Here is a 507,437-nt window from a genome sequence, read left to right as displayed (position 1 = left end):
CAAGGGAACCTCAACTGAGAAGATGGCCCCATAAGGTTCAGCTGTAGAGTGCATTCTTAGTTATTAATGTTTGTGTGTGTGTGTGAGAGAGAGAGAGACAGAGATAGACAGAGACAGAGAGACATAGAGAGACAGAGACAGAGAGACAGAGAGAGACTAACCATTGTGGGTAGTGCCATCCCTGGGCTGGTGACCTGGGTTCTGTAAGCAAACAGGCTGAGCAAGCCATGAAGAGCAAGCTAGCAAGCAACACCCCTCCATGGCTTCTGCATCAGCTCCTGCTTGAGTTCCTGTCCTAGTTTCCTTTGATAATGAGCAATGTGGTAGGGAAATGTAAGCCAAATAAGTCCTCTCTTCCCCACGTTGCTTTGACCATGGTATGTCATCACAGCAACACCCTAACCAAGACACAATTCTAAGATCTTGCCTTCAAGATCTGCAGATTGGGGCTGGGATTTAACTCAGTCAGTAGAACACTTACCCAGCATGCAGATGACCCTGCTTTCTGTCCCCAGCACCATGTCACAGAAGTACACACTCACTTATAATCCCAACACTCACTAGGTGTGAGCAGACCAGACACTCACAGCCACCCATTGCCTGCAGTGAGTATGAGACACCCCTCTCTGTGTGTTTCCCCACTATCTATTCACACTGTGGATACTCACACTGGGGAGCAGACAAGACGTTGTAGGGCACAGAAAGGGGAGGTGGTCTGTGTTGAAGAGAGAAAGTGACAGTTGATTTTTAAATAAGCTGTTCCTGTTGCTTCAAAAATGGCTCCACCGGGGCCCTCATGCTGTCAGTGGGAGGCAAGCATGCTGGTAAAGGCCCAACAGAAAGAAAAATGGAGAGGGAAATGGGGTGTTGATTCTGGTGTCTCCCTGAGGCCACAAGGATTAACTGGTACCACCACTTGGAAGCAATATATGCCTCCTCTCCATGGGGCCTGTCTCTTCCCAATCCTCCCTACAGGCCCAGTAATGGTAAATACCCCCTGGTACCCTCTGGTTCCACACCCTTGCCCACTTCCTCCAATCACCCCTCAGTTTTCCTCGATCACTTCAACTGTACGCTCAGCCTCGACAAAGTCTTTCCTGGGAAGACTCAACCCACATGTCTACTTACCCCAGGGACAGATGCCATGACAGATGAGATACAACCCAAGTCTAGGTTGGTGAACAATGAACTTCATTGGGGTCACTTACAGGAATATGGGTGCGAGGTTACTTAGAGTTGTAGAAAGGACTCAAAGGCCTGCATCACTAAAGCCTACCACAGCATGGGTGACAGCTCACAAGGCTGGGAACCTGGGGCCCACCGCACAGCCTGCAGGCAGCTCAAATATAAATGTAAGCAGTGAATAAATCTGGCGGTTGTATTTCTTTACCTTAGACTAGTTCCCAATAATCAAGATTTATTTCAAGCTATGGCCCAGTAGCTGAACAGTTAAATGATCTATCTTAACATCCTATGCTAATATGGCTACCTCCCAGCCCCATCCCATGATATTTGCATTTTATTATTGGCCTGGCTCTTTGGGCTTCAGATGTGTTTCCATGATCTCTCTCTGCACCCCTTCCTCGTGGCTCCAAATCCTCCATCTTCCTAGTCGATATCTCCCTCCATCCTCCTGACTGATCTCCTCCCTCCCCTCTCCTTTTGCCTCCCCTTTCCCTCCCTATCCCCTCCCCTTTCCCTCCCTATCCGTTCCCCTTTCCCTCCCTATCCCCTTCCCCTTTCCCTCCCTCTCTCCCTCTCCTCTTCTGGCTGGCAGATGTCCTACCCTATTCTCTCTTCTGGCCAGCTATTAGTTGATCAGCATTTATTGACAAAGCAAAGAATAAATGGTAAGAATTGTTTACACAAACTTGAGACAAGAGATTCTTGGTATGTTACAATGCTTAAATTAATTATTAATTAAGATTATTAATTAAATTAGCAAGCCGGGCAGTGGTGGTCCACACAGACAGGCAGATCTCCGAGTTCCAGTCCAGCCTGGTCTACAGAGTACAGGGTGAGCTCCAGAGCAGCCAGGACTACACTGCCTAGAAAACAATAAATAAATCAACAAACAAACAAACAAAATTACATACATTACACATGACATAGTCTCTCATGTGTGGCTTCTTGGAATATTTTAAGACTCATCCTTGTAGTGTTACAGTATATATAAAAATATTTTTGTCACTTTTATGTCTTTTTAAAAAGAATTCTAGAGATGTGACTTCACTACGACCTCCAGATTCCTAGGGATGCTACTACCTCAGTCTGCTTAGTAACTAGGACTGGAGTAGTGCAGACCCTCATAGAAACACTCACAGACAAACTCACAGACACACTCACTCACAGACACACTCACAACCACACTCACTCACAGACACACTCACTCACAGACACACTCACAACCACACTCACTCACAACCACACTCACTCACAGACACACTCACAGACACACTCACAGACATACTCACTCACAGACACACTTACAGACACACTCACAGACACACTCATTCATAGACACACTCACAGACACACAGAGAGACACTTTGTTTTTGTTTTCATTTTTTTAGTACTGAAGCCTTTGACACTGTGTTAGCATTCATCCTATGTATCCTTTCCTGGTTTGGACATTCAGATTGTTTTCATTTTGGATTTGCTGAGAATAATGCAATTATAAATATTCATGTGCACGTGTTTGTATGGAAATATGTTTTCTCTTGTGTAGTTGCCAAGATGACTTTATGTTCAGCTTGTGGACAAACTACCAGACAATTCTCCTTTGTGTCCACATTAATCTACCTTCCTACCAGCATCACAGGGCAGTCCCAGTTTTTTCGTGTCCTTACCATGCCGAGAATTTTTATTTTTTTTAATTTTTGAGACAGTATCACCAAGTAGCCCTTTAGAAGCCTGGAACTCACTGTGTAGACCAGGCTGACTTCAAAGTCATGGAGATCCTCCTGCGTCTGCTTCCTGAGTGTTAGGATGAAAGGCATGTTTCACTGTGTTAGACCCAGACTTTTATTCTAACCACGCCCATATATGTGAAATGGAATGTAACTTTTTGTTTTGATTCAGAGACAGACTCTCCTGTATTGCACAGTGTCCTCCACCTCCCTGTTAAGCCAAGGGTGCTCCTGCCTCCACCTCCTGAACACTCAGATCACAAGCCTCTGTGCCCTCATACCTGGTTTATGCCTTGCTAGGGACTAAACCTGGGGCTTCTCTAGTGCTAGGCAAACTTCCACCAATTGAGCTACATCTTCAGTCTTTGATTATGGGTTTAACTTGTGTACTGGCTGGTTTTGCGTGTCAACTTGACACAAGCTGGAGTTATCACAGAAAAAGGAACCTCAGTTGAGGAAATGCCTCCATGAGATCCAGCTGTAAGGCATTTTCTCAACTAGTGATCAAGGGAGGAGGGCCCAGCCCATTGTGGGTGGTGCCATCCCTGGGCTGGTAGACCTGGGTTCTAAAAGAAAGCAGGCTGAGCAAGCCAGTAAGTAATATACCCCCCATGGCCTCTGCATCAGTTCCTGCTTCCTGACCTGCTTGAGTTCCAGTCCTGACTTCCTTTGGTGATGAACAGCAGTGTGGAAGTGTAAACTGAATAAACCCTTTCCTCCCCAGCTTGTTTCTTGATCATGATGTTTTGTGCAGGAGTAGAAACCCTGACTGAGACATTTCCCTGGGAGCTAATGGTATCGAGAATCTTTTCCTATGAATATTGGCCAGTTACACATCTCCTTGGGAGAGGTGTCTATTCTTTTCTTCCTTTCTTTCTCTTTATTAAAAAATAATGGATCATTATATAACTGAATCTGTCCTGAAATGCATGGTTATCCTCTTGGCTCAATGTCTCAAGAATTGGAATCACATGATGCCTGGCTATTTTAAAGCATTTATCAGTTGAATTATTTTTTTCTTTTAGTGTCAAGATGTGAGAGTTCTTAATATATTCTGGATACAAATCCCTTATCAAATAGATGATTTGCAAATATTTTCTCCCATTCTGGATGTTAAATTTTCACTTTAAAAATATTTATTATTTTGTTCATGTGCATATATGCACTGTGTATGCCCAGGTGCAGAAGGGGATGTCAGATCCCTTGCAACTGGAGTTACAGGGGCTCTCATTTGCCCAGTATGGATGCTGACGTCTAAACTGGTCCTCTGGCAGAGCAATAAGAGCTCTTCACTGCAGACCCATCTTAGCCTTAATTTTCGCTTACTTTGCAGTACCCTTTGAAGAGCAGATGTTTTTCATTTCCATTTTTAAACTTCGTTGCTTAGAGTTTGGGTGTCACAACTGAGATATAACAGATAAATGCAAGTTCGCAAAAGTCGATATGTCTTCCAAAGAGCCTTAGCTTTGCTACATCCTCGGTTCTCCTTAAAGCACAGATTTCAAGGTCAGACAAACTCGGTGTGGTGGTCTGGGTCTTTTGAGAAGCATTTTCAGGTGTGAGGACCTTATTAGAAAAATGTCTTCAAGCCAAACCACAGAGGGAGTCAGTAGGTGCCAACTGACTTGGAACAGAGAAGAGCATTGGACACAGCATTGAACACCTATAATCCCAGAACTCGGGGAGTAGAAATGGGAGAATTAGGAATTCAATCCCACTCTTGGCTACCTAAAAAGTTTGAAGCCAACATAAGCTCCAAGAAACTGTGCCTCAACCCAGGAGGCAGGGCCAGTCAGAAGAGAAGCCTTGTCAGGAGGTCTTTGAGCTGGGAAAGGCGCCTAGATATTCCAAGAATGCCCGATCCTTAGTGTTCCTGCCATTTTCAACAGCTAGCTAGAAAACACTGTGGGGTCTTAATGTGGTGTGGCCATAATTTCAAAGCAGAAAGGATGCAGCCCTTGGTCTGTGGCATTTGTTGAAGGGTACATTTCATGACATCCACACTAAAACCAGCCCCGTCCTCATTACAATACATCAACTACAATATTATGTAATTAATCTCTTTTTCCCACACCCATCTGTCTTGCAAGGTCTCAAGTAACCTAGGCTGGCCTAGAATTCATTATGTAGCCGGATATAACCCTCAACTTTTCATCTCTCTGCTCCCATGTCCCCAGAGCTGGGATTACAGGCATGTGTCACTAGGCCTGGTTTATGTAACAAAGAGAATTGAGCCCAGTGCTCTACAAATTGAACTACACCTTCAACCCCTAATTTTATTTTTGAAACAGGGTTTTATGTGGTCCAGGCTGGATCACATAATGGACAATTCATTATGTAGTTGAGATGAACTTTGAACTCCTAATCCTTCTTCCTCCATCTTCCAAGTGGCAGGATTATACGCATGTACCTCTAGGCTACTGTAGGCATGCTTGGGATTGAATGCATAGGCTGTACCTCTAGTCCTTGAGTCTCAATTTTATTCATAAAGCACCTATGTTCTAAGATGCTAATCAGCAATAAGTGATGAATAACTATACATTAATAGCATTATATATCAAGATAGTTATAACAACTATAAGAGTTTTTAATTACAAACTTGTCACAACCTGGAATCACCAGAGAAAAAATCTTCAATGGGAGAATTGTCTAGATGTCTAGCTTTGGGGCATGTCTGTGAGTTGTATTGATTTTTAATTGATATAGAATGACCATGCCCACTGTGGGGAAAACCATTCCCTAGGCTGAAATATTTAACTATGTAAGACAGGAGAGAGCTAACATAGAACTGTAAGCCAAATAAACCATCTTCTCCCTAAGTTGCTTTTAGCAAAGATGGTTTCTCAATGTAACATAAATAAAGCCAGAACAACCACTAATACATAAAATGAAGCAAATAAATTGGTTGTCACAAATCAACTCTAAATTCCAGAGTGTTCAATATTTAGAAGATCTATGGTTGGATGTAAATGAGTATTTACTAACATTCTTGCTCACCAAGGAACTGATTTAAATGTTTCCTTTGTGGTGAAACCTTGCTGATCCTCTGAGCCAGGTGATATTAATCACCTTTCTCCCTGCCACCACAATGTGGTAGTTTACCCTACAACAAAGTAGGTCAGAGAGGTCCCATGGGAACCTCCAAACAACCCAGGCTGTTGACAAGACTATAGTTTGCTTTCTACAAACTGATAACAATACCCTATTGCTGAAGACAACACCTATGGGACTCATTAAAGATGAAGAAGTCTAGTGCCTACCTAGAGCCTCACACCCATGTGCTAGCACCTTTAATGCAGGAAGATACTCAGCCCACTACAAAGGAGAAGTGTAAACACTAACCCAGCTACACTGCTTTGATCTACAATAGTGTCTTGCCTGCAAATATGCTAGGTCAGTGGTGGCACAAACCAACATCTGACTTCATTTAAGGCCCATTCCACAAGATGGAATCCATACCCAACACTATTTGAGTGACTAAAAGCCAGAGACTAGATAGCCCAGGGACCTATAGTAAAGCTCAATGCTTCTGTTCTACTAGAAAAAATGTAGCAATAAGATTACATTCTGCTATACTCGTGAGAAAACAAATACAGAGACCCACAGCCAGACAACCTGCAGAGACTGAGAGACCTCAGAACACTCAGCCCTAAATGAGGTGTCTCCACTAAATTATTCCCTTCCCAGCTTAGAGATCACTATGGAAGAGAAAACAGAAAGACTGTAAGAGCCCAGGGAACGGGAGGACAGCAAGAGCACAAGGGCCCCTGTATCATGCACACATGAGTTCACAGACACCCCAGGCAGCATCCATGTGCACAGGTTCTTTGGTATACACTGTGGCTTCTAGCTCAGCAGTGTACAGGACTCCTCGGTGTGTGAACAAGTAGGTCTCTACGTGTCTGTTTCTCATGCTGTTTCCCTCTGTTCCGTCCTATACAGATGAGTGAGTTTTTGTTTTATATTACATTCTGCTTGATTTTGTTTTATCTTATTTTATTATTATCCCTTAGAAGCCTGTTTGTTTTCCGATGAGAAGCAGGAAGGGGGTGGATCTGGGGGGAGGGAAAGTGGGGAGGGACTGGAAGGAGTAGAGGGAGGGAAATCAGTAATCAGGATATATGATGTGACAAAAAAATTTAATAAAAGTGAAAAAAGAAAATGGTATGTATTTTTAAAAATACATCTGAGTACCTTTAAGGAATTTTCTAGGAAATACTTTGAATTGTCATTGTTTTGATTTCCATGGTATTTAAACATAATTTTTTTTTTTTTAAATCCAGGTGGTGATAGCGTATGTCTTTAATCCTAGCACTCAGGAGGCAGAGACTGGGAGATCTCTGAGTTCAAGGCCAGCCTGGTCTACAGAGTGAGGTCCAGGACAGCCAGGGCTACACAGAGAAACCCTGTCTCAAAAAACCGATGACGGTGATGATGATGATGACAACGACAATGATGATGATTTTATAATAAGATATGAAGACAGAAATTTTACTTACATAGACTATGACAGACTGAATAAGTTTCCTGCTACAAAACTCCTGCAAATATTGTTTAGTCCACAAAATGTAAATAATATTCACAGCTGATCTGTGAAGAGGGGAGCAGAAATCCTCAAGAGACAAAATGAGAAAACATGGAGACAGAGCAGGGAGCCCTGGATTGCCATTTGACAGGTCTGTGCAGATGTCTGTGCTGACGTCTTCACCCTGGCTTAGCTACTAACATATAACGCTGTGAGCCTGTGCCATTGGGGCATTAAAAATGGAGTTCTCTCTCTCTCTCTCTCTCTCTCTCTCTCTCTTTCTCTCTCTCACTCTCTCTCCCTCCCTCCCTTCCTCTCTCTCTCTCACCCTCCCTCCCTCCTTCCTCCTCCTCCCTCTCTCTCCCTTCCCCCTTCCTCCTCTCTCCCCCTCCCTCCCTTTTCCTTCAACCCCCCCCATGATGGTTTGTATATGCTTGGCCCAGGGACTGGCACTATTAGGAGGTGTGGCCTTGTTGGAATAGGTGTGTCACTGAGGGCATGGTCTTATAGACCCTCGCCATTGCTGCCTAGAAGCCAGTCTTCCACTAGCAGCCTTCAGATGAAGATGCAGAACTCTCAGCTCCTCCTGCACCTTGCCTGCCTGAATGCTGCCATGCTCTTGCCTTGATGATACTGGACTGAACCCCTGAACTTGTAAGCCAGCCCCAATTAAATGTTGTTCTTTATAAGACTTGTTTTCCATGGTCATGGGTCTCTTCACAGCAGTAAAACCCTAAGTAAGACTCTCTCTCTCTCTCTCTCTCTCTCTCTCTCTCTCTCTCTCTCTCTCTCTCTTCCTCCCTTCCTCCCCCTCCTCCCTTCCTCCTTCCCTCTCCCTCCCCCTCCTTCATCTCTCCCCTCTCTTTCTCTCTCCCCCCCCCACTCCTTTCAAAAATGAATGGAAGCTTCCTTGTCTTGATCTGAGTTCTGGGTTTGTGAGGCAGCAATGGACCTTCTTTGACCACAAGTAAAAGTAAGTTCAGTCCTCTTTACAGACAGAATATACATGACCGTGGTCCAAGCACCTCCCCACATCGAGCTATCTCTCCAGCCCCTGTATATACATATTCTTATTACTACAGTGTCTGGATAATGCTGTACTGTTCGGGTTGTAGAGATAAGATAGGCTCTCACTTCTTAGCAAAACTGCTTAGTGCATGACAATGACCACTGCACACTGAAGGCCAAATGCACATCTTACATGTAACATGTGTCTGCATTTTATGTATGTGCTACTTAGATTTTCTCATATATTCGATAAGCACCGGATGGAGGCGACCTTGGGGAGGAAGAGTTTATTCTGGCTCATGGCTTCATTTCGTCGCTTGAGAAGGCACAACATACGTCACGGCTGTAGAAATGGATGCCAGAAACCCCTCATCTTAGCCAGTTGAGAAGCTGCCCCTGAACGTCTAGCTCTCTTACCGCCACCGGAGTTCAGGGATTACAGGTGTGCAGCGCGTGCCTGCTACTACATTCGGGGCTGCCCGGCGTCCTGTGTGTAGTCACTGTGGGTTTCCTTTATTTATGTATGTGTTTGAGTGTTCTGCTGGCATGTGTGCCTGATGACAGAAGAGGACATCAGATCTCATTACAGATGGTTGTGAGCCACCATGTGGTTGCTGGGAATTGAACTCAGGACCTCTGGAAGAGCAGCCAGTGCTCTTAACCACTGAGCCATCTCTCCAGCCTGAGTTTTCCATCTTAAATGCTCTCTGGGTCAGCAGTGTTCACTGAACACTTCGTCACTGATGTCCTCGTGTTGTCCTGTGCCAAGTTTAATGTGTTTTCATCACTGTCAAGTGCTGACTGTGTTGTAAATTCAGCCATAGGGGTCTGAGAAATTCTGTGCCACACAGCTTCCATTAAAAAGTGTTCCATATAGGAAGTTAAGGCCGCTGGCTTCTCTTGAAGGGGAGCCATGTTCAGTTCCTGGTCCTCACAGATAGGCTCACAACTACCTGTAACCCTTCAGGAGAGCCAAGGAACTTTTCTGTCCTGCAAGTACACATACACATAATAAATAAAATAAACAATTATTTTTAAAGTGTGATATACTGCATTGCCAAGATGATTTTATTCATTAGTTCATTTGCTTGTTCATTCATCCGTTCATTATACAGTTATGGGGACTGAGCTGGGTGACACCTCAGCCAGCCCTTGTCTTATTTATTTATTTATTTACTTATTTACTTACTTACATATTTACTTACTTACTTACTTACTTATTTTACTTTTATTTTAAAGCAGGGTCTTGCTATGTTGCCCAGGTTGGCACTAAACTTGGTCACGGTTTTGAACTCCAAGCACTCCTGCCCCACTCAGCCTTCTGGGTGGCTGTGTCTGCAAGTATGCACCACCATACCTGACTCCACGACTATTCTTGTAGGCAAGAGCTTCAGTTTTGACAGTCATAAAAACCATGTCCTCCTTTTCTGATTTTCTCATGTCTTCTGATGAAAAGAACTTCCCCAAGACAAGAGCCTTCCCTTCATCCTTGCTTCTCCTCCCTTCCGGACCCCAACCATGGGATTAGCTTCACCCAGAGTCTGCTCTTCTCTGTCTCCGCACCCAGTGGCAGACACAGTGAATGGTGCAGGTATTCCTGGGAGTTATCCTTGCGCCAGGCCCACTGGCCATAGCAAACCCGTTCAGCTAAACCGTGGCCACATAAATGCACCTATACTTGATGTAACCCCGATTCCATTCTCCTTCACCCAGATTTCCAAAATACCCACAGCCATTCCCTCACCATGAGGCCCAAGGGAAACACAATTAAAGGAAGGTCTAAGAGGCAAAAGGTAGCAGTAAAATATGCCTTAGAGATATTCAGCTATTGGGACATTCTGACAGCTCCCTGTCCCGGGGCCTTAGGGGAAGGCAGCCCTGACAGGAACAGACGTTTGGTTCATCCTGTCTGGATGACAGACAACAGGGAGCTCAAACTCTGTTCGATCTTTTTGTTTGTTTCTTGTGGTCCTAGGGCTCAAACTGAAGGCTTCACACACACTAAGCCAATGTCTCACCGACTCACTAGAGCCCTCAAGCCCTTCCTTCCTCTAATGCAGAAGACAACACAGCTCTCCAGGGCGGCTTTTCCTTACTCTGCAACTGAGTCCCTGGAAATTTTGACAAAATATTAGTAACATTTTATTTCTAAAAGCAAACCATGTTAGGGGCTAGAGAAATGCCACACAAGCCTGATGAACTGAGTTCAGAGCCTCAAAATCCATGAAAGAGCCAGACCCAGTCATATATCCACCTGAGATCCCAGCCGTCCTAGAGGGAAAGGGAAGAAAGAGACCAGCTAGCCTAGCATATACATCAGCAAATGAGAGAGGCCCTGTCTCAGGTTAGAAGTTGAGGGCTGACACCCAAGATCCTTCGTTCTGGGCAAGTGGATTTCCATGAGTTCAAGGTCAACCTCATCTACAGAATGAGTTCCAAGACAGCCAGGGTCACACAGAGAAACCCTGTTTTGAAAAAAGCAAATAAGTAAATAAATCAATAACAAATAACAAAGATTTTCCTCTGACCCGCACGAGAGTGTTCCTATACCCACACATACATGTGCAGACAAAAAGCAAGACAGAAAACTATACTTGTGGCCTTGGGGGATGGGGAGACTCAGACCTATTTTGAATATCTCTGTACGAAGTTTAACTAAATCTTTAAGTATACATTCTGGCTGACTTTAGTAAAGAATGCGGCTTTTGTGCTGAAGACAACTACAGTTTATTAATCACTTTCAGATTTTAGAGACTGAAAATGTTTACAGCTCCTGTCTCCTGAAAGTCTCTGGTTGACCTATTTAAACATGTGGCCAGCCGTCATTGGCTTTCCTCTTACTACCCACGTGCTCTAAGCAGGGGAAGACTAAAGGCATGCTGGGAAGAGCCCTGGGATAGTGTAGCCATTTGTATTGGTATGCCGGCTGCCAGCCTGTTTCCTGTTCCTTCCAAATGCCAGGCAGTACGGCTGCTTCCTTTGTTCCCATGGTAACCTCAGTCTTGCTGAAGTTCAAGTTAATTCTTACCGCCATCTGCCTGTAAGCCTACAAGGCGTTCTCCCGGCTAACGCGCAGAGAATGAAGTTAACTTGGGCGCTTCCTGGACTGTTTCCCCGGGAGGTCAGGAAGCAAAGCAAATCCATCTGGACCTCAATATGAACGAGTTAGTAGAAAAATGAAAAGAGTTAAAATGTAGTACATGAGTGCTTTTAATAAAGATGAGGGCCTGCACCAGACAGCGCCTATCTACAGTCTGGTGTGCATTGGGGCGGGACTCACAGGACCCTAGCCAATCCCTGCTCAACTGTCAGCTACTGATGGATCTGCTGGATCTGCGGGAGGGGCAGTCATTGTCTTCCGTGGTTTTGTGCCCACTGAGGAGCCCATGAGACTCCAAACCCAGGTGTCCTGAGAAAACCCAGTTCGTCCCCAAAACAACAACATAACCTTGGATGTGGGGAGGGAACTAGAAGGGGAGGAGGGAGGGGCAATAGGGGTAGGAGGAAGATTAAAGAGAGTGGAGACTTACAGTCTGCACTTTATCCACATATGACATTATTACATAAAATCATCAGTAGCCGTTAATCTTCAAATGAAGCAATGTTCAACACAAATGTTTAAAACGGCTCCGACTAATGGCTTAGCGAATAAAGGTGCTTGTTGAGCAGGTATAAGGACCAGAGTTCAGATCATCAACCTCCCAGCCTACAAAACCACCACCACAACAAAAACAAAACAAAACAAAAACAAGGAGACAGAGCTGAAGAGACTGGGTGGCTAAGAGCCCTTGTTCTTGCACGTGACGGCAGAGTTGGGGGAGGGGAAGGCTGATTCCCAGCACCCATGTGACAGAGCACACAGATATCTAGCTACCGTTCTGGGGAATCTGTCTCACTTCCTGGATACCGGGCACACACATGGGGGCCCAGACACAAATGACCATATGGGCACGGCAACCTGGCTGTCTCCCCAGCATTGGCCAGGCAGACACAGAGGATCCCCAGAGCAAGCTTACTAGCTACATTAGCTGATTCAAATATCTACAGTTTCATCCAGAGACAACGCCCCACTGAAGTGAAAGCAAACAAGGAACACACCCAACATCAAACTCCGGTCTCCACATACATGGGTGCCCACACGCAAGGGAACACCTAGACATCACATACACACATACAAATGCAAGGGAGACACAGCTTGTGTTGGAAAAAGCCTACATGGTATATATTATTTTTTAAGTCCTAAAATTAATCAGTCTTCTTCTATATGCTTCTTGAAAATATCAGTGATATCTTCAATCAAAGGTCATAAACTAATGACCCATGGTTAAACTCTAGCTACAGACATGGCTTCAGAGATTGCACTGCATCTTAAAACGATGCTTAAAAGAAGCCCCAGTTTCTAGAAATCAGAAAACAGTAGCAACCACTGGTTTCTACACCCTCTAGAGAACTGGGTAGAGGAGGATGAAGAGACAATGGTCAGGTCCTATGACTTACACCTGTGTGCTTCTATAGTTTGCTGTTTGTGTCTGAACCATTGGCAGCCACAATATGTGCCTTACGTTCGTGCTGTGCCCACTTCTCAGAAGGTAACACAGAAACTAAAACCCAAGCACAGACCACATACAGTCTCACAGAAAAGAGTCATCCCTTGGAAGAAACCAAACCGAGATCACTCAGCTCCTTACAAACTGTGGCAAGGCACTGACACAATCTACGTATGTCCTCCCCGGTAACTTACACACGCCAGTGATTGTGTCTGATACTGTGGGGATGTAAATGAGTCTTCTCCATTGTTTAGGGGCTAATCACAGTGCGGGGGACAGTGATCTGTACCTGTTCCATATAAGTAGAGGTCTCTGACCATCATGGCCAGCAAAGTAATGCTCCACAAGAGGTAAGAAGGTAGTTTGACCCAATACAACTCAGAGGCTGGTGTTGGGTCTCACCTTAGAGGCAGGAGGAGCAGAAGGCCAAGGTTGTTTGAAGTTTCTTAGCAGGTTCCAAGTGCACTGGGATACATGAAACCTGCTCTAACATCTTTCATCCCTTGCTGTATTTTGGTTTTGTGATTAAAACTGAGAGTGTCACTTCTCATAAATATGCAAATGACCAGAGTGTTTTTTACCACCATTTCAGAAACTGGTGGAAATTCTGAAATCCTAGACCAAAATCTTTTAATGATTTCTTTTTAATGAAACTCACCATGAACTCAAGCAGCAATTTGCCAAACCCAACATTCCGACACATGATGGCACATAGCTACATGCTGAGGAATAATGGCAATGAAACAGTCTTTGGTTTATTTGACTAGTCTAGTAAAAGACTGCAGTTTAAAGTCTATAGTCTGGACTCTTAGACGGGTATTCTGAGCAGCAACTGTTGGCATATATGCTGTGTGAAGCACACAGCGTGTGCTCAGAACCAAGGCTACAGTAAAGCCACACAGTGTGACACAGGAGAGTGCTACCTGGGAGCACCGCAGACTCATTCTATCTTTGGTTTTGAATTGATTTTCAGTCATTACAAGCTCAGAAACTTTTTATATTACCAAGATCCTCCCACACACACATTCAGTCATTTGTAAGGAAACCAGGAGGCTTGGACTCAAGATTTATCCATGAAGAAGAGTTGTTTGCAAAGGTGACCCCCATGATATAGAGGCATCTTCGCAGCAAGGGGTTCATTAAACTAATTATTGGGGTGTAATCATTACTTATGGCCATTCTATGGTTACTAATATGTACAGTGGTTATAATAAGTAGTTAAAGGGGAAGCTTGCAAGTTTCTGAATGATAATCATATTGTGAGGAAGTTCTTGTAACTACATAGCTAAACTTGGATGGAAACTTCTTTGGTGCTCTACACCGGTGTTTTAATAGGAACAGTTTGACTGAGATCTGTTTCCACTAGACATCTGTGTTTTTTAACACTTCACAAAGAACTCAAATTATTTTGTTATTACTTTTATTTTTAATTAAGGAAAAACAGTATAAAGAGATAGATGGTTAGCCTGACCTGACCTGTAATTCTAGAACTTGGGAGGTAGAAGCAGGAATAGCCTCAATTCAAGGTCTTCTTAGGTTACAGAAAATCCTGGTCCAAAAATTCAAGTATATGTATTTTCAATTTTATACTGGTTTTAATAAATGAATATTACATATTGAATATATTACTATATTATATTTAATACATTAATATTATATAATTATATAAAATAGTTTATATTTTATATTTGTACATATTACTATATAATATATTTAATACATAATTTTATGTATAAATACTATAAATATGTATTTATAAATTTATTTATAATAAATTTACTTTCATGATATATATCACATATAAATGTATAATATAATTATATCTTATATATAAAATATAAAATAAATTTACTTATTCACTTTACAACCCAGTATTATCACTTCCTCTCCTCCCAGTACCCTCTCCACAAAAGTCCCCCCCATTCCAACTTTTCTGTCTTTTAGAAGGGGAAGCCCCCCTCTGGGTGTCACAGCTCCCCACTAATACAACACCCCACACTCCCACCCACCCCCAAGTCCTGCCTGTGCTCACTCTTTGTTGATTTAATCTCTGGGAGCCCCCAAGGGTCTAGGTCAGTTGACTCTGTTGGTCCCTGTCCTCTTCAGGTCCCTCCATCCTCCCCATGTTTTTCCCCTCGCTCCATAGAAGGTTTGGGTGAGTCTCTGCATCTTCCCATTGGCTGCTGGGTGGAGCCTCTCAGCACAGCCCTGCTGGAGTCCTGACTGCAGACACAGCAGAGAATCACTAACAGTGTCAAGGACTGGTGCCTGACCGTGGGATGGGTCTCACTTTGGGGCAGTCATTGGTTGGCCATTCCCTCAGTCTCTGCTCTGTCTTCGTCCCTGGATATGTTGTAGACAGGACACACTTTGGGTGGAAGGTTTGAGTGGATTGCTGTCCTTATCCCCTCCTCTGGGAGTCCTGCCTGACTACAGGAGGTGACTGTTTCAGGATCCATACCTTTTACTACTAGGAATCTCAGCTTGAGTCCCCAGTAGACTCTCTGGGGCCTCTCCCCATTCCAGGTCACTAGCACGTCCTATTTATAGACATAATTATATATAATTTTTACATATTAAATAATATATAATATGTTATATATATTAAAACCAGCATTAAAAATTAAAAACCAGGTTGGATAAATCATGAGCAATTATGAGTGACAAGGGCTTATAACAGAGGACCAAGGTCACAAGTTCAAGATTAACACTTGTCATCACATACTGCATCAGCATTTTCTCGCCATCATTCCAAGAAATAATATAACCATAAGAATGACAGAGCACGGGTGATGGTCATATCTGACCCTAGACCTACCCTTCAGTCTTCCACAATCCTGTTGAGGTGGGCTGCTTGGTGTGGCAAAAAGGCCAGCTGTGGTGTAACTGTACCTTAGCCATTGCATCAAGCTCTTGATACCAGATACACTCTTAAGTTTTAACCCCAGTATAGGAGTAATGTACATCACTGCCTTCCAGATCCTCAACTCTCTGGTAAGGAAACCAGAGATAACTAACGCCACCAACCCTGGCTTAGAAAGGGTATGTCATACACTGTGTGGCAAGAGGGCATTACAGCTCAGAGCCTAACGCTGGTGTGAAAGTCACATACTTACCCAGCAAGCTGAGTCTGCTAGGATGGTGTATTCTGGACAAGGGTGCTCAGCAGCAAGAACTGTGCTGTTATCTGTGAGCCCCACATAGTGTTGGGGTTTGGGTTTCTGGCTTAAATCAAGTTTGAGGCAGTGAGCATTGGTCTCACGTCTATAGAATGTGCCCTGTGAATGCTAAGCTCTCTTGAATTTTAATATTGGTTCTTTTTTTTTTAATAGAGTGTAAACCAAGTTTTATATTCTGTAATGCAAACAGGTACCTATCTGTTTCTGAATAAAACTGTTTACATACAAAAAAAGAATGACAGAGCACACATCAAGAGGAGACCTTGACAATTACCTCTAGGGCTTCACATTTTTATTCTCCTGAAAATGGCTACAAAGCTATCTATTTTCCTTTGCCTGTGCAGCCTAAGCAACAGAATCTAAAGCAACCTATCACTGGAGTGACTATTAGCTGTTTTCTCTCCAACACCCCACACTATCCACAGCATGGCCTTCCCTGCCTCTGTTTTTTGGCCAGTCAAGACCAATGTGCTACAACAGCAAGCTGGTGATTTCAGAGCAGAGATTGTGGCCCTCCCTAGGAGGGATTGAGGCTTGGAACCTCAAGGTGACACTAATGTCTCCACAGGCACCTTCAAATGGACTTACACTATAAAATAAATAATGGCACAATCACACAAAAAGCTTGTGATGGCTTTTACCTTACTTTAACAGATCTGTGCTCCAAGATTACTATAAAAAAATAATCACAATTCGGGGGGGTTAAAACAAGACTTTATTTTCTCTCAGCTCTGAAGGATAAACTGTTCCCTGACACTTTCAGCCTCTTATGGCTTACAATATTTCAGGGGACATCACCCCAGTTAGGCTTCCGGTTTCATATGGCCACCTCCATGTGTTTCTCTGCCTCTCTATCTTATTTATCTTTTGTAGACACTAATCACTGGGAGATTAGAAACCACCCATCGTCTAAAATGAACACATAAATTTTTTTTTTAACTTAGTATTTCTGGAATAGGATGGCAAGTTTGGGGCCAGTCTAGACTATTTTGGTATAGCCCTGTCTCAAAGAAAGAAAGATGGAAGAGAGAGAGAGCGAGAAAGACAGAGACAGAGACAAACAGAGACACAGAGAGAAACAGAGAAAGAGAGATACTGAGAGACAGAGACAGAGAGAGAGAGGACAAAACATTATTTTAAAATAAGGTCATATTTTTGGCTACTGTGTAAAGCTTGTGTATCTTTCTTGGGGCTTTAACTGACCCCACTACAATGTATCTATGTATTTCTTTTTAGGCTAGATGCTAATCTTAGTTCACAGCTCCCATTTACTTAAAATTGATTCAGCCATCACTCTAAGGAAGCACTTAGAAACAGCATCTCACTACTGATACAAAAATCTTCCAGTCTGTGCAGCTCCACTCCTCCTCAGCCGCCCAGATATCCAGTTTCCATTATCCTGTCTTCTGCTAAAAGAGAGTAGCCTTTCGAAATTCCTGCCAATGGACAAAGCGGCGGTGGCTTTCACTGAGGAAGAACTGTGGCTCCCAGACAGTCCCCAGTATGACCTGTTTGGCCACTTTTTCAGACTGCACAGCTAGGCTTACCCTTGGTTGTAATACTGATGTGATCTGCAGAGCCTGGTGCCTGCCTGAGGCCAGGCTCCTTCTAAGACACAATCTTGAAGCCCAATGATGTACGTTGACTTTATCAGTTTTTGCTTAATATTTCACAGGTATGCGTTCTTCGCAGCTAAAATTTGAAGCGTCCATTTCTGTTTCTGTGATCTGGAGTAGTGTGTGAAATAAATCAGGCAGCCTTCACAAAGAGTTTTAAAAATAAATAAAGAGGCAAAAAAAAAAAAAACCAAAAACCAAAAAACATCATCTCTGCTATTTCCAGGATTCTATCGTCAGACCACTACACATACTGCCTTTTCCTCCCCTCCCAACTGTCTTATGGAGGCTTGTTCAGACAGACTACAGAGTTGAAAGAATTTAACAACCCCCCCCACTCCCCTTCCCTGAATCCTACATCACTATTCCGCCTCAGCTGTATTCTGTCAGGGTGTATTACTGTCTTACCAATCCAGGAATCTACTTTACGCTTTCTCACTGACTACTTCAGTGAGCACATCCCCACACCAGCACATAACCAGGCTCTGTGTGTATAGTGGTGTAGGCACACAGGCATACACAGATATGAGAACTATCGAGTGTATGATGAGACAGGTTCTTTCACTAGGCTTGTGGCAAACAAGCTGAAGAGATCCTCCTGTCTCTGCCCTCCCGACACTGGACTCACCGTACTGTGTGCCCAAGCGTGGCATTCTTTAACGGGGCTGGGATGAAAACTCTAGTCCTCCTGCTAAAGCAGAAAGCCTTTCTGCCCACCAAGCCTTCTCCCCAGGCGGATAAACCTGGACTAATGAAAGGGAAGGGAGGCTAGTGAGCCAACTAGATAGAAGTTCACCACAGATAGAAATAGCTGCTGGGTTAGGAGTATGGCGGGAAACTTGAGTCTCCACAAGGAGTCTGGAACAGTGGAGAATGTGTCTCTTTACAACGCTGCACTGAAGATGTGACAGATGGCCATCCTCCAGCCACACTCATCCATTGGATGAACCTAGAGTCTTCATCTCTCACAACCTGTGCCTGTATCCATCTCTGTTTTTTGGGTTTTTTTTTTTTTTTTTTTTTTTTTTTTTTTTTTTTTTTTGGCCGATCACCCTTATTCTCTCCTTCTAAGGTGTAACCTCCAAAGAAGCATATGCTACTCCATGGTGATGTACCGATACTCTGATAACTTCTTGATCAAAGAAAGAAAAAAGAATCATCTCTAATGCATAGCTGAAAATTACAGTAAATGACTAATATTGGATCACATGGGACCAATCACTGAAGCGCAAGAGACAGTGACTGGCTTAATGGAGGTCATGTAGCAACTGTGCTTAAGACATAAACCCTATTTGGCACCAAGCTAAGGGGCCTCTCTAACTCCATAAAGGAAATTCAATGTTATAACTCATTTATATCCATCTCTGGTAGGAAAAAGAGTTCATCTCATTGATATTACAAATAGAAAATATCTCTAGCATGTAATATTGCAACACTTCGAATCAATGGCTATTAAACTGTGGGTTGCGACCCCTTTGGGGCTGCACATTAGAACTTTACATCACAATTCATAACGGAGGTAAAATGACAGTTATGAAGTAGCGATGTAATAATTTTATAGGTGGGGTCACCACAGCATGAGGAGCTGTATTAAAGGGTTGCAGCGTTAAGAAGGTTGAGAACCACTGATTTAAAGGCTGTGATTTTTTTTTCTATTTGAGAATTTGTTGAGATTGAATGATTGATACAAGATTATTACTCTCACAGCAAGGAATATTAATACTGGAATTTTTTTTACTGAGATCATCATGAAAGCTTTTAATTTTTAACTTTTGTTAAATAAAATGAAAATTTTCAGAGTGAATTCAGAAGACCAAAGGAGCTTTGTAGGAAAGGGAGAAAAAAGATGTTTAACCTCTGTCTCACCTTCTGGTGCATGTTTATTTAAACATTCTGCCAATGTTGATATGATCCACCAAGAATGTAAGCCAGGTTTGGTACAGTTAGATATAATTTATTTACAAATCTGCAGAACTCGGGCTCCTTTTATAACAAACGTTAAGAAAATAAACAGAGTGTACAAGCCTTCAGTCAAACAGTGTCAACCTATAAACTCAAAAACAGAATAGAGACAACTCCAACCCTTAAGCCATGCCATTTTTTTCCGGATGAAATATTTGACCAGTAGTCAAATAAGGAGAGATTAAATTGAGATAATGCAGCTGCAGCATCCTCTGGACCAAAGCCTCAGCCATTCCTCTGACTCCAATCTCAAGAATCAATTGTTACATCAAAACGAAAACAAAACTCACCAACACCCCATTGTCTTTTGCAAAGACCATGATCTTGGTTTGAGACAGCGTCAGCAAACCAAAGCACTCTGGGACACTTATCTTTCTCAACACATGGGTTTAAAATCTCAGAGAACCCAATTCTCTTTAGAAGTGCCAGAAACTCCATAGGTAGCTGGGATCTGCATTGTTTTTAATGTACCTTAAAATGTAGTGTTGACTGCAGGGTAGCATCCTCTTGTAACCCCAGCACCCAGAAGGCTGAAGCCAGAGGACGGAAAGATGAAGGTTATTAGCAAAGCATTCTGGAAAACAAGCAAATGCACAAATGGCTCCTCCTAAGATGGCCTCAAGTCCTCAGCTTATTTCAGATGCTTACTATCTTCTGTCCTGACCTTTGTGCACAAGCTCGGGAGTTAACAAATGAATGTCAGAGTCTGTGGCACTCATGGCCCCTGCCTTTTAATTCCTGCTTAGTGTCAGCGTTTGTACAATAAGAAATCCTGCCTCCCAGGCCTGAAGCCTGGGTAGGATTTCCCACCACCACCAAAATAGTCTGATTCGCTGGATCCCTGGAGAAGGAGATTGCAGGGTTGGACAGTTGACATAACAGGAAAGCAGTTCCTCTAGGTTCCTGTACCAGGAAATAGCTCCTGACTGCCAAGATTGTAAACTCCAGGGCCAGACCCCAATCCTAAGGAGCCCGATGTTCTGGGTTCAGTTCCACAACCACTGGAGGAACAAGGCTTTGAAGAGAAAAAAAAAAATCATGTCTAAAGTACATCCTGTTGAGCACTGAGCAAACACAGAAACCTTTGTCCCAGATTGTATCGTGTGGCGGGACAAAGACTACCAGTCATGATTTTCTTTCCATTTTGGACAAGCATCCCATTCCTTTACAAGAAAAATACATACAAGATAGTAGAAGTCAACCAGAGCCTCTGAGCCAAAAGAGAAGGCAATCCAATTACCCTCTGTTTTGATTTAAAGAGACTAAAGAAAGTTTCCGGGAATTATGTGGTTGTCCTTCACAAGATTTTAAAGCTGGAATGGCAGCAGATGAACCCCAAAGATTCTCAGTTGCCCTCCAGTGAAACTACTAGTCCCAGCTTAGCACCGCCTCACACTTCTGCTTTAAATCAGGCCAGACATGCACTATGCGTGTGCACGTGCTTGTGTGTAGGCCAGAGGTCAGCTTGTGAGAGTCATTTCTATCTTTCTACTGTGTAGGTCCTAAGTATGAACTCAGGTCATCAGGCTTGGTGGCCTTTCCCTGCTGAGCCTTTTTGCTGGCTTTTCTATTTAAACACACTGATGACTGGCCTTTCTGATTTCTAACTCACTGTTCCCTTTCTTGGTGGGGACACTCTTACAGCACTCTGACAGTGCTTTGTATTTGGGAGACACCTAATATATTTGTACTAATACCTCAGTCATTCAGGTCACATGGGCCACTTCCAGATACACCTTTTTTTTCCTCTTGATAATTTTATTTTAATTAAGATATAATTATATCCTCTCCTCTTCTTTATTTTCTCCCCTACAACCTCTCCTCAGTTCAAGCCATCTGGGCCCCCTCTATGCCTCTCTGACAAAGACCTTTAAATTGTTTTGTTTGGCTTCCTCCTAACTTTCCATCCTCCTAACTCTTTACCTGCCAACCTCACACACTCAAGTTTGGGACGATAATTCAGACAGGTGAAGCCTCTAATCGGTGCCATCTGCAGACTACAGCAGCTAGAAGCCAGATGCCCGGCAGCGATCATTTTGTGAATTTCTCGAAGAGAGAGGAGCACCCTATTCAGCTCTGAATTTCCACAGGATTCTAACGCTGTGCTTCGACCAAAGCAGACACCAAATGCATATTTAGGAGGAAAAGTAGGCTAGTCTATCTCTAGGGTCTGCTTCCAATTTTTAAAATATCTGTAATATATATGGTGTGCATGTAGCTGGAAGAGAGTTTGAGGGAGTAAGTGGTCCTCCTTCAACGCCCCGCTCCTTTAAAGCAGCTTGGTTGAATTATGAGCCACATGCCATACGATCTGCTCACGTAAAGTGGACAGCCACTCGGCAACAGCATATGTTAGTCCTGTGCCATGACTGGAACCAATCTCAGATACCCATTACCCTAGAAGGAACCCTGTCCCTGTCACTAGTCACTCTGTTCCTCCCCAACTCCCCCAAGGCCCAGGCAAACAGCATTTTAGGGTTCTCTGGATGCACATTCTGGTCGTTCATCTAGACAGAGTCATGCAAATGAGGTCTTATACACTGACATCTTTCGTTTTCCTTATTTTCAAGGTTAGCCCATCTCTGTTTCATCTACCACCTCATTCATCCTACTGCCAAATAGTATCCCACTGTAGGGATAGGAAGCCGTTTCATTTACTCATTCACCAGCTGATGGACATCTGGGTTCTTTTCAGTCTCTGCTATTACAAACATGGCTGCTGAGGACGTTTTTTCTCACGTAGACAGACATTTTCATATCTCTTGGGGGTATAAACTCGAGGGCAGAATTGCTAGATCTCATGGTAACTTTACATTTAGCCTTTCCAGGGTGGGACTGACTGTTCTTCCGACTTGGATACAGCTTTTTCCATGCCCAGTCTCCCCTCCTCTCCCCATTTTTTTCCCTCTGAAGCATCAGGTCTTTATTTCTGCTTGCCTCAAGGGTAGGATGTGGCCTGCTGAAAAGGAGAAACACAGAAGCATCCCACTTTCAAGTTCAAAAGCCTTAGGGGACCAGTGAAGAGTCACACAACAAAGGGGATTAGAGAGAAAGCTGCCCCCTCCCCCTCCACCCTGATCTCCATACAAACCCAAGTTCCCTCCAGGGCTGGAAAGAGACTGAAGGCAGGAAGATGGACTCAGAAGAAAACAGTTGTGTGGTTGCTGGGAGGCAGATGTTTCCAGAAATCGCTGAATCCATTCTATAGATACAACCTCAACATAGCGAAAAGGAGTCACTGGTTTAGCCATCAAAGACGACACAGAGTTAGGAACATCTAGTGAAAAGACTAAATTGGGCAATTAGTATATCCATGTATCGATCAAATAAACTGCGACACAGAAGGTCAGGTTCAGTGACTCCTGCAGACAGAGGGTCACGGAGATCTGAAGCTTAATTCTGCCGAGCTCCACTGCCTTTTGTAATTTAGATTTCATTTAAGAGAGAAAAGCTGGTGTGGTAACTTCAAGCTGATTAAAATCAGTTATCTGCCAACCTACCAAATTATAAGCTTACATTTTAAAATGTCTTCTGGGGCTAGGGAGACCACTCAGTGGGTTAAGCATTTGCTGCTGAAGTCTGAGGACCTGAATTCAGAATCCACTACTCCCCTGCCCCACCCCCAGCCTCAGCTCCAGCCTCAGCTCCAGCCTCAGCTCCAGCCTCAGCTCCAGCCCTGCTCCAGCCCCACCCCAGCCCCACCCCAGCCCCACCCCCAGTCCCATCCCCCAGCCCCACCCCCAGCCTCAGCAGGCTGAAGGTGTAAAAACAGGTAGATCCCAGGGGCTCACTGGCCAGTCTATCTAAAGTCTATTTAAAACAGCAAGCTCCGTGTTTCAGAGAGAGATCCTGTTTCACAAACTAAGGTGGGAGCTGGAAGGATGGCTCTGTGGTTAGGATCACTCTCTGCTCTTGCAGAGGACCCCCAAACTCAATTCTCGGCACCCACATTGGGCAGCTCACAATTACCTGTAACTCTAGTTTCAGGAGATCTAACTCTCTGCTCTGACTTGCAAGGGCACGCACGCGAGCGCGCACACATACACACACACACACACACACACACACACGCATTAATTAATTAATTAATTAATTAAAAATAAAAAGCTAAGGTAATGGACAACAGAGGAAGACACCTAATCAACTCCATCCTATACACTTCAAAAGCACAACAAAACATAATTGTGTTCTGGAAAAGTGAAGAAAGTCAAAATATCATGTATATGAAGTATAGGTAGAGATCAGTAGCCACTACATAAGATATTTTTAAAGATTATAAGAAAATTAAGTATCCAATCACTCTATCAAAAGGTACATCCCCCTGATAAAAAGACCAGGATGTATAGCCAGCAAAAGGAGTAAAACCTCTAAGCTACTGGTAGATCGGTCATTGGAAAACTGCCCCTGTGGAGCACAGGTTACCAGCACCTGGTAAAACTGAATAGCTCTGTGTCCCATAGAGATAAAGCCGATGAGTCTGGAGGGAGAGGGACAACTTCCAGCTGGCTAGAGCTGTGTCTCACAACAAACTGAGAGGACCCACATGGCCAACTAAGATGGCTGACCACTGTGCTTTGTTTCACATCATTAGCTTTACAAGATTGCCTGTACCCATCATGCATCAGGTGCAACTGTACCCATCATGCATCAGGTGTGTCACGTACCCTGGAAACCCCACATAAGGACAGAAACATCCCCATACTTTCTTTCTCCATTAAACTTTGCCCATAAAACCACACATCTCAAACCCCAGCAACAAACAACGTCACTCTTCATAAACACCATCTCTGCTTCCTACTGACTCACCCTGAAATTCTTCTCCACGGCAGAAGCAAAGATGCTGCTTGCTCCTCCTGAGCAGAGGTCTCTGAGGACTTCACAGGCTGCCCGCCAGCAACACTGAGTTACAGCTTCCGCTAATGATGCTACAAACCAGCGATTGTCACCTTAGATATCCTAGAGAATTTTTGCTTGGGTGTGTCACAAAGGTAAGATTTCACTATGCCTTTTATGTCAGATGCTGGGAAAACCATACCTACAAGCAATCTCAAAGCCACTAATAAATTAAGATTAATAAACCATACCTTGAGAATTCAAAGGCTACTTACTTATACTGTCCAGCTCTTCTCCCCAATAATTCCTGTCCAGCAATACTTCGGATCAACCTGAATTAGAATTTTAAAACATCCGAAGAGAAAAATACAAGCTGTCCAAAGTTAGCACAGAGGGGTATCGTTTACAGAAAAGTTGAGGATGTGCAGAGAAGATGCTCTACAGCCCTCCTATGCAATATTACACATCTAAAGCAACCATCACAGCCCACTGTGAGAAGTGACGTCACTCCACCCCACAACCCAGCTAACTCAGCAAAGACAGAAGCAACGGAACGAAGCCACGAGAACCCAGACTGCACAGAGGCTTGGTTAATGGACCTGTCACTGTGACCTCTGGTAAGGGTGCTGTGTGTTCTTCCCGGAAGCCCTGAGCAGCTCTCCAGTACCCTCTGTGGACAGCTGGGAATGCGGGGCTCAAGAAAGACAGCTTCCTCCTCCTGTGCCTAGAGGTATAGCTGGGGGCGGGGTGGAGGGGGACACAGAGAGAGGGATTTCAAAGGCGAATTAATAAGGAAAATTTTAAAGCTCTGTACTCTGAAATTCTTTTTTACAGTATTGCTGGTTCATGACCCCATGCCTGTACATTTTCCTCTAGACTGTGGTTCCAGGATCTGGGAAAGGCCATAAATGCACTAACTTGATTTTTTGGCTTCCTTAGTTTTCCTTCTCACTAACTGTTCCTGCCAAGGATGTGGTTTTTGTGCACAAAAGACAAAGTACAATGAGGCTCGAGGCTACATGATTTGAGAAGGTTCTGGAGACGATACTGTAGAACCTAGCTGGACATTGCTGACGGTGGACAGTACAGACTTTTACCTACCTTTAAGAGTGTCCTCGTATTCTCTGACAGAATATCTTACGATGCATGCCGAGTCTTTCTTCCTCCTTCTCTGCTTGTTCTAGCTGAGACAGCCTACTCGGCACTCTTGTCTCTTGGCCATCCATCTGCCCTGCAGATACCTTTGACCCCTAAGTCTGTCTCCAGTCTCTGTTTGTTTCCTTCCAACGCTCTGGCCAAAGCAAATGAGGAACAACTTAAAGGGAAATTTTGGCTCACGGTTTCAGACAGCCATGGCCATGACTCCATTGAGCCTGGGTCCAAGAAGAGACAGAGTTCCACTGTGGCAGGAGCCAAATACATCGTAGCCGACAGGAAGCAGAGCCAACTGTGCAAAAGGTGGTGAACCAAATATAACCTTCAAAGGCCCTTCCCGGTGACCTGTTGCTTTAACCAGGCTACAGTATAAGGTTTCTAGAACTTCCCCAAATAGCACTGTCCATTAGGGAACAAGTGTTCCACAAGTGATCTGGGGTCACAGCCAGACTACCAAGTGTACCCAGTATTTATTTGGTTGCTGGGGATTCAAAACTCTAAGCTTGATGTTTGCACAGGAAGTGCTCTACCTACTGAGCCATCTCTCCAGCTTCAGGAGAGAAGACTTTCTATGTTCTCAACACCAAGAAATGGTGACTGGGGTAATAAAGGTGCCAACTGTCCCATCATTGCACATAGGAGGACTGAAAAGTCTGTCACAATGCATCCTGCAAACGTGTGCCCTTATTACGTAGCAAAGGAGAATAAAACTGTACTTAACAGGAGATTATCTGAGAAGTCATAAAAGGTAAAATGGGTGCTGGAAAAAAAATGGTAGGGCAGGCTCAGAAAGGGAAGCTGGTTGTTAGATGAGAGGATTAGTCTTGACTGTCAGCTTGACTGGATCTGGAATTAACTAAAAGGCAGGCCTCTGAGTGGGTCAGGAGCACATTTCAGAGAATTAACCAAAGAGGAAAGACCGTTCGTTCCCCAGAGGCCGCCCAGGTATAAAGAGGTCCAGGAGGAAAAGCAGATATGTGATTACGTTTGGCTGACGACTGCATCTCTCCAACTGGGCTACAGCCACCCCAACCCAGCTCCTTTTGTGTCCAATGTGGGATGAAGACAAGCAGCTCTCCAGCAGTCCTCCTGGCCTTCAGTGGGAGCGCCGGACTCAGTCATCCAGCCTCATGAGCAGGGCAGTGATTGCGTCCTTAGACCCTCCCACTGTTGTGGGGCTGCCGGGTCCTTAAAGTAAGCCAACCTGATAGAAAGGTATCATAGCAAAGGTCTATGAATTCATTGAATCAGGTCTGTTCCCCTAGAGACATGAAGGAGGAGGGGGAACTGGCCAAGCAAATACCTGGGTGAGAATGTTCTAGGCAGAAAGAGCAGCTGAGGTACAGGTCCCTTAGCGCAGGGAGGGCGGCTGTTACAAGAACAGCCGGCGTCACAGTGGCTGGAGTGGGCCAGAGACTAGAAATAGCTTTGATCAGAGGTGCCCAATACATATTTGCCCTGCGAGTGTATGAAAAAAACAAATACTTGTTTTTACATGATGCTTTTAAGAGCCCTCACATGCCTTGAATATTTTCCCATAGGCGAGAAGTCTCCAGGCTCATGCAACCCAGTGTAATCTCAGGACACTCAAGTGTGTCCTGTCATTGCCCATGGGGGTGGGGAGATTTCCTGGCTGCGTCAAAAGATGGCCGTGTGTCCTCTTATCCAGCAGTCACTGGACCCTTTAGTGGAGGCTGAGGTATGGAAGATAAAGTCAAGTCTGCAGCTCCGACCTCAAGCCTGCGGTGCTGACAAGACACGCGGCGGGGGGCGTCAGAAGACGGGGTGTGTACCGAGGCGGGGGCGTCAGAAGATGGGGTGTGTACAGAGGCGGGGGCGTCAGAAGATGGGGTGTGTACCGAGGCGGGGGCGTCAGAAGACGGGGTGTGTACCGAGGCGGGGGCGTCAGAAGACAGGTGTGTACCGAGGCGGGGGCGTCAGAAGACGGGGTGTGTACAGAGGCGGGGGCGTCAGAAGACTGGGTGTGTACCGAGGCGGGGGCGTCAGAAGATGGGGTGTGGTCTCACTCAGCTCGCCGTCAGATGGCAGCGGAAAAGGAAATGGGCTCTTGTGAGCAAACAGCTTCCCCCGGTGTGGAAATTGACCCTCCAGGAAGGTGATGAAAACCACATACTAAAAATGTAGGCCCATAAGTTCCAGACTCCGCCACAGGACCCTCTGTAAGATGTGGAGGTAACCCTCCCTGCCCCTCTTTTTCTGGTGTGTGTGTGTGTGTGTGTGTGCTCGCGTGCATACCATTTAGACTGAAGGAAGACTGCCAATGTCCTCACTGCACTTTCCTTGAGACAGTATCTCTCACTGAACCTGGACCTGGCCTTTTTCACCTGGGCTAGCTGGCCAGCAAGCCTTAGCAATCCTCCTGTCTGCCACCCATGCAGCAGTGGGGTCACAGACACATGTCATTGTCGTCATTATCATCACCATTACCATCATCACCAGCATCATCATCATCATCATCATCACCATCACCATCACCACCACTACCATCATCATCATCATCACCACTGTCATCACCATCACCACCATCACCATCATCACCACCAATACCATCATCATCATCACCACCACCATCATCATCATCACCATCACCATCACCACCACCATCATCATCACCATCATCACCACCACCACCATCATTATCACCAGCATCATCAACACCACTGTCATTATCATCACCACCATCATCACCATCACCATCACCACCACCACCATCACCACCACCATCATTATCACCAGCATCATCATCACCACCATCATCACCATCGCCATCACCATTATCACCATCACCAGCATCATCACCAGCATCATCACCAGAATCACCAGCATCACCATCATCATCACCATTATCACCATTACTACATACATACAAAAGTCAGAACTTGCTTTCACTCCCTGAACTATTTCCCTGGCTCTTGGTATGTTCAAAATGCAGATTTGGGGAGCCTGTCTCTGGATGATCTGAATCAGTAGATCTTGTAGAGAATTCAGGAATCAATGTTTTAATTTTTTTTCGGTTGTTAATTGAGTGTGTATGTTGCCAGGAGAGGGTTCAATTGTATGCACATATGCGCTATTCAAGGAGATGCCAGATCCTCTCCAACTAGAGTTCCAGGTACCTGTGAGCCACTAGTCATGAATGCTAGAAACCAAATTCCATCCTCTGCAAGAGCAGAATAGTTTAAACCACTAGGTCATCTGCCAAATCCAGAAACTGGCCGAGTTTTGTTTTGTATTTTCTGTTTGGTGGGTTGGTCATTTTTGTTTCTATTTTGAGATAGGGGATCCCTGTGTCCCCCCCTGCTGGATTGCCCAGAACTTGCTCTATGGACCAGGCTAGCATCAAACACTCAGAGCTCTGCCTGTCTACCTGTGCTTGTTCTGAGCGCAGAGATACACCCGGCTCAGGGGACTTGCATCTTTAACTGCTTCCCAGGAGATCGTCATGAGCAGAGAAGACTGTGAGCCACTGTAGTGTCCAGAGAATGTACCTACGCATGAGCAGAGAATCTTCTTTCAGTGACAGTTCATATGTTTGTCCTGGTGGCGTTTCAGGTGATCAAGTTAAGATAAGGTACCAGGTCCAGAGAGGACAGCTAGAATTTCTGAAATTGCAGGTCAGAAAGAGCATCATCACAGCACAGATACCCTTTGGGAGAATTTGTTCCTCTTCCAGATGCCTCATTCCCCCTCCCCCACCTTCAGCAAGTCCTGCCTAAGATCCACTAGCAGGCAAACAGCTGAAGAGGTTGAGCCCATGAGTGGACAAGAGAGGCGGGAAGTTCAGGGATCTAAGAATTTCTAAAGATACCCTAGTAATTTCAGAGGGAAAAAAAGTGGGTGTGGAAGTATTATGGTTTGTATTAAAAAATGTCCTCCCACAGGCTTGGGAGTTGGAATGCCTCATTCCCAGCTTGTAGCTTTTGGGAGTCTCTGTGATAGAAGTCATGGTTGGCAGAGGAGAGACAGCAGGGTAATAGCCAAGCCCCACTAGCAGCCCTGGCTCTCTGCTTCCTTATCTACTTAGCATAAGAAACCACATGTTGAGCCCCTCCCCAACCGTATTAGCTGAGCCATTCCAGATGCCCTGCCCCCACCCAACCATGTTGGACTGAATCCCCTGAATCCAAAAAAAAAAAAAAAAGTCACTTCTGGGGCTGGGCCCCTAACAGGATCTGGATCCAGCTTCACAGCTGCCTGTAACTCCAATGCCAGGGGATATGATGCCCCCCTTTGGTCTCTTCTAAGATGGTACCAGCACTGGCTTGAATGTGGCACATGTTTCTACGCACCCACAGAAGGAAGAAAGGGGGTACGGGAGAAAGGGAGCCTTCCTCAGGCCACGTCTGTCAGGGATTTGGTCACAGAGATGAGACAAGGCACCTTCTCTGGGAGCCAGTCAGCAAGATGGCTACCCCTCGCTGCCTGCTGGTGTTTCTTCACTGTTCTCCACAGTGAACAAGCGCTGGGCTAACACTCTTCACTTCCATAGCTGGCCATGAGAAACCCTGTGGCTTTTATCCAGTACTCTCTTCTTCCCTTCTGCTCGATTCTCAGGCCTGACTGGCCTGTTGTGAGAACACTCAGCATCCTGTAGGAAGCCCCTCACAGTGAAGAACCAGAGCTCAGCCCACCCTAGCATGGGAGTCCAAGCTTACCAACAACACAAGCATGTGGGTGTGGAGCTTCCAGCCCTGGTCAAGCTTTCAGATGACTTAGCCCTGGCTAATGAGTTAGCGGCGACCTCAAGAGAGACCCCGGGTGGAGCTACACCCTAATCTTCTCCCAAATTCCTGGCCCACAGAAACTGTGAGGTAATAAGTATTTGTTGTTCTCAGCTGTTAAGTTTTGGAGTGATTGTGAGGCAGGCAGCGATAACAGAAATGGCGACTCTTCAGTTTATCTAAACCATGGAGTGTTCTAGTACGCCGCAGTCTCACACTCTCCCTTTCTTCCTCCACCCCTCCCTCCTAGGCTCCGGCTTCTCGCTGTGCAGCCTGGCCTGGCCTCGAATTTGCAAGAATCTTCTTGCCTCTGAAGCTGGAGTGCTGGAGTTACAAACATATACATCCTCAGCAATATCAACTTTTCTTGGAGAGGGAGAGAGAGAGAGAGAGAGAGAGAGAGAGAGAGAGAGAGTGCACATGCAACTTATGTGCACATGTGCAGATCATGAATTATTACATGCATACCACACCCAGACCAATGCAAACAAAAGCACCCTCTTACCCCTCTCCCACCACTAACGCACCTCCCTGCTAAAGGCAATCACTATGGTCATCAAAGCAGCCTTGCTTGCTGCTGGACTTTATATGAATGGCTGGTGCTCTTTTGTTTCTGGTTTCTTGAACTCGTCTTGTGGGTAAGACCCAGCCACTGTGCTTGGTGTGTGACGTGTACCCTGTGAGGACATTTATCTCAGAATGCAGCTTAGACAGAGAGCCTGCCTAATCATGAACATGCATACGTGTACCTACTGAATTATGGTCTTAACTTAAGGAGTTAATTGTGTGTCTGGCTAGCTTTGTCAGCTCCACAAAATACACTTTTCTCCCATACCGAGGGCTCTTCATCCTCTCCGTGGGCTCCTTCAGTAAATAAAGTACTGTCTCCTCGTAGTCTAATTTGTTACTTTCTTCGTGGTCTGGGCTTTCATGTCCTGTTGAAGAAATTATTACCTCCACCAACGTCATAAATATATTCTAGCTTCCTCTTAGATACTCCATTTTTATAAATTACATATTGAATCGATGTGGGAGAGGGGTGCAAAGCTTAAATGTTAGAATTCCTCTTTCCTGTGAAGCCATCACTTCTTTTGTGACTCCTTCCCTTTTTTCAGAAACTTAGTTACACGTGCTTGATTTCTGGGCGATCTGTTGTGTTCTGGTCTCTGCCCACCTTTGCAACACTGCTGTCTTACTCCTGATGGCTCATACTTTCTGAAAGACTCCGGCCTAGATGGGTCTTTTGAACTTTCATATAAGTTGAAACTATCCATTTCTCAACAATCCCATGTATCCTTAGTAACACCCAACAACAAAGCCAAGTTTTCCCATTCAGTTAGGTCTTGATGGTTTTGACAATGTGGATCTCAGATAACCGGCAACTAGTGACTCGTTGTGGTTCTACAGAAAAGCCACAAACAATATAGAGCTTCCGCCTACTGCTCACTAAGGCGAGCATCTCTACCATCACTTAAATATTTGTAAACTAGAGGAACCCAGCTGTGATCTCTATTAAATAAGACTGGGTTCAGATCCTGCTAGATACTCCACTAATCTCCCTTTCCTTTCAGAAAACAAATTCCCACTGGTGGTCAGCATCTTCCTGTCTCTCTGGGACATTCCACTTCACCAGCAGAGTTTCTGCTTCTCTACGTAGGGAGTCCATCTAGCGGAGGCTAGCGGTATAAATCAGGCATCCTCTCTAAGGATTGTCCCAGCCACAGCAGGGGACACAAACACTCCACCTCCAGGAAAGTAAAGGCCTCGCTCCGTTTCTCCTTTGTTAGCAACTCTGTCCAAATGTCCTTTTTCAAGCTTCTAAGAGGCTTTCTGTAGCTGTTACATCTAGAGCACCGGTCCTCAACCTTCCTAAGGCTTCGACCCTTTAATACAGGTCCTCACGCTGTGCTGACTGTCAGCCATCACATTGTTTTCATTGCTACTTCATAACCATCCTTTTGCTAGTTATGAATCTTAGTGTGCATATCTGATATGCAGGATATATGATATTCAGGATATCGAATATGCAACCCCCAAAGGGGTCGCAACCCACAGGTTGAGAGTCACTGATCTAAATAACGCTGCACCCCCCCCACCCTCTCTAGCCCTTTTACAGCTTTGTTTCCCACCACAGAGCTCATCACGCCTGGCAGAGTTTGTCTCTTCTGCCAGACCCTTGCCTCCTGTCCTCCAGTACTGCGCTTGCTCTGTCTAGAGACTGGGATACATCTTTTTCTTGCCCACTATGATAGTCTCGGCATTTACAACTGTGCTAAACATGCCATAAGCATTCGGTGTTTTCTAATTTTTCATTGCAATTTTGATGTCACGCCAGTAAGTAACAGGCTAGACTGAACCTCTGTGTCCCAGGATGACCGTGAATTGATGGTCTGTCTCTTGCTTCTGCTTTCCAACTACTGAGATCATAGCCATGAGCCACTGCATCCAGTATAGTGTGTGTGTGTGTGTGTGTGTGTGTGTGTGTGTGTGTGTGTGTGAGTGTGTGTATTTCAGTTGGGTGTCTTTTGGTTGAAAATAGCAGCCCTCACCTCAAAATAGCTTAGGGAGGAGGGGGGAAGAGGCATTTCTTGCCCCCACCCCGTGACTATAGTGTACAATTAATGATCCAAGCTAATCTCAAGGGCTTGTAATATGACACCAGGATCCAGTCTATTTTACTGGTGTTTTGTTTTCTTGAGATAGGTCTTGCTAAGTAGCTCAAGATGGCCTGGAACTCACCATGAAGAGCCCAGGCTAGCCTTGACTCATGGTTCTCATCCACCCTTGGTAATACTGGAAATCAAACCAGGCCCCTGTTCTTCCTCTGAATTGCATTTCAGTCTATTTCACTATGGTTTCCTCCACTTGGTTCTGCTCAAAGTCTCCCTTGACTCACACCCAAAAGATCTTAAAGGCACAATCACCTGCTTGGAGAACAGTCAGTCTGATTGTCTCTCACTGGCCTGGTCAAAGATGCCTGAGGAAGCCTAGCACCGGCTGCTGCAGGTTACGTCATGTCTGATGACTCTCTGTGTAGTCACAGGCTCTCCAATGAGTCAGCAAAGCAGGCCTGCAGGAGGGCTGATTCCACAGCAAATGAGCCTACATGTCAGGAGTAGTAACTACAGAAGGGCAGAAATCACAGGGGCCACCTGGGCTGGGACTTTAAGCTCAGTCCATGTTTTTCACTCATAAAACAGTGATCAACTTGGGGCAGATATTGGGTATTGAGCCGGTCTTGTTGGGCTTCCCATCTGTAAAGGTCTTTCTTATGTAGACAGATCTATTCAGGATCAGACAAAGAGCATCTAAAGTATTCTTCAGTAAGTCTGCCTAGTTTGGGGGCTTCATCCTGTGTGTGTACGTGTGTGTGTGTGTGTGTGTGTGTGTGTGTGTGATGTCTGTCTGTCTGATAGTATGTCCAAGTCTATATATAGGCATATATAGAATTGAAAGGACAACTTGATGTTCTTCAATCATGTGGATTCTAGGAATTAAAGTCACCTTGTCAAACTTGGCAGTGGGGCTCGAACTCAGGTAGTTAGACTTGGAGGCAAGCCCCTTCCCTGCTGAGCTACTTCGACAATCCTGCTTTTTTAAAATCTCCGTTTGTTGGTTGAGTTGGGGTTTTGTTTGTTTGTTTGTTTGTTTTTTGTTCTTTGGGTTTTTTTGTTTTGTTTTTTGTTTTGAAACAGGGCCTTACTATGTAGCCCTAGATGGCCTGGAACTTGCATAGATCCACCTACCTGTCTCTGCCTCTTGAGTGCTGGGATCAAAGGTGCATATCACTATGCCCAGAGTAGTCTGTATTTTGTTTTGTGGTTTTGGTTCTTTTGAGACAGGGTTTCTCTGTGTAGCCCTGGCTGTCCTAGAACTCGCCCTGTAGACCAGGCTGGCTTTGAACTCAGAGATCCACCTGCCTCTGCCTCTCCAGTGCTGGTATCACAGGTATGTGCCACTGCTGAAACAAGGCCTTATGGTGCAGCCCTGGCTTGCTTGGCATTCACTCCGTAGGCCAGGCTGGCTTCAGACTTACGGCAAAGCTCCTGCTCCTTCCACCTGAGTGCTGATATCGAAGGTGCGCACGCACTATCACATCTGACAAAGCTGTCCAGTAGTGGGGGAAAATAGTGAATATGGAGGAGAGAGAGAAATTAGAGCGAAAAACAAACTGAAAGCAGGCAGAGAAAGAGCAGAGAAGCTGAAGGAGTTAACACCGGAAGCTGATCGGATACCCTAGCATCTATTTAAATTTTCCTTTCTGGCTTATTAGGCCAGTTCCTTAGCAACCGGGCTGAAGGATGCTTTCAGAGCAAAGGATGCAGTAAAGAGCAGAGAGAGCTAAGCAAGGAGGCTCTGGAGCACACACAACATCAGAGTCAATCCCACCCAGATGCAAGGAGTCACCCTTGTGCCTGTACCAAGCAGACACAGGGAGGGGTACTGTTTAGTTGAGGGCAGTTATCTGCAGAAAGGAACAGCTGTGAGTTGTTATCAGTCAGCACCACAGCAGCTGGAGGAGGAGATATGCAGCTGAGATGAGAGAGGGCAGGCAGGAGCCTCCTTCAGCTGGACCTGCAACCTGCTCTCTCACAGCACTTTACATAGACCGCTCCCATGAGCTTGCTACATGCAAAAATTATATGTATGTAATGCATATATGTAGAATTATCTTACTATAATATATGCTACATATATTATGAAATATATATAATTTACTACATGTTATATAATTAATTATATATTAATTATATTAATTATATATTAATCATATAATTAATTATATATTAATTATATATTAGATATATCACATATTATGTATTATATATTCTTATCTATACATTATATAATATGCATCTTATATATTATATAATTAATTCTTATCTATCTTAAATTCCTGCTTCTCTCCACTCACATGACACTGAGCCTCTCTGAGTGTCTACTGTCCACATCTTTCTCAAAACTCAATTTGTAGACCAGGCTGACCTCCAACTCAGAGATCCATCTGCCTCTGCTTCCGGAGTGCTGGGACTAAAGGCATCCGCCACCACAGTCCGGCAAGGTCATCAAATCTTAATCTTCAGAGAAGATCATCTCCACGAGGTTGGCTTGACAGCACTCAGAATCCACAAGTTTTTGAGGTGTTCCATACTTAAGTAGGGTAGGCACTGCAGCTATTTTCAGTTTTTGTCTAAAGTCATTAGTTGGGTCTTTCCAGTAAGGTTTGTCTCCTCCTTGGCAGTAGATGAACTCACAGTCTTCAGGAACATACTTCAGTCCCTCTCGAATGACTGGCTCAGCATCCACGCAGTCCGGACACCAGCTCTTCCCTCCAGTATCCTTAGAACCGCAGAAGTGGGCAGAAATGGTCTTCCCCTGATGCTCCTTCACCGCCTTGTCGAACTCTTCGAAGCCGAGCACACTTGCCTCCTTGAAGGTGGCCATGAGTACTACAGTTCAGAGAGCTACTGTCCATATCTTAATGGTGTGGTTTCCAGTCAACCGATGTCCACATGGTTGGACTGTAACCTCTGGCAGAAGAGACAGTGTGCAACCTCCAAGAATGATTCTTGCAGAGAGGCTCTCAGCCTCCACTTCCTTGGGATGTCCCGCCACTTTGTAAGAAAATATGGCGCCTTTATGAACAATGACCAGCTGCAGAGAAAGTAAGGACTTGAGACCACAGGGAGACAGGGCCCCGCCCTCTCAAGGTCCCGCCCTCTCAGGGCCCCGCCCTCTCAGGGCCCCGCCCTCTCAGCCACCCCCTCCCCCGCAACAATAAATAGATCAGCACAATTGTTAGTCTCTGTTAGGGGTCACGCTTGCCTTGAACCCATTAAATAGCCCAGGCTGGCTTCCAACGCTCAATCCTTCTACCTCAAGTTTCCTGAGTGCTGCATTATAATTGTCTGCCAACCATGCCGGGCCCATCTGTTGGTTCTAATTTACTTTGGTATCAAATGATCGCCCTGCCAGGTGTGTGGGACTTTCGAGATATGCCATCATTTCCAAATAAATATCAGCATCATGTATGGCCTTTTTCCTCCCCCCATCCTTCTCCTGTTCATTCTTTTGCCTCTTTTCCTGTCAGTCTTTTTTCTTGGTGCTGGGGCTCAGGCTCCTGCGCGTCACCTGTCCTTGGCTCTATGAACTACTCCTTACTTCCTTCACGGCCCATACCATGTCTGGTTTGTATCTGTTCCTCACCCTCAGAGCAGAAGTTCCTTCGGTGAGTTAGGTTGTTTCTTGTGGAACTCCTGAACCTAGTTCTGTGTCATTCTTGCTCTCCGCTGGTGATTTGACTGGCGGCGGATCTCCGAGAGCAGCCACCAAGTCTTATTTCTCCTTCTTGATTACTTTGTGTGGCAGGGACTTACCAAGTATACATTGAACTGAATTAAGTGATGGAAATTAGAAATTAGACAGGTCAAGGAGCGAAGGACAGACAAGAGCATGTTTAAAATTCCACAAGAGGGTGGTAGACATGGCTCAGTGACTAAGAGAACATGACCCAAGTCTGGTTCGCAACACCCACACAGCTTACAACTGTCTGTAGCTTCATTTCCAGAGGACCCAACACTGTCTTCTGGCCTCCTGGACATCAGACATGCACATGACACACACAAGTACAGGCAAATCACACACATAGACTAAATTATATAAAATATAATTTATGTAATATATGTAACATGTATTATGATACAATATATAATCTATTGTCATATATTATATATCCATAAAAGGGTTAACTTGGTGGCAGTCAGGACTTCTGGAAATAGAAGAATTCTTATATCACTAAACACTTTTAGGATTGTTAGTACTCAGTCTACTCCTCTAATCTCTTTCTTTGTGACAAGCGGAGTTATCCCAGGATGAAGAGAAATTTTCTTCTGATGTGGTTAGAGGACTGACAGCAGCCGAGTTTCTCAGACACCTCCCACAGCAGCCGGGGCCCAGGCTTCAGGCCCGTAGACCGGGTTTGAGTGAGGCCTTGCCAAGACAGAATCCAGACCCACAGGAACTAACCCTCCAAGTTATTTCCATGTGTTGTCTTATCTATATGATGAGCTAGAGCTGATTTGGGCAAGCCAAGAGCACACCTAGCTTTGCTGCTGGCCCAGGGGCAGGGCTGGGAGTGATTTCCCCAAGAATCTTACACTTGCTGTTTTGTTGTTCAGAAAATTCAGAATGATTTCCACTTTCAACCACTTACATCAGGAGTGAGTCTAAGACTGTGCCTTGTTCCCAAGCTGTGCCATTAGTGAGCAGGGAAGCTAGATCAGTGTGTGTGTGTGTGTGTGTGTGTGTGTGTGTGTAGAAGTCTTCAGTCCCCAAGAATATCACCCAGACTCACCCAGAAGGCTTGTTTAAACACAGATTGCTGAGCCGCACCCCACTATGGTTTCTGATTGTATCTTTAGCAGGTCCCCAGGAGTTACTTCAACAGCATGCTCAGACACTTTGAGCTCCACTACTCTCTACCAGAATTAACTGCACCTTTCTGACTCTCTGGCCCAGGCCTAGCACATAGTAGGCATTCAATGTCCTTTAAAAAAAATTAGAATGTTTAAGTTCATTGTCAGTTCTAGAAGAATTGTTTTTAAACCGTCCCCTTGTGAGGCAGATTGGGGAGAGAGGTCAAGGGGGAGGGAGTAGGTCTTTCTTGAACTCAGTTCTCCTTCATCTCCTGCAGTATTCTAATGAAGAGTATGTTTTGGGTTTCTGGCAACCAGATAGAATACAGAGATACGAACCATTCAAGTCCATACCAGAGAAAGAACTTGGCCTGAAGGCAGCTATGATTTACTATGGGAGCTGTACTTGCTGCTTTTTGGGTGACAGAAAGCCTTCTTGGGACTTAGGTAGAAATCAGAATTGTCTGGCTTGCAACAGTCACACACTAGAGTTTGAGAACAGCTAAACCAGGCAGGAGTGTGCCTACGCTCAAGGAACACTAGAACCAGGGTCAGAAACCAAGCCCCACTCTCCTGATCTCTCCTCTGGGCCCCTCTCTCTACTTGGTTCTGTTTCTTGTCACTGTCGATGGGCTTTCTCTGATTATATAGCAGTAATCATAAGGAAGAGACTCAGCCGAGCCTGCAGAGGGCCACGGAAGAAAATGGCCTCCCAGGGGGTATGGGGCATAGACGTTAAGATGTTGCCTTTGGCTAAAGGAAACGGTATCCGTTTCCTCAGTTTCTCCATGAGATGAATATGGCAAAAACAAACAGCAATAGAAAGTAAGTAAGACTTACAGCCGGTAGTATATGCTCAAGAGCCGTCCCTATAAATACCAAGGTCCCACACAGTTTGATATTTCTTTGGATCATACTCTCGATCGAGGAATCCATGAATGCAGATGTTTTCTAATGTAAACTCAGTGTTTCATATCCATGAATCTCACATCTATTGACCCAACCTATGTGGGATGCCAAGTACTAGAAACAGGGCATAGTGACACATACTGCTAATCTCTAATCCCAGCACTTGGAAATGTCTGAGTTCAAAGCCTGGTAGGGTCACATATTTAAACTCTGTGTCAAAAAAAAAAGAAGAAAAAAAATGGTCATTACCATGCATGTACAAATTTTTGTCAATATAACAGAACTATTCAGATAACATGGAATCATGCTATGTTGTTTCAAATAAGAGATGTGTGTTTTCCTAGAGCTTGGTTTCCGTGGGGACCCTGGAGCCAATCCCCGCAGACACCAAGGGAGGATAGTGTATCAGACCTACTTCTCTTAGGTCTCCAGACAGAGGTGCTTCATCTCCATGGTTAGAAACAGAGCATGTTTCGTTTTTATTGTTTCGGGTTATGATTTGAATATTTCTGCTGCCTCTGCTTCCCAAGCGCTGGGATCAAAGGTGTGTGCCACCACCTCCTAGCATAAGACATACTATTTTATCTGTTGGCCCAATTAACATGAGCTTGTCATACTGAAAGGTCCTAGCACTTGGGGAATTGGGAAAAAAAAAATCATTAGTCTCTTCAGTGTCTTTAGACATGTGAACTACTAGCCACTGTCTTATTCAGAACAATGATCACATTTTAAGCACCACAATGTCACTTTCTGTTGAAATAAAGGCCCAGGGACAGACATGCTTTAGAAAAAGTTTCAACTGAAGAGATGTTATATTACTCCGGGTTACAGTCTGGAAGTTGAATGTCTCCTAAACCCATGCGCTGAAGGTCCAGCCCCTAATGTAGAGATGCTCCAGGGGTGGCCTTTGGGAGTAGAACACACGATACAAAATAAAAGTGACAGAAGAAAATCCATTGGAAATCCACATGGTTGGTCATTTCATAAAAATGAAAGTGGGCTGAGGCAACCCATGTCTTTGTTTTGGTTGTGAGCTGAGCCATCTCTCCAGCCTTTGCATGTCTTTGTAAGGAAGGATGTGGGTCCATGGAGGAGATGCAGAACCTAATGCGGGGGAGCAGGCCTGGCCTCTGAACCCTTACTCTTCATTTCAAAGACAATTTTTTTGGTTGTTTGTTTTTGGTTTTGTTTTGTTTTCTGAGAAAGGGTTTCTCTGTGTAGCCCTGGCTGTTCTGGAAATCACTTGTAGACCAGGTTGGTCTCAAACTCAAAAGATCTTCCTGCCTCTGCCACTACCACCTGGCTTCAAAGACAATTTTAATGGATGATTTTCAGTGTTAAAATGATTATTGTCATAAATCTCTCAATGTGGATTTCATATTCTTAATATATATTCATATAGTACATATATGTGTCTATATAACATATATTTATATAGCATATATGTATATAACATGTTTCATACATGCGCATACATGCATATATATATATATATATATAAATTAGAAAGAACTCAAGTGTAGAGGGAACATATTTAATCCAAGTTCAAGGCCAACCTAGTTAATATAAAGAATTTCAAACCAGCCAGGGCTATGTAATGAGACCTTGTCTCAAACAAAAACAAAAACAAAAATAAACAAACAAAAAAGGGGGGAAGAAGAAAGAAAGAGAAAAATAAAGGAAACCCACAACTGAAATGGCTTATTGGTGGCAGTTTTGAGTGCAACAGCTACGGAGAAGAAAATAGAGAGAGAAAGGAATTATTTCCTGAGAGAAGCAGGCAGCAGGCCAGACATGAGGGTCTGGAATTCCTCACCGCATACAAAATGTGAAATATTTCATTCCCGTGAACACAAAGAACATTTCCATAACTGCGTTCAAACAAATGGGATTTCTGTTACCTTCCACAGCAATGGGTGAGCCCTGCAGGTCAGATTTCAGTAAATAACCAAGTTTCCAGGTCACCTTTCCTGTTTATGTCTCGTCAGCCTGGTGTCTCGTGATGAAAAGCATATGCTGGCAGAGGCTCCAGGCTGGGCCAGCGGACCTCAGTGACCTCAGACATCTGCAAGAGGTCCCAGCTTACTTCAACACACCCTTGTACCTCATACTTGGGGGATAGAGGGGAGGGGATGGACAACTCACATGCCTTCTTCCTGGTTTAGCCCTCAGTGATAAGGGAAGTGATGGTGGTTTAGAGAACACATGGGGAAGCTCCCCGTGTGTCCATGATGTGTGGCATCATCTTGGTTTAGGTTGCCACATCCTAGATGACCCTCAAAGTAGAAAATCAACACCCCTGTTTTAGCACCTAGTATCAGTCAGGAGTCCAATGTGGTGTGGCTGGTGGTCCGCTCAGGGTCCTGCAAAGCTGAAATGAAGGAGTTGGCTGGGCTGAGTCCCTTTCTGATTATTCTGGGGTAGAACAAACTCAAATAGGCTGTCAGCCAAATTCAGTTTCTTGTAGCCAGAGATCATGCCTGGTTAGCACTGGCTCACATCATTTGTGGGCCACCCTTGCTCCTGGACACTGCCCACATTCCTTTCCCAAGAAAAGCTCCCTAGTTACACATGTAAAGCTCCCTAGTTACACATGTAAAGCTCCCTAGTTACACATGTAAAACCCTCTAGTTATACATGTAAAACTCCCTAGTTACACATGTAAAGCTCCCTAGTTATACATGTAAAGCTCCCTTTAAAGTGGTGCCTGCATGAGTCTTGAGTTCTGGGAAGAACAGATCTGTGCACCAAGGGCTGGGAAACCTGGTGATTACTGATTCTTAGGAACAATTCTCTAGTCTAATTAAGTAGTTCACAGTGATGAAAATTTGCAGTAAGTTCCTTACTGTGGTATGAAGAGGCAGGCCCCACTAGCATTTGGTGTTCAGAACCGGGCTGGCCCGAAGACAGCCTCCCATGATGAAGCCCCCATGCCATGTTAGATCTAGATTTCCAAAGTCCCTCTAGGACCTTCTGTAGATAATGTATTAAACCATTATATTAACGCCATAAATGTGCACAACTGCGTGTCAGTGCAAATTTAAAATAAAAGCAGGGTGCTGGGCTGGTGGCTCAGGCAGCCAAGTGTTGGCCTCATAAGCATGAGCTGAGCTTGTCCCCGGCATCTGTCTGGAAGGACAGGCGTAGTAGGAGATGCTTATAATCCCAGCACTGAGGAGGGAGGCAGGAGGATTCCTGAAGCTTCCTGGCCAGTGAGTCTTGTCAAATCAGTGAGTTCTCAGTTTAGTGTAAGAGTCTTCCTCAGAAATAAAGTGCAAAGTGAAGAAGACACAGAATACAAGCCTCTGCACAGATGCACACATACACTATATACATAAACACTCTACACACGGGCACACATACACACACATATATACACACACATGAACAACTATACACATTACAAACACATACTACACATATTCACACACACATACACATATATGCATATGTGTATACATAACTATACATACACTACACACACACACACATATATATACACATATAAACACTACACACACACTACACACATAAACACATTACACACAGGCACACTACACACACACACATATATATATACACACATGAACACACTATACACAACATACACATATACACATATACACACACATGAACACTAGACATATACATATGGACACACTACACATACACTATACAGATACACTACACACAAGCACACTATACACACATAAACACAGTATACACACTACACACAAATAGAAGTATACACACACTATATACAGGCATGCTACACACACATACCCACACATACTCACATATATACACACATAAACACACTATACAGACTACACACACACCATACACACACTACACAGAAATATAAGTACACACGCACAGAAGAGGAGAGTCTAACTAAGGGTGTGGCTCTGTGGACAGGCATGCTCGAAGCTCGGGTTCAGCTCCCAGCACCATAGGAAACAGGCCGTGATGCTACATTGCCTGCAGCCCTAGTCAAAGTCAGCTTAGCATGCGCAAACCCCGTGTGGGGTTGGGGCAGAGACCAGCCAGGCATAAGACACGGGATTTAGAATCTAAGCATGCTCTCAGTTTCTGAATCTTAAAGCCAGATCCAAAGAAGGGGAGAAAGAGGGGACATTAATGTAACGCTGGGGCAATACTTCCCTAAAGGCCCATTTATCTAAATTATTTTTAGATGGGGTCTCATTCTGAGGCTCAGTCTGGCTTCACACTCCCAGTGGACACTACTTCTGCCTCCCGAGCATTGGGGTTATCAGCTTTGTGTGACCACACTCAGCTCTACACAGATTTACACTTTATTGCTCTACTACAACTGATTTCAAGCATTCCCAGTAAGACATGTCTGAATACAATACTTTACTAGTCCATAAAATTCATTATGTCAAATGCATCCTTTGGGGGATAAAAATCTAAATTCCAGCAGAGGGAAAAGTTAATGCATTAATAATTATACTTGCTTTTAAAACAGCATAGAGAATAATGCATCTTGTTAACGAATTTCCGTGTGTTCTTAATTTCTGTTGACTCTCCTCGGCATCCTCGCCTGTGTTCCCTCCGAATAATGTACTTCTAATTTGAATTTATTATTGTTCATTTCTATTTTACTTGGCAGAACTATGAATGGCCCAGAAAAAAAAATCCACATGGTTTGTGACAAGACAAGAACCACGTGGCTCAGAACCCTGGGCAGAAGGTGGTGTGTACGCTGAGCTTTCTGGTCGCTTCTGCTTGGCTACAAAATTATCATAGGTTTTCCTCTACTGCCACCTCGTGGTCATGTAGAACATAGCTTTGAATACTTATTCAATGTGTGTGTGTGTGTGTGTGTGTGTGTGTGTGTGTGTGTGTGTGTGTGTGATGTCTGGTTGTGGGTCTCTGAATCTGTTACCATCTGCTGTCAGAATAACTTTTAAAAAAAAGGTTTATTTACCTATTACATACAAGTACACTGTAGCTGTCTTCAGACACACCAGAAGAGGGCATCAGATCCTGTTACAGATGGTTGTGAGCCACCATGTGGTTGCTGGGATTTGAACTCAGGACCTCTGGAAGAGCAGCCAGTGCTCTTAACCACTGAGCCATCTCTCCAGCCTCCAGAAGAACCCTTTTTGATAGTGATTGGATAAAGCTCTGAATTGTAGCAGATTTTCATTAGGATTTGTTTTATTGGGTTTTTTGTTTATTTGTTTTGTTTTGTTTTTGACCAGTAGTTTGATTTTATTCTAGGCCTCTGGAATATCTAGTCTCCGGTTCTTGGGTTCTTGGTTACCCAAGCAATGTCATATGTGGGTTCCTTCTCCCGCAGTGGGCCTTGGGTCAAATCAGACTGTGGTCGGCTACTCCCACCTGTGCCCACCGCCAACATGTTCTGCGGACAGCAGATCGTAGGTCAAAGGTTTTGTGGCTGGGGTGGTGGTCACGTTTCTCTTTCGGTAGCCTGCACAGTCCTTCCTTCATCGAAGAGACTAGAACATGGGGGTGAAGGCTCCAGGTGGGCAGCACCTCGGCTTCTCCACGTTCAGCGAGTGGTACAGGTGCTGTCCTCAGCAATGTGGCCCTGTGTCAGTTTTCAGAGAGCTTTCTGTCTCTGCCTCAGAGTGGGGTGTTTGGGGATCTCCATGGGACCCACTGGCCAACCATTCAGTTCAATTCTGAAACTGAACTCAGTTTTGCCACCAGAAGCCTCACCTGGGTCCAAAAGGCAGCCAGGTAAGCCTCTGCACCCCTAGCCCAAAGACTTGAGTTCAATTTCCAAAACCCACAGAATGGAAGGGAAGAGCTGACTCTTAAAAGTTTGCCCTATGTTCTACACACACACACACACACACACACAAATGCACAAAGTTTTTTGGGGGGGGGGGTTGGTTGGTTTTTTTTTTTTTGTTTGTTTTTGTTTTTTTTTTTTTTGTTGTTGTTGTTGTTGTTGTCTTTTGTTGAGGCAGGATGTAGCTATGTTGCTCAGGCTAGTCCCAAACTCAAGCGATGCTCTCCCTCCCTCAGACTACCAGAGTGTGCCACCAGCCTCAGCCCTTAACTTTTTAACAGTTTAAGTCTACATCGAGGTTACTCAACACGTGGCTACATGCACTAAGTCCTTACACGCCCTTGCATAATCCTGTGGGGGCCGACATCCATCCCCCTCCTGCAGAACTGGGCGGGAGGATGTGCACCCTCGATGTCAGGCAGTCCGACTACACAAGGAGCTCACGGTGGCTAGACCACCCTGAGTATGCTTACCCCTGCTGTTAAACCAACCAGGTGAACAAAGCAATTATTTTTTTTTTTAAAGTCATTCTCTAGCACGGCAGAGTGGGCAGGAATCTGAGTGTGGTCCAGATAAAGTGAGGTTTTAGAGAGAATAAACATAATTAAGTAGTTCTATAACACTGCCTGTTGAGGACAGGGGCCCACAGGGGCTAGAAGTCAGAGGGATAGTCAGCAGCATTCGCCATGAAGTGCTGACTCCTAGCATCATGTGAAGAGGTAAGTGAGGTGGGACACACTTGTGATCCCAGTGCAGGGAAGCCAGACAGCTGCTCAAGGTCACTGACCACACAGCGCACCTGTAACCTACAACCCCAAGTCCCACTGAGAGATCACTCTCAGGATACAAGGTGGACAGCACTTCAGGACAAGGTCTCAAGTTCTCTTCTGGCCTGCACACACGAGTGCACTTACACATGCACACGTGCACACATGCGCACACACACACACACACACACACACACACACACACGCACCAGATGACCTTTATGATATTGTGGCACTGGTTTCAGCTGCAAATTGAAGGAAATTAGAAGTATGCCAGAGTTAACAACCAGGGATTCAGAGGAGTCTCAATCCTAGGGCAGAAACTTAAAATTGTATTATAAAGATAATGTGGCCATTCTTGGAAAGCTCGGGAAATAAGAGCATAAAGTTAAATCAATTATAAGCTCAGTGGCTAGAAGCAGAGAAGAATCGTGTTTTTAAGAGTAAAGATGAAGGTGTGCTGGGAGATGGCTCAGTGGATCAAAGCTATCACTGGCCTTGATCCTAGAGTGTCCAGCACCCACAAGGTGGCTCACGACCACTGTTAACTCATTCAAGGGGATCGTACATACAATAGATTCATACACGCATGAGGAGAGAAAACTCACACATAAAGCTACCTAAGCAAATCTAAAAATAATAATAGAGAAAAGCAGTAACGATACCAGGTTATGGTGATGAATGTCTTTAATCTCAACACACAGGGTTTCAGAGGCAAGTGGATCTCTGTGGGTTTGAGGCCAGCCTGCTCTACATAGAGTTCTAGGCCAGCCAGGGCTGCCTAGTGAGAGCCTATTTAGAAAGAAAGGAAGGAGAGAAGGAAGAAGGGAGGTAAGGAAGGAAAGAATTTTAAAAGGAATAAAAATACAAAGAATAAAAGTGAATTTTACTGGGATATCCAAGCCAGAATGTTGGAAGGATCCATCTAAGTGCAAGGCCGTGACACTTTGCTAGGCCCATTTATGCCCAGGAATAAAACATACCACGCATTTGCACCTGCTTTTGTCTGAGTATCAGATATGTCACTGACTAAGCGAGGAACACCGGACAAGCTGCTTGAACTTCATATGTCAGTCTTCCATCTTAATGCAGGAACACCCAGACCAGTGTCGTCAGATGTGGAGCACACTTGGAGTAGAGACAACATTTCACCAGGCCTTAAGGACATGCACAATTATATTTTAGCCAGCTGTCTCATGGGGTTCCTTCGTGAACATTTCTCCATGTCTGTGAGTGTTGAGGCAGCCCAGATATCTGAACAGTCTATGATCTCAAGGGACTGACCCAATTAGACATTAGGGGAATTAGTTTTAAAAGGGAGATTTTAGCACCCCATACCTCTGTCAGCTAAAAACACATGGAGTCCCCTCCACCACACAAGAGCAGTAGCATCATGTTAGAAAAACAAACTAAGGAAACAAGCTGATATATAAATCTTTGACACATCTAAGATGCCAATCATAGGGCCTGTCCTCAGAGAATCCACATCCTCTGAGTCACCTCATCCCAGAGGGATCTGCCTTCCCGTGGAATTCAACATGGACAGAACCACATATCTGACTGGAGAGAAACTGGTGTCACTAGATGAAAACTTCTAGAGGTCACACACCCTTCCTAGACATCTTCACTGGCTTTTAAGTATGTTTTAGTTATTGTTTGGTGCTGAAGATTAAACCCAAGGTTTTAAGCTTCATCCTGGCCCTAGTCCAGATCTCCCAGGGTTTATTTAGACATGAAATGAGAAAGATGTGGTAGAGGACCATTTCTCTGTTGAGTGAGAAACAGGCCCAGGACACATTCAATCATAAGCAACTGTTTCACTCATAATTCAAGTGATGATTTAAAGCGCATCCCTCCAGCCTCTACTGTATGCAGCCAGAATCATTGAATGACTGTCCTTGTAGATTAATATCGTCAGCCTGGCAGGATCTAGAATCGCCTACAAGACGGACCTCCGGGCATGCCTGTGGAAGACCATCTTGGTTAAGTGAAATGTGGAAGGACCGTGCTGAGAGCATGACTATTCCCTGGGCAGGGGACCCTGGCTGGTGTGAGTGGAGAAAGCAGCCAGGTACCAGCATACACCCTCATCGTGACGTGAACCTCTGTGTCGAGCTCCAGCTGCCTTGCTTCCCCCACTTGAAGAACTGTATGTACCCTGAACTGTAAGCCAGAAAAACCCATTTCCCCTAAGTCAGTTCTGTGGGGCATTTTATTACAGCAAAAGGAAAGGAAACTAAGACACCTAGGTGTTTACTTTTCACATTAATAGGGGGCTCATAGGTGTGGCCACTTCCTTCTGAGGGACAGAGAGCGGGCGCTCAAAGGGCGCTGGCAGATGTAAATTTGCCTGCACACAATGAAATTTCTGACCATTAATTATAGAATCCTATTGTTTACAGCAACTGGGAAGGTATAGACCTCACTCTGCTAAATGAGGCAAGCCAGTGTAGAGAGACTCTAAGCAACACCTGTCAATTAAAGTCTACAGCCAATGAGCTGAGGCAGAAAATAGGAGGTGGGACAATAGTAGGAAGAGAGGATTCTGGGAAATAGGGAATGGTGTGAGATTTAGGCTGAGAAGGCTGAAGAGAGGAATGTAAACCAGCCAGCAGGTGGCTGAACTGAGGATAGAATGAAACCCAGGAGAGGTAACTAACCATGTGGAAGGTATAGAACAATTACAATGGGTTAAGGGAGTCACCAGCTGGCCAGGTAGTAAGCTGAAGCTTATGGCCAAGGCATTTATTAATAATTAGTCTGTCATCATTCTGCGAGCAGGGGCTAAAAGAGGCTAAACATTTTTTTTTTTTTTACAAGCCAGGGACAAACAGATATTACATGCTCTTAATAGAAGTTAGAAAAAGAAAAAAGAAAAAAAGCCCGAAGTTGATCTCATTGAAACCGAGAAGAGTGACCACTAGAGAGGAGATGGTAAACCGAATATTGTAGGAGGCTGGATGCTTAGAAGTGAGTCACACAGGAGAAATTCTACTGCTCTTGGTAGGCAGGGAGACTACAGTTCACACCTGACATGTTTTATAAAGGAATTTGGAGGTTTCCAAGACAAAGAAATAAACGTTTGAGATGGAAACACTCACATACTATTATCAATTATTACATTATCCCCTGAAAATGTAATTATTTTGGGTCCAAACGAAGAATTTTTATATTTATTTGTGGGCATGTGCACAGGCCTGCCAATGTACATGTGGAGAAGACAGACTATGGGGGTTGGTTCTCTCCTTCCACCATGTGGGTCCTGAGATCTAAACTCAGGTTGTACCTGCTGTCACCTTGCTGGTCTCAGAAGTTTCAAAGTGCCGGCATCACAGAAGCTAAAATACCAAGGAAGGGCTACCGACGCAGCTCCGTTGTCAGGGTGTTTGCCCAGCATGAACAAAACCCTGGGTGTGACCCTCAGCATAGCATTCATAGTGTGCTAGCACAAGCCTGCAATCTCAGCCCTTGAGGAGGGCCGGAAGACCCTGCCTCAAGACACAGGGTGAGATGGCTCAGTGGATAGTGTTTTGCTACTCAAGCATGAGGGTACAAGAACCCACATGTGTTAAGCACATTTTCTATCACTGTGATGTTAGTAAATGTAACTCAAAGAGGAAGGGGTTTGTCTTACAGCTTGCAGTACGGCATCTCAAGAAGTCAGCATAGGACCTCAGGCAGGAGCTGATACAAAAGCCATGTTAGAGTGTTGCTTACTGGCCTGCTCAGCCTGCAATCTATACATCCCAGGACCATCAGCCCAGGGGTGACACCCACAATAATCTGGGCCTTCCCACATCTATCATCAATCAAGGAAATATACCACAGGCTTGTCCACAGGCCAATCTGGTTGGGGCATTTTCCCAAATGGAAACTGCTCAGATTTCCTTCTTCACAACTGATTCGGGCCTGTGTCAATTTGACTAATATTAAACCAGCCAGCATACCACACAAAGATTCAGTAGCACACACCTGAAATCCCAGCAAATATGTCTACAGCGAAACGGAAGGCAAAGACAGGCGATTCCCAGGTACTTGTGGAGCAGCAGCAGCAAGAATAAGTCTCTGTTCTCAAAGTGCAAAGCAAGGACCAACACCCAAGGTTGGCCTCTTCATACAATACACGAAAATGGCACTTAACCACTGTATTTCTAAGTCATTAATCAGGAAACCCTTAAACAAGCCCCAATCAGGACCCGGGAGACCACTCCGTGAGCAGAGCTCTGATTGAGCAAGTGCGATGACCTGAATTTGATCCCAGAACCCACATAAAACCCAGATGCAACGGTGTGAACCTGTAGACTCGGCTCTTCTGCACTGAGATGAAGTGGAGGCAGACAGCTGGAGTCTCCCACGTGCAGCCTAGCAACGGTAACCAGACTGTGGTGGCGAACAGACTCCTGAAGAGCTGCTCTCTGGTCTCCACGTGTTCGCTGTGGCATTTGTGTGCCTGCGCCACCCCCTCAACTAAATCTTAAGGGGAAAAAAAAAATCTAAAAATCAAGGACTTGCAAACTGCCCATTTGTTTTAGTCCTGCTCAAAACGATCCAGTCCATCAGACTGAAGAGGAAAAGTTAGAGCAGTGGCCACTGTCGAAAAGAGCCCAACACAATGTGTCATTCTGGCCTGAGAGGTGGTGGTTCAGTGAAGGCACTAGCAGGCTAGAGATCCTCAGCTAACGAACGGGGTTAACAGGACCGATTTTAATATGAAAACAACATGAAGCATCAATACAGAAAACTGGGATCCACTTTATGGAAACTGTTATGAAAATTGCTTACTCATAACGTCCCTCCCTCCCTCTCTCAGGACACAAGCCTTCCTCTATAGCCTAGGCTAGCCTGAAACTTGTGGCAATCCTCCTGCTTCAACCCCCTAGTGCTAGATTATAAACTTGAGTCAACACCCAGCCTACATCAAACTTTCAAAATGAGTTTCTACAGGTGTGCAAAGAAATGTCAGTGTACGGAATTCATGTCTGGATTAAACACCAAACTATTTTATGGTCATCTTACCTGCATTCGATGGAAGACATCTGTCTGTGTGTAGGAGGGGAGGTATAAGAGGAAATAAAAACCAGTCGATACTCTCACCAGCAGAAAAGTTTTATTCTTCCTCTTAAGGACTAGACAAACCACATCCAAGGCCATAACTTACAGACAGAAACCAAAGAGACCGTAGAGAGCCAGGTACAAGACACGGGAGGGGAAGTGCTCAGCTCTGTAGGTGACAATGGTGTAGCTGTGACAGAGCTCCTGGTGGCCTGGGTGGTGGAGGGGACGGGGCCGTAGAACGCAAGAAGACAGCGGTGGTTAGAAGTGCTAAAGCTGCAAACCAAGGGTGGGGCAGCGCGCGCCTGCCCAGGGAAAGGGGAGCGGCTGGTTCTCTCTCCCCAGACTTAGGCTGCTTTGCAGAGAGCCACTGCGGAGAAGCGGACCTCTCCCTGCTCACGCTCAGTGAATTCTCTGCAGACCTTGGCAGCATCCTGAAAAGGAGGGGCGGTGTTAATACCCGAACAGAACCTGGATAGAAGCTCCAAAGGGAAAAACATTTCCAGTTCACCCTGACTGACTTCAAGAGAGGTCAGGGGCAAGAGAAAAACCGGACTCTATACCACAGGCTCGACTTTAACCTGGGCTCCCTCACTACAAATGACGTCATGTTTCTGTGCCATGTGCCTGGGTTGGTATAACTTGGTTCACTGCTGCTATGTGGTGATCAGCTCTTTGATGTTCCAAAGCCGTGTCCTTTATGAAGAAGGGTCTCAATGTACACTGGACAAGCACCACGCTTCCACCACTGAACTCACAGCGACCTTGAGCATCAATCTGTCTTAAAGGGCAAGGAGTCTCACTTCCTGCATCATGGAGGGGACTCAAACAAAGGCACAACTCAGAACCCAGTCCAGGAGTCAGTCAACTGCGGCCTATGGGCCAAACACAGCCTCTCTTGCCTGTGTGGTGAACAAATCTTTGGCAGACACAGGTAGCCATGTTCATTTAGGACGTGTCTAGCAAAAGTAGCACTGGACACTTGCCACAGAGCCACACAAAGCCTGAATCCTTCCCTTTTGGCTCCTCCTGGATAACCCCTGCTGACCCCTCACCGTGTGCACACCAAGCACTGACAAAGACTAGCTGCTGTTGCTCCAAGTCATACCTCACTGTCTTATGTTTTATCCTAAGAAATAGCCTTTGTAACAGCACAAGGATTCCACCCTGGAGACTGTTTTAGGTTAAAAGGGCACCTACAACAGTTCAGAACTAAGCTTGCAGCAGTCACTTTTCTAGCAGGATGAATATGTCATGGTCCTTCTTTTAGCAGGTGTTTTATGTATACAGGTGTTTAACCTGCATGCATGTCTAGGTGCCACTTGCATCCCTGGTGTCTGTGGAGGCAAGAAAGGGGCATCGAGTTCCTGGGAATGGAGTTATACATCATTGTGAGCATCACATGGTGCTAGGAATCAAACCCAGAGCCTCCGCAAGTGCATCAGCAGCTAAGCCATCTCTCCTGTCCCTTATTTTAGCTGTATGTCGATGTGTGGGTTTGTGCATGTTTGTGGGTGCCCTAGAGCTAGAATTACAGGTAGCTATGAGCTGTCTGGATGTGGGTACTGAGAACTGAACTTGGGTCCTCCACATAAGCAGTGTAATATTAATATTAAACCATCTCTTTAGCCAAGTGATCCCGAATCGTCTGCTCTCCAACACCAGTAGGTTAAGTGAAAAGAAAATATATAATTTACCTAGCCGAAATTTGTAATATATACCCAACAAGGCTGAGCCATACCCAGAAGCTTTGAAGGATTAGGGAAGGCGGAGAGAGCAGATATTCCACTCTTCAGTGAGGGTATAACCCAACAAGACGACAATGGCTACCTGAATCCCACACGCAAGCCCCGAGATTGCTTTCAAGCCAATTCTAGTCAGGGCTTTTTGTTGAAGGATCCTGTTTAAAAACCACCTGCCATCTTTAAGCCCTAAACAATGCTATCAGCCCACACAGTGATACAGTGATCCCAAATGTCAGCACAAGAAGGGTATCTGTGGTGGAGAGGCACTTGGCAGATTACCTGCAGCAGAGTCTCCGCTGCGCTGGCGCCATGGTTCACTGGAAAAGGCATTCTCCCATCTAGAACAAAGAAGCCAAACGTGTCAGCTCTCCTGTGCCTTTCCAGAATACGGTAGCTTCCCAACCCAGAAGGATTTTTACGATTCGTCCAAACGCTGCTACCATCCCAACAAGGGGAGATTGATCTCAAAGCTGCAGGATACACTTCGACTCAAGCACACCTGGGTGGTCACTGACAATTCCAGTCTACAGGTGATGAGATCACACAGACCCAACACAGCTACCCTAACAGGAGGAAGTAACTGTACCCGTGTTTTGGAGAAAACTGCAAAGAGTCAGGCAGTCTCTAAAGAACAGTAAAGACTGCTCTGGTTTCCAACTGCCCTTTTGTGACTGCTGACTTTTTCTCATATCCTTTGCCCTTGGGAGCCTTGAAGTCTGAGGTGATGCAGCTGCAAGCCTTTCTCCATTAAAAGAAAATGGATGGATTTCCCAAGATGGCCATTACTTTTTATTGCTTCAAATAGAAAAGATGCCCAACAGACCAAACTCACTGTACAACTTGAGCATGGTGGTGCATGCTCTTAATCCCAGCACTTGGGAGGCAGAGGCAGGCTGATCTTGGTGAGTTTGAGGCCAGCCTGCTCTAGATAATAAGTCACAGGACATTCAGGGTGGGTGGAGACCCTGTCTCAAACAAACAAAAATCTTAAATTCACTTTACAGAAACAAGTTAATATTCGGGTACTGGTCCTTGTATGAAATATTAGGGAACACAAGAGAGTTGGGTGAGGAGTGCCATGAACCCCTACAATTATGATCCCAATCTGTCACTGGCTTGTCACTCAGTTGTCTGAGGAAGGTAATCTAGGTCCACATAAAGCCGGCCCAATGTTCTCATTGGAATACACATTTCTGGCGTCATAAATCACTGCACACCTACTGCCAGAAAGTCACATAACACTGCGAGACCAAGTCTGAACAAACAAACCACAGGGGATCCCAGCGGAGCGCAACATACCGAGCTCATAGAGGTGGCCGTCCACATTGTTGAACAGAATAAAATGGAAATTCACTTTGTCTTCTACCTGAAGAGAGTCAAAAACAAAAACTTAACGAGGTAGCAGATATGCTTATTAAGAATACATTCTTGGGCTAGAGAGATGGCTCCGTAGTTAAGGAATACTCATTGCTCTTGCAGAGGACCTGTGTTCAGATCCCAGCAGTGAGCGGTGACTCACAGTCACCTTAACTCCAGTTCCAGGGAATTTCCTGCCCTCTTCTGGCCCCAAGAGGCACCAGGCTCACACGTGTTGCATACACACACGTACGTATACATACATGCAAGAAAAACACCCATAAGACATAAAATATAAACAAACCTTTTAAAAAAATAAATTCTCTTACTATCCAAGTTGAATAGACTCCAAATGACTTGCATTTAAACCTACTAAGGCAGAAACACTGGAAGGGCTGGGCCAGCTCTGCGGCCTATGCTTTGTAATGGGAAGGAATCAGGCTTAGGGAAGGGTCTTACCTGTTAAGTCTAGAAGAAAGTGTAACAGAGCCCCTGGCTTCTAAGTTAAAATTTGCATTTGACTTGAGACTTGAAAGTCTAAATGGTTCTCAACCTTCCTGGTGCTTGTGACCCTTTAATACAGTTCCTCATGTGGTACTGACCCCCCAACCATAAAATTATTTTATTGCCACTTTGTAACTGTAATTCTGTTCCGTTATGAATCATAAACATCTGATATGGGATCCCCCACAAAGGTCGTGACCCACAGGTTGAGAACCACTGCTTTTGAAGATCTGTTCACACTGTGGCCCATTTCTGCTTTGGTGCTGGAGTTGAACTCTCAGGCTCTCACAGGTTACACACACACAGGAACAGCCCACTGGCACAGTCTAATTGCCAAGTCGATTCCCGAAACTACTTGAGGGGTACAGATCAAGTCTGGATGTTACAAGAGGCGAAGTCTCTGGTCTCAGCCGGCCTGGGTTAACAACACTTGAACGCTCCACTGCTGTCAAGATTCCTGTAAATACCTCACAGGAAACAGGGCGCCTGGCCCACGTCTGTATATGCACTTACCCGGCACTGGCCCTCCTGGGCCACGGAGTCATGGGCTGCCTGGATAGCCTGTGGGAGAGAGGAAGCCATTAGCACGCTGCCATCCAGAGTCACTTAAAAGCGTTTGCCACAGAAGCACTTTCTACCTCGTTCTTCTCGAAACACTTGGCTCTGTCTTCGGGGGACATCTTCTCAGTTTCAGACAGAAACTGTTTCAGGACTGAACCATCCTCTTTGGGAAAAAAAAACAAACCAGCGTCAGCACAGATGAAGTAGTGGGAGCGGATGCACACTGGCAACCACTTAGGCCTTTGCACAGTTGGTCCTATGAGCCACCCCCGTGGCCTCCAAGGACATGGATGTGAGGGTCCTTTCTCTCGGGCTAGCTTCCCAACCACTTCCTGCTGCTGCAATCAGGTCAGACACGGGGGTCCGTGACACCACAATTCTTGTCCTACTCCTCAAATTTCAACACTTCCTTACAGCACTTCTAGTTAAATCACGTGTTTGTGGGAGCCTATGTAGCCCCTTAAAAGTAGAGCCTACCCTGTCTGTGGCTCATGCTGTACCACTTAACTCAATGCAAGTTCTTTTTAAGAGACAGGATTTCTCTGCACAGCCCTGGCTGTCCTGGAACTTGCTCTGTAGGATCAGACGGGCCTCGAACTCAGAGATCTGATTGCCTCTGCTTCTGGAGTGCGGGGACACCTACCCAGCACATCTACCATAGAGAGAGAGAGTGCCACGGTAACATAAGTCCGGGTTTTTATTTCAGAGTAGCGAATGGAATACAGACGCCACGATGGAAATGTGGAAACCTGTACTCTCCTTTAGAGCCCAGTGCCCTGCCTTCGGGGTACACATTGTCCCTGTTCAATGGTGGTTAAGTGTGGGGAAGCAGGAGAGCCAGCTATCATTAAAATAACTGATTTTAGATGACCTTGGTGTTAACCGTCAGCTCCAGATGTAACAAATCAGTTACCGACATCACTTCAAAATCCGGAAAGCTGAGGGCTGGCTCGGTCCTATGGTACTTTCTATCCCTGGACCTGATCCTCGGCACTGAGAAGGAAACCAAAACCTGAAACCAGTGGGGATACTCTTAACTCCATGAGAAGGGCTGAATTGAAATAACTTTTGAACCTTAGCACTACCATGGTCCTAATATTCCATCACCCTGATCCCAGGACAAGATGTCACAGAAGAAAAGGCCCAATGCAGCTTTCACCACATCCACACTTGAAAAAAAACTAAGAGACCTAGGTACTTACAAGTACTTCAATTTAAAAAGTAAATAAGGGTACTTTTTAAGTATGAGCATCTTAGTGAAAATACTTTTTTTTGTACAGGTGTGTGTGTGTGTGTGTGAGTGAGAAAGAGAGAGAGAGAGACAGAGAGAGACAGAGAGAGACAGAGAGAGAGAGAGAGAGAGAGAGAGAGAGAGAGAGAGAGAGAGAGAGAGATCAACCCCAAGGACTTGTACTGTTAAGACAAAAACTCTACAACTGAGCTATGTTTCTTGAACACAAGTCCCTCTGCGGCCTTGCCTATGCTCACATGATTCTCAGTGTCTGGAGTAGCTGGGACTGCATGTGACCTGCAGGAGTAACAGTGCCAAGGATATTCAATCCGTAGCCATTTGCAGCCCCTCATCACTTTCTACAAATAAAGTTTTCATTGAACACCCATGGGCTTCCAGCATCACTACGGCCAGTTTTCAGCTACAGAGTCAGAGCCTGCATAGCTCTCCAAGCCTAAAAGGTTTGCACTCTGGCACTTTTAGAAACTTGGCTAAGTTCTGAGTGTAACATTCCTTGCTGGCTCCTGTGCCTTTCACAGGCCTAAGGGCTCAGCGATCTTCCTCCTATGCCCCATTCCGCTTCCAGTGGAGGGGGGGCTAGACCTTCTACCTGCTTTGCTCTCAGCTGCTCCCTTCGGGGTCTCAGCCTGCTGCTACACCTTTCTGCAACAGCAGCTCTCCGTTCTTATGGTCTGTCAACTATGAGACATAGAACTGCTATAAACAGGATCCCTATTTTTCTGGATGTCACCATTAGCTCCTTACAATTTTGAACATAAAATATACATACATATATATATATATATATACACACACACACACAAAATGTGTATACATATATAATATATATGTGCATATATAACATATATAATGTATACATACATATATGCATATATTATGTGTGTATGTGTGTATATGTATATATAAATATATAAATTTTTACATCAGCTGGCCCTCAAGTATCCCTTTTCTTTCACCTAAGCCCATAAAGTTGGAAGAAAAAGGAAATTACACAGAGGGCCCACCCCTCTTAGAGAATTATTTTCCCTCAAAACAGAGCTCCCTTCGTGGCACTGTATCTGTGTTAAGTGGTGATGTGATTTAACAGGCTTCAAACAACTTTAAAGATGAGCGTAGAACACACACCTCTAAGTCCCAGTAGGAGGCTAAGGCAAGAGGATTGCCTTGAGTTCAAGGACAGCCAGGTCAGAATTACAGTCAGTGAGGGCCCGTCCTGTCCCACCTGAGTTTATGTGTTTATATATTGCTGAGATAAATGGTCACGGTAAAACCAAACTATTTGAACCCCATGTTTCCAGTTTAAATATCAGGTGACTTAGGTGGTGAGTGGTCGCCCCAAACCTAAACAGGGTCTCCCCAAACCTCTATCAAGTAGAAGAGGACCCCACCAAGCTCTACTCTAAACCCCCACAGGCATGTGGTGGCATGTGCCCACACAAATAACTAGAAAAAAATAACAATGACCAAATTATTAAGCCACAAGTACCAAATTCCAGTTTGTCTTGGTTATTGGCCACTGCATGGATCAGCCCAATGGTACCACAGGAGTTGCCGATGGTCTGCTTCATGAAGTAAACTTTAGGGCTAACTTCTTGTCCCTTCAGTTCCTCAATTTGTTTTTTCCTGAAGTTTTCATGCTGTGAGTGGGGAGAAAAACATTTGTTTTCATCTCAATGAAAACTTAAAGCAGATGGCAGCCCAGCCGGTTCTCAAGAGATAACAGTGGCATGTGTGACCGAGAGCAAGGGCCATGGTTCTAGATGCTGTTCAATGTCCAGAGAACTGTCTCCCTCCCACACCCAAGCAGGCTACAAGGTCCCACCGAATGCTGCACTGCAGGCCCTCCCCTGGATGCGGCCCAAGACCGTCTAGACACCAGACAACCTTTAGCTGGAGGTGGGGTGTCACAAAATCTGCAAACAGAGCTCCACTCAGGGTTGTCTCCCTTCAGGGAGAATGATGACCATTTCATACAGTCTTCTAACGGAGCTTTGATCAATACCCAATGTTAACACCAGCTGGTGTCTGCCTCACATTCTCTAACTGGTCCATTTGTGTGCACGTCGATAAGAGTCTTTCAACACGGTTTGGAATGAACAAGCAGGTGCAAGGACTGAACTATGATTTAAACAAACAAACAAAAACAAAAACCCTTTCATTTTTGTAAAAAATAGGGACTGGTTTACCCTTGCCAGAAATACAGGGGACATTCGAACCAGAAGACAGATTAGCAATTATCTGGGGAGGCAGCTATCTGAACAGATTTCCTCCAAGCATTGCCAGCATCTTGTAGGACACTGTCCATCCTCTCACTAGTGAGTTTGGAGGGCCTGAGAAGTTAGGACTTGCCAATCAAAAGCAGATATAGAGAATTCACACAGCCCATTGGCCAGCTCAGTCCCGATTCTAGTAGCCTTGTGTCTGCCATACTGGGAAATGAAGTGTGCATTCACTCTGTGGCTGAGAGAGGACGATGAACTGAAACTCGGATGTTCTTGCTTCGCACTGACTGTGGAGGGTTTTCACGCCTCTCAATGCTAACCAGCTCCCACTGTAAAACAGACTACCACTGTGTTCTTACCTAAGGATCATTCCCGGAGCTCATCGCCACAAAGTGACTTAAGATGTTCACTAAGGGTTCCCCCAACATAACCTTAGTAAGGATGAGATGCTTCCTAACCCAGCTTGTGGACAGAAGTCAAAAACATAACCTTCATTTTCCATTTAAAAAAAAATTCTTCAGTTTTACCCATCACGTGCGCAGAGTAAGTACTCAATACATAGGGCAGATTAGACGGCAGCTAAAGGACCAAACAGCAGGCCAACAAAACTGGAATGCTCTCTAAAATGATCCACTGGGGCCTGGGAAATGAGACCAGTGAGCAGTTTCAAGCGAGCGGGCTCACCACTGCCTCCCACAGGCCTTGTCTGGGCCCTTCTCAAAACCCCCAAGTCATCATGGTTGCTCTAGAGAGCAGTTCCAGAAAACTGCTACAGTCTGGGGGAAGGCCCACTTTAGTTCAGTCAAGGAAGCCAATCAGACTTGGAGTGGTGGCAATAAAAGCCCGGACTACAAAACATGTCACCGAGATCTTCCGAAGCTCCGTGTCTGAACTCAGAGACCATTTGCTAGGAGGAAGGCCTAGAACGTTCCATACAGTCTAGTTCGGTCAAAGATGTTTCTAGAGCACCTGTCCTTAGGATGGTATTTAATTAACCCCATCCCATCTAGAGTCATGGCAGAGATGTAAATGCCTCTAAGTTTTGCCAATTTCATCCCCCTCTTAAATCATTAGGCAGCTGAGGAAATCAGACAATGCCGTGATTTACTGGGACTCCACAGACTGCAAGACAACTCATAATCCACTGTTTTGTCTTTATCTGATGCATCCCTCCACTGTGGAAGATGGAAGACCGTTTCAGAAAAGGAAAGGCATTTCCGTGACTGTGCTGGAGGAGCCCTACTTCATCGAGCCACAAGGTCAGAGAGGTAGAGCCAGTGGCTGAGAAGCCAGTGATTCAGCTTTCTAAGAGGACCGTTCAACAGTGTGTCTGCCGGGAGGGGGGAGGGGAGTGGGGAATCTACCAGAAAGGCAGATGGAGGAGGCAAATTAAGAGAACCCTTTTGACTTAAGCAAGCCAGGCCCGAGTCAGTTTACAGCTAGAGGGACCCGGCCCACTCACAGCCCTTAAAAGGGAACAGCCCTCCGCAAGTGGAAGAAAGGCAAATAAGTAAAATAAATAAATAAATAAATAAATAAATAAGCAAGCAAGGAAGCAAGTTGGAGTTCTTTCTCTGGATAATTTTTTTTATAATTTCTTTTTTTAAAAATCGATCGATTTGGGATCAATGTACTCTTCCAAATTGAGAGGCAATAAAGGCCATTACAATAGGTATCTTGAAAATGCAGGTACTTCTCACCCTAATGGGGGAAAGGGGTACAGGGCGAGGTAGGAACACATTCCGCAGCACCCTGCATCAAATGAGACCAGCCCATCACAGACCTTTCCCTACCTGGGCCGTGAGGGGAAACAGCAGCAGCAGGGCGCAGGCAGGGGATGGCACTGAGCCCAGAGTCTCCTCCTCCAGCCCTAGCACGTCCGCAAAGCGCCACTGGCCGGCGACCCCCAGCTTGGCCAACACCTACAGGAAAACAGCCAGACAAATGATGGGCACCTGTTAGGGGGCGGGGCCAGCACGAGCATCTCGCGTGCCGCCCTCCCACCTCCCCAACCCCCCAGCCCCCACCAAACACACACACACTCGGGTCCCCACCCGAGTCTGGGAGGAGCCTCCGCGGCGTCCCACCCTCCGTGCCGCGCAGTGACACAGCACAAAGCTCAGCCCACACGTGGCTCGCGCGAAGCCCTTGGACCAGAGTCCGGCTGGACGTCGCCACGCCCTCGAGAGCTGTTCCCCGAGCTCGCTCCCGTCGGGGTCCATCCTCAGTCACCTCCCCGTAATCGGTCTCAGTGCGCCCCCCCCCCAAAAAAAGAAAAAACCCAAATAACACAGGGCAGGGACGACACCCAGCGGGCCGCCCCAGCCCAGCCACCTCCACTGCACAGGGCGCGGCCGGCTGGGCGTCTCCAACGATGCTCCCGGGGGAGAGGAACAGAGACTGCGCGCCACACCACTCACTTTGTTCAGCATCTGAAAGGGAGAAAAAATGCAAAGAGGGGGAAAAAATGACAATAAAAATAGATGACTCAGCTGCCTGGCTGTAGCTAGGGTCCAGCCTTTTGCTCCACAAGGTGGCCCAGCAGCTACGCTTACCTCGGGGTTAATCTCCATCGGTTTCAGCTGCATCTTCGCGGACAGGGAGGTCAAACAACCCAGAGGAGCCGAAAAACAGCCAGTGGAACCGCCCAGGAGGCCCTTATAAAGCGCTGGCCACACTCACTGGGAAAACCTGAGCAGGGGAGGCAAGAGGAGCATCAAGCCGAGGAGGCAGGCCAGGAGGGCTCGAACCCCCCCATGCACCGCACAGAATGGTACAGCCGATCCCCCAAACCTTGCAGTCTCACTCGCCCGGTGAGCTAATCTGGTGGTTGTGGAGATGGGTTTTGTTGGTGGGTGTTCCTTTGAACGCATGGAGCAGGCTTTTTGATGGATCTTTTAATTTGGGGCGAAATGTCTGGAAACCCTTCCTCTATCGTCTCAATCAGTCCAAAGCTCGAGGGTCTCTGAAACAATTGAGAAAAAGCACAAAATCAACAGGTATATATATGTTTAAATATGAATATAGATATGTGCCCCCCCATCTCGGAACAGCATGTACTTAACCTTAGACAATTTGTCCTCCATGTTAAATTGAACTTGTTGTCCAGGCTCGGTTTTTAATGGACTGCCTAGAATAAAATATCGGCTATGTGGTGCATTAGTGAAGCTGATGTAATGTGACTCCAGGGGGAAAGAACCGGTGGGTCTCTGGGAAGTGATACGTAGACAAGACACAGAACACAGGCGCCAGGGGGACTTTAGAAACAGATCAATGAAAAGATAGATGGTTTTGAGACTAGAGGCTTAAAAGAAAAAGCATTTTTAAAAATAATAATAATGATCCTTTCTCAAAGAACGGAGTTTTGGATAATAAGATTTTGGTCCATAATACATCAGCACAGAAGAAAGGGAATAGCAACTGAGGAGAGACCACGGTTCTCCAGTGATGGGGGCGGGGTGTTCTTTCTAAAAGGCGCATTCAGGAGATGGAAAAGCTTGTGCTGAAGAATGAGTGGAAGGAAGCAGTTGTCAGGAAAGCTAAATCACACAGTGAAGCGGCCAAGGAAGCAGGCAGGTTGGGTGTTTTTAAACATATACTCAGAAGAAATGGTGAAAAGCAGATACGTTGTTTGCGAGCCCGAGGTTAGAAGGGCATAAGATAGAGGGAACCAATGTTGTTTTTATAGCCTTGCCTCTCTGGTTGGATCTTTTACCCGGGCCATCTTAATTCACCCAGGAGCCGGGGCTGAGAGATGAGAATTTGCTTGGCGCCACAGTTAGAAAATGAGGCAGGAATAAAAGCCCTGGTAAACAAGGCCAGAAGGGTCCATTTTCTGTTTCAGACTCAACATCGCTCTACTTTGATTTTCTTCCCAGTTTCTCCATCAGAGGGGGAAAAAAAATGACCTTCATTTACCAAGTGTGAGAGGCAAGAGGCATTAGTAAGATTCTCACATGTGAATTTTATACTATGTAAATTACATCTCAGTGCAGTTAAAAAAAAAAAAAAGATCCCAGACAGGTGGACACTTAATCCTGTATACCTGGTTAGGCGGGGTGCGTTTCTGTCTTTTGGTAGAGACAGACTACGTTTCCAATTTTCTTCGTTTCCCCATCAATCCCACAGATATTGATTGCATAAGTGTTTCCTACCACTGGTCACTAAGCTTGGTGACCCCAGAAATGAATATTAAAACTTCTTCGTGCAACTGTTATCCATTGTCTAGGGCGGAAGTATTGAAACTTCTTCCTGTGGCTCTTAGAGCACAGAAGGAACACCTGACTCAGCAGGGCGAATTTAAAAGACATGACAGAAGTTAACGGTAGGTTTTACGGTTTCGATTATAACTATTTAAAATCAAATATATACAAGATGAACATGGTAATTCTAGCACTTAAGAGGCTGGGCCAAGAGAATCATACATTTAGGGCCATCCTAGGCTACATAGCAAGTTCAAGGCCAGCCTGGGAGATTTAGTAAGATCCTATTGCATACCCACGGCATAAGTTGAATACATGAAAATCATAGGGAAAAAGCTTTAAATCAATTAAACATGAATTAATGAGTATACAACCCAACTTTTTGAGTAGTATGTGAGAAAAAGAGTAAAAAATTTTTAAATGTTTGGAGACAGGGTCTCACTGTATAGCTGGGGTTGGCCTGGAATACACTATGTAGACCAATCTGGCCTTGAACTTGCCGAGATGCGCTGCCTCTGCCTTCCAAGTGTGGGATTAAAGACAGGTTGGCGCCATGCCTGGCTTCAAATATTCTATGCATAATTTGAATGTAAAGTTAATGCAATCGTTGTCTCTAGCAGAAGCAAGGAGTTCAGTTTAACTTTAATCATTGTGAGTTCCCAGTGCCTTCCGGTTTCCAAGTTCCCTGGAAAAAAATAAATGCTGTGATTGATTGGTGATATCTGCCGTTAACTAGTTTTACAAGTTGACACTAGTTGACTAATCAGAGAGGAGGGAGGTCTGGCTGCAGGCAAACCTGTAGGGCATTTTTCTTAATTAGTGGTTGATGGGAGAGGGCCTAGCCCATCGTAGGTGATGCTACTCCTAGGCTGGAGGTCCTGGATTCTGTAAGAAAGGAGGCTGACTGAGCCCGGACAAACCAGTCAGTGGCGCCTCGCTTGAGTTCCTGTCCTGACTTCCTTCAGTGGTGGACTATGGATACATAAACCAAATGCACCCTTTCCTCCCCACGTCATGGTGTTTTATCACAGTCATGGTAACCATAACTATGATATCTTCCAAAAGCATAGGCTATGACAACAAATAGCTGCTATCTCTAGACTATCTATACTAGATTAGTATAATATTCCCGATCTATTTAATAACGGAAGAAAATTACACAGAGCATACAGACTAGATCATAACTGCATTATAGGTTTTAATTGCACCTGACCAATTAATAAACACTCTTTACAAACCTCCCAGCTCTAAACTAAAAAGGCTGCCCTTCACAGGGGACCTTGAGAGGGACTGGAACGCTTTTGTTCTTGTGAGGACCAGAGTTCAGTTCCCAGCATCCACAACCAGAGTCTCACAACCACCTAGGGACTCCGACACCCTCTTCTGGCCTCCATGGGGGTACACACACTGACACACACAAACAAAGCTTTAAGAAAGACACCCTGGGATCTTGCCGAAAGGAAAAGCCAAAATAATGTGCAAAATGGCTCACACTCCCTGTCTGTTTTTGGAGAACAAAGACGTTTGGCTTTGTTTTAGGAAGGAAAGGGATGAAATGATTCCTATACCAGTGTGTACAGGAGAAAATCTTTAGGTTGAACAGGGAGCCAGATGTGATGGAGATCTAAATAAGTGTGTTATTGTCTCCAGCGACTGTAACAGTCTTTGACAGTGTGTGGGCACAGTGGGCCTATACAGTCCAATCAGGTGAGAGAGCACAGCAGCAGTTTCTAGTGGAGTTCCACCTTTGTGCATCCTACACCATGGTCTAATACTAAAATCATTTATGGCAAAAGTTGTCGCTTACATCTTTGCAATTCATCTCCTCTCTTCTAGTTAGCCTGCCTGCCACTGACTTTTTCTCTTCTGTTCATATCCATGGCATAGCTCACGAAATAATCTTCAGGGTCACACGTCTCTGGCTCGACCTGTTTCTGAGTTTTGTCTGTTGGCGTGTCCCAGAAGTCGGTATTTTGATTGCTGAGTAGTGTTTCATTCTACAGATGCATCTGCTGGTTTTCCATCCACTGTCTGGTGGACGTTTGCTTTTCGGCCATGTCTAACATGACTTTGCACATTTCTGTGTAAATCGTTTGTGTGGGAAATTGTTTCCATTTCTCACTCACTCCTAGAAGTGAAAATGTTAGATTGAAGAGTAACTTTTTAAGTGTTTGATGTATTTTAGAGCTTGCCTCATTAGCAACCTTTCAGGGTACTACAGGCTAGATCTGGTGTTGCCAACCTGTAGAATTACTTAGGATGCTGAAGCAAGAGGATCAGAGTTCAAGGCTAGCCTGAGCTGCGTGGAGAAACCCAAATTGTTCTCCCAAGTGCCCATCCACATTTCCACCTCCTGTTGTCAGTCTTCCACAACCTTTATGGCACATATGGAATGAAACCCATTGTTCCATCTACAGTTCCCTGGTGATTAAGAGACGGTGTTTTTCATACTGTTTATGAGCTGCTTAGGAATCTTTGGTGAAGTTGTCCACTCAAATCTGTATCCACTTTTTAAGTGAGTTTTTGGGTTGTTGTTGGTTTTTTTTTTTTTTTTTTTGATTATTGATTTTTGGGTATTTTGCGGGGTTGTTCCGGTTTGGCTTTTGGTTTTCTCTGTGTAGCCCTGGCTGTCTTAGAACTCGATCTGTAGGCTGAGCTCAAACTCACAGAGATCCTCCTGCCTCTGCCTCCTCAGTACTGGGATCAAAGGTATGCATCACCACCACCTGGCTTTTAAGTGAGTTTTTTAGAGAGTTTATTACTGCATTGTAAAGGTGCTTCCTTTATTCTGGATATTGTTTATATCAGACCCCTAACTTGCAATTATTTTTCTTCTGGCCTGTGAATTTATTTCAACTGTCTATGCACTAATTTTTAAGATTTCCCTTTGATAAAATCCGTATTCATTTAAGGATCATCAAAGAAATCTTTGCCTAATCCACGGTAACTGGACTTCCCCCTGAATTTTCCTTTAAAAAGTTTTCAGTTTTACATTTCCATCTTTGATGCATCTTAGATTAATTTTTGCTGACCAAGTGAAGCAAGGGTTTCTTTTCTTTTTTGCATGTGGGTTTTCAGTCTTAGACTATTGAAAGATACCTTACTAGTTAGTTACCTTGGTAACTCAGTTTGCAATCTAGGTAAGGGTTGGGGAGTAGCTGCCCAGCTTGTGTGAAGCCCTAACACACAGGGTAGGAGCAGGGATATTTTGACTTCAAATTCAACAGTTTATTCTGGACTGTTAATTCTGCCCTACTGAAGTATCAGTCTATCTCAACTACAGAGTCTTATAGGAGGTTCCCAAGTCAGTGTTACAGATACATGAACTGCTTTTATAAAACTGCTTGGGCTAGTCTAAATCCTCTCCTATGCCTTGCCTCCCCCAGCCCCCACCCACTGTGGATTAAACACATCCTCACGAATGGCAGGCATATGTTTTTCCATTGGCCATATCCCCAGCTTTCTTTAACTCTTGAGACAGGAGGTTACAAAGTTGCCTGGACTGGCCTTGAACTCCTCCTGTCCCACAGGCAGGACTTGGACTTGTGATGCTCCTGCCTTAGCTTCTTACTTAGCTAGGATTACAGGCCTACACCTCTGAGTCTAGCTTTGTGTTACGTCTTCATATAGATGTAAAAATCATTTATTACTTGCCACCTTAAAAACCTTTTGGGTTTTATTGATAGGGATTAAATTGAATCAGTGTATTAACTTATTGAATCCGTGTATTAATTTGGAGGGAATTGCTTGTGCGGGCAACTCGGATTAAACTCAGTGGGTCTTGAAAACAAGACACAGGTGTGAAGTGGGAGGAGGATTTGGGAAGAAGGGGGGCTCTGGGGAGTGGGAGAGGGATGAGGGGGAATGAGAGAGGGTGATAGGGAGGGAGATGGGAAAATGACCAAGGCTCATGATATTGCTTTATAAGCAGGAAATCAGGAGGAGGTGACATTCTAAGGTGGTTTTGGTTTTCACTTCCCCAATGATTAGTGAAGTTGTGCATTTTTTTCCACATTTTTTTCTTGTCAATTTGTGTATTCTTTTGGGAAATGCTGGTTTGGATCTATTCCCTGTCATTTAGTTAGACTGTCTGCTACAAAGTCATGCAAGCCCTTCAGTGTTCTGGGTAATAGTCTATCGGATGTACAGTGTGAGAATACCTTCACCAAACATACTTGGAAGCTATTGTAGCCAAATCAGCATGACAAACCAGCAAACTCAAGGACAACAGAAATAAGACAAATAAATGCAGAGGGACACAGAACAGTCAGCTGATCTTTGACAAAGCACCACTGTGGCTTGGGTGAACTTCCCCAGGGGCCCATGTGTTAAGTTCCCAGCCCGTGGTGCTGTAGGGAGGTGGTAGAAACTTTAAGAAATGGAGCCCGTTGGGAGATTTTCTGGTTTCTAGGGAACATCACTAATGTAAAATTTTGGATTCTGGCCCTTTCCTATTTCATCCTTTTGTGCCTGAAATGACCTTCAACACCACACATCCTGCCACATGCTCAGGAAACAGGACCAAAGAAAAAGGGTCATGGACAGATGCCTCCAGAATAAGCCTCTACTTAAAACAACAACAACAACACACAAACAAACATAAAAAACCAACTGTTGTATCTCAGGTGTGTTTTACAGGAACAGAAAGCTGACTAACATAAACACTAGAAAGGCCCTTCTTATCAGTAAACAATGCTAGGGAAACTGGATGTCCACATGCAGAGGCCTGAACCTGGATCCCTGTCTGTCTCTCTCCATGTGTAAGTAGATTACAGACCCAAGGGAAGAACCACCGCCGTGAAGCTCAAGCCGAGATGCAGCGTGATGCTTCCGAGGGCTTGGAGATCGATGGTCTAACGCCTCAGTCGGTTCTCTTCCATCGAGGCTGATTTAACTCTTCCTTGCTTGGTGTGGACTGTGTTTCTCGTTTCTGTGGAGAGCAATGTTGCTGTTTTAATAGGGATGATGTGAAATCTGTAGATCCTTCAGGAGATGTGGCTGTTTTAACACTGGTTTACCTAATCCCACATGCACTATGTCAGTTCTTTATGTCCTGCTGATTACTTCCATTCAGTTTTCTCTTCTTTGGTTAAATTTATTTCCAGGTCTGTCTGTCTTTCTTTCTGTGTGTCTGCCTGTCAACCTATCTCTTCTCTCTCTCCCTCTTCCTCCCTCCCTCCCTCCTTCCCTCCCCACCCCCCCTGTTGGTCTGTCTCTCCTCTCTCCCTCTCCCTCTCTCTGTCTCACAAAGAGCACTGCTTTTTAAATCTTTCACCGTTTTTAATTTTTTATTTTTAACTTTACTTATTTAACTATTGGCGTGTTGCCATGCTATTGATTCTTGACGCTGATTTTGTGACCTGTCTCTTTGACGAATTCACCATGGTACCTTCAAGCAGTGACGACTCCTCTTTGTGTTCTCTATTCTGTACGGCTTTTATTCATTTATTTACCTCCTGTGGCCTCATCACTGACTGGGATTCCCTGCGCTCTGTGGAGTAAAAGCGGCACAAGCCAGCATCCTGGTCGATGAGCTAAAGAGGAAGCCCTCCAGTCCTCCCCGTTCCGGATGGTGCTAACTGTGCTTGGGATATCTGGCCTTTTATCTTGAAGAGGTTTGAGTTTCATCAAGGACTCTTTCTGTTGGAATGATTAGATGGTTCTGTGCTTCATTTTTATTGGGGGAGAGGACGTGCTGGCCTGTTTTTATGTCAACTCTATAAAAGCTAGAGTCGTCTGAAAGGAGGGAAACTCAATTTTAAAAACGCCTCCCTAAGACCCAGCTGTTGGTCATTCCTTAAGTAGCAGTTGGTGGGGGAGGACCCAGCCCTGTGGGTGGTGCTGTCCCTGAGCCAGTGGTCCTGGGTTCTGTAGGAAAGCAGGCTGAGCAAGCCACCCATGGCCTCTGCACCAGCTTCTGCCCACAAATTCTTGCCCTGCTTGCGTTCCTGTCCTGACTGCCTTCAGTGATGGGCTACTGATGGGATCATAAGCCAAATAAACCCTTTCCTCCCCAAGTTGTTTGGTCACGGTGTTTTATCCTAGTCATAGTAACCCTAACCTAGACAGCTAATTGATCACATTTCTCGGTTGCCTATGTTAAGCCATCCTTCCCTCTTTGGGATGGATCCCATGGGGTGGCAGTGGGTAATATGTCTGATTCTGTTGGATTTTTCACGTTAGTATTTGTTGGAGAGTTTTGCATCTGTGTTCATTAGGAATTCTGGACTGTAGCTGTCTTTTGGTCAAGACAGTGCTATCCGGGAGCCAGAAAAATGACTCTGTTTCGTTCTTACACAGTCTGAGTTTATCACCCAACACCTACATCAGGTGGCTCACAAGAGGATCCAATGTGTGTGTGTGTGTGTGTGTGTGTGTGTGTGTGTGTGTGTGTGTGTGATTAAAAATAATAAAAATGATTCTTAATAAAAAGATAATGCTGGCCTCATATTGGGAACATTTTTGTTCTCCTTCTCCTCTTCCTCTCCCTCATCCTCTTCTTCCTCTGATCACCACCTCCTTTTAATCTTAGGCGGGATTTTACTACATAACCCTGGCTGGCCTCAGACTCACAGAGATCAGCCTGCCTCTGCCTCACAGGTGCTGGGATCAAAGGCTTGCACCACCCACGGTCATCATTTGTGATTTATTTATTTATTGTTGGACCACATGAAGAATGGGTATTAATTGTGAAAATATTTGGTAGACCCTATCACTAAAGCTTCTGTGGGTTAGGTCCTGAAGGCCTGATCTTCCGGGTTGTCCTATCAGAAGATCATAGGACCCCTGGCAGGTGGCCCCAAGGGGAGGCCCTTGGGTAACTGGGGGTACATCATTTCTCACAGGACCCTGATTTTCTTAACTTATTCACTTTATATCTCGCTCACCCCCCTTCCCAGTCACCCGTCTCACAATCCTTCCTCCCATCCCCCTCCCCTTTTTCGGGGCCTCCTGGGTATCTCCCCCACCCTGGTACCTCGGGTCTCTGATGGGCTAGGTGCATCCTCTTCCACTGAGGCCAGACAAGGCAGCCCATGTTCAGGCAACAGCTTTTGGGACAGCCCCTGCTCTGGGTTTTCGAGACCCACGTGAAAACCATAGGACCCCTTTGATAGGTCTCAGGAGAGGACAGAACATGCTTGCCCCTCTTGCCCCCCACCCCCTCTGCTCCAGGTTGGAGATGGTGTCAATCACTTCTGCCCACAAGTGCTTCCGTTGTTGCTGCGTCATGAGATGCTGCAGCTGCAGGACAGACCCTCAGCGTGTGGCTGCACTGAGCCATCTCAGAGATTGCTTCAGAAGTGTGAGCCAAGTAAACCTCTCCTTTATAAGTAGCCACATCAGGCGCTTCACTGTCATGTCACAGAGACGACCAACAACAGATACCATGTAGTTCTAGGTTTTTTTACTCGAGGGGTGTTTTTCTTATCCATTGTTTATTCAATCTTGTTTAATCGTAGTTGGTCACCCTGTCCCAGTTTTCTGTTCCTTCCTGACTCAGTCGTGGCTGGGTGCGTACCTTAAACCCCAGCACTTGGGAGGCAGAGGCAATGGATCTCTGTGAGTTCAAAGCTAGTCTGGTTTCCATAGTGTGTTCCAAGACAGCCAGCCAGAGCTATGTAGACAGACTGTCTCAGAGAGGAAGAGGGGGAAGAGAGGGGGAAGAGAAGGAAGGAAGACTGGTTGATTTAATTATGGCAAATGTATTATGTCCAAAGAACTTGTCGATTTATTCTAGGTTATCAAATTTGTTGTCAAATGGTCATTTAATGATCCTTCATGTTTCTGTGATATCCATTATAATGTTTCCATTTTCTCTCTGATTTTACTTGAGGTCTTTGTTTCCTTTGTCAATGTAGGTGGGTTTATCAATTTAGTATACGTTTTAAAAAACGACTTTTGTTGACCTTTTTGGAGTTGGATTTTTTTTGTTTTGTTTTTGTTTTTAGCTACTGTTCCATTTTGTTTATTTTTGCTCTGCTATAATTATCTTCCTTCTGCTTTTGGATATGATTTTTCTTATTTTAAGATGTCCTTAAGATGCAGGATGGTTGTTTAGTTGAGCTCAGGCACTGCTTGTATGGGTGAGATGCGGGTGATTCTATTGTCCCCACGTGACTCTGCTGCCTTCTGCAGGCATTGGTGTGTTATGGTTCTATTTGGGGCTATTTTGCGGCTTATTTTCCTTCATTAGCCTGTTGGTGGTCTAAGCACGCGCACATGTTAGATGCTTTCCATACATCCGTGTGGTTTCTAAAGCTTTCCTTGCTGCATTGTGATTGCAGAGGACATTCGGGATAATCTCACTTCTGAGCACTGTGTGCAGACCTGTTTAGTGAGCTGTTCTACAACAGAACTGGGCCGATACAGCACAGAATATGTCTCTGGCAGCTGCCGATGAACATTCTGTGGAGATGTGTTATGCCCGTTTGGACTACGGTCCAACTGATGAGACTCTGCCGTTTGTTGGTTTTCTGCCTGTCCACTGATGGATGGAGCTGTGCTCTCCCATGCTACCATCTGCTACTGTGGCTGTCCCTGTTGACCAGCATTCACCTGTGTGTCCCTGAGCTCTGCTGCCGGGTGCGTGTGCATGTAGTCACTCCTCTTGCCGGTTGATGCCTTTCTCATTCAATAATAACTTTCCTCGGCCCCTTCTCTACTTTCAAATTAAAGAATTATTTTTGGATGTGATATCGGTGTGGCCATTTCACACACACACACACACACACACACACACACACACACACACACACACACACCTCTCCTCCAACTCCAGAAGATATGCTTATCTTTGACTTCCCCAGGTTTTCTTTTTTAAAAATCTTTTTCTTCCCTTGTGGTCACCTTCTTATTCTTCGTGATGGTCAGTGGCCGAATCTAGACTCACGGGGGAGACGGTGCCTGGCCATGCGTATGAGGGGACAATCTTGATTGTCTTAAGTGATGTGGACAACCAGATAGCTTGACTCATCCAGGGAATCCTGGATTTCATACAATGGAGAAAATCGGCTGACAGCAGTGAGCGTTTCTCTCTGCTTCCTGACTGTGGTGTGCTGTGACCAGATGCTTCAAGCCCCTTGACGTCCTCATGTGATGCACATGACCGTGAACTGTGAGACAGAATAAATCTTCCTCCGTTAAGTTGTTTTGCCAGGCTGTTTTGACAGGAAGAAATAGAAGCCAAAGGCAGCTTCTGGTGTGGTTTTTTTTTTCTTCATTGTGGACATCACCTTTTTAGTTCAAAGATCTTTGTTGATTTAAAGTTTTTTTTTAATCTCCCTGTTTGTGGCATTGATAGAGAATAGAATTGGCGTTTTCTTGAAGTTTATTGGGGTTCCTTAAAATAGCTGCTTTAAATTCTCTGTCTGAGGGGGCTGGAGAGATGGCCCACAGTTTAAGAACACTAACTGTTCTTCCAGAGTTCCCAAGCACCTACACAGTGGCTCACAACCAACCATAGCTGTAGCCCTATGGGATCTGATGCCCTCTTCTGGTGTGCGGGTATACATGAAGACAAAACATCCATAAAATAAATAAATCTTTAAAAAATTTCCATCTGAGATTTCAAGTATCAATTCCTTAGTGTCCAGTTTCAGACGTGCATTAGATGACGTCATCATTTCTTTAAAGTCTGTGTTTGCTGGCATCCAATGACATCTGAGTGCTGAAGAGTTGATACTTATTTCTCTTCTTCGTCACCTGACTCCATTTCTATCGTAGAGATAGAAGCTTTTTCTTTGAGGTGGTGGTCACTGCTGCGACTTCAGCAGTAGATGGCGCTGTAGCTCGAGGTTGGACGCCAGTCTGCTGTTGCTGCATTGCCATTGTCTTCCCACTAGAGGGCGTACCAAGCCTGTGTCACTTACAAAGCAGTAGCTGGCTTTGCTGTACAGGAGAGCGTGCCTTTGAAGTATAGTCCGTTCTCACAGGTCTCTACTTGGGACCAGGGGAGTTGCAGAAGCCCTGGCCCTAGAATTCGTTTCACCACGGAAAGCCCTGAAGAGAGCATCATGTTCCCTGGACCTGTATTACTCCCGCTTGTGAACGGCCCAATATGGGTGCTGGGAACTGAATTTGTGTTCTCCAAGAAAGAGCAGCCAGCACTTTCACCTGCAGAGCCGTCTCTGCACCCCCACCTTTGTCATTCTCAATATACAAGCTTTGGGTTTCTTTTGTCAGTTTGAGGTATTTTGTTATCTTCTCATCATTTTTAACACAATTGCTTTTCTTAATCTCGTTTTCGGGTTGTTCATAGCTAGTCCATAAAATATAATAGCATTATGTGTTTCTACAATGTAGCTTAACAATCTGTCTTTTTGTCCCTACTAACTGAATAAGGGACAATAATATCTGTCAAAGCTGACCAGATACAATATCAAAGATAAATAGAGCTTTTTGGCAACTCTCGTCTGTCTCTCTCTCTCTCACACACACACACACACACACATACACTCATACTCACACACTTACACTCATACTCACACACACACTCACACACATACACATACTCACACAATACACACATCACAGACAATACACACTCACATGTACTCTCACACACATACACACACTCACACACACTCTCTCACACACACATACACACACACACTCTCACTCACACAGTCCTAGTCACACACTCACACACATACACATACTTACACAATACACACGTCACACACATACACACTCACATGCACTCGCTTACACACACATGCACACACATACATACACACACACTCTCACAAACATACTCATACACACTCACACACACACACTCACACATATACACACACACATACTCTCACATACACATACACATACACACACTCTCACACACACAAACACACACACACACAGGTCTCACACACAGTAACAATGTGGCCACACTCCAGGACAGGTCCCATGCCCAGTAGATGACAAACACAAAACAGACTCAGTGACTTTTTATGTGTGCTTTTTGTTCTGTTTTGGTATTTTTCTATTTCAGTGTTTTTCTCTCAATCTTTTCTTCCTTCCTTCCTTTTCCTTTTTTCCTTTCTTGTTTGTGGGTTTTGGTTTGGGTTTTTGTCAGGGAGGAACTTTTGTTGTTGTTCTATTTTGTTTCTGAGATAGGGTTTTTCTGTGTAGCCTGGCTGTCCTGAAACTCACTCTGTAGAGCAGGCTGGCCTCTGTCACCTGGCTGTGTGGGGGTTTTGTTTGTTTTTTCAAGTTGTCTGTTTAGATCTTTGTTTTTGTTATTGGTTTGGTTTGGGGGTGGGGATGATCTGGGACGAATTGTGGAAGAGAAAGAATATGATTTCACTATACTGTATGAAAACAATTTTAATTGTTTTTTTTTTTTTTTTAATGGCAGGGAGAAGAAGAAACAAAGGGGCCGGCTGCAGTGGACGAGCGGGCGAGGAATCCAGTGCAGAGAGGATGGGCTGGAGACCCAGCTGAGGGAATGTGGATTCCAGAGGCTTTTGCTTCTGGACCCCACTGTGGTTTGGAGTGGACAGGTCAGGTTATTTCATTTAACGGTGTCTCCAGTGTGTCTATTCAAATAGCAGAGGCTGAAGAGCTAACAGCTGTGTGGTTTAGACTTCTAAGTGTCCTGGTTTACATTCATTTCCATTTGTGTGCAAGCATGTGAAATTTGTACGGGATTGTCCCCTCAGTCAAACTGCCACCATCTATATGAGTGTAGCTGGGTCTGCCAATAAGCATCGTTCCTCTGTGACTCTGCTCCTGTTCCCGCCTCCAGGGTCTTGCCTCGAGTTCCTGTCTTGCTTCTCCTGATGAAGGACTAAAAGCCATAAGGTGAAATAAATCCTTCCTCCCCAAGTTTTGGTTATAGTCTTTATCCCAGCCACAGAAATCTAATTAAGATAACACGTCTGTGGGGCACTTGCTTGATTGCTAATTGATATAGTCCACTGTGGGCGGTGCCATCCCTAGTCAGGAGGGCCTAGGCTGTATAAGAAAGGTAGCTGAGCAAGCCAGAGTGCAAACCAATGACAGCATTTCTCGGCAGCCTCTGCTGTTCCTGCCCTGCTGAGGGTTCCTGCTTGACTTCTCTCAGGAATGGAATGTGGTCTGGGTGACAGAAGATACAGTAAACTCTTTCCTTCCCAAGTCGCTTTTTATCGTGGTGTTTATCACAGCAAGGAAAAGCAAACTGCAAGAGTGGCTGCTTTCAGTTTACAAACATAAAATATTCATGTTTGCAGAACTGGCAAAAAAAAAAAAAAAAAAAATTGGGCCAATCATTCACAAATCCGGAGTGTAGGCCAGATCTGCTGTAGTGACAAGGGACCCTTGATTTTACCGGTTGAGGCGGGTGGGTGTAGACTATACAATGCATTTAGGAAGGCAGGATACTGAAACACAGAGCCAATGCTCCCAAATACTGGAGGAGTAGTTCTGTGGTGTCAGAGTGACTCGGGGACGGAGGGGAGGGAAGAGCAAGGTCTTCTCAGTTCTTTTCCGTCTCCTGGGTCAGTTAATGTCCTCTGACTCTTCACACTGACATCTGATACCTGAACTTGTACAGTGATCTTACAAATCAGCAAACTGAGGCTCAAAGAGGGTTCAAAGACACAGCTAAGTGTCTGTATCAGAGTCTGTATGACTTCAAAGTCCCTGTATTCCAGTCTCTTGCCTGCGTCCTTTCTGAAGCCCACCGCTGCAGGGTTTGCCGTTTCTGTTGATGCAGGCTTAGCTGCACTACAGAGAAGACCCTGAGGCGACCCCCAGAGTCCCAGCCACAGCAGGTCACCAGCTTGCTGATCTGCTCAGCTCCGCCTGAGACTTCTGAGTCTGGCTAGAATTTATAATTAGCGCGGCATTAATTATTGAAAGTCCTTCAGCATTTTTTTTTTCTTTTTTAAAAACATACTTGGCATCCTTAGTCCATAATGTCTCTTCAGAAGTACGGTTCTGACATCTCGACATTTTAGGAATAAAAATAGCACAGCCAAACGGATGCGGGCCGCCAAGATGCTCCAGCACTTAGTTCCCATGGTAAAGTCAATTTGCCTCCAATTCCCGACCCTCAGAGGTCTGTGTGGAGCAGGGAAAAGATGAATGCGAGATATGGAGTCTAGCAAACCCTTTCTTCTCAGCTCAGCTCGTATCATGCCAAGTGTGCCAGGCTGGGCTGGCAGCAGAGAAGGCCAAAGAGAAGGTGTGCCTCCTGCACTTACAATGTGATCAGTCTGAAGACAAACCATCGGTTTCATAGCTGCTTTTGGGGGGAAGCAGGTTCATTCAGTGGGTATATTCTTTTCACAGTTGTTTAAACATAAAAGTCTACGTAGAAGCCAGACAACACAATGTCTTCTCTCTCTCTCTCTCTCTCTCTCTCTCTCTCTCTCTCTCTTTTCAACAAGCTCTTTGCAGTCTACTTGTATTCGGGGTAGCTGGGCGTGTGTAAGAATGACGCCAGTTCCTGAAGTGAGGGCTGAGGGCGTGGGCAAACACAAGGACACCAACAGCAAGCAATGAGAGGGATAGCTGATACTCACGAAATCTCTGTGGTTATTTGTGTTTATGAGTGTGTGTGTGTGTGTGTGTGTGTGTGTGTGTGTGTGAGTGTGTGAGAGAGAAAATGCATGTGTGTGAGAAGATGAGTGTTTGTGTGTATTTGTATGTGTGTGTGAGTGTATGAATTTGTGTGAAGATGTGTATTTATGTGTGTATTTGTATGTGTGAGTGTATATGTGTGAAGATGTATGTTTGTGTGTGTTTGTATGTGTGAGCATGTATGTGAGTATATGAATGTGTGTGTGAAGATGTATGTTTGTATTTGTAACTGTGAGCATGTGTGTAAGTGTATGAATGTGTGTGTGAAGATGTGTGTTTATGTGTATTTGTATGTGTGAGTGTATGTGTGTGAAGATGTATGTTGGTGTGTATTTGTATATGTGAGTGTATATGTGTGTGTGTGTGTATAAACCAAAGGTTGATGTCAGGTTTCTTACTTGATCACCCCCTCTTGTATTGTTTGAACATTGTCATTTCGCCTCAACGGCCTGGTCAGCCCAACCCTTGACATTCTCCTGCCTTTGCCTCCTGGAATTAAAAGTGTCTGGCCACGCCCAACTGTTATGTGGGACCTGGAGATATGAACTTAGGTCCGCATGTTTACATGGCAAGCATTTGGGCTTCTGGTCTGTCTTTTGAGGCCAAATAGTGGAGCTTGATCCCATCCTGTGGTCCTGGGTTCTTCCTGGGAAGCAGGTGGCCAGCCTCGGTGGTTCGAATGTAGATGAGAAAAATGAAGATCAGATGACCTCGGTTTCCTCCAGCTCTGGGATGCCAAGGACCTCAAGCAGCAGATTAGAAATGTCCAAACCCATTTACATGAAAACCTAAGTTAGTGAGGCTGCAGAGAAGGCTTAGTAGATAAGAGCACCTGAGTTCAGCTCCCAGCATCCATGTAAGGTGGCTCCCACCCCCGCTCCAGGGAACCACTGACTTCCTTTGGCCTGTAAGCATTGCACTCGGGTACATGAACCCAGACACACACACAATTTAAAAATAAAAATCAAATCTCTTTTAAAGAGAAAATTTAAGTTAAATCCGTGGTGGTCTCCCCTAATATGCACATTCTGTTTCTGAAGTATTGGCCAAGTGTGGTGAATAAGGAAGAGTGAGACAGTCTGAGAAAAGCGCATTCACGTACCTTGTGTGCTGTATATTGTAACTGCTATTTTTCATTAATTTCTGCCACTAATCTTCTGTTCTGCCTAACTTATGAATTAAATTTTCACATAGATTTGCATGTGTAGAAACTCAAAGAGAGAACATTGTATTTTTTAATTCCTTAGCTTTGGCCATTAGACCCTCCTTATATCATTGGTATAGGACAGATGGAAATCACCAGTGAAAATTGCCTTCTGACATGTGCTTCTGAGCTGGGTAGTCTGTTTTCTTTTATAAGGCTTGTATGTGAGGAATATGATGAGCAAGTGATTTTTTTTAATTTATAAATGCACCAAGGGGAGATATTTTTATTTTCTTGAGTAGGTGAATTCTAAGACCTAACAGAGCATTTTTTCAGTGAAGAAAATCAATGTATAGATGCCTAGTGTCTTGCTCCTCTCTGGACTTTTAGTAGTCTAAGCATAGGAAGCAACCTAAAACATAATAGCATGTGGGGGCTGGAAAGAAGGCTCCGTGGTCAAGAGCACTGTCTCTTCTCCCAGAGGACATAGTTTCAATTCCCAGCATCCACATAGTAGCTCACAGCTGTCTGTAATTCCAGCTCAAGGAGATTCAACACCCTTACACAGACATATGTGTATGTGAAACATACATACATATATATATATATATATACACACAGACATATGTGCATGTGAAACATACATGCCTATACACAGACACATATGCATGTGAAACTTACATACATACACAGACATGTGCATGTGAAACATACATGCATATACACAGACACATGTGCAGGTGAAACATACATACATACACACAGACATATGTGCATGTAAAACATACATGCATATACACAGACACATGTGCAGGTGAAACATACATACACACAGACATGCATGTGAAACATACATATACACAGACATGTGTGCATGTGAAACATACATACATACACACACAGGCATATGTGCATGTGAAACATACATACACACACAGGCATATGTGCATGTGAAACATGCATACATACACACAGACCTGTGCATGTGAAACATACATATACACAGACATGTGCATGTGAAACACACATGCATACATATAGACATGTGTGCATGTGAAACATACACAGACATGTGCATGTGAAATATACATGCATACATACACACAGACATGTGCATGTGAAACATATATACATATATACAGACATATGTGCATGTGAAACACATGCATACATACACACAGACATGTGCATGTGAAACATACATACATACATACACACAGACATGTGCATGTGAAACATCATTACATACATGAAGGGAAAAATAGTAGGGCATAGTGGCATATACCTTTAATCCCAGCAGCAGCAGGGGGATGTCTAATGTTGAGAACACCCTGGTCTACAGAGCTACTTCCAGGGAAGCCAGGGCTACACAGAGAAACCTTGTCTCACAAAACAGAACCTAACCAACCAACCCAACCCCCTCCACATCCTATCTAAAACAGGAAAAACTAAAAATCAATCCTTGCTTAGGTAGAAGTAGTGAAATTGAGGGACCCTATAAACAAAAGATTTTTTAGAATCTGTCACACTGGAAGTGGAATGAAAATACCATCTCTGTCCTTAGCAGCAGCTAGGAAACCAGGAGCCAGAGGGGCAGCATCTCCCAGTGGGACAGCATCTCCCAGTGGGGCAGCATCTCCCAAAGGCTGAGCGCGGTCTGGAAACGAGCCACATTTCACAGAGTGCTTGCACAGCATACACAAGGCCCTGGATGTGTCCCTTGCGCAAAACTGAGCACAGTGGTGTCGCGTAATCCCAGCACTTCGGAGATGGAGGCAGGGGGATCAGAAGTTCATTCCCTGGTACATAGCATGCCAGAGGCCAACCTAGGATCCATGAGGTCCTGTTTCAAAAAACAATTACTTGGAAAAAATAACTGCCACCCTGAATTTCATATTCATCCAGATTATCTTTCAAGACAAAGGGAAAAATGTACATATAAACAGGACGTACATTTACATCAGGTACCGTGAATTAGAACTAAGACTAATCCAACAGACGGTCTATGGAAAAAGGATTAAAGTAATGTGGGATTTTTTGGGAGGGGTATTCCTTTTTGAGATGGATATTAATAAGAAGCTAATATTTAAAATACTGTTCTTCATAGTATTTTATGTAGAACATAAAACTATTTACTTAAATTTATTTATTTTTAATAAAGTAAATTTTATTAAAACAGTTTATTGAGAATAAAAATATTCAGAGGTCCTTAATTGTTATGGCAAAGGTCAAGAATTTGAATATTAGAGCCAATTAAGTGAACTAGTCAAAGTAGCATTACAAGGAAGACTAATAAAACATCTGTAAATTCAATCAATTAGAGATAAGTAAATAAGAATACAATTAAGCCCTCAAAGATCAGGATCCATGGTGGGAAAACAAGGGGGAAGTCCAGAACAAGTTGAGATGAAAAGGTAACGTGGTCAGAGAGGTATGCAGAGGAGCAAACAAGATGTAAGTGAGCTAAGTGTACATGTTTTCTCCAACTAGATTTTTCAAATGGAGAATTGTGCTATTTTGGGTCATACCTCAAGCATTCAGGTATGGCAAAATTGAATGCAAAAGAAGGAGGTTGGAGAGATGGCCCAGTGGTTAAGAACATTAACTGCTCTTCCTAGAGATCCTGAGTTCAAATCCCAGCAACCACATAATGAATGGCTCACTACCATCTGTAATGGGATCTGGTGCTCTCTTCTGACCTGCAGACAGAAAGCTATATACATAATAAATCTTTTTTTAAGTAAAAGAGAAAATGTATTAAAAACATTAGCCAGAGAAAATTTATTCAAAATATTGTATGTTCCTACTGAAGTAGCCTCAAATAGGCTAAAAGTTGAGAAGGACTGGGGGAACAGATCAAGTCACCCCAACCCAAGGAAACTCTCACAAGCTGTCCCCTGGTCTCTCTGGCGGGCAATGTCAGCATCCTCATTACAGACAAATACAATTTTTAAATGTTTTGAAAGCCCTGCTGATTTGCAAACACACCCTAGAAAAATCAGTCTACCCGGCAGGCCTCTCTGGTGTTTGCTACCTTTCTTGCACACTCTGAGGCACATCTCCCACCCCCACCCCTTCCTCCCACCCCCTCCCCCTCCCCCCACCCCCTCCACTCAGCCTTCAAGTAGGTTGCAGTCCAGGGCTTAGGCCTCTCTTGTGCATTTGCCCTTTTACACCTTTTATCTTTGAAGTCTTGGGAGGAGCTCTCCTTAAGCCCACCTGATCCATATCTTCTTAGGTGGGGTGATCCAATCTGTTTCCCCCAGTTTTTCCTCAATTTTTGGTCTATTTGAGGCTAATTTATTGGACGCATACAGCATTTTTAATCAATTGTGCTTACTCTGGCCCAGCTCTTCCTGACATCTAGCCCTTCTTTCCTGACCTCACTCCAACCCCTGGTGCTGCAGCTGCTTGGGGGGTTCACAAGACCCCCCAAGGAGAGCAGCAAGGACTCAGGATCTGATACAAACACAAGAGGTTTGTTTTACTTGCGACCTCAAGCTCAGACCAGGATCTGCTCTGATGCAGCGGGCTCTGGGTATCAGGGTTTATTAGGGGGCAGCGTGTGTCTTGGTGCTACATTATTGGGAAAGATTATGGGGGAATGGGCCAAACCACAAGGGGTGTTTCTGAGTTAAAAAGGAGAATAACAGACTTTCCAGCCGATTGTCTGCTACAGATGTGGGAGCAGGTGGCTCTGTTGGGAACGTACATCCTGTGGTTGTTCTTTAAGCTGGAACGTCCCTCCACCTGGGAGGGTGGGGAATTCGAGGACCGTGACAACTTCATTTCTCAGCCTGTTGTTTGGGGTGCTGTCCTTCATCTGCACAATGACACATCTGCACCTAGGAATAATGAGGTGCCACTTCAGAGGCAGCGGGACAGGAAGGCGAGTGTCTTCTCCAGTTCAGCCTCTTGCTTGAACCACAACATTTTTTAAAAGTGTATATGGCCTGCAGAGGCCAGAGAGGCACTGGGTCCCCCAGAACCGGAGCTACAGATGGTGAGCCACCATATGGATGCTGGGAATCGAATCTAGGTTTTCTGGAAAAGCTTCCAGTACTCTTTGCCACTGACAGGATCACTGAGCCATTTCTCCAGCCACATTTGCTGCCATTCTTGACACCTGGCAGGCATGCAAGCTCTTTCCCAGAGGGTATATAAAAGAGCAAGTGAGTGTCACAATTCTTTTAAAACTACAGTGTGTGTGTTACAATGTATGTGATACACTGTGTGTGAGAGAGATACAATGTGTGTGAGAGAGATACAGTGTGTGTGAGAGATACAATGTGTGTGTGTATGTGTGTCTGTGTGTGTGTGTGTGTGTGTGTGTGTGTGAGAGAGAGAGAGAGAGAGAGAGAGAGATAGGGAGAGAGAGAGAGATGGGGGAAGATACTGTGTGTGTGTGATACACTGTATGTGTGAAAAAGAGAGATACTCTGCTATGTGTGTGTATATGTGTGTGAGAGAGAGAGAGAGAAAGAGCCACACCACACCATACTTTATTTTTCCATCGCTCATATATCCCAGCAAAATCTTTCAAGCAGTATACAATTACAATGCGATTATGTTGTAGTTGTCTTCAAGTGAATTATGAAAACCAATGTGTTTTCTAATGCCACTACAAGAAATAACATTAGTACAGGTAAGGAAAACAAATTATTCTAAAAATAATAATAAAAAAACCTCTTGTACATTCACAACCAAGCACTTGTTACAGATTAACAAAGTGTAAGCAAGCAAGAGAGTTTTTCAGCTGGTTTCTCTTACTGACAGACAGCAATCTGCGGTTACAAAGAAAGAAGTGATTATTTTATTACTTATTTTTAAAACTAATCTTGTAAAAAAATCTTAAAAGAATCACAAATCTAAACTTTTATATAAAAGTCAGTCATATCTACCTTAAATCCTCAGAATGAAAATATAGTCATATGCAATTATTAATCATATCAGGAAGCTGAGGGCAGAAAGGGTGCAAGAAACCAGTCCTCACCAGTCCAGCCTCGACGAGTGTCCCGTCAGCCAGTGCTGCCGTTGTTCCTGTTCCCTGACCAAAAGGTCCCCAGTTTAACTAGTGAGGGTGTACCTGTCTGGGCTTCACATTGTTCCCTAAGATTTTCTACATCAGAGCCAGTAGTAAATAAACACATCTCAGCCTAGCTTCACTAACAACTTCATTTTCCCAAATGTTTTCTAAGGGTGGTGGTCACTGTTGACAACCTACGTCTCTAAGTTCCTCCCTAGGGTGGTGATGGGATCATTATCTGTTCCTGCAGCAGTGCCTGAAAGGTCAAGCATTATGATTGTGAGCAGCAGAGATACTGCCCAGCGAGGGGCTGGAAGCGGAGCAGAACATGACAGCATGAAGTCCTTGAGGCCATGTCACACCGAGGCCCACCCAAGTGGCTGTGGTAACCTGTGAGCAGCATGCCACGAGTTCTAAAGCCATTTGTCGCTCCTCCTGCATGGCCCTCAGCACAAAGTAGTCCTCTAGCCTTCACACACACACACCCGAGGTATACACGCACACATACGATATTTTTTAAAGCCAGGTCGAGGGCCCATAATTCCAGTGCTGGGAAAATAAAAGACAGGGGTCTCTGGCTTCCCAATCTAGCCCACTGGTGAAGTCTAGATTCAGTGAGAGATCTTTTCCCAAAGAAAAAGACGAAGGAACTGAACTTGCAGAGTGCCTGACATGCATGAAGCCCTTGGGTTTCGTTTCAGCCCCTAAAAGGAGCATGGTGACACACACCTGTGCTCTCAGCACTTGGACACAGAGGCTCATGGTCATCCTCAGCTACCTAGTGTCCTTGAGGATAGCCTGGAATGCAGGAGACTGTCTCAGGGGTGGAAACACACAGGGTGAGAACCGGGGGAATAAGTGTTCAATAGGGTGCAGATGCGCAGTACTCTCACGTGCACATGAAACATTTACAAACATCAATTAAGAGCCTGGCTAGAAACCATGATTCAACCATTACCGATCTGAGGGAGTGGTACTGTGCAGAGGACCCTGTCTAACTGCATCACAGTTAATCTAAATGCCAATAATGTGATGGATGGGGTTTGTAAAATTAGCTTTGGAAAGTAAAATACGCGCTGCAGAAACAATGAGTCAAAGCAGGGGTCACAATTGACATTTTTGAGGGGTGCTTGGGAGTGAATCCCAGACCTTGTGTATGCCCCTGAGCTACGCCCCCAACTCCTAGAGTTGGAGTATGCGAACTTTAAAATATATTTTATTGTGGTCTTACACAGTGAGGAATGTTGACCAATGGTACCCAGTTGGAGATTAATAGAGGAATGTGTGGGGTGGGGAGAGAGAGAGACAGAGAGACAGAGAGACAGAGAGACAGAGACACACCCCAGTAGCAAAGACTGGCTTCAAACTCATTTTGTAGCTAAGATGACCTCTTGAACTAATTAATGGTCGTTCTGCCTTAGCCTCTCAGTGCTGAGATTATAGTGACTATGGCCACGGTGCCAAATATCATGGAAAGTTATATACTAATAAGTGAAAATGTAGAGAAAAATTTTAAGTAAAAAAAAATCAACGCCTGCGCTGGAGGAGCTAATTAAGCGGTCATCGGCTATGCGATTGCAGAGTTGTTTAGGTGTTCTCCTGACAAGTCTCTCACAGTGGGGCTTTCCACTCTCACGAAGAGGGGGGGATATGGGTGGCATCGGGGGAAAGGATCCATCTGATTGATGGTTTCCTGGAAGATCTCACTTCTCTTTCTTTCAACTGACAGAACACCCGGGACTTAAGCCTTCTCTCACAGGTATAGGAGAGGGCGTTGATAAAAAACCCAAATGAGCTAATTTGGATTAGCTGGCTGCCTGGCTGGGAATGTATTCAGTGGTTCAGCCCATGATTAGTGTGCGTGAGGCCATTGGTTCAGTCCCTAGAACCAAGAGTGAGAAGACATCAAGTTGTGGCTGGCTGATACTGTGGGCAACAGTGGGAACAAATAACAGACTAACTAAGGGGAGAAGAAAAGTTGGGGGGGCATGGCGGCATACACCTGCCATACCAGCACTGTAAAGTGGAATCACATGGGAAGATGAGGCCATACTGGGGTCTTAGTTACTTTTCTGTCACTGTGATAGACCATCTTCACCAAAAATGACTTATGCGAGAGTTGATTCTGGCATATAGCTCCAAAGAAGTAAGAGTCCATCATGGAAGGGAGCCACACTGTAATCAGCCACCATCTTGGCAGGAACAGGAAGCTGGGCTCCGTGACGTACTTCCTCCAGCACGGCTACTCCATCTAGGCCTCTCGAAATAGCACCAGTAAGAGACCAAGTGTTCAAATGCCTGAGGCTGTGGGGAGCATTTCTCATTCAAACCACCTCTCTGGGCATCATAGAGAGTTTGTCTCAAGGGGTGGGAAAAGTGAGTAAAGAACTCTAAAGGGAGAGGAGAGGGGTAGTAGAGAGAGAGAAAAGAAGAAACTGAGCAATGAGCTGTCCAAAGGGGTGTTCCAATGGTCGCATGTATTGCTGGGGATATTCAAAGCCGTGTGTACGTGTGTGGCTGCACACATGCTCAGGAAAATAGAAAACATCTCTAAGCTTCCAACTCCAGCTGATCTCAAAGCTTTATATAAGTAGGAAGTCGGGACCGATTATTATTGGTATAAACCTGTAATCCCAGCACTTGAAAGCCTGAGGCAGGAAGACTTCAAAGTTTTGAGCAGTTTGAGCTACATATGGAGACCGAGGCTGGGAGGGGGGAAATGTTTCTACTATACCTCAAAATATACTTAAAGACTAGGAGATTAATTGGTTCTTGGCAACTCAGAAAATCTTTATCGGGTTGGAGAGACGGCTCAGCGGTTAAAAACACTGGCTGCTCTTCCAGAGGTCCTGATTTCAATATCCAGCAACCACATGGTGGCTCACAACCATCTGTCATGGGATCTGATGCCCTCTCCTGATGTGTCTGAAGACAGCGACAGTGTACTCATGTACATAAAATGAATAAACAAATCTTAAAAACAAAGGTTTAGAAAATCTTTACCCCAAGTATTTGATAACTGGCTTACAGTTTCAGAAGTTCAGTCCATTATCATCCTGGCAAGAAGTATGACAGTGTGCAGGCAGGCATGGTGCCAGAGGTGTAGTCAAGAGTTCTACACCTTGATCAGCAGGCAGGAGACTGGACTCCATATTGGGTGAAGCTTGGGCATAGGAAACCTTAAAGCCCGCCCTCACAATGACACACTTCCTCCTAATAGTGCCATTTCCTATGGACAAGTTTACACACATGAGACCATGGAGGCTGTGCCTATTCAAACCACCACAATGTTCATGCTGAATGTTCATGAATGTCCTAACATCTGGATCTCCAGTTGGACCCCCGCACACACTCTGTTCTGGCACCCGCCCCCTATTCCTTATCGCCAGTTTGATTTTTAATGGTTGTCCTCTAGACTGAATTCCTCAGCTCCTCCTCCAAAGCTGCCCTTTCCCCTATCTTTCCCTTTTCAGAAAATGTCAGCCTCGCCAGACTTCAGTTTGCTCAGGCCAAAAGCTGTACCATCATCCTGAGATCCTCTTTCTCTCTCAGCTCTGGCTCAGTGAATCCTGGTACTTCTACTTTTAGAGGATGTCCAGAATTCACACCCATGAGATATCATGTGGTAGCCACTAAAAATAACATGGACACTGTGTGCACGCACATGCATGCACGTACCCTGCACTTGGCATGCAGAGGCCAGAGGAGGATGTCATTGTCTTCCTGTGTAGCTGTCCTTCAGCTAGGCTGGCTGGCCGGGGGCTTCTAAGACCTGCCTGTTATTGCCCCACACCGAATGCTGGGCTCACAGGAGCATAAAATGTCTTAGGGTAACTACTGGTGTGATGGAACACCATGAACAAAGCAACTTGAGGAGGAAAGGTTTATTTGGCTTAAGCTTCCACACCTCTTCATCACTGAAAGAAGTCAGGACAGGATCTCAAGCAGGACAGGAACCTGGAGACAGGAGCTGATGCAGAGGCCATGGAAGAGTGCTGCTTACTGGCTTGCTTAGCTTGCTTGCTCACAGAACCCAGGACCACCAGCCCAGGAGTGGCCCCACCCATAGTAAGTTGGACCCTCCTACATCAATCACTAATTAAGAAAATGTCCTACACGGTTGTGTGCAGCACATTATAGGAAGGCATTTTCTCAGTTGAGGCTGTCTTCTCTCTGGTGACTCTAGCTGGTGTCAAGTTCACAGAAAACTGGCATCAAGTTGACAGAAAACCAGCACAACTAACTGTGCCTGACCTTTTACCTGGATGGTAGGGATTTGAACTCAAATCCACATGCATGCATAGCCAACACTCTTCCCACTGAGCTATCTCTAGAGCCCTCCCACCCCCCATTTTCATGATAAACCATGTGGTTTCCTGTATATAACGTGATTCTAACAATATAAAATATAGCTGATAAAGGTGATACCCTAATTAAACCTCAGTAGTATTTATGCATTGTCCCATAATGCTATGGGATTTTAATGTTTATAATACTATGTTATGTCACACAGAAGACTTATTGTGTGTATTTTGTAAATTCTGCCCCTTTAAGAAAGAGATTGGTTTAGCTGTGAGAATCATTGCACTGCTCTTGTGAAGGACCTGAGTTCAGTTTCCGCAAGCTCACTGAGCAGCTCACGAAGCCTTGTCACCCTCATTTCAGGGCGTCAGTCTCTTCTTTTGGACTCCATGGGAACCAGAACACAGATGAGCATATTGCCGCTGGGGTAGTTTGAATGAGCTTGCTTCCCAGAGACTCATATGTTTGAAGGCTTGGTCCCTAGTTAGTGGAACTGTTTGAGGAAGGATTAGGAGGTGTGGCCTTGTTAGAGGAAGTAGGTTACTGGGGTTGGGCTTTGAGGTCTCAAAAAACCCAGAGTAAAACTAGTCTGTCTGTCTGTCTCTCTTTTTCTATCTTTCTCTTTGCTGTCTTTGCCTCTGTTTCTGTAAGTTTCTGTGTCTGTCTCTGTGTCTCTCTGCCTCTGCCTCTGTCTTTCTCTCTGTGTCTCTGTCTCTGTGTCTCTGTTTCCCTCTCTCTTCTTTCTCACCCTTACTCTATCTCTCTCTTGCTCTCCCTCCCCCCACCGCACCCCTCCGCCTTCAACTTGTGGATCAAGATGTAAGCTTCACTTTCTGCTCCAGCACTATGCCTGCGTGTCTACCCATGTTCCCCACCAGGGTCATGGATTCTTCATCTGAAATTATAAGCCAGCCAGATTAAACGCTTTCTTTTGTAAATTACCTTGGTCATGGAGCCTCTTCACAGCAACAAAACAGCAATCAGGACCCCCACAGGGGCACACATATACACATAACTTTAAAAATAACAAATCTTGTTTTAAGGTACAACTGAGATGCAGTAAGTGTTTAGTGAGCACTTGGCATTCAGCCACGTCCTGAGAGCCGTAGGTGTCTGAGACCAGGACCACATCCTTACCACATCTTTACCGCCTCAGGATTTCCCTCCCCCTGCGCCCATTACCCTTTCTGCCCACCTCTTCCTCCTTTCCAGATCCAGGGCCTGCTTTTATAGATTGGTTCCCATGTACTGAAGTTTTGTAACTGGGGCTGGACATTCTGTACCTTTCCCTTCTTCCAGACAATCCTTTGATGTCTTATTCACACCGTGTGCTTGGAAGAATAGGTTTACATACGTTACATAACTTCCTAAAATCCTCTAGCCATGGGAGTGGAACCTGGGCTCCCTACTGATTCTGGCCTGCTACTGAGTTTGTTAAAAAGCAAAGCCCTGGGGGTCTAGACGAATTGCTCAGAGTTACTTTCCCAGTGAGCAACCAAAGTAGGGCAAACCCCACTATGCGAGTTGCCTTTTATGATTATGTGGCTCGTGGCAAGAGCTTATGAGTCATTTGAGATTTGACTGGGTCTGTGTTTTCAGAAGTCCCAGCTACCTTGACCTCGTGGACGGTCTCAGACAAAATCCAGTGTGGGAAGTTTTGGCATCTTATTCCCCCCCCCCTGCTTCTTATTTCTATTCTATTTCTATATTGTTCTATGTTCTTTTCTTAAATATTTATTTTCATTTAAAATTATATGTATAATGTATGTGTTTGTGTGGGACAATTGCACACGGGATGCAGGTGTTTGTGGGGGGGTCGGCAGAGGGCTTACATCATCCGAACTTGACACAACAGGCTGTTGTGAGCTACTCATTGTGGCTGCTGAGTCCTGAGCCTGGTTCCTCTGCAGACACAGAAAACAGTATGCACCCTTAATCACGGAACCATCTCTCCAGCCCCTCGTTTTCCCAAACAGCTTCTTCTCCTTCAGTCCCCATCGTCTCCCTCATTATATGCTCCAGTTGGCCCAAACCATCAGAGTAATGCTTGAAATGGTAGCAACAATATCTGGTCGAGGACTCTGTAAAGTGGCCATATTGTTATAGCGAGCTCAACTTCTGATCAATATAAGCACCCAGCTTTGTACACTGCTCTCTCAGTTGCTGTCTCCCTTGTCTTTCTATCGCTTTGATAAGGCGCCTGGCCAAGGCAACTTAGAGAGCATTTGATTTGAAGCTCACTTGTTCCAGGGAGTTCGGGTTGTCTTTCTTGCTACTGTGAGCAAGTTCCGATAAGAAGCTACTTTGTGGAGGCAGGTTTTGTTTTTGGCTTACAGTTGGAAGGGATACAGTCCATAATGGTAGGAAATATACAATGACAGGAACATGAAGCAGCTGGGCCATCCCCCCGGGCTCTATCAGTCTTTTCCATTGTTTGTCTTACAAAGCAATTTGAACCATGCGCAACTATTATGGTCCATGTGTGCCATGTTTAATGTCAGATACCATGTGCTCAGTGGAGTTCCTAGGGCTCTTGCTAACTAACCTGGCAATGATACCCACCTCCACTGGGCACAGTATTTTCAGGAGCTAAAAGAAAGGATGAGAGGTCTCACATCATGAAAGACAAGCTTAGACTCCAGGGGAAATGTGTCAGTGACAACATTCATTGATACGTGAACTAGATTTGTGAAGACCTAAGCCAGCGAGGAACAGAAATCATCTTGGCTGTAGAAGCCTCGTGGTCTTAGATTTATGCCCAGTAACTCAACCGAGTAAGAAGAAAGTAATAAACAATGTTTTATGAGTTAGAGATGTGCTAGGGAGATAACTCTGCCTCGATCCTTCTGGAGAGTCGCAGGTTACAGATTTCAGATTGTATTTATGAGGCGGAAACAGCATCTAAATCTCTTCACTTTAGAGCTAAGTGAGTTTTGTACATGGAACCTGGCAAGTTTTTAACAAATAAATAAACAAAATGTAACTTTTGCAAGGAGCCTTTCTGTGACTCCCACGCCCGTGAAACCTGCTTAGGTTCAGTTGTGGTATTTTCGGTAGGTATGATGTCATCTTTATTTGTTTGGTTTACCTTTCTTTATGTAGCATGCCAAGCTGAGGAGGTTAGATACAAGGCAAACTGTATATAGGTAGCAAGAGAGAATCAATCCTTTAACACATGGTGGGAGAAAGATCCCAGAGTCTTCTGTTTCAAATACTTGATTAAAAGCCATGAAACAAGAAAACAGAAGTGTGCTGTGAACATTAGGGTAAGAGGTGGGGTGTGAATGTCCTAATTCAGTCAGGATCTCAGCTTTCTGACTTCGGCAATGTTTCATTCCAGAGACACTGAGTTCCTGGATCTCTCTATTTTTGAATGTCCTACATTCGGGGGACACAGAATGGGGAAGACGCAGACTAGAGGCAGCTGAGGATACTCACATGCTTTTTCATTACCTTGATCATGTCAGTTTTCCTTCCTGGGTTTCATTTTTCCCATGTGTAGAATGTGCCCACCACCCAGAGACCCGCTGGGATTCGTGATGGTCACGAATGTAGTGCTTAGCCACCAGGAAGCCCTCACATAGGATCACCGAGAATGGGATGTCCCCAAAGCCATGATAGGTGGGTTCATGGGGCAAAGAAAGTCCATGCTTGCTCCAGATCCACCCCTTTATTATATATATTTTAAAGATATGTTTATTCTTATTTTATCTATGTAGGTGTTTTTACCTTCACATGTCTGTATGTTGTATATGCAGTGACCACAGAGGCCACAAGAGAGCAGCATCTGACCCTGTGGCCCTGGAGTTACAAACGGTTGTGAGCCTCCGTGAAAATTCTGGGAACTGATCGTGGGTCCTCTGGAAGAGCAACAAGTGCTCTTAAATGAGGAGCCGTCTCGGTTGTTTCTCTGGCTTCCCTAAAGCAGTTATCGGCTCTGTCCAGACTCCTGAAGCTTTCTCACCGAAGGCCTTATACAGAAGAACTCTGAATTCTGGAGATCTCTGGCTGTCTGCTCCCAGGAGTGGCCTTTGATAATCCCATTTAGAATTCCATCAGATATTCATGTTATTATACACACACACACACACACACACACACACACACACATACACACACACATATATACATACATACATATATACATACATACATATATATACTGACCCTCATGCTTTAGGAACTGCTGAGTTAGTTGCTGAAGGTAGATTCTCTGCTTCTTGCAGGAACTAGCCTCTTTGGGGGTGTGTGGTTCCCAGACGCTGCCTCTCTCCAGCTTTTTCTTTCTGTTTGTTATCTTATACTGGGTTCTTTCTCTCTGTCTCTCTGTGTCTGTTTGTCTGTGTCTCTTGTGTGTGTGAGTGTGAGTGTGTGTGTGTGTTTTCTGGTCACCTGCCTTGTTATGTGGGTACTGGAATCCGGTGTTCCTGGATGTACTGATGGAGCAGAGTCCAAGCATTACCTCTAGAGGGCGGTAGGGAAGCAAAACAAGGCAGGGGAAATGCAGAGCCCAGGTGTGGGCCATGTGAATTCTGACCTTGGCTGTGTCTGCCAGGGAAGGGCTCTCTGACGAGCTGCAGAATTGTCTTTGCTGAGACGGGGTGAGCAGCTTTGTGTAGGTCACAGTCAGTTGTCTGTGGGACATGGTAGGCTGTTTGCTCCAGCAGACTCATACACGGCTCCTTGTTTAAAAGAAAAAGGTTACTTTTGATTGAATTAAGAATACCTAGGGATACCAGGCTGTGGTGGCACTTGCCTTTAATCCCAGCACTTCAGAGGCAGGAGGATCTCTGTGAGTTCAAGGCCAACCTGGCCTACAGAGTGAGTTCCAGGGCAGCCAGGTCTACACAGAAAAACCCTGTCGAACCCTACTCTCCACCTCCACTCCCCCCCCCAAAAAAAAGAAGAAGAAAAAAAAGAATACTTAGGAATGTAATAAAGCATACTTAAGCTTATGTCTATAAGTTGTTTCCAGAGATGGTGAATTAAGGTCCAAGACTTGTCCTGAATGTGGGTGGCACCAAATAGATTAGGAGATATGAATGGAACCAGCCACTTTGGAAAGATCCGCCCAGTCTCTGCTTCCTGGTCACCAACCAAAGCACATAACTTTGCTCAGCCACAGGCTCTTGCTGTCTTGATGTTCTGCCTCACGAAAGCCCAGAAACAAGAGAGCAACTGGTCTGAAACTGTGCGTGGAAACAGGGAACCCTTCCTTCAACTGTTTCTCTCAGGCAATGTGTCTCAGCAGTGGGGAACCCACACAAGTGTTGAGATTTGGGGCACAGTCGGTCGATTCTTCGGTCTCCAGCTCAACCCCCATTTCCTTTGTTGTAAAGTAGGCATCCGAGTTTGCTGTCATGATCCTGGGCATCAGAGAAGGCTACAAGCTGGAAATCCATGTGAGACATACGAGCCTGAGCCTGCTTCTCTGGACTGCTGACCTTCTCTGGAGGTTATTGGTGTCTCTCATCTGAATCACTAGTCGATTGTTTTCTTGAGAGAGAGCCTCCGACATTGGCCTGAATATGATCCTTTCACCTCAGCCTCCCCGGTGCTAGGACTATAGGTGAACAGCAGTATACTCAGCTAGTAAGAGATGTCTAGACACGGCTCAAACCTCTGCTGCCCTGCAGTTTTGGTGGAATGGTATGCTTGCATTGTTTTTTATGTTTATGCCTTCCTCTCTGCCCCACACGGGATCTTCCCAGAATGTCTAGGATAGACGCTACTACATCTTGCTCACCCACAGGTCCAGTCAGAATAAAGTCTTACACATACAGACCAACGGCAGATTAGTAAAACCCCAACTTCCGCCATTTTTCTCCACCCTCGCCACCACAGGGGTGGTTGTATGTTCTAGATTCACTGAGCGTACATTCTCTAAAGAGACAGAGTCTTTGCTGGTCTCTGGATCTCTTGGGTTTTCCATCTTTCTGAAGATTAAATGACTGGTCCCTGTCTCTTCCTAGTAAAGGTCTCTTTTTTTTTTCAAGGTGGAGATCATATGACTTCCTGTCCCCGTCCTTCATTGTACTATTGTAACTGTCTTTTTTTTCTTGTGTGTGTGTGTGTGTGTGTGTATGTGTGTGTGTGTGTGTGTGTGTGTGTGTGTGTGTGTGTTTGTATATGAATTTGTGCACAAGAATGTAGGTGCTCACAGAGCCAGAAGAGGGCATTAGATCCCCTGGAGCTGGACTTACAGACATTTGTGAGCCCAAGTTCTCTAGAACTGCAGGGAGTACTCTTGAGCCATCACTAGCTCTGTTGTAACTGTGCTTCGTTATTGTACTGGCTACTTGGTACTTGGTGTGTGTGTGTGTGTGTGTGTGTGTGTGTGTGTGTGCATTTAACTTGACACAAGCTAGAGTTATTTGGGAAAAAAGAATCTCAATTGAGACAATGTTCCTGCCATATTGACCCTGGGGCAAGCCTGCAGGGCATTTTCTTGGTTGACAGTTGATGTGGGTGGTGCCACCTCTGTGCTGGCAGTCCCAGGTTCTGCGAGAAAGCAGGTTGAGCAAACCATGGGGAACAAGCCAGTAAGCAGCACCCCTCACCCATGGCCTCTGCATCAGCTCCTGCCTCCAGGTTCCTGTCCTGACTTCTCAGAAAAATGAAGGACAAGCTGTAAGATGAAATAAACCTCTCCTTTCCAAGTTGCTTTTGACTGCGGTGCTTTTACTGCAGCAACGAAACTATAAGGAAAGCAGCCGTATAGTCCCTGTATTAGAACCTCGGCTTATGTTTGATGTCTCCACAGCCAGACTCTGCCTTGCTTTTCTTCTTTAGCAGCATCTTGGCATGGGTTCGTGTACTCAGTGGTGCTCAATAGCTGTTAGCTGGATTAACTGAGCTTCCTTTTCAGCCAGACGTCTTTAAAGGGTCATGTGGATGTTCTTGACTCACTCTCACTCTGAATAATTAACAGTGCAATTACCTTCCCCGGTGTTAATTTTATGGTTGCATTTGTCACATGTTTTATAGGCAATCTGTGAGAACGAGACCCTTGTCACACATACTCCTCGGAGGACCTGGAAATGAAATCTGCATGATAATTAGGAAAACTACCCAAAACGGATGCCTTCTACCTTATGTTGGAGGAAAGCCAAGATGCTGTGCGCCCATGTGTGAGTGAAAAGTGGGGGGGTATTCAGAAGTTTTATGTGCCCCGCAGTTCACCCCCATGAGACCAGTGCTTGGTTATAATAGAAATATTAATTACATTATCATTTAGTCATGGTCCTGAGAAATCTTGTCCAGCAGAGACAAGGCAGCTCCAAGAGCCGAAAGCTGTCAGCATCTCTCTCCTTGAAGGAGAAGTCTTGCTCACAGGATATTTGACTCTCCCGAAACACCCATGGCTGCTTCGGGGATGTGGCTGTCCCAGCCCCAGGTGTTTGCCTTGCCCTGTTCTCAGCCCCTTTTCTGATTCTGTTGCATGACAATTGACCTGGTTGTAATTTGGTTTCTATCTATCTATTTGTCCTTGTGGGTCCAGTGGTTCCAGGTCACACTTCACATTCGTAACACGTGATTGTGATGAACACATGCCTTCCAGAGTGTTCTGAATAGATTGTTACAGGGGTGTAGAGTAGTGGCTGACCTCCATTTTTTTGAGTCATCTCAACTCTGCCTCTTCCTGTGCTTTCTGTGTGCAGTCACTCAAAGAGAAATGCTGGTCTCCCACTTGGAGGAACAGCCACTCCCTTATTGCTTTACTTCTCTGATGGTGGTTGTGGTGATGGTAATAGTGTAATAATAATAATTGAGGGGAGCTGGAGAGATGGCTCAGTGGTTAAGAGCACTGACTGCTCTTCCAGAGGTCCTGAGTTCAAATCCCAGTAACCACATGGTTGCTCACAACCATTTAGCTACAGTGTACTCATATAAATAAAATAAATAATTCTTTAATGACAATAATAATAATAGTGAATATTATTATTATTATTTTCTTTTTAGGTTTTTACATGTCTCTGTGGCCTCAATTCATTATGCAGCAGAGTCTGATGTTGAATTTCAATTTTTTCTGTCTCTACCTCCTGAGTGCTAGTGTTACAGGTTAGTGTCACCAAGCTCAGTTTACACAGTGCCAGGGATCAAAGCCAGGACTACATGCAAGCTAGACAGCCACTACCAGCTGAACTATATCCCCAAGCCTCTTGCTCTCTTGTAAAGTGTCGGTCTTGCTGCGTGTGGTTTGATTCAGAGTTCAGGTTTGTTCCGGTTTACATGCCCCGAGCTTCACACCCAATGGCACTGGTACGAGATTATAATGCAAATATTCATCCCGTCATCATTTAGTTATGGTCCCAAGAGCCCCCGTCTCAGCAGAGAGCAGACATCTTCAGGGGCTGGGACCTTACAATCCTCCCGCCATCTTTAAGTCCAGCAATTGGGGAGGCAGAATCAAGTAGATCTCTGTGAGTTCCAGGCCCTCCGGGGCTGCATAGTGAAACCTTGACTCAAAGCAAAACAAAACAAAGTACTATCCTGTCAGGGCAGCAAGATCAGCAGGTAGGAGTGCTTGCTGTGTGGGTCTGATGACCTGAGCTTTGTCCCCAGATCCCTTGATGGAAGGAGAGAACCAGCTGCCAAAAGTTGCCCTCTGACTTCCTGACACACACTGTGCATACATTCACACACACACACACACACACACACACAATGATGACGATGATGAATTAAAGAATAAATACCATCTTATCTGTTTCTTCTGCTCCTTTAAACTCTTAGTTGCTGCAACATGGCTGGTACGAGGTGGGCATAGTTTCTTCCGCGATGTGTAGATGGCACGGATCTTGTTCCCTCTCAGACACTGTAACTGGAGACCTAAAATTCCTATCACAGGTTTACATCATCGGAAAGGGTCTAACTTCCGGTGCAGCTGACACAGCAAACATAAGCTTCTCTTTTAGTTGAGTTCATCTGAATGAACTGTTATAAGTGCCCAGATCACATGTTTTGTAAGATGCTTATGCCTGCTCTCCATTGACAGTTTGAAGATTTCCATCTCATTTCACGCAGGAAATCTGATCTCGGTGTCTTTTATGCCTGACAGTCTTTCCTTGGCCATTCTAGTACAATTTGCTGTAGATACCCCCTGCATAGATATTGGATTTAAATTGTGTTTCTATTTCCTGTGTTCTTGGGCTTTAAGCATTTCAAAATACCTTACCCGAGTTATTATCTCCAGGTCATAATTGACATACTATAAATAGGTTACACATTTTATGAGTAACATGAAAAGTAAAATTTTATTGAAAGCGACTCTCTTAAGGAGACGAATGAGGCTATGTTTTTTTAATATATATATAGTTTATGTATTCGTGGACAAATACAAAAATAGTAAACCTTCCCAGAATTATTGCTGTTGAGGTGGGTGTGGTATTCACTCCATCCCCGTTTCTCAGCATTGTAAGTCGAAGAGTAAGGAAATCTCATACTCATAAAATGCATGGGACTCTGGAGGCGGTTCTGTAGTGGCACTGGTCCTTGTTTACCCCTAAGTTGGATGTCTATCAGCTGACAGCTTCTTGCTCTACTTTTAGCTTTGTTAGCAGCCAAGGGTTGGGAAACTCTGGGCTTAGGAAATGCAGTCTTTGTCCTGTCATTCCTTCGGCACGTGTCAGTGTCCTGTCTAACTCTGCCTTCGCTGGAGCTGGGGAGGAGGCATGCTGTTCTTTGGCAGAGAGGACGGAGGATGCCGTAAGAAGGCATGGAGAACTAGTGGGGAACAGGACCAGTCTAACACCAGCAGTTGCTCAGGCTGACATTTAGGAAGAACCGGTATGAAAAATGAGTGCCCTTGGGTTAGGTATGGAGGGGCACACCTTCAATCCCAGCACTTATGGGGCACCGATAAATGGATCCCTGCGAGTTCGAGGCCAGCCTGGTCTACATAAAGAGTTCGCAGTCAGAGCTGCATAGTGAGATCTGTCTGAAAGGAAAAAGAGTGCCCGTGGAAGTTAGGTCTGGTTCTTTTTCCCAGGTCTCTGCTCCCAAAAATAAGAGTCAGACTCAAAATATATTTACAAATACCTTGGCCATATAGCGAGACTCTTCTCTGACTAGAGATGCTCAGGTATTATGCGGCTGTATTGTCCGATCTTCTCGATAGACTTCCTGCGTCACTCTGTCCCATAATTCTCTCTGCCTCCCAGATGTCCCACCTTCTATTCTACTTTTTCCTATAGGCCATAGATTTTTAAAATTGACATTGACAGATGATACATCCATACAATATACAAGATATCCTCTCTGCAAGTGCCCTTTAATTTGTCCAAGTTACTGCCTTTGTTGGAAACTCTTGTCTGTGAGCTCGGGCGTCCATGTTGCCTAGCTTGAAGAACTCTGTTTTATTTTAAGTTGTGGTTTGGATCTGAACTGTCTGCTTGCTGCACATAACAAGGTTTTCCAGCAGAACCATTTTAAGTATATGGTCAGAGTCATTAATTGGGCAACATCTCCACCGTCTATCTTCTGAACCCTTTCATCTTGCAAAGCCATGATTCTGCAGCTGTAAGACAGCAGCTTCCTAAGTTCACTTCCCCCAGGTGCTGGCAACAGAGTTAATATATTTTAAATACAGCAAGGTGTGAGGCTAATCCCTTGGGGACCCTGCATGTAAAAATGGGAGGCATTTATTGTGTACCCCTCCTTACAAATCTCATCAGAGGGCTCTTTACCTGATTTGGGGTTGTTTCTACAGACTCTCACAAACCTCAGTACCAAAATAAGATGCATATACAATAACTCCATGAATCTTGGAAGGTTTTTATTGTCACCTCAGAAAAGGACAACAGCATTCTGTAAGCATTTTTCTAGGTCCCGCTCAATATGATCTTTTGACACGTTTAACAGTCTCTGAGGTTTAGTAATACTCACTTGCGCTAATAAAATTTTTGCTGGATAATTTATCTGTTCATGCTTTTATTGGATAGGAATAGAGTTTCTCGGGGCTGCTACACTGATGTATACAATGCTGCATAGCTCAAGCCAGAAATATGCTCCCTTATAGCTCTAGGAATTAGAAGTTTCAAATTAAGCTGTCAGAACGGTTGTTAAATTGTGAGGGCTCTGAAGGGGAGTCTGTTGTGTACCTCTCTCAGAAGTGTGTGTGTGTGTGTGTGTGTGTGTGTGTGTATGAACACACATGGATATGTATGCTTGTGCATGTGTTGTGTGTTTGTGTTGTTGGGGAGTGAACCTGGGACTTCACCCACGCTGAACAAACCTTCTACAGCTGAGCAACATTCTATGCCTATTTCTTATCTTATATTGATGGCAGAAATCTTTCGTGTTTCTTGGTTTTTATAGTTTTAATCTTTGTCTCCGGGTGGAAAGCAGATGAAGTCCTTAGTGAACACACACAAACGGTTGTGCAAAAACAATTAAAAAAAGCAACTCCACAGATTTTTTTAGAGATCTTTATTTTATTTTTTATTGGACATTTTATGTATTTACATCTTAAATGTTATCCCCTTTCCCAGTTTTCCCTCTGGAACCCCCCTCTGAGTCCCTTCCCCTGCTTCTATGAAGATGCTTCCCTTCCCACCCACCCATTTGGCATTCCTCTACACTGGGGAACTGAGCCTTCACCAGACCAAGGGCTTCTCCTCTTATTGATGCCAGACAAGGACATCATAAGCAGCTGGAGCCAGGGGTCCCTCCATGTGTCCTCTTTGGTTGGTGGTTTAGTCCCTGGGAGCACTTGGGGGTGGGGGTCTGGTTGGTTGATATTGTTGTTCTTCCTTTGGGGTTGCAAACCCCTTCAGCTCCTTCAGTCCTTTCTCTAACTCCACCACCGGGGTCCCTGTGCTCAGTCCAATGGTTGGCTGCGAGCATCCACCTCTGTTTGTCAGGCTCTGGTGGAGCCTCTCTGGTGACAGTTATATCAGGCCCCTGTCAGCAAGCACTTTTAGGCATCCTCAATATTGTCTGGGTTTGGTGACTGTATATGGGATAGATCCCTAGGTGGGTCAATCTCTGGATGGTCTTTCCTTCAGTCTCTGCTCCACTCTTTGTCCCTGCATTTCCTTTAGACAGGAGCCCTCCTGGGTTAAGAATTTGGAGATGAGTGGGTGGTCCCATCCCCCAGCCAAGGGCTTTGCCTAACCTCTGGATATGGTCGCTACAGGTTCTCCCTCCCCTTTGTTGGGCATTTCAGCTAATCTCATTCTCTTTGGGTCCTGGGAGCCTCTTGCTTTCCTGGCATCTGGGACTTGCTAGTAGCTACCGCCTGTTCCCCATTCCCCCATTGCTACACAGCTCTGTTCAAATTCTTGACCCTCTGTATATCATCTCTGTATCTGATTCTGTCCTTCTTTCTCTCCCCCTCCCCATCTCTTCCTCCCAAGTCCCTACTACCCTCTAGCTCCTGTGAGTATTTTGTTTTCCCTTCTAAGAAGGACTGAAGCATCCACATTTTGGTCTTCCTTCTTCTTGAGCTTCATGTGGTCTATGAATTGTATCTTGGGTATTCTGAGTTTTGGCGTTAATATCCACTTATCAGTGAGTGCATACCATGTGTGTTCTTTTGTGACTGGGTTACCTCACTCAAGATGATAGTTTTTAGTTTCATCCATTTACATAAGAATTTCATGAAGTCATTGTTTCTAATAACTGAGTAGTACTCCATTGTGTAAATGTATCACATTTTCTGTATCCATTTCTCTGTTGAAGAACATATGGGTTCTTTCCAACTTCTGGCTATTTTAAATAAGGCTGCTATGAACATGGTAGAGCATGTGTCCTTGTTATACATTGGAGCATCTTTGGGGTATATGCCCAGGAGTGGTATAGCTGGGTCCTCAGGTAGTACTATGAACAAATTTCTGAGGAACTGCCAGACTGATTTTCAGAGTGGTTGTACCAACTTACAACCCCACCAACAATGGAGGAGTTTTCCTCTTTCTCCACATCCTGACCAGCATCTGCTGTCACCAGAGTTTTTGATCTTAGCCATTCTGACTGGTGTGAGGTGGAATCTCAGGGTTGTTTGATTTGCATTTTTCTGATGACTAGGGATGTTGAGCATTTCTTTAGGTGCTTCTCAGCCATTCAATGTTCCTCAATTGAGAGTTCTTTGTATATCTCTGTACCCAATTTTTAAATAGGTTATTTAGTTCTCTGAAGTCTAACTTCTTGAGTTCTTTGAATATATTGGATACTGGCCCTTTATTGAGTATAGGATTGGTAAAGATCTTTTCCCAATCTGTCGGTTGCTGCTTTGTCCTATTGACAGTGTCCTTTGCCTTACAGAAGCTTTGCAATTTCATGAGGTCCCATTTGTTGCTCTTAGAGCATGAGCCATTGGTTTTCTGTTCAGGAAAATTTCCCCTGTGCCCATGTGTTTGAGGCTCTTCCCCACATCCTCTTCTATTAGTTTCAGTGTACCTGGTTTTAAGTAGAGATCTTTGATTCACTTGGGCTTGAGCTTTGTACAAGGAGATAAGTATGGATTGATGTGCATTCTTCTACATGCTGACCGCCAGTTGAACCAGCACCATTTGTCCAAAATGCTGTCTTTTTTCCACTGGATGGTTTTAGCTCCTTTGTCAAAGAACAAATGATCATGGTTGTATAACCCCACAGATTTAAATGCATAGACAAAACAGTAAAGAAAAAAAAAGACAAGAAAAGGAAAAAAAAAGACTTTCAACTTATCAGAATTGATCTAGGCATAACATTTTCTGTATTTAGGGTTTTGTTTGCTGACTGGCTAGATTGTTGTAGATTTTTTGAGACAGGGCCTCTTGTTGCAGAGACTATCCTTGAACTTCTGACTCTTCTTCCTCCACTTCCAAAATGCTGGGGTTACAGGTGGGCACCACTGCGAATTCTAAAAGAGGCTTCCTGGGAAGTTTTTTCTTGGTCAGGTTTTCAAGATGGAGAAGCAGTATCCCTTACCAAGGTGCTCAGAGAGTGCTTTGAAAACCTTAAAGTATGCAAGGAGAAAGACCACCCTCCGTTTGCCTTTGTGCTGCCCCCTCAAACCCCAAACATAGAGCTGCCTAAGAGAGTTAAAAGACATCAAGAAAAGCTTTGTCTAGGACACTTTAAAAAAATTATTTTATATAAGGATACTGTAGCTGTCTTCAGACACACCAGAAGAGGGCATCAGATCTCACAAAAGATGGCTGTGAGCCACCATGTGGTTGCTGGGATTTGAGCTCAGGACCTCTGGAAGAGCAGTCAGTGCTCTAACCACTGAGCCACCTCTCCAGCCCTGTCTAGGGCACTTTTGACTTAGCTCTTTTCTTGTAACAAAGAAGATACACATGGCCTGGAGAGTTGGCTGGGTTGTTAAGAGCACTTGTCCTTTCAGTACACTCTGGTTGGATTCCCAGCACCCACATGGTAGTTTACAACTGGAGTCCTAGGGCATCAGATGCTGTCTTTTGATTTCCAAAGGCACCAGGCATGCCCATGGTGCATGGACATGCATTTCAGGTAGAACCCGCATAGACATAAAATAATAAATAATTCTAAAATAATTTGGGCTAGAGAGATGGCTCAATGATTAAGATCACTTGTTCTTCCTGAGAACCTAACTTTGATTTCTAGCCACCACATGGCAACTCCTAACTCTTTGTAACTCTAATCCCAAAGGATCCAAAGCCCTCTTCTGTGGGCACCAGGCATGAATGTGGTACACAGATATACATGTAGGCACACCTACATACATATAAATAAAATGGAATAAAACAAACCTCTGTTAAAGGTACATATAAAACTGTGTTCTATCTCCTCAAAGGTGATATTTGGACTGGGCACAGTAGCACACACTGTGAAAGTGGATTCTCAGCCAACCTTGGCTACTTAATGAGTTTTAAGCAAGTGTAGGTTTTATAGGTGAATATCAGGTCAGCCTGGATTACACATTAAGACCCAGTCTCAAGAAGACAAAACTCAGGAGCTGGAGAGACTGCTTAGTGTTTAAGAGCACTGTCTGATTTTCCAGGGGTCCTGAGTTCCATCTACCAAAACCACATGGTGGCTCATAACCATGTATAGTGTGATCTGATACCCTCTTCTGGCATGTAGGTGTATATGCAGATAGGGTACTCATACATTTATTTAAAACCAAAACCAAAACCACCCAAAGAAACAAAAAACCAAACCCACCCAGAAACATAAAACCAAACCGTTTTGTGATCCAAGAATGTTCCTGTTGACATCATTTTAATGTGAAGTGATGTTTTCTCTCCCGATGACTTTGTAGACCTCCCTAACATTTACGCAGGAGAGGATGATGGGTTCTGATTCATTATGTTTACTAGTGTGCTAACTGAGATTTGAAATTATGTAGCCTAAATAAGAGTTAGAAATTATGTCTTGCAGAGCCACTGGCTTGGAAACTCTTTTCATGAGAAATCATAACTCATTTGATTAAAATAAAGACAGAAGACTCAAGCTTGAGGAAAAGTCATTTGTCTCCCAAGAACAGTGTTTCTGATAGTCAAAAAAATTAGCTGTGGAAAAAATCAATTTGAGCTAATCTACTGGCTTGTCAGAAGGGCTGCTCTCTGCAAAATATATTCTTCTTCTTTGTCCGGGTTAATTTTAAATGTCTCAAGGGATGGGATACTCTTTACATCTCTTTGAAGTCTTTTTTTTTTTTTTTTAATCTTATTGAAGCTACTAAGAGTGTTTTCTAATACGAAACCTTCATGTCAAATGCCGTTTATATACTATTTCTTTTAATCACATTTTTATGCTAATGCCATTTTCTAAGTGAATTCAATTTTTAGATTCTCAGTTATTTATGACAGATTATAGTCCCCACCCCAGTCACACACACACACACACACACACACACACACACAGAGAGAGAGAGAGAGAGAGAGAGAGAGAGAGAGAGAGAGAGAGAGAGAGGGCTTTCTTCAATTGCTTTTTCATCTATAATGGTCTTTCTCTCTCCCTCTTTTAAAAATATTTATTTATCCAGTAACCACACGGTGGTTGTGAGCTACCATGTAGGTGCTGGGATCCAAATCCTGGTCCTGTGCAAGAGCAACCCGTGCTCTTAACTGCTGAGCCATCTCTTCAACCCCAGCTTCTTAAAAACAGACAGACAGACAGCAAAGGAGCTGGGTATAATGAGACACACTATAATTCTAGCACTCAGAATGCTGAAGCACGAAGACTGTCTGTCTGGGAGATATAAAGAGAACATTTTATTACCCCTACCTCTCCCCAAAAAGGCAAAGTAAAAGAATGTCCTATAAACAGACAAACAACCTAGTAAAACAAATCCCAGAAGGTCTCTCCATCTTTTCTTTTCCAGACTTTGTAATGGGGCCCTTTATTATGCAGGGCATTCCCCAGGACAGAGGCAGGGACCATTGGCTCTTTTTCTGATCAAGGAGACTCAATCCCTTAGCAAACTGGTAATGAATTTCTGGCTCATCTCTGCTAAAAGGCATTTTTCCTCATAAAGATCCTTAGTTCTTCTTAAAACACCTCCTCTCTCAATACTCTCTGTCTCAGATTCTACCTTCTTTTTTAATTGTGAGTACTGGCTGGTTTTGTATCAACTTGACACAAGCTGGAGTTATCATAGAGAATGGAGCCTCAGCTGAGGAAATGCCTCCATGAGATCCAGCTGTAAGGCATTTTTCTCAACTAGTGATCAAGGGGGGGAGGGCCCAGCCCATTGTGGGTGGTGCCATCCCTAGGCTGGTAGACCTGGGTTCTATAAGAAGGCAGGCTGAGCAAGCCGGGGGAAGCGAGCCAGTAAGTGACCTCTCTCCATGGCCTCTGCATCAGCTCCTGCTTCCTGACCTGCTTGAGTTCCAGTCCTGACTTCCTGTGGTGATGAACAGCAACGTGGAAGTGTAAGCTGAATAAACCCTTTGCTCCCCAACTTGCTTCTTTGCCATATTTTGTGCAGGAATAGAAACCCTGACTAAGACATTATGTTTGCACAAATTTAAAACTGAGCAATTTTCTAGGTTGCATGGTCTGATTTGTATTGTACACATTAAATACAAAGATGGTTTTCCCCCATTGACAAGATTCAAATTGTTGCCCCTATCTGGGTAGAGGATTAGCCATGAGACACTGTGCACATTTGCTGCTCTGGACTAAATTTTCTCCTGGCTGTTGCTAAGGGAAGGGAGGTATCCAGAGGGGTAAGGAGATAGCTTGTATTGAGGGGTAAAGACTGCTCTGAGCAGAATGGAAATTCTTTGCAGCTGGAGTCTGTTCATTAATATGCTGGCTCCTACATTAGCCACTCCTGGTGACCTGGGGAAAGCCTGACTCTAGCCACTGTATGCTTTTGTGCACATTTAATTGAATCTCCACTAATTCCTGCATAGAGCCATACACTACCATTGTTGAAAAAACGGGGGATTTTAATGAAATTTACTAAATGTGTTTTTCAATAGTAAAACTGTACAAAAGAATTTGATTTATTTTCTCTTCTTACCAGAGTCCATAGGGGATTAAAACAAAAGTAAAATCAAACAAAAACAACTAGCAACAAAGTAAAAAAAGAAAGGAAACTTAAAAAAAAACAAACCCTGTGTGGTAGGATTCCTTGGGAAAAGGGCCATGAGTGATTTCTCACAGGAAGTAATGTTTTGTGGAGAAAGGGCTTATGCTCTGTGGTAGCCTTGAAGAAATGCTCCTGTCCCCAGTAGCTCAGTGACGGGTTGGGCAGTACTCCCCACTGAAATAAAACTGTGACTTGCTTACTTGAGGAAACACTACTAGAAACTGAGATTCAATTGAGTTTGTGTTTGCATAATGTTCGGTACATCGTACTTTAAAATGTTAATTCCTTTAGCAAGGGTTAAGTATTTATCTGTTTGTTTATCCTTTTATGTGTACGTACAAATGCTCACACATGCCATGGGGGGGGGGGCACATATGGAGGTCAGCGGACAACTTGCAGGAGTTGGTTCTTTCTACTATGTGGAACTTAGGAGTCAAACTCAGCCTTGGCAGTGAGCAACCCTACTAACTGAACCAGGTCGCCTGCCCTAATTTTCCTTTATCGTCCTTTCAGGAATTGAGTCAGGTGTGTATCATCTTGTATGCATTGAAACTGGAAAGAGGAGTTTACACAGTCTCAGAGAATGGTGCGGCATGGATGGAGGGCACGCTACAGAAACATTTGACACACTCTGGAGCCAAACTGCGAGCGGCCGGCTGGCATGGTGGGTTCAGGGAAGAACTGGCCTTGAAGAAAATGACCTTGAAAAGTGGGCAAGGTGCAGGAGGTAGGAGTGGTCCCTGGGCATAGTAGGGAGAGCATCCCAGCCTCAGGGAGTACCACAGGAGAGACCTGTTGATATGTGCAAGTGTATGAGCTGCTTGCCAATGAGCTGTCAAGAATGGGCAAGGCATCATGGGTGAGTGAGTGGGAAAGGGGTTGAGACATTTCTTTCTCCTTGCTGAGTCTTCCATTGATTGAATGGATGAGTTCTGAATAGTGGAGCTCTGAATAGATGTCCCCACCTACCAGTGTAGAATCTGAAGGGAGGCATATATTATCCTAGATTTCTCTGTGTTGACAGCGAGCTATCTGACAACCAACCTTCCCGTACATTTTATTGGGCCTACACTCCTGACTATGAGTTCCTTCTGTTTGTATGCAAGCGATGGCTCACATGATGAAGAATTTAAGCTTATTACTCTGTTATTTATATGCCCTAAATTTTGTCCAATAGAAACAAAACATTCCTATTGCAAAACACTTATTTTAACGTAAAAACCTCATGATATGTGAACGTTAAAGAATGATATTTACTATGTGTGTGTGTGCATGTGTGAATGTATGTGCCATGTGGCTCACTTATAAAGGTAATAGGCTATCTGCTTTTTCTTCTACCCCGTGGGTCCTAGAGATTAAACTGAGGTCATCAAGCTTGGCTGCAAACGCCTCTGTCTGCCGATCCATCTTGCTAGCCGTGAAATATAATTTTTAAATTAAAAATTTAAGGTGAGATCAGAGAAAGGCTAAGCAAGTCACTGAGCGCAGCACATCGATTCTGTGAGCTTAGCAGCTGCCTGTTCTTAGGAGTTTTTCTAGAAGACATAATGCCTGAACTGGACATAGCAGTGAGTGGGATTCTGTTCAATAAAGATGTATGAGCCCGAGTTCAGCCTGAGAAGGATGCGTGTGAGAGCAGACAGGGAAAGTCATTTGGTACTCTAGGGATGCTAACAGGCAGGCAGGAGACTATGAATAAGAGGGATAGAAGCTGGGGAGAGGGGACTGAACAGAACAGAGTGGGTACCAGAGGAGGTCAACTTGTGCATTTGTTGGCCATGCGAGTAGCAAGGACTTACAACTTTATCCTAAACTAAGATGAAGTCAAACGGTGGGTGAAAGGAGAATAAAGTCACCAGTGTTCTTGTTCTTCCAGGATCTCTCTGGAAGTTTGAGGGACGGGCTCAGTCAGAGACTGGAGGGTGTCACCAAGGCCAGTTAGCAGACTGGGGGCAGGCACAGAGGCCTAGATCTGAGAGGCAGCTGGACGTGGGAGCACGTGGTGCTTGGTGACTAATGGGCTTTAGGAGGTGGGAAGATGTGAAGATGGTTGAGATTTGTGCTATAGAAACTTGAGTGCTGGGCTGGAGAGATGGCTCGGTGGTTAAGAGCACTGGCTGCTCTTCCAGAGGTCCCGAGTTCAAATCCCAGCAACCACATGGTGGCTCACAACCATCTGTAAAGTGATGTGCTGCCCTCTTCTGGTGTGTCTGAAGACAGCTGCAGTGTATCCATGTACCTAAAATAAATAAATCTTTAAAAAAAAAAAAAAAAGGAAAACATGAGTGCTGGTTATGAACTAAGTTGGGAGCAGAGGAAAGTCATCCTACAGGAAGTTACTAGAAGCTGTCCACAGGATCTCATTAGTCCTCAACAGACCTGAGGAACCAATTTAGACACCCAAAAGAAGAAAAACATTTATCAACACCAAAAACAATCCACGAAGCCCTTTGAGGCCTTATACAGCTAGGAAGAGCAGGACTATGAAATAAAGTCACCTCCAATGCCTAATCATTTCAGGACACTGCTTGGTGCTCTGATGACAATCTTTTTATTTTATCTATTTTTTTATGATTTATCTATGTGAGCACACTATAGCTATCTTCAGACACACCAGAAGAGGGCATCAGATCCCATTTCAGATGGTTGTGAGCCACCATGTGGTTGCTGGGAACTGAACTCAGGACCCCCTGGAAGCGGTCAGTGCTCTTAACTGCTGAGCCTTCTCTCCAGCTCCCCAAACACCTCTTGATGTCGCTCAAAACCCTTTTGCTATTTGACTGACACACTTACTGCCTAGTGTTTGGCTATAAAAGTGGTTCAAATGGTCATTGGTCAAAGTTTAATGGACATCCTAAGAAGAAGTAAGTTAACAGGGTCTCCTTTGTTGCCACTGGTTTGTACTCTTAACTTTTGAATTCAAACCCAGCAGTGGTGGTAGTTGCCTCTAATCCACTGGTTTGAGTAGATTGGTAATCCACTCCTGGCTGAGACAGGAGTTTCCTAGCCAGTGCCACCCAGATTTGCTTTTGTTCTTTTTGACAGTGAAGTCCAAGCTAGTTTTGAATTCACTGTCCTCCTGCCTCAGGCTCTGTGGTACTGTGGGCATGCTGGCCTGTGTTGTGTCAGGACAGAAGACCGAGCTGTCTTCTTTAAGGAAGCCATTGACACCTCTGGGGTAAGAAGAAGTAAATACTTATGGAATCTAAACACTTAGTGTAGCGTTGGTTTCATAACATTCTTGCAAATGTCGTTCCCACTAAAATCCTTTGAAACACCACTTCCACTTAGTAAGACTTTTGACCTTATGGGAATTTACAGGAGATAATTTTTAATGTGCTGTGCCCAGTGTTTACTTCATACTTAGTAAGAAACAAGTAGTCAGGGTATTCTTGGAATAGTTCATTTCCTAAGAAAACAGTTGGTGTGTGTGTGTGTGAACACTTAGGGGGAAAACCCACTCACAGTAGTTATCAAAATTGCATGAGGCGGTAAAATGAGAAATGATTTTCTTTGTGATCTTAAACGATGAGGTATAGGAAAGCCAATTACTTATTTATAACATGAGTGTGCGGTGGCAGGCTTCCTCCAGCCCAAATAACCGCGGTTTCATACTTAGCTAGCCTGGGCACCTGGCATTCCATTCTACCTTAAATGTCCCTATCAGGAACGGAGAAGAAATTGGGGGTAGGATGCAGGACTGGAAGCAAAGGAGAGTTCAAAGCCAGCGTTCTGGCCAGTCCTCCCTGGGAATAATTAAGGGAGTTTCCTCCAGAAGCTGCAGGATGCAGGAGCCGGCCCCTCACTATCGGGACATCTAAATATTGAGCTGGCTGGGAGGTGAATTCCCGACTCCTCCTGCCCGGCCGCCAAGGAGAATGAGCCTAGGAAGCAGGCGACGGGGCTGAGCCGCAGAGGCGGGAGCAGGCGCGGAAGCGTTTCCGCGGTGATCCTGGAGGCCCCGCGGCTTTCCGGAAGGGTGATTGCATCAGGTGTGGAGCAGGGCGCCTCCTCTGCCCAACCTGGAGCCCAGCGCGCCTGCGCGTCCCGCCCCGCCCCACCCCTGCCCCGCCCCGCCGCCGAAGCTGACTCCAGCGCGGGTTTTCCTGCGCGTCCAAGGAGACCGCCTGGAGGGGGCAGGCGCGGTTCGAGCCCGGGGGTCGGGGGAGATCGGGTGGTAGGGTGGTAGGGTGGTAGGCTCTGGACGTTGGCAGGCCGGGAGAGCAAGGTGAAAGGGGACTTGGTGTAGTAGCCTGCTGAGATCGCCGCGAGGAGGGACACGCAGCGTGGCTTGAGTTCTTTTCCTCCGCTGTGTGGGCGTGAAGGACTTGGTAGCCTGTGTCTCAGGGCCCTCTACAGTTTGCTTTCCCCCAAGTAGGTATTTGAACCCTGGTTCTCTGCTGTCGCAGGATTCGTTGGGCCAGGCCTGGGATGCAGAGGCGCAGTTCCAAGAGTGAACTTGCATAGATTTATGGAAACGTTTCTGTAGTAGCCCTGTTGGCCTTCTGCTGAGTCTGAAGGAAATACTGACGATAGAAGAGGCTGTAGAATGTAAGATCTTCCAACACATGGCATTCTGTCCATTCCCAACAACCCGTCTCTTTCACATGTCAACACCTTGTGTTTGGAGATGGTAAAAATGACATTTTAGAGAAACTATTCAGTGGATGTCAGTCATGACTGGACCGTAAACACCTTGAAGGCAGGGACTGGGATTTAAAATTTGCTTGCACTACCAGGTCTAGTAAGGGGAACTTGTGGAGCCTCAATAAACTCATGCTGTGACAAGAAAAAAAAAAAACGCCCATCTCCACTGTAGGGAGGATGAGTCTATTATCTGAGGGAGAGGTGCGTTGGAAAAGAGCCATTAATTAGTGGTTACAATTATTTTCAGAATTACCTTTCTAGAGGAAGATGGTAGGTAGCATGTCTCTGTGTATATTAAGAGTCCTCATGACTCGCCCTCGGATGGCAGCCACATCAGCAGCTGGGCATTCGTTACTTACAGGAGCTGAGCATCACAGCACAACCACCCATTCAGCCCCAGGAAAGGGGCCTAGCATGTTGCTTCAGCAACCTTTCCCAGCTGACTGTGATCAGTTTAACTCCCCTTTGGCTTGGTGAACAAATGAAGGACCTCTGGGTGCTCGCAGTAAATCCACCAACAAACAGGTAGCAAGCAGATTATGTGTTTCCTTTTTCGTAGGTCTATTTCCTGCCTGGTGCTATCTGGCTGTGGTTTTCCAGGGCAGGAAAATTCATGTGTGGCATCTATCTGGGCGTGGGGGGGTGGGGTGGGGGATGAGGAGGCAGAAGGTGAGGCAAGTTTCACCTTTTAAACATTCCAGTTAGCCTGGAAGGCCACTGTGGGCAGCTCTCATCTGGGGGTACTTTTCCATTCTAAAGGAACGCAGACGTGTGAGAGAAGAGTTCCCCAAATTGCCTTTTGATGCAGACAGACGCTAGGCCACCTGGAGGGGATACCCGGGCTGCCCCGCACCCCCAGCCTCTGAGTGTCACCCTGGCGCCCGCTGCCTCCCTTCTGTGTCGCAGCCAGGTCGCCTCCGCCTGCAGGGGTCGCCCGGAGAGCGCGGCCCGCCCCCTTCCGCCGCGGCCTCCGCCCCCGGCCCCGCCTTGCTGGGCTCGCCCGGCTCCGCCAGGCCCCTCCAAGCCTCTCTTCGCGCAGCCGCCGCCAAAGCCTGGAGAAGTGGAATCTCGCCGCCGCTGCTCCCTGCGCGGGCCTCGCGGAGCCGCACTGGGCATGCTCAGTCGCCGGAGCCAGCGCTGCTCTAAGTAGGAAGCTCGCGTGCTGCAGCCGGCAGCCGATCCGGGCGCCCGGCGGACTGCGAGACCTAAGGAGCCGGGTCCGGAGCCGATCGAACGCTGCGCAGTGCCGGTGAGCCCCCACTTCCTTCCATGCCTTCAGCCCGGGGATCCGAGGGATGGCCCGGAGCGCGCCTCCGGAGGCGGGCAGCCGGCGAGCCTGGCTGCTTGTGCCCTCGCGGCTGCTGCTCGGTTTCTGGCGGTCACCGCCGGTCGCCCAGCCGCAGCCCCAGCTGCAGCAGCTGCCGCCGCATCTGCAGCGGGCTCCGCTGCGGAGTCCCGCTCGCCCCGCGCCCGCGCTGCAGGGCTGGTGCTCTGGCTGCGGGCTCGCCCCGTCACTCCCATTACTCCCTCATTCCCACCCGGAGCTGGGGCTCGGCAGGGCCGGGCGAGGACATCGGGCTGTGCCCCGGCGCAGACTGCGGAGGGCAAAGTGCGGGTGGGCGCGGGCGACCGGTAGCGCACGCCCCCCTAGCTCTGGGGCCGGCCTGCCCGCCCGGCGGCGCGCTCTTGACGGAGACTCCCTGGGTGCGGAGAGCTCAGCTACCCGGAGAGGAGGAGGAGGGCAAAGTTCTTGTCCTCTCTGCAACGGTGAGAGCGTTTTAACTAGAAAATGGCTGTGTGCTGAGGGCCGAATCAGGGAAGCCGGTCATATGGGTCCCGAACGCCCCACTGCTGCCCGATGGGAGGAATTGTGGTTCAGACGCCAGAAATGACATTCGTGCGACGAAAACTAGCTGGGCGGAGGGAGGGATGCGGAGTCCCGTAGAAACAATGATAGGTGGTCTCTCCATTAATGGAGAAGTGTGAAAACAGAGGTCAGGCTCAAAAGGCCAAGGGAGTGTGGGGCTTTAAAAAAGAAGCTGGATAAATCAGATGGGGAATTGGGACCGTTTTGTAGCAAGATTCCGCACAGCCACGGCTGTCCCAATCGCTTCTGGATGGACTGAGTGGTTGGAGAGAATTAGGTCAGTGTCTGAAGCTCAGTGGGCTCTTAGAGGGGCCAATTTTAAAAAGTCCTCTCAGTGGCTTTGCCTTGTGCCCGATGTCTTAAATGAAAGTCATAAAGGAGCATCATAAAACGATGACAGCAATATCGTTTTGATCTCAAGAAATAAGAAACTTTGTGAGGCTGGCCCTTTTTGTTATTTGTTTCTGCGTTTTACCAATTTAAGAATAAATTATGACAGCGGAGCTGTTGTTTTAGGATTTGGTACCTTAAATCTGGTTTGCTTCTGGTCATGATATTACTGAGCCTTCCCTGAAATGACTATGGCAGTACCAAGATTCTTGTGGCTGACCTTAGGCAAACAGAACTCTGGAGGAGGGCAGTTCCTTATGAACTTAGGAACAGGCTTTGTCTTGTTTCAGTTTGAAAGTCGAATTTGGGTTTCTCAGAATTCGGAGACTCTTAGCAGAATCTTAGAGATGGCATCTGTTTGGGAAGATAGTATTTGTCCTGAGGATGGGGACCCCTCTCCTCCCAGGCAGGCCCACATGAGGTGGGAACCAGGGTGGCTGGAGTGGGGGTGTGGGGGTGGGGTGGGGGGATGCCACAGGTACAAGATTTCTGTCACTGTCCTTTTGAACTTGATGTGTTGGATTGGTAGATAGATGCCTTCAGAAAGTTCCTAGAAACAAAAACGCCATGTGCCACGCATGCTCAGAGCCTTTGAGAAAGGACTCAGGTAGGGACGCTATTCTGGTGCAAGGTCTCTTAAACTGTTACTTCTTCCCCAAATGGATACTTTAACCATTTTACCTTTATTCACCTTTAAGGAGCCGGGCAGAATCCTGCAGTCTGAAACCTCATAAGGAAGTAGTTGAAAAGCTCGAGGAGCTACAATGTAACAGAGTAATACTTTACATTTATGTTCAGTAATCTGAATGCAGACTACAACATTATCTAGGAAATGACAACTACTACCCGAACGTGTGTGCAAACAAGATTTTCCAACAGTTCTTTTGTATGCCATGTTTCTATTTTCTGAGGGCTTTTCCTGCCAGAGGAGAAGCAGCAAACAAATATTGGATTCTTTTTCTGTTAGAGTAGGAATCAACACTTGAAACCCTTCCCGTGACTATTAGAATTGTGTTGTTGCTCACCCTGATTATCTAAATTTATCTAAGAAGAATGGAATCTTAATATCGTTCTATCCACAACTTTAAAATAGACACTGCCTTTGTGATAGACTACCTCAAGTATTCCAGAGACATAACTACAGTGTTTTATGAAACCAACAGGTACTCACTATCCTGACAATGAGTTTTGTTATTAAGTTATTACTGATTATGTGGTGATACGTCAAGAAAACTAGGATTTGATCAATGGCTGTTTCCTGACAAAACTGATAGTATGTTCTTTACGTTCAGAGTCTTGTATGTGATGGATGTGGGCATGGAGGCACATGTGCATGCACTTGTCCTCTGTACGTGTGATGGCCAAAGAATCCCTTGGTTAGACCCTGCTAACCTTGACCTTTATTGAGACCAAGTTTTGTCTTTATTGTTGACTGCTATGTGCACCAGGCTAACCGGTCTTGAGAGCCTTGGAGGATAATCCCGTCTTTACCTTTTCATCTCATAGAAGGAATACTGTATTATCATGCCTGGCTTTAATGAAGGTCTTGGGGAATTAAATCAGACCCTCACCTTTGCACGGCTAGTATTTGGCCAATGGAGCCATCTTTCTGGCTCCTCGTATACCCCTTGCTGATGGCATCTTGACATAAATACCACCCTTCCAAGAAAACCCCTCTAAGAGGTGGAGATTTCAGACCCTATTAGCAATCTCACTGTGAAGTTTCCTCTCATAGGAGAAGAATATTTCAACGTGTCCCATGACTATTCCCTAAGCATCCTCTTCTGAGACATCTTTGATTTGTCCTTTAGTTGGGATTAGGTCTGAGTAGAACAGCGTGCCTTCCTAGTGACCACATGGCCGGGATGCTTGTTTTAAAGCCTGTTTATTTATTTTCATCGGTGTTGTACTAGCAAGTAGAATTAAATTTAGGGATGATAAGCCAGAATTGCCTGTTGTGAAGTGTCACTGGTGCACATTGTGCATGATGACCTGTTGACAGCAGAGTGGCAGGCTTCATATTTAAGGGTCTGGTAGGATTTGGTAGAAAGTTCACTAAGCAGCAAGTCCAAGCAGCGACTCTGAAGGCTTTGCTCTTGTGCCCTGCTCCTCCGTGAGTCCTGGGAAAGTCAGTTTACATCTTGGAGTCTCAGTTACCCCATTTGTAGAATGATTTTTGCAGTAGGATACGCCCTCTGGTTGGTTTACTGAGTCCTTGGCCTGGTCCAGAGACCTACAGTACAGCCATTCCAGGAAGGAGGAGGAATTCATTTAGTGCATAGGTAAGGCTGATTTTATGCATCTCAGAGCCTCTCCTGCCTTTGTTTTGTTTTAATCCTTCCTTCCTTCTTGGTCAGTTCCTGTCTCCCACTGATTTTTTCTTTTGCTACAAAATAATTGTCATCAATGAACTCTGTACCTGTGTTCTGGGTAGGGGGCAGAGCCAGGATTAGGTTTGGTAATCAGACTTTGGACATTTTTTAGCATCCTCTGAAGAGAGATTTTTCTGCTCTTAGGCTCCTAGCTCATGTAGAAGATCCTACCAGTAGCAGAGGAGGCATCGTGTGTCTTAGTTGCTGGGCTCTGTGTTGTAGAATTTTAGCAGAGCTCTCCCGTTGTTATCCTTTGCCCTCTGGCCATGATGAGAGGTGCAGCCTTAGGAACTGATTGCTGCTGTCATTTGATGTGAGCATCTTCCCTGGCCTTGCAGGTGTTGGTGGTCTGCTGCTGCAGTAGCAGAAGGTACCAGTTAGATGATGATGGGGCTGAGGGCACAGGGGCCTGTCCCATCCTGGGTTATGCATGCGTCACTTTCAGGATGCTCACAAAACTCAGCACCATTAATCTTAAAGGGAGGCAGGAGAAGGTATGGAGGACAGTGACATTAGGACCTCTGGCTGACCTGTAGGATTCTGAACCGCCTGCAAGGAGCAAGCCTAGAACTGCAAACATGGGAGGAGGGCGGTGAGAACAGCAAAGCTGGGGAGAGGAGGTAAGTCATCACCATGTGGTCAAGACTAAGGAGCCTGGATCTAGTTAAAGGCATAGGCGGTCAGCATGTTTGACCAACTTACTAATTAACTAACCAACTAGCAACAAAAGATAGAGACCAAACGAAAGAGAACTCAAGGAAAAAATTGACAATGTATAATTTCCTGGTATATAAGGTGTATAAAATGCACGAGTTCACAGAGACAAAGGCGAGAGAGCAAAATAATGGGGTGGAAATGGCCTGAAATGTTTTCTTTACGTTAATGACTTGAGAAGGCTAGGAAGCTTAGCCATTGTGTCCTTTCCTCCTGTGGATGCTGCCGGATTTTGCCTGTGGGGCAGCACCTGAAGTTTCTGGACTTGAGCTATATTGGCAAGCCTCCTTCAGGAATGCTTGGAGTGGGAGGAAGTGTGGCTTTGTTATTTTTAGTTGACTAAAAAAATGCAGACTTTTGAACTGAGCTGGGGGGAGTGTGCATCTGGAGGAAGCAACTGGACGTTTTGCAGAGTTCTGAAGGGGAAGGGCAAGTTCCTTTGCTGGGGAAGGAAGGCTTGGCATTGCGATGGAATGTGATGTAGCTCGTCCTGTCCAGTGCCCTAGAAAACAGATCTTATTGGTGGGCATAGCAAAAGTGACGGTCTGTGCATATGCAAAGCACAGTGCAGGCCCGAGGCTGAGAGTTTATCTGTGACATCTTTGTCCTTTACAGTAAAGACGAGGGGGATGTTAAAGCCAGGATTTCATTGGTGTTCAAATGAGGAGAGCTGCCCCTTTCTTTGAGATTATGCCCTTTCCAATTTTTGGGGTAAAAAAATCTTCTTTGAAGGGATGGGAATATTTTCATTTGGCAGCTTAATGGTCCATGAAATTGCTAAGTCTGGGAGTCTGGTTCTGAGATGCAGAGTTCTGCCCTTGGGATTGAGTTAGTCTCGAAGCCAGACCAACACATAGAGCTTGTGGGTGGGCTGCTCGGGCCCCCGGGCCTTCCAGGAATGTTGAGTCACCCAGAGTCTCAGGAGCTGTGAAGGAATTTGTTTCCAAAGCGCCCTGGGAACTAGTATTTTTGAATTATAGCCCAAGAATGACCTGCAGGACAGTAGAAGGAAAGACAAGGGCCTGGGAGGGCAGACAGGACTAATGGCGGCAATGCGAGTTCAGCAGGCAGGCCGGGAGATGTATCTTGGCATTTATTTCTTTGCATGGAGATCTCTTCCTGGCAGAACAACATGCTTTTGCAATTTGGAGATGGTGATTCTAGGAATTACTGTTGGAAGCAAGACCATTGAATCATGAGTTACTTAATAGTCTTCGTGAGCTTCCGTGCTATGGTGCCCTCCAGGGTGAGCCTGAATCTGAGATGCTTAGGGGAAACTTAAGAATGGCTGGGCCCTGGAAATGGCTGCTTTCCCCCTTTTTTCTTTTCTTTTTCTTTTCTTTTCTTTGTTTTTTATTTTTAATATTTTTTTGGTGGTGGGATTACTGTTGGGTTGGGGGACAGGGAAAAAATCTGTAGGTTTGAAATAATAGTTTAACATAGTTAAGTGTTTCCAGCAACACTTTAGAAGTCTAGTTGAGCTTAGTGGACCTGAGAAAAATATATTAGTTACCAAAGCACTTTCCATACAAGCAATGAGGACCCAAGTTCGATTCTCAGCACTCATGGAAAAGCTAGGAATTGTGCCTGTAACCCCAGCCCTGGAGAGGAAAAGGCAGGAAGATCCTTGGGGCTTTCAGGCCAGCCAATTTCGATGAGTTGGTGAACTTCAGAGTCAGTGAGAGAGGCCCTGTATAAAGGTGTATGCCTTTATTCCCAGCTCTCAGGAGGCAGAGGCAAGTGGATTTCTGAGTTCAAGTCCAGCTTTGAACTCACTCTTTAGGGTGAGTTCCAGGACAGCCAGGGCTACACAGAGAGACCGTATCTCAAAAAAGGAGAGAGAATGAGAGAATAACTTGTTCATGTGCTCACACACATGAATACATGCAAACATATCCATAAAATCTGTGCTTGATCATGTGTATCTCACTGATCAGATCCTAACAATACCGACTTTACCGTGAAGCTGCTTGAGCTCAGAGCTTCCTGGTTGTCATGCCCTCCGGTCCCCAGGAAACCCTGCTTCTGTTTCAGAGATAAGAAAGCTAAGGGCTTTTCTAATAGGCTGCACAGTGGCCATCCTGTTTTCCTGGACCTTCAGTAAATACCGAGGAGACCACTGGTTGCCAAGTGACAGGGTGAAGCGATAACGTGTATTTCTTAGGAGGCAACTGTGTGCCTGCAGCTCCGCAGGAAGCATTTCATTTAACTCTTTGAGGGTACAGCCTCATTTTCCATTAACCATGCTTCAGAAAAGTTCGCGGCCTCGTCCAGGCCCTACACATGTCTTGTCTTGCCGCTGAACGTCCTTTAGTTCAGTGTTTGGAGAAAAGGTGAAAAATGTTACCTTCCATTTGATTGCCAAGTGCACAGTTAACCGGAATCCGTCTGCTGGCGGTACTGCTGTTTCCTCTCGGTTTTGACTCCCAAGTGCATTTTGTTTTTTCATTTGGTTTTTCAGACATATTGGAAACTAGGAGTTGCTCTGTTGACTCTCTGTGCATTTCCCAGGATAAAATAAGGGGAATCTGATTAGTTGTCACCTGCAGGTACATGTGGAGGGAACTGAGCCACCAGATGAGGAGGTCAGGGCCTCCCCAGCAGGTCAAGGCTAGTCTGAGGTTCTGACTCCTGGGGTCTTGGTCTGAAACCATGGGAGATGGTGTGTTTCCCTGGGCATCAGGCTTGCTCTTTGCTGCTGTGTTCTTAACTTGTGGGTCTTTGTTTAGTTTGTACAGTAGACTTGTTCTAGAAGGCCAGGCTATCATCCACATTGAGTGTCTTGCATTGCTGGGCAGTACTGTCTGTAGGCGGAAGTACTGTGTATGGCTGGGCAGTACTGTCTGTAGGCAGAAGTACTGTGTATGGCTGGGCAGTACTGTCTGTAGGCGGAAGTACTGTGTATGGCTGGGCAGTACTGTCTGTAAGCGGAAGTACTGTGTATGGCTGGGCAGTACTGTCTGTAGGCGGAAGTACTGTGTATGGCTGGGCAGTACTGTCTGTAGGCGGAAGTACTGTGTATGGCTGGGCAGTACTGTCTGTAGGCGGAAGTATTGTGTATGGCTGGGCAGTACTGTCTGTAAGCGGAAGTACTGTGTATGTCTGGGCAGTACTGTCTAGGCAGAAGTACTGTGTATGTCTGGGCAGTACTGTCTGTAGGCGGAAGTACTGTGTATGGCTGGGCAGTACTGTCTGTAGGCGGAAGTACTGTGTATGGCTGGGCAGTACTGTCTGTAAGCGGAAGTACTGTGTATGGCTGGGCAGTACTGTCTGTAGGCGGAAGTACTGTGTATGGCTGGGCAGTACTGTCTGTAGGTGGAAGTACTGTGTATGTCTGGGTAGTACTGTCTGTAGGCAGAAGTACTGTGTATGGCTGGGCAGTACTGTCTGTAGGCAGAAGTACTGTGTATGGCTGGGCAGTACCATCTATAGGTTTCCTAGGGTTTTGTGTGTGTGTGTGTGTGTGTGTGTGTGTGTGTGTGTGTGTGTGTGAGCTACTGCAATGTAATTTGTGGATGGACATGGTGCGGCCTGATGAGGATGTTGAATTACTGAGGCCTAGATACCATGGGGAGCAGTGCTCAGCCCTAGGCTCGCTCTTCCTGCTGTCAGTAGAGAACTTTTCGGGCCGTCCTCAAGAAACAAGTGTCATGTATGTCTTTCTAGGTCACTAGTGAAGGGAGACGTTCATTTGAGCCCAGAGCCTCAGCTCCACATGCTTACTCCTTTGTGCAGTAAATGTTTATTGCATACATAGTTGGTGCCAGGCGCCGCGCCAAGTCCAGGAAGACAGAAGAATGTGCCAGAGCATTGGTGGTCGGGTGCTCTAGTGGAGGCCTGTGCGGGGTTTGCAGGAGTGATGAGAAACGGGGCTGTTCCTTCTTTACAGAAGTGGGGGTGGTGCATGGAAGAGGAGCCGTGGCAAGTGGCAAATCTCCCCTGAAGAAGCCCTTTTCTGGCTCCCGCCCTACCCTCAACTCCCTAGAACTTTCAGAGCCTGTCTCCCCTGCCAACAGGGATCCTTCTGTGGAAGTAGGAACGTGACCATTCAGGATCTCTGCACTTTTGTATTTGGGGGTGGGAGGGGAGGACAGGACACTTTTGCCCTGCAGGGCACATTTGACCTGGAGACATTTTTGCTCGACTCTTGGCTTTTGCAGATAGAGATTAGGGATGCTATCGGCCGGCATACAGCGCACAGGGCAGCCTTGCCCTGTCGAGATTATCAGAGCTTGGTATTGAAACATCATACTCTGAGGGCTTTGGCATTGCCCCGTCACGGAGTCCCCACATGTCTGTCCACCAACGGCAGAATTCTAGTTGAACGCTGTAATTATGTAATGCCTCCCCTGTAAACGAGAAAGAGAAAGGTGCGTACGTAACGTGGTTCTGAGGATTTTAGGAGTTGAAAGAGGACGAGGGCTTAGACCACCACTTGGCGAACGGTGAGACTTTAACCCTTATCCTTGCTCTTGGCTTACCAAGGTTTGCCTTTTGGACCAACAAGCTCAACTTTGGGGAACCCATTGTAGCACTGCCCCTGGAGTATCCTTTGGTGGAAGAATTGTCTGTAGGTTCCCCTGTTCCTTTCCTCAGTGTTTCCCACTGTTCCCACCCCTTTGATTCTAAGGCTTTCAGTAGCTTTGCCTTTCATCCCCTTTTCCCAGGGCCCCAAATTTATATCCTTGCCAAGCCTTCCCCTGGAGGGCTGAGAGGATATTTATGATCTTCCTTAGCTCCCTCTATTTTGGGAACGGTGAGAAACCGGGAAGCAGGTCAGGGGGAGCTGCTGTACCGCTTCCTGACGGCCCCTGCTTCCTCCATCATGAGGTTTCTAGGTGGGAGGCAGGTGGTAGTGCCTGCTCGTAACTCTTTTCTCTGAACCCTCCAGTTCATCCCCCAGCTAAGTGCCTACTACTTCCAAAATACCCAGTAACTGGGTCACAACATCATCTGCCCGCCAGGAATCATTTGAAAAAAAAAAAAAAATCAAAGCAAAGACGCAGACTTCTATCGTGAGATCTGAAACATCCCTACCCCCTGCTTTACGGTTATCCCAAAAATAGAAATAGAGAAAAGCTGTCTCGTCCTTGTGGCCTGGAATTATATCTTATTTTTACTTTTGTTAAAAGTATTTGGAGCCCCTTTTTACAGGGAGACGAGCCTTTGTGGACCCCATTCAGTGGGTCAGATTTACTGTTACATTTTTGTAATAGGAGCTTTGGGTGTTGGATGCTGTCAGCAGGCTGTAGAGAATGTCAGAAACCAAGTGTCTTAGTCACTGTTCTGTTGCTGTGATGAGATAACCATGACCAAGGCAGTTTATAAAAGAAAGCATTTAACGGGGGGCTTTCTTACAGTTTAGTGGGTTAGTCCATTATCATTATGGTGAGGAGCATGGCAGGCAGGCAGGCAGGCAGGCAGGCAGGCAGGCAGGCAGGCAGGCAGGCAGGCAGGCCTGACATTGGAGCACTAGCTAAAAGCTTATATCTTATCTGCAAGATGGAGAGAGAGGGAGAGGGAGGGAGACAGGCAGGCCGACAGGCATTGGGCCTGGTGTAGGCTTTTAAAGCCTCGTTGTCCACCCCCCCAGTACACACCTCTTCCAACAAGGCCACACCTTCTAATCCTTCTCAAATAGTTCCACAAATTGGGGAACCAAATATTAGAATATATGAGCCTATGGGGCCATTCTGGTTCAAATCATCACACTGAGGTTAATTCTAAGTCCTTCCCCACAGCTCTTGTCTTCTCTTGAATGAGAGTAATGACCTCTTAGTTTGCATCTCTGTTTGGCTTCCAGAAGCTGGGGGCTGATCCCAGTCCCCTGTGATGAACCTGACCAGGATGGCCACTCTGTCTGGTTGGAACTCTCACATATAGAGAAAAGCTGACAGCTCAGGAACTGGCTACAATACAGTATGGTATTACCAGCAGAGGAGCCCTCTGCTCCCCAGACCAGTGCCTACTTTTGGTTGGCTGGTGTGTCAAGCAAGTCTCAGCTCAGTCCCTCCCACAGAGTTCCGCTACCTACTTCCCTGCTGTTGAAATCACCAGCTCCAGCCCCTGTGTGGAGCCCTGCCATCCCCCACAGCCTCCAGTTTCTTCCCACCACCATTGCCTCTCCCTGCAGAGAGTTTGCAGTCAGTCTCCAACTCGCTTGCCCACTTCTTCTCCGTGCTGTTTGTAATATCCTCTGCAGGTGTGGGCGTGCCCATTCTGCCCATCCAGGGACTCCTTGCTGCCAGCAGGCTGAAAGTACAGCTGCTTGGCACTGAACCCAACACCCTTGGTGATCTGCTCTCCCTCTTATGCCCTGGGCTTGCACCCTACAGCGTGCCGTGCATTCTTTGGCATTGGACAGAGGACTTCTGTTGGCTGCATCCACCCCTAATGGACTGGTTTTTATCTGTCTGATGTCAGTCCTCCTACAGGAAGTTGCTTCCTCGGTGCCCACCTCACTGTGTATCAGAGTCGTCACCCCCGGGCTTGTGAAAACACACCTTGCTGGTCCTAGCTCCAGAGTTCCCAGGTTTGTGGTGTGACTTGATGAAAGTCTGCATTTGTCAGAATTTCCCAGGTAGATCTAAACTGCTAGACTGGGGTCACACCTGGAGAGCCACTGGGGTACACGGTCACCCACATCAGGGCCAGGGGTTCTTCTCCGTGCTCCCACTGGGGGTTCTTACACCCTTAGTCCCGAGCCTCCCGTCTTCATCTGCATGTCTTCCTGGCTTCTCTAAATAGTCTGTGGATTCCTGTGGGATGCTTCTGTGTTCCTGTATATTTGTATTTCCAGTGTTGGAAAGAACACATTTTCTGCATCTGTTGTTTCTGTTTCCTCTTCCTCTCTCCCTCCTCCTTCCCCTCTACTCCCCCCACCCAATATATAAGCAATATACTGTAATGTTAAAGAGGTCAGTATGAGTCTACATATAAGTTTTTTTTTTTTTTTTTTTTGGTTATTGTTCTAAATTCTAGAATGGTTTGGAGAGTAGCCATTACTGTTTCTAGAACATAGTTTTCTTGTACTTCTTTAGTGTGACTAATGTGGAAATAAACTGTGTCCAAAAGAAATGCAGAGGACATTTAATTTAGCAAATAGAAATGCATACACATACTCCTTATATTTAAAAACAAAATCACCAGATCACACTGCATTGAAATTAAGCCATATTTAACTTAGACCATATAACTAGATGCTTAAGTCATCATTTCTGCAGGAAAGAAGCGAGGGTTACTAAACTGTCTCCTTCACCGATCCATGTGTTTATTGAGCACATGTTTATAATCCCATAGTCTTCTGATAGTAGGCTTTGAGCTGGTGTGGAGGGTTGTGAGATACTGTGTTCCCTTTGATACAGAGGAAGTCTGGGCCACCTTTTGGTGCTCATTGGTTCATTGATGAATGGATTTAAAAGTGCGCACAAATAGAAGAGCACTTTTATTAGGGTCTAAGAGAAAAACCTCAGAGGAGCAAGTTGTAAAGGTCAGCTGCTGCCTGAAGAAGGAACGCAGAAGGGAAGAAGCCATGTGGGTTGGCGTGTGGGTCAGACACATGGCTGACAGGCAGCCACATGGTAGAGAGAGAGGCTTAAGAGAAAGCAAGGAAGCCTAAATGTCTGGGGAGAAGCCCAAAGTGTTAAGAAAAGCAGGCTTGAAAAGAAGAGAAGGAAAAATTAACTTTCTCTCGAATGATTCAGAATGGCCGGCTGACTACATGGCTGCAGCCTCTAAACGTCTGCACCTGAGGCGGGGATCCTGGGAAGGAAAAGTGCAGTATTTCATTAAAGAACTAATTCCGCCTGCCTCTAGCCTGGCTTAAGGTGAGCCCACCTTCCTAGGTCCTTTAGCCAGCGTGATTAAACCATCCCACTTGAGATGTTAGGTCTCTCTCCAAGCCAGAGAACCTGTTTTTTTGATCCAACATCTTGGTAGGAAATGCTCTGGAAGGGAAGGGTGATGGGACCCTAGGGCCTAGCGTCCCCTTAGATTAGGCGATATGATTGGGTGATATTCTTCTGAGTCCTGAGTGACAGGAAATGAAGGCTGTCAGGAGTCCGGCATGTTCATGTACCACATACCATGTGGAAACTTCGAAGGACACACAAGCAAAGGAGTGTAGTGTCAATTTTCAAAACTGCACAAGCAAACACAAACGAGGGAGCAGTGTGACACAGGGCAGAGCCCTTTCAGGCCAGCGGATTGTTCCAGAAGGGCCTCACTTACAATGCACCGGCAGCTTTGCACACGGATTGTGCTCACCTTGTTGTGGGTGCCTACTGCTTTGGTCTACCGCCTCTGTGGCATCTATAATAGGATGTTTAGCACATGTTTGTTATAAATGAAAAGATAACCTTGGTGTCACACCAAGGAACACAAAACAAGCAAAGCAAAAGTAGCTGGGCAAAGCAGTTAGTTCTTGTGAAAAGGGTTGGCAGAAGTCAGGTACACCAGCAAGCACGCTCAGTCAGGATGGTCTCTTGTCTTTTATCCCCTGTGTAGATGGTAGCTGTGTCCCATCTGTGGGAGCTTGGCTTCGCAGTCTGATGAAATTGGCAGTGTGAAGGAAAGTGGGGAAAAAGGTTTAGGAAATTTGAGTCCTTGCTGGGCTACCTAACTACCTTTGATAGGAGAAAACCCATGTCTTATCCCCCTTTGCCTTATTTGACTTAACAGATCATAGGTTTTGACTTGAACTGTGGAAATTATGGTGTCATTTCATCTTTTGGGTGTGCAGATGCTGTTCTCTGGGTGTCAGCTGACTGAGGAGAAGGCAGAGAGGAGGTGACTGACCTATGGGTTTCCAAGGGGAACGCTGAGTTTGAGAAGTAGCCCCCATCTGTCTTTACTTCCTTCTCCTTCCTTTTTTCTTTTCCTTCTCTTTCTCCCTCCTCTTGTCTTGTAACCCCTTTCTTCACAGCTGTATAGCCAAGCTGGCTTGAACTTAACTGAGTTATTAAACTCTTCATCTTCAGACACCAACTTACTGAGAGCCAGAATTATGGGCAGTCAGCTACTGTGCATCATGCTCTGGTAAAAGTATTTGGAGAGGTTTCTTTTCTGGTACCTTACGGGTCTTCGGCATAGCAGGCACAGAAGGGGTCTGGGAGGGGTGAGCTTTCCAAAAATGTTTATTTGTGAGGAATCCTGGGGTGAGCCTTAAAAAGAATGTATGTTTAGTAGTTAAAATAGTGCCTGATACTGTAAGTGATCCCAGCACCTGGGAGGCTGAGGCAGGAGGATCAAGAGCCCAGGGCAGCCTGGGCTACGTGGTAAGAACCAAAGAACATTCGACTCACTTATGAGGTGGGTGGAGAGGCCTCTGTCCCTGCTGCACTTAGAAGAGAATGAAAGGACTTGGGGCTGGGGTAACAGCCAGAGACACATCTAAACAGGGCAGCAGGGAGGAGCAGGAAGGAAGGAACAGGGCAAGGAAGGAGGAGCGGGGAGGAAGGAGAACAGCAGGGAGGAGCAGGGCGGAGAGTAGGGGGGAGTAGGGCGGATCGTTTACTTCAGGGCTTTAGATTTGGGAGGGTTGTATTCTGGGGTCCCTAGTTTTCCGCTCCTGAAGAGACAGGGACTCTGTCAGGGATGATGATGGCACTGGAGACTGTTATTATGACTGACACGGTGCCCATGTTGCGAATCTTTGGGGAGAAATCCTGGTCGCCTCCATAGTCCATGTAATACGCTGATTTGCGCTGAGAAGCCTATGAGCAATGGTGTGAAGTAGACAGGACGGCCACGGTGCGGGGGCATCGCTGTGGGGTCAGTGTCCGTTTCTAAAAATGACTCCCAGAGGTTGAGGTTAATTCTACAAAAATAAATACAGGAAGTCCTGCATTCCACCCACTTGCATCTCTCGGATCAGAGTCATCTCCTGTCGCATCTGGTTTGGCTTCCGAGAACATCACTTCACTTTACCAAGCCTAGCTCTTGGTCCTTTATATATATATATATATATGGAGTGGAATTTCATTGGCTTTTTTTTTTTTTTTCCTTCCCTTGGTTCTGAGGACATAGGAATTGCAAGAAAGAAACAAAACAACAAAAACAAAAAGACCCAGAACTCACAGATTAGTGGCATATTGTCTTTATTCCTGTAAGAAGGCAGGATTTTCTCATCAGCGGGATCATGCTGTTTCCCTTTGAGAGAGATCAGGGGACGGATGGCTGCATTCAGGGTTTACTTGAAGTTTTGCTTCACGTTTGCTCCTGGATGGACATTTGTGAACGTGTTGCTTTCCTTCTGCGACGCTAGCTGTTAGACAGTACCACGGTGCCTTGCCAAGAACAGCTTCCTATCAGAGAGAAACGGCGCAGCCTCAATTTATTTCTGTAATAGGAGAGCCCGTGGATGCAGGTTGTCATTGAAGCACCTTTATTTTTCCTTCGAGTTGACCTTGGGATTCATTTCAGAAAGCCAGCGGGCCTTATGCCATCTTGATAGATGCTTGTGTTGAAGAATGTGATCTGATGTCCCCTGTGAAGGTTCTAAGGTGATGTAACTGTTAACAATTTGTTTGCATAAAGTCAGCGATTGGAGAGAGCAGATAGGCCCAGAAATAGGCTCTGTCTCTGGAAAGGATAGTGGATGGCTTTGTCTCCCCCCCCCCCCCCCCCACCATCTCTTTCTCCCTTTCTGAGCTTTGGTGAAAAAAAAAAAAAGTAAAACTGATATCATGTGTTCCATCTGAGAGGTATATTCTTGAGACTATGTCTCAGAGACTAATTGGGAGTCAAAGCGCTAAGTGAAATGAGCCAAGCACAAAAAGCCTACAGTTTTACTAACTTGGAATAGTCACAATGGTAGAAGCTAGACCCACATTGCTAGTTCAGATATTTATGCACTTAAAAATGGGTGAAGCAGTTAGAATTTGGGGGAGGAGTTATCTTGCCCAGGACTGAAGCTCCTTTGAGCATGTCCAAACCTCAGGGTTGCATGCATCTGAGTCGAGAGCTCTAAGGGCTGGGGAGGAGGCAGATGGTACTCACTTGTCACTTGACCTGACACCAAGTTTCTGTCCTGTCAAAAATCTTTCTTCTGCACAAAGCTCTTACTCATCCTGACTAGGCTTTAGATGCAGATGTTCTGGGTTTAAACTTGAGCAGCCAGAGCTGCAGTTTCTCCACCAATGAGATGCTGGCAGGAGATACGGATAGGGGCCACGCTGGTGGGGAGGTCTGCTGTGATTCTGTGGAATGTGAGCTCTGCAGTAGTGATCAGCGTGGCCAGCATACTCAGCTTCTCTGTTGAGTTTTTCTTTTCTTGTTCAGATGGTCATCATCAGGTGGAATCTGAGAGAATTGCATTTTTGTAACTGGGCTACCAGTAATGGTCCTTTATTGGGTTTGTCCTTATTTCGGATTCAAACAAAAGGAAGTTTTTTTCCTCTCTAAAGACTTATTTATAATTTATTATCATTTTATGTGTATGAGTGTGTTGCCTGCATGCATGTCTGAGGACCGCTTTTGTGTTGTACCTATCCATGGTGGCCAGAAGAGGGCGTTAGATTCCCTGGGATGGGAGTTACAGATGTCTGCGAGCTGCCTTGTGGGCGCTGGGAATCAAACCTGTGGTCTGTGGGCAAGCAGCCAGTGCTCTTAATTTTGAACCATCCAGCTGAGTTAGATCCTTTTATAAAGGCTCATGGAAGGAGGTTTGTAATATGATTTGTATTCAGTTACCCTGTTTGTTTGTTTGTTTTTAATTGGGTTTGTTATTCTCCCTTGATAGACTGTTAGTGTGGTGTCATGGATCATAGTTTGGTAGGCTTGGTAACTTCTGGGTTAGGGTTTGATCCTGTGGTCACACTTGGTCAGTATGATAACCACACCAGTCTTTGGCACATCGGTGCCCAGGCTGTCTTGCAACACACAACTCACTGTGTAACACAGGCTGACACTAAACCCATGGCAGTATTTCTGCCTCAGCCTCTTTAGCAACATGAGCTACTGTGTCCCTATTTGTTTGCTCTTTAATTAAAATAAGATTATATTGTGTGTGTGTGTGTGTGTGTGTCCTTCAGGCTCTCAAGCTTAGTGGTAAACTCCTTCACCTTTTGAATCATTCCCCTAGCTTAATTTTGCAAATTTAAAATTATTTGCCTGTCTGTCTGTTTTGCATGTGGGTGGTATGCACATTTTCATGTTTGTGGATACGCCTGTCTGTGGAACCCAAAGTTAACATTGAATGTCTTCCTGAATCACTACTGAGGCAGGACCTCTTGGCTGAAGAGCTTGCTGATTTAGCCAGTTTGGCAAGCCAGGCCTCTCTACCCTGTTAGGTAAGTGTTGGGGATGTGAACTCTGGTCTTCATGCTTGTAAACAGGAAGTGCTTTATCCCTGAGCCTGTACTTGGTTTTGAAACAAAGAAAATTTCTCCAGTCTGTGAAAGGTAATACATACTTTAAAAAAACGTGGTTGGTGTTTTCTCTAGAAACAAATCAAGGATTTCTGTAATCACAGAACATTGTATCCCGAGGACGTGCTCAGCATAATGACAAGGGATGAGCCCCAACTACCAGGGGAGATTGGCTGGCAGCCGCAGAGTGTTCTATAAATTTAACATGGTCTGAAAATTGCATTTCCTGTGGAGTGGCAGTAAGAATTCACTTGCTAAACTATTCTACATTTTTTCCTGAGGAAGGCTGTTACTTCAGCTGTTTATATGTTTGTTTATTTAAAATGGAGGTCACACACCCCCATCCTTGAAGGCCGATGATTATTAGGATGACAATTCTCAACCTGTTATTTTCCTTGCTCTGTGATAGTAGCTATCAGACCTGATGCGTTCTGGGGCACCAACAGTGCCAAAATGCTGAGTGGCACTCCAGGGTTGTCACCTCTTATGAAGAAGCATGGGCACCTTGGTGAAGTTTATCATCAACGATCACAGAGCTGGGATCATCACAGGCAGGTTAATTGTTTGAAGAGCGATCAACCTCTCATAATTTTGAGACAGGGTCTTACTGTGCAGCCCTGGCTAGCTTTTCTATGTTGAACAGGCTGGCTTCAAAGTCATGGAGATCTCCTTGCCTCTGCCTCTCTAGAGCTGGGGTTGCTGGTGGGCTTCATGCCCAGCCATTTTCTCATTTGATGAGCAAGCCGCTCAAATACAGCGGGCAGAGTGGTCTGCTTCCACCCCATAGCTCGTACTGTACTGATAGCATCAGCTGGCCACACAGCGTGAAGAAGCGAGATGAAAACATGAGAGAAGACCCTGAGATCTTTTCTCTCATGCTGTAGTACCTACAGAGACGATATCTCACGGGCCAGAACAAAATGAAGGATTGAAAGGGTGGAGTCAGGCACGGTGAGACATTGTGCGTGCTCGTGGCCCTGGGAAGGCTTTGTTTTCTGTTATTGTGAGGAGACACGGTGGTCTAGCAACTTAGAAAATACTAAGCTGGGCTTCAGTTTGAAAGAGTCAGAGCTCATGGTGGTGAGGTGAAGGTGTGACAGCTGAGAGCCCATACACTGGAGGCAGAGAGCACCCTGGGTATAGGGTGAGTCTTTCAAAACCTCAGTGCCCTTCCATATTGATATACCTCCTAACAAGGCCACGCTTCCTAATTCCTCAGCAAGTTAAGGGTGTTTATTTTTGATTTCCCTTTTGTCTGAGTCTTGTTATAGGAACACATTTTTCCTTTTAGGATTAAAACACACACACACACACACACACACACACACACACACACACACACACAACTGGACATGACCGCCCCCTTCGAAAATAATAAGAACGTGAGATGGCGGGGGAGGGGGGTGGCGGCTGTGGCTGAGGTCTTGATTTTGTGATGAGCTCACTGTGGCTGACCAGCTTCCAAGGCCTTCCGGTTTCTTCCTCCCCTTTCACCTCTCCACACAGGCTGCTGGGCCCCTCCCCCACCCTGTGGCTGAGTAGCTATCCTGTGGTAATTACTTTGGTTCTGAACATGGAATGTCATCACCAGATAATTGGGAAACAATTGACAACAAACCCCAAAACATCTTTAAATTGATTGCTTAAAAATGCAGGTGGTTCACCAGATTTACAAACAAAATCGTGTTGGCTCAACATGCTGGTTTATTTTTTTTATTTTGCCTAATCAGCAATCTGGACGCACCCTTGTGCCAATGTTCCGGCCCGTTTTAATGCTCTTTCCTGTGCTTAAACACGATGTATTGCGGATTGGAGCCTAGAGGGCTGAGAATGCAGCCTGCATCCAAGCCCCAAGGGGAGCCACTTCCGGAGGAGTGTGAACTCTGGTCTTCTAACCCTGGTCTTCTCAAAACAGCTAAAGCCCTGGAGGTGGTATTTTTTGAGGTGGTATTTTACGTGATCTAAGTATTTTACCATGTTCTCACCCAGACCAGCAGAGTCTTTTATTCCTATTTAAAATGTGAAGAAAAAAAAAAAAAAAAAAAAAAAAAAAAAAAAAAAACCCAGGAAGCAGCAGGGTTTGAATTCCTCATTCCCTGTCTTGTGGTCCTTGTTGTTTTCCATTAGCAGAAACCGGTCCCTTCCCCCAATAATGCTACAAACCTTCTTTGCTGCCTGCCTGGCAAATTCCTACTCAATTATCAAAACCCACCTGATACTCACAGCATTGAGACTCTACTTTCTGCCTTATTTTTGGTTCAAGTGCTATTTCACTAAGAGGCAAATAAACAAATTCCCACTTACTTGATCCGTGTCTGACTCACACCTCAATTCCCCACTCTTAATACATATCAAAACATGAAAACCAGGAATCTGAGACCTGCATCCCTTTGTAAGGTAAGGACATCCCCGAGGGGTTCTGTATTCTAGGCATTAGTAGCTTGACCTAGGTAATCAGTATAGTAACCCCACAGCGGAAGGTCCCGACACTGTTACCATATTGAAAATGTGTGGGCAGCAGAAAAATTTAGAATCAAGGTCAGCTCCGATAAGAACTGAGTTCAGTGCCCCCAAGACATCCTGATCTCTGTGGCCCGGCAAAAGGAAGGAGTGATGCCTCCGGACACACTCTTTGCCCTTTCGAAAGTGCTTAAGGCCCTAAGAGGGCGGATCCCCATTCCAGGGCTTCTCTGCAGCTTCTCCCAGCCCTAGCGGAAGCTCTTACCGGCTCTCACCAATGCCTCAGGCTTGTGTTGCTGTGGAAGGGTTACCTGACAGTCAGCGTCCCTCTCCACACAGCCACCCACCTGCAGTGTCTGTGTGCGTCTCCACTTCCTCCCCTAATATGGACACTGGTTACAACTCCAGAGCTCAGGCCAGTCCAGTATGGCCCACCTTCCTGTTTTATATCTACAAAGAACTTTTCCCAAATGAGGTCAAGCTCAAAGATGGCAAAGACCAGAACCGATATCCAGGAATTTTCTTGGGAGAAATACAGTTCGACACCACGCCCTATAAAAAAAAACGAGCTCAGGCACGCGGAGGACTGGCCGTTTCTCTAGTCGGTTAACCTCTTGGTACTAAAATCTGGAGAGGGAGCCCAGCTCCAGCCTGTCCCTGCAGCTGCAGGAAGTCTTAGGCAGCGAGCGAGCGAGCAGAGTGACCCAGCAGGGGGTGGACAAGGTGAGCTCCGAGTCCCAGGTTCCCGTCAACAAGGCTCAGTGTGCCAGCAGCATCATCGAGGACCTCCTTGGGATCTAGACCTACGGGCTGGAGAGAAACATAGGCCTCTTCCTGAGTAGCACTAAGAAGCAGCTGGTGCGGCTCCTCACCTTGCAGGCCTTCCTTGAGGTCCAGGATGCCTCAGGGGTTGTAATTAAAGAGGATTACCCTATGAGCAAGGAGGAGCTGCTAAGTCAAGTCATGAAGTCAGCTCAGCTTCAGGATGAGAAGTCCACAAAGAAGCTGCCTCTCTTCAATCCACAGATCCCCTTAGCAGCTGCCCTCCCACCCCCCCATGCACTTTAGCACCAGCACAGTCCCTGAGACACAAGACTAGCCGAGGCCGTGGCACTGGCTCCGTAAGCCATGTCACCTTTGGTGACTCTGCTTCTGTGGCAGGCCCTGTGACCAGTGCCAGTGGAGCACCTGTGTTCAGAGGGGGCTCTCATGGGGGCCGGGGCTTTAAACACATCAGCTCCAGCAGCTACCTGGGGTCCACTGGCTACCTAGAGACCAGCAGAGGCCATGAGAGCGTACGAGGCATCCACAGCCAAAGCATAGGGTCGGAGTTTGAGTGGTGGCCGGGCATCCAGTGTTGCCCCTACCTCCAGGCCCACGACTTCTACTAGCAAGGACTCAAGGGACTACAACTAGGGCTGTGGGTCGCTTCCTGCCTCAACTCTTGGCAGGCTTTCTCATTTCTGCCCTGCATCGACCCCAGAGACTCCTTTCCATCCCTGTAAGCCCAGGCATCTTCAAGTCTCTTCCCATCTTTCCCCGTTGTTACTGCCTCTGCCTTGGCCTTGCCTCCCTGTTGACCTCATCCTCCTCGCTTCCCGTCTCTGCCCTCCTTGTCTCTCTCCCAAACTTCCCTTCTTCTGACATCTCTGTCTCCTAACTGGATTGCCCTCCGTTGACTAAGTGAACTGTAATAATAGGAAATAAAGGTCAGAGCCCTGTTTTTCCAGAAAGGAGGAAGAGGAGAAATAGGAGGAAGAAGGAAGGAAAGAAAGAAGGAAGGAAGGAAAGAAAAGAGAAGAAAGGAAAGAAAGAAATTAAAATATAGGCTGGAGAGATGGCTCAGTGGTTAGAGCACTGACTGCTCTTTCAGAGGTCCTGAGTTCAATTCCCAGCAACCACATGGTGGCTCACAACCATCTGTAATGAGATCTGATGCCCTCTTCTGGTGTGTCTGGAGATAGCTATAGTGTGCTCATATAAATATAATACATCTTTTTTTTTAAAATCAAAATATGACATGCTTTAAGTACATAAGAAATTTTCTTGACCGTAAGACCCTCCATATAACGGAAGCCAACAGATTAAGAATAAAATCATCCCAAGGCAGCACTTGCAGCCTGCTTTTTCTCACAGTGCTCACTCTCCACGTGCCTCTGATCACTAGCTAGTAGTCAACAATATTCTATAATAGCAGCATTATAATCGGTGAGACTCAGTGTGTATTGGGGGAGGGGTGGGCACATGCATGTGTGTGCACCTGAATATGGATACCAGAGGTGGTACCAGGTTTCTCTCACAGTCACTCTCCATCCTAGTCTTTAAAAAAATGGTCACAAACACATAGAAAATTATCTAAGGTTTTATTTATACGTATGTGTGTTCATCTAAGGTCTCACTATTCTGTTGAGGTTTGATCTGTTGCTCTATACTGTAATGCTGAGTGCAGGCCCCCAAGACCTGGTTGCCCCAGAGATGAGAGTCCGCTGGTAGACCCAAGTAATGCTATATGACTGCTTTGTTACCTTGCCCCCAAGTTAACTCTGATTGGTCGATAAAGATGCCAACAGCCGGTAACTGGGCAGAAGAGACACAGGTGGGGTTTAGCATGCCCAGGCCTAGGGTCAGAGGAGACCACAAGGGGGCGAGGGAGAAGAAGGTGAAGAGAGGAGAAGGCACCATGGGGTAAGAATCTTAAAATAATGGCCATGTGGGTTGGCTAATTGGAAATTAAGAGCAGCCCAGATAAAACATGGCAAATTATATAATGGAATTATTGGTTGAGAAATAGACACATAGCATAGAGGATCGATATCTGCCCAGCTTCCTAGATGTGTGTGTGTGTGTGTGTGTGTGTTTTAATCCTAAAAGGAAAAATGTGTTCCTATAACAAGACTCAGACAAAAGGGAAATAAAAAATAAACACTGCTGTTCATTACAACATTTTGAACAAATAATTGTTAGCTCCGGTCAGCCTGTAGGTCTTTTCAAACTTGGGGATCCCTTCTCCAGAACATAAAATACAGTAGAGAATTTCTCAACATCGGGGCAGCTAAGGCAGCAATGGGTACAGAGCTCGAGGGGAGGGTACCCTGGGCCGGACAGTTAGTCCAGGCAAAGGGCTGGTGAGCAGGGAAGCTTTGGAGGAGGTGCTGAATAAAAATGACCTCAGAAAACCACGAACCAGAAACAACTGAATCACAGACTTGCCTTTCTTTTGAGACGAAGTTTAGGTAGACAGGCTGACTATGAGTCATACATAGCCTTGAACTCTCCAAAACCTGTAGGACTGTCATGGTCATGGGGAGTGTCTGGTACTCTTGATCTTCCTGCCTTTGCCTCTCTAGGGCTGGGTTTGGAGATGTACGCTACCACACCTGGCTGCAAGTGATTTTTCCTTAAATTAGCTTATTATGTTGAAACAAGCAGCTGTATAGAGACGGGCCATTGGTTCAGCTGACCATCTAGGTGCCGGGTGTCTTGTGTACATTGTTGTGGCCTGGGGATGTAGCCAGCCATAGTGGATAACGGCTAACTCGGGGCACATGGATGTTCTGTGCTGAAAAGCTGGACCAAGAGGACAAGGAGGAGGGGTGATCCAGGAACAGGGTTTATTTTATTACTTTAAGAGAGGGTTTCATTTTGTAGCCCAGGCTGACCTTGGATTCACGAGCCCTTCCAAGTACACATTTTTTAGCTGAAGATGGTGCAGAGGTTAGGGCGGGGCCCCAGGTAGGAAGTAGGTAACATTGAGATGTCAGAAAGGAGGAGGTCAAGCTGGTGAGCGAGTGTTCAAGACAGTTAAGGAGAGAGTCTTGACTTTGATGCCAGGGAGGATGTGTGGCCACTGAGGGTCCAGCAAAGGGTCATCTGGCACTTGCAGGGAGAAGAGAACAGGCTTGGCAAACAAGCCAGCAGGCCTGGCAGGCACCCTGTGGTGCCTGGTTTCACAGGTGCTGGAGACTTGGAGTAGGAGCAGTAGTCTTGGTGAGAATAAGTTACAGGTTGAGTTTTTGTTTGGCATGGAGCCCACAGGTGTCTGCATGGATTGGGTGTGGTAGAAAGAAGGAGGCAAGGCTTGGGTGCATGGCATTGGGTGGCTTTAGCCCTGGCAGTGGGTGGGTGGCATCGGGTGGCTGCTCTGAATGCAGATTGAGTGGAACAGGCGGGGGAGGTCCTGGTGGAGGTTTGGGGGAGGCAGTTGGACCTGTGACTCTGAGGCTCGCAGGTAAGGACTGGGCCGGGGGCTCTAGAGTTTGGAGTATGAAGACCATTCAGGGAAGGTGTGATACAAGAGTCCAGCCCAAGAGTCTCTAAAAGGTAGGCTTGTGCGGCCCTGGCAGGGCCAGGACTGCTGCAGACGGCCTGTTCTCACTGGTTTGTTTGTTTGTTTGTTTAATCAGCTTTCCCTAATCTTGTATGTGTGCATGCACTTGCTCTCCATTTCCTTCTCCCTGTTGGGACTCTTCCACCCTGCCCACTGCCTGTTCTTTCAGACAGTTGCTGCAGTTCCTTATCCAGCCAGCCCTGAGAACCTGCAGAAGCAGTGATACAGAAAACAGCAGCCTCCAGGAGGAATGCTAATGCGTTAAGCTCCCTGATGCAGATGTGAGCAGCCCTGGGGACTGCAGGTTTCCATGTGGCAGTTGCAGGAATCCCAGTGGAGGACAGTGGCTTAAGGGAACAACTGAGGCGGGGTCCCCCTGCAGGCCTTGCTTCAAAGCCTGGCACTGTCACTTACAGTGATCCTGGACTTGCCACCCAATGTCTCATGCCCCAGTTCGAGTCACACATGGACTGGAGCCCTCTTTGGTGGCTGAATCTGGCAGAATAGTTTACCATAAAGGCACGTGCCAAAAAGCCTAGACCTCTGTCAACATCTCCAAGTTTTCCTGTGACCACCACATGAGTACTGTGATGTATATACTGCTCCCCCATAAATAATGAGTATAAAAAGGAAGTGCCTAAAAAAGTCTGTCCTAGACTATGGGCCAGTTCCTTTTGTTCTTTGTCATCTTTTCCTATGAAGAATGATAATTTAAATCTACACATTGAGGTGTTTCGGTAGGAATATGGGAGGTACTCAGTTCGGCTTTATGAAAATTCAGTTGGACACCGGGACACCACAGTGGTGGCTGTTGTGCGGCGGTCCATGGCAGTGGGAGATTGCAGTGCTACTAGCTCCAGTTGGAGATCAATTAGCAGAGGTGGGGCCAGACTTGGAGCTGGGTCACATCACCCTAGTGGCTTGCCCACAGCGGTCTATGTCTACCAGGTAGTCTCCATGTTGGAAGACCTCAAGACAGCAAAGCCACCAGCTGGAGACCAAGAGTTCAGACAGGTGAGAGGTAGTGGCAGACCTTCCTTACACATTTTAGTCACCATGGCTGTTTCTGCTTCTTAAAATTTTAAATCCAGTCTCTGACCAGTCAGGATTCACTGAGAACAGGCTCACTGCCAAGTCTACCTCTAGAGCTTTGGTGATCTTTTGGAAAAGCAGGGGTTAATCATGTCTCATCTTTAGCCATTTCTGCAGCCTCAGGAGAATATAACACCTCACAGGCCCATCCCTGAATCAGATGGTGTGGTCTTGGATGTTACCATTCATCCACCTATTCATCCGTCCATCTATCCATCATCTAGCCATCCATCCATCCATCCATCCATCCATCCATCCATCCATCCATCCATCCATCCATCCATCCACTTGTTTATTTGTTTATTTATTTGAGACAGAATCTCACTATATAGCCTTGATTGACCTAGAACACACCATTCAGACCAAATTGGCTTACAACTCACAGAGACCCTCCTGCTTCTGCCTCCTAAGTACTGGGATTAAAGGTGCGTGCCACCTGTTCAGCCCATGAAATATTTTCTGACTAGATGTACTCAGCTCAGGTTCTGCAAACAGCTCCTTAATTGCAATGACAGAATGAAGGAATTAAACATAAGTTGAGGAGCTGACTTCATCTGGTTTGTTATTTCTGATGCCCAGCAAATGCTTAGTGCAGGATGCTCTCTTAGGGCCTTGTGGAGGGAGGTGTAAGGTTGCCAGCCTCCTCACCCTGGTCACTGGGGCTGGTGATGGCATACCCATCACTCTGAGCATCTGCCATGCCAAGCTGGACAATACAGGTTAATGTGATCCCTGCATCCTCTTGCATGCTCCTGAGGCTTGTGATCAGAAGTGCTTGGGAATGGGTAGGGTGTGGTGGTTGAGTCAGGACATTCTCTATCTATCTAAGGCTCCTAGGCTGACCACCCCACTTGGCTAGTGACTCGACTTGGCAAGAACTATCCACAAACATTTTTTAAAAAAACCACCTTACATGGTTTATATTTAAGGTATGTACGATGGTGTCATAAGAAACACAAACAGTGAAGTAAGTGGTTTCTATACTGAAACAAGTTAATTCTACCATATATCAGAGTTACCCAGTTTTGAATTTTGTTTTTGCGCCAAGAACAGCTTTAAAAAACATCTCTCAGCAGGAATCCTACGGACAGTGTCTTCTGTGTTCTGCATCTCTAGACTATAGATGTGTTCCTTAGTAACCAACCTCTGAGGGACATGTCTCCGTTTCTTCTTCTTGCTTCTTATTTTGTATCTGTGTATACATGCTATCATATATACCGTATCTATCTATCTATCTATCTATCTATCTATTTATCTCTATATATCCATATATATGTCTCTATATATATCCATGTATAATGCTATCGTGTAGTAATTATCTTTGTGTCTGGTTTACTTCATTTAGTATGATTTCTTCTAGGTTTTATCTGCATTGTGGCAAATGGTAGCATTTTAAAGGCTGAAAACTATTCTGAATTTATATACGGTTTCTTACCAGTAGGCCTAGATTATTTGGTTATTGATAATGATGGTGTGGTGAATACTGGAATGCAGGTGACTTTATGAAGTGGGAAGTTTATTTCCTTGTGGATCATTTGGAGGGTACTTCACTCCCCTTCTTCTCCACCCTCCCCTCCCACCCCTCTCACCTTCTCTTTTCTTTGTAAAGTCAGGATCTCACTATATAACCCTGGATGGCTTAGAACTCACTATGCCAAACCAAACTAGTTTCAACCCTGAAGTGGTCCTCCTGCTTCTGCTTCACACACGATTGATCGGTTTATAGATGTGGATTACCTAGCCCAACTTTTGATTTGGAGAGTGTATGGTTCAAGTGCCCCATACTGAAATTCTTGGGATCAAAACCATTTGTGATTTTGGAACATGTGCATATGTGTAGATATAGACCTATATCCAAACACCTTTCTTTTCTTATATGCATACTTGTGTTTTTTTTGTCTGCAAACCATCACATGAAGTTCGACCTGGAATTTTCCACTTATGCTATAAGCATACAGACATCTGAAGGAGGGATACTTAACTACTATGTAACATTTCCTTAGGCACTTCCAGGTTGTAACAGTCCACAGTCACAGCAGTAAGGACCCCTCCCCCACACCCTCATGGACATTTAAATTCTGGCTTGATGAGAACAGGCAGCCTAGGGGAGTGGGATGCACGTATGCATTTCTGCAAGAATCTGAGGGAAGCATCTTCCCATGCACCTGCCTCCCACCTTCAGCCTTTGGAGAGCTGTCTATTTGGATCGCTTGCCTATTTGTTAGTGGAATTATTTGTTTCTCTTGAATTGGGTTCTTTATAAATTTTGGGTGTTAACACCTTATCAGATAATTGGATTGTGATGATTTTTCTCATTCAGCAAGTTTTTGTTTTGTTCTGTTCCATTTGCTGTGCAGAAGATATTCAGTGTGACACGCCAGGTATTTATTTTGGCGTTTATAGCCTAAGCTTTTGATGCAAGAGACCCAAAAATGTCACCAGTGCTGATGTCTAGACATTTCTCTGTAGTTTCTTCTAGGATTTTTTCTGGCTTTAGGCTTAACATTTAGATCTCTTATCTATTTTTTTTCTCTTATCTATTTTGAGTTAATTTTTCTGTCTATTCTCAGATAAGGGTCCAGAGTCATTCTCTGGCCTGAAGAAATCCCAGCATTGCTTCTGACTCATTTTCCCTATGCTGTCCTCTTGGCTTCCTTGTCAAAATTAATTGACTGCGTCGGATGCCGCTGTTTCACCTCAGTTTTGTCTCTGTCCCCTTTTCTTTCCCTTTATTCTTCTTGACGAAGGGGCAGAGAGGGTTTGCTGGTGAAAGTGGACAAGGAAGGAATGCACAGTTGTAAGCTGGTTTTCTAGTCCTTTGACCCTGGCTGTCTAATCTGGCAAATCTCATCAGCCGAGCATCCCGAGTCCGGAGCTAGGCAAGGCTGCTGCTTTGCCCAATGCCTGTGACCTCTTGGGTGTGACATGACTCCATTGGGTCTCCGATGAGCACCTCCTAGGGACAGATAATGGATCTAGAGAAGATGCTGCATTATGTGGGCTCTATTGTTCTGTGTTTGACAGAAAGGAAGACCCATGGGGGAGGGGGCAGGAGGAAGGGTCAAGGAAGCCAGCCCACAGTCTGGCTGAGAAGATTTGATGGTTGTTCCAGTCCAACCCCTCTCTTCTCCCTACCTTTTTCTTTCTGGTTGTATCAAGGATTTAACTTGGGGCCTCAAATGTGATACACAGGCATTCTGTCACCAAGCTTCATCTTCATTTCATATTTATTTTGAACAATTTTGTTAAGTTACCCAGCCTGGCCTCATTTCCCCTTGGTTGCTCAGCAGTTGTTGAACCTATGATCCTCCTGCCGTAGTTTTCTGAGTGGTTGAGAGTGAAAGCCTGCAACAGTGGGCTTGTCTAGATTGTGTCCCGCCCCGTATGTGTGTGTATGTATGTGTGTGTGTGAGAGAGAGACAGACAGACAGATAGACAGACATATTTCTGAGGCAAAGTGAGATTGTGTTATGTCAGGCAGAGTGGTCAGAGAATTGCTTTGGGAGGGGCATTTCTGTTGGTCTACTCCTATAGGGAAAGGGGAATGTTATTCATCCCTCTTTTGGTAGGGGAGGCAGTGCTGAGGATCCAGCCTTGGGCCTTCCTTTCTAGCAAGAGCTCTACTTCTATGTTAACTCAGCCTTTAGTACTTCATTCTTTCTTTTTATTGTATTTTTAAAAGACTGTGTCTTATTCTCCGTGACTTGGGCTGGCCCCAGACTCATAAGATACACTTGTTTCAGCCACTAAATGTAGCACTGTGAAGCCAACTTGACACAAATGTAGACATAGCTAAGGAACTACAATTTAGAAAATAGCTCTCTGTAAGATTGGCTTGTAGGTAAGCCTGTGAGGCAGAAACTTGATTAGTGATTGGTTTGGGTGTTCCAAACCATTGTGGGTGGAGCCACACGTGCCAGCTGGTGGTCATGTCCTGGGCGCATAGTCCTGGGGGCATTAAGAGAGCAGGCTGAGCAAGCCAAGGGGATCAAGCCAGTAAACAGCATTTCCTCATGGCTTCTGCTTCAGTTCCTGTCTCCACGTTCCTGCCTTGAGTATCCTGTCCGACCTCCCTGTGTGAGATGTCTGACCTGAGAGTTGTAAGATGAAATGACCCATGTCTTCCCCAAATTGCTTTTGCTGATGTTTTATCAGAGCAGTAGAAACCCTAACCAAGACAACCACCATGTGGCTTTTGATGTTTTCAGCCATGATCTTGCTCTGTAGCTGGCTTGGCCTCTGACTCACCATGATCTTCTCACCTCGGCTTTCTGAGTTCTGGGATGACTGTGAGTCACCATAACTGACTCTCTGTACGTGTAAAAGTAAGATAAAGCACACAATCCTTAAATGTATGGCTTGATGCTTTCCTCACGTGTGCACTTGTGTGACCATTGCCCAGGTGAGTATGATGGGGCTTCCTACCTGTCCGTCCCAAGGCGCACACTCATCATCTTGATCATTAATGATCATCTTTCCCCCTTTCAAACTTCATCTAAGTGGACTCACACCACATGTATCCTTTGTATCTTCTGCTTAGTCATCTATGTAGTTGTGGAGTTGATAGTTTCTTCCTTCCCGTTGTTTGTGAGACTCCGTTATAGGAATATATACTTCAAACTTATCCTCATTATGGTTGACATTTAGTTTCCTAGTTTTGGCTGTTGGGAGTAATTTGTTTTGAGAGTCTAACACGCATGTCTGCTAGATGTATTCTTAGGAGTAGGACTGCTGAGCTGGAAGGCATGGGTTGTTTGCTTTAATAAAGTCATCCAAGGCAGTCTGTCCCAGTTTACACCCCCACCAGCTGTGTACGTTGTAGGACCGCCTGTCTCCTCTGCGGTTAGTGCAAGCACTGCCATCATTCTTCCTGGATTTCTCTTAGCCTGTTCATGCTGTTGTATCCAAAATGCCAGACAGGTGACTTATTTCTCACAGCTCTGTAGGCTGGCAGATTAGAGTCCTGCTTTATGACTGTCATTGACTCACCGGTGACTGTCTTATATTCTTACATGAAGAACAGAACAGGGATGCTCCACAATTGGACAGGGACACTGGTTCTCTCTGTGGGGACCCCATTCTTAGAATTCAGTCATCTCCTAGATATGTCTCCCATTGCGTTGGGGTAGGGATGGCGGTGGGTGTTAGATCACAAACATTTGGTGAGGAGTGACACAGACAACCCAGTCTGTTAGCACGGGCCAACACCGGAGGCCCTCTGTTCTTTGAGAGACTTTGACTACCTGCTTTGGCTAGGTTGGGACAGCGACAGCCAGTCTTTGAAATGACTCTGGAGTAGTCATTCTCAACCTCCGGGGGTGATTAACCCTTTCACAGGGGTCACCTATGGCCATTGGAAAACAGATATTGACATTACAAATCATAAGAGTAGCAAAATGAAAGTTTAGAGGTAGCAACGAGAATGATTTTATGGTGGGTGGTCAGCACAGCATGAGGAGTGGTGTTGAAGTTTGGCAGCATTAGGGAGGCTGAGGACCAGTGCTCTGGAGTCTGTTTTCTTCTTGTCACACAGAGGTCTCTGCTTTTCTTTCCCTTGGTGATGGCAGGGGCTGCACACAGATCACTGTGGTTGGGTTTTTCCCCCTGGTTTTCTTCTCTCTAAGCCAGCTTCCAGATGTCTCCCAGGAATGTGAAGGTATAACGCCAGTCATGACTTATAGGCACTCAGTATGAATTAAATGGGACTCTAACTTATAACTATCTTTAATGTATAGTCCAGATGTTTTTCAGTAAATATATGTAGGAAAGAATCAATGAATAATGTTTTCTTATCGACTTGGTGATGATGTTGGGGGTGTGTGTGCTTTTGTGCACCTGTGTACATATCTATCTATCTATCTATCTATCTATCTATCTATCTATCATCTATCTATCTATCTATCTATCTATTTATCTATCTATCTATCTACATACATACACACACGCCTACACACACACACACACACACACACACACACACACACACACACACACACACACACACAAGTGTATGTATAGTTTGGATTGCAAAAGAAGTCAACACGCAAACATACCAAACTTCATGTCTCAAAAATGAATGAGAACGTGAGCTAAGACTCTTCCAGTTTAGATTTTAAAGTTGTGATTGTTACTGATAACTCTTGGATGACGCCATGCAGTGTATAGTGTGTGTACATTTATAAGTCAATGTGTTTCTCATTTAATGGATGAGAATGGCCCCCCGCAGGCTCATATGTTTGGACATTGGGTCTTCAGTTGCTGGAATATTGGGAAGGATTAGGAGGTGTGGGCTTGATAAAGCAGTTGTGTCACTGGGGATGGGTTTTGTGTTTTCAGAGGTTTCTGCCATTCCCAGTGTGCTTTCTGCTTCCTGTGTGTGCTCAGGATGTAAGCTCTCAGCCTCTGCTCCAGCGCCATGTTCCTGCCATGATTGCGATGAAATTTTTAACCCTCGGGAACTGTAAGCCCCATATGAAAGCTTTCTCCAAGTCCCTTTGGCCATTGCACTTTAGCACAGGAAAAGTGACTGATGCAGTGACCACGTTCAATAGTTCCGTGTTGCGGTCTCTGAGGAGCCGAATGGCCTGTTCAAGGAAACATGGATCGTACACTCCAACTTCATAGCACATGGACATTGAATATGCTTACAGCTTATATGCATTTGGCTCCACTGGACAGGAGCTGAACTTACTTCACCAGTGTTTTCGGTGATGGAAGCTTGGCAGTACAACTGTGCGCTGATATAGTTGTTTTCCGGCTCCTGCTTTCCATGTTATAAGAACGGCACTAGTTTTAGTATATAATGCACAATAATACATTAGAGGGCATCACCTGGTGAGGTGAAGCAGCCACTTGAAATCTCCCAGTTCGAAGGTGTTGCATTCCGACATCCTGAAGGTGGAGAGCCGCCTTCTGTTACCTCCCTCTTGGTTTCCTTGTATCACATCTCCACTTCAGCAGCCAGGTGTCTTTGACCTGATTTCATTTCATTTCTATGGCTATTTGAATGCAAACACTTGAAATAACCTGAAAGAAAAGATAAAGTTCAAAATACCATTGTGACGTTATGATGCCTCTGTGTGCGCGTCTCTTAGTATGGAAACTGAGTCCTTTGCTTATCTACCGGGGTATCTGTTTAGATTTGTAATGATTCTCTTAAGAAACACATTGCTTCCAAGTACCTGGGATCTGGAGTCTAGGAGGTCCCCGTTCTAGTCCCCTAGTCATCCTTGTATTACCTTGAACAGATTTCTCAGTTCACCCTTACTGGACAGGATTCTATGAAAGACCTACTGAGATCCGTCAGTGGGGAGACAGCAGCAGATATCAGCGATCATTCAAACCATGGCAGCCTGCACATGGTCTGCAGGAATATATTTTAAAATGACGGAGAGATTCGAAGCTCAGCATTGATACCGGTGGGGATCTCATGGAATCTTCCGAGAAGGGTGTAGTCATTGCACAGTGGTGACCGCATGCTTTGATACGTCTTAGATTCTGCCTGATGGCAAACCTGTGGTTGCAAAGTAAGCATGTGCACACAACCTGCAAAGATGCAGCATACCAGACAAGTGACTAACATACTAATTGTTATCCTACCTTGGAGAAAGTCTGGCAGAATTGTAGCTTTGGGCGCTGGGTAAGACCTAGCTTTTTAAGCTGGCCAAAAAGCAATTACTATTTTTAGTTTAATTTCTGCCCTTTAAAAAAAAAAAAAAAAAAAAAAAAAAGAAGTAGTCTGCGTGCCTTGCTGCTCCTGGATGGCTTTATGTGTTTTAATTAATGTTATCTTACTGCATTTGTGCCCCGAGGCTGATCTGGTGAAAGACGTAATTTCAGAAAGCTGATGAAATTAGATAGGCCTGCCCGGGAAGACTGTTGCTCATGTTTGTGGTTGTAAAATATTTTGGTGCCATCTGTAACAGGACTTTGCTGTGCCCTGGCTATATCTGTATGTCTTAGAGGGTTACAAGTGGTCACAGGCCACTAAAACAGTATTAATTCCAGTCTAGGGAGTGATTTTTTTGCTGTTGGTGTCTTGTCATGATCTCTGCAAAAAAGAAAAAAATAAACAAACTCTGCACAGACATGCATCCCCTCCCCCAGCCCCCTTAATTTGTAGTCAGATTCCTGACTGAGAGACATGGCCACCATCAAAGATTAAAGACATGGCCACCTCACAGCCTGCTTTTTGGGTCCCCAGGAGGACCTGACCACAGGACGTGGGAAGGACATTTTAAACCACTTGCCAGAACCAAGTGCAGCTGAAGTGTTGGAGGGCAGCGAGAGGCAATTCTTGAAGAAAAGATATGCCAGGTGCAGTGGTTAGAAAGGGCTTGGCCTAGGGAGTGGCACTTTTCAGGAGGTGTGGCCTTGTTAGAGGAGGTGTGGCCTTGTTGGAGGAGGTGTGGCCTTGTTGGAGGAGGTGTGGCCTTGTTGGAGGAGGTGTGGCCTTGTTGGAGGAGGTGTGGCCTTGTTGAAGGAAGTGTGTCACTGTGGGGGTGGGCAGTGAGACCCTCCTCCTAACCATTGGGAGCCAGTCTTCCCCAGTGGCCCTCGGCCTTCAGATGAAGATGGAGAACTCTGGACTCCTCCTGCACCAGGCCTGCCGGCACACTGCCATGCTCCCACCTTGGTGATGATGGACTGAACCTCTGCACCTGTAAGCAGCCAATGGTACATTTGTAATGCTAGCACTCGAGGCCGAGGCAGGAGAAAAAATAGCACAAACTCAAGGTCAGTTAGGGGCTAAATAGCAAGCCACTGTCTAAAACAGCCTGTTATTTTCCCCTTCCCCAATAGGGAAAATGTTTAGGTGAGTTATACGCAAAGTCAATAAAGAGAGATACAAATACAGTGTTATTTGTAATAATTGTAGTGTACAGCAATTTTCTCTTGGAGAGGAATCAAAGATTAACATATAAGAGGCTGTGTAGTGCCAAATTGTAATTATTATTCTCTTTCTTGCCTTAAATGTTACATTCTTCATAATACCCCCCTTTAGGTGGAATCCAAAGATCTAATCCAAAACATTATGAGGATGTAACTGAGAGGATTATCAAAGTGCGAAAGTAGGCTGTGGCGGTGCAGCACTTGGGCTGTGAGGCAGGAGAGTCCAGCCTTGACTCAGTAGCAAATTCCAGGCCAGCCTGGGCTACATAGGGAGAGCCTGTTTCAAGCAGAAGCAAACTCAACAAAAAACAGCGATTAACAGCCCGACAAAATAAGAGTGAAGGGGGAAAAGAGCAGGAAGAAAAAGAAAATTAGTAATCTTTAGGAACTTCACATTATTCCGTATTCTCCCAAGTAAATAACTAAGAACATGTTGGGCACCTCCAAAGCCTGGCACTCCGATAGAATGCATTCCTTACGCCGGGCACGCATGACGACTGTATTAGGTGTATTTGTTTTATCCAGATCTGCTTTTCTGAGGTGGATAACTCTTTGATCCTTTTCTGCTCTTTCTACCAGTTTCCAGCCTCCCCCATCTTCCCCTTTGATTTTCGGTCTCCTGTCAGATTCTGGCTGTGAAGTTAGAATGGTCCCCAATCCCAGCAACATTACAGTCTGGTGGCATCAGCACATCTTTACTTTATCTGGACTTCTTAGTATTTGTGGAGAGAATGTAATGGCAGTAACTGAAACTTGTCACGCTAATGATCGAGAGCTGGCTTGTGACCGTTATTGTCCACGGGGTGGAGGTTGATGTTAGATGGTCAAGGGCTCTCCTGCTGGGCTGCATCCAGGGCTCTGACTTAGGCTTCAAAGCAGTCACTGTTTTGTGGAGGGCAGGGTTCGACAAGAGCTGCTGTACCGAGCCATGTGAGATGTGACAGTGACACCAGGTGCCCATGAGGTTCCCTTGTAAATTACATGTGTAGTGGGTGCCGGAGTGCCCATGAGCAGCCACTCAGACAGGGGACGACTCAGTTTTTGTTAGTGTGGCACAAGCTAGGTAAATAAATTGATGTGACCGCTCCAGGGTAGGGTTAAGGGGAAGGTTTTATTGTAGATACGAGGGAGAGACCAGCCAGAGGCTTCTGGAAGAGTCCAGAGCGAAGAGATGACAATGTACACTGGAAGTAGGAGCAGGGTGAGAGAGCTCTGCGGGGAGTGTAAAGAAGAGAGAGGAAGACAGTGGACCCAGAGAGCCAGAGAGAGGGCCAGGAGTGCAGAGCTGAAAAGCAGGGTTTTAAAGGTTGAGTAGCTGGGGGGCGGGCGTGAGCTGGAGAACTCTAGGGTAGGAGAGGGTGAAAGGCGCTAAGGAGGGTGTGGATTCTGAAATGTTCACGGTGTTTGGAAAACTGTGTGCTTTGGCATGCTAATAGGCACCCCAGATAGCTGTGCCCCTCTGCCTGTGGTAAAGGAAATGGCTTCTTTGGTAGAAGGGAATCTTTGAATGCTCTTGAGGAACTCTGGAACCATCAGACTTTGGGGAAATGGCATTTTCTTTAGATCTGACACGATTGTCATCTGTGAAGAGGGAACCTCAGTGGCCTATATGCAAACCTGTGGGTCCTAATGGCAAGGCTGGAGCTGGCATAATTGTGCCTGTTGGACAATCTTGGAGGAACCGTGAGTGGGTGTTGGGTATAGGAGGGCTTCTGCCATGTGGAAATCAGTTTCAGCCAGGGATATAATTTGGGACTCATGAGAGCGTAGACGTTTCCAAAGCCTGAAGGCTGGTTGTGATCACCACAGAGCGCCTGTAGCTAAGAAGTGTTCTAACTGCACAGCATCCACCCTGAGTCTAGAAGTGGGAGGAGATTAGAGGGGACCAGGAAATAAGACCTGAGGAGTCAGCGAGGTCGGAAGGCAATGTAAAGAAATGCCTTAGATGCCACATGGCCATGTTTCTTAAGGTAGTTGTCCAGAAAGATGCAGCTTCAGAGTGGCTTTGGAACTGTGAGTCAATGGTGGCACTGGCAGTGGTTTTGTTAGAACGTTAGCAGGGAAAGTGCTTGTAGTGAGATCGCCGAGAGGAGGCTGTACATTTGGACAGCTCTCGACTCTCCTTAGTACCTCAACTCTGCTTTCCAAGAGCACGGTCCCACGTTAGTGCCTGAGAGGTCAGACTTCGGATGCTGGGGATAGGAGAAACCCTAGGGCAGCCTCGGCAACCTCGGGATGGATTGCGGCGTACGGCTTCCAGGTTCCCTGTCCGGGCTTTTGGACTTTAACTCTCCCCAGTATGGAAAAGTTGTGGTCAAAGTCTGTTATGCTAGCCTCTCTCTCAAGCAGGTTTCTGTGGCCTTCCTCCTAAGCCGTTAGTATATTGGGCTCCTCAGGCGTGAGTAAAAGAACATTAGGGCTGCCTAGGATTAGTCATGGGAAGAAGTACGTGGCCTAAGGGGAAATGTGTCTGTATTCACTTATACACGGAAAAAGAACCATACACACTCAGCTTCCTTCCGAGGTGATTTACACTCCTAGCTTCGCTACTTCTTTTTCCTCTTCCATGTATTTTAAAACCAGGAGTTAAAGTGAATTGGTCAGCTCACTCAGATCTGTTCTCATCGTTGCAGTTTTCGAAGGTAAGAACAGAGATCCCAAAAGGCGATGGTGCATGGCCCACACATTTAGATGTTGACTCCATCAACAGGTATTTGGAAAGTTCTCTCCACCCGATTTAGCTGAATACAAGTAACTCTTGTTTGCTTTTAATGACGATTTGATACAGTTTGGAGTCGTCTGAGAAGGAAGTCTCAATCAGGGGACTGTCTAATTAAGATCGGCCTGTGGGCATGTCTCTGGGTTGTTAATCAATGTAGGAAGGCCCAGCCTACCGTGGGCGGCACCATCCCTAGGCCTGTGATCTGTCATGGATTGTATGAGAAAAGCTAACTGAGTGAGCCAGCAAGCAGTTTACTTCCATGGTTTCTGCTTCAAGTTCCTGTCCTGACTTCCCTCAGTTATGGACCATGATATGTAAGCTGAAATAAGCCTTTTCTCCCCAAAGTTGCTATGGGTCATGGTGTTTTATCACAGTGACAGAGATGGAACTGGTGTAATTGCCAGGAGACCGGTATAGTATCCTAACAGAAAGATACAGATGTTATTTCTACACAGCTGTTACTAGGTCTGGAAGAAAAATAAGCATGGCCAGCAGAATTAATCTATGGTGCTCTTGTACTCTGGGTGAGAGCAGCCATTGAAGAACACCTCTATTCTCTAAGAAATCCTCTGAGCCCATTACGCAGGAGATGAGAGGGTGTTTTTGTTGTCAATGGCCCATTCTCCTCTTCTGGGTTCAGAGTGGGGAAAACAACCAAAGGGACAGAAAATGCTAAGAGCTTTTGGTCAATGGGAGAACATTCCCTTGAGGCATCTTTCAAGGATGCTCAGGGGGAGTTTGAGGTCTGAAGCAGATCTGTCTGTTCACTGTATAGAAGAAAAGGTTTGAGTAGGTTGAATTTCCTTAGAGACCGAAGCAGAGACCAGCGGCACTTCCTGGATCCTCGGAGGCTACAGTGTGTAAAGGCTGAGATCCTGCAGTAGATGGTGAAGTGGGGACCCCATTTGCAGCTGTGCACCCATGGGAATTCCTCATTCCAAAAGAAATGGATCCTTCAGTTTCTTCCTCCTGAGAGACATTTTGTACATCTCTCTCTTTGCCTTACCCGAGGTTAGTCTTCAAATTCAGTATGGAAATTGTAGGTGAGGGCAAGAAAGGGGTCCAGGGTGGGAATTGTTTCTAATAAATCGTGCTGCGAGTCGACATTGTGAAATACTGTGTTGAGAGCCTTCCCTGGGGCTTTAAAAGATTGCTGTTATGAAGATAGCTTTTTCCTGCTTCTGCGCTTTTATAGACTGTAGCTGTTTTAACCCTTTGTCGTTCTTTTCTGTGCTGTTATATGACTCTTACAGTATTAAAAGAAAGTCTCACTACATAGCTGTGGCTGACCTGGAACTTGCTATATAGATCAAACCAGCCTTGAAGTCATAGAAATCTTCCTGTCCCCACCTTCTCAGGTCTGGGGCTAAAGGTGTGTACCACTTTGCAATCTCCCATGGGACAATTTATTTTAATGATTTTTTTTCCCTTGAGATGAGGCTTTATTCTGTAGCCCAGGCTGGCCTAAATTAACTGTGCATAACACAGGCTGGCCTTGAAATCTTGGAAGCTCTCCTGCCTCAGCCTCTCAGGTACTGGGACTACAGACATGAAACACCATGCCTGCCTTGGAAATGTTAACTAAACCTAGCTGTGTTAAATATTCATGGACTCCATTTTTACTTGCTTAAAGTCTTTGGAGATTTGTCTTTAGAGGATGTTAATATGGTAGTTATTCTGCATTACGTTCCTCATACCAGCATTTAATTGATACTATATTTTGTGAAGATTATTGCACGTTTATTGCTGTTGTGTTTGGCGTTGTGGTTTTGTAATAGAACCCAAAGATCTAAGATCCTTGGTTTCCATTTTAATTGTGTGTGCTTTGAGCTGACACTTTCAAGGACTGTTAACCATTTAATGGCCCGGTGGATAGAAGAGTGTCTTGGTAGAGCTTTTGAGATACTTGTGTCTGTGGGTGTTGCTGTGTTTTTAAATGATGATATATAAATTGATGGTATGTAAATCTGTATTCCTTTTACGCTTGTATATAAGTAGGTGACTAAACGTGACACCCCCAGAAGGCTACACCCCCAGAGGAAGGAGAGGGGTTTCTTACCAGCCGTAGTCCTTTATATTTGTCTCATAAATATTGGGATAAATAAATAAGTACTGGGAAGGGGGTTGGGGAAGAAGGGCAGGTGGAAGGAAAGAGTGAAAGCTACAGAGGCTAGATGATTACAAAGCAAGGTGGAGGCCTAAATATTTTACTGGATTTAACTTTGGCATCAGAAAGTTCTGGAAGGAACCCCAGACTAGGAGTTAACACACTTGGTTTCTTGCCACTTCCTGGGAATATGACTTTGGGTGACTCAGTGAACTTAACTTCAGGGTGTCTTTTTTTCTTGGCTTCCCCGCCTTTCCCCCGGGCTTTGTTGGGAAGCTTCTTGAGGTGTTGTGTTGGCAGTGACGAGAGATGAAGCCCCAGTGCAGTGGGCCACTCTCTGTGATAGGCGGTGTACTGTTAGGTAAAATACGAGCACAGCTCCTGGCTGTCATTCTAGTGGATAAGAAAGATAGTATCTAGTGATCACTTTGTTGTAGAAATGTGAGCCTTCCTAAGTACCTGTGAGGAACACGGCTAGGAGGCTCACTGTCTGTCTGTTTCTCTCGCTGTGTGTATGTGTGTCTGTCTGTCTCTCTCTCTTGTGTGTGTGTGTGTGTGTGTGTGTGTGTATGTGTGTGTGTATGTGTGTCTGTCTCTCTCTCTTTTGTGTGTGTGTGTGTATGTGTGTGTGTATGTGTGTCTGTCTGTCTGTCTCTCTTTTGTGTGTGTGTATATGTGTGTATGTGTGTGTATGTGTGTGTGTATGTGTGTCTGTCTGTCTGTCTCTCTCTTTTGTGTGTGTGTATATGTGTGTATGTGTGTGTGTGTATGTGTGTATGTGTGTCTGTGTGTGTGTGTGTGTGCTCGTGCTCTCGAATGTGCAGAGCTCAGCTGTAGGCTTTAAAGTTTCTCTCAGAAAGCCCTATGTCTTTTCTAGGTAGTGACTTAAACACAAATCACTTTAGGGAGACTAATCTATCAGGATAGATGGATGGAGTATTGGAGTCTGGGAAGAGATAAGTGAAGTAATTCTCATAGTTATTAGCAAAAAAAAAAAAAAAAAAAAAAAAAAAAACTTAGACTTTTGAGTGTTTTATTCAGCGTCCCTTATCTGAAATGCTAGGGAACAGAGATGTCTCAGATTTTTGAGAGTTTTAGATTTTTGGAATGTTTGTATGGACTTTACTGTTTGAACACTTTTGAATCTAAACATTCAAAATAAAGAAATGCGGCGGAATCCATATTTGTACATTTTGGGGATTTTTTTTGGGGGGGGAAGAGGGTTCAACTTGTTAGTGTTTGATTGTTTAATGTTGATATGTTTATGACATTTTGGGAGTCTTAATACTTACATGGTTTTTATTTAGAATATTAGAGAACATCCATTTCAGCAAATACTTCTCTATGCAAGTTCTTTTTGTTCGAGAGACACACTCATACATGTGTCATGTATGCACAGAATCTTGTGTGGGACTGAGACCCCATTATCCTTATGGTATGCGGAAGGGACTGGACCCAGACATGCAGAATTAGTGAGTGTTTTTCACTGAACTTTCAAGTTTCTCTTCCACCACGAAGGATTTAACCTTCTCAGAGCAAAGGTGCCCAGGTGAATCTATTTGAGCATGCTTTTTTCTTTTCTTCTTTAAAAAATCTTTATTTCAAGACCAAGTTTTTAAAAATTATAAATTTCAATTGATTACTTTTGGCAATTATGGGGACTCTCACTAGGTAGCCTTGACTGGCCTGGAACTCACTATAGAAAGCAGGCTGACCTTAAACTTCCTGAAATCCACCTGCCCTCTACCTCCCAAGTGCTGTGATTAAAGGTGAGTTCTACCACGTCCGGCAGGAAAAGCCATCTTAAGACATTAAGGATTGTATAGCGAAGGTCCTTCGAGTTACCGACCGGCTACTCGGCTCTCCGAGTTTTCCCGGCCTTAGTAACTAGGACAGTCCTCAGTGGGGTTAGGTGTGGCTCAGCCCACAGGCCAGATCTCAGATTGTCCCGCAGCCATCCCCACCGCCTGCAAAACTTCAGGTCAGTGTCAGCTGGGAGTCTGACCTAGGGCAGGGGTCTGTTCTATCGGCCAGCCCCTGTGATGTGTGTCAGCGCTGGCTCCTCAGTTTCTTATTTGGGGACCTCAAAAGGAGGCAAGTTCCTTCCATGAGGTCCTGGTACTAATGATTGTCAGGCAAACATCTTGGGGGTACCGTTAAGGAGGCACAGCTTCCTCATGACTCCCCAAGAAGCCCAAGGGATTCCCTTAGAAAGTTTTAGGGAATTGACCGAGGCCAAGGGTCTTGTCAATGGGTGGTTCTGAGGTTGGCATCTGATGGGATTGTTTTCGACCTTTGGGCTCAGTGTGGAAAGATGATGCTATCTATGTTGCAGCTGATTTCATCCCCTGAGGACTGTGCTTTCATTTGCTTAATTCTGTTAGCGGCTAAAGGATAAAGAAAAGTCTAGTCCACAGGGAATCAGGGAGGTAGAAGCTGTACTGGATCAGTTTCGAGATCCTCAAGAGGGAAGAAATGAGACCCCATGAAAGGTCTTATAATCCAGACTTTAGGCCTAGAGCTCAGTTTAATGTAAAGTAGTTATATATGAGCAGTGTTACCTCTCTCTGGTAGCTGTGCTGGACTTGTGGCTTCTCAGCTGGCAAGGGACTTTTCTCAGACTCTCAGATGAAGGACTCCTCTCTAATGTTCCTGTGTTACCACAGGCAGAGTCCGAGCCAGGACACGTAGTGGCTCCAGAGCATCTGCCCAGTGTCTGTACCATCTGTTCAGGCCTTCACAGCCAGTTACTTCCAGTGTGCTGGAGACTGAGTGGGAGTGGGGTGGGGAAGGGCAGGGATAAGGGAAGGTGTGTGTGTGTGTGTGTGTGTGTGTGTGTGTGTGTGTAGTGTGTGTGTGTGTGTGTGGGGTGTGTGTGTGTGTGTAGTGTGTGTGGGGTGTGTGTGGTGTGTGTGGTGTGTGTGTGGGGGGGGTGTGTGTGTAGTGTGTGTGGGGTGTGTGGTATATGTGTGTGGTGTATGTGTGTGGGGGGTGTGTGTGTGTATGTTTATTCTTTTCATTCCATTTGCATAGGTGTAATATGCATGACAGGGAAACGGTTACATTGTTTTCTCTTGTACTTTTAGTTTTGGTCAATTCAGAATGTTTTAAGACATGAGACTTCATGAGTTAATGTCTCTCATCACACTTCCCATTAGACTTATTTTTCTTAAGACTAAATTAAAATTTTAATCCCGAACCGTGGGCCAGTATGGATAGTCTACAAAAAAAGTAAATCCAGACAGAGGCTAAACTGTGACTTTGGGTTAGTTTGGTTTATGGCTCAGGATCCCACCTATTTTTTTTTTTTTTTTTCTTTTTCTTTAGTAGCAATGGTAAGAGATGCTCTGTGGTACCCCATCAGGACTTTTTCTATATCACTGTTCGAGTACGCTTTTGTTTTGGACCTTTGGGCTTTGCCTGGAAAATGCTGTTTTTCTGTGTTGTAGGTGAGTTCACCCCTGAGGACTTGACTTTAGTTTATTTAATGTGAACTGCCCACACGTACATCTCCATAGCAGAGGGCTGTGCACAGACATTACTAAGAAGGTGACACCAGTTTGCAGTTTCCCAAAGAAACAATTGTCTTTATTTGGTTAGGATCTCCTTTTGGACTTCCCCAGCTTCCTCACTTGCTATGACTCCCCCGGACATCGTATTTTGCCTTTGTCTTAATCACCTAACCATTTATGTCTCAGTCTGGGAGCCAGGGAGCCAGAATCTCTTGAATATTCTATATAGCATTTTGTATTTACACTATGAGCTCTTTTGTCTGGGATTGTCAGGACAAGCAGCTGATCACTTATTCAAAGTGGAGAAATGTAAAAAACGTTGCGTTCAGGGCTGGAGAGATGGCTCAGCTGTTAAGAGCACTTGCTGCTCTTGGTGAGAAGCACCCACGACCATCTGTAACTCCAGTTCCGGGGGGGCCCCGATGCCCTCTTCTGGCCTCTGCAGATGCCTTCTGCATGGGTGTACACTGATACATGCAGTTAAACACTCACTCAAACAATAAATCTATTTCTTCATGCACAGACTACAACAAAGACAAAGCAGTGTCTGCTAACTTCCAGTTTAGGTGTCAATGTTAACAAACCCAGTTCCTTGTGAAGCTAAAGCAGAGAAAGGCAGGTTACAGGCTAGCCTGGGCTACATAGCCAGTTCAAGGACCCTGTCTCGAAGACTGATGATGTACATCAAAGGTAGAAATCCCATTGAAGGCAAGACACAAAGTCGTACTTCAAGTCCTAGAACAGTAGCAAAGGAACCCTAAGATGCTTGTGCAGTACCTTGATGGAAAAAGCCTAGAATTAAAAAAAAAAAGATTTATTTATTTATTATATATAAGTACACCATAGCTGTCTTCAGACACACCAGAAGAGGGCATCAGATCTCATTACAGATGGTTGTGAGCCACCATGTGATTGCTGGGATTTGAACTCAGGACGAGCAGTCAGTGCTCTGAACCACTTAAGCCATCTCTGCAGATTTTTTTTTTAAAAGTTCCTGTCATCTATCTCTGCCCCACACTGAATGGAATGACAGTTATTTCTGTGTTTCAGGTTTATTGAGTTATTCCAAGAATCATTCAAGAGTTCAACTTTATTCCCATAAAAACATTAATTTTCCTGAACTAACATTTTTATGTCTTTATCTAAAATGTAGTGTCCTGAAATACAATTAAATTCTGAGACTGAGAGACATACATACCTTAGGGACAAGTACATATGACCCCGGGGAAGGAGACAGCTTGCTTGCTAAGAACACATCTCTGCCTCCGAACCCACGTGTGGCTCTTCCTGATTTCCAATGTGTCATGAACATGTATTTTTATAAAAAACAAAACAAAACAAAAACAAACTAAACAAGTGAAAAGCACACAAAATGAAATCCCATTCTTAAAATTTATTTCAGAGACAACAAATAGAACTATGTTTCATTAAAAACTTTCATAAAAGTAGTATAATAGAGTGCCAGAAGAATAAAATTTGTTCATGTTCATTAAGAGTGCGCAGTCATAAAATCACTATTACATTTGTTAATTTTTAAATTTCCATTACAACCAAACAAAATGTTACACTGAAAACTGATTGTGCGCGTTGAATGTCCTTATGCCTAAACACAAGCCATAGGAACAATGGTGTTTCTCTTGTAAATTGGTTTACTTCTTGCTCGTTAAGCCTGTACCCAGAGGCTACCACAGTCAGTCGGTAGCTGGTAGCTCGTCTGGGGGCTGAGTGCAGTGTTTGCATAGGCTGTTTGAGGTTTGAATTTGATAACGCTCTTGGTAGAGAACAGACAAAGGGCGCTGAAGGCAATGGAAAGGACATCTGTTGCAATCAACGTGAAATGACATTTTTAAGCAGTTTCACCTCAGGATGTCCTAACAATTGTTTCCAGAATTAAGTGCTTGAAACTGTAGATTCCAGTCCCTCTCTGAGCCCATTTAGGAACCTCTTTCAATAGACCATCTTACACAATCACGCTTACATTTAGAGGATTTTTTTTCCCTCTAAAAGAAAATGTATTTCCAGCCTTAACACTTTTGGTTTACACTTGGCAAACTAACTTTTAATCTCTTATAATACAATTTACAAACCTGCCTGAGACTCCCACTGTGGTCACGTGGTTCTTCGGAGCAGGTCTAGGTGATGATTTGCCTCAGGGGCACTCACTTGCAAGGTCAGTAGTGAGAGTTTGCTGTGCAGGGACTTAAGGGACATTTCTGTCTGATGACTGCAGACACTTCTAAATGACCCCTCTCTGATGTGCTTGCTTCAGCTGCTAACAGTCCAAAGGCTGGCTCCAGTTTGTGGCCCAAGGGTACAATAGCCCCAGCTCAGATGAGGCTCAGCAGGAGTTGGTGAGGTGTTGGAATGAGTATCTTCTTCAGTGTTTCTCAATAGAGTGTTTTTCTGGTAGCAAGACTAGGCAGAGATTGGCTCTGAGAAGTCCTCTGTTTTGAGGAAAGCCACTACCTCCCCAGAAGGTTCACGGGTGACTTAATATGTTAGTACTCTCACTTGCTCTCAGGTGTGTTTACTTCGTGTGCCATTTTATCCCAAGGTCGTAGAATAAGACATCTGCCTGTCTTCATCCCTGCTGTCCCTATGGCTTTTGTACACAGCTGCACACTGGGACGTGGCCATTTCATTGGAGACATTTTCTGACTTTTTTTTAAGGTTTATTTATTTTATGTATATGAGTACACTGTAGCTGTCTTCAGACACACTAGAAGAGGGCATCCGATCTCATTACAGGTGATTGTGAGCCACCATGTGGTTGCTGGGATTTGAACTCAGGACCTCTGGGAGAGCAGTCAGTGTTTTTAACCTCTGAACCATCTCTCCATTTTCTTACTCTTAAAGAGATTTTTTTTTTTTTTTTTTTTGGCTAAGGAATGGACAGAGCTTTGGACTTTCCAGTCTATTCCCTGGGCAGGAGGAATCTGGTTATTTCCTGAGACAGTTCAGCATTTGATTCCTTCCTTTCCTCCATTGCTTCAGGTGGATTCTACTTTTGGCAGCTAACATACTCTGAAGAAAAAAAAAAAAAAAGAAGAAGAAGAAGAAAGAAAAAGAAAAAATAAACAAAAAGATACTCCAGGAACAATTGAGATAGCTTAGTTTCTCATTTTAAACTTACTTCTACTTTTTACAAAATAAATCAGATCCAACCTTTTCACTAGGAGTTTAAAAAATAGCCCTAGGATCAAGGACTATTTGGGCTAGTGATAGTTTGCCTTGATTTATTAGTTTTAGACTTAAGCACTTCAGTTCCTCAAGTTGGCGAGTGGAATTTCAGCTGCAGTTGCAATTGTTGCTCTGACAGTTAGTGGAGTGTCTGATGATTTGAGAAAAGGACAGAATGTCCTTGGAGTGGTAATCACCACGGTTTTGAAAGAGGGAGGGACTGTAAATTCATGCAGCAGAGCTCAGGGAGGATGTAATGAAGTAGGTTTCTCTCTGTGGAAGGGAGCAGTGCCGCAATTTGAAGATCTTCAACACGTATCCCAAAATGAGCCCCTTGATAGTCAAAATGTATCAATGAGAAAATGACAACGTGGCATCTTTTGCCAGGCTGCCTTTCTCTTCTGTCAGGTGGAAGAAGCCTTGGTGAGTTTCCCAGCACAGCTGGGGAAGTGTTTTTGCTGTGCCTCAGCAGCTCTGTCTCCTTTGGTGCCTAACCCTATCTGGAGGCTTTGATCCAGCCAAAGATGCAGGTCACAGCAGCAGGGGGTGAGGGGGAGTGGGGGGGCTTCTTTTGCACTCTGAGCTCCACAGGTTCTTTGGTGGCTGGGTCCTTGCCCCCAGGTACCCCTCTATTCACTTAGTGCAAGGCTGGGGTCAGGGGCTCTTTGTCTTTTTGGCTTTGCTGCCTCCTCCTCCTCCTGCTGCTGCTCCTTCTCCACCTCCGTGTTGGGTTTTGGCTGTGGCATTATCCTTGTTTGAGCTCTTTTTATAGACAAATTGAACATTTACATCAATCACTCTATCTACCTACCTACCTACCTACCTACCTACCTATCTATCTATCTATCTATCTATCTATCTATCTATCTATCTATCTATCATCTATCACCTGTCTACTGTCTATCTATCACCTATCGTCTGTCATCTGTCTATCATTTATCTATCTATCTGTCTGTCTGTCTGTCTATCTTTCTGTCCTATTTGTTTCTTTTTTCATGGTAGTCTTGCACAGGAGGCGAGTAATACTCATGCCTCATAGTGAACGTTATCTTATCTTGGCAATGTCTGTGTCAAACATTTTAGTGTGATGGTTCAAAAGAGGATGCTCGCCACAGGCTCTTGTGTTTCAGCGCCACACCCAATCCTCCCCAGTCTTGGAAACAACCATTCAAATATCTGAGCATGTATGGGCATTCAGCCTTTGTTCAAGAGTAGTTTGTTTGGACAGTGAGACTCCCTTGGAGGAAATTAAAATTTCATTTGCAAGGGGTTATCAGTTGGAGATTTCCTTTGGGTTGGGCGTTGAGATGTGTCTACTTCTTTCGGCTCTAGGATCCCGTCGGGTACAGTCCCTACACCTGCTGCCTCAGCCTCAGTGAGTTCACATGTGCCAATCTTGTTGACTCAGAGGGTCTTGTTTTCTTGGGGTCCTCCATCCCCTCTGGCTTCCATTCCTTCTGCCTCTTCTTCCTCAGGGTTCTGTAATCCATCGGGGAACAGATTTGATGGTGACATCCCTTTTAGGGGTGAGTTGTCCAAGTTTTCTCAATTTCTGAATAGTGTCAGGCTGTGGGTCTCTGTATTTGTTCCCATCTGCTGCAGGAGGAAGGTTCACTGATTATGGTTGAACAAGGCACTGGTCTCTGAGGATAGCAGAATGTCATTAGGAGTCATTTTATTGCTACGCTAGGTCCCTAAGCTATGTAGTCTCAGGTTCTTGGTCACCCAAGCAGTGCGGGGTATGTGATCCATCTTGTAAAGGGGGCCTTAAGTCCTTAAGTCAGATATTGGCTGTCTTTCAAGATTTGTGCCGCCATTGTCCTAACATATCTTGTAGGCAGGACACCATAGTAGGTCAGTGGGTTTGTTGGCTGGGTTGGTGCTTACCCTTCCTTCACCTTTGGTAGTGGGCAGAGTACCTTCCCCTACCAAAGACACTGACATGCCGAGGTGAAGACTCAGCGTAGATACCAGCTGGACCTACTCATGTTCAATGGGTTATATAGGTGCTGTCTTCATCAGTGAGGCCATTCTGATGGTTGTAAAATAAAATACCAAAGTAGTTTTGATTTGCGTTTTCTGGATGTTGTATCCACTAGTTTTAACTGTCAACTTGACAGAGTCTAGGGTCACCTGGGATGAGAGTCTCAGTAAAGGGTTGTCTAGATCGGCTTGGCCTGTAGACATGTCTGTGGGGAGAACTGTCTTGTTTATATTAGCAGATCTGGAAGCACCTAGGGTGAAAATGGGCGGGACCATCCCCGGCTTTGAATCCAGAATTGGATGAGAAAGAAAGTGAGCTGAGAGCTTGGCATACACACATCCAGTTCTCCTTGCTCTTGTGATGGGACTTAGATGGACAGTATACTGGAATTGTGAGCTAAAGTATACTCTTTGTGCCCTACATTGCCTTTGTTGTGGTGACAGGGTCTTACTGTATAGCCTTGGCTGGCCAGGAATCGACTGTGTAGACCAGGCTAGCCTCCAATTCAGAGATCCACCTGCCTCTGCCTCTCAGGGGCTATGACTAAAGGCCTGTACTGCTAAGTATGTCCCTAAGTTGCTTTTTGTCAAGGTATTTGTCATGGAAGTGAAGTTAGGACATGTGGATTTTTCTTTCTTCCTTTTTTTTTTTAAACTCAGTAAGGTTTAGTAGGGCTCAGTACAAGAACATGGGTAAGGGATTGTTTGCAGGAACATGGTTTCAGCACCTGAGGAACCCCTGCCCCTAAACCCAGCAAACATTTGCTGCCTGAGAACTTCTGAGTTTGCCTCTTAGCCCTTATTATGTCCCTTGTCATTGTATTTGTTCAGTTTGCCTCAGTGCCCCCTGCTTTCCAGGGAGATTGACTTATTACAAGGCTTTGCTTCATTTGTTCAGAGCAGTTGGCTTCGTTTACAAGAAATGGCAAGGTTCCAGTCTTGTAGAGTGGTCCGCGATAGGGTATGTTGGGCACACAGCCTCTCTACCACAGGCTCCGAGCTTTGATAGCTTGGAACATTCAGTGTTTTTCTCAGCTAGCCTATATAATGATTGGACTCTGGGGGACAGGTTCTTGTTAACTTCCGTCCCAAGAGACTCATGTAAACTAGAAGGCCAGATGGCTAACGTGCAGACTACAGCTGACGAGGGGCACAGGCAGGAGTTCTCGAGACAGAGCTGCACAGGAAGCCAAGTGAGGCCCTGCTACGTCATTCTGGCTGCATTTTTCAGACTGGTTGGCTCTGTAGACCTGCCGAAGGGGTAGGGATGCTGGTGAGAGGTTGACACCAGCCTTAGTTCCGGTTCATGTATTAGCTATTTGGGTCTCCTTTTACTGTCTCGTATTATCTTGTTTCGTGTTTCAAAAACTTTTAACTTTTCCTTTAGCAAGAATCTCAAGCGTCCAAAGAAACAGCAGAAAACAATACAAAGAATCCTGTATTTTTAACCCAGATTTCCTAAATCATAGCCTTCTTATGTAACATGATACAGTTGATGAAAATCAGAAAATTAGCCTGGATGTAATACTGTCATCTGTAAACCTTATTGAAATTTTGGCATTCGTTGCATTATTGATGTTGTTTTTCTAGTCTTAAGATTTTGTCCAGGACTAACCGTTGAATTAATAATTAGTTAATAATATCTACTATTATGCTAGTAATAGTTTAGTTGTCCTCTTAGTCTCCTGTCATATGGAGTGACACTTCTATTGGTCCTTTCGCCCTGACACTTAGGGACAGTACAGGCTGATTACTTTGTCGAGCATCAGCTTTAGGCTTTTGGTAGTGACCTCGTGGTCTCCCTTTTTTGTAGAGGGGGTGATGGGGTCTCACCGTATAGTTCAGGCTGGCCTCAGCCTCCCAAACACTGGGATCACAGTTCTGTGTAACAACACCCGATTCTCAGGTGGTTCTGAAGGGATTTGTTCTTAAAGACAGATTTTCTTTCTTCCTATCTTTTTCTCAGATTCACCTTGTTAACCTCATATGAAAAGAAATCTGCAAAATTCTAGCACAAATATGGTGGCAGCCAGAGGTTGCTGGAACCTTTGAAACTATTAGGTTGAGGTGCCTTGGAGAAAGCTTGCTTTTTATCTAGGCGGCTGTTTTGAAAGAACTTTGAGTCTTTCCTACCTCTATACCACCATTTTCCCAGTTCTCCTCTCTGGAAGTGCCAGCATGTAAAGCTTTGAGAACGATTTAGGAAAATGCAATGACCCCCCTCCATGTGATATCTGCTTGTGGATAAATTCATTTGGTTACAAATTACCAGTCGTGGAGATGGTGAAACAATGCCCTGTGTGCCTGGGCTTGCCATGGAGAGGAAGGCCTTCAAGGAGCTTCAATTGAGGGCTGTGAAAAGCTGTTATCTGATTATGTGGCTTTGAATGGTTTTTCTATCCCCTTGAGCTTCCTGTGGTGGTTGGTGCTGTGCTTGGAATCCATCCACTGTGGGATCATCCCTCCGTCTTTCTTCCCCTCATGTACCCGACTTTGGCTTGGTTCATGCCCTGTACCAGATAGAATAGTATCGATTTGAAATGACAGAAAAATATGGTATATTAGGTGCCAGCAACACCTTACCTAAAGAGGAGGGAGATGGTGGTTGGTGAGGTGGTTCAGTGGATAGAGATGCCTGGTGCCCAGCCTAATGATCTGAGTTCCACCTTTGGGAACCACACGAGAGGAGAGATCAGGCTCCCCATATTGTCTTCTGATCTGAACATACACATGTGCACCATCCAACACAAATATCCCCCTCAAATACATTTTTTAAATGTTAATTATTTTCATTGTGTGTGTGTTTGTGTGTCTGTGTATTTGCATGTATATGAGCTCACATTGGGTGTTCGTGCATGTAATGGCCCAAGGATGATGTCATGACTCATCTTTGGTCTTCTACCTCAATAATTGAGGCAGGGATGCTCAATCAAACACAGAGATTGTGGATTTGCCTAAGCTGGGATCCGCTCTCTCTGTCTTCCAAGGCTGGAATGAAGGTGTGTGGTGTGCTTCTGCTCTAGAACCTGGGAGAATGGACCTAAGACTGAGCAGCCAGCTTTATCAAAGCATCAATTTCTCTTCTAAGTGTTCAGAAGAATCACATGAGCAAGGTGTTCAGGGCAAGGGCACAGGGCAAGCCACATGGGGCAAGAACAGGTTTTTCCGTAGAGTGACATGTAAAACAACAGCTGAAGTGAACCCACTCCTGTCTGCTACACACAGGACCCCCAAAGCACACCCCAAGAACAGTCCCACGCTTTTAAAGAAACTGAGGTCACCGACTCTTGTCTTGTTTTCTTGGCGTTTCCTCATGAGCTCTCAGAATTTCCCTCGCATGCAGGACTCCATTCTTGGAATGTGTTCCAACAGGCACCATGCCCACTTCTTATTTATGTGAGTTCTGGGGCTTCTTCCTCATGCTTGTCTGGCAGGCACGTTAACCACGGAGCTTTGTCCCCAGTTCCCACAGTTTTCAGAATACAAAAGTAGGAGCCAGAGATTTGGCTTCAGGTTTGATTAAAAGGCTGTGCTTTGATTTTTCTAAACTTTCAGACCAGGGGTTCTCAGCCTGAAAGAATTTTTTCCCCCATTAGACTAAGCCATCTGGATATGGTGGTGGCACAAGCCTATAATGTAACAGTCTAGAAGAGGCAAGAAAATGGAATTTGAGGTCAGCCTGGAGTATCCAGTGAGACTCATATCAAAAGAGCGATAATAGAGCAAAGTCAGTGTGGGTTGATGATCACGTACACACCAAGGATTGCTGGAAAAACAAAAGGAAAAAAATGCAGAATACTACCACCTCCATATTTGGTTCTAGTTTCTAATGTTTCAGTCACTTATCATCAACCATGGCCTAAGAGAGTAGATGGAAAATTCTAGAAATAACAATTTCATAAGCTTTAAATTATATACTGATATGAGTAGGAAAATGAAACCTGTACAGTCCCATCGGTCCTCCTGGACTTGGATTCATCCCATCTAGCATGGCTACCCCGTATACACTACCCGCTTGCCGGAAGCCAGCTCCAGCTAGTGTGTCCACACTGCACATGCTACTCATGTGCTGTGCCTTATCCTCTGTCCATGTGTCTACATTATATATGCTGCCCATGCACTAGTCACTATAGTCTGGTTACCACACTGACTGTCTTTGCTATTGTTTGTGTTCAAGTAGTTCTGATTTTACTTAAGAATCACCCCAAGGATGGAGCAGGAATGAGCCATGTAGACATGCCAACAAAGTACATTTAAAGCAGTCAGAAGGAGTAAAGCTAGTTTCCATTTATAAGAAGCAATGTAGTATTGAAGAATTATTAATAGGAACCATTTCTGTGCCCATTATTTCAAACATCTACTAAAGATCTTAGGATACATGCCATGTGAATAAGGGGGCACCATTGTATATGCCTAATATTTATAGTTACTGAATTAACAGATGCAATATAGTTCTGTCACACCACTGTAAGGCTACACCTTGCTGTAGACTGTTGTGGGGCACTGTGTCTCCTGGCAGCTTTTATTCAGTGTGTTTATTCTTCTCTGTGGCAAATGGCTTCTAGTAATATATAGAATGATGCATACTGGGAAATGGATGATCCATCTTGGGAAAGACTTTTTTTTTCTAGCTCCCAAAGTATTGAGTCATCTACTAGTTTGATCATCTCAAAGCTAGTCACAGAGATAAAAGGAATGGCTTTGTCTTAGAGCATTTTTCTGTTCCTTGAGCATCTTGCTTGCAATCCTACATAGAGTACAAAAGAGGGAAGTAAAAGTCAGAATTATTACCAAAAGGTGGACGTTCTGTTTGCTGTGATATGTAGGGAGGCAAGTGCCTTCTAAGACATGTGAGTGGTAAGAGACCATGTTCTCTTGTTAGAAGAATCAGCTTCTAACAGTACAGCCTTCTGCTGGTTCTTCAGATGTGGGGTTTGGGTTCTACGTGTTAAAGCTAATGTCCTGTCAGATTTTAAATCCTGAGAATAAAACAGCCATTTTAGCCACTTTAAAGCTAACATGCAAGGCAGAATAAGGTACTGTTCCACTTTTTCAGATATCTGAACTCTGTAGGTTTTTCTTGTTGTTGTTTGGGCTTTTCCAAGATACTTATTCCAGAAAGTATCTGTAGGCACTTGGTGTTGTGCTGTCTGGTAGGAAGAGAGACAATGGTGGTCTCTTCATCAGAAGAAAGGCAGGTTGCATGCAATCTTCTCTGAGTTGAAAGAGGCTGATTGTGTCCTACGTCAGCTTCTTAGCAATTTGTGGTTCTGATCATAATCTGTAGGCAAACCCCACATATCTTCTGAATACAGAAGTAGAGGTGGCCCTGCAAACTGCTCACAACCTCCAATACAAGATGAAAGGCTAACCTTTCTTTCTAACTGACTTCCTTCCCCCACGTTCCCTCTTTGAAACACTAGTGAGTGTTTATGTCTGCTGTCGATTTAACTGGAAGTGTGATATTTGAAGTTTGGGAGAGTCCTGCTGGTCTCGGATTTTCAGGCTTGAAATTTTTCCATTAAAGAGGAAGTGTTCTTTTCTTAAACTCCTGCATCCATAGACTCAAGAAAATCCTCACCTAGGAATGCTGATGCATTGGGGTAAATTTTCCACCATGGGCATTGGAGACATGGTCACACACAGCCAGTACTCTAGCAACAACTGACCTTCTCTTAAGAAAGTCATTGTTCTTTTTCACCTAGCTAAAAACCAGTGTCTTTACTCCCCTTCTGGCTTCAGGTATGAGGCTGACACCATGTCACTTTCTTCTCTCTTTGGCCTTTTCCCAGATCTTAGCTCAGGGGCCAGTCAGACAGGTAATTGTCATCCCTATTTGGGTCCCTATTTGGAGTCCATGTTCAGCTGCTTTGGAGGCTACCATGCAGATTTAGTGTTGCTCAGATGTGTGATGGCTCCCCATCCCTCAGAACATTTTCAGTCCTTCCTGACCATGCTCGTCTGTGGGGCTGACACCACGGGATTCTTTTACAAAAAAGGTGGAACTGATTAAGGAAAATACATGGGCTCCAGATTCAGAGGGGAATGGATTCAAGTCCTGGGTGATCAAGATATATCATTGAATCTCCAAGTCATTGTCCTCCTCTGTTAAACAGGGACAGGGGCTCTGTCTCGCAGTGGAGTGAGAGTTAGAAATGAAAGCTCTCAGACTACTGAGCACAGTGCTTAACACTCCAAAGCTTATTTCCCAGGGAGTCCTACATGAAATAGAAGAGGTGGATATGAACAGACACAAGGGTACCAATTCTGGAGCGTGACCTCGGACGTATCCTGCAGGAGGCATATAATGACATCATCTAACTTGTAGAACCGTTATTAGAACTACATAAACTAATGTATGTAGAAACAGCCGAGTTGCTGTTACTACTATTGCATCTTCTTACTGAGGCAGAGATAACAAGAGTATTTGTTTCCTGACTTATCCCAATACCCAAGAAGATAGCCTGTTCTAATATGAAAGGTCTCCAGAGCAAACGTTCGTATGTCAAACACTTGGTCCTGAACTGTCAGCACTTGTTTGAAAGGTTCTGAGTTTAAGCCAGTCTGGTAGGAATAGGCCAGTTGGGACAAACAGCTGCTATACCTGCCCCTGGCCCCTTCCTTGGTCTCTGTCCTCTGACAGCTATGGGAAGGAAAATCTACTCTGTTATATACTCCCACTCCAGGGAAATGGGGCCAAGTGATCATGGACTGAATCTCTGAACTATAAGCACAAATAATAAATCCGCCCCTTTTCAGGTTGTTCCCTTGATCAATTTTGTCACGGTGAGAGAACAGTAATGAATATGGATGTATTAATGACGTTTCTATTGCTATGACCAAAAAAAAAAAAAAAAAAAAAAGAGAGAAACATGACCAAGACAACTTATAACAGAAGGTGTCTGACAAGACTTGAGGTCTCAGAGGGTTAGAGTCTACACTGGGGGTGCAGGGACAGCTGTGAACACACCTCTTGATTCCATGTATGAGGTAGAGGCAGACACCAAGAGTGGTGCCAGTCTTTGCAAGTCACCTACCACAGTCACCTGCCCCTGTGACACACTTCCTCCAACATGGCCATACCCCCTAACTCTTCTGAGACAGTTCCAATGGGAACCAAATATGCAAATATATGAGCTCATGAGAGCCATCCTCATTCAGATGACCACAGAGACCCAAGGTGAAGTGCTGTCAGTGGACGAGGCTGCAGATGCACTGCGAAGCCACTGTGGCTTGCAAAAGGCAGTAGCTCTGAGCTATAGTGCCACTGCACATCTGGAAGCTTCTCCCAAAGGTACATGTCCAGGCAGCAGTCTGGTCTGGAGCCAAGAATATGCGTTTTGACATGGCTTTGTCACTAACATCAGAAGACAAGACAGATGCAAGCTCGAACTCTTCAAGACAAGCCTTCACAGGAGGGTGAGGGCTAAAGGGTACCCACCGCCCACGAAACAACTCTTGCCACCTGTCTGCTGTCGCCTGAAATCCCTTCAGCGGCAGTGTCCCAAGATGCAACCCAGAACAGCATGCAGTGGCAGAAAAGCACAAGATGGGTCTCCACAGCATGTCACCCCCTCTCTACAGTCACTTCCTCCCTGGTCTCCTCTAAGAGGGGAATCTTGGGTCAGTCTCCAAGTCCCAAAGCTTTATCACTGCATCTGTACAAAACAGATGTGGACCCCAGATCACTACCACCCACCCGCCTTCCCCATAAATAAAAAGAAGAAAGGGCAAAGAATAAATGAATTCACAAAGATTGACATGTAAAAATAACCTACACATCCCCAAAAAATGTTACTTTACTGTGAACCTCAGAGATCTCAACACACACAGCAGTAACAGAAACTGAGCTTTACTTATTAAACTAAATTGGTGTCAAAACATATAATTTCACACAGCCCCCAAGAAACAGATACTATGATTTCCTTTTTTTTTTTTTTTTAATTAAAAAACTGAAGAGGAAGCAGATAAAAATAACTTTCCCGAAGACTCTCCGCTTAGGAACGGAAATAAAAGCCCAGGATTGACTATACCTTCCCTGCATCCCACCTGGTCTACCAATCATGACAGCACACATCATGTCTGCAGGGGGGGGGGTCTTCCCTTTATTAGGAATTTTCTTGAGCTGTAAAGTGCCTCTGAGTTGCAGAAGGAGCAAAAGGATGCATAGATTCTATAAATGAAGATGCAACTCCAGAATACATAAGAACATGTAAACTGATTCCCAGCTTAATGAGAAATAAACAAATGCCAGCAAAGAAAACAGGGGAATCAAGAAAGAGGATTAAGGGGCAAGCAATTGGTTTAAGAGTGAACAGTCATAGCAAGAATCTAGGGATGTGCCTGGGGGTGGGGAGGGGTTACCAGGAACCGGCAAGGGTGACTGCCAAGGCCAGCAGGTGACTCAGTGCAGGGATACAATGATCTGATCAGCACAGTAATACAATAATGGGGTGACCCTGGCAGGCTGCTGAGGATGGAGAGGGAAGGCCTCACAGGCACAGCAGGCCAGGCCAGCCAAGGAGCTCACCAGGCCTGGGAGAGGAAATGACAGCAGCTGCTGGGGAAGGGATTAGTCAGAGTGCTGAGGAACACCAAGTGTTTCCCGTGCCTGCAAGAGCACACCACACAGGCGCTCCTTAATGGAGGGGTTGACTCTGGCCTGAGCAGATAAACCATAGAATTCCTCTCCACAGAACACTCTAGCCAGCAAACAGGATGCTAAAATCAGACGCCAGAAAGTGCCTGCAGTCTGGAGACCAGGGTCCCAGGCAGAGCCCCACCCCCAGTGCCCCGGCCTGGTAAGCCCCGCAGACTCAGAGGAAGGGTGGGGTACATAGAAAGGCTATGCTCTGGTGCCTATCTGTTCCCTGGTCTGTTTCACCACAGGACAGCAATGAGCCTGGAGGGAGGGATGAAAGAAAGGAAGAAGGGATGGAGGGACAGGGAGGGACAGGGAGGTTGAGGGGAAGAATTCAAGGTGATGGGTGCACTAAACCTTCACCTGGAATTAAAAGACATGAAACCCTAAGCTGCTCACATAACTCATAGTCATCGAAGCTGCCACTGTGTCCTAAACACCGTCGAAGTAATCTGCCTGCTCCAACTCTAAAGCTATGGGTTCCTCAGGCAGATGCAGCAGATGTAAAAATCAGTACAAGGCACCCTGGCTGGGTGTTAAGCACTTTGCTCAGTAGTCTGAGAGCTTTCATTTCTAACTCTCATTCCACTGCGAGACAGAGCCCCTGCCCCTGTTTAACAGAGGAGGACAATGACTTGGAGATTCAATGATATATCTTGATCACCCAGGACTTGAATCCATTCCCCTTTGAATCTGGAGCCCATGTATTTTCCTTAATCAGTTCTGCCTTTTTTGTAAAAGAACCCCATGGTGTCAGCCCCATAGACGACAGTTGCAAAGTCTTCTCTGGAATAAAATCAATAATGCTAAGTGTTTTTAAATGAAAGTAGGAAAACGAGTGAATGAATGAATGAATGAATGAATGAATGAATGAGAGTTAGACGCTGGTACAGGAGCACAAGCATTTCTTCTTACCCCAGTATACTCAGAACTTCAAGATTTTCTTTTGAAGGATTTTCATGTTGGATACTTTTTTTCACTTTTGTTAAAAATGATATGTCTGAATCATCAAGTGTCAGTCCCTGTTTCTAGCCATGAATTCTGGACTCTCTAAGAGTACCACCGTTGTGTTTCCGTTATCCCCTCATTGAAAATCTCTTGGCCTAGTTGTGTTATCCAGTAGCTCTACTTGCAAAATTGCTTGGTTTAAAGCGGATTATCGTATATAGTTCCACAAAATTCGGGTTTCTTTGAAAAGGTCCTGAGGAGAATGAATACAACTCTGTGCACTGGTTGGTGAGCTACTGCAGTGCAGAAGTGAGCTTCCAGCAGGCATCGCTCTAGAATGCACAGCCCCTCCTCCCCACTCAGGCATCATACATGCCAAAAGAAACAAGTGAACGATCGAGGGGCAGGCAAGACCTGCTGGACTAATTAGAATTGCATGTCAGTAGTTAAATGGACCGACTTCTTAATTAGGCAAATGTTCCTCCAGGGCCTGACATGGGGCAGACTTAGTCATAGCCTGCACGTTTATTTCACCCTTTTGCGGGCTGATGTCTTCATTTCTGTCTTTAGTTGTTTGAACTCTTAGCATAGTTTATTAAGTGGACCCAAGTTTAGGAATGTCGCTCGGTTGATGCCACTTTTCCACAGGCTTGACGTGGACGCCATGTCTGTTCCTGTCTGGTGGGTTTGGGCAGATTGTCTGGCGGACTTTCCTACTCTTTCTCATTTCTTCTTAGAGGAAGACTAGGCAGAAATTGTACAAAATGTTTCCATGGTGAAATGTCTTTACCCCTGTCATTGGCCTTGCCCCACCCCTACTCCAGTTGTGTGTATGTGTGTGCTGTGGTGGCCAAAGAACAACCTTGGCATTGCCCAAGGAACACTGTCAACTTCCTTAGAAACAGGCTCTTTTATTGGCCTGAGACTTACCAGTTAGCTTAGGCTGGCTGGTCCAAAGCCCAAGACCCTCCTTTCTTACACGGACAGGCCACTGTGCCCACCATTTTTACATGGGTTTTGGACATCAAACTCATGACCTCATGCTTAACTTAAAAAAAAATCCTAACAATGACAAAATACATTCATTTTAGATCCTATTTAGTGTTCCCTTGGGTGGCAGGGTCTCTGCCACCATCTTTCAAGGCAACCAAATGCTCCCTATTCCCCTGCAGTAAGGTGTCTGTGTGTGTGTGTGTGCACACGCTTGTGCACTGCACTAAGAACTCCATGCTGTGACCTATCACTTGGTATTAGGTGGTCTGAAGGAAAGAGAAGCCTAAGGTGTACACATATGGCAAGTGTGTTGCAAAAAGTTGCATCTTGGAAGCAGGATTTTAAAAATGAACCTGTTGGAAGCTAATGGGACCACAATCCATAGCCAATAAGAAATTAAGAGTTAAAAAGAAATGGTTACAAGCTCCTTGTACTCATTCAGAAAAACAAACAAATTAACAAAAAAACAGTAACCAAAACCAATGCTCTGTTCCTCTCCATTCCGGATCATTGAACCCAGTCAGGAAACCGGCTTCCTTCAGCCCAGGACTGCTCTCTGTTTGACACAGGTCTGCTGTGTTGTTGCAGGGCCCAGTTGTGTCAATTAAGAGTATATAGTAGGAGTGTGGGGTGGGAGGAGCAGTCAAGAAGTCTTCCCAGCCATCTTTCTTTTAGAAATCACTTCTGCAGGAGGGAAAGGGCCAAGCTGCTTCCAAATGCTGATGAATGGAACATGACCCACGGAGCTGGAGAACCAGGGTGCAGGGAGACAGGGCTCAGCCAACGGTTGCTGGCTTGAGCCAGGCTGTTCTGTTTGTCTCTGTTCACTTACAGATCATATAGAAATTCATCATATGATGAATGCATATACAGTGGTAAAGTATATATCCTTAAATATCTGTAATTCTTGTACCTCCTTATTTAAAGGAGAAAAAGTCATCTCTTAAATCCTCAGGAATAAATAATCTTGTTACAGTGTAGCTTAAATAGTCCTAAGCATAAAACTAGGTATATAATAAACTTCATGCTTCTAGCACGTCTATAACTATAAACCAATGAAAAATTTATAGTGTAAATTCAGGCAAGAGTATGAACCAATAAAATTCAAATTAACACTAATTTATTGTGACAGATTTTTTTTTTTTTTTTTTTTTTTGACTAAAACCAAAGCTCCCCTTGAAAACATGTTTCTGACAGCTGACTGCCAGTTCAGAGCTCCCGGGAAAGCTACCCTCTGTCTCTTTGTCTCTCTTATCCAAGCTTTCTTTGTACCATGTACCTTTATTTAGCAGAATTCAAGACTCAAACTTCAGTTCCTCCTCATCCATTTTTATTTGTCTTTACCTAGATCAGAACACCCATATACAGACCCACTTTTGACGGAGTATGTTTGAGGTTGACCCCAGTACTGCAGACAACAACAAAACCTGAAAAGACATCACTGCTGGGTTTTGTTGTGTCAGAATTGCTATTCAAAAACAAAGGGAGGTGGGGGGGGGTAAACATTAGGAAGAAAGCCAACCTGGTCTTCCTAGCTCTTGACTTTGCTAAGAAGCTTCTTATAGGGCAGTATTTCAGGGGGAAGGCAGTGACTGCCCAGAGAAGGGCTGAAGTGGAGAAGGGACTCAGCCAGACACCAGAAAAGGTCGTTCAGAACAGTTCAACGTCCTCAGTCACGTGACTCACAGTTTCAAGGTGTGAGTCACCAGTAGCTGCTGTACTGAGCAGTGCAGATCGGTTTTCCTGCAGTGTGGGCTGTTGGACAGAGCTGTTGTGGGGCCGAGGAGAGGAGCATGCACCAAGACTGTGCCCAGACTGAGAGATGACAGTTTACTTAAGGCCACCATGATATTTTAAAGAAAGGCAGTGTCATTTTAGAAAAGCCAAGTTTTCGTGAGACACCTCTTGCTGTTGTATTAAAAATGTGAAGAACATGTTTGTGGGAACAGACGTACGAGGTCGCAGAGGTTCTCGCACTGTGAGGAGGTTGTCTGGATGTAGAGATGTCAAGGGTGGTCCACTGGGAATGGATAGTGTGTGGTGCTTAGGATGGAGGCGCATCTTGGTGAAGGATGGTTGAGTGATGCTCATGTGCTGATGGCAAGTGACTTTGCTTGTTGGTTTGGCAAAATACCCGCTGGAAATGATCCAAGGAAGGCTTTCTTCCCTCCCGGTTTGATGGTGTAGCCTGTCTTGCTAGAGAAGTCACGGTGGCCCATCACTTTGCGTCTCTGAGCTCATTCTGGCTCACAGCTCCAGAGTCCCGGCCGTCGTGGTGGGGAGGTCAGAGCAAAGAGCCTGATGGAACTGTTCATGATCACACCCATCGGGAGGCAGAGCATGACGAAGGGCCACTGCCAGTCAGTCCTCATCTCCATCCCTTCATCCACATCCCAACCTTGGGATAGCTACTTATAGTCGGTATAGCGTATTACAGTCAATCTAATTCCCTGCAAGCACACCCAGAGTCCCGTCCCCCAGATGCTTCTATTGCCTTCTATCAGGTTGACAATTAACTCAGCCTGTAGAAAGATGCTGCCAACAGCTAAGGTGGGTCTTCCCAAGTCAGTCAACCTAATCTAGATAATCCCTCACAGGTGTGGCTACAGTCTAACCTCATCTCAATAAACCCTCAGAGACCTTCTAGGTCAGTGATTCTCAACCTCCCCCTAATGCTGCAATGCTTTAATACGGTTTCTTATGCCAGCTGACCCCAAACCATAATATTATTTCATTGCTACTTCCTAACTGTAATGTCGCTACGGTTATGGATTGTAAAGTAAATATATAACATGTAGGATATCTAATATACAACCTCTGTGGGGGGGTCATGACCCACAGGTTGAGAACCGCTGGTCTACCTGATTTCCTTTCCCTTCAGCTTGGCAGTCATCACAGGGTAGGATGGAACTGTTTGAACAGTTTCATATTGTAGTGGTCAGGTGGATGGGAACCCACAGAAGAACGTCTAGGGAGGCAGTGGGGAGCCAGAAGGAAGATGGAAGCTTGGGGACAGGGTGAGGAACTGAGGTGCTGTGGAGACAGATGAGGTAAGATGTTCAAATCTTGGAAATAAACCCCAACTTGTGTTCTTTATAAGAGATGCGCTGAAATCACAAAGCCCCCAATAAGTGTCTCCGCCCCGGCATCTGGGAAGACTTCATGAAGGAGTTGTATTTGGGCTGGGATTTGAGGGATGCTAGTCTTCCTGTCTCCTCCCACCTCTGCTACCGAGAGTGTCAGGTAGGCATCCCACCACCGAGCCACATCTCTCCCCTTTAGCTGGAAAACGGTGAAGAGAGCTACAGGTCTGACTAAGTATATCAGCGTGCTTGAAGCAGACTCCATTTATTATAAAGGTAGGACCCGCTTTAAAGTAGAATTTATCACCTTCTTAAATCAGTAAATAGACTATAGTAGAAAAAATACTGTTAGCTGCTAAGATTTCCTCTGATAAGAGGACCAAGAGAACGTGGTGGCCAACAAGACAGTTGAAGACTCATGTAACAGTCGAGTCATCTGACTACCCCACGCCTCAAAGTTGGTGGTTCTAAAGAAAAAAAAAAATCATTGTTATGGTTCCTAAAACAGAGTAGATGTGCTGATGACCGAGAAAGACTAGCCCAATAGCTCCTGCTGTTACAGTAAGAACATGTCCACACCTTTTCTCTCACAGCAACTAAATGCTGTGAGTCAGTGACCCCGGGCCTGTGTCAGTGTTATCTGTGGGTAAAGGGGGAAATACTGATTTCCTAGGCATTGGTGGTGGCCCACTGTGCCAGGCTGACTTTGTGCTTTTGGGAATTCTTGCTCTGGACTTGACTAGTGTCTTGGTCACTTCTTTCTCTTCTTCTCTTTTCTAGTGTTGGGGATCAGTCAAACCCAGAGCATCAGAAGCACTGGGCAGGTGATCTGCCCACAGGGATACCTCCCTGCCCTGCATTTTGGTCCCTTTTTGTTGGCTATTTATTTTCTTCCCTGCTCTACACTGTACTTCCTTTTGAGTACTGGCTCTCAATAGGTTTCAGGTGTGTGAACTATTATTAGTCTAAATATTAATGTGTGGGCATTTCATTTCATATCTTTCTCCTTCACCAGCTCTTTTTCTTCCAACCCTGTTTTGGACAACAGGGCTGACTATGTCTTGGGCAGCCTAGTTCTCAGGACTTTTTTTTTTTTTTTTTTAAATTAAGTAAAACAGATTCTTAAAAATAGAAACTTTGCTAAGACAGCCATTTGGCATGTTAAAAATTGAACTTGAGTTTAGTTACTAAAATAAATAATTTTAGAAATGCTTCTAAAATAGCGGATATGGCCCTTGTTAAAACTAGGGTTGTTGTTGTTGGGGTTGGATGAATTCCAGCATGCTTTCTTTTTCCTTGGGAGGGAATGTGGAGGAGTGTTGTACTCCATGCTCACACACACACAAACACACACACACACACACACACACACACAGAGTCATGCACTGTATTCTTATAGTGGTAGCTACATTGAAGAACGTGCCTCCAAGATTATAATAAAGTAATTACTGCTTTCAGACAAGGTAGGATACTACTGTTAACACTTTCACTTGGAGATTTTGCTTATTAAAAGATCATTATATTGTCACCAAAGCGGCATGAGTGGGCCTGTGTGTTTAGGACATGTGTTTTACAGGTGAGGTGGGTAAGGAATGTCTTCAAAACTGTCTCTATAAGATGGAAACTATGTGCAAGGCCAAATCCCCAGCACCTAGAGTGTGCACAGTGCTCACTAAATCAATGAGCTTCTAACAATTAAACAACTCAGACTTAATGGCCACGTTTATCTTTTCATTGGTGAATGGTGTTGGGGACTTGTAAATCTCACATGGCCTGATGTTTGTCTGGCAGATGATAAGATATTGTCTGTAGCTACATTTATATCTGCCTCATTTTCATTTGTGACCCGAGTTGAGAGTATTCACTGGAACCTTGTAGGCTCACACAGCTGAAAGGTTCCCCTTTCCTGGAATTTACCAGTAGCCAGTAGGTCACAGTAAGGGGTGGAGCCCTTTAAGCTCCACCCCAGGTCTATGACTGATTCAATTGCTGTGAATTTGTGATTTCGAAGGCTGTGACATGCCCAGAAGGTAGCATTTTGCATCTTTCTCTCTTCCTTCTGACTCTTACATTCTTTCCAACCTTTTACTGTTTCCTTAACCTTCATTAAAGGGGATGGTAGAAATGTCCTGTGTATAGCAGAGCATTCTGTTGTCACATATTCTCCGTACCTGGAGCAGCCAGAGTCTGCAGTCACTTACAGAGAGCAGCTGAGCGCAGCGTCTGCCTATAGTGTAAAGGTAACTGTTGAGATACGACGTCAGCTTGGCTAAGCAGTAGTTAGGTAACCACCAGCTAACCACCAGGACTGGTGACTTTCCTGGCCGTGAGTTTTTGACTCACTTTACAGTACTAGGCACAGTTCCACTTCCCTCATAGACCTCAGGTTTAATCAGGGAGCAATTGGTTACTCCCTATCAGCTCTACCACTGTTGCACAAAGGAGCTCACTCTTCCTCGAAGGTTATAGTCTGTCTCAGAAGAAGTTGTATGTCCTTTACTCAGGGTTGTCTCCACAGCACCATCTCTGGCAGGGTTGTAGCTTCTTAGTCACTATTTGTTGATTGTTGATTGACATGGTGCCTTGCGGTTTCTTCAGTGCCTTCCTAATTGGTTCCAATCATTGGTGTCTTTAAGAGCCAGGCAGATAACTTCACCCTGGTTTGATGAACAGGTTTCCAAGGACTAACCAGGTTAGTTCTCTCACACGGTCTTGGGTCATAAAAAATCAGGGCCAGAACTACAGGCTCTAGATCTGTTGACTTCTGTACTCTTTCCCAAACAGCTTCTGAACACTAGTTAACAGAGATGTCCCTCTTTATTGCCCAGCATGGCAGAGAGAGATACTACATGAAGTGTCTTCCAAATGGCACGTTGTCATCACCGTTGTCATCACCAACCACATTCTCTTCTGGGTGCCATTGTGGGTCCTCTACAGTAATCCTCTTGATAATACTTCATCCTGGTGGTGGTAGGGATTTAGATTAGCGCTCCTCTCAGACAACTTGTATTTGTTTTTCATTCACTTGAAGTGTAAATTAACCAGCACCGATAACCCAAGTTATTCTGTTTACTTATAATGTGTGTTGTTTGTATGTACACATGCCCACGGACTCCACTTAACGTGTGCAGAGGCCAGAGAAGGAGGTTGAGCATCTGGCTGTTGTCACCCTCTAGATGACTGGAGCCTGTTTCTGTCTCTCCCCTTCGCCCCCCAACACTGTGCTCATAGACGACCCTACCCCCCAGTGCTGTGATCATAGATGACCCTCTGGCCCCCCACCTCCCCAGCGCTGTGGTCAAGGGTGAAACATGGCCATACATGGCCTCTGCATGGAAGCTGGGAATCTGAATTCAGGTCGTCAGACATGCTCAGCAAGTGAGCCGTCACCACTCCAGCCTACAGTCCGAGTTCTCCCAGTCAGCCTGTAATGGCTGAGGAGCGGTCCCAGCCATTCTCTCTTGTCTTGCACGCCCGGTCACTCGAGATAGACATTTATGCAGTGATGACTGAGTTCTGCTGATGTTTCTGGAATCTCGCCCAGGAAGCAGAATCTTTCCTGGGGATATTAGACAAGGAAGGGAAAAATGTTGGCCCAACATTCAGGCTCTCAGGGGATAGGGATTCCTGGGTGTACATTTTGTCGGGGCCACGTAGCCGCAGGCCACGACAGTAGACGTTCAAGGCACCTCATCTCACCTCACTGTCGCTTTCATCTAGTTGTCACCTGAGAGAGATAATTTGGTAACTTCACCAGGTTTCTGTCCAGATTGTGGCTGGCACGTCAGAGTTCCGACCAGGCTGCTAAATTTAAACAATGGCATTCACCGACAAATGGCTGTAAGGCATTACCAGATTATGACTTGTCACGCAGCTCTGGTGATCAAGCGGCTTTGGTGTCCTTGGAAAACGTCAGCCAGAATCTCAGCCCTTTTGCTTGTGTGGACGTTGATTGGGTTTTAGTATTGGAGCTGAGGCGTTGACACAGCTAATGGCCGCTGCTGTGTTCTCTCCAGGTGCAGCCATGGCGATCCGTAGTGGGGATGTTAAGTGGTTTTGGGTAGAACGTAAGCTTTCCTCCCTTTCTTTTTCATCCAGTGCAATCCAGAGCCATTACGGCCTTCTCTGGCTGTGAGGGAGCCGGACATCATCCCTGCTGCTGCCTGACACAGTAGGGGAAGGATGCTGGGAAGGCCCCATAGGCCTTTCAGGGAGAGGTTCTGGGTTGGCCATTGTGGTCTCTCCCTGCGCCCTTCAGGCTAGTCATAGCCAATGAGGACCCTCGGCACCTGACACACAGACACGGATGGGCCTTGCAAGGGGCCAGCTTAGCGGAAACAGAGGTGTGTCTGTTTCAGAGAAATATGTCTGAAGGGAAGATGGGAGTTACTTGTTCTGCGGTTGCACAAATCATTTTGTTTATTTTTGGTTTTAGTGTCTTGTTTTTTTTCCCCCTAAACTGCTAATGTTTTTCCCTTAAGATTTAGATGATTTTTTTGAGGTACAAACCTAGGACTTGTTACCAAAATCATTTACTCTTTTTATTTGTTTGATTGTTTGTTTGATACAGGGTTTCTCTGTGTAACAGAAGCCTGGCTGTCCTGGAACTCGCTTTGTGGACCAGGCCGGCCTCAAACTCACAGAGATCCGCCCACCTCCTCCTCCAGTGCTCTGGGAATAAAGGCGTGCACCACCATACCAAGTCAATCACTTATTCTTAAAACGGGTTAGCATGAGTCTTCCCTGTCTCTGGAAGGTGGCATTGGTACAGGCATAGCTTTATCCTGTTGAAAACCTTGCTTCGACCTGGAGGGGTGGTGCTGTTATTAAGGAAGCCAGCACCAGGACCAGAAAGCCCTCAGCTTGACAGGCAGTTTCTGTAGAGGACACCTGCCACCATGCACAGTATAGCCATTGTTCCTTCTGCCAGAGCATTGTGGACGGAGCTCTGGCTTGTAAAGCCTGGCATTGAGTCCTCTTTTGTCTCCCTGCCTGCCTTTCGGTTTCAGTGGAATCTGTTCCGGTCTCCTCGGATTTTACTGTTACAAACTTAACACGTGTTTACGTGTGTTTCTTCTGAGAGTGCATGCCGAGGTGTCTCAGTAGGAGGAGTCGTGTGCTGGGTCACATTTGAGGCAAGGGAGCTGGACTCAGGTGCCCATTTCCTTGGTGTTTGGCAGAGGAAAAGCATCTGTCCTCTCTGGATATGGGCTGTCTGGAGGGAGTGACATCACCCCCCACCCCCCCCACCCCCCCCCCCCCGGGTAAAGAACTGCTGTGCTCTGTCTTGGGATGCTTAGAGGATCTGGAGTAGCTTGGAGGATCCTTTGTACTATGACTATGTAACAGTTAATCTTCCTCGGAGGTTGTTAATTCAAGGGCGGGTGTGCAGCACACTACTGGGCTTTGGATCAGGTTTTCTGTCTGTGCTAACTTTGTGGGATACAACATACATTCCTAGGAAAGTTTTGTTTGTCTGGCCCTGAAGTGTTCCTGGACACTGGGGTTTGAATTTCTAAGTGAAATATAATACAGTGATGTCCTTCCGGCGCACTGCTTGAGGCCCAGGAGGATTACAGGTGTCTGTTTTTTTCTTCTTCTAATTTTGAGGTATTTATATAATGAGATATCTCCAGGATAGGATCCAAGTGTAAAGAAAAATTTGTCACTGTTTCATGGTACCCTATACATGTACCCTGAAGGTAAATTTATGTAATATTTTCAAGACTTTTCAGTTTGAAACAAAGCTTCACAGTGTGGAATTTTCCATTTATGGTTCTGTGTTGGCATTGGAAGCATTTAGGTTTTAGAATATTTTTAATTTTTGCTTCAGGGATGGCCAGGCTATACCGAGTTCAGACTTAGTTTATTAGCTTTTATTATTCAGATAAAAGGCTATCTGCAGAGGAGGCTGGTAATGGACAGGGGCCCCATTCTTGTTCTGCATTCTCACAGTCTTTTTAAGAACTTTAACTGTGGAAACCACATGTGTTAATTGCATAAAGCTATAACATATAAAAACGGAAATATAAGTGTATTCTAGAAATGCTTTTATTCGCACCTTGATTCCTTTAGAGTATTCCATAGGATAGTTCTTGCTTATATAATGTGCTACCTTGCATTTTTTGGTTTCGGGGCACTGAGGTTTCAAGTGAAGGTAGAGATTAATTGGATCCTCTTTTTGGCACATTTGTGATGGGTTGATTTTTTCCTATCTCACTTAGGAGAAAGACTTGTAGACTGATCTCTGAAAATAGCACTGGTCCTGTTCCTCCCCGCATTCAGTATTCGGTATTCAGAACGTATAGATGTTATCATAGCTAATAGGATAATCAACGCTAGCACATGAAGACTTAATCCTTACCTCTTACTGCTCGAGAACTGCTGTCAGAAGATGGTCCCATTTGCTTTTTAGGGGCTGAAATCACCAGCCTCAGCATTAGTGAGCATCAGACACTTTAACACTGTGTCTTTTATCACTCAAGCCAAAGTGTGGTTGTGTAGTGGTGAAGTGATTAATGGGTTGTTTTTATGGAGACATACATTTGATAATACTTATGGATACAGTGTGCATTTGAAAATACTTACGGCTTATTTACTGAGGACTAGTTTTGCACAATAATTTTTCCTATTGGGAAACAAAAGATGATTAGTGTTGGCTTTGTTATTCAGCCCATAAAAATTGTGCCCTATCACATTGCCTTGCAGATACATTCCGATTCCTAAGCTACCAAAGCTTTCCTTATGGTGTCTCCGTAGTGTCCTTTGAAGTTCTGAAATGTTTTTCGTGTTTGATTGAGCTTAAGTCTGGGCTTCATTTTGTTTCTTGAAACATATTGAGCAAGTTAATTTTCTGTTTCAGTTCCTAAGGGGAATGACTCCAGGCCTCTGTGTCCCAGGCTCTGCCAGAACATTCCTGTGGTTTTCCATGGGGCAGATCAGTGTGTTCATGAAACTTCAGTTGTAGCTTGTGTTTTCCGTGGTTAATTAAAACACCAGGCTTTAAAAATTTCCACAGGCAGAGGCATCACCCGTCGGAGACCCTTCTCAGTAGGCCAGCCTGTGCGTAGGGCACCTACCTACAGGAGCTGTTTCTGTGCACTAATAATTTTAACCCTTTGGGGGTTGTTGTTTGCGTCATATTGGAGAGAGAGATACAGAGGGAGAGAGGGGGAGAGAGGGAGAGAGGGAGAGAGAGAGAGAGAGGGAGACATAGGAAAAGAGGTAGAGGGAGGGAGAAAGATGGGGGGAGAGAGGGAGAGGGTGAGAGAGGGAGAGAAAGGTAGAGAGGAGGGAAGAGAGAGGGGGAGAGGGAGAGAGGGGGGAGAGAGAGGGAGAGAAAGAGGGAGAGAGAGACTTGGAGAAAGAGAGAGAGGGAGAGCGCCAGAGAGGGAGGGAGAAAGAGGCAGAGAGGGAGAGAGAGAGCGACCTTACATGAATGAGAATATCAGGCCTACTAATGATTGCTTGCCTTTTGTCCTCCAGGTTGGAGTATCTGTCGGGCTGCTGTGCTCTCTAGCCAAGCATGCTGTGGTCGGCTCTGCCCAGCCCTGGAATAGAAACCTTTGCTGGATGGAAAATCCATAAAAGAAAGCTCTTGTGAAAAGCCGATTCTGACGTTCACCCAGGCTGGTGGTAAGGAAGTTGCTGGAGAAAGTGGATCTAGTTGGGGGCGTGGTCTTGTTCATTCTGTGAGTGTTTTTGAGCCAGTCCTAAATGGTCGTGGCCAGTTACTTGAGAGATTCCCAGCTTCACTTCAGTGAGGTATTTTCAGTGCTTTCTCAGTGTAGTATATTGTTTTCTTTCCTTTTCTGTCCTGTCTCCTGTCCCCATTCGCCCTCTCTCCTCTTCCCTTTCTGTCTCATAGAGAGGAAGATCTCCAGGACAGTTATGGACAAAGCTACAACCCGAGGCCACCTTCGACAGCCTCAGTAGTCCTGGCTTTGTAGGAAGGAGAAACCTGTATCCTCCCTTGAGGCGTTAGTACTTACCTAGGCTCATGCTTGGCTATGTGGCTCGTTTCTCTTGGGGTTTGTTTTGTTTTCTTTCTCACCCAAACAAAAGCTACTGACCCAGTCATTTAATGTTTGGCATTAAGATGTTCATATAGAAAGGAAATTCCCCCCACAATAGGCGTCTAAATAAACATGTAAGAATAGTTCTGTGTGTCAGGAGAATGAAATGATGTAGAGAGTTCCTTCTGCGGAAGTGCACGAACGGGGGGGGGGGGGGGGGGGCAGTTACCGCAGGCAGCTGTGGGCGGGGCACTCGGTGTGGACAACAGGAGGACATGGCCTTGCTAGCTCTGCCTTCTTGATAAGTCATTCAGAATTCCTGGGCAATTCCCCTCACCTCACTTCCGGCCTCACTGAGTCACCCTGGGCTGTGCTATAAGTCTGTCCTGGCATGGTCACAGTGGTTGGTGTTTGGAGGCCACAGCGCTGTCACCGAGAAATACAGAGAAGAGCCTTTTCTTCTTGTGAGGTTGCTCAGCGGCAGCTTCTGCAGCAGACTTTATGAGCAGTTAGTTGACTAGGAGGACTGCGTGCAGAGAGATGCAGGAAGGGGTAGAAGCTGGGGAAGGAGGGGCACATGAATATACAAACCTATACATACATATAAATGAGTATATACATACACAGAAATACATATGTGAGGTTACCCAGATTCACATGTATGTATAGCCATATGTATGTACATATATATGCATATAAGCATACCTGTACATGTATACATATACAAGCACACATATGTACACATAGACATACATGTCTATGTATACATATATATACTTATACATATATATATCACATGTACACATATACACAATAGAAGTAAAAAGGCACACATAGACATGAACATATTCTAACATATTCTAGCACGCATGTGCCTATGTGCTTCCATACAGAGCCTTCACCCCTGAATTAGCCTCAAAGCAACATCTTCTGCTTCACTTTACAGACAGATTAGCTGGTGGGTCAGGTGACCATTGCATCTAAAACACCCCGATGGCAGTGGCTTCTGGCCTGTGATGTCTCAGAGTAAAATGGCTGTGGGGTAGTCTCTATTTTCACAGGTCGAAGAGGCCAGCGCGAAGCTAATGTATTACATCTCTAGACATAGAACAGGTTGTACGGAAGCAGAGATGAGACTCAGTTCTGCTGGGTGGTGGAGAGAATGGCAGGAGAGAGCTGTTAGAGGAGAAACGGGATTTAGGTTTCAGGAACAGTTAAAAATCTATTTAACTCAATTACTTGCTTTTTGAGTCTAAAAGGAAGGCTTCCCAGAGCCTATACTTAGAGCAAATTGCTGATAAGGAAGATAATTCCTTAAGCTGGTGTCTTATTGACTGTAAATACAGTCGCTGGGCAGCAGCCAGATGAGAGGCTGTCAGGAAGCTGTCCAGAGTTTAACAGTCTGGGCAGGACCACTGGTCGCACCAGAACCTCATCTGGCTTCCATCCCAGTCCCAGGGATATCCATGCTGTCTGACGCTGCCCCCTCCTCGCTCTTGTGAACAGTAGACTTGATTTTCATTATTTCATTTTTTTTAAAATAGTTAACATGACTTACTTATTTTAAATTTAGTAGACTTCTCCAGGGGATACGTTTAGGCCTTCAAGGAATTAAGCAGAAAAATGCAGTTTTCATATAACTGTCACTGCCTTTTCCTATTATTATTTATATCTTGTGTTAGTTTGGCATGTTTGCTAGTATTGATATAGTTTATTAAAGTCTCAGATTTATATTAGGTTCATTCTTTGTATTGTATAATGTGATCTTTTTTCTTTTTGTGTGGTTTGTATATTCTACAGCCTTTGATAATATATCTTGACATAGGTAGTATTGTACTGGTTGGTTTTTATCAACTTGACACAAACTAGAGACACCTCGGGGAAGTGAACCTCAACTGAGAAATTGTCTCCGTCACATTGGCTGTGGGCATGTGTCTGTGGGCGTGTCTGTGGGAATGGCTATGGTACGTTTTCCTGATTGCTAATTGATGCATGAGAGCCCAGTCCACTGTGGGCTGTGTTATTTCTGGGGTGTGTAAGAAAAGTAGCTGAGCTGTGATTTTTCTTATCTGTTAGTTACATTTTGAATGTAGAACCAGCCTTTTGATTGTGATCACACGGACCCTATCACAGTATTAAGGGCATTGGTTCATGGCCTCATGAACATGGAGTATATTTCCAAGTTTTTATGGCTTTGGTGTCTTTGGGCAGTGTGTTGTTTTCAGGGTTCAACTCACTTGTGTGTTAAGTTTATTCCCATGAGATTTGTGTGGCTGTTCTTTGGCATTCCTTTATAAATAGAACTTTTAAATATTTCATTTTTAGATCATATGCCAGTATAGAAGCACGGTTGATTTTTGTATAATGACCCTGATTTTGACAACTGCATTAAGCTTGTTTTTAAATACTTGATAGTGTTTAATAGGGTGTGTGGTTTTCTTTTTTTCTTTCTTAAAGACTGTATTGTGTCTAGTTGTATGTCTGCATCTACTTCTGTACTTTCTTTAGGAAAATGACTATTCAAATACTTTGTCTACTTTTACACTGGGTTGTTTCTCTTTCTCTTTCTCTCTATGTGTATATAGTTTTGGTATAAGATTTGTGTTCAGTCCCTCCAGCACCTAATCGCTGACTGCCTTCATTAATTTTCTTGATGGAGTTTCTCTTCTACGTCTGTCCTAGTTGGGGTTACTATTCTCATGATGAAACTCCAAAAGCAAAAGTGACGTGGGGAGGGAAGGGTATATTTGGCTTATGCTTTTACATCACTGTTTATCACTGAACTCAAACTGGGCAGGAGCCTGGAAGCAGGAGCTGATGCAGAGGCCATGGAGGGATGTTACTTACTGGCTTGCTCCCCATGGTTTGCTCAGCCTGCTTTCTTATAGAACCCAGGGCCACCAGCCTGGGATGAAGCCACCCTTAATAGCTAGAAAGTTTTGATGATAATGAAGTTCAGTTGATGGTTTTGGTTTTTTTTGTTTTGGTTTGGTTTTGTTTCTTCATTCTCTCTCCCTCTCCTTCCCTTTCTGTCACTGAATCTCCCTTTGTAGCAGAGGCTATCATGAAATTTGGTACGTAGTCCAGGCTGGCCTCAGGCTTGGGGTATTCCTACCTCTGCCTCCAGATGGTGGTGTTGCAGGCATGTGCCAGTATTTAATCAAAGTTCACCGGTACTCTTGTCGCTATTTTTAAAAGACCTTCTAGTCTTTTAGGCCTTACATCTTAGACTTTGATCCCCTGAGGTTATTTATGCTGGAAGTTCTAACCACCTTTATTTTATATTCCACATTTATATTCTAGCACCGTTTGCTGAGAGAAATCTTTCATCCTTTGCTTGTCGTGGTACAGTTGAGAAATCCAGTTACTCATAGATGTATGGCTTCTTCCTGTGCTTGGTCTGTTTGGGTCGTGTGCTTATCCTTGAGCCTGTGTTTTTGGCAGTGCAGTTTTTTTTTTTCTGTGAAAAAGATTTGAGAACTAGACTTTCATGGTGGCCCATTTCCATGAAAAAGTCACCTGTTTTCTCAGAAACCTTCTGTCTACATTTTTTCTTTTTTAAATATATACTAGTGTCCCCAAGTCTTTCTTTGATGGTGGAAGACAATGCCGAGCCAATCCAGGCCCGTGTCTTCACTGTGTCTTCTTTTCCTCATTTCTGGAACTGGGCATTCAGCCCAGCTCTTTCCACACAGAGCTATGACCCCAGTCCTGTCCTACTCCAAGTCTGAGCAATACTTTGCTTTTCATGAAGATGATAAAGAATTTGTTGCCTGTTTTCTCTTTGAATAAAACAACAAAATTTCTGTGACCTCTACCTTAATCCTTGTTTGGATTTAAAAAAAAAAAAAAAAAAAAAAAAAACAGGCAATGACTGTCACCCCCACCTGTTCTTTCCTTGGAATGGTTTTTTAGGGGTGGGACAGGAAAGTCATGGGTCCAGATTGATTTACTGAAGTTACAGTACAGTTACATTTGGGAAGCTTCTAGGCTGTTATCCTTTGACCATAAACACAAAATTTGGTCAACATATTCCCGTTCCCTGAGCCCATGTAAGTATCAAGAGTGAAGTGCCTTTCATTCCTAGAGATCACATCTGATAAGTGGGCTGATAGAGCTTGGAATATCAGATCTTTGGTATTTTACTTATCTTTATAATTTTCATATTAAATAACCCACTATATAGGTTTCCTTTAAGAGCCCTGACGGCTACCATATGTGAGTGATGTCTCATTAGTACTTATGTATTCTAATGCAATCACTGATAACCAGAACAAACAGTGCTTTCTGGGTCCTGCACTGATCTGAGATGAATAAAAGATTCAGTCTGATTATACTGTTCCAGGAATATCTATATTCTCACACGGTAAACTATTTAAAACGGAAATTTACAAATGAACTATGGTCTCAAAGAAATATCAACTCCCAGTTTTATTCTTAAGCAAAAGTAGTCTGTTGAATGTTTTCACACGGGCAGTATCTAAATATGTAATTGATGTTAAAAAAAAGAACATCAGCACCAAGCTAGCTTGCATGACAAAATTGTTCCGTGCAGTTTGCTTGCGTAGTCCCCCTTGAGAATGAAATAAAATGGTTTTTATTATAACTGTCATGTAGCTGACGCCCATCTGAGGACAAGATTTAGTGTCTCAGTAAGTTACTCCATATTGACTTCATAAGTTCAGTTTTCTTGAGGATGCTTAGCTCTTGTAGTCACTGAGTGACTAGGGAAGTTGGACAATGATTAGTGACTTTACCAAGATTTTTTTTCCCCCAGAAATAAAATGCTTTTTGGCTCTCAATTCCTAATTTTCAGGACTGGAAAATGGCCACCGGCCCTGAGGAGGCATTTACTTAGTAGAGATAAGGGATGCTGAGTTAGGTCTGCTTATTAAAGTACAAGTCTGTTAAATTCCAGAGGAACGTGGTAAGGTTGCTGTGGAGAATGCTGCTGCAGGAGCTCCAGGGGGAAACGGAACGAAGCGTCCTTTAGGGAGAGACAGCCGGAGTCCAGCCCTTCTAGGGTTGGGGAGGGTAGCACATGTGTGCAGCCTTCCATCGAGCATGACCCGTGTGCTCTGTCCCGAGGCACTTCTTTAAAGCCATCACATGAGGAGACTTTTTAAATGGCGGCAGAAATTAGAGGTCCCATAAGAGATATCAGGCGTCTCGTATCTGCTCATTTGAATCTGGAGCTTGACCAAGTGGCTTAGCACGTAAAGATCCCTGCTGCCAAGCCTGGTGGTTCGAGTTCAATCCCCAGTATCCCACATGGTGTAAGGAGAGAACTGGTTCCCGTAAGTTCTCTCTTTCTCTCTCATTCTCGCTTTCTCACATGAAATCACTTAATAGCTGAAGCCAGATGACTTATAAATAATGACACCCTACCAAGTGGGTAGCACACAGCAGACTGTAGGCATCACCATACTTCTCTCACATTCTACAATGATAACCAGTGATGTTTGGAAGCTCAGCCCAAGTAATAGCTGAATCAGGTACTTAGGGATTCCCAGAGACAGTGCTAAAAGGTTTACATAGGCGAAGTCTGGGGAAAAGGCCTTCTGTTATTTTTGCTGAAATAGTGGTTAAGGTTGAGGGCTCAGTAGGTAAGGGTTTCAAACACTTTTACCCGTGAAAGGCCTCATGTCACTCCCAGAGGCGGAAATGCAAATGCAGAACATGCTTGTTCATCTTCCCGTGTTTCCTGGCTGATGTGTGTGGCCCAGCCCTGCACTCCCTCAACCTCCTGGGAGTTGCCAGAGGTGTGATAGTTGTCAGGGGGAGTTGGATACTCCAAAGTAGCTGCTTAGACAAGGAGAGCCTATTCCCGGCTGCCCAACACACCTACTGGACTGCATCCCTTCTGTGGGAGCCTCAGCGCTCTGTGTTGGCTGCTGTGGGAGTTGTCTAGGAGTTGACAATGGCAGGGACCAAGATCTCTCCCGATAGCTTGAGACTGTGGTCTGTTGTGTTTCTGGTGGTTTCTGATGTAGTGCTGTCAGTGAAGTATATAGTAGATGGTAATCTATCCCATCCCTTTCTTCCTGTTTTGTGTCTGCCTTTGAGAGTGCAGAAACGACTGATATGAAAGCCGAGCCGCTTGGGACCCTTCGGAGGGCTGTGATAACCAGCCACTGACTCTGCAGGAAGCAGTGCGTGGCTAGGTTCATGGAGTCTGGCTGTTTCCCCTTGACTTTGATGGCCGTGGCTTGCCTATCAGTTTTATGGTGCAGTTGGAGATAAAGCAGGGCAGTGTGATTCTTACAAGCAGAAAGGGGACTGGTGTGAGATTAAACTAACTTCTAAACCAGATGCTCTCGGACCCACCGTCAGTAGCCAGGCCACAGTCAGGCTAGACTTGGTGCCGAGGCATTTGTCTAAGCTGTACTGTAGCATGTTGTAAGGAGTGAGGTGGTCCTGCTTGAGTAGTGGGTCACAAAGATCTATGAAATACGAATACTCACATACAGCGAGAAAAGGTTTTCTAAATTCATGCGTACCCCAACCCAGTTCTAAGACATACATGCTGGCAATGTGAATTTCTCCTCCATGAGTATTCTAGGATGTTTCTGTTTTTCTCTGTTTCTGATTGTTTGGATTTTCTAGCCATGGCTACCCCTCCATGCCCTCTACCCTCCTCTTTCTATCTCCCTCCTTTTTTCTTCCCTCTCCCTTTCCCTCCTTCTCACTATGTTTTCCCCTATTCAGTCTTTCTTCTGAGTACCAAGAAAGGAGGTAATTGTGCGTGTGTATGTGTGTGTGCGTATGTATGTGTGTGTGTGTGTGTGTGTGTGTGTGTGTGTGTGTGTGTGTAGAGGGACAAATTGTGTGTTAAGTGAGTAAACATTGCCTTGAAAGCCTGCTAGGTAGAACATGGAGGACCAGGGATGTATCTGGGAGGAGGATGCTTGCCTGCCTTCCTGGCAGGCTTGAGGCCTGGGATTGATCTTTCCCACCAAGCACAGCGGCCACCTACTCACTTACCCTCGGGAGCAGAGAAACAGAAAAGCAAAGGCATTTAGTCAGTATGGCGGAAGGCCAGAGGAGCTCCTGTAGCTCAAGTGTGTAGAGTCCCAGTCTGCGCTCTGCTGTTGGAGAGGCTTGACTCGAGCTGTGTTTGCCCTCCTGACTGCGAAGCTGGGCTGGCTCCGTGAGCTCATTTTGATGGAGAAGCAGCAGAGCTGTGTGCTGGGCCGGGGAGTACTGACTGATGCCCAGATGGAGCCGCTTCCATTCTAGATGGCTACTGCATCCAGATTTCAAATTTTCCTTAATTAAAATCCCTACACCAAGATCACAGGTCAAAGTGACTCCCTTGGCCTCTTGTAGCAGCAACTGCCTGACTCTCCCCCTACGCTTCTCTGGAAATGGTGTATTTGCTTTCTTTGGCATGGTTTTATCCTGATTTGGATATTGAGATTTAATAATAGATGTGAAGATGCTGTGTTCAGACCATAGGTCACGGTAGTGTGGAGAGCCAACCATGGGCTAGCTATACACCTCCACATTTTCATAAGTAATATCTGATATAGCATTTAAATATTGATCTGTGTTTTCTAATATCAGAAGAACTTCAGAGACTTTTCAGATTCTACAGTGGTTTGATACTCGTGACGAGCCAATGTTTATGTTCATCTTTTAAGATCACAAACAACACCCTTGCGATCCTGAAAGAGAAAAAGGTGTCATGGCTTCAGCAAACTCTCTGTTCTCTGTTATATCTAGTAATTTAAAAAATTCAGGGCAGCCAGTATCCGAACAGAAAATTGACCCGTGAGCTGAGTTGTTTGGGGGGAGAAAGGGCACGGCTTCCCCGGCTCTGCTAATGAGTGAGGAAGCCCTAGCATGGCTCTGTCCTCTCGGACTGCAAGGAGTGCAGGAGTTTGGATTTTTATGTGACCAACATTAGAGAACTCTGGCCTAGTGACACGCTTTCTTCATAAGGGTTCCATCCTTTATCACTGCCTGCACTGCAGTATCTGCAGGGCCTCAGGCCTGGTACACAGCAGGGGTGGGGGTGAGACCTGGGCAAGGAGGGCATTAGCATGAGCTGAGCATTCATAGTGGCCTGGAGGAGCTTAAGGACAAGCGTCACTGATAGGGGGAAGCCATCTGAGATAATGGGCTAGGGTGGGAAAGCCAGGAGACTGGCCTCAGCCAGGGGTTTCAGCAAAGGTTTGCACAGGAGAGAGGGCCACCTGGAGCAGTTGGTACCACAGTGGCACTGCTACTGTGTTCTGTAGTGCAAAGGGAGAGGAGAGAACTGAAAAGGGAGACTGCCAAGTGTGGGCTGCCACGGCCTCCCAGTGCCCCCCACGCTGCCACGGGGCCCGGTCGTCCGTTCTGCCTCGCCCAGCTGATGCCGGTGACCTCCTAGCTGACAGCTCTGGTTTGATCCCTTCTGTTCTCAATAGAATGGCCTCACCGACACTCAGGGCATATGTGGCATTTCTTCTAAACTGAGGATAACTCTTCTCCTGGTCTGGAGGGCTCCGGATATCTGTGGCTCTTGACCTCTGACCTTGTTTGTTATGGTCTTCCTTGCTAACCAACCACTCTGTCCATAGTGCTCTTTGGGGTCACTGGCCAAATTTCTCCTTAGGGCCTTATTACCACCTTCTCACACTGCATTCTATCTCTCCATGTTAAGTTAGTCTCTCTTTCCTCCTTTAAAAACTGTATAATATATGATACTCACTCACACACACACACACACACACACACACACACACACGACATATTATATACATATATATGTACATACATGCACACATATATATTTCCCCAGATTGTATGCAATGATGAATTTATAAGTGTTCTAAAAGGCAGGGATTTTTCCTTGTTTTTGTCTGCTGATGTGTCCTGTCACCTCGAATGGTACTTATCAGTGCGCTCAACAAATATCTGTAGAATCAGGAGCTTTTACTTGAGACCTACTGAGTGTTGGACACTGAAAATCTGAAGGGGGGGGGGAAAACCCCACGTACCCTCAGCCAGGGAAGCCAAGGAAATTGACTCCATACCGCGCACTCAAAGTCTGCAATATGGTAAGCAGCAGTAAGAGGTTTCCCATCTGAGCCAGGTCCAGACAACCGCCATGAGCTGACCAAGGCAAACACCTTACGAGTTTGGAGAGGAAATGTTCCTCATGAGCCATCGGGGTAGTCAGAAAGGTGTAGGTAGCTGGGGGTGACTTAAGGTAAGGGTGGAACGGAAAGGGGGTACACAGCAAGGAGCCTTGAATGCTGTACACAGAGGTTGGAGTTCCTGTATTTACTCCTCTCCTTTCTGGATATGTGCCTGGTCCTACGCTGATGCTGGCTTGCAAAGGTGAGTTGGCCTTCTTTCAGTCTCTGTGGACATTCTCTGTGGAGACTCTCACAATATCATAGGCTGTGCCATGGACCCCTCAGAACTCATATGTTGAAATCCTACACCATAGCAGAAGCCTCTTTGGAGGCAGGATCTTTGAAAAGGCAGTTTCAACTCCAATGAAGTTAAGGGCCGTTGAGGTGTTCTTGGTCCCGGCATGACAGATGTTTGACGGGAAGAGAGATTGGGTGTGGACGTGACGTTGGAAGATATGGGGAAATTTGTGGGCACAGCAACCGTGCACACACGGGAGAAATCAACTCTGAGGCTCTGGACCTCAGATCTCTGGTCACCAGAGTGGTAGGAAAGATTGTGGTTGTTTCTGGCACTCTCTCACCTTGCCTAGTGGCCCTTCCTGACAGCAGGGAGCTTACAGCTCCTCCAGCACCCCAGCTCTTGGTTCTGCAGCTTGATTCTCCATCTCTGATGGTCACCTTTTCCCTTGAAAGCGCCAGTGTTCTCTGCTAGGAGGCCTCTGCTTGCGTTCAGTCTCACAGTCCTGAGCTCAGCAGAGTGGCTCAGCATCCCGCCAGGGCAGGGCAGCTTGGAGGACTGCTGATGCTGGCACGCATTGGTCTGCGTGCAGAAGCCAAAGTTGGAGCCCAAGTGTGCCTTCTCCAGAGACTGTTCGTGGCAGCCTGGCCTTTGAGCTTAATGGAGTCTTTGGTTTTCACCATGAATCTGTTAGAGAGGAATTGATGGCTCCATCTGGCCTGTTGATTTGGGTTTGATTTACGTGGAAAAATTTCAAAGAACTTAAAACAGTTTCCTTTCACATTCCAGCGGATGTGTTTTTCAGATCTGGGTTTTTCAGCTGAGTAGGGTAAGCAGAGTCTGCCAGATGCTGAGAAGCAGTAATGTCATTCTTTCTCTCTCCTTCCTGCATCTGGGCATTTAAAACTCAGGGCAAGGTGTTTCTTTTCACTAGCACGTCTCCAAGGTCAGGTGCACACATCTGAGGTTAGTGCCCACTGCGCTCCAGGTGAGATCGTTACCACAAGGAGTGTGGCTTCCAACTCTATTTTCACATGTTGCTGTTATATAAGGAAATAAGACTGTCTTTGTTGCACAGTGGAATTTCAGATCACCTACTTGAAGTTATGAAAGCTATTTTGGCCGTGCCTTTGCACTGCCTGATCTGTTCAGTTAATTTTCTGGCCCAGGGGAATGGACGACCTTCACTTCCTGCAGCACCGTTCTGGGCCCACAGAGGGAGGGCGTGCTCGAAAGAGCCGGAAGGTCGTGAAAGCAACACATTGTAGTCTTGATCATGAAACACTGCACTACCCTCTCCCTCGGTTAAAGTCTGGGAAGTGCTGCCCTCACCCCCCTTCGCTGTCTCTCCATCTTTCCCTCCCCATCTTCCTCTGTCTCCCAGGCTTTGTTATAGTTCTTATTTGATTGTGTGTGTGTGTGTGTGTGTGTGTGTGTGTGTGTATGTATACACCTGTGTGTGTATGTGGATGTAGGTGTGTGTGTGTATACACCTGTATGTGGATATATGTTTGTGTGTGTATGTATACACCTGTGTGTATGTGGATATATGTTTGTATGTGTGTGTATACACCCGTGTGTGAATGTGGATGTCTGTTTGTATGTGTGTATGTATACCTGTGTGGATGTATGTTTATATGTGTACATAGCTGGTGGGTGCTGGGAGAGGGGGAGTCAGGTTTTTTTTCTTCAGGAGTATGGACCCTGGTAGGTGTCCACCCCACCCCCTTCTCTAGTAACTGAATCTATACCTATGTATCTTCTTACAGCACTAATTGAATTTACTGGGTTATTGTCTTTTTTTTTTTTTAAGTCATGAATTTGGAGGAGGATTGGGGGTTTCAGGATGAGTTGGAGGCAGTAGTGAGGTGGATTTGATGTAAGTAAATTGTGTGTCTGTATGAAATTACCAAAGGAGCTATAGAGATGGCTCAGCGCTTAAGAGCTCTGGCTGCTCATCCAAAGGATCTGGGTTCGATTCCCAGCACCTACATGGCAGCTCACGGTCTGTAATTTCTGTTCTTCTTGACACCTTAAGCAGTAGGCATACACTTGGTACAGGGACATGAAATACCTATATACATAGAAAAGAGGGAGGAGAAGGAAGAAGAAAAAGAATAAGAAAAGGAGGAGGAGGAAGAGGAAGAAGAAGAAGAAGAAAGAAAAGGAAGAAGAAAAGGAAGAAGAAGAAAAGGAAGAAGAAAAAGGAAGAAAGAAGGAGGAAGAAGGAGGAGGAAGAAGGAGGAGGAAGAAGAAAGAAGAAGAAGAAATACTTACCAAAGGATCAAAAAGATTTGGAAAGAAAAATGCTGGCTGAACACGACCAGTCTTCATTTCTGCCTTCCACTTGCAGATGCAGTGTGAACGGTCACCTCAGCGCCAGTGCGGTAGCTCCCCTGCCATGACACCCCTACCAGATCCTCATTCCTTTAAGTTGCCTTTATCAGGGACTTTACTCATAGCAACCGGAAAATTCCCTAACATGGCCTCGGGCACCCCCCAAGACACACTTCACTGTGCTCACAGAGGGGGAGGGCGCGCAAACATATCTGAGTCCCATTGTATATACTTCATGATGCCTTTTCTAGCTGGCAGAGGGCCTTCTTCACTAAGATTGGAGGATCTTCCCCACTGTTTCTGTTGGAATCTAGAACATACTGTTCATTGCATATCCGTAGCCCACTTTCATTCCTGATTAATTCGGAGCACATGTGTTACTGCCGGTGGAGTTACACTTCTCTCTGAAACACAGCGCCTTTGATGGTGGGCACGGAAGGGAAAACACTGCTGGTGAAGGAGAAATCTAAAACCGTGTTGGGTTTGGATTTTCTGGTTACAAACCAACAGAGCGAGGGTTGACTTTTAGCTACTTTGATCCAAATGGCTTGGTGGGTTTTGCCACTGGCCATGTTAAAATTCTGAAGACATGGAGATCCTGTTCGTGAAACCGCCTCTCTCGACAGTGTCTGTGACGGACTGGGGTACTCAGTCAGCAACCCCAAGTTTAGCCACTGCTGAAAATAGACAGTAGTTTTACAGTTTGTCCCAGAGACAGAGCTGAGTTGGTTTTTAAATCCTTCGATCTTTTGAACATACTTGACTCTTTGTTAGATCCTGAGATTGGAAGATTTGAGTAACCAAACAGTTGGGTTTAGCCCATAAGTCCACAGAAAGGAATATACCAGACATAAGTCCACAGAAAGGAATATACCAGAGCCAACTTCAGGCCCTCTGTAGATGATAGTGCCTTTGAAAGAACCTGGTTGGTTGGATGGCAAGCTCACTTCCCACCTTTTCTGAAATGTGTCCATAAAGCGGGGACCAATATGGCATATTGTCATATTGGTTTGGGCCCCAATTTGTTGGCCTGGCTAAAGACCTCTGGCCAAAAAAACCTCTTTCTCTTTTTCTGTGATTACTAGTCATGGTAAGAAATGTAAACATGATCTATGCTTCTTTAACAGCCAAGAGAAATATCTGAGGTTGAGTTTCCCATAATTTTAATAGAGCCGAGTGGTGTATATTTCTGTTGTAATTGTCTTTATTTTCACCTGTGGGTCAGCCTTCCAGAGTATCCATGTGCCGGCGGGCCTTAGGGACTATAGAGCTCTCTCCTACCATACCTGTGGCACTGGTGTGAGCTTAGAGGGGTGATTTACACAATTCTGTTCTAGATGGGTTGCATGAACTGTATGTGGCCTGCAGAGAGATCCAAGACCCAGGGATGCAGTGAACACAAGAGGGTTCCTGACATCAGTGATTTCAGCTCAACAGGTTTTTTTTTTTTTTTAATTTTCCCATAGTGCGAAAAAGCAATATGCATTGTATGCAAACTGTACATTAAGTTTGAATTTAGATCTTTGCCCTGAATGTACTAGGACATTCCCACATAATGCTGCTCAGCATCAGGGAGTTGCAGCTCCCTAGCTACCCTCCATATTCCACAGCATGGGTGTTGCTAAGCCCTGATGCCCCAGCTAAAATGTATCCTCAGCCTATGATGCTGAGCTTAGCACGCAACCCTGTCAGAACTCAAAGACTATGGGGATGGCGGACATTACACAGAGAGCGACCCTGTCTTTGTGGTTGGAGAACAAACCACAGCTGACATGGAGCCCGGCCTCAACGGATGCGAGAGGAGGAAAGGACATCAGCCGAGGGCTAAGTGTGATCTGTGGTGGACACCAGGTCACGGGGTTCAGTCCTGTCTTTGTGAGCCCCTCCCCCAAGCAGGAAATGCTCCAGTGTTGTTATTTCCCCTGGTCATTTGCATTTTCCAATGGCATCTCATGGGAAATATAAGTGTGTTTCTGTGGCTCAGCTCTCGGTTCCCAGGAGTTTGGGTTCAGGAGGAATTGCTGTCAATCACAGTGATTTTATTAGGCTAGCCTTACCTAGGAAGCTCAGTCTAGGCTAGGGGATCTCACTGAAATCTTCCAGAGAATAATTTCCTACGAAGAGAGGGCAAAGGATATTGGACGGGGCATCATTTTCCTTTTAAAAAGGAAAAAAATGTGTTTTCCAATAACATACATATAATTAGTTTAACAGTGAGTTCATTATGGCATCTCATGTGTGTCTATAAAATATTTTGATTGTATTTATTCCCTGTTACCCTCTCTTGTCCCCTGCTCCTCTTGTTGATTCCTTCTTCATTCAAAACACACCCTTTTCTCCTCTCCTCTCCTCCTTTCATTCCTCTCCCCTCCTCTCCCCCTCCCTCCCCTTCCCACCTCTCCCCTCCCCTCCTCTCCTCTCCTCTCCCTTCTCCCTTCCCCTTTTCTCCCTTCTCCTCTCCTCTCTCTCCTCCTCTCCTCTCCTCCCTTCATCCCTTTCCCCTCCTCTCCCCTCCCCTCCCTCTCCTCTCCCCTCCTCTCCCCTCCTCTCCCCTCCTCTCCCCTCCTCTCCTCTCCTCTCCTCTCCTCTCCTCTCCTCTCCTCCTCTCCTCTCCTCTCCTCTCCTCTCCTCTCCTCTCCTCTCCTCTCCTCTCCTCTCCTCTCCTCTCCTCCTCTCCTCTCCTCTCCTCCTCTCCTCTCCCCTCTCCTCCTCTCCTCTCCCTTCCCCCCCTCTCCTCTCCTCTCCTCTTTGTTTTAATTGCACAATGATTTTATTAGAGTTGTTACAGGAGGCCCATCAGTGGCCATACTGAAGAAATCCCTCTCCCTCCCCTATCAACTATTCCTGTCTATAAATCTTTATGGATGGGTAGGGCCTCATGGGCTCTCCCTCCTCCATGCCTTGATGTTGTTGGGCTCCGTCTTGTGTAGATAACTACAGCTTCCATGAGTTCAAGAAGGCAGCATGTCATGCCCAGAAAACAGTGTTCCAGGACAGTCTACCACCTGCTTTGGCTCCTTATTTTCTTTTTCCAACTCTCTTCCAGTGTTTCCTGCTCTTTGATGGGGGTGAGACAGACATCCTGGTTTTGGTTTAATGGACAGCGTTTTTGATGGCCGCCTTTGAGGGCAGCTGACAGCAGCACTAACCTACGGGCACAAAAAATTATCTAGAAGGTCATGTGATCAGCACATCCCATCCATCTAGCAAAACAACAGTAGTAGCTCCCCACTGGTCTGTGAATCCCACAGCCTTGAGTTTTTGACTGGGTTTGCAGTACACACATGTGTTTGCTCTATTGGAGCTGGAGTTACAGACAGCTGTAAGCAGGCGCTTCTCAGCCCCAGGGAGTTGCATCTTCAGGAAGGAATCCCGCAGTTACTGGGATGTATTAACATCCAGATTCTTGAAGCTCTAGGGTTGAGTTCATAGAACTAGGGACTTGGGATTGTCCGTCTGGTTTTGTTGTTAGAGTTCCTACAGTCTTTCTGACACCTGATGTAGAGGAGGAGACCAGGAAATTAGCCCGAGAGCTGTGAGTCCGAAGCGTCTTCAGGGTCTGTGAGGGGAGGGCTATAAAGGCAGGGAAGAGTAAGTTTGAAAGCTCCACATCACACATTCCACTGAAGATCCTAGGTGAAGTGTGTTCCCCAGGTACACCCCATTCCTGTGCTCTTGCCGTTTGCTAAAGATGACTGGCCACTGTGCAGTTAGTTTTAAGAGGTAACGTATGACGGCATCAAGAGTATTGACCTCACTGGGTGTGGTGGCACATGTCTCTAGCCCCAGCACCTGAGAGTCGCAGGCCAGAGGATCAGGAGTTGAAGGCTAGTCCCAACCTTCTTCCATCACACGGAACAGCCGTTGCTTGACGTACAAAGAGGAATGAAGGCTGTTTCCCAGCCAGCCCTCCTCTCATCGTTATTGAGTTCTTCCCTATTTGCTCTTAGCTGCACGAGACCCTGTTTCCAAAAGCAAAGCAAGCCCCCACACAGGCCTGTATTTGTTCTTTTTTAGTCTTTTAGAAATGGAGTTTTGGGTGTATGGGAAGGAGGGAGACAGTGCAGAGTTCCCGTGAGCTCTTCTGCTTCCTTTCCCAGGTTACTAACACCTTACATTACCGTGGTGCATGTGTTCTGAATTTGTAGACTGACAGCACCACGCTGTTAGCAGTCCCTGGTTTGTTGACATGTCTCTAGTTTTGACTGTGGGGCAGATGTGCCCTGTTTTCACTTCCTGCTTTCTCTCATCACATGGAACAACTCTCGATTGACACACAGCAACATAGGCAAAGGAAGAAAGTTTCCCTAGATAACTCCCTTCTTATTTTCATCATTATTAGTATTCTTCCTTATTTGTGGGAGCTAAGTAAATATACATGCATATATGCACACATACATACATACATACATGCATGCATGCATACATACATACATACATACATACATACATGCATACATAATACATACATACATACATCATTATGATTTTGACGAGCTGTTTTAAAGCAAATTATAGATCCACAATGCAACCGCATGTCCAAAAAGAAACAGCAGGACTTAGAAACAGCACCATTATCATCCCAACAAAATTAATGCTGCCTCCTTAATGTTACTTCGTGTCCCTTCATAGTGAAAGTTACCAAATATGATCTCCTTTAATATCTTGAATTAATTTTAAGTTAGAATCCGGGCAGAGGATCATGTGTCTCACTGTGCTTACTCGTCAGCGCTGCCGTCTCCTTCACTGGCAAGTGAGATCTCAAGACCTGAGACTCCAGGGCACAGTAAGGCTGTGGCAGGTCCCCTGCACCAGCCCTATCTATCGCTGGTGCAATTTAAAATAAATACTATGCATTTTAATAAAGTAAGTGGACTTTCTTTCTCGGAGCGATCACTGAGGCTGGTTTTGAAATCTCCAGCGATCACATGTACCCAGCTCTGTATATGCTTCCTTATTTTAGGTAACTGTAAGCTAGACTCAGAAGTCAGCACACAGTGACACATTGTTTTCTGTCGAGCCCACGTCTCCTGGGTCTCAGCTTCCCAGATATGAAACCACATCCTGAATAGCACCGAGTAGACACCACAGAAATGATTTGTGGCTTCACTGCATTTGCAAGCCTTATATAAGTCTTGCTTTTAATCCTTGGGGTGGAATTTCACAGTGAGTTTCACAATTTTCCTTTAAGACCAAATAAAATAAAATAAAATAAAATGAAAAGAGGACTGTGGGTGGAATCCCAGTTTGCATACATAAAGCCTGGGGGACAACCTTACCTGGAGGTGGAAAGAGAGGGGAGAGCCAACTGCAGTGCTTTGCTTTTAACCCAGAGACCCCTGGGGAAACTGACCGGCTAGGCCTTCCTCCCCACTTTAGCTCTTGCTGGACCATAGACACCCAAAGTCTTGCAAGTGTCTGGAATAGCTGGAGGGGAAGTGCCTACCAGCTGGGGCTGCACCTTCTACAACTCAGGGAGTACAAAGTAGCACCTCCCGGAGCCCCAGAAGAGGGCTGCACACTTTGGGGATGTTTCCCTGTGCAATGCTTTGGCTATGCTACCGAAGGCCGCGGCACTCCTAGGAGCATTCCTCTCTTACTTACTTGCAGATGTGCAGTGAACTCTTCCTTAATTCATCCCTCGGAGTCTTGCTGCAGAACAGCTCACTGCACCTCCGTCCTGAGACGAACACTCTTTGTTTCTTTGTCCGTGGGGCTCCGTGGGGCTCCGTTGACCCACTTGGAAGAGGTTCAGCGGAGCACCTGGCTGCTTTCTCTTCTTTCCTTAATTTGGATTGCCTTTCCTTAATTGTATTCCAGCTGAGTAGATTCTCATAGTCTCTCTCTCTCTCTCTCTCTTCCTAGGGAACCTGAGAAGAGCAATGCTTGTACATTGTAGCTCTGTGTTAAGGATAATTACTGTTTTCTTTTACTTTCTATGCTGAAATGAGGAGGGGAATTGCTAAATACATCAGTGTTGTTTCTTTAGTTTTTTTTTTGTTTTTTTTTTTTAAACATCCTTAAATAAAGAGGTCGCCTTGCTGACTGGAGACTTCCAAACATACAACATTTTTTATTTTGGCATGTGTATATTTAGTATTTAAATATTTTATTTCCGGTTGCACAAGTCATCACAGAGTTACTTGAAAATTCTAGAAGAGCAGGAGAAGTAGTCCAGAGACAATGACATTAACTTTTTTTAATCTGTGAGCTTCCTTTTCAGACTTCAGGTTATGCTCAGTAGCACTAGCACCTCTTGGGAGGTTACTAGAAATGCAGTCTTTAAAAAAAAGTAAAACAAACAAACGAACGAACGAATGAACAAAACAAACAGAAAGAAATGCAGACTTGGATTCCACTGCAGACATTCTGAATCCTAACTTGGCTGGAGTGTGCGCTAAGTTTTGGGGTCGCTGCTCTAGAATTCATCACTCAGGGACGCAGGCGAATACAGACCCCGACTGCCAAATTCTGTGCTTGGGTCTTCATGTTCTCTGTCACTGTCTCTTGAGACAGCGATAAGGATGAAGTCATAACACAAACGCGTGGCTTTAGAGAGAAACCTGTGGCTGTCTCTCAGGTAATCATGAAGCTCAGTAAACATCTTCAAGTACCGTCTATGGGCACCGCAGGCGGGGGCAGCCACTCAGCAGACACTAAAGTAGAAATGTGTAAAGGCCAAAGAGGACACTTGGCTGTCTGGGGATGAAGAGCAGAAAGAAACATGGTTTCTGGGTGCCGCCTCAGAGCAGAAATCAACGAGAACAAATTATTTCTGCTGCTTGGTTCAGAGAGAGCACAAGGTACGATGCATTCCCTCCCTATTCGTCTTTGAAGACCTTGTGCTGAGTTTAAGGACAGAAGACTGTTATAAAGTATAAACAACACAACCCGTGTTGGTGTGAGGATATAAACAGACAACCACGGGCTGAATGCCAGCCCCATAATTCCGTGTCCTTAGACAAGCTTAGTTCCAGGTTACTGACCGATCACCTCTCCCTTCAGGGATAGGTAGAAAATGACAACATTGTTTTATAGAATTACGGCGCTTTTCTTTTTAAAGTGACAGCGTACTAAGCACATTTAGGTTTTAGGGAGTACGCCGTCACTGCTGTATGGCAAAGGCCAGAGGTGCCGAAGATGGGAAAATACTGAAGAAAATGATGTGGGATATGCAAGGCTGGATAGCCTATGTGCAGAGGAGGTTGGTATGATGGGCCACTGGGAAGAGAGTGGAAAAAGATGCTGCAGTTTTGAGGTCACATAGGCTAGGGAAGGAGGGAAACAGGCATCTTGTCTGGTGGGATAAATTCTGTTTCAGGTATGCTGAGTTCTAAATAACTACTCAAAGCTGTGGAACTGGGGTACATGTGTTTGCTTACACCAGGTGTTTCCCGTGCACTGTCCCTTAGTCCCTGTTCATCCAAGGGTGGGCACAGAATGAAGTTTCGTGCCTTCCATGGCTAGGTGTGTCCAATCAGTGTGGGACAGGGCCCTTTGGAAGGTTTATTGGCAATATCCATGTGTGTACAGGGTTTATCACAAAGAGCACAGAATGCAGAATTTTTAAGATTTTAAGGTGTGCCTACTCTTCATCATGTGTAAAGACAAGCTGAGGTGTTCTGGGACTGATTTCCACTTGCTAGGTTTTTTTCCTTGTATTTCTTTCTTTTTTTTTTTCTTTTTCTTTTTCATTTTTTTAATAGAGTATTCAACCATTGCTTCAGAATAGAGTTGAGGTTAAAAAAAAAGGAATAATTGCTCCAACATGAGACATTCCACGTCTATTGGTGTCAGTTTCCTTTCATCCGTGACCTCTATTATAATCTTACTTTATGCAGTGTGGGTATACAGTGGAGTTACCATGGTTACTGGCCTTTATAGGTTGCAGCTAACCTGTCACATAGTATGCTAATATTTTGTCAAATTTACTTTCTATTTCCTTCTCTCTCTCTCTCTCTTTCTCTCTCTCTCTCTCTCTAGTATCTCTGTATCTCTTCCCCCTCATACAGATTCAAAATGTCAGAAACAAATTCTGCAGGACTGAATTGGTTGTAGAGGTCATGACCCTCTAGCCTTCAAAACTTCAATCTGTAGCTCCTAAACAGGAGGTTATTCTCTCAACTGACCCACAATACCATCATCACTACTAATAGATAATACTCGAACACCTCTTAAAACCTCTCTAATTATCTCATTAGTGCTTCTAATGCCTTATTCATATCAAGACACAGCCACAGCCTTCATTGCATTTTGTTTCTTTAGTTTTCTTTAATCTAGGTAGTCACCCAAAATTTGTTTAGTTTTTATTGTTCATAGCCCTGATATCTTAGAGCAGCAGTTCCCAAGCTGTGGGTTGTGCCCCTTTGGGGTGGGGGTGTCACATGGCCCTTTCACAGAGGTAATCTAAGACCATTGGAAAACACAGATATTTACCTTACAATCTATAACAGTAGCAAAATTACAGTTATGAAGTAGCAACCAAATATTTTTATGGTGTGGGGTTACCACAGCATGAGGAACTGTATTAAAGGGCTGCAGCATTGGGAAGACTGAGAACTCCAGCTCTGCCTTAGAAAGCATCAGACATTCATCTGGTAGAATGAACCACAGTCTGATAGTCTCATTGTTACTTTATGATTTCAGGTAAAGAAATACATTGGCACAGTGTTTATCTTCTGACTGATTGTGGCAAGCATCACTTGGATGAGGTGATACTCCAGAGGTCTACATTGTAGGGATACTTTACCCCTGGGGAAGGGATGGGCAACCCTGTGGGATGGAGCTCTGGACTGTGAGTGCTGTGTCCTGTGTGGTCTTTATCTGACAGTTTTAGCATGTATTCATGATCTTTGGCTGCCTAATCAGTCGGTGCCCTGCTGGTGACAAGGTTGTGTGTGTGTGTGTGTGTGCGCGCGCGCGTGTCTCCTTCTACCTTTATGTGGGTTCTGGGACTCAAACTCAGGTTGTCAGTACCTTTACGTCTTGAACCGTTTTTGCTGGTCCAGTATCACACTTCCCATACTGTTCATAGTGTCATGCATTTGGCCAGGACTAGCCCTTCCAACCAGCTCCAGTGTACTTTAGTCACGTCTGCACCCTGTTGGAGCATCCTTCTGCTTGCTGGTACAGTGAGACGTTCTAGACTTACTACATGTTTTTCTTATTCTTGACTTCAACCCAGTTCATTTTTTTTTCTTTCCCAGAGAGCTGAATGTTTAAATCAAGATCTGGTGGTTGATTTTTTTTTTTTTTTTTTATTCATGTCAACCAGGGCAAGGTCATTCATCATTTGTTTAGGTCCTCTCCATCATCCACTGGTAAGAGCATTCCCGTGTGGCTTTGGGAATTAATAGTAAGAAAAGATGAAAAAGGCCATGCAGAGCAGAGGCTTGGGACTTTGGACCAGAGGTGGCAGAAGGATGCTTAAAGGTGAATGGGTTTGTGCCAGGGACCACTTGAGAGCACACTGGAAATCTACCCAGGAGGTCACTAGAGAGCCCAAGGAAATTCTCCTTGTTTCCCAAACAGATTAAAACTCTGTTGTCCTTTTTATCTCCAATAGCAGCAAGAAGATGTTTTTACTCTGAGCATCATACATGCTGACTCTTAAAGTCATGTGAGACCTTTAGTTTCCATAACAAGAGTTCTGTATTTTCAGTCAGTGTCAGGCCTGGATAGATGGTTGCGTGTTTCAGCGTCTCTTCTTTAAACAATGGAAATTTATAGCTTTTATTTTGAACATTCCCGATAAGATTAAGTCTGTGGATTTGCTTGTTGATGAGAGTATTTGATCATTAGTCATCAAAGGTATATATGTGTGCAGTATTTTAGGCAGAAACTTTTGAAATATTAAATTCAGAGAACTTGGAAATCATTTTCCCAAAGCAATCTCCATGCATTTGTTGTGGTGAAGTCTCTGAGGAAAACCTTGACCTTGGATGGACTGATTTCTGGAACTCACATTTAAAAAAAAAAAAAAGTATGATCAAAATATGTGCTTTATAATTCTTCTGGTTTTGTTTTTCAACATAAACTAAACGTGAAGTATTTTTTAATGTAAACTAAACATAAGGCCAGTAACTCCAGAGGGATCCTTGAAAATACCTTAAAAAACAGAAGTCTGAAATCTAAAGGTTTTGTGTTTGTTTGTAATGCTAGCATCTTGAAAACTTCAAACAAAGGTAAGGAGTACTTGCTATATGGTTTGCGTAGCAGGGGCACGGAGATTCAGTACTTACACGCCCTTTAAAAATGCCCTGCAAATTCATACCCCCCCCCCAAACATAGTCAGTAGCTTTAAAAAGCATTTTAACACATACTCTTGGACAGTTATGCCTGTTTTTTTTTTTTTTTTCTCTTCCCCCTGCCTTCCTTTATCCGCTCCTGCTCGCTCTGGACCCTCTTCCCTCCAGTGCACCTGCTACTCTCACATGGCCTTGCAAGTTTAGTCAGGGCTCCTTGCAGTGGGTATAGGGTAGGCTTATTTTTCTAGAGCACGGGCAACTTACCAGTTCCTACCTTACAGAAGAAAAATGACCTCCCTCTGTAGCTTCTCAGCTAGGGGCGGGGCTCGTGCGCCCCCTGCCTGTCAGTGCTGGAATTTTGACTGCTTAGTCTGTGCCGGTAACCAGGATGGTTCCTAGTGCCATGGGCCTGCCTATCTTCCAGCTCTTACCTCCTCCTTACACAAAGGATTTCCCTGAGCCTTGGGGCGTGGTGTGGTTACTATTTCTTATTCATCAGCACTTTCTTGACTGCCTGGGACCAAGTATTTCTTTCCCAGACAGGGGAGCTAGAAAAATGATCCGAGCACAGGTGAGTGACGTCACCAGTGGCGTGTGTGGCAAATTGTCCCAAACTGGCCCTTAACTTCATTGCATCTCCAAAGCCCAGTTCTTACATGAGGTCACGGTGAGGGATTAAGTTTTCACACTCATGACTGAGAAGTCACCGTCTAGTGCATATGGCTTATTTGGCCTTGGGGGATTTGGTGGTACAGGAGTGTTCCCGAATCTGAGAAACTGAAGCTGGAGGGTCTTCAAGTTGAGACTGTTTCAAAAATGTCAGTTCTAAGAACAAGTCTCTCTTTTCTGTCTGTTTTAAAGCATTAGGTTTGCCTCTACCCTTCTTGTCTTTGTCTCATCCTGACCTTATTTGAAGGCCGTCTGTCTGGAACACAGAGTCTTCATTCAGGGCAAGATTTTGGGCACTCAAATGGCTTGGGCATAGTAAATAGTAACATCCAAGCAGAAAAAAACAATCTTCCATCTGGACTTTACTAAGTCCCTGACTGGCGTGGCCAGTGAGAGCAGGTTGGGTTTTGGCCTCTATAGTGGCTTTATGTACTTCAACCCTGTCGGGACTATATTTGACTTCGACTACAAAGTAGAAAACGCTTGGGAAGACCTGGCCTCCCAGCTAGCCTGGTGCTTGATGGTCCATGACAAGGAAGCTCTCTGTGCTCCTTCTTCTTGGCTGCTCTCACGGGCGCCATAAATACGGGCGTCCAAGGAGAATTTCCCCAAATTTGAAGAAAATAAGTCACCTTGTTCCAATTCTGCGCTCTGTAGCCAGCGAGCTTTCAAATGGGATTTATTTTTTTTCTAGGCATAAATACTTTAAAAATCACGGGCATAGTTTTTGAGTGTGTTTTTGCTGCTTGCTTTTCCTTGAGATATTTTCCCACCTCAGGCATTTTACATATCTTTAAAAGCTTGTCTTTTTTGTGTATTTACATTTTTAAACTTGTTTAAAATGTTGTTTAATTTTTATTGTTTATTTACATATAAATTTAAATTTAAATAAATATTATTTGAAAACTTCACTGTACATATCCTTTTGTGTGTGTTTTAATAGCTTTTAAAGGAAATTTATTCTTTAAAAGCATGTATTGATTTGTTAAGGAGTGAGAACTTAGCCTTTTTGGCCCTTTTGGGTTTCCTTCCTAGTGATTACAGCTGAGCGCTGCGGTCAGCCAGAGTCTGTGAGGCCATTTTCATAGCGGTCTGTTCAGATCAAGGCACTGAGGGCTCATCAATGCCTCGTCTATCTTAGCATTATTAGGGGATTTCTCACAAGTAAAATTTTCACACGACCAATCCTTAAGTATTCTTAGTAGCTACAAACATTAGAAATCAAAATCCCTAAAAAAATTAAACTATAGTACCTTGGTGATCTCTTAACTATAATGACAAAAGACAATCAGAACTTAATCTCACTGGATAGGTCACACGCACTCATATATGTAGTTGGCTTTGCTCACATGCATTACATGTTGCTCACATGCTGTGAAAACCCCATAGTGCTTATGTTTTAAGCAAGTAGGTAATGAATAGTACAAGAAGCACGTGTGCTCTGTGTGCCGGGGATCCTTAGTCTGTGCCTTGAAGAGTTGGAACTTGTGGATTATTGTCAGTTAGCGGACAATGGTTTATCTGAAATTACTTGGAGAGTCGGGACACCAGGTGTGGATGGGTGTGGCCCAACGCAAGTGGGAACCGTAGGTGGCTGGTAGGTGCCTGAGGCTTGGGCTGTGCATGTTCTAGCTGTCCTTAGCTGACTCCAACCTGGGTGCAGTCTTTTATGAGGAGCTAGTGTTCCTAAGAGTGAAACCGTACACAATCAACCTGGCTGAGCTCTGAAGGTTTCCTCGCAATATCCGTAGGTGCTGGCAGGAACCAGCGTATCGTGCTGGGAAACAAGAAGTTCAGCCGATTGGAATGTGCAGTTCCCTGGCCCCATCTCGGTAGAATTCCCGTGCTACAAGAGTCATGTTGATGTTAACGGTGACAGTCATAAAAACGAGGCTTATGTTGCTATTTATGGACTGACTGCTGTTTGGTTGTTGACACTGACAGTGATGGTGACTCCTCTCTCCTTTCGATCCACTGATTTCTTAGGGGCTTGTGGCTTATACATGTATGTATTATGCTTCCTGATGCAGGCCTGGGAGCACTGGAGAAGGGCTTCTGTCTTATCTGCCCTGTCGAGCTAATGTACTGTTACACATTCCCCATTGTACAGTTGTGTGTTAAGTGATCTTAACATTTTTTAACTTTTGTTTATTGTGAGTATGTATGTGTGTGCAAATGTGGAGTTCAGAGGCCAACTTGTGGAGGTTGTTTTTCTTCTCCTTCTGTGTGTGTCCTGGGGAGTGACCTCAGGGCATCAGGCATAGTGTCAAGCACCCTTACCCACTGAGCTATCTCATTGGCTCTAAGAGAGGTTATTAATCAAGCAGAATTTTTGTGTCTCCTGTTTTCACAGAAAACATTCAAGACTGTCCTTTTCAGACCCATAGAAGAGAACGGTGCTTAGACACACGCATCCAAAGAACGTTTCGAAAGCCTTCACCGTTCTCTTTAGGTTATTGCTGTCCACTGCTCTTTGTAACCTTCTGTGTTCATGAGATGCTCACGTTGGGAGGGGATTGATTGGCAAGCGTGATTTCAGAAGGCCTTTTCTCCTATCCCAAACACAGTATGGTTAGACATACAGATCCCCGGAGAGAGACTCTTTTGAAAAAACATGATCAGTTGCCAAGAAGCCTTGAGAGTTCCTGCTTAAGGGAAGTTGGTAAGATTATGGGTCGAATACCCTCCGGACTTTGAGAGCCTTGTTAGTACGTCGTGAGCAGAATTAGCCCGTGAGCATCATCATTTCACACCGACTGAACCACACTTTTCATTATGCAGAAATACTCTGACAAGCAGAGGGGCCATTTTGATTTTTAATTTCTAATTGGACTTGGAATTTAAAATTTTTTCCTCTGCACAATTTCTAGGTATATTTGGACTGTCTGACCTCCTTGGGTGATTGTTATTACTTAGTAGACTTTGTGGGAAGAGAGAGCTTGTCTTTTGAGTTTTGTATCAAAAACCTGGAAAAAGCAAAGTCATTTCTCACTTCTGTTTAAATGTTCTAACTACATCTCTTAGAAAGCTTGAGGCAGGCTTGTGGCCTCTCTGCTTTTATTCATGGAATAGTGAATTTTATTTGCTTTTAATGGGTTTTTTTAGTTGGGAAGGGTCTCAGGAGACTTTTTAAAAGAAACGGTTAAGTGATTAGGATCTAAACTTTCTGCATTGTCTCGTTTCTGTTGTTTTACAGACACTTGGGTACACATGTATAGAACAGGTGGGTATATATGATGTGTGTGAGAGTGCAGGCATGTGTGTGCTACTGCACATGTGTAGAGGCCAGAGGATGATTTTGGATGTTGGTTCCCTTCGTCTCTTTGACCATGTGATCCAAGGCGTGAACCCAGATTCAAAACCCAGGTTTGCCCAGCTTTGACCAGCTGAGCCATACCCACATAAAAGCTTTGCTCAGGACCCACTGCAATTTCAGGGAATCTGACTTCTCCTCTGGCTTCTGCAGGTACTGGCACACAGAACATACACATAAATGAAAAAGAAATTTTTAAAAAATAGTAATGTCAAACCTCATAGGTTTTATTATGTTTACTATAAACTTAATTGTTATTAAATTGTGTAGTGCCTTAACTAATGATAGTAAGGTAGGACTGTTTATTTTGAGGGTTGTTTATGTATATTAAAATATTTCCATGTGTATATATGTACATATATTGTATATATACATGAATATAATTTCTAATTCTAAGTATTTTCAGATTTTTAAATACAAATTTATCAGAAAACAAGAATTTTGAGGTTTTCACCAAAAACTTTTTTTTGTTACAGTTAAATATTTGCAGTAGTGAAATAATAGTTGGTGGAAATATGAAATTATAGGAATTTATTTAATTGAATATTGTCTTACAATTACATATTGATTTTAAAAGGAACCCCTTTGAGATGTCTTTCTATTCCAACATGGAAGAATATTTAAAAGAAGATTGTGTTGGAAGGCACCAATCCATCTGTAGAAATGGAATGAAAGACAAAAAAAAAAAAAAAAAAAAAAAAGCCTAATTTTCTGGGATTTAGGATCTAGGCCTCTGCAGGGGTGTTTTTGTTAGAAGACACTATTCTCAAAAAGCAATGCACTTACACCATCCCCCAAAGAACTTAGCATTTCTTTAAAATCCAATACAATCTCTTGTGAAATAATTTTTTCCTTTATTCCAAAATATTCCCCGTTGGGACTAATTGTGATATTGTTGTGAACATCCTGTTTTGTAGAGGCAAAGTATCTGTGGACTTGGGTTTACAGTGGCAAGCTAAAGACATCCCTTGTGTTACCAGAGGGACTGTGTCACAGCATTCCTGCCTAGTACTAAGCTTGGTGATATGAAGGGACACGTGCATGTTTGCAGTTACTTTTAGATGAAAAATAATTGCTGCTGATCAAAGCAACAAGAGCAAGAAGGCTTTGATCCAGAAAGGTCCTACTCAGGAAGCAAGGCCCTGGGACCACTTAGAGGTTAAAGCAAAATGAGCAGGGTGGGGTGGGGGAGGAGCTGCTCATTTTGAAATGTATTGATGTCATAAGCATCTTCTTGAGACTACTATGGAAACTATAAGAGGTAATTAAACATACTGATGGTTCTTTCGGAGAAAATTAAACAGCCTAAACAAATCTCACACTTAACAAAAATCCTTCTGGCTGAGTGGTGGGAGTGGGTGGGTAAGATGGCGCATGCCTTTAATCCCAGCACTCAGGAGGTAGCTCAAATTTCTAAGTTCAAGGCCATTCTGGTCTACAGGGTGAGTTACAGGACATCCAGGGCTACACAGAAAAACCCTGTCTGCAAAAAACAAACTAGACAGAACAAAACCACCACCACCACCCACCACCACCATCACCACCACTACCACCACCCACCACCATCACCACCACCACCACCACCACCACCACCCACCATCACCACCACCACCACCAGCACCACCACCACCACCACCATCAAAAAGTCCTTCTTTTGTATTCAGCATTTGCTAATTACATGTGTATTATTTTTGAAGAATCTTTAAAATTACTTTTTATTATTGTGTATGTGGTGGGTTGGGGGCTGGGAAATGCATGTGTCATGGGAAGCATGCGGAAGTCAGAGGACCACTTCTGAGAGCTGGTTTTCTCTTTTCCATTGTGTGCACCTCAGGGACCAAACTCAGCTTATCACACTTGGTGGCAGTCATCTTTACCCACTAAGCCATCTTGCTCACCCGTAGATCTGTCTTCAAAGCCTTTCTTGTCTAGTTGAACACAGTGGCATGCCTGTAATCCCAGCACTCTGTCGGAGGCTGAGTCAGGAGGTCTGGGAGTAAGGCCAAGCTTGAACTAAGTAGAACAGACGGTCAAAGAAAGAAAACCACAACAAGCCCAAGTCAGAGGGAAGTCGTCTTGCTTTCAATATTTGATTTAATTATTGGACAAAGAGCCTGTCTTGGTGACAGATGGAGACATGTTCAAAAAGTTGCTTGCCATGGCTCTTTGAAAAGAAGCAAAACCAATGTTGTTCTGTTATCATATCTAGTACATACATTTCTATTTTATGTTAATATAACAGTGTGTGCTATGCATTGTCTAAGAACCTGTATTTCCCATGAAGTTATAAGCAGTGTCTGTGTTAATGAACATAAACCATGATATCATTTTTAGTGCAGGGAAACAGTTGGAACAGCCTCTGTTTGCTTGAAGGTGGCCCTGGCCTTCAGAAATCAGCACACCAGTGGGAGGTACTAGTTAACTGAGAGGAGGGTTCATATTCCAAAATCTCTACAGTGTTTACAGGAAGGAGACATTCTCACCAGGAAGCTTTCGGGACTAAGTATGCAATCAGAACTCCGTCTGTCCCTTTAGCATCCTCCGTGGTCTTTTCTTTATAGCCATCTAGGTAACATGCTTCCCACTGCGCTACCCTCAGCGGTATCTCTGAACATGTCAGAAGTCTACCAGTGCATTTCTCTTTCCAAACGAATCGGATGTCTGCAACAAAGCAACAGCAGCAAGGGGACATTCAGCAAGTGGTGAGACATAGTTTTCTCATGGGACAAGTCACAATCAGCATTAAACCGAGAGGTAAAAGGTAGCATACACCTTTCGTGATTTCTCAACGTTCCGTTAGTTTGTAAGCAAATATTTGTTGACCTGCTATTAAATGCCAGGTATTAGGTTAGGGGTCCATTATTCAAAGATGCACAAAGTATGGGTTTCAAATTCAGATACCAAGTAACACTTGTTTAGCATGGGCCACAACATATGTATATGATTATGTATAAAGTGTGCTCATAGTTTTTTCTAGTAGGATCAATCAAGGTTCAGGCTGTGAGAATAGATCTGTGTACCCGGATCATTGGGATTTCAGGGGGAGAAGCAACTTATCCAGATGGGAACCACTTTTACTTATGTACTTTAAATGGGCCGCGGTCTCCAGCTTCTAGGCTAGGATATAACAGTGTTGCCCGCCATGCCTGGCCTGGGATAACTCCCCTCCACTGTCTCAAAGCTTCGGTCTCCATCTCCCAGCACACCTAACGATCACGTCTGAGGCTCTGCTCTTTGCTCTGAGTGTCCTAGGGGAGCAGGACACGGTGGCTTTTACAAGAATGGAAAATGCTACATTGCGCACACTCTTTCAGGGCTTTGGAAATGTAGTTTTCCTATATCTCCCAAGGGATTGGCAGTGAGCCGAGACGGAAAAGTACCCTCATGGGATAGCTCTAGCTTGTCTGTGCTGCCGTCAGGTGAAGGGGAAGGGAAGCAACTTTATATAGCTCTCTGAGCTCAGGTCTTCTAGAAATAGAAGGCAAGAAGCTTCTTACTCCCGTGGGTCGCTGAGGGCCCAGAGGAGAGAAACGATACCAGACTGGGGCTCAGAGAACATGGCTGTTTCCACCACCAGAAAATGAGCTAAACATTGGCCAGTGTCAGATTTACGTTATTCCGTAAATTTCAGTTTGCACAAACATCACATTTCTTCATTTTGAGTTTTTTTTTTTTTTATATGATAGATTATTGGACAAACTGGCACCATTGGATGGACTTGCTGTGTAGACCAGATCTCATTCTTTCAGTCCAAGGCAGCTTAATCCTGCTCTTCTAAACCAAAACCCTTGACTTACATATATATCAGTGACTGTGGGGGAAAAAAAGCAAGTTCAGACCCCTCAGCACTCATGTGAAACCGCTGTGGTGGTGCATCCACACATACACATATACTCACACATGTACACACGAGTACACACAGACAGACACACACACACACACACAGAACTGTCAATTCTTATAGACTATAAAAATCACTCTTAGGTCGCTTTCCTCCATTGTTGGAACTCTGTTTATAAACACACTGCTGCCTTCTGTAACCGGGGAAATCCTTTAATGCTTCGATAAGATAAAGACTCCTGATAAAGATAATAAGATTGGACTGTATACTTTTCTCCTGACCACTTGAACTAATTGTTGTTTGCCTGCACTTAAAGGCAGAAGTTAAACCATTCCTTTTGTGTTGAACGTCAGAATATTGCCGGCACTTGATGCATATCTGTTGCATGAACGAACTCCAGCTTGAGCAAATTAGATTTTGATAGTTACATTTTGTTCCGGAGCTGCAGAATAGGATGGCAGATAATTTCATTCAGCAAGCTTTTACATAAGTTGTTTATAAATCTCACAAGTACCCTAGAGCCTTGCAAGCTAGATCTTGTTTATTGATAAGAAAAGTAATCTATAGAATGTAGTTAGTAAACGTAATCAAGGTCACATTGCTATTAAGTGTCTGGGGATGTGGTTTGGGATTTTGACTGTCTTCTGAAAGCTAATATAAAGGGGCTGCCTTTGTGTACATGGTTTGTGTGTGTGTGTGTGTGTGTGTGTGTGTGTGTGTGCGCTCAGGGATTCCAAACTCTGGTCCCAATACTTGAACCCAAACATTTTACCTCTGGCCCACTTCTTTCCAGCTGGGGATGTTTTTGAAGACCCGATACTAAGTGGGTAAAGGTCTTGAGGAATTGAGGTTAGGAAAAAGCCCTAGTTAGCCATAGATAGCTCCTGACTTGTCATTTCCTCAGGTGTTTGTTTGATTAGTGGGTGTTTGGTGCTAGGTGTTCTGTTGGGTGCTTCATTTACCAGTAAGTAAGACCTCCAGCCGGCCCTACAATCTACAGGCAAGAAGTTTCAGGAAAGGGGTATAGCGTGCTGCTCCCCCACCAGCTAGTGTCTTGGCTCAGAGAATTTCGAATATTGGTTACTTTGTGGAAACAGATTTTTTCATTCTTTTGAGTCAGCTCCTAAATAAACGAGAACAGGATGCACTTGCTGTGGCTTCAGCTCCTCAGGGGAGATCAGAGTGACGCTTGTCTCTGAGATGGAAGATGTCTGCAAGACAAATACTTTGGACAGTTATCCAGCTCTGAGCTCCCCATTTAATTGGTGTAACTGAGCCTGCTGCCGGGTAGACAGCTGGTGCCTGGCAACTGGTTTTGGCGGCCCAGTGATGGGCAAGTAAAGTAATGAAGGAAGAGGAAGGAAAGAAACTCACAGGTTTGAAGAAAAGTTCAGGCTGGACCAGGGCAGAGTTGAGGGTGGTGGCAGACAAACCAGCAGATAAGAACGTTCAAGACCGTGACCTGTGACAGCTATGTGTATAAACCATGTTTAAGCCCAGGGAGGGCAGGACAGTGGTCATCTGGGTCATCGGGAAGCACCGCTGGCTTTCAGCACTACGGGGAGACTGCAGCTTTATACTTTCTAGTGTCTCTTCCCATTCCCTGCCTTGGCAGGAGCTCCTCAGACCCACCCCAAGATAGACACAATGCTCTCTGTACCAGTTCCGCAGCCTTCAGCTCTGGGGGATAGTGAGTGCTTTCTTCATCCGCTGCTTGACCATGCGGGGCATTTTTCTGGTGCAGTCCTAGTTGATCTTGTTCTTCTGTTATAATTCTTTGAACCTGCTTTAGATAAGTTCAACAGATCCTTACTAATAAGGCTTGTGTAGTGCTCTGTATCCTAAGATCTTTATGGCATTCAGACAATTAACATAATGTGAATGAGTAAGAATAGTGTCTGATATCATAACAAATAGAAAAGAAAATGCACAGAGCTAAAAGAGTCAGATGTGGGAGAATCAGTTGTTTTAAAAAGAGCCTTAATTGCAGCCGGCTGCTGGCAGAGCCTTCCAGAAAGGGCATCTAAAGGTTACGGGATGACGGGTCAGGTTGTATGTAGGAATTCAGACGCCCTCCTCGGAAGCCCGATTGCCGGTTTTCATTGAGTCTCAACGTTTCCATGTAAGTGGTGGTTTAATGCAGATGCATTTCAAAGTAGAACATTTAAAAAAATTATCTTTTAGAACAGAGGTTTTGTCAGGTTCAAAGAGATGACTGGAGGGAAAGTAGCTGACATTAAAAATCCCCCTAAATCTTACAGTAGATGTATCTTTTGCTGGGGTTTGTGTTAATAGTTTGATCCAGTGAACTGTCTAGTGACTCCGAGAGCTTTATTAGACTGGATGCTGGGTTTTCCGCCTAGTTAATAAGGTTGAATTGACCTTATAATTCACATACGTGGCCGTGAGCTTTTGTGCTTGTCAGAGATGGCCTGATGGTTGTACGAGCACTGGCTGCCTTTCCAGAGGACCCAGGTTCAGTTCCCAGCACTCACATGGTGGCTCACAACCATCTGTGACTCAATTCCAGGGGATCTGACACCTTCTTCTGGCCTCCTCCGTGCATGCTACATGAACACAGACACACAAATGTGGGAGTACTTACAACACACAAAATAACAATACATCTTTTAGAAACATTTCTAGTCTAGATTGTTATTGGATTAAACAGGTGCTTTTCATTAGCATTTTCTATCTCAATGATTTTCAGTTCGGTGATGAATTTATCTTCAGGTTCTATCCTTGTGCCCTGAGGCGTGTTGTCTTCGAAAGGCAATTAGGCTTCTAGAGTAGGGGACAGTTTCTAGATCATCTTCAAATGCTGATTGTCTTATATTGAGTTTTGACTTAGCCCCTGGCTGCTTGGGGAAAGGGTCCTTCTCCTGACTTCCTAGCTTGTACCGTGGATTCGCTGAAGTGCTGCTCGGCTTCTTAAGAGTATGCTTAATTCCCAAGCTTGGGATAAATATTACATCCAGTATCCCACTAGGCTCAGCTTGGAGAACCACTCAGCTGTTGGGAGAGTGAGACTGGAGATCACTAAGAGGTAGCACCTAGTCATTGGAAAAGAGGCTGGCTGTCAACAGCTCTGAACGCCCCACCCCTACCCCCCCTGACTGTCAGCTCGAGTTGGAGTTGTCCGTGCCTAGCTTTCCGTTGGGCTAATGCTTGTTTGCAGGAGGTTTCGTGGTTCCTCCCAGGTCGATGAATGGCCCTTTTCTGTGACGATTGGGAGAAGAAAACACTTTCTCATGCCGAAGCAAGCCTGGCCTCTATGCTTGAGTCCTGTCCCGGAGGCGCTCTCTCCTCTGAGGACAAGGCTGGTCAAGTTGCCAAGCATTTCCATTTTTTTTTTTATTCTGACCCTCATCCGGAAACAGGTTTTTAATTCCCCACAGAAAGGATTTCATGACTATTAACAAAATTTGAAATCGAAAACTACAATCCTAGACCCATCCTTAGGTGGTCTTACAAGGTCCCATATTGTGTCTAGGCTAGGCTACCTGACTCTACCTACAGAAGTAACAGTAACAAGATAAAGAGTTCAGGCAGCAAAGAGATCGAGGGCCTGCAGAGTAGGGAGAGGCCTTCCATCTTTCTTCTCTGAAGTCTTTCATTGCCCGCTCCTTCTTCCCTGTGATCTGCCTCATCCCTGGATGATTGACAGTGGGAACTCCATCTCTCACATGGACCACCCCAGTGCTATCTGTGTGCATGGGATAGCAATGGCAACAGCTGCCCACAGTCCAGTATGAATGTAGAACTGTCCCCTGTGCACTCTTTCTAAGACAGAGGTCAGTTAGTTTAATCATATTGGACATATACGACATTTACAAGTCTTCAAAGAAGTGTGCTTTGCTGATGTTTCTGCCGGTAGGCAAAGGTGGGGTTCTCGAACTAGGATTGAGGAAGGTGGGCCACACGGGAAGTGGTTTTGCCATCTGTTTACATGACCAGTAACCATGCAATTTATAAAAAGGGAGAAAGTATATAGAGTTCAGTTTGGGGTTTTGAATAGGAATTCTATTGAATTCATGCTTCATTGGGTAGCACTGACACCTAATTAAGATTAAGTCTTCTAATCTATGCACATAACGATGCCTTTCCATTTGGTTGGCTCTTCCTTGATTCCTTTTGACCAGGAAGTTTTTAGAGTTCAGGGTTCTCCTCCCCCTTTAAAAAAATCATTGTTTGTTGTTATTATATAGAAATACAACTGCTTTCTGCATGTACATTTATTTCATATCCTGCAATTTTGCTGAATTGGTTCATTCTAACTTCTTGCAACAGGCACGTGCATGTGCGCACATGTATGTGTGAATCTTAAAGATTTTACACATCTACATTTCTGGGGCTGGAGAGATGGCTCCGTGGTTAAAAGCACCGGTCATTCTTCTAGAGGACCTGGGTTCAATTTCCAGCACCCACATGGCTGCACACAACTGTCTGTACCTCCTGTCCCAGGAGATCTGATACCTCACACAAACTTGCATGCAATCAAGTCACCAGTATACATAAAATAAAATCGAATAAAAATGTAATCAAAAGATAGTATCAGTATCGTTTGCAAGTAGAGCTTTGAGAATACAATGTTGGCTTGTTTTAATTGGTTTTCCTTGCATAATATTTTTGTCTGAGCCAGGCAGTACTATGTTGAAAACACAGAATAATGTCATTTTTGTCTTCCTGAGCCTAAAACAGTGCTTCCAGTCCCGTATCATCAAGTATGATGTGAACTATGAGCTTCTCATGTCTGTTTCTATTATGCCGAGTCCAGTGTTTCTGTCATGAAAGAGTTCAGTTTGCTAATGCTTTTTCTGTATCAGTTGACATGATGGGTGTTTTACTTTTTTCTAATGTATAGTACATTAATTAATATATCATATATGAATTGATAATGCATATACTGAGCTATCCATGCATTCCATTAATTAATCTATCTTGGTCATGGTGTATATATAATCTTTTTAATATACTATTGAACTTAGCCTATTATGTTGTTGAAGCTAATTTACATCGATATTAATTGAGGGGCTGGAGGTGTGATTCAGTGACAGAGTGTCTACTTAACACGTACAAGGTCCTGAGTTTAATCCCCGTACATACATACATACATACATACATACATACATACATACATACATAGCTATGTTTATTAAAAATAATCTGGATAATGGTCTTCCTATAGTATATATTTGGAAGTGAGAATGCTAATTCAAAATAACTTCGCTGTTCTCTCTCACCCCACCCAGAATAGCTATCATCAGAAAACAAAAGTAAAGAAAGAAACGTATGCTAGTGAAGATGTAGGGAAGGAGTCATTTATTCACCATTGGTGAGAGTAAATTGGTGTGCTACCCCTACTGTAGTGACCAATATGGAGGTTCTTACAAGAAAAATTAAAAATAGAACTAACATATGGCCAATTGCTCCCCCAATCTGTGTATATATATTGTGGCTCTGTCCATAATAGCCAGGAAGCAGAATTACTGTAGATTCCCATCGGCAGGTAAATGATGGAACATTGCATACTGGAATCTTATTAGCCCATGAAGAAATGTGAGTAGTGAAATTAGACAGGAAAATAGCCAGCTCTAGGAGTGATTATATTGAGGTGATCCAGACTGAGAATGATGCATGTTACCCTCTCTCCTATGTGGAGGAGGGGTGATATAGCAGAGGCAGCCGGAAGGGGGAAAAGCAGCTGCTCCTGTGGGAGCTTGCAAAGGGCATGAGGAATAGCAGTAGAGGTGATAGACCGAAGGTATATATGCATATGCCATGGTGAAAGGTTTACTTTATACACCAACTTAAAAAACAGAAATCGTAAAGCACGCAGGCAGACCGGGGAGTTAGCTCAGTTGGTAAAGTTACTGCTGTGCTAGTGTGATGGCCGACATTTGGTTTCCTAATACACACGCAGAGCCACCTGGAGCAGCCAGTGTCTGTACTGAGGAGACAGGGCCTCTCCTGAAGCTGGCTGGCCAGACACTGGAGTCAACCGGTGTGTTCCAGCTGTAGTGAGAGGCCTTGTCCCAACAAATTAGTGATCTAGGAGGCACCAGCATTGACTTCTAGTCCCTGCTTGCAAGCCCCACCCCCACACACAAGCACACACCATGGGAATATGGAACACTAGCTCATCTGGACAACTGTGGAGTGAAACTGTCTGTTGGCCATTAGATATTTCAAGAGGACTCACAGCACAGGGGGTAGATACTGAAGATGGCCTGGCAGTTGATGGCATTTGAAGTAGGATTTATATCGCCATCCAAAATAAAATTGTCCCCTGTCCCCAAGAATGAGTTTTAGCCTGACTGCTCTGACCAAGGTAATGACCTCTTGGCAAGTCTTTCATGAAAATACCACAGTAAAGAAACTTGGATGTATTCACTGAGTATGTATGTATGTATGTATGTATGTATGTATGTGTTTAAATTTATTTATTCTGTAAACTGCCTTTATTGAGCTTGTATTGTCTTGTGCAACCAACAAAAAAATTAGCTGTTCTTTGTTGCAATGTCAGTTTCCAGGGACAAATGGTGATCATAGTCTGTCTCTGTGACCTCATTTCTATTCATGTTATTACAGCATTTGACCCTTTTACAAAACTCTTTCAGTCACATCCACAATTTATTCTGAGATCTGTATCTGCGCTTCTAGCTTGACCTGCAAACTGTGTGCAGTTAGTCTAAGGCACGTGCAGAAAAATCGTCTGGGTTCAGCATTCTCCCCCTTGGAAGTGAAGATACCACACTGCCCCTCGCTGAGGGACACAGCTTTTCCGTCGTGTTAGTGGTTCACAGCGGAGCATAAATCCCTGGCTGTCTTGGCTCGAATTGTCATTGTCACGTGTGGTTCTTGACCTCTGGTTCCAAACCACCTCATTGCAAAGCAAACAGAGCCTAAGCAGAAGAGCAAAGAAAAACGTGCTTTCTCACCCATTGCTCTTTTTCCCTCAAAATAGAACTTGCGAGTGTGAATCCCTGGCTAGCACGGAGCAGCAGCTACTCGAATTGGATGCCATTTGGAGTGCTTCTTGTCTGGTCCCTCAGAGAGTTCGACCTGGGAATGTGATGGTTAATGGAATATTTATCCATCTGACACTATAGGAGGCAAAGAATAGAGAGCAAATGAAAAAAGTCCTTAACTTACAGCATACCAGAACCAGCCCCATGTGTGTATAAATCATGGCCTTTCCCCTTGGTCCTCTATTCTGTTCTGGAATTTTAAGCACGAACATTTCGTCCTTTCTTTGGTTGCCACTCTGTCCCCCAGTGTCCCAGGCAGTAAGCCAGGCTTCACAAATAGAGTGGAAAGTGCCCGAGGCCTTGAAGAAGAAGAAATTTATTGACGATCCTGGGTGGGTTCTGGATTAGGAGACTGTACAACCAGTTTATCGCCAAATCCATCTGTCAGGGTTAGTTCTTTGTGGGGTTTATACTACTGAACACTAGGTGTCCGTAGTGCCAACCCTACATGGACCTAACACCCAGGGCCAACCCTGTTCCTTCAGCTTTTGCTGCCTCTGGGCACTGGATGCTCCTGTCATGATGAATGCCTGTTGCTTCAGGTGGCCTCTTCACACCTGTGACTCTAAATTCCTGATTGGTGTAATGCTGAGTCATGTACTCATGTCTTAGTTGCAAAGGACTCTGGGAAGATGAGTGTCTGGCTGTTTTTGCTTTATGTTGATAAATATGTCTCTGAGCAAAACTCACATAATGAGGAATTCTGTCTATAGGGAAATGGGGTTCAAATGCTGTACAGTCTCTTTCCTTTGCTCATCAGATGAGATCCCCCTGAAAGATGCTCTAGTGGGGCTCCGTAGAAGAGGAGATAGGCCGCAGCTGGAATATTTATCCATCTACAACAAAGAGGGCTGACTTTTTAAAAACTGCATTGGTTGATTTTGTTGATATGTATACCACACAGACAATGATGCATGAATGGAGGTCAAAGGGCAACTTGGAGCAATCAGGCCTCTCCCTAGTAAAAGGGTTTTGGAACTTGAACTGAGGCCGTCAGATTTGGTGGCAAGTAGCTTTCCCACCGTGCGTCAACTGTTTTGTCAGGCAATTCAGTTCTCCTGGGAGCACTGGTATCCAAAGGACCCTTTGCTCCCGTCATGTGCCAACTGGTGACAACTGTGAAGACTGGTTATATTGACTTCTCACCGCACTCCCCAGGGTAATAAAATAAATTGATTTAGCAGCTTGACTGACCAGAAGAAGCTAACTAAGATTTATTGGTTTTCTTTTTCTATAAACCAGAAACGAACTTTCCAATAAGTTTTTCTTTTGTACTTGGGTGGTTTTATGCATTTCACTGATTTATTTCTAGTCCTTTAAAAATTGGCGTGTGTGTGTGTGTGTGTGTGTGTGTGTGTGTGTGTGTGTGTGTATGTTACATGTGTGTGAATGTGTGGGTGCCACTGAATGCACAGAACAGTGGAGAACACAAGGTGTCCACTTTTTCTCTGCTTTATTTCCCTTGAGACTGGGGTCTTGTTCAACCTGGAGCCGCAGTTTATCATCTAAGCCAGAGGCTCCTGAGCTATCCTGACCCCTGTCCAACCCGTGTTCCCCACCTCCAGGATCATAGACACTTGCTATGCCTGGCTGCAGATCTGAACTCAGGTCCTCCCGTTTGCACAACAAAACCTTTGACCCACGGATTCATCCCCCAGCCTTAAAATTTGAGTTTTAAATTGCAGGCGTAAAGACACATAGCCTGGCGACTCCTGCTTTAATCATTTCCATTGTCACGTGGGTTGTCGCCTGTCTTAAGCAACACTAATTCATTTAGTTCTTTGGTTGTTAACTTTCCATTAATAAATCAATAGGTTTATATTGAAGTTTTGCTTGTTTGCAAGTTGTTAATTGGTCAGTGTTAACTGGCATCTTTACAGATGTAGGGTCTCCTGTGAGGTGGTCCTCTAGCCTGCTTCCAGAGGATTATCCTGACGATGATGCTAATTGAGGTAGAACCGAGTCACAGTTTCCATTAGTTGAGCTCTGTTTCCGGATCATGGATGAGATACAATCAGTTTCTCCGAGCCCTCGCCACCTTGACCTCGCTGCCACGATGTGTGAACTAGGAGCTGAAATTAAGCCTTTGGTCAGGGTGTTTTATCACAGCAACAGGAAGAGAAGCCAAGACGCCATTTTACACAGTTAACATTGACTTCCTCTCAAGGGAGGCTTGGTGTTAAAGGTTTAGATCTGCTCTCCTCCCTCCCTTTCTTCAGCGTAGTTGAGCTTTCACAGGTCAGCTCTGTACTGTTTACGGCTCTATCTTTGTTTCTTGTGTGTCATACTAATTTCTGCTTTTGCTTTGTATTTTTTCTACCCTGTTTATTTATCCTCATATTCTGAAACGAGGTCAAACAAGTCCTACAGGCTTTCTTTGAGTCATTTTATGTGACACTTTCCTGGTGTCCTCTGCTCTCTTGTTCCCTCTAGACTCCTTACCCTTGAGGCCGTTTGCTCAGGGAGCCTGAATTTCCCTCAAACCCCTCCGTGAGAATTCTTTATTGACCTGCTCATTGGATTTCTCTTGAATTTGACCCTCTGGGGAGGCACATTGCCCAGCAGCTTCTTTAGATGTGAGTGGTATAACTTTCTACAATCAGGGAATGTGACAATATCATTTATTCCCCCTTTTCATGTATTGTTGGATTTAAAGTAGGGATCATTTTTCCTGATAAATTTGGAGGGCTTCTGCCATTTTCTTCTGTTCCCAATTATATATAATTGTGAGGTACTGTTCATCACCTTTTCCTCGTGACTTTAAAAACCTCTTTTAGCTCTGTTTTTTTTTTTTTATTTATGTGTGTAAGCCATGTGTGTGCACTTGCCCATGGAGGCCAGAGGAGACATTAGATGGCCAAGTCATCTCTTTGGCCACTAGGGTTGTTGTTTTTGTTGTTTATAGATTGTTACTGCTTGTGTGTATCTGAACTTTGCCTTCAGGATTGACTTCCTAAGTTCCCTACTGTCGCTTCAGTTTCTTTACTACATGTCTGCTGGTCCCATTCCATCGTTTTTCCCTATGTGAGTGAAGGTCAAGGCTTGGTAACTGGTGGCATTGGCCTAGAATGACTTTCAGAACCTTTTTTGCCCCCTAGTTGTGCTGTGGATCTTTGTCATGGCCTTGGTAGTTTCTTTTAGGGAAGTCCTCATACCTCCTACCCTGCAAGTGCTCTGGGAGCCTAAGAGAGGAAGGGATATAGGGCTCTCCTGGCCCCATGCAACTCTTAAACCTGCCACCCCCCACATGGCACCTTGACCCACCACTGTTCATGGTCCTTGTGTCTGGGTCCTCTCACGGTCCTTTGTCAATCGGTTTTTGGCAGAGAAGGGGAGTAGCCAGCCTCCTGGTTATGGAAGTACCTAAGGGTCTCTAAGGCTGTGAACAGACACCATGGCCACAGTAACTCTTATAAAGGAAAACATTTAATTGGGGCTGGGTTATAGTTCAGAAGTCTAGTCCATTATCATTATGGTGGGAAGCATGGTGGCTTGCAAGCAGGCACGGTACTGGATCAGAAGGAAGAGAGAGACGTTGGGCTTGAGCTTCTGAAACCTCAATGTCTACACCCAGTGTCACACCCTCTCCAACAAGTCCACGTCTCCTAATTTTCCAAAGCCATCCCTTCCTGCCTGTTTCTTACAGTTTCCATTTCTGGTACTTGCACTCTGAGGGTTGTACGGTTCTGTTCCTCAGCTTCTTGATGGCTCTGACAGTGGTCATGAGTTTTCTCCACCGCATCTCTGAAGAGTCACTCATGGGAGGATTGTTTGTGTTCTGTGTCTTCAAACCCATTTCCAGCTTAACATCTTAAGAGCTTTTGAGCTTTGATGTTAAACCTAGATGCACGGCTGCCTGGCCCATTGCAGGATTCTTCTGCTTACTCTCTTCAGGTTTCTTCAGATTGCTACTTTCACTTTCAAAATGAACTGAGTGGTGGTATCCTGACTAGGCTGGTATGTATAACGTGGGGAAGTGGTTAATGCTACAAGTTCAAGTCTAGCCTAAAACTGATACTGTATGTGGAATTTTCCCAACATTATAGAATATGGTCCTAGCTGATTCTAGGCTACTTATCAACCTGCTTTTCTAAGATATAGAAAATAATAACAAATTTCATGCAGTGTTGAATGTAATTACGGTGTATAAAGGATTATTTGGCCTTATTCATCTGTTGTGAGTCCTGCAGAGTTTGAGTGTCTATGCGGCAGCATGACCTGCCTTTCGTAGAGAGTTAGCACCACCTCAAAGAAACACTCAGCTCCATATTGTGGACTAAGTAGTTTCTGCTTGAACACCTTGTGATCCTTGTTGGTAAATTGAGGTTGAGAGTCTGCAGAGCCATGGCGACAGACTCACTCCCGAGGCGTCTGTCCTGTGCTGCAGCTTACCCCAAGTGTCTCTGCACTAAGCAACAGGCAGGAAGCGCTTCTGTCCTTAAAACCAAAATAGATGCTCTAACTCATTATCACAGTTCACGTGCGTGCAGTTTTTAATGAGACGGGCACATCCCTTGTGGTTCTCACAGATTTAATGATCAGATTGTTTAATGCAGAGCCTGGGGGAGCGGCCTTGGAGAAACAGATGATGGAGGTGTTTTTGGAATCGAGATAACAACTTTATTCTCTTTCCTTTTTGTAATTTTTTTTAATATGTTATTTTTGAGAATTCTTGAAGAGCTTTGCTTGTGTTACTTTAGTATGTTTTGGTAGACTTATACTTCTCACTGTTTTAACATCAAAAGACTAGTGACGGGGGGGGGGGGATAATTATTTGCAAGAAGAGTTGGATATGTGAGATTTCAAATACAAGAAAAGCAGGCAAATTTGTGTCAGAAACATCTGTGGAGTATTAGATAGCATGATGCTCCGTGTTGCTTTGTGGTTCTAGAATGTTCTGCCTCTGTTTCTGAAAGTGAAGTATGCTGAAGGTTATTTGATTCCCCAAGATTGTGGAAACTTGTTTCTTGTGGTGTGGCTCAGCCCTGCATACACCTTTAATCTAAGAGCTCTTTGTAAACAGGATTAAATAAACTCAACCATAGGTCAAGAGGTAGAGCAAGCGACCAGTTGATTGGGAGTGAACAAGAAGAAATAGAAAGAAGGGTCTTTGAATTGAAGGATTTCTATGACAGCCAGGAAAAGGGGCTTTCCCTCTGGGATGTCAGTGGAAGAGTAAGGTCAGCTGAGTGTTTTCTCTGTCCCTGTGAGCTAGCATGCTCTCTTTCACCCCAGAATCTGGCTCCCAAGTCTTCATTGGCAAACATTTGGGATTTTGTTTTGTTTTGTTTTTACAAAACCACAGAAGTAAAAGCAAATCAAGAGAAAAACAAATTCTTTAAGTTAAAATACCCCCGTGATGGTTTGAATAGCAATGATCCCTACAGACTCATCATGTGTTTGAATGCTTGGCAGTAGTGAATGGCATTATTAGGAGGCGTAGCTATGGCCTAATTGGAGGAAGACTATCACCATAGCGTTGAGCTTTAAGGTCTCCTATGCTCAAGATATGCTCAGTGTGACATACAGTCTCTTTTTGGCAGTTGGATCAAGATGTAGAACTCTCAGCTCCTTCTTCAGCACCATGTCTGCTTGTATGCTGCCATGTTTTCTGCCATGACAACAATGGGTTAAACCTCTAAAATTGTAAGCCAGCCCCGATTAAATATTTTTCTTTATAAGAGTTGCATTGGTCATGGTGCCTTTTCACAGTGATAAGACCCCAACTAAGACACAGCTCCCCTAAACAAACAACATAACACAAAACAGTAAAACCTGCTATGGCTGGTAGAGGAGCAGTCCTTGAGAGGTAAGAAGGAAATCAGGTTTAACATGACTTAGCCAGTGCTGGTCACACTTTTAGAATCTGATCCAAGCAGTTTATTTTTGACATTTAAGCACAGTACAACTCTGGGGGGGGGGGGAGTTTCCCTGTGACAATTATTAAGGCATGACTACATTCTACGTTTTGAAAAGCAAGACCTCTTACATAAGGATGAGTTCTGTGGACTGAGAAACAGTGCTCAGGATAAGGGTCGAGAGAGGAAGAGTCTGCAATAAACATAATAGTAGACATCTTTGCAAAGTATGTGAGACCTCTTTCATGAGCATGGCTTCTATTGACTGAGAAACAAAGCTCAGGAGTCTAGGTGAAGCCTGGCTCTACAGGTAGAAAAAGATCATCACGTTATTAACTCCCTCCAGTTCCAACCTTTTGGGTGGAAGTAAATTCCTTCCTTTGGGGGAAAAAAGCCTGTGAGGTTAACAGCCCTGATTTATCTAGTGCTGTATGTGAGCATGTGTCGTCTGCATAAGGTATATGATGAGGGTTCACACACTGCTAGGTAGCAGACATGTCCTGTAATAGTTACTGCAAGGAGTATGTGTACCAAGAGGAACAACCCATGAATATTCTATGAAGAAAGAAGTTCAGCTGGATGCTAAAGAAGAAATACAACCAGGAAAACATAATAGAGAATAAAAATCTCAAATCTGGAAGTAATATAATATTTGCATTTTTTGAGTAGTTTAAGGACATTTTATTTATTAGCCAAGAAGCAGTGTTTATTTAAAAAAAAAAAAAAAAAAAAACTGAGGCCAGCCTAGACTACATGAGACCCCATCTCATATACTAATAGTATAAGCATATTGTTAATGTTTGGAGAAAGAACCTTGATAGGGTAGTGGAAATCACCTAGGCCTGCATCATGGTTCTTTATGCACTCTGTTTCTATTTAAAAGTTTCATTCATGTTTTTCTCTCTCTCCAGTCTTTTGTTTTGTTCTCACTGAGCTTTGTGGAGAAGGCATCTTAAGCCCATTTTACAGACATAGTTTCAAAGACTAAGTGACATCCCCTTCCCCCAACCTCCCACTGAAACAGAGACAAAGCCTTCCCTTCTCCAGGTTTCTAGAATGTTCTCACATTTCCAGAGACAGCTCCCAGGAGAACCACTACTTCTATTGTTTTTGGAGATCTCTCAAGAGGTCTCGTGGAAGAACAGGGGTCACTTAGCAAGCGACATCAAAGGGTCTGTGTTAGCCTTGCCTGTATTTGTACTGTGTGACTTCAAAAGCTTAAGGACCAAGACCGGAATTTTCTAAGAACTAATAAATAAAGAAGGCATCTCAACAACCAGTGTGTTCAGACAGCCTGGCACACTCCAGACCTTGTTTGTAGCCTGGTATGTGAAGTTTCGTTTTTTTACTCCAGTACTATGGTTTTTCAAAGCACTGCTGAGTTGAAGAAAAGGGAAGGTTGGTACTGCAGCCGTTGTGTAGCTCCTTAGGGTGAGAGGGAAGGCACCTGACAAATAAGGCAACAGAACAACCACGGACAGACAGATGGACGGGCAGACAGACGGACAGACAGGCCTTGAGCCAGAGGACAAAAGCCCTTTGTACCCCACAGGTTCTGAGAACCTTGCCTGGTCACCCAGCTCAGGTCCCAGCAGCACACACTTGAAATCAGTCTGTCGCCCTGTGATCTTGGCTCCAGGCCTAGGTCAGTAACCTGCGTTCGCCTCTGGTCTGTGCAGTACAGTTCCTGCGTTCGCCTCTGTGCAGTAGTTGTAGCTGGTAATGGTACTTCAGCAGGCATTCTGACTGTCAGTTTGTCCTGTGTGCCTCATGGTGGAAGAGACCCAGCTCCCCGCCTGGTCACGGCAGACTCGTTCCTTTTCCTCGGAGTGTCCATGCTCATGTTTCAACACGGCAACATAATTAGCATTGTCACTGATGATTGTGAGCTCCCAAACAATGATTAATCATACTTTGAATTCTCTGAGAAAAACATTAATGCTCTGTGGTTGAAATTAAACCCATTTAGAGCTGAGACAGGCAGTCTTTCAATTATCATGAAAGCCTTGACCATTCTCAGTGACTTACTTCTTGAGATTTTTAAAAAGTGGAAGTCTTACCATGTTGTGACAGGCAGTGGTGTGTTGTGAATTGAGTCACAGAATATGTTATTTTTTGAAGAGCACAAACCACTTTCTTGGGAGTTCACACTACTCTTCCGATGACAAAAATGTCTCATCAGCAAAGCTAGTTTTTACAAATGTTTGCAAATTCGTCCTTAAGGTCAGTAGAGCCAAGTACTCACACTGGACTTGAAATAGTTAACCAAGGACCAGTGGCAGCTAGGGCTGTTGACATAAAGTATCTACTTTGAAGAGAATTCTTAGCATTTTTTTTGCTCCCTGTCAGCACAACAAGAATTTGCAGGGGGGTGTGGGGAGGCATTAATGTATTTGTCAAGGATTAGTGACCTGCTGGAACATTTGTGGTGGGGAATATGTTATGGGTAGTATCATAAATACAGTAATTAAAAAGCTGCACACTAAACACTTTGGACTGGCTGATAGATTCCTTTCATCCCCTGGCTTGTGTTCAAGTGAGTAGTGTGTTTATCCAGCTCCGCTGCCTTCTTGAGATTGGAAAGGGGAGGTTCGTTCTGTGCTGAGGGTGTGCTCCTTGGCCAAGGGCTAGCCAGGCGAGTGCAAGGTGCTCTATACCTGAGCACTAGAGAAAAGTGTGTGTGTGTGTGTGTGTGTGTGTGTGTGTGTGTGTGTGTGTGTGTGTGTGTTGTTACCAACATGGCAGAATCAGACTGGAAGGATCAAGCTACTTTCTTATAGTCAACAACAATAAAACTCTGTCACATAGTGCATGCTGGTAACCCACCCCTCACGTTTGTAAGCTCAGTTACTGAGGTCATTTCCAGGCAGATACTACAGTGTTCTGTGCGACATGTGAGGTGTGCTCCATAGGATCTTCGATACCTTGGGCCGTATGTATTAATGGGAAACAGTAACAGAATTGCTACACATTAGGACAGAAACACACCCTGCACACATCAGGACAGAAACACACCCTGCACACATCAGGACAGAAACACACCCTGTACACATCAGTACAGAAACACACCCTACACACATCAGAACAGAAACACAACCTGCACACATCAGGACAGAAACACACCCTGCACACATCAGAACAGAAACACAACCTGCACACATCAGGACAGAAACACACCCTGCACACATCAGGACAGAAACACACCCTACACACATCAGGACAGAAACACACCCTGCACACATCAGAACAGAAACACAACCTGCACACATCAGAACAGAAACACAACCTGCACACATCAGGACAGAAACACACCCTGCACACATCAGGACAGAAACACACCCTGCACACATCAGAACAGAAACACAACCTGCACACATCAGGACAGAAACACACCCTGCACACATCAGGACAGAAACACACCCTGCACACATTAGGACAGAAATACAGCCTGCACACACCAGGACAGAAACATTCACCTGGAATGAATTTTCATAATTTTGAAGGTGGTGAGGCTTGCTGCTCTTCTCAGTGCCTATCTTGTGGTCTCCGAGGGGAAAAGCCAAGCAGGCTGCAGAGGATGAACACCTGGGAGGAGAGGCACCATACCATAGAATGATAATCCTGTCCTTTAGAAGGGTAGCAAAGCAGACAGACTGATGTAGCCTCCACTTCCTGGTTCTTTGTCTGCTCAGAATCTTTGCATCCACTTGTTTCCTATTTAAAGAGCATCTTTTCATAATTTTGGAAACTGGCCGTGTGCTATTTATCTATGAATTAATAACTTGTGTAAAATCAGTGTAGTTGAGTGTGATTTACAGTTTTCCTTTGAGTCAGTGAGGGGTAAAGACAGCCGGGCTGTTTCTGTTCTCAGCCTTTAATTGGCCTTCTTACCTCTTAGTTGGGCAAATTATGCAGTCATATACCGGTTTATTGGTTCATTCCACATTTATTGCGTGTTGACTGTCTTCCAAGCTCCAGGAATACAAACGAATGGCCGAGTTAGTGGCTTCTGCTGGATTTGGTACCAGCTCGGAGGTGGCGGTTCCCAGTGAGAAACACATAGTTCTACGAGACTGTCACTCCAATGGTGGCCTGGATCTCATTCAGTGTAGAATAGGCAAGCCTTTCGAACAGCCCCAGGGCTTTTGAGATCAAGGAGACTGCACATCTGCTCTTCAAGGTGTTTCCCTGATCTGTTCCTTACAAAGTATCCCGGCCCCCCCCCCCCACGCTCTGTTTGCCACAAACTCCGTCCTTAATCAAGGTGCCCAGTGACTCTTCAAATATCAACACCAGGACATTTTTTTCTTCATCTTCATTCTCTTTTGTATCCCATGATACTTCTCCACCTTTGAAACTTAGGTTATTGTTGTTTGCTGTGTTACAAGACCGTGGCCAGCTTCCTGGTCTGCCATTGCTAGTGTCTGTATCTTGGCACTAACCATAAAGTCTGCTCTCTGTCCACAGCCCTTCAGACACTCTGACATTGTCTCTGCCCCTCTATGAAAATTTCTTCTTGCTGCTTTTATGTCTTGTTCGTCTTTTTTCCCAGGCCTTGAGTCTTTGACACCTCAGGTTTTAATGCTTATAGACTGACCTGTTTTTGGTCTCCCTGTTTCTTCTCTGGTATTCTACACCTCAGGTCGATTACTGTCGGTCTGCCGGTAGTTGTTCAAATGGTTCTCCCTTTTAGCATCTAGATCAGTGGTTCTCAACCTGGTGGTCCTGACCCCTGGGGGTGTCTATTGCTATCTGTTAGCCTTTACAGTTCATAACAGCGACAGATCTACAGTTAGGAAGTAGCCATGACAATAATTTCATGGTTGAGGGTCCAGGAGTTAGGAAGGTTGAGAACCACTGATCTGGGGTGTTTCCAAATGTGAATTTGTCTCACCTTTTCCTGCTCAGTCTCTGTCCCGCCTCTATGTCCGGATGCCGTAACAAGCTGGTCAGCCTTGGTACTGTTACTGCTTCCGTATCAATCATTTGGATCCATTCACATCCACATCCGATGCAGGCTTCTCTGTCTGCAGCCAGGTCTGGTCAGAGGTCTCCAGGAGGTGCGCAGAGCTGTCTCCAGTCTTCTTTCCTCCCTGGCCTGACACCTCACGGTCACTCTGCAGTGGGACCAAGAACAGTAAGCCATATTCATGGTTTCTCCCACTGCCTCTCCTGCCATCTGCCACCCACCACACTGACCTGACTCCAGCCCAGCTGTAGACATGGCACACACCCTGGATCCCTTCCCTGACCTCTTCTTGTCTGGGCTGGAGGCCTCTGCTGGACGGCAGCATTGAACTCACCCACTGCCCTACAGGGCCTATCTTGTGCAAGTCCCTCAGCCCAGTGGACCACTATGCTTAGGAATGGAGACACTGTTTTATTCATGTTGTAGCCGAAAGCTTAATTTCGAGTAAGGATGCAGCCTGTGCTTCTTACAGTATAAGTTAATTTGATTTGAATGTCCACAAAACTGTGTAAAAACGCTCAGTGCATATGTGCTACTTTAGGAGTGAGCACAAAGGGACCTTCTGGGCGGAGTGGGCTTGATGTGTTCACAAGGACTGTTCCTTTTCCATCACTTTGGGGTGTAACCCCTCCAAGTCAATACATTTTCTTCTCTTCTTTGGAGTTTTTAGAGAGTGATTGGCAGGGGTTAGTTCAGGGGCCACGACAAAGGTTTAGGCTGGTACCAGCCTCGACATGCAATGAGAGATGCCAAATGATGAGCCCGGCGCTGCCAGGATGGCTGGATTTTATTTCCCCGACCAGGAACTCTCAGGGACACACCCTTTTGTCACACTTACTGCCAGGGCCACATGTTGACCCTCTGCAGGCTCCATGCCTGCCTGAAGGGACAGAGCGATTTCTTCCCTAATGTGACCATGAATAATTCATAAACATGGTTATCTGGAAGGTGGTGGTCGTCATCATTAGCATTTTAATGAAAAAAATGTGATGATTATCCTAAGACTTTTTTTTTTTTTTTTTTTTTTTTTTTTTTTTTTTGGGTCCTCTCCCTCAACAGCTAACCATCTATCTCACTGTTTCCTGAGTCCTTGGGAGTTCCTGAATCCCCTGCTAGCAAGCTGACGGTCGCTATGGGCAGAAGGTGCCCAGAGGCTCACGGATGTCCAGGCAGCTCAGGTATGTCATCCCTGTCACCTCGCATGTCACCCTGCATGCATGCCTTTCTCCTCTCTTTCCCACTGCCTTTCCTTCCTGCCCTTCCCATCTCCTCTTTCTTTCTCTTCCCTGCCTGTAGAATATCACACACAGGACACGGACCTGGCGAACACTCGAAAGATATAAATGAGAGGATGTAGAAATATAGGGGAATATTTTATTCTCTGCCATTTCTCATATCAGATAGTGAAAAGATGTTATCTAAATTAGTATTTTATAATCAAGTAGTCCTGTGATGCCAGATGACTCTTTTGTGTTTCAGTGTATTTATTCATACATAGCCTTTAAAATACTGCCCCCCTCCTTGTCACAATGCATGAAACATTTAAGACATTAAAACAGGAATGCCACAAATTCAAACCATTTCCCAGTGACTTTTACTTCCATTTAAAGACGACCCACTCTGGTCCTGGAGAGGCTAGGTCTGCCTTTGTTTTATGAGCGTTGGGTAGAGGCTTGGGTCTTGACTCATCGATCTCTGAAGCCAGACACTGCCCTGCACATGGCCCCTCTGCCTCTCAACACTGAAGCCCATGTGCCAGGTTTTGGGAAGTGTTATGTGTGCTCTTCTGATGGTCCATATCCCTGATTAGTGTGATACTGAAGGGAGAGAAGCTATCTCCTCCCATCTAGAGTCTCTCCCTTCGTGGCTGTCCTTGATTGTTTTACTTTCTACTTCCTTTGCTCTTCCAGCTGTGTGGATAATTCATTTATTTTTATTACTTTACTATGGGTGCTCTAGGATTGTGGCCTCAGCCCAGGGATGTATTCGCTCCTGTAGTTAATATTTATTTGTCTTCACGGCATAGCTGCATTTCTTCCTACAGCTCAGGTTTTGTTAGAAGTCTCATTGAGTGCTTGTGTAGCAAGCCTAGGCATTACACGTGGTGGTGTTTTAGTAGCTATGGAAATGGGCCGCTCAGCCAGTAGCTGAGGTTCCCATCGACCACTCACAGTGAACCAGAAGCACTGGGGTAAATCTCTACGATTGCTGCTGTTGCTGGAGAGATGACACCATGGTCAAATAGCCGTTCCTCTACAGGTCCTGGGTTTGCTTTATCACATGGTCTCTCAGAAGCATCTGTGACTCCAGTCCAGGGGGTCCTTGTCGTCTTCTGGCCTCCGATGAGACCAGACACACATGTGGTGCGCGTGCAGGCAGGCAAAGCACCTGCAGACATAAAATAAACAGAAACAAATCTTTAAAAACACAACTAAAACCAAAAAGTAAAACGAGCTGCTTCACAAAGAGCATTACCAGGGCAACATGTACCTAGGTGCCGTCGCGGGAGTCAGACTCACTGTAGTCAATGCCCGTGGGAGCTGAGGGTGGATCTCTATATTTTTAAACTTTTAACATTTGAAGTGGTTATATAAGTATCTATGTAATCTCTATTTTGTCTCTTGGCCCTTAAAACTTAAATAATCCGTGATCTTTCTGGGAGGCAGGGATTCCTGCCCCTTCTCTAGGGGAAAGCTGAGAAGCATGCAGCACAGTTGATTCGCTTTTGCCGTGGTGGAGTCTGACATTTTATATCTTGGCCCACAAAAGTGTTGATTTTTATGTGGTCCAGTCAGAAATTTTGTGAGGGGAGAGTGTTCTTTCAAAATGGGTACAGTTGTGTTGCCTGGGCTCTGGAGAAAGTGGAAGAAATAAATCTATACGAAAGACTCATGTGTTTGTGGGCATGCGCTTTTCTCCGCTGTCGAGGGGCAGATACACCACCTGCCAGGTGTGTGACTTTCTAGAATGTACTGTAGGACTCCGAGCTGCACAGTGCTGCCCGTGGCTTTCAGGGAAACACTTCTCGCTGTCCTGGAGAACATTGCCCCTCCTTCTTTTGTCCTGAGCCGCAAGTGTCTAGCTGGCCTTCGAGTGGAGATGGCTTCCAATTGCTATCCCATGGCATCTGCTGAAACGGTCACTTGCATCTGTTTATGACAGAAGGAGAGTAAATGGTCCCTTTTCCAAGGTTATGTGTCAGCTGGAACCACCCTTCTTTGGGCAGTTGTAGTCAGTGGCTTTCGCCTTGTTTTTTTTATCTCTCTTTTTTTCTGTCATCAATTCTTAGTCTTGTCCCTTGGCAGCCTCCTGGGCAGTTTCCTCCCCCTTCTCTCCCTTCCTCCTTTCTTTCTTGCTTGTCTGGATCACTCCATGAGGTTGGCTTGTGGAGACCTGCAGCCTAGCATCTAGGAGACCCCAGACTCGAGGCCCTCTCTTCTCTCACTAAAGACAAGGCAACTAAGATGACCCGGGGACCCTACTGCCAGGCCTGTCTTCTCAGAAGGGTCATACTGGTCCCTGGGTTCACAGAAAACATTTCTTCTGTTTATAACGTTTTCATCAAGTGTGATCAGAGTAGTGGCCAAGGGTTGGCAGTGCACACTGCTATACTTTGGGCTGTTTCTGAGGCTCTTGTGACCAGTTGGAGTTTTCATTTCCTCTCCTCTTGGGGAGCTGCCCTTCCTGTACCTTCTTCTTACGTGGGAGGATGCTCCTCTGTGATGGAATGTGGAGTGGTATTCACTGAGCACCAGAATAAGAAATGAAGTCGGCACAGCTGGCCTTTCCTTATTCTCTTAAAATTGGTTCTTTGTGCTTTTCATTAAAACCACACTTTGAAAGCATTCCAGAAATTGCTAACATAGTCGCTCATAGTTTATTATTATTGTTTATGTCCAAACCTCTTCCCTTTGCATGACGGAAGCCTCCACTGTAGGCGTGGACACGGGCTGGTAAGTAGTGTTTAACCCCGGGGATTTTAACTGCTTAAAATAGCTGCAGATAGGCCAAGACAAAGCCATTTAAAGGAGAGACCACGTCACATACATAACAGTGGTAGCAACAGTTAAGAGAAATAGAAAATGCTCCTACACGGCAGTGTTTCTGTTTGCTCCACACGAGCTTTTACATCCATTTCCTGGTGCGGTTGCACAGATGCGTCTGATAGTGGAGATTCTGAGGAACCATCTCAATGCAATCAGAGAGTAGAACCTGGCCCATAATTTGAGCTCAGTAGAGAAATGCTGGGTGACTGGACAGGCGCCATTGGAACTCACGGAGCCACAGGAAGTGGGGCATGTTCTGTGTGTTCTTTCTTTTTCCACCTCCTTCATGCCTTCCGTTCCACATCTTTACTTATGTTCAAGGGACAGCCTTTCACCCAAAATCATCCCTCTCCTGTTTCCCAGACCTCCTTCTCTGCCCACTGAAAGGTCATCTGCATACCCCACTGTGTTTTATTGGGGGGGGGGGCTTCTTTATAGCCCTGAGGCTTTATTACAAAAACAAAAAGCAAAAAAAAAAAAAAAAAAACCAAACAAAACCCTTTCTGCTCTTTTGTTTCTTATTGCTGCTCTCCCAAATTGTTGCACATTTAATTTCATAAAACAAGAAGCAGTATTCTCTTATGGTTCAGAGACTAGACGTTTACAAGAGTCACAGGGTTTACAGGCCATAATGTGAGTAGGGTTGGGTCCTCATGGGAACTCCAGAGGAGAATGCATAGCTTTGGCTGTCCTGCTGACAATGACTGCCCATGTTCTTTGAACCGATAGAACTATCTTCCCTAGCCTTGAGAAGGATCAAGACAACCCTGGCTTACAGTCAGATCTCCTTGTCTTGGTCTTTTGTTTTGTTTTTATTGGATATATTTTATTTACATTTCGAATGTTATCTCTTTCCCAGATTCCCCTCCATATCTCCTATCCCATCCCTCTCCCCCTGCTTCTGTTCAGGAAAATTTCCCCTGTGCTCATGTGTTAGAGGCTCTTCCCCACTTTTGCTTCTATTAGTTTGAGCATATCTGCTTTTATGTGGAGATCCTTGATCCATTTGAACTTGAGCTTTGTACAGGGAGATAAGTATGGATAGATTTGCCTTCTTCTACCTGCTATCTACCAGTTGGACCAGCACCATTTGTTGAAAATACTATCTTTTTCCCACTGGATGGTTTTAGCTCCTTTGTCAAAGATCAAGTGACCATAGGTGTGAGGATCCATTTCTGGACCTTCAGTTCTATTCCACTGATTTGCCTGCCTGTCTCTGTACCAGTACCATTCGGTTTTTATGACTATTGTTCTGTAATACAGCTTGAAGTCAGGGATGGTAATTCCCCCAGAAGTTCTTTTATTGTTGAGAATACCTTTTGCTTTCCTGGGTTTTTTGTTAATCCAAATGAATTTGCAAATTGCTCTTTTCTAACTCTATGAAGAATTGAGTTGGAATTTTGATAGAGATTGTATTGAATCTGTAGATTGCTTTTGACAAGATGGCCATTATTACTATATTAGTCCGGTCAATCCATGAGCATGGGAGATCTTTCCATCTTCTGCGATCTTCTTCAATTTCTTTCTTCAGAGACTTGAAGTTCTTGTCATACAAATCTTTTACTTCCTTGGGTAGAGTCACATCAAGGTATTTTATATTATTTGGGACTATTGTGAAGGGTGTCATTTCCCTAATTTCTTTCTCAGCCTGTTTATTATTTGAGTATAGGAAGGCTATTGATTTGTTTGAGTTAATTTTGTATCCAGCCACTTCGATGAAGTTGTTTATCAGCTGTAAAAGTTGTCTGGTGGAATTTTTGGGGGCACTTAAGTATACTATCATATCATCTGCAAATAGTGATATTTTTACTTCTTCCTTTCCAATTTGTATCCCTTTGATCTGCTTTTGCTGTATGATTGCTCTGGCTAGGACTTCAAGTCCTATATTGAATAGGTAGGGGGAGAATGGGCATCCTGATTTTAGTGGGATTGCTTCAAGTTTCTCTTCATTTAGTTTGATGTTGGCCACAGGTTTGCTTTATATTGCTTTTACTATGTTTATGTATGGGCCTTGAATTCCTGATCTTTCCAAGACTTTTCACATGAAGGGGTGTTGAATTTTGTCTTGTATTTCTTTAAGGAAGTTATTTATGACCTTCTTAAAGTCCTCTAACATCATCGTGAGTTGTGATTTCAAGTCAGAATCATGCTTTTCTAGTGTGCTGGGGTATCCAAGACTTGCTGTGGAGGGGAACTGGGCCCTGATGATGCCGTGTAGCCTTGATTTCTGTTGCTTAGGTTCTTGGACGTGCCTCTTGCCATCTGCTTATCTCTGGTGTTAGCTGGTCTTGCTGATTCTGACAGTGGTTTGGCCCTCCTGTAAGCCTGTGTGTCAGTACTACTGGGAGACCAGTTCTCTCCCAGGAGAGTCTGGGTCAAGATAGCTGTGGCACATGGTCAGCACAGGGCACAGACAGAAACCTGAAGGACCTTGTCCCAGACTGTTCCTCTGTTCCTGTGTCCTTAGGACTCCGGGAGGGACTCACAAAGCAGAAGTGGTGTTTTACCTGTGCCCTCAGGTGTGTCAGCATTTCTGGGGGATCAGCTCTCTCCCAGTGGGGTCTGGGTATAGAGAGCTGTAGCTCAGGGTCAGCTCCAGGCGCAGGTGGAAACTGGAAGGATCATGTCCCAGAGTGCTCCTGGGTTCTAGTGCCTTGAGTGCTCCAGGAGGGTTCCTCTTGGGACAGGAATTTGAGCAGGGTTGGTGGTCTCCCCTGTGCTCTCAGATGTGTCAGCACCTCTGTGAGACCGGCTTTCTCCCAGTGGGGTCTGGATCTAGGGTGCTCTGGCACAAGGTCAGTTCTAGATGTAGGCAGAAATCGGAAGGATCCTGTTCCCTGTCTTTTAAAGACAACTGTGGCTGTAAGTCCATGGAGTCCGAAGAGCGGTGCAAAGCAACACTCACCCTGTGTTTGAGGAAGTGAACACACAGAGACAGAGGTGATCTCCATCCCTTTCTTCCTTACCTCAGCCCTTTCCTTTGCTTATACTACTTATAAGCAAATTATATACATTTATTATTGAAATCAAATATATATATATATATATATATTACTACTTGTAGGAACATATATATATATATATATATATATATATATATGTATGTATGTATATACATATACACACACATGAATGCTTATGTACAAAAATACCTAAAAAAATGATAGAACCCTACCCACAAACAAATGACCCTATCGGAATTAGTATGGATAACTAACTAGCCAGAAGGGTTGGACTTTCCGTTGTTTCATAAGATGAAGAGGCCACTGAACAGTAAAGGCAAACATGAGGCTCCAAATATTGCCTTGACACATTTCCACATCCTGTGGAGCAAACTCTGTCTGCTAGCTGAGTGATTATAGTCACTGACCAATTATCTCTAGGTCATAAATTCTCTGTGTTTCTAGTGAAGTATTGAAGCTGCACTTTTACAGGATACAATTCATACACATATTATTTGGCCTCTTAAATACAAAGTTTATAGGTGTTTAGTCTACTCATAAAGCTGTGTGGCCAGTACCATTATGGGATTCTTGGGTATTTTTTATTCTAAAAGATATGAACCCACTTTAGAGAAATACTCAAATCCTTAGTTCTTTGCAAACTTGGGCTATGTGTTGTTAACACTGTAAGGATTGTTTGCTGGGTGGCAGACTCTCCCCAGTCCCCTGTCATCCTGTAGATTCTTTTTCTCCTGTGAATAAAGCACAGCAGTTTTGAATTTTGGTGATGTCCAATTTATTTGCCTCCTCCTTTTGGTATTTCCTTTTTTAATATGATGACTAAGAAGTCATTGCCAAGCTATTGGAGGTTTACCCACATATTTCTTTTTTTTTCTCTTAAAATTTTATATTTCTGTCTTTTGCAATTAAGTCTCATTAACTAGTGTTCAGTTTGTGTGTTAGCCAGTGTTGTCGTCTGAGTTTACTGTTTGGTATCTGTTGAAAAGACTTCCCAGAGGACCAATCTGGCAGTTTCTACAGAGAAACTTTTTTACTTTCTCTCACTGATACCTTGTAGTTTACAGTACTCAGCTTGCTCTCCTACTGACAAAATTTACTCCTAAATAGTTTTGATGCCACGATAGAACACTTTTCACTTTTCTTAATGTATGTTTTTGTGTCTGCCAGTATGAGTGCATTTATGTGTCAGTGTGTGTATCTAGTGTGCATGCACATGTACGTAAATGCATGGAGCAGTTGGCCATCCACAGGCATAATTTCTCGACATAAACTCTCCTGGAACTTGGGGCTTGCTGATTCAGCTAGGCTTCCTGGCCAGCGAGGTTCAGGATTCTCCGCTCCCCTCAGGATAGAGATCACAGGCATGCATCACAGTGCCTGGCTTTTACATGGGTACTTGGGGATCAAATTCTAGGTGTTGGACTTGTACAGCAAACACTTTCTCCACTGAGCCACATCTCAACCCCTGGATTTTAAATTATTTATTATAGCATCTAGAAACTATTTTTATGTGTTGGCCTCGGAGACCCATTTAATCCTTCATCTTAATGAACACATATTATCTACTTTATGTTTTTAACTTTTTTGTAGACTACCATTTCGAGGTTAATTTGCTGTGTGCACTGGTTGTGCCCTATTGTAGTTTGGTTTCTTCACCTGGCCCTGCTCCTGGTTCTGAGATTATTGGACTCAGTCGCACATGAGTAGGGTATGCAAAGGGCAGTTTCTCCAGTGCCCTTGTGACACCTTAGTGTTCAGCGTGTCAGTGTGTCTGCTCCAAAGGTGTCAGGGCATCTACACTTTGCCTTACGGACCTCGTGTTGCCTGGCTCCGTACCTCCAGGCATCCGTGTGGTTTCCTCCTGCTGCTGTGTGTGACTCTCCTCTATGAGCCATCGCAGTCTTAGCTGCCAGACTTTCCCCACGTTTGATGGTCTCCTATTCCGTTTGTCCATCTCTGTGTAGCATCAGAGCCCTTCCCAGTGGTCTCCACTCACCATGATGACTGGAAACTTTGCTGCTGTGCTCTGACGAAAGACCGTAAGAGCTCTTGAGGCACCAGATTGCAACCCCTGATTTCCACACAACTTTAAGCATAGATAAGTGGCAAGTAAATGTTAACCCAGGCAGTGGGCGTCTGTGAAGCTGTCTGTGGAGATGCTGTGTGTGCGGGTCGCCACCCTCCTGTGGAGAGCGCAGGCCTGTGACATCAGCTCACTCCTTGGGACAGACACCTCACTTGGCTAGGTCTCAGAACCTGTAAACTCCAGTCTCGATCGTTACCTGGAGGTCTGGCTGCTATCTGTATTTTGGGGGGGGAATCAGTAATATAGGGCCATGTTTTCATAGATCCAGTGACTTAGTTATATCTTAGTGCTGGAGATAGAAAGGAGGTGCTATTTGTACATATTCCTCTTTACCTGAGGAGGGAAATGAAATCTGGAAGTGCATTAAATGCTAACCTTGTAAGTTTACTTCTGTTTTGTTTCTTCAAATGTCCCCTGTCCTCTAAGCAAAGTCTTGATATATATATATGTATGTATGTATGTATGTATGTATGTATATAAGTATGTATGTATGTATGTATGTGTGTATGTACACATAAATGTATTTTTCAGGCAAGGTCTTGTTAAACCCACGCTGCCTTCAAGCTCATGATTGTCCTGTGTCTCTTTCTTGACTGTTGGGTTCATAGGCGTGTGCTGCCTACCGTGCCTAGCTTGAAATATTACTGTGATATGATAAGCATATGTCACTCTGGGTGACTTTGGTCCCTGTCAGGAACAGAGGCCAAGGCTAAAAAGCCCATGACAAGACTTTAGAAGCAGGAATTGGCCCTGCTGGCAAGGAGCCTGCTTGTTATCTGTTCCTGAGCAGAAAGGCTTGTAAAGGGACTACTAGCACCTTCCCCTTTCCTTCTCTAGTTCTGAAGAAACCTGTGTACTAAGTTCAAGGCCAGCCTGGGCCACAGGTGACATCCCGTATCAAACAACAAACAAATCCAAAGCCCTCTTCTGAGAGTAGCCTCTGGAAGGGAGACAGGAGTACAGAGCTGAAGGGTGGTTGTGAAGCCAGTGGAGCCCTTTCTCTACCTTTCCTGATGTGTGTATGCAAACTCAGAATTGTGCTAATGGGAGTAAACCCAATGAGTCCACCGAAAGCCCCAGAGACGAAACTAGTGGGATTCTGAAACTGATGGTCTGCTCTGTCTTAGTTACTTGGTGGGCCAGCTTATGGCTAGCGTCTGCACTGCCAGACCTTTCTGTGTGAATTTATGTGAAGAACAGTGAGCAAATTCTACCTAATATTCTGTAGAGTGTCGTTCTCTCTCAGTTTTATAGACAATGAAGTCCACAGGTCACATTTTCTCCGTGAATCCTCCTTTGCTGTCATCAGGTAGCCGGGGAACTTGGTACCCTGCTCCCAGGATACAGGGATTCTCCAGACAGCCAAGACTTCATGCTGCTTATAAGGAACTTGATGCTGGCTAACACCAGCATCTACTATCCTATGCTGCCGCTGGGCCTTGGCCGAAGCAAAGATCATTTCCTTTTGTTTTGGGGCATCAGAAGATACGATTCTGTTTGAGATGACTGTTTCACACACTGCAAGGTCCCGGGTGCTGTAGGGGAAAGATAGAGCTTAGAACACAAGGTGTTCAATTCAGCCTGCCAAACCCAAGGCTTACGATGATGTGTCCAGGAGACTGCAGTTTACCTCATAATGAGTTTTTAAGTGACATATCACTTGACACGCCAGATGAGAAGGGATGTACCAGCAGGGCACATGCCCTGGTGAGAACAAAGAACATGTGTGTTTGTAATAATATCCGTGTGTAATACATAGAAAGAGATCATAATTCTCCATATGTATCATTTTCATTCCGTGAAATAGTTACTACTGTCATCCCTCAATATCATACGAAGAAACCGAGGCACAGAGACAATAAACGAATTGTTTAAGGCTACGCAGAAAGTGGCAGAGATAAAATTTGAATGTAGCTTTGTTTCAAACCACAATGAGCTGTGTCCTGTATGGGAAAAGACCAAGATGTTGGAAGGGCAAACATTTCAAGGCCAGGATTTGGTGAGTGATGCTGTTCCCCCTCTGCTTCTTGCTCCGGAGACATATGAAGAGATGAGGAATTCCCAGCCAGAGTTGTGTGCAGTGGACGGTGTTCCTCCAACCAGGACCCCAAATAGGCTCTTTCTCCCTTAAGTGACTTTTCCAGAGACTTGTTTAAAGCCCTAAGAACAATGACTAAGACAGGCTGTTTAGGGGAATCGTGTCCCCAAAGAAATTAGAGGTGAAGCATGTCAAGCCAGTCCTGGATGCTGAGTGTGGGCTCAGTTCTGGGGCTGGAGGATGGAGCAGGCCTGAAGCGGTGGAGAACAGACACTAAGTAGACGCCCAGCCGAAAGCGTTATGGCTCGTGGTCCACAGTGTAGAGCAATTCGATAGACAGTTACTAGGTCCCCATAACATTGGGCACCCATGGTTGCTATTGCCGAAGGACATTAACTAGAGACCAGAGGCATAGTAAAGAGCAGAACAGCGAGAAGCTTCATCTTAGCTGGAGGAACCGAGTGCGGATGAGTTCAGGGCTTGGGATGGGGCAAGGTGGCCAGGGCAGAGTGTGCACAGTGGGAGGGCAGGTGGGCTTGGGTACCTGAGCAGAATGGGATCCGAGGGTCTCTCTGAGGAGTGCTGGGTGTTTCCCAGGAGCAGTGATTAGGAAAGGCAGGCCGGGATGAGAACTGAGCCACGCCGATTGATGTGACGGGAGATGCAGGATGCTAATTGCATGCGTACTTATGTGATCGGGAAGGGGCAGGACAGAGTGAGAACTGAGCATCACTGGGACAGCACCTTTCAGAGGAGAACTGAGCATCACTGGGACAGCACCTTTCAGAGGAGAACCAAGCACCACTGAGACAGCACCTTCCAGTAGAGAACTAAGTATCATCGGTCATCTTCCCTGCCTAACATCCTAAGCATCAGCATTGTAAACTCACATGCCCCCACTGTGGGGAGTGAGGAGCCTGGCCCCAGGCAAAGTCCCCCAGTGCTCAGGTTGTGTCTGGGTTCACAGCAGCGAGACTTCATGCCCATGGTAGCCAGTTGATGCAGAGAAAAACCAGACCATTTGAGCTCCAAGATTTAACCACTCCCCTTCCCCCTTTTATTATTATTGTTGTTATTGGCACTGATACTTACAATGGATTGTTTTCTGTGTAGTAACGGCTCTGATAAAATACCTGGAAATACTGATTGCTTTCTTTGTTGGAGGTTTTTCTTCTTCCCAGAATGGAATCTCAAAACAGGGACACATGAAATTGCACATTCAGTACCCATAACCTATTGCATTTTCCAACAAAAACTCGGCCACACTGAGACCGGCACAATTACGAGCCTGGCAATAGGTTGTCTAAGCTCCGAGGCCTGGCTTCCCAGAATTCCATGGAATGAATCCAGCCATGTGATTTGATTCGATCCGTTAAGACCCTAGGATAAGTCCACTGTGGCGAGGGTGGGGCTTCAGATAAAGTGTTTAGCATCCTGATAAAATATGACAAATTAGCCTATCGGTGTTGGTTTTTCCCTTTTTATCCTTGGATGCTGATGTGGTAACTGAGTCAGAGTAGCCATCCTGTCCCCATGAGAGAGGCAAGAATAACGGGAAGGCAAAGAGTTGTACAGAAATGGCTGCCTCTACACCGTTGCTGTTTGGCCATCTTAGATAGGTTTTCTGGTACCTAAAACCAAACAGTGTCAGATGGAGTACATTGAAAGCTATTATGAGCCATTCCTACACGCTGTGATGGATTCATAAATGTCCATGACCTTCAGAATGGCCTTTTGCCTGCTTGAAAACAACCTCTGAACAGCGAGTTTAATGCCTTGTATTGAAAAGTGTTCACAGTTGGGAGTGGTGAGTTACGGACTTAGAAATGTAATTTTCAGAATAAATGAAGTAATGCGTATGAACTCTTTGCAGCAAGCTCTGCCAAGCCACTATTCACGGGCAGTATCTTCCTAGGGCCTTTTTCCCCTCTTTTTAAATGGCATTCTCTGTTTCTGGTGGAGTACATTGTGGGAGTTTATAGCTGTGTTAGAAACGATAGCTACACTCAGGGTAATAGCATAAATAGTTGGATTCCTTGAAAATGCGGAGCTCCAACCAGCTTTATTGGATTTCAGGGTAATGGCGTTATTAAATTCTCTACCTCTTTCCAAAGTATATTGTGGCTGGGTTCCAAACTGGTGACTTAGAGAAATCTGAGGCTCTATACGTTTATGGGGGGGGGGGGGGTTTGATCATAAGATGCTCAGTTGCTCGGGTCGGGTAAAGACAATAGTTGGATTTTCTTCTGTATCGTGTCAGACCTTGCACGCCTCATGCAGATGTGAGAGGTAAGAATGGTAGCTCACAGGCCTCATGGAGAAAGGGTTGAAATGAGAACTGTGTGCTGCATTAGGGACAGGAGGCACACCCTCAAGAGAAAGCGTCTTTGAACATCATCTAAGAAAAATCCTCTCAGTCATAGCCTTGTAATTTGAGAACTAGAAGGATTTAGGTCATTCACCGAAAAAAGAAAAACTTAGGGTTACCCTCTGCAGCTTCTTTCTTCTTTAATTATTTCTTTTGTTTTTTTTTTTTTAATTAGAATGTAATTACATCATTTCCCCCTTCCCTTTCCCCTCCAAACCCTTCCTTGCTGTCTTTCAAATTCCTGGCCTCTTTTTTTTTTTTCATTACCTGTTGCTATGTTCATGTGTACATACCCTTCCTAAATATATGAATCAAGCTGTTCAGTCTGTATGATGTTACCTGTGTACATATGTTTTCAGGGATGACCATTGGGAAGACTGTTTCTCCTGCTCCCAGCATTCCTAAGTTGTCTGTAGTTCATTGTGTAGGGCTGAGGCCTCATGGATTTCCACCATCAGTGCAAGCATATGTGCTGTCCGATCAGCTCACGTTTAGGCTGCTGTGTCGGTGAGAAACTCGATGGATATAGCTTGTGACATTCCCAGGAGAACATTTCGAAGAACTGGAACCCGGAGCACCTAGGCACCGTCGTGTTTTTGGACCGCCTTATTTTTCCCGTGGAAAGGGTATTGCTTGCAGCCCCATGGCACTTCTGGACAGGATTACAGAAACCACTTGGCTCACCTCAGTGCATTCTGGGGGATTCACGATGGTTTTGTTGGGGATCCCTGGAGAGCAAACCCAGGAACTAGGCAGTGCTCTGCAGACTCCATAAGAGGCTCTGTCCAGACCAAGCCCGTGCAAGTGGGAAGCATTCAGCAGGTTCCCAGGAGAGCTGGGTGTCAGGTTAGGGGCCTTGTAGGAACCAGGTGGTAGGAAACAGCTTATGGGGGTACGCTCTGTGGGTGAACTGCTGTGAACGGGTCAGTTTGACTAGATTGAGCTAGGACTGTGCTGTTCTTGAGAACTCATTACTTATGATGTGAAGATGGTGACAGTTAATAATATTAACAATAACAATATTATTGTTATTATGTTATCATTTTAAAAATCAAAATACAATTTCATGAATTTTCCCCTTACCTTTTCTCCTTCTAATCTCTCCCATGTATCTTCCCTTGCTCCCTCTTGAATTCCCGGACTCATTTTTTTTCATAATTATTGTTATACACACATGCACACACACACATGCACACACACACACATGCACGCACCCCTAAGTAGAAATACTCAGTTCATTTAGTGTTGTGCGTACTTAGGGACCTCCTCTTCCCTGGGGAAGACTATTTCGCCCGCTCTAAACATTCTTGCCTGTTGGTTCTTTGTCTAAGGGTGAGCTGTTTGAGATATTCCTCCCACCATATTAGTATGTCTACTGGTGTTTTTCTTGTTCAGGTCTTGTTTAGAAGCCATATTGTTGAGGTATCATAGGTGAAGTTTCCTGTCATTTCTAGGACACAAAATCTCACAACAGCTTTTCTGGTCCTTTGGCAGTTAGTCTTTCTTCCACCTCTTCCAGAATGTTCCCTGATTCTTAGGTACAGGAATTATGTTATAGATGTTATTAGCTGGGACTGTATTTTGACTGGTAGCAGTTTTCTATAATGGTCTCCGTCTGCTGCCAAGAGAATTGGGTGGGGGGGTGAAGGAATAACTATTAGGAATGCAGTTAGGAACTAGGCTCAATTTGTAAAGTAATGGTGGCAGGTTCCTCTCTAAAATTCATGCCCTTGCTAACTTCAGGTAGCTGCCTGGGCTTGCAGTACCAGGCATGGTTTTCTTCCTGTTGAATGTGCCTTAAGCCCCATTAGAGAGCTCTTGGTTACCACCCAGAGACAGGGCCACTGTGTTAGGGACATCACGTCATGGCGGTTGTTACCACACAGAATTCACTTTTTTGAGTGCTTTATACAAGCTGGTCTGTCTATGTCCCCTACAAGCCTTAATTAAGTGTTAGGTACTCTGTGCAGTAGAATTTTCATGGGGTTTGCTGTGCCCTTCTTGCTCCCAAGTAACTGCAGGGCATTGGTATGCCCTCTCTGGCCAGTTTTAGCTCCCGAGTAAATGCCTCAGGGGTCTATATTTTCTTAATAAGCTGTTGGCACTATGCTGGGCAGGTTCTAAGCTATTTTAACGCTCTAAGGCTGCTAATACCTAGGAAAATGTCCTGCTACTTGACAATCTGGTCATGTCCTGACTTGCTCTATTCCACGAGTGTCCTCATGGTGACTTTCTCATCACCTCACAGCAAATCTTCCTGGTCCTACCACATGGTCTTTCCGCACGCTTTTCTCCTCCTTCTACCTCTCTCCAGGACCCTTGGCTGCGAGTGGGAAGACCAGCCTTCCTATCTCCTCTGACCAGGTATAGACCGAATCAGCTCTTCATGGGCCAATCAGAAAGTGAGGGAGAAGAACATTACAGTTGAGAAAGGTGATACTTCACAAACATAACAGTACTGTACTCAACTCTCTGCAAGTATAGAGTTCAGCCTTTGAATATACAATCTTTTTCTTAACTTCAATTAAATATTTTTATTGGATATGTTATGTATTTACATTTCAAATGTTATCCCCTTTCCCAGTTTCCCCTCCAGAAACCTCCCATCCCATCTCTCCCTCCCCCTGCTTCTATGAGGGTGCTCCCCCTCCCACCCCCTCTCACCACCACCCTGGCATCCCTTTACACTGGGAAACTGAGCCTTCACGGGACCAAGGGCTCTCCTCCCATTGATGACAAACAAGCCATCCTCTGCTACATATGCAGCTGGAGCCATGGGTCCCTCCATGTGTATACTCTTTTAGTCCCTGGGAGCTCTTGGAGGATTCTGGTTGGTGATACTGTTGCTCTTCCTATGGGGTTGCAAACCACTTCAGCTCCTTCTTTTCTCTAGCTCCTTCATTGGGGACCCTGTGCTCAGTTCGATGGTTGGCTCTGAGCATCCGCCTTTGTATTTGTCAGACTCTGGCTGAGCCTCTTGGGAGACAGACAGCCTTGCACAATGCACAAAAAGATTACCCCTACACATCTGTCTGCGCTTTCTAGTTAGGAAACTCAGGTTAGATGACACCCCGAGGACTGTTCACAAAAAGGGGTGAGATGGAGGTCGGGAGAAGACAGTGTGGCCCCCAAGGCCAGCTTGGGCTGGTCTGGTGTGTGCATGTATGGTGGTGATGGGGGATCGAGGGCGTGCAGGTGGGGTTGGGGCAGATGGCAAGGGGAGGATGCATTGCAGGCTTCCCTGGGTATCAGTGAGAGCTCGCCTAGATCAGAATGGTGGCAGTGGAGGTGACAGCAGGGACACTCAATTCATAGCTTTGTGGGACAGATTGATGGTATCGGTTCCTGGTCAGTTGTGAGGGCTCAGGACTATTGGGGTGACAGATGGCTGGGATGTTGTTTGGCTCCTTCCCACCCCCGCAGTTGACTTAGGATGGTAGTGAATGAGATATATTGGGAAGGCGGTTGTATTAATTACTTCTTTCTTCACTGTGACCAAACACCTGACAGAAGACTAGAGCTTCAGGGAATAAGACTCATTTTGGCTGACAGTTACAGCACAGCTGGGAAGGCATCACAAGCTAGTAGCTCCGTGGTGGGGCAGTGTGAGGTGGGTACAGCTTAACTTACGAGGCAGCGGAGAGTTGGATCCAAAGCCAGATAGAGCTGTCACCCTAGTGGTCAGCCGTCCCGCTATGTTCATTGGCCAGCATAGTCGACTGTCGGTGGCTTAGATAGGGCTGAGTGCTAGGGCAGGAGCTCAGCAGGGGCAAGGCCTGGGTCCCCAGCAATGGGGGGCAGGGTGTCCCGACTCACCATTCAGTACTCCTTTACAGTGTCACATTGTCCTCCATGTCCTGTCTGCTGACAGTCTGCTAAGGCATCCCAGGCTCTCCAGGATGGTCCCCTGTGCAGGTTTCTATTTCTGTTTGAGGGAGCTTCTCGTTGAAGACCTACTGGGCTCATTGGAAACATGAGATCTTTCAAAGCCTCAAGCCTTCTCTCTCACCCATCCATGCAATCAAGCTTCATATAAAAGTGAGAGAAGGGCTGTCTGGGAAGAGGAAGCATCTTACCAGACAGACGGCGAAGGTTGGGTGGATTCAGAAACCCCGATGTTTCTCATACCTGAGAATGTGACCATGACACACCACCTGAGGCTCATGACCAGTAGTAGCACAGAGTTCGGGAACCCCTGCCTCCTCTGCCTCGGCCTGCGCCTTTTCTCACCCAGGCTGGGGCCCCCATTCTAGGCTATGTGTCTGCACCCTGATGGCAGAGAGGGTGGAAAGCAGCTTAGCACCTTCCCCTTTCGTCTACCTGAACACAGTTTACGCATCCCAGCAGCAAGATGGAGCTGCTCTAGTGGGGACAGGGAGCAGAGACAACGAGGGTGGTAGTGGTTAAAGTGGACGATTTGTGTGTATGAAAATGTCATCGCAAGATGCGTTGTTCTTTTTATAACTAATATATGCTAGTAAGGAAGAAAGTAAATATCAAAACTTCGTGTGTTCCATTCAAAGAAATTAGTGCCTTTTTTTTTTCCTGTTTCTTTTTAAGCATTTTTGGGTGCACTTACTTTGTTCTTGTCTGGAACAGTTCTGTTGGGTACCATCTTAGTCACACTGCCGAGGGACCCTGGTGGCACGTGTTTGGTGTCAAAGAGACATGCTTTCTTTGTTCTGTGAACTGCTGCAGGCCCCGGGAGTCCCTTGTGAGTGTCACACATTGTCCCTTCAGGGCTCTTGCAAGAAATCCTATTGGCGTGTTTTTTGAGCTGCACAGTTAAATCTGTCCAGCGTAGCTTGGGAAGCAGATGGTAGCTATGTCTTCTGTAGTCAAGTTCACCTCTGGTTTCTCCAGACCTTCCATTAAGGAATAAAAGCCATGTGTGATGGGTGAGGCGGGCAGGACAAAGGGGGCAGGGCTTCAGTTTTTAAAACATATATGGTGTGTACTCTTATAGTTTAGATTTGTCTCTTCTTAATTAGATCTTGATAACGAGCTAAATAACTACCATGGTGGTCCACGTTTGTAAACTGTAGCACATGGGAAGCTGAGGCAGGAGAATTGTCATGAGCCTAATGCATATTATATTATTAAGCCTTGTCTTAAAAAAAAAAAAAAAGTAAAGCAAGAATGAAGTGACTTGTTATTGATTTAAAAATGTCTTCGTTTATGATATTATTTGAGTCAGTAGCACCTGAGGCATTAGGGAATGTTTATCTAAATCTTCTCACATATTTTTAGCCTTTCCTTTAGCAGATCTTAATTGAGCACCTGCCATGTGCTGAGTACTAGGAATATATTGATACACATAGTCCGTGACTTCATGGTGAGGCAAGAGACATTAGATAGATAACCTTAGAAATGAGCGAAACCAGGATGTCACGTGTCCCGATGGAGCACCGTGCCTCCAAGTGGGTTGGATCTCAGTTGCTCTAAGCCTCTGACTCTAGCTGCCTCTGAAGGAACTCAGAGGTTCAGGGGACATGTCACACATGCAACAGCAAGGTCACTACTGTGGAGACGCCTCAGTTCCTATCACCCAGTCTCCAGTGAAAAAATGGTCATGAAACACAAAGAATGGGAGAGGGGTATGGATTAACTATTACTTAACATATATCAGATTTTTCAAACGGGCAGCATTTACCTATGTTGTACTCATTTGCAAAGAAATACAAATCCACGATTACCATCAATTTAAGAGTTTATTTGTAGAGGGAGGGAGAAGGGTGCAGAACACAGGCCTTCTGGGATAGCTGGTGGAGTCTGTTGTGATCTGGGCAGTAATTCTATAAGAACATTTTCTTTATAAGTGACTTGTGTCATGTTATATCTTATTGTAAGGAGACTTTATAGTTTGGGTAAGAATATGACACAGTGAAACATTTGCGACCCAAACATGAACACCTAAGTTTGATCTCCAGAGTCAACCTCAAAAAGCTGGGAGGGAGGTAGAGACAGGTAGATCCCCGGGTGTTGTTGGCCATGTAGCCTAATGTCTACAGTGATGAGTGTATGTCCTTATTATACGCTCTCCCAGAGTGTTGTGTTGTGCGCAGCATAAATGGCAGCGTGCCGTGGGTGAGCACGGCAGAAGATGCTAATGTGTCCATATTGAGTGAGCCAGCCCCTGGGAACCTCGGAAGGACTTAAATCTCAGGAAAATGTTTCCCATCACCTCCCCTCTCTCCTAGATCACATCGGCTTTACCCCTAGAAGCTCTTTCTGTACAATCATGTCTGGTTGCTCTGGGTGTGATCAGTGTAGCACTTTCTCCCTCCTCCACAATGTAGATGAAAGCCTTTTGACATTTGGTGGCTCACACTGTCACCAGCAGCTTCAGCTGCTCATCGAGTCCTCCGGGGAGTCTGCCCTGCTCACAGTGTGTAAGTCAACCTTGGTGCCAAGGTACTCATCGCTGCAGCATGCCCCAACATGTCCTCTCTTTGGTCAGCCTGGGCTAGTATAGCATGACCTTAAGCAAGACCTCAGCATCTTACCAGAATCTCTAATCCGTTTCCGGCAGACCAGCCTGTGCATGTTCTCATGACAGTATCAGAGACTCTGGGGACTGGAAATGCGCCTGCCCTCTATGATGAGCACCTTTGTCCTCCCATTTGGTAACATACAAGTTAACCAACCAAGACAAGGAGCTGAGGGCACAGCCAGTGGACAGAGGCTGCGCAGTGAGGAGATGGTGTGGGTACAGGCGCCCGGTGATGGGTGTGTCATGCCGTCTGCTGGCCATGGACCCAGCAGTGCTTCTGGAAGTGGTGCTTGTTTGAAGCATTAAGCATTGCCATTGTTTGTAAGCGACAATTATAGTGCCTTTGAGACAGGAAAAGTGAGGACCGGGTACACAAATGGAGGGAGCAGGATTCTTTCATGTCCTCTTCAAATTTCCTGGTGCAGTTACAGGATAACTGAAGTGGAAAAGAAGCCTCTGGGTAATGATGTCTACTGAGTACTTTTTGTTCCAGTGTGTGTGTGTGTGTGTGTGTGTGTGTGTGTGTGGTGTGTTCATTCCCCAGAGAGCCATCTCAGACGGTATCCTTCTTCCAGGCTGTGTGTAACATTCTGGTTTGATGCTATTCTTGGGGTTGGTTTTGGAGTCTTTCTTGGGGAAGGATGAATGGGGGAGATACAGACTTGAATCTCTATTGAGGGTTTGTGTGTCAGGCAAGAAAATCAGATGTAGGATGGGTCCCTACAGGGGACCTCAGGAGAGCTGCAGTGTTTACTCCGTCTTTACATTACTAAGTGATCAATGTAGGCGCTCCAAAAAACAAAAACAAACAATCAAAACCACCAAAAAGAACCCAGTGGTTTATAGCAAAAATATGCAGAGTGCTTAGGTATGCAGATGGCAAAGGTGTATTAATATTTATAATTAATGTCCCTCAGAATAAAAAAAAAAATCTAGTCTCTTTCCATAGAGCACAGCAGTGTATGTCAATTCAGCTCGTGTGCTTTTGCTCTTTTCCCCGTGGAAATAAAATAAATTGGAATAAAATTCTGCTCACATATATGCTGATTAAATTCTTTTCATTATGTGCACATCAAAAAAGCAAGCACGCTAGTCACCTAATTAACATTGTGTATTGTACTAAACATTGTAGGTTAAAGTTGAGCTTTGCTCATTTTCTGACTTTCGAAGCTACCTCCAGAGTCAGTTAAGATTTCACGCACTCCCTCTCAGCTACATTGTTTTGTTTTCCGAACTGTAAGGAAAACGGACTCGGGCTTTGCTTTCCAGCAGCTGTTTGCGTTGGCCTATATTTGAAGATGCTAGATCTCAACTCCAGAAGTACCTGAAAATGTGACAAGAATCATCTGGTGGCATTAATTACTTCAGGTGGAGCCCAGTTTGTGCAAGAAGTCCTGATGAGTGTGGGTGGCACTGTGGCCAGGGGCCTGTGTCGGGGGTAAACAGTTCCGAGTCATGATAATGGCCTGGGACCTCTGCCAGGCCATCTAACTCTGTGTGTCCGATTCTCCATCTGTAGTAGTGACATTGTGAAAGGCTGTTGCAAGTGAGAAATGGGATCGTCCTTGACAGAGGGACTGACAGGTGTAAAGACCTACGAATGGCATACAAGTGCTGGTCATAAAGGTGCAATCCTGCCACATGCTGTCTAAAAGTATTTCTCAACTTGGAGATTTCTCAAGTTCAGTTGTAAGTGGGTTTTTGTTTTTTGTCTTTTGACAGACCATCTCTTCTTGCTTGACGGCATAAAATGATGATTAATTCAATAATGTCAGAAGAAATTTTTCATTAAAAATTGAACTCACAGATCTGTACCCTCCAAGGTGTATAGAATGCTTATGTTGGGTGTACAGAACTTTCCAGAACACTTGGAGTTTCTTCAGAAAGTTTGCAGCCTAGATGAGAAAACAGATCATGTATGTTTAAGATGTTGGCAGCAGTAGTATTAGCATGTATTTGTAGTTATGTTTAAGATATAGTAGCAGTTGTAAATTATGAGTGCTTAGAATGAACAAGACACAAAAGCAAGTGAGCAAGCAGTCAGCGTACGTTTGCCCATTTGAGCCTCAGAGCAACTGTGAGTTTGAAGACATTTGAACTCCTAACAAACACCAGGCACCATAAAGAACCCAAGTGACAAGTCAGAACCCAGAGCTGAGGTCCTGGTTTTCAAAGTGGAGAATCTGAGGCGTGGTTTGACCTCCTTAGGGGCCAAGAAAGGGGATCATTGCTCGTTTTTGTTGCTGTTTTGTGGTGGGCTGGACTGACGTGTGTGTCCCAGTATCCAGGATTACCATGCACTCTGGAGCACGCTCACCACTCTGAGGTAAACCACGTGTGTTTTACCCATGCCTGGAAGCCCTGAACACAAGTTATTGCTTATCATCATCATAGTGTGTACGCTGGAGGTTCCAAAAGTCAGAGCTTCTAAAGAAAAGACAATTGCATTGAGTATTTTGGGTCTTTCCTGAGAATTGAATAGCATTTTGATGTCAGTGTTAACGACTCTAGTACACCCTGTCCAGGTGGACAGAGAAGTGTATAGTCCTCGGTCTGCAGGAATAGCAGTGGATTCTGCACCTGAGCCTCTGGTGGCTTTTCATCAGGACCCTTGGTGTTCTTGTGCCTGATAATTTGTCCTTTCAGATGAATTCCAACTTTATTTTTTCCTTTTATAAAAACTAATTCTTGTGTGTCAGTAAATCACCGGATGAAACTTCCTTCAAAAGAGTAAAGGAATCTTTATAAAGTTTTATAAGATCTTCAGCAGGGAGAAATGTAAGATCTGTTAAGATTGTACTGGGGACATGCTTTAGGAAAGTGGGTTCTTGGGGACAGTAAAAGTTTGAAGATTGTCAGTGGTCTAAAGTACTTAGTTCCTGAGGTTTGGAGGTAAGGGTGTGACTGTGAACCTGAGTTTACTAGCGGCAGGAGAGAAGTTGTGGGAACACCTGTAGAGTGTTCCCCAGCTGTGGGACTGCTAACCAGAGTCAGCTAACACAAGGAAAAGACTTCAGCTTATCCGTTCAGCGGTTGTGGCCACGGTTCCTACACTATCTCCATTCTTGTGAGAACTGTGTCACAGCTGATATATAGAATGTGCCCTGGTTCCTTGGGATGCCAGGATGAGAGGGCTTAGTGGGACATTTCCGTTCATTCACTTGTGTGCTTGTGGACCTGCAGTCTCTTCTGTCACTGTCTTTGCTACAAGGTGAGCATTTTTACTCCAGTACACATCAGCCCTGCTGCCCTGCCTTGCCATAGGTTCCAAAGCATGAGATAAAACAACTCTGAATTGAAGTGGACAAAACTGTGAGCCAAAGCAGACCTTTCTTGTTTATAAGTTAAATGCCTCAAATATTTTGTTACAGAAACAGAAGACTAACAAAGTCACATTAGATGACTAGCAGTGGTGAGAATGATTGTGGGAGTTGCCAAGTGGTTACATTTTAAACCGGAAGCAAAGAGACACAACCAGCCCAGGCTTTTATAATAACCTTCTTGACAGAAGTACAAAAAGGTTTTATGATGTCAGTATTAATAGTGCTGTGACCAAAAGCAACTTGGGAAGTATCTTTTTCCAACTCTTGGGCCCATGGTCCATCGCCGAGAGGAATTGGGACAGGAACTCAAGTAAAAAACAGAAGCAGAGGCCATGGTAGAAAGCTACCTAATAGCTTGCTCTTCATGGCTTGCTCAGTCTGCCATGAATGGTCCTATATCCCAGGACCATTTACCTAGGGTTCGCACCACCCAGAGTGATCTGGGCTCCCACATCAATCATTAGTCAGTGCTCTGTAAACCTACCTGTGCTCAGTTTCCCAACTGAGATTCCATCTTTCCAGATGACTCTTGCTTGTGTCAGATGGATACAAACAAACAGAAAACTAACCAGAAGGAAGAAACACTTACTTTCATCAATCTAAGGAACTTCCACTAGAATCCATTTCCCAATGGATCCACTACCTACCAGCATTTCCAGCCTGACAATTAAGGCTTCAATGGACACTGGGGAACACAGTTTTTATCTAAACCTAGCATGAGTGAGTGGGCAGGGCAGACAAGTGATAGATCAAACTTGTTTGTCTGTATTGGGGTTGGGGCAGGTAAAGTAGAATTCTGTCATTTTTGTTTTAATTCAGTGTTCTGTTTTTCTTTTGTGTCATTAAAAAATTGCAAACTACCTGTGTGCTATGTAATGTACATAAACATCAGTGTGATTGGGTGGTTCATTCACTCATTCATTTGCCAGTGTCCATCCGTGACAGTGCTCTATGATCTGTGGCTGGCTCTCTTTATGGTCCCTTTGGCTTTAACCTAGCCTTGGTTAATAGCCTCAGCACCATCATGTTGGTACCGTGAGCTTTTAATGACACACTTGAAAGTTCTGTTTCAGGGGGAGATGTTTTTGCTAAATTGTTTCTGTCTTCAGTGCCTTTATGCTTCATCTGAGACTCACAACCGTGTGTGTGTGTGTGTGTGTGTGTGTGTGTGTGTGTGTGTGTGTGTGTACATGCATGGAGAGGTCAGAGAGCAACTTCAGTGTTGTCCATCAGGAGCTGTCCCTGTGTCTGGAGCTTTCTCTTTAGGCTTGGCTGGCTGGCAGGCCCCAGGGATCCCCCTGTCTCTGAACATGCAACTATGACTGGTGGCTCTTTACTTGGGTGCTGGAGATAAGAACCTAGGTGCTTAGGTTGGCAAAGCCATCTCCCCAGTCCCACAAGTATATTCTTAATGCAAAACTTGGAGTGGCTTAGCACTAATACCTAAGGGGTGTGTGTGTGTGTGTGTGTGTGTGTGTGTGTGTGTGTGTGTATGTGTGTGTGTGTGTGTGGTGTGTGGTTGAGTGTGGTATGTGTGGGTGGGTGGGGTGTGTGTGTGTGTGTGTGGTGTGTGGTTGTGGGTGGTATGTGTGGGTGGGTGGTGTGTGGGTGTGTGTGTGTGTGGGTGGGTGGTGTGTGTGTGTGTGGGTGGTGTGTGTTTGTGTGCATGTGTATGTATGTGTGGTGTGTTTATATGTGTGGTGTGTATGGTGTGTGTATGTATGTGTATAGGGTGTGTGTGTGTGTGTGTGTGTGTGTGTGTGTGTGTGTGTGTGGTCTAATTGTGTGGTATGTGTGGGTGTGGGTATGTTTTTTTAACTTCAGTATGATTTTACAGGAGCAGTGAAAGCTGGCAAAATCTGTCACGTTACTGCTGAGGTGGCATTTCTGCTGGTCTTTAATTTTAATATTTTGATTAACTTTTTCTTCAAAAGAAAAGTCACTCAGCCCACATAGGTTGTTTAAAATCCCTAGTATCACATTAAAATAACAGTGAAGTTAGTCAGTTTCCTTTAACCCAGCGTGTTCTACACTCAACAGCCCTGGACTCAGCTGCAAACCCCTAATTGGGCGTATCCAGTTTGTGTTCAGATTTCCTAAAATGTATTTAAAAACTTAGACTCATCTATACATAAAGGCACAAAGTTAATTAAACATTTCCCACTGATGGTCAGATATCAACTTATGAAATTATATCTAAATTTGTTGCAGTTTAATAAAATTTAAAATTAAATTCTTAAGTCGCACTGGCCCCATTTTAAGCTTTGATGGTTGTGCTGCTGCCAGTGGCTGCCCTGTTGCATGACACAGCTGAAGATCATGCTCACAGTACGCACACAGGCAGCGTGCACACAGTGTGCACATGGACAGTGTGCTTGCATGCTGCCTTTGTAATGTCCAAGATGCTGTCGCTGTAGACTCAGTCTGTGTCATCGAGGCCTGTCAGAGCTGTTGTGTTTATAAAAAGAGACGGGGGGGGGGGGGGGGGGGGATATGTTTCAGTGGGTGTGTAGTTAGGTATGGGGAGAAGGTGGTGCCTCTAGGGGACGATGTTGAGGCATTCCTTCCCCATGAGGAACCATTCACACAAAGGTATAGTATAGAATAGAGTTTATTCAGGGCATGGGGAGGGGAGTTTAGAGGGTGGTAGAGACAGAGAAAGGCACAGAGTGAGGGGGGGGAGAGAGAGAGAGAGGGAGGGAGGGAGAGGGAGAGGGAGAGAGAGGAATTAAGGAGTAGAAGCCAGCCATAAGCTCTTGAGGGGAGGGGGGAGGGAAGGGGGAAGGAGTGAGGGGACAGAGCAGGAACAAGAAGGCAAGAGAGAGTAGCAAGAGATCAAGGAGGGAGCAAGCAGCCCCTTTTATAGTGAGTCAGGCTTACCTGGCTGTTGCCAGGTAACTGTGGGGCGGAGCTTCAGAGCTTAGACAATATGCTAACAGAAACCATGGTATTAGATCCATTCATTTGCTGCTGTCTTAGATACTTTTCTATTGGTGTGAAGAAATGCCATGACCAAAGGAACTTAGAAAGAAGTAGTTTATTGAGGCTTGCAGTTCCAGAGGATGTGTCTATAACCATGGTGGGAAACATGGCAGCAGGCAGGCAGCCATGGTGCTGAAGCTGAGAGCTTACATCTCATCCACAGACATGAAACAGAGAGAGAAAGCTAGGGAATTAACCGGAATGGCGTGGGCTTTTGAAACCTCAAAAGTGTGCCCCCATTAGCACACCTTCACCAACAATGCCACTCCCCCTGAGCCATCCCTAACAGTTCCCCCAGCTGGAGACCAAGTATTCAAATATGTAAATGTACGCATGTGCCTGTTCTCTTTTAAACCTCCACACTACCAAGAAAATATATTTTATAATCTATGTTTCAGCTTCAAGGCCAGGGATGTCTTACTCATAGTGGGGTTGGATAAATGTTTGCTCAGATAAATTCTGTTCCCCCTGTCCCCCGCCCCGTTCATCTCGAACTTCACTATCCTGGGTATTACATCTGGCCCGTCCTCTTTCCTTCATTATGTTGCAGAGCTGGGTTCCTTGCCTCCAGCACACACATGGCTTAAGCACTTTTATATTAACACTGCTTTCCCTATTAGCTGCATGTTCTGTGAGCAAAAGAAGTACTTTGTTCCCTAGAAGAACCCCTGATGTATGCCTAACACACAGTACTGGCGAGTGTGCCACGTGTAATGTGTATCAGCCTAAGACAAGTAGGGGCTATGTAATACATAGTAATATAGGTAATGGCACAGAGCAAGCTTTGATTAAGTAATAATAATCATACGTGGTTACAGTGCAGGGCATGCTCAGAATATGTAATAGATACTGTATAGCCAACAGCCCTGAGTAGAAGAATATCAGATCATTACCTATATTAAAGATGGACATTTGTTCAGGTCAAGGGGACAGAAATATTTTAGGGATTCTCTATAATAAAAGTATGCAGGAAACACTTAAACACTTAAGTTTCTTCTTGGCCTCTTGTGTTGCTTTCTCTGTTTGTTTTCCTAAAGCATCTATTGTCCCTTCTTTGTGTATGTCATGTAAGGCACGCTGAAGATCCAGATGGAATTGTGACATGGTATAAGGAGCTGAGGTGCAGAGCAAAGGCAGCTGGGTGTAGAAGAGGCCTCTCCTGGTGTTTCAGGACAGCCAAACAAACCCACCCCTTCAATTATGAAGGGGTAATGAGCCTGTTCCACAGCATGTGGAAACATAATTAGAAATGCACTGTGGGCTAGCAGACCAGGTGTCGGGTCATTATCTAAATCATAAAGTTGGAAGGCATGCCCACTAAACATTCCTCGTTTGGAAGAGGGTAGAATGAGTGCAAGAGTCTTAGGAAGTAAGAGCTTTGCCAGTTTGTATGGCACATTAGGAACCCTCCAGCATGTAACTTTCCCTGATGCCTAATGTGCACACAGAAATGTGCGCTGAGGGCACAGCTCACCGGGACACATCCACATCGGTCAAGGAGTGCATCTCCACCTTGGCCAGCTGCTCTCTTGCTACTTCCTCTTCCTCTCCTGACCCCTGACCCTTGTCCTGATACACACAAGTTTCTTCTTGTTTTGTACTTTACAGAATGGAGAAAGTGTGTGTGTGTGTGTGTGTGTGTGTGTGTGTGTTTAGGGGATCAAAGCAGTTTCTCATGATGCTTTTTACTGAGCAATCTTCTCAGCCTCTACTTAGGAAAACGTCTATGGAAAAAAAAACATGTTTGTGTGAGTGTTGTTTGTTTGTCTGTACTTGTTTGTTTACTCAAATCAAACATGTGGAGATAGATCCAAGGGTAAGATGTCTGCTGTGTAAGCGTGACAGCCTGAATCGAGATTCCTAGCACCCATGTAAACAGCAGATGTGACCGCGCATGTCTGTGACCCCAGCATTGGCAGCGGTCTGGTGGGGAGGGGAAATAGATGGGGAGAGGCAGCAGAGACGTAGGCCAGTCCCGAGAGCTCACTGGCCAGCCAGTGTAGCCAGCTGTTGAGCTCTGTGTTCACTGAGAGATGAGAACCTGTCTCAAAGGTAAAATGGAAAACAACAACGGGGGGGCACTTAACGTCCACTTTTGCCCCTGCCCCACTCCCGGTAATATGAGTAATATAAACAAACATAAATAAATACGTTTTACTCTAGTTAGATCCTATTGGCAGCGCATTGCCCTGTTGGGATGCACAGGGATCTCAGTACAACCAGCCAGCTACCCCACCCCCAAGCACAGTTTGGTCAAACTGGATTTTCATGGCTATTGAAGTAGATCTATATGAGATTACCTATAGAAGCTTAGGAGTGAACTGGCCCAGGAGCGAGGTCAGGCCACCACACAGTTTCTCAGATGGCGTTTAACAACTTTTAATCCCATCAGGAAGGTCACTATTTTCTTACATGGACTGTATTACTTTTCTGTCTACTGAATGCTTGTTTTTGTCTCTCGCTCTTCTCCCCATCTTTGGCTCACTTTTCTGCATATTTGTTCATAGTTTTTTTTTTTTTTTTTTTAAATAACTTCAAGGAACTCTTTCTATATAGAACCCTCTCCCAATGATCATTTTTGTCAGACCTTCAAAAAAAAAAATTACCATGATTTTTGCCCTTATTGTTTTCAAACAAGTTTTAATTTTACAAGGCAGAGTTCACTAGATTTTTTTTCTCCTTAGGGGCTTCTGCTCTGTGTGTGTGTGTTTGGCAAGAAAATACACAATAAGCTTGAGACAGGCAGATATGCCTGGGGTGGGCAGAGACCTTACTGTGGAAAGTGCAGTTATATGGCAGTTGAAATTCAAACGAAAAGTAGTATGGACAGTTATAAGTCAGCAAACATTCATACATAATCTACCTTACATTTTTTTTAACTCTCAACTGTAATGGGAAGAAATTTTACTTCTGAGCCTGTTTCCCCCGTATGCTTTGTAATTTGAGGTTCTAACATCTCAAATGGCTTTTTGTGTTTTTTCCATTTTAGATTGCAAATTATAACCTGCTTCCTGCACCGTTGCTGACGCCCAGTGATCCATGTCAGAAGTACTTCCAGGTCAGATATGACTTTCTATACGTCAGCACGGAAATAGTTGCATGCCAAAGCTTGACAATGCATATGAAAGATGATGATTTTAGTTAAACGCATGTGTTACTAAAATAGCATTTTAAAATTCCCATTGTTCTTTATACTATAATAGAAATAGTATTAAAAAAATGAAAGGTCACTAGAATTAATTACATGTATACTGTTTTTTATCATCAATGTCTCGCCAAAAGATTATGGTTGATTATGGCAGGAAATTAAAGCTCAGTTTTCACAGCCTGGCATTGTATGTTGATGGTTGTTCTGTGGGCAGAGAAGGTATTTCTGTTGAGTCTTTGTAAACAGCCTTTCTGGTCATAGGGTTTATCAGACTTGAGCTCCCCAGTTCAGGATTCTTCATGGCCCTAAATCTGATTACTTCCAGGCCTTTCTTTTATAGCTTGTCCCTTTCTTTTTATGTCAGGGCAGATGTCACTCTGCACACAGCATGGTACAGACTTTTATTCTTGATTCTGTGACCCATGAAGCAGTGGAACTTCTCAAGGTTGCAGGTGTCTTAGGGTGACACAGGTCCCTGTACACAATCTCTCACCATGTGCCCGAAAATAAGTCTAACAAACCCACTAGTTCACTTAATAAATAATCAATACGTAAACTGTACATGTTAAGTACTAGGAACATTTCCTGTTAGTAATCCTTTAAAGAGATACATGTACAGATTTTTAAAAGCATTTTGGTATAAAACTATATTAATATATTTTTGTCGGTACTTGGTTCTATTAAAGGTTTGACAGTATGCATTGAAATCTTACTAGTTACCATAAGCATAAAGTACATGTAGAACAGAACGTAACATGGGAATATTCAAAGTTTTCTTGGTGTGTACAAATTAAACAAAATGATTTTTGAATACCAAAAATTGCCATAAGGCTATATTCGTAGCTCTTGAATTATTAATGATTTAAGGTCAAGGTGTACCAAACTCTGAGAGACTGCTATATACTTTTTTTTTCCTAAGAAGAACTGAGGATTTCACTTTTTGGCCTTTGTTTTCTTTCTTTCTTTCTTTCTTTCTTTCTTTCTTTCTTTCTTTCTTTTTTTTTTGTTTTGAGCGTCATATGGCCTGTGATTTGTTTCTGGGGTGTTCGGGGCTTTCTGGGGCTAGTATCCAATTATCAGTAACTGCATATTATGTCTATTCTTCTGTGACTGGGTTACCTTACTCAGAATGATATTTTCTAGATGCATCCATTTTCCTAGGAATTTCATAAAGTCATTGTTTCTAATAGCTGAGTAGTACTCCACTGTGTAAATATACCAAAATTTCTGGATCCATTCATCTACTGAAGGGTATCCGGGTTGTTTCCAGCTTCTGATTATTATAACTAAGGCTGCTATGAACATGGCAGAGCACGTGTCCTGATTGTATGTTGGAGCATCTCTGGGGTATATACCCAGAAGTGGAATAACTGTGTATTCAGGTACGACTATGTCCAGTTTTCTGAGGAACCGCCTGATTGATTTCCAGAGTGATTCTACCAGCTTACAACCCCACCAACAGTGGAGAAGTGTTCCTCTTTCTCCTCATTCACGCCAGCATCTACTGTCATCTGAGTTTTTGATATTAGCCATTCTGACTGGTGTGAGATGGAATCTCAGGGTTGTTTTGATTTGCATTTCCCTGATGACTAGGGATGTCAAGCACTTCCTTAGATGCTTCTCAGCCATTCGATATTCCTCAATTGACAATTCTTTGTTTAGCTCTGTACCCCATTTTTTAAATAGGATTGTTTGATAGACCACTATCAGATGTGGGATTGGTAAAGATCTTTTCCCAATCTGTTGGCTGCCGTTTTGTTTTCTTGACAGTGTCCTTAGCCTTACAGTAACTTTGTAATCTCATTAAGTTCCATTTGTCAATATTTGACCTTAGAGCACAAGCCATTGGTGTTCTGTTCAGGAAATTTTCCCCTGTGCCTATGAGTTCTAGGGTTTTCCCTACTTTCTCTTCTAATAGTTTCAGTGTACCTGGTTATAAGTGGAGATTTTTGATCCACTTGCACTTGAGCTTTGTACAGGGAGATAAGAAAGGATCTATTTTCATTCTTCTGCATGCTGAGTGCCAGTTGGACCAACACCATTTGTTGAAGAGGCTGTCCTTTTTCCATTGAATGTTTACAGCTCCTTTGTCAAAAATCAAGTGACCATATATGTGAGGGCTCATTTCTGGATCTTCTATTCTATTCCATTGATCCATGTGCCTATCTCTGCACCAGTACCATGTGGTTTTTAACAAAATTGCCTTGTAATATAGCTTGAGGTCAGGGATGGTGATTCCCGCAGATGTTTCCTTGTTGAGAATAGATTTGGATATTATAGGATTTTTGTGACTGGATATAAAATTAACTCAAAGAAATAAGTAGCCTTCCTCTATGCAAAAGACAAACACACTGAGAAGGAAATTAGGGGAAAGATACTTTTAACAATAGTCACAAATGATATGAAATACCTTGTTGTGACTCTAACTAAGCAAGTGAAGGACCTGTATGACAAGAACTTCAAATCTCTAAAGAAGGAAATTGAATAAGATCTCAGAAGATGGAAAGATCTCCCATGCACATGGATTGAAAGGATCAACATAGTAAAAATGTCCATCTTACCAAAAGCAATCTACAGATTCAATGCAATCCCGATCAAAATTCCAATTCAATTCTTCATAGAGTTGGAAAGAGCAATTTGCCAAATCATCTGGAATAACAAAAATCCTAGAATAGCAAAATCTATTCTCAACAACAAGAAACCTTCTGCGGGTATCACCAAAATGGTGTTAGCTCAACTGGCAGTCAGCATGCAGAAGAATAAAAATAGATCCTTTCTTATCTCCCTGTACAAGGCTCAAGTGCAAGTGGATCAAAAATCTCCACATATAACCAGGTACACTGAAACTATTAGAAGAGAAAGTAGGGAAAACCTTAGAACTCATAGGCACAGGGGAAAATTTCCTGAACAGACCACCAATGGTGTGTGCTCTAAGATCAAGAATTGATAAATAGGACTTAATGTGATTGCAAAGTTTCTGTAAGGCTAAGGACACTGTCAAGAAAACAAAACGACAGCCAACAGAGTGGGAAAAGATCTTTACCAATCCCACATCTGATAGTGGTCTAATATTCAATATATACAAAGAACTCAAGAATTTAGACTCCAGAGAATCAAACAATCCTATTAAAAAATGGGGTATAGAGCTAAACAAAGAATTGTCAATTGAGGAATATCGAATGGCTGAGAAGCATCTAAGGAAGTGCTTGACATCCCTAGTCATCAGGGAAATGCAAATCAAAACAACCCTGAGATTCCATCTCACACCAGTCAGAATAGCTAAGATCCAAAACTCAGATGACAATAGATGCTGGCGAGGATGTGGAGAAAGAGGAACACTCCTTCACTGTTGGTGGAGTTATAAACTGGTACAATCACTCTGGAAATCAGTCTGGCGGTTCCTCAGAAAACTGGACATAGTCCTACCTGAATACCCAGTTATTCCACTTCTGGGTATATACCCCAGAGATGCTCCAACATACAATCAGGACACGTGCTCTGCCATGTTCATAGCAGCCTTAGTTATAATAATCAGAAGCTGGAAACAACCCGGATACCCTTCAGTAGATAAATGGATCCAGAAATTTTGGTATATTTACACAGTGGAGTACTACTCAGCTATTAGAAACAATGACTTTATGAAATGCCTAGGAAAATGGATGCATCTGAAGAATATCATCCTGAGTGAGGTAACCCAGTCACAGAAAAACAGACATAATATACAGTCACTGATAATTGGATACTAGCCTCAGAAAGCTCGGAATTCCCAAGAAACAACTCACAGACCATAAAAAGCTCAAAACAAAACAAAACAAAAAAAGGCCAAAAAGTGGAAGCCTCAGTTCTTCTGAGAAAATAATAAGTGTATAGCACCCTCTCAGAGTGGGGTTCACCTAGACCATAAATCATTAATAACCCAAGAGCTAAGAAGATAGCCTTGTGACAATTTTTTATTGTTAAAAATCATTATGTTTAATCTTTACACACCAAAGAAAACTTTTACTATTTCCATGTTTTGTTTTGTTTTATATATACTTTATGATCTTTGTAAATAGTAAAGATTTCAATGCATCCTATCAAACCTGTAAAAAAATCAAGTACTGACAAAAATATATTTATATAAATTAACGCTAAAATGCTTTTAATAATATGTACATGTATCTCCGGTTTCATTTTTTTAAAAAGTAAAATTGTAGGGGAAAAAAAAAAGAAAACTAATACCATTAGGTGTTGATATAGCAGGTACCAAAATTTACAAAAAAATCAAGCATCTTATTTCCATGGTGTATCTTGTTCTAAGCTTCATACACTACCACACCCAAAAATTCACATGGCAACTGGTGAGGGTTGACCAGTCTGGGATCCATCTGTAATGAGGTCTGCCTTCAACCACCCATCTTCTAACTCCAGGGAGCTGTGATCACAAGCAAGCTTTTCAAAACAGACCTTGTAGATTTTTATGCCATCATCTGTCTAAAAAATTTCTGTTTGTCCTTGCAGGCTGAGCTCGGAAATGTCCTCTGAGCAGGTCTCAGCGTACAACAAAATAAAAGGGTTTTCCTGCTTCATAGATTTCCCTGTCTGCTTTTTCTTAATGTTATTTCTGTTTACAATTGGCTTAAGAGCCAGCGGATTGGTTGCTCAAGAAAGCGTGTGGTGTTCCTTTCCAGCATGGCCTCTTTCTCTGTCTACACCACCCATCGGTGCTCCTATGTATGCTCCTGTATTGACAGTGTTCATCAGACATGACTGTGGGAGTCTAGAGTATCGTTAATAAAACATTCATCTCTAAAAGACACAGAGGCTTTTCCAAAGCCTGGATGTAGTCTTGAACTGAAGAAAAAGAAACGGATCACATCTGTATGATTTTTCTAATTCTCACCGAGATGCACCTATTCCTCATTGCATTTCCCAAGTAGCCACTTAGCACATCTTCGTGGTGTGATTTTTTTTTTCTTCATAGTCACCGGTGGCCTCCTGCCCATCCCTCAATCTAATTCAGCTGTCCTTTCTCTAAACTTGTATGTTCATCTCAAATATCATGTTTTGATAAGACCCTTTACCCACTTTAAACACCACAAGTCTGTGCAATAATTCCCTCCCCAACTGTCCAAATCATGTTGAACTTTAAAAAGAATGTCATATTCATTGCCATAACTGACAAATAGAAGTACATCAACTGTGCTGAACATCTTGTATAGAATGTATTACTTGTTGATGACTAACCTGTGCTAATTAAGGCCTCTGTTTCTTCATCTCTTTCCCCATATCTCCAATCTCTTAAATTCCCTTGCATTGTTGAACAGAGCTAGCCCTTGGGCAGTTTGGGTGCAAAGGGCACAGGAAACTCTCAGGTAGGTAAGGTGTAGGAGCTGGATCAACTTTCTTATGGACCCAGGTAGTCAGTCTGTGATTTTCCCAGCTCAGAACTAACTAACCCTGCCTGCTCTCTGAGCCCGTGGCCTAACGTGCCTTCTCCTAACTTTGGCTTCTGTTCCCAGACGCCCTCTCCCCACCCACCCCTCCGGCACACTGAGGTTTGGTTCTGTAATAATACCAGGAAACCACTTGATTACGCCTCTCCTCCCTAAAAGGAAGAAGAGGTAGGAAACCTGATTTCATTTCATTTCCTTTATGCTGTGAGGTATAGTTCGAAAGGAAATGTTCCTCGGGGTAGAAAGTTTCACTCTTAATTCATTAGTGAGGATAAAATCTTGTGGCAGAAAAGAAAAGAAAATGAAGTCCATTGTTGGGGCCCACTTTGTACTCTGTGGTGTATGTGTTAGCCCCCAGCCCATGTCACAGGGGAGAGAAAGAGCAGTCTGTCACAGAAGAAAGCTTGTTATCTTAGATGGAGACTAGAGGTCTCCACAAAGAAAGAATTATAGGCAGCCACTTCTCACTGTGGTACCCACCCCGGTTAGACCCCTGAGTTAGAAGAGGACCTATATGGCTCTTCCTGCGCTGGGGCTCTTGTCACTGGGTGGAGGAGGCCGCTTTACGGGATTAAAAATGCTCTGATCTCCTTAGTCTTGGTAGGCTTTATACAAAAGATACATTTGCTTTTAGCTGAAGCTGTTGTAGTTGCCAAAGAAAGTTCAAGACTTAAGCAAGATAATGAGAGAGACCAGCGTGCCGGCCTGAGAAACCCAGGGTTACCAGACTTAGGCTCAGTCTGTGGCAGGGATCCGAGCGTCGTCTTCTGTCCGTCCTGCGTCTCTGCCTTCTTATTTGTGAGACTGATGGTTTTGTACACTGTGACAGCATGTCTGAGGCAGAGTAGTGGGGGAAAGGTTAAATGGATGAGAGGGAATGGTCCCGGGGAGGCTCTCTTCTCCCCAGAAAGAGTGAGACTATTAACAGAAAAGGGAGGAAGACGTGTGTGTGAAAGGCAACAGTTATTTCTCAGAGATGCAGGAGGATCTGACACCTGTTTTTGTCATCCTCTTAAATCTGAACTCGCTCATATCTCTGAAATAGAAATTGATCCCGTTGAATTAATGTTGGGCCTTTGTGTTACTCACTTTTCTCTGGTTGTGATAAAATACCTAAAACAAGGCAGGGAATGAAGGGTTTCTTCTGGCTCAGTCTGAGGGCAGCGGGTATTTGAAGCTTCCAGTCCCTCGCTACCAGGAAATGGAGAGACATGGAAACTGATGCTCACTTCAGTTCCTCTCTCTGCAGTCCAAGGCCCCAGGCCCTGGAACGGTGCTTGAATGTAACCACCATATTTAGTGTAGGTCTCCCTATCTACACAACCTTGAAAGCCTTACAGATCTGAACAGAGCTCTGTCTCCTAGCTGAGTTTAGACTCTGTTAAAGTGACAATAATGTTAATTGTCAGTCACAGTCTTAACACCTAACTTAACAGTGTGATTAGAGTGTCCTGGTGAGTACACTAGCTCATCACACATCCCAACAAAACGCCTCACAGAGCGGAAGGCCAGCCCTCGTGGCCTCTGGCATTTAGTGTTCACCCCTCACCAGCTATGTTTATCCCGTTTACTGTTGCTTTCTAGAGCTGGAAGAGTCTGCTCAATAGTAGATGCTTGATAAATACTTAATGAGTGAGAAAATAATTCACCAGCGTGCCAGCCTTCATAAGAAAGACATTCTGGTAATATAAAGGGGGGCAGGAAGAGCAGGGAGTGATGGTAAACTCTTGTCCCATCATTTGGGTAGAGGTGGATGGCTCACAGTTCAAGGTTCTCCCTGACTTCAGAACAGCTGTGTGGCCATTCTGGGTTCTGTAAGACCCTTCCTGGACATATAAGAAATACATACTAACGTGGAGTTGGTTAAAGTCACAAGCTGTTGATGGTAGTCTGAGCATGGCTTCAAGCATTGAAAACAACAAGCTAAAGAGTCCTACACATTACAAGGGAAATCGAAAGAAGCTATTATTCGAGTTCAAGAGAGGACATGCCAGCCCTTCATTTCCATAGACAGAGTATTCATTTTTTTTCCAAACTTACTAAAGTGGACGAGAAATGTTTTCATAAAGACAACAAGAAGTAGAGGCCGGGGAGCCCCGGAGTCTGTCTGAAGCGGGGAGAGGTCTTACAAAGAGGTAGTGTCTACCATGACCCACGGAAGAGTGGAGTTTGCTGACGGGGAAGGATGCCAAGAACATGTTCAGTCAAGAACGATGTGTCAGGTGTGGACAGTCCATTCTTTCAGACCTTTTGCCTTTTGACTCCAGTGCTCCTGAGCCTTGGCTCTGCCTAAAAACCATCCACAGAACACTGCACCCTCGCAGTCCTGGTTCTGGCCAAAAGGCGTCCACATCACTGGCGTTATTTTAACACTTCTTTGTCCCTTTGTTCCTTGTACTTCTAATCCTGTGACCTTGTCTTCACCCAGTTCTTTACCCTCTGTGACTTTGTCCCACCCTGGATCCCAGAGGTCATTTCCCTGTGTGTGTATCTCCTTCTCCCCTCCCTCCTTATTCATGCACCCTTGCTAGGGAAGACCCACTGTACCCATCTCTTCTCTTACCACCTGGACTGGACTTCTTAGTGAATTCTGTACTGTCTTGCCAGTCCTTCCTCTCCACTGACTTCTGCTCTTACAGCCACTAAACAGTGAAACACAACCAAGAGTCCCATTGCTTCCGGGACCCCATCCATCTTCACATTGGTATCTTTTCCCGCTCAGTTCTTTGTGACATGTCTCACAAGTCACTTTCTGCCCACTTGTGTCATTCATCTGGAGCTGATAAGGTGGGAGTCAGCGTATAGCTTGGGTCACTGGATTCAACTTGGTCTTGCCCCTCAGTCCAGGGGCTGATTAACACTTCCCTCCTCAGGCCTGGTCAAGAGGGATAACGCGGTGAGAACTAGAAGGCAGCCAGATTTTAAGTGACATTTCTCAGTCTTTCTGTCCTCTCTTGGCTGTCTGACTGCCTTGTTGTAGCACCCTTTGGAATTTTCTGGATGCCTACCTATAATGAAGCCCTTGTAGACCCGGCTTCTTAGTCCCTTCCTTACCTGCTCACACCCCACACATCTGCAGTAAGAATTTCTACCACTTGCACTTTTAAGACCCAGAATTGAGGGAGTGCAGGTGAACTGTCAGGTGCTATGCTGGGCTCCCTGCTGGTGGTCATCAGAATTCTCTATCAACCAGGAATGTCGATCCCAGTTTTCAGAGAAGTAATTCATCCTAGACTCAGTGTGCAAGAAGCCTGGGCGGATTGTTACTGTCCACCCCACTAACCTTGGGATCTGTACCCTTAGCTTCATCACCTCTCACCTTGGGAACCTCTTTCCCATAATTTCACGCTTTCCAGAATATTGGTAACCTTAAGCTATTTTATGATCTGTCCTAGCTGATGCACTAACTCCCAAGAGCAATCCCCCAACTTCTAGGGACTAGCCTGTATGCTTAGTTCTAAGGCCAACCCTTCTGTTTTGCCTGTGAGTGGGTTGGGGTAGGCAATCAGTTGAGGAGTTGGGAGAGAAGGCATATTCTCAGACATGCCTTCCAACTTCTGAATACTGACATTTCAGCAAGGAGACCTGAAGCTGTCCGTCTTCTATCTATAAACATTTTTGGTTGTGAGTGAAAGTAGACTAGAATGTTTTCCTAATAGCATTATTAGTATGCAATATCTAACATAAAACAGCCTCGTGGAAACTTCTGCCATGCCTCTGGGAAACTACCTAACTTTCACTTTCTTGTATGTTCCTGTAAATACGCAAGGTATAAAAGTCACTCTCTTTGCCATAGATACATCTTGAGGAAAACTTTATGTAGGTCCATAACCTGTTATTAAAAAAAAAAAAAAAAAAGTAAAAACTTATCAACAGAATATTGTTTAAAACAGAAAAAAGCACTATAATTTTTATTACTTTAAAACAAGACACCAGAGCTCAGGATCGGAATGCCACCCAAGTAAGCAGTGATTTTATAAGTAATAGCCTTAAAGGGAAGGATCCAAAGGGCATTGCAGCCCTTAACTGTCTCACTGGCCACATGAGTATCTGTTACTAGGGGATGCCAGCAGTGACTGGGTCCTTCTAGAGGCTGTGATGGCTCTTTCTAAAATGGCCAACCCTGTGCACTTTGAAGATACAGAGGTACCTCTCAGCTCCCCACCATGAGGATATTCTTGCCCATTCCTCTTTGAGGATCCTTGTTTGCCCAGGACAGGGGGAGGGAGTGGCCAGAATACAATTTCAAGAATGGAAGAAGCTGTGCTCGGTCCCTCTGCTACTGCTGTGGAGATCACACAGGTCTGGATGGCCGCGAACCAGATAAGAAGGAAGCCATTGCTCGCAGACAACAGCCTGAGAACCCTTTTTTCTAACTCGAAAGAGACATATGAGATAAATCTCAGTGGTACAAAGAGAGTTTGGGATCAGTGCACCTGTCAGTCCATTTCCTCGGCATTTGTTGGAAGGGCACACAGTGACTGCAAACAGCCAAGCCCGTGTTTATTTGAATTCAGAAGAATATATTCAGACTCCTTGGGGGCTTTAACGTGTTGCCTATAGCCCAGGGCTGCATCTCTAGTAATAGTTTTGTTTGTGCGAATGCATATGTGTACTTGTTTGTATTCTTGAGAAATGAAGCTATTCATTCAAAGTTTTGTTTTGTTTTTTTTTTAATTCTTCAAATAGTAGCACCATGCCCAAATCAAAGATGTTCACAAAGATGTTAGCACATTCTAATGGAGGCTTGGCTTTCTAGCTTTTAAGACTACAATCTCAAAATGTAACTAGGGGGAAATTATCTCGAACACATGAGACATCATTAAACAATTTTGGACTAATGAAGAATACTGAAGCTCATAAAAAATGTCGGAACAATTTTGTTGTTGTTGATGATGTTGCCAAAAGGAATTACAGGTTTAAAACTAAAGATATGAGGTTGCTGTTTGGAAAGAGAATAGGGTTCAGAACTGTGGAGATTAAAGACAGCTGACCAGATGAAAATGCCCAAACACAAATGTGAAAAAACATTCTTTATGCTGAGTAACATGTAGACTGCACAACTTCTTAACTTCTATGTAAATTAGCTTTTAAGTTTCCAAAATAAAGCCTTTCTTTGCTTCTGTTCAACACATGAATAAGTTATGGAATGAGATGGGTCATTTCTAGAAAAGTCACATTAGCATAGCATTTGTTCTCAGTCTTTTGTTAGAAGTGATCACTCACACTGTATACACTGTGCACTAAGGTGTTTGTTCATGACCTGTGCCTGACGACCAGTTTTCTTTTTGTCCCCCGCAGCTGACTCGGGTGTTAGCACCTTGGCAGTGTTTATGGCCAGCAGCGGAACCACAGACGTTACAAATCGGAACAGCCCGGCCACACCACCGAATACCCTTAATCTCCGTTCCTCCCACAATGAACTATTGAATGCAGAGATCAAACACTCAGATGCCAAGAACAGCACGCCCCCCAAATGCAGGAAAAAATATGCACTGACTAATATTCAGGCAGCCATGGGCCTCTCGGATCCAGCCGTACAGCCTCTGCTGGGAAACGGCTCTGCCAATATCAAGCTGGTTAAAAATGGGGAGAACCAGCTACGCAAAGCAGCAGAACAGGGGCAGCAGGACCCCAACAAGAACCTCAGCCCTGCAGCGGTCATCGACTTAACTTCTGAGAAGCTAGAGGTTAAAGATCTCCACCCACAGGAGTCCTCAGGCTGTGAGATTTTACCCTCCCAGCCCAGGAGAACTAAAAGCTTTCTCAATTACTATGCAGACCTGGAAACCTCTGCCAGAGAGCTAGGGCAGAACCTGGGCCCCTGCCAAGGGGTTGCAGAGGAGAAAGCCCAGCCAGGCCCAGGCCAGGCCCCAGTAGTCATTGGGAATGGTGACTTGCTGCCACAGAAACCAAACAAACCCCAGTCCAGCCCAGAGGATGGCCAGGTAGCCACAGTATCGTCCAGCCCAGAGACTAAGAAAGACCACCCTAAAACAGGAGCCAAAACCGACTGTGCGCTCCATCGGATCCAGAACCTGGCACCAAGTGACGAAGAATCCAGCTGGACGACGCTGTCCCAAGACAGTGCCTCCCCCAGCTCCCCAGATGAAACAGGTACCCCTGGGAACAGGACAACCCTACCTGGTACTTTTCCGTTGGCGTTTTTAGCTGACAGTGAAGTACATCTCCTCCGGCTGAAAATAGTTACCTCCAGCTAGAGGAACACATGAGTGAAATCAGGCAGGGTATGGAGACTATCATTAGGCTTCTCAAGCATACAGTGGGTTTGCTTCAGTTTGGGACTTCCGCAAGTTGTTCTGGTACACATTTTCATAAAAGAAATAGCCATTAGTTGTTAAGTATGGCAAATTGTCATCTGTGATATAGACATTTTGCTAGTGCTTGGGAGAATTGGTTTTGGGTGTTCTAACTAGAAGCATCAAGTTTTGTTAAATGCAATGATGAAAGAAAAAAAAAAAAGAATAGCTGCCAAGGGCAGGCTGTAATTTAACTAAAAGAACCAACTATTTTGAAATTCTTGGGACTTTCTTATGTTCAAGCCGATGAAAACTTTAAAAGTTCAGAACATTAAAAGTCAGGTTTTAAAGGCTTTTTTTTTTTTTTTTTTAGTTTTACCTTTACTGGGGAATATTTTATTAGCCTGCTCAAGCAATATTTGGAAGCGAAAAGTGATGCTCTCAAATGTATTTAGGTGCTCATGATTTTTAGTCGTTTCAGTGATTTTGCTGTCAGTACTTCTGTCTGTGTCTGTAGCTGTTTGTCAGGATGGGTGGCAGCATTGAAGAGAGTCCTGAAACTCAGCCTCTCTTCCACCACATTTTCTCAAAGTTAGCACTCAACCAGTCAGAACACTTTAAGCTCTAGAGCCCTTTGTGCTGAATGAATTCAGTGTAAATAACACCCACACATGTGGCCCAGCATCTGCCTTCCCAGCTCACAGAGTGAGGTAGACCAGATGGCACACCAGGGAGCAAAATGATATTTTCCAATAGGTTAGGTAGAGAAGGCACAAGAAGTGAATTTTAAAAAGAAGAGAGAATTAATTGACTTGTTCAATAGAGGAAGGAAAAAGGAGTGGTTTGACATGCCTGAAAACCTGTTTTAGATTTCATCAGCCTGCTGGGACTGGCTCTGGCAGCAGGGAGGCTGAGCAAGTGAGTCCATCCATTCATTGTCTGGCCCTGCACATAGTCAGAGTCGTAATCGTGTGTAGTGATGTCATTGTGCCCATAATGCTCTGTGACTTTATACCCATTTGGAGGATTTCTGTCCAGTACCTGATGGACATTGGCACCTGCTAGTGGTTGAATCTATTCAAACTGGTCCTTGAACATCCAACCAAACTCAAGACCTTTCTGTGGCTGTCAGAGCCTTTCTGCTTCTCCTGTAGGGGCATTGTGTCTGCTGCAGTTTGATATAAATGAACTAGAAAGTAGCAAGTGAAGAGTTGAAGACTGTCCCCTACTCTAGCTCCTTTTCCTTAGTGATGATCGCCTCTTAGGGAGGATATTCCCTCTAGACAACATGTTAGGCATGTGGCTACATTTACAATAATTTTAGAAAAATTTAGGGATACTATTTTTAGAACTCTTACCTCTTAGAAATATAAACAGTGTACGTAATGACATAACCTACATGATGCAGATGACCTTGTGTAGCTATTAATTCCGCAGCTGTGGATTCAACCAGCTGTGGATTAGAAATATCTCAGGTAAAATTACAGCTTTACTGCACATGCTTGGATTCGTCTGGTCATAGCTTCCTAAACTAGTAGAATAATAATTTACGAACACGTACGTCACATTGTTCCATGCAGCCTCCAGTCTTGGTGCCCTTGGGGGTCTTGAAACCAGTGTCCCTGCAGGCACCAAGAGATAACTGTGTAGAAGTAATACATGAGGTAAGGTGGGGTGGGCACTATGATGGCAATTTTAAAATTTCCATAGAAACACACAAACTACTAACTGTTAAAGCTGGGTCGTTGTGACAAAGGTTTGTTGTTCTGTTCTTAAAATTTTGTTTTTAAAAAAATTCCATGCAGGAAGTTAAAAATATTTTTGGATTAGAATGTCGATGCTTAGCTTTTTAGAGAATGTGTCTTATATGTGATCTGAAGTGGTAGCTTGTCACTTACGGTATTAGGTCACTTGCTTATCATACTTAAGACTCTGGGTTTGATCCTCAGCATAGCAAAAAGTAAGGAAAGAAGTGGGTAGTTTGGGATTCAGCCCATTTTTCTATTCTAGTGACTTTTTCCTCTGGTTTTGTTGTAGTTGTTTGTTTGGTGTTTTTGTTTGGGTTTTTGTTTTTGTTTTTGTTTTTGTTTTTGTTTTTTTTTTGCACATAAGTTTTTGCAATAATGTTATTTCCAACAGCCAAGTTAAAGAGTTTTAAATTGTAACTATAATTTTTTTTGATGTGGATTTGTGTTGGGGAACATGCATGCATGTGGGCACACCTGTGTGTTGTACACAAAAATGCCAGCTGTCTTCTACTGCTCTGAAATGCTTAAGAAAAAATTGTACATTCAATAGTTTATTTATTTATTGTTCATGTGTATACATGAGTGTGTGTGTTCACGTTGCATGCAACAGGGCATATCTGGAGACGAGAGGGCAGCTTGTAAGAGTCAGTTCTCTCCTGCCACTGGGTCCGGGTATTGAACTCGGATCCTCAAGCTCAGGAGTATGCACCTTTACTTGCTGAGCCATTTGCTGGCTTCTGCCACTTGCTTGCTTGCTTGCTTGCTTATTTACTTACTTACTTACTTACTTACTTAGAAACAGGGTCTCTTGCTGAACCTTGTCAGCACATTGGCTTGATTGGCTGTCCTGTGGGTTCCAGGAATCTGCCTACCCCTCACCCCAGTGTACTATCATACCCACCTATCTGTGACTCCTGAAATGCATCTTTTATTTCTTTGAAAGAGGACGTGGTGGGGCTTCTGTGCTCTGAAGCCTGCACATTCACCCCTTGTCCTCTTCCATTTTAGGCTCAACTCAGTACTTAGCCTGCAGTGTGGGTAGACTGGTGGTTTCTGACCTGGCGAGAAGGTGTGCTTGGTTTCAGTCTCACAGTTTCAGAGGCCCTCAGTACAGCAAGACTTGGGGAGGATTCTAACACTAGGTGTACTGACTTCACCACTGTCTAGGGGCTCTTGAGTTACTTACGGTAGACATTTTACATCAGAGGGATTCAGAAGAACGTGTAAGCTGTTGTTCAAGATTATGTCAAACACACAATGAAGAAAGTACTATAAGCCGAGGCTGGAGAGCTGACTCAGCAATTAGAACCCTGTTCTTCCAGAAGACCCTGGTTCAGTCCCCAGCACCTACATAAACATTCACGGCTGTCTGTAATACAGCTGGCAAGTGACCCCGTGCCCTTTTCTGGCTGGCCTCTGTGGACACTGCATGCATGTAGAGGTAGGTGTAAGCAAAACACCCATACACATTTTTAAAAGGTAAATAAATAACTTTTTTAAGAACTATAAATCAGGCTGGAGAGATTCAGTGGTTAAGAACACTGGCTGTTCTTCCAGAGGTCCTAAGTTCAATTCCCAGCAACAACATGGTGACTCACAACCTTCTGTAATGGGATCCGATGCCCTTTTCTTGTGTGTCTGAATACAGCAACAATGTACTTATATACATACATACATACATACATACATACATACATACATACATACATACATACATACATACATCTTTAAAAAAAGAACTATAAACCAAGCTTGTGGTTTTCTTCAAAACGGGCACTTTGGAATCCTGGACCCCACTTTCCTGGACTGGCTCTAATGTCTCAATCTAGTGCTATTAATAATGTGGGGCACCGTCTTCAAGCTACTTAGAGCCAGTTTGTAGGCTTCTCCTGAAATAGACACTTTTCTGTCTTTTCTGTGAGAGTTTCTAGATGTGAACCTGAAACAGTGAGACAAAGCAAGTGACTCTTCAGCATCATCAGAGGTTTGGACCTCACGTTCGATGAATCGATTCTGTCAGTGTTTAAGAAAAATCACAAGTGTAAATGAAGAATCACATGGTTCTCTTGTAAAGCCAGTTATATGTTTTATTTATGGCCTGTTTACTCACGATAATAATGGTCAATATCAATACTTCTTGTTGAAAGAAAACAAAAAGCGTTAGTGAATATTCTTAAGACATTAGCATTCAGTACACTAGATGTGTGTAAAACGTGTGCACTGACATATTGGTTTGGTTTGTGTTAGGTACACAGGCATCACAGTAGGGTGTGTCTGATGGCTAAGTCACCACTTTGGATCTTGAGCAGTGTTTTGGGGAGCCTAGGTAAAATAAAAGAGCCTCGTATGTACCTTAGGGCATTCTTTCCAAGTTTGAGTGCTGTTTATAAAATAAAACGCACTGCCCAGCCCTGAGACTGGACAGTCCGTGTTTTCCTTGCTTTCCAAATTGTCCCCTCTAGCTTTACCGTGACATTTTTGCTTGATCAATCATGTTGCTGCCTTCTCCTTCTTCGTCGTTTGTCCTTTGGGGAAACAAGAGGCTGTTTTCAGAAGGAAAAGCCTCCTGACATTACCGGACTTTTGCAGGGCTTTGGAAAAGTTAGTGTGCCTTGACCCTGGTTCTGGAACACAGGATTGCATTGTTTGGGTCTTTTAAAATGAGGGCTTTGGATCTGGTTAGAATTCTGTCATGGGTCTGTTTCCCTCGGTGATACCAGGTAGATAGGAGGAGTCAGATAAACACACTGCTCAGACCCTGTATAGTCTCTGTCAATTGCCTGACATTCTGTTAGGTGCCTCATTTAGACTCTTCCGGGACACGAAGTTGTAACTTAAGATGCTTATGAGCCTCACAGATTTGGGAGAGTATGGATATCTATTACTGTCCCACGTACCCCCCAACCCCCACCCCACAACAAAACCTTGCACAAGCTAAGCAGCTGTCAGTATGACTAAACTATAATTGCAGTCTGAGGGAACACACACAATAGCTGTTTAAACCCACTGCTAAGGTGCACAAAGCCAGGCTGCCTACACACACACACACACACACACACACACACCTCTCCTTTTTAAGAAAATGCATTATTATTACTTTATGTGTATGTGTGTCTGTGTAGGTATAGGCACACACTGACATGAGTGCTAGGAACTGAACTGCTTTCCTCAGCAAGAGCAACATTAACCATTAGCTCTTAAATACTGGGCCTTAGCCTCCGAGAGTTTACTTTTAAACTGTGAATTTCTTGTATAGCAAGCTGATCTTAGTTAAGACTTTATAAACCTGAAAGACATTGGTACATCTTGGTCTGTGTATTGTCAGTACCTGAAATACAGGTGAGCTTGGTAAATAAGTTATCATAAATCAAATAAAAATAGAGAGCATCTGCATATCCCCAAATAACCCTAGTGTGTTGAATGGGCCATTCGATGTCATGTTTTTAATTGATATCTGACCCTGGTATTGTGTATCTATTTTATAACTTAATGGATCACACTGCCTTCTACTACATCATAGCAGAATGACTAAGGTTATCAGTAAAGTGGGTCCAGTCCTATTCGTGTACACATGAGTCACAGTGCTGGCCTTTGAAGCCAGCTCTTAGGACACATCGTTCAGAACTTCCATTGCCCCATAGTCTTGGGATTTAGGCATGTAGAATGTATGCACAAGCTAGATACCTCTGACTTTAATCCTGCTCACGGGACACTTGGTAGTCATCCAGCGAATCTGGCAAACGGAAATTATGTTTTAGTGGGTATGTCCATGCCTATAGGCAATTAAGATTTGACTCAAAGGCTGTGAAAAGTCTCTGGGAGACATTAAAGAAATCCAGTCGCTGTATCCCAACCTCCGGAATCTCCAAGTTGTGTTACCACGTTCTTCCCATCTCTTTGCTGCCCAGACTCAAACTCCATAAAATCAAAAGACAGGCCTCCATGAGGCTTTCCCAAGGTGCCTCTTACATTCTAAGAGGCTCTTAGGTAATACTTATTTGCTGGTTGGATGGATGTGGCTGGCTCATGATAGTTGTATGTACTCTCTAAAGTTTACCACACACACACACACACACACACACACACACACACACACACACACACACACATCCATGGGTCACGTGAGCACAGCAGGTATAACAGAATTGTTGAGAGCACTTGGGCAAGATTCTTACTCACACTGGAGGCGCTGGGGAGAATGAGTTTGGAATCAGTACCTTCATCTATCACAGCCTTCCTGTCAGGCCTGATTGGTCTGTAGTCAGAGCAGCAGGAGCCAAGGACAGGAGCCATTACTGGGCACCTTTTGCCTGGAGCTAAAGCTAAACCTACCTCAGGACAAAGAAGAACTCATTTGCATGCATAGTTTTTGGTTTTGTCGTCGTGAATAGTCAGATGTTACTGAAATAGTTGAGACTCACTGGAGGCTGGGATAGATTTTATGTTTTTCCGGACTTAGATTTTTATCACCTCCGGGGTAAAATGAATGAAGTATTCTTATCTTACCTCAGCCACCCACCTGAAGTCCAGGAAGAAAATTCTGCCCAATTTAGCCTTTGAAAATTTTACATTAAAGAAAAAAATGTTTCAGGCAGATGTGGTGCCATCACCCTTTTAATTAATTCCAGGACCCAGGAGTCAGAAGCAGGCAGATCTCCGAGAGTTTCAGACCAGCCTAGTCTACATAACTATAACCACACAGTAAGACCCGCTAAAAATGTGTGTTTGTGTGCCTGTGTATGTATGTTTCCTGCCTCTTTTCCTGCACTCCTGATGTACCTGGGACACTTTAGGAAGAAAGGCGGCACCAAACTGTGTTGGTCCGCAGTGTTGTAGAAAATACTGAGTTGGGACCTGGAGTGGTTCCTCAGTGGTAGAGAACACTTGCTGCTCTTGAACAGGACCCGGGTCTAGCTCCTGGCGCCCACATGGCAACCCACACCCATCTGTAACTCAGTTCCACAAAAGTAGTGTCCAAACACACGTGTATTAACAGTCATACATATAAAATGTTTTTTAAAATCTTTAAAAGAAAAAATATTGACAGATTCCGTTGAGAAATTTTACATTAAAACACGGGCCACTTGCTTTTCTTGTAAATTCAGAAATTTCACAGCCCACAGTATAAATGGCAGACAAGAACCTCTTTGGGATCGGGACCCTCCCTTTGCATTATCATGACATTTGTTAAGCTTGGGGCCCTCTGCTTCAGCTTACACACACACAAACACACACACACACACACACACACACACACACACACACGGAATATTATACTAGAAAGAGGCAGGCTAACATTGGCCTTTGTTCTTGCAGCTGCATGTAAGTCTAATGACCTGGAGGTGACATTCTCAGATTGAACTGCCTCTTTTGATCATAGGCATCTAAGCCCCAGTCCCAGGCCTTCTGGTTGTATCGTAAAAGTGTGACACGAATTATTAGGCAATACATGGTTGAAATTTCCAAAGACATCTTCAGATGACTTCTCAGAGTTCTCCATCTGTGGATCTGGTTAGAGGAGGGTAAACACTAGCTTTTGAAAAGCTAGAATGTGGGTGGCTCATAAATTCCATGCCTTGGGGCTGACTCAGTTAATATACACCCAGTGAGTCTGTGCTGGTTATTGTATGGGTAGTTACCAATTAACTCTCACTCCCCCTCTCCGCATGCTTGCTTGTTTGTTCAAGAGTGGAACCCTGGGCTTTGTGCATGCTTAGTGTGAGCCCTACACGAGCTCCACCCCAGAACCCAAACCGTATAATTTATGTATTGTGCATTCCTATTAGAACCTTTGAATGAAAAAAAAATGATGAAATCAAAGCTTTATGTTCAAAAATGACTGGCAAACAGTCAAATCGTTTGACCATTAGAAAATGTTACATGAGAAAAAAAGAAAAAAGAAAATGTAACATGGCTTGCATCCGGAGGCACACAGCAAGAGAACAAGAGAAGTCTGACTGGTGGTGGGTACCTAAGAGGAGAGCTGAGCTCACCTGTGTGTAAGCATTCATTATTCTCTCTTTGTTTGGTTTTCATCAGTTAGACTTGAAGGTGACAGGATGGGAACCTTCTGAACAGTTTCCCCTAGTGTTCTTGGGGCCATTGCTAGTTGATATTTTTTTCCCTTCAGTGTTACTTGGGAAGTCCTTCATATAGAACTGGACACTTCATATAGAACTGAATTGGTTCACCTGGGGTACTTGGTCCTCTCGCCTATAGGTTGTTCTTTGGGGAAATTGATTTTGCTGTCATTGGTTAGCAGGATAGTGTCTTTCTTACAGATGACTATATATAAACTATATGAGATCCCTGACCTGTGAAAAGCCATTTAATCCCTAGTAGACATAAAGACAATTTATTGATAAAACCTTTCTCAGGATGTTCTAGGAGAAAATGTGACCATTAAAAAAAAACAAAGTGGAACTCTTAGGAATTAAAACCCAAGATGATTCCCAGCTTGAAGTCATGAGGAACAGACTGGTTGGAGGTGTAGTAAGTTCACGGGAATAGGAATGGTCGTGTCTTGGTCGACTTGGCTTTGCTCTTTTTAGGGGGAACTTTTACCCATTGTTTTCAAGCTTCCTAGATAGAAAAGACACAGGGTGTTCCCACTTGCCTCCCTCCCAAGAGCTACATCAACCTTGGGACTTCCGAGTGGCTTTCACCCCTTCATCAACCTCCTGCCTCAGTTGCCTGTTTGTTTCTGTCCCGTATACTGTCGAGCCAGGTCCCAAATCATAGAATCGACTCCATGTATCACAAATCAGAAGCATTTTCCCCTCCTTGTCTCTTTAATGGACAGCATTGAATTGGCTTGACTGAATAAACAAATATTTTCATGGTGCTTTTAGTAAGGATGACAAGATGGCCTTGATCTGTTCGTGTGGTTTTAGACGGTGAATATCTACAGGGTTCAGAACAGGCGTTGAGCTGAGCCCATTGCTCTGCATGGACTCAGGATGAAGGCACAGTCTTCCCTTCAGGGAGCTTCCTTAGAATCTTTTTTCATCTTCTGCACTCTCCTAAGGCATCTGCCACTTCCCAAGGTTCAGGGTCAGATGTGCCTCATTGTTGTTCTGGCACTTTCTCCTTATCCAGCCACCAAGAATATTCCTTAGCTGTGAAATGAAAATGACCATAGTAGTAATCCACCTTGTAAGATTGCCTGCAGCCCCTAGGCACAATTCTGAGTCTACAGAAAGTATCTTCACTGGGTTGTGAGAAGCCTGACAACCCATGTTCAGTCTTCAGGGACTCACGTAGTGCAAGAAGAGAGCCAACTCCTACAAGTTGTCCTCTGGTTGGTTTGACATGTGCACCTTGGAACATACGCACATGCATATGTGTGCACAGAGTTATACACACAATGAATCTAATATATAAAAGTTTTCAAATAGAAAGCATTTCCTGAAAATATTGGCTGTCGCTGTAACTACACTATGAAATGGAAAATTTTCATCAGCGTCTAGACTGTTTTATTTAAGTTCATTAGCCTGTGTTCATTATATGCAATAGTCATGTATGCCATTTAATCATATTCCACCCCAAACACTCCCTCTTGTCCCTTTTGTATTTTGATTGTTTTAGTTTTGACAATGCTGAGGATTGAAGCCAGGGTGTCCCTTGGCAGACAGGTGCTCTGCTACTATGTTACATCCACAGTCTGTTGTTACTTTGTGGCTGAGGGTGGCCCTTGGCAGGCAGTTGATCGGCTACTCTGTTACATCCACGGTCCTGTTGTTTGGTTTTTAATCCTGAGTGCTTGTATGAATGGATGACTAGTACAAGGAGTAAACTGTTATCTCATACTAAAAATACTGACCACTTCATGACAACTGGTTAGCTTCTTAGATGTTCGCATTTAGTTAGGGAGATGCATAAACCCTTTGCTTTTCAACCTTCTGTGCTGGAAAATCTCTGTGGATCTTATTGAAACACAGATACTGATTCAGTAGGTCTAGACGGGGGCCTGAGGCAATTACAAAAACTTAACAACAGCAGCAACAAAAGACTTTCTTTGTTTACTGTGAAATCCTGATGAATTGTTTTGTTTTGTTATGACTTTTTAGCCTTGATCGTGCTATGTAGACCGTAATGTCCTTGAACTATAGTACTAAGATCTATCTGCCTGCCTTTGCCTTCTGGGTGCTGAGATTAAAGGTTTGTGTGATCCTGTCTAGCCTGAAATTGTATTTTTAATGGGTTCTCAGTTCATACTGGTACTTTGTTAAATTTGAAGCAAGTTTTAATTAAGTACTGCCCAAATCTATTTCAGGGTTCCCGGAAAATGGCATCCACTCACATTTCTCATAGATTTATAGAGGTAAACCCATAAGGCCACCGTATTGCCCATCAGGTTCAAAGGGACAAACATTCATCTTTGACATAGTTCCTGCCTACACACCTCCCGCCTCCATGTGATCAAGCATATCTGGTGCAGTTGGGTCAGACAAACTTGTTTAGGGAAATGAAGACATCTGGCTTGTTATCTCACAAGATCACAGCCCTCAGCATCCCAGGAAGTTATCTGTCCTTAGGCAAGTAGGGCTTACTGGTTCACTTTGACCCTTACAACTTCCGGTGAGCAGTGAGACAGGGCTGTAAACTGCAGCAGTAAGGATCTTGCTTGCTTTGTTTCTAGTACCTAGAATAGAGAGTACCTGCTATATGCCTGTATTTAAAATACAGTCTGGAAAAATAATGCACTCGCTTCAAAATATTAGTAATGTTACCAAGTACATTTGGGTCAATCACTAAATAAACAGAGTAGAAAAGGATCCTAAGTTCCAGATAATTACTTATTGGATTCATGTTGAATCAAAGAAAACAAAAAAAAAAAAAACAAAAAAACAAAAAAACAAAAAAAAAAAAAAAACCTGGGACTGGTTCAAAGCAAGGGTTTGCTCGTCTTATGCATGTGCTAGATCACTGAGCTGCCTTCCCAGATTCCTCACTCGGTACAGCATGAGAAATAATTGTGGTAGAAATATACGAAGAAAATTCTTCTTCCCAGTTTGGTACCTAGGTAGAAGAATATTGTGATAGATTTTTCAGGTCACTGTAGATAATGTTGTACACTGAAATTGCATGACAGTTTCATAGTAGATAGTTCCTTATAGGTTAGTTACACTATAAACTATTAATTCCTCAGGATAAGTGTAACAGTGAATTAATTAAACCACTTTGGCCACCACAGGTTGCTTGCATGCTGCACCCACCCAAGAGCTCTCTGGATTTGCTAATGAAAAACAGACAGGCAGACAGACAGACAGACAGACAGACAGACAGACACACACACACACACACACACACACACACACACACACATACATACACAGGGGTGGGGAGCACGTGCCAGCTAACTTTGATATGCCTTGATTAGCTTAATTACTGGGCACTACTAAACCTCCCAAAGGCTAGCACATACTCTCTGGAGTTAATATCTTTTAAAATCTATATTTTATCTCTGCTACCTCAGACTCAATCAGGGGACTAGCCCCTAGGGCCACTTCCTGGAATCTCACATACCTGTAAGCTTTTAAGTTTCTTCTCTTTGCTCCCCTATTATGTCTATTCTCTCGTCTTCTTCCCTCTGTTTTCTTCCCTCTCTCCCTTGGTTCGTTGTCCACACAATCTAAAAGTCCAGCCTCCATCTCCCTGCCCAGTCATTGGCTGGCTGTACAGCAATTCTTTATTACCAATCCAAGGGGCAGGGCCCCTCGGGTCTGGAAACCCAGCTTTTGGAGAGCTGTATTAAGACAAAGCATTAGAACCAATTTCCAACAGATAAACTCTTTGGTACTCTGTTATATAAAAATCTGTTTGTGTGTCACCCATTTTGAATGGATGTTTATCCCTACATAATTTTTAAAGACTCAGTTGTTTTGATTTTGTGTGTATGAGTGTTTTGCCTGCATATATGCTCTGTGCCTCATGAGCACGCATTGTTCACAGAAACCAGAAGAGGGCACCAGAACTTTCTGGAACTGGAGTTCAGATGATTGTGAGCCTCCATAGCTGTGCCAGGAACCAAACCTTCGTCCTCTGCAAGAGCAGCTTTTAACCACTGAGCCATCTCTAGCGGCTATCCGTACATCGTTTTGAGATTCGCTTGTTATTTGGAATATTGGCATTGGGTTATGAAGGTCTCCAGTTGTTGACGTTTCTTTTTGCCACGTAAAAGCGACACATTTGTTCTTCCACCATTCTGTCAGAAAGTCCTCATTGGGAAGCCACGCTCACAATCACAATACAAGTTTGTAAGTCCAGAAAGCTTGCATTTCATCATGGACGGCACATAGCTGTCTTCCTTAATGACAGGTACACTGGATGCAGTGGTGATGACCAGTCGTCACCACCTCTAAGCAGTGTAGATTTTGGCTGTCCACTGTTCTGTCCACTATAAGAGTTGTTTTCTGAAAAGGCCCACCTCAGTCACAGGTTCTGCGTGTGCACCATCATTAACAAGACATTCTCTTGATGATTGGGATTTAGTGATAGTTTAATAAGTGTTTCTGCTCCCTCGATGGTTTTCTTACTGGGAGTGTTCGGCACAGCAGGGGCACAGTAGCTAGTAGGGTGGTTTATGCCACTGTCTTGCTGTGTGCTGAGATACCACAAAATAACTGCTTCTCGGGCGCCATCATTTGAACGTCAGTGCATGGAAAAGCTAAACAAAATCTTAGTATTAGTAGAATAGCTTTCGTGGCTCCCTGAATTCCTTTTGCGGGACTTCAGCTATGTCTTTAAGAATCAAGGCTCCTATTAATCTGGTTGCAGAGGGGCTTCTACAGGTCCTAATTATGAGGGAGATGGTTAAGGGATACATGGAAGCCAGATTGACAAGTGCTTACGGGAACTCACTTTTGTGAACATTGGTGAGAAAAGATGCCCACCCCATTTCTTTCATTGCTGTGCTTTGACTTTATGACATGAGGGATGAAACCCCCAATGTGTGCTAGGCCAGGGCTTTGCCCTAAGCTACATCCTCAGCCCCATGGGGACCACTTATAAGATGAAGTGCATTGAAGAAATACCATCATTAATGAATAACGTACTGGGACAAGGAAGGCAGGGAGCTAACAAGAGTCTTATAGTATTCCATTTGACTTGACAAGGGCTGCGAGTTAAACTGAATGTAGACTGTCCTTAGTGGATGAAAAGATACGTTTGTAGGGCTTAGAGGTCAAATATAGAGTGGGTAAAGGGAGAGGGGAATCAAACATGGCACTTTCCAAGGGTTTCTTGCTTTCTTTTTCTCCAAATATTTATTCTCATAAACACGTTTTATGCCTTCATGGCCCAAGTCCCAGATTCTTCGCTTCTAGGAGAGGAAGCCATGCCATACAGTGTGAAGTGTACCAGTAAGAAACCTACTTCTACAATGGTGGAGTCACTTGAGGTGACATATGCCATGGTTTAATTTGTGTTCCTTGGCGCATATGGGCACTCTTGGACCCACTACCCATTTCCTGTCTGAAGGCATGTTTGGTCTGGATGCCATCTGGGTGAAACTTTTCCGCCATGAATTTCCTGCAGCTGTTAAGTCTGAAAGAGCTGAGATGGTACTGTATGAAAATGCTGAGCTCTCCCTCTCTCCTCCCCACCCACCCATTCAACCACCCATCTACCCATCCTTCCTGCCAGTGGTTATGGCTCAAGCTCCTTGGCACTGTCACACAAAAAAACAAACACCTTTCTCAGGCTGCCACATAACTTAACTGGAAGCAGAGATGTACACTTCAGGCTAAGTATTTTATGAAACATTTTTACAGTTGGATAAATACTTGTGCATTTCCTGGCTTGTGGTAGAAAAAAAAGTGTTTCTTATTCTGGCCACATTCCAACCATATAAAATGGGCAAAAAGTATGCTTAAGAATAATTTTATCTGTAAATCTGTTGCTTAGATGATTTGATTTTGGAAAGTTATTAGACATCTTTGAACCTGAGTTTTCTCATTTGAAAAGTTTATTATTTTGGTGTGTGGCGTGTGTGTGTGTGTGTTTTCTGGGGATGCATGACAATTGCTTTACCCACCGAGCTGTCTCCATAGGATGGATTCCCCGTTTCCAAGTCTATATTGCCTTTCTCAGATGATTTCTGCAGTTTAGCTTATAGTATATAAAACCCAAAGAACCAAAATATGTATAAAGTGTGTGCTTACAGATGGATATGCAATGCAGGCCTAGCCTGTGGCAGAGACCAATGATTGTTACTTTCCTCCCTTCTTTGATTCTGGAACCCTCAATGATTGCTGCATTGGACTCCTGATACGTCATCTCCCAGTTTATCAGCCATAGTAGTCTCTGTTCTGTTCTGTTCTGTTATGTTATGTTAGGTGTGATGACCCATCTAAACTCAGCATAGCAAGAGAGCACAATTCAGTAGGTTGTAGAGTAATAGTCTGTAAAATGCACATGCTTAGTAAGGGTTTTACTGCTCTGAACAGATACCATGACCAAGGCAACACTTAGAAGGACTGTATTTAATTGGGGCTGGCTTACAGGTTCAAGTGGAAGTAAGGCAGTGTCCAGACAGGCATGGTATAGGCAGTGCTATAGACTGGCTTCCAAGCAGCCTGGAGGAGGATATTATAGCCCACACCCACAGTGACACACCTAATTGAACAAGGCCACACCCACTCCAACAAGGTCACACCTACTCCAACAAGGCCACACCTACTCCAACAAGGCCACACCTCTTAATAGTGCCACTCTGGGCCAAGCATATACAAACCATCACAGTCTGTAAGTCTCTATGAATTGTTTATTGGAATGTAATAGAGGAAAAAAAATAAGCAACAAAAAAAGTAAATGCATAACTGGCTTGAAAAACTGATGCCTCTGAGAAAAAGTTTACTTTCTGTTTTCTTCAGGGAAATTAAAAACTCTTGTGTTTTATTGATTTCCACTAAGCTCATCTGAGCATTGTTTTATAAGAGCTAAGTGATGCTGGAGAGACTTTAATTTGGGGAAGTATAGATTTGTTTTTAGATGCAGAGATGGGGGTTTTACTTCCAGAAAGTGAACTGTGCCTTCAGAGCACAGTTCTGGAAACGGCCTTCATGGCCACTCCAATGTGCTGTGGTACAAGGGGTGGCATATACCCTCCCTGAGCCATCCTTGCCATGCTTTCTACCAGGGGCCCCTAAAAGTACCAAGGAAGCAAGGCATTATGGGATGGCTGCCCCCTTTGAGAGTCCAGGTCAAATAGTAATGATTACCTGCCTGTTAATTGTGCTCATTGATAAGTAGAAGTCTACTTCCTCTCTCTTCTGTACCTCAACAACAAATCAACTTTTTCCCCTCACTAGTGAAAAGTCTGGGGTGGGGAGGAGAAGGGGGAGAGTCTTGGAATGGCAGAAGAAAAGGTCTTATTTATTTTACATTTTTTTACCACAATGTCAGCTGTATGCCAACCATTTACAAGTCCCCAACATTTGAGAATGAAAGAATTGTTTGTTGGGAAGAATTAAGATTTAATTCATCAGAACTTAGCATAGTATGTATCAAAATGGGGTGACATCTTGGATAAAGTCTGGCTCTGCAGATGTTGGCATTGTGTGTGTGGCCATGATATGGTTTTGGCATTTTTGTGACAGTTAGGTGTGAATCTCACCACCAGACAAAAAATATGTCCACATCTCTTACCTCACTTGTTTCTCAGAACAACATAGAATAAAATGACTCATATTTTTCACAGAAGGAATCTAAGGTTTGGAGACATAGGTTTCATCTGATGGACACTGGTATTTGGATGTAAAACTTCATTGGAAAGCCACAGGAGAGGATGAAGTGTGAGCAGTTGAAGGGACCTTATGTTCTTCTTAGATCTCTTGCTGACTTCCTCCTAATGTGTCCTAAAGAGATGGCTGTGTGGCACATGCTTAAAATGAAAAGTCCAGGCCTTTGGATGAAAACACTGGGTTCTTAGAGGTTCAGTGGTTGATAGCATGAAGCTTGAACAGTTCTAGAAGCAGGGTAAACATAAACAGGACAGTAAATACTTTCTAAAGCTCTGTTGCTCTTTCTGGTTTGTAGTCATGAGCCCAGAGCATCATGGGATGTGATGTCCTTCTTAAGAGAATTGGGCACAAAGGGCTTTACAGTCCTTAGTACGTTTCAGAGAGTTAGTCATTGGATTGAAATGTCAGATTTTTTCAAAAGTCTTGTAAAATATTAAATAAACCTTCATATCCTTAGGGCACAAATCAATACCCACAGAGAACAAGGCACATTGAAATAAAGAGCTGGTTTAGTGTGATTTGTGGCCAAACCATCATAGAAACCTGCTGATGATTTTGTAATTTTAGATTAAAAATATGCTTCAATGAAGAAGCAAATACTTTACAGTTATATTGCCCAAATTCTGATTTATGCTGTATGCCTTTCTCAGCTTTAGCACAATGTGGTTTTTGACAGGAAATCAAATATCTAGAAAATAAAGTATGAGGTTGATATTTTGATACATATACTTGATTATCATGTTGTTAATACTTTGAGCATCTCTTTTCAAATGAGCAAGATGGAAAGGATTTAACATTGCAACTAATAATTCTCCCAAGAGCAGTATGTTGGAGATAGGAAGTTAGATGTATCTCTATTCTGTACAAGACAAAAGTTTTCTTGGCCATTTTGGCTGATGGGACCTGGTGCATTTCTTTAAATTACAGATGCAGTTAAAAGGGGGAGGGATGTTTCTGTTGAGAGCATCTCTTTTCTTTAATAACCTTTCACAAAATCAGTCCCCACCATTGCTCCGTGCCCTTCCAGGGTAGCAGTGTTTCTGAACCTTGGGAAGAGTTTTTGTATCTCCTAAATTTATTCTTAACATTCTATCATAATTTGCACACCCCTGTGTACACACACGCACACACACACACACACACACACACACACACACACACACCATGTTTATTCAAACCACTTGAAACAAAATTATTTTTAAATGGTTTATGTGGTACTCGAAAGAGGGCAATGTGGGGGATGTTGCCCTTGGGTAATATTGGCCAGTGATGAGTCAATTCAGTAGGTACCTGGTATACATGCTCTTGCTTCTAGATCCCATCTCTTGACGAGAGGGAAGACGACTATGTGTTCAGTGTCTGTGGTAAATACACCTTTCATAGCTGCCTTGTTCCAGTAAGTAATGGGGTTTATTATACAAGGGAACACTGTGACTGCTTCAGGTGGAGCCTCGCAGTGTGGGGTCCATGGTGGTACAAATGTATTCAAGAGAGGTGGTTAATCTACTGGGGCTACTGAGTCAAATTCTAGCTTATATGAAGCTGTTTGCCTGGCTTCAAGTGAGCTACTGGGACATGGAACTCAGAACCTGGAGGATACTGGGAGCAGAGGAGTTAAGAGTGAGTATGTGCCTCAGCCAGAGACTTTGTAATCATGGGCTTCATAATAGTAACCCAGTGGGGTTGCTTCTGAACAACTACTACATCCAGTTCCTCCTCCTCCTCCTCTTCTTTTTAACTTTTCTGTTTTGTAAGAAGAAATAAGCAGTCGAGTTATGAAGTAGGTTGAGGAGATCGCTCCAAATCCAGATTCTTGGCTCTCCTGGGGTCTCAGAGTTAAAGTCTGGAAAACCAAGGTCTGTGCAGCTCAAAGGATTTCAAATGTGAGTCTCTTCTGTCTCTTTTGGAATCACTAATTCCTTCTTTAGGGCACTGGCTAAATCGTTTGAGTAGAAGTCTGTACTCAAGTTAATATAAACCTACAAATATATCCCAGCCAAATGATTTGTGTCAAGGCAAAATGCCTCTTGTCTTAATGAAATACAAAATGGGTCCAAAGCCTGTTGTTTCTCTCACAGGATCTGACTTGTAGCTAGAGTGTTACTTTGTTCAACTTGACAGATGTTACTGGCAGCCATTTCCCCCACCCCCAGTTGTACTCTGATTGAGACTGACTTTGGAGACATGATTTTTTACAATCCTTATTTTTTAAATTGTTTAATTATTTAATCTTCACTTAGGGACTGGATGTGGTGAAACTGTTAGAGAATGGGAAAACTATAATTTTAATTTCAATTTACATGGTAAGAAGTTTGCCTTTAATAATAACTAAGATTGCCCTAATTTTGGTCTTCATTAAGGCAGTCAATATATTGAACATGAAATTCTATATATCTGAAGTAGATTTACATGATAGTGAAATTGATACTGTAAAACCCAAGTTGAGTCTTATCTGTTTGAGGCTCCCATGAATGAGATGGGAGATCGGGGATCAATGCAAAAAGCAAGAGGTTTATTAGTCCAATGCACTGGGGTGGGCTACATCCAGAGGAGAGACAACCTCGAGCCCTCCGTCAGTATAGTTTTTATATAATTCGTAATGGGTGGGCTACAGCGATGGTGACCAGGCATACAAGCATTGGTGGGTTTAGTTGACTTTTAAATTGATTGGCTGCTGCCAACATGGGTTGTACCTAAGGACCTGTACCCTACACTTCAGGGCTGCCCAGACAAGACACTTCTTCCCAGGAAGTACTGTTAATGGTGCCTGCCTGGGTCATATATCAAGGTTCTTCTCCTACATTCCAGGGGCTTTCCAGATAAGGTTGAAGCACTACTTCCTGGAGGGTGCAGGATCACAAAAGCCATCAGTGGGAAAGGGGAGCTGTAAGACCCACAGTGAGAGGGGGAAGCTGTAAGGAGGGTGTAAGACTGTAAAAGGCCTTAGGCTCCCTCAATACTAATGTTAGGAGAGCTGCCTCAGTCATGGCTGCCTGCATCACAATGGCACGTGTTCATTCTTGGTGCACCAATGGGTCCTGTAATCCCCATGGTCACCTCCCGGGAAGTCTCCTTTTCTCTTATAATTAATAAAGTTGAAGTGGATCAACATAACTTAACCACCCATTGGTGGTTTAATTATTTTTTTAAAATTATTAGCCTGCAAAGTTTGAATTTTTGTTAACTTATTAAATTCAATAAAGAGGCATGTGTGGCTGCCAGCCATTTTTACTGTTTAACAAACTAAAGATAGACAACCTAACTCTTTGTCCATCTCCACTTATTTTCCCTTGGACTGTATAGTATGTGAACATTTATACATATAACATACATGTATGCATGTACATATACATTGTATATACCATAGAATCTTCTTGAATGTATATGCCACGTGTATCTGTTACCTGTTTGTTTTGGTTCAAAGGGGTATTTTGCTCCTATTCTCCCTATTGCATTTAAACAAATGGGAGTTTTGATCCTTCATTTCTGGGAAAGGAAATTCATCCCAGTGATGAGATGGTGCCCTCCTGGTAGTCCACATCCCGGAAGGATGATGTGTAGAAAGAAGTCCAGCCTTGGGTTTGCTCTAGTCCTCAGGTCTGGGGTAAGGGTTGCTGTTTCCCCAGTGTACTTGTGTTTAATTGCTAAAAGATAAATTTGGGTGGGATGTAGCCGTAGAGTTGGTTCAATAGATAAAATACAAGTTCTTGGATCCAAAATACTTGTTGCTTTTTGCAGAGGACCTAGGTTTGATTCCCAGCACCCACATGGCAGCTCACAACCATCTGTACCAGTCCCAGGGTATCAGATACCCTCTTCTGATCTCTAAGGCACCAGGCACATATGTGGTGCAAGACAATAAATATGCCTGGGGGGGGGGGAAGGTGATTTGGGGCTGGGGGAGGGGAATAAAATTTATGCAAATGTTAGGACTTGTGTTAATCTAGTCAGACATGGCACCTGGCCTGTGAGCCTAGTGTTTCAGGAGCAGACACAAGGGATTCCCGATGCAAGGCAGTTAGCCAGACAAGCCAGCAAGTGCTGGACTCAGCAAAAGGTCCTGCTTCAAAATAAAAGGTAGACGGCAATCCAGAAAGCCCCCCCCCCCACACACACACAAAGCCCTGGCCTCCACACGTGAATTCATGCCACACACACAGATACCTAAAGTTTCTTTTCACTGGCTCATTGTTACTTGATGGCCTACGAAATAACCAAATATGAGCACTTACAGAAAAAAAAAAAAAAAAAAAAAAAACAATGAGGTGCTTTAAATTCACTAAATAAATGGATTCTGTCTAGAGTTGAAGAAAGAAAAGTTGTTGCTTTAATCACAAAACTAATCTACCCTGACTGAGAAGAACAGCAAGGATGCACTTTCGGGCACATCATTTATCAGCTTTGGTTATCAGGCAACGGAAGGACTTCATATTTCCTGAGGGTTACTGCTGTAGATAAGTCTGTCAGACTTCATAAGGAGCACCGCACACAGGACGCCTCGCACAATCGGCATCTGTTCCCCACAGTTCTGCTGCCTGGAATTTAAGGTCAAAGTGTGGGTAGCCTTCCTCTGCATCTCTGATTGGCTTGAGATGCTATCTTGCTATGGGGTCTCCTCTCTGTGTGTATCCCTTTGCGAAGTTTCTTCTTCCAAGATACTAGTTACAGTTGGGGTTTCGGTCTCACTGTGAGGACTTCATTTAACCCTTTAACCCAGTGGTCTCAACCTGTTTGGGTCAAGACAGCTTTGGGGGTCAAATGACCCTTTCACAGGGGTCACCTAAGACTATTGGAAAGCACAGATTATGTTATGCTTCATAATAGTAGCAAATTTGCAGTTATAAAATGACAATGACATAATTTTCTCGTTGGGGTCACCACAACATGAGGAACTGTATTAATGGGTCACAGCGTTAGGAGGCTGAGGGCCACTGCTTTAACCTTACTTGCCTCTGTGATAGACCTGTGTCCACATGCAGCTAAATTTTGTGGCCCTGGGATTATATATTCATTTAATATCCAAGATTTCATTAGAATCTTGAAGGGACATAGTTTGGCTGATTTGAGATGGGGTTGTTTGAAATCGAGTGAAACAGAAAACTCTAATAGGGTAGAGTTTGCTCCTTACTTGATCTCCTGGAAGGAGTCTAGCCCCCAGGGCATCCTTCTATCCCCAGGGTCTTTGGACAATAGCTACTATCCTGGAGAGAAGTAATCACAGACCTTTGTGAAGTACAATTTCTTTTCCAATGTGTTTACATGTTGCCAAGCACTACAAAGGCTTAATTAACTGTGTTAGTGGTGGAGAATATTCATGTGAAACCCCCCCCCCCAAAGACTGAGATTCATCTTCAGCTCCCCTACCAACATCAGTCAGTATTGCATCAGTATTATGGTCTGCCTTTGAATTGTAAGTCTCTCTCCTTGCCAAATAGAGCACTATAAACAAGTCACTTAGTCTCAGCACGCCTCATCTATAAACGATCTCGGAAGGGAGACCTTGAAATTTGACATTGATTTATTTAGTGTGTGCACATGCCTGTGTGTGTATCACAGTGTGTGTCATGGTCAGAGGTTAGCTTTCGGGAGTTGGTTCTCTTCTACTGGGTAGGCTCTGGGACTGAACTCTCAGTCTTCAGGTTTATAGGCAAACCCTTTTACCTGATGCTCTATCCTGCCGGATCTTCTTGTAAATTTAGTGTACAGAAGGTTGTGATGAATAATACCTGTGCCCTGGGACTCAATCTTAGAAATTCATATTTGTGAATGGGCCCAAGGAAACCTTCCTTGTTAATAAATATCCCTAAGCTAATCTGAGGGTTATGGTTACTCCATTGCACTTTGAGAAAGGAATCAGAGCTCTCTTTTAGTTAGGAAGAACCTGGGAGATGAGACGCATTTGAGGGAAGAGGATTTGATAAAGAGTACACATAGGCACTGCCTGCTGTCCTTGTTTTGGACTACCTGTCCTGGTCAGTTTGTTTTGACACAGCAAGAGTCATCTTGGAAGAGGGAACCTTGGCTGGTAAAATGGGTCCATAGGCAAATCTATAGGGCATTTCCTTCATTGATGATTGACATGGGAGGACCCAGCCCACTGTGAGTGGTGCCACCCCTGCATGGGTGGTACTCAGTTGTATAAAAAAGCTAAGCAAGCCAGTAAGTAGCACATCTTCATGGTCTATGCTTCAGTTCCTACCACACACACACACACACACACACACACCACCCCATTCCTGACTTGGTTTCCCTCAATTATGGACTATCAGCTATAGGATAAAAATGGTCTTTTCTTCCCAAGCTGCTTTTAATCATGGTGTTCATCATGGTGACAGAAAGCAAATTAAGACAGTTTGAATTCCATATGGTGTCTGTCTGTTGCCTACACCCCCTCCTGTTAACACTTCGGCTTTCCTCCCTTAGGGCTTGTTTAGTTAGACCAGGCTCACCCTGCAGAAGCCTTGTCCATGAACTCAAAGACAGCCAATCAAATTCTTACACTTTGTTCTACAACATAATGGCAGGACACTACTCAGTTCTTGCCCATGTTCAGGAGAAAGAAAAAGAAGCTATTCTGAGCATATAAATGGGGAGGATTCTGCCTGCATGTTCAAGGATGTGTATTATATATTGAGTATCAGATCTTGATTTATATCTTTAAGAGATAGGTATGTGTGTGTGCATGCACACACACACACACATATACACGTGTGTGTAAGTACAGCTGAAAACCAGAAGAGGGCATTAGATCCCCTGTTAACTGAAGTTACAAGTGATTGTCAGCCTCCTAAGGTGGGAGCCATCTCTTAAGTCCCTAATCTTGATTTAAAAAAATTTTTTTTTATTTACAACCTTATAAAAATTAACATCTGGGGAATCTCTAATGTAAATGGCATAGATTCTAATGTGAAACTTTATTTTTTTTAATTTTCATTCATTCATTCAGAAATGTGGTACACAGAGCAATGTCTGTTGCCTATTCCTTTGGAAATTTAAAACCAAAAACACTAGAGAAAACTAGAGCTTCCCCTCTCCAAAGAACCTGCATTCAAGATGCAGAGAGAAGCCATTGTGATAGCCCCGGTCACACAGCAGAGAAAGCCGGGCTGTCTGCTGGCTCCTATCCTAGGCACTTTCTGCCATTTTTTTTCCTCTGTAGCTCTTAAATTCTTTAAAGATGTGCTCTAAGTATTTGAATTAATAAATCCAAGGCTCCTTGAATTAATGAATAATTTTCTTATTTGCCATTATCGTCTTGAATCAGAGCATTTTCTTTCTAATGTGTTATGAATTAGTTACGGAGAAAAATGGGATCTTGGATAAAATGAGATTTTTGTTATTTACTCATGAGCATAAAATCTCAATAATCTTCATAATGGCAAACACAGTCAAGGAATTGTAGAGCTGAGGGTGATGTAGGGACCAGAGAAAGCATATGTGATTCAGCCACCTTCCGAAAAGCCTTTTTGTAGTTGACAGTTGGATTGATACCCATTAGGTAATGTTCTAAGCTTTCTCACAATGGAAAACATTCATTGATGCGTGGTACTTAGTTATCAAGTATAGATGTGATGGGCTAAGTTATCTATTTCCTTTAAAGTCTCTGATAAGACTTTTTACAGCTCGTCATCTTCAAGCCTCTAGCGGACAGATTTACATCCATCTTCCGAGATGGTTCTTACCAAATGTAAATCTCGGTGGCTAATGGTCAAGTATGTCCAGATGTCCTCCACCAACCACTGTGACTAGAATGAGGTAGCATTTGCTGCAGCCTCTGGGCTGTCTTGAGATGAGGCACACTCTTGCTGACATCACCACACCCCTGTGATGGTTGTCAAGGCAGTGAACTAAGTCAATACAACTGTGACAATGAGCCATTTCTGCCCACCTCTCTGTCATCTTCTGCATCAGTACTTTGTTTCAGGGACAAAAGATAACATCCTTCTTAAGTGCATATGAGAATGTCTGGACCATTTTGCCACTGTTCTACCTGAAGCCATACTCTGTGTCTCGTTGCTGTCACACCCTCCAGTGTCCGTGAGCGTGATGCTGTATTTTGCCTTTCATGTTCTGTGGAACTCATGTGCCTAGCTGCTTTATCCCCATCCGGACAAAAGGTGTTGGTGGCTAAGGACACTGTGGCCAGTCTATGCGGCAATCTCATCTGTTGATTTATGGACTGACTGAGGGTCTCATGTATCCCAGGCTGCCCTCAAACTCACCAAGGATGACCGTCAACTTGTTTCTCCCGCTGTGACCTGCTGGTGTATCAGGTGAATACCAACACACTCAGCATAACGGCAGATATGAATTGAACCTGAGGCTGTGTGTATGTTGGGATTAGAGGCATGAGCTGCCACACCCCACTCCAACACTTGAAAATGAAGTTTTATCATTCCTTTGGGACAAGACTGTTAGGAAAACTGCCAGCAGTCATAAGACTTATACAAACTAATGAAAACCTAATTTCAAGGATATTTTTGTTTCTATTATAACCACCATCACTCTTTCTTTCCTCTATAAAACTCACTTGTCTGGAGGTAGCAATCAATAAAGATTTACTAAAATTAGACTTTGATTCTAAATTATTAGGTAGACCTAGCAAAACAATAATAACACAGACCGCAAAGAAAACCAGTTGCGATACATTTCTGGTAGTCATTTAATGTCCGTGAGGACTGTAGCAAGTGCTAGTCTGAGATCTGACCTCGGAAGGAGAAGCTACTCTGGGTACACCACATGCTTTTGATGTGTGTGACGTCATACCTAGATGCCTTTGACGCTAGTAAACCCCAAATGCCCTTGAAAACATGCTGAGTTCATTGTAATTACTGTAATTCAGAATGTTTCTCCAGCAGTGCTTACTTACTAAGAACACAGCAAAAGACATCCGGGTATTGAACACCTCTGCACCCCATGCTTCGAGTTTGGGGGTTTGGAGACTGTTTCCATTTCCCAGATGGCTGGGCTGCTTTTATCTCATCTGTGAGTGTGGACGAAGTTAGACAGAAGTTAGACCCCACCGTACTCCGTAACATTCCGTTCTATTGTTATCTGAATAAACATCTGTGGACATTCATTTCTGACCCTAGACCAAAAGCTCCAAGCCCCAGAAACGTGACTCACTGCTTAACTCTGACCACCCTCACCTAGAAGGTTCACTGTCTGCTTAGTGGACAGGAGCTCTGTGACCACACATGGTGACTGTGTGCCGTTTCCCTGTCATCTGGAGACTCTTCTGCTGTTTAAAACTTGGGCGTTTCTACAGGAGCAATATTTCCCAGGCATCCCAGACTAAATAATAATATACATCAGCTGATTTAATGTTGAAACAGAAGCCTGCCCCCTGGTGTCAGGTAAAGAATTAGCATCTTGGCTAATTTCCTACTGAGCATCATTGATTGATTTATTTTTTAATAGTTAAATTTGCCTTTCACATTACACAATAAGTACCATTTAAAATTGCTGTTGAGTCTCTCCTATGAAGATAGATTTTCTTTGTATTCAGCGTTGCTTTTTTCATGTCTAATAATTTAGAATCAAAGTCTAATTTTAGTAAATTTTTACTGATCGCTAACTTCATACAACTGAGTTTTATAGAGGAAAGAAAGAGTGATGGTGGTTATAATAGAAACGAAAATATCCTTAAAATTAGGTTTTCATGAGGTTGTATAAGTCTTATGACTGCTGACGGTTTTCCTAATAATCTTGTCCCAAAGGAATGACAAAACTTCATTTTTAAGTCTTTGAGCTGTGCATAGTGGCCTATGCCTCTAATCCCAGCACCCAGATGGTGGACCCAGAAAGGTCAGGAATTCAAGGTCATTCTCAGCTGTACTGCAGCTTCAAGACCAGCCTACCCTACCCACATGAGTCTCAAACAAGGGAATAAAACCAAGAAGGAAAAAAAAAGCCCTAAATGCAGTCTTTCGAATAACTTATATTTCCTGGTTGGGTTAGACAAGGATGCATATATTCGCAGGAGTCTCTAGCATCTGAACTGTTCAAGTCTTAACGAGATAATCTTCCTAGTTTGTGAAAAGCAAGACTTACAGGGGAGGAAAAAGAGGCCTTTATTCCTTACTTCACTCAGTTTCCCTTACCTGAGAGTTATTTCATCCACAGGAACCTTCGCCTTCATGGTTTTCCCTTCTAGGCTAACGGAAGAGCGAAGGCTGCGTGAGATGGGGCATGTGGCATGTTTCACACAGTGCTAAGTAACTGATACATAGAATGTAGACACTATACATGTTTATGAGATACAAGGTAACATGTCATCACATGTAAACACTGCATACTGTTTACATTCTTTTTTGCCTCCAACAATTAACATTTCTACACGGGGGAAGTAGTCTAAAATTTTGTTTAAAGCCTTCTACAGTCTCCCTGGATTATCATTGTCTGTGGTCGTTGTAGTGAACAGCAGCAGACCAGGATATTTTACAGTAACAAATATTTTCAATTGTAAATGGCATGTTCCAAGCACTATGCTAGAAGGAACTTCTTCTGTAAGGGCTACAGCCTTGGGGAGCTATAATTCTTCTTTAGGAGTCTGACAGTATTTAAAAATATAATCAGACAATGTTAGCAGTGACTGCTTACTGTTCAACATAGAAAACCACTGCGGTGCAGAGAACAGGGAGAATTAGACCAGTGGAGGGAGCTGAAGGAAGGGCAGAAGGCTTTAGAGTCTCGTCTCTTTGTGTTCTGAAGCACATTCACTTCAGGGGTGGAAGAGCCTCATTCCCTCATCAGCCTCAGCCCTGCCTAGGAAGGTAGCAGGCACCTCCCACTTGGCACTGTGTCTGTCCTCAGACCTCCTGAAATCCAAGATCATCAGAATGTGAACCGAGGTCACCCAGCACCAGTTAAAGCAGCATGCCAAAGCTATGTATAGTGGGCAATCGGCGGAAGCCCAGAGGTATTGATAACAGTGCGTGGAGAGAATTCAAGGACCAGAGCTTGATGGACTTTGATCATAGGAACAAGAAAGCAAACATCCTACTTCCCAGTGACTTCTGGGACTTCCTGGTCCAGCATCAAGGAACTGGAGGTGCTACTGATGTTCAAGTCTTAGGCAACTAAGACATGCTGTTTCTTCTAAGAGTAACAGGGGTGTTTGGAAATGCTAAATGCAGCCGCCCACCAAAAACAGTATTCTCAGTACCGGGATATTTGGGGGCTGGGGGAAACTGAAGAACCTCCAGACCCTTTTCAGTCTCACTGTCACTTGGACATGTTTCTAATGTAGTTTCCTAAGGGTCTCAGACGGGATGTATTAGATTAAAGAGAAGCAAGTGGGTGGAAGGGGTGGAAGGGGCTTGTACTTATCAGTAAGATGATGGCCCAGCTGTGGGTCAGGTGGAGAGACAGGGCCCTAGTGCTGACCTTGACAACTCTGAGCACGTCCATTAGCAGTGCTACACAGTTGTGGCAGCACTTAGTATTTGGGGTGATAGCCTTGAGTCTCTAGAAAGAGGTAAAATTCATAAATAGAGGAATGAACACTTGGGTTCAGTGTGCAAGTCCACCAATGTTTACATGTAAAGTTGTCACAGCCTCGGGGGCGCTGGGAATGTCCTCTGTGAGGGCTGTTGCATTCATTTTATGTAGCCTTAGAAATGAGTTGGAGGTGCAGCTCAAAGTAATAAAGTGTTCACTGTTCTTAGATCATGCCAAGGAGATTTGTTTCTCCTTGGTTCAAGGGAGACAGTGGCTTGGGATATGACTGAAGCTACACGTATAGACAAACGGCATGCAACCTTCTTAACACTCTGGTGGCTAGGCACCTTGTGGCTTTTAAAATTCTGTTTGCTATAATAAAACCCCCAGCCTCTTCGTAAGTGCATGCCTTCCATTTATTGATTTAATGGTCTGTTTGAGCATGCATATATTGTATCCACTGTGTGATTAGGTAAGGATGTATTATGGTTACTGTTTCTCACTACACTCAAATAATTCTAGATATAAGTTTTTAGATATAGTGATTAGTGTTGAATTGTTACATTGTTGACTTATGTCCTCCAAAAAGTTATGTTGACTCCCTAGTACCTATGAATCTGACTTTATTGTGATATTACAGGTTTAGCCATGTTAAAATAAAGTGTTTGTGCGGGCCCTAATCCAGGGAAATGCAGGACCAGGGAGATGGCTCACTTGGTAAACTGTTTGTTACACAGACATGAGGACCTGAGTTCAGTTTTCACATGAATAGTCAGACATGGCAGCTTACGCCAGTTGTCCCTGCACAAGAAGATGGGGCCAGAAGAATTTCTGGGGCTTTCTGGCCAACTGATCTTGCCAAAATAGCCAGCTCCGGGTCTAGCAAGAGACCCCTGTCTCAAAAAGAATGTGGAAAGTGGTTGAGGGGAATGTCTAATGCCAGCCCCTGGCAGAGAGGGTGCAGCCTCATGAAGTCGGAGGATGATGGCTATAGAAAGACAAAGCAGGACTGAAGCCATCCATCATCGGTACACATCAGGATTGCCAGGACAAAGCAAGGCAGACGTGTTCCTTAGAGCCAAGCCCTTCATTCTGGATGTCTAGTCCCTAGAGCTAAGGGACAGTAAATGTCTGCTGCTTTAAGCCATTCACTCTGGTACTGTATCATAGCACTCCAAGGGGCAGAGACGATTGGGATGTTCGCCCATGGCTAAGGGCGCTCTTGTGAAATGCCTGCTTCAGGCAGATGATGAAGCTGAGTTTAAAGAGAAGTTAGGGGTGAGGGCAAGATGGGAAAGGAATGAAAGGAGTGGGTGAGCTTTGATGGGTGTCAGCAGTGAACTAGGGGTTCTAGAAGCCAGGCAGAGCTGGACCTGTACGTATGACTAGAGGAAGGCATGGCCTGTCCCTGACCTCAGCCGACCTGCTCCCTAGCAGAGCGAGCCTGGGAATTAGTGCTCTGACCTCGTCTGCCTCCCAATTGTGTTCATTTGTTGAGGCTCACATGGCCCATAGGACATAGGGTCACCTCCTGGGACACAGGGCAGAAAGGAAAGAGCAGTGAGTAGATCTAGAGGAACTGGAGACTAGCTTTCATCTTAAGGTAAAGGGCATAGGTCATTCAGATATGCTTAGAAAGAATTTCTAAGTTAGTATTTCATATAGTATGCCTTCTCAGAGAGTGTTTGTGATTTAGGATACAATCCTCCTGTAGATATTGGGGACTTAAGATTTTTCATTTTACAAATTATCCTTAAGTACCTTCTATAATGCCCTGGGGGCATGAGCATTGAGCAAAATTAAACCTGTCCTCGGCTCATATAACATACAGTCCAGTGGGCACCAACTGTGTTAGCCATGACTAAGATGCCCACGGGACTGTGGCTTCTTTTAGAATGCTCAGCGTGACTGCACACTGCTAACTAGATCCCACTTTTTTCTGCGAGCCGTGAGCTCCAGGAGGCCAGCATTGGGGTCTCCCGTGCTCACTGCTAAGCTCCGTCGCCCAGACTACAGATTACTGCTTCATGCCTGGCGAATGCTCCCTGCTTCAAGTGAGTGAACTCACGCCTGATACTTAGTGTCTAGAACCTTTGAAATTGGGAGTGGCTTACAATATCTGTAAATGTGGGAGATTTAAATCTATTAGGGACTTGGGCTATTAGGATTTAAAGGGTTGCTTGAGTAAATACTTTAGAAAGCAGGCATCCTAGAAGATAATGCTCAAGTATAAATTTGTATTTAGGGAGTTGGGTGGGAGTTTGCTTGTTTGTTTGTTTGTTTGTTTGTTTGTTTGTTTGAGAGCACTCGGGCATATCTTTAAAGTAGAGGATCTCAACCTTCTTAATGCTGAGATTCTATAATATAGTTCCTTTAGTGGTAGTGACCCCGAACTATGATATTTTTTTATTGCTACAATCACAACTGTAATTTTGCTACTGTTTGGGATTATAACGTCAATATCTGATATGCAGGATATCTGACTTGCAGCCCACAGGTTGAGAACCACTGTTTAGAAACTGAAACTGAATATTCTCTTTGCTTTGTCTGGTCACTGTTCTTATAAACTGATTGACTACCACCCCCAGTAAAAACTCAACACTGGGCTGAGCATGGTGACGAATACACATGTGGTGGCCTGGTCACATCTTAGCCAGTATTCAGATATAAACTGGGAATTTAGAGGAATACCTTTTCTTTTTTTTTTCGACAGGATTTTTCTGTGTAACCATGGCTGGAATTAAAGGCACACAACAACACTTGCCCCCCCCCCCTTTTTTTTAAAGACAAACTCAAATCAAATCTTCCTGTCTCAGTTTCCCTACTACTAGGCTTATATGTCTTACCACAAGTAGCCCAGTTTTGGATTAAGCCTGCAGGTGTATAGGAAAGGCAGCACCATAACAGATTATTTTTTCTCTGTGTGCTCTAAGACATTCTGACGGTATTAAGTTAAAGCCGTTGACTCTTTGGTGGCTTTTCAAATGTCATTTACTAAAACAGAAGTGGCTGTTCCTGGGAATGACCATATAAGGAAGAATACTGCAGAATGCAGGAGCAGCCATGTTTGTAATGGGTTAGGGATGGGGAGGTTGGGTGAGAAGATCTCCATTTCCCCATTTCTACATAAAGATGTGTAATGCCCTCCTTGGGGACCTCACTCCAGTCTCTGCATCCTTTATTCAGATGAGCTGAGAACTTGCTTTCTGTGCTTGTCAGTGCTAAAGACTGCCTTCTCCTATACAGAGCAATGGAGGAAATTACTTCTGTTGTCAGTGCTAAAGACTGCCTTCTCCTATGCAGAGCAATGGAGGAAATTACCTCTGAGGGAAAAAATTAATGAAGGAAATGAAAGAAGCATGGAGGTGGGTTTATAAAGACAATGGAGTATTTGTCTACATAGGGACTAAGTTTTTTGGAATAAAATCTTATCTCCTCTCAGACCTAGAGCCTCACAGGGAAGAACTGAGTTAACAGCCCTCTTTGTTAGGCGTCCCTGGGGTTTATCAGTCAGTAGAAATATATTAAGTGAATGGTTATGGGAAAAAGATATATATTATATAGTATATTACATAATTATATATTTGTATATAATATATGATATGTATATAATAAATATATATAATTTATATACACAAAATGAATGTATTTATATATAACAATATATGTAATATATAATGTACAATTATATAATATACGTGTATTTCAGATGGCTATAGGAATTATTCTCACAAAACCCAAGCCAGGGGACTCAGAGCAGGACTGTATGTGAGGAAAATGCTTCTACCTCTGGGGCGTAAATGGAAAATGGACAGCACCAGCAGAAAGACCTGTGAGCTGTGAACCAGAGAGACTTCCTTAAGGCCGGGGACAGATGTGTGTTTGCTGGTCTTAAGGGAAAAAAGCACTTCAGTGCTTGACAAGGGGCTGTCCTTCATTTGTGCTGAACCTAAGGTTGCAGCATGGGTTTTCTCAGACTGGGGACCCACACACTTGGTCACCCTAGCTTCTGCTCTGCTCATCTCAGTCCCTCCAGCCTGCTCACCTGTGCTGCCTGCAGTGAGTGTGGCAGCCCCTGGTGCTCCCCACAGCAAAGCGCCTCCTAGGATAAAGTCTACACATTGGGATACTCTGGCCCCGCTGACAAGATGGCTGAAACAGGTTTGGACACATCAGTTATCTTGTCTTAGGGGAGCGTAGGTGGAGTGCGCTTACAGTCCGAGCATGTATACATGTGTATACATCTGCATATGCAGGTATATCAGCACATGCGTGAACACAGGGACTCACAGGCACACTTGGACACACATACACACACACACACACACACACACACACACACACACACGGACACGGACAAAGACACACAAACAATACACACACACCCAATTCATTTCTCCGTAAATACTTTTGGTACAGAAAAGGTGGAGGGGGGAAGAGGGGTCAGTGTTAATTGAAAATTCAACGCATGGAGAGATGAGAAAATTGATTCAGTTTATAAACTTTTAAATAAATCCTTATCCATTTGTAGCTCCTACTTATGAGTCATTATTGGCTGTAACATGGTCTCCAGATTAATTTATAAGGCCATTATAATGATGTCTTACATAGAGATAGTTTGGGAGGGTTGGCAAGATAATGGAGCACATGAGGATGATGAACCCAGATTCCCCCTCCTGCTCCATCTCTTGAATCCGGAGATGCATTTCTGAGGAGAGCACATCCTTCAGAAGGGGTCAGACAGCAGAAAGTGGTCAGTGGTCGGCCCACCTTTAGGGTGGGCAGGTTTAGGATAATAACTCGGAGGGTAACGGCAAGGATGCTTCTGGAAAATTCCTCACTGATTGTAGGACTAATGTGTGAAGCCTAAACATGTGTTGTTCTTATGTGTAAAGCACAGAGAGGCTCAGCACAATGTAATTGCTTTCACAAAACCCCATCCTGATTCTATAACTTGCAGGGATTTCAAAGGTGTTCTGTTGGGTAACCCTGGGTTAAAGCATGTTCCCTTTCCGTTTCAAAGCTGGTCAGTAGATTCTTTATTTAATCTGATTGAGCTTCATTCTTTTCTCTTTAAGGGTGTGCGTGTTTGAAGAGAGATGGCTGGAAATCATGTTGTCATAGCAACGGTTACACACTGGGAGGAGGGAATCTTTTAAATGTCCGGTGGCTGGGATTTTCATCTCCAATATAGAGCTAGCTGGCCAGTGTGGGGTATGGAGTTTATGATCTCACTGCTGCTGCTGCTGTGCTTGTTTAGCATGCATTGTGATGCGTGATTTGTATATAACAACACGAAGCTTCGGCTCCTCTGTTCTTCTTGCTGTCAGTGATCTCAAAAGAAATAGGTTTCCCTGCTCAGAACCTTTGCTAGTGTTTTGTTATCCATGTATTAAGTTCTAGATAAATGAATGTGGTATATAAAGGCCTGCCCAAACAAAAATCCAGCTTCAATTCCCCCTGGCATCTGCCATAGGTCTATACAGAGCCTTTGACTCCATTGCTTAAGAGCTGAGAGAAAAATGTCTCACAGCAGAAACTATGGTACTGAATATCAAATGACCGGACTCGTTTGTTTCTGCCAGGAGGGGAGGGGAGGCAAGAAGATGCTTTACTTTAAAGGTGGGCAGTAATTAAAAACTTTGCAGAAGTGAGCCAGGTTTTAGTTTTAGGGATAGGCCGGGGAGTGATTCCAGCCCACAGTACAGACAAAAGCTGGGGAAGCGACATATGTGGCATTGCCTAAGATTAATAGTATCTAGGTGGCCCTAGACTAGAAGCGGCCTGAAGGAGTGAAATGAGCGCAGCAGTGGCGAGGCATGCGCAGAGGGATGAGAGCGGCAGTGGTGAGGCATGCGCAGAGGGAGTCTAATGCCGCGTTTGGGAGCCAGTTCATTCTGAACAGGAAGTAAGAAGAAAAGCTTAAAAGAAGTAAGTCTTGTCTGAGAATTGTCTGAGATTACAGGAAGGTGAAGGGGCAGAGCCACAGTTAGCAGTTGCTTTCAACCCATAGCAACACATAGATAGCATGTGTAGTGGCCGATGCCAACCTCAGAAGTATCTTGGCAATTTGCATCATTGTTTTGAGGAAGTGGACAAATTTTCTTTAAAGGCTATCTCCCCATACACTTCCGTGTAATTCCTATTCATTTAGTGTATGTACGTCCAATGCATGGCTTCAGCTGCTGAATCGCACTACTCTGGGATCTGACTCCTATGGCATGTATTTTCCTTTGTATAATTCATGGGCTCTAGTGGATTCGGTTTTCTAGGAATACCTTAGTGCATACGCTCTCTAGAACTGGAGACACAGGTGTGTGACATATACACTCAGAACTGCTCAGTCCCCATAGATCACTAGGGGATAAATACATTTTTCTTTAGAGAAGAGAATAAGATATATTTCAATTCACAGATGTATAGAAATAATTGTGCATCCTTTTTTTTCCCCCAGTGCTGTTGCTGGTCAAATAGATTGTTCTGATAGATGGATGAATCGGGTTATGGTTTCTTCCTTCCTTCCTTCCTTCCTTCATGGTGTTTAAATAGGATTTCAGTTGCTGTAAAGAGACACTGTGGCTGCAGCAGCTCTTACAAAGGAAGGTGTTTAACTGGAGCTTACAGTTCAGAGGTTTAGTCCATCATCATCAAGGCAGAAAGCATGGTGGAACACAGGCAGACATGGTGCTGAAAAAGCCAAGAGTTCTATATCTGGGTCTGCAGGTAGCAGGGGGCGGGGAGACAGACAGACAAAGACTGGGCCTGGCTTGAAACATCAGAACCAAATCCTCTAAGCCTGCCCCCAGTGACAAGACCACACCTACCCCAACAAGTCCACAGTCCTAATTCTTTCAAATAATGCCACTCCCCGTGAGTCTGTGGGGGCCGTTTTGGTTCAAACTGCCACATAAGGGTAGCTTACCAACTTAATTCTCATCTATATATCCCTTTACAGACCCAAAGGCAGAGAGAGAGAGAGAGAGAGAGAGAGAGAGAGAGAGATAGGCTTCATGGAGTGGCCAGGTAAAATCTGGGCCAAGTGCAGATTAGATATAGTCTTTATCTGCAGAAAGAACTTGCATACTTCAGTCTGTCAGCAAAGTAAAACATTTTTTAAATGAGTTAGTCATTGAGACAGAAAGGGGATTGTTACATATTGAAGAAAGAGAGAGAGAACAGAGAGAGGGGGAAGGGAGAGAGAGAGAAGGGGGAAGGGAGAGGGGGGGAGGTAGGAAGAAAAGAAAATTTATACTAAAATAAACTTCTGTTTTTAAAAGCAGTTTATACTCTTTGTTCCCTCAGAGGGAGTTAACAATAAAATTGTATTTTCTGACTCTTGTGTTCCTGGCCACGTGGTTGTGTGCTTTGAACTGGAGTCTTCTAAAGGGAGCTAAAAGTGCTCTCTGTTCGTCTGTCACAGCCCATCTGTAACACAGCAAGACACAGGGCTTGTTTGTCCGAGGAAGGAAGCGTACAACTGTGGGGGACAAAGCTCTGCACATCACCAGATGCTCAGCCCTCACTGACGTCTTTGCCCTCTTTTGTCTGCCACAGGAAAGACTCCAATACAGCATCCAAAGAATGTCACTTAGTCTCCACTCCTGAGACATAGGATATTTTTGTGTGACAAGCTGTCTTCTCTCAAAAGCCCTTTCTTCGTAGGGATGTCTCTCCTAGAGAAAGAAATGGAGAGAGCATTAAATCAGGGGATGCTTAGGACATACCTGATTTCAAGGGCATGTAAGCCATCGTTTGTAAATGGACACTCGTTATCCATATATCTAGAAAGGGAAAAACTGGAGCACATTCAGGACAAAACCTTGTATAAATCAGTCTTTACATGCGAAAGGATGGTATTCTAGGATGGGAAAGAAAAAGAGCCCACAACTATTCCTGCAGCAATAAATTTAGAATCCCTCCCAGAGACCCTGCAGATCAGAAATCTCTTAGCACTTGCCTCAAGAATATTTTTCTCTGGTAGAAATATAATTTGAGCATATTGGCTGAAATCTGAAGCCTAGTGGGTTTACTAGTACATCTGTGGGTGGGTAGAAAATAGCAAGCCGGGATTCTGGCTCCTTTTGGACATCACAGCCAAGTAGGACTCAGATTCAGCAGACACACTGAACGCCCTTCCCCCATTCCCTCTTTCCTTTCTGAGCTTCTTTGCCCTTTGGGATCCTCCTCTTTCCCAAGGCCCCCATTCACAGAGATGTTATTTTGACATCCCCCTGGAATTTCCAAAACTGAAATATAACCGTCGCTCCTGCATTGGCTAATCTGCAGTGAGAGGCAGGTTTGGATCAGAGCAAATGTGATCTTTTCATTAAGGACTTTAGATCTGTTGTTTTAACTTTTCACTTTAAGGATTTGTGATTTAAGCCCTAACTAGCTCCATATCCTAATCTATATACGGGGTGGGGGTGGGGTTGTGTGAGAATCTTAAGAGTAATCAGGAAAGTTTTGTCCCTTCCTGGAATGTTGGTTCAGTTGCCTAATGTTGTATTGTACTATATTCTGAGTTTTTTTTTTTTTAAAATGACACTTTCTACACGTGCATTCCTGGCAGATGGGATCCACAAATACCCTGCCTCTTTCCTGCCAGTAGCGAGGCATCTCTGAGAATGTGGGGCTCTCCGTGCCGCTCTTCAGTTGCTGGCAAAGAGAAGGCAAGCTGCTGAGTTCCCATTTTTCCCCTGGAAAGTCTTGACTTTTCTTTCTTGATCTAGGATTGTGCATTCTGGGGGAAGAGGTGCAGATTAAAGAATTACAATCAGTGAGTGAAAAGGATGGGTGGACGTCGCTTCAGTTGAATCCTGTGTATACTTCTTAAGAGTTGTGACAAGCTAGGGCAACCCATTGCCTACAGCTGTAATGGTTGGCAGTGTTTGGAAGTAAGGTTAATGTGCTGGGGCTTGGAGACTGTGGAGAATGGAGTGGTAACTGAGAAATGTGGTAACTTAGTAACTATGTTCCAGCAGCTCCATGTTTTAGAACTCCACAAGACCGCATTGAAAAGACTTTAATAAGGCATCTAATTTAGATGGCAGCAGATTTGAGTTTGCCTGTGAGAGCACAAAGCAGACCTCTTGGGAGTTGATCCTTTTCTCAGTGAGAGGATTGCTATTCATTTTTCTTGCTCTTAGATGAGTTAGGATCTGCAGCTAATAATTCAGAGCTCTAAGATAACTGGGACTTTCTGTAACAGAAATGTGCTCCCCTTTCATATAGCAATTTAGAAATGCCATTCTGTTAATAGGATGGCTTTGCTCCCCCAAAGACTTTACAAGCAATTTCTTCTACTGCTATTCTACTCTACTATCCTTAGGGATAATCTGTTTTTATGGTTCAAAGCAATAGTGCTGGTCCAGGCAGCAAGAAACGTGTGCCTGCCTGATCCCTTTTAAGGCAAGCTCTTAGAAATTGTCATGTAATTCCTCAGCTCTACACCTCAAGAATGTGTCCTACACAGGCAAACCTAGCTTCAAGGGAGGCTGGAAAGTGTAGTGGTCATATGTTCAACCAAAATTTATATTGCTGTAGAGGAAGAAATTAGAGATGGATAAACACATTTCAATGTCTACTATGGCTTGCTTATATATTTTTAAATGCACATAGTTAACCCACTGTATAATGTGATTATAAAACAAAACAGTCCAGATACAATGTACAATCTTCACTGTCAGTTGCTGCCTTTATACAGCCAGACTATGTTCCATACACTAACTTCTTTGTTGGTTTGGTTGGAAGGAAAATGGTTCTTCTTCTTCTTTTTTTTTTTTTTTTTTTTTTTTTTTTTTTGAGGGACTTCTTTCACTAGGTATATAAGACTTTGTGAAGTTTTTGAAGAAGAAATTAAAATTCTTATTGCCAGGTATGGTAGTGATATACCTTTAATTCCAATACTCAAGAGGCAGAGGCAGGTAGATCTTTAAGAGTTTTAAGTCCAACCTAGTCTACAAAGTGGAGTTCAGGCCAGTCAAGGCTGCATAGTGAGAGCTTGTCTAAAAATAAGAAAAAGAAAAGAATTGATTACAAGTTTAAATGCAGATTGGGTAATGCCACAAGCCCACTTCTGCAAAAATAAAATAAAATAAGGAGGTGGGGCCTAGAAAGAAGAGGGGAAGAGACGAAACAGAAAGGGGGAGTTAAATTTCTTCTCAACTTCTCTATTCTCTCATTATTTCATTAATTGTAATATTTTTAAAGGTTTATTTATTTTATGTATGTAAGTACACTGTCACTGTCTTTAGACACACCGAAAGAAGGCATTGGATCCCATTACAGATGGCTGGGAGCCACCATGTTGTTTCTGGGAATTGAACTCAGGACCTCTGGAAGAGCAGTCAGTGCTCTTAACCTCTGAGCCATCTTTTCAGCTCTAATTGGAATATTTTTATGCTTTCTATATATGACACTTCAAATTCTGTTGGGGTGGGCAATAAATATCTCTGAAAGAGGCAAGGCCTTTAAATCCATTACTCACCTCTAATCTCACACTCAGAAGCAGATTTATGTGAGTTCAAGGATAGCCAGTGTATCACCTAGTAAAGATCCTGGTTTTTTATTTGTTTTGTTTTTGTTTTTATTTTTCTTAAAAAACTAAAACACAGAAAAGACTTTTAAAAAATCCTCGCTTTGATCTCTGTATGTTATAAACCTTCATCTCAGAAAACCTTTTTTCCATGCTCTCCTCTCTGACTATATGCTAAAGCTCAGTTTTTGCATCAAATGTTAAAGGTCAGCCATTAAACTCCCAGCAGCCTGAACAGTTTACATCAGTGCCACTGAGTTCCTGACTAGACACCCATTATTCATCTTTAAAATACACTCAGCACCTAGAGTAGGCTCCACACTGAAGTTTCCCCTCACTGGAGAGTTGATAAACTCACTGAGAAAGTCTGTTTCTTTAAAGCGTGCAATGCTATCATGTCCCCACGGGTAGGTTTTGATTTTAAAGACCCTGGTGAAAAGACTGTTACTGTTACCAAATGTTGCTTCCGTTCCCAAGATCCCCAAGAGTCATTATCGATTCTGATATTTAGCATAGGTCAAATTCTAGTATTTTTATGGTAATAGTGACTCTGGGCTTGGTCAAGGCATCCTGTGGGATGGTGGGATGGTAGCTGGACGCCATCTCTGAGTGAAATTTTCAGTTGGTGTTTGCCTGGTTTACACAGCCGGAGCTTTTCCTTACACCCCATATTTAGGACTAGGCACTAGATACCTGGCTGGTTAGTCCCTTCCTCATTCCTCCCTGGTATGGAACCCGGTGCCCTGCCGTTGGTCACTGGGTGAGAGTGTACTGGTTAACAACTGGGGGGGGGGGGGTGGCGGAATGTAATGTGACCTGCCTGGAGCCTTTCTATAAATATAGTTTAGTCTTTGGCCTTTTGAAGAATTACCAACACACTGCAGATTCCAGCACTGCGGTCCCCGGGGCATATCCTGCCATTGTGTCTACTCTTAGAAATCCTGGAGGTTTGTTGGTCTCAATGCAGTTTTCTCAAAAGTAAAATAATGACTTTCCTCTAATTTGATGTTAGTGTTGTAAGGTTTTTGAGGAAGGAGGATCCTTAAGCCTCAGGCTTCCCAGTAGCAGCTATAGATTATACTTTATTATACTTTTTGCATACCAGAAGTAGAAGTCAGATTTCTATCTCCTAATTCCTAATGTTTAGTTATACTCCTTTCCCTGTGACCAAAATGATCTGACATAAACGAGTTAAGGCTTAAGGTTTCAAAAGGAGCTTGGTCTATCATGGAAGGGAAAGGCTGTGCAGACTAGCTCCTGCCCAGGGAACAGCATTCACAACCCAGGAAGCAGAGAAGACAGGCTGGGATATATGGGACCACCGAAGACCCCTTCACATGTCCCACTAACCAGGCCCCACCTCTTGGAGGCCCTTCAGCCTGAAATATCACATCACAGGCTACAACATGAGCTGTGAAGGCCATTTCAGATTCAGACCTTAGCACAGGTCACCTCAAGACTTCAGATTCAGACCTTAGCACAGGTCACCTCAAGACTTCAGATTCAGACCTTAGCACAGGTCACCTCAAGACTTCATTTACTGTCCCCTTTTGTAACGAGTAGGAAAATCCATTTGTGTAGTAGTGTATGCTTGGGTATTCAGCATTAGACTTTTTGGTGATAGGTGAAATACCGTGTTGCTCAGTCTTACGATTTACCTCAGTACAATAGATTCAGATGTGCATTGGTTTGGTTAGGCAAGTGAATATTTACAAATGTAATTTATTAGCTCTTACATTTCACGCCTTTTAGTCTTTAAGTGTGGAAAGTCCCATTAGGTGCGTTGCTTTGGTTTGGGGAACAACCTGAGACTAGAAAGGACCACTTCTTTCCTGTCTTAAGGGAGCATCGGACTACTCAGACTGTCTTGTGAGCAGGAGATAAGATGGAAGCAACCTCAAAGTCAGACTGTCTTAGGGATGAGGCCAACACACTGTCTTCTCCAGCTTATTCCTGCTTCATTGAAGACTTAGCTTCACAGTATAACAGCCATCCACTGGTTAAAGAGGCCTGGGAAGCAGGGGGGGGGGGGGTAGAGGAGGTAGGGGATGGAAGGGTCTGAGGGTAGGGGGAGTGGGGGCATGGTGGTAGAGGGGCTTGTCTAGCATGAATGAAGCCCACACTCCATCTCCAACACCACCAGTGCCACTTACCCAACCCCCCCAAAAAAAAGAGAAAGGAAAAGGAATAAAGGAAGGGGGGAAGAAAGAGTGATTGATTGATTGATAGATTCTCAGGCCAGTTGGTTCTTATTTTTAAACTTTCATGAGACTAGCTAGATGACGTCGTCTAGTTTTCTTGACTTAAAGGGAAATTGCTTTCTTTTTAATTGAGGGGGAAAAAAGCAAAACAGCGCACGTCTGTGGCAGCCTCTCCGAAGTCTTGTTTTTATAAAGGAGTACGCTGTTTAGAGGAGTCTCTCAACTTCAATGGGAGAACCCTCAACTATAAATATCTCCCTATTTCAGGCATTTAAAAACTCTTCCTTGTAAGCGTTTGAAGGAAAATATGCAGAAACACAAGGGATATTAACACTCCCCAAACTGCTAAGAGTTTTATTGTAACGTATCAGTACCTTGGAATAACTCAATTGAGTTCAGCGCCCTTTCCCCGGGGCTCTGAACCTGTGGTCTCGACTGTACCTTGTAAGGTGATATCAGGAAATATAAGAGCATTTAGAGGAACCTTTCTTCCTTGTCAGTGGCTGCTGGGTCAGCAGGATTCTGGGGAGTCAAGCTTTTAGACACTCTGGGGCTCATTCCCTGGCATGGCCGGTATTTCTGTCAATTCCTGTGACCAAGGAAGGTCTCACAGCAGCGATTTTTGGGTGCTTGGAACCCTCCACCTGTCTATAATTTCCACCTAGCCTTGGCGTGCCTGTTCTGTGCTGTCCTGTGGGTTGGTGACAGTTGCTGGAAGAAATGGGTTTTACTGGCTCTATGCTGGCAGTGAAGTTCTGAGTCCAAGTAGAAAAAAGAACAAGGAATGGGGAGAGAAGTTAGACAGGCCCCTGTGCAGCCTGAAAACATTAAGGGATGTGAATGGATCTATTGGTGGGGTGCTGACTAACAAGGCAGAGCCACTGGGTCGATTGCCCTGCTCTGCTATAAACTGAGGTTCTGGCAACACAGAGCCAACACCCAGGATTTTAGAAGGGGCAACAGGAGAATCAGAGTGTGGCTCTTCCTCTGTCTCAGACAGCTCTTGGTCATCCCGTGCTACTTGAGACCCTGTCTCAAAGCAACAGGAAACAATTTGAAAGCTAAATTAGAACGTTACAGTTTAGAGCAGAGTGAGCAGAGTATCTGGCTCCTTCGGGAATGACTTAAAGGAGGAAATAGCAATGACTACAAAGCCTTGGGAAATAGACATTTTTTTCTTTTCTAAGAACGGGAGCATCTTCTGCTTGCTCTTCTGATCTTTGAAAACATAAACCACGGTCTTCAGATTTTCCCTTTGTGTAAAGAGTAAATGCTTAGCCAGCGACATTTTATCGTAAGCCTCTCACCCCACGGGGTGACTTCATTGCGCTGGTGACATAGCTGGCTTTTTCCAGTCACCTGCCATTTGCACATGCTCTTCCACAGGCCAGGACAGTTACCCTTTACCCTTCCAGTTTAAGATTTGCCACTTTGGGGACATTCCTGTTTAGAGAACTCACCCAGCTCCCCCACGTGGTAGATCCTGTTTCTCAGTTTGCATCTTATTTCATTGCTGTGTGCTCTTTTTCCTTCTGAATGTTGATAGGAACCCTGTGGTGCTAAAGAAGGATGGCTTTAAGTGTGTGTGTGTGTGTGTGTGTGTGTGTGTGTGTGTGTGTGTGTATGTGTGTGTGTGTGTGTGTGTGTGTGTAGGTGAGTGTATGTGTGGTGTGTGTGTATATATATGTGAGTGTGTGTGTCTGTGTAGGTGAGTGTGTGTGGTGTGTGGTGTATGTATATATATGTGAGTATGTGTGTCTGTGCATGTGTGTGTGGTGTGTGTGTAGGTGAGTGTATGTGTGTGTGCATGTGTGTATGCATGTGTGTGTGTTGTAGGGGGAGTGTTCTGTTGTATGGTGTGTGTGTGTGTGCATGTGTAGTGTATGTCTGTGTGTATGTCTATATGTGTGTGTCTATGTGTGTATGGTGTGTGTGTATAAGTGAGTGTGTGTGTCTATGTGTGGGGTGTATGTGTGGGGTGTGTGTGTAGGTGAGTGTGTCTGTCTGCATGTGTATGGCTTGTGTGTGGTACGTGGTCTGTGTGTGTGGTGTGTGTAGGCAAGTGTGTGTGTATCTGTGTTCATGTGTGGGTGGTGTATGTGTGGTGTGTGTAGGGGGCTGTTGTGTTGTATGGTGTGTGTGTGTGTGGTGTGTGTGTGTGTGTGTGTGTGTGCTGGTGTGGTGCTGTGTCACTCTGTGGCCAGTGGTTACAGAACATCTCTTAGTTAGGGTTCCTATTGCTGTGATAAATATCATGACCAAAAGCAACTTTTAGAAGACAAGTTTATTTTTTTTCTTATACTTCTATCTAACAGTCTATAGTCCTTGAGTTAGGAGCCAAGGCCACGGAGAAATACTGTTTACTGTCCTGCTCCTCAGGGCTTGCTCAGCCTGCTTTCTTAAAGCATCCAGGGCCACTTGACCAGGGGTGACCGCACCTGTGGTAAGCCGGCCTTCCCACATCGAACATTCATCAAGAAAATGCCTCACCGGTGGTTTGCCCATGGGCCAGTCTGATGGGGACATTTTCTCAGTTAAGGTTCCCTCTTCCCAAATGACCCCTAGCTTGTGTCAAGTTGACACAAAATGAGCCAGCACAGCATATTTGCTAGAGGGTAATTACCGTCCTTTCAGCTTTCCTAGGCCTGTGAGTCTCAAAAGCCTAGGATTCTAGACTGACCTGTGAGATGGTTGTTAGAGATGCTGACTCCTGGGGCAACTTGCACTTGAGCCCGAACCTCTGGGCATAGCCCTAGGCCACCAGGTAACCTTGGATGTTTGAGGAGTCTTCCCTCCACTCCATGGGCAGCAGCCGTCTGTCATAATTGCATGTGTGCTCTGAGCTCCAACACAAAGGCTAGCTCAGGCTAGACAGGAAATGCTTGTGGGATACACTCATCCATCTTTTCTCACCCCCACAGACACTGGAAGCACCAGGCACACGGTGGTAGCAGAGGCCATTTTAAGGCCTCAGGGACGTAGGCTGTGCTCAGCAGTGCAGACCTTGCTAAATATAAACTTCCAGCTCTCCCATTCATGCTGCCTCTGCCCTCTGTCTAGGAGAGGGTGTTTCCAGCCCCTGTCCATGCCCATTGGTTTTTCTTTGACCCCTGGGTTTCTGAAAGAGAGCCTTGGAGAGGATTAGAGGCGAGTGTGCTCCTCCTCCTGTAGGACCCTAGATGGAGCCAGGTGGAGCCTTGTGGGTTTTGACTGCTGGTGCCTGAGGTGGCTGGAATGGGTGGGTCTTTGCTGTTGGTGAATGGGCTTCTTGTTCCTGTGCCAAACATATTACTTTTAGCCCAAGAGGGGCTTTGTGGGCCCATCAGCCTTGCTATTTTTTTCTCTCTGACTTTCAGTTCCTGTTTCCTGTTGCTTAAAAAAATAATAATAAGAGTAATAAAATGCAGGCAAGGGAAGACCTCGGACTCATTCTGAAAAGAGACCTCTGACTTTTCAGTTCTTAGCTGAAAGTGTCTCCTCTCAACATGTGACAGCCTCCATCGAGCTTCTATGATGACAGAAACCTGGGACCTAGGAGAAAGCATTTTAGGTACAAGCCGGGGGTGGGGGGGGCACCACAGGCATCCGATTCATGGGGGTGGGGGAATTTCTGCTTAGCTTCTAGCAATATGTGGTAGCCAGAATGGCCAGGCTACTTTACCAGGGCTGGATTGGGGGGGGGGGGGGAGAGCAGGCACTTAAAGGGGGACCTGCAGTAAAAAAATATTTATGTCCATGGACCCAGAGTGCTGGGTGGTGGGGGCTCCAGGCCAGGCATTCATAGAAACCCTGGTGTTATTACTCAGTTCCTGACCGTGGTCAGGTGGGCTGCTTGCCTCCTAATCTCTACCCTGTGCCATTATTTCTTTCTTCTGAACCCTTTGTTTTCTTCCCCTCTTCCCCACGCTTGTCAACACTAGTGGGTTTTTTTTCAGGTCCTGTTCTGTATCAGGACATACTTTAGTTCTTTAGTTTAAATCCATCTACTGTCCTCCAAAAGCCTTAGAGTTGGGGATAACTATTCTGCCTTCACCTCAGGGCAGCCTGGGCCGTGGACATGTCCTGAGCCTCTGGAGTAAAGGGCACACTGTCCACACCCAGCCAGCCTCAGTATCCCTTTTAATCTTCGCATCTCTAACATCACAGCCACAGGATGCTTACAAGGATTATGTCCCAAATGAGGCAAGTTGGTTTTAAATGTCCTGAAGTCATTTACTCCTGACAGTGACTTAAACCGACAGACATTTGAAAGAAAAAAGAGTGAGTCTCTTGTTAAAGAGGAAGAGCAGCAGGGCAGGTGAGGGGGTCAGGGTCTCGGGCTGTCCTTGCTGGATCAAACTGGAACCATTTCTTCAGTGAAAAGTCATGAGGACTTAACATTAGCCTTATTCTTGGAACCACGGTAGCCAGATAGCCTCATGAATTCTATACTGGGCATTTTCCTTGGCGCTGTACCGGGGGCACTTTTGTGAGTTGGATAATTACTATGTTGCTGAAGTGTGTGTGTGTGTGTGTGTGTGTGTGTGTGTGTGTGTGTGTGTGTGTGTGTGTGTGTATTTATCCTGGGAACAATAGGGGCACATGTTCTCAAGCAACTATTTCTGGCCTATGTCCTGCTCTGTTCTGAAGTTTTATGAAGTTGTTTGGTTTGATAGGGCCCATTCATATAGCAAATGGCTTAGCCAGGTAAGATGATTCCTACAGCATTCCACTCACCCCAGGCCAGGCTGTATGATTTCATCACTGGACCCTTTGGATTGCTTTACTCACTGGAGTCTTAAATAAACCCCTTGTGGGCTTTTGGGGGGGGGGGCTGATCATCCTTATAGCCTTATAGATACTGAAAATATTCTAACATGGCTATCCTCGTGGTGTGTGTATGTGTGTGTGGTGAGATTGCATACACACACACTGCTACAACCACCTTTTATGTTTCTGCTTTGGATCATGCTTGGTTAGAAACACTTTATCAGCTGAGCCATCTCTCCAGCCTCTGTTTTATCACTTGTGAAAAATACACATTCAGAAACATTGCATAAGCATACAGATTAATAGATACTTATAAAGAGAGCCTCCGTGTCACCACCAATAGAAATTTTAGACTGCGGAATAACTGAGGTATACCCTTCTCTAATTAAAACCAATGCCCTCCACCCCCAGCCTCCACCATACTCAGCCGTTCCTTCACCTGTATTTTTCTGTATGTGATAAGTGTGTGTTTGCAATTCTTAACAGTTGAAACCATTTTTGTCTATCACTAAGTAATTAATGGTTGGACTTGGACTTTATCCGAATGGAAATGGAGTGGGTATCGTATCTTCTGTCTTCCCCCTATTCATGGGTGACACGTGGTGAGCTTTGTATTGTCATGTGCAGCTGTATTTGGCTCATTTCTGTTGTTTACTTTTTCTACTGGAATTTTTTCATTCCTCAATTAAAAGAGGTCTGAGTTGTTTTGAGCTTGGGGCATATTAATGTTGCTACTGTGGTCTGAATACCTAATACACACTGTGTAGGTTCACTAGTTTGGGATGTTTCTGGACAGGATGCTGTGAGTATTGGAGCTTTGCCACGTCTTCCACCATCATTATGGTCATCTACTTTTAGCAACAGAATAACCCCTCCCCCTTTGAAGTACTTTTTCAACACAATCTCAGCAGAAATTTAAAATACAAGCCAGGTAAAAATGCAGTGTGTTTGGTTCAGTATAGAGCAAGTCAGTTCCAGCTACCTGATGCAAAATTCTCCTCACATACTGTAGGCAACAACATGGCTTAAAAGCTACAGACCTTGCTCTCTGTCCTTGGTCTGACATGAATTCATATTCTGACGGTATGCATGGCTGTTCCTCATTCTCAAGTATAAATGTACAGATGTCATAAACCACAGAGGTGGAACGGGTCTTTGCATTCCTTTCCCGTCTTAACCTTCCCAGACCCTTTTGTCTGGGAGCCATAGACTGAGACCCTACAAGGGTACTCAGATTTCTCCAACCTAAGTCCTCTGCATTTTACCTTCCCTTTCCCAGTTGACACACTAAAAGCAAAAGGCTATCAGAAACAACCCATTTACCTCTTAAAAGCGGGACAGGAATGGGGAATAAAAGCATTTGGTTAGAGTTGTTGCTGCAGATGTTAACTTGGAATTACCTAATCATGCTTACATTTACTGTGGATGGAAGGCAATGTCTCCACCATAATCTGAGACTTGTGGCAGCTTTGCCTCTGCAAGCTTACATGAGAAGAGTGAATACCGAGGCCCCACAACCGTGTGGATGCACGCCTGTGCGCATGGGCTTGCCCAACCTCTTTGTCTGGCTTCTCTTTTTCTGCCCTATCTACCACAGCTTTGGTAATGTGTGCCCACATTGCACAATGTTGTATTGAGCAAGGCCCACAGATGTCCTCAGTGGAAGTCCAATAAAGTGTTCTGGCTTTGTGTAGAAAAGGCTCTGACCGTCAGAATAGAGCAGTGTTCAAGTCTAGAGCCCAGGTGGCCAGCTTACCCACGCAGATGGTTATTCTGTGACTTCATGATTCTTTCATCTCCGAAATTCTCACCCTACTTCTTTTCTCTTGTATTTTTTTTTTTTTTATCCCTTTAATAGGCTCAACTCAAGGATAGGAAGAAAAGGGTTTTAAAGCAAATAATTCCTCAGTAAACTGAGAAATTTCCAAAGGGTTAATTTTATTTGGCACCTACATTGCTGAAGGGTTATTGATTAAATTGAATGTCTTTAGACTCTGCAGATGTTTGTCCATTTGCCACACTCTCTGCCAGTCTGTGTAGTCTCTCTCTTCCTCCCACCTTCTTCCATGTGTTTACCTTACTGGCCCAGTTTGAAAGCCAGTCTGGTCTTCCGTTGAATTCCACAGTGATTTATTTCAGATTTGCTTTTCCTAAACGTGTGCAGTGCCTAGTCCTGGAGTCCTGAAAAAGACCCGGCTTTTCTGTGGGTGTCTAGACCCAAGCACTGTGCCTTAGCTATAGAAAGTGGTTACAGAATCCTAAACGTATAGCCAGGAAGGATGTGTGTAATCCAATCAGTCTTCCTGATTGGCAGTGGGGTCCGGCAGGCTCTGTGTATAAACATGTGGAATGTGCCTTCACGTTTGGTTCTGATTCATGGAGCCTTAGTTTGGGGGTATGGGATGACTTGAAAATGAGGTCTTTATGCCCACCTTCAGAGATGGCCACCAGCCCAGGTCTTCCGGTCCCATTCTCGATCACCCATCACCACACTTTATATGGTGGGCTCTTCTCAGTTCAGTGCAGACATTTCTGCGTGTGGGGTTTGCCTGGCCTTTGGAAGCCTTCTTCTTCTCTTTTAATGGAGTTCTCTCCCTCTCTCCCAGCAGATATCTGGAGTGACCACTCATTCCAGACAGATCCGGATTTGCCGCCCGGCTGGAAAAGAGTCAGTGACATTGCCGGGACCTATTACTGGCACATCCCAACAGGGACAACTCAGTGGGAGCGGCCTGTCTCCACCCCAGTGGATCTTCACGGTTCTAGGAAAGGGTCACTGAGCTCTGTAACGCCATCTCCCACCCCAGAGAACGAGGTAAAGTGAACTCTTTTTACACGCTCACTAGGTGTGACTCAGTTTCCTTTTAGACTAGCAGCCTCAACTGAGGTAGGCCTTTTGCAGGCCGTCCCCACATTGGATTTGAGAGCTCAGTAATGTTTCCTCTTAGTAAATAGTGCTAATGTCTGCCATCCAGGTCTGTTTTCCCTTTTAATGGATTCTGGTCTCTTGAAACACCATTCTAGGTACAAAAGCAAGAGGGGCCAATTAATGGGAAGTGGCCAAGTTTCCCTAGGGCTCATGAAAACTAATTTACTCTACAGGTACCATTGCATGGTGCTGGGTCCATGAAATATTCACGCATACAAGGCTATCTCTTAGCCAAGCGTGTTATAATTATAGTGTATCTTATTAGCCTTGGCTTCATTTGCTAGCATGAAGAAGATGTCTTACAGGAATAACCCTTGAGAGCACTTAACTGCTTAATTCCTATTTAAGGAGGGGAAAAAATGGAGATATGTTTATTTAGCAGAAGTGACATTATTTTAGAAATAATTAGTGGCATAAATTCTGGGTATCCCTGAGGAAGAAATTGGGATGTTTAAACAAAGAATTGAGGCCTTAAAATTTTTCCATTGTGGTATTCATTCATGTAATGATTCCTGTGGCAAATATTTGTCAAGCCTAGTAACAGTACGCTCAAGAGAATTATCATTGGGAGAGGTTACAGCCAAGTGACAGCCTGTATATTTATTTGTTTGTTTGTTTATGTCAGTGGCTTCTCTCAGAGGCTACTTTCCTGCCCTCCCTCCACTTTTCCTCTGATAATAAATGCTTTGTTCTTTAGTGTTTAAAGCCCATTTTCTTTGTGTTTGAGGAATGGATGCATTTGAACTGTACCCCTTAATGGCCAAATTATTCTGCATTTTCCACTGTATCTATTACCCTTAAAAGTACCCAGCCTCTTGTTCTTGACTTTCTGATTGGTTGCCTGCTCCCCCCACCCCCAGGAGACAGTAAGACTGGTATTCTCAGCTTCCTGCTTTAGGGCCACAGTATCTCCCTTCCCCAGGCCCAACATCAGCATCTGCCTTCCCCAGGCCCAACATCAGTATCTCCCTTCCCCAGGCCCAACATCAGTATCTCCCTTCCCCAGGCCCAGCCCCAGCATCTCCCTTCCCCACGTCTCTACCTTTAGAGAGATGGGTTGGTGTAGATATGCCCTCTTTCGTAGATGGAGCCTTGGCTGGTTTGGACTTTGCCCTGGTCATCTGACATGCTGATTCTGTGCCACCGAACCACGTAGGAGTTTGTTGCTTATCCCTAGCTGGTTTTGGTAGCTTCTCATTGAAGCCTAAGCATCCTGAGCACCTTCCAGCCAGTGACTTATTAACCTTGCATCAGGAGTAGTAGCCTTCAACAGGTTTGGTGTGAAGGAGTCTGCTCCCCAGCCTGTCTCATACATAGCCTGGACTTACATCTTACACTATAAACAGCCTCCCCAGTGCAGAGCCAGCTGGTACCTGCCTCTGTTATACCCACAGGGCCATGTTACTCTATCCTAACTGTTTAGTTGTGTTCAACAACAGAGCATCTACAACCAAGAAAGAAAATCACAGATAGGAAAAATGAGACTATCAGTGACACACAGTGGTACCCAAGGCCTTGTATCTTTGGCCTGGATTATCTCAGTGTCTCTGGCTTTAGGCTTCCAATGTCCTCTCTCTCCTGTTGTCCCTGAATCAGGAGGTTGGACTAACTTGAGACCCACCTAGTCCAGGTGTCTCATGTTCCCCACACTTACAAGAGACCAAGTCTTTCCTTGTGTCTCCCTGATAGAATCCAAGGAGTGGAGTCTAAGGTTGTGTAGCTTGTTTGTTTGCTTGTTTAATATGGTAGAGTTTTGTTTTTGTGTTTTCTGCAAATGTCTTAGGAGGAGTGCGGCAGAGCTGGGCAGCTGGTATTGGGTAAAACTGTCAGGTAGGAGAGGGCCTCGCCCAGCCCTGGGTTCTTGGCGCCCTCTCTTGCCTGTTCTTTTCCATCTCTGTACCTGCTTCCTACCCGCACCCACTTTTCAGGGCCCCTTCCTCCTCTCCAAAGGACTCATCTTATATTCTTTCTTCTCTGGAGTTTTCAGCTCCCTCGTTGCTTACACTTTCCCACCATGCCCTAGGATCTCGTTCAACCCCCAGCATCACAAGGAACAAAATTAGAGTCTTTCCCTAAGCACTACATTTGACCCTCACAGCACTCAACCATGGCAGAGAACATGGCCTCGGAATCAGAGGTTGGGTAGCCACGTCGTTGGTGTCACAGGTCCCCTGGCTGTACCCTGGATCCCGCCCCGTCTTGCTTTCATCTGCATTTACTCTGCAGTTTTCTCCCTCGGTGGATCCGTGGAAGGCCACGTGGTTTTAGAGGTCTCAGGCAGTGCCTGACTCACAGCCAGACATGTACCTGTTTGTGTCCTAGCTTCCTCATTCATCTTATTTATGTTTTTTTACTTCAGTGCTGGGGATACATGCCTGCTGCAGCAAGCATTCCCACTACCGTTTACCTGAATATTCATTTGCTCATTCATTCATTTGTTCATTCTGGTGCCAAGAATGGAAGCCAGGACCTCACATAGACTAGGCAACTATTTGGCAACTAAGCCACATTCCTCAGGCCACCAGCCCCTTGATAAGATGGATACCTAGTCCTAAGATCTGCCTTTTGATTGTTTTCTCCTGTTTGTGAGGCCATCACTAAGTCAACTTTCTCAACAGACTTAACATGGCCAAGGCATTGTAATCACAGAAGCAGAGGGACGAGCAGAAAAAGAGGGAGACCAAAGGTGGGGAACGAGGCAGCCTGCCACACGCCCAGGTCCAGGAAACACTGAGAATTACCAAACCATGGGGCCCTGAGAGGGTGCCCATGTTTACAGGGCCAGGCTAGTGTCTTTTCTCATTATTCCCACAAAACACACACCCATTACTGAGGGCAGTTGTCACTCCCATTTTGACACAGAAAAGCTAAGTCGCCCTCACAAGATCACTGAGCTAGTGTATGGCAGAGTTAACCTTGAACTTTGACCTATTGACCCCAGCTTCCACCCCTAGACTTGACCCACTATGTTAGGAGACCTTGAGTCCCTCAGATCTCTTCCTCTCCCACAAAGGGGAGAGCTGTATCACACACAAAGCCATCCAGAAAATGACTGCTTAATAACGCCGTCCCAGGTGCGGACGACAGCGGAAGAGGAATGGTTGTTCCAGGTCCATCTCTTTGATCCCTAAATAGAATCTATTTCAACTAATTTCAAAGCATGTGGTTGGGGGGAGCAGAATGTTAAGGGGGAGGAGTAACGTGTACTGTGTGGTGTCAGGGATGCGTGTTTTCACTGAGCTCTCGTGAGCCGGCTTGGAAAGAAAAACCAGATCACTAAGTGCCAAGTCGGCTGATGGCACCAAAGCTTAGGACTGCAAGCTTCCTTACAGTTTGGAGGTTTTTACATTTCACTTTCCAAAGTTCACCCACGAAGTGTTAAGCACAGCGGGATGATGCTTCCAACACACGTGCCAGCGAGTATTTTTGAAAGTTTATCAACTGGCCGAGAAGTATTTGCTACTGAAACTTGGCCCATGGGGCTGCTCCTCCCTCTCACTCCCAAACCATTTATTTGTTCCAAATTACCTCTGAAATTATGTAGATGTGGAATTTTTAAAGAGAGTGGGCTATATAAGATTTGGGGGTTTTTTTTGTTTGTTTGTTTGTTTTTGTTTTTTTCTTTTATGAATAGCGCTTGGCCTGTGGCCAAGACTTGCTTAGAATCTTCATGTGGAGATGGCCAAGGTTTCTCAAAGGACTGTAAAGTGGGGTCCTTAGAGGGAATCTTGTCTCCTTACAAAGTAACTCTTACTTGCCAACATGTTTGTGGCCATTGACTGCCTAAGCTGTTAATGGCCCAGGGAGTGCACAGTGTCCATGCTCAAAACCTGCATGCTTCCATGTATCCACAGAGTAAGGTTGCCACACTCCAGGGTTTGTCTGTCACCTCAGCAGATTATAGGAGTGTGGCATTGAGGACAGCAAAGAACCTCCGAGACCGGCCTTGCAGATTCCAGGGCAGTGTTTCTCAGTCTGAGAGCTCAGGGCAGATTCCTGATGCTTGCAATGCATTCTGGGTCCGAGATGCCATCTAAAGCAATGACACAAACACTCCAGCATAAGACCTGGAGCTCTGTTCTTACACAGTCTCTTCAAGGGGTTTTATGGTATGACAACCAGGCCTATAGGAAACTACCCCTGCCCTGATTTTTATTCCTGTATTACATCCTCAAAGAGGTCATGCCCTGGCATCTCCAGGAATAAGTAGACCCTCTTGGGGCTTAAGAGATGACTCAGCGGTTAAGAGTAGGGGGTGAGCTCTTCCAGAGGTCCTGAGTTCAATTCCCAGAAACCACATGTGGCTCACAACTATCTATAATGGGATCTGATGCCCTCTTCTGACATGCAGGTGTACATGAAGATAAAGCATAAGTAAATAAATCTTTAAAAAAAAAGTATACTCTCTCTTCTTTGAAAGCCCCTTATAGTATGATGATTTGGGTCTCCTTAATCTTATTCTAGAATGTTCCTTGGGGATTATGGCCCCATCCCCTTATTTGGTATAAATTCTGATTTATGGTTAGTGAATTTCATTCATTGTTTGCTGAATGGAGAAGAAACCCATGCTTATAACAGTTGGTGACATCAGTTGACTTCCTGGAGCATCAAAATCAATTGGAACCTCTGTCTGCTTCCAAGTCTAGACTACCCGTTGTACCCTGTGATCCAAGGAGCTCACTTTATAGCATGGCTGTCTTAAGTCAGGGTTTCTATTCCTGCACAAAACATTGTGACCAAGAAGCAATTTGAGAAGAAAGGGTTTACTCAGCTTATACTTCCACGTTGCTGTTCATCAGCACAGGGAGTAGGGACAGGAACTCACACAGGGTAGGAACTTGGAGGCAGGAGTGGATGTAGAGGCCATGGAGGGATGTTGCTTACTGGCTTGCTTCCCCTGGCTTCCTCAGTCTGCTTTCTTATAGAGCCCAGGTCTACCAGCCTAGGGATGGCACCACCCACAGTGGGCTGGTCCCTCCCCCCTTGATCACTAGTTGAGAAAATGCCTTAAAGCTGGATCTCATGGAGGCATTTCCTCAAGGGAGGCTCCTTTCTGTGTGATAACTCCAGCTGTGTCAAGTTGACACCAAACCATCCAGTGAAACAGCCTTTTACCAGTCTGTTTTTGGTGTTTGTTTTATTAATTCCTTTGAGTTGGTTTCTTGTAACAATCCACAATGCCATGCAGTAGTGCCCCTTGTCTTCTGAAGCTACATTCTAAAGTCCCATAGTCTGTGTGTAAACTCATAGCTTGGTCTGACACCACCACAAGAGTAGATGTCAGGACACCTACTCGGTTACTAATGGGAGAAGAGTGTATACAGTATGCAAATGCTAGGCAACAAGATAATTCATTTGTGTAATTAATGCATCCTAGGTGAGATGGTGCAGATTGGTACAAAATTGTTGTCATGATATTCGGGATGACAATTTAAAAGTTGCAAATAGCTTTGTAATATAATTTTTCAATTAATATTTTTGGGCCACGAGTAACTTAAAACAAAAGAAGCCAAAGCCATAGTTAAATTGGAGGGCTGCTATGCCCTTTCAAATCATGTATTTTTACAAGAAGGAAGACATTATGTCCACATGGAGATGTCTAGAGCATCGTACACAGATCTCTTGCCCTGCCCAGGTCTTTGATATTTCATAATTGCAGCATCCCATCTCCTTTGCCATTTTACCAGAGATGTGTGTAGCAAGCCTTCAGTCTTGATAAAACAAGTTTGAAAAGTATACTTTGAGCTGTATTATTATTGAACTTTTTTTTTTCCTACATGAGAAGAAAAAGGATGGGGACACTTTCTCCCCTAGCCCACCTCCAGATACCCTGACCGTGTGCTAATAACAGCTCAGTCCTTCCTCTCACTGTGCCTTCCCTCAATAAGGGGAGACGTCATGGCAGTACTGAGCCCCCCGAGATCGGGTTGCATTGTAGCCCTGGCTTCCTATAGCTGTGCTGGCTTCAGAACTTCTGAGGTGCACAGGGGTGTGATGAAAGCCCCCCATCAAGGTCACAGGAAGCATACAGGTGCCTTCCCACCTGGGTTTATCATGTTCTCCCACCCTCTGATCTCCAACAGCACTTTACAGTGCTCCCCCCACCCCACTCCCCCATCTGATTTGTGCTCCAGACACAGAGTGCCACAGTGATTTGAATGAGCAGAAATGTGTCACCTGTAGTTCTAAGACACTGCAGCTTATGGGAGTCCAGTACTCTCTTACCTTCTGAGCAAAGAGGGGACAAGAGAAGAAGAAGGTAAGCTTTCAGGGATGAGTACACTGGTAGTTAACACTAACCCATCCATGAGGATGGCGCCCTGATGACCTCAACACCTCCCTTAGTCCCCATCCTATTCCCAACACTGTCACACTTGGGATTGTTTCCCACCCAGGGTTTTGAGAGGACACATTCTAACCATAGCATGCCAGGAAGCCAGTCCTCAGAAGTACTTTCCAGCCCCTGAAAATCCATCCTCGGGAACACCCTGTTGGCTCTGTTGAAGAAGGGCCTGTTCCAACAGAGAGTCACTGCTCCGTTTCTCTTTATTTGCAGAATTGTGTTCCAAGATCTCCCACCACCAAGGGAAATTAACATGAAAGTGCTCAGTCACCCAGGACACATGCATGGCTCTCCCTAGCGGGCCACCCTTACACAGACCCTGCTTGGTGCAGCCGGTCTTGAAGGGTAGGCATTGTGTTCCCAGCACTGGGTCAGTGGCTCAGTATATACATGGGAACCAGGGCTCTGCAGATTTTCCGTAACCAAGCAATGGCTGCTGCATCCTGAGCATGGCCAGGATCAAGACCAGGAGAGAGTGATTCTAGCTGCAACTCTGGCCCTGGACATCTCTTGGCCATGCCAGACTTTAGCCACTCTGCCTAGAAGGTTCCCAGGCAGGTTACTGCTTTTGAAGGATGTTCTCTGCCCATTCGTCCCCTCTCAGCCTCTCTGTGTGTCACTTCTTGCCAGAAACATATGGCTCGCCTGCTGTTCCCTTTTCTACTGCCTCCTCTTTGTCTCTCCCTTAATCTTTCCCATGCTGTACACTAGAGACCACAGTGACTGTACAGACTGTTGAGCCAAAGAACCTCCAGGAGATTTTTTTTTTAATTTTTATTACCTAAACATTATTTACTAGAGCTGGATTATAGCTCAGGAGCGGAGGGCTTGGCTGGCATGTTCAAGTCTTTAGGTTCAAGCCCCAGCACTATAAAAATAAATACACTGATGTATCAAACGGTTAGCTAAATGTAGAAAAATTGTCACTTCTCACCTAAAAATAATTAAATGACTGTACTCTGTTATTGTTCTTAAAATTTAAGAAAAAAATATGTTGTTTTCTGTTTTTTAAAAAAAGGAAGAGAAAAGAAAGAAAAGTTATGGTTGCTTTTACAAAAAAAGAAAAACTTCTCATCTTTGATATTAATGAATTCTTTTAAAATAGGATTTAAAAACAAGGCCTTCGGTCCAGTCACAGTGCAGCTCCCATGGCTCTGTCTGGAGCTGTGCAGTAAGCACTCACAGAACCGCTGGTTAGGGCTTTTGTTTATATAAATGTAGGTGGCTGCTGGGAACTTGCCTGCTGACCCCACAGCACAAGAGCTGGATTCATACAGCCTAGAGCCACAGTCAGCATCCCCCTTACAGGGACTCCTCTGTCCAGAGAGCAAATATATAAAAAGGCATCAACTTTTGACACCCACATAGAGGCGTGTTTTAATTAAATTCTAAAGTTTTTCCAAGAGCTCCATTTAGAATATTCTTCCACCCTGCCCTGTTCCAACAGAGTCCCTGTTGGATGATTTCTGATTACAGGTGTCTGTTTTTCAGGTAGCACCCCACTTCCTTTCTTCCTTCCTCTTTTTCTTTCTTCCTTTTCTTCTTTTCTTTCTTTTTTTCTCTTCTTACTGTCTCCCTCCCTTTCTGCACCCTCCCCTGGGTCTCTTCTTCCCCCTCTTCCTTCCTTTCCCTTTGGTGTTCTCCACACAAACATAGTCTTCCTGACTTCCTCACCCGATGCCCCTTTTCAAAGTTCAACCTACAGGAGGAGCAGAAGCCTGTCCCCTGGCAGCCAGAGTCCTGATGTTGAGTTGTGGGTAGGGTCTCTTCCTTGGAAAAGGAGCTCACAGCTGATGTTATCTTTTGCACTTGCTGCTTACTTTTGCCAGGAACATTTTTTATAGTTCCAAAGTAGTGACTAAGCCCGTCCACTGCTGGTCCCTCTGAGAATGGGAACAGTGGGGCCGGAGAGATGATCCAGCTGGTAAGAGGGCTTCCAGCCCTTGCAAGGCACCTGGGATTGGTTTCCAGCACCCAAGTGGCAGTTCACAATCACCTGTAACTTCAGTTTCTGGGCACCTGATGCCTCTTTTTAACCTCTTCAGGCTCATATATGCATTTGGTGCACATATATACACACATGCACAGAATAAAGTTCCTAATATATATTTAAAATAGGAGTAAAACTTACTGGGTTTTCCCAGGAAAACACTCATACCTGAGAGCCTGCTCCATCTCAGGTCCTCAGTGGAGGCTGAACACGTGTTGAGGGATGTAAACGGCAAAGACAGGCAGCGTTCCTGTTCCTATAGTCATTGGGGGAGATTACTTCTCAAAATCAGTGTGTTGGTCTGAATTCTTCCGTATTTAGAGTATTGGGTTCAGAGCCCTACCCCCTAAAAGAAAGCCATCGTGTTGACAGGGGGGTAAGGAGCAGCTCATTCACCTGCCAAGTTCTCGGAGTTAGTCAGCACACCTTCCCGCCGGCCATTTGGACAGGAAGCTGGTTTGCTCTTAGTGCAAACCTCAGTGGCCTGACTGTGAGGTCTAGGTTGCCACCAACCGCTCGTTTTCAATGTACTTTGGCTGAAAAGTTACTTAGTCAAAAACTTTCTGCTGTCGATGCTTCAAGGTTTGCAAAACTGTCCTTCAGTTTCATTTGGCTCCCTAAATCTGTGAAATTTGAGCATTCCATTGGCAGAGGAGGAGAGAGAAGATTTTTCATTGTCAAGGGAGTGGAAGGAGTTGCTTCCACGTGGAGCGCCATCGCAAGGGCTCTCCCAGCACGGCTAGTCTCTGTGCTGTGGTCCGTAACCGGTCAGGCAATGATCGCCCTGCTAGGTGTGAACTCTGGACAGGCTTGCGTGGCCCAGAAGTAGAACATCTCTTGAATCAGTAGTTTCCATTAGATTGTGTGAGGCTGGTTTTCATTATGTGGAATAAATCTCATCAGAATGCTGAATTCGGCCTGCCCTCCTGACTGAAGTGTCAATTCCTGCCATTGCTCTTGAAATAATGGTAACTTAACCCCAGACTTTTGTGCTCTTAGATATGAGCATCCCCCTGTCTCCAAGCCACCATACTGACATCCCTAATTTCACTTCTTTCTCTAGAAAACCTGTGTGTGCCCGGGGTGGTGGGTGTCTGGAATTGTGTAGACTGAGGTCTGTGAAGGTTTATGGGTTGCTTCTAGGATCACATTTAGGATATAACTGCACTGTGGTCAAATACTATTGAGCCACTTACTCTGGTAGTTAATTATCATCTCTGCCCCGTTCTGGTCAGACAGTGATGTATCTTAGAGAGGGCGCGCTGACAGGTTACTGTTTGGTTTAATCTGTTCCCTAACTCGTCCTGTGAATATCAATGCTAACAACAGTGTTTTGTGTTTTTCCCCCCCTTATGTTTTTCTTTTCTTTTTTTTTTTTTTAAATCGATGTGCTTTTTTTTTTTTTTTTTTTTTTTTTTTTTTTTTTTTTTTTTTTTCCCCTATGTGAATAATTACATGTCTAGAAACAGTCATGGAGTGATTTTGCTGTTCTGAATGGGGGAAAGATTAATAGTGACATTTGGAAGGCAAGTATATTGTCAGATTTTTAGATATTTTTTTGTTTCTTTCTGCATGGCTGCGGTTGCTTCTTTTTCTTCTTTGTGAATGTCATGCGCTCTGCAGGGCTGAGTGGCGAGTCTTCTCGACCAGCCACTCCCATTCATGGGTGTCTGTTTTTATTTATGTATTTATTTACGGATGCCTCCCATTGTGAGTGGCTTCGAGCTGGTGCGTGCCCCAGGTCCCCCTGTTGTCTTGTAAGAGCTGGAGCTTGTGAGCCACACCATCGCACAGCAGCCTTTGCATGCCATCTTCCGCCTAAGCTCATTCACCCGCCCCACCACCACCACCACTCTCTGCCTCTTGCTGGGGGGCTTTCTCTTTGGTATTGGAGGCAGGGTAATGGGTCTCTCCATGGTACCTTAACAGGATCTGTTTCCCTCCAGGATTTGCACGCAGCCACAGTTAACCCAGACCCCAGTTTAAAAGAGTTTGAAGGAGCAACGCTACGCTATGCATCCTTGAAACTCAGGTAGGAGGGTGTGCGGAGAGGGACGGCTTCTGCACCTCGTCTTTGCAACAGAACTCTAAGATCAGTCTTATGTTCTTCTTTCTAGAAACGCCCCTCATGCTGATGACGATGATTCTTGTAGTATCAACAGTGACCCCGAAGCCAAGGTTTGTAAGAAAGACACTTTCATCAGCTACCTTGTATTCTCACACCAGGTTAATGGCTCCAACTAATGGCCCCTCCCCTTTTTAAAGAAACCTACAGACCTGTGCCACTTACTAAGTAATCATCAGCCCTGAGCGGTTACTAAGTAACAGCCCTTTCATTGTCTCTCTTTCTTAGTCTAAGAGAACCCCTGTTCCAGTTTTAGGTCTGTAGTATTGTGTCATCATCAAGACAACCTACATCCTTCGGTACAGTGCACTAAGTTGGGTCTGAAGTTTGATCCCTTCCCAGGACTAGCAAAGTGCAGTGCAGAACTCCCAGCGTGCTGGACGGTGGCAGGAATGGCAGCTCTCAGCTCAGCCAAAATGTAACAACAGCACACTGCACTGCTGGGCTATGGGCTTCTGTGGGTTAAGTGGATAAAAGGCATGTCCGAATGCACATGGTTATCGGTACACTATCCACACCAAAGATTTTTAGGGGGAATAGGATGTGTCCTTAAGAGAGCCAAATCAGAAACCCGAAAGGACATCTGTAAACTTAAACCTGCTTCAAAATGTTCCTGTTCTACCTTCCATCCGGAAGGTGCCTCGTGATGTAGAAACTCACTGTGAGAAGAAAGGGGTAGAGCCGTCTTCGTTTCCTGTACGGTAATCACAGTGGGCATTGTAGAGCTGTCTTCGTTTCCTGTACGGTAATCACAGTGGGCATTGGTCTTCCCATTTCTTATAGAGCCCGCATCACTGCTTTTCTTCTGCTTCAAGATACAATCAGTACCAGGTAGATGAGGGGCCAGCCTTTTGTGAGGCGTGGCTTTTGTTCTGATGAGCCACTCCTCATACTGAGCTGTTTGGTCCATCTAGCATAGTCCCCATGGTGCAGATGAGGACACTGAGGACCAGGAAGTTAAATACCTCTTGAGTCTGAGAGCACAGAGCGACTACCAGAAATTTCTCAAACAGAGGTCTTTTATGACCTTCAGCCACATCTGGAGTATATGTGGATACAGAGGAGTTTGGGTCTTGCCAACAACATAATGTTCTGCTTTGGAAGCACAGAGCAAAATACATAGGCATTATTTATTATAAGTAAACTAATGGAGGATTGGGGTGGTATGACCCTTGCTTGAAATAGGGCCGAACTCTAAGCTCTTCAAGTGGATTGAATGGTTCTTGCAGACTGAGCCTCAGCAGGCTAATCTCAGTGTAGCTTAGAAGCAGGCGGAAGCTGTCGCAAGAGAACCTGGTTCTAATGAAGAGCTGTCTGCATGGGTTAGGTTAGTTCGCCCACATGGATGGCTGGGGGGGCTCAGGGGATGCTTTATTCCGTGCAGTACCTCAGGGTGTGTGTCAGCCAGCCCTCCATAGGGAAGACACCCAGCATCACAACATATACCAAAAGTCAAAGTATCCTTTTAGCTTATTTGTGAAGAAGTCAACGAGTTTGGAACTAACGTTAATGAAGGCAGTTTGGAAGAGCCCCGTGTCTCTTCCAGGAAACCCAGAGCCACTGAATGAGAAATGGCCTAGACTTTCCAGATGTTCAAGCTCCTTCGTAAAAACAAGAAACTTAATTTTCAATTTGAATGAGATCAGGGAACTTGTCTCCCAAATAAGTGCAAACACACACACACACACACACACACACACACACACACACATACACTCACACACACATATACACATAAACGTGCGTGTGCACACACACAAACACACATGCACACGTGAGAAAATATTTAATTCCATGTTATATAGTCTATAAGGAGTAATTGATTATCTAAAAGATCTCTATGAAAATGTCTCCCTGACGCTGAAGAGGTGGCTCAGTGATTAAGAGCACTTACTGATCTTCCAGAGGACCTGAGTTTGGTTTTCAGTAGCTAACAAATGCCTATAACTCTAGCTGTCAGGGATCTGATGTCCACTTTGGCCTCCATGGACACACGTAAGCAGGAAGCAAATACTCTCCCTCACATACATTTAAACTAAAAAAAAAATCCTTGTCACATATATAAAGCTTACATGCTAGGAAGATAAGAATAATCGGCCAGGTGGTGGTGGCGCATACCTTTAATCTCAGCACTGGGGAAGCAGAGGTGGGCATGTATCTCTGCATTCAAGGCCAGCCTGGTCTACAAAGTGAGGTCCAGGGTAGCCAGAGCCACACAGAGAAACTTTGTCTTAAAAAATGCTAGACATCTTTGGAACCCCATTATCTTCAATGAATCTTGAAGATCAGTCGCCTGATAAACCCTGTACACAGGACGGCAGAATGCACAGCCCCCCAAAAGGGACCCCAAAAGGGCAGAGTATATTTCTAACTCATAAATGGTTTTGAGACTTCCTATTGTTTCAGACATTCAATACATTCTTATGATCGGTGGTGATCTGCGTGCGGGCTTGTATGTCATTCCTACACCTGTTCTTTTGAAATAATTATGGATTCAATGAAAAGTTCTCTAGCTTCAGTCCCTATATGCCCTTTACCCTGCATCCATTAACAGTAACATCTTTATAATCATAGCGCCGTATGCAACCTGTCTCTCACTAATATCCCCTCCCTACCCTGACATCCAAGGATGCTGTGTGCCGGTAAGGAGCGCTTTGAAAGTTATTTCATGTCTCCCTTGGAGCGGTTCTTGGGTTTGTCCATGTTGACGTCATCATGGCCACCATTGTTGCTGTTTAATTAGCAGCATCGTCCTCCAACCCCCACTGGGGCAGTGGCACCATTGGGGTTGTTCAAAACACCACAGAGCAGAAACGCAGCTTCCTAAAAAACGGGTGGATGTTTTCCCCTCTCCGGTCACTGCTTTGGCACAGGTGGCTAAAACCGATATTGCCAGGCCAAAGGCTGTGAAATTGCTTTCAGAAGGTCTCCAGTAACACAACAGTTTCATCGGTAAGATCAGAGACCCCCGTGTCTCACCCGCTTTGCCATTTTTTTTAATTTATCTGTCTTAGTTTTATTGCATTTGAACTACTACTTTCTAGTATTAAGTTTCCCATTTCCCCTCGCATCCCTGCCTCCCCCCCACATTGCCTCTGAGCACCATCAACAAATAGGGCATTTCTTTTGGGATAATTCAAGCTCTTAAGTAATCATTTATCTCTGATATTCGTGTTTTCCTCTACTGTCCCCTCTCTATTCTAGGATATAATCAAATAAAGCCACTTATGTTTAGTCCCTAGAGGTCTTTATAAATGCAGAGCTGTCTGCTGCGATGCTCTTAAACAACTCTCTCCAATTATTTCTTCCTCTCTGCTGATTTTTATCAGAGAAGAAAGTGTTTTAAATATCCCTCCACACCCAGGCCTCTCACAGATAATTACAAAATGACTGATTATATTTTGGTGGCCAGGTAGAGAGCTCTAAAAGACCCCGTTATTTACAGTCTTCCCTGGGCCTACCCATCCCACTTTCTTGCTGTGAGATCTCAGTTGAGTCCTCCCATGATGCATGGTGTGCTGCTGACCAAATGCATTATTAACACCAAAATCAAATCAAATTGTAGAAAAGTTAATGCTTTGAAAAATAATACGCCAATTCTTTTCTAGTCTTTGTTGTAACTGTTCAGGTTACTGTAAAGGAGATTTTGTGCCACCTGCTGGAAAATATTGGGAATTATGTACGACTTTAAAGAAAATGGCTACATTTCTTTTAGAATTGTTGAATTTAAAATTTAAGAGATTTTTTTAAAAAATGTGAGTTCTAGGGTTCTGCAATTAGTGTCAAGGACAGCATTGAACTAGGGTCTCCAGAGCCTCCAGCCACCTGATGGTACTATCTTTGTAGCTTATACCAAATTTTTTTTTTGTGACATTTGTGAGCAGTGGCTTTGGGGGCATTGGTTTTTGCAGTCATAGTAAAGGAAACAAGGTTGTGTTGTCAGAAGCACCCAAAACCTTGAGTCTCAAATTCCTCATCTGTGAGATGAACACACCTCACATGAGAAGCCCCTCCTGATTCTGAGGCATTGTAAGATTGTATGTGAAACGATGCCCTAATCAGTGCTTGAGGGAGCAGAGCGTTCAGAGGTGAATTGTCTAGAAAAGGAATGCTATGGCACTAGCTCCTCTTTCATAGGTGCTCAGCTCATGAGCTTGTCCTGCAAGCGCAGGAGTTGCTCACACTGCAGATGAGAACGGGTTTAATGATCCATTTCATCTCACAGTGTGCTCACCTGGTAGCTGGTGTGGAAACAAGAAGACCTGAACCCCATTCATATGACTCCCAAACCTAAGCAGGCGTCGGGCCCACATGTTCCAAGCTACTGTTTGCCCAGGCTTAAGGTCACTTTGGCTGTCTGGCTAGAGGAGGCTGAGGTAGAGTTGCCAGAAGTGGACTTGAGTTTTTGGAACTGGTGGCTCACTGCCTGTGGATGGACTTTTCACCCTCTTCTGGATTCCTGTGGCCCGTTGCTCTGTGGCCTGCTGGCCTTGGCAAGCTTGGTGTGATTGTCCTGAAGTAGGACAAAGGATCACACCGCTGAGTCCCGGAGCCACAGATGTGTCAGGCCTACAGAGAACACCACATAGATGACACTTTTGAGTAGTAAGACATGATTTTGACCTATCTTCCGCAGGGACATCAGTCCATCACTGCGGTACCTTCCAGGGCTCCTGTCCGTTTGCACTTAGTGCATGGTCGTTCAGCCATTTTATTACCCAGACACTGGGTCTTATGAGAGCTGTGCCTGTGTCCTGCCCTTGCTACAGCCTGCCCCACGTGGAGAGAGGAAGGAGTGATGCCACCTGGGGCTGGTACACGTGTCAGAGGGACTCTCAAACAAGTGTGATGTGAGCAAGAGGTTCTACTATTTCTCTTGAGATTTATTTGAGTCTTTTCCTTGGTTCCTATTAGCATAAATTTCCATGAAGTAATTCTATTAGTTAGCAATTCACTAGATTAACCCGAGAGATAAACAGGAAATCGCAGGGAGTGTCTTCTCTCTCTCAGATCTATTTCTGGTCTGTAACCAATTCATTATCAAGCCTCAGCATTTCTGCGGGATGGTTCTAGCTGCTTATAGTAGTGTGTGCCTTTGAAAACGATTTAGTTCAGAAATCCTGAACTATGAGAGACTCTTGGATTTGATTTGAATGGTCGATTCATTAACTGGGTTGGGGGGGGGGGCGTTTGTTGAATATTGAATGCCAGAGGAGCAAACATACTTAGTATTCGGTGTGATGGTTAAGACACAGACTCTGGCTGAGCCTGGCCTGCACCAGATCTGTTTCTTATTTTCTCTGTGGCTTTGGGATCTTGTCCTCTGCGTTACATAATAAACCGCTCCGGAACTTGGTAGCTGGAAACAGTTTCACTTTTCTTATGACTGAGAGTTTGGGAATTTGTGCAGAATTTCATCAACACAGCAGTGCAGTTCCTCCATGATCCACTAGTAGGCAGCAGGACCTGGAAGATCTACTTCTGGTGCAGCCCTTTATGGGACTCATCCTCCAGGCCCACTCCTAGGTGCTTGGGCTTTCAGCAGTAGAGATCAGTGGGCAGGAAAAGACAGGGAAGTCAAGGCTACCAGGTGAGAGAAGGCTTTCCTTGGAAATGGTCCCACCATCTTCTGTTAGTCAAAACAGATAGAAGAGGCAGAGAAATGGGCTCTTGGTAGGAGAGTGACAGGGTCACAATACAGGGCGTGTGTGCAGGGAAGCTTTACTGCAGCTAATTCTCAGAGAGAGAGAAATCATCCCCAGGCACCAGTCATTCAAAGAGAATGCCCTTTGTCAAAGGGAGTGCGTATTTACCAAGGCACAAAGCTAGGCTGCTCAGCCTAACCCTGCATGGTCTGGTCCGTCTTCCCCACCACAACTTCCCTGCGGTGCTGACACACAGCATCGCTGGCCGGAGCTCATTTCCCTCTTAGCCCAAGGGACAGATTTTTGTATTTCTAAAGCTGTTTCCTCCTCTTTATTTGCCAACATGGCTGGGCATAACACTGAAGTCCTGGCAGAAGCCCTGCTTCTCCTCAGCTCCCCACCCACCCCACCCCCGTTAATTTCTGGCCACTACCCTTGTCCAAGGGAGTCATCCAGGAACCAGCTGCCATGGGTGAGTCTCTGAATTTCAAAGGATGCTGCTATATCAATGAGATGTCATTGCCAACTATTAGTGCCTGGGCCTGGTGGCAGATGCCTGAAGAGGCTAACTAAAGACAGACAGGCTTGCCCTCTTCCCTGAAGGGGTTCTGTGGGAATCAGGGTGAGTCATGGCCGTCAACAGTGAGCGTGGACCAGCAGGTGCGAACCTGGCCCTGTAGGATCCTGGGAGGGAACTTTGGGTTATGAACACTGAGAAATACACAGCCTTAAGCAGATGTAACTAGCTCTCTCACATCCTGCAGGGCTGGGCTCTTCAGTGAGGGTGTACAGAATGCAGATTTCTTTCCGTGGCTCCCCACAAAAGATGCAACATATCTCTGGCCTTGTTCCCTTGGGCTGGTTGCCAGGTAACGGTGTTTTAGTAGTAATGAAGATAGTTCTTGTTTATTTGCAGTTAATAAAATGATGGTTCTTTTATAGGACCACAGAACGGGTCCGCTGTCAGGCTGTTTCTACCTAAGCCATTTCTCCCTCTCTACAGCCCCACATTCCTATTTAAAAAGGTCCTCTGAGCCCAAGGCCCTTCACCTTAGCTGTGAAGAACAGGATCTCTTTTATATGTATGTATATCCTGTCTGTCTCTCCCTTAGTCTTCCTTAGTCTCCACAAAGCGATTTGGAAACCTGTGGGTCAGCTGGGAATGGTGGTATACTCCTATAATCCCACAGTTTGGAGGCAGAAGCAGAGGCAAAGTCTTAGGCTAGGCTAGGCTAGGCGGCACAACAAGACCCTGCAAAAAGGTGTTGGGGGGAGGACAGAAAAGGAGAGAGGGGAAGGAGGGGCTACTGTGAAGACCACAGCTTCAAGTGCTGAGAGATCAAACCTAGATTCGGAGACTGGCCCCACTGTCACCAGTGGTACAGGGACGTCCCCCGGGAGAGCTCAGCAGCCATCCTGGTTTTTATTTGCTCCTATCTGGGTTGTAGTGGTTGTTGTGGTGGTGGTGGTGGTGGTTCTAAAGTTCAGCATTTCTGCTGCTCAGATTCTCCCTGTAATCCCACCCTGCTTAATTGAGACCCTGTGGAGGTGGCTAGCCTGGGTGTCATTTTCTCTACACTCGGTCACCTACCATAAGGTACCTGGGTCACACTCCCCTGGGGAGGTTTATTCCGCTCATCTCCACTCGCCTTACAATCCATAGGATTTATGCTGTTTCAGTTTTTTCTGATGATTCTTCTCTGGACGCATCCCATTGGAAGAAAAGTCAGCAGCCATCAGATCCTGGCTAAGATGTCAGTGAATGGAATGCTGTGGGGACCTTGACCTCCCTCCATTCTCATGAGGGTGGCTATGGATGATAAGGAGAATTTGGTGAGAACAGGGAGGCGCCACCACTCACCCGTCTGAATAGTCCATGGCTATGAGACCTTGGGGCAAGTCCTTTGCCCTAGATGGGCCCTGTTGATCAAGCAGAGAGTATATAAATATACAAGTTTAGCTCTGAACACAAGGTTGTGAGGATAGCTGAGATTAACTCAGTGTAGACCCCGAGGATGGGAGCTACTGAGTGAATGCTAGATAGTAGTTCAGAGAAGTGGAGAGATGGGTTAGAGAAGGCCACCAGTAGGTAGATCCACCCAGGCCCAAGAGCAGGCAGAATTTCCCTGTCCCCAAAATGGTATTACCAAGTCACAACCAATACTACATAGTAGAAGCTACTCTAATATTCAAGCTCTACAAATGTCAGCAGTATGGCATGACCCCGGAGACATAGTCCTGAATAGCCTGTGGGCTATGAAACTAATAGAGTCCACCTTTTTAAAAAAAAAAAAGAGTACATTTCTTAATTATGTTAAGTGTGTGCCTGGGAGGGGTGTAGCGGGTGTGAGTACCAGCCAGAGGATGGCAGAAGTTGGTTCTCTCCTTCTGTAGCATGGATCGAGCACCTTTAATTTCCGAGTATCTTGGTTGCTGTGAGGAGATACCATGACCAAGGCAACTCTTATAAACTCTTATCTAGCTGGGGCTGGCTTACAGTTCAGAGGCATAGTCCGTGATCATCATGGCAGGAACACAGCCATGTGCAGGAAGACGCGGTGCTGGAGAACTTGCTGAGAGTTCTACTTCCATATCAGAAGACAGATGGAAGAGAGAGAGTAACACCGGGGCCTGGCTTGAGATTCTGAAGCCTCAAAGCCCACCCCTAGTGACACATGTCTCCCAGCAAGCCACACCTACTTTAACAAGGCCATGCCTACTTTAACAAGGCCACACCTACTTTAATAAGGCCACAGCTCCAATAACTCCACTTCCTGTGAGTCTGTGGGAGTCACTTCCATTCAAACTAGCACTCGAGCCATCTCAACAGCCCCACCCTCCTTTCTTTCCAACCTCCCCCTCCACAGACACCTCACAGAACCTCTCTCGGTCCTCTCTGTGAGCCTCTGCCACCTTACCTGTCCACTGCTTCCTTCTCTCCCCATCCACGGGTCCTGTTGCTTTGCAGCGTGCATAGAATAGCTTATTTCCTTGTTGCTCTGCAGTCTGCGGCACTGGCCAGTCAAGCTCTCCCGCAGAGGAGTTTCCAGAACTCCTAGGCTCCCTAAGGGCCCTGGCCATCTCTCTAGGTACGCACTTACATACGCACACACCGAGTCAGGGTAAAATGTGGTTACGGTAAGATTAGGCATAGCGCCTCCATGAGTCCACGGGGGCTACGGCTGTCCAGCCAGCACCAGGTGGCTGCACCCTGTCCAGTGAACAAAACGGAAGGTTGACCGTGTGTCTGAAGAGCCTCTCAGACTGGCCTGTTCACTGTAGTCACTACTTTGTGCTTTCTTTCTTGTGGGATGCACAAGGGGGCTCTTCCTCCCACCTGTCTGTCTTCAGGCCAAGCCTGAGACACATCGACAGCCTTGACATCTCTAGATGTCTCCATTGTTTCTCACAATGATGTATTGGTTTATTTATTTATTGAGATAGGGTCTCACTACGTACCCTGACCTCAGCTTCACTAGGCTGGCCTTGAATTCACAGAGATCCGTCTGTCTCCGTCCCCCTAGTGCTGGGACTGTGTCCAGTAAACCTTTCGCCTATAAATTCATACACTACTACTCAGAACTGAGTATGTCTAATCTATAAAGTAGGTTCTTAAAATGCTGTGGTTCTAAACTGACCTCCGTTGTCTTTGTAGGCTGGGAGGGGACTGGGGATTCGAGCATTTTGGTGAGAGGATGGTGCTGACAAGGACGCCTTTCAGGACAGCCTTCCACCCCTCACTGCCTGGCCATGCCTGTCAGTCACAAAGCAGATGCCGTCGCTTCTTAGTGGCAACCCTGGCAAAGCTCTTGGGACTCGGGTTTACTCGGCCGTGAAATGAGACGGTCAGGTTCTGGGGTCCCCAGAGCCCCGTGTTCAAGCTCCATGCTGTGGTTAAATGCTCCTCCTGAGAAACGAGAGAGAGGCTCACTCAGAGTCAGTCAGCTTTGAGGACTAAATGGCTCACAAATGCACCTTGGGGCTGGGAACAGACGCGCTTTTAATTGAGGTCTTTGTAGGTCTTCACATGCTGTGAACTCAGTGAGTTCATTTTTAGACACTCCGTAAAAAGTTGGGGGTGTTTAATTGTTTTGATGGGCGGCGCAACAAAAGCTTTCCTGAAGAGCAATAATAAAAATTAAAATGAGTCTTGGGACCGGCCCTAATTATGGCTAAAAGTTACTGAGTGCCAGGAATCGCTTAAGTCCAGCTTCCTTTGCACGAACTCACTTAACCTTCACAGCGCTCAGGCTGGGCACATGCGCTTCCGACGCGTTCAGGTCTTTTACCCACCAGCTGAGGGAGGGGGGAGGGGGTCAACCACGAAACTCACAGGTTCAGGCTAAGCCAGTTCAACGAAAGAGCTAGCTATGGAGGAAATCCACAGCGGAAGTTTGGGAGAGAGCTGCGGAGTGCCCGGGGGGCTTTCAGAAATCAAGGGACTCCTGAAAGAGGAACAGAGAACAGTGTGAACGGAGAAGGCAGAAAGATCAGGAGACACAAGGGATCTACCCAGAGTGAGTGCCCAGAGCAGAGGGGAATAGGACAGGAGACTTGAGAGGCATTTTACAGCCAGAAACATCCAGACGGTCCTGCCCAGATCCTTCTTTTTCTTCCCTTCACATCTGTCCTCCCGTCTGTCTTCTCAGGAAGTGAGGAAAATAAGCTTCACTGAGTCAGGTGACATGCTGAGGACCAGCGTCCACAGCAACACCTGGGCAAGAGCCTAGGCTTCACAGCCCCTAGTCTCGTCAAAGGATGCCTTTCCCTCACACACGCACTCGTGTTTCTCCAGAAATCGTTCCCACATGCTTCCCCCGTGAGCGGATGGTTCTCATCCTCTAAGACGGAGATGTTGTCCGAAGCGGCTGTCAACACCGAACCAGTGAGTGCAGAAGCCAAGCAAGCGGGGCAGGCCCGTGGTCACATTCGCACTGAGATCAATAGACAGCCTTGTTTTATGAGTTTCACCTTATTAACATGCATTATTGATTCACTAATGCTGAACACATCACTATCAGCTTTGACCCCCTTTCTGAACCACATGCCTATCACATTTTTTTTCTTCCTTAGGTCTTCTTGGGCTTAGGAACATTTGAATATTCTTGAGGAGTGTTGGTTGTAGTGTCTGTGTGTCTTGTATGCAAATGCATGTATATATCCAGATGTGCTCATATACATTATATGCAGATATGCACATGTGTGTATGTGTGTGTGTGTGTGTGTGTGTGTGTGTGTGTGTCTGTGTGTGTTCGTGCATGCAGTCAGGGCTTACCATCAGTTATCTTCCTCAGTGTCTCTCCCCTTTGTTTTTTGAGACACAGTCTCTGGTTAAATGAAGCTTATCACTTAGGCTAGGCTGAATGAACAGTGTACAACCAGGGATCTGCTTCCAGATGTTCACCACCACACCTAAGCTTTTTTAGCTGGGTCCTTATACTTGTAAAGAGATGCTGTTGGCGGAGCTGTCGCCCCACACCCTTTGAGGACCGGTTTACATAGGAGGATCACAAGCAAGAGGCCAAAGCACTGCATGGACCAGGGAGCAAACACTAGAGCTGGACTCAGAAGGCCAAGCGTAGACTTGCTGGTCTTCAGCTGGGGATATGCAGATTGTAGGCTCACTTATACCTCCAATCCAGGGCTCGCAAGTAAGTTAGGAACTTGAAAATGGGGTCAGTACCCCACCAAGTATTGAAGGCCTTTGCTTGCACTTGAACTGCTCAAAGGCGGACTTTGTACACACACACACACACACACACACACACACACACACACGTGGGTGGACACCATTTGTGGTGGAATCAACTGCCAGAACACATTCAGGGTAGAATATCAAAGGGGCTCTAGATTGCCTCAGACACTTCCTAGAGAGTATGTAAAACTTTGGCTAAAGTAGTAATAATAGCTATATGATAGCATTATAGCATTGCATTTAAGCAATAGTATCTTATAGCGTTGCATTTAAGCAATAATATCTTATAGCATTGCATTTTTTTCCGTGTTGCTGTTTGAAGATAAAGTATGCAGTGTCTCCCTCTTCCCGGGATGCCGTAGGTCTGACCGTGCCATGCTATGGGATGCTAGGCTGGGGAGTGAGGATGGAGGCAGCCTGTCTTCCTTGATCTGTTCCTTTTTCACTGGCTCAGCATCTCCCTTAGAACCCACATGGCCACCCTGCCTTCCCTGGCAAAATCAAACATTGCACTTCGAGAGCTGGGCTCTGACACACGCTGTGGCTTTCCTCAGTGCCTACTCAGCGGACAGCCCCCTCGGCTCCTCACAAAGTGCAGCGTGAATCAGCCACGCGGAACCAAGAACCTGCCTCTCAGTCTTTTCCAAGACCCACTCGTGAATAAAGCTGGGATGCGCTATCGCTCGTGTGGAGGGACAGTAGCTTCCCAGGCACACGGGGACCTGCTACGCATCTGCAGGAACAAAAGCAGGATTCTGGGAGGTGAGCTTCTTGGCCTCCTCTTCCGCAGGCTCCTACTGCAGCTACGAAGAGGGAGAGGCAGCTCAGATTCATTGCCACCACCTTGGCTTGGGCTGGCATTTCAAGCATCTCCAGTAGCAGATGCAGTCAGTTGCACTTTTGTGAGACTTTCTGTGGTCAGATTTACAACAGGACTTTTGATGGTACTTCATAGTACTTTGGAGCTGTCCTTCTGGGCCGTAGGATCCAGTGGGGAGGGGTGGGAAGAGTTCTGACTGGGACTCTGTTTTAGGAGACCTGGCAGGTAAATCTGTCTAGTCTATATCAGATCAACAGGTGTTGGGTTTAAGAAGTCTCTTTGGGGCCAAGGGTATAGCAAAGTGGTAGGGAATGCTTAGCATGCACGAGGCCGTAGTCCCTACTGTTAATAAAGAAAAAAGGTCTCTTTTACACATCCTCTGCACGGACCTCTGCATGCTCAGTTTACCCTGAGACACTGATCAGAAACCAGAATGGACTTGCAACAGAGAGCAAACTTTCCTCTCAGCCTCTGCTTGCATTAAGCCCAAGTGGCACTTGGACTGCTCTGTAAAAGTTAACAAGTTGGCATTCTGACTTGCTCTTTTAAATTTCTGTGACTTGCTTTTGATGGGAGGGTTCCACCCACTCAGCAGCTTAGCACCAGTCACCACAGGCTAGGCCTTCCAATGGCATCTAGGCAAAGCTGACCCAGGACTCACCTCCTCGATAATGGTAGTGGCTGAGCAGACAGGCCTGGGGATGGATGCTGGAGACATTTCCATGTGTGCCACCCCTTCCTTACCTGGCAGCGTGGTATAAATGCCTCATGAACATGACCTTCGTAGATGGGCCTGGCAAACACGAGCATGGCTCAAACTTTCACAATGGGGCTGTCTTGCTCTGGGGAACAGGAAGAGGAAATCTTAAGTAAATGGCAGTGGCGGGCCCAGTGTCCCAGAGGGCCCCTGAGCCGTGTTTTCTGCCTGAATGCTCTCAACGCTGCAGACAGTCTGAGGCAACACAAGCAGCTGATATGTTTGCTGAGGCTGGTGCCGACAGTGTGCTGGGGCCTCCCTGACCAAGGTCACTGCCGTGGTGAATGAATAATTCACCAGGCAATGACTTTTCCTTCCAGGGGGAAACTGGGTCAAACTCCACTCAAGGGAGCCCCCAGACACCTGTTCCCACAGAACCCACAACATCCTAGAGTTGGAAAGCACGTTCTGATTCTAAGCAGTTAGCAAAGCATGATTTCATTTATGAGCATGTCCGTGGTGACAGTGGCCTGCATTCATTTCTGTCCAGAGTAACCGCTGTTGGCTGATGACATCCCAACAATAGAGGCCACATTCCACCAGAGTATTTGAACTTGAACTGCTGGTGCCTTTTTGGGTGGGTGTTGGGAAGGTTGTGTTGTGTTAAGACCTTTTGTTTGCTGGACAATGAAAGATCTGGCTTGGAATAGAAACCAGAGCTGCTGCAGCCTCTCGGTCATGGAGGACTGGCTGGTTTTGTTGTGTTGTAAGACAAGGACACAAGGAGTCACTGTGTAGCCCAGGCTGATCTTGCACTTGTAATCCCCTGGGTCAAGTGCTGGGGTTACAGGAGTGCACACCATGACCAGCCATAGGATGATTCTATCACCACGCCTGACCCCCATTTTCTTAACTCTCGAGAAAACATCACAGAACAGAGACGACCAAATAGAAAGAATACACTTTAGATGGGCATTGTTCTGGCCCTCTGTGAGCTAGACAGGTATCTTAAAGTCCTTCCTAGCCATGTGTTTATATTCCTTTCTACCTGACTCCAACCATTCGGATTAAAGTCTCCAAGAGGCCGATCCATGTGACTAGAGCAGGAGCCAGGAAAGCCATCGCCTGGGATCTAGCAATCCGGGCTTGAATCACAGACCCCTGTCCTGTGCACAAACACGGGTCATCCCTGAAGCTCTGGCAACTCCCTGGCCTCATCTTTCTCCTCAAAGTCTTCCTCACTTGGAAGCTTTGCAGGTTTCTCCTTTCTGCCGAGCTCCTGCATAGGAGAAGGAGGGTTTTAATTCCTGTCAACCCAGCCTGAGTCAAACACTCACACTTGGGGGGGGGTGTATGGACACTGTTCCTGTATTCAACTCTGGGCTCTTAGACGCCCCTCGCCTGCACCAGTAGCTTGGGCCCCCACAGGTTCAGCGGCTGATTCTCAGTGTCTACTTCCTGAGTCATCTCTTCTCTGTACTCCAAAATTCCTAACCTCTTTTTCAGCAAAGCCACTGAACTATTTTCCCTAGATTACCAGCTAGGTGACTTTGTTTGCACTACAATATGTTTTTGTTTTGTTTTTATTGTTGGTTTGGTTTGGTTTGTGGGGGGTTGTGGGTGTGTGTGTGTGTGTGTGTGTGTGTGTGTGTGTGTGTGTGTGTGTGTGTGTGTGTGTTTAAGCAGCATCTCACTATGTAGCTCTGGCTGTCTTAGAACTCGCTATGTAGACCAGGTTGGCCTCAAATTCACCTGCCTCAGCCTGCCGAGTGCTGGGATCAGTGGTGCTCACCGCCACGCCAGGCATTCCTCCAGTGTTCTGAGACGAGGTCTCACGTAGCCTGGGTTAGCCTTGAAGCCCAGCGCTGACACATTCGGCCGGGAGCAAACTGGCTTCCTCCCATAGCACTTCTTGGGCCCCAAGCCACTGTGCCCATTGCTCCAATCCCCATATGGCTGTATCTACTCTTTTGTCCTCAGTGATGAAGTTAGACACCCCTTGGTATGGCAGCCCAAATGAGTGTGCACGTGGAGAATGCTTTTATGTGTATGGGTGTTTTGCTTGCATGTATTTGTGTGCTACATGTGTTTGTGGTGCACACAGAGGTCAGGAGGGGGTGTTGGATTTCATGGAACTAGAAATGTGCAGCCTTGTGAACCACTACTAGGTGGTTGCTAGGAATCAAACCTGGGTCCTCTGCAGTAGCAACAAAGGTTGGTGACTGTGGAGCCATCTCTTCAGCCCACACTTGCAGATCTTTGAAACAGTGCTCAGTGGAGCGTTTGGTTTGAGTGCTCATTGAGACATCCGTCTTCTATGGCATGCAGTAAGCATACAAAAATGCTTATGAATGAGTGAACCCATTGTCTTATGAGCTCAACACAGCACCACACCGTTTAGGATGTTGTCTGTGACTCACTCTGAGTTTAAAACCTTCTGTAGGCTCCCAACCAACAAAGCTTGTGCCCGTTGTGTGCCCGAATCTCAAGATGCCACAGGATAGATTCCCACTGTGTGTCTCCTTTGGAAGCCTCTAGAGGGTAGGGCTGAACCTCACTCACCTGTGTAGGTCTCCAGGAGCTAAAGTGCTCAAAGGATGTCATTTACTCAGTAATTAAGCTAAAATGGCTGTTCCTGAAGATGAGTGTCTTGGGATTCCATTGGTAACACTCAACCTTTTAACTTTGTAACTTGTCTGTGTGAATCTTGGGATTCCATTGGTAACACTCAGCCTTTTAACTTTGTAACTTGTCTGTGTGAGTCTTGGGATTCCATTGGTAACCTTCAACCTTTTAACTTCGTAACTTGTCTGTGTGACTCTCCTTAGTTTGTAAGATCGATTCTGGTACCAGAGTTGATTAACCCCAGAAGTTAGAGGACTCACTGTGTTGTAGCCAGGGTGACACTTTGTGGACGTTAGCTGCTGTCTTCTTTCTGCACATGCGGGCTGCCTCACTTTCACCTGCTCCTCGTGGTCCAGGGGAGGTCTGCAGGTTCCATTAACAGTCTCTAATCAGAGGAAGAATGAGAACAGAGACCTGGGTAAAGGAGAGATGATACATCCTAGAGAGATGGAGCCCAGAGAAGACGGGAAAGTGAGCATCGGATGAGTCCCCACAACATGCCAGACAATATGCCATGGCTTTGTTTCATTGGAATCTCCCGGCTGCTCTCTGAGCTTATGTGTTTCCATTTTTCCAGCAAACTTAGAGTTGCAGAGGCTGAGCACCTAGAGAAACTGAAAGGCCAGACTGTGGCATAATAAAGCAAGGATTTAACTATTCTTCAACACCACACAGACCTTCAGAACAGGTTCTCCCCAGGCACGTTTCTCCCAAGATGGGATTAACTAACATGGGGCTGAGAGACAGCTCAGTGTAGTGCGTGAATGCAGAACTCAGTCCAAATTGCAGCACCCAGGTGAAAAACTGGATATGGTGTCAGGACAAGACCTGGTGGCAGAGCAGGGCTGGTGGCAGTGCTGTGTTCATTCCCAGCAGTGAAGAAGCAGAGACAGTGGGTCCCAGGAGCTCACTGGTGACCTAGTGTCATCGGCAGTCCCCGGTTCCAGTAGAAAGATGCTGCTTCACAAAACAGAGTAGATGATTCCTGAGGTATAGCCCGAGGTTGACTGCTTGTACACACATGCTCACACACTGAAAAAGAAAGGCTAAGATCAGGAACAGCAAGTGGCAGTCCTGGAGTTTGAACCAGGCGTCTACACTCGGAACCCACAGAGCAGTGTAATGCTGGAGAGAGAACAGGGCTGCCCCTCCGCAGCTGACGTCCTCGGCACCTCAGTCTCAGATCAGCAGTGTTTGGGGGAGCCGCTGAAATGCAGATTCCTGAGCTCTTCCCTAAACTGCTCCATCAGAGACTCTGGGGGAAGGGCTCTCTTTTCCATGCCCTACTACACACATGCACACATGCACACACAGCATGCACCCAACATATGTATCCACGTGCTAATTAATATCCATTCAGCTAGGGAAATGCTTAAAACCCACTAATAGAAAAGAATATTTATTGACAGTAATGATTGTAATTAAACGTTTACTGATTCACGCTGCGTACAGACTGTCAGAGTATTCAAGCACCTTAACACTGTAAGGGGGGAGATGTTCTTACCCCCATCGCATATACAAAGACACTGACACTGGAAGTGGCTTACCACAGTGGCTTCTGTGTAGCCCTGGTCCCCCTGGAACTTGCTCTGTAGACCTGTCTGGCCTCAAACTCAGAGACCCACCTGCATCTGCCTCCTGGGTGCTGGGATTAAAGGCATGAGCCACCACTGCTGGCTGAATAAATATTTTTGACTCTCCTCTTACCCCAAATTAAGTTTTGTTTCCAAGAGCCAATTTTGGTAGGTCAGGTAATATAACAACTGCAGTAAAGCTTCCTGGCCACATGGGGGCAGCACCATGCGGTGCTCGGAAAGGACCAGGCTGAAGCCATGGAGGGTGGAGCCCAGTGGGTCCTCCATAACCGTTTTGCTTTGACTATGTGGAATGGTGGTGAAGCTTTTCAGATCAGAAACTAAAGAACTGCATATCAGTGCGAGGCAGTGATTTTAAATAAATTGATGATGATGGTGATGATGATGGTATAGTTTGGGCTTTTGCTTCTTTATTGATATGACAAAGGGATATTCTGAATGTGCTGTGGTAGGTTAGGTGATTTTTTTTTCTTTTTTTAGGCCAAGAAAGATGATTTTTCCCCCTGAGTTAGGTAGACCATATTCTTTATCTTTCTGATGGTTACTTACCCTTATACCCTCAAAAGTGGTAGGTTTGACAGTAAATACATATTTGTCTTGGTCAAAACCCTAGTGAATTTGGCCTCTGTGGATGCTGAGGCCTGGACAGGGACCCCGTGATAGACTCAGAAAGGAATAGTCTTCGGACCAGTTCATTGGCCAGCCGTCCTGATTTGGTGAGCTCTAGCTTCAGTGAGAGATTCTGTTTCAGAAAATACAGTGTTGAAAGAGAGAGGGGAAACACCCATCGTTTACCTCTGACCTGTACACACGTGTATCTGCACATACATGAGAGTAGTACCCAAAAGCCAAAGAATACTAGGCTATGTGCTATACGTTAAGTGTTCATGAGCATGGGCAAGCACACACATGCATACACACACACACACACTCACATACAAACACACACACACACTCACATACTTACACACACTCACATACAAACACACACACATACATACATACACACACTCACATACTTACACACACACACACACGTAAGGATGCATAAATAAATAAAGTGGGCGCAATATAAGTAAATATCATCCAAACCTAAAGTCATTTATTTTAGAGGCACAAGGGAAGTGACAAGGTTTAAAGGACAAGAGGGTGATTTTCTAACAAGGGCCTATGTTGGGAACCAGTGGGAGAACCACTGTTGAGAAGCAATGTTTGAGCTCCTCCCGCTCCCTGGAGAAATACTGGGGTCGGGCTGCCTGTGAGCTCAGACGCAGATAGCAGGTTTTAATAAAACAGGATGTTTGGTGATGTGTGCCTGGGTGTTTCCGACTAGCCAACCAGAGAAATAGTTTGGTTTGGGGGCTGAGAAAGCAGAGCAGGAAGAGGGAAAGGCCAGCCAGCAGACTGTATTTTCTCTTCCCTGAAGCCTCCCTGCTGCTCATGCACTCAGAACAGCCCCAGGCTCCACCACAGCTGTTCCCAGGCTGGTGGCTAAGTAGCTTTCACAGTCTCCAGGGCCGCCTTTTCTCTGGATTTATTTGTAATCGGCATTGCTTGTGCACACTGACGGCATAAGAGCAAGCAGGCATTACCCAGCCTTCCCCTGTAGGCCGAGAGCATCTGTGAGCTGTATGCTTGATGGCTCGCCTCTGTGTTTAACATTCTGTTGAGTTTTCCTGCCTGGGAAGTGTGATTAGCAATTCAGGCCAGGGACTCTGGTCGTGGTGCTGGTGTGGAGAAGGTGAGGCCAGACTTGATGCTGGTCACGTTGGGAGAGATTGCCATGAGTCTTCATTGCATTTTCAAATTTACATTTAGAAACTTCTCAATTTCTTCTTGAGAGCCAGCCTCTTCGCTTTCAAGGAAGAATGTGGCTCTTTGCCCCACTTGGCCCTGGAGACCAGTCTTAACTGGTGCATAGCTTCAAGGTGACCTTGGGGTGCAGGGAGGGATAAGAGAACATAATTCAGATCATCTGGGGACAGCAGATCTTGACAGCAAGAGCATTGCCCATCCTGTGTGTTGTTTCGTGTCTTGGGATTAAGCATATAACTGATTCGTTTGTTTGTGTGTGGGTGGATAAAGAATGGATGGATGGATGGATGGATGGATGGATGGATGGATGGACAGACAGATGAATGGATGGATGCATGGATGGATAGGGTTTTTTCAGTATATTCTGGTTTAGGTCCCCCTTCTCTAACTCCTCCCAGATTCTCTCCACCCTGTCTTGCTCTCTATTGTTAGAAAACAAACAGGCATATTTTAAAACTGAAAATAATAAGAAGACAAAGATGGGATAAAGTAAAAAACAAACAAACCTGAATAGGAGAAAATAAATGAACAGAACATTTAAAATTTTCAAAAGCCTGAGAAAAGGTACAAGAAGAGCATATAGACACGGATATACCCTCACAGAGAGAGAGAGACACGGACATACCCCCACAGAGAGAGGCACGAATATACCCCCACAGAGAGAGGCATGGATATTCCCCCACAGAGAGAGAGACACGGATCTACCCCCACAGAGAGAGAGACACGGACATACTCCCACAGAGAGAGAGACACGGATATTCCCCCACAGAGAGAGAGACACGGATATACCCCCACAGAGAGAGAGGTACAGACATACCCTCACAGAGAGAGAGAGACATGGATATACCCTCACAGAGAGAGAGAGACACACGGACATAACCCCACAGAGAGAGATCTTAAAAAGACGCAAAGTCAAAAACTGTAATGTATAAGTACGAGACCTATGAGACCTGTAAAAGACAAAAAATGTTCAAACAAAGCATTATAAGACTTTTAAGAAAAACCTTCAAAATACCATCGAGTTAATTTTCTGTTATCCATCTACTGCTGGGTTATGAGCCTGTCCGTGAGTGTAATCTGCAATCCCAATCTAGCTTAACCAGTACAGGCCTCAAACACGTTGCCATCGTTCAAATGTAAGTTAATCTGTTACGTCTAGAAGGCTGTGGTGCCGCCATCCCCTCTGGCTCTTATGGTCTTTCCCCCTCCTCGTCTGTGGAGTCCTGAGGAGAGGGATTGACAGAGACACCCTGTTAGAATGGAGAGTTCCACGGTCTCACTCTGCCTGTTGTCTGACTCTGGGTCTCTGTAGGTGCTCCATCTACTGCAGGAGGAAGCTTCTCTGGTGGCGGCTGAATAAAGCACTGGTCTATGAGCACAGCAGAATGTCCCCAGGAGTCACTTTATTTCTCTGTTACATTAGCGGAACAGTAGCACTTCATTTTCTCACGGGTCCCTGGCCTATCTGTGCAGTGTCGAGCATGGGTTTCATGTCATGGCGTGCGTGGGCCATGCGTCCAGTCAGACAGGACTTGGTTGCTCCCACAACGTTTGTACCACTACTGTCCCAGCAGTTCAGGCAGTCAGGTGACCACTGTAGACTGACGGGTTAGTACCTGGGTTAGTGTTTATCTTTCCCCTCCGGTAGCAGAAACCAAGCACATATAATGCATTTTAGGTTAAGGGGAAACAGTGAACACTAGAACTTTAAACAGGGGGTGCGGGAGACAATAAATAAAATACTCTCTAAATGTTAGAGAGTATGTGGGAGTTGTGCTTAGGAGACAGCCACAGCTCCATGTGATCCGCAAGCTTTCAGGCTTGGGTGCTGATGCTTCTGTTGTCCTGAAAGCCCTTCCCTTCATCTTCTTCTTTCTGGGCGGTGGCCACTGTCTCATTGTCGTTGGGAGGGGAGGAGAATATGCGTGGGTGTCACTGTCTCATATTTTCTTTGCCTAGGAACTTAATAATACCAGGTCTCATGGGGTTGCCCTTCTTACCATAGAAGGAAAGAGGGAAAGAGGAAGGAAGGAAGGAAGGAAGGAAGGAAGGAAGGAAGAAAAGAAGGGAAGGAAGGAGGGAGGAAGGAAGGAAGGATGCAAAAAGAAGGAAAGAAGAAAAAGAAATCTCCCCTATCACAGATCATGAGAACTTAGAAACCTCTGTACCCAATGGTTAACTCTGTAATTATATTCCTGCAGCTCTATTTAAGGGGGGGGGGGGGTGTCTGAAAGCACAATATTTATTAGACAAAGAAGATCATGTTTCTCAAGACAGCAGAAGTACATATCGTCACAATCTCATCTTCCAGCAGTAGAGCGTTTGCTGAGTTGGGTGGTCAGCCGCAGTGAGACAAATGAAGGCGCCCCGAGCAGGCCCTGCAGCTGCCGTGGGGTTCTGCCCCAGCTGGAGAGTCACAGTGCTCCCTTTGCCTTGCAGTACTTCGCTGTGCGTTCTCTGGGGTGGGCAGAGATGGCTGAGGAGGACCTTGCCCCTGGGAAGAGCAGTGTCTCAGTCAACAACTGCATCCGGCAACTTTCCTACTGCAAAAACGACATCCGGGACACCGTCGGCATCTGGGGAGAGGTGAGTCTCCGCCATGGGAAAGCAGTGGCTCCTTCCCAGCATTCCACCATGATTTGTTAAACCTAGGATCTGTGAGGCCTTTGTTGTGAGGGGGCTCGATGTCTTTACCAGCGGCAGTGGACAGATTCTGTCTGCATGATGCACTAAAGAAGCTTATGGGCGACCCTGACACAGGCCACTCAGAAGCACACCCCCAAGAAAGAGCATTTCTTAGTGGCTTCCTAACCCTCTAATCCTTAAAGATCCATCAGCAAGCCTTCATAGCTAAGAAGCCTTCCCATTTATATGTGCACAATGAAATGTTCATCTATTAACAGTTTGGGGGCAGACAAACCATGGCTCTCGGTGACATGTGAGACCTACTAATGTACTAAAAGGTGACTAATTACCCTCACATTCTTGCTTTGGAGCCTGATAGTCATTGCACATGATCTCAGACCCGGTACCTACGTGTTGTCTCACTGTTAACAGAGTGACTCTACTTTGAATTATTAGTTAAAATAAAATCTGAGTGCTGGAGAGATGGCTCAGCTATTAAAGGCTAGGCTCTCAAACAAAAAGATTAGAGATAATATCCGAATAGAAAGTAGCAAAGGAAACACCTCGCATTAAGAACGCATCAAACAAGGAAAGTGTATTCAAGCTCTGTGACCTGCAGAACCGATCAGTAGCACCTTATAGAGTAGAACTTGGCTTTCAGCCTGGACTGTAGGCAGCCTCACCGCCAGTTTCTCCCAGCGGTACCTCGTGATGAGAAGCGAGTTCTCAGGCTCCCCGTGATACAGTCTACCCCAAGGGAGCGCTTTGCTGTGAGGCTAGAATACGCCGCTAACCAGACTTGCTGATCCTGTGCATGGAGGAAGAGAAGTTTTCTGTATTGCAAGAAAACCCTTGTTGAGACTTCTCACTCCTTCTGCGGGCCAGCCAGACACCCAGGACCAACTCTGACACTCAAGTGTGATGTCCATGCAAGAGAGTTAACAGTCTTTGCTCCCCTCCAAAATCAGTCCAGGGAAGTGAGCTGCCATCTGTACAGAGAAGGCCTGCAAAGCCATGCCCACCCTTTGCCAGCCACATCCCATGGACACAGGGTGCAAAGGTGGAGGAGAGGACATGGCTGTGGGCCAAGGAAGGGGAGTGAGTCATCGGCATGAAAAATAATGAGGGGGGAACTACCAGAGGGTGTATGTGGGGGCGGTCATTAGTAAAGGAAGATTCTCTGGGACATTTCTGTTAGTAATTTGTCTAGATCCAGAAGTGTAAAGAGTTAAAAGGTACGAGCTGGCTGGAAAGTAGGCTGGAACACACCAGATGTAAGGCCTCCATGTTTTCTCCTTGACTCCCAGGGCAAAGACATGTACCTGATCCTGGAAAACGACATGCTCAGCCTGGTGGACCCCATGGACCGCTCCGTGTTACACTCCCAGCCCATCGTGAGCATCCGAGTGTGGGGTGTGGGCCGAGACAACGGCCGGTGAGTGCTTTGGGCTGGTGAAGCCTAACACCGAAGTGTGATCTCATAGGGCCTCCCCCAATATGAAACTTAACAGAAACTGATCAGAGCTGCAGCAGACCAGAGTTAAGTGTCTACCTGGCTCCCCTGCCTCCTGAGGTATCACAGGCTTTTTCCTTCTGGGCTCTGTCCTTCAAACGTTTGTCAGCTCTGTGTCCTGCCTTTGCATCTTCATTTCACCAAGTTCCCGACTCATCAAACAATCTGCCCCTCTTTATTTCTCTCCTCTCTGTATTTCTTTCGTAATCAGTGCTGTGCTTGGTTGCACCCTGGCTACTTCAGACACATTGTACTAATGGTGGTTCTTCGTAAGAGGCTTGTTTGAAAGGATGAGATCACACACAAGCCTGAGCCTTCGATTTTTACGTCCAATGGGGATCCGGGGCTTGGGTTTGGCTAATTTGTTTTTAAAAACTTGAAATGTTGGTTGTAACGATTACATCCCATGTGTGTTTCTATGAAATTCTACTGAAAACCCGAGTTACTGCAAGAACTCTGAATCTTCTGTTCTCCACGGTGACAGGAAACTGATGTTCTGATTTCTAAGCCCGGGTCATAGCTAATAACTACAGCAGCTGTTATCACGAGCGTCGAACTTGGACCCCATGGTAAAGCAGTCGGACACCATCAGTTGGTGTGTCTGTTATAGTCAATTTTTCGGCAATTCCGAAGGTAGAGGAGCACTTGGGTCAAACTATGGGGCACTTAAAATATCATGTTGTTGGAAATGGACAAGAATATTACAAACGTAGTAAAAATCACAGGCTTGGTTGAAGGAATGGCTCCCCCAGACATTCTGGTTCTATATAGCAGGAGCCAAAGTGGAGGCCATTATAAACTCAAATAGCTAGGAACTGTGGATTTTGGTATTGTTGGTGGTGGTGTTTGACACAAGGCTCCAAGCATGCTAGGCAAGTGCTTCACCACTGTGGCACATCTGTAGCCCTGTGGTGTGTTTCTGAGGTTAACTCTTACTGACGTAAGGTTTCAGTCTATACTGTTTCTTTAAAATAGATTCAATCACTACGTGTGTATGAGAGAACGTGAATTGGATTCTCGATGGCAGAACCATGTGAGCTCTTTGCACCTCATCCTCTGTCATCTGAGGAATGAAGATGTGACAGGGACCACAACACTTGTACATGCGCCAGCCAGTGTGTACAATAATCGGCCCAACGATGGGAACATGCAAGGGTTTAATGAGTGTTTACTTCTGATTTGTTTAAAGCAACATGCACTTAGCAGATGCAGCTAATTACATGGTTTCTATTCCAAGGCACTGGGGATGCACTGGGGAGAGTCAGACTTCCACCAGCTTCAAGTATCACGGGGAGACGGGATAAGAAACCCTTGCCAGCCCTGATGAGTTCAGTTGACCTGCAGAGCAGAGAGCTCCTCACAGCCCTACCCTCGCTCACACCCCCACCAAAGAGCTCAGTGTAAGTTAGATGGCATTGTGTGGGTACCTTCCCCAGGCAGTCGGGTCTCCACTTGTCCCTGTGGTTAGGAGTGGAGGTGTCTTTGAGCCTGGTCCCTTTTGGAGTAATACATAAGGAAGCAAGTTTGTCCCTTAAAGGTTCTGTTTTTTCCCATTGGTCCCCTGAGCTTTCATGCCCTGGAAGAAGGAACCTTTGTGTTTCCAATATATATTTAACTTTCCTTTGCCTTTGATTCTCCCCCCTCCTTTTTTCTTAACAGCAATTTACAAGAGCAAATTCAATTTGTAATGCTGCAAAGGAAAGGGGTTTTTCACTTTGTATGAATAAAACATTAACAGTGTTTCATTTGCCGGGGAAAACAAGGCCATTTCGCATTCTCTTTTGTAGAGTTCCTTGCTGAGAAAATGGCATCTCTTGGGGGTGTTTCTTGATGTGGTTAAAATGAGTAAGGAAAGTGTGTGTGCCAGACTGAAAGGGCACAGACCTTCCCCACAGAGCATTGCACCCCACTGAGCCATGACACCTCAGTTTCTACAAGTTTTTTGGGTCTAATGTTTTTCTTAAGGCTGTCAAGTGAGTTCAGTTTCTTTATGGCTTCTTGGGTAGTCCTTTTACTTTAGCTGAAGAGGTCATCTGGGGGTAATACATGATGTCGCCCTTCCCACCGTCTTCTCGGGCTGAGTCCAAAAAGCCCTGTGAGCTGTGTAAGGAGTTGAAGTTGTCTCTGATGTTGGCTCTGTGGGGTTTGCTTATAGGATTTCAGTTCTGACTGCAGCTTTGTCTGGGCTTAAGGAGGGCTGCCTTCTTCATTGGGAACCTGTTTGCTTTACTGCCTGGAAAAGCGAGGCTGCCCCTTTCCTTCTTGGCCACACCCCCTTCCCTTCTTGGACATACCTTCTTAGCCACTTTGACTCCTTTAATCACAGTGAGACAAACATGGAGACTGCCCCTCTCCCAAAGATGAAGGCTGGTGAGAAGTTTTAAAGGTCGTGCATTTCCCAAAGTAGCACAAACAGATATGCAATGTGCTCACCACTGTGTGGAAGAGGGCGGGCGTCCTCAGGTGTGACAGCACTAAGACAGTTGACCAGAGGACCACTTCTCATTTGGTCTCTATGAGCCTGCCAGGCCACTATTCCAACAGTGGGTAGAAGGATGTCACCTCCCTGATTCAAAGGCCTATACAGACTTTGAACTCAGCATTTATTTACACCTTGGGAAGCCATTTTCTCCTTATTCCTAATAGACGTATCTAACATAAGTGAACCCAATCTCTCAACCCAAGGGAACGTTAGCAGAGACTCCTCACTTTTTTCCCAATGACAGATATGAACCCACCTTCTAGGATGGGGTGCCGAGATCCTGTATCCATTGGCCAAAGGCAGTTGAGTCTGTAACCTCTTCTGTCTCCCGTGAGGGAAAGGGATAGACGGGGTTGTCAGGGTTTCTGATCTCTTTAATGGGAAGCTTTCACGTTGGTGTGGAATGTAAGTTATCCATAGGAAACAAGCCAGGGCAGTGATTCTCAACCACTGTGGGTAGTGACCCCTTTGGCAAACCTGTCTCCACAAATATTTATGTAACGGTTCATAACAGTAGCAAAATTAGAGTCATGAAGCAGCAATGAAATAATTTTATGGTTGGGGGTCACCGCAACACAAGGAACTGTATTAAAGGGTCAAAGCTTCAGGAAGGTTGAGGAGCACTGTCCTAGAGTCGCCTGGGAAACTGTGAAACCAGGTGACAGGTCCTCCGACCCCTCCTTTTCCGCGGCTTTGGGTTGTAGTCTACGATGGTGTGTTCTCTGTGTTAGGCAGCTCTGTGTGATAAAGTGTCTTAGGTGATTAATTCTTTTAAAGGAAAGGATACCACGGCCCATGTTCCTATAGGACCAGGGCACTTTCATCCGGGTCCTACCTCCTAAAGGTCCCACCTCCCCCCTGCAGTGCTGTCTTCCAGTGGCCTGCGGAGGTGCAGGATATGCAACAGTTTCCTTCATGGCACCATATTCTCAAGAAGTAACCTTGGGAAAGCTGCTCGAGGAAGTAAACCCATCCCTTTACGTTAGTGGCAACACTAGACTGCCGAGGTTTGTTTATTAAGAAAAATCTGATTGCATCCAGTGAATAATGATTGTAAGTGGAGACCCCGTCGGGCCCGCTCTAATGAAGATAAAATCCCCCATAATTAATAGTCGCCATCAATAGCACGTGCGCGATGCCTTTTAGCGGCTGGCCCTGCATTCTTCTTTCTCGGGCTGAATGTGTTCCCTGCGAAACTGTGAGTGTGTGTGTGTGTGGTTTGCCCAGCACACCTCCTCCTCCCAGAAAACGCCTCACATGTCCCTTTTCCAACTGCAGTGCTGACTAATCGTAAATAGTGCCTTCCGTTGTCACAAAGTGTTCCTGAATTGCTGGATGATGACCTTTGGCTTCCTTGTTCTCTCTGGTTTTGAGCCCAGGAAATCTCTATCCGGTGAACACGGAACAAAGGACTGTGTTGGGCATTCTCAAACACCGTGCTCCTAGGTCATCTCCAGTGGGTTTCACAAGTGGCTTTGGTTCACGTTGCTTTCAAAGGCTTCCTGCCACACACGGCACATGTTCTCATTTCTGATTTTGCTGTTTCGTCTTGTTTCCTTTTTCAAAGACTGCACATTTTTTGGTTGGATCTTGACAATGCTAGAATTATTTAGTTAGGAAGGAAAAATGAAAACCACTCCAGCTGACCTCCCCCCACCCCCTACCCCCCACCAGCCCCCTCATTCTTTCTCAGCACTAGATATCGAACCCAGGGCCTCACCACATTGACAAGCACCCTATGACCTGTGTCCCCACCCTCTCTCCACTTGTTACTTTGGGACTTATATTACTTCACCGTTCAGTCTGGCCTTAAAGTCACCCTTCCATCCTAGACCAAACAGTATTTGGCTTTCTGTTTGCTTGCTTGAATTTTTTTTAAGGTTTTTAAAAGTTATGTATGTGGAGTGGCTGTGTGCACGTGTGTGCCGTGCCTGAAAAGGCCAGAGGCATCAGATCTCCTGGAGCTGGAGTTGCAGGCTGTTGAGAACCGCAGGATGTAGGTTCTAGGGATCTACCTCAGGTCCTCTGCAAGAGCAGCATGCACTCAGAACCTCAGAACCCGCTGTCCCCTCCTCACCCTCCCCCACCTTTAGCTTTTTTAGCTAATCTGAAAAGTTCCCTAGATTTTTGCTTCTCCAGCATTGCCTTTTTTTTTTTTTTTTTTTTTTTAAAGATGTGATTTACGGGTCTCCATATGGGAGATTGTTTCCTAATTCTATCCAATTGAGGATGCTGTGAGCCAGGCAGTAATGAAAGATTGATGGGACCCCAAGCTCTGCTGATGAAAGTTTAATCCAGAGTATCTGCCACCATGCCTCGGGGAGAGAAGTCTTTGGAGAAAGAATAATAATTCTCTCCTTGTGCCACACGATTGCCGTGACCTCTAGAGTTAATTTCTTTTTAGTACAACCTCAGGATAAGCAGGGACATTAGGATTTGCCTGACCACCCTGCCGACTTACATCGCAGTGGCCTCCTTGCCTCCTGTCAATCATGACCTTTGAACATAGAATAACCTTGAAAGAAAGACACTCTAAGTGAATGCCTAGGAAACATCCCCTCAGGGGATTCAGTCGCAGCAGTCACGGTGAAGCTGTCCTGTGAGAAGCGTCCCATCCATCTTGGTGGCTCTGGCTCTGCTTGTTGCTCAGTGTCCTGTGCAGGTTCTAGTGTCAGCCAGGGGCTTGCCCTGCTGTTTCTAGAGGATGGAAACAAGTTCAGGGAGTCCCTGAAAAAATGTTCTGAGCCAAGTGATGGGCCGGCCGGCCTTTCGGGATGCAGAGGGGAGGAAATGTTCTTGGCTACAACCATATTCTGAACCTTGCAGTAAGAATATAGAGGCTCCCAGGCAAGATTATATTCTTACTGCATTTAAAAGGAAGCTAAAGGTCTCAGGGTGTTTACATTTGAGATCAAAGCATTCAGAGTGACAACTGGTTTATGGAAGTGGCCACTGGACATTCACTGGCAGTACCATGAGGCTTAGGGCATGCATATCTTCTGGGACAAGAGCTGTGACAGAGAGAAGCTCTGCCCATAAGAGCTCAAACTTTCTCTGCTCTTAGTCACTCATCCTTGTTTATGTGAGTGGCGAAAAACTCAGAGGTCAAAGTCATATCATATTCTGAAACACTCTTCAAGGCTCCGTCTTGGAGCATTCCAAGTAGTCCTGGTTGGAGCAGTGGTTGAACCACTCCGATGTGGTGTTCATGTCGGGGACCAGCTGTGGTTCTCCTAGATCTAGGTGTTGCAGCTCCATTAGATGTTCTTCAGTGGAACAGCTGGTACAATTGCACTTTATCCAGGGTGAACAGAGGCCACATGTGAACTCTGGAGAGTGGGAAGGAGTCTTCAGGGTGACTGTGAAATCATTTGGCTGGAGCTTAACGTACTGTGCATGCCTCATTTGTATGGAGAGGAATTCCAGGACTCCCGGGTTCTTGCTGGAATTCCCGGCCAGTCACTTGAGTTGCTGTCCTCCAACAGGCTTGGGTCACCAAGGCTATACTCTCCCTGACCTTCATTGCCTCAGCCTCTCCAAGGACAAGAGAGTCATGCTGCCTTCCCTCCCTCAGAGTTCACAACCTTTGGGCTCAGGTATCACATCCCACGTTTCAGGGTTATAACTCCAACTGGGCATTCCTGTCTTCCGGGCTGTTTTCCAGAGAGTACTCTGAACGAATGCTCTTAGAAAATTAATGAGCCAGAAGGGGACAGTTGCCAGGAGTTGAAAGTCATCTTGCTCCCTTACAAATGGGACCCTGTTTGCATCTTTCCACGTGGCACATACCCAGCTTTGGCTTCTCGTTTGTAGAGTTGGCCGAAGCTGTATCCAGTGCCAGCAGGTGAAACAAGGGTCCAGAGGCTGGTTCCCATAGCAACGTGCTGACTCTCAAAATAGTTGTGCCTGTGAAAGAACCGAGTCCCCTACATAACATCAAAAATATAATATATGCCATGTGACTTTGTTAAAACAAAATTGCTAAAATTATTAATATAAAATTGTTAGGGAAAAAAGGCAAGGTGAACAATCCAAAGACAGCAGAAGAACCTTTGGGGGAAATTAGGAATTTAGGGCAGTTTTAAATTTAAGTTTATGACTGGCATCAATGGGAGGAGGGGCCCTTCCTTGGTCCAGCAAAGGCTCCTTTTCCTAGTATAGGGGAATGCCAAGGTGCTGAGGAGGGAGAGGGTGGTTGGGAGAGGAAGTAAGTACCTTAATGGAGGTGGGGGATGGGGGGAGATTGGGGGGAAGGGGATAACATTTGAAATGTAAATACAGAGAATATCCAATAATTTTTTTTAAGTTTAAAAAAAATTTAAGTTTAGCTTTAAAAAAAATGTAAGAACTCGATATAAAGTGTGCCTTTTATTTTTAGCCACTGACTCATTCTGGAAAGCAAGCAGAATATACATTTTAACAAATAAGCGAAGCAAGTTTGTGATACCCCATCGCCCATCCAGTAAGGTGTTTAAAGTACAAGGTTCCTTGACTTCCCCAGGACCTCAGGTTGGGAATCAGAGAACATTCTGGAACAGGAGTGTCTTGGGGTGTTCTTTTCTTCTCTAAGTTATAAAACAGACAGCAAAGTTAAAATATATCTCCCTCCAGCCAGTTCGTATTTATTGACCAATCCGAGCGACACTTCTGGCTTTCCACATGACTTAAAGAACCATCGAGCGTGACAGGAAGCCCAGCCCGCCCCCAGAGGTGTTCGCCAGCTCCCCATTCCCGTTTCCGCTGCCACCGGGAACTCCATTTCAAAGACAAGCGGACATTATATGTAACAGATGGAGGGAAATTTCTTAATATATTTTCCTACCGACTCGGTGGCATGCGGTCATTGTCCTGTGACCCTTCCATGCCGAAAGGAAACAGTCTGATTTATCTCCCTGCACCCTCCAGCTTAATAGTTGCTTTGTCTTTTTTATTGATGTAACAGAAGCGGCAGAAGACATTTATAGGAGAGATAAACCTAACACGATTCATTGAATTCACTAAGCTGGGTGTTGAAAGAAAAAGTTGCTTAAGGTGTGGCCGGGAAGCTGGCGCGCTGTACCAGTGAGAGCGGGGTGGATAGTGTACACCTTGTCTGCAAAGTTTGGTCTCTGTTAGGTCAGTTTTACTTCTGTTTTCACTTTCATTGTAATGGGGTTTGGACCCAGGGCTTTGCGATGCTAGACAAGTTCTCGGCCACTGAGCTACAGCCCCAGCAGCCGATTTGGGTTGCTAATCATTCTCGTTTGGAACCTCCTCTCAGAGCAGAGGACAAAAGAGGCCTGTCGTGATCTCTACATTTGTGCTCACGTCACTGTAGGTTGTTCTTGTACACTTCAAAGTGGGGTGCTGTAAAGGCGATTTTCTTCATTCCTCCCTTCCTCCAGCTGTCAACCTCTGGGATTCCGTTTTCCTCTTTATCGTTCTTGTTTGTGGCACAATCCACATCTCTGAGGATTTTATTTTAAGGTGTATTTATTTTATGTATATGAGTGTTCTATCCACATGTTTACCTACCTGCATGCCAGAAGAGGGCACCAGATCCCATTGTACATGATTGTGAGCCACCACGTGGTTGCTGGGACTTGAACTCAGGACCTCTGGAAGAGCAGATGGTGTTCTTAACCATTGAGCCATCTCGCCGGCCCACCCTCTAGGGAATTTTTTTTAATATACATTTTTAAGCCCTCACAGTTGATGGGCCCACCTCCAAAGTGCGGGCATGAACCAGAGTTTCATAGTCCTGCCCAGAGGGTATTGCACTGTGTGGTTGAGGCAAGTGACTCTGAGTCCCATGAGGCACTTCGTGATCTGGCTATCAAACGTGTAGACATGTTACCCAACACTGCTGTTTTTATGTCTTAACCCTGTGCCCACCTCTTCCATAAGCATTTGAATCAGCCATGCAGGCATGTACTGCAGTAGCCACTAAACCAAATACCTGGATGGTTTAAAGCAACATCCTTTGTGTTGAGTGTACACTCAATGGTTGGATGAGGAACCACTTCCTGTATCTGTCCTTATCCGGTCCCATAGTCACTCAGGTATTGCTAGCTATCCTTAAAACGTCTGCCTAGAGGTGACGCTCCTTCAGGAGCTGCCTGTTGAGTATCACCCCGGTGAGGTCTTTCTTCACCGCGGCCGTGAGAAGAAGGTGTGAAGAAACACCTTCTGTGTTCTGGAGCGCTGCGGGTGTGAAGGCTACACAGATAGACTGTCAGCTCCTTGACAGTCAGTCATGTCTTAGGTTGCACTGGTTGTGACTGAACCTGACACAGGCCTTGGAGTTGATGCTTTAATGTATTTGAAAGTCCCATGAAGGGGAGAAGAAAAGAATAATCTAGACTGTGTGCACGTTCTGTTGTGCTTCACAGCTTACTTCAGGTTTGCCAATTTGATCCTTTTTAATCCTTACAGAAACTTAGCACATGCTGTACCCCATCATAGGTGAAGACAAGGAAGCCCAGATTTTCACATGACTTGTTCAGTGTTTCGCCAAACCTGGTCTGAAACCTTGACTTCTACCTGCTAGCCCAACACTGGAACAGTACATCTTAGTTATCAGCATGAACACGCAGCTGCTTTACACCGAGGACTGTGAGCAGGTTTCCTCAGGCACGGGAGGGTCCCTGGCCAGAACTAGGCAAAGCTGAGAAGGGGCATAGTGTGGTTACAGCAGGTCAGCGCGTGTGTGCCCTGCAGCTGTCTTAGCAAATTGTCACAGATCCGCTGACTGAAAGCAACAGGAACTCACTCACCCGCAGTTTGAGGCAAGAGAGTTAGTCACAGCCTCACCAGGCTGAGTCAAAGGGAGGACAGGGCTGTGCTTGTTTTGGAGACTCGGGGAAGAGCCTGTCTCTGACCCCTCCCAGCCTCTGCTTACTGTTGGCATTCTTTTGTGGGATCATGTCACATCAGCCAGCCTCAGCTGTCACTGTAACTCGAATTGCTCTGGTGTGTCACCTCCCTGGGCCTCTAGGTTAGGACACCTATGACTGACCTCTGGGCAAACTTGGGTAATACCCACCTCCCTTAATTTTTAACCTGACCCCATCTACAAAGAACACCATTCCAGGCTGGAGAGATGGCTCGGCGTTTAAGAGCCCAATCGGCTCTTCCAGAGGTTCTGAGTTCGATTCCTAGCAACCAGAGTCTATAATGAGCTCTGATGCCCTCTTCTTTGCAGGTAGAATGCTATATACATAATAAACAAATAAATCTTAAATAATAACAACAACAACAAAACAAAAACCCTGCTATTTTCAGATACCGCCTACCTACAGGTGTCAGAGATGAGGAGCTGGTGTCTGGAGTTGGGAGACGGGTCCTGCTCCCTTCCCCATTGCTCACCTGCCCTGCTCTTCCACCTCCCACTCCCTCCCTCACAGTGCTACCTGCCCTGAGAGCATCACTGGAGTAAGCTGCACTCCAGGTAGATTCCTCAACCAGCTTTCCTGCGCCCATGTGACTCTGGGCAGCATTAACCCTCTGTACCCCTAGAGCCCACATGCAGCCTTCCCACACGGCAGCCGCCCTCTGCTTCTCTGCATGACGGGTGGGTGCAGTGGGCGAGAGACTGGAGGTTGCCCAAGAAGGTTCCCACCGCACCTCCTCTATTTTCTTCTCCCCAGGGCAGTTAAAACAGAATGTTTATGAACTAATTCATCATCCTTTCCCAGGAGGCTTATTTCATGGGTGAACAGTTCTTGCTCGAAAGCTATGTCTTCTTTCAAATGATGTATAACATGAGGTGGTGTCTGTCTTGAGTCTCTAGACGGGTGGTGTTCTTTCTTTCTGATGTTTAACGGGGAAGCTTGGGCCATGTACTGCGCATTTGTTTGTGGGTGCTTCACCTCAGGAGACACACAGGCACACGGCGGGTTCAGGCCTCTCTTCTACCTCAAGCCTTTCTATTCCTTTCATTTTGTTTTATCTCTCTACCTATTTACTTATTTCCTTCCTTCCTTCCTTCCTTCCTTCCTTCCTTCCTTCCTTCCTTCCTTCCTTCCTACTTGAGACAGGGTTTCTCTGCGTAGCTCTGGCTGTCTTAGAACTTACTCTGTAGACCAGGCTGGCCACGCACTCAGAGCTCTGCCTGCCTCTGCCTCCCAGCTGCTGGGATTAAAGGTGTATTTTTAATCCCATCACTACCCAGTTATACCTTTCCCATTTCTAAACTAGCATGTAGAGCCTGGTATCTAGGCATTCAAGAATTCCAATAAACTGCAAGTAATAAATACTGTAGATAATACATATTTATAGGAAATGGGTCCAGAAAGAAGAATAAACCATTGTATAATTATCAAGAAAATAAGACTCAGCAGGTTAGGGTATTGTCCAGGTCTATACTATTCTGCCTACATAGAGACTTCTAGGTCAGGTGGGGCTCTGTAGTGAAGCCTGTCTGATGATGGTGGTGGTGATGATGATAGTCATCAAAGAAACTGATACAAAGGTAAAAGCTTCAAAGCACAGAAGCCATTTTCCCCCTCAAAGGTTGTTGGCTTTACAATATATTCATTGTCTGCCTTTAGACTCTAAAATTATAGCCTAGTTTGTTGAGAAAATGGTCTCTTCTGACATTTCCTTATATTTAGGGCACTACCCCAGTGCTGGAATCTTGATACGGGTCACACTCCATCCCTGACATGGTGACGCTAGGGGTGTGAGATGTTGAAAATTGTGACACTAAACCTAGGTTGTTTCACTGTCAGTCATATCCTCCGAGGTGGTAGGCTAGGAAGACATAGATGTGACCCACTGTAACTGGATGTGCATCACGGCCATGAACTTCATTTAGACCCTTATACTGCCCAGCATCATTGGATCACAGTGACCTTTACAGTGAGGTGGGAAAACAAAATATATTCTTGAGTCACTTGAGTACTTACTGTGATCTTGGTTAATCACCAGTGTCACTTTGGCTAGATTTAGAATCACCATGGAAACAGAGGCATGTCTGTGAGACTGTCTCCAGAGAGGTTTAACTAAGAAGGGGAAAACCCACCCTCCTGTGAGCAACACCATCCCATGCATGGACTGTGGTTCCTGGATTGGGGGATGGGGCGGGGGGAGGACATGAGCGCCAGCATTCACCACTGTCAGCTTCCTAGCTGTGGGCGTGGTGTGGCCAGCGGCCTTAGCTCCTCCCACTGTGCAGCCTTCTATGATGTGCTTTCATCACAAGCAGCGAATGCACTTACCGTCTAAATCTAAACTGTAGTCCTTACTTGATGAATAGCTGCTCAACCACGGATACACACAAATTTGGGTTTTCCTAGACCCTTGTGATCATGCCTGCAAAGGGGAAATGTCTCATTTGGAATTGGGTGTTAACCAGGAGGACCCCGAATTTGTAGCTCTCAAGGTACAAAGCAGTGGACGGTGTCAGAGTGACCAGGAGCATCCTGTACAGTCTTTGTGGGGAAAACGGTCTAAGTGCAGTTTTGAATAATAAATCCGTAAACCCAGAGCACTGGTCGAAGGGAGCACTGTTGAAGGGTGCAGATGCCCCTACAACAAAGGACTTTTGTTTTGTTTGTGGTGCCTGAAAGGACTGAACTGGATTTTAAGGTCTGAATTCCAGTCTACCATTGCTCAGTGTGTTGTTGGGCGACGTACTTGACCCTCTCATTCCTTAGTTTGCTCATCAAGGTAGTGGCCAGAGTTGAGGAGACACGAGTGGCCAGAGTTGAGGAGACACGGGCGTGCTGTCTCATGCCGGGCACCCACACACCGTTTGCAGGTTCAGCCTGGGTGGGGAAGGAGCTCTAAGGTGTCTCCCCACTCTGCTCCCGTGGGTAGCTTCCCCCACGGTGGGTAGATCTCCTCAGGGCTCTGACCTCACCAGCACAGGCCAGCCATGGTGTGTCTGCTTGGGTTAGTCCTGCCTCTCCTTCTGCCATGCTTACAATTAATTGTCCAAATGGTTCTCTCATTTTTGGACCGCGACTTGTCAGAAGCTCAGTTGGCCATGGGCTGGGGGAGGGTGTAGCCATTCATCTTGGTGTGTGTTTTTGGAGTCATTTGCTATTCAAATCGAGAGTAACCTCAGATACACAGGGCTCCGCCATCTTGGAGATTGAGGTGTTGATGATTGTAAATGTGGGATCCCGCATGATGTCTCTGGAAGGCCGGTGTGGTCAGGTTTGGTCCCTATGATGACACTATTGGAAAATTGTGGAGACATTAAATGGTAAGGCTTATAGTTGGGGGTATTTGGGTGATTGGAGGTGCCCCCCTGAGATGGACTGATGGACTCCTACCCACTCTTCTCTCTGTTCTGCATCCTAGTCATGAGGTAAGTTCTGCTCTGCCACATGCTCCCATTATAATGTGGTGTCTTGCTACAGATCCAATTACTAGTGCACTGGAACCTCCAAAACTGTGAGCCAAACAAGCCTTTTCTCTTTATCAGTTGGCTCATTTTGGTATTTTTTTATCATAAGCCTGCAAAGCCCACTGAAATGTTAAGAATCTTTGTTTCTGATAAGCACCACAATCCACTGAGGGTTGAGCCTTTGTTTGGCCAGAACTAATTAGTGGCTAATTAGTACACAAACATTCTTTTTGTTAACATAAAAGTAGGGCAGGTGCAGTTAGAGGTACCATGTGTTCAAAAGTAGCCATGAAAATTAACAGTTGTAGCTGATCAAAACAGTAAAAAATGTTCTTTGGTGGTGAAAAGACCAAATGGATCTGACCAGTACTCTGTAAATGTACAGAATTTTGCTCGGGGTAAGTAATTCAGCTCCCTCGTGTGACATTCCATCAGCTTGTAAGATGGTTGAGACGTTAGGGCTACCAACAGTCCTCTGGATGTATCAGGCGTGTTTAAATATGCATTTGCATTCAGTTAGCAAGTCATGAGCCCATTTAACTCATCCCTGCAGTCAGAGGTGCCAGGGTGGACAGGGGCTGCGAGGACTCCCTTCCCTTCGCCGGGATAATCTTGACCCACTGCCCTGTCACGTTTTCCTGAGATTCTGAAGTTAAAATTGCTATTAAAAACTGGTCACTGGGTTGCTCTCTTCCAAAAAGGATATTGTAAGGCCTGCTTTAATGATGTAGGTTCCCTTCTTTTCATCCAAAAATGGACCAAACCAAACAACTTACTCACTCTGTCTCTCTCTCTTTCTCTGTGTGTGTGTGTGTGTATGTGTGTGTCTTTCTCTCTCCCTGTCTCTGTCTCTCTCTGTCTCTCTCTCTCTCTCTCTCTCTCTCTCTCTCTCTCTCTCTCTCTCTCTCTCTCTCTCTCTCTCTCTCTCTCTCTCTGCCCACTGCCATGGAGTCAGAGGATGGTCCTGAGTATGATGTGTGCTCCACATTCACCAGACCAAAAGATGCTGCCTTCTCTGCTCTTTTAAGAGATTTATTTTTATTGTATGTGTGTATGTATGTATGTATATATGTATGTGTGTGTGTGTACACATGAATGTGGTGTCCATGGAAGCCAGAGGCACCCAAATCCCCTCGGAGAGGAGTTACTGGTGGTCGTGAACCATCTGATGTGAGACCTGGGAGCTGAATCCTGGTCCTCTGCAAGAACAGATGGCACCCTTAACCACTGGGCCATCTCTCCAGCATTGTCTTCTTTTTCTTTTTAACCTAAACTCTGCCCAAGCTTCTCACACAACCCAGTCAGCCTCCTCGTGACTGATCACATTTGAAAGGAGCACAGGTTATAGGAAAGAGCATTTGTTTGTAGGTTAAGCATTCAGGAATGTGGGTAAATGGGGACACCAACTCAGGGAACATGAGCCTCATATGTGAACTCTGTGGGGAGCTTTAATTGAATGAACTCTGTAGAGTAGGCAAATGAAAATTCAAGCTGATGTTAGCTCACCTGCTCCTGAGTCAGACTGTCCTTTGTGTGGGAAGGAGAGGGAAGAAGAAGAATTAATGCATGATAGGAACAGAACATCTGGAGAATCAAGTTTTGTGTTTCCGTCGGTATTAATTGAGTTCATCCGTTGTCTCTGAACCTCTGCTCATGAAAGGGGACTGTTAATGAAGCAACTAGGAGGTGGAAACGCTTGTTAAGGGGGTGGATCACTGGTTAAGAGTATATACTACCTACCCTTCTAGAGGACCAGAATACAGTTCCAGCATCATATCAGGCACTGCTCACAACCACCTATAACTTTAGGGAATCAAGTACCCTCTTCTGGCCTCCACAGACTCAGGTACACATGTGTACACACTGACACACACACACACACACACACACACAGTATATACTCACACCGATACTTACACGTATACATCAATAAAAGTAAAATTTGAAAAATGAAATAAGATAGCTAACATAATGTAGCCGATAGAATGCTGTGTCTAATCGTGTGAAAGGAAAAACCACTGGGAAGGTATAACATGTTACAGAAATGCCAATATTTAGTAAGTGTGCGAGGCTAACAAGCAGTGTGCTAATATCCACAGCCAGGCAGTAGAATCTTGGGCTTCGTGGGCCATTCTGTCTGAGCCTGTTATTCATCTTCATCACTGTCACACGAACCCAACCTTAGAAAAGATACAGACAAAGGCACGTGTCTGTACTGTCATAAATCTTTATTTACAAAGCAGGTACAGAATGGTGCTTCCCAAATTGATCCCAAATGGCACTGCCCCCACACAACTGGGAACTTGCAGTGAGCAGGAAAATAAGATGAATCTCGTAGCATATAAATAATACCTTCGTTTAAACAACGCTGAAGGGAGCTGGAAAGATGGCTCCACAGTTAAAGAGCTCTGTCTGTTCCTTCAGATGACCTGGGTTCAATTCCCAGCACCCCCATGGCCCCTCACAACCATCTGTAACTCCAGTTCCGGGGGGTCTGATGCCCTCTCCTGGCCTCCGCAGGCACCAGCCAAACACATGGTGTGCTAGATGCAGGCAAAACACCTGTAAAATTAAACAAAACCTCCACACTTTGAAGAGTCCAAACACTAGACACCTATGCCTGCTGTGGTTCCTGTCGTCCGTGACATGGTTGGTTTCTCTTTGTGACATCGAGGTCCCTGTGTGGGCCAGAGACACAAAGTCAAAAGGAGACAGGTTAAGGGCAGTTCCAGCCTGGAACTTTAGCTTGTTCTTTTTTGTGCTCCTCGTGAAGGAAACGACAGTTAAGGGCCATGTTAGACTTCCTCCAGGACGGAGCCAGAGCAGCAAGCTCCAAAGAACAGCTTTGTGACCACCAAGAAATTAAAGGGGTTCCATTTTGAAATCTCAGTTATTTTTTTTAAAGATCTTTAAAAGGGGGGCTGGTTGATCCCAAATCTGAAAGATGCAGCTGTGAGCGTTCATGGGCAGCACTGGTTCTGATTCATATTCCCCTCACCCCTTTCTGTTTCCTTCCCCCTTCGTACTCCTCCCTCTCCCTCCTCCTCCCCCTCTCTCTCTTCTTCTCCCTCTCCCTGTGTGTGCGTGTGTGTGTGTGTGCGCGTGTGTGTGTCTGTGTGTTGATTTGTTTGGCTGTCACCCTGTTTTCACATCCCTTAAGGAAACACACAGTAGTGTTGTTGGTGGCTGTATGGTGACTGTCTGTTCCGTGAAAAGCAGCCACTGTTCTGCCCTCTGCATAGCTGTTCCTGTCCCATTGTCTCCAGCCAACTCAGTTCAGCTGTCCACAGTGCCACTAGCACTTGGTAGACCCTGAATCTGTTTATCCAAAGGGTTTTGTCAGTTGTAGTTTTAGCAATCTGAAATGTGGCATGGTAGCTGCTGTGGCTGGCTGTTTGGTCGGTCCATCGGAGGTTGACAAACACTACCACTGTGCTATCTCCCCTGTGCATCCTTGTGGTTTTAATCTGCATTTAATGACTTCTGATGCTACAACCTTTTTATGTGTTTATGAAAATGAAATACGTTCCTTGGTAAAGTATTTGTTCAGGTTATTTTCACTGGTTTTTAACGTTCCTTCAGTACTGGAGATTGAATCCAAGGGCTTGCACATGCTAGGCTCCTACTCTAACCATTGATCTACAAACCTTAGCCACTGTCTAAGATCTTGCTATATGGCTTAGGCTGGCCTTGAACTCATGACTCTGCTGGCTCAGACTTCCCAGGCATTTGCCACCACACCGACTTATTTATTTTATTATTATTAGCTGTGAGTGGTGGTCATGAAAGGAAGCCTCATAAGGTCAGCTAGGGCTTGAAGCCCTGGAGACCCAGAAGAGACAGTAGGAGCTTTGCCTGTTCCTGACTCCAGGTCCCTGTCACATAGCCTCAGCTCCCCCATAGAGAGAATTGTGGTCATCAGTCACATAAGGGCAGTGCCCACATGTAGATGAGGCATCTCAGACCAAGCCAGTAGGAAGCACCTGCTGTCAGACCCACTGCACCCCAAAGCTGTACAGGCATAAAGATGTGTGAGAATTACAGCAGCAATCGCAAGAGCTGTAACACTGCTGGGAAGAGAAAATTCCTGCTCAGCTCAGTGCAACCAGTGCAGAGGCTCAGAGCAACAGCAGTGCTGGCCCTTCCCCTCTGCGTGAACCCTCCTCCCTGGCCAGGCCAGAGGACTCCAGGACTAGCCTCGGGTACACAGACCAGCAATTAGCTTCATGTAAACCAGAAGCAATACAAATACCCGCTCACTGGTGGATGGATAAGCCGTGGTACAGCTAAATAAACAGAAAATGGAGTGTTTTGAAAATAGAATTCTCAGTAGTGAAAATAAATGAGCTCCTAGCAGACTTAGCCGTTCACTAAGTCACAGAAATGAGACTTTAAAAGCCATACACACTGCATAATTCCATTTCTGTGGCATTTGGGGGAAAGTAAAATTATTGAGACAGAAACCAGATGGTAGTAAATAAGGTGTGGGGAAGGGGCTGGAGAGATGGCTCAGTGGTTAAGAGTACTGGCTGCTCTCCCAGAGGTCCTGAGTTCAATTCCCAGCAACCACATGGTGGCTCACAACCACCTGTAACTCCAGTTCCAGAGGACCTCTTCTGACCTCCTAGGGCACCAGACATGCACATGATACAGGCAGGAAAAACACGAATACACACACACATACACACACACACACACACACACACACACACACAAATAATACTAATAAAATATTTTTTAAAGTAACAAGAATTTATCTTGGCTTCACTCCCGTGCTCCACCCTTGTCCCCTGCCCTACATTTTCTTGGTCAAGTAAGACTTGAATTTCTTGTGTGGAGACACAAACATGGCTTTTCTCTAGGTGTGGTTGTGGATGTTGTTCAGACAGCTGCTTCCCCTTTCCACAGAGCGTGGAGGCACCTGGAGTCCCCTTGCCTTTCACTGTGATGCTGCTTCTCTGAGGCGAGAAGCCAGGGTCTGAGCAGGTAGGGAAGGAAAGGGCTGAGGAGGTGGGGATTGGCACAGGGCAGGCAGGGGAGGGGCTGGGCAGGGCTGAACACCTTGGGGATTGAGTGCTCCTGGTGGTTAGGATTCAGAGTTCCTGGAGGGTGATGATTTTCATCCTCCCCGCCACCTTCCATTCCCCCAGCTGTGGGGAACATGGTAACTGTGGTTTGGAGGCGCTAGTTAATCCCTACAGTCTGGTGAGTGGCAGGGAATTGCCCAGTGTCTTTGGCCTGGCAGGAGGTTTTGTACACTGAATATTGCATAAAGTAAATGAGCTGTGCTGTCCGCCTGCAGCTTGGGACTCTCCCACATACAAAAATTTCTGTTGTAAACGCACATTTGTTATAAAGGGCCTCTGCATGGAATAGGTTAGGACAGGCAAAGCCTGGACCCACTGACCAGAGACTATCTTGGGGAGGAGGCAAAGTTGCTGTGAGAGCGCTCAGTTAGTGATCATGTGATAACACCAGGAGCTCTTTTTGATGAAGGCCATGTCCTAATCTAAATGCAAGCCATGCTTCTGCCTCACGGGTTTGGTGTGGCAGAGTGGGGTTTCTTCCACAAAGACACACAACAACCTCCAGGAATAAATGCCTTCCAGGACAGGACCCTCTAAACTGGGAATATTCCCTGTCCTCACTGAGCACTTGGCATACACTATCCCGGTTCTTTGCAGGTCTGAACTGAATTCTTTTCTGCCCTTTGCTTCAACTGTGATCACTGTTTGCATGATTTGTATTAGGATTCTTGCTGTTCAAAGCGGTATGATCAGCTGAATAAAGAAGGCCATCGCCGGGTCTTTGGACCAGGTCTCCCAGATGACTGAAAGGTGCTGATCCCTAAGGTGTCCTGCCCAGACACCAACGATCAGGGGAAGCATAATTACCTCCCTCTGAGCTCTGAGTGGAGAGGGGGGTCACAGGTCTTCCTAATTGACTCCTGCCAACTGTACAAGGTACCCTCTCCATGTGCAGTCCACAAGACACGTGCCTGCAGAGTTTCTGTGGGGTCCCGAAGATGGGCTGCTTGTATAACACAGCAGGAACCCTGCCGCGGGCTCGCTCACTCCACCCCCAAACTCCCACACTCTGCCCCTTCATTGTAGCAGTTACTCTGCACAGCACACGGGGAGAAACACTGGCCTGGGCAGGGCTTCAGAAGGGAATACTTAAACAACAGGCTCAAGTGTTCAAGGGAACGTTCAGGGCTTTCCTCCTCCTAATTTGAGGAAGAAGTTGAAAGGCTGCTAGTTCAAAGCTGCTTTGATCTCTGCCTGAGGAATATAAACATTTCGTGGATGATGTGTTATGATAGTTCAAATTCATATTCTACATTTCCTAGTAGCTCTCTTTCCAGGAGCGAATGAGAGGGCTTTGTTCTGTAATGAGCTAAGAGTGTAGACGTTGTTATGACAATCCCTTGGCTTTCTTGTTTAATATTTATACTCGTCTAATCAAACAAATTGAAATTGGATTATGTCTGTTGCACATTATAACGGCTATTATCCAGTTTAAATGCAGGTCTGAAAGAAATAAAATTGATTTTTTTTTCTCTCTCCTGCTTCTTGGGGACGTGTCCTGGGTTATTGGTATGCCGGCTGCATTTCCAGTCAGCTTTCTAGGGGGAGGGAGCGATAAGTAGCCTCGGAGGTTCCCCCCTTAATATATTATGCAAATAAACTGCAATATCTCATTCTAATTAGGAAGCACATTGGCTTGAGTTGCTTCCCTGCTTTTTATAAATCACCTCAGGTTTCTTTTCCTGTCAGATTTTTAAAGAGGATAATAATTTTGAGCAACATTCTTATTTTTAGAAAGGAAAAAAAAATCCCCCAGAATAATAGTGTACGTCCTTATAATACTTGGTTACTACAGTAACAGCTTCCTTATTTATTAGAGAACATGTTGGGGTAAGTACCAAAATCTTACATATGACTGAGCTTATGTTTCTACGGACTTGAATTATTTCCATTGCACATTATACTGGTTATTATCTATTTTAAATGCAGGTCTAGAAAAAATAAAGTAGATTTTTTTGTTGTTGTTGTTGCTGTTCTGCTATGATACTTGGCGATTTTATTTTCCATCATGTTGGAAGCATGCTTTATGCAGCTGTGTGGGAAGAATGTTGTGACTGGTGCTAGGGACATGCTAGGAGCTTACAGTTGACCTGATATACATCACACAAATGAAAGTGTTGCAGCCCTGCTGACCACTGCCAGATGCAGGGTTATGGGCCAGAGAACACAAAGGCATGGGTGCAAAGCCCTGGAAAGAGGCTCCTGAGAGAGGCGACCACTATCTGAACACTAACTAGTAACACTAGTAGGTGTTTGGGAGCAGGAGTCTGCCCTCTGATTTGTAAAAGTGTCCTGTGCTGGTTACATAATTGTTGGAAATTTCAAAAGGGACGACAGTCACTAAAATGTAACCATCAAATGTAGATGCATTATCCCTGTATCAGAAAATGTGCCTGTGGCTGAAAGAGCCCCCCAAGAGCATGACTACACCCACTTCCGCCTTTGCCTGCTAGAAGTCACACACTGATAGATTGCTGCTTTATTATAAAGGAGGTGGATTGGAGTCATCCACGGGAAGAAGCACATGGGGGCAGGTCCTTGCTCTGTTCGGCAGGTTGTATGAAGACAGAATGACAGTGTGACGGTAGCACAGGATATTGTCACCCATGAGAGCTTTACCCCAGCCTTGGGTGGCCAGGATTGAGGGCTCCAACATGTAGGTTGAACTGGTTCGGGGGCTTGTCTCGGTCTCTAGCACCTGCATAGTTGGAGCTAAGGCTACATCACCCAAGGCCTCCAGCAAACACCACCTCTGGGAGACAGACAGGCATCTCGGTGTCTTGGAGAATAAAAGACAGGGAAGCGATGTGGGGAAGGGCATTTCCGGAGGGAACAGTTAGCGCAAAGGCTCTGGGGTGGGAATAGCTAGACACATTCAAGGAACTGGCAAAAGAGCAAGAAACTGTTTACAGCAATGGCTGGAAAGGGGAGCAAGGGTCATATCCCATGTGACCTCAGAGGCTCCGGAAGTATTTGTGGATCTTTGTTTCCATTGCAGGGGAAGGTTAATGGGAGGGTTTTAAGCAAGGAATTTTAATGCTCATAATGATTATATATTTATCAAGACAGGGCCTTGCCGGCTGGTGGTGATATACACCTTTTATTCCACAACTTGGGAGGCAGAGGCAGGTGGATCTCTATGAGTTTAAGACCAACCTTGTCTGCAGAGCAAGTTCCAGGACAGCCAGATAAACCCTGTCTTGAAAACCGGAAACAAAAAAAAAAAAAAAAAAAGATAAGGCCTCACATAGCCAAACTGCCCTTGAACTCACAGTATCGCTTGCGCCTGACCCTGAACTCCTGATCCCTCTGCCCCCATCTCCCTAGTGCAGGGATTACAAGCCACCATGGGAAAAGGTTTTAAAGAGACCTATCTATGTATGTAGAAACAGTCTGTCAGGGACAAGAAGGGAGTCACGGAGACTTGAACCGCCATTACAACCATCCCAGTGAGAGAAGACCACCATGGGAGCCGCGGTGGTAGCTCTGAGGTCAGAGAAGTGGGAGGGGCATGTTTGGTGGGAGTCTATCAAGAAAGCATTGGCGGTTATCAAGCGCGACTTCCATACCAGGACGCCACCACCCCCCCCCCCCCCCGTCCCATCTGACTGACCTGTTGCTTCAGTCCTGCTACAGGAAGGGGGGCAACCAAAAAAAAAAAAAAAAAAAAAGAAAAGAAAAGAAAAGAAACCTCTAGAATTGTGTGGGAGGGAGGAAAGTCACTGTAAAATCAGTTCCTCTGCCCTGGTTGCTGAACTCCACCCCCTGTAATCACCCACAGCGCCACCTTCAGGTAGGCTGCATCCATACCTTGGAGCTGCTGCAAGGAGCCGATTCTGAGTTGTCTTACAAGTAACGGGTAACACAGGTCATAGACTCTCTTATGAAGTAAATGGCACTGCCCCTGCAGAGACACCTACTAACCAGAAAGGGGAGTCTGTCAGCTCAGATTCTGGTTAGCATGTGCTTATCGTAAATATTGAACAGCTAAGTAAATGTTTGGTCCTGTTCTAAAACATGAACATTAAGAGATTCCAGTACACCTGCTGTGCTTCTCCAAGTCAGACAAACTTCCTAGTTTAACACACTACTTCATTTCTACGTCTGTTTCCCGTCTTCTCTGCACAAGGAGCGTGGGGAGTTTGAACAAAACACAGCCAGCCTTCTACTTCATTTTGTTAATCAATCAATCAAATAACATATTCTTGTCCAGCACAATTAGGCAGAGGAAATATTTTGTGCACACAATGTAATCAGCAAATGAGCTAGCCTCCTCCTTACAAACTTCTGTTTTGACCGCTAGTCCCATTTAAAATGCTGTCACCTAGCCAACTGGACACTTTTCTGCTTCCATGTAGGTGGGGGAGGGCTGTCAGCTAGAAAGGACTGTGTTAAGGGTGCCAGGGTGCACTTGGCTTCAAGTCAGCGCTCATAAGAGGTGTCTTAAGCAGGGCTGGAGAAGCGAGTTGCTGTAAGGGCTTTGTGCAAATTAGCAGGTAGTCTGGAAATGTACCATCAGCTCAGTTTGCCTTGGGCTCTCTTCTGAAATCTACTCATTCCGCTCACTTTATGCTTTGTGGAAGAGTCTGTCGTGGAGGCTCTCTGGTTATGGGTAGTACACACACACACACACACACACACACACACACACACAATGGGGTCAGAATGAACTTTCTTAACAAGCCTCGAGACTATACGTAGGAGAATGCTAATCCTAGACCGTAGTCCGGGATGGCGGGTTTGCACAGCCCCCTTGCTCAAGACCCTTGCATCTGGAGTAGCCGCCTAAGCATCTGGCCCGAGCACCTGGCGGGAGCACCGCTGGAGGGCCCCGGCTCAGCAGCCAATGGGAGCTGGCGGCGTCGCGGGTGGGGCGGGGCGGCGCGGAAGCAGCGAGCTTGAACTTGAGATGGAAGCGCTGCCGCTGCTCGCCTCTGCTGCTAGCTTAAAGCAAGTGCACCCAGCTGGCTTGGCTAGGGTACCAGGTCCTTGTCCTAGAGCCTCCGACAGTGCCTCCGCCCTGCTCCGGTAACTGGCAGACGGACAACTCAAGGTAAGGAAGTTGGAGAGGGGCCGCACGCCTTTGTCTGCAGGTGCATGGGGGTACTGGGCTCGGAGGCAGCGAGGTGGATCCTGGGGACACGCGGGACAAAGGCTGCAGCCTCCCTGCCCGCGCTTAGCATGATCCTGGAGGAGGGCAGCCAGCTGGTCTGAGAAGGGGTCTTCTTGGAGGCATTTCTTTGATCTCAGTTTACCATCAGTGACAGGAAGTGCTGGACTGTAGACAGTCTGCACCGGGCATTTGTGTGATGACCAGTGCCCTGTGGCTGAGTGTGTTCATCTCACAAGTGCCCCCAGGAAATGTTCATGTACATCATTTCTAAATTAGAAGTGAAAAATACCACATTCTTTTTAATGCAGTGTTTGAATTAAGGGCAACATCCTTTGTGTAGAAAAACCCAGTTTCCAAATAATTTTATTTATGTGGCAGAATATTGGTACGATTTCCATCGATAGAAAATGCCTGAAATTCCCATAACGTGGAAACACAGCCAACTTATCACATGCGTGTTTTTGGCACTGAAAAAGTGGTGGTTTGGAAAAAGAGAAACACAGTGGTTTAAATATTGCTTACAACACTTGATTAAATTCTTGAGGAAGCTGCGCCTTTCCTAGCAGTTACCCATTTCTGTCCCAGTATTGTAACCAGACACGTCTATTGATCCTCTAATGAATTTGTAGCTGTGAATCTTCATTACTGCTTTGGGTGGGAGGGGATGGGAGGAGGGGGGAGGAAGTGAGAGGGGGTAACCCATTAGTCTTTTTCCTCCTCCTGATAACTCTGCAGCCGCAGCCTGTCTTTCCCTAGGTGTCCTGGAGTTTACATGGGATTCTGCCTGGTTTCCTCTAGTTTCCCCAGACCACTGGGCACTCTGGCTCCCCTCCATCCTTGCACAGACACAGGGGCATTCTGTAAGTTTTCTAGCCTAACATCCAGATCTTTGCTGCTTCTTAGTTACTTGCTTTTGGGAAGGAGTAAATGTCTAGAGATCTTCCGCAAGGAGTTGGAGACGGGAAATAGTGTCAGGAAAACCCACCCTAAGTTTGTATGTGTACGTTTTTTACCCATTCTTTTGTAAAATCGCCTGTGACTGTTTCCTCCCAAATGAGATGGGAATAAACTGAACAGGGGTAGATGTTCCATCGAGCGCTGGCCACTGACAGGGAAAAAAAGTGCCATGGTTTGAGCTCAGCAGTGGGAATCCCACTTTTTTTTTTAAACAGTGTACACTTGGCTTTTAAACAGCGGGGAGTCGTTTATTTATTTAACAAATATTGAACTTCAGAGCACTGAGCCTCAGGCTTGGGGATAGAGCTGTAGATGCCTCCTTGTGTTATTCTAACTCCCACTGTGCTGTCTCCTGGCCTGCTGTCTTCTGACACCCTAGAGGGCAGGGTGGGTGACCTTGAGCCCTGCTGGCTGCACTGTTAGCTGAGCCCAGGGCCATGAGTAAAAACAGGTGGAACCCAGGTCAGCGCCACACAAAGAAGGGGTAGGGAGATGTCAGGTCTGTGGCCTCTCAGGATTGAACTTCCGCCATGCCAAGAATAGATTCCTCCCCGGGGTAGCCTGGGCTGTGAGCAGTGGTATTGATCATTCGGCTGTGGCAATTCTAATCTATTACAAAAACTATCATTCATGCCGTCTCTGGCTGTCACCTGAGTGACCTTTATCTTGAACAAACCCTCAGAAAAATGAATCCCCTCCTTCCCTACAAACTAAGCAAACCTGTGTCTACCACAGCCCCCGGCTGGCCAAGATGGGCTCCAGGGTGGGTACCTTAGATGTATTTCTACTCTTGGTACACCAGTGTGGGCAGAAGATTAATGCCAGATAACTTCATATTCATCTGGATTTTCAGCCTTCCACCAATCTCAGCTGTGATATACTAAATAGAAGGATAATTTCTTCTTTGTTAAGTGGTGGCCATGTTAAACACAAACCACGGCATACATTTATTATTTATTTGTTTGTTTATTTTGAGTTCTTAGGCATTGGATCTTGTGCCCTCTCATGATACTTGTGTCTCATAAAATACAGAACTTTTAGATGTACAAATGGACAAGTGTAGACAGAAATTCTTCAGTGTCTCTTTGAGAGTTTAATTGTAATCATCCTTAGTTATACTCCATAGGTTAATATGTTTGACAGCTCCAGAGAGGCTGTGAGTCAGACTCTGTAGGACGTACCTGGAGACTGAGATGGTCCATGCTCAAAGAAGCACAGGAAAACAATTCTGGGAGCAAGATCATTTAGGGACTTAGGCTTCCTTGAAGACAGTCAAACAGCATGGCATAGCAGACAGGAGTTAACTCAGTGGGAAGGACCCATCCTACGAGGTAAGGCTTGAGTTGGGTCTCAAGACTTGGGTGGCCAGACAGAAGGTGGACTAAGGAAGACCAGAGTAGTCTATGTGCAGACGGAAGGGACAGGTGGGAATAAGGTCAAGCAGCATCCTTGTGGTTGCAGATTTGACTTTTGATGGTCACGAGACCTCTTGAAAGAGGAATGCCAGTGGCCGGTCTACTTCATCCATGAAGACCCTGGAGAGGGCCGTCTGGAAAGGATCCTGGGAGCAAAGGGTCGGGTGGCCCATCCTGGTCCAGGAGGGATCCCACATGATGGAGGGCATGGAGAGAAACAAGCAGGATGAGGGGTTGCCGTAGAGACTGAAGAGGCAGGAAGGCGGTGGTCTGGATTCCTTGGTTTTTTCCTGTTGGGAATACATGTTAATGGAAATAATGATCGTTCAAGGACGGAGTTATTAAGCAGTGGACAGGCTCACTTTAAATTTATGTGTGTCGAGACCTTGACTTCATTCCGTTGTCTCTGCGGTGTGGACGAGCACTTGTACCCAGTGGACTCTCACACCGACTGTTTTCCAGGACACTTTTACCCTTCAGTGCTCTTGACTGTCATTCTCTACTTGTTATCAGACTGCAAGCATTTTTTTCCCTCTGCTCTGGATTAAAAATAAAGATTCAAAATAAGGAGGGCAGAGAGATTTAAACATATAAAATTATTTTTCTTTGCTCCCAGTTTTATAAGGAACCTTTGAATCCTCCTTTTCTGTATTTTTAACAACTGATCATTAAAACTTCTCTATAGGTATGTCGAATGAAAAGGCTGGACTCCCCTAAGACTGTCACGAGCATTTGGGGAGCTAGCAGGGCCTTATTCTTTGAAGAATAGGGAAACAAAATGCAGATGCTCTTCAGCCTACTGAGGTTGCCTCCCTGTGAACCCGTGGTAAATTGAAAATACTGTAAGCAGAAAACGTCTTTAAAGCCCCCACCTGACATTGTTACCAACACATTGTATAGTTGGTTGTCTCTTTTTTATCTTGATCACATGACTGACTGTGAGCCATAACTCACTGCCCAGCACCACAAGAGACCATTGTACCAAATATTGCTAGCCTAAGAAAAGATCAGAATTCAAAGTACGGTTTTGACTGGATGCGTCTCGCTTCCCCTTCTTGAGAAAGTTGTAAAAATGGTCGGGTTGAGTCTCTCTAAGTGAGGACCTCTTGCACTTAGTTTCCAGAGGAATTCTTCTCTTAAACTCCTTTTCACTTCAGAATTTCGAGCCCGAAAGTTGAGGGCAACTGTGACAGGAAACATGGGTTTTGAAAATCAGTTTAGTTTTGCAAAACTGTGTGGATACAGAATATTCTGTCTGCAGTCAGTATTGTAGCAGCTGGGAAGGCACAGGAGTGACGGCTGCCAGGCTTTCTGATCTGGACGGGTTACCCTGCGACCTGAAAGCTCGTCGGGGGGGATGAATAAATTATGACAGCTGAAATAATTATGATAGAAGGAAAGTAGAAAGCAGCTGCCGAGAGCATGGTTGTCAGCTGGGGCCGGGTTGGCCTGATTCTGTCGTGTCAGAGCATGCATCTTATCTGTCAGGCTACCTGCTTGTGCTGTTGGCCAGGGTCAGGTGTGTTCTTGCCTTCATCCCTTCCCCCTTGAAAGACTCTTAAGTGTCACAGCCTGCTAGTGACATTTTTTTTTTAAGTGGCAGAAATAAAGACCTACATCGATGTTATCTTTCAGGGCGGGCATGTAGGAATTCCATTAGAGGGAGGTTGAGTGTGTGTGTGTGTGTGTGTGTGTGGTGTGTGTGTGTGTGTGTGTGTGTGTGTGTGTGTGTGTGTGTGTGTGTGTGTGTTTGAGAGAGAGAGAACAGAGACAGACAGAGAGAAACTGGGATTGAACTTCGTATCTATCACTGAGCTGCATCCACAGATGGACTTTTTGCAGTCTAGCCGACTTACAGATTGGAGACTCTTCTGTTCCTACATTTTGGTTGTTAATGGTAGTTACACGTTGAGATTATCCACCAAGATTCATGTGCTGGAAACATGGTCCTTGCTTGGCTGATGTTAAGGTAATGTGCCTTTAACACTTAGGTCCTAGTGCAAAGAAATCAGGTCACGGAACAGCATCCTGTAAGTTACTAATGCAGAAAGTCCTATGAGAGCTGAGTTTTAGAAGTGAGCCTAGAACCTCTCTCAGATCTCTCCAGCTTCCTGCTTTGCCAAGTGACCCTATGTTTCCTCTGTGATGTCACCACCATAAACAGTGTAGCCAAAGACTGTCACCAGAGCTGAGTTGCTGGCATGCTCCTGGACCTCCAATAAATAAAATAAACTTCTCTTCTGTATAAAGTACCCAGTCTCTGGCATTTTTAGCAACCCAAGGTGAACTAGCACATCAATGGGACAGTCTCCAGCCAGTGCTGGAGTCAGATTCCCTAGAACAGGCCCGGGTCTTCCTGTAAAGACCAAGCGGTCATTGTTTAGTTTTGCTGACATCGTGGCCCCTGAGGAAGCTACTTTGCCAATAGCACATACAGCCTTAGCCTACACCTAAGAGAATTGGCGTCACCGTGCTCTATACATTTAAATACACTTGTGGCAGATTGTACTTTGCCAGGTCCTGATCTAAGAACACACGAGTTACAAAACATTACTAATAGCAACAGCTAAAATTGATTTTTTTTTTTTTTTTTTTTTGGTTTTGTTCTTGCTTTTGTTTTGTTTGCTTGGTCCTGTGGAAGTCAGAAGGCTCAGTTACCTTTATCCAGCTCTGAAAAACAGCCTCCAAGAAGAATTTCTGCAGGTTGGGCTATTTAACCTCACACTCTTTTTTAACACGCTGTGTCTGCTTGAATTATCAAATATCAACAAATACGAATAATAACAGAACAGCAGACTCAAGCAGAAAAACTGGAGTAATGCATCAATAGCATTGCTGTTTTTATTTTCTTAATGAGATATTGATTGATTGATCGACTGATTGATTGATGATTGATTGATGATTGACTGACTGACAGATGATGGGTTGACTGACTTTCTTTGAGGACAGGTCTGGTGATGCAGGTCTGTAATCCCAGCTGTTTGGAAGGCTGAGAAAGGAAGAAAGTTCAAGGCTAGCTCGAGCAACTTAGCAAGCATCTGACTCAGCACCAAAAACAAGGCTAGAGAGGTAGCTGGGGAATAAGGCCCTTTTCTAGCATGCACAAGATCCAAGCTAAGCCTCAAGTGCAGCCACCGCAAAAAATGTATATATGTATTTGTGAGCATGTGTGTGTGTGTGCATGCACACACAGAGAACTTAAAAATAACAAAGCTTACTATCGGAAGAGCGCAAACATGTCCCACTGTCAGAGGGTAACTCTTGCTGGGATACTGTGCCCCTCAGGGACAATGCTCTCACGATCTCCCACAACTCTCTACCCATCCTCTCCTTCAGTACACGTGTTATCTTGGCTCTTTTCCCTGAGTAACAAGCTAAAGTTTATTTCTCAGAGTACAAAGATAAAGAAAATTCCCTGCGGAGCTGATAAATCTTGACAGAAATCTATATATGGGGGAAATTTATATATATTAATTTGTAGCAGCAGAGAAACTGTTTTTTTGCATTTAGACAAATGTCCCAAAGAAGGAATCTGGTTAGGGACCCTAGAAACATCATTGTCACTGTTGCTGGAGATAGGGTGCAGATGCGCTTTGCTTTCAAACAGTCACAAGAGTCTAATGAACTTCCACCAACTCTCCTGCCCATTGCAGTGAAGTGGGTGCCTTGTAACTTGACTTAGTTGGCAAGAGAATGTGATGTGAACCAGTCATTTTTTAAGGCACCATCTGTGAATAAGAGAAAGAGAAATCCAGCCAGCCGGGTAGGCAAAGCTCTTAGGTTCTCACCAGTGTGCCTAAGGCTGACCAGGGAGTGGCGCATGTGTACGCTCTGGTCAGGCTATTCATTCATCCCATAGGGCTTGTTGATTGCTTGCCCCACAGCAGCCAGTGATGGCTAATCCAGGTGAGAGGCCCCGGCGCACATGGTTTTAGACAGGGAACTTACCAGTATGTAATCAGGGCATTCATATGACTCACGTTAGCTGTGACTTGGGACAGTGGAGCCCCTTAAGAGCAGTAGTGATTGATTGAGGGGAATCTGCAGAGAACATGATGGGGTGATAGGCAATAGACAAGAAGGCCCAAAGCAGGAAGAGACTCGTATGTTTGGGAGCCTGGGGTTGCAGGGTTGAGAAGGCAGGAAATTTGGGGGTGGCTGGAGGCTGGCCAGAAGAACACATCAGGTAATTGCTGTTCTTGGCCCCAGCAGTGAAGAATCCCAGTCTGATAGGGACAGAGAAAGACAGAGATACAAAGAATGAAAGAAAGAAAGGGAGGAAGGGAGAGAACAGTCCCGAGAACCAGAGCCACATCTCCTGCAGGAGAGGGCCCTAAGCAAAGTCAGCTACCTAGAGCCATCCCCGGGCATCAGGATGGGCAGGTGACAACCTGCTAGTTGTGGGGTTGAAGCAAGTTGGCGTAAGTTCTCCGGACCTTGGATTCCCTTTTATAAAACATGTCCCGTGACCAGAGACTACCTGTACTTATTTCAACAGCAGTGACTACTCTTTCTAGTGTTGTATTTCTTTAGACAATATTGGATTTATAGATGATTGAGAATATTTACAACTAAGTGAGAGATGATAAAAACCATTCGGTGTGTTATTTTTACACTAGTTTTCCTCCCATCCACCGAAAGAAGTGGGGTGGGGCTATATAGTGCTTGCCCCGAGTAACTTTGGGAACCCAGAAAGCGATTGAAGGTACCAGTTCCCCCAAAAAAGACTCTTTAGATAACAAGGTATAAGAAGAAGGGAATTTACCTACAGGCACAGAGTGGCTTTGCCTTAGGTTTTTTGGTTGTTTTTCTGTGTGTACTGAGTACCACCAAGTCACATCCCTGCACATCACCTCTTTGTCCTTCATGGAGTCTTGTCCATTCTCTGCCAGGCACTTTTACTGCAGGCGTTTCTCACACAGTTTGGCATCTCCCTATTCCATATCAAAGTCTTCAGCAAACAGCACACACTCTTCTACCTGTCAGACAGAAGCCTTCTGGGTGGCACGTGCCTTCTCTTTTCTGCTTTCAAAAAGGAAGCCTTGCCTTCATCTTTCCTGTATGACATATATTGTTTAATGAGCTCGAACTTTTCCCTCAAAACAGGGGCATGACATGCGTTATCCCCCATTTGAAAATGAAATGTTAAATTTCCTCTCAGTGAGGTGAGTTTTGAGTTTCCCTTTTGATCTATAATGCTATACAAAGGGAAGCTGAAACCCTTCGACTCTTCTTCACAAGAAGGAGGGAAAAAACAAAACAAAACAAACCAAGACACCCATTTCTTGGTTGCTTTTAAATATACCTTCCCCCTCATCAGTGAGCTGACAGTGTGACTATTGTGTCCTCTCTCCAGAGCCAGGAGAAATCCTTTGTTGAGAAGAATGTGCTTTGAATTTCAATATCTTTACCCTACTGTAAATCCTCACGCACCTTTACTCTCTCTGGCCCCCGTTTGTGGCTGCCACTGGAGCTGGGGCTGGTAGCAGGAGCTGGCGGGAGGAGCCTGCCCTGGAAAAGAGCATCCCTGGTTCAAGAAATGTGTTTTGGTCATCTTCAGCTGCAGGAAAGAAAGCCTGTCCCCGAGCTGAAATGCCTGAATCTCTCCAGAAAGCAGATGGGTAATTTGCATAAACTTGTTATTCACTTCTGTTCTGAGGTCTTTTCACCTGCAAGGTGGAGAGTCCACGGGGGTCCAATCCCCCTCCAGAACTGAATTGCTAACCAGTCCCTGTGGACTCTCACTTGAGGTCACAAAAAAGGTGGAGGTTCAAAACAAGCTGGGGGAAGGGGGCAGGGCAGACCTGCCTTTCTTGCCCCCCAATACATTCACATCCAATTCACACCACCACCCATGATAACTCAGGAGTTCTGTGGATCAACCCAGACACAGCACTCCGGCCTGTAAAGATGCCTGTCTCACTGGTTTGCCCATATTGCAGATAAAGTTGGAGAACAAAGAAGCCAAGGGCCCTAACCAAGAGCAAATAGATAATAAAAGTCAGTTAACCAAGGACATGAGGCTAGGCAGGAAAATGGACTGCCGGGCGCAAAAACAGGTGGAAGGCTTTTATCACCACAGCGCACTGACCACGAGCAATGGTGACTCTGGACTCCGAAGACTCACAGTGATGAAAAGAAGTATTTAAAAAGCGCCGTGTACAGATACCACCATAGTGGACACACAGGGTCATAGCAGAGACCTGTGAGCCCAAGGTGTGAGAGTGGGGTGGTTTCGCATGAGTAGGGAGAGTAGCTTGGCCAGGGCACAGATGATGACATCCTCTTACTAGACTGAGTCGCTCTGGCAGGCTGTTTCTTTTCAGGAATGCCAGTTGCACATGATGAAGTAACTCTGCTGTCTGAGGTTCATCTTAAGGAAAGCATTGCTCGTTTTTTCCTCCGTTTGTTTTTCCGAGGAGCTACGGCAAGAACATGCGGACCGGGCAGCCCTGGTGAGCTACGTCAGCAGAACTAATCTTGGGACTTGATTTTTCCCACTGGCATCATAGACACTGAGAAGACTTGCAGCTGACTAAATATAGTCTCCTCACTCTCAGAATGGCTCATCTTGTGTGAAGCCCAGCTCTGGGCCGATGGTTTTTTTGTTGTTGATGACTCTCATCTAGCAGACGAACCAAGCAGTGGAGCAGCTACCACTGTCTGTAACTCGTTGGGGTTTTCCAGTGACATTTCAGAACTCCCCAGAAACCTCTCTTTATGGATAGTTTTTACTTCAACACTTAGACACAGGCAGTATCTCGTAAGCCCCAAAGAGTTAACTCTGCTTAGATGTTTCCCAGTTCTTCCTGAAGGGGGAAACACAGCAGCTGCGTGTCAGGGTTGGTTGCTCAAATGAGTCCCTTGCAGTGGGTCTGATTTTAAGTAGCCAAAGCCATACACAAAAGAAAACAGCCTGTTCTGAGTCTTTAGGTTCCCGGCTGTCGGGCAAAGTTGTCGTCATATGCTAGACAGAGGCATTTTTCAAGGAGTAAGAAATTAAAAGCTCTCGCTGTAAGTCAAGAGGGAATCAAAGAAACATCACTTGCACATTCTTCATAAAGGAAAAAAAATGTTAAATTATCCTTAAAAGAAGAAACCGTCTGTAGGGATATTCTAAGAGCCTGTCGTGTGGAAGGAAGGAAACCCGAGACTCCACAGGGGTCACTGACTTACAAAAAGTTACTTCTTAAGCCTTTGGTAGCAGGGTGAGGTGGATGCAGAGGAACACCCAGTGAGTTTAAGAGACATTCTCTTTCTGGGTGAATGTCTTCCCTAAGAGAGTCTCCCTCAGAAGCCACAGATAGACATGAGGGCAATATGGCTGTGACATCTGTCACCTCACTAATTTTCATGGTTGAGTCAGCTGACCGGGCTGGCTACATTAATGTCCTCCCACTCCCTTTCTGTCCCACATGTGCCCTTCCAAAGCTGCACGCTCCATTGAAGATGACCTTCCCCCATAGAGGAAGACCATCCTCCAGTCAGGAGCGTGCACATAGCTGCACTGCCCTGCTAGACCCTCAACAGGCCCTCGAGGCCAAACGCTGCCCCACCCAGCCTAGCTGAGACGGGAACCCATCGCATGGCTTCGCACTAGCAGCTCCCCAAATGCAGATCATTGCATCTTGGTTAAATGCCATCATCTCATTTAATCTCATTTCTCGTGAACGGCCAGAGCTAGTGTCTCCCTTGAGCTAGTGTCTCCCTCCACTCTTCACTGATGGGTGACCTAGGTCAGGAGTCTGTCAGTGAATCCTGTGAGCCTGGCACGCAGGAGGGTCTGATAAACTGGCAACGAGAAGATAAGTTCTGAAAAATCCTGAATCCTGTCTACCTCCTAAGCCTATAGGGTCTCTCCTGGAAACTTGAGCTCCCTGATCCTCCAAGAACCCAGGCTCCTTGCCAAACCCTTTGGCTCTGCCTTAAGCAAACTCATTCACCTTTGTGGGTTCATCATCTGAGAGACAGAATCAGGGCAGACTTGCAGTCACAAACCCTGTCTTCACCGTGGATCCGTATGACTTGGCCAAGTTCCTCAAACTCTTGAACCTGTTTTCTCCTGTGTCCATGAACAGCACACTAATGACTCTGTCAGGTTGTAATCATGAACATTAGAGATGTCTCCAGTGCTGGTGCTTGGCCCATGCTGGTCTCAGTGATTTTCCCTGAATACAGAGGTAGATGTGCAAAATTCATCTGTTGGTTTTGGTTTTGCTTGCTTTAGTTTGGTTTGGCTTGTGAGACAGTGTTTCTCTGTGTAGCCTTGGCTATCCTGGAACTTACTCTGTAGACCAGGCTGGCCGCAGACTGAGACACCCACCTGCCTCTTCCTCCTAAGTGCTGAGGCCAGAGACGTGCCCCACCACTGCCTGGCGCTGCAGCCTTTTGTGGTGCAAACACTTAAATGCACTCTAAGCTTTCTCGTGGCTTTTCATTTGAGGTGTTGTAGCTTCCTCTTAGGTTTGTGGGCACACACACACACACCCTTGTATGTATGGCACAAATATTGTTCTGAGGTAGAGTGTGCTGGCTCCCCCCCATCCTTCCAGCTCACCATCTGGCGATATACTTGATAGCATACTAACTGTCACCCCCAGCTGGCCTAGGTGACAGCAGCTGCAGAGCTGGTGTGCGGGAGAGAGACAGGTCCCCGTGAACCCCGAATCTCTTGTCGTGGCTTAGCTGTCTGGTGCTCTGCTTCCTCAGACTGTCTTTCTACAGAACACCTGTGCCACTTAGAGGACACTGCCCCTGGGCCCTTTTGTAACACCTCGGACAGAAGAGAAAGGGGTAGAGGGCTCAGGGACACCTCTAGGGTCGCCTGGCAACTGCGGATAGCTCAGAGCATGAAAACTCTTACCTTGCTGTGTCCCTTCCCCCTCCGACCCCAACTCCTCTCTGTACTCTCTTCCGTTCCTCCCTGGTGCTTCTCTGTACCCACAACCCTTCCTGGCACTGCTCCGTTACTGGCACCCTTGAAGTCTTCGCCCCCTACCTCTTTCTTTCCCACTTCTGCCTATTAAGGACTTCATGGTATCGGAGCTGCAGCTCTAATAGTGTCCAGGTAAGGCTGCGTCTGCTGCATTGTTCTGTTTGTTTTTGTTGCTGCTGCTGGTGGTGGTGGTGGTGGTGGTGGTGGTGGGGTGTGTATGTGTGTGTGTGTGTGTGTGTGTGTGTGTATGTGTGTGAGGGGAGGGCTGGGACTGAAGCTGGAGATAAGTTCCCTGCCAGTGTTTCCTGCAAACAGTCTCCTGTACTTGACTGTGATATTTTAAGCTTGGTTACCTCCCCCGGCTGATCTGTTGCCTCTGCAAATTCAGCTGGCAACTCTTGGCTCCACCGTAATGTGGCTCGAAATACACTCTTCTGGGTGATAGGGTTCTGCTAAAATAAGCACAGAAAGGCTATTCATGGCTGCAAAGTTGGGAAGTAGGACGGGATGTCGGTGCTGAGGGCTGTGTTGTAGACTGGATACGGTACGGATGCTAACCCGCTGTTTCTGCTCTTCCCTCATGCCTTCCGGGATTCAGAGAGAGGTAACCGGCCATTTTTCACTTCCCCCTTCCCTGGCATCTCGTGTGTCTGGCAGAACTCACCGCTTCTTCCATCCCATCACCGTCCTCACCGCCCTCGCCGCCCTCGATGCCTCCAAAGGCAGATCTTTGTTTTGTGTAACCTCTGACCCTCATCATCTGCACCTGAGCCCCTAACCTACCTCTGTTCGGTCTCGTTTGGCTTAGTGACTCAGAGTAACAGCCACCATACCAGGTCTTGGGTCTCTCGCTCTAATGGCTGAACAAGTGACTCAGCATGCTGGGGAGGAAATGTGACCATTATGTTTGGGTCCCATGTCACAGTGACCCTGTGACACATTGAAGAGTGACCATTTGGAACTTTGTTGTGTTCTCCTAAGTGTCCTGGGTGTGTAGCCAGAACACAGTCAATTTCGGTATTAGTTATGGCTGCAGCACAGCCAGGGAACCCTCCTGTCCTCCTTGAAGGATGTTATCCATGGAGAGGATATACCCATGAAGTCCATGGTGTTTAAACAGGTTCAGATGATCTGAAAGTCAGCCTCCAAATTGATGGAATGAGAGTCTGACACTCCATCATTCTTCAGTGCTGTCATTTATATATATATATGTATGTGTGTATATATGTGTATGTGTATATGTATGTATATGTATGTATATATGTGTGTATTTGTATGTATATGTGTGTGTCTATATATGTATGTATATATGTGTGTGTATATGTCTATATATGTATGTATATATGTGTGTATGTGTATTTGTATATTTCTATATATGTATGTATGCATATGTGTATATGTCTATATGTGTGTATGTACGTATGTATATATGTATGTGTATATGTATATGGCACATTTTAGTAGACGAAGGGCATTTTGAGAAGTGCCAGGCATAGTGAACAGAAAGACCCAGGCATGAGCTCCTCTTTGCTTTGGGCTCCCTCCTCGCTACACTCCCTATCGTAGTGACCATTTTTCTGTCTTGCCTTGTGGTTGGGCAACTGAGACAACATAGACCGAGCGAGTCATACTTAAGGGATGGGTCTAACAGAATATATGTCTAAGAGAAGTTCTCCATCCTGGGCCTGAGCATGGGGTATAAGCTCTCTTACCTCTGTGCACCACGACTCCTACAGGTATCCACAGTGGGGAGGTATGCAGACATTTGCTGGCTCCCTTCCTCCTCCTCTCCTCTGTGTGCAGCTCTCCCTCCCAGGAGCCAGCTGTGAGTGTCTGAATATTCCCAGTGAGAGCGCACACTAGAGAGCGGTTCGTGTTCTCGGCCTCCTCACTCCTGGCAGATGGTAGAACTCGGGCATGCTGTTTACACAGCCCCCATCTCAAGAATTCCTGGGGAGGCCCTGGCTGTACAGAGCATATTCTGTACCCTAGGTAACGAGGTGTCGGGCCTCTCCTTCTGGAACTCAGCATCTTCCTAGATGAAGCAGAAGGAAGAGAAGTTTGCCAAGTCAGAGCCCAAGCTTGATGAGCTCCCAGGTACCTGTGCCTGGTAGGGTTGATGTTGGGTACAGTGAAACAGAAAAGTACCACTCAAGACAGGCAGGCAGGTACTCTAGGATGGTGAGGTTTCTCATGCCCCTGTCTCTGTCTCCTGTACCTCACACCCCAAGTCTAATCTGAAAATAAGAGCTGTCAGTCTCGGAAACAGGATTTATTTGTCTCCTTGGTCCTGGAGGAGTTTGTGGCTATATTTTGATTCTGTCAGCACTCTATCCGTGTTTTGGTGTGGGCCTACTTTCTGAATTTCAGAAGTCCTGTGTTCAACTCCATATGCAGAGCAAAGGGGAGAGAAAGCTTCCTCCAAAGCTGCTAGAAGTTAGCCACTCTCCCCGCCCTGTCTCCTCCTGATGGCAGCCTCACCTTGCCCACTGCCGGGAACCATGCTGCTGGCTTGTAGCTTCTACAAAAAGGCAGGCTGGGAGGAAGGATGACTGCACGTGGCTTGGGAAGTTTTCACATCATCCAGTCAGTGCAGGATTGAGTAAAACATCTTTTGTAGTTAGGGTTTCTATTGCTGAGAAGAGACCGTGACCAAGACAACTTTTATAAGAGACAACATTTAATCAGGGCTGGCTTACAGTTTCAGAGGTTCAGTCCATTGTCATCATGGCGGGAAGCATGGCGGCATCCAGGCAGGCATGGTGATGGAGAAGGAGCAGAGAGTTCTACATCTTGATCTAGTACCACATGGTTTGTTTTCCCTTCTAGATATCTGCCTTGATCCTCAGGCAGCTAGGAGGGCTTCAGTGCCCACCCACACAGTGACACACTTTCTTTAACAAGGCCACACCTACTCAAACAAGGCCACACCCCCTAGTAGTGCCACGCCCTGTGAGCCAAACATATTCAAACCACCACAACGTCCTCCATGGAAAGAAGGCTGTGTTCCAGAGCAGGCTTTTTTTTTTTTTTTTTTTTTACTTTCTTCTCATTTATAATGGTAACTAACACTTAGCAAATGTCATGGACCAGTCTTCACAAAGTCTCTGCATAAAAACATATATTCCCCCTGAACAAATGTGGATTACTAGGTGAAAGATGTCATCTAGGCTGTGGAGGTAAGAAATGCCAATAGAGGAGGTTTGGTGATACAGTGAATGGGAAAGAGCCTAATGGAAAAGAGGAGGAAGCTCAAGGTGCATTACATGGCCATCAGTGTGGCTGACAAGGTCATCATGTTCTGGGTCTCCCCAGATAGTAAAGCTGGTGCAACCAACGAAAAGTACGAGGAAGGAGGTTCTAGTTTATCATTAAGACAAACAAACTATATGTACATGTGTATTTATATACACACATATTCACATATACACACACATATATATACACACATTCACATACATATGTACACACATACACACATATATGCACACACATACGCAGTTTTTCCCCCATTCATTCACTAGAAGCCTTCCAGCAATGAGGCAGGCTGGTTTCATAAGGAAATGAGTTTTCTATCTGGGCAACACTTTACAGAGTTACCATAACAGGGACGGTTAATGTATAAAGCCGCTGAGAGGTCTTTACACCGCTTCAGTTCATTTGGCAGAGAGAGAAAATACATAAGTAAATCGCACACACCCTAAGAGGGTTGCCGGAGAGATTGGCAGAGAGAGTGAGAGGCTGTTTTTTAATAGCATCCCTTTGAATAAAGGACTGTTTATCCATTCATCCTGTGAAGACCAAGCAAGCCCCTGTAGGGTGATCAGATGCCGTGGAACAGAGTGTAATGAAAGCCATCTTTGGTTCTTCACTTCGCTATTAAGAAATTTGAGGCTGTCAAAGATGTCTTAGTGCTGACATTTTTCTCTCTGGCAGAACCTCAGGCTGGTCCTCTGAGGGAATAATTACTGGAGAGAACAGCAAAAGAACAAGAAGGAAGGATTTGGAAGCTCACGGGTTCAGTAATCAAACCGCTAGAGGGACTTGAGTCCTGTCACTGACGTATGTCGGAGTTTAAGGGGGAGGCATGAGGTTGCGGCTTCAAGCCTCCCACTCCCTGCTTTGTAGAACAAAACCCCACAGCTCCCAACATGGGGAGAAGCAAGTAGAGTAGGATTCTGAACAAAATGGCCTGGCCCACACCTGCTTTTATACACAGCCCCTGGTCCAGTCCTATACAGGATGTGACCTGGAGCAGAGGGTTCCTGTCATCAAGCAGACAGTTAGCTATCTAGAAGAATGTGTGGGGAAGCAGAAGCCATGTTGTGACTGGGGTCCGGGGACCATTTAGACTAGTGGTGTAGTTTTGTATAGGAATCGCTGATTCCCCAGAAGATGCTCAGCTGTGTGTGACACCCAGGCAACCAGGGAGCAGTGGAGGGGCCTATCTAGAGGTACACTACTGTGGAAGCTAATATACCTAAGACTCTTTAAGTGTATTCAAGTAGCTCTTGAAATGTCCCTACTGCACACCAGCTACCTATCCCACAGTGTCTGAGCCACAGGGAGCCCTGTGTGCTCTATGACACCCCCTAGGTTGTAGGCCAGCTGTATACCCCACACAGTATCCAAGCACCTGATAAGTGTGTGGTCCCTCGTGGCCTCCTGAGTTTGAGAGCCTGGAATGATCATTTGCCCAACTTGTGGGAGTTCTCTGACCATGAAAGAACTCACAGCTATTTTAGGGTGAGTCGGGATATGTAGTAGAAAAAAGTTAGAGGCAGGCAGACCTCTTCTCTTCGAAAAGAGGTGTTGGGAGGTGATGAAGCCTCCTTGGGCCAGCAAATGCTCTCACGCACGGGTCTCGCTGGGGTATTTCTGAAGTCTGTTATCTGTGAAAAATAGGAAGCGATAGGCTGTTCAAAACCTATGAGAAGCCCTCCCCCAGAAAGCCCAAGGCTGCAACTTTCCTCCTTTGGGAAAATGTAGACTCCAGACAATTGCCCTGATGCATTCATCGCCTTCCTCTGAGCCAAAAAGAAATGAAGGTTAATAATGATGATTTTTTAAATTGTGCCCGTGAGGTTACACATGAAAGCACAGATAGCACAAGGTCATGCTTGGGATCCAGTGGTTAGTGGTCCAGATGTGTTCTATTCTGCCTAGCAACCTTGGGATAGGTTCCTTGCCAGCTATCATTCAGCAGGGAGAGGGGGCTGGATCTTAGAAGCTTCCATCAAAGAATAGGAACGTGGGGCTGAAATAAACGTCTCTGCCAACACATGGAAATTGGGGTTAATATCCAGGTTGGAGGCCACACGCGTCTAATATTCTTCTCCAAGGCCAGACGGACTTGTAGATTTGGAATGTTGACATCTACTTGATGAGGTGGGACCCACAACTCAGTGTGACAATTATTTCTACTTTATGCGTTCCTTGTTCACATAAGCTGAAGGCAACTTTGACACCATTTTGATAAATTTCATTCAAAAAGTTTCAAGGCTGGGTAGTGGTGACACACTTCTAATCCCAGCACATGGGAGGAAGAGAGAGGCAGGTGGATCTCTGTGAGTTCAAGGTCAGCCTGGTCTACTCAGTAAGTTCCAAAACAGCCAGAGCTACACAGAGAAACCCTGTCTTAAAAAATCAAAACAACAAAAACAAGAAAAAGTTTCATGATGTGGGTTTTTTTTTTTTTTTTTTAACTTGTCACCACTCAAAAAGTTTTGGCTTGAAGATTTGGCGGTTAGGGGTCTTTGCTAAGCAGAACCAGGAATGAACCTGAAGCTAGTCTGCCTACATCTGATACCCTACTAGCTGGTCCTTCCTGTCGGAAATTTAAACCAGCAAGGCCTCGTGGGCCAGAGGGTCAGGCAGGCCTCAGGAACGGATGTGCTGGGTAGACTAAGCTCCAGACAGTGCAGGGAGGGCCGACGGTCACCAAATGAGGGAAGATACCGCAGAACGGAGTCACGGGGGCCCTCTTCAGAAGAGAGAGGGGGGAGACCTCGATAGAAGAAATGATGTGGAAAAGATGGCACAGCTGTTCCTCAGCTCTTAAAATCCAGACGAGGAGGCTTGCACTTTCTGTGCATAATCTCGGGGCATCCAGAGAGATCTGGCCTTGGAAACAGTAGCCAGACCAGAGTTGCAAGGAGAAGGGTTGTAAGACATTACGCGCCTTACTGTACCAGTCATCTGGGGAATGCGGGAGCTTGGGGAGGCAGCCAAGTACGAGGCTTCCCTTGAGCAGCCTCCAGAAGTGAACTGTTGCTTTTTTAGGTTGTGTGTTCCCTTGATAGCGCTTGAGACCAGAATGTGGAGAAAGACCATGCATGCCTCTCAAAGTCTACCCACCCCTGCAAATCTATAACTCCTTCCCGAGACCCATCCTTCACCCAGTTCCACGCCACCATCCCCAATAGGCAGTACAGACATGTGGAGTAGATTTGTGCTTCAGTCCACAAACATTACACATTTCTGACACGGTCAGGCCGAGACTAGGCATTGGGAATAAGGCACAAGCTTCTTCAGAAGAAGTCTTCACAGAGCTTCTCAGACATGCAAGAGGCCCACTGAGAGTCTAGTATATATGGGGAACCTGGGGGTGGGGAAGCACTGCTGAGCCCAGCTGTGGCAGTAGAGTCAGGGTAAACAAAGGCAGGGATAAGAACGTCCTGGGATGCTGAGTACTGGTCATCAGGAGATGTCCAGGTGGTGAGCTAGGCCGTAACACTGAGATTGGGTATGGGACTCTAGCTGGCAGGCTAGGGAAACTTGATTCGAGCAGCATGGGGGATGCCAGCTGAGATGGTCACTGAAGGAGCAGGTGACACTTAGGACAGATGCTGAGGGTAGGCAATGGCAGGCTGAGGGTAGCACCTGTGAGGTAGGCAGGCAGGGATGGCCTAGTCTGGAGCCCCTGTTTAGGACCAACTCCAAGGCTTGCCAACTCCTTTAGCTAGTCACCCTTTTTTCAGCCTGGGGCCATATTTGTGGCTAAAGCTTCATGAGGTCATCCATGAAACCAGCACCAGTTCTTGTGTTAAGAGAAGCAATGTGACCTGCAGGGTAGCTCACACCTTTTATCCCAGCACTTGTGGGGGTGGGCAAGAGAATTGCTCTTATGTTTTGGCCAGCCTGGACCACGTCCCACAGACAGGCTGGGGAGGTGGCTCAGCAGTTAAGAGTGTCTGCTGCTCTTACAGAGGACCTGAGCTGGGCTCCCAGCATCCCTTGCAACAGCTGCAACTCCAGCATCAGGAAGCTCTGGTGCCCGTGGCCTCAGGGAGGCACCTGCACACACTTATACACACCCACATAATGCATATAATTACAAGTAGAGTATATCTTTTTTAAAGTTTTTTTTTTTTTTTTAAACTAGATATATGGTGTGGGGTAGCTCGTGCCTTACGGTCTCAGAACTTGAGAAATTAGGCAGGAAGATTGGAGTTTAGGGCCAGCCTGGGCTATACAGTGAGACATTTTTACTCCTTCTCTGGAGAACCACTGTCTCCATGAATAACAGCAAGAAACTTAATTGCATGGCATGGTTGTTTTGAAGCCAAGTAATGCCACAGTGGGTGTCAGTAAAAATATACAGCATCCAGCATAGGCCACTTGCTTGAACAAACCAGATTTATAACACCGGAGGTCAGCCTTGCCCCCAGGCTAAAGTGTGGCTGTTCAGCAGAGTCTCAGTGCCTTTGGTAGTATTCCAGCCACAGGATCTGTGTGCTGTGGGGCTCCAGCTGATTGCCTATCAACTTCCTCAGGCAGCTGTGGGGCTAGCCCATCCTCCATGCACACATGCACACGTACACACATCAGCCCATTGTTTAACTTCTGCTGCCCAGCTGTCTGCCACTGTATCCCTCTGTGGTTCTCATCCTTCCCAATTCCACATCCGTTGTCTCAGTGTCCTCTCTGTGCAGACGCCTCCTGCAGAATTCCGTGTTCAGTCTGCGTGTTGTCCCCCTTTCCCCCCCCCGCCCCCAAAGTTCAAGGGTCTGGGTTTAGAAGACCCTGTCATGTCATACAGCAGCCCATCTCTAACAGTCTGCTCCTGCCGTTCCATAGCTGCTGTTTTGGGTTTGGTGTTTAATCTGCATCCACAGTTCACCACTGACACGCTGGCTGTGAGCTCAATTAACATTCACACAACTAGAAGGCGTGTTGGCGGAAGGCTCCCTTTCCTAATACTCTGGTAACTTTTCTTTGTCCAGGGACTTTGCTTACGTGGCGAGAGACAGAGACACAAGGATTCTGAAATGCCATGTGTTTCGCTGTGACACACCAGCAAAAGCCATTGCCACAAGTCTCCACGAAATCTGTTCCAAGGTAAGACGGATCAGGGCACGGGCAGAGCCTACCTCCACGTTTCCTTTACCGTCTGAGCAGATGAGACACCCAAGAGGGCAGGGGCGGTGCTGCCTGTGAAACCAAACTCAGGAAGAAGCAGGCTCAGGCCCTGTCATTAATGTGTCGTGGGCCTTCCAAGTCCAGGCCATCGGTCACAGATCCATCAGGGTCACCCACTTGTATCCTTGGATGCCCGAGACCCTCCCAAGATGGCAGAGTATTGTGGGTAACCTGTGCTTTCTCCCTATGTATGTAGGATCACCTCTAAGTTGCAAACCTAGAAAAATGACTTTTCCAACCTTGCCATGAAAATCTCGGGCTGGGATTGAAAGTGAGTTACTTGTAAGGCAACTGGTGACCAGGCTTCTTTCAATTCCCAAATCCACATGACGGTATAACTCCTTGGTAGAGGACAAGAGCAGAGAGTGTGATGCCTTTGCTCAGTGACCGTAGTGTCCCCCACGGAAGAGAGACTACCCGGAAGACTCTGACGGCAGTGGCTGACATTTTTGAGCCCTCTGGATTCATTTAATACTCATTTAATCCACACAGCTGCGCTTTGACATAAATTCAGTGACGGGAACGAGACCCAGAAGGGAAGCTTACTTAATTAAGCAAGGTCAGAGCTAGTAAGGGCAGTGGTGGGATTTGAACCCTGCACTGTGTCTCTGGAGCCTGGAAAGAGTATGGAAGTCGGCACGGGCCAGTGGCAGGAAGGTGTGTTACTCTCTGCTCCCTGAGCGCAGGAGACAGAAGGTCCAGGTGCCCCCACAAGGTGCATGGGTTGTCCTCAGCAAAAGAGGGGAGAACCAGCAGATGGAAGAAGGCAGTTCTAAACACTTAAGGGAACTCTTACTCCCGGGAAGGGAGGTGGCTGAAGGGAAAGTTCCTGTTTAGTGCAGAGCCTGGCAGGGAAAGAGGGCAGGCAGCAACGCTAGGTCTGTAACCGTGAGCCCAAGCTGCACTTTCATTTGATGTCTAGATTATGGCTGAACGGAAGAATGCCAAAGCCCTGGCCTGCAGCTCCTTACAGGAGAGGACCAATATGAGTCTCGATGTTCCTTTGCAAGGTAGGTCTGCAGTGACTGCAACTTCGACTGTGACTGACTCCTCCTCCTCTCCCTCCCTATCTTCCTTCCCCTCTTCCTCTTCTCTTTCCTCTCCCTCCTCTTCTCTCCCTCTCTCCCCTTCCTCCTCCTCTCTCCCTCCCCATCTTCCTTCCCCTCTTCCTCTTCTCCCTCCTCTCCCTCCTCCTCCCCCTCCTCCTTTCTCCCTTTCCGTCCTTTCCCCCTTTCTCCTCCCCCTTCTCTTCCCCCTTCCTCCTCTGTGGTTCTGGCCAGCCTGGCAAAACCGCAGGGTTGTGCATCTTCGTTGGTGTTTCAAGGGCTGGAGAGATGGCATAAGCCTCTCTTACAGAATACCCAGTTTCCATTCTTAGCACCTGCATAGCTACTCTCCTGGAGTGCTATATGTAACCCTCTTCTGGCCTCCACAGTCACCTCATACCCCTGGTTCACACATGCAGACCAGCAATTATTCATACACATAAAATATGTATGTCTGAAAATCAGGCACGGTGGCCCCCAACCTAGAATCTAGTTTCTAGAATTTGGGAGGTTGAAGCTGGGGCAGGAGCCAGCCTGGGCGCTGTTCCTGGGTGGAGGGAAAGCTGGGCTGTGCTCCAGGCCCTCCAGGGGACAGAGATGCTTTTGTCGGTACACAAGGGCGCTTGTTCTGTCTTTCTGTTGAACAATTCCAGACTGTTGTCAGCAGAGTGTTTTGTTTTGCGTTTGTTTTTCTTAACTCGTGTCTAGCCCTGGGGTAAGGGCTCACTAGTTTAAAATATTTAGGTTCATAGCCTGGGAACTACATTATTTCTCACGTGTTTTTGATTGTACTCTTTGTGATTACACTTTCTCTGGGCACCAGACACACCTAACAAACAACACAAAAAGCTGATTCTCAGCACAAGAAAGACTTACCATACCCGGTCTTTGTTCTCCAAAGCGTTTCACTGTGAAAGAGAGGTCAGTAGGGTTTAGACTGATAAAACCCCGCCATCCAGTAGAGGAATGCTGTCCTCACAGACCATCTGAGAGTGCAGATGCCAAGCTCATGACTGGTTTTCACTGTCTCCTGACCTACTGAGAAACACGCTGCCTTTGTTCCCTGCAGTAGATTTTCCAACACCAAAGACGGAGCTGGTGCAGAAGTTCCACGTGCAGTACCTGGGCATGTTACCTGTAGACAGACCTGTCGGTAGGTAAAACTTTGCAAGCTTTTCAGACAGGAGAGCCCTTTATCCATGATTGCGTGGCCACCGTATCATTCCTCTCCGCATCTGGACTCATGCCTCTGGGCCATCACAGTCAGGACACATATGTGTCCTGATCGCATGGGCAGTGGTAGAAAAGCCTAGTTTGACATGTGATCCCAGCACGCAGGGATCCTAAGGGGACAGAGTTGGATTTCCCATCTTCCCAGCTTTCTAGGGATGGGCAGCCCGAGACTCTAAAGTGCCCTGCTGTTCTCCAGTGGGCCTCCATCTTTGGGTCTGACTCCTGCCTCTTACGACCTAGGGACAGGAAGGAAACACTGATGGAGCCCGTGTCTGTCCTCTAGAACTCAGAATTGGGGTCTCCAGTGTTCAGGTCCCATCTAGGTGGCAGGAACCACGTTGCTCCTTTGCTCACAAGGCTGAGAGCTATAGTGTCTCCCTGTCTGGAAGAGGCCCATGCTCCACTGGGAATAAGACAGAAAGATCTCTGGGAAGCAACTCAGCAGTTCCTCAAAGGGTTAAAGGTCGTAATGAATACCCTCAGAGAATGGAATTTCATATGGCAAGAAAAAAAAAAGGTCAGAAATTACTGAAACACACCACATTGAAAACAATAAGATAAACAAAATAAGTCACCCTTCAAAAAAAAATAATAAGTCCTCTGTGGGGGATTCTTAACATGAAATGCTAAGAGTAGGCATGTCTCTAGAAATAGTAAGGTGTTGCTTTGAGGTTAAGCTATGGGGAACATGGAGAGTGGTCCCTAAAAGTTTCGAATATGATGAGCATATTCGAAAGTTGATCTGAGGACTGCACTGAATTATTGAAAACCATTGGGTGGGGTGCATGCTTGAGAAAGAGTGAACGCATGTGAGTTACATCACAATAAACTTGTTACTTCTGGGCAGACAAGCCTGCCAGCATGAGTTCAAGTCTCAGAACCCAATTGGTGGAAGGAGAGACTTGACTCTCGAAAATTGTCCTCTGACATACACACACATACTATGTCATATACCCCCCACACACACACACTTACACCACACAATAAACAGATTTAATTTGTTCTAAAGGTGTTTGTTCTACAACTAGCAAAGGAGCCCACTGGAGAGCATGCAATGTGTCTGTAAAGGGACCATCTACCTCGGCCTGGTTAAATGTCAAATGTGATGAAGGGACTGTGGTAGATGCTGGCTCCTGTTGGCTCTCCGTTCCCGGGCCTTCAGAGGCAACACCCTGCAGTGAGGAATCTTTGGAGCAGGTTTGAGGTTGGGGTGTCATGGTCTCATAGACAGGACCCACCAAAACACTCACACCCCCATGACCCGCCCCCCATGTATATGCACATACATAATATATACATACATACATGCATACATATGCATGCACTGGATCCCTGGAGAAGCTCATGACTCTCTGGACCTATATCCAATCATCCTTTCCATCTGTAGGCATGGATACCCTGAACAGTGCCATAGAAAGTCTTATGACGTCATCCAGCAAGGAAGACTGGCCTTCAGTGAACATGAACGTGGCAGATGCCACTGTGACAGTCATCAACGAAAAGGTGGGGAGCTGGAGAAGGGGTGGGCTAACCTGGGCTACAGGGAGGTCTTGGATACAATGTACTTTCATAAGACTCGGAGACTGAGTCAAAGCTAGACCTCTTAGGGTTTGTACTGCCATGTAATCAAGGTGGCCTATGTTTATAGAAGATCCGGGGCTTTGTCTGTATCTAATTGTGCCTTCCTTGGGACCTGGATCCTTCCCTCCTGATACCCCAATCCTGTCTTCCTCTTTTCCTTCAGAGCTTGACTCTGTCTGAGGAGATCGCATAGCACTAGCCTTGGCTTACTGTGGATCTTGGTTTTGTTAGTATGGTTCCAGTGTGGATTGGGCCATGCTCTCGGGGGTCGGGTGCAAATGTTGCTTCTGGTAGGGAAGCCCAGTGACTTATACATTATGGAGATGAGATCATCCTGAAAGGACAGCATTAGTCTCAACCTGAATTGTCCCCTTGTGGTAACTGAACAAATTCATTTGTCTAAGATCACATCAGAGGCACAGGGCCAAGCTTTTAAAGCCAGGTGATCTGACTCCAGCCTACCTTACAAAGATGCATGATGCACTATGGGGAAAAGACCTCAGGTCATAAGCATGTCCTGGCTTCTGCCACTTGACCCCATAGCAGTGGGCAGAATTCTCCCCAGCTTGCCTGCCTCTCTGCCCAGGCTGAACTGTCTCTCCACTCCTGCAGACGTTGCTGTTTCCTTCCCACTGCCGTGGCCAGTGCAGTTCTCCCTCACACCCCTTTGTTCTCATCCTGTCTCCCAAATTCTGAGTCCTGCATACCTCCTGACGTCTCCCACCAGAGCAGTCTGCCTGTGAAATGTGTCTCATTCCTGAATATTTAACAAGTCAGGATGTTGGGAGTTGAACGCCAGTTTTCAGGCTCTGGTTACTAAACTCCCAAATTGCCGGTGGCTGTTGCAGTGGGTGTCAGCTATGGAATGAATTCCACACACATCTCTCTCCTGCCTTGTGGGTGGAGAAGTGGGAGGCGGGGTGATTAGACAAATGTGTTGATTAGGCAGCATTTTGTCTCCTATGGCGTTACACATAATTTGGTGCACTGTTTCACTTGAGTAAGAAAACCTATGGAGAAAGAATTGAATCTTTTTTCTTCTGGGCCCTCAAGATTTGCCTAAACAGAGGTCTTGAGCCACTGAGTGACTTGCTTTGAGCAGTTTGTAGACACCCATAGCAGTGGTGACTTCTCTGACCACTTAAGCCAAGAGTCGCCTTTCTGCTAAGATGCAGGTCCTGCTGGGCTGGGTTTCTATGAGGTGCTTAAGGTGTGAAGTCTTTGCTGACTGCTGTCTGGTGCTGAACGGGTGTCTCTCACAGAATGAAGAGGAGGTCTTGGTGGAGTGCCGAGTGCGGTTTCTGTCCTTCATGGGCGTCGGGAAGGACGTCCATACATTTGCCTTCATCATGGACACTGGGAACCAGCGCTTTGAGTGCCATGTGTTCTGGTGTGAGCCTAATGCAGCCAATGTGTCGGAAGCCGTCCAGGCTGCCTGCATGGTGAGTGAGCCCATCCGGTGTGTACCCACCCCACCTTGCTGTCCTACATGCTGTAAGTTAGAACAGAAACCTGATTTAAGAGGATAGGGTAAACCCCTAAAGCCCCGGACTTTGTCCCACTCTCCTTTCTGTGGGCAGAATTCCTAATGACCAGCAGAGCGCATCTCAGGAAGCAGGGTCCGGTAAAGAACTGATAAGATTGAAGGGTCACATGTTCTGGACTTCAAATTAATTTTACTATGCAACCAAGAAATGCTGGTCATGTGTGAGTTATCAAAGTCTACCTTCAACTCAGGATTTAAAATATAATAATTAACAAGTTGATTTTTATTTCCTGTGGTTTTCAGCACATTGATATTATTATCTATTTATTATTTACTCTTAATTTTTACAACAGCCCTATTCAGTGATTAGGGATTGTTTATTTCTTTGTGAGGTAAGACCAGATGTAGCATCAGGAAGAGGCAAACAGGACCAGCCCCATGATGCTGGGCTAGGGAACTTTACAGTGAATCTGATTCAAGACAAAAACATATCTTTATTGAGCAGATGTTCTCTGGGTACCTTACATGGCACACACTGAAAAACGTAATGGCCAGAGCAAAGGCGGGCACCAGAGCCCGAGCCCAAGTGATGGTGGTGTCGGTCGGTGGAACTGGTGGGAGAAACAGGACCCTGTGCTGTGGTGAAAGACTGCTGAAGTTTGGCTCTTTCCAGAGAAGATGTGTGAAGTAGGGATTGGCAGTGCCTTGCTTTGGGAGTTTTGGGGGTTCAGGTTTGGTGTTTTGAGATCAAGGTTCACAGTACCCAGGCTGGCCTGGAACACTCCCTGTAGTCTAGACTGGCTTCAAAGTCAGCAAGCCGATGCCACAGCCTTCTAAGCAATGGAACTTAGCACTTCCGGCTCATATGTGGGTTTTAAAATAGTAGACCCTTGAAAGGGAAGAGCATCCATCTTTCAGGTGATCTTTCTTAGTGAGGGTGTGGGTTTAACTAATAATTGAGGTGTGGTGATCAATCCAAGGGCCCTTCAACCAGTGTAGACTGAAGAGACAAGGTTTGTCAGCAGGAGGCAGTGATCTGATGAGGCACTTCCTAACATGGGGGTGACAGAGTCTCCTCTGCTGTCCCCCTGGGCTGCACAGACCCTAGAAAGCCCAAGTGTGAGCCCTGATCCGGGGGCTGAGATACAGTGGGAGAGACTCGAAATCCCAAAACCCCACAGGAGTGTGGAAAGAGCTCCTGACAGAGAGGAGAGTGCACAGGCTGAGAAGGGATTAGACAGAGGAGCAGTGAAAGTCTGTCCAGGGGTTGTCTAAGGGCAGACACTGGCTGCTCTGCAATCTTGGTTAGTTTAGGGTGGGGACAGTGTGCCCACTTTCTTTGCTAAGGGAATCCACACATATCATAATGACATTTATGTGAATGACAGACCACACGTAAGGCAGTGTGGTTCAGTGAGAAGGGCATTGAAAATTGCCTATTGTCTACAGTGTATTTGAGTGGGGGGCGGTTGTTGTATTTGGGGGATTGGGCCTCATCAGACACACCTTGTCTCTTCAGTCTACACATATTTTTTTTTAAGTCTTTGCAATCTTCTAGTTCTTTCTGTAAAGGTTCGATCCACCCTGACAGACCCCTCCTCTCCCAAGGCTGCTGGCCTCCCCAGTGCCTCCTGCATTGCTCATTTCCCATCCCCTCGAGGTTGAGGTTTTCTTGTTGTCGTTTTCTTCTCAACAGGCTGTGTTTTGCAGGGCTGTGCCTGGGCTTCTTTTTCCTTGCATAGTCCAAAGAATCATAAATCACACCAAAGCTAGTTGCCGCACCGTCACCAGAATGAGTTCTGAATCCAGACAAGAAAGCGACATCTGGTGTGGTTTTGTACGTTTCGTACATTCTGGCTGCTTTTCCTAAATCCCTGGCTTGGTTACTGTTGCCTTCCCAGAAGGAAGGGCGTTGATGGCCGTTCTTTCCTCAGAAGTAGACAGTTGGTCAGGTATTTAAAGGCAGTCTTCATGGAGTCAATTCTCAAGCGGCTAAGAAAGAAAGGGGGCATTCATGCTTTAAGTGTTCATACAAAAGGCCAAAATGGTTATTTTTTAAATGTTTACATGGGGGAATGGAGGGAGGGCAGAGATAAACGGAACACGGGAAGAGCACATTGGCTTATGGGTTTGAGCCCAGTGAGATGGCCCAGCAGGCAAAGGCACTCACCTCTAAACCTGATGACCGAATTTTGAGCCCTGGAGCCCATACTAGAAAAGATCCAAGTCCTACAAGTTGTCCTCTGACTTCCATATGTGTACTGTAGCACAAACTACACACACATACACACTCACACATGTACATACACATTTACATACACTCACACCACACTCACATACAAACACAAGTACACACATACTTACACTCACACATATTCACACACAACATATACATACACTCAGACCATACTCACACACACACACACACACACACACACACACACACTTCTTTCTTTATCTCTAAGACACTATTGACCTGACGGGAAGAGAGGGAGAGAAATGGACCTGGAGTTCTCACCCTGTCTGTTTTCCCACTCACTGGTTCATGGCTAGAGGAGTATTTTCTGTACGTGCTGTGGGTCTGGGATTCTAAGCCTGGGTTTCAAAGGGCAGGCCTGAGGGGAGGGGAGCAGGGGAGAGGAGCAGAGGAGAGGAACGGGGAGGAGAGCAGGGAGGGGAGCAGGGGAGAGGAACAGGGAGGGGAGCAGGGGAGGGGAGCAGGGAGGGGAGCAGGGAGGGGAGCAGGGGAGAGGAACAGGGAGGGGAGCAGGGGAGAGGAGCAGGGAGGGGAGCAGGGGAGAGGAACAGGGGAGGAGAGCTGGGGAGGGGAGCAGGGAGGGGAGCAGGGAGGGGAGCAGGGAGGGGAGCAGGGGAGAGGAACAGGGAGGGGAGCAGGGGAGAGGAGCAGGGAGGGGAGCAGGGGAGGGGAGCAGGGGAGAGGAACAGGGGAGGGGAGCAGGGGAGAGGAGCAGGGGGGAGCAGGGGAGGGGAGCAGGGAGGGGAGCAGGGAGGGGAGCAGGGGGGGAGCAGGAGAGGAATCAGGGAGTGCAGGCGCTGAGGTGAGTCTGGGATCCAGGTGTAGACCTGGGGGAAGGGCTGCAGGAGATAAACAAGTACTATTTCAATGGAGCAAAAACCTAGATATTTTACAAAATCGAAATGGAGCATAACAGATGGTTAGGGCCTAAAATGAATGGCTTTCGCTCTTAATTATACATTTTAAATGCTAATGACAGCTAGCTAATTAGTTTTACCAGCGGCTACAGTTTTGTTTTTTCCAAACTCCTGGACTCATTTTTCTACTTGGAAACACTTTTTTTTTAATAATAAAAAAAAATGTTATTAATACAACCGGCTGGAGCAGCCCCAGCCATGCAGAATGAGGCACTTGAGTACAATCCAGGCTCCCACCACACTCCAGCTCTCCCCGTCCTGCACACCCACGAGGCTCTCCATCCCGAGCACTCACACCCTGATCCCCAGGACGAGATACACGGCGGTGACACACTCCTCTGAATTTGCTTTTAAGGCATAGTTTGCAGCAGTCTCGTATAGACTGGAGTGAAGACACCTTAGCGAAATGTCAAATGTCACAGGTGGATCCTTTATGGATTTCATCAGCCCCGTGTCATTCTGATTCCCTCCATACATGCAAAAAGCACTGATTGAAGTTTCAAGTCCAGGGTTCAGTGTTGCCACACGTGTGTGATAATCAACCTATACTCTAGAAGTGTGTGGCTGGTGACACAGACTTAGCAAGATCCCCTGGACAGGGCAGACATGTGGGAAGCCATGCTTCCTTATTGGGTGGAAAGAACCGGTTATCTGAGGATCCGGGCGAACATGGAAACCCCATGTCCATCTTTCCTGGGCTGTTGGACGCGTGTGACGGAGAAGCAGCTTTAACCTCGCTAAGGAGCCTGTTGGTGGTTAACTGACGTTTGAAGAGGAACTGTCGGTCATTTTAGATGAGAAAGAAACGATAAACCTCGTCCTTTTTACCCAACTTGGAGAACTACTTAACTTTGTGCTAGTACAAAAGCAAGTGGGCTACTAATTTTTATTTAGTATGTTTTTATGTATGTTAATGTATATTTAATTTGTGTGTGTGTATGAGAGAGAGAGAGAGAGAGGGAGAGAGAGAGAGTCCGGGTGCACAGTCTGTTCATGTGGAGGTCAGTGAGCAGCCCTGGGAAGTCCTTTCTCTCTGCTGCAGGTTCCTGGGGGTCAAACTCGAGTTTCAACACCAAGTGCCTCCTCCTAATGAGCCATCTCACCAGGCCTAGGTTGTATTTCTGAAGGCTAAATATGCCCATGTTGCCTATGCTAATGAAGATTTTTGTTTTTTAAATCTGTTAGGGTTCAGACTTGACCATAAAATATACACTGAAATCACAGTACATTTTGTACCAAAGTAGGGAACAGGGACAAATACGTGTTGCCAGGCCTACCGTAGGCTTTCTACAAGGTTGCTTTATAATTCTCAACCTCTTTGTAATAAAATGAAATAAAAAACAGAGGGTAGAAAAATCTTAAAGACCGGGTACCTAGGGCGCACAAGCTACCAAGTCTGGCACGCACACTCCGCCCTCTCCCGTGCCACAGCCTGAGTACATACCTGTGTGTATGTGTCTGGTGAAGACTTCAGTGAACATTCAACTGTGTAGTAACCCTTTTCACATGGTTAGCTGCGGGTAGTGAGCTCTGGGTGGGAAAAGGGATGAGAAGAGCGAAACATCTCTCACTGAGGAGGACCGGAATCTGGACCGTGGGTGTGCTCCTCGCTAGAGCACTTACTTGCCTTGTACATGCAGGGGCCTGGACCAGTAGTAACGGTGGTAACTATGGTAACGGTGGTGGTGGTGATGATGATTAGTGGTGTTAGTACCCCTGGTGGTGGTGGTGGTGGTGAACTAGATTTATACGTAGAAGCGAGGCCATTAACTTTTGAGAGTCCAAGTATTGGTAGTGAATCACACACACAATAACCAGGAAGAAACATCACCTAAAATGCTGTTCTCCTCTTTCCTTCCAGTTGCGATATCAGAAGTGCTTGGTAGCCAGGCCACCTTCGCAGAAAGTCCGACCCCCACCCCCGCCAGCGGATTCAGTGACCCGGAGAGTCACGACCAATGTGAAACGAGGGGTCTTATCTCTCATTGACACTTTGAAACAGAAGCGGCCTGTCACAGAGACACCCTAGCAGCCCGGGACTCGGGGGTCTGTCACTATTACCTGAGGATCAAATAGCTACACTAAAGAAGCCAACACCTGGCCTTCCACTCAGCTGCTGATGCTTTGTCTCCAGAGAATTTATCTCCAACCAGACAGTGTTAGACAAGCATGTGACTTCGTCTTGCCGCCATCATGTGATACGAAAAGAAGCATGATTTTTTTTTTTTCCCTGTAAGTTACGCTATGAGCAGTGGAGGGTTCTCTTGTAAATATCGCGAACAGGACTTCCCTCACACACACAGAAGAGTGTGGCCACAACCTCCCAGGACAACTAACACTGCGTCCTTGGATGAACGGTGCCCATCATTTTGCTGTCCTCTTGAGTGGACCTGTCACAGGCCACCTTAGGGTCCCTCAGCACTTTGCCCTGATTTCAGCTTTTAAAACATTTGGATCCCGAGTAACAGGCACCAGTGAGTTGCTGTAGAAACAGTGACCCTGTTGGTTGATAAAACTTGGCCGTTGGTGTCGGTGCAACAGCAACCCATTTTCCTCCACAAGCTCTTTGTCACATGGACACCAGTTCACGTCTGCAGCTGTGTGGGGTGCTGGGCAGAGGAGAACTTTAAAGTTGATAGAAAACTGAAATTGAGGAATTAAAATCAAGCAAAAAAAAAAAAAAAAGCCTTTCTTTTCAGATGGTTTTCAGACTGGTTATTTAAAAGAGAGAGATTAACGGAGTCATGGTGCATTTTGGATGGAACATATTTCAAACTTCTGCCTTACATTGTTCAATGCAGCTAGAGAATTGAAATGTACTATGGCCATTCTCAACCCTCACCCGGAAAATGAAATATTCCTACAGTTTCCATCCTTAGTTTGATACCGAGCTAATATGCAATTTAGAGTTGAGGAAATGTCATTTATATCTGTCACACACTGTTATTTTCAGTCTCCACTGTGTGATTCCTGATAGTTCTGGATAAGCGTTCTCCTGGGACCCCCTCGCTGCCCCAGCCTTTCTCTGTGCTCTTTGTCCAGGAAGCTGTCCACCCATTACGTATTGTCCATGGCAACAAATCTTAGGTTGTGATTTTCCTGAATTTATGTGCTTAATGTTAGAAATTTGTGACTTGACTAGACGTGTTTTTAAACTTTTCCCATTTTACTTTTTATGATTTAATTTTTTTTTCCGATCAGAGCAGAAAGAATGGATTTCCTTACAGTGTCTCCCACATATCATTTTCCTGCCTTGGTTTTCACGTAGCTAAGGAACCTAACCATGAACACACACACACACACACACACACACACACACACACACACATGTTTAGACTCTTGTCGACACTGTGATTTTACAAGGAAGTCGCCCATCTTATTGCTGTTGTTTACTTTTAATGTCAAAACCAATATCATTATAAAATACTTTTTTTAAAACTCTGTTCTGTACCTGTTAGAACAGACCGCACAGTGTTATCATACTTGAGCCTTACATGGTAGGAAAGGCTCTAAACTCACTGAAGAAATCAGAACACAGAGCGCCAGAAGCTAAAGAAATGGCTTAGGATGCCACCAAAGTTCATGAGAGCCACATCTCCAAACTTTTACTTTACAGCTCCTCCGTGCAATCAGGAGGACCCCTTCACAAATGACTCTGGGCCACACAGTGAACAGAAAGAATTCTGTCAGGCAATGTCTGAATTCCCGAGAGAGGTGGGAAAGTATAAATTTTCTCCACCCGGTGGCGCCGTAAGAGCATTGTCCTTTCTCACACAGTCCCGGACTGTGTTTCCCAAACGTGTCATAGGGTCCTCAGCAGCCTGGTCAGACTCTCCAGAGGTTTTTGTGACCTGTGTTGGGAACATTCCCACCTGTGGTGTTTACCACCGCAGGCCATGATGGAGTGACACCGAAGCTGCAATTGTTCGTTGTAAAAGTGATGTTACTTGAGAAAGGTGTTACCCTTGGTGCTGGCTTGTACACTAGCTGACATAACAGGTGCCATCTGAGACATTGGTACAGACCGAGAACCTTATTGTGCCCAGAGAAAAACTGTTCAGCATCCCTTCATCCTGGTCTTACCTTGATCTCCACAGCAGAATGTTTTAGGGCCCTAGGCTTCAATGCTCTGAAGAAATCTGCATTTCTATAGGCAGTCTCTACCCCCCCACACACCCCTTTTTTTAAGGCATACGTTTGTTTGTTTGTTTGTTTGTTTGTTTGTTTGTTTGATTTTAGAGTCAAGAAGACTGAGCTAGCTTTAAGTAGCAAACTGATTTATATATGCAATTTTAGGATGCAGTAAGATGAATTTTACATGTGAAATGCTTTTACTGCACACATTCTGAGAATAGCTTTGCGTGCTAAGTGCAGGTTGATTTTTTTTTTGTAAAATTAATTATGTTAAACAATATGTTCAGACACTTTCTGCCATGGCCATAAAGTATGTATGAAAGTATGTTTGTATTTGTCTGTGAGAGAATGCCAGTGTTTGATCTGAGGTCTTTGTGATACTTCGGTTACCTATGCATTCTTTATATTTGTGATTCGGTAAACAGGCTGCCATGTTCACAATGCCTTGAGTGTCTTATCTTTTTTTTTTTTAATTAACCTGTTAAATACAGCCTGAAATATTTTTATTTTATTTATTGTATTTTTACTGAAATATACTGCATTATTTGTTACTGTATTATCTGTACTGGGTATGATGTCCGTGTATCCAGGTCTTTACGTAAGTAACTCAGTGAACTATACCATCACCTAAAAGGTGGTTTTGTAATGATTTGCAGTCACACTTCTGTTGGAATCTGTAGAAGAGAAGGCAAAATGCTTAAAGTTCCTTTTATTTTTTGAGAGCCGCTAGATGGATATGCCCTTGCCGCCTTGTCTGCGTGCTCCTTGGAATCCGCAAGGGGGTAGCCGCATGCCATTGGGCGAAGACCTTCACTTTGTAGACTAAGGCACTGTGCGGTGCTCCGTTTTTTATGTCCTTCACAACATGTCTGATTTCATCAGAAATACACACACAGAGCCACGTGCCCTTTGTTTCCACCTGGACTTAAGGCCGTTCGTAGCTCATTAGAGCCACTGTTTTATTTGTCTGTCTGTCTGTCTTACTGCATGAAGGGACATTAGACCCATTTCCATTAAAGCAAATTTTTGGCAATGCAGCTGTTGGCACTGCTACTTTCTTTTCTAAACCCACTTTAGGTGTTTGAGGAGGACACAAGCAAACTATTCAAAACTGGGCCTCTTAACTTGTGGCCCCAAAATTCCCCTTTGTGTATGACACATACTCTGAGCATTTCAACACAAGACTTCAGACCACCACGTGTGTCCCTGCCGTTAGCACAGTTTAATGAAACCAAAAGCTCTCTGGTTGGCCCGGCTTAACCTAACCTCTGATGTGTTTATAGCCAGTAAGGAAGTAAATGGACTTGTTTCGGCATACTGGTGGTGTAGCCCTGTGGGCAGCTCCTGCACCACGTGTGCAGGAATCTGAGTTTAGTCCCTGGAAAGGATGGGAGGAAAGGTTGTCACGTCAAGCCTTGAGGACATCGCCAGGGAGCCACATCAGCCACGTCCTCCTGAAAGGACATCTTGGCTCTTTGTGTTGTTGTTTCCTGTGACCAAATTTACACACTCACATGTAAAATGTCCTGGGAATAAAGTAGCTGCATAAAGTCGTTGACTTGTCAATCCCACAGCCTGGCCACATTCATAAGAAGCACATAAAAATTTAGTGTCTCTACCGTAATTTTATTTGCTGTATTATTCTGACTTCAAGTTAAACCTTTTTTTTTTTTAAATCACTTTCCTAATGGAAGGCTCTGCTTCTGTTGGTGAGTGTGCTTCCCCACCTAGTAAGAATTAGGAGGTAGTTACTTTAACATTTTTAGTCAGTAAAGAACACTGAAACCTATCTTGTCAGCAGCTAGAGATTTTTGGTAAACAATTTTAGGATTAAGGTATTTTAACACAGAGATACACACAGTCTGCCTTTCATTCTTATAAGATTGAGGAACAGAGGGGTGGGAATCCATAAATCCAAAATGAAAGTCGATAACTAGAAAGCCAACTGGGTCTGTTTTAACTCCCTGACATACAAGAGACAAATAATTAAAAGTATGAACCCAAGTTTTGTTCATTCGCTGTGTTGTTATGTTGTCTGGTCTTTGAGATAGGTCTCATGAGATAACCCAGACTGGTCTTGAACTCCTGGCAATCCTCCTGCCCCAGCCTCCTGTGTTCAGGGATTACAGATGTATGCCACCACACCCCACCTTCTCTTACATATTAAAGACAACTCTCAAAGGACAACGTTCCCTCCTTTCAGAGGGTTTACACCAGTAAATAGTTTCAGGTAGAAAATATGAATTTGCTTGGGCAAGGCTCTGGGTTCAACCCCCAGCACCACGAAGTCAATAAAAATATGAATCGTTACTGCAGTATTTGAATGCTATAGTAGTTTGATGGTTTTTTTATTTTGCCAACACTTAAAGATCAAGAAGGTGAAGTACCAGTTAAAGACAGCGTGCTTGGCCGTCCTCACTAGAACTCTTACGTTGCTTTTATCTTGGTTTTCTTCTTACTTTATCAGGAAATTATTGCTCCTGTCCTCCCTAGAAGGTTCCTAAAGAAGAGCAGAGGCTCCGTGAATGTGCAGAGAAGACTTAGTGCCAAGTATATATTAGGAGATACCCGTGTGGTGACAGAAACCACATGCTGGTATAGACTAGAAAATACCCTAACCCTCTATGGAGCAAAGAGCTAACCCAGAAAACGGATGTTAGGGTGAAGGTTTTCGGGGTGAAATGGCAGCTCCTCTCTGTGCAGTGGTAGATTAGGTCCCCAAAACACATTCAAAGAGATGCGTAGTTTGTGTGTTGGTAAGATAGCTAAGCACTGGGAGCAGTGCGGGCTTGTGACTTACTTACAGACTGGGATAGAAAGTAGCACCCGGTACGTGCTAAGTGGGGCCCAGACAGGATCTACTGTGCAGCTCACACTAGGCTGGAACGGGGAGCTCTCGTACCCCTTCCCTCAACATTCTGTGCTTTAAAGAATCAACCAGCAAAAGTACTCTGGCATATAATTGCAAACCTCTTAAAGTACAAGACTTGTTTTCTTCACTCAGATTTTAATGGAAAATATAAATCTTTAGCTAAAATAAAACTGTACTATGAAAGCCAAACCCACCAATCCTCAGTCCTTCCCACCTCCAGTGAGACAACAATAATAAAAAGACCACTGGGGCTGAGGCAGACCCCAGTCTGCGGGAGTCCTGACTGAAGCATTTAGAACTCACAGTTCTGTGCTGTTGGATTCTCAAGGTAAAACTTTACATTCAAACTGCATGTGCCTGAACTTTAAAAAAAAAAAAAACTAGGAATTGTAATCACAACTTTATTTAATGTCAAACAATTTCTGTCGCCATGATGAAAACAAAAATCAGACCCAGAAATGACAATCATGTCAGTGTTAATAGGCAATGGTTAATAGAGCTAAGAGTCATTGACACTCAATGCAAAGAACATGGTGCCACAGTAGATTCTAATTGTGCGTCAGAAATGAGTTACCAAGGTTTGGTCTCTGTGTGCCACCGAAGTGACTTGTACCGTGCCACCAGATCTTTGCCTACAATCAGAAACCTCTGAGTTTCTCCAATCATATGTCGCTTCTGTTCGACAGACCGTTCTCAGAATTGAATCCTTGGGTGGAGTCTTGCTCACTGTCCCTTTTCCAACAATGTTTGGCAGAAACAGAGGGGAAGGACTATAATGCTTAATCTACTCCGGATTCTGGAGAGTCTCCAGAAACCTTTCTTTCCTGAATGAACATCTGGACTGCACATCTGGTACTTGGGATTTCTTGTGCTTCCTACTCTACCCAAAGTTCAGTCGACTAGAGAGCCTCCTGACATGTCCTGTCTCAGCAACAGTGGGATGCTTAAGGACAAGGCTGGCCTCATTGGGATGCAAGAGGTTTTGGCTACAGTAACTGCCTAGCTAAGGAGCAGTCCCAGGTTCCTGGCTAGAGCTGGAGCAGGCTGGGAAGAACAGCAGCCTTTGTGTCTCAGTGAGGCCTGCACATCAGCCTGCTGGAAGGGATCCTGGGTTCCCTAAAGGTAAGACAGCCATGCTCCGCCCTTGTGTAAGACCGCCCCAGAGAGACAAGATCTAACAGCTGATCCAGTCTGCAACTGAGCTTCCTAAAACAGGTTATTAGCGCTGAGCTAACGAAGCTTTAGCTTAGCTCACTCAGCCCCTCCAGTGTTCGCCCTCATCTGTCTCCGTCCTCTCTCCGGAGGTTATATTGCATCAGAGATACTAAGTGACCAAAAGCACCAGCATCTTGTGGAACAGTGTCTAAACAGGGACAAAGCCCAGCCACCCCGTCACAAGGGCCACACAGTCAAAGCCATGGTCTAGGGTGCCTGATGAGGGAGGAAGGTGCGCTCTCCTTAACCTTCTCCTTTCTTCTGGGTATTGATGATGTAAGATGGCCGGGTAAACCAACCTTTGATCCAATGAAGCGGTAATAAAATTGGGTGGCTGGCAGCTGAAACCTGGGCCCCTGGGGACTCAATGGGAACATCACTGGAGGCAAAATGATTTCCACGGGTTTCAGAGGAATTACTCTGCCTTCTGGTCGAGGTCTCCCAAAATGTGCCCGCCTTTCTACTGGCCTGGAAGCATTCCTCGCCAGCGGGGTCGATAAAGGCTTGCTGGGCTTTCTGATCTGGGAGGAAGTGCCCACTTGCAAAGGGCTCACTTGCAAAGGGCTCACTTGCAAAGGGCTCACTTGCAAAGCGCTCACTTGAGGGGAGCCCACTTGAAGCGTAGTTTTGGCTGGGAGAGGTGTTTTCACTGCAGCACTGGCTTTGCTTTCTCGCTGCAGAAACTCGGCGATCTTCATTTGGATGCTGCTGTTATCAGAAGAAGCCACTGCCAAATGGTCATGGAGTAGGTCCTCATGGTGAGAGGCTTTGGCCAGTGGCGCTTTTGGTTTTTTCCTCTTCTTGTCCCGTTTTAATGCCTTCCCAACCTCAACCCCCTCCAGTAGACCTTTGGCAGCTGCCCGGGCCAGCACGTCTTTCACTGACACGGTCTCCGATGGGTCTCGCTGTAATGAAAGCAGGCAGGTTAGTGTAGGAGGGGGTCACCGTCGCTGAGTGGAAATGGAAGCGTATTAAAGTAAATGGTTTTAGGCCTCGGTTCCTAACATAACTCAGAAGCCCCAGCAAATAACCTTTTCTTAGTTGCCCATTTACAGCCCTCACACGAACCTGCTGCTTGTTCCTTCTGGGCTAGGGAAGAACTCCTGGCAGACTTCTGGGAGAGGTGGGAGTGGAAGGCAAGTCAAGGAGGGACACTGAGGGGACCATGGAGAGTGGAGACTGTTTGCCACACCGCGGTATTCCCGTTCTTGCCCTTCAGCTACTTGTGAAATTCAATCACGCCCCTGCCAAATGGTCTCAAAGTGGATCCCTATCGATGGGAGTTGGTTATTTTCAGTTCCAAAGTATGTCAGGGATCAGGAGTTCTCCACTTTCTTACCTCTCTTGTTAAGATAGAAAGAAAACAGCCATTGGTGATATCACATGGTTCCAATCTGAAAAATCTGTCCGTAGACAGTTGTATCTCTTTTAAGGAGCACAGTGGGAGAACGGGAGGGCTGAGTCTGCAGTGGGAAGAGAAGCGTTCAATGGTTAAGACAGCTCTTCATACACTCGAGGAAGGGGGCGCTCCTAAACTCTCTTTCCTGGTTTATCAATCACTTAAGGGAAAAGAAACTCAAATAAGAAAGCATTCTGATGCTGCCTCCCCCCAACCCCGATTTTAAATTGAAGGCTCAATATTTTATATTAGCTCATAATTTATATGTCCAAAATCTCTAAGGATTAATGTACTATCAAAATAAACTAGCAACAAACCAAACAGTGGGACTGGTGAGAGGTTTAGCAGGTAAACGCACAAATCTGTGACCTGTGTTCGATCCCGGACACACATAGAGAACCACCAGCTCCCAAGGTAGCCTCTGACCATCACATTTACTCTATGGTGCGTGCACGCATGGGCGCATTAATGTGCGTGTGGACACACACAAAGTTCAACACAACACACATACACACACACACACATACACACTCCAAGGTCATTCTCAACTACATAGTGAGTCTGAGACCAGCCTAAGCTACACAAGAGCTTGTGTTACAAAAGAAAAGTGTATAAGACTTTCTAACACAAATAGAAAAACTTGAGTTATTAATGTTTATAATTTTCTTTTTGAAATTTAGTTTCTCATTTAATAACAAGGTTATTTTTAAAATTTTTTTTAAAATATCATCAACAACCTGAAAATCACCCTGTGTTCAGCAGGTGTTCCTGTGTGACAGGTACAGCAGTGAATAAGTAATGTCACTTGGGAAAGGGGTAGACATACGTGACCTCTAATGGCTTACTGTAGAGCCTGTTACAGCAGGTAATAGTTGAAACTTACTCTAGGCCAGTTGTTCCTCTTACAGCCAGCCGACCAGTACTGAGGCACACACCCTCGACAGATCACCTGAAACTTACTGTGTACACAAATCCATCTTTTGTGTCTTTCTTTGTTTTTTGAGACAGGGTCTCACTATGCAGCTGTCTTAGCTAGGATTTCTATTCCTGCACAAACATCATGACCAGGAAGCAAGTTGGGGAGGAAAGGGGTTTATTCAGCTCACACTTCCACACTGCTGTGTATCACCAAAGGAAGTCAGGACTGGAACCCAAGCAGGTCAGGAAGCAGGAGCTGATGCAGAGGCCATGGAGGGATGTTACTTACTGGCTTGCTTCCCCTGGCTTGCTATGTTGCAGTAAATATTTAAAAAGGAATTGCTTATCTCTTTATTGGCCCCCTCGGTCTCACTCCAAGGGCGCCGTGTCGTGCTGTTGAAGTGAGATGGGGGGTGGGGAGGCTGGGACCAAGCAACAGAGTCCATGCACCCGCTCCATGCTAGAAGCTGTGCCCATGGAGTGAGACCTCGGGGCTGATAAAGAGACAAGCCTTTCCATTTTTAATATTTACTGCAACATTGCTCAGCCTGCTTTCTTATAGAACCCAGGTCTACCAGCCCAGGGATGGCTCCACCCACAATGGGCTGGGCCCTCCCCCCCCTTTGATCACTAGTTGAGAAAATGCCTTACAGCTGGATATCATGGAGGCATTTCTCAACTGAGGCTCCTTTCTCTGTGATAACTCCAGCTTGTGTCAAGTTGACACAAAACCAGCCAGTACAGCAGCCCTGGCTAGCTTAGAACCACATAGACCAGGCTGGCCTCAAACTCAGATGTCTTTGCTTCCAGAGTTCTACCACTCCTAGCCAGCTGTTTTTAATCTGACAGGATACCACAAGTAGAAAATTCCACATCTGACTTCAGTTGTTGAATAACACTCAAAACACTAGTACATTAAAATACTGTCAAAAATTACCCTCAGCCTTCTGTATACGATGCATAGGAAGAGTGGGTGAACTTTGTGCACAGACTTGTCTTCCGTCCCTACCCCAGTACTTCATGTATGTACAAATATTCCAAACTCTACAAATATACAAACTCTGGAGTGCTTTTGTTCCCGGCCATCTTGTATGTGGGACGCTTAACCAGTCTGTGTATGTTCTCTGTGCAAATAGAAATTACCTTTAAAGTTTCATTCACTTATGTATAAAGAACACTCAGCGAAACCAGTTCTTGCTATCAATGTAGAATTATCGTCTCCAAACATAAACAGGAAGATTCTTAGTTTTGGTTCACTGATAAATTGCTGGTACCTAGTAGAGTATCTGACACATTATTCAATAGACAGTTGTTTGAATTCTATTTATTATATTAGCTATAGTCATGTATCCTCATAGCCATTGTAAAAATTCATAGATAAGATTAGACAAGACATCTTTCAGAAGTTATCCCCACAAAAATGGTTTTGGAATTCCAGTTGATAGCCTATTTCTTTAACTATAAAATATTATCACACCCAGTGTCATTTGGGATTTTTTTAAAGTTGGAATTATATGAGAAAGTGGATTTATAATTGCTCTTGGAATGGATAAAGACCGTGGGAGATGCTGTGTGGAGCAAGTGTCTTTTGCAAAGAAGAAGGGTAAATGCTGGGAAACCACACAATAGACTGTGATGTGGTGTGGTGTGGTGTGGTGTGGTGTGGTGTGGTGTGGTGTGGTGTGGTATGAAGGCAACGCTGCCTCCCCTGCCAAAGTTTAAGTCCACTCAAACCTCAAGAGGAGCCCTTGCTGGAGAACAGACTCACTTGGAGTTAGAACACTAAATCTAGTAGTGAGTTCTTGGAAGAAGAAACACAACCAAGCACAGGGTAGTGTCTGTGTGGATGCAGAAGCGACTCAGATGTCAGCTACTACCAAAAGCCTGGAGCCTTCTCCACCACAGGCTCTACGAGGAACTACACCACCCACACCTTCTCTAGGACTTTGGATTTCCAGAACCATGCATGAGGAAAAATCTGTAAAGGAAAAAGTTCAAAATTTTAATAAAAACAAACCATTTTTAAAGGAAATGCTAAGGGAGTGGGGTGAGTGTAGGGATTTTGTAAACCCCATCCCACAGTTACTTGGCAACAGCCAAGTATGCTCCGCCCCAGTTACCTGATCCTATAAAAGGGGCTGTTTGCTGTGGAGAGAATTTTTGGCATCTCTGATCAGTTGATGGTGGAGTAATATTAATATTAATATCATCCCAGGACACCTTGGGGCTGGCCAAATCAGGAATCTGGCTTCTGTGCTACGCCCTGTAAGGGCTAGTACCAAGCACATTGTCTTCTGTAGTTCTAGGCAGACTCTGAAGAATAAGGCTATAAGGAAGTACTTCTACTCTGAAGTTCGGAGGGCAGGGCTTTTAAGAATGTGGCATAGGGAAGTACTTTCGTATTTGAAGCTCCAGGCAATATCCTTAGGAATGCAGCTCAGGGCAGGGCGGATTTCAGAATGTAGGCACAGCAGTATCCATTTTTGTCTCTGACCTTTTCACCTGTACTCCAGTAAGATGTTTACAGGATCATTGTTATCTCTATTGATCCCTGTCTCAGAACCTATGTTACCTTTTTGCATGTAATTAAAATGATTTAAAAAGAGATTAAACCAAGCTTCGCTTTGGCCCTGGGGCTTAGGCCTCAAGTCCAGCCAAAGTCATGTTGCAAGTTTAACTAACTTGTCTTTCTTCTTTCAATCCTCGCTCTGGCTCTGGGGGACCCAAGTTGTTTGCCCGAGCTGGTCTCCGACATTTTGCCCCCCTCCTCTCTCTCTTTCTCTTGGTCTCTTGTGTTCCTGCTCTTTGCTCTCCCCCACTTGCCCCTCCTCTCCCCATTCCCTTTCCCCCTCTCTCTCCATGTGCGCATGGGCAGCCTCTACTTCTCTATTCCTCCCTCCCTCCCTCTCTCTCTCTCTCTCTCTCTCTCTCTCTCTCTCTCTCTCTCTCTCTCTCTGTCTCTCTCCCCCTATTACCCTCCTAACTCCCCTCCCCATGCCCTGAATAAACTATTCTGTACTATACTGTCCCTCAGGGGGAAGGGATTCCCAACATGGGTCCTCCAGAGGCATCCCCCTTGCCCCCAGGCCTTGCCCCACCTCCATGGAGCACACACACCCCCCCCCCCAGCTCTCTTCGTCTTTTTCCTAACAGTGGTGCTGAAACCCGGAACATCTTTTCTTTCCTTGGTCCCGGCCACTCTCTTCGTCTCTTTCCTAACGGTGAGTACAAGCGTGAAACCCTAGGTCCAGTCTCCAGGACAGGAGGGGGCGCAAGAATAGAATAAGAAAAAATAAGCAATAACATGAAATACTCTGTATTACACCCACATTTGCCTCCTCTCCACTCACAGTGCCCTTTGTCTCTGACCGGTCACTTACTTATCTTGTTTAATACAAGATTTACCTCTCTAGGGAGGTAAACGTAGGACCACATAGGGACCAAGTTAGGCTGAATTCTCTCATACCATAGCTGAGCTTGGGCGAAGTTCTCTGAGCTAGGATTACAGGGATCCCAGCTTTAGGAAAGACTTTTTCAAACACTTTTTACTTGATTGGGTGTGTGTGTGTGTGCATGATCGAGTGTGTTTCTGCACAGGTGTGCACAATACTGGGCTTGTTCTATGATTGCTGAGATCTGAATCCTGATGTTCGTGACTGCTGAGCACTCTTAACCCCTGGGCTATCTCTCCAACCCAAGGTTGGGATTTTTTAAGATGGTGTTAGAGTCTGCAAAGCGTTGTTCTTGAACAACAGACCTCATTCTTCCTCTTTCTACTTTTCTCTCTGGTTGGCATTGTAAAATGCCCACCAAGATGCCCACTTTCATAAGCATGTCCCCCTAACCTAGCTTCAGAAATGCAAGAGGAGGAGTTGTTACTATTCATTACGTCTTCCCTTCCGGATTGGAGAGGTTGGGTGTCCGAAGCTCACGGACTGTCATAGGCACATTGATGCCCGGTGATGAGCCAGGTTCTAGCTGAGATCTCTTCCGTTTTTCTCAATCACTCCCTAAAGACAGAGTTTCTTCTATGCATTCTTGTTATTTCCTCTACTTATGTTTAATCTTTATTTCTGTGTATATTAGGTTAAAGTTTATAAGCCACAAAATCATATTAACATGGTCATTTGAATTGAAGAATAAAATAAGACTTCTTTGACAAGGTAAATTTGATTTTGAAAATGAAGGCTAGTTTTATAAAGCAAGTCATAAGTTTATTGTTTTTCCACAAATCAAATATCAAAGCTTATTGTAGATCTAAATACTTTGTCAGTAGATGGTAATTTAATTTAGCTACTATGATACTCTGGACTCTCAGAATATGTGGTTGACTACCAACAATTATTATGCTGGCTAGTTTCATGTAAACTTGGCACAAGCTAGAGTCATCTAAAAGGAGGGGCCCTTAATTGAGAAAATGCCTTCATAAGATCCAGTTGTAGGACATTTACTTAATTAGTGATTGATGGGGGGGAGGGAGCGAGGGCCAAGACCATTGTGGGTAGTACTATCTCTAGGCTGATGGTCCTAAGTTCTATAAGAAAGCAGGATTAGCAAGCCAGTAAGCAGTACCCCCCCATGGCCTCTGCACCAGCTGCTGCCTCCTGGTTCCTGCCCTTTTGGAGTTCCTGCCCTAACTTCCTCCAGTGGTGGACAATGATGTGGAAGTATACATCAAATAAATTACTTCCTCCCCTCTTGCTTTCAGTCATCTTTCAGCACAGCAATAGAAACTCCAAATAGGGTAGAAATTGGAACCGAAATAGTGTGGTATTGCTATGTCAGACCTGACCATGTTTTGGGGGGAGGGTTGTGGAGGGATTTTGAAAGTTTGAGCTGGAAAATCCATTAAGTATTCAAAGCTTTGATGAACTGCTCTGTAGAAACCTGGGAGGAAAAAAAAGAGTACTGGGAGAAATGTAGACAACGAAGGCCACAGGCCCTTGCATATTTACTATTTTGAATTAAGATTCTGTGGTTCTGGTTATCTGGGCTGAAGAATCACCTGTGATTAACAGAAGACCAAAGGCCGAACCCTTTGCTTCACTGAGACAATGGATGGTCAGCTGGGGCTGAGAGGGCAGTGGTGACTGAGAAGACTGCAGCATGAACTGAGGTGAAATCTTGTGGAAAGTATCTTCTGAGAGTCAGTACACAGAAGCTGGGATTCAGGGCAGCTTACTGCTGGCAGCAGAACTTGGTAGTCACTCAAGTACTTCTGTTTCTGAAGGGGTCATGAGAGTAGCTGAGGCTTGACACTAGGAAGAGAGCCTGGGAGAGGCTGTTCTTGTAGATGCGGCTCAGTTGCAGCAGATGGACCCTAGACCCTAGCATTTTGGTGATGCTGGCACTATGGGACGATAGCCAAGGTGGCAGCAGCAGCGGAGTGGAGCCTGGGCTGAGCTTAGAGGACAAGCTCTGTGTGCAGCAGAGGATGGACTGGAGAAGTGACCCAAGCCCCTTGGAGTAGCCGGGATGTGAGTGAGACCAAGAATGTTGGACATTGAGTTATTCACACTGTTGGAGCTTCGTTTTGCTTTGTTTGGATTGTGACTGTGTCCTGGTTCTTCCTTCTTGAAGTGAGAAAGTATTTAATTTTGATTTTACTTGAGCTTTAACTTTTATAGAGATTTTGGAGTTTTACAAGGATTTTAAAAGAGACCAAATATTTTAAAGAATCTGAATATTTTAGAGATTAATTTTTAAATGTTTAAAATTTTAATGACCCTGGAACTTTTAAAATTTAATGTTAATATTGTAATATTGGTATTCATGTGTGAAATGGATGAACAAGAACGGAAGGGTTATGACCTAACAGTGATACATTTGTATGTCAAGTTGACAAGGGGTCAATTGTCCTGGCTACTTTTCTGTCAACTTGACATAAACTGGAGTCATCTGAAAAGAGGGAACTTAATTGAGAAAATGCCTCCATAAGAATCAACTATAGGACATTTTCTTAGCCAGTGAAGGAGAAGGGCTCAGCTTTGTGAGTGGTGTAAATCCCTGAGCTCTGTAAATCCTGGGTTCTATAAGGAAGGAGGCTAAACAAACCACGATGGGCAAGTCAGTAATGATGAGCGTCCCCCTGTGACCTCTGCATCAGCTCCTGCTCCCTGGTTCCTGCCCTGACTTCCTTCAGTGATGGGCTAGGTAATGATGTTCAAGTTAAGTCAGATCAGCCCTTTCTCTATTTGTTCATGGCGTTTCCTCAAAACAATAGAAAACCTAACAAGGGCAGCTATCAACAGAAGCTAAGAAAGAAAGGAAATCGGCAGAGAGGAGGTGTTGTGCTTATGAAATGAAAACAGGGAAGTATCAGTTGGAGGTCAGAGCACACTATATACACATTAAGATTCTGAAGGAGAAATTGCAGCATGAAAATGTCTAATTCATCATCTCAGACTTGAAGAACATTAGTCTTGGAAAACTCACTGCTGGAGTGAGTCCTGGGCATCCATAGTGCATCTGTATTTGGTCTGTATTATTAAACTTGGCTTGTTTGTTTGCACAGCACTGGAGATTAAACCAAGAACCTCAGTTAGACGAGGTAAGTTCTACAACTGAACTATATCCCCAGACCTTAGCACTGTTTTCTGTTTTGGGTTTTTTAGATAAGTCTTTCTATGTAGCCCAAGCTGGCCTCAGACTTGTGGCAACCCTCACAAGGGTTGGAAGCTAAGACATGAGCCGTCACACCCAGTTCAGGCTGTAGAATCAATTCTCTCTCTCTCTCTCTCTCTCTCTCTCTCTCTCTCTCTCTCTCTCTCTCTCTCTCTCTCTCTCTCTCCTCTCCCCATCTCTCCCTCCCTCCCCTCCCCCCTCTCATCCTCTTTCATTCTCTCTTCTCCTCTCTCCCTCCCGTTCTCTCTCCCAACTTTACTGCTATATTTTATCTTGAAGCTGCTGTAAATACCCATGTCATTTTTTTACTGATTTCCCCATATTTGGAAATACTAAAAGTGCTTAAGATAATACATATCCATTTTTCCAAAAATATTTTGTATATATTTTTTTCTATAGGATAATACATGTATCTAAGAAAGATAATAAATTTGGACCCAGTTTATTCAAGAATCAACCAAGCCAAAGTCAAGGCCTTTAGCTTTAACAATAACAAAAATAAATTTATGTACAATAAATAAATGTTCATAGGCCAGTACTATGCATTGGTGGGCAAAAGTGCTGGCCACCAAACCTGGTACTGTGTTCAAACCCTGAGGCCCACATGGTGATGAGAGAAATGACTCCTACAAATAATCCTTCAACATCTGCACATGCGGGCTGGAGAGATGGCTCAGCGGTTAGGAGCACTGACTGCTCTTCCTGAGGTCCTGAGTTCAATTCCCAGAAACCACATGGTGGCTCACAACCATCTGTAGTAAAATCTGATGCCCTCTTCTGGAGTGTCTGAAGACAGCTACAGTGTACTCATACATAAAATAAATAAAATCTTAAAAAAAAGAAATCTGCACACCCAGACATGCACACACAACACATAACACTGTTAATGTGTGGATTCACAAACTGGGGAGAATCCACTTTAAAGCTGCAAGATTTTAGACTGTTTAGTCATATTAAATTATAACAAAAACTAGAGTGTATTTCTGTAACTCCAAACGTCATACTGTCATTTTCAAGTCTTTGCTTGACAGTGGTTAGGGTCCTTCCCTTACCTGTAAGGTTGTATTTTAAGCCCTGGGCTTTGACATTCCAGTGCTTTCTTAATGACACCTTCATTTTCCTCTTCAGATACAGAACACGTGCAATAAACAATTGCTTGAACTTTAGTAACTGTGTTGAAAGAAGATTAAATCAGTAAGGTGACCCAATGCCCATCGACTGTTTCTGGACACACATTTGTCACCAATGTGTGCCATCAAAAATATTCATGAAAATGGTTTCTATGGCTGCTTGAGTATCTTCCCTTTATTTTATTCTTTAATTTAAAATTTACATTTATGTGTGTAATGTGGCACACACATGGTGTGTGTGTGTGTGTGTGTGTGTGTGTTGTGGCACACACATGGTGGTTGTGTGTGTGTGTTGTGGCACATACAAGGAAGTCAGAGGATAACCTGTGGAGATGGATCCTCTCCTTCAGCCCTGGGAGACCCAGGCACTGAACTCAGTTCTTCAGACTCAAGAGGCAACACCCTTACCTGCTGTGACTCTCCTTTAAAAAGGAGCTTGCATTAGCAATGACCAGTAAGTAAAGGAAATCCAGCTAGACTGTACCCAAAAAATGAGAATTCAATCCTTTGTGATCAATCTAGTTCCATGTACAAAGCAATAAATACTGCACATTGTCATGAGCAATCATCCCTCTGTAAGTTATATCACCTAATTAGTTAAAAAGACCTAGAAATAGACAGATATTAATGGGGATTGTAACTCTGTTTCTTGCTGCTTTGTGAACCTGGAAAGATTATTCAAAAGACTAAGATCTCTCATCCACAAAACAGCACCACCATGACCTGTGGTTTACTCATTTATTCATGCTGAGCACCTACCACATGACAAGCACTTACTGGGGCTTTAAGATCCTCAGTGGGGGGCAGGGGATCCTTACAGAGGATTAACAAAAGTAAAACATGATTAGAAAACCAATTTAGGTGATGCAGTGAAGTGGGATGGGTAACAGCTTCAGAGGAGAAGCTACTGTTATAAACAGTACAGTCACTGCAAGTACTGCTCATCTACAAGACTAGGAGATTGGGGGTCAACCTGAGTCCCTAAGAAAAGGAACAGCCCTGACAGGGAAGTAGGCTGGCTTTTCAAAGACTGTCAGGTTCCATCTAATCAGGTTACAGGAAGTGAGGAGAAAGGCTGTCTTATTTAGGGTTCCCGTTGCTTTAAAGAAACACCATGACCAAGGCAACTCTTATAAAGGACAACATTTAATTGGGGTTGGCTTACAGTTTCAGAGGTTCAGTCCATTATCAACATGGTTGGAAGCATTGCAGCGTCCAGGCAGACATGGTGCTAGAGAAAGAACTGAGAGTTCTACATCTTGTTCCAAAGGCAAACAGAAGACTGACTTCCAGGAAGCTAGGGGAAGGTTCTCAAAGAGACACACTTCCCCCAGTAAAGCCACATCTACTCCTACAAGGCCACACCTCCTAGTACTACTCCCTGGGCCAAGCATATTCAAACCCAAATAGTCTACTCCCTGGGCACCATAGGCTTATTCAAACACATGAGTCTATGGGGGCCATACCTGTAGGTTGATGTCAAGGAGATACATGATTGGACAGTAGAGAGTGGGGCAGGGACAGTTTTTGTAAGGCGGGAGAGAAGAGAAAGGAGGAAGAATCAACATGGAGCCAGTGAAAGAGGATTTAGGCCCAGGTGATCTTAATTGGCAAAAGGTAGATATGGTTATTTCTAAGGGTTTCTATGAGTTAATTTGTTTTATCTCTCTGGGCTGTTTACATCTTTGTCAAATGGTTGTAAGCTTATTGTGTGGATGGATTGTGGACTGAGAATTTAATATATAAATCTGATTGATAAATTATTGATTATTGAGTCATGATTTTACCGGGCTGTGGAGGACAGTGTGTGAAAGCAGTGACTGGGAGAGGGTAGTAGGGAAACAGCCAGGGCGAGCAGATCTGGCTCCTGCAGACCCGAGTGAAGTGAGAATGTGTGGGCAGCCACAGTGCAGAATACATTTAGTCCAACTTCAAAAGTCCCCACGGTCTATCAGTCTCAACAATGCTTAAAAGCCCAAAGTCAAAGTCTCTTCTGAGATTCATACAATCCCTTAATTTGTAATCAAAAAGCAGATCACATACCTCAGACATCACAGGTATGCCATTCCAAAATGACAAAATTGTGGAAATCCTGGACAAAAGCAAGATCAAAAACCAGCTGGGGGGCTGGACAAATGGCTCAGTGGTTAAAAACACTGACTGTTCTTCCAAAGGTCCTGAGTTTAAGTCCCAGCAACCACATGGTGGCTCACAATGATCTGTAGTAGGATCAGATGCCCTCTTCTGGTGTGTCTGAGGACAGCTACAATATACTCATATACATAAAACAAATAAATAATTCTTTAAAAAAAACCAAAACAAAACAAAAAACACGCGGGGAAACACCAAACTCTGTATCTCCATGTCTGATGTTAAAGCGTTCATCAGATCTCCAACTCCTTTCTGCTTTGATGACTGCAACACACTTCTCCTGGGTTGTTCCCACTCCTTGTTAGCAGCTTTCCTCAGCAGGTATCCCACAGCTCTGGCATCTCCAACATCTTGGGGTCTCCAGGTTAACTTCAACATCACAACTTCTTACTTTAGTGTTTGGGGTCCACACATGATCTTCTGGGCTCCTCCAAAGACCTTGAGTTCCTTCTTCAGCTCTTCCCTCTGTTCCACTCTAGGCTCAGGTTGACTCCACTCCATTGTTGCTGCTCTTCTTGGTGGTCATCCATTGGTACTGGCATCTCCAATTTGCTAGTGTCTTCTGCTACAACTAGGTGTCACCGATGGCCTTTCATAGGCTTTCTTCATGGTGCCAAGCCTCACCTTCTTGACATGATCTCTTCAGTCCTGGATGATTCTTACACATTTCCAAGTCCAGCTGAAGCATGAGGTACAACCTTAGTTATCTCTAGAATACAGCTTCTCTGTGCTCTCAGAAAACACTTTCCAGAAGATTTCACCTGGAAAGAGATGCTGGTCTCTTCTTAATCACGACTAATTTCTTAGCCCCAGCTGGCCAGCATCAATTGTCCCAGTAGTCCCTTCTATTCTCAACTCTAAAGCCTGAGCCACATGGTCGAAACTGCTGAGTTCTGCTGCTCGCTGGAGCTGGAACATGGCTCCTCTTGTCTATTAGATCATCTCCTGATTTCCGTTTTCCAACTCCTTCACTGCCTAAGCTTGGTTGTCCTGTATCTTGCTTCGTAGTCTGACCTTGAACTCAGAGATCTGCGTGGTTCTCTCCTGGGATTAAAGGTGTGTACATTGTGCCTGGGCCTAAGCTTCACAAGGCCACTGTGCCTCAAGATCCAGATCAAAATCCTGTATCTTCCATTTCTGGATTGTAATTCATTCCAGATGAATCCAAATGAAAATAACAACCAAGTAGACAATAAGCTGGGTGGGATCTTGCCCCAAAGTCACCCTTAATCTGTTTATCTCCATTGGACTTTCTCGTACCCTTTTATTACTTGAACTATACATTTTGTATTTTTTTCTTTTTAAGCTTGCTAAATTTGATCAAAACACCCGCCATAAAACTGAACCACAGGATAAAGTCCAAACGTGTGGAGAGCGGGTGTGGCGGCAGTCCAAAGATGGCGCTTGGGACTCGGGCCTAGTCTTGTGACTAGCTCCTGCCCCCGAGTTTAGCCACTCCCACCGTGCGCACCCATGACGCAAGATCAGGCCAGATGACGCAGACCTATGAACTGCAGCCACGCAACATGGACTGAGGAGGCAGAGTTGAGAGAGGATAAAAGGGACTGCGCTTGGGGGCAGAGGAGCAGAAAAGAGAAACAAAGAAAAACAGAAAGAGAGACATAAAGGAGATAGAAAGATTTTCACTTGCATGCTGTAAAGTTCCTGAATAAACCGTTTTGGGAATAATGCTGTGTCGTCGCTCTTTTTCTGCTAGTTGGAGACGGTCGCGACACAAACGAGGCTTTATTGAGACTTCCTTTGTCAATGCAATTAATCTGATTTTTTCACTTCAGCCTCAGGCAGACTCTGCAGACCAGGGTTAAAAAGCTGCCAGTTTCTCACCAAAATATCACAAGCACAGTCTCTAGGCCACATACTAACTACATTCTTCTTCTTTGGAAACTCTTGAGCCAGGCCCCCACAATTCAAATTGCCCTCAGCACCAATGCTTTCCATATTCCTTCTAGGATGGCACATTAAGCCCCAGTTAAAGCATTTCCAAAGTCCCGACATCTACATTCCTGCAAACAAAAAGCATGGTCAGGCCTAGTACAGCAATACCCCAGTCATTGGTACCAACTTCTGTCTTAGTTTGGGTTTCTATTGCTATGAACAGACACCATAACCAAGGCAATTCCTATAAAGGACAACATTTCGTTGGGGCTGGCTTACTGGTTCTGAGGTTCAGTCCATTATCATCATGGTGGCAAGAATGGCAGCATCCAGGCAGGCATAGCCCTGGAGCAGAAGCAGAGTTCTATGTCGGGATGCCAGGGAGAAGATTGGCTTCCAGTAATTGAGGAGGACGATCTCAAAGGCCACTCCCACAGCGACACACTGCCTCCAACGAGGCCACACCTACTCCAACAAGGCCACACCTACTTCAACAGTGCCACTCTCTGGGCCAAGCATCTTCAAACCACCACAGAGAGATAAGGGATGAAGTTACAAAATGCAGTCTTGGGGATGGAGTAGTGGTTTGTCAGTTTAGAGCACTTTCTGTACTGGGATTTTTTTTATACCACTAGATGGACTGTGGTTTTTCATCCTGCTTGAAACGTATTTGTTTTAACAATTTTACGACTGTAGAGAACAGGAATGGAAGTAGGTGGACAAACTAAGATCATCAGCTTATCCTAGTGGATCCTGTGCTCATGTGAGCATAGTGACAATAATGGAGGTGGCTAGTCCCCCGTGGACATGAAACTAGGATGGCAGCCAGCAAGTATCGGTGATCCTCCTGTCTCTGTGCCAACCACAGTTCTGGGGTCCAGGCACATGAACAGCCATACTCAGCTTTTTACATGGAGACTAGGGATTCAAGTTCACATCTTCTACCAGAAGTCAGTATGCTAAAGTATAAGAGAGCTCCAGGCTGGCTCAGGGTTTGGGAATCTGCCTCAGAGTAAGTTATACACACACACATACACAAACATACATACACACACATACACACATATATACACACATACACATACATACACACATATACATATGCATACACACACAGACATACACACATACATACACAGACATACATACACACACATACACACATACACACACATACACAAACATACATACATACATATACAGACATACACACATACACACATACACACACATACACACATATACATACACACACACATAGACACACACTCATATGCATGCATGCATGCATATATTTTTTAAGTAAAAACTGTTTAATGGATGATGGAAGAGTTGTCAGGGATGACAAATAACAAGAGGAGCCACCAGGAGAGAAGTCAGCGTGCAGAGGGAAGGGGAATGTAGGATGCTGAACTAGGCTCGGTGGCATGCACCCATCATCCCAGCACTCGGAAGACTGAGGCTGGAGCAGCATAAGTTCAGCCCCTGCCTGGGATACCCAGCAAAACTACAAACAGACAAACAAATATAGTTATAGTGGCACCTGATTATTTTTCTTTCTCATTAATAGATTATTAAATTATGCTAAATAATTGACTTTATGATATTAAGCATAGTATAGTTTACTATCTATAAAGAGATGGGACATTTTCAAAATGTACTAAGTTGATTGAAATGAACATTTTATTTTGCTTGTGGTTCGCATATTTTGGCTTTATTCTAATAGGTAAATGAAGTGTTTATTCACGATTCAGATTCAAAGATTAACATTGTATTTTAATAAACTAGCACTAAGGATAAACTTACATTTCATTGCGTGTGTTAGCTGTTCAAATTGCTGCTGAGAAAAAATCTGAAGTTTATCTTTTGGTAGTCCACCTTGAGAAAGATCTTGAAGTAAACTTGCATCTAAATTTTGAGAAGTAAAAAGATACCTTTAAAATATAACACTATAAGTACTTTTTATAAATTATGATCAATTGTCTAGTAATTTAAATTTTCAAAGATACTCCTACTAATGCAGTTAACAATATTAAAATATTGATTTGTAATTGTATTGACTTGTAATTATGTTTAGTCATATTGCTATTTTTCAAAAGGAATATAGAAAAATTTTAATATTGGTTTTCTCCAAGTTTCTATGAAATAATCAGTCAAAGATAAGTCATTTGTATAATGAATAAATCCAAAGAGTAATACAGAAAGTAAAAAGCAAGATGTATTCTCCAGTGATGAAATTTATGAGTTATTAATTGACAAATTTCATTGCTTAATTTTGAAATCAATAAATTTTATAATCAAATTCATGAATAATTAATCAATGAATTTCATTAACTTAGGAATCAAAACAAGTACCTTCATGTTCATTTAAAATAAATTCCACTGGGTTACTAACACCTAGGCTTGAACAATGAGGTAGCAACAGAATGACCTTGACATTATGTAGCCGGTGATCTTTTGATTCAATGCTAAGAAAAGATTCATGAAGTATTTCAATATCTGAGAAGAAAACAAACAAAACACTCATGTTAAATATTCAACATCTGAATCCTGAATGCAGCATGTGATTACAGCTCTTACTCTTTGTTTCCAAATCCTCAGCCCCACAAAAACTAAACGCAACGTAGTTAGAAAAGGAAGCTGTTCTCTGTTAACATCCTGAAGATAAACATGAGATTTGCTTCCCTTTTTAAGATTTATTTTTAGCTATGTGTGTGTGTGTGTGTGTGTGTGTGTGGGTATATCACATACATTGCTACTCACAGAGGCCAGAAGAAGGTACTGAATCTCCTGAAACTTAAATTATAGGTTGTTGTAAGTAGCCCAACATGGGATATCAGAAGCACTCAGGTCCTTTGCAAGAGAAGTACATGCTCTTAACCACAGAGCCATCTCTTCCTCCCCGACCCTTTATTTTAAAAGTTAAGTTAAATTAGATTTACATGTATGAGTGTTTTGCCTCCATGTATGTATGTGTATCACATATATGCCTAGTTCACACAGTGGTTAGAAGAAGATGCTAGATGCTCTCAAACTGGAGTTACAGATGGTTGCGATTCACCATGTAGAAACCAGATACCAAACCTGTGCCTTCTGTAAGAGCAACAGGTGCTAAGGTGTGTGTGTGTGTGCTGTTAGTTTTTATTGTCAATTTGACACAGTCTAGAGTCACCTGGGAAGGGAATATCAGTTGAAAAGTAGCTGCCTCAAGCAGATACGACTGTGAGGATGTTTGATTGATGTAGGGGCATCTTCTTGATTGATGTAGGAATGCCCAGCCCACTGTGGGTAGCACCATCCCTAGGCAAGAGGAGCTGGGCTATATAAGAAAGCTAGCTGAGCACGAACCAATAAACAGTGTTCTCTATGGTTCTTGCCTTCAGATTTCTACCTTGACTTCTTGTACTGGCCTTCCTTAGTGATGGATTGTGACTTGGAAGGATAAGCTAAAATAAACTCTTTCCTTCGCTAATTGCATTTTGTCTGAGTATTTTGTTACAGCAGCAAAAATCAAACTAAAATAGCCTATGAGTCAGGCATTTGATAGGTTGAGACAGGAAAATCAAGAGCTTAATGAGTGCCTGATATTGTGTGCCTGTGTGTGTGTGTGTGTGTGTGTGTGTGTGTAACATTTATTTTTCTTATACCGTAATGTAAGTTTCACTGCTGTATTCAGAAAACAAAGCAAAATTAATGTCATGATGTCTAAGACAGTGAGGAACTGCCAGACTGGTTTCCAGAGTGGTTGTACCAGCTTGCAATCCCACCAACAGTGGAGGAGTGTTCCTCTTTCTCTGCATCCTCACCAGCATCTGCTGTCACCTGAATTTTTGATCTTAGTCATTCTGACTGCTGTGAGGTAGAATCTTAGGGTCATTTTGATTTGCATTTCCCTGATGATTAAGAATGTTGAACATTTCTTTAAGTGCTTCTCACCCATTCAATATTCTTCAGTTGGGAATCTTTTGTTTAGCTCTTTCCCCATTTTTAATAGGGTTATTTGATTCTCTGAAGTCTAACTTCTTGAGTTCTTTGTATATATGTGTATATACTGGATATTAGCCTCTATCAGATGTAGGACTGGCAAAGATCTGTTCCCATCCTGTTGGTTGCAGTTTTGTCCTATTGACAATGTCCTTTGCCTTACAGACGCTTTGCAGTTTCATGAGGTCCTATTGTCGATTCTTGATCTCAGAGTATATAATCCATTGTTGTTCTGTTCAGGGAGTTTTATGTGTTCTAAGCTCTTCCCCACTTTCTCATCTATTAGTTTAGTGTAGCTGGTTTTATGTGGGGTCCTTGATCCACTTGGACTTGAGCTTTGTACTAGGAGATAAGAAGGGATCAATTTGCATTCTTCTACATGCTGAGGGCCCATTGAACCAGTGCCATTTGTTGAAGAGTCTGTCCTTTTTCCATTGAATGTTTTCAGTTCCTTTGTCAAAGATCAAGTGACCGTAGGTGTGTGGGTTCATTTCTGGGTCTTCAATTCTATTCCATTGGTCTACCTCTCCATCTCTGTACCAATACCAGGCAGTTTTTAATCACAATTGCTCTGTAATATAGCTTGAAGTCGGGAAGGTGATTCCCCCAAACATTCTTTTATTGTTGAGAATATTTTTTGCTTTTTTTTTATTCCAAATGAATTTGCAAATTTCTCTTTCTAACTCTATGAAGAATTGGAATTTTGATGGGGGATTGCATCGAATCTGTAGCTTGCTTTCAGCAAGGTGGCCATTTTTTACTATATTAATCCTGCCAATCCATGAACATGGGAGAACTTTCCATCTTCTGAGACCTTCTTCTATTTCTTCAGAGACTTGAAATTCTGGTCATACAGATCTTTCACTTGCTTGTTTAGAGTCACACCCAGGTATTTTATATTATTTGGGACTATTGTAAAGAGTGTCGGAGAGATGGCTCAGAGGTTAGAGCACTGACTGCTCTTCCAGAGGTCCTGAGTTCAATTCCCAGCAACCACATGGTGGCTCACAACCATCTGTAATGGGATCTGGTGCCCTCTTCTGGCCTGCACGCATGCATGCCACATGCAAGTAGGGCGCTATATACAAAATAAATAAATCTCTTTAAAAAATTAAAAAAAAAAGAGTGTCATCTCCCTAATTTCTTTCTCAGCCTATTTATCCTTTGAGTAGAGAAAGGCTACTGATTGTTTGAGTTAATTTTATATCCAGTTGCTTTGCTGAAGTTGTTTATCAGGTTTAGGAAAAATTCTCTTGTGGAATTTTTGGGGTCATTTAAGTATACTATCATATCATCTGCAAATAGTGATATTTTGACTCCTTCCTTTCCAATTTCCAGCCCTTTGACCTCCTTTTCTTGTCTAATTTTGCCCTCTTTCTTAAGATTTATATTTTTACTCGCACACATGGTGAGGAGCTTGTGTGTGTGTGTGCGTGAGTCTATCCACTCAGCCTGAAATTCTTCTAGATTCTTTCCCTCTCTTCTTTTCCCCCCTTTTATTTGGTAATGGCAATCGAACCCAGGGTGACATACATGCTATACACATCTCCCCTTCCTGGGCTCCCAACCTACTTATTTCTTATTTGTATACACTGCAGTTTTGTGTTTCTAGAATATTCTATCGGCTCATATATTAGTTCACATCCCATAGCTGACCATTAGTCTCGTTAGTTCCTGACGGCATCCTGCAGACCCCTGTGCTTTGTCTTCATTTTTCAGCAGCAAAGCTGCGATGCCTACAGTGTTAACTTGTTTTTTTGTAGCCTGCTTAGCATACAAGCTCATAACCATTAGTCCTAGTCAGCATCCACAGCGGACAGACCCAGTATCCACATCCTTGGTATGTCTCATCCCTGTAGCCACCATTCCTCAGACTTGGGGCTAAGATCATAGCCTCTTTTCTTTGCAGTTTAGTATTATTAAGTCACATTCTTTCTTCTTTTGTCTATTTTTTAACTGAGTGCTAGACGTTGTATTTGGAAATATCTAGGAGATAACTGGAAAGTTAGAATTATTTCCCCCAGGGAGAAGTTACCCTGCCTGCTGCAGGCAGTGTGGGTCTGTCTAAGACCATACATCCGGGTCACCTTAACTCAATTAGGATTTCAGATGGAAGAAATGTGGGGTTTTAGAGTTGCTTCCGGCAGCCTGAGAATCAAGGACTGGTCACTGCCCGGGGTAAACTTCTGTGTTCCAAATAAAACCCTGGGTTTCCCTGCTTCCTTCCCTAGTCAAGCCTGCAATTAGATACTTTTTGACTTTCTGGCTCCATGACACTGTCAACAATCTGCTGACTTTTTCAGCCTCATTAAACCTCTAGTAGAATGTGGTCTTGTCTTTGCATGGCCCAACAAAAAGCTCAAGATAAAACATGAACATAAAAGACCAGTCCTGTCATCCCCTGTACCTTTGTCAACCACACATCTCTGTCCACATCTTCTCTCTACTAAAGGACAAGCCTTGAGCCAGAATCATTATGTCTGAGATAAAATCAAACTCAGTTATGAAATACCAAGGTCTTAGTTACTTAACCTAGAGCTACTAAACTAATATTGAACACAACGCAGATTTGTGAGGGTTTTAAAGGGATAGTTCCCATATGGCTTATATTACCAAAAAAAAAAAAAAAAAAAAAAAAAAAAAAAAAAAAAAAGGAATTTCAAACACTTTTAACATTTGTAAATTCCTGTAGAGCTAGTCATCAAACATTGGCACGTACTTTCACATCCCAGTTGTGCAAAAAATTTCTTCGCATCGGAATCCTTCTCTTCCAGTTCTAATCCACATACAAATATTTTCGAGGTGTTGCTACTTGTTAAGGTGGACATGTGGGCAACTGTGTACCATGAGCCCGTGTTGACCATTAGGATATCATCATCCATGTTTAGTAAAGCTTTCACAGAGTGGACAGCAAGACTTCTGGACTTATCCTGTAGAGAATAGTATAGTTAGAATTTCAAAGTGTGTAATAGAAAAATAAGCTGACTTATTTTTACTTTAAATGAAGACCAGCTCTTGGTGTGAAACCTGATCCATTTTAGTAAAGCATATTAATATATGTCTGAATGAAAGGTAAGAGGAAAAACTGACAAACATGTTTAAAACAAAAGGCTTTCTTGTCTCACCCCAATTACACCTACCTCTAGTCTCCACTCAGCAACAAGCCAATCCTAAAATCTGAAAGTGTGACTTGTTGATTATTATGGCTTGGCTTCCTTTCTGGGTTGTGAACGTTTCAATTATATGCGTATACGCCTGTCTGTGTGGGAATTTGTGCACGTGGATGCAGTGCCTACAGCGGCCAGAAGGTGGCGTCAGGCCCTCTGGAACTGGAGTTACAGACAGTAGTGAGATGCCTGCTGTGGGTGTTTGCTTTACCCACAAACCATCTCTCCAGTCCCTTAGCCTCCATCCTAACCCCGTCATGAAGTCCCACTCACCCACTCCTACCGTTTTTAATTCCCAAACACACTACCATTTACATTGCTGCCCTCAGACTGGGCAGAAACGATGTGATATTCTACCCAAGTTCCGGGTGTGGAGGCTGGCCATAGGGCATAAACCTATAATCCCAGCACTTTGAAGGCTGCGGCTGGAGGACTGCCGTGGGTTTGAGGCTGATCTGAGCAAAGTAGAGAGTTCTAGGATCCTCTCTCAAGAAAACCAGAGTAGCTACGGGGAAAGGATGAGCCTTAGAGCACTAGTCAACGACCTTACACCATCTTCCTGTGCGTCATGATTGGCATAATAGACCTCTTACAAATGGAAGCTGCAGTGCTCTGTCAGGGAAAGCATGGGAGAGTATTACACACTGCTTTTCTATGTGCACTGAACTGGAAGGAAGGAAGGAAGGAAGGAAGGAAGGAAGGAAGGAAGGAAGGAAGGAAAGAAAGAAGGAAGGAAGGAAGGAAAGAAGGAAGGAAGGAAGGAAGGAAAGAAGGAAGGAAGGAAGGAAGGAAGGAAGGAAAGAAGGAAGGAAGGAAGGAAGGAAGGAAAGAAGGAAGGAAGGAAGGAAGGAAGGAAAGAAGGAAGGAAGGGAGGAAGGAAAGAAGGAAGAAAGGAAGGAAGGAAGGAAAGAAGGAAGGAAGGAAAAGTTCTCGTTGCAGCTTCTCTTGAATCTTCTCTTAGGAGGAAAAAAATTTGCAGCCCTTTAAAGACAGCAGCTAACGGTCTTCCCGTTTGCGAATATGAGGAAGAGAATCCATATTTTAATGTTTTTAGATTTATCATGTATCCGAACGTTTAGCTTACACGAATGGAAGGAAGTGTGCCACACGTGTGCCTCGTGCCCTTGGAGGTCAGAAAAGGGCTCTGGATCCTCTGGGACTGGAGTCACACAAAGTTGTGACCTCCCATGTGGGGGTTGGGAGTCAAACCTGGGTGCCATCTCTACTGCCTGAGAATGCATAGCTTACAACTACGAGTGGGAGCGGGAGGTCAGAGAATGACAATGGCAGCTGTGGAGGGGTCATTCCATCCCGGTTTCATTTTCAGGTCTAAGGATTCTTTGTGTAAACAGGCTTATTGTGATTCACAAAGAAAGTAAACAGTCGTTTACCTGGAAGATGAGTTTATAATCTTTTATCAGATCCATGTTTACAAGGTCTCTTTTGAGATGAGCTGGAAAAATTAAGACATTGTAGCAATGCTGGTCAATAGCAAAGACTTTTTCGTTGAAATTCGTTATAGACTTGACTTTAGCATAACCATTTCTCCTCAAATTACTGTAAACTTCTTCAAGGCTGTAAATATAAACATAATTACAAATAGGATTATTAAAATGTATTTAACAAAAAAAGTATTTAACACTAATACTTTGGTTCCTGCAACAATGAAAAATATCACTATGCATAATGGATATGAGAAAATGGTTCTAGCTGAGCTAAAAGATAATTAGACACAGAAAATGCTAACTAACATATAAGTATAATTTTATCAGCAATTTAGTAAATTGATAAACATAATAGTAAACTTAAACTATGAGTTTAATCATTTCACTAAATGTGGCCTTGACCCTTAGAAAGGTAATATTGTTTTTACATTATCTTAAAAGAATGGGGTTTTGAAATATGAATGAAGAACTGAATTGAAATGCATACCTTACTTTACTAGTATTTATCCAAGCGTAAAGAGGCAAGGTCGAGGCTCTTTGTTCCTGTTTCCTCACCTTCTCTGGCAGAATGTTGTAAATCGAAAGAGCATCATGTTTGATTCGACATCTCGCCAAAGCCGCAGCCAATTTTGTCTTAAAGCTAGAAACAGAAAACCCATAAACTTGAAACAAAACTACCAGTTCTTCATTTGAAACATTAAAAAAAAATCACATTTAGAATTTTAGCAAACTTGTCTGTCATTCCATTTCAAACTTTTGAAACTTAAAATAAAAATTTGTGATACTCAAAAATAGAAGTCAAATAGTCCTGACCTTCTGTTCTGTTTTTTAGTTAGTTTGTTTGTTTGTTTTGTTTGGTTGGTTTAGTTTGTTTTTGCTGCCTCTGGATAGTTCTAGGCCCCTCAAATATCCATCCACAGCATCAACAGTTAGAGAAAATCATTCAAAGGATGAATGTAAAATTTCGAGCCAGACAAAACAGAAGCTGAGTGCAGGGTCTGTCAGTCACCAGCTGTGTGACCTTGAGAATGTCACTTGTTCCCTCTCCTGGCCTTGGTCTGTCAGGCAGTCAACTCACCTTAGTGATGGTGTGCGTTTACCAACCAAGACAGTTAGCCCAGGCTAACACATACCAGGCAGTAGTCTGGTTAATAATGTTAAGATGGGAAGAGTATAGTGTTGATAACACTCAAAACACTCAAATCTCTATCAAACCCTGCTTAGCTCTGAATATCCCGTTTCTCCAAGTCCCAAACAAGAGGGGAAAATGTTAGTATCACTGTGGCGACCCCATACAGTATGAACACAGACAGAATTTTTGTGGCTCTTTTAGAACTTTCCCAGTAGCAATGTAACTGAAATGAAGAGAAAAAAGAAAGAAAAAAAGAAAGAAAGAAAGAAAGAAAGAAAGAAAGAAAGAAAGAAAGAAAGAAGGAAAGAAAGAAACATGTCACAAAAGACCCAAGTACAAGCTGAGGTTTATTTGATGTGAATTAAAAGCAAACAAAAACAAAACATAACCAGCGTGCAGAACTTGCTGATAAATGAGCTGCTCGGCCTTTCAGCACCAGGTGCTGGACACTGCTTTCTTTTCCTTATACCACTCAGAACAAACCCCCTAGTCTAAACTTACATCCACTTACCAACATAAAACTCTTAGTCAGTGGGTTCCTCGAACACCCGAGGAGGAAGGAGCTAGCAAACTCTACGCTTGTTAGAGCCACAATAAAATTGGTTATATCTAATTTTATGTCTAAATATCGTAGAATTATAGCAGGAAACACTTAAAATGATAGTTTATTAATGCACTCCAAAGAATACACATGGTTTACTCTTCTAGATGATACATATGTAAATACTTGGTTACAGAATGCTTTGATAAAAAGATTCTTTCCAAATTCTCAGTTCAAGTTGAGTAAATCATTTGATTTCTGCTTTCACAGATGCCAGACTGCCTTAACTTTGTCAGCATTCCTATTACACACATAGTCAGAGATTGCTTTCGAAACATCATATAATTCTAAAGCTTAAATCTTAAGTGAATTCTATTAGCCATCCCACAGAATCCTTATCTTTATCATGATTTATTAGAATAGAGTAATTTAGCCTCAACTCTTCATAATTCCACTACTTCCTCCCATAAATCTATCCTTAATCACATACAAAACTCTTTGCAAGCTGATAGACACATGATTGATTCCCACCCCTCTCTCTTTCCTCCTCTCTCCTTCCCCTCCTTTCCTCCTCCTCTCTCTTCCTCTCCCACCCCCTATCTCTTTCCTCTTCTTGGTCTCTGAATCAAATTACCTGAGTTCCAACTTTTATTTCACCAAATCCTAGCAGCAAGCCTTTAGGTACAGCACATTTCTAAGCTATTCAAGTAAGTAATTACTTTAGTAATTAGTATCTAATTAACAGGGGTGTTGCAAAGATACTTATGAAAATTACAGTAAGGCTAATTAAGAAAGAGATTATAATTAATACGCTTATTCCTTTGCAACTATTAACTAAGTACTGTGATGAGACCTATAAAGACTAAAAAGTTTATTCGGGCCTCTAGTGGCATTTGCTTGTAATGACAGCTGCAGACAGGCAAACACTGTAGCAAATTTGAGGCCAGCTTGGTCTACCTGACACTACCTAGCAATTCCCCTCCCCCTGCCCCCACGAAAGGATTCTGATCCTTAAGTAATTCACAGCTTGGTGCCGAAAAAGACAGAGAAACAGCCCTGGCCCAATATGATGGCTGCAGTGACATACATAAATAAAAAATAAATGCACTAAGAAGAAATATATTGATATCTGTCCCAAAGAGATGTCTAAGAAAAGCTTGAGTTAGTTATAAAGACCACAGAGGAGAGAAGACATAGAGAGTAAGAGCAAGGGTTCTCCAGACACAGCATGAGAGGACACACACACACACACACACACACACACACACACACACACACTGAGCAGTGTCCTAGAGACCTGGAGACATTAAACAGCACAACACGTTTACTGAACAGAGGGTGGGCAGAGGCCCAGAGTGAAACAACAACAAATCATGTCTTCTTAAGGATAGGATGTTGCAACTTTTTTGTACAGAAACAGAGGGATGTTCAAAAGTAGAGAAATAGTGATGAATTCATTGATACACTTGTTTTCTTGGTACATATTGCAGTCTTGAGATCCAGAAACCAATGGATAGACCAGGAAGAAGTTGCTCCTGACATATAAAGTTTAAAGTCTAGCAGGAGACAGACAAACAAACCAAAAAAAAAAAAAAAAAAAAAACCTTTTAAAATGCCCTAAGTACTAATAACAAACAAAGGCATATTTCATGCGCACTGAAATATTATGGTGTAATAAAAGGTCCTAGCTTTGGAGATAGGTTCCAGCTAAGACACGGGCTATAGGGGAAGGAAGCCAAGAGTAACGGGGAATGGTCAGAGCAGAGGACGCCTCAGACCAGAAAGTACCTACCGATTCTGAACTAGGGGCCTCAGAGGAAGGAATATGCAGAGCTTGGGAAGAGACTCCGAGGAAATGAAAATAAAAAATGGGAATTTGGAGCAGCTCAAGCTGATGTGAAATCTGACCATCTGGGCCAGGTCAAATGGCAGTTCTATTTAGCGTTTTGAGAAACCCCCACTTTGGTTTTATACTGGATGTATCAGTTTAAATTTCCACTGAGAGGAAACAGTGGGACCTGCTTCCTCATATCCTCACCACCATTTATTCTCATTTGTTTCCTTTTTAAAGAGTTGGTTTTTGTTATGAGATTTTGCCTGCGTGTATGCAAGTGCACTGTATGCATGCAGTTCCCAGAGTCCGGAAGACGGAAGCATGTTGTCTGGACTGACTTACAGACGGTTGTGCACAGCTGAGTGCTGAACCACAGTCCTCTGCGAGAACAGCAAGTGCCTGTCCTAACTGCTGAATCGTCTCTAGCCTTCGTTTGTTTCCTTGACAACAGCCATTCTGACTAGGGCGAGTAGTTTTCATTCTCACTTCTTTGATAGTAAAGAATGTTCACACACACACACACACACACACACACATGCACACACACACAGTTTGTATTCTTCTTTTTGAGAACTACATTCATCTATTCAGTTTCACAGCCCATTTTATGTCTCGGTGGGTGGTTTTCTTAATATCTAGGTGCCTTTAGTTCTTTGCTGATTTAATATCTAGATGCCTTTAGATCGTCCATCAGATATATAAATGGCAAAGATTTCTCTCCTATTCTGCTGCTACCTCTTCACTAATTAGTGATTTCCTTCCCCATGCAGATTAATAATTTCACGAGGTCCCATTGTAGATTGCCTCCCTTAAGTCCTGAACCATCAGAGTCCTGTTCAGAAAGTTCTTAGCTATGTCTGTATCTTGACATGCACACTCTTTTTTTTCCCCTAGCAGTTTTGTAGTTTCAGGTTTTAAAATCCTTGATTCGCTTGGATTTCTACCAATCCATGAACCCGGGAAAGGTGTCCCATCTTCTAGTGACTTCAAGTTTTTTTCTTTAGTGTCTTAAAATTTTCACTTTAGAAATCTTCACTTCTTGGTTAGGTTTGGGTTTGCTTGTTTGTTTGTTTTTGTTTTTTAAATGCTATTTTGGTTGGGACTGTTTCAGATTTCTTTCTCAGTAGGTTTGTCATTGGTATACAGGGAATCTACCTATCTCTGTGTGTTTATCTTGTATCCTGTAACTTTGCTGAGAGTATTTTATCAGCTCTAGAGGTTTTCTAGTAGGGTCTTTATGGTCTCTTTTGTACAGAATCATCTGAACCATGGATAATTTGACTTCCTCTTTTTCTATTTGTAGTCTTTACCTTACTCTTCTACAACTGTAGCTAAGACCTTGAGCACCATATTTAATAGAAGAGAGAAAAAAAAAAACTTGTCTTATTCCCGATTTTAGTGTGACTTCTTCAAATATCAAACCCTACTGCAATGTTCCTACAGTTGGGGTGGGGATTTAATCTGATTCGGTGTGTGATCTAATTTAGAGAACATTCGATGGGCTTCTGAGGTGAACGCATGTTCTGTGGCGTTAGGATGGGATGTGCTATAGGTGTCTATTAGGTCCTCTGGACCTAAAGCCCAGAGCAGGCCAGTCTCACTCTCTCCCTGCCTCCACCTTGCAGATAAGATGTAAGCTCTCAGCTACTGCCTTGCACCACGCCTCTCAGTGATGGTTGGGGACCCACTCTCTGAAACTGTAAACAAGGCTCCAGTTAAAGTGCTTTCTTTTGTGACATCTCATCACAGCAATGACGGAAATGAACATTTGGTAGTCAAAGAGCAAGTCCAGTGAAAAGGTCCAGCCATGGGATGGGTCACGCAGTAGAAAAACAACTAAGACACTGGGTGTATCAGTCTGGCTTGGCAGCTGTAGTCTTTAAGAACTTTCTAGGGCTGGAGAGATGTCTCAGTGGTTAAGAGCAATGACTGCTCTTCCAGAGGTCCTGAGTTCAGATACTAGCAATCACATGGTGGTTCACAATCATCTGTAATGGGATCTGATGCCCTCTTCTGGTGTGTCAAAAGACAGCTACAGTGGACTCATATGCATAAAATAAATTTTAAAAATGCCTTCTTTAAAAAAAACTTTCTAAAATACATTTTTCTAAGCCCCTTTGGCTTATAGGATTTCTAGTTATTGGTGTCTGATCTGAGACTTGCCTTTATATGCAACTTGGTGCTTTCAATAATTGACTGCTTTCTCTGTTCTGAACAAACAGTATGTTAACTATGGCATGGGGTACTTCTTTTCTGGTCCTATTCATTTAGTGTTTGGATGCCTCTTTGATCTTGCCGGGATCTTCTTCCCTGGGTTTGCCAATCCCCTCCCCCCCATCTATGTTTGTGGTGTGTATCACTGAATGCTTGTATGTGTGTGGGGTAATTGTGTGTGCATTTGGACGCCAGAGATTGATAGTGTCTTCCTCAGTCCTTCTCCGCTTCCTTTACTGGGACCAGGTATCTTCTTTATATGGGTGCTGAGGGTGTAAACGCTGCCCCTCGTGCTTGTGCACGAGTTCTTTGTCCAGTGAGCCATCTTCCCAGCCTGGGGAATGTTCCTTTATGATTTTATTGAAAACATCTCCTATGCCTTTGGCATGAGATTTTTCTTTTCCTGTGTCTGTAATTATTAGATTTCTTTTTTTTTTTATGGTGTCCCAAAGAGCTTCCATGTTTTATTCATTCTTTTTTTATTGATACTCAGCCCTCTGTGTGACCTGTCCCATGGTTGGGCCTCTCCACTGGACTTGCTCTTTGACTCACTGAAGGTTCATTTCCATCATCATTTCTGATCTCTGTTCAGTGTTTCTTACTATAGATATAAATTTTTTGCAACCTACTTTAAAAAAAAAAAAAAAAAGATTATATATAAGTACACTGTAGCTGTCTTCAGACACACCAGAAGAGGGCATCAGATCCCATTACAGATGGTTGTGAGCCACCGTGTGTTTTCTGGGATTTGAACTCAGGACCTTTGAAAGAGCAGTCAGTGCTCCTAACCACTGAGCCACCTCTCCAGTTCCTCTTCAGTATTTCTACCTCTTTATTTTCATGTTCTGAAATAAAGAAATTGCCTGTTTCATTGAGCTGTGTGTGTCTTCTTGGAATTTATGCAGAAATTTGTGTCAAAAATTAATTGGTGTGGGGCGCCGCCTGCACATTCTCCATTACAAGATGGCGCCGACATCCGGCTGGAGTTAGCAGTAAACAAGCCATGTGCGCACGTGCTGGGTAACTTTCCACTCCTTGAGCTCTGCCTCTCCCGCGGCGTCATAGGGCCTGATGAGTTTCAACCAATCAGGGGGCTCCACGTCCAAGGCGAGGACTGATCCCTTTATAAGGGGACGGGCTAGATAGTTCCTCCCTCTCGTTGGTCTTGTTCGTCTCGTGGATCTCGTTCGTCTTGTTCGTCCTGTTCGTCTTCTTGGACTTCTTGGTCTTCTTCGTCTTTTTCGTCACGTGTAGCAAGTACTGGTTCTCGAGGATAATAAAGTTTACTGCAGAAGGATTCTATTTCGTGTGCCGCGTCGTTCTTGCAGGCGAGACGGTTGCGCGGGACATCTGGTGCCTGAACCCGGGATCTCGACCACTCCATCGTCTGCACCACAGAAGACCCTTTGTCTTTGGGCAGAGAGGATCCAGAACTGCTGGGAGATAAGTTCGGCAAGGTATGTCTGATCCTAGATCTTTCTTTAATTTGGTTTAAATCTTCCACGGCCGTGTGAAGGGTCCGTAGAGGCTCTGGTCTTCGTCAGTGCAGTTTTTATTCTCTTCCTCTTAATTTCCTCTTGTGTCCAATGGGGCTGGTGTTAATTTTGTGCTTAAGCTGGACGTAGTTAAGCCGGGGCACACCTGCGTTCCTTAAGTCTTTGTAGATAAAAAAAAGCGGGAACGCGCTGAGACTTGCCTTTCAGTTTCACTTTGTGCCGCCACGCAAATAAGCCGCGGGCATTACATCGCTGTGATGGGCTCTTCACACTCGACCATTACAGCCCTGCAGTCAATTCTTAAGCAGAGAGATTTAGAATTGCCCACCCGCATTTTGCAGCGTTTCGTAAAAGAGGTTGAGCGTACTGCCCCTTGGTTTGCGGTCTCTGGGTCTCTCTCACCAGCCTCATGGAAAAAATTGGGTAGAGAATTAGACTGTGCGCAGAATGCCGGAGACCTCGGGCCTGGAACCATGGCCATTTGGACGATGGTACAAAATTGTTTAAGAGATAAGAGTTGTAGGCCCGCTATCGCTGCGGGGCAAGAGGTATTGAGTGAAGTCCAGGATAGACTATCAGAAGCCGAACAGAGCGAGAGGGTGGGCGCGCGCCAGAAAAAATATTCCCCCCTTAAGGAAAAAGGACCTCCAGGTACACTGTACAGCGGGAGAGTTGTTACCCACAAACCTTCAGATTTTCATTCCCTTATGCCCTCTAATATTAAGAAAAGGGGAGTCAGCTTGTACCCTGTAGAAGACTTTGAGGCTCTTAACATTGATAGCCCCGAGACTTCAGATGATGCAGGCCCATGCGCTTGTCCCCAATTGTCCCGACAGCGCCTCCTTTACCCGTGGCCCCCCCTCCTTATGCAGCACGCACGCCTGTAAAATCCTTCTCGTTCCTCCCGGAAAGGGTGAGAAGGCAGATGTGTCTTGCTTTCCCTGTGTTTGAGACAGCTGAGGGTGGCCGCGTTCATGCCCCCATAGAATATAATCAAATAAAAGAATTGGCAGAGTCAGAAAATACGGGGTAACTGCCAACTTTACTATCGCTCAGCTTGACAGACTGGCTATCTCTGCCTTAACTCCCTCTGATTGGCAGACAATTGCCAAGGCTGCTCTACCGAGCATGGGACAGTATATGGAGTGGAAGGCTCTTTGGTATAAGGCTGCCCAAACCCAAGCAAGAGCCAATGCTACGGCTTTGACTCCTGAACAACAGGAATGGACATTTGATCTGCTGACTGGCCAAGGTCGCTATGCAGCAGATCAGACAGCTTATCATTGGGGTGCCTATGCCCAAGTATCAAGCACAGCCATTAAGGCCTGGAAGGCACTTTCAAAAAAGGGAGGGGCCGATAATCAGCTTACAAAAATCATTCAGGGACCTCAAGAGCCTTTTTCAGATTTTGTAGCCCGCATGACCGAGGCGGCAGGTCGGATCTTCGGGGATCCCGAGCAGGCTGCCCCTCTTATTGAACAGCTTATTTTTGAGCAGGCCACCAAAGAATGTCGGGCCGCTATCGCCCCTAGAAAGGGCAAAGGTCTTCAAGATTGGCTTCGAGTCTGTAGAGAACTGGGCGGGCCACTCACTAATGCAGGTCTCTCGGCAGCCATTTTGCAGTCCCAGAGGGGCCCTCCACAAGCCCCTGATAGACAGATCTGTTTTAAAGAGGGAAAAGGCTTGGGACGCTATGAACAAGGACCCCTAGAGCCTGTCTTGCCTAACCCCAACAAAGAAAGGCAGGGTCTGGGCTTTTCCTAAGCGCCATTGAGGCAGTACAGCCCATACCATAGAAAATGGAGGATCCGGTATGGGTTCCTCAATGGCCCCTTACCTCCGAAAAATTAGAAGCTGTTACCCAATTAGTTAGAGAACAACTACAATTGGGTCATGTAGAACCCTCTACTTCACCTTGGAATACCCCCATTTTTGTGATTAAAAAGAAATCAGGAAAATGGTGATTGTTACATGAATTGAGAGCCATCAATGAACAAATGCATTTGCTTGGCCCTATACAACGTGGCCTATACCTCACAAAAATTTCAACAATTTTGTAGCCAGATGGCTGTGACTCATCTTACAGGTTTGCCGTATAATCCACAAGGACAAGGTATTGTGGAACGTGCTCACCGCACCCTTAAATCATATCTAATAAAACAAAAAGGGGGAATTATGCAGGCTTTGCCCCCTGTGCCTAGGACCGCAGTATCCATGGCACTATTCACCTTAAATTTTTAAAATCTTGATGACCACGGCCATACGGCGGCTGAAAGGCATTGCCTACCCATGGACAAACCAAGAGAGATGGTAAAATGGAAAGATGTCATAACTAATAAATGGAAAGGACCGGATCTTGTGTTGATAAGATCCAGGGGAGCTGTTTGTGTTTTTCCTCAGGATGAAAATAATCCCTTCTGGGTTCCCGAGAGGCTCACGCGAAAAATGATGGAGACTCCTGATGACAGCCCTGCTCCTGATGCTGTGGAACCAGAGAGTCAGAGGAGAGGCGAGATGGGCGATTCTGTCGGCATTCCTGAAACCAATTCCAGCGGAACATGATGCTACAGTCTTCCCTAAGCTTTTCACCTCCGATATTAACTTGGGTGGGGGTGGGACTCTTGGGAGCAATCCTTTGCTGCGGACTTGCGTTGCTTCTCTGGCTGGTTTGTAAGCTCAAGGCCCAAACAAAAAGAGAGACAAGGTGGTTATTGCCCAAGCGTTTGTCGCTCTAGAACATGGAGCATTCAGCCGATATCTGGTTGTCTATGCTTAAGCAGTAGGTCGCCGGCCAGACAGCTCTTGCACTCCTAGAACTTCGGTTCATTGCACAGGATTAGAGTGTCTGGTTTGAGCAGCCCATGAGGGATGCCGAGCAAAGCATCGCACTGAGAACCCCTTGTCGCGGGGCATCTCTGGGAGGTATGTCATTTTGCGTGAGGGTTGCCTGCCCCAGTGTCCCTCCCTCAGAAAAACGGCAGAGTGACAGGTCAAGAGTACTACGGGCTACAAAAAGCCTAGCGGTTACTCCTGTACATGGTCTTTATACACCTTAATGAGGATTTGACTTCTATCTCCGCCCTCCTAATATGGGTGTCCTACTTTGCTCAAAAAATAAAAGATAGGGGGAGATGTGGGGCGCCGCCTGCACATTCTCCATTACAAGATGGCGCCGACATCCGGCTGGAGTTAGCAGTAAACAAGCCATGTGCGCACGTGCTGGGTAACTTTCCACTCCTTGAGCTCTGCCTCTCCCGTGGCGTCATAGGGCCTGATGAGTTTCAACCAATCAGGGGGCTCCACGTCCAAGGCGAGGACTGATCCCTTTATAAGGGGACGGGCTAGATAGTCTCTCTCTCTCTCGTTGGTCTCGTTCGTCTCGTGGATCTCGTTCGTCTTGTCCATCCTGTTCGTCTTCTTGGACTTCTTGGTCTTCTTCGTCTTTTTCATCACGTGTAACAAGTGCTGGTTCTCGAGGATAATAAAGTTTACCGCAGAAGGATTCTATTTCGTGTGCCAAGGAGATACATAGTCTTGGTTTCCATGTTTCTTGTGGGTTTGCACTAGGATTTGCCCATCTTCAGATAGATTGTTGGTTAATGGGGCAGGCAGAGTTTGTTCTTATTTCAAGTCACCGTGATTTGGGAAGGTGTTTGTAGAGTTCATGAAAGACTGGTTGTAGCAGGGCTAAGATGGTGTCTTTCAGCACCAGGACCTATCCTCCTGTTCTCCCCTAACAGCTGAGTGTTGTCTAAAACTCAATGTGCAGCAGCAAACCCACTATGAGCAATCGCTCCTTTGTGCCAGTGACTTCAGGGAGCAAAGGGGCACCGACAGTGTGTACTAAGTTACTGTGGAATGAGTGGGAAGAAAGGGAAAGTGGGTGGGACTTGGTGGTCAGCGTTGGGACGCTGGATATAAAGTGGAGCAGTGTGATGGACATAATGGGAAAACGGTCGACAAGAAGACGGAGGAAGGGTATGGGTCTTTGTTAAAGACCGGAAGGAGAAGGTTATAGATAGCTTTCAGGTCACATGAAACAGTCTTGTCTACCTGGAGGTTAAAGTCAAGAGAGCCTGTAAAATAGGCCAGCATATGCTCTTTGAGAGAAGAAAAAGGAAAAAGAAGTGACGTGGGGAAGGGAATACATATGTGTCGTGACCAGTGGGAAGCCAGCTGGCTGACTACACTGACCTTGGGTTTATATAAATAAGGAACAACTGGGGCCAGGTAAATATATAGACTCGATTCTGGGTGGCTGGATTCCTGAGCTTCTGTCTCACGGTTGGAAGCATCTCCACACTGTCCTGTCCCCTGGACGATGCTCCTGTGGCTCTTCTTCCACCTTTGCCCTTGGACAGTCTCAGAGCCACACTCGTGTTAAGTTCACTCGTGGAACCAATCAGTAGCCTCTTCCAAGAGCTGTGGTGACAGCCGAGGTGTTCTCTGCTCAACTGTCACTGCTGCGTGCGAATCAGCCAGGCAGCTGGTAAGTGGTGGTCAGAGCACCGTTTGGAGTTTGTGCATTTTCCAGCTGTCTTGGGTTCCCTACTGGGGTGTTGGGGGCAGTCCTGGGGCACCAGACAGTGGAGTCCTTTCTACAAGATATCTGCTGATCCAGCTTCTGTTCATTTCCTGCACGATGTCCCCAAGGCCAGCCTACTGGTTCCCACACCAGCAACTGCAGTGCTTACAGTAGCATCCACTGATCTGATCACACAGGAAGCTCATTGGAACTGATGAGCAAGCAGATCGTAGAGACAAGAAATGTAGCTGCCAGTCTGATAAATCCCGTCCCCTCAGATACCCTGTAGTCAGCCTCTGATTCCAATGTGGCCACTGTCTTCCCTAGTTCCAAAATGAACAGTTTATTGATGCTTGGCCATAATCTTCTTCTGGAAAAGTATAAATTCCATACAGATAACAGATTCTTCACTAGAAAGGTTAAAAGGTCAAAGAAGGGCCAGGAAAAAGAAGTGGGAGAAAAACCCATTTTAAAGAAGGGTTTAAGGGATGTTCTGGCAAATGACACACTTTGGGGGCATAATGGGTGATGAGAAAATTGGAGGAAAAAAAAAGAACATATCTGAGCAAAAGTAATTTTCCTGCATAGTTAGCTTAATATTCACAAATCATTTAATATGCATTAACACTTAGAATAAAGAAAAAAATGACACTGTGGCCTTTCAAAACTAATCTCTGCTTTCTTAATTCAGCAAGATGGCCGTTTTCCACCTCCTGTATTGCAAGGTAAAGTCCCTTCAGGCGTGAGTCCAAGACTGTTTTAAGGCTCAACTTACTCAGTTTTCTGTTTGTTTCTTTGTCCTCTCAGGATCAGATTTCTATGTTGTTTCTTGTATAACAGTTCAAACACTTAGCTCATTTATTTATTTTTTTACACATTGTCTAACTATCCATGCTATTCAATTTTGACTACAGGGTTACATCTTAAATTATAGCACTCTGTCTCTCAGGGAGGTGCACAGCTGTAAAGTCAACAACCAGAGGTTGGAGGCAAGGCAATCATGAGTTCAAGGCCAGACTCAGCTACACAGCAAGGTCAAGGCTTGCCTGAGCCACACAAGACCTTGCCTCAAAGGTAAGCAAATTTCACTTTACTTGCCCTGTGGAGCAGATGATAGGGAGTAATAAGAATTATAACCAGGGGATCCAATGAAGCTTTACGCATTAGCTACCACAGAGGGTAGCAGAGCAGAGGAAAGGGCCTGAAACCAAGCATTTACATAGATGGTAGTACCTCAGTTGTAACAAGGAAGACTTGAGGTTGAACAGTTTGGAAATCCTCTGACAGGAGTTTAGAGCTAATAAGTTAGTCTAAGAAAAGAAACTAGCCAACTGCACCACATACACGCAGGCATGGGGTCAGCAACGGGGCTTTCCCAGCATGGGCTAGGGGGGGTGGAGTAGAAGACAGGATGTTAAAGAGAGAGAGAAGGAAACAAACTAAGAGAGAAGCAATAGGAAAAACAGTAAAGAACCCAGAGTCCTTTTAGCTTTCCAGTTCCTAATTCCATTTCTTCCCAGGTCCTCGTGGGAGCACTCCCTTTATCCGAACAGTCTCCATTCTTGTTCAAGATAACTGGCAGAGCCTCCCCAAAGTTCATAACCTTAATTAAAATACTTTAGTTTTGCTTGTCATGATAGCACTTGCTGACTGAGGTAGGAGGGTCACCTGAGCTTAGGAGTATGAAATCAACCTCAGCAACACAGCTCCTCAAAAACAAAACAAAACAAAAAAAAAACAAACAAAAAAACAAAACAAAAAAAAACAAACAAACAAAAAACCAAACCCCAAAAAGATACTCTAATTGTTGTATCTTTTTAAAAGATGTTTAAAAGTTTGTCACTTGTATGTGTGTTTGAGAAGGGGGCATTTGAGCCACATAAGTGCACCGTGGCAGAGGTCAGAAGATGACATCAGATCCTCTAAGCCATCGAAGTGGGAGCTAGGAACCAAATTCAGGTCCTCTGTAAGAATAGTGTGTGTGCTCTTACCACTGAGCCATCTCTCCAGCCCCCATAAGTCTTTATCTTCATACATACACTTTTCCTATATTGCTTTGCTGTTCTCTGCAACTCAGTTATCTAACACAGGCGTTTCTCGCATCATTTAGTGTGAGTTGCGTATAATAAGAAAAATAAGTATAATGTGACTTGACTAATTTTGATAAGGTTTACATATTACATTTTATGATGATTTTAAAGAACTGTGTAGCCATGCTGGCCTGGTACATACAATCCTTCTGTCTCAGTTTCCCATGTACTGGGATTACAGGCATGGACCACTAGACCTGGTTTTTTTGTAAACTTGGGGGGCAAGTGGGGGGAGTGGGATATTGGCAGCAATGCAACTAGATCCATGTTATGGTCCAAAGGACGGTGCTGTATGTTGTGACGAACAGGAAGTATGGGCTTCAGAAGACCTTAATTACACAGTAATACTTTCTGATCCCTCTGGCTTCAAAAGCTGGGCCTTGGCTAGTGTTGTCAGCTAGTCTGTCCCTAATGAGCTCACACACTGGTCTTTCCTGGAGTGCTGTGGCTTTCCTGGTTAACTCAGCTAACCTGAGCTCTCATTGGCCAGTCTGCAATGACACTGTGATGGTTGGGAGAATTTCTTAATGCCAGATCGTATCAAAGAGAGACCCAGTGAAGCACAGGAAGACACCGTCAAGGCTACCCCATAGCATGTGGCTGTATCAGTCTCTGAACCTGTCCTGTATGCACACCTGGAAAGCAGCTGGCCCAGCACCTGGAAAGCAGCTGGCCCAGCACCTGGAAAGCAGCTGGCCCAGCACCTGGAAGCAGCTGGTTCCATACTGATATGAACAGTGAGGTGGTTTTTACAAAAGAATATTTCTTCTTCTCAGCACCGTAAGCAACCTTCTCCAAAATTAACCATATAATTGGACACAAAAGAGGCCTCAACAGATACAAGAAGATTGAAACAATCGCATGCATCCTATCAGATCACCGTGGACTAAGGCTGGTTGTCAATAACAACAAAAAACACAGAAAGCCCACATACACATGAAAGTTAAACAACACTTTACTCAATGATAACTTGGTCAAGAAAAAAATATAGAAAGAAATTAAAGACTTTTTAGAATTTAATGAAAATAAAGGCACAACATACCCAAACCTATGGGCTGCAATGAAAGCAGTACTAAGAGAGAAACTCATAGCTCTGAGCACCTCCAAAAAGAAACTGGAGAGAGCACACACTAACAACTTGACAGCTCTAGAAACCTGAAAGCTCTAGAATGAAAAGAAGAAATACACCCAAGAGGAGTAGAAGGTAGGAAATAATCAAACTCAGAGCTGAAATCAACCAAATAGAGACAAAAACAACTAAAAAAGAATCAACAAAAGCAGAATCTGGTTCTTTGAGAAATTCAACAAGCTAGATAAACCCTTAGCCAGACTAACCAGAGGGCAAAGAGAGAGTATCCAAAAATTAACAAATCAGAAATGAAAAGGGAGACAACAAAAACTGAGAAAATTCAAAAAATCATCAGATTCTACTACAAAAGCATATATTCAACAAAACTACAAAATTTGGAGGAAATGGGCAAATTTCTAGACAGATACCAGATCAGATAAACCATCTAAACAGTCCTATAACCCTTAAAGAAATAGAAACAGTCATTAAAAGTCTCTCAACCAAAAGGCCCAAGACCAGATGTTTAGTGCAGAATTTTATCTAAGAAAACCTAATAACAATACTCTTCAAACTATTCCACAAAATAGGAACAGAAGGAACAATAGCCAATTTGTTCTATGAAGTCATAATTATGCTCACACCTAAACCACATAAAGACCCAACAAAGAAAGAGAACTTCAGACCAATTTCATGTATGAATATCAATGCAAAAATACTCAACAAAATTCTCACAATCTGAATTCAAGAACACGTCAAAATGATCATCCATCATGATCAAGAGGCTTTATCCCAGAGATGCAGGGATGGTTCAGTATATGGAAATCCATCAACGTAATTCACAAACGCAAAGAAAAAAAATACATGATCATCTCACTGGATGCTGAGAAAGCACTTGATAAAACTCAACACCCCTTCATGATAAAAGTCTTGGAAAGATCAGGAATTCAAGCCCTTACTTAAACATAGTAAAAGCAATATGTACCAAACCAGTAGCCAACATCAAACTAAATGGTGAGAAACTTGAAGCAATCTCACCAAAATCAGGGACTATACAAGCTGCCCACTCTCCCTCTACCTATTCAAAACAGTACTGGAAGTTCAAGTCAGAGAAATTAGACAACAAAAGGAGGTCAAAGGGATAGAAATTGGAAAGAAAGGAGTCAAAAGATTACTATTTGCAGATGATTGATAATATACTTAAGTGACCTCAAAAATTCCACCAGAGAATTTCTAAACCTAAAAAGTAACTTCAGCAAAGCAGCTGGATATAAAATTAACTCAAACAAATCAGTAGCCTTTCTCTACTCAAAGGATAAACAGGCTGAGAAAGAAATTAAGGAAATGACATCCTTCACAATAGTCACAAATAATATGATATATATTGGGGTGATTTTAACCAAGCAAGTGAAGGCAAGAACTTCAAGTCTCTGAAGAAAGACATTGAAGAAGATCTCAGAAGATGGAAAGATCTCCCATGCTCATGGATTGACAGGATTAATATAGTAATAATGGCCATCTTGCTGAAAGCAATCTACAGACTCAATGCAATCCCCATCAAAATTCCAACTCAATTCTTCATAGACTTAGAACAATTCAAAAATTCAGTTGAAATAGCAAAAAAACTCAGGATAGCAAAAACTATTCTCAACAATAAAAGAACTTCTGGGGGAGTCACTATCTCTGACCTCAAGCTGTATTATAGAGCAATAGTGATAAAAACTACATGGTATTGGTACAGAGACAGGCAGGTAGATCAATGGAATAGAACCGAAGACCCAGAAATGAACCCACACACCTACGGTCACTTGATCTTTGAAAAAGGAGCTAAAATCACCCAGTAGAAAAAAGACAGCATTTCCAACAAATAGTGTTGGTTCAATAGGCAGTCAGCATGCAGAAGAATTCACATCAATTCCTTCTTATCTCCTTGTACAAAGCTGAAGTCCAAGTGAATCAAGGACCTCCACATAAAACCAGATACACTGTAATTAATATAGGAAAAAGTGGGAAGAGCATGAGCACAAGGGACATTTTCCTGAATAGAACACCAGTGGCTTATGCTCTAAGATCAAGAATTGACAAATGGGACCTCATGAAATTGCAAGGCTTCTGTAAGGCAAAGGACACTGTCAATAGGACAAAACAGAAATCAACAGAATGGGAAAAGATCTTTACCAACCTTACATCCAATAGAGGGCTAATATCTGATACATACAAAGAACTCAAGAAGTTAGACTCCAAGAAACCAAATAACCTTACTTAAAAAATGGGAGACAGAGCTAAACAAAGAATTCTCAACTGAGGAATACCAAATGGCTGAGAAGCACCTAAAGAAATGTTCAACATCCGAAGTCATTAGGGAAATGCAAATCAAAACAACCCCGAGATTCCACCTCAGACCAGTCAGAATGGCTAAGATCAAAAACTCAGGTGACAGCAGATGCTGGTGAGGATGCAGAGAAAGAGGAACACTCCTCCACTATTGGCGGGGTTGTAAGCTGGTACATACACTCTGGAAATCAGTCTGGTGGTCCCTCAGAAAATTGGACATAGTACTACCTGAAGACCCAGCTATACCATTCCTGGACATATACCCAAAAGATGCCCCAACACATAGCAAGGACACATGCTCCACTATGTTCATAGCAGTTTTATTTATAATAGCCGGAAGCTGGGAAAACCCAGATGTTCTTCAACAGAGGAATGGATACAGAAAATGAAGTACTACTCAACTATTAAAAACAATGACTTCATGAAATTCTTAGGCAAATGTATGGAACTAGAAAAATGTCACACTGAGCGACATAACCCAGTCACAAAAGAACACACATGGTATGCACTCACTGATAAGTGAATATTAGCCCCAAAGCTCAGAATACCCAAGATACCCAAGACCTTATGAAGCTCAAGAAGAAGGAAGACCAAAGTATGGTCGATTTAGTCCTTCTTAGAAGGGGCAACAAAATATTCACAGGAGAAAATATGGAAACAAAGTGTAAAGCAGAGACTAAAGGAAAGGTTATCCAGAGACTGCCCCACCTGGGGCTCCATCCCATATATAGACACCAAACCCAGACATTTGCTGTACATCTTGACAGGACCCTAATATAGAGTCTCCTGAGAGGCTCTACCAGAGCCTGACAAATACAGATGTGGATGCTCACAGCCAACCATTGGTGTGAGCACAGGGTCCTCAATGGAGGAGTTAGAGAAAAGACTGAAGGAGCTGAAGGGGTTTGCAACCCACAGGAAAAACAGCCTTATCAACCAAACAGACCCCCCTAAGCTCCCAGAGACTAAACCACCAACCAAAGAGTACACATGGAGGGACCCAGGCCCCAGCCCCAAATGTAGCAGAGAATAGCTTTGTGGGCATCAATGGGAGGAGAGACCTTTGGTCCTGTGAAGGCTCGATGCCCCAATGTAGAGGAATGCCAGGGCAGGGAGGTGGGAGAGGGTGGGTGGGTGGGAGGAGGAGCACCCTCACAGAAGCAGGAGGGAGGGAGATGGGATAGAGGGTTTCCAGAGGGAAAACAGGGAAAGGAATTAACATTTGAAATGTAAACAAAATATCCAATTTAAAAGAAAAAAGAAAAAACAAACAAAAATAAAACAAAACAAAAAACCAAAATCAAACAGTAACAGAAAGCAGGAGGGAGCCAGGTCCTCAGTAGTGGGGTGCACACAGATAATCGCTTTGCTCTTCTCCATCCACACTTCATGGCTACGACGGCCATTGGCAGTACTATGCTATGCCCTTAGTCTACCAGAATGTGTCAGCCACCGTGGAAGGAATGGTATGGTGCACCAGACCTAGCAGGGCATGGGACCTAGATTCTCAATCCCTGGTTTTGAATTCTGGCTAACCCCCTTTCTGTGTTATGCTAGGGAGATACGTTAACCTGTCTGTCAGTTTTCCCATGTATAAGATTATCTGTCCCTTACTAGTAACCGACTATTAAAGTAACCACTGTGTAAAGGACTTCTTAGAGCAGCCATTGAGACAAACATTCAAGACAGCAATGATTATTATTCTATGGCCTGAATCTCCTGCTCTTGGTTTTCAGTCACTTAAATGAAATGATTTAAATTTTCCCTAAGTATAAAGCTTAGTATACCAACAACCCTTCTGGACTTTTCTATTGACAAGGCTGCTGTTGCTTCACGGTGGTACTGAAGTTCAATCATTAATATAACAATACAACAGAGAACGGAATAACACAGGCGACTGGGAGGTGGGCCAGTGGCATGGCTGAGTGGGTAAAGTTTGATTCTTAAATCCTACGGTGGAAGGAGAGAAGCCAACAGCCAGACGCAGCTCCGGCATATGAGCCTCTGCACTCACACACACACACACACACACACACACACATCATATACACACAACGGTAGTAAATGAAAATTTAGCACACACATCACATACACACAACGATAGTGAATAATAATTTAAGCCTATATCCAACAGTGTATTAGAATATTATTTTGTGCCTCCAAAGCAAAATATCAGAAAGGAGGTAATTTATAAAGGACAGAAGCTTTTTTTTTTTTTTTCTGCTGGGAAGCCAGGGTTTGCGGCTGTGGCAGAAAGTAAGAGTCAAAGAGTAGAAATTCATCCTGATACTTTTTCTTTTGTAGTGCTGACTGCTCTTCCAGAGGTCCTGAGTTCAAATCCCAGCAACCACATGGTAGCTCACAACCATCTATAATGGGATCCGATGCCCTTTTCTGGTGTGTCTGAAGACAGCTACAGTGTACTTATATATAATAAATAAATCTTTAAAATCGACCTTAAAAAAAAAAAAAAAAAAAAAAAGCCAGATGCAGCAAGCAACCCTTGCCTGTAATTCTAATGTTCAGCCAGCAGAGGCAGGAGGATTGCTGGAGCTTCCTGGCCCAACAACTTTAACCAAATCAGTGAGCCCCAGGGTCTGTGAGACACCCTGTGTCTTAAACTAAGAAAGGGAGTCATTGAGGAAGGCATAAGAAACTGCTAACCTTCACAGGTATGCACCTGTCTTTCCCCATCACACACACACACACACACACAATTAAAGCATCCCTCACTAGATACTACATCCCAACACTGCCATATGAGAATTAAATTTTCAACATCTGAATTCTGGGGACACCTTCAAGACACAGCACACAGTACCATTAACACATGGAACATGGAGCATGTACTGACCACTTACTTAATATATGCCCAGTTCTACCTTCACTAGGAATCTGTTATCTTCCCTAACTGCCCTTTGAAATAAGTGCTTATCCACATGACAGTCTCCTGTTGAAATTTAGGATAAAGAAGAAACTAAAACATGAGCTTGTTCTTGACTAAACATGTTTCTTTCAATTTGGCAGAACAGTGAATTCTTGTGTGGTGTTAGAATTTTTCATTTGCTATATGTTAGTTTTTTTTTTAAGGCTGTCAATTAAGAAAACAAAAGTAGCTGTTTCAAATTAAGCTTAGCTTTTTATACATGTACTCAAACTATTAGAAATTTGTAATGATTTTGCACATGCTTATACACTGGATCATGCAATTCAACATCTTACTACAATTTGATTTGAAGTTAGATATTTAAACTATTCATGACTGTTTTCAAAGGAACTCAAAACACATACTTTTCTATAAATTTTGAGACATAAGTATCTATAAATTATACTCAATCAACATTTTATAGATCGAAATGCTAACATTGGTTACATATGAATGTCCTCTTTACCTGTTAAGAAGGTTCTCCACTTCTTGAACTTCTGATATGGTCTCTTCGTCATCGGAAAGGACCCGGGGCTGAAATTTTCTATCTTGGAAATCATACAGCATCACAAGGATAAGACTGTTCAAGTGATCTGGCTACGAAGGGGAAACACACATGAAGAAAACCAAGGTCACAGTATCCAAGGCCTGAGGTATAACTCAGAGCAGAATGCTTGCCTAGTGTGAATGAGGCCTTAGGTTTGATCCCCCAAGCGGGGGAGTAAATATGGGTAATAGTATTTTTATTGTTACTTTTCATAACAGAAGAAGAATATGTTCATCTTTACATAGTAGGGTTAGATTTAGAAACAGAGAAGGTCTTCAGAAGAACAAAGTATCTAGTTTAAGAGGAAAACCTTCTCAAGAAAGACAACTTGAAGGATATGAGTCAAAATGACAAGAGTTGGGGTCACAGTGTAAGTCTTAGAGGTCAGAAAACATACATTTTAAAGAAGCCTCAACATGATGCAAAGTATTATTTATATATATGGGGGGTTGCACATTTTCTCACCATAAGGAGGCCAACTGAGTCTAGAAGTTGTTTACTTACGATTGAGGTACTTGTGAAGATATAGCTATCTATTAATATACTTTCCAAAATATCTTGGTCTGCAAGACAAGGGAAAAGCCTGCTACCCAAAATATCAAAGCTGAAAAGGAAGACTTTACATTAAATACACTTTCTAAGTAATGTTGTAAAGTTACTGTCATATTTAAAATCCACCTCGACTCCTAATGAATCATTACTACATACATTCCGACAGCCAGATGAAATAGTTACAGTTGTTGTGAATCCTGCACCGTCTCGGGTCAAGTTCTACAGAGTCAAAGCACTATCTGAATAATTAAAGAAGGCAGAAAGGAATTCTGACCTTTAATTTATGACCTTTGAAAGACATTAGAGAAGATATAACTGGTAGCATTAAACAGCAGGGCTGGAGAAATGGCTGAGCACTTAAGAGCACTGGCTGCCTTCCAGAGGATCCTGGTTTGATTCCCAGGACCCAAACTGTAGCTCACTGTCTGCCACTCCACTTCCAAGGGAATTTGGTGCCCTCTTCTGGCCTCCAGTGGCACTGTATGCACAACCATGTACATGAAAATATTTAAGATGCTAACCCTTTCTCTTTTCCGTTCTAAGGATTGCTGACATGTTGTATTATTAAGTGTTATTAATATTTTGTTCTGGGGTTTTGTTCTGCTTATGAGAGAGGTTAGTTTATTTTAATATCCTTGCTGGTGTTAATTATCAAGGTTTTTGCTGGCCTTATGATGAGAAATGTCTCTCCTCTATGTTCTTTGACACGACTTTTATTGGCCATAATTATAAGTTAAGTATCTGATAAAACTCAATAATGAAGGTGCAGATGAGATATTTAACCTAAGACCCAAATGACATGAGTCAGCACACAAGGATCTTCATAAGGACAGTGATCCAAACAGCAAAGAACAGAAAAACTACTCTGTAGGTATTAGGTGGGAACGGCTCCCCTAGGTTTGTATTTTTCCATACCCTTAAACTATAAACATCTTTATTTTTAATAAGGCAAACAGAAAGTAAGCCCTAGTTTTAACTCACTCAACATTCATGGGGGAAAAACATATATTGTAGACACTGAATTTCAATCTTTATTTGGGAAATAAGAAATTAAAGAAGACTAATTTTCAAGTGGACACTATAATTCTCATAGGAAATCTTTTGGGAAACACTATACATATTTAAGCTACCAGCTCTGGAGCTGGAGTAATATTCTAATTTCATTTCTAAGGAAAAAAATCTTGGCTTCTGTTGCAGAAACTATAATTTCTGTACCCATGACAGAATTCTGACATGGAAAGGTATGTGCAGACGATAAACCATTGACTGCTGGGGTCATTATAAAATCACAGGGACAAAATGAAGGAAAACAGTGCGTGATTTCACCAATGTCACACTGGTTAGGACTCTTGCAAAAACAATCACCTCTGTCTGCCTTTCATATTGGGCAGGAAGCATGAACCTTAGATATCTAAAGTTATATAACATTCCTACTCTGAAATATCAGTTTAAATAACAGCTATACTTTATTCGATGTATTCTATGTTTTGGGCAGGTAAAGAAAACTTAATTAACACCCATATAGATAAAATAAAAATAAATAAATCTACAAAGAAACATAGATAGATAGATAGATAGATAGATAGATACATATATATATGTGTGTGTGCACACACACACATTCTCACACACACACACACTGACAGTTCTTCTCATGGTAGCAATATCTGGTTATGCGTACCTACAGCTATCCTTACACTTGGAAGTTGGCAGTGAGCGACCACGAAGGAGCTCTGGAAATTTGAGTCTAGCACGTTGGTGGCAAATTTGAAAGGAGAAACCTACTTAAATTTGGCACTCCAAATTACAGCTGTTGGCTAAGACCTGAATAATCTTGATTGGGTTGACTTAGCTGTAGTATTTACTGTTTAAAGACTGTACTTTTCTTCTTCTTCCCTCTCCACTGTCTCTCTTGAATTTGGCACACCTCGTGAACTTAAAATACAAGGTGTAAATACAGAGGAACGTGCTGGCACTAGGCCGGGAGAGGAGATGAGTAAGGTGTAGATTCCTACTCTTCCCATTAATGAGACTGTTTCCGGTACGTTCGTTCTTTTTCCTTTTTGAGAAGGGCCTGGCTCTATAGCCCATCCTGGTCTTGGAACTCCAAATCCTTAAGGCTCAGCAGCTGGGACTACAGGCCTATACAACCATGTTGGCTCCTGTCTATTTTAATGACTGCACGATACCTACCTAAGGACAAGTGTGGTGAAATCTCTAGTTTCCCTTAGGACTCTTTCCTTTTTAGACTGTTATATTTAGCCAGAGATATACACATGACTAAAAAAATGGCATGTTTGAGGGGCTAGGGTGCATTCTGCATTCCATTAATTTCCTTGCCTTCTCCCCCATTACACCCCCTCTCCTCACCTGCCTCCCCGCACCCCTACCTGAAACAGAATCTCACTCTGTAGCCCAGGTTGGCTTTGAACTTAGCATATGCCACCATGCCTGGCTTTGCTATTTTCCTTTTAGCGCTGACCCTCAGAAATGGTATTACTCACACTTCAGGGTACTGAAAGCCAACTCATAGGACAAACGCTGAAAAGATTCATCCTCCGTGTGGGACGAGGAGGACGGCAGGGGTTCGTTCCCATAATTTATTATGACTTTGTCTGGCGACCTTTGGATTCGAATACCCTGAAAAATGTTCGCTGCCATGGCGTACACGGAGTCTGGAAAGCTAGATTTCTCTGAGACGACACTTGAAGAACTTCTCTTGGAGACTACATTTTCTGACATCTCTAGGGAAGCGAGTTGGGAGACCTCCTCCATGTTTTCTTGGCCAAAAAAGTCCATTTCGCTCTTTGGGTCCGGCATGCTTGCTCCCTTATCTCAACAACTCAAGTTTCAAGTTCAATTCAGGTGGTCCGGGGAGATTGCTATCGTTGTAGTCTTTGGCATCGTCTCTGAGAAGAGAACAGGTTATCTTGGTAAATCTCTGTTTCTACAGCACCTCTCTCCATGGCCCCTTTCTTGTGACCTTAGAGACGTGGCACCTACTAGTAGCCCATACATCTATCCCATTCTTCCAACTGCAAGAAAAACTTGCACAGCTGGAGATCCTTCCCCACCCCCACCCCCAGAGTGAATTTTGCCACAGCCCGTTGAGGACAGACCCACTAGGTCCCCCCTGGCCACGCATCTTCAGCATCCAAGGGAGTAAGGGTCCCATCACCTTCTCCGCGAATCCGCCCTTCCTTGGGGTTGGGATGTTTCCCGGGGCTCTGGGGCTTGAAGACACGGCAGCCTCTGCACTTGGGGCGATGGAGGCGGTACTAGGCCCTCGGGAGCCCCGGGAGGCGGCGGCCCGTGGAGGCCGTTTGGTTCAAGTGCAGCCACACCACCCGCCGGCTTCGGACTGGGGCTGGAGGGGGGGGCGGGGGGGAACGCTCGGCGCCTGCGTCAGCTACGTTCGGGGTCCCTGAGGGAGTCGCTGCCTCCTCGGCGAGCCCTCGCGCTCCGGGGGACACTGCTCAGGCCGGGCTCTGAGCTCTCTCGGGTGTCTCGTCGGCTTCTCGCGACGGCACCCCGGAGCCGACCTAGTGGGTTCGGCAGAAAAGAGCAGGGAGCTGGAGGCGTGGGCGGGTCCCGCAGGGTGCCCGGATCTCCATGGCAACCGGGGGTGGGGCGGGGTACACTCCAGGCTTTCCAGGTGGGATCTGCCAGAAGTGACTCTTAACCAGCTTCTCGCTGGCTGGTGACGGTTCAGTCCCTCTTGACAGTTCAGGCTAGGGTTCTTGAGCACCTCTGGCTTGGCCTCCTTCTTTAAACACTTAGACATATTTTGAAGTAGTTCGGAGTTTAACTCTCAGGCACTTGAAGCCCCATTAAAACGCAGATGGCTGTACCCATCCTCGGGGATTCTGAGTTTGGGCATGGGGCTCTAGATTTTCCTATTTGTTTGTTTGTTTGTTTATTGTAGTGTCTGTGCAATTAGCCCAAAGGCCATGGCATGAAAGAGTCCTGCATCTGCCTTGCAATATTTTACCAATTCAGTAAACCTTGGAGAAAGGCAAGGTCTTCTGGTAGGTGGCCCACGTTACTTTAATTGCTTGGCATCTTTAAGCTCGCCTACACACTCCTCTGTGTGTGTGTGTGTGTGTGTGTGTGTGTGTGTGATTGCTTCCCGTTGTGTTTTCCCTTTCTTTCCTCCACATTGGCCCCCCATCTTACTTCTCTCTGCTCCCCCTCCCCCAACTTCAAACTCCTCGGGCTGGAATCAGAGACCTGCACCCCTATGAGGATTCTTTTTGCCTTGAAAACTCTCTCCTTTTGTCTACCTAGTAAACGCCTACAAAATCTTTGCAACTCGCGCTTTTTCGACATTTGCATCTGTATGAATGTAAGTTTCATTGCTGAGCCAGAGATCCAAAATAGCAGTAGGCTTAAACCCAATGGAAAGCTGACACTCAAGACCAGTTGGCACTGGTTTGGAGGTACTGGCCTTTAATCTCAGCATTTAGGAAGCAGAGGCAGACCAGCCTGGCATGTATAGGGAGGGAGTTCCAGGCCAGGCCAGATTACATAGTGAGACCCTGTCTTAACCATCCCCACCCCCACCCCCATCTTGTTGGTCTGACTCCACTAACCAAAGGTATCAGGGACCCAGGCTCCTCCTAGGCGATTCATTCAAGTTAGTGTAAGATGGCTCACCCCAAGTCCATTTGCAGGCAGCGATGAAGGGGAGAAGGGGGTCAGGACTGGGAAGATGCACAGATCACTTTGCTTGGCTCCCCTCCAGAATTAGTCACAGAACATGCTTAATAACAAAGGCTGAGAAATGCATCCATCAAAAACTCAAGGGAACGGTTTCTGTAAGAGAAGGGAGATTCATGACTGACAGAAAAGTGTTAACCTCTTCCCCCTGACTTGGACAAGTATTTATTAAACCTTACTTTGTGCTTGTCACTGTGCTCCACACTGAAAGCAGACAGCAAACAGACAGAACCAGGGACCTGCCGTCACGAACATGATAGTGGGGGACTCAGATTTCTGCACCTTTCATTTTCTCTGATAGATATCTGTGTGCATACGTATATTTACCTTCTTCTTTCTAGATACAAAGCACACACTCTAAAATAGTTCTCTAGATCTTCATATCTTCATTTTATTACATGCCTCCAGAGATGACAATCTGGAAGGTTGCTTGGAGGTCATGATATGTTTTTACTGTGTATTACCCAGTGCACAGTCTGATCTTTGGGGAATGTGAGATCCTAGACACCTGTAAACTCTTAAGCATTGTCTTTCAGAAGATAACTGAGGGACATCTTTTTTATATAGTAGTTGAATATGTGACACTTTGCTGGACTGAAAAGGAGACTGAATAAGAAAAGCCATACTCCCTTAGCAGAACTGAGACGGGTAGCTATGTTAGTAAAGTCATGGTTACTAGTTATTTTAATCAGGTGTGTAAATGATTATAATCCTGCTCCCTTAGCTCTTCTGTTTTTTATAGCCTCCTTGTGGACTTGCTGTACCGGAAGAGAAGGCTACAGAAAAAAAAACATATTAAATTTCACTGTACAATACAAATAAGTAACCATAGCAATAAGCCTAGGCATTCAGTTGTTGTGAAAGTTGGGTAATAAAAATAGGTAGTCTTGGTCTAAATCGCACTCTGTAACATGATCAGAACATGAAGGTGGAGATAATACAGAATTCAAAATTAGCCAGCGAGGGCTTCCTGCCTGCTAAAGGGACTTAACGGTTTCCCTCAGGAGGGAGAATATTTGGAATATTTATATATTAACACACCTTACATTTGATTGAGAGTACAGTATAATTTATCCATGTCATGTTTGATTACTTGCTTAAACATAATATGGACATAGAAAACTATGTCCAGGAGCTGGAGCGATGGCTCAGTGGTTAAGAGCACTGGCTGCTCTTCCAGAAGACCCAGGTTTAACCCCCAGCACCTATGTGGTGGCTGTCAACTGTCTATAACTCTAGTTCCAGAGGATCTGACACCCTCATAGAGATATACATACAAGCAAAACACACATGCACACAAATAAGTACAATTTTTAAAAAGAAGTAAACTATGTTCAGTCCACTGATGTTTGCTGTAGAGGTCAGGAGGAATATGAGTTGCGAAGGGTTTGAATGGGTCATATTCAACACTGGGCCTCAACTCACTACTGATTCTCGAAAATAGCATTACTCGTCTTTTCCAGAATAAGATTTTTTATTATTTGGGAATAATTCCACATAATGCAGAACAATCACATTCACTTCCCAGTTCTTTCCTTTGTGACCTCCTCCCCCCAAAAAAAGAAGAAAAGGAGGAGGAAGAGGAGGTGAGGAGGTGGAGGAGTGGAGGGGACAAGGAAGAGGGGGAAAGGGGGAGGAGGGGAGGAGGAAGAGGAAGAGAAGAAAAAGAGGAGGCAGAGGAGGGGAGAGGAGGAGGTGGAGGAAGAGAAGGAAGAAGAGGAAAAAAACAATTCAAATCTGTGTTGCCCATATACTCAGTGGAGCATGGTCAAACTCCCAGTGGCCAGCTCCTTAAAGAACACTGCTTTCTCCCCATTTCCACCCCCATCAGAAACCATACACTGTGGAGGCTACACTTCAGCATCCTTATAATTTTTAAGCATTCTCTTCCATGGCTTCTCCTCTAGGCTGTTACTCTTCTGAAGGGATGAGCTATGTGTAGATATTGTCAGAGCCTTCTATGTCTCTTCCCCGACTCTGCAGTCATTACATCACTGTGAAGTATATTGTTTTTTTGTTTTTAGTTTGAGATAGCGTCTTACCATGTAGCTCCAGCTGGGCTGGAACTCACCGAGATCCAGCCTCTGCCTCCTGAGTGCTGAGGTTAAGGTCTGTGCCACCAAGTCCAGCACATGGTTAATTTCCATTACAGCACTTTTTGTCCTCAGGTTTTTTCACATGTCTCACGGGTTTATTTCTAAAGGCATGGGTTATTTGGAACACAGAAGTATGAGATAAATACCGATAAATTGTTAGTGGGATTATGTTATAACCACAACAAAGTAGTATAGAGAATGCCCTGTATGTACAAAACCCAATAAATTAAAAATGTGTTTCTTTAGCAAGATTAGTCATGGCAAGTCTAAAACTTCTACTGATCAATAGACTCATCGGGAGTGCTGGTCCCACATGCTGTACTCTTGTCCTTTCCTATTCTTTTCCTTTGAGACAGGGCTTGCTGTAGCCTAGGCTGGCCTTTGAGACAGGGCCTGCTGTAGCCTAGGCTGGCCTTTGAGACAGGACCTGCTGTAGCCTAGGCTGAACCTGAGTTTTGTGTGTTGCTGAGAGTGACTTTCTAACCCTCCTGCTTCAATACCCCCAAATTCTGGGATTACAGGTTTGTCACCACACATAGGTGATATGGGACTGGGGATTGAACCCAGAGCTCCAAGCATGCTGGACAAACATCCTACCACTGAGCTATATCTCCTGGGTTACTTTGGTTTGAAAAAGGGGAAATCTTCTGGCATCTGCATCTTATTCACTTCATGAAAAAGGTGAGACATGATATTTCGGGAAGATCTTTGCCCTACTACGGAGCATATACAATCTAATAGACACAGGAGTCCCTGTGAAATGTCAGTTTATTTTACACTGCCTGGCATTTAAGTATGTTTATAAGCACAGAGAGGAAATATGAAAAATTAAGTTATTCTTTATTCTTCACTTGAATTTTAAGTTTAAGGATTATGTGGCTGAATAAGGAAGAGGTGATACAGATAGAGAGAACAAAAAAAAAAGAAGATGTGATGCCCACACACACATACACACATGCCATGGAATGTGATCCCAGCACAGGAAACCCTTCCATTTTCACTAAAAGGGACAGAACCATATCAGGTTACATTACAGGCAGGGTATGTTTCAGAGTCTGCTGCACACTAGGGTGACTACACTATATACAAGCTGTAGACTTATGTGCAGACTTATACTATATGTGCATTGGAGAAGAGAGGCTCAGACTGCAAGTGTAAATGATAAAATAGAAATCCTAGTTACCTGATTTGATCATTACCCATTATATATAAACATATCAAACCATCAGGGAAATGGGAAGGGAAGGGTTCCAGGGAGAGTGGAGGGGGACAAGAGAGGGGTACGGAGGCTGCATATGGCCAAAATACATCATAGACACATAAAAAAAAATAGCACATTAACAGCTCCATAACTATATGCCAATGGGTGTGTTAAAGACAGCGGAATCCAAGGACCATGAAGTGTGTATGGTATGAAAAGGTGGAAAGACCTCCTTAACATTTGTATAGAACTAAATAAATATTTTCCATTCCCCATGTAAAATTGATCAATCCAAACTAGACAGTAAAAACCTTCAATAAGATTTGTTACTAGGGCCACACACGGTTCATTATAAACTAGATCCAGGGAGCCATCTGCTGGCAAATTGTTGTCTTTGATTTTTTTTTTTTTTTTTTTTTTATGGACTGCCTTTCCGGAAAAACGACGAGATGTCCCTTTAAATCTGAAGATATGTAATTTCTAAGCATTTAATCATGCTAAGATGGCACAGTAGTTGTTCCACATGCCTTTGCCATCGTGTTTTAAACACTTGTGACTCTGGAAAGGTTTCCCTGAACTCCAAGCAGCACAATTATCGGGCTTTTTGTTTGTTTTGTTTTTGAGACAAGGTCTCTCAGTATGGTCCTGGCTGTAAACAGCACAGATATTTAGGCTTGCTAGGTCTGCTGAGGTCGGTCCCCATGGCTTTAACACGAAACGTTGCCCTTCCCCAGTCTATCTTGCATCTGACTAATTGTCTGGACTTTTCTGTTGTTGCAGCTGCTGTTGGGTTATGGGCTTTTGTCTTGTCTGGTTTTTTGTTGTTGTTGTTGTTGTTGTTGTTGTTGTTGTTGTTGTTCTGAGGATAGGGTCTGGCTTTTTAGTCTAGTCTGCCCTTGAACTCTAGACCCTCCCTATTGTTGGAATTTCCGGTATTCTTAGATGAGTTTTTTCTAAGGTATGAACTTAATTTTTTTTTTTCTGCCACAGAGTCACATTTAATCAATATGTTGACTATTAGTTTTGGTGATTGAGAAACCAAAGGAGAACTCATTCTGGACTCTGTAATTCTTTGGCTGAAGATTTTGCTGTAGAAGAATAAACAGGATCGGATACATAGTATCCTCCTGACCTTTACACATTTACCATTCTTCTTTTGTGCTAAAGGTCAGACCCGGGCTCTACTCACGCTCAGCGCATGCTCAGACTCATAGTCCTGACCTTTACCAATACTAAGATGCAAGAGGATCTGTGCTGACAAGTCATCTAGCCCTGTCCTTCAGAACCTGGGAATTCCTGTGTGCAGAAGAAAAACAAACAAAATGGGTTGGAGCGATGGCTCAGTGGTTAAGAGCACTGACTGCTCTTCCAGAGGTCCTGGGTTCAAATCCCAGCAACCACATAGTAGTTCACAACCATCTGTAATGAGATCCAATGCCTCTGAATCCAATATCTGTGTCTGAAGACAGCGACATGTGTAATAAATAAATCTTAAAAAACAAACAAAAACAAAAACACTTTGAGATCTGGTACACATATAAATAAATAAATCTTAAAAAAACAAACAAACAAAAACAAAAACACTTTGAGTCTGGACTTGCCACGAGGAAAGGATATTACTGAAATCAGAGGGTAGAGTAGATGGCAGGTCTCAATGCCTCTTTTTTTTTTTTTTTTGTTTATTTGTTTATTTATTTATTTTGGTTTGTAATTCTGAATTAAAGATCAGATGACCTTTAGTTAATGTATAAATTCCTAATTGTGTTCATAATAAAAGTTAAACATTTGAAAGGACAATGGACTCCATTCAAAGCCCCTTCAGGACAAAATATGTAGTTGAACAAAGCAGGTAGGTAGGCATCCCGATGGAGAAGGCACGTTGTCTGTAGTTATGTGACATATGTGACTCCTTTATGTCATTCCTTAGTAGCACACAGGAAGAACCTGTTACTGGGTTCAGGCCATGGGCTTGTAGGAGGGTCCAAAGACGCGTGGCTCTACCCTGGACTAAATGTCCTCAGAAAGCAAGGGTAAGCCATGGCCGTGTCTCTGATTATACCAGGGGCAGCCTAGGGTGAGACTGAACATTTGAAGGGCGAGAGTGAGCAGACTCAGAACAGAGGCATCTGTGCCGTGTGGGGTGCACAGTGACCGTGTCTGAGCTCCAAGGATATGTGAAATGGTCGGTTTGTTGGCTTGTTTGTTCTCTCACTTCCTTATGACCTTACTGTGACCTTGAGGTGCTCTGGGAGATTATGTCACAGTTGTGAGTATCAAGTCAACTCCTGAGCATACTGGAGGTTAGCTGTACACTTTGAAGGCCAGCCTCTGTATATCAAGGCCTGATGGTGTGTGTGTGTGTGTGTGTGTGTGTGTGTGTGTGTGTGTGTGTGTGTGTGTGTGCTTACCTTGGAAAGCAACTCTCTGGCTCTTAGTGGAATGTACTAGATAAACCCTAGTTACATCTGGACTGTAACTGAATGTTTGATGACATTTTGTTCTCCTTGTTTTAAGACAACGATCTTAGAGGACAGAGAACATAGCTCACTCAGCTTTGTACCTCCCTTACCGTGAAAAAGGTGCCCGATATTATCGAAACAAGATATGTCCTCAACAGCCTACGGTCTGCTCCTGTTTTTCATTTACTAACTGTTCCCGTAAGCAGCTATGAGAAAAACGTACAGAGACGCTTTATAAAGCAGGGACTTCTGTAAGAGTCGCAGAATGGCATGGCTGCATTCTGTGAAGCCATTCTATAGAGAAATTTTACTCTGTGCTCTCTCAAGTATCTTCAAAAGTGCCTTGGGCTGGCAAGATGGCTCCTCAAGTTAAGGTCCCTGCCACCAAGGCTGACAACCTGATTTTGATCTTTGGTACCCCCATGGAAGAGGAGAAAACCCACTGAGACAAATTGTCCTCTAACTTCCACACACATTCTGTAGCATGGATACACACACACACACACACACACACACACACAATTAAATAAATAAATAATAGCATATTTTACAGGTTTCATGTACAAATGCATATATATCTCTTACATAAACATTTTCTTTTTTTTTTTTATGTTATTCCCTTTCCCCCAATCCCATCTCCCCTCCTTCCTCCCATTGCCTCCATGAAGGTGCTCCCTCTCCCACCTCAGTGCCTTGGCATTCCCTTAAACTGGGAAAATGAGCCTTTGCTGAACCAAAGGCCTCTCCTCCCATTGATGCCAGAGAATGCTATCCTCTGCTGCATATGCACCTGGGACCATGGGTCTCTCCATGTGAACTTACTGGTTGGTGTTTTAGTCCCTGGGAGCTCTAGAGGGTTTGGTTGGTTGATAATTTTGTTCTTCCAATGGGGTTGCAGATCCTTTCAGCTCCTTCAGTCCTTTCTGTAGCTCCTTCATTGGGGTCCCCGTTTTCAGTCTGATGGTTAGCTTCAAGCATCATCCTCTATATCAGTGTGGTTCTGGAAGAGCCTCTGAGGAGGCATCTGTATCAGGCTCCTGCCATTAAGCACTACTTGGCATCAGCAATAGTGCCTGGGTTTAGTGACTGCATATAGGATGGATCCCCAGGTGAGGCAGTCTCTGGATGATCTTTTCTCCAATACCTGCTCCTCTATTTGTCCCATTATTTCCTCCCATGAGTGTTTTGTTCTCCCTTCTATGAAGGACTGAGGCATCCACATTCTGGCCTTCCTTCTTTTTGAGCTTCAGAAGTTCTGTGAATTGTTCCTTGGGTATTCAGAGCTTTGGGGGCTAGTACCTGTTTATCAGTTAATACATACCCTGAGTGTTCTTTTGTGACTGGGTTGTCTCACTCAGGATAATAGCTTCAATTTTCATCCATTTCTCAGGGAATTTCATGAAGTCATTGTTTCTAATAGCTGAGTAGTATTCCATTGTGTAAATGTACCACAATTTCTGTATCCATTTCTCTGTTAAAGGACATCTGGATTCTTTCTAGCTTCTGGCTATTATAAATAAGGCTGCTATGAACATGGTGGAACATGTGTCCTTGTTAGATGTTGGAGCTTCTTTTGGGCATATGCCCAAAATGGTACAGCTGGGTCCTCAGGTAGTCCTATGTCCACTTTTCTGAGGAACCGCCAGACTGGTTTCCAGAGTAATTGTACTAGTTTACAATCCCACCAGCAATGGAGGAGTGTTCCTCTTTCTCCACAACCTCCCTAGCATCTGCTGTCACCTGAGTTTTTGATCTTAGCCATTCTGACTGGTGTGAGGTGGAATCTTAGGGTTGTTTTGATTTGCGTTCCCCTGATGACTAAGGATGTTGGGCATTTCTTTAGGTGCTTCTCAGCCATTCGGTATTCCTCAGTTGAGAAATCTTTGTTTAGCTCTGTACCCCGTTTTTAAAATAGGATTCTTCGATTCTCTAGAGTCTAACTTTTTGAGTTCTTTGTGTATATTGAATACTAGCCCTCTACCAGATGTAGGATTGGTAAAGAACTTTCTCCAGCCTGTTGGTTGCTGTTTTGTCTTTTTGACAGTGTCCTTGGCCTTACAGAAACTTTGCAATTTTATGAGGTCCCATTTTTCCAATCTTGCATAAGCCATTGGTGTTCTGTTCAGGAAAATTTCCACTGTGCCTATGTGTTCTAAGATCTTCCCCACGTTCTATTCTATTAATTTCACTGTACCTGATTTTATGTGGAGGTCTTTGACCCACTTGGACTTGAGCTTTGTACAAGGAGATAAGAAAGGATAGATTTGCATTCTTCTGCATGCTGATTGCCAGTTAAACCAAAACCATTTGTTGAAGAGGCTGTCCTTTTTCCATTGAATGTTTTTAGCTCCTTTCAAAGATCAAGTAACTATAAGTGCGTGGGTTCATTTCTGGGTCTTCAATTCTTTACCATTGATCTACCTGCCTGTCTCTGTACCAATACCATGTGGTTTTTATCACAATTGATCTGTAATACAGCTTGAGGTCGGGAAGGTGATTCCTCCAGAAGTTCTTTTATTGTTGAGAATAGTTTTTGCTATCCTGGGTTTTTTATTATTCCAAATGAATTTTTGAATTACTCTTTCTAAGTCTATGAAGAATTGAGTTGGAACTTTGATGGGGATTGCATTGAATCTGTAGATTGCTTTCACCAAGATGGCCATTCTTACTGTGTTGATCCTTCCAATCCATGAGCATGGGAGATCTTTCCATCTTCTGAGATCTTTAATTTCCTTCTTTAGAGACTTGACGTTTTTATCATATAGATCCTTTACTTGCTTGGTTAGAGTCACATCAAGGTATTTTATATTCTTTGTGACTATTGTAAAGAATGTCGCTACTCTAATTTCTTTCTCAGCATGTTTGTCCTTTGAATAGAGGAAGGCTACTGATTTGTTTGAGTTAATTTTATATCCAGCCACTTTGCTGAAGTTGCATAAATGTTTTTAAGTGTGTATTATACTACGTAACCACAGATGAAGGGGACAATCTGCAAGAGTAAGTTCATGTCCCTCATTTTTATGTGGGTTACAAGGAATGATCTCAGGTAATCAGGCCTAGGAACAATTGCTCGCAGAACCATCTTGCCAGACTCTTAAAATCTTCATAATTTAGCATTTTTCCTATATAGAAACTCCTAGGTCCTCCTTATCATCCTCAACAAAGCTCACACACCTGGCCCCATCCCATAATTCCTCTGCTATCTACACTGTGCCCTGGCAGCTCCACACAATACACTCTGCAGGACTGGTGTGGTCTCCAGAGGAGTGAAATTATTTATCCCTACTTTAAATCTTCCACTCAGAAGCGAATATTTTTCTGGTTCTGTTTTATCTCAAATAACTGGGTACAGATATAAATGGATTTGTGCTTTCTTTAATAGTATCTTGGAGTCTTTGGGTCAGTGTTCCCAGAGGAGAAAAGATTCTTGGAAAATATGAAGAACAATCATAAGAGGTGTAAAATTTGACAGAATTCAAATCAGGACAAAGGCTAGTAAAATGGCTCATTGTGTATAAAAATGTTTGACACTTCCAGACCTGGCGGATCTGAGTTCAGTCCCTGGGCTCCTCAAGGCAGAAGGTAAGAACAAGTTCGGCAAGCTGTTCTCTGACCTCCATACACGCACAAAAACAAATAAAAGAAAATCTTAAAAGCAATGTAAATCGTTTACTCCACATATGTTATCCTAGAAAAAGATAAAGGGCAAATTGTTAATATTAGAAAGGATGACGGGCTGCAGAGACGGCTCAGCGGTTAAGAGCACTGTCTGCTCTTCCAGAGGTCCTGAGTTCAATTCCCAGCAACCACATGGTGGCTCACAACCATCTGTAATGGGATCCGATGCCCTCTTCTGGTGTGTCTGAAGACAGCTACAGAGTACTCACATGCCTAAAATAAATAAATGTTTTAGAAAGAATGAATCTGCTGGTGTTTCTAGTTATACTATTATCAGATGAAAATTAATTTCATAACCTAATTACAATCCATTAAACCAAAAAGAAGGAAAGAAAGGAAAATTTGTTACACTTCTATCACTTGTGAGAAAGTGTGATGTGCACTCTGCTAGATCACTAAGGTCAGCACCATGCTGTGCTCCAAGGGGCTAAGACAAGAATTAAATGACAAATTTCAGTTGATATCTGGCTAAGGAAGCAAGGCTAAGGCTAACGCAGCTTGATGCAGCCATGGAGCGACTATTTTATTTTAGAATAAATATTTTTTTCTATACATTTCTATAAGTATTTTAGAAACAAATCGTTTGTCCAGACCCACAGAATCCCATTCCTTTGATACTCAGCCTGAAGTCCTTTTTTCATGGTTTCTCCCTTGCAAAAGTCACTGTGACAAAGTTCCACAGAGGGGCAGACGTCATCTCTTCAGTAGGTACTTGGTAAGCACCCACAGAGCACAGACACCTAAACCCTAATAAGTTAAATCATTACAAAGACAAAAATGAGAAAGTTAAGCAATGTGTAGCATGCATTATGGGAAGGAAATTATAGGAAGGGATTTCACTAATCTACTAAGCCGGTAAGCAGCTCTTTCTCACTATTGAACATCCCTACTTCTGTCTATTCTGTGATAATCATATTAACACCTGGGAAGGAAAACCAGGGCACTGGGAATTTGTGGTTAGGAGACTCACATGTTTCTTGATGGGTTCTCATAAGCACATTTCTATGGGTTGTTGGTGGTGTCTTATTAAGGTATCCAAAAGAAACAATGCAGATGTTTAAAACAAAGTATCGGTATTTTCAGAGGGCAGATATCAGATTAGCTATTGTTTAGATTCACCATTATTTCCTTCCTCAGGAGTCTAGGAATTATACTTGGAGGCCAACCTGCCACTTTCCAGCGTTAGCAGTGGGGGAACGGTTCATCCTCTGACTTAGTTCCCTTATCCGTTTCAAGGTGAACTGAGAGGCTTTGCTTATTGCGATAGAATAAAGGCATTCTCTACCCTGCTGATTTGTCTGTCCTGAGTTTTAAATAAAGCAACAAACTGCCTTAGCACTGAACAAAGGTCTTCTGTTAACATTAAATATGGTGTTTGAGGAAAGAGTAATTGCTCAGCCTTTCTTTCCAGCTGAAATTCACAAAACAGGCATCATGTTTTGACAGTGATGGATGTATCAATCCTGTCAGATGACTATTATTTTTATACTACTATCTTTATCATAAATTTCTGAAAAGGAAGGCCTTAATGTTTTAGCTTAAAAGTAGACCTTGTGTAGAAAAGTGTGATACTGTGCGCCGTGTTATTGAATATCAGTTGGTTGTTGTCCCAGACCCTTCAGATCAGAGTGAGAGGAACTCATGTCAGGAGAACAGGGAAGGTTTGGGCTGAAAGGTAAAGATTTGAAGAACATGTCATAGCAGCTATGGACGATTCTTCAAGGTGAACTCAGGCTTTTCGAACCAACTTTGATATCATTGAAAAGTCTATGAAATGACCAAAACAGCAAATAGACTGAGAAATGTAAAATTTCCATATGAAAGTCAAATTATATACTTTTGATTTATTAAAAAACTGCAGTGCCAGGGCCATGGATGATTAGGCATCTTGTGTAAGAGAGTCTAAAAATTTCCCATCATTTACTCAGCATTCTTGTTTTAAGTTGGTAGTAGGTCAAAGCTTACCATCTCCTCCCTCAGTCCTTACCTTTACCCTCTGGGAGTTAAATCCCATAAAGACAGAAAGTAGACTAGAAGCCATCAAGGGCTGGTGATGGGTGGAATGAAGGAGTTATTGCTAATGGATATAAAATCTGTTGATTTGCATGAATGGGAATGGGATGGTGGGGCAGACAGACCAAGCCCTGTATCCATGGAAGATTGGCATCTGTGAGGGGAGTGGACACTTGTGAGCATCATTCCAGTTCACTTCGTTAAACAGTTGAAAAGCAACAAGCTCTGCAACATGGCCTAAGGGAGTGAGTGGCTTTTAAAAATGACAAAGTTAGGGCTGGAGAGGTGGCTCAGTGGTTAAGAGCACTGACTGCTCTTCCAGAGGTCCTGAGTTCAAATCCCAGCAACCACATGGTGGCTCACAACCATCTGTAATGGGATCTGATGCCCTCTTCTGGTGTCTGAAGACAGGAACAGTATATTTATATATAATAAAGAAGTAAAAATATATATATATATACACACATATATATTTTAAAGAATGACTAAGTTGGTTAGAGGAAGGGGATGAAGAGCAGCAGGAAATCAATTATTGTCCTCCTGGCAAAGCAAACAGTGGGTTCAGGGGTCCTGGAACACCTCCTGCCATGTTTAGAATTTGGGGGTGATCACACATATGACAGTAGGAATGGTCATGAAGATTCAGGAGGTCAGTGACATGATCTGATTTGAGTTTCTGTAGGACAGAGAATGGGTTAGGGTGAAGTAAGTCTGGGGCCAGGAGAACAAGTTAGAAGAGGGAGGGTGATCTTGGTGACACTGTGTGCTTTAGTCAGGGAGGTGGCACTGAAGTGGGTAAGTCGAGGAACAAATGTGTTGAAAGTTGAGTCAACAGGACGTAGAAGAGCTGGAGGAAGACAGAGAGGAGCCCAGGATTATTACAAGTTTCCATGGGGAGCTGTGTGGGTCACTCACCATCTTGGGAACACTGGACGGGAGATCTGAGAAGATTTCAGTTGTAGACATGCAAGGCTTTTAAGGAGCCTCTGGTGTTACAATAAATACTAAAAAATAAAATTTTATCTCCTTACTGTCCCTGATACAGAGCCATGTGCACCTCCGGTGCCAGGTTCGAGCTGCCACCAGCCCAACTTGTTCCCTAAACTCCCTTCCCTGGCAGTTTTCTATCGCCTGTTCTCTGCCTCTGTTCCGGGGTGTTTCTGTACCCCAAAATCTCACAAACACAACTCTACAGTCCATAGCTTTTCATACAGATTTATATATTCAACTCTCAATCCACAAAACCTCTACACAACAATATTGCATCAAATAGACAAAGATACAAACTGCCCTTCTATAGGAGATACTAGACCTATAAAATCCTTAACGTTCATAGATATTTAACACCAAGCAATATCACCTGGTCTAACTGGTCCTTGGGAACCTCCATCTTGCTATGACCTCTCCTCGTCCTCTCTGACCTCCTCAGACCTCTCAGGCCCCTCAACCTGCCTTGTTCTGCCCAGCCACTGGCTTTCCTTTATTTTACTAATTAAAGTGGGAAGGTTCAGTTGGAGTCACCTGACTAGGCAGCCCTTCTTGGGGAAGTGGAATTAACATTAAAATACAAACAGCTTCAGGACAATCTATAATCTGGAAACATCTAACTGGATATGGAGACAAGGCAATGAATAATCCTTGTCTAAAGCTATCCTGGAGCCATAGATGCAAGAGTCACTACTTATAGGATGAATCTGAAATGCTCCTAATAGCCCATGTTTGAGTTTGTTCCTCAGCCTGTGCTGGTATTGAGGGGTGGCAGAACCTTTAAGAAGTTGAACTTAGTTGGAGGGAGTTAGATCACATGACGGGGCATCCCCTAAAGCATATTATTGGGGATGGTGACCCATTCTCATTCCCTTTGCTTTTCAGCTACCTGAAGGTAAACCAGTCTCCTCTATTGTCTTAGTCAGGGTTCCTATTCCTGCACAAACATTATGACCAAGAAGCAAGTTGGGGAGGAAAGGGTTTATTCAGCTTACACTTCCATATTGCTGTTTATCACCAAAGGATGTCAGGACTGAAACCCAAGCAGGTCAGGAAGCAGGAGCTGATGCAGAGGCCATGGAGGGATGTCACTTACTGGCTTGCTTCCCCTGGCTTGCTCAGCCTGCTTTCTTATAGAACCCAGGTCTACCAACCCGAGGTATGGCACTACCCACAATGGTCTGGGCCCTCCCTCCTTAATCACTAGTTGAGAAAATGCCTTACAGCTGGATTTCATGGAGGCATTTTCTCAACTGAGGCTCCTTTCTCTGTGATAACTCCAGCTTGTGTCAAGTTGACACAAAACCAGCCAGTACATCTATGTACTCGATACTACGATATACTGGGACATCACAGGACAAGAGACCATGGACTTGAGCCTCTAACTCCCTGAGCCTAATTAAAATTTCCATTTTTGAGGTTGGTTTAGATGGTGGTACAGTGGCAGGAAGCTGACTCACAGAGCAAGCAGGCATTAAAGCCACAGCAGCGAGATCTTGGGCCAAGTAGAAAGAGAAGAAATCACACGGCTTGACCGTGAGGGACAGCATCAGGCTAGAAACTGATTAAAGAAAGGAGCCTGAGAAGCAGACAGAGGTGCAGCAGGGAGGAAACAGGAGAAACGTGGTGTCATTGTATCATGAAACCAAGAGGAAGAAGGGATGAAATATGCTCAGTGCTGAAAGATCAGTAGGACAGAGACAAGTTTTCTTTTGAGATTCTTAGTAATGAGGGAAGTTCCAGTAACTTGAAGACTTCAGTGGAAATCTAAGTTTCAACATATAGATGACATGAAAATAAGGCACCAGAAAGAATTATTTTTGAGAAAGAGGCCTCGCTCAGTGAAGCAAAGACCAGCCAAGACTCGAGACCAATGAAGAGCTGCAAAGGTTGCCATGCAAGCACAACGTCGCTGTTCACTGGGTCCTATCTACACCCTCTCCAAATGTCACGTGTCCTCCCAGCCAAACACCAGGGGAGTCTGCATCCCATGACACAAACTGACCCTTTTATTATTTTAGTTTAGTTGTTGTTATTGATGGTGCTGGTGTTTGGGTTCGGGTTTTCTGCCTGACAGTCATTGGAATAGGAGAGAGCGGCTGCAGTTGGGACCTAAGGCTAAAGAGAGAGCCAGGCAGAGCTGGAGTGTGAGGTGATGTAAGGGGGAGAAAGGAGCCACGTTCTCCCGGTATCATGTACTTTTAGTCTTGTTTTTCATGTCTGTCTGTCTCTCTGTCTGTTTCTCTCTCTCGGTTGAGACCATGACCTAGTTTTGGTGGTTTTGTTGTCAGTTTGTTTGTTTGTTTCCATCTTGGCCTTCCCGTTTGGCCACAGTTCTTTTAGAAAGTGGCATCCAGATCCAAGCCCTTCCTGCTCACGCCACCCACGTCCCAACCTGGTTTGATGATCAAAAATCATAATACTGGGGACTGGAGAGATGGCTCAATGATTAAGAGCACTGACTGCTCTTCCGAAGCTTCTGAGGTCAATTCCCAGCAACCACACGGTGGCTCACAAGCATCTGTAATGGGGTCTGATGCCTTCTTCTGGTGTGTCTACAGTGAACTCATACATGAAATAAATAAATGTTTAAAAAAATCATAATATAATTTTTTATTTTAGTTGTCATCCCGTGAAGACTGCAGTAGCAAATGAAGAACTTTAGAGCCTGTGTCAGCCACACAGGGCAAATGAGACGAGGTAGGGATGGGCATGTTTCCTTTAACACTTTAATGGGAATGATCTCATGGTAATCTTCTGTATTAATAACCGATCACCAATAAATAGTCACCCCATGGCACCAATAGCAAGTATAATTGCCTTGCATATTAGCTGGCAAATTATTATAAGAATATAAAAGTACTAAGGGCAAGAGAACTCCAGACAGCTAATGGGAAACCATGATATGGCCCTCGACTAAGCTTGCTTTCTCCGAGCTATTTAACCAACCACTGGGAGAAAATCATCCCTCTATCACTCAGAGCTTGTTTATGAGGTTCGATTAGAAGCTGACCTCATGATAGGAGTGTTAATAATGGCAGAATCACAAGGAGTGGCAAATCCGCTGCTAAAAGATGAGTCTCCACAGCGTGGGGACTATTTAATTCCAGATGACAATGAGTTCTTATAGCAGATACTTACATCTCTCGGAATATGCTCAGATTAGCCTGTCAGCAAATCGTGTAGCTGGCAGACTGTTCCCCCATGTCACCTTCCCGACAGAGTTAGTGTCTTGACTGTACCCTCAGTATTTTGCCTACTCGCTGTGTATCTGTAGCAGGCATTTTCTTTCTGAATTAAAAATGTCATTTCAGTGTGATAACTGGATAGATGGCATTCTTGCATGTGACATTTATCACCGACAATGCCAGACTTGACAAATAGAATTCACTTCAACTCCCCGCCCTGGGATTCGCTGGATGACCGGGTTTGACATATCTAGGCTCCTCAGTGTTGTGCTGATAAATCTTGCCAGTGAGCTTCTGGCCTTTCGTAGGAAGCCTGAGAAGGTGAATGACTTGCAGGTTTTTTAACAATGGGAAGGGCAGCTTTCTTCATCCTGGTGATGATGTCATTCTGTGTCCTGGGGAAGTCACAGACTTCCGCTGATCAAACAGAAAACAAAAGCTATCAATTGAATTTATTTAGGTCGGTCTTTTGAGGCATGGTTTTCCTATGTAGCCGACGCCTGGCTGACCTGGAATTAGCTCTGTAGACCAAGTGGTCCTTGAACTCACAGAGATCTACCTGCCTCTGCCTCCTGAGTGCTGGGATTAAAGGCATACACCACCACATCTGGCTTTTTTTTTTTTTTTCATTCCAATTGTTTTCAGTGCGGGAAATGGACCCCAAACTCTGTGTGTGATGAACAAATGTTCCGTCCCTGAGCTGCGCCTCTAGCCCTGTTCTTTCTAAGCTTGGATTGTTTGTACCTGGATGTATATTAAGAGTAGGAGATGGGCAGTTCGTGTGTGTGTGTGTGTGTGTGTGTGTGTGTGTGTGTGTGTGTGTGTGTCCGGAGTTGCTTCTCACCCTAGCCTGCAAAGGGAATTATCAGAGCGATTGCAGCTGCCCCTACGGAGTCCTTCCATGGCTTGTGTTAGTAACAGGGCTGCTTCCCCTGGACTTTCTGTAAGATGCGCCCAGTGTCTGACTGCTGTATGCTGCTCTAGTTTTCCTTTCTTGTAATAGTTTGCTAACGGGACGTTAACCATGGGACTGGAGAGATGGCTCAGTGTGCCGGGGGCTCTGCGGGACTCAGAATCAGGGGACTCGGTTCGATTCTCAGAACCCACGTGTTGGCTCACAACCAGACTGTCCACAACTATCTGCAGTTCCAATTCCAGGAGATCTGACACCCTCTCATGGCCTTATTGGACTCCAGACACGCGCAGGGGAAACAACCATTCATTAATTTAAAAAATTAAGTAATTAAAAAAAAATCTTTAAAAAATTTTTTTTAAGGTTAACTGTGAAGCTTCAGAGTGGAAAACCTACTGTAAGGGTGAACGTGGGAAATGAACATGAACCGAGCCCTCTGTGCTCAGGCGGCATAAAAACCTAATTGTAGCCACGAGTAGCCCAAAACCCTTAATGCGGATAAGACAGCATTCAGCTGCCTTCAATAAAAAGGGACTTAGTAGCGCCAAATGCCAGGACTGAGGAGACCATTGTTCCAAGTTCTGCTGGGGCTTAGAGACTGACAAGGTACTTCCACTTCCCAAAACTGAAACACCCAGGGCAAGGACACTCCCCACCCCTGAGGCTCTTGGCCCCCAGCCCTCCCCCCCACACCCCCCCCCCCCCCCGCGAGAGCTGGAGATTCGAAGGTACAGAGAGAAGTAGAAGGAAGAGGCCTTCGCAGGGATCTGGGGAGAGAGTTTTCACCCTGTGAGCAGCCCAGGACAACTCTTGTCTCTAAGCCACCTTTCATGGGTCTTAGCTCCACCCAGGGCTTTCTGTGTTCTTTCCTGGAGCCCTCTGCTATGGCTGCCATGGCAACAGCTAATCGCCAACCATCCAGAGTCAGGGATTAGGTCCCTCAGCCCTCCAGAATCCTTCCTGGTCACCAAGCATGACACTTAGCTATTGATGGAAAGAATGGGCTATAAACCAATAATCACTGGTTTTCTCTCCGTGTAGGTGGGGCAGTGGATTGAGCCAGCAAACAGAAAACCTGGTAAGGTGGGGCAGACTCAGGAACCCCGGCGAGTCTAGAATTGAGACTTTAAATCCACTCCCCAACCAGGTTCATGTCCTGGAACACGTAATCACAACACCCCATTGAGAGGACTGTGACCAGAAGTCCTACAGAAACAGCACCCGAAGTCCTTCTACGTGCATATGAGGCACCCCAACATCTCAGACCAAACCAATAGAAAGCATCTGCCTTCAGATACCAACCCACCCAAAAGTTTTATAAGGTCCTGTCCACAAGGAATAAAAGGTTATTTCACCAAAGCCTGGCCGAGAGCACCTGCTTTATCGAGCTGTAGCGCTCCAGGGAAGAGTATCCCAAAGCTTTTGTCTGGACCTTGACCTGGCCCAACCAGCTGGGGCGCCACAGACACTTCCTGCTCAGTGGCTCCAACCTTGGCCCCTAACCTTCCACTGTGTCTTCCCACCAACCCTGGGCAGTGGTGGGCCACGGAACAACCCCAGCAGCCCGCCTTGTTCTGGCTTCCCCTTGGAAAGTTGCAACTATTTTTGCCCCCCTCCCCCTGCCAGCTGTGCCAGATTTCCATGGATCCCTGCAGACAATGCCTGGTATGCAGACCAGCATGTGTAGGTTAGGTTTACATAGTTGATGTTTCTATCTATCTGTCTGTCTGTCTGTCTGTCTGTCTATCCATCCATCCATCTGCTTATCTATCTACCTACCTACCTACCTACCTACCTACCTACCTACCTACGTATTTATTTATTTTTAAGGAATGCTTCATTAGGTTACCCTAGACTGGTTTCTAATTCATCATCTTCCCACCTCTAAGTACCTAAGATTACCAGGCACACATAGCTGCAGTCAAGTAATTACAGTGATTTAAATATCACATATCTTGGGAACTGGAGCAATATCTCATTGGTTACAAACAAGTACTGTTCTTGCTTAGGATTGGGCTTCAGCTCTCAGCACCACCATCAGGTGGCTCACAACTGCCTGTGAATTCAGCCCTAAGGGATCTGATGCCTTCTGCCTCCACGGCCACGTTCACATGCCCGTACACATACACATAAATAACTAATAATATAAATCCTTAAAACAGTATCTGGGGTAGAGATAGGCTCGATGGTAGAATGCATAATTAATACACATGATGCCCTGGGTTTGGTCTTCAGCATCGATAAATAAATAATAAATCAATCTTGAGTCACTCATGTGTCTAGTTCTTTGCTTGCATACAGACTGTGTCATGTGAAGGCAAGAACCTGACCCTGGGCCGTCAGAGATGTAAATATAAGTTTCTACCTTCCACTTACTAGCTGTATAGTCTTGAATAGCTCATAATTTCCCTGAGTTTGGTGTTTTAAATTTTTAAAAAATTATATTTGCAGAATGTATTGTTCTGTATACACACATACACTTGCATATACATATGTATGACCTTGACCTTGGCATACACACACACACACACACACACACACACACACACACATATCACCTTGATATATCCATATATATATATATGCATGCATGCCGAGGTTAACGACTCTCCCCATTGTGTGGGTCCTGTGGCAATAAGACTTGGCAGTAGATGTCTCTCCTCATGTTGATATGCCAGTCCTCAGTCTCACGTATTCTTGTTACAGAAACGGGGAGGGCCGGTTATAGCTACACCACAATAGAATGGGCCGAAGAGGTAGCAGCAGGAGAGCCAAACAACAGGGAGGGTGATCTGGCCTGGATCTTACTGGGGGGAAGCTTAGCTAGCCTGTGATAGCCCTCAAGACTAGAGTAGGTAAGCACCCCTGTCATATCAAAGGAAAGGCAGGAGCAGGACCTGCATTCAGTCCTGAGAACTAAAACCCAGCACTGACAGTGTGGGTGGCGGATAACTGCCTGAACACAAAGGTTTCTATAGCTGCATAGACACAAAGGTCATAGACCAAAGGTCAAACAGACCAGGGTTTGGCTTGTTAGTTTTTTGTTTGAGACAGGTTTTTTTCTGCGTATCCCTGGCTGCCCCGGAATTCCCTCTGTAGACTAGGCTGGTCTCAAACTCACAAAGATCAGTCTCCTTCAGCCTCCTGAGTGCTAGTGTTGAAGGTGTGCATCTTTGGTGACTTTATTCAGGGTTTTGACGCTTGTTATCTCTTGTACTAGCTGGGGGAATTTTATTTTTTTATTTTTATTTATCCTATGTATGAGTGCTCTATCTGCATATACACCTGTATGCCACAAGAGGGCATCAGACCCTATTATAAATGGTTGTATCTGTAACAGGTTGCTAGGAATTGAACTCGGGACCTCTAGAAAGTAGCTAGTGCTCTTAACCACTGAGCTATCTCTCCAGCCCTGGCTGGGGGATTTTAAGCAAGTGATTTTAAGCATTATTTTCAAGCCTTAATAAGACAATATATGTGAAACTATTAGTGTTGTTATCAGAACATAATAAGCATTCAACAGATGCTAGTTATTATAATAATCATGTGTTGACCACAACCAACAAGAAATGTTTCTCAAATTCCAAGATGCAATAACGTGTGTCCGACGTGAGATTGGTCGCTGTGAGTCAGCCTGCTCATTTAATCCTACGCTTAAGGAAATGTGAGAACTGGGGCTGGGAGGATGGCTCAGTGGATAAAGGGCCCTTGCTTTACAAGCCTGGTAACCCAAATCCCACCCCCAGAACCCACACACAGGAGACTGACTCGGAGAAGAAGAGACCTCCACACACATGCTATGCACACAGATACATGTGTGCATTAATTATACATTTTTTACAAGTTTTAGGAATTTAAGAATTAGGGTCTGAGGAGCTGGCTCAGTAGTTGAGAAAGAACCCATGTGGTAGCTAAAAATTGTCTGTAATTCCAGTTCTGGGGGACCCAGTGCCTGTTTCTGGCCTTTGTGGCCACATGTGGTGCACAGACATTCATGCAAGGGAAGCACTCCTGTTTTGGAGACGAGGTCTCGTGGAAGCCAGCCTGCAGACACCTCGCATTTCTGTTCTCTTTGCCTCCTGTGTTTTAGATTGTAGAAGGGCACCACCAGGCCTGGTTGGAAAGGGTGTATTTTATTTTGTTTTATTTGTATGTACTTAGTTTGTATGAACAGTTCTTGTATAGTTTGATAGGGTTGAAACCAACTTATATTTTCGATGCAGGAAGAGTGGAATGTGGAAACCTCGGCAAATAGCCATCAAATTTTGCAATTTTTTTTTTTTTTTTGCGACGATTATAAAATGATCACCTTGAACTGAATCATGGTTTGATCCTCTAAAGACGGAACAAAATATCATGTCTTCAGACAAGACACACTCAGTGTGTGGCATAGGTGGGCACTGGCAGAAAGGGGACTTATGACGTCATTGTTACAGACATCTCCATGGGAACGGAACAGTAGGGAAACGGGAAAGGTGGTCTCTAGAACATGCTTACTCGGGTGAGAGGAATGTTCTATGCCTGCCATAGGATCCAGGGCGTTTCTGTTTCTTTTTGGCTCTGGTGAAAGCCTCATGGAAGATGACAGTAATAGAGGGAATGTATGAAAAAAAATTTTTTTTGAGACAGGATTTCCCTGACCGTCCTGGCACTCACTTTGTACACCAGGCTGGCCTCAAACTCACAGTGATCCTCCTGCCTCTGCTTTCTGAACGCTGGTGTTAAAGGTGTGTGCCACCACTCCCAGCTCAGAAATGTCAGATGGAAAACTTTGACAGGTGTGTAGCTGGTCATGCCAAACCGAGCAGCCTAACTCGGGAAGTTAGAGATACGACAGGCCCAGTGGTCTACATGCAGGAATCCAGTGTTCAGGAGACAAAAGTAAGGTCAAGGTTTCAAGAGCAGCTTCAGCTATCCTGAGAGTTCAAGGTCAGAGCTACATGAGACTCTATTCCAAAAGTATGTGCTGAGAAGCCATGCAGCCTGACTTCGATGCAAGGAACCCACAAAATGGTAGAAGACAACTGACTTCACAAAGATGTCCTCTAAATTCTACTTATATAACATCATACACACATACATACACATATACACGTACCACACAGACCACACACACACACACACACACACATACATACACACACATCACACATACCACATACACATATACCACACACACACATACATACATAAAGATACACACACACTACACACATACACATATATACACACATACCACATATACATACACACATTACACAATATACATACATACCACACATACCATACACACACACACCACATAATAAGCTTTAAAATGAAAATAAAAATGTGTGTACGAGTGTTTCACCTGCACTTATGTCTGTGCTCTATGTGCGTACCCAACCCTAACATTTCCTTCGGAGGCCAGAAGTTATGGTGGATTGTGACCCACCATGTAGATCCCGGGAACCAAATAGGGTCCTCTGAAGAGCAGCCAGTCCTCTTAACTGTGAGTCATCTCTCCGGCCCTACTAAAAAGTAAATTTTTGCAGGGCACGGTGTCACACAGCTTTGATCTCAGTATGTGGGAGGCAGAGCCAAGTGGGTCTCTGTGAGTTTGAAGCCAGCCTCGGCTGCATACTGAGTTCCAGGACTACAAAAAGAAACTCTGTCTCAGAAGAAAAAAGAAAGGAAGGAAGAAGAAAGAAAGAAAGAAAGAAAGAAAGAAAGAAAGAAAGAAAGAAAAGAAAAAAAGAAACAGAGGAAGGAAGAGAAAGAGAAAGAAAAGAGAGAAAGAAAATTTCGCAAGATACAAACAAATTAGCAAAATAATAGAGGTGCTAAAATGTATAGAAAACGAATGTGTAAATATATACAAAGAGAGAATTAATGACAGCTTAAAGCAGGTTTAAGTTCAGAGCAACCCTGAGAGAAAAGCAGGGGCCAGTCATATCCGACTACAACCATTGTCAATGTCTTCTCAGCTCTCAGCCCTAGACTAAGGGCGTGCACAATCTGCCGCATCCCGTACACGTTTCCTGAACAGAAGTCGGCGAACGGTCAATAAAGATGCCGGCCGACAGCCAATATCTGGGCAGAGGAGACATAGATGGGGCTTAGGTTTCTCGGGCTTGGGGTGAGAGAGGGAGACCAGGAGGTGAGAGGTGTGCAGGAGAAGAGAGAAGCTGCCATAGGTGAGTCATGAAAACACGGCTCTGAGGGCTGGCCAATTGGGGTTAAGAGCAGATGGAACAGGGTAATAACTCAAGGTTATCAATAGCAGATATGCTATTGAAGGAAAGTAGACTTCAATAGCTTAGAGAGTAGCATCTGCCCCGCTCTCGTGTTGGTTGAGGCTTATTATCAATATAAAAGTTGTGCGTATCTTTCATTCAGGAACTAATTGGTCACAGGTGGGGTAGAAACCCTGGGGCAGGATTTAAATAATTACCACAATGTCCTGCGCTGAAATATTATCACTTCAAGTCCATAGCTTACATTAGGTTCACTTGTGCTGGAGTGTATATTATTGGCTCGTGCAAATGAGTAATACGTCCACCACTGTATTTTTTTTTTTTTTAACAAACCTAAAAAGCTTGTGCCAATCCATTTTTTTCTCCCTTCCCCCAATTGCTGGGAACTATTAGTCTTCACAGTTAATCTTTTCTGGCATGTCATATGGCTGAAATCACATATACGTAATCCTTTCAGATTTGTTTCTTTTTCTTTTTTAACATTTGTACATTCATTAACTGCTCATGTGTGCATGCATGTGTATTTGTGTGTGTATATGTGTGATCCATGGGCGTTAGAGGGAAACTGGCAGGAGTTGGGTCTCTCTTAATTTTGGGATTAAACTCAGTTAGGAAGCATGGTAACAAGGACCCTTACCCACTGATCCATCTCCCTGCTCCCCCACTCTCCCGACTGATTTCTTTCCTTCACACATATGTACTTAATATTTTTCCATATCTTCTGGGAACAAGCTTATACTTAATGAGAATGCTCATGCCATCTGTCACGATGCCGTGGCATGAAAGTAAGAATTATTACATCCGGAGCCAGGTGTGACAGTGCAGGTCTAGAACCCCTCAGCGATTGGGAAATAGGAGAATTGTGAGTTCAAGACCAGCCTGGGCTACAAAGTAGCAAGATGGTGTCTCAAAAATAAATAGAGGGCCCGAGAGATTGTTCAACATGACATTTGCCATACCTGCCTGGCAGGGGGGTGGGTGGGGGGGTGGAGTTGAGGGTGGGGTCTGAGCTTCCTGGAACCCGGGATGGGGGGGGGGAGAAATGACTCCTGAAAAGTTGTCCTCTGACCTCTACACATGTGCCTGCAATTATTCACACTAATGAAAAAATAAATAAAGGCTGGGGCCATAGCTCAGTGGTAGAGTATATGCAAGGCCCAGGGTTCAATTCCCAGCATCCGTCCTTGCCCCCAAAAGAAAGAAACCACCACTATTATAAATCATAATTTACTGATATTATATATACTCATTTTTAAAACCTACTGACATAGTTTAAAAGAATTCTAAATAAAATTTCAGTATCTAGTCTGTCTTCTAGAACTATCTCCAAACAGTGGGCTCAGCCACGGCTTCACATTGCAGACCATGGTTGATGTTTAGAGTCGATCAGACCGATTCCTAGAGCTGAGTTATCTGTCAAAGGAGATTCACGGTTGAGACTCGGGGTCACAGGAAGAGTGTACCAGGAAGGATCGTGATCGGGGAACACTGTTCTAGGAAGACCTGAAAGGGGTTCAGTGCGGGCCGAGTGGGAAGAGGAAGACATGCAAAGCACACTGGGAAGCAGAGGCGGGCAAGGGCTAAGGCCAGGGCAGAAAAGGAATTGTACATTCTCTTCTGAACAAGTGAAATCCATTTTCAAAACTTCTCGGGGTTTGGGAAAGAACAGTGACCTGCCCAGGTTCAAAATGCTCGACTTAAGGGATCCGATCATGAGACTTGGAAAACACCAGGGTAGCTGAGTCATGTGCTCCAACATGGCAGCCCAGCAGAATCGACCACTTGTCCGCTTAAAGCCCTCTAGTGGGCTCTCTGCTACCTGAGCCTAGCTCTGGCCCTCCGGTCTGGTCCCACGATTTCTCCTACCCCTCCTTCAGTTTCTACTTCATACCACTTCAGTGCTGGTCCCTCTGCTTTTGACTTCTCTTCCTTCCAAACATCCCCGTGGTTCCTTCCCTCGTTTCCAACAAGTTTCTATCCAGATGGCTTCTGGTACCTTGCATATGCAGATTCCTATCTCCGGCATCGCTGTGATTTAGACGTGGCTCGCCCTTGATCCCTCCCAAAGACTCAGGACTGAGAGACAGGTCGTTTTAGCAGGCAGTGGGACCTCTAAGAGCTGTGGCACGGTGGGACTTGGTTTGTTTATTGGGGGTGCGGCTCTACGAAGGGACAGGTTCATTCTCATGAGACTCTTGAGTTCTTAGAGTAAGCCCAGGCTGGAGGTGGTGCGCAGTGAAGAAACCCTTGCCTGGCATGGACAAGGCCCTAGGTCCAGACCCGAACAACACCAACAGCCATAGCAAAAGCAAGCTTTACTCTTGAATCGCCCTCTGCCCCCCCCCCTCACCACGTGACCTCTCCCTCAAGCACCTCTGCTGGCCATTTTGATGTTCGCTGACACAAGGTTCTCACTAGCAAGGGCCTGGGCCTACACCGCACCCTTCAGAAATATAAGCAAAACAAGCCCCTGGTAATGGACTACAGACTTGCTGGTGCACCATTTACTGGTTTTGCACTTAATGTTTTTCTCTTCCTACTAGAGTGTAAACTCTGGAACAACGTTGATTTGTTCCCTGCTATATAGTCAATACTAGGTGATCAATCAATCCAGGAATGAATGCCTTGATTAACCGCTCAGAGCTCCTCCCCCACGTTACTGACTACAGCTGGCTGAAGCAAGACTAGCACTTTGTGTTCTGGTACTTTACCCAAAAGCTCCCTGGCTCCCTGCCTTGGGGCGAGTTCCAAGAATTGTGTCCAATCTCTCCCATCTTCTGCCTCTTTTCACCTCAAGTATCTACAAGGAGCTGTGTCAACCCCCCACCCTGTAGCGACTCTTCCTGGGTCACTCTTGTGTTCTGTCAGACAATAAGAACAGGGCAAATACATCTGAGAGCCACAGGGCTGGACCACTGGTGGCTGTAGCCCCAATTCAGAGCTTTGGAGCCTCTCTGAGGGTAGGCACAGGGCAGCAGCTCCGAACTACGTGCTGTCGCTTACACACCACACAGACTCCATCTGTCTAGGATGTAGGACCCACTGCATAGGTAGAGACACCATATTACCTGGTGAGCTACTTGGCTTTTCTTTTGGAAAAGGAACCAGGCAAATGGGAGTTTGGGTCTATCTTAAAGCGCACTGGCGTCTTTCTTTGCTCGGGTTTTGAAGCACGGTATTTTTTGAGCTTGGTGTATAGACGTGGGCATGACTTAGGTGAGAAGGGGTGAGTTTGTGTGTGCCACAGCTGTGACTTGGTGTCAAGGTCCTGAACCTTTTCTTGCCTCAGCCTCCCGGGTTTTAAAAACTCCAGTTCCTGTTCTACTCACCCCTCTGGGATCCCGAGACACTGTTAAGCACATACTTTGTGAGTTGTATGACCCCATTCTGAATGGTATAAACAAAATAATTGACTGTAGGAGTGAGTCTCCCAAATGCCCTGTAGAATAAAAGCATCACGGGAGACTCACGTTGGAGCTTTTCATGGCCATGGAAACCCTTCAGCCGGAGACAACTGGAGTTTCAGTTACAGACGTGGTTTTATGCCAGGAACAAATTGACTACCATTAATTATTTAATTTTTCCTTAAAAAAAATATTTATTTATGTGAGTACACTGTAGCTGTCCTCAGACACACCAGAAGAGGGCATCAGATCTCATTACAGATGGTTGTGAGCCACCATGTGGTTGCTGGGATTTGAACTCAGGTCCTCGGGAAGAGCAGTCAGTGCTCCTAAATGCTGAGCCATCTCTCCAGTCCTAATTTTTCCTTTTTAAAAGATTTATTAATTTTAATTTTATGTATATGGCTGTTTTATCCACTTGTATGTAAGTGCACTGCATGAATGCCTGGTGCCTGAAGAGAGTACTGGATCCTCTGGGACTGCACTTTTAATAAATAGCTCTAAGTCACCGTGGGAGTGCTGAGAACCAAACCCTGGTCCTCTTGCAGGTCCTCTACTCTTAACCCATGAGCTATTTCTTCAGCCCCTAATAATAATAATAATAATAATAATAATAATAATAATAACAATAACAATAACAGTAACAATAAACAATAATAAACTAACAACAAAAAGACCACAGTTGTGGAGACTATTCAAGAAAATGGGGTACATTTACACAATGGAGTACTACTTTCAACTATTAAAAACAATGACTAAATGAAATTCTTAGGCAAATGGATGGATCTAGAAAATATCATCCGCAGTGAGGTAACCCAGTCACAAAAAAACACACATGGTATATACTCACTGATAAGCGGAATTACAGGTATAAGGCCAGCTTAAGGCATACTCTCTCCTGCCCCTCTCTTTTCACATATATAACTGAGAAAGTGTGCCCAGGGGAGCCTGGTACTAGACAAGCAAACGCCACCACTGAGCTGAATCCAAGCACACCACCGAACCTGGCTACTCCACGTTACTTTATTCTAAGCAAACAGTTTGATTTAACTGGTGTGTTAGACTATCACGTCGTAGAGTCATCATCTTTCCCGAGGAGTATGCGCAGGATGCTGTCCTGCTGTTCCCACTTAAAGGCGTAGCTGGTCATGGGTGAAATTTGAATTAAATGCCCCCCACACTCTGTGTCTCGTCCCTATGTCAAGGGGAAGCTACGAGGCTGCCTTGGGTAGATGACTCTGAGAAGTAGGTCAACTTGTCACCTGTGCGTCACCATAATGAGGCTTTCTGATGCAGTCTGTCCACAGATGCCAAGTGACCGTTGTCCCTCTGAGAACCATGGCCTGAGACTCCTCATCCCTCACGCCATGACTTGGTAGATCTACTTGCAGGCTGTAGTTAAAGAAGGAGTAGAAAACCTGCCTACAAGGTAGGCCTTGGCTATGGGGGGCCCAGCTAACAGTTTTGATGGAAGAAATTTATTTCAGCTAACTGGCTGTCATAAAGGTTAGGGGTTCTCTGTGAATACAGATGTCAGCCCTATCCAAAGAGCATGCAATTCCGATGTAGGCTCCGCAGTGAAGCGGGGGCACTCATGTGGCATCTGAGAAACTAGGGAGATGAGAGCTTCTATTCTGCTGGGCTGTCTGCTGTAGCCAGGAAGAACCGGAACATACCTGACAGTCCTACCTGTCACCTGAGGTCATCATTCAGTTCTCAAGGGAACTAAAAACACCCTCAGAATTAAGCCTCGAGTCCAGGTTGCTCCGGTGTTTGGCAGCTTGTTGCTTTTCTCATGCATGTTTTGATCCTACAACACACGAAGCCCATGAAATGAAATAACCACATTATATAAATTACAATAATCAGCCCCTGATAGATTTCTTCACAACGCTTGTTGATAACTCCCTCGGGTGTCCTGAGACAGTTCACAAAGAATCATTGTCAGTGTTTCGGAGAGAAAGAAAAATGAGATAGTCATCTATACTATTTCTCCATTCTAGTATTGCATGTGCTTGGAAGCCAACCAGATTTCAAACGGGGTTTAAAATGTCAGCCAGAATGTACCGAATATACAGCAGAGGTCCAGATTGAATTTCCCTTGGCTTACTAAGATAAGCTGGGCCCGGGGTTAGCGTGGGAGGAGGAGGGAACTGTGGCAGGGAGGAGGGGGAACTGTGGCAGGGAGGAGGGGAAACTGTGGCAGGGAGGAGGGGGAACTGTGGCAGGGAGGAGGGGGAACTGTGGCAGGGAGGAGGGGGAACTGTGGCAGGGAGGAGGGGAAACTGTGGCAGGGAGGAGGGGGAACTGTGGCAGGGAGGAGGGGGAACTGTGGCAGGGAGGAGGGGGAACTGTGGCAGGGAGGAGGGAGAACTGTGGCAGGGAGGAGGAGGGAACTGTGGCAGGGAGGAGGGGGAACTGTGGCAGGTTTTAATATTACCCTTTAATCTTTTCTTACTTTCACCTGCAGTTTGTACCCTTCTGTGCTTTACCCCCACATACCCAGAAAGCTGGGTAATATTCCAGTCCTTTACGGTGTCTTGCTTTTAAAAGTTCCTTTTTAAAAAAGGAACCATGATATCAGCTAGTGAATCACATACATTTTTCTATACCATAAGGGGAGAGGGCGGGGCAAACAAAGTGATTCTTCTCACTTCCCAATTCATAGATTTGGAATCCCACCCCCCTCCCCACCTAAGAAATTAAGCAAGCATGTAGAATTCCCCAAACTAGTTTACTTAAATCGTCTCTGAAAGCATTACCATATCTGGAACTTCAACACACAACAATAATTTCTGCTTGATAAATTTTTCTGCTTGATGAATTTTTCTGCTCTGAGGTTGCAGGCAGGACTGGGAGAAGGCTGGGAGGTCGTTCTCAGACCCACCTTTGGAGAAACTGAGCTCACAGGCTCTGTCCCCAGTCAGACTGAAGGAACGCCGCACCTGCCTAGCTGCTGCAGTTGGCACGGGAGAGCCATAGGCTGCAACTCCAATGTCCTCCTTTTCATTTAAAACAACACCCCGAAAAAACCAAAACACCTGTTTGGCAGCCCCGGGGCACGCTCTGCCATAACTGTATACCTCTCTTTGTGTTTCTTCTCCCTCTGCCGCTGTTGAGAAATGCCCCCAGCTTTGCAAGAGAGCAGGCAAGGGAGGAAGCTCAGCGGGATGTTTGCTCCCCGTAAAGAGGCCCTGGGTTCAGCAGATGGCACTAAAAAAGAAAACAGTAACTGTTAGTGAGGTCTGGGCTCCCCTCTCCTCTGCTTGTCTGAATCAGGGGGATCACCAGCAAACGGCGCTGGAACCCAGATTGAAATCTAGCCAACAACAAGGTGTTCGTTTGGTTTTTTGTTTTCCTCAGCCACCAAAAGATCACCATGACCATGTGCTCTTAATGCCTGAGGACTTCCAAGTACCTTTCTGTGGACCCGGCTTAATTTGCAGGCAGAATTGTATGCGTGACGGAGCTGAGGTCACGGCTCTGCCACAGGTCGGCCTCACAGATTGGTCAGGTGATAAGGATAAAGTGGGGGGTGAGGCTTGTGACTCTAGACTTACAAATCTGGGGGAGGTGGGATACTAAACGTAAATTCCCCACCTCGGACCTGAAAAATATGTTAGCTATCTTCCAAAAATGGTCTGAAGGGGATGTGGGAGATGCCAGTAAGAAGGACCTCAGCCCATGGTCCTAAGTTTAAATCCTCAGTCGGCACAGGCAAAGCTGAGTGTGTGCTCTAGCCTCAGTGCTGGGGTCTGTGGTGGAGACAAACGGGTTGTCAGTTTCTAGCTGGTTTTTTTTTTTTAAAGAAACTGGTCTCAGCTGTAGTTAGAGCCTGTCTCAGGGAAAGAAGACAGAGGATGACAGAAGGGGACACAGTGTGTCTGGCCTCTACATGTGCTCACGCGGGCAAGCTCACACTTTACCTGGAACCATCTTAGTTGATCCCAACATCACCCAGGGACTTTCTCATGGGCCCTACTGGGATGTTTTCCCACAAAAGCAGACGGTATTTGAAGACCAGGCTAGTTTGTCCCTTGAGACCCTCTGTACTTCCCTTCACAAATAGGAGTGGCCAATAACTACCTGCAAACTAACTCCTCATCCTCCCCTGTGGCCTTGGATGGGTTTGAGCTCCTGCGGTTGTAAAACATAGCAATGATGTTTAAGTGCAAAGCACCAGTGAAAGAGAAAAATGATATTTACGTGTGAAGCTGGCCTCTCCATGTTAAAGTAAATGTTGGGCATAAGTATAATTGTACCCATAACACTCTATGACGAAGTCGAATTAAATATGCAAATGACAAAGTGAACCAAAGCTCTGGGCTCGGTCCAGATTCCTCTGTGACACTGATGCTTAAGAACTGGCAAGAACAGTAATGTATCCTAAAAGTGGATAGACAGTTAAATGTATTAGTAATAATGTTACAAGCTGTTGTCTGGCAAACCACCTTCAAACTGATTGACAAGTTCACAGGGTCCTATATAGGGCAATGGCAGGCAGGCTGAGGTGAAGGGGGCGGGGGAGCTGTTGTTTTATGGGTACAGAGCTTTAGTGTGGGGTGATGGAGACCTTTAAGATGAATGTTGTGTTGGCTGCACTCTTTTTTTTTTTTTTAAGGAGTATATTTCTTTTTTCTCTTTTTTTATTAGATACTGTGTATTTACATTTGAGATGTTATCCCTTTACCTCGCCCTGCTCTCATCTCCCCTCTCCCACAGCTGTACTCTTAGGGGTGATTAAAGCTCAGTGGTAGAGCACATGGTCAGCAATGGTTAAAATTGGAAATTAAAATGCAACATTTCAGAATCAAATTTGGGGCATAGCTTAGCAGGTTCAGCTCCTCTCTGCCCTTTTTGATCTCTTGGGACAAGTACCCTTGTTTGTCCTGTTGGTGAGCACTCTTAGCAGAAGGCCTCTGTTCACTCTGGCTTCTCAGACTTGAAGAACTCTCTTTACATGGTCTTCTTCTTTTTCTTCTTCTTCTTCTTCTTCTTCTTCTTCTTCTTCTTCTTCTTCTTCTTCTTCTTCTTCTTCTTCTTCTTCTTCTTCTTCTTCTTCTTCTTTTTCTATGCAATGCTGCATGGCCATTCAGGGTTTGGTGCATGTCTTCTTGATTTATTTATTTTTATTTACACGAGCATACTGTCGCTGTCTTCAGACACACCAGAAGAGGGCATCAGATTCCATTACAGATGGTTGTGAGCCACCATGTGGTTGCTGGAAATTGAACTCAGGACCTCTGGAAGAGCAGCCAGTGCTCTTAACCACCGAGCCATCTCTCCAGCCCAAGTACTCTACTTCTGAGCTGCCTTCTTGCTTGGGCATCAGATTCTTTACAAGGCAATTAGGATCTAAGAAAATGAGACACTCCAGACCTCTTAAGGATTGACTATACAGCCCATAAAATTAATTACCCTGCGTCTTCTTGATTCAATGAACCCATTGTACTGCCATAGATTCTACCTGGGAGCAAATGACATAAGATTTCAGAAGCCAGGCAGAAGGATGGCCTCACACCTAAGTCAAGCCTAGGCTACATAGTGAATATCAGGCCGGGGGAGGGGAATGCAAGACCCTCTCTCAAAAACAAAACAAGAGCAAGCCAGTGAGCAGTTCTTCTCCTCCTTTGGCTTCTGCATCATTTCCTGCTTTCAGTTCCTGCCTTGAGTTCCTGCCCCGACCTCTGTGGATGATGGAACATAAAGTATAGGGTGAAATATGACCCCCACCACTAAACCAAACATCCCGACCCAAAACCAGTGTACAAAGTATGAACTATATAAGCATATGCTATGATTGTTGTTAATTGGTGTTAATAAGCTTAAAAGTAAGTGTGGTAGGAAGGGAATACTTAAGAGATAAATACAAGCAGAGGCTGCAAACTACTCAAGACCTCCTCCCTCCCCCTCCCATTCTCACTTACCTTTAAATTTCTCCCAGACCTTTAGAGACTTCTTTCCTTTTGTTCTTCTGCGGAGAGATAGCTGATCAACATCTCTGCATAACAATCCTCCTAACCCTAAAAGGTGGCTAATCTCCACAGGGGTGGTTGCCTTGATGATAACTTTAAATGTATGTAAATCTGCAGGACTCTAAGGTTAGAAATAGGCACCTCCCCTCCAACTCTTTGGTTAGCTGGAGCCTCAGGCCTTGTCCTTGGGTCCCTTGGAAGGAGTCCTCCCTTTCTTTGACCTTAAACCTAAAATGGGCTACTAAGGATGAGTGTTATGTGTTCGGTTCTCAGGATCAAAACAATGGCGGGGGTCCAAAGCCAGCCGGGTTTCTCACCTCACTAACACCTACTGTTTGCTATAGAGTTTTCTCTGGGCTCATCAGGGTGTCTAATCCTTAGTCATCAGAGTACTTACAAAGCTCAACTAGTACTGTCTGATGAACTAACCTGGTTTTTGGGGGAAGCTATATAGAGTATTAGAGCTAGAATGCCTGGGATCAAGTCACAACTCTGCCTCTCACCACACACATATGACCCTGATGGAGCCACTTAACTCTCAGTTTCTTCATCTATAAAATGGGTTGAAATTGATCATGCTATTGCTATTGGATTGACTGAAAATTAAAAAAACAAACAAAAAAAGCCTCTTTTCAGAGAGAACACACAAATCTCAAGACGTTTTTAAAGAGGCTCATGGAGGGCTGGCAAGACAGATTAACAGATAAAGGCTTACCACTGTGCCTAATGGTCTGAGACTGAACTCTCAAATGCATATGGCAGCAGAGAGCTTACTCCAAGTGTCCTCTTGAAAGACCCCTGCAGAGGGGAGATCCTCAGTCAAGTCCCCAAGAACTCATAAGAGATCGTCCTTGCTGCAATTACACGAGGTTTTTTAATGAACCAGTGCACTAGGGTCGAGACTCATATACCAGGTAGGGGTAGAGGAGTCTGACCCCCGAGTGACTGAGAGGAGGAGTTTTTAAGGAAAACAAACCACAACAAGGGGAAGGGGGTATGTCATTGGAGAATACCAAAAATACCAGTGACGAATCGTAAGGGAAATACCTGGTTTCTCAAAATTGCCTATAAGGTGAAAATTACCAGTGAAGAATCGCGAGGGGAACATCCGGTCTTTCACTCTAACCTTCATACTCGTGCATATATGCTATCTCCCCAACCCTCTCCCTGCCTCTCTCTTGCTATCTCTCTTCCTCTGAGTCTGTCTGACTTTCTCTTGATCTGTCTTTCTCCCTCCCAACCCCCCTCCAATAAAATCCTTGGACACAGAAAGGAAGGAATAAAGAAAGGAAGGAAGAAAGAAAGAAGGAAAGAAGGGAAGAGAAGAAAGAAAGAAGAGAGAGAGAGGGAGGGAGGGAGGGAGGGAGGGAGGGAGGGAGGGAGGGAGAAGAGGGCTTCTGGGATGCTTGGCTCCTTTTCTACCTCCTGGACTCTCATGTCTCCTTCATGACTTTTCTGTCATCCAGTCATGGGTCTGAGGCTTCCCCTGAGAGCCTTTGACCCTAGACTCTTCATCTTGTGTTGTTACAAGAACTCAGCCAAGCCCTGTCTTCACCATGCTCATAGCAGCGTGAGAGCTTGCAGTAAAAGCCCCCATACCAGGAAACAGGCACATGTAGATGCTCTTTCTCCTGGGAGACAAGTGCTCTAGTGTCAGGTCCCTGCAAGCTGTCCATTTTCACTCAGCATGGAATTTTCCTAGCGGAATCCTGGTTCCCCCAGATAGAAAATGACTTCAAATCTCAACATAACAGTGGCATAAGCAAGGGGAAGAAATATGAAGCATTTTGTATCTTAAATTAATTTTTATCACCATGTAGGTTTATATGGTCTTTAACCTCCATATCTTGTAATTACCAGCCTTAAAACACTCTTCTAGATCTTTCATTTAGATCTTTATAACTTAAGCCTTTTATTTATTTACCATGAGATATAGGGCTCATCTCTGAGAAGCAGTCACTGCAAACTGAGGATTTTTTTTTAGAAAGTAGTGGAAGGTTAATCTGTGAAAGGTTACATCTGAACTTGTGTATTTTTTATTATGCAGCCTGTGAGCAAGGCAAACCTGTCTTTTTGATAAGAGATCTGGTAGTCTTAACTAATTAACAAATTGACTAATGAGCTACCATGGTGGTGGATTACCCTGGGGTGAGGAGCTATTTGTCTGTTTTCTAACAGTCTGGCAGTAGTCAGCTTAGCTGTTAATGTAACCAGAAATCCCGGAAGCGTAAATTATCATGTAGATGTCATATGTTAATTAAGATGACCGAGGCTGGTCTATAGTCCACCACCTAAACAGTCTCTGTGGTGAACAGTGTAGGCAGAGGCAGTCTGGCAGTCAGGCCCAGAAGATGAGAGGCTTCTTTCCTGTGGAGGAGGGCCATGGGAGAAATGACTCACCTTATCTCAGGCAATATGAGACATTTAATTCTCTGGGTGTTCTGTTTGTCCACGGCTTAGGCTGAGCCCTGGCAGCAAGCAAGGCAATGGAGCAGTGTTCCTCAGTGGTTACCTCACCACAATCCAGGTAGAGTTCTCTGTCGCTGTGCCCATAGCTCCCGGGAGACCTTGCAGGGGTCACTGTTAGGATTTGGGCATTTCTGTCATAGTAAGCTTGAGTGTTTAACGTTATATTTAGCATATCTCTGACAAGATTGACAACTAGTATCTATTAAGCATATGTGAGTTAGACAAATTACATCTGTTTTCATAGATTTGCTCTAGATGGGATCTAGCAAACAAAAAGTTACATTGTAACCTAATGACAGTAGCAAAATCAAGGCTAAGCATATCTTTAAAGCAGTGATCTTTAACTTTTTAATATTGTAAAATTATTAAAATTACCATTTGCCAAATCAGGATAGAAACCATATGAAAACCTTACCTTACTTGAAAAGTGTCTTTGGAGATCTTTTTTAAAGTCAGGTTGCTCTCAAGTATGAGAACAATGGAGCTGGGAGTTCCCATAACAAAGATGGCAGACAGTCATGTGAGTGCCCTTAGCTAAGATGGCGCTGAAGCTATAGTTCCGCCTTCCTCTATCCTTAGCAAAGGTGGTGGAAAGTCACACTATGTTCTAAAATGGGACAGCATTTATTTACAGAAGCGTGGCTATGCATCGGCAAAGCGATAAATAGAAATGTTTTGCCTGGCAGGCAGGATGTTATGCATGTGAGATCTCTCTCGCCACCTTAGCTGCCTCTGCTACCATGACTGGCCCACTGAGCGAGGCTCAGCTGCTTGTACATGCAGTGATCTAGTAATCACCCAGTCCTTCTCCCACCACAGATGGCTTAGAGCTGGTATGGACCGGAATGGGAAGAAATTAGAAAAAAATTTCCCAGGAAACAAAATGTTAAGCAAACGGCTGGCAGCGGTAGTGTGGCAGAGCGAGCTAAGCTGAAAACACAATCCGGAGAGCGTTTTCCGAGCTGCTGGAGTGTGAACAAGCAGTCGAGGGCTGGATGTTAGCTGGACCAAGGATGGGGGCTGAGTTGGAGAACGGGAGGAACAAAGAGGTTTGGAGTGAAGGTAGGGAAAAACCTGCACTTAGGAAACTGCATTTTCCAGATGGCTGGTAAGAGTTGTAAAACTTTAGACTTATTATCCAGTGGGTATTGGGGCCAAATTTAACTACAAATAGTGTGTGAATTTGGAAGCCTTTAAGTCCAGGAGGCATCTCAATAGGGAGCCTGGAGGTATCAGTGAAGACATTCACATGGGTGAAGATAGAGTTTCTGTTACAATTCTATCGATAGTGGTGTCAGGAGGACAAACAGTAACAGAACACACAGCGCGAACTGCATTACCACGTTGTCATGTGTGGTAAACAGGGCCCAATGCTGAAGAAACCAAACCACCCAATGCTGGGATTTTCAAAAGGGAGCAGCCATGTCTCAAGAAGAGAGAAGTCTGGCTGGAGGGATGGCTCAGCGGTTAAGATCACTGACTGCTGTTCCAGAGGTCCTGAGTTCAGATCCCAGCAACCACATGGTGACTCACAGCCATCCATAATGGGATCTGATGCCCTCTTTTGGTGTGTCTGGATACAGATACAGTGTACTTAAATAGAATAAATAAATAAATCTTGAAGAAGAAGAAGAAGAAGAAGAAGAAGAAGAAGAAGAAGAAGAAGAAGAAGAAGAAGAAGAAGAAGAAGAAGAAGAAGAAGAAGAAGAAGAAGAATCTCACCTAAAAAAAGAGGTCATAAGCATAAAGAGGGGGGCTTCAGCAAGAAAAGTCAGCCATGAAGACTGTGAAGACCTCCATCCCCAAGGGTGGCTGGGGGTCTGGGGGTTCAACAACCCTCCCTTGGGACCAAGGGGGCAGTTTATGCTGACCAGAATATGTAGCTTACCAATTCACTGAAGTTTGGATGGAAAGCCGGAAAGTGAGCCTGAGTTCCCAGCGACCACATGGAGGCTCACAACCATCTGTAATGGGATCTGATGCCCTCTTCTGGTGTGTCTGAACAGTGTACTTGTATATAATAAATAAATAAATCTTTTAAAATGTTTTAAGAGATGCAGGGAAGGAAGAGAGATTTCCCCGTGCTTCAGAGGGAGAAAAGGTGGCCAGCCATGTGAGATCTCACGTGGAGTAGCCATAGGCCGCTTCTCCAGGCAGAAGGTTAGAAACACAACTAAGCTGAGGGCCTACTTAGGGTGTCGAGCTGGGGCTAAAGGAGCAACTGAAGCTGAGGGCAGATTAAGAGGTACTAAGCTAAGAGTCTTGGGAAGGGCACACTAGCCACGAGAGATAAGAAGTGTTCAGCAACTGAGCCAATAAGGCAGGTCGAAAATAAGTTAATGCATGTGTTCCACTCACAGATTTGAGGAAGCCTGCTAGCACAATCTACCCAGAGCTTTATGGGAAGTAGGAAATATACTACACTAGGGAGGCAGAGGCAGGATGAGAAGTCAAAGGTCATCCTCAGAACATAGAGTCCTCAGAGCCAGACATGTATGAGGTCCTGTCTCCAAAACCAAGCACAGAGAAACAACTCAGAAGCAGGTACTTCATGGCTCTATGCTAATACTTTCAGCACCCTGCATTCATGTTAATTATTTATTGCCTGCTTGTTTCCATTGGGCTTTGGCCCTCAATGGCAAGGACCCAGCATAGGTCTCTGTATCCTCAGTGATCAGCATAAACCAAACGTGAGCACCAGCCAGTCCTGCACTTATGACTGTTTATTGAAAGAGCAGACAAACAAATACTGGAATGTCAGTGTGGCTGGACCTGGGAATTTTTCTTCTTATATACAACAAACCCTAAAATAGGAAATATCAAGGTAAAGCCAGTGCACAGCTAGGCAATGATGACACAGACCTTTAATCCCAGCACTTCAGAGGCAGAGGCAGGAGGATCTCTGTGAGTTTGAGGCCAGCGTGGTCTACAGAGTGAGTTTCAGGACAGCCAGGACTACGCAGAGAAATCCTGCCCCAAACAAAACAAACAGAAGAACAGTGCAGGCTAAGCTGCTTTACAGCTCTGCATTCTTTATTTTGAAAATTATAGTACTGCCCCTAAAATGTAGACATACAAGCAAGTCATGGTTATCCTTAAGAGTAGTCAAATGACCTAGGCCTGGAGGCTGGCATCTGTCATTACAGCACTTGGGAGGCAGATGCAGGTGAATTGCTGTAAATTCAAGGCTAGCCTCGGCTACATAGTAAGTTCCAGGCAAGTTTGGAGTATATAGTGAGACCATGTCTTAACACACACACACACACACAGAGAGAGAGAGAGAGAGAGAAAGAGAGAGAGAGAGAGAGAGAGGGTGCAACAAACATACAGACAGAGTGACAGAGAAAACAGACACAGACAGCCAGAGAGACAGATAGACACAGAGACAGAAAAACAACCATAGTTAGAATACAATTTCATTGATAGGCTTGGGAATGTCAGTCAGTGGCAGTCAGTGGTAGAGTGCTTGCCTGCCATATGACATTCTGTGTTCTATGCCTAGAACCACCAAAAGAAGAGAAGGAGGAGGAGGAAGAAGAGAAGGAGGAAGAGGAGCCAGGTTGAAGGACTGCTGCTCTTTCTGCAGTGCGTTCCTCTTCCTCTCATCCCCAGCGCCCTTCCTTGGGTTTCTGCTGCCTTATCTCCTGCTAAGAACTGCTCCTTCTGTTGCATTCCCAGAACCCACTGCCTCCACTGCACTTCCATTGTCAGACATGCGACAGATTTCCCAACCGGCATTCCATGTCTGCAGCTCAGAATTTGATTGGCTCGGACCACAATAGCTTCTACTCTCCACGGGTGCCCAACTGGTAACAGATTAGCGAGATTCTACATCTAATAGTAAAACTTCTAAACAAGAGAACTCGGAAGCCCTAATGAACATATTCTCAAGTACCAGGCGGGTCAAGCGTGGTGATGAGGAGACGTGTAGTAACTGAACCTAGACGTGGATTAAGTGGACCCACACACACCATGTGCAGTAGAGCCCATGGGCTCATAGTACCTGGAGAAAAAGAAGTCCACGCACAGAAAAAACAGTCTATCCAGGTTACGGCTTCAGAACAAACGGAAATGAAGGCCATGGCTAATCAAGTCCAGCTCCAAGCTGGCAGTTAGGGGAGGCGTAGCTCCAAAACGGCAACGGATTTGCGTTTTTCTTGACAGGGCTCTGGCTGCCCTGAAACTTGCTATGTAGCCAAACTGACCTTAAACTCAACGTGATCCGCCTCCTAAATGCTGGGATTAAAGATCTGTATAGCCAGCCAATATTTTTTATTTCCTTTATCTTCTGAGATTATAATATAATTGTTATCCCCCTTCCTTTCCCTCCCTCCAAACACTCCCACACTCCCTCCATGCTCTCCTTTTGTTTTATTTTTTCATTGACTGTTGTTCCCTTTTCTTTCTTTCTTCCTTCCTTCCTTCCTTCCTTTCTTTCTTTCTTTCTTTCTTTCTTTTTTAATTACCCCTTACCCAGATTCACCACATCAGCAGCAGCTGCACAATAGGAGATTTAAGATTCCAGATAAGAAAGCTTGAGCAACCGCATAGCCGCACTAGGGGGTGGTTGGGAAAACATGTCATATGATATGCCAAATGCACCTGTTTTAGGTTTGAATAGCTATGCAGTTATGGGGGAGCTGTCCAGGGTTTAACATATCATGTCTGTGGGGAAGAATTAAAAAAAAAAAATCCCAACAGAAAATGATCTTGGTGTATTCTACTCAACTGCAGCAGCTTGGGCCCTGAGTGGCTGTTCGGGCCTATAGTCCCAGCACTGAGCCCCGTGTGGCTGTGAGGGGCTACAGTCCCAGCACTTGGATCTAGAGCTCAAGTCATCTCTCACTACATCTCTGAGATTAACATTTGCAAGATGAAATCCAGACTTTAAAATCAAAAACGAAATATTTTGTGGTAGTCTGTGTCCAAGTAGCCACTTCTTTTCCATGCATAATATCTTGTGTCGGCCTGAATGGAGCGATCCAATGCCAAAATTGAATTGCCATCCCTGGCCCAGGTATCTCAGCAGGTAGAGACCAACCCCCACCCCCTTTTCTGTCTTTTTGGAGGGGCTTCTCTGTGTAGCCCAGGTTGTCCTGGAACTTGCTCTGTAGAGCAGGTTGGCCCGGAACTTGCAGATCCATCTGCTTCTGACTCCCGAGTACTGGGATTATAGGCATGTGCCACCATTACCTTGGCAAGAACCTTTCTAACAATCTTGTACACCTGAGTTTGGTCCCCAGCCCCACATGGTAGGAGAGAATCATTGCATAAACATAAGAATACTTATTAAATATTAATTTATTAAATCTATTAAATAATTTTTTAATTTATTGAATTTATTAAATAAATATTAAATAAAGTAGGAAAGAATATTTAACTATCAAAACAGAATTTTAATTAATCAGATAGAAAATCATAACAGAAAGGTGGTTTCCTTTTCATGTATGTGCATGTGTGTATGTGTATGTATTTGTATGTGTATTTGAATGTGTGTGTGTATATATGTATGTGTATATGCATGTGTGTTGCAGTAATTGTGTGTGTATATATGTGTGTGTTGTAGTAATTATAAAAATTAATAACCTTTTATCCCAAGCTAGTGCCAGGACCCATAGGACCACATGGCACTGTGGGGTGTCTTTATCTTAGCGGCTCTACACCTCAGTACTCACAGACCCCGGATTCTTTTGACCCAGGTGCGATCCACTCCACCCACCATGGCTGTTTCTGTCCCGGGTGGTCCATGACAACCCCAGCATGTTGTTTTCACTCACTTTCCCTTGGCATGTTGTTGCCAAGTCTTACACACACACACATCCCAACTCCGTGGCGGGCTTTGTGTGTTCTGCCATTACACCCTCTTTGAACTCAGTTAAGTTGCCTCATCAAAGAACTCACCAAAATACTCCGATCCAATTGGTATGACATAATTTGCCCACCTAGATGAGTCAGATCATCCTGTATAATTCTATTCCTTATAAAATATCCATAGCAACCTTATCCATATAGAGAGGCACCAAGAGAAACATCCACGTCTGCTTCCATGTTGCCCCCTCTTGAATCTCTCACTTCTCCTCCTCTCCCATCTTACCACAACTTTTGTCCCTGCCCACTGTCTACTGTCCAATCATGTATTACCTTGACATCAACCTACATGTGTGTGTATGTGCATGCACGTATATGCGTGTGTGTACTTGTGTGTGTGTGCATGTATATGTGTGTGTATATATGTGCATGTGTATTTGTGTGTATATGTGGGTATGTGTGTGTTTGTATATGTGGGTGTATGTGTATGTGTGTGGTGTGTGTGTTTGTATTGTGTGTGGGTGGGTGTGGTGTGTGGGTGTGGGTGTGATTAAATATGTCAGAGTATGCATGTGACAGTCAGAATGCAGACAGACAGTATGCATGGCAGTCAAGTTTTCTCTTTCCATCATGTGGAACCCAGATATGGATTCAGGTCATGCCATGGGCTTGGCACAAGTGAGCGGATCACTGGGCCATCTCGCCAGTCTCGGTATTAATTCTGATTAGTGAAGTATCCCTAATGTCGATCAGTACAGACTGACACTTTCAAGTGATGGCTGGTCCTCTATTAATGTATTCAGGCGATAGACCCAGGGCCTGACCAGTCATTTTCATCTCAGATGCAAATGAATGACAAAAGTAGAAATTACAGGCTTGATGAAATTATTTGCTGAGACTTGTTTAGGGTTTCAGAGATGGAGCTGTAGACTGTCTCCAGGGGTCACCACTTCCTCAGAGGGTGCTGAGGAAGCTTGAGAAGAAAGTCAGGATTCCTCTGGTCAGATGTGGATTAGGGGTCTGGAGAGATGGCTCAGTGGTTAAGAGCACTGTCTGCTCTTCCAGAGGTCCTGAGTTCAAATACAGCAGTCACATGGTGGCTCACAACCCACTGTGATGGGATCTGATGCCCTCTTCTGGTATGTCTGAAAAGGGTGGCAGTGTACTTATATATAATAAATAAATAAATCTTTAAAAAAAAATAAGTGGATTAGGGACCGAGATGGCTCAGAGGGTAAAAGAACTTGCTGCAAACCCAACAACCAGGTCTATCCCCAGACCCCAAGAAACGATGGGAAAAGGGAGCCAACTCCACTAAGTTTTCTGACCTCCACAAAAAATTATCCCTACATATAACACATGCACAATAATAATGAAGGCAATTTAGCTCTTAACAAGAATGACATTGAGAACTAAATAAGTAGCTAAAGGGTGGAGCATGTGATAAGCATGTATGAAGCCTTGGGTTCAATCTCCAACACTTTTTCCAACACATTTTTTTTTAAAGATTTATTTTAATAATTTATGTGGGGAGGTATATGTGTGGGGAAATTTGTTTGTGTGTATGTGTGAACATATATGTGTGTGTATGTATATACGTATGTATGCTCACAAGCATGTGGGTGCTCTTGAGATCCAGCAGAAGGTATTGGGTCCCCTGGAGGTAAAGTTGTAGGTAATTGTGAGCTGTCCAATGTAGTGCTGAGAACTACACACTCTGCAAAAGCAGAGATTGCCCTTAACCCCCCCGAGATCTCTCCAGACACTCCCGACCACCAATGACCACCAGTTTCTTACAACACTTGTTTTAACTAAGCATTTAAAGTTAAAACTTAATTGAATTTTTATTATTTTAGAAAGAAATGATAGATGGTCTTTGTTCTGAGTAATAACAAAAACCTCTATGTTTTCCAGAAATTATTCTGAGCACCAAAAACTATAACTAATGGGCTACGTTGTCGCTCTGAAATTCCGTGTGGTACAGAACTAGGCCAGTTGAGATGTTGATGCTGTTTGGTTTTACAGCCCAGAACAAAGGTGAAGGAAGTCCGTCTTCCACACGTGTTTGGACGACATTTGCCTTTAGAGAAGGGTAAGCAATCGGCCTGGTAGAGCATCAGGTATAACAACCACATAGCAACTACACAGCGTGGCTTCTGTGGTCAGTAACTGACGCTCTTGGGCTCAGTGCTTGCTTTGGTGACTCATCTGGGTCAAGCAGAGGGCAGGGTGTGGGGAGATGGTGCTGAAGGAAATGCCATGTAGCTATTAAAGCTCTTTTCTAAAATTATTATTGATTTTATGCACTTAGCATGCATAGTTTATCTTTACATTTTCAATAGTCAGAGCTGAAGAGATGCTTGGTAATTAAGAACACTGTCCGTTCTTCCAGAGTCCATAGGTTCAATTCCCAGCACCTACAGGGCAGCTCACAACTGTCTGCAAACACAGAACCAGAGGCTCTGATGCATTTTTCTGGCCTCTTCAGACATAAGACATGCATTTGGTAGACAGACACGCATGCAAGAAAATACCCATACATATAAGATAAATCTTTAAATAAAAGATAATTCAAATAATTTTGCGATAGGAGACACAGTTTTCCATTAATTAAATTAATAAGCTGGTTAAAACTTTACAGCTCAGAATTTTATGGAAGCCTCATGATACTTAACATCACTTACAACTGTGATCTCAAACCAGGAAATGGTTTATGCCCATCATACTAACACTTAGACTGAGGCAGGAGGATTGCAATGAGTGAAGGCTAGCCTGAACTACAGTGAGATCCTATCTCCAAAACAGAAGAGAAAAGACCCCACACGTCAGTAATGAGTCAATGAGAGGGCAGTCGATAGAACTCATTCAACAGTCTTCCTGTTCAACTAACAAGTTTCAATTTTTACTCTGTCAAAGTAGTTACTGTCTAAGCTAAGGATACAGCTCAAATATGCAAGAGCTGGGATCAGTCCTCAACATCCTTCTCTCTCTCCCCCTCCCTCTCTTTCTCCCCCTCCCTCTCCCCATTTCCCCTCTCTTCCTCCCACTCCCATTCCCCTCCCCTCTCCCTCTCCTTCCCTCTCTCTCTCTCCCTTCCTCACCTTCTCCTCCCCCTCCCTTTTCCTCTCTTTCTCCCCCCTTCCCCTGCTCCATCTTCATCTCCCTCCCTCCCCCTCCCTCTTCCTCTCACTCCCCTCCCCTCCCCCTCCCTTCCTCTTTCCCCCCCTCTCCCCTTCCTCTCTTCATCCCCCCTCCCCCTCCCCTTTCCCTCTCTTCCTCCCACTCCCAATTCCTCTCCCCTCTCCCTTTCCTTCCCTCTCTCTCTCCCTCCCTCCCCCTCCCTCTTCCTTCCTCTCCCCTCTCCCCTCCCACTCCCTTCCCCTTTTCCTTCCCCCTCCCTCTTCCCCTCTCTCTCTCCCCCCACCATGTGTACATGCACAGAGAATTGCTGCCTTTAATCAAAGCACTTACTCTGTTAACAGTAGTCTTTGTCCACAAAAGATGAATGTTGTCAGTCCTCACACTAAAGCTACTTCAATGGTACATTCATTTTAACTGTCCCAATAAGTAGTCTTCAGGAAGACAGGAAAGATGGCTCAGCAGGTAAAATCACTTGCCACTAAGTTTGACAGCCCAAGTTATATCTCCAGGACCCAAATGGTGGAAGGCAAGAATAAATGAACAAACCCCAGCAAGTTGTTTCCTAACCTTACATGGGCACCATGGTTCATGCGCATGTGCATATATGGGCATGCACACGCATACACATATACACAGAGACAGATGGATGACAGATGGATGGACGAACAGACGAACATACAGATAGATAAAATAATATTTTAAATTATTTATTTTATGCATGTGAGTATACTGTCTCTGTCTTCAGACACACCAGAAGAAGGCATCAGATCCCATTACAGATGGTTGTGAGCCACCATGTGGTTACTGGGAATTGAACTCAGGATCTCTGGAAGAGCAGCAGTGCTCTTAGTCACTGAGTCATTTCTCCAGCCCTAGATAAAATAATTTTAAAAGAAAGTTTTAGGGTAATAACTTCTTACATTTTCCTTAACTACAACTCCTTAGTAATTTCAATACATCCTTACTTAATTTGGGCATTTAGTATTTATTTGAAAATGTGTAATGGAAAAGAGTTGTTATTAAACTACTAATTGAATATTTTTTCTTTTTCTTTTTTCTTACTAATTGAATATTAATTTATAAATTGTTAATTAACAATGTAATATTTTTAAAAAATAATAGTTACATGTGAGGCATGTCTAATCTACTTCAAATGAGAGTCAACTCACTCAGAATGTTGCATCTTTCAACCAAGAGAAGATCTTCATGCTCAAAACATCAAAACTTGGTAACTATATACAGTGCATGCATCTCTATAAAGAGCCAACATAAAAACGCTATATTTATAATTAACACATTGAATAACAGCATCATAGAATTATTTGATATTATTTTGAATAGAAGAAAAAGGGAGAAATTTCAGATTGCAAAACATTCTCCCCAGAACAAATTATTTTTTTAAGTCACTTTTTTTTTTAAAACTGGGTCTATGTGACAAGCATGTTCAGTGACAGGCAATGTGTAGTGACTGTCACACTCATAACAGTCGGAATTAAAAAGAAACCCCAGTGTTTGAAATCACTGCCTCAAAGCAATAACACATGTTGAAATATTTGGGACCGTAAAGTGAGTAGATCTGGAAAGTATACAATTAAGCAAAGTTACCCAAACTCAGAAAGAAAGAAAGAAAGAAAGAAAGAAAGAAAGAAAGGAAGGAAGGAAGGAAGGAAGGAAGGAAGGAAGGAAGAAGGAAGGAAGGAAGGAAGGAAGGAAGAAGGAAGGAAGGAAGGAAGGAAGGAAGGAAGGAAGAAAAAACATGTCTCTCATTTGAAGATCCTAGCCTGCAGTTTATATGTGTATATATGTAAAGAGATGTCTTAAACATAAAGAAAAGTCTAAAATTTAGAGAGGAGACTTAGCTAGGTGGTGTTGGTACACACCTTTGGTCCCAGCACTTGGGAGGCAGAGGCAGGCAGATCTCTGAGTTCAAGGCCAGCCTGGTCTATAGATTGAGTTCCAGGATAGCCAGGGCTATACAGAGAAACTATGTCCTGGAAGTTGGGGTGTGAAAAAGACCTTAATAAGAAGACAAAGGAAGGACCGATCAAGTCATGAAGGATGTAGAAACCTACATTTTCCTGGTTTCAGCTCCCTCGGTAGGTCTTGTTTAGTTTTTCAGGGTGGATAAGTGAATCCAACTTCCTGTGCATTAAAGCTTCAAGAATGGCTTTTGCGTCCCTAAAGAAGCTAGCGTGTACTATTCCTTTGAGGTAGTGATTGGGAACACTGGTGCAGGCTGGCCTCAAACTCTCTATGTAGCTGATGATGCCTTTGAACTCCAGACCCTCCTATCCTTCTCCAGAGAACCGAGGTTACAAGCACGCATCACTACACCTCCTTTTTTTTTTTCTTGCCAAAAGTAAACAGAGCTGCTGCTATTCTGCTATATAAAATCACTCTTATAGCATTACATGATCACACAAATGATAAAGAAGAAACTGGGTAACATAAAGTACCTTACCAGGAACGACCATATGGTAAGTACTCATCCAGAGAAGACGCCTTTGTGGCTAAGTCCCTGGCCTGGCAGCCTTTGGGGCTTTCCCAGCAAACATATAAGCTGCTTCTTAGCGGGAGCTACACCTGCTGCTGGACTGGCCAGGGTAGACAGTAGGCTGTCATTCACTGGCTCCATCCTTTGCCAGATGCTTCTGTGCACCATTGGCTGGAAACTCGCACACAGTTGCCTCTGGCTTCCCAATGGGAAGAACTTTGCTAAACCTGTTGTGATCGTTGTCAGAGTTAAAGTGCCAGAAGTTCTTGTGCAAAACCAGCAAGTTTTTCACCTTTGCTGTGTCTCATTCTGTCAAATAGGGTTAACATCTGTGGGAAAAGTTTCTTTTGTTAAATATTCTGATGATCAGGCAGTTACATATTGATGTTAACTCACATATTGTTAAGGACATAAATTGGTGTGATATCAAGGAAGGAAATTTACCTACCACCACAACTTTCTTTTTCTTTTTTCTTCCTTTCTTTGGTTTTCTCTGTCCTTGTATCATCATCTCCCCCTCCCCATTCCCTCCCTCCTTTCTTTCTCTCTGAAAATACATATTATACGAAAATTAAGTATGGTAGAACACGCCTGTAACCTCAACACTCGTGAGCTAGGATGAGCAGTGCAAATCCAGCCTTGCCTACTCGATTCTGAGTCCAACTTAGGATCCTATCTACAAACAATACCAATTAAAAACAAACAAGCAACAACCGAAACCAGAGTGAAAGGAGAGACAGGAAGAGAGACTGTAAGGCCTCCCAACACCACTCAGCAGTTCTAACGAAAGTGATGGTGAAGAAGGCTAAAGACGAAGCTCATGTCCAGCACGTGCCAGGCTCTGCCTTTAACCCTTGGCACCATGGAAACTATGATGGAACAATGAAAGGCTAACTTCCCTTAGCCAGTTCTAGCCTCACCCATCCCCACTGTAAACCCTTTAATGCACTGAATTCAATCCACACACTTACCCAACAGGTAGGTGCTCGAAAGATGGGAAAGAGGGGTTAAGCAATTTGTCCAAGTCCCAGAGGTAGATGATATGGACCGAACCCTCCAGAGTGACGCCAGAGTTTAAACCCTCTGCAGATGAGAGGCTGCCCTCCGTAAATGGAAAAGCCATATCCCGGTTGATAGCATGCTTGCACAATAGGCACAAGGCTCTGAGTCCCATGACCAGCATTGTATAGAACAAATATGGTGTTGCTTGGATATAACCCCAGCACTTGGGAGGCGGAGAGGAGAGCCAAAGTCATCCTCAGCTACATAGTGAGTTTGAGGTCAGCCTGGACTATATGGGTCTTTGTGCCCCAAATGAGTCAAACAACAGCAAAAGCCTGTATATATTTAAAAAAAGATGGCCATAGTTGGTGAGAGGGTAGTAATGGCAGAGAGCGTGCCCAACACCTTGGATTCTAGCCTCCAAATACAAAATAATAATAACAACAATAATTGACATAGATAACTATAATCTGGGCATATATATGTGCATGCTTACACACACACACATTTAGTTTGCTGTTGCTTTCAGGCAGGGTTTTATGTAGCCCAGGATGGCTCTTGACTTCACTATATAGTTGACTTTTGGCTGTCCTACATTCACCTATCAAGTTCTCTGTTTTTCGTTATTGTTGTTCTTAATTTGTGTGTGTGTGTGTGTGTGTGTGTGTGTGTGTTAACATGTGCATTATGCATGTGTGGGTGGCAGAAGTCAATGTCCTATTTCTCTCTATCTTATTTTTAGCGACAGGATCTCTCCCTGAACCTTTAGCTCACAGTTTGGCTATGCTGGCTGACCAGCAAGCCTCCAGGATCCAACTGTCTCTGTTGCACCAGCACTGCGGCTAAGGGTGTGGACTGCCATTCCTCACTGTTTTTCCTTTAACAGGCGTGCTGGCTGTCTTAACTTGGGTCTTCATGTTTGCGCAGCAAGCTCTTCACCTAGTGAGCCGTCTCTCTGGCGCCTCCTTATGCAGCCCAGCTTAACCTCCTTGGTCTCCTGCCTCAGTTTCCTGAACTCAGGTTTTACCAGTGAGCAGAATTCAGAAACATTTGAAGGGATAAAGACTGGATGTGGGCATCCTTAGAGAGCAGAGAAAGGCCCATGTCTGACAGCCAGCAAGGAGACAGGAAACTTGGTCCTACCCTATAATGATGACAATGCTCCTAATAATAAAGGACACACCGAGAAGAGCTCTAGGCAAGAGCTCTGGGTATCAACTGATGATGAACCCCTTGTAAGACTGAGCACCGAGCTTCTGAAACTTCAGTGCTCCGGGAAAGAGGAGACATGTATGTTCCCATCATCCCCGTACATGCTAATTTGTTACACAGAAGGAAGACACCGCTGCTGCCCTAACACTCAGGAAGATGCTGCGGCTCAAAGAGCTTCACTGGCTAGAACCACCCACTAGTGAGGGTGGGATTTGACGTAGGTAGACATGTCTGCCCTAATCGCGAGCATGAAAGAGAAATAGAGCACTCACCGACAGAGGAAGGGGGTGACTCAGATTCCTACTTATTTTTAGACACAAACATGAAACTATCCTGCACAATAGCTTGGTTTTCTGTAAGGATGAAGGCCTGTGGGAGGGGCCGTGTCTGCCTGCTCAGGTATGTGAGTTGTCTCCTTTTTAAACTGAAGCAGGAGGCGACCGGTTTTCTACACACGCAAAGCTGGGTGGATTTAGGTAGATTAGCAGCAAGAAGCAGTTCGGGAGACAAACGCAGCGGCCTTGTTCTCACACATAAACACACCCCATGAAAAGCCCTCTCACAGAGGCCTAGCTGCGTCAGTCTGGGGTTTCAGAGTGACCTGTCAGTTTAAAAGGGAGTTGCTGGTACAGAGTTTGTCACTCTGATCTGCTTCACCCACACACTCCTGTGACCTTTCCTCCTTCCAGCTCACTGCCTTCCACTCCCGTCACACAGCCTGCTTACTTACTCTCCAAGCCTTACTAACGCAGGCGTAGAAGAAATGCTCTTCCTCCAGTTTCTGCCCCACCTTCAAGTCTCTACCAAACAGGCTTTCAAAAACAACAACAACAATAAAAGACAAAGTGTGTGGAGCCTATGATAGTGTGTCCCTACCTGTCTTTATTACTTCACCTTTTTAAGAATTTGGTATGTGTGGGGTTGGGGAGAGACAGTGTGAGTGTATATGTCCATGAGTGCTCGTGTGTGCAAGGCAGAATGGTACTGGCACCTTGCACTATCCTTCCCCACCATACCTGTCGAGGCAGCGTCTCTCACTGAGCCTAGGGCTCACCCTTTTGTCTAGACTGGCTGGCCAGTAAGCCCCGGATCCTCTACTCTCCACACCCTAGCGCTGAGACCTCGGCTGCTTTTTAGATGGGTGCCTGGAATCTGCACTCCAGCCCTCTCTCTCCTCACTGAGCAGGCCCCGCCCCCAAGCCCAGGCGTCTTTATTTTTATTTTTCATATTACTAGGAGTTGAACCCAGGGACTGACTCTGGCAGGCAAATATCCTACTGCTGAGCTGTGTCCCCAACGCCCTGCTTCATTTTTCTCCCCTGGTTCCTTGACAATCTGATATGCTTACACGCAAAAAATGTAGAGAGGCCAGGGCTATAGTGTAGAGGTGAACCTAAGCTTTCAGGACTTGTGAAGCCCCAGGCTTTATCCCCAGCACCAAAAGATCCAAGGCTGTGTTGGCAGTAACTGCATTTTCCCATCCTGGAATGGAAGCTTCAGGACAAGAGTCTCTGCCTCTCTGTCTCTCTCTGTGTCTGTCTGTCTCTCCCCTTTCCCCCTCTGTGTATGTATGCAGTCTTTTTTAAAAAATATTTATTTATTTATGAATATGAGTACACTGTAGCTGTCTTCAGACACACCAGAAGAGGGCATCAGATCTCATTACAGATGGTTATGAACCATCTAGTTGCTGGGATTTGAACTCAGGACCTCTGGAAGAGCAGTCAGTGCTCTTAACCCCTAAGCCATCTCTCCAGCCCCTTTACTCTGTTTCTTTCATCATCCTACTGGCACCCCCAAGTCCAGAATGGTTCACAGCTCATAGTAGAAGCACTCGTGCGTGCACACACACACACACACACACACACACACACACACACACACATTTGTATCTCTTCATACAATGTATCCGGTTTGAGCTAGCCTCCTGTCTGCCCCCTTCCACTGTTCTGGCAAGATTTGCTAACCAGTCCAAGGCAGAAAAGCTACTTTGCTTGCATGCATTCATAACATTCAGAAGAACAAGATTAAAATCAGGAGACAGGTAGAGGAATGAAGCCCCTTCTTGCCTTTAGCCATCACGTGATGCGAAGGGGTCCAGACGGCTTATCTTCTCAGGGGAATGATGAGGAGTCTACGAAAAAGAGATCGGAGCAGATAGACCTGGAGATTTCTTCCTGTGCTCTGCTCCTTTGAAACTAGAACCCAGTTGGTAAGAGAATCAGGAAATAGTGGTTCTTGCTCTATATTAAATGCACACTGAGTGTGCATATTTAGGGACATCTTGTAAATATACCCATGCCCCAGGCCTTCAGATAACCCAGCGTTTCTTTGATGTCCTTCTGAGGTCAGATCTCAGCTTTTTGAAGGAACTGAACAGGAACCAGTTTGGCTAACATCCTGGTATCTGTGAGCCTTTACTTAGCCTCTTTTTTAGTAAGACCTGGATCCACCTGCCCTTCCATAGGGGGTGCTTAAGACTAAAATAATGGTTTCAAAAGATATTTTCAAAGTACTTTCCATGTATCATCTGCTGGGAACACACAGTGAGCCATGTGGACAAGGCCTTCACCCTCAGATATTCAGAAGAAGTCATAAATGAGTAACAGGAAACAAATTAAAACCAGTCGGGCACTGTGATATAATAAAAATTGACTTAGATGTGATGGCACATACCTGTAAGGGTAGCAGTGAGGAAGTGAGGCAGGAGGATTGCCATGAGTTTGAAGTCAGCTTTGGCTACATGGTAAGTTCCAGACCATTTGGGGTAACAGGGTGAGTCCTTGTCTTGAGGGGAAGAAGAAGGGGAGGGAGGAAAGAAGACTTGTTTTTAAATTTACTTAATTTTCTTTTGTGTACACTGGTGTTTTGCCTACATGTATGTTTATCTGTGTGAGGGATCCAGTTCTAGATCTCCCAGAACTCCGGAGTTATAGTTTTGAGCTATCATGTGGGTGCTGGGAAACGAATCAGGGTCCTCTAGAAGAGCAGCCAGTGCTCTTAACCACTGAGCCATCCCTCCAGCCCCAGGAAGAAGATTTGTAATCCCAGTGTCCAGGAGGTAGAAGCATGAGGGGGAGTGGACTCAAGGCCAGTTTGGGCTCTATAACAAACTCTGCTTACACAGTAAAGAAAGTAAGTGTGTGTGTGTGTGTGTGTGTGTGTGTGTGTGTGTGTGTGTGTGTAAAGGGGGGAGGGGATAGAGTTGGGGCCATAGGTCAGTGGCAGAATGCATCTATAGATGATCAAGGCCCCAGGTTCGGCTTCCTGTC

At 44.8% G+C, this 507,437-nt stretch overlaps 4 protein-coding genes across 6 annotated transcripts; 1 reads left to right on the top strand and 3 right to left on the bottom strand.

The window, feature by feature from the left end:
* Positions 1-35,549: 35,549 nt before the first annotated feature.
* Positions 35,550-35,921, bottom strand: LOC308424641 (thioredoxin domain-containing protein 17-like; the record flags this gene model as incomplete). The annotated part of the gene is made up of 1 exon (XM_080921728.1): positions 35,550-35,921. One exon carries the CDS (start codon positions 35,919-35,921, stop codon positions 35,550-35,552), a length of 372 nt encoding a protein of 123 aa, XP_080777854.1.
* Positions 35,922-50,546: 14,625 nt separating this feature from the next.
* UCHL1 (ubiquitin C-terminal hydrolase L1) lies at positions 50,547-60,632 on the bottom strand (the record flags this gene model as incomplete). Its single annotated transcript, XM_080908713.1, has 9 exons — positions 50,547-50,838; positions 52,429-52,487; positions 53,449-53,515; positions 54,523-54,570; positions 54,648-54,733; positions 57,309-57,459; positions 59,838-59,966; positions 60,465-60,476; positions 60,600-60,632. 9 exons carry the CDS (start codon positions 60,630-60,632, stop codon positions 50,752-50,754), a joined length of 672 nt encoding a protein of 223 aa, XP_080764839.1. The 3' UTR covers positions 50,547-50,751.
* A 48,939-nt stretch (positions 60,633-109,571) lies between these two features.
* On the top strand, positions 109,572-404,234 carry APBB2 (amyloid beta precursor protein binding family B member 2). 3 transcript variants are annotated; one of them, XM_080916433.1, is made up of 17 exons: positions 109,572-109,686; positions 177,574-177,723; positions 226,794-226,912; positions 255,023-255,091; positions 265,918-266,733; positions 313,905-314,110; positions 324,021-324,083; positions 324,504-324,589; positions 324,675-324,735; positions 346,014-346,160; positions 347,507-347,634; positions 390,263-390,377; positions 391,381-391,468; positions 392,574-392,657; positions 394,125-394,240; positions 395,581-395,760; positions 400,840-404,234. In XM_080916433.1, exons 4-17 carry the CDS (start codon positions 255,073-255,075, stop codon positions 401,005-401,007), a joined length of 2,277 nt encoding a protein of 758 aa, XP_080772559.1. In that variant the 5' UTR covers positions 109,572-109,686; positions 177,574-177,723; positions 226,794-226,912; positions 255,023-255,072; the 3' UTR covers positions 401,008-404,234. The 3 variants fall into 3 exon arrangements, with proteins under 3 accessions (XP_080772559.1, XP_080772558.1, XP_080772560.1); XM_080916432.1 differs by having other exon boundaries at positions 313,902-314,110; XM_080916434.1 differs by lacking the exons at positions 109,572-109,686; positions 177,574-177,723; positions 226,794-226,912; ... (6 more) ...; positions 346,014-346,160; positions 347,507-347,634 and adding an exon at positions 382,515-382,641 and having other exon boundaries at positions 400,840-404,228.
* A 1,333-nt stretch (positions 404,235-405,567) lies between these two features.
* Positions 405,568-453,990, bottom strand: NSUN7 (NOP2/Sun RNA methyltransferase family member 7; the record flags this gene model as incomplete). Its single annotated transcript, XM_080942261.1, has 12 exons — positions 405,568-405,612; positions 407,499-408,104; positions 408,539-408,662; positions 417,193-417,310; positions 423,124-423,225; positions 423,673-423,816; positions 428,021-428,231; positions 429,860-430,043; positions 430,401-430,553; positions 450,538-450,664; positions 451,119-451,181; positions 453,675-453,990. The coding sequence occupies 12 exons, from the start codon at positions 453,988-453,990 to the stop codon at positions 405,568-405,570; spliced, it is 2,193 nt and encodes a 730-aa protein (XP_080798387.1).
* Between the last annotated feature and the right edge of the window lie 53,447 nt (positions 453,991-507,437).

Source organism: Micromys minutus, assembly GCF_963924665.1.
Source record: "Micromys minutus genome assembly, chromosome: 1".
Taxonomy (NCBI): domain Eukaryota; kingdom Metazoa; phylum Chordata; class Mammalia; order Rodentia; family Muridae; genus Micromys; species Micromys minutus.
The sequence above is the reverse complement of the archived record's forward strand: the minus strand, read 5'-3'. Positions and strand labels throughout refer to the sequence as shown.

What these genes read in the sequence shown, in the direction of transcription:
- APBB2 (XM_080916432.1), top strand. An exon ending in CAGCTCCCCAGATGAAACAG is followed by an intron (nt 266,734 to 313,901) that starts GTACCCCTGGGA and finishes CCTCTCTCCCAG; the next exon opens with CAGATATCTGGAGTGACCAC. An exon ending in TATGCATCCTTGAAACTCAG is followed by an intron (nt 324,590 to 324,674) that starts GTAGGAGGGTGT and finishes TCTTCTTTCTAG; the next exon opens with AAACGCCCCTCATGCTGATG.